The following is a 497,843-nucleotide window of genomic DNA, read 5'->3' as shown; positions in this document are numbered from 1 at the left end:
TGTAGATTGATAGAATTTGAAAGACTTCTTACAGATAGTTGGGTACAAACGTCCCACTACACTGATGAGAAAACGAAAAACTAGAGTTCAGAGAGGGGGGAGGGGCTTACAAGGGTTGCCTGGAATGATAGTGGCAGAGTTGGGGCTAGAACCGGGTCTTCTGACTCCCAGCCTACAGTTCCCACAGAACTGAGCTCTGTTATTTCTTTGATAGGCCCAACGATCCTTTTACACTGAGATATTCCATATCAAATGAATTCCATGTGGGGAAAGTGTGCTTTTGAGTAGAGGAAGGGGGGCAAATCTCACTTCTGCTCCTAGGAGTTCCCTGCCAGAATCACAAGTCATTATCTTCCCACATAACAACCTCTTAAATCCCCAAATAAAGCCTGCTCCCAGGAAAGCTGGAGAGAGGGCCAGATTGTCCCCAGGATTCGAGGCTCCTATTCCTCCCTCTCTATCCCCTTCCTTCTCCAGGTTCTCTCTTTACTCTTAAAAGCATGCTCTGGGGAAAGGATCTTCTATCACACACTTACTTTGGCATGAATTGAGGAGAAGCAAATCCCAATAAGCCAGGGCCCCTAAATTCTGCCTCTCACTGCTATGTGACTCTTGGGCAAATCACTGCTTCTCTCTGGCCCTGTTTCCTTATCTGTACAATGAGGATACTGGACATAATTTCTGAGGGACCTGCTAGTTCTGATCGTATGGAATCAGAACTTATCAGTTCCCACAACTCCAGATTCCTGCTACAGAGTAGGTTCGCCGGAACTCTTGGTTACCTGGTGAAGGGATGCTCATCAGGTGGAATGTCATCAACGGCTGGGCCCTCCCTGCTTTCCCCCAACATCCTCATCTGGTCCCCCACAGCCGATGACTGGAAGCTCCTAGGATTCAGATTCTTTTTCTTCTCTGCATTCAAGGGAGGAAGGATCCCCAGCCTTCACCCTTGGTCCTTACACTCATACCCTGAGTATAATTTGAGGGAGGCATCTTCCTGCCTTAAAATATCTCCTCCCCCCACCCCACTGGGAGGAAGTGAGATGCTGATGAAATCACGAGAGTTGTGGAGTAAGTAGTCTTGGGTTTGAATCTAGCCTCGCCTTTTTACCAGGTCTGTGACCTTGGGCAGCTTATCCCTTCATCCTCAAATCCCCAAGCTCTGCATGCTCTGAAGATTAGGGTAACGTCTGTGAAATACCTGTTGAAGGAAAGCATATGGTAATCTCCTTTTCACTTAAGGAAAAAATATCACATTAGAAATAGAATATTAAGAGAGCCGTCTCTCTCTTTTCTTCCTACAAGTTTTTAAAAAATGAGGTGATGCCATCTAACTGCTTATTTTCTAAAAACCAAAATGCAATGAAAAGTCTTTTTTTCTTCCAAGTGTCCAATACATAATTCGTGTTCAATACATTTTTATTATCATTATAATTATGATCGTTGATTTTAAGTCCATTGACTCCACTCATAAGGTTCTGAATTCTCTCTTGAACAGAAATCTATTCAAAACTCTCTCCTGCTTAAAAATCTTCAGTGGCTCCCCATACCCTACACGACATAAAGCCCAAACTTTATACTGTCATTCAGAGTTCTTAACACTCTGGTTGAACCTGCTTTTGCAGACTGGAACTTCTGGTATACTAAAAATAAATGTAAGTTTTGGCATCCCACCTTAGCCGCTTAGCCTTTTTCCTTCTCTGTGGTGCTGGGATAGTAATTTCTACCTTATCCATTAAATAATAGTAGCTTATGATAGCTACTAATTATTGCAGTTATTAAGTGCTAGCTAGTGCACAAAAATTTGACAAATTCATTTAATCCTGACAAGAGCCCAATAAAGTAGGTGCTTTTATTTTCAGATGAGAAAACTGAAACTTAGGTTAAATAATTATCAAATATAACACAGGCTTAAGCCCAGGTCTAGCTGCCATCCCAGTTCATGGTATAAGCCATTGTGCTAGAGTCTCCCTGAGGGCATATGTTTGAAAGGGCTTTGTACATAGTAAGGCTGTGAAAATTGGCTATTTATCACTATCACCATCTTCTTCTTCCTTAGATCCAATGCTCTGATTACACAGAGCAAGTTATCATTCTCAAAGGCACTTTTACAGCTTTGTGCCTTTGCTCATATTGTTCTCTCTGCCTGAAGTACTCTTATTTTCCTCTCAAAAATTCCTTTCATGAGATCCAGGTAGGAGATCACCTACTTTGTGAAGTCTTCCCTAACACGCTGGCATATCCCTTATCCCTTCAGTGGTAGGCATTGAGACTTCTCCATCTTTGTGTCCTTGGCCCTGTCCACTTGGTAAATGTTCAATAGATATTTGTTGAACTCATTAATCTTAAATCATTTATTATAAATTCAGTGAAACCAATCAAGGGAGTTTTTTATCTTAAGGGTCTTCAAGTATGCCGGAGAAAATCTAAAATGATTGCTGAGTGACACTTAGAAGATTGCAGTGTAATTCAAGCTATGTCCAACAGGTGGCACAGTAATCATGGTCAAAGCAGCCAAGGAAATGCTCTTTTGAAAAGGGAGAGGGATAACAACAATAATTAATATTTGCATAATGTTCACAAAGCTCTTTTACATATATTATCTACATGAATTTTTAATCCCCACTTTACAAATGAGGAGGGAAATAAGGGAACTTTTCCAAATCCCAGAATCTTTTCAGAACACAATATCAATCAATTAGGTAAGGTGATTTCAAGGGTCCACCAGAGACCCTGTGATTTTCCTTCCAAATTACCTCCCTCCTTTTTTGAAAATGTGTGAAATGTTACTTTAGGAGCATCAACTCTTTGGCTGAGGCTTTAAATTTTAAATATTTAAATGGAGGGTAAGGATAGGGGAATGTATGAAATACTTTAATTCATTTGCACTTTAGTGTAAAAAGTTTAAAATATATTCTTGAGAACCACTTGACCTAAGTGGGTTGGGTGGATGCAATAAGTGTTCATAAGGGCACTGGGGACGTGAAGAAGAGCCACAAAGATGAGATGGCAGGTAGGGGAAGGATGGGGAACTATAGGAAGTGACATTAACTTAATTTTGCCATAGGCTAACCTGTCATTAACTTAATTTTGCCATTGCCAGAGGATTCCATTCATCAGGGGGTTTGTTACCCCAGGAATTGGAGAGTACAGTTCAGGACAGTGTAGAATCAAGTAAGAATGCCTGGGAAATTCTCAAGAAACCTTTCTGGCATCCTCTAGAGAGAAGGTAGAAAATCAAGAGTCAAATCTGGGGTTGTAGGTATGAAATCTGGAGTAAAATAGTAACATCTGAAATTCCAAGTTTGGCACCTGGAGTTCAGTGTTAGAATCTCAGACTCTGATAGAACTTGGAGGTCAAAAGTAAAATACAAAAGTCACAGATTAGAACTTGTGTTCCATATAGCATCTTGTGTTGCTATTATTGAAATTCCAGAAGTAGAATTTTGTGTTTTTTTTGGCTGCACTGTGTGGCTTGCGGGATCTTAGTTCCCCAACCAGGGATTAAACCCTGGTTCTAAGTTCTTTATATGTATTATTATTATTATTACATGTAGTGCTCACAGAAAAAACCTGTCAGGTGAGTACTATTATTATCATCCCTATTTTACAAATGAGGAAACCAAGGCATAGAGAGGTTAAATAATTTTCCAAAGGTCATACCTGGGAAGCACAGAGATGGTATCTGACCATAAGCAAGTATGCCTCCGGAGTTCATGCTTTTAAGCACTATGATAAGTACCTCTAGATTCTAGAGTTTAGAAGAACGTTAAATTTCATTAGTAAAACTTGAGGTGTAACAAATAGAACCTTGAGTTACCGTAATAGAAACTATAATGCCAATAGCAGCATCTTGAGTAATCTTTATGTCCAATGGTAGAATGAGGGACTCACACAATAGAAACTGAATAAAACATAAATTATTCAATTCCAAACTTAGAGCCCCAAATGAAGACATTGATTTAATCTCAGTAATTGGAGTCCAAAATTCTACTACCAGAACTTCAGACTCAGCTCTGAACCTTCAGGTCTAATCCCAATAATGGAATCTGTGTTCTGAGAGTAAAGTCTAAGTTTCTATAGTATAATTTTAGTTTCTGAGAGTAGCACCTTGAGGGTTTTTTTGCTTTTGGTTTTTTTTATTGTTTATTTTTGGCTGTGTTGAGTCTTCGTTGCTGTGCACGGGCTTTCTCTAGTTGCGGCGAGTGGGGGCTACTCTTCGTTGTGGTGTGCGGGCTTCTCATTGCAGTGGCTTCTCTTGTTGCAGAGCACAGGCTCTAGGCGCTTGGGCTTCAGTAGTTGCAGCACTCAGGCTCAGTAGTTGTAGTGCACGGGCTTAGTTGCTCTATGGCATGTTGGATCTTCCCAGACCAGGGATTGAACCCCGTGTCCCCTGCATTGGCAGGCGGATTCTCAACCACTGCACCACCAGAGAAGTCCCAGAACCTTGAGTTTTAAAGGTAGAATTTTCTGGGGAGACCTAGGGTTTTAATAGCAGAATATAGAATTAGTGGATCCTTTAGTTCTGAGATTGGAAATTGGGATTCCAATAAGGAAATCTTAAATTGAAGTAGTAGAATGTAAGGAATATTAAGATCTTGGGTTCAGAGAGTACAATATCACGTTCCAAAAGTAGGATATATGATTCAAAGAATAGAACCTGTAGTTCTAATATTAGAATCTTGGGTTTTGACAAGAGAATCTGGGATTATTGGAATATTAGAATCTGGAATTTAGGGAATAGAATCTGGAGTTGCCAAAATAGAAGCTATAATTCCAAAAGCAGCATCTTTGGCTTTAGTAGTGGAATCTGTTTGCCCAGTGGGAAAATATGGGACTCACAGAATACAACCTGGAATTCCAAACATAAATTATTGGGTTCCCAGAGTAGAATCTGTAGTTCAATAGATTAATTTTATGGAATGATAGTAGAATATAGACTTGTATTAGTAGAATCAGATATGCTCAGAGTAGACCAGGAGGTCCACTATTTGAATCTGGAGTTCACAAAATAGAACTTGGGAGTTTCAGTAGAACAATCTAGAGGTGCAATTGAAGGATTCTGGGACTTAAAGTAGAACTTGGACTTATAATGGTGGACTCGATATAGTTAGTTTTCATCTCAGTTTTCAACCCTTATCCTGTGTTAGTAGTAGGATCGTGCCTCAGCAAAAATCACTGTTTCCTGTTTAATGAGGGAAGGTTCTTAGAGAGTAGGATTTCAACTGCCACTTTCAGAAGTGTGTAGAATTGGATGTAACCTCCCAGTGTTACTGAAGGCTATTTGGCTCTAGATGAAAGAAGTCTTCTAATCAATGAGCCAGGTGATTAGGCCTGTGTTATGCGCTCCGAGGCATTCCAAAGGGAAGATTCTATCCTTGTCCTGAGAAGCTAACCATGAATGAGACAATACAAGCCCAATGTAGGGTAGAATGTAATTCGGGCAAAAATGTGTAGGCCGGCATTATTGAAATGGGGGAAAGAGATAAGTGAAGGCTTCAACAGTCAAGGAGGATCCACAGAGGAGGCATTTCAAAGGACAGGTAGAATTTAAATAGGCAAAGAGGAGGCAGGGCATTTCAGGTGGGAAAATACTAATCATTTATGGAAGTAGGGTCTAACATGGTGTGCACTAGCAATTTTTCCACAAAGAAGTATTATGGAGTGTCCACAACTCACTAGGTACAATGTAGGCCCTGGGGAAATAAAAAGAAATCACAAGTAGTTTCCTCTGAGGAAATTATGTGGAAAAAACAATTACAATGACTTAGGCATTAGATATACCTGGGTTTGAAAAGCACGCTCATTAACTTACTAGCTATGTAACTAAGCAAGCCCCTTTGTATCTTTGAGCAAAGAGGATAATGATACCTCCCTCAAGGGTTGTTGTGAGGATTCAGAATATTCATGATGGTGTGTGTGTGTGTGTGTGTGTGTGTATAAAGAGGCACATGGGGGATGCTAGTTGATGATAATGATGGTAGTGATGATATGCTGAGTCACATACAAAGTGTTAAGAAAATACAGAGCAGGTGACATTAGAACTGAGTCCTGATGGTAGGATGCATCTGACAATCAGAAAAGGGAAAGGGCATTTCAGGCAGAGGAAGCAAAATTTATAAAAGTACAGAGGCATGAGAGGGAACAGTATTTTGGAAGACCTGGTCATTGATGAGGCTGGAGTAAAGGGTTTTTAGTGCCAGGCTAATTGCCTTTAGGTGATGGTGAAGCATTGAAGTGTCATTAGTAGGGGATTCGCTCAACAGAAATATATTGAACAGGCTTAGGGCCTAACTGAATACTAACTAGACCAGTGTAGGAGAGATGGTCTCTGCTTGCATATACCTTACAAAAATTCAGCTGGAAAGAAAGATAAATAACAACATGAGCATGAAAGAAAAGGTTGGGCTTCAGAGTTAGGAATCTCTCCCTATGTTTCACCCATCAGGTTTACTAACATTTACTGACCCCTCCTTCAGGGAGTCTGTGAGCTCCCTGAGAATAGAGACTATGTCTTTTTCCCCAAAACTCCTTTCTGTGGAAAAACTCATACATACAGAAAAGTTTAAATAAATATCCATGATCTCAACTTCCTAGGTTTAATAATCAACATTTTGATTTATTGCTTTGTATATAATTTTTAACTGTATGGAAGTTGCAGACACCATGACACTTTACCACTACATAATTCAGCATAAATCTCCTAAGAATTAGGATATTCACCTGCAGAACCACAATACCATTATCACACCTAATAAATTAGTTCCCTAAAATCATCATTCAGCCCGTGTTCAAATTTTTCCAATTGTCCCTAAATGTCTTTTATAGTTAGTTCTGTTTGAATCAATTTTCAATCAAGATTCAGGCAGCTCATTGGATCATTGTGTACCTTAATATTCTTTTCATCTAAAATAGTCACCCCATTATTTTCAATTACAATGACTTTTTAGAAAAAGGAGGCCTATTTTCTTAGAGTGTCCCACATTCTTGACTGTCTGGATTCTTATAAAGTAGAAGTTAAATCTAAAGGCTTGATTAAATATAGGTTAAACATTTTTGGCAAGACTATTTCATAGGTAATACTGTGAACTTCATGTTGAATTGCTTTGAGAGGTACATAATGTCAAGTTGGCCTACTCTTAGTGATGCTATGATCATTTGGTTAAAGGTGGCCAATCACCACACTCCCCCACCCCCACCTTTGCAATAAACAAGTAATCTGTGGTGACATACTTTGGTACCATGTAACAACCTCTCACCTAATAGTTTAGGATCTATTGAAAGACTTGCGTGAATTAGTTATTTCACTGGTGGTTGAAATGTGATTTTCTAATTCTATCATTCCTTCTATACCTATGGCTGGCATTCTTTTGAAAAGAACTTTTTGTTTCCAACATGGGATGAACTAAAGCTCTTTCTTAAATTGCATGATAAAATGTTTAATTCTTTTCCATTTTACTACCAATTTTTAGAGTAAGAGTCGGTGAAATAGTCACCTCCAATTGTGGCAATGGATTTTTTTCTTTTACTTTTTTTTTAGATAGTATCCTTTTGGGTTTGTAGATTTTTACTTATTCAGTATTCTACAAACAATGACAATTGCATTTAGTTTGTCATTATTTATTTTAATGCTTAAATTGTCCCAAATTTGGCCAGTGCAAACTCCTTCAAGCTGCCTCCTGTATAAGTTTGATATGGCTCCATCATTCTTTGGGCATTTCCTTACTTTCTGGAACAAAAAGATATCCCATATTCACTTCATACTTTCTCTGCCCTAGACCTGGGATCAGCTATTTTTCTGGAGGGACCCCTGTTTCCTTTTATTGGGGAATGATACCTAGAAGCCCTGATCTAGGCATTAGATGTGCTTATTGCTACTGGGGTGTCACTGCTTCTGGGCTTATTCAGTGGACAGAGCTAGAAAACTTATATTTAAAAATCATGAGATAGGGCTTCCCTGGTGGCGCAGTGGTTGAGAATCTGCCTGCCAATGCAGGGGACACGGGTTTGAGCCCTGGTCTGGGAAGATCCCACATGCCACGGAGCAACTGGGCCCGTGAGCCACAATTACTGAGCCTGCGCGTCTGGAGCCTGTGCTCCACAACAAGAGAGGCTGCGATGGTGAGAGGCCCGCGCACCGCGATGAAGAGTGGTCCCCACTTGCTGCAACTAGAGAAAGCCCTCGCACAGAAACGAAGACTCAACACAGTCATAAATAAATAAATAAAAGAACGTGAATTTCTTAAAAAAAAAAAAAAAAAAAAGGAAACTGGGCTATTCATTTAAAAAAAAAATCATGAGATAATATTGATATTTCCAATTAAAGCTTAAGTTTTTCTTAACTGCTATTATATCTATTTTTCTTAACATGAAAATCATGGTTTCTAATAACATTAACACATTTATTTATTTGTTTTATCCTATAATATACATGAAATAGTTTAGAAATTATAATACCAATGTACTAATAATAAGACTAGAATCAAATTTAAGATTTCTTTGCAGATCTTGTCCTTAGACACTCTCCCACATCCTACTTAGCACCATGTTCAAAAGAAACTTGAAATAATCTTTTCTTTCTAGTAATTATAGTAATAATTTGATGTACAGTTAGGTCCAGATGCTTTAATTTATCTTCAATTTTAGTGTTTATTTTTTTAATTTTTATTTTATTGGAGTATAGTTGATTTACAATGTTGTGTTATTTTCAGGTGTAGCGCAAAGTCATTCAGTTATACCTATGCATGTATTCTTTTTTTTTTAGATTCTTTTCTCATATAGGGTCATCACAGAATATTGAGTAGAGTTCCCTGTGCTATACAGTAGGTCTTTGTTGGTTATCTATCTTATATACAGTACTATGTATGTGTTCATCTGAAGCTTCTGATTTACCCCCCCACACAGTGTTTACTTTTAAAATAACATCTTGAATATGTAACATTTTATGTAGCCTAAAGTCAAAATATTTTAAATACTATATTTGGAGAAATCTTCATTTCATCTTCTCCACCACATTTTTCCCTCTCTTGATAGGCAGAAATTTTTAGTAGCTTCTAAAATACTTCCAGTGTTTGTGCTTATATCCTCTTTCTTTTAAAAAGTCCTTTACTTCATGGGCATATATCCAGAGAAAACCGTAATTCGAAATGATACATGCACCCCCATGTTTATTGCAGCACTATTTACAATAGCCAGGACACGGAAGCAACCTAAATGTCCATCTACAGAGTAATGGATAAAGAAGATGTGGTACATATATGCAATGGAATATTACTCAGCCATAAAAAAGAATGAAATAATGCCATTTGCAGCAACATGGATGGACCTAGAGACTGTCATACTGAGTGAAGTAAGTCAGACAAAGACAAATATCATATGATATCACTTATATGTGGAATCTTAAAAAAATGGTACAAATGAACTTATTTACTAAACAGAAATAGAGTCACAAATGTAGAAAACAAACTTATGGTTACCAGGGGGGAAAAAGGGGTCAAGGGGAGGGATAAATTGATAGATTGGGATTGACATGTACACACTACTATATATAAAGTAGATAACTAATAAGGACCTACTGTATAGCACAGGGAACTCTTTTCAATGCTCTGTAATGACCTATATGGGAAAAGAACCTAAAAAACAATGAGTATATGTATATGTATAACTGATTTACATTGTTGTACAGCAGAAACTAACACAACATTGTAAATCAACTATACTCCAATAAAAATTTTTAAAAGTCTTTACTTAAAAAAATTGAAATCTACAGAAAAGATGCAAGAATAGTTTAATGAACTATCCTTCACCTAATTCATCTGTTATTAACATGCCTCCATTTGGTTTCTCTCTCTTTCTTCAAAGTATTGATGGTGTTATTTTTATTATTTGCTGAACCATTTTAGAGCAATCTGCAGACATCATGACCCTTTACTCCTAAGAGAAAGGACATTTAAAAGTATGTCATAATACGATTATCAATTTCAGGAAATTTAACATTCATTCCATATTTTTGTCTAATATATAGTCCATATGCAAATTTCACTCATTGTCCCACTAATGTCCCTTAGGTCAAGAAACAACCTCTCCACAAATATTTTTGCATTTCTGCATGGTTAGGTCTTTCTGAGAAAACAAATTCTGGCAACCTGGGTTAAAGGGTGATTGAACAGCAACCCTAAAGATAAAGACTTCTGGAGACATAAAAAGTCTTCTCTCTCCCCATAGCTATTTTCTCCAGGAAGGTAAAGTAGAGATCTCTCCAACCTCTCCCTAAATAGGATTTGTTGCATTCCAGAGCAAAGATCTCTCTTCACCTCTAGAGGGAACGATGGGCAGCTGTGAAGGCCGTGCTAGATAGGCTCTGGGATTCATAATTTTGGAGTTTCTCTTATGTAGTGCAAACTCCACGGTATGTGCCCTCTTTCTGTCACCCCATGGGAAAATAGGGCATAAAAAACTGGTGCTAAGATTATGTCAGTAAAAACAGTTCTATCTCTGATCCAGATCCAGAGGTTTCATGTTCCTCTGTGTGTGTGTATGTGTGTGTGTGTGCGTATAAAACTGTGGAAGTGAGGTAACATCTCAGACCCTTTATAGTTCAGGACTTAACACTTTATAGCGTTTTCCTCCCCAGATCCAGGATCCTATTGGGAAATGACATGTTGCATTTAGTTTGTCAAGTCTCTTTAGTGTCTTTTAATATTTACCTTTTAACCATTTTTGGTCGCTCATCACACTGACATTTTTGAAGAGTTCAGACCATTTGTTTCATAGTTCCCTTCTTTATAACACATTCGCAGATAGGGAGGGCCAACTGTACTCTTCTGCACCTTGCTTTTTCACTTAACAATATATCCCAGGGAATTCCCTGGCTGTCCAGTGGTTAAGACTCCATGCTTTCACTGCTGTGGGCCCAGGTTCGATCCCTGGTCTGGGAACTAAGATCCCACAAGCCGTGCAGTGCAGCCAAAGGGGGGGAAATATATATATATATATATATATATATATATATATATATATATATATATATATATATCTCCCAGAGATTATGCTGTATATTAAGGCTTTCCTTTCTTTTCTATGGATGCATACTCCTTCTTTGTTTGGATATCCTGTTTCCCTAGTGTGTATCATATACAGTAGGTACTCAGTGAGTGAGTGTTGAGAAAGTAGATGGTTCCAAAAAAAAAAAAATGGGTAAATGAATGGGGAACAATTGAGCAGAAGAGCAATATATAGCCTGGACAGAGAATAATTTGGAGTCAGACAGACTAGGGATGCAAATCCAGCTCTCCTGGCATTGGGCAGTTTAGCATAGTGGTTAAGTAAGCAAGCTCTTAAACCAGAGTACCTGGGTTTGACTCCACCACTCACTTAGCTGTGTTCCCTTGGGAAGGCTATTAAAACAACTGTGTTTCAATTCAGTTTCCTCATCTGTGAAATGGAAATAATAAGAGCAACTACTTCATAAGGTTATTGTGAGAGCTCAATAAATATTAGCTATACTTTATAGCTATAATTTTTCTAAACCTCAGTTTCTTCATATGTAAAATAGGGCTAGTAATACCCATTCAGCAGGGAGAGTGTTGAGGACTAAGTGAGCTAATGTCTTAGTATAGTGACTAGCACAGAGAAGTAATCAATAAATTATAGCTATCAAGACTAGGGGATAGAGGATTATCGGTACTGCAGACTCCTGTGAAGGCTGGACTTTATCTTGTTCACTAACGCAGGCCCAAGCACAATACTTTTCACATTGGCTTTGGAGTTAGACAAATCTATTTGTGTTTAAATTCCAGCCAGGACACCTGCAAACTGTGTGATCTTGGACAAATTACTCAACCTTTCTGATCCATATTATCCTCATTGATAAAACAAGGATAACATTAGTTTCCATCTCAAAGTTATTGTTGGAATTAAATAGAATGATTGGTGTAAAGCTATCTGATCTCACCTTAGATGATGATTAAAAAAAAGTAAAGCAGATTGCTGCCCATGTATGTATGCATTACAAAATATATTTTCATGATTATTTCTCTGTGGTAGCCATGAGAATGTGACTTGGGAGACCTCCAACCAGGGAGGGTAACTGACCAAGGCTTCAGCTGCTGAATGGTGAAATCCATCACTGCATTTGTACTGAGGCCATGCCTCCCATGGGCTGGCCCATCAATTACTGAGTGTGGCAGAATACTAAGGCAGACCTGTTTCTGGGAGACATGGGACTTCTCTGATCATTGACTTTGGCTTGGGGATTCCATATGGCTTTGCCAAACCTTCCTCTGACTGCAAGGAAGCCTAGGGCGCTTTCACCCAATCTGTTCCCCCTCCCTCCTTCACTTAGGGTCAGACTTACATGGTAGTCTGACAGCTCTCTCAGCCTGTTCCAGAAATTTCCCATAATAAAACCTTTGCATGATTAATCCCATCTTGGATTCTTTGAGGGCCCAGACTAATAACCCCCTTGGAAAAGGATCACTTAAACATAATGAATATGTGTCTTTTTAAATGCTAGAGTTCATGATGAGTATATTTAAATCCAGATATTAGCCAAATTTTATTTTGGAAGGAACAATGACTCAGAGAGGAAAGGAAACACTGTAAAAGGTCTGACCCTCAGTCACTTACTATTCCTGCTCCTTCTCTCCTTCATCTCCTACAGATGTTACGCCCAATAGATTTATTGCATTTTATCTCTGTCTTGGTGTCTGCTTCCTGGAGGACTCTTAACTGACACAGCCATCCAGAGGGGGAGAACTCCTGGCTCTCAAAAAGTGTTTTATACAGAATGAAGGAGAAAAGCTGGAGTCAGGGTGGATGAGGGTGTGTGTGCAGATGGGCTATCAGTGCCACTTCCCATTTTGCCTCCAAAACAGTACCTGGAGATCAGTATATGCAAACTTGAGAGTTGAAATTAGCCAAAATTAAATTCTTCTAACCCACTGAACAAGGTCATCAGTGATATAAAAAGTGATTATGTAGTTTAGTAAATTAGAGGTCATGATTGGATGATGGTCTGGGGAATAGAGCACAATAAAAGCTGTGGAAAACTTCACATTCTTATGCCTTGGATTTTAGTTCTATTTTATTAGGCCCAGGCAATAAGGTTAAGGAAATGAGTCTCACAACCAATTGCCAAATGAGTTTCACTGTTCTGCTTTATTGCCCAAAATATACCTCAAGCCTCTGAGGGAAAGAAGAAAAGTCAGATAAAAGGTAAAATAATACCAGTGGTAACATAAGAATACTCTTGGACACTTTATGGATGTCAGGGCTGGGTAGCCCCTGGTGCAGGAAACCATTGCCTCTGGCAGATAGCACAGAGCCCTACTGAGGAAGCCATGCAACACAGAGCCATCTCTGTGTCCTATTTGCTGTCCCATTTGCTCCAGGAGCTGTGAGTGGGGAAGATATCCCAATAACACTGTAAGAATTAATTAGATAAAATGAGCATTGGGAAATTAATCATTGGCCTAGATTCTGGCTCCCTGGATACAGTCATCGTCAGGATAACCTGAACTTGGTGGTCAATCATTCCACAAGGGATATACAAGATATGAATGTTCTTATACTCATTTTGTGAAAGGAAAAAGTCACACTCTCACAAACATTTTTTGTTATCTGCATAAAGGAACTTTGATTTATTACTTGGTACATATTTTGCAAAAATTAAGAAGACATATATTAAAATCTACCATATGGTATCCAGTCATAATAGAAGTCTGGCAGTCAAAATAGAAGCCCAAATGAATGAATAAATGAAGTGGCAAAAACTAGATTTGATTTTATATCTGACTCCCAAACCCATTTTCTTTTCCCTTGACCGTGATGTACTTATAAGCAGTCATTTCCTAATCCCATGCAAATTATTCTGTGAGAGGAATAAATGTTAGTAAGTAAAATAGAAAACTGCCATTTTGGTGCAAAGCTAAGTCACAGATTCTCCATAAATGTTAAATAACAATGGTAGGGGACTTCCCTGGCGGTCCAGTAGTTAAGACTCTGTGCTCCTAATGCAGGGGGCACGGGTTTGATCCCTGGTCGGGGAACTACGATCCTGCATGCCGCTTGGCGCGGCCAAAAAAATAATAAAATAAAATAAATTAACAATGGTAGAAATCCATCGGTGGCAGTGTGCTTAGAATTTATAGTATCACACAGAATCCCAGGGGGGAGAAAAGACCATTAAAGTCCTCAAATCTAGGGGTTTTCAAATATGTTCATGTGGTAGAGTTCCTGGAACTCACGGTGTTCTTTGCAAAACTTCACAGATTACTGACAGCTAGTATTATATAAACTGGAAATGATTTCACTAGCAGATGCCATGATGTAATGGGAAGGAGCAGGCTTTGAAGTCTCACAGATCGGACTTTTCCATTCACTAGCTTGTGACCTTGAGTAGGTTAGTTAACCTTTCTGTGCCTCTGATCCCTCATCTGAAAAATGGGGACGTCTCCATTTCAGGATTGTTAATGATTACTTTTGACAGATGTAATGCTAATACCTTGACAAATGGTAGCTACAGGTCCATAATTCCGTATGTAAAATGCTTGGAGCCAGATTTTTTTCAGAATTAAGAATTTTTTTGGGGACTTCCCTGGTGGTCCAGTGGTAAAGAATCTGCCCTACAGTGCAGGGGACTCGGGTTCGATCCCTGGTCAGGGAACTAAGATCCCACATGCCGCGGGGCAACTAGGCCGGCGCGCCACAACTACTGAGCCTGCGCGCCTCAACTAGAGAGCCTGTGTGCTGCAAACTACAGAGCCCACAAGCCCTGGAGCCCGCGTGCCACAACAAGAGACGAGAAAACCCGCATGCCACAACTAGAGAGAAGCCCGCTCACCGCAATGAACAATCCCGCGTGCCACAGCTAAGACCCGATGCAGCCAAAAATAAAATAAATACATAATAAATAAATCTTAAAAAAAAAAAAAAAAAAAAAAGAATTTTTTTGGATTAAAAAAATGTAATATGGGACATATGTCTTATAATTAACACCCCAGCTGAGTCTGAGGCAGTACCCTATAATCCAACACTCATATTTCTGCAGCATTTACACCAAGTTTATTAAAAATATAAACTTTTTCTCAAACCATCTTGAATTTAATTGGGGTTTTGGACTTGTGGATAAGGGATTGTAAACAGGTATTAGTATTATTTGAAGATAAGATGAGTGCTATATGTATGCAGGTCTCCATAGCTTAAGAAAATATGTATTTTTATGAGGGATGCTGTTGGTATCAACCCAAATCCTTTTTGCCAGTTGATGTATGCATCCTCCAGCTGCTGCCAGTGGTGGCTGATAACAACTCACAGTTGTCCCCTTCCTGGAACTCGCCCTCAACCAAACAGGAGCCACCTCTCTCGGCGGTGACGGAAGTGGGGAGAAGATCTGTCAATGACTGTCTGACATAATCCCTTGCCTCAAAAGACTAATTTGGGGACACAGTTCTTGTTTTAGAGTTTCCCTGTGGGATTAGACCAATGCCGGTCTTCGAAACCACATTCTTCTTTAGTTTTGCTCCCCTCTCCTATGCTGCTTTTATCTCTCCTCTTTTCCTAAGAGCAAATCCCTCAGGCTCTGCTTCTAGGGAACCTAAGACATTTGGTGCCAAGAGTAGTCCTAGAAAGCAGATTCTAGGAATGGGAGTCTGAAGTTGGATCACGCAAGGACTGGACGGCAATGTGGTAGATGGAGTACGAGATTCCCTGGCATACTGTAAATGTAATTGCAAAGACTTTCACCTATAGCGAATTGGGGTGGAATACAGGCGGAAGGAAGAGGATGCTCAGTCTAACTGGCGCAATGTCTAAGACGTGAAAGATATATGGGAGCCGTCGGGACCCCGGAGACCGGGACGCCCGTCACCGCCCCCTCCCGCCCCCGTCGCCCGTCTGCGCCGCGCGGGGATGCCCCGGGATCCACCCGGCTGGTCGGCGCCCAGCGGCGGCGGGATCCCGGCTCGGCGCCCCACGCGCCCCTCTCTCTTCTGACCCCGGGGGGGCGAGGGAGGTGCAGCCCTAGGGGTGGTGAGGTAAACCCGAGAACTTCCTGGGGAGAGGGTGCACAGGGGACTTCCACAGTCTTCCCCGCGGCCCCCTCAGTGGGGCGGTGTTGGGAGTGCACTGGAGTGTTCCGAGACCGCGGAGGCGGGGGGTGTTAGGGGACTCCTTTTCCTCCACTTCCCACTACCCCCTTGCACGCCCCGAGGCGTCCCAGGTCCCTTGCTGGCCAACCGCCCCCCCCCCCACGCCACGCCGCCTCCTCGGGTTTGAGGTGGGTGGGTGGCTTTGCGAGAGCCGAGGATTTCAGGGTTTGGGGGCTCCCCCATTCTAGGTCTTGCCTCCTGCCCTCTTCCTTGGTCTGCGTTGGCTGAGGTGTTCCCGTAGTGGGCGAAATCGGTACGTTGGCTAGTGGCCTTGGTCCTTAACCCTTTGGGTTTGTTTTAAGATTAATTAAAAGAAGAATGAACAGTAATCCTTGAAGATAACTGGGCAATTTTTCTTTAGGTTTCATTTTTAATTGTACAAGTTCAAGTGGAGTCAGAAGCTCTTCTTACTGGTGTGAGGACTTATACAAGCCTTCATTTTGTCCACGCAGACCAACAGACCATCATTTTCAGAGAAGATACTTTTTTCCCTCCTTTTTTGGTGTCCTTGGTACCAAATACTAAATTCGGGTGCATAATTCTGACACAAGTAATTGCATAAACTTTTCACATGTTGTGCTTAAAACCAAACCAAACTGTTGCGTTGAACTTGGACATGTTGAATTGAGAGAACTGGTAACTTTATTTTAATACATATATATGAAGAATTTAAGAAAATAAAGGCTTCCTCGGAGGTGTGCCTCTTAAAATTATTTTCTTTGTTATTAGACATAAAATAAGAAATTTTATAGCACTTGCAGTGAAATTATACTAGAGTACAAGCAGAACCAAAACAAAGTTGCAAAATCTATTGACTAATTTAGGGAGATGTCTCTTTGGAAATTTAAATTTTCTGTGAGAGTTAAGTTACCATAAGTATTGGTATACATTGCTTCTCTCTCTTCAAATAAGTAACTAAATAACAACGCAAATCTCAGACTTATTTAACACAATAGTTTTTAGCAATGGAAAACCTACAGACAAATTTTTCCTTGGTTCAGGGCTCAAATAAAAAATTGAATGGGATGGGAGATGATGGCAGCCCTCCAGTGAAAAAAATGATGATAGACATTCACGCAAATGGAAAAATGATGATAAACAAGATGCCAACAGTAAAGAAGGAACACTTGGATGACTATGAAGCGCCAATGGAAACTGATGAAGAGCATGTCAAGAGAACCTGTGCCTCTGTGCCTGAACCTTTACATTTAAATCCCAGTTTGAAACACACTTTGGCACAATTCCATTTAAGTAGCCAGAGCTCTCTGGGTGGACCAGCAGCATTTTCCGCTCAGTATTCCCAAGAAAGCATGTCACCTACTGTATTTCTGCCTCTTCCATCTCCTCAGGTTCTTCCTGGTCCACTGCTCATCCCTTCTGATAGCTCCACAGAACTCACCCAGACTGTGTTGGAAGGGGAGTCTATTTCTTGTTTTCAGGTTGGAGAAGAAAAGAGACTGTTTGCCCCAAGTCCTAAATTCTGTTCTCCGAGAATTTTCACTCCAACAAATAAATACAGTATGTGATGAATTGTACATCTATTGTTCAAGGTGTACATCAGACCATCTTCATATCTTAAAGGTCCTGGGAATACTTCCATTCAATGCCCCATCCTGTGGGCTGATCACATTAACTGATGCACAAAGACTGTGTAATGCTTTATTGCGGCCACATACTTTTCCTCAAAATGGTAGTATACTTCCTGCTAAAAACTCATTGGCTCAGTTGAAGGTAACTGGCAGTGCCTTTGAAGTGGAACATGAATGCTTAGGCAAATGTCAGGATTTATTTGCGCCCCAGTTTTATGTTCAGCCAGATGCTCCGTGTATTCAGCGTCTGGAGTGCTGTGGAATGTTTGCGCCCCAGACATTTGTGATGCATTCTCACAGATCACCCGACAAAAGGACTTGCCACTGGGGCTTTGAATCAGCCAAATGGCATTGCTATCTTCACGTGAACCAAAAATACTTAGGGACACCTGAAGAAAAGAAACTGAAGATAATTTTAGAAGAAATGAAGGAGAAATTTAGCATGAGAAATGGGAAGAGGACTCAATCCAAGATAGATACACCACCAGGAGTGGAATTACAGTCACGGTATCCAGTTATAAAGCAAGAAAGTGACCATGTTTCTCAGACACATTCATTTCTACACCCCAGCTACTACTTATACATGTGTGATAAAGTGGTTGCCCCAAATGTGTGGCTTACTTCGGCTGTATCCTAGCCTAAAGAGGTCACAAAGACAGAGGCAAGTAGATCTATACTAAGACATTCGGAGAAGCCTCACAGCAGTGGGAAACATCAAAAAACAGTGTCTTATCCAGATGTCTCGCTAGATGAACAGGAGAAAATGGATCTAAAAACAAGTAGAGAATTATATAGCCACTTAGGTCCATCAGTCTCAAATAATTCTACAAGCAAAAAGAAACCTGAGTCTACCACTTGCAACTTAGCCTGAGACACAAGTAAGGTGGGAATTGACCGTGATGCTGCAGCTTCATCTCCACTTATTGTCAAAGATGTCATTTGTGAGGATGATAATGGAAAAATCATGGAAGAAGTAATGAGAACTTATGTAAAACAACAGGAAAAACTGAACTCAATTTTGCAGAAGAAGCAACAACTTCAGATGGAAGTTGAAATGTTGAGTAGCTCAAAAGCTGTGAAGGAACTCCCTGAAGAATAGCAGAATTTACAGAAAGAGCTTGAATCTTTGCAGAATGAACATGCTCAAAGAGTGGAAGAAGTTTACGTTGAACAGATTTAGACATAAAATTAGAGCAGGCAATGAAACAAAAATGTACCTGTGACTCAAATTTAGAAAAAGATAAAGAAGCTGAATATGCAGCACAGCTGGCAGAACTGAGACAGAGATTGGACTATGCTAAGGCTGACAGGCAAGAACTCCAAGATGAACTCAGACAGGAACGGGAGGCAAGACAGAAGTTAGAGATGATGATAAAAGAGCTAAAGCTGCAAATTTTGAAATCATCAAAAACTGCTAAAGAATAGAAACCTTTAAAGAGATTCATCTGTGTGTTCCCAACAGGGTTTATTTTTGTTTGTTTGCTTTGGTAATTGAATTCTGAACAATTTATCTGCATGAAAATAACTAGGCATTGTATCCATTTGTAGAGCAGAGAAAGTGAAGAGATTATATATTAGTATATAAATTTTTACATTTTCCAAATGAATGAAAATGTGTGGTTCTTTGTACTTTTTTTCCAACCAGCTCAGTAACAGTACTTTATGGTTTCACCTATTAGATAATCTGCCTATATTTCCAATGCAATTTAGCAGTTGCATACTTTTTAAAAGCTGCATTGTGTGATGGAAAATAGTTTTGATCAATTTTGTTATCCATATTTCAGATTCAACTTTAGATACAATGGTGGCTTCATATTTCATATATAGAGCTACTCAAGGAGTTGAATCTCCATTTTTTTTTCATGAACACAATCTCCTTTCTAAGTTAATATAGTATACTCATTATTATAATCAAAATTTGCTTTAATTTTGTTCATAATGTGGAATGAATTTCCACCAGTTCTCTTCTATTTAATGTCTCCTAAGAGACATTTTGTCAATAGAGGAATTTCATTGATGAGGTTATAGCACACCCCATGGGGAAGGATAACATGCTTTCTTATACACAGCTGCTAAACACAAGAAGCAGTTATAATTAATTTTGTTTAAATGTGGTTATATTTAGAAAAAAATTTTTATGTAGCAACTTTAGAAGAGGGAATAAAATGTAATAATTTTTGAACTTTTATGTTGTTAATAGTGGTGTGAAAATATTAATGTACTTGAGAAAAACTGATACCATTGATGTACATCAGTTTCTATACAACCCATAATCCTGCTGTACAGTTTCTGTATGTAGTTGTGGGTCTTACTGATAATTATATAATGGATTTGTTTTCCTTAATGGATTTGTTTTCCTTTAAATTGTAAAACATTAAACACTTTGAAGGTTAAAAAAAGAAAAATATTTGGGAAACAGCAACTATAAGGATTGTGGAAGTGGGTGACTGATGCTGAGTCTGATGAAAGACTGATAAAAGAAAATGACCTAAGATCTATTAATCAACAATTTAAAACAAAGGACCTCACTGTTAGTATTTAAAGAGACCCTCATCTCTTGCAGCCAGTATTCAGAGATAATTATCAAACAGAATTTTAAGAATGGGAGAATTTTAGAAAAGGCTGAATTCTCAGTGTAGGAAAGTTTCCTCATAAGAGTTGGGTCCTGATGGGGAAGAAGTAGGACCTTGAGATTTGGGGTGAAGATATCTAGGTAGATTCATTTGAAACACTTGAATCCCAAGACTCCTCCGAATCCTCTGAGCCTATAGAAGTGCCCCTCTGGCCTAGGTGGGAAGATAAAGGCCCATCCCTCCCCACTTTGTTGGTACCTTATAAGACAATGTAAGTCCTCTTCAGGATCTGCTCTGATTTCTCCTCGTGGCCACCAGACTCATAACTAGGATCAAATGGCCCAAGTAGGCAATATTATATCCCCAAATAGCTATAGCACCTGACTTACATGTAATGGCAAGTACCAGGAAAGGATGCCTGAGGGCTGGATAAATGGGGGTGGGAATTTAAAGCTGGATAAGGGAGAGTTCATCAATATCAGGGCTCTCTGCTGTGACACAGGATTTAACACTCAGCAAGGACCCCTAAGAGATGGTTCTATACACTGCTGGAATGGCTCTTTAAAACTTGAAAAAAGTGATAGCCACACATTAAATAAATAGAGATGCCAGAACTGCCATGGTAAAAGGAATCAAAAGGCTTAATGAAGTGGGCCTGCAATAATGGGTTTACTATCTAAGACTGAAAAATCCACCAGTCAATCGTGTTTTTTGGAAAGCTTGGAGGACACTCCATTTACCAAGACAACGAAGAACGCACTAGGTAGGGAAAGTACCGGCATATTGAGAATCTTGCAGCAGCTGTGGTCTCTAAGTCAGGACTGATGGTAGGAGATGGGCTCCCTAGTAGCAATGAGGATAAGAACTCAGATTAGCAGAGACCAGGTGGCTGTACTTCACCATCAGAAGAACGGTGGGGCTTAATGTTAGAATAGTAGCCAGGAGGGTCTGGCCAGCAGGGATTTTGGTGATGGCTCAGAGAACATGGTGTTCGGGAATTCCGTGGTGATCCAGTGGTTAGGACTCCACACTTCCCGGAGTGCAATCCCCGGGCAGGGAACCAAGACCCTGAAAGCTGGGTGGCACAAGAAAAAAAAAAAAAAAAAGAACATGGTGTTCTTAGGGCCAAGATAGATGGACGGCCATTGTATATAACGAAAAGGGAGGGGAAAATAAGGAGTTGTTTAATGGACATAGTTTCAGTTTTGCAAGATGTAAAAGTTCTGGAGATCCGTTGCACAACAATGTGAATACACTGAACACTACTGAACTGTACCCTTAAAAATGGTTAAGATGGTATATTTTATGTTGTGTGCTTTTTACCACAATTTAAAAAATTTTAAATTGTTTACCAAAAAAATGGATGAGAAGGCTGAGATCAGCTGCTCCACTGGAAAGTCACAAATCTTTGCCTGTTGTCAGACCCAGAAGCTATCAGTTGTAGGAGACCAGTTTCCCATGAGGAAGCCCCCTATAAAACCACAGCAAGTATACATAGTAGTGATTCCTGCAGTCCTTCCCCAATCTATGGCCATTTATTCAGATAACTCTACAATGGAGTAAGAAAAATACCCAGATCTTTCTAAGGTTGCTGGAGACAGGGTCCAAGTTAACACTGATCCCTGGGGACCTAAAGCATTAGCATGGTCTCCTCATTGGAATAGGAGCATATATGAGTTAGGTAAAATGAAGGCTTGGGCCAGGTTTGTACCACAGTTGTTCCACTAGGTGTACAGACCTACCCAGTTATTTCCCATTCCTGACTGTATAATTGGAATGGGCGTACATAGAAACAACAGAACTCTCACATTAGTTTCTTGACCTGTAGAATAAGAGCTACTAAATAGTAATAAGAAAGGCCAAGTGGAAGCCCCTGAAACTGTTCCTGGACAATGGTCAAAATAATAAATTAAAAACCTGTCACATTTTAGGGGAATGGCAGAGTTTAGTACCTCCCTCAAAACTTTAAAGAATGAAATAATGATGGTCCCTGTCATATTCCTATTTAATTCACCAGTCTGGCCTCTGCAAAAACTGATGGATCATGGCAGATGACAAACTTAATGCAAACTTAGTCAAGCAGTGGCTCCAACTACACCTGCTATGCCAGATGTGATATCTTTCTAGAGGAGATTAACAGAGCCTCCAGTACATCGTGTACAGCCATCGATGTAGAAAATGTGTTCTTTTCCACACCCATCTGGAAAGAGGATCACACAGGATGGGCAACTATACATTCATGGTCTTGCCCCAGTGTCATATTCTCTGTCTTATTATAGTCCAAAGGTATCTGAACCGTTTGAAAATTCTAACATGATATTAGTCCAGTATATCAATACCATCAGATGTGATAGGAAGTAAGTGGCAAGTATTCTGGATACCTTAGTAAGGCATATATACTCCAGAATGTGGGGGAGAAACTATACAAATATTTAGAGGCCTACCACATCAGTGAAGTTTTTACAGGTTGAATGATCTGGAGCATTCCAGTACATTGCTTCCAACATTAAAAAAAAAACAAAAAACCATTGCACAATGCACCTCTTACCACCAAGAAACACATTTGGTAGGCCTCTTTGGGTTTTGGAGGCAGCATATTCTACACTTGGAAATACTGCTAAGACCCATTTATCAGCAGATACAGGTTTGCTGGTTTGCACTCCACAGGCCTACAAGCCCTGTACTTGCCCAGCTTCAAGACCAAAGAAAGAGCCCAGAGTCAGCAACAGAGATATCAATGGTTTAATGGATAGGGGGACCTCACATGTCTGAAGCAAGGTACCGGAGCAACACCCCACCATGTGTGGCAGGTGGCAGGCAGGACATGGCGGCAGTCTTTGTTCCCAGTGGGAGGGGGAGGTTACCAGTTATAGGGCGAATTGATGTCAGGTTGGCTCTTCAGTTACCAGGAAAAGCAGCAGAGGGGCACACCACCACCTTTCACTACCCCTTTGATAAGCTATCATAGTGGAGATGTTCTGATCTAAAGCAAGAACAATCCTTAGCTGGGGCCTGGGGCAAGTAGGTAGGAAGGTCAGTCATGTGAATAGGGTATTGGTGAAGCAGGCACTGGTTGAGCAGGGCATTACAGAGAACAAGAGAACAGCCATCTTGAGTGGCCTGACCATACAGGTTGGAACCTTTGACTGGGGCCCAGAGGAAGAAAGGACTGAAAGATTAAAACTGAGATATGATCAACACTGCTGCTTGGGCTCTATGACTCGACAGATCCCATGATACTTGAGCTATCTGGGAACAGAGAATGACACTGTATGAAATCTCTGGCCACCACTTGGCTCAAATATTTGGACATTCATGCATTTCTAAATTTAGTTGATTCATGTTTACTTAATATGTGCTTACCATATGCCAGGCCCTGTCCTGGACACTGAAAACACAAAGATGTAATAAAACCTATTCTCTGTTCCCAAGTAGCTCAGTCTAATTTTACTCTTACTATTTGCCTGCCATTTGACTCATCTATTTCCTCCACCCTGGCATTTGCTAGGATTCAGGTAGTAACAAAGTGGGGCCAAATGGGGAAAAACTTGAGAACAATTCTATTAACTAAAAATCGACCACAAATCGGGCCAAGGCTATCATGATTTGATTTGAACAAGCCACATCAGTCATGCTGTAACAATAAAAACTCAATTACTGAGACCTACTGTGTATATGCCACACACTTCATATACATTTATTTTCCCCCCAAATTCTGCAAGGTGTTATCTCTCTCCACATGAGAAAACTGAGGTTTAGGAAGTTAAGGCATCTAAGACACATATGAAGTGTTAGAGCTAAGATTTGAATGTAGGGCTACTTCTGGCACCTCAAATCCTCTTTTACCACTATATCATACTACCTTCATGCTACTTCCAGTGATCTGTAAGTCTGAAAATACCTTGGTGTATTCCAATTCCTTCATTAAACATTAAATTCCTATTTGAAGCCCGCCAGTGACAACAAGCTCTTCAAAGTGGTCCTTTTCATCTATGATCAGGAGATTCTTGCAGAGGAAATTCAAATCTCCTCTCTTTAGGATCATTTAGTTGCAAAGAACACTCAAGCTAGGCAGAGGGAGGCGTTTTGTTTTGTTATTTTGGCTGCGTTGGGTCTTCGTTGCTGCGCGTGGACTTTTCTCTAGTTGCGGCGAGCGGGGGCTACTCTTTGTTGGGGTGCACGACCTTCTCATTGCAGTGGCTTCTCTTGTTGTGGAGCACGGGCTCTAGGCACGCGGGCTTCAGTAGCTGTGGTGCACGAGCTTAGTTGCTCTGCGACATGTGGGATCTTCCTGGACCAGGGATTGAACCCATGTCCCCTGCATTGGCAGGTGGATTCTTAACCACTGTGCCACCAGGGAAGTCCCGAGGGAGGTGTTTTAAGAACACAAAAATCTCACTGGAAAGTTAGCAACCCAGGAACAGAAAAAGGACAGCCAGGCATCACGGGGACAGGAATTTTGAAGCCATTTTCTGAAGCTGTCATTTCTGCTTCATTCATTTTTCATTCCATATCATTCTTACCAGCTTCCATTGCTTGCTCACGGCCTGGCATTAGTGCTCTAGCCCCATCCTACTTGACCTTCCAGTTCAAGATTCCATTATCATCTGACTTGGTCTTTTTTTTTAGTACAAAATCCTTAGAAATAAATAGATTGACCCAGTTTAACCTATGGGTTGGATCTTGGATCATGTTCTAACCTTGGTCTGACCACCTATGACTACGGTGGAGTCACCCCAAAAACATGGCTGTCTGAGTTTAAGTAGGATCTGTGGATGTAAAACAACTTCAGAAGGGGTGTGAACTGGGCTTGATACACTGTGTTAACAACCTTGTACAGAAAAACATAAAGATGAGATGAATATCCTCTTTTTCTGTGACACTTAAACAGAGTCTGTAGCAACCAAGTATGATCTTTTATTTTCTGTTTGCTATTTTCTAACTTAACTAAGTACCAAGGAGGCAGGGATTGGCTCCTATCCATCTCTGACCCCTCAAAGCACATATCCTAGGGCTCTCAACACCGTGCCCTGGAACAACTTGATGCTGAGGTAAACAGTATTTGTGATGGGGTACACTTACCTACTGTTGGCTGATCTCTTAAACATAGGGTACCAAGAGGCATACTGACAGTTTGATTTTGTGTGTGTGTGGTTAAAATATACACAACATAAAATTTACCATTTTAGCCACTTTTCAGTGGCATTAAGTACATTCATGTTGTGCAACCACCACCACTATCCATCTCCAGAACTTTTTCATCATCTTGAACTGAAACTCTGTACTCACTGAACAGTAACTCCTTATTTCCCCCTCCTTCTTGTGCTTAGTAACCACTGCTCTGTCTCTATGAATTTGACTATTCCAAGATACCTCACGTAAATGGAATCATACAATATTTGTATTTTTGTGTCTGGTTTATTTCATTAAGCATGTTTTCCAGGTTCACCTTTGTTTTAACACATATCAGAATTTCATTCCTTTTTAAGGCTGAATAATATTCTATTTTATATATACTAGGTCCCCTACATATGAACAAGTTCTATTCTGAGAGCTTGTCGGTAAGTCCAATTTCTTCATAAGTCCAACAAAGTTAGCCTAGGTACCCAACTAACACAATTGGTTACATAGTACTGTATTGTAATGGGTTTATAATACTTTTCACACAAATAATACATAAAAAACACAAAAAATGAAGAAAATATTTTTAATCTTACAGTACAGTACCTTGAAAAGTACAGTAGTACAGCACAGCAGCTGGCATCCAGGGGCTGGCATCGAGTGAACAGGCAAGAAGGTTACTCACTGGAGGAGGGAGAGGAGGTGGGAGATGGTAGAACTGAAGGATCGTCAGCAATAGGAGATGGAGGGCAAACTGCATTTTCACTCATGCCTGACGCTGATGGCACAGGTTCTGGTTCCTTGCTGCATTCAATTCTATCTACCCTCTTGAAAAAATGATCCAGTGATGTCTGGGTAGTAGCTCTTTTTTTCTTGTCATAGATGACATGGTAGCACTGGATTGCATTCTGAACGGCTACTGCAACCTTCGTGCACTGTTCTTCGTTTGGGTCCTATGCCTCAAAAACTAACAGTGCCTCCTCAAATAAAATCCCTTTGCCATTTCCTGCATCATGACTCTCTTTGGTTCTTCAGTTACTTCTTCTTCCTCTTGTCTCTCTTCATCCTTTCTCTGGGCCTCCAATTCCATCAGGTCTTCATTAGTAAGCTCTTTGTGTTGCACAGCAAGGAGTTCAGTGAAGTAGTCTTCTTGCAGATCTAGCTCCAGTTTCTCACTGAGGGTCACTAAGTTGCTGAAGACCTCTTTGGACTCCTCATCCACCTTCCAAATCCATGAAAATCATGAACAAACTGCAGGCAAATGTTCTTCCAAACCCCATTCATGGTGACAGCCGTAACCTCACACCAAGCAAAGTCAATGTTTTTTAAGGCCTTGTAGATGGTAGTCCTTCCAAAATTGTTGCAAGGTTGTTCCTGATTTGTCACTCATCTTTACTGCCTGATGAAAAGTGTGATGTAAATATTTCTTGAAAGTCGCTGTAACTCCCTGGTCCATAGGTTGGATGAGCAACATAATATTCGGTGGCAGATGCACTACTTTGATGCTGGGATGAAAGTCGTCCATGAATGGGGGGTGGCCCAGAGCATTGTTGAGCAGCAAAAGAATGTTGACTGGGACATCCTTCTCCAAGCAGTATTTCTCTACCTCAGGGATAAAGTGGTGGAAAAACCAGTCCTGGAAAATGGCCTGTGTAACACAGGCTTTGGGGTTACTCTTCCACACAACAGGATGAGAGCCCTTGGCTGTGTTTTTAAGGGCTCTTGGGTTCTCTGAATGATAAACTAAGAGAGGCTTCAGCTTCATATTGCTGGAAGCATTGTCACCAAACAACAGTTAGCCTATCCTTTGCTGCTTTATAGCCTGGCATCAACTTTTCCTCCTTACTGATGTACCTTCGGTCTGGCATCCTCTTCCAGTACAGCCCTGTTTCATCCACATTAAAAACCTGCTTGAGTCAATATGTGCCTTCATAAATAATTTCTCAAAGTGTTTCATGAAACTCTCAGGCAGCTACCATATCTGCACTTGCTGCCTCACCGCTTACTTTTACATTGTGAAGGTCAGCTCTAGCCTTGAACCCTTGAAACCAGCCATGGCTGGCATTAAAAGATGTGCCCTCTGATTCTTCACTGTGTTTCTTCTTCAAGTCTTCATAAAGTCTTTTGGCTTTCTCTTGAATCAGCATTAAGCTTAGTGGGACTCAGTGCTGAAGCTGATCCTGCATCCACACACTGAGAAGTTTCTCCATCTCCTCCATCACTTTTACACACTTCTTTGATATTGTTGTCGACATCATCGGCACAGCCAACTTCACATGTTCCATGATCTTGTCCTTGTTCTTTAGAATCGTGCCAATGGTTGAACAATTCACATTTTAAGAATGAGCAACATCTACCATATTTTTGCCTTGCTCCACTCTCAATTATTTTCTTTTGTTTCCATCGTTATTGCTTGGTGTTTCTTAGCAGTACTGGCTACATCACCGCTGCTTTTATGCTTGCTTCTGGACATCCTGGGCTTGAAATAAAGATACTGTACTACTGTACTCTATAAAGTACACAAAAGCACAACCACTTGTAGAGGATGCACGCACATGACAATGTATGCCAGACACATGAACTGACTTATGTGATTGGACATGCAAATGCATGTTCGCATCTTTGAAAGTTCACCACTTGAAGGTTCATATGTAGGGGACTTACTGTATAGACATTCTGTTGATTCCTTCATCTGTTGATAGACATTTGGGTTGTTTCTACTTTTTGGTTACTGTAAATAATGCTGCTATGGGGACTTCCCTGGCGGTCCAGTGGTTAGGACTCTGAACTTCCACTGCAGGGGGCACGGGTTTGATCCCTGGTGAGGGAACTAAGATCCTGCATGCTGCACAGAGCAGCCACCAAAAAAAAAAAAAAAATTGCTGCTATGAACATGGGTGGACAAATATCTGTTTGAGTCTCTGTTTTCAGTATCTCTCTGCTTTGGGGTATATATCTAGAAGTGGAATTGCTGGACAATCTGTGTTTAATGTTTTGAGGAGCCACTGTATTGTCTTCCTCAGTGGCCACACCAGTTTACATTCTCACCAACAATGCACAAGGGTTCCAATTTCTCCACATCCTTGCCAACATTTGTTTTTTGTTTTGTTTTTAATAGCAATCCTAATAGGTGTGGAGTGGTAGCTTATTGTGGTTTTGATTTGCATTTCCCTAATGATAGTGATGTTGAACATCTTTTCATAAGCTTATTGTATACCTTCTTTGGAGAAATGTCTATTCTTTTGCTCATTTTTCAATTAGGCTGTTTTTTGTTATCATTGAGTTGTGGTTACTTATATATTGTGTATATTAATCCTTTATCAGATGTATGATTTTCAAATATTGTCTCCCAGTCTGTGAGTTGCTTTTTCATTCTCTTGATAGTATCCTTTGATACACAAGTTTTTAATTTCGATACACTCCAATTTACCTAGTTTTTTCTTTTTTGGCTGTGCTTTTGGTGTCACATCAAAGCAATCATTGCCAAATTCAAAGTCATGAAGCTTCCCTCTGTGTCTTCTTCTGAGGATTTTATAGTTTTAGTCTTATGTTTAGGTCTTTGATCCATTTTGAGTTAATTTTTGTCTGTGGTGTAAAGTACAGGTCTAACTTTATTCTTTTTCATGTGGATATCCAGTTTCTTCAACACCATTTGTTGAAAAGACCATCCTTTCCCCATTGAATGGTCTTGGTACACTTGTCAAAAATCATTTGACCATACATATAAAGGTTTATTTCTGGGGTCTCTACTCTTTTCCACTGCTCTGTATGTCTGCCTTATGCCAGTACATTGTTTTGCTTGCTGTAAATTTGTAGTAAGTCTTGAAATCAGGAAATGAGTCCTCCAACTTTCTTTTTTTCAACTGTTTTGGATATTTGGGACCCCTTAAGATTCCATATGAATTTCAGAATGAGTTTCTTTTTTGTTTTCCTTAGCATGAATACTTTATGTTCTTTTTATAGCTTTTAAAAAATACTGAAGTATATTTGATTTACAATATTGTGTTAGCTGTATAACATAGACTTTTTTTTTCAGAGTATATTCTAAGTTATTACAAGATATTGGGTATAATACCCTGTGCTATACAGTAAATCCTTGTTGCTTATCTATTTTATGTATAGTAGTTTGTATCTATTAATCCCATACTCCTAATTTGTCCCTCTCCCAACTCCCCTTTGGTAACCTAAGTTTGTCTTCCATGTCTGAGTCTGTTTCTGTTTTGTATATAGATTCACTTGTATTATTTTTTAGATTCCATATATAAGTGATATCATATAGTATTTATCTTTTTCTGTCTGACTTATTTCACTAGGCATAATATTCTCTAGGTCCATCCATGTTGCTGCAAATGCCAATATTTTATTCTTTTTTATGACTAATATTCCATTGTATATGTATCACATCTTAAGCCAATCATATGTTGATGGGCACTTGGGTTGCTTCCATGTATTGGCTATGGTAAATAGTGCTATGAACATTGGGGTACATGTATCTTTTTGAATTAGTTTTTATTTTTTCTGGATATATACCCAGGAGTGGAATTGCTACATCATATGGTAGTTATAGTTTTAGTTTTTTAAGGAAACTCCATACTGTTTCCCATAGTGGCTGCACCAATTTACATTCCCACCAACAGTTAGAATGGGTTTTTCTATTTCTGCAAAAAACTTCATTAGGGTTTTCATAGGGATTGCATTGACTCAGTAGATCTCTCTGGGTAGTATTTACATCTTAACATCGTCTTCCAATCCATGAATATGGGATGTCAGTTCATTTATTTATATCCTAATTTCTTTTAACAATATTTTGTAGTTTTCAATGTACAAGTCTCTTGCTTCCTTGGTAAAGTTTATTTCTAAGTATTTTATTCTTTTTGATGCTATTGTGAATGGAATTATTTTCTTAATCTACTTTTTGGATTGTTCATTGTCAGTGTATAGAAATGCAGCTGCTTTTGTGTGTTGGTTTTGTATCCTGCAGCTTTGCTAAATTCATTTATTGGTTCTACTTTTTTTGTGGGCTAGTTTGATTTAAACACATTAAAAAAAAGTGTGGCTGCAGGATAAATTCATCACCACCTTGTTCAAGTGTATATTTTTCTTTAACAAGGTAACTCTAAAAGGATGCAAAATTTTGAGAAGAAACCAGTGCCAAGAAGATCAACATATGTAACCTAAGAATTTTTGCCCATATACCACCGTCAAAGATCCCGTCCCAGGTTTGCAAAATATCCAATTATTAAGTTCATAAAACTCAACTCCTGAATATATACAAAAATTACAAATCCTACTTGTAAAAAAACCCTCAAACTTACTGAGTAATCCTTAAGATTTGACTTTCAGGCTAATATTGAGTGATATTTGATGAGGATATCCATCTAGAGGCCACAAAAACATAATTTTCATTTCAATAAATATTTGTTGAATGGTGTGGGGTGATGTTTAGAATTTAAACTCTGGAATTTGATAGATCTAGATTAGAATTCTGGTTCTCTCACCTGTTAGTTGTGTTGGTACTTCCCTAAACCATTTTTGTTCCACTTTAAAAGTGAGACCATAATATCTGCCCCACTGAACTGAGAGTTAAATGAGATAACTCTATTCAGTAAATGTTAGTTATTATGATTGTAAGTAGACTACATGTTGCCACTATGCTAGACATTGGGAATAAAAGATGTGTGACACACTATCTGCCATCAAGGTGCTCACAATCTAGATGGGAAAACTATAAAGAAAATCAAATAATCTCAATATTGTACTACAGTAAAAAATATGTGCAAAAGAATGAAAGCTTGAAACAGAGTGGTATGTTGGAGATAAATGTAAGGCTATGACATGCTCAGATATGAAATTTAGGTTGTTTGGCTCCTATGTAAAGGATGGATTAGAGCAAGTGAATCATAAGCAAGCCCAGTAAGGGGGCTATGATAATCTAGGCAAACTCTGTGTGGCAGAACAATACAGGTTGAACAGGAGGGTGGCAGTGTAGAATGGAGCTTTGCTGTGCCTAGAACCATAAGCTCCTTTCTGCCATGGCTTGGGAGATAACACACTTTAATCATCTTTCATCTTCACCTTAATCATTTAGGGAGTTCTAAGGAACCCTGTTTGATTCAGGGACCATTTACAGTGGAGGAAACAGGCTCAGATAGCAAGGCCATCACTACACTAATATAGGGGCATTAGTCACATTATACTCTATGAAAATGGCAACCCCTGGGACACAACAAATATGAATGGTGAACCCCCGAGTTGTGCATTACAGTAGCCCTATTGGAAAGATTATAACATAGTAGGTAATGGAACTGACCTCTATCTAAAAACCTGTGCATTTCCTACTATTCCATACTATGTCTTTTTAATTAAATGAACTAATTTTTGGCTGCATTGGTTCTTCATTGCTGCGTGTGCCCTTTCTCTAGTTGTGGCGAGCAAGGGTTACTCTTTGTTGCAGTGCACAGGCTTCTGGTTGCGGTGGCTTCTCTTGTTGCAGAGCATGGGCTCTAGGCGCATGTGCTTCAGTAGTTGCAGCACATGGGCTTAGTAGTTGCGGCACGCAGGTCCTAGAGCAGACGGGTTTCAATAGTTGCGGCATGTGGGCTCTAGGGTGTGAGGGCTTCAGTAGTTGTGGCTCACGGGCTCTAGAGTGCAGGCTCCGTAGTTGTGGCGCATAGGCTTAGTTGCTCCATGGCATGTGGGATCTTCCCAGACCAGGGATCGAACCCATATCCCCTGCATTAGCAGATGGATTCTTAACCACTGCACCACCAGAGAAGTCCCTATCCCACACTATGTCTTCTCATAATATTGTATTTATGGATATATAACACCCTTAGGGTTAAACACTGAATTAAAACAAAGAAACAAATCAAACACATCCCAATATGGGTTTTCACAAGAACCTGGTAGGCTTATTAAAATTAATTTAATGGAATCCCATAAATACTAGTTACTTAACAACAAATCAAGATGCTTGATGTATTCTTAAACCATTACTTAATGGGAAAAATAAGGGTAAAACAAATATAAGGTCCCAACTACTTACTTTGGGCTTCCCCAAAACAGATAAATGAGGAGCTTTATAAAAACTGAAAGGACTAACCATAAAAATTAAGATTATCAATTAACTTTCTGTAGACATTTCTTGAATTATCCCAAAATTTTAAGGTGAATTTCCCCAGAAAATTCTTCTATAGTTATCTTGGCAATAAATACATAACCTTAGTAAAAAGTAAATATTTAGTAACTACTTCATATATTAAAAAAACTATATAATTCATATTTATGCCAAGAACACTACAATTTATAGAAGTTTCATCCACATTCTTACCTATGCCTACTCACTCTGAAGGCAGGAACATTTCTTTGGGTAGAGTCAGGATCTCGATATGCTTTGTCCAGGAAAAGGGAAGGTATGAAAATATAAAACAAAAAAGAGTATTGGCTCATTGTATACAAGAGAGGCTAGCCATTAAGAGTTATTGTCAACAGGATAAAAGGAAATACTGACCACAGCTCCTCTGGGTGAGCAGTTAAAATATGATCAAAATGTAAAAGAGGAAGAAGTATATACACACAAAGAACTTTTATGAGTATTGATAAAAAGACATTTCTGAAAAAATGATAAATTACCTCCTTGAGGATTTTCAGAAATGAGATTCACAGAACTACAGGAGCAGAATAAATGTTGATTTGGAAACATCTCATTTGACTGATGATGAATTTCAAAGTCATTAGGTTAGGTAACCTGCCCAAGGTCATACGGTTAATGCCAGAGTTTGGACTAGGATCCAATTCTCCTGAATTCCACATGAGTTCTTCTTCCCCCCATTTGGTATACTACCTCTTAGCTTTCCCTAACCACTTGAAGTCCCCTTAACTCTCTCCGACCCACAATGTGCCCTTTGGGGACAGTCAGAGGAACAGCATTCTGGACTATGTAGACCATGTAGAGCTACTGATCTAACAATGGATGAAGCATAATTTCAAAAAAAGACTAGGTTGAAATTCATTTGGGGGTGAGGAGGAGAGGGAAAATACAAAAGAAGTAAATTCTGTAGACAACAAAAAGAGAAGCACAAGAGGAAATATTATCCTCTTTTGTTATTTTATTACTGTTATTTTATTTTGTAGTTAACTCCATATATTATATAAAACATAACAGGAAAAATCAACAAATGTATAAAATAAATTGAGGTGTCTGGATGGAAAAAAACACAAGACCTTTGCCTTCGTGTCTATAGATCTCTTGATATGTTGGTCTTGCACTAGAGATATCAAATAAAGATATCTAGCTTGAAACAAAAGTTGATATGCTGCAAGGTTAAGCCATAGTTTGATGATGGGCCATGATAGACTTTCTAAATCTTATCCTTAAATATTGGCTATAACAAATGCTGATATAACAAAGTGCAAGCTTTTATCATCGGACGGCAAGAGGGAAGCGTCAATGAATGAATGCAACTTACCTCCAAGTCCTCTGAAAGGAGGTGAAAAAATAAATACTGTGTTTTACCAGTGTTCCCCCAAAGCATTACTCTAAGCATGCAGGAGGATGCTATGAGCAGCTACAATAGTAATATCCAATCCAGAGGTAGGTTCAAGGCCAAGAGTAGAGGAGTGGTTGAAGAAATCCTCCTGGGGCCAGTACCATTTCATAGAATGCCCATTTGTGCTGGGGAATGAGTCTACGGCCCATTTTTTCTGATTCAAAAGGACATTCCCAATTTCAACCTTGCTGAAAAAGAGGCATTTTTGCACCTGCTATTAAGAACAGCTAGGATACAGGATAAGGCTGGCATAAAATTATTTAGCAAGCACATGCTAGCTATTCCAGTTTGAAATCTACCAAACTGTAAAATCAAAGGAATAAGAAGTTGAAGATGGAGCTGTTGTTCCTCAAGATGTGGGAACAATCTTACAAAAAGAGGGATTAGGCACTCGCTTAACTCTATATGGAGAACATCTTTCTCAGGCTAGATGGAAGATGAGGAAGAGCATTACTAAAGGCTAACCAGGCCATTTAGAGACCAAAAGGGGAGAAAACAAGGCATTTAGGACAAAAACTAGTAGAAGAAATTCCTCTGGGTCTAACTAGGTAAGTGAATCTAAGGCAACTGCACCAAAGATATGCTACCCATTATGCCAGCATGAAGCTGGTGACAAAATATCTCAAGACATTTTAAACCCAGAAAAATGTATGAGAAATATGTTAACGAAGCAAATTAAAACCAAACCTCCAAGGGTAAAATCTCCTCAGATTTGAAATCCAAGATACTCACTTTTCATTAATTCTGTGCATCGTTAGAAAAAATAAAAAGTAACAACTGTAAAGATTTGTTTTATTTCTACTGGGGTAAGGAGGAGGATAAATAAAACTGTTTTCCAATTTGCTCTCCACTGTATACACACATACCCACACACATACATACACATACACACACTAAAAATACCCCAACAAAAAACAAAACAAAAAACCCAAGAATCAAAACCCAGAACACCCTCAAACTGCACCAACACTTCGTATTTTGACCAAAAGAATAGATCCTGGGAGGAAGTGCAAAATGCAAAATCAAATGATCGAAAAATGCTGAACAAACAGCATTATTAATATACAAAATATTTATATTACTGAACTAGTAACAGCTGATGTTCTCCGTGTCTGTAAAACTTTGGAACCACATAGCTGATCTGTTAAATCTAGTCCATGCCAGCTTCCAAAAACCAGAAAAAATTTTAGTTAGCTTCATTCTTTGATGCCTCATCAAAATTTTCTACGAGATCTGAAAAAAAAAAGTAAATAAGTTAAAGATACAAAAAAAGACAAAGAAGTAAATGCAATTCCTAACTTCTAGCCTAACAAAAACAAAATTGTTGCTACTAGAATTAGCCTGAAAACATATGAAAACATAGAAGAGGCAGAAATGAATTGGTGGCATTTCATTAATAATGCTTCATTTATCTGCTTAAAACAGAAACCCTAAGGAAATGTTAGTCTTCTTTTGCCTATGCAAACTACTAAGGTGAATAGCATTTTCATATGTCAATCATAATTCCTACAGAAATGTTGTAACGATAACTATGCAAATTTATAATCACAATGATTCCAATTTAATAAAGGCAGATTCCAATTTAATAAATGCAGCAGAGCTTTGTGTGACAATTTCTAAGTTCTGAACGGGAGGGCTTTTATCCTGTTTCATTAGATCGTATACACATCGTTGTGAATCCATTTACATTCACAAGCTCACCATTAACAAAAAACTGAAAAATGATCATGCAATGAATTAAATGAGATAAACAGGACGCTAAAAATCTTAAAACTAGAGAAATGTCACCTACCTGGAACATCATCATCCTCCTCATCAATGTCTTCTGGTTTTGGTGTTTTGCTATCCAACACTACAAACAGTTTATTTTAAAATTAGCCATTGAGAACAAAGACCTTTACCAAACACTTGTAATGTTTATCCTTTTTTCCTGTCTACATAGTTCTAGAAACAAATCTTACATAGTTGTTCAGAAAAAGCTAAATATTGCCTAATCTAAATGCCATATTTTTTTTGATACTAAAATTAATAAAAGTTTAACTTCATTAGATATACACTAAGTACAGCTGGCAATTTCAATGGGTAGCGAAGGTAAAACTTACATGCAACGTGGAATAATTTAGGTGAGTTTAAATAAAGACATTATAGTTAATTAATTCTCCAAATTCCATATTCTCCAAATAAAAAATCAACATTCAAGATTTTTTCCATCTCTTTTGGTGTAAAACTATCTAGCTTTGTAGTATTAGCACTGAACTAATAGGCTTTGATTTTTTAGGGATGACAAGACACATTTGAAATCAGAACTATCTTGGACACTCAGAACTTATGGTCGCTGCATCTATAGTACAATCAACAATATTAAATGAAAATATAGTTCTGTGATAACACTATCTTCTTGTTGTCATTAGTCAGAAGTGAATACCAAATCAACTGTTTATAAAATGTGGCCTGCAGATCCTGGCACTTTCCTTTTAGGTAATTACCTCCCAACACTCTATATTACTACCAAAATGTATCTGAATATTCTACATGCTACACTGCATAATTATTAAAGGAACAAACTCAAAAATTTATGAAGCATACAAGTAATATTATAAAAAGTAAAATTTATGTACAGGCAAATCCATCTAGCATAAAATGGACACCTTTTAAATCATTAGGTTCTTTAAGTAAGGTGAGGAGGGAAAGAGGTACTAAACTGAAATACCTACCTTGCCGAGGGAACTGTTCAGCTAACTTCCTAAGACTTGTTAAGCTGTCAGCACCAAGCTGACTTAATATTCCAGGAAGCATTTCTGTGATTGGTTTGGCTTCTGCATGTCCAGTAATCGCAAAGGTGTTAGCAGAAAGGGAAGCTTGGACTTTGGGATTGTTGAAATGAATAACTGTCCCATCATCTTTAATCATGTTCACCTGTGTGATCACAGAAAAAAATGTATTTCACATATTTGGTACAACTTTAAAAATGTTTAAAAAAACATTTTATCCAATTACTGTTTTTTACTTGGTAGATAGTTATGCAATCCCAATGTTGTAATTATGTAAGCCGTGGATTTGGGTGGAAAAAGACCCTAGTGACAAAGTAAAATAATGTACATGGCATAAACTACTAGGATGGTCAAGAAATAGTCATTTTATTATAGAATCTAAATTTATTATTATTATTATTATTATTACTGGCCACGCCACACAGTTTGTGGGATCTTAGGTCCCCGACCAGGGATCAAACCTAGGCACGTGGCAGTGAAAGCGCTGAGTCCTAACCACTGGACCAGGGAATTCCCTAGAATCTAGATTTTAAATTCAAAGATTTCTACTGCGAGGAAGAAGTTCATGCCCACATTTTTAAAATATGGAGTTATCAGCCACAAATTGGCTTCATAATGAAATTACCCATTATCTTAATTTATACTGGCAAACTAAATCAATAGATACTATTGTATCTGTACAATAGTCAGCATCTTACTTATGGGACAGGTTGTAAGGGGGTAATAGTGTATGGTAAAAATAACCACTGAAAACCCATAAAGAACACTCAGAAGTTTAATCAATCAGGTGTTTCATTCCTTTGAATACTTAGTAAATTTACAAAAGTTTCAACTTGTTCTCTTCATGTCTTTCTTTGTAGAGGATTTTGTCAGTTTCTCTGATTTTTAAGTGTAGCTTCTCAATAACCTTCAAAAACCCTTGTAAATGACAAGGAAGTTCTCCCACCCAGTTGCCTGGCCATCTGAACATGTATCAATTACTAGACCTTTAAAACCATCCTCACATTCTCTGTATAGCTTTCACCAATATGAACTGACTGTTTCAGATTTAATTTCATTCATTGCCTGGGACTCACTGAAAAGGAAGGGTGAATGTGCGTGCACTATGTAAAATGTTATTTTTCTCTCTCACTCTTTCTGTGTTTTAGTAGAGTTGTATTTGCATAAAAGTTAAATGTGTAAATAATGTGATTCCACTATGTAGTTGATTTCACTGGGTAAGTTACCTTGGTGGTAACATGCTTATTATATAAAAAGGTTACGAAAGTTAACTCTTGGCTACTTTAGAAGCATTTCATGATCCATCCAAAAACTGCCCTTGTCACAATCAAGCAGAGATGCTGAGTGTTCTCCATGGTCAGGGCAAGTGGGCTTTTCTTCCTCAGAGGTGATCACCACCACTGATAGACAGCACCAGAAAGGAAGGGGAAGAAAGGGGCTTCTAAATTTCAGGCAAGACCTGGAACACAGAGAAAATAAAGGCAAATCCCCTAGAAAATTGTAACTAAACCCCACAAATATTACACAGAGTAAGCATTCAATCTAGCTGTCCTGAACAAAAATCATCACGAGTTAAAAATAATCTATATTAACTTTAGAAAAAGATAAACTATGTACTTCTGAAGATAATTACTGTTTAAGTAGAAAAGTTAAATGGAAAAATGGCTGAAAATATAGGAGAGGAATGGCTTGAGAAGGCATTGGCATAGTAGATATGAAATGGGATGCTGCTCTGGATCTATCCTGGAATCACATAATTTTAATATGGGAAAAGAATAAAGATATGGTAGGACTATATTTTCCAAATCAAGACCAAATCACTTAATTTAATAAAGGATTTCTACAATACTTCCAGGTGTGAAAAGAGCCTCAAACATTGTAATATGAGATATTTTTTATTTACAAACATTGAAGTCACAAGAGATTTGAAATCAATATTGTTCCAAAAAAGTCAGGCCATATATTTGTTGAATTTAGAGGTCTTCTAGTTCAAATCTCTTGTTAAAGAAATAAATACTAAAGACAAGAGCTGTTGGTTAAGCAACATACCCAAGGACAAATAGCTGGTTATGTGCAAACCCAGAACTTGAACCTGGATTTCCCAACTTTGTTTAGTTTCCTTCCTATGATGTCATTCTCATTCTTAAAACACTTATTTGTCTATAAAAATTCAATTCTGTGACACCATAAAAGCTTGTCAGAGAAATATTTATCTCAGAATGTAAGCTAAATAACAGCTGATATATGGATAATATATATCTTACTGGCAGCAAAATAAGAGGCTAACATGGGGCAAAAAACAATAAATAAATTCATGAATTTTCCTTCTGGTTCAACCTTCTTTTCCAAAGGCTAAATGTTAAGTCATATTTTACAGCCTGATGTAGGTCTTTGTAGTTTAAAATTTGTTTGAGTTTAGTGTGAAAAGCAATATGAATGCCATCCCAGACTGTGAAATACAAATAAATTTATTAATGGTTGTTTTAAATGGGGTTATATAAAAGATGTAGCTTCATGAACAGAAAGGTCCAGAAACGGGTGGAGAGTTTAATTTTAGAATAGAGAGAATGAAATACTGGAAGTTAAAAAGGCCAGAATATTTTATTTCTATCTCACATTCCTTCCCCTCTACTGAGCAAATGACATGGTTATATAAGGCTCCTTGATACAGGCTATTAGAACTATCAAAGGATTAATTGTTGGGCTGAGCAAGATAAGTTAGATACTTCCCAACTCTTTTAGAGGCAAAAGGAGGCATAAGGAGTTTGCTAAATTCACAAAGCAAACTGTATGCATTTCATATGAAGACTTCACTTCCCCCAGTGATTTTACTGCTGTTTGGTCTACGTAAATCATACAATCTATATACAGTATAATAACAAGGAGCAGACAAATAAACAAAGACTATTAAACTAGCTACTGCAACAGCACTCAGGTCCCTTTTTCAATCGATCAAGCACCCCATTTATGTCAGTGTTTTTTCCACTTAACAGGTAGCTGAGGTAAAGAATGCTACTTGAGTTATGGAGGAAGAGGCACTTAAAAATATTTTAATTTTTTATTTTTGGCTGCGTTGGGTCTTCATTGCCACGCGAGCTTTCTCTAGTTGCGGTGAGCGGGGGCTACTCTTCGTTGCAGAGCACGGGCTCCTCTTCGTTGCAGAGCACGGGCTCTAGGCACATGGGCTTCAGTAGTTGTGGCTCAAGGGCTCTAGACTCAGGCTCAGTAGTTGTGGCACACGGGCTTAGTTGCTCCGCAGCATGTGGGATCTTCCTGGCCCAGGGCTCAAACCCGTATCCCCTGCATTGGCAGTCAGATTCTTAACCACTGCGCCACCAGGGAAGTCCCAAAGAGGCATTTTTTTGACCCCAGTCCAAAACTCCAGATGCCCTTGCTCTTATTTTTTGCTCTAATTAATACTGACATGTCTTGTAGTTACCAGAAAATACTTTGTCCTCTCATGCATAGTGCATTTACATATGCTGTTTTCACTGTTTAGAAGAACCCTTTCCTGCTTCTCCACATTGTAAGTTCCCATTTATCCAAGACTTGGGTCAGATGCTTCTTTCTCTGTGAAAACTTAAGGTGGTTTATTCACCTTCTGCACTTCATGGAAACTGATATTATATAGAATTATCTTGTAGTATAATTGTGTTTGTAATCTTTGACCTTACTAGAAGGTGAACTCCTTGAGATCAGAGACCATTGCCTCAGGAGATACAGTATCCCAATTGTCAGCACCTAATAGTCACTCAAATTTGCTGAATGGACACCTCCTATAAAACTTATTCTAAAATCATGGATGCTGTCAGATCTCACTTCCCCAAATGCTAGATGAGGGGTTATATTAAGGTTTAGAAATAGCACCAGTAGTGCCCCCAATGAAGACACCCAGAACCTCCTGGGCCGTATTTTTGGCCTGACTTTTCCTATTGTTCTGCCCTTTCAGAATCAGCCCAACTGCTCTATAGAATTGAGAGCTATTTTAAGTTATTCCGGGCAACTGCTGGGTGGCCCAATTATGCTATCAAAACCTTAACAACCCCTACCCTTGCTGGCCTTTGAGTAGGGCACATATATTAACTATAGCAGCCTTCTAGCTGGTAAATCTGATGATCGCTTTATTCCTACACAGCAATAAGTTTTCATGGCTATAAGGAGGCTTACAAAGTTATGATTGACTCCACAGCTCCTGCCAGTAACTAACTGCCCTCTGAGTTCAGAGAGGGGGTTTAAATTCTTATGCTATGTGATTTTTGTTTGTTTGTTTGTTTCCAAGTCCCCACTAGGCCAGTTAGCTGCAGTTCATAATTGACAGTTGTCTTAAATTCAAGTTTTATTGCTACTCCTTCCTGTATGTAGTGGCACTTAAATGTTTATTAGGAAATTAATCTTTTATTGCCTTCCTGCTATAGTTTAATGGGGTGAAATAACAGACATTTTAAGAATAAGACACGTAAGTGTCTGGATTGTGTAAGGCTAAGGGATGTCAGATTTTGAGGATTATGGCCTTTGCACACTCTCCCATAAGTCAGTATCTTTCACATTCAATCCTTTTAAACTCAGCACCTGCTTATATCTAAAGGCTAGTATGAAGCATAACCTATTACTACTGATATGAGTGAAAGCTAACAGACATCATTAGACTATATGATATGCTGGGATCATTTTCTCTTATGCTCTGGTGGCAGGAGTCTGATGAGATGGATTCTCTGTAGCTATGCTGTAGATAGCATAAAATGGCATATCCTTTCTGAAAATCAATTTGGCAATATGGATGAAGAGTTCTAAAAATGTTCACGATCTTTCAGTCAGCAATTGTATTTCCAAGAATCTGTCTTAAGGAACTCGGAGAGGAAGATAAATATTTATGTATATAAAAGTCCAACATGTGAGTCTTTACTATCAAAGCATTATAATGCATAATAAATAAAGAAATATTAAATTATGGTATGTTCATATATTGGAATACATGTAGACATTTAGACTGACGATTAAGAAGAGTTTTTTAATGACATGAAACAATTTTTATACTATAATACTATATGGAAAAGGAAGGATCCCAAATTGTACATCTAACTGTAGTCTCAGATATATTAAATATATATGCATATAAAGAGAGGAAAGAAATATAAGACTAATAGTAGTTATTTCTGGGTAGTAATGACTGAATGCGAATATCTTTTTCATATTTTCTGCATACCCTTAACTTTCTATGATGACAATGTATTTTTATAGTGGGGGGTGGTGGAAGCTATTTTAAAAACAAAAGATGTTCATCAATAAACAAATGGATAAAATGTGGTATTACCCATAGAATGGAATATTAGTCAGCTATAAAAGGAGTGAAGTTCTGCTACATGCTAAACATGGATGAACCTTGAAAACATGCTAAGTGAAGTAAGCCAGACATGAAAGGACAAATATTACATGAGTCCACTTACATGAAATATCTACAACAGGCAAATCCACAGAGACAGAAAGTAGGTTAGAGATTATCAGAGGCTGGGGGAAAGGGGAATGGGGAGTTATTGCTTAATGGGTACAGAGTTTCTATTTGGGATCATGAAAAGTTTGGAAATAGATAATGGTGGTGGTTGCATAACATTGTGAGTGTAATTAATGCCACTGAATTGTACACTTAAAATTGGTTAAAACGGGAATCTAATTCTGGTGCTCTCTGGTGGATCAATGAGTCTGAACTTTTAAAAGCAACCTATATGGTTCTGAAAAAAAGTGGTCCCAAGACCAATTTTGAGAACTATTAATGGAACAAATAAAGAATGCTAGTGACAAAATTTTGAGAAAATAATAGTTTTAGTGGGATGGAAAACAAAAGGAGACAGCAGAGGAAATAAGGATACAATGAAGTAGGAGAAAGGACAAGAAGCAAAGCATAGAATTTTAAGGAAAGTCTTGGCAAATGCTGCAGAGTATCAGTGAAATGATGATGGAGAAGAAGCAGAATAACAGGTGAAATCATCTCTAAAAGAAAGAAGGGGAGGGACTGCCCTGGTGGTCCAGTGGTAAAGAATCTGCCTTCCAACGCAGGGGACATGGGTTCGATCCCTGGTTGGGGAACTAAGATTCCACATGCCGCGGGCAACTAAGCCCGCATGCCACAACTACGGAGCCTGTGTACCACAAACTACAGAGCCCAGGCGCTCTGGAGCCCATGCGCCACAACTATAGAGTCCACACACCACAATTAGAGAGAGAAAACCCACACACTACAACTAGAGAGAAGCCCGTGAGCCGCAATGAAGATCCCACGTGCCGCAACAAAGACCCAATGCAGCCAAAAATAAAAGACAAATAAATAAATATTAAAAAAAAGAGAATTCTAGGGAAAAAAAAAGAAAGAAGGGGAAATTGAGAACTGAGAGAGGCCAAGATGGCGGAGTAGAAAGACCCCTAAGCTCATCTCCTCTCACAAGCAACATCACAACTAACTACAGAACAACCATTGATAAAAAAGACTGGAACCCACCAGAAAAGATCTTCTGTAACTAAAGACATAAAGAAGGAACCACAACAAGACATGTAGGAGGGGCACACTTGAGATATAATCAAATCCCGTACCCCTTGGGTGGGCGACTGGAGAGTAATTATATTACAGAGGTTCTCCTACAGGAGTGAGAGTTCTGAGCCCCACATTGGGCCCCCCAGCCCAGGGGTCCGGTACCAGGAAGAAGAGCCCCCAGACTATTTGGCTTTGAAGGCCAGCGGGGCTTTATTGCAGGAGCTCCACAGAACTGGGGGGAACAGAGACTTCACTCTTAAAAGGTGCACACAAAATCTCATGTGCATCACGACTAAGGGCAAAAGCAGTAATCTGATAGGCGCCTGCGTCAGACCAACCTGCTGGTCTGAGATAGTCTCCTGGGTAGGCGGGGTAGGGGTTGGGGAACAGCTATGGCTCACCCTGGGGACACAGACACTGGTAGTGGGCATATCAGGGAGCATTCATCTGCATGAGCTCTCCTGGAGGCTGACATCTTGGCATCAAGACCTGGCCCCACCCAACAGCCTGTAGGCTCCAGGGCTGGGAGGCCTCAGGCCAAACAACTAACTAGGCATGAACACAGCCCCATCCACCAGCAGACACGCTGCCTAAAGACTTCCTAAGCCCACAGCCACCTCTAGACATGTCCCTGCCCACCAGAGGGCCAAGACCCCACTCCACGCACAAGTGGGCAGGCACTGGCCCCTCCTGCCAGGAAGCCTGCATAAGCCTCTAGACCAGCCTCGCCCACCTGTGGGCAGACACCAGAAGCAAGAACACTACAATTCTGCAGCCTGCAGACCAAGTCTGCAAACACAGGCCAGATACTTCCCTGGGACCAGCTGGCCTCTGGCCCTTGGGTGATGAGAGGAGAGTGCACTGCTGGGACGCACATGACATCTCCTACAGAGGGCCACTTCTCCAAAGTCGAGAAACATAATTAACCTACTACATACATAAAAACACAAATAGCAATTTAGATAAAATGAGACATCAGAGGAATATGTTTCAGACAATGAAGAACTGATGTAAAATTCCAGAAGAACTAAGTGATGTCAAATCCCAGAAGAACTAAGTGACGTGGAGATAAGCAATCTACCCAAAAAAAGAGTTCAGAGTAATGGTTGTAAAAATGATCAAAGAACTCAGGAGGAGAAGGGATGCACAAAGCGAGAAATGAGAAGTTTTTAATAAAGAATTAGAAAATATAAAGAACCACCAAACAGAATCGAAGAATACAATAACTGAAATGAAAACACACTAGAAGAAATCAATAGCAGACTAAATGAGGCAGAAGAATGGATCAGTGAGTTGGAAGACAGACTAGTGGAAATCACTGCCACTGAACAGAAAAAAGAATGAGAAGAAATGAAGACAGTTTAAGAGATCTCTGGGACAACATTAAGTACACTAATAATAAGATTATAGGGGTCCCAGAAGGAGAAGAGAGAAAGAAAGGTCCTGACAAAATATCTGAAGAGGTAATAGCTGAAACCTTCCCTAACCTGGGAAAGGAAAGTCACCCGAGTCCAGGAAGTACAGACAGTCCCATACAGGATTAACCAGAGAGGAACAGACTAAGACATATTGTAATCAAAATGACAAAAATTAAAGATGAAGAGAGAGTATTAAAAGCAACAAGAGGGAACTTCTCTGGTGGTGCAGTGGTTAAGAATCCGCCTGCCAATGCAGGGGACACGGGTTCGAGCCCTGTTCTGGGAAGATCCTACATGCCACAGAGCAACAAAGCCCGTGTGCCACAACTACTGAGGCTGCACTCTAGAGCCCATGAGCCACAACTACTGAAGCCTGCGCGCCTAGAGCCTGTGCTCCACAACAAGAGAAGCCACCACACTGAGAAGCCCGCACCACAATGAAGAGTAGCCCCCACTCACTGTGACTAGAGAAAGCCCGCAGGCAGCAACAAAGACCCAACACAGCCAAAAATAAATAAATAAATAAATTTATATATATATATATATATATATATATAAATAAATAAAGCAACAAGAGAATAGCATCAAATAACATACGAGGGAACTCCCATAAGGCTATCAGCTGAATTTTTGGAAGAAACTCTGCATGCCAGAAGGGAGAGATGATATACTCAAAACAATGAAAGGGAAATACCTACAACCAAGAATACTCTACTCAGCAAGGCTCTCGAGGTTCAGATGTGATGGAGAAATCAAAAGCTTTACAGACAAGCAAAAGCTAAAAGAATTCAGCACCACCAAACCAGCTTTAAAACAAATGTTGAAGGAACTTCTCTAGGCAGAGAAGAAAAGGTCACAACTAGAAACAAGAAAATTACAAAATGGAAAAGCTTGCTGGTAAAGGCAAACATACAATAAAGCATGATATCATCCACACACAAAGCCAGTAGGGAGTTCAAAAGACAAAAGTAGTAAAATCATCTGTATATACAATAAGCAGTTAAGGGATACACAAAAAATTAGATATAAAATATAATACCAAAAACAGCAATCATGAGCGTAGGAGAATACAAATGCAGGGCATCTAAAATGCATTTGAAATTAAGAGATGAGCAACTTAAAACAAGCATGCATATACAGACTGTTATACAAAAAGCTCATGGTAACCATAAAACAAAAATCTATAAAAGATATACACACAAAAAAGAAAAAGGAATCCAAGCATAACACTAAAGACAGCCATCAAATCACAAGAGAAGAGAACAAAAGAAGGGGAAGAAAAGACCTGCAAAAACAAATCCAAAACAATTAACAAAATGGCAATAGGAATATGCATATTGATAATTACCTTAAATGTAAACAGACTGAATGCTCCAACCAAAAGACACAGACTGGCTGAATGAATACAAAAATAGGACCCATATATACGCTGCCTACAAGAGACTCCCTTCAGATCAAGAGACCCATACAGACTGAAAGTGAGGTACTCCACACCAATGAAAATCAAAAGAAAGCTGAAGTAGCAATACTTATGTCAGACAAAATAGACTCTAAAATAAAGACTGTTACAAGAGACAAGAAGGACACTACATAACAATCAAAGGATCATTCCAAGAAGATATAACAATTGTAAACATATATGTACCCAACATAAGAGCACCTCAATATACAAGGCAAATGTTAACAGACATAAAAGAGAAACCGACGGTAACACAATAATAGTAGGGGACTTTAACAACCCACTTACATCAATGGACAGATCATCCAGACAGAAAGTCAATAAGGAAACACAGGCCTTAAGTGACACATTAGAGCAGATGGACTTAACTGATATTTATAGAGCATTCCATCTGAAAGCAGCAGAATACACATTCTTTTCAAGTGTACATGGAACATTCTCCAGGACAGATCACATGCTGGGCTACAAAGCAAGCCTCGGTAAATTTAAGAAAACTGAAATCATATCAAGCATCTTTTCCAACCACAACAGTATGAGGTTAGAAATCAACTACAAGGAAAAAAACTGCAAAAAACACAAACACATGGCGGCTAAACAATATGCTACTAAACAATCAATGGATCCCTGAAGAAATCAAAGAGGAAATCAAAAAATACCTTGATACATGTGAAAACGAAAACATGACAATCCAAAACCTATGGGATGCAGCAAAAGCAGTTCTAAGAGGGAAGTTCATAGAGATACAAGCTAAGAGGGAAGTTCACAGAGATACAAGCTTACCTCAGGAAACAAGAAAAATCTCAAATAAATGACCTAACATTACACCTAAAGCAACTAGAGGAAGAAGAACAAACAAAACCCAAAGGCAGCAGAAGGAAAGAAATCATCAAGATCTAAGCAGAAATAAATGAAACAGAGACTAAGAAAACAATAAAAAACATCAATAAAACTAAAAGCTGGTTCTTTGAAAAGGTAAACAAAATTGACAAACCTTTAGCCATACTCAGCAAGAAAAAAAGGAAGAGGGCTCACATCAATAAAATCAGAAATGAAAAAGGAGAAGTTACAACCAATACCACAGAGATACAAAGGGCCATAAGAGGCAACAAGCAACTATATGCCAATAAAATGGACAACCTAGAAGAAATGGACAAATTCTTAGAAAGGTACAATCTCCCAAGATTGAACCAGGAAGAAATAGACAATATGAAGAGAACAATTACCAGTACTGAAATTGAATCAGTAATTTAAAAACTCCCAGTAAACAGAAGTCCAGGACCAGATGGCTTCACAGGTGAATTCTATCAAACATTTAGAGAAGAGTTAAAACATATCCTTCTGAAACTATTCCAAAAAACTGCATAGGAAGGAAAACTTCTGAACTCATTCTATGAGGCCACCATCACCTTGACACCAAAACCAGACAAAGACACCACAAAAAAAGGAAATTACAGGCCAATATCGCTATGTTGAACCCAGATGCAAAAATCGTCAACAAAATAGTAGCACCTGAATCCAACAATACATTAAAAGGATCATACACCATGATCAAGTAGGATTTATCCCAGGGATGAAAGGATTTTTCAGTATCCACAAATCAATCAGTGTGATACACCACATTAACAAATTGAAGAGTAAAAAGCATATGATCATCTCAATAGATGCCAAAAAAGCTTCTGATAAAATTCAACATCCATTTATGATGAAAACTCTCCAGAATGTGGGCATAGAGGGGACTTACCACAACATAATAAAGGCCACATATGACAAACCCACAGCTAACATCATACTCAATGGAGAAAAGCTGAAAGCATTTCCTCTAAGATCAGGAACAAGACAGGGATGCCCACTATCACATTATTCAGCATAGTTTTGGAAGTCCTAGCCACAGCAATCAGAGAAGAAAAAGAAATAAAAAGAATCCAAATTGGAAAAGAAGTAGTAAAACTGTCACCGTTTTCAGATGACATGATACTATACATAGAAAATCCTAAACATGCCACCAAAAAATTACTAGAGCTCATCAATGAATTTGGTAAAGTTGCAGAATACAAAATTAATGCACAGAAATCTGCTGTATTTCTATACACTAACAACAAAATAGCAGAAAGAGAAATTAAGGAAACAATCCCACTTACCTTTGTATCAAAAAGAATAAAATACCTAGGAATAGAGACCTCCCTAGGGAGGCAAAAGACTTGTACTCCGAAAATTATTAAGACGCTGATGAAAGAAATTGAAGACGACAAAAAACAGATAGAAAGACATACCATGTTCTTGGATTGGAAGAATCATAATTGTTAAAATGACCATACCACCCAATCTACATTGAATCTGTAGATTTACAGATTCAATGCAATCTCTATCAAATTACCAATAGCATTTTTCATGGAACTGGAACAAAAAATTTTAAAATTCGTGTGGAAACACAAAAGATCCTGAAAAGCCAACACGATCTTGAGAAAGAAGAATGGAGCTGGAGGAATCATGCGCCTTGATTTCAGACTATATTACAAAGCTACAGCAATAAAACAGTAGGATACTGGCATGAAAACAGACACATAGATCAATGGAACAGAACAGAAAGCCCAGAAATAAAGACACGCATTTATGGTCAATTAATCTATGACAAAGGAGGCAAGATATAACGGAGAAAAGACAGTCTCTTCAATACCTGGTGCATGGAAAACTGGACAGCTACATGTAAAAGAATGAAATAAAAACATTCTCTAACACCATATATAAAAATAAACTCAAAATGGATTAAAGACCTAAATGTAAGACCAAATACTATAAAACTCTTAGAGGAAAACAGAGGCAGAACACTCCTTGTATTTTTTTTTTTTTTGGCCATGCCACGCGGCTTGCGGGATCTTAGTTCCCCGACCAGGGATTGAAACTGTGCCCCTGCAGTGGAAGCACAGAGTCCTAACCACTGGACCGCCAGGGAAGTCCCATATATACTTCAATTTTAAAAAACAGTAAAAAAAAAAAAAAAAAAAGATCTGGGACTTCCCTGGTGGTGCAGTGTTTAAGAATCCGCCTGCCAATGCAGGGGACATGGGTCCAATTCCTGGTCTGGGAAGATCCCACAAGCTGCAGAGCAACTAAGCCTGCACGCCACAACTACTAAGCCTGTGCTCTAGATCCTGTGAGCCATAACTACTGAAGCCCATGCGCCTGGAGCCCGTGCTGTGCAACAGGAGAAGTCACCGTACTGAGAAGTCCACACACCACAATGAAGAAGAGCCCCTGCTCGCTGCAACTAGAGAAAGCCCACGTGCAGCAACGAAGGCCCAACGCAGCCAAAAATAAAAAAAAAGCTCTGCACATAGGGAAAAAAAGGGCAAACTTTATGTTATGTTTATTTTACCACACACACAAAAAACAGGAAAAAAAAAAACCCAAAAAAGCAGGATATTTAAAGAATGTAAGACTGCTGTGTAATAGTAAGTTGAATGGTACATAGTGTTTCTCTTTTACTCTCCTGTACTCAGAGCTGTACATCCATTGACACCTGAGGCCCTAGCTGGAGGAAGAAGGAACTGCAGTAAGGGTCAACAAATAACTTTAGGTTCTCCTTCTGTATAACTGGTTCAAGAAAAATAAGAGCCAAGAAGAGGAAAATATAAACAGTAAAACTTATGTGTACAATTACAAAATTTCAATTCCCAGCCCTAAGCTTTCTCCTGAGTGCCGGCTCTCTATGGCTAACTTCTTGCAAAACAATTCCACCTAGAATAATCAGTATCGCTTAAACTTAACAGGCCCCAAACAAACTCATCATGGGAGTCAGCATGCTATAGACTATAAATGAAGAATAAACACAGTTCCTACTGTCAACACTCTTACAATCTACTGCAAACAGACTACTTGGTTAATAAGTAATCATATCCTACAATATGAGGCTGTAATAATAAACACATTATAGCAGAGCAATTTAAGCTAAGGGCAGTGGAAGTACAGATAAAGTGCTGATGAATTATGCCTGGAAAGATAGGGAAGGTTTCATGGAGACAGAATCATACCTTAGTTAAGATAGAAGCTGTCCTCTGAATATAATAGTAAAACTCTGTGAAACAACTAGACCATCTGAACCAGAGAAGCAGATTTTTGGTGACATTTCTTACTAAATACATCTGATGAAATCAATTATCTCTGAGAAATGAAACAGATCCTACTTTTGATAGATGCATGTTATCATCAGAAGAAAGGTGACAACATGGTCACTATAGTCAACTAGATTACCAAGTAAGAAGCACATCCAAATATCTTCAAATGTCATAGAACATAAAACATTTTCAGAAACTTAGTTCTGGATTATACTCTCAGAGTTCACATAGGAATTTCTTCCTAAAACCTGGTATTTACTTGGCTTTTTTGTATGAAACAGTCTCTGACACTCCCCTGCCCCTTTTTGACAGCTTTGGATTTCTCTGTCTTTGGTAACAGGTAAAAGAAATCTACATATGATTGAATTTATTACCCCAAATTAACAAACTAGGGAATACATACAAGACCAGAGAAGCCTCTCTTAATTCAAACAGTCCTTTAGTTTTTAAGTATTTGAAGAGGACATAAATTAAGCTTTAGGAGGGGAAAAAAATTACTGATACTGGCAGCCTAGAAAGTAAGATTAAAATTTTACTTGGCAAAAGTGCATTCAATAAGTTTTTGAAACCCAACTCTGATCTCTCTGTTCCAACCCACCAAACCAAGTACTTTCTATTGGTTTGATGTTTTGAAGGTCAAAGTACAGAAAACATAGTAATATTATTTTTGCTTTACAACAATGGTAATGGTATCTTCTCTTTTCAAATGTTTTTATCTGCTTTCCTTAAACTGCCAAAAACCAAAAAGATAGTATCTTCCAGAGTTCAGCACTTTGAAAAAAGCTGAAAACATCCCAAGTTAAAAATAACGAAATTGTAAAATAATTGTTTCTTCTATTCGAAGACGTATATATTTTTTCATATCTTAATGTTTCTGAAAACTGCACACGTTTTCATGTATACATTTAATATAGTAGTTTCTTTTTTCCTCCAAGAAGCTGTTTTTAAACCAAGCGTGTGTCATAATTTTCTTAAAAAAAAAAAATGAAAAAAAATCTGCTTTAATTATAGTAACACAAAACATAATGTTTGAGGCAAGCCAGATTATACAGTACACTAGATATGCCTAAACAAAATTATTTTAGATCTGCAAAGTGTTATATAAAGTACAAATATCTTGGTTCTCAAAAAATCAATTTTAGAAAGAGGGAAAGGAAGAAAGCAAACCTTCCCATTTTAGTTTCAAACATTCAGAATGTTACAGCTGTTACCTTACAGTGTTAATTTTCTTTATGCATATTTTCTCTGTACAACTAGTCTGTGAGGGTTGGAAGACATCACACACACACACACACACACGGGGGTGGGAGTGCAACAAGAGCATGTACATGCCTATTATGTACCATTAATTTTCTGTGTGACGTTTTGGAGATATGTGTCCCCAAACAGAACTGCACTGGCAATACCAACAAAAAAGAATTAATAATATAGTTTAATACATGCTATAATAAAATTAAATACAGGGCATTATGGAGGCACATAGGAAAGGCGTCTAACCCTTCTTTGCATAAATGTGTATGTGTGCTACCAGGAAGGCTTCTGGGAGGAAATAACACCTACATTAATACCTGAAAAAGGAGAAAAAGCAATGTCCTTGGAAATACTGATGGGGATTTCTTTTATCTATAATGTTAAGTAATGAATTGTACATGGCAGGTGCTCAATAATACAGGATATAAGGCAGGTACTGTCCCTTTCTTAGGGGGGAGTTTGGAAGAATAGAGAGGAAGGAGGGGCAGGAGGAGAGGAAAAGGTCAATAGTGGGTATAAGAAAGTATAACTAAAAAGACCAAAGCAGGATAAATCAATGAATAAAATGAACTCTGGTTTTGACATACTTAGTTCAAACCTGGAATTCAGCACTTACTAGCTATGTGATCTTGGGCAGATACCTGACTCTCTTAAGTCTCAGCTTTCTTATCTGTAACCAGTAACAACCAACCATGAGACACTGTGAAGCTGAAATGGATAATACATATTTGTTTATCTGTCTAGCTGTCTAATTAGTTTCCCTACTAGATTTTAAGCTCTAAATGACAGAGACTATGAATAATATCTTATGAATCACTGCCTAGCAAAATGCTTGGCATACAGCAGATATGCACTACCATTAAAAACTTATTATGATAATTTCGACTACAAATAAACCATGACCTCAGCACACCATTATAACTAGTTTGATTATATTCTGAAGAGATCAAAGACTGATAACCGACTGGTTCTTTATTTCACTATAAAACACTAAAAGTTTTATTAATTATAAGAACCATAAAGTCTTCCAAATTTGAACAAAACCAAACATTTAGACAAGCATGCCCCTGGAAATATTATACAGTTAAAATCTATACTTCAAGGAGGTGTAAATATAATCTTTTCCTCTCTCTAAAGAAGTGTTTTCAACCAAGGGTGATTTGCCCCCCCAGAGAACATGCAATAACGTCTGGAGACGTTTTTGGTTGTTGTAACTGGGGATCTAGTGGGTAGAGTCCAGGGATGTTGCCAAACATCCTACAATGCACACGATAGTTCCCACAGTAAAGAATTGTCTGGTTCAAAATGTCAACAGTGTTGAGGTGAGGAGGGGTGGGCATGGAGTCAGAGAGTAGAAAGGTAGGCAAAAATATAAGATTGCCTGAACACTTATAAGTAGGTTAGGTTTAACATTATCAGAATTCATGTCCATTATTATCACTTATTCTTTTTTTTTAATCAAGCTGTGATTTTTTTTTAAACATCTTTCTTGGAGTATAATTGCTTTACAGTGTTGTGTTAGTTTTTGCTGTATAACAAAGTGAATCAGCTATACTATACATATATCCCCATATCCCCTCCCTCTTGCGTCTCCCTCCCTCCCACCCTCCCTATCCCACCCCTCTAGGTGGTCACAAAGCACCGAGCTGATCTCCCTGTGCTATGCAGCTGTCAAGCTGTGATTTTTAAAGAGAGGCTTAGATTTGCTTTTTCTCAAATATACCCCAGATAGAGAATGATCTCTCTGAAAATTATTTTAGGTCAATGAAAATATATAAGAGCTTTCAATAGCTCAGAAAAAAAAAAAGCATTTTAAATGCTTAATTTCAAGACTTGCAAATGAAGTTCTAATATTTATCAGAGTAAGAATGCACAGCCACATCAAGCTGAATGGAAAAAAGATACATGTGGCTTACATTTCCTACTATTTTATCAGTATATTGACTTTGAAAGTACAAAGCAGATTTAAACGATGTGTTCATTCATTCATATATGCATGGTTGAAGGAATATGTAGCACTTTGCCATTTCACTGCCTTTTTTTTGGGGCACTTTGCTATTTTTTTAATAGTAATCCCCATCACCACATTGTTTCTGATCTATGTTTCGCAGCACATGTCCATTAATAATCTACTAAAAATTGTGATGTGGTGCCACACAAAGTAATGACATAATGAAATCTAACTGATGGCAGTGAAAATTTTAACATTGGTTACTATCAGAAATGGAATCATTAGGTAGCAGTAGGTCTAGATGGTAACAAATCACAAACAGTTGATGTTATTATAATTTTTCCTGAGTATCTTTTGAAATAACATCAATCTTTGGCTTCAGATTTGAGAAAAGTAGTATCATCAAAATATAATAAAATAATTTAAAAATTTAATGAATAATTTTTGAAAGAGGTCTAATAAGAAATCCAATTCATGTAAAGCTATTGCTAGAGCTTGGCTGAGGTAATGCTTTGAGAGACTGTGTATGGGAAAAAAGTCCACCCTACTGGAAGAAATCTTTGGGTTTCTTTATTTCTGTATCATTAGAAAAAAATCTTATTTTACATTAAAATTCAAAAGTGGTTCCATAATTTTGACATATATGCAAATACTTTGAGTCTGAAAAGTATAATGAATCCCTTAGCTGTCTACTAAAATCATTTTTTTTGACAATCATCCAATTTATACAATAAGCAAATTCAATAGCTATAGTCCTTCAAAAAGACAATACCAGATTCATCTAAGCTGATATTTTACATTTGAAAGTGTGGATAATTATTTGTGAATGTGCTACTTGTCCACATAACAATTTACAAAGTGATCATACCTCTTCAATACCAGCTATATTATTCACAGCCAGTTTTTTCAGAGAACTCTGAAGTTTTTTGTCATCAGCTGTAGCTGTTCTATGTACCACCTTCTTCTTTCTGCGAGCTGTACCCTGAAAGATAACCGAACAGAAGTGTTAGCATGCCATGCATTTGACAACTGCAATCACTTGTCTTCCTCTACATAATATTCTAACTAATATTCTAACATAATATTCATAATATTCACTCAAGAAATTGCCAACTTAGACTTAATAGTGAGGTGGTGCCACACACAGTAATGACATAATGAAATCTAATGAATGATTAGATGATTAATAAGACTGCTCAGAGTTGTGACTGTCAGCCTAACCCAGATTTCTGAAGGTCAGTTTCTAGCCAATTTTTCTTATTCTTTTCAATATCCAGCGTTTTATCATTTTAACATTGTGTTTCAAGAAAATACGTTTCTAATAAAAAAATGTTTCTAATAAAAAATAATTTATAATTTCAAGATAATTTAGTGTGCTTTATATCAACTTTCAAACATTATAAGGAATGCTTTTTTTAACAGTGCCTACCACCCCCTGACAATAAAGTCTAAAGATATTCTGCAACTTTGGAGATTATGACATAATTAAGAGTCAAATGCCTATTATGTGAGTGTTCTAGAGTCCTAGAACCCAGGAATGAAAAAGATCAAGTTCTTACTTCAAGGAGCACACATTACAGTGTGAAGGAAAAGTCAATAAATATATAAACAAATTAGATCATTTCAAACAGGACAAGGGTATTAAGAAAAAAAATAACATAGTGACAAGAATATCAGATGGGGGTAAAGCGTTACTTTATTACAATGTTCAGGGAAGGCCCCTCTGAAGAGGTGACGTATGAGCTGAGACCCATGGGAAGACCTAGGGGAAGAGTGATCCAAGCAGAATGAAACAAGAGTGAACCTTTTATTTCTAGAGAAAGCAGGCCAGTATGGCTAGAGCAGAGTAAACAATGGGAAAGGAGGAGGAAAATGAAATCAGAAAGATCGGTAAGGGCCAGATCATGTGGCCTAGAATCCCATGGGCAGGAGTTGGACTTTATTCCAATTGCAATAGGAAGCCATTGGAAGGTTTTAAGCATGAAAATGACCGGATCTGATTTATGATTTTAAAAGATGACTGAGGTTGCTGTGGAAAATGAACTATAATGAGATCAATCAGGAAGTTACTGTAGCAGTCCTGATGAGAAATGAGGGTTGTGGCAGTGGAGATGGTGAGAGCTCAGACTTTCAGAAGAACCAACAGGACTTGCTGATGGACTGGATATGGGATATGAGGGAAAAAAGGAATCTACAATGTTTAGAATTTTGACCTGAGCAAATAGGTTGAAAATTATACTATTTACTGAGATAGGAAAAGTTCATTTCTAAATGGATACTTTGAAACTCCAAATACATTTTTTCCATTGAAAAACTATTTAAAACAATGAATTAAATTCCTGAGCCAATTTAAAAAAATGTAACCTAAAGCAGGACTGAAACACTGCCAAGAGCAGTCTATATCTTGAGGGCTAAATCTTTCTGAGACCTGGCAGGAGTAAAGAAAAAGGAAAGGAGGTTTCAATCTCTGGGTAGCTCCTGCAGTATTACTCAGGCAATCAGGCTTATAGAGGGTAGGCAGGAGCCTCAGTCTCAGCAACTCTGGTGGGAGTAGAAGAGAGTCCTGTGGCTAGCAGCAGAGGTTGTAATGAAATCCAGTTAAAGGATGAACTAAGAGTGACTCTTTACATAGATGGCCATTTATTTATGATGTGTTCCTGACTCAGGGAGAGGTCAACTGCTTGCTGCATACAACTCAAATGATCCTCACGCACCTCAAAGTCAACATGCCTAAAAGCTTATCAGTCCACCAAATTACTCTTCTTATATTTCCTAAGTTTTGTAGCTCTAAAACCAGAAATTTGAAGGTCATCCCAGAATCCTCTCACCCCTTCATCCCCCATATTCTATTGGTCATTAAATTGTGTCATATCCAGTTCCTGAATTTGTGTCCCACATACTACAGCAGTAGCTTCTCGATTGTTCTCCTCTATGCCAAACTTGTTTTATTTCATTTTCCACAATGCTGGCAGCTACCTTTTAAAATGACTGTTATTTCCTTCTTAAAATGCTACAGTAGTTTACTGTTGCTCTTGCCTATACGACAAAATCCTCATCTCCCTAGTATGGCATACAAAACTATGATCTAACCCTAAAGTACCTGGTTGTTTCATTTGCTACCATTCTTTACCCATTATTTACTCTAAACTCTAGCTATAACAAACTAAAGCAAGCCGTTCCATTAAGCACCATGCTATCTCAGCATCCTATGGGCCTTTGCATGTGTGAGAATGACAATACCCCCTTCACCCTACCCACTTATCCTTGCACCTGTTCTTGTTTATTCTTCAAATCTCAGCTCAGTGATGACGTCCTTATCTCTCCTAGGCAGGAGCACCTTGTACTTCATTTTAACATTTACTATTCTATAGTGGAATTGTGAGTATGTCTCTCTTCCAAGCTGAACTGTGTCAAGAGCAGGAAACCTTGACTTATTTATGTACTGTGTGCTTGGCCCAGAGTACATTCTCAATAAACCAGCTGAATGAATGTGCCAACTATCTGGTTTAAAATATATAATAGTGATGTGCTGCATCAAGCTCTTCAGGTATATTCTATGGTTCTTGAATATTCCTAGTTTTTGCATTGGTACATTACACTTGCTGCTACAATGTGACTAGTACTTTGGTTATAGGAATGTGTTAATATGACTCCAGAGTCATATAACTGTATCACTATGAAAGGAGGAGAAAGTACTAGTTGTTTCTCCCCTTCTCCCTCTCCTGTCCCCATCCCCAGAAACTGTGGTTATCATCAAAGTAAATGACACAGTGGGGCTGCTACATAGTGTCCTACCTACCCCCTTCCTAGGTCTGAGGTAAGTACTATTCATGCTTTTCCTTTTACAAAGATTGTATTGGGCAGAGATAAAGGTAGAATATTCTCCTTGAGCCTGAGGCTGGAGCTGAAGGGAATCAAAGATTTTCAGTGTTCAGAACTAGATCTTCCTTAGGCTTCAAAGTACATGGAAAAAGAATGCTTATGTTCATATTCACCAACATAGACAAATAGGTAGGAATTTGGGAGGAAAACCTAGCAATGAACAAATGTACCATCAACTTGAGCATCTCCCACTGTAAACCTAACTGAAGCAGTAGGGGCATCCAGTCAAGATAACCTTAATATCTGGGATGCCCTGAGGGTGAGTCTAACATAATAATAGCTGTCATTTATTAAGTGTTTAGTCTGTGCCAGACACCGTTTTAGGTGTTTTAGAAATATTATTCTATCGTTAGAAGCATCTTATATAGGATCACTTTTGTTTTGCAGATGCGAAAATGGAAGCTTAACAAGGTTGGTTAACTTGTTCGTATCATATAACCACCATATGTTAAGAAGACTCAAAGGTGCCTATTTCAATTGCACCATCAGAGAGAGAGATCTTCCAATTACCTATTTTAGATATAGACAAATTATTTTCAAATTGGAATGTGGTTTAATCTTGATTGTTTAAAAGATTTTAGATTTTCAATGACCACAAATCCAAAATAATGACACTATCTGGTAATAATACATTCTCCTATCAGTTTTTCTTATGCCACACTCACCTTGCCCCCTATCCGGACCTGAGCCTGAAGTTTGGCTAACTTTTCTTGATTCATGCTGTTGGTAAATCTAGGGGGGGAAAAATAAATTTGTTAAAGTCACTGTTTTATTTACCAAAAAAAAATAACTGTTTATACAACAGTACCTTCTGGTTCACTGAACCTGTAATATGCATCACCACCACAATCATATTGTCTATATTCTTAAAAACATTAATAACTTGTTCTAGCTTCATAAGCTAGACAGTAAAATATCCAAAATTAAATAATACCAAGAGGGAGCTGAATTTACAAACAGAAAATAGAATGGGATTCAAAGTTACCTATTCGAAGATCCCTCCTTAAAAGCATGATTCAGTACTTTGGCATTCAATAAAACCTAACCAATTATGAAATCTCTGCAAGCCAGTTTTTCCCCCAAAGATTTTTACAGCAGAGAGCTGTTACCAAATTAGCACAACCTTTAAGTAAACATTTTTCTCTCAAATCACATTCTGTATTTCTTTAAACCATAAATAGAAGACAAAAAAAAAAAGAAAGAAAGAAAAAGGAGAAAAGAAAAGAAATCTGGACAAAGAAAAAAATACAATAGGCTGTGTAGCTGTCAAGATGTGAGGTAGTCACGTCCTCTATTCAAGGTCAGGTGGTATGTTAATAATAGGAAAAGAGAACCAGATTTTCAGACATTCAATGCTTCTGCAGCACTTTCCACGGAGGTCATTCTATACCATGCACTAATATAATATAGTATGTCATACTTGTCAAGATATTCTTGCATATAAGATAAAATGCCTCCTTGCACAATTTGACAAAAACCTATCTCTGCTACATTGATGCTAAATTTTGTGCGGAGGAGGGGAAGAGGAGACTCTTAAAAATAAACTTTTAAAGGCTAATCTTGATTCTGAAAACTCTAAGACCATTATAAAGTCATGAATCCTACTCTGGTCAGTCCTTTCCTACTAAGGAAAAAAGTTCTTCAGTTTATAATGGGCCATAACATTCCACACTATGTAAACAAATAAAAGCCAATGTTAAAAGTCTTGTTTTACTTGTTCTTGAATCAACAGATCATTACTGAGATATGAGAGAGGGAATAAAGGATAAGGGTGTTGTCAAAACTTTTTGGCCGATTCTCTAAACTCTTTATAATCATCATTCAGATGAAAGAGCTACTGTTTTCTTCATTTCAGAGATGAAAGAGAATCAAAGACTACATAAGTACTAATCATTCTGTACTCTGACACTGTACTTAGGCACTAACCTGTATATCTCTCTGCTTTAAGGCCAAAGTCCAGTTCCTAAATAACATTTAGAATTTATAATTTCTCAGTCTTTACTCAGCACTGTATCACAGTGCTCAAGCAGCTAAAACACTCTTTCATAGGAGCGAGTGTGATTAGAGTACAAAATCAGGAGACTTAGGTGTGTGGCAATCTCAACTGCCATGGACTTAAATCTGCTGATGTAAATCCCAATCTCTACACTCAATATGTACAGAAAAGGACCAATATTCACTACTCTCAAAGGAATGTGGCCATGAAGGTGTAGTGAACTAACAAAGAGCCTAAGGAATTTTTTACAAAAAAAAGGGGATAAGTGAAAATATTAGAACCAGAGACAGGGTAAACCTTTTGGGACTCTTTGGCATTTTGAAGTAACAACCCCCAAGAGAAGAGATGGAAGCCAAAATAAAGTCCTGACTTGTTTGAAACAAAGCAACAAAATTAACTCTTTATATCAATGTGTAGACAAGAAAGAACAGAGTCCATTCCAGATAATCAGTATAACAGAAAACTTGTTCCCAAGGAGTATCTCAGAGAAAAAGCATTTCAGGGAGGTTGGAAGCTCAAGGTTGGTAGGGGAGGAAGAAGAGTGGTCCTTTGTCTACTAGCAGGTTGGGGTGCATGGCATTCAAGTAGGAAATTAGATTGGACTCAGTCTATGAGAGAAGAGATTTCAAGCTCAGAATTTGGAATAGACCTCAAAGATCACCTGCTTTAACTCCCTATTCCTCAATCAACCTTCATTTTATTGTACCCATTATTTGTCTTGTACATGCGGCCATCTCAAATACTTGCAAGTAGCAGCAGGGTATAAATTATAAGTAAATAAAAGTTCACCTCCCTCCCAATTTAATAGATTTGGAAATGAGGGCCCAGAAGGGAGAAGTCACTTCCTAGGCCCAAAAAGAAGAAGTAACTTCCTAAGGCCATATGATTAGTGAGTTCTTCCTTGGGGATCCTAGGATCTTTTAGCCCTTTCCTCAAGGATTCACAAAAAGATGCAAATAATGAGGTTATGATCAACATTTATTGAGTGCCTAAGTTACAAGCATCATGGTAGGCACTTTCACATACACCATGTTCGCAAAGAGATAAAATAATTTCAATCTTTAATCCTGACTTTTTATTTTGTGGGTTACTCTATCTAATAAGAGAGGCACAGGCTTTGGAATCAGAAGGATCAAGTTTCCACCACTTAGGGCTTCAGAACGGTATTTTACTTCTCTGAATTTCTATCCCTTCCGTATTAGGAAAAGTGTAACACCACATACTTCACAGAGTTGTTTTAAGAGTTAAAGATTAAGGTATCAAGCACAGGGTATAGCTCACAGCAGATACTCAAAAACTGGTAACTACTGTTACCATTCCCTAAGGGACAGATCTGGTAGAGTGAAAGAACGTGGGAACGGAAGTTGAAACCTCATTCACGAGCTGTGTAACACTGCCCGTCGGTCAATCATCAACTTCCTGACAGCCTACTATGCATCAGGCAGTGTGATGGGGCTATAAAGATGGGCAAGGCAATGTCTCAGAGAGGGTGGCAGACTTTAAACAAACATTGCCATTACGAGGTGAAGAGCGCTGCAACGGAATTCGGTCTCCAGCGCTCGGGAGCGGGGGCTGCTAGCCTCAGTTTCCCTATCTGTCTAGTGGGAGGATCAAACGAGATGACAGCAGATAGGCTGTATAAAGCTCACAGCATTATTGTTGTGAATAATGAAGAATAACAGGACAGAGGCGGGGGACCACCTGCCTCCTGGGACTGGATCTGGGCGGCAACAGCGCAGGCCCGCTCGCCCACAGAAAGCGGTGGTGCGGGGGACCTTTCCTCAGGTGCCGACCCCCAGCTGCGCCGCCGGTAACCGACAGGCCAAGCCAGCCGCCTCCGCCCCCACTCGGCGCGCCACAGCGGAAGTGGCAGCCCCAGCAGTTGGCGGGTGTCGGCAGAAAAGGGCGGGGGGAGACCGTGCGCAGCGGCCTAAGGCCGTGGAGTGGCGGGACCGCCGGGGGTCTCACCTGAAGCAAGGAGGGTCCTCCAACACCAGCACGCGGCAAGAGCAAGATGGCTGCCTCAGTCGAGACAGAGAAAGACGAAGGCGGCCGCGGCGGCGGGAGTCGGTCCCACGTGACACATCCGGCCCCGCCTCTCTCTCACCAGAGCAGCCTATCCCGGGAGCCCATATACGAACTACAAAGCCCAGGCTGCTCTGCGCCTCCCAATAGAAAAGCGGCAGGTGCCGCTGCATTCTGGAGCTTGCAGTCTCCCTGGTGTTCCATTGTGTCCGTTCCTGCAGTTTGTAGGGAGCCTAATAAAAGGGCTGTGTGTATTTTTGTTTGGATGTCTACTTTTGCCGGATGTCTTTAACTAGGAATTAAGTACGCACTGTCGAGCTTAACTAGTGCGGACTCACGAGTGTGCATACTCAACTAGTCTCCACTCAGGAGGAGACACGGGAAATTTTGACCTGTTTGTCATGCATCAGAGAGGAAAACTGAGAAATTCTTAACCCACGAATTTTAAAAACAACAGAAACAAATAGATTTAACCAGAAGAAGCTTTACACTTTAAGTGCCTGTAGTAACTTATGTCTTGGTGCCCTGAAGAGCTAGGTCAATTTTGCAATGAGAGGTTCCAAGTTTGGTTTTCTCAGAGCTTGCATCAGTTGATTGCATCATCCCTGAGTGGAAGAATTTGGGTTACAAGGAAAAATAAGGTGCAGTGCTTCTTCTCCAGCAGGAAGGGGCATTCTTGCAGGCACGAGACCATGCACCGCAGAACAGACTTGCCAGGTCTCTTCGAGACTCGAGCAGGAACCTAAGAATGAAATGCGGTTGTCTGCCTTTTTTTTATTTGCGAAGGGGGAGGGGTGACCCGAAGCCAATGGGCACCCCGCCCACTGTTGGGTGCTGCTGACTTCACAGATCAATAATCTGCGTAGTGAATATTAAGTGCAGCGGTTTTGGGGGGGAGGGGCTAGCCTGCAGGCGGACGCAAGCAGCAACGGTTCTCCCGAGCCTCCTCCCCATCCCCCCACTATCTCGGCCCATCTTTTCTCTCGGTCCTCGGACTGAAAGTCCGGAACCTGGGGAAGCAACTAGCGCTCAAAAGCAGCCCCCACAACCTTCTTCGTGATCTGCACCTTTAAACTCTCACTTCGTCCCAAACCGGACCCCGGAGGCACCACCCACATCCGTCTAACGTCACTTCCTTCAGGCTTAGGGGAAAAAAAAAAAAAAAAAAAAAATCTGGGAACGAGAGCGGATGGGCTGAGCCGCACTTGGGAAACCGCGCGGACTTTCTGCTAAGACACGGGCCCTACGTCTGCTCAGCCCCGTGGCTCCGCGCACCTACCACCATGGAGCTGCGGCCTCGTCTCGGAGCCACCTGTTTGCTGGGCTTCAGTTTCCTGCTCCTCGTCACCTCTTCTGATGGACATAATGGGCTTGGAAAGGGTCAGACCGCGTTCTTATCTTAATTTTTACTTATCCTGGGCCCCAGCCCAGTACAACCCTCTTCTTGTTCTAACATGATCCCTTTCCCATTTTATCTCTGTGGCCACGGTAGATTTGTTTTTATCCTCTCGAACTGCTCCTGGAATTTGGGGTAAGGAGTAGCGGGTCTGGGGAATGTTGAGATGGGGAAGTTTTACTTGAGGCCTCCCTGAATTCTTGGGTTGGGGTAAGGAATTTCCCTTATATTAGGAAAAGCATGCTTAAGAGACCAGCATAGTGCCTAGCACTTGGTAGGTCCTCAGGCACCGTTACCTTCTCTCCTGGGAGAAATAGGACCTTTGGGGACCTGTATATTTAGACCTTTGCCCTGGGTCTGAAGAGTCCCCTCCTCACCTCTTCTTTGAAGAGCTAGGTTACTGCTTCCTTACCTTGGAGCGAACAGCACCTGTATCCTAGGGAGGGGTGACTGGCACAAAAGGAAGGGCCAGATGAAGGGTCAAAGGTCTGATGTTAGAGGGTCACCAACAGTTGTCCTTGGTTCCTTGGTGTGGTTCAGTAGGTGTGTCTGAAGAAACTGAGTGTTTTTGAAGAGTGAGGGGGCAGTGGTTATGAATGGAGAATAAGAGGTGTGACCCCCTACTCCATCCATCCCATTACCTACATCTTTATTTGAATTCAGGGTTTTATGCTTTTTCTAAGTGGTTGTGTGGTAGCATGCACTCCCCTCCCTTTCCTTTTTTGTATTTTTGTTTTTGTACTGACATTGCTGTATGGAATGTCTCTGCTGCAGTCCTGCTGTTCTTAATTGTGTTTTATCCTCCCTATTTGCACATTTATTGGTGGGTGATGAGATTGGGTGGACATTCAGTGTGCCTGAATGCAGTCAGTCCTTCATTCAGTAAATAATTTTTGATCACCTACTGTATTACAGGCATGGTCCTAGGCACTAGGGATATATCAATGGATAGGACAGACAAGGTTCCTGCTCTCACAAAGCTTATATTCAATTCAGAGAGACAGAGAGTAGACACATGAACAAATTAATAGGCAAGATAATTTCAGCTACGGATGAGTTCTGGGAAGAAAATGAAACTGATGGAGTAGAAAGGCTGGGGAAGGATGAGGGAGCTGGCATTACTTGAGCTAGGAAGGTCAAGGGAGACTTCTCTGAGGAGGTGACCTGTGGGTTTCCATCTCAATGATGAAACTGCACAGTGAATTCTGTTGAGCCAGAATGTTTTAAGTACTGACAGTCCCATTTTAAAGCAGATTATTGTATATTTAGTGTAAAATTTTAAGTAATGAAGGAGACAGAAGAGTGTAGTGTTAGGAGTGTGGGTTTAGATTTGAGTTTTAATTTATTCTGCCACTAACCAGCTGAGAGGCCGAGGGCAAGTTGCTAAACTTCTCAAAACTCAGTTCCTCATCTGCAAAAGGGGCAGAATAATAACTACCTCAGACACGCAACAAATAATTTACCCTGTTCCAGTTTACTGTGTTAGGTGTAGGCAATACCTTGGAGTCACGTATTCAGTATTCCTTGTTAGACATTAAGTTCTGTGTGGTTGTTCCAGTTACCATTGCTGCATAATAAACCACCCCCAAATTCAGTGGTGTAAAGAAATCATTTTATTATGCTCATGATTCTGTGGGCTAGGAATTCAAACAAGGCACAGTGGGGGAAGGTATATGTCTTGGTTCCAAGTCTGGGGCCTCAACTGAGCTGGTTACTTCTACGTGTGGTCTGTCTTCATGGGCTAGTGTGGGCTTCCTCACCATATGACAGCTAGATTCCAAGAGTGAGTGCCCTAAGAGAACAAGATGGAAATGCATGGCATTTTTATCATCTAGCTGTACAAGTCACATAGCATCACTTCCACTGTACTCTGTGGGCATGTTCAAGGGCAAGGGACATTAACCACACCCCCTCTATCCCCCATGGGAGGAATGTTGAGGTCCCATTGTAAAAAGAGCATGTGGAATGGGAGATATTGTTGCCACCATCTTTGGAAAGTACAGACTGCCCCAGTAAGGTAGGACCATTTCTGTCTTATTTGTGCCCAGGAATATTTGTTGAAACAAGAAATGAATGGTACACATGATCGTTGAGATCCCTGTCTTTTTTCAGCTCATAGTCTGAAGACTGTCAGGACAAGTAAGCAGGCAGTTACATGACACTGTGATATGCACTATGAGCAGGGAAATAGCAGGTAACTTAGGAGCATATAGAAGGGCAACCTGGTGTGGGGGGGGCTGTGTTGTGAGGATTAAACGAAAAAACAAAAGGTATTTGATATGTGTCACAAACTTAGAAAAGTGTTTATTATTATATCCTCCCAAAGAAGAATATTGAATTGTTCCTGAAAGGAATTAATAATATTTCAAACTGTTTTTGTTTGTTTGTTTTTGTTTTTTTGTATCTTGTGGGTATGGTTTCTTGGAAAATAGATTACAGCTCACCACCCACATCCCAAAAAAGTGCTACCCGGAGCAGTGATGAGTAAGATTTCTTCCCAGATGTTTAAGTAGTTTTGACTCTTTCCAGAAGATGGCCTGGTGGTTTGGAGAGAGGAGAGACAGAATGACCATACTATTTTCATTAAGAAGAGGAAGTACAGTGGTGTGGTGTGAGCACTGGATAGAAATCAGGAGGCCTGAGTTTTATCCTGGTCAGACTATATAGCCAGCTCTCGTCTTCCCTGGGGATCATTTATTACATGAGAGAGCTGGGACTAGAAATGATTCCTAAGAGTCCTTCCAGCTCTAACATCCTAGAGTTCTAAAATAATTTTGTTGTTTTCCGTGTGCTAAAAATTTGGAATATGTATCACCTGTGGGGAGGAGTGTAACGATTAACATTTACTGTATATTTGATGTATTCCAGGAATTGTTCTGTGCATTTTTCATGTATTGACTGGTTTAATCCTCATAATAACCCTCTAAGATAGAAAATATATTTTTTTCCCTTGTGAAGTTGACATTTTATTAAATAAATATTTTCATTCATTAAGATATTATTTTTTCAATATTTTATTACAGTAGTTTTCAAACACATAGCAAAGTTGAAAGAATTTCGCAGTGAACAACCCCCTTATGTCTACCTCCCAGGTCTACCATTGATGTCTGACTATCCTTGTCCTATCATGTCTCTCTCCATGTAGTCATCTATCCATGTGTAAATCCATTTTTTTCTTACAGCATAGGTAATATTTTTTTATCATTATCCCCATTTCACAGATGAAGAACCTAAAATGGGAAGCAGGAGTCACATAGCTAGTAAGTGGACCAGCTGAGATACGAATTCCAGAGCTTCTGTTCTCAGCAATATACCACTGCTGCTCTGAGTGCAGAAACTCCTTTGAAAACTTTAAAGGAGAAATGAGAAAGTTATCAGTGGGGGCGGTTCATGTGCTCTCCTGCCTGAAACAGAAATGGATGGCTTTGTCAAGTCTCAAATGCAAATTTGGCACTGACACGTATGGAATGTTTACCTTCCATACTGTGACCTATTCACAGTCACAACAGCCCTATGGGACAAATATTTCTGTTAGTCATATTTTGCATACGGGAAAACAGCAAGTGGCTAAAGTAGGTCTGTTTGATGCAGACAGACTTCATTTAGCCACTGTGTTATTCCACCTCTTAGGTACAGTGTTCCCTGTTTCAGAGACTTGGCTGCCAGTTCTGGCACTTAACCTTTTGTTTTGTCAGCTGGGAGAGGGTGGATAATACTTTTCTGATGTCCTTAGCTTACACTCATGAGAACAATTTGAGCATGAAGGGCTTGGGAATTCTGATGTAAATGCTGTGTTTGGAAATTGTCACTTTCCCTTTTTTCCCCCTTTTTAAATTAATGTTTTAGGGCAGGAGCTGCTAACATGGGAGCTTTCAGCTCACTCTGCAGATAACTGGAGTAAATAAAGTGTCTGTGCAGGTGATACTTTAGGAAATTGGACTGTCTTCAGATGTTCCACGTTGGCATGGGTGTGAGTGTGGGTGTTGTTGGGGAGTAGGTAGCAACACAGTAAGCACTGTACCTTTTCAAGTTATTTTTGAATGGGAACATAAGGACCCAGGTTTTCCAGACCTGAAGTCTGTGTTTTCATTCTGCTTTCGTGAAGCCACATTCCTTTATTCCTTTATTCATTTTTATCTTTGCTAGAGAGTCAGTGAAGTATCGTGAGCAAACTACAGACTCTGGAACACCACCACCTAGGTTCTAATCCCAGCTGGCACTTACTAGCACTGTAGCCTTGGGCAAGCTATTTAACTTCACCTTCCATATCTGTAAAATGAAGACAATTAAGTTTCTACCTCATAAGTTTATTGTGAGGATTAAATAATTTAATACATGTAAAAGCATGAACAGCAATGGCTGGCATATAATAAATGCCATAATAGTGTTAGTCATTAATGCTCTTATATTATCGTAATTATAACATAGAGTAAGCACTCAAAAAATGATGGTGCTGACTTACTCATGAAAAATTCCAATGTACTTTTTAATATGAATTTTCAAAGAAATTTTATACACGTAGTGAACTGTTTCAAATTATACCTCTAAACTTACTTGTAGGGATAATGCAGTAGGGCAGCCAGGGGCACTGGAAAAGCATTTAAATTAGGAATCAGACTAAATTCTGGTTGTGGCTTCCTTTGTGGTCTTGGGTAGCCTCTTCCTTTTTCCAGGCCTTTGTAATATGAGAGGATTAGACTGATCTCTAAGTTTGTGCTGTCCGATAAAGTAGCACTAGGAATATGTCACTCTTAATTTTTAAATTAATTAAAATAAAATAAAATAAATTCAGCACCTTTGTTGCATTAGCCATGTTTCAAGTACTCAACAGCTAATAGCTACCATATTGAACAGTGCAGCTATAGAAAATTCCATCACTGGAGAAAGTTCAATTGAACAGCCCTGCCCTAGGCTCTCTCTTAGCAATAACCTCCCATGACTGTAAGCTTTGTTAGCTAGCTTCTGAGTAGTCCATGTTTATGGAGAAATTTTATTTTGCCTGATAGTAATCTAGCTTCCCTGACTTTCTTTTGGCTGACATTTGCCTGGGATATATTTTTCAATCATTTTACTTTTGACTTTTACAAGTCCTTCTGTCTTAGGTGTTCTTGTAAACATAGAGGCAGTTTTTTTTGTTTTTTTTTTTTTTTAACCAAAATCTGACAAATTCTGTCTTTTAACTTTAACTGGCAAGTTTAGTTCACTTATGTTTGTGGTGATTATTGACAGAGCTGGTCTTATTTCTCTCATCCAATTTCCATTGCTACTGTTTTTTCTATTCTTTTTTGCTCTTTTTTGCCCTTTCTTTGGGGGTTGAGTATTTGCTGGTTCTTATTTTGCTTTATCTCCTTTATGAGTTTGGAAGTTGGCACTCTCGTTCTTTTCTTTTAGTGGTTACTTTTGAAATTTTACTCGCATATTTAACAAAATCTAACATTAATCTCTTAACCCCCCAATGGTTAGTGGGCCTTAGAATATTTTAACTTCAGTCTCTTTCTCTTTCCTTATAAGCTGTTGTTGGCCAATATTTTAGTTCTCTCTCCTTTTTTAACTCTATAAATTGAGCATTAAAATTTTTTATAGAGATAATATTTAGATTTATCTACATGTTTACCAGTTAATTTGCTCACTGTTCCTTGTATTTAGGCTTTCTTCTGGAATCACTTCTTTCCTGAAACATGCCTTTTATCATTTAGTTTCTCTGGTTTTCTCCCAGAGGACTATTTTGTATTTACTTTTGTCTCTTCAAACCTCCAATACTTCCTCCACAATCCTTGCTTTCAGCCAGTCACCATGCTTCCTATTTAACAGAAGGTAGAAGGACTCGGAAGAGACCTTTCAAAAATTGTCACCATGAGATTTACCTACCTTCGAGCACCAGTATCCATGTGTCCTTCCTTTCCTGTCTTTACTGGATGAACTATCAGGGCGCCTAGCAAAGGCTAATCCCTCTACTTGAGTACTAAATCCCATCTCCTTTCATCTACTCAAGATATTTTCGACTCTCCCTTTTAGTCCTGTATCATCAGTTTTCCTACCTTTATTATATCATTTCTATCAGCTTTGAACATCCTATACTTTCCTCCATATTGAATAAAAACCTTTCATGGACTCACAGCTCCCTCTAGCAATTGCCCCTGTACAGCAAAATTCTTTAAGAGAGTTGTGTGTACTTGTTCTCTAATTCTTTCCCTGGGCTGTCTTGATCTTGCTCTAATCATCTTTTCATACTCGCTCCTCTATTGAAACTGGTCTTGTCAAGGTCAGCATTATTCTCCACTTGCTAAAGCCAGTGGTCATTTCTGATTTTAATAGGAGCATTGGTGTCAGTGGATCATCCTTCCTTCTTGAAACATCTTGGAAACACTTGGCTTCTGGGATTCCATGTGCTGCTGGTTTTCTGCTCATCTCACTGGTAGTTCTTTCTCATGTCTTTGGCTGGTTCTTCTTTATCTCCCTTAACCTGGGAGTGCTCCAGGGCTCCTGGACTCCCTCTTCATCTACACTCACTCCCATGGTGATCTTATTCAGTCTTAAGCTTTAAATAACATCCGTATGCTGATAACTGTCCCTTGAATTCCGGGCTCAGATATTCAGTTACTTATTCAGCATCTCTACTTAGATGTCTAGTAAGCATCTCAAAATGAACATTTCCAAATCCAAGCTCTTTAATGTTCCTTTCTAAAACTCACTCCACCTACTCTCTTTCCCATCTCTATTAACGACAACTCCATTCTTCTAGTTGCCCAGGCCAAAAACCTTAGAGTCATCCTTAACTTCTCTCACCCCATATCCAGAACAAAATCCTTTTGCCTTTACCTTCAAAATATGTCCAGAATCTGATAGGATCTACTCCCTCTACCACCACAGTTGGTCCAAACCACTGTCATTGCATGCTTGGATTATTGCAATAACCACTTTCCTAGTCTCTTTTGTTTTTGCCTTTCTCTCCTGTATTAGTTTGCTAGGGCTGCAATAACAAAGCACCACAAACTAAGTGGCTTAAACAACAGAAACTTATGGTCTCACAGTTCTGGAGACTAGAAGTTCAAAATCAAGGTATTGGCAGTATCAGTTCCTTCTAAAGCCTGAGGGGAGGGTCTGTGCCAGGTCTCTCTCCTTATAGATGGCTGGGTTCTCTCCCTGTGTGCATATCTGTGTCCACATTTCCCTTTTTTATATGGACACCATATTGGATTAGGTCTCACCCTGATGACCTCATTTTAACTTGATTACCTCCATAAAGATCCTATTTCCAAGTAACGTCACAATCTGAGGTACTGGGGATTAAGACTCCAACATATCATTTTTGGAGGGACACAGTTCAACCCATAACACTTCCTTTAGTCTGTTTTCAGCACAGAAGCTAGAGCAATCCTGTTAAAACAGAAATGACATCATGTTACTATTGATACTTTGCTCAAAACCCACTAAGAGCTTAGTAAAAGCCAGAATCTTTATAGTGGCCTATCAGGCCCTGCATTGTCTACTCCCTCCCTTGCCTCTTTGTCCTTACCTCCTTCTGCTTTGAAGGACAGCATTGTTTAGTGCTTAAAGGTAAGGAATCTGGACCCTGAGCGCATAGGTTCAGTTTCCAGCTCTGATGCTCATTAGCTGTGTGAACTTGGGAAAGTTACTTAAACTTTGTGCCTTGGTTTTCTCATCTGTAAAATGGTATTAATAAGAGTACCTACCTCTAGGGTTGTTATGAAGATGAATATTGGTAAAGTACTTAGAATAGTGCCTGGTATATTATATTAATAGCAAATACTTGTAGCAATTCTCCAGTCCCAGACACTGTTCTAAATTCTTTTTTTTGTTGTTGTTGTTATATTCATTAATTTCTTTTAGTTTTTAGATACCACATATAAGTGAAAACATACAGTATTTGTCTTTCTGTGTCTGACTTATTTCACTTAGCATAATACCCTCCAGGTCCATCCATGTTGGCGCAAATGGCAAAATTTAATTCTTTTTTATGGCTGAGTAATATTCCATTATATATATATAAAGTATGTATATATATATATATATATATATATATAATTTTTTTTTCTTTTTAGCCACACTGCACGGCTTGTGGGATCTTAGTTCTCTGACCAGGGATTGAACCTGGGCCACCATAGTGAAGGTGCTGAGTCCTAACGACTGGACTGCCAGGGAATTCCCCTGTATTTACCACATCTTCTTCATCCATTCATCTGTTGATGGACACTTAGGTTGCTTTCATATCTTGGCTGTTGGTAAATAATGCTGCTATGAACATTGGGATGCATGTATCTTTTTGAATTTGTTTTCGATTTTTTCCAGATATATACTCAGGAGTGGAATTGCTGGATCACATAGTAGTTCTATTTTTCATTTTTAAAGGAACCTCCATACTGTTTTCCACAGTGACTGTGCCAATTTACATTCCCACCAACAGTGTGCAAGGGCTCTCTTTTCTCCATATCTTCTCCAACATCTATTATTTGTTGTCTTTTTCAAGATAGCCATTCTGAAAGCTGTGAGGTGATATCTCATTGTGGTTTTGATTTGCATTTCCCTGATGACTAGTGATGTTGAGTATTTTTCCATGTCTGTATTGGCCATTTCTGTGTCTTCTTTGAAAAAATGTCTATTCAAATCCTCTGCCTATTTTTTAATTGGGTTGTTGGTTTTTTTGATATTGAGCTGTATGAGCTGTTTATATATTTTTGGATATTAACCCCTTATAGGTCATATTATTTGCAAATATTTTTTTCCATTTTGGTAGGTTGTCTTTTTGTTTTGTCAGTGGTTCCCTTTGCCATGCAAAAGCATTTAAGTTTAATAAGGTCCCACTTGTTCCTTTTTGCTTTCATTTCTTTTGCCTTAGGAGACTGATACAAAAAAATATTGCTACGATTTATGTCAAAGAGTGTTCTACCTATGTTCTCTTCTAGGAGTTTTATGGTTTCAGGTCTTACATTTAGGTCTTTTTTAAAAAAATTAATTAATTTTATTTTTGGTTGTGTTGGGTCTTCGCTGCTGCTTGTGGGCTTTAGTTGCAGTGAGCGGGGGCTACTCTTCGTTGCGGTGTGAGGGCTTCTCATTGCGGTGGCTTCTCTTGTTGCAGAGCACGGGCTCTAGGCATGTGGGCTTCAGTAGTTGTGGCACACGGGCTCAGTAGCTGTGGCTCACGGGCTCTAGGGCGCAGGCTCAGTAGTTGTGGCGCATGGGCTTAATTGCTCCATGGCGTATGGAATCTTCCCGGACCAGGGCTTGAACCCGTGTCGCCTCCATTGGCAGGCGGATTCTTAACTACTGCACCACCAGGGAAGTCCACCATTATTTAATTTAATCTCCTTAAAAACTGAATTAGGCTATATTATCTCCATTTTACAGGTATGAAAACTGAGGCTTGAGGTATAAGACTGTCCATGGTCCCATACACCTAGAAAGCAGTGGATTTGGGACTTGAATACCATGCTTTTGACAAAGGAAAGCCTTTTTTTTATGAGTATCTTGTGAACATTGCCACATTTCTTTCTTGGGTCTTTGCCCTTTGTTCATGTGTGAATGTTTATGAGGCTCTTTCCTTCCAGGTTTTGGAGATCACATTCATTGGAGGACACTAGAAGATGGGAAGAAAGAAGCAGCTGCCAGGTACAAGATATGGTTTTAGGTTACTTATGGTGGTAAAACACTTTCCAGCCATCAACTTAGCATTAATTTCAGGTGAAGGATTATGCCAAGGCAGAGCAATGGAGGGGCTGCCTGATAACAACAAAAATAATAATACTAACATTTATTAAGTGCTTACTATGTACCAGACATTGAATTATGTGAATTAACTCATTTAATTCTCACAACAACTCTTTTGAGGTGGGTACTGTTGTTACCTTCATTTTACAGATGAGAAAACTAAGGCACAGATCAGTTAAATAACTTGCCCAAGATCACACAGCTAGTTAAGTGGTGGAGCCAAGATCTGGACCCAGACACTCTGGCTTCAGAGCCTACACTCAACCAGTAAACCATACTGCCTAATAGTCTCAAGTTGAATAGTCTTAAGTTCCAAGTAGGTTTAGTCTATGCACAGAAGACTTATACAAAGGAGGAGGAAAAGGCAGGACAGGGGAGGAAAGGCTAAACATTGATCTGAGTGCTTTACATTCATTAATTTATTTAATCCTCACAAACTATGAGGTTGGTTCAGCCTGTGAAATAAGAACCATTGTTATTATTTTACAGGAGAGGAAATTTAGATACAGAATGGTTACATAACTTGACAATAGTTTACACAGCTAGTAAGTAAGTAGCATAGCCAAGACTTGAACATTCTCTACTATACTGTACTGGAGAGATATAAAGATACAATGTATGTGCACTTCCTTTATACATACACATCCTTGCACAGAAATACTCACACTTCTGCACCTACCAAACTATAGTGCTTGCTTTTGCTAGAACAGATCCTACAGCTTCATGGCTCTGAGCCTCATACCTTATGCAGGAGTAGGGTTGCCAGATTTAGCAAATAAAAATAAAGGGTGCCCAGTTAAATTTGAATTTCAGGTAAACAATAAGTAATTTTAAATATGCCCCAAGTAATATTTGAGACATACTTATTTTAAAAACATTTTTTGTTGATTGTCTGAAATTCAAATTTAACTAGGCATCCTATATTTTATCTGGCATCCTTACCCAGGAGAAAAATTCCTGTTAGTTTTTCACTTTCTAAATCAAATGACTATTCCTAGGTAAAGTCTTTGGCAATTTTTATGGGCAGTTTGTTTTTCTCTTCTGTACTTTTATAACCCAACCTACCTCTGTCCATTAGACTGTATGTTATTCTGCTTGTAGGTGCCTGACTTTTCCCATTCAGACCCTTGCTCTGTGGGGGGGACTGTTTTATGTTCATCTCTGAATTCCCAACCATGAAGATATTGAATGATTGAAATGGTTATTGAATAAACAGTTACTGAATGTTATTGGCTATAAGGAATGAAGGGGAACTAGTATTTGTGAATTGTCTTCCATTTGCTAAATATAGTGCTGATTGTTTTGCAATATTTAATGCTCTTTAAGGCTCCGTTATAAATTGATGGACATAGTCTTTGGCCGCCAGGAGATCACATTTTCCTGAGACGTATAACATTTGACATAAATAACCGATGCCGTTCTAAGCTCCGTCTCCTTTCGGAGAGAGCAGGACGTGGCTCTCGTTGGTCTAGAACTCCTGTTTCCATAGCAACAGAGGTCCTGTAAGAGTCAAGGGAGGCAGGAAGTGTAGCTTGCATTTCCGGTTTGCATCGGAGCCGCCGGCAACCCGGAAGTTGACGTTGCGCGGTTGCACATGGCCGCGCCCTGGGAGGATGCCGCTGGTGGTGTTTTGCGGGCTGCCGTACAGCGGCAAGAGCCGGCGCGCGGAGGAGCTCCGCGTGGCACTGGCGGCCGAGGGCCGCGCGGTGTACGTGGTGGACGACGCGGAGGTGCTGGGCGCGGAGGACGCGACAGTGTACGGCGATTCGGCCCGTGAGAAGGCCTTGCGTGGGGCCCTGCGAGCGGCCGTGGAGCGGCGTCTGAGTCGCCACGAAGTGGTCATCCTCGACTCGCTTAATTACATCAAGGGCTTCCGCTACGAGCTGTACTGCCTAGCGCGGGCGGCGCGCACTCCGCTCTGCCTGGTCTACTGCGTAAGGCCAGGCGGTCTGAGCGGGGGACCGCGGGTGGCGGGCGCGGATGAGAGTCCGAGCCGTAGTGTCAGTGTGAGTTGGAGGCCGCGAGCTGAGGAGGGAGGGAGACCTCTGGCGGCGGGCACCGGTGTCCTCGGGGAACCGCAGGCAGTGGACTCTGTAGTAAATGGGAGAGCCCAGGCAGAAGTACCTAAGGAACTGGAGCGGGAGGAAACCAGGACGCCAGATTCTCCAGTTCTTGTGACTTCGGAATTCGAGAAATCTGCGGAGCATGTGTCAGGTGCCTTTTACCCTCCCGAACTTCTGGAGGCCCTAGCGCTGCGCTTCGAAGCTCCCGACTCTCGGAACCGCTGGGACCGGCCCTTGTTCACCTTGGTGGGCTTAGAGGAGCCGTTGCCTCTGTCAGAGATCAGAGCTGCCTTGTTTGAGAACCAGGCTCCTCCACCCCATCAGTCTACACAGTCCCAGCCACTTGCCTCCGGCACCTTTCTGCACCAATTGGACCAGGTCACCAGCCAGGTGTTGGCAGGACTGATGGAAGCTCAGAAGAGCGCAGTCCCTGGAGACTTGCTTAAGCTTTCTGGCACCACAGAGCATCTGCGGTTTACCCGGCCTTTGACCATGGCAGAACTGAGTCGCCTCCGTCGCCAGTTTATTTCCTACACCAAAATGCATCCCAACAATGAGAACCTGCCTCAACTGGCCAACATGTTTCTGCAGTATCTGAGTCAGAGCCTGCACTAACCAGAGCTGGTGGGGGAAAGTTATGGCTCCTTGTCTAACCACTGCACTCTCTTTCTCTGGGAAGAGTAATCTGAAGGTCTGCAGAATATATTGACGCGTGGAAATAGAGCTATTGTGACTGATTAACTCGTACGTTTCTGAATGCCTCTGTGCCAGGCCTTGAGTTTACAGCATAAATTGAGACTAGAGAGAATGGAGAACTAGCTTGGAGGAGCTTGGCAAGTTTCTGTAGAGGACAGAGCTCCGGTGGACAGGGTTTGCTTAGATTGGGTTCTACTTGGGATATCACATACCACTGATTTCCCCCATCTGAATTGTGGGAAAGCAGACTGGATGGATGAATTGTTTTAAAATAATTGTGAACAGAACTGAAGATGACACAGTTTTGCATCTGTACTGGCCCTTTTTTCAAACCACAGATTTTTGAGTACTGTGCCTACTTTTTGCTAGTCTCTGTCCTGGGGCCTGGGATCACAGATAGATCCACTGGTTTCTGTCCTTGGGAAGCTTTGATTCTAATGGTGAAAGACAAAACCACTAGATTGTTTCATTTAATAAAATCTTTCAGATGAAGACAGTGTGCTGGCATTTCTTTTGCTTTATGTTCTTCATGTAATTTACTTAATGTAACATTTTAGATACACAGGTATCCCTGTTATGCCTTTGATCGAAAATACTTTCATAGTGCTGGGTGAGAGTCTCGATGCTTTGGTCTTAACCTAGAGTGACTGTTATGACAACTCCCATAACTGGATGCTTCATTCTGTTTTTCAAGACAAATAGCACTTTAAGCTTGTTTTTCATTTTTTTCATTGATTTCAGTAAACAAATGGTAGGTACCTACCTTAACAGTGCTTGTGTTTTTCAAAGATGTATTAGATACATCTTTGCCCTTGAGAAGTTAGTAGTTTAGACAAGTAAACGGGTGATTAGGTCTTTGCCCTTGAGAAGTTAGTGGTTTAGACAAGTAAACAGGTGATTAGAGGATAAAAAGGACTAGTGGTTAGAATGCTTTGGGATCCCAGAGGAGGAATAGGACTAACTAGCTGTTGAGAGAAGGTGGTTTTGGGAAGGCTTCACAGAGGTGTTTACATTTGGACTGTCACTCTAGAGCAAGGGTCAGTAAAGGGCCAAACAGTAAATATTTTAGGCTGTGAGGACCATAGGGTCTCTGTTGCAGCTTATCAACTGTGCCATGGTAGCACAAAAGCAGCCATAGACAATAAGTATACAAATGAGTGTGAATGTGTTTTAATAAAACTAGTTACACTGAAATGTGAATTATATTTAATTTTAATATATCACAAGGTACTATACTTCAGATTTGTTTCTCAAACATTTTCAAATGTTAAAAAAAAAACATGTTTGTATATGTTTGTATATCATTGCAGTACAGAAGCAGGCAGTGGGCTGGATTAGGCCTGCAGACTAGTTTGCTTACCTCTGCTCTAGAAGGATGAATAGGAGTTTGCTTGGGAGAAAAGAGAAAGCAAGACATTCTAAACTGCTCTGTAAGTGCACGGTGCTGTTAAAAGGATGGGCTGCCTTGGTTGTTGATTATTTCTTGCTTATCAGGTTATCTGGACCACCTTTTGTTTCTGGTATATGAGACTGGATTCCTGCATGAAATGGAGGTTTGGACTAGGCAGCATCTAAGGCCTCTTCCATTTTCATCCTCGAATTCCAAGTTAGTTGATTATCGGTTGATTGGGTTTAAACCCATGGATTCTGGCTTGCTGTTCTAAATTGAAGTAGACGATAGTGGTCAGAAAGAATATTGATTCTGGAGTCAGACTTACAAGTTAACTACTAAGTGGCAGAACCTAGAATTTATGTGGCCAAATGTTTAATTTCTTGGAAGTCTCAGTTTTCTCATTTCTATTATGAGACCATTACCTTAGGATTGTTGTGAGGATTTTTTTTTTTTAATAAATTTATTTATTTATTTTTGGCTGCGTAGGGTCTTCGTTGCTACGTGCAGGCTTTCTCTAGTTGTGGTGAGCGGGGCCTACTCTTCATTGCGGTGCACAGGCTTCTCATTGCGGTGGCTTCTCTTATCGTGGAGCACGGGCTCTAGGTGCGCAGGCTTCGGTAGTTGTGGCGTGCAGGCTCAGTAGTTGTGGCTCGCAGGCTCTAGAGTGCAGGCTCAGTAGTTGTGACACATGGGCTTAGTTGCTCCGCAGCGTGTTGGATCTTCCCGGACCAGGGCTTGAACCCATGTCCCTGCATTGGCAGGCAGATTCTTAACCACTGTGCCATCAGGGAAGCCCTGTTCTGAGGATTTCAATGAGATAATGTGTGTAAAGCACATACAACAATGTCATATAATAAATGTTTAGCACATTTGGCTATTATTATTATGGTTATGTAGATTCCACCTCTTACCTAACCTTGTCCTGCTCATTTAGTTTATAAGCTTTTACAAGTATTAGAGGCACCATTCTGTCCCAGATTTGTAGTAGGCCTATGATGAGATAGCTGAATAATTCATTTGACACTTATTAAATTAATTTATATATATTTAGAATAGTACCTGGTACACAGTAAATGCTGTATAAGTTTTTGCTACCAGTAATATTATTCTCTATATTAGGTGTAGGGAGTATAGAGACAGCTAAGAGTTCTTTCCTTAAGAAGCTCTAAGTAAATAAAAAGATGCAGTTCAATGTGGTAAATAAAAGATACACTTCAATGTGGTAAATGCTGTGATAGTATTGTGGTGATGTGGTGATATGGGGGTTGGATGATGGAGAAAGCCAACGTCTGATTACATAGGACCCTTCTACAAGTCGGCATTTGAGCCTTGAGAGCGTAAGAGCTTCAGCTGGCCAAGACTGATTCAGGTGGAATATGTTGCTTATTATTTTATGAAAAAGCTTTTTCCTCCCTGATTATAAAAATTACACTTAATTGGGAATTCCCTGGTGGTGCAGTGGTTAGGACTTGGTGCTTTCACTGTCGGTGCTCGGGTTCAATCCCTGGTTGGGAAACTAAGATCTCACAAGCCGCATGGTGTGGCAAAAAAAAAAAAAAAAAAATTACACTTAATTGTAGAAAAATTGGAAAATACAGGAAAAGTATAGTAAAATCCACAATCCCATTATCCAGAGATAACCTCTATTATGTTTTGGAACATTTCCTTTTAAACTCTTTTCTACATATTTGTATAATTAAAACTAAACTATAGATAATAATTTTATATTCTAGCCTTTAACAGTGTACCAATGAAAAATTTTATTAACGTTTCAGTGGTTATATAACCATAAAATTTAGAAATGCTGTAATTTGTTGTTTTCTTCTACAGTCTTTTCTCCCTAGCTTTAAAGCCCAAATTTGCAGAATTTACTAGAATGTCAGAACTTAGCAATAATTTTGTTGTAATAGTCCACTATAATTGAATAGATTGTCTTAAAATTTTTCTTATTGAAATTATACTACATGAACATCCTTGTACATTAATCTTTGTCTTCATTGGTTGGTCATTTTATTAGAATATATTTCAAGAAGTGGAATTACTAGATTATAATTTCTTCATTTTGTTTTTAAGTGGATTACCCCTGATGGTGATTATCCATAAGTCCTGGTGTGGAGCTTGCAAAGGTAGGTGCAAATGATCAGACCTCAGATGTGTTCTCAAATATTAATGTTTAAAAAATATTAACACTGACTTTGACTCAGCACTGCTTATTGCTTGAAGGAATACCGAAGAAATTTATGGTATAGATTCCCTGCCCTCAAGAAATTTGCAGTTGTATTTGTAAGGGGTTGGAGGGTGAGGCAGTTAAGATATGGTTATGTAGAATATGGGATTAGGTGCTACAATAGTTGTATGGACAGTTGTATGTAACAGAGAGAGACATGAGGAGTGGTCTTACTGGAGGAGGTGGGAACCAAATTAGAGTCCACGTTTTCTTACTTTGTAGCCTGTATTCTTTCTGGTATACCAGCCTGCCACTTCCCAGTCAGATTTCTTCTTTTGTTTGGTATGCTACACTTAATAAAATCATGTAGGAAAAAGAGTATAAAATTAGTGTAAATTGCTAGTTTAATAATACATATACTATAGTGGTAGAGTATTGTTACTCTATTGTCTTTATTACATCTATTCTTAAATAGATGTTATTGAAATATGTAAAAAAACCAATAGTAATAATTTTTTTGTCAGTATGCTGTTATCTATATTTTATAAATTAGATGAAAGCTTCAGAGAAATAAAGTCAGCCACTTAAGTGTACATAACTATGCAAGTAAATGGCAGAAGCAGGACCAGAATTTAAGTGTCCTGATTTCTGGGTCTTAAGATTAGCAAAAGGGTCAGTTATATGAATCATCACAGCAAATTAGGGTTTGGGTATGACAATGATGTTTTCTTCTGTTCCAAAATCTTTTCTTCCCCCTAGCTTTAAAGCCCAAATTTGCAGAGTCTACAGAAATTTCAGAACTTTCCCATAATTTTGTTATGGTAAATCTTGAGGTAAGACTTCCAGAGTTTCTCCTTTCTGCTATGATTTTAAGTCTTTACTGTTTTAGAGTTAGCCTCATTGATGGTATAAAATCTTACTCAGCAGAGCTGTCTACTTGTATGTATTTGTTTTTCTCTTGAACTCTAATACTAAGTCTTGCATCAGATATGGTAGAATGCCATCAAGCCCCCATTTGTGGGAGGAAGTAGGAGAAGAAAGATTGGATAAGATGACTAAATTTTAAGGTCCCTTTATTTTTAGCTTATGATTATGACATGTTTTTACATCTTTGTATAACTGAACTAAAGATGTAGTCACATGTGTAGGCTACAATTCCCTGCAAAATATGATTCAGTTGAAACCCTGTTCTGTGCTGGGCTTATATGTAGAGCTTCCTTTTATTTCATTAGATATCCTTTATGTACTTCACATTGACAAGATGTCTTGGAATCCCAAGTCAGAATATCAGATCTTAGAGTTAGAAGGGATCTTTAGGCCATTGATGCTATCCCTGTTTTACAGATTGAGCATCTTAGGCCTGAAGGAGTTAGGTGATTTAGTCAAGGTCATAGAGCCTAATAGGTGATAAGAGTAGGTTCTATGACCTAGCTGTGCTACCTTTTAGGCTGTACTCGTCCAATGTGGGATGCTCGGATGCTCTGTGATGATACTCCTAGCCCTGTTTCTATAAAATGATGTTTATTTAAACATAGGACTGGAAATCTTCTGAACACATTACCAGTTAATGTTGAGGTAGCTAAGGGATTGCTTATAAAGCTAGTGGATAGCCTGAATGCTGACACACCTCACTGAAGGCAAAGTTATATTAACTATTTGATATAACTTCTGAAATGGGAATCACACCATAAACGACAAAATTACTATTGATTTCTATGCATCTAAACGCCTCACCGCTTTCTGTGGTGAGTTAGAATCACCACTCACAGGAAACAGAAATGTGTTCAGTGAGCATTCTCCAACTGGAGAGATTTCTTAAAAAGAAAGCTAACTGTGTGGTCATGTCTCCTGGGAGAACTATAACTTCACAATTGTACTAAAATGTCAGTCTCATCAATTCATGCATTCAAGAAAAACTGTGCAAGTCAGTGATGTAGGTATTGAGAATCAGCAATGAACAAAACAGACAAAATTCTTTGCTGTCATTAAATTACATATGAGGAATTGAATATGGGGAGGCAGACAAATAAGTAAAATATGTGTCAGATAGTGGTAAATGCTATGGCTAAAAATGAAGAATGGAGGGGATAGTTTGCAATTTTAATTAGGTGGTTAGAAAACAAGGTGACATTTGAGCAAAGATTTGAAGCAGAAAAGGGAGTGAGCCATGTGGATGAAGGGGGAAGTGTGTCCAGGCAGAGTGTAAGAGCAAATACAAAAGCCTGAGTGGGGAGCATACCCAGCTTGTTTAATGACAGCAATAGCAGGCAACTTAGTGTGGTTGGAAAAGACTAAACAAGGGGTAGGGCGTGATGTTAGAGAAGTGCCCAGGTGGCAGGTGAAGTAGGGCCTCTTAGGCCACTGCAAGGACTTAAGGTTTTACCCTGAGTGGGAGGGGAAGCCACTGAAAGGTTTTGAGGAGAGAGGGAACATGATCTGACTTAAGGTTTATACTTAATAGGATGAAGAAGAGCCCAAAGATGAAGATTTCAGCCCTGATGGGGGTTATATTCCACGAATCCTGTTCCTGGGTAAGGTGAAAGGTCTTAATCTGGGGATCCGTGGTACAGAAGGAGAGAGAAATGAATCAAGGCACTGACTCCACCTAGTGAAATTTTATTGGGATGGCTAAAAACAAAAACAAAAACCAGTTTCAAGAGAGAGTGGGGAGTTCTGAATGCCAGAACCTCAGATCTGAAGGAAAACTTTTCCCATTAACTAACTGCTTTTGTAAACAACAAAAAACAAAACAAAACCCCAAAACTAACTGCTTTTGTGAGCAGTGGGAGAGTAGTGATCATTCATTTATCCATTTAGCAATCGTTTGTGCATCAGCCATATGTCAAGCACTGCTAGGCACTACAGGGACTGAGATAAGCCACAGTTCCCACCCTTGACCCTGAAGTGAGGCTGAAGCAATGGGATTCTATAACAAGAAAAATGTCTTTCCAGAAACAATTTTATAAAAGATATTTAATGACTACCTAATCTTTGCTCAGCATTCTGCTAGATTCTATGGGGGATACAAATAAAAATATAGATCCCACCATTATCAGACAGAAAAGAAACATGCCAGCAAGAGGGACCAGCATATACCAAGGCATGGTGGGGAGTGAGGGTGGGGGTGGGTTGTGTTCAGGGAATTACAAGGAATTCATTGTGATTGCAACATAAAAAACAAGGGGTAAGGTGGTGAGACAATGGGCTGCAAAGATGGGCAGGTCTCGTCTTCCAGAAGGCCTAGTGTACCATATGGTGCTTGAAGTACCTCTCTGTTGTAACTATTGCAATCCCTCTGCTATTTTGTCTACAATAGATCCCAGTGGCAAGGTGCGTCCTGAAATCATCAATGAGAATGGAAACCCCAGCTACAAGTATTTCTACATCAGTGCTGAGCAAGGTATGGTTATGTTGAGAGAGAAGAGGGAGGGTTGCTGCTAGGTTTCAGTAGAATGAACCACATGCAAGGTCTGTGATGGGAAACTAATTCAACATGTTAGCCGAGCATCTGCTGCATGACTAGCTTTTGGCTAGATGCTGTGTAGAGTATAAGAGAAAGATAAGACTGAGCCCCTTCCCTAGCTTTTTATAATCCAGTTGGGAGCTAACTGACCCACAGGAAACTGTGAAGAACTGAGGCTCCCAGAAATAGTCACTTGCCCGTGGACCCACAGTTAAAAAGTCACAGAGCCAGGATTTCAGTCCAAAACTTAGTTTTTTTCCACTGCACTAATGCTATTCTTGTGAGAATTCAAAGGAAGGGGAATGCTAACTGTTAGCTGATCAAGTCTGAAAGGTTTCATAGATAGTAAACTTTAACTGGATCTAGATGGATACGGATAAGAATTTGTGTCTATGGACACATATGAAGAGGACATATCAAGTTATGGAAGCAAGGGGTATGTGTGTGTAGGGGGGAGTGTAGCCCAACATGGGGAGGGCGTGAGGCATGCTAGAGGGGATGGTGACTGGGTTGAGTCCTGGCCAGCAGAGGAATGTGGAAAGCATCATTCGAGGCAGAGGGAACAGCGTCAGCACAAACATGTGAGGGAAGATTGAAATCATAAGTCAGTCATGCTTTTTTGTTCTCTAATCCTTGAGCACAATCATTCTAGAGGGAGAGGTTGGAATTCATGCCATGTACTGTCACTGTTTTCCTTCTGAATTTCTCCCTGCCATCTGTAAAAGAGGGTTGTTTGCTAAGTTGCCATGTGTCTCCCATTGCCGTGCTGCCAGGTTGTTGATCACTTTATGTTCTGAGTCCTTGGAAATCTTATTTCTCAGGATAGGGAGAGGAAAGAGGTTATCCTCTCCTTTCCATGGGTAAGGAGAATGTCATCTTTCCTACCCAAATGCAGATCACTGGAGGTTGGTGTTACAGGGAAATTTTCCACATGGAGAAGGGTAGCTGAACTTTAGGTTCCCAACTCTGTTTTTTTTTTTTTTTTTTGGCTGTGAGGCTTGAGGGATCTTAGTTTCCCGACCAGGGATTGAACCCAGGCCCACGGCAGTGAAAGCGCCTACTCCTAACCACTGGACCACCAGGGAATTCCCATAGGTCCCCAACTCTTGACCCTTGAAATTCACTTTCCTTTTAGGATTTCATGAAGTTCCCACTTTCATCTTGACACCAGCATCATCCTTTAACACATTAGTCCAAATGTGGACACAGAACCCTTTGCCTGAATTCTCCATGGCTCAGCTGACATGAAACTGGAATATTCAAACCTGGCTTTACTAAAGGCTTGGGCAAAACAAAAGGGATGTAACAAACTATACTACCTGGTTTGCTTTCACAGACTCTGGCTCAGCCTAACAACTGGCCTGCCATTGTATGGGGAGCCTGTACCAAAACAGCTGCCCTCCTTGATGCCCAAGATAGATGAGAAGTTTCATCTTCCGTCTGCCCAGGGCCTGCCTTCCAGGTTTCTCCTGTGCCTGAGAACTTGACTTCTTCCATACATAGTTGATACTAGATATGACCACCTCTTTCAGTGAAGACCATCCTCCCTCCAAGCACACGCACACACATACCAGTGTAACCTGTAACCTCCACAGGAAATGAAATAAATGCAGCATTCCTCCAGAAGAGATGATGGGGATGGTAGGAAGATGTTTTCTATTCCCTTAGTGTCAAGTGAATATCTACAGCCTGTGACAGGGGTTCAACTCTAATCCTGGAGGGTAAGCCAAAGTAACTACTAACATTTTTGTAAGACTTCATAGTTTATAAAGCACATTTATTATTCATTCTCTCATTTAATTTTTATAATCTGTGTGAAGTAAGTAGCATCACCTTATTAATAGACGAGGAAACAAATTCAAGAGACTTTCCAGGGCTAAAATCCAGAACTAGATCTTGAATCCAGATCCTGTGCTCCTCTTATATTTCTCCTAAAACATAAAAATCTGTATTGGTTGTCACATGTCAAATATTGAAGACCTGCTTCATACTTTTCCCCTCAACCTTTATTTCACAGTTGTTCAGGGGATGAAGGAAGCTCAGGAAAGGCTGACGGGTGATGCCTTCAGAGAGAAACATCTTGAAGATGAGTTGTAACATGAATGTATCCCTTCTTTCATCAAAGTTACTGTTCTGGAAGGAAGGCAGCAGGGAAGGGAATATTGAGGAATCACTCAGAACAATTAAACCTTGTTCCTGCCTACATGGGAAGGGGCCCTCTCACTGTGGAAGAGTTCTGCTGCCAGAAGCTGGTCTCCATGTTTGTGATCCAGCAGAGTGTGGCAGACCTCCTTCTCCTGTCCCCTCTCACCTAAATGTCTCTTTGTCATTGAAGGTAAAAGAATGACACCTTTTGACACAAAACTTGAGCCATTTGGAGGTTTACTCCTCACACTGCAGTAGTTGAATCTTTCCATTTCCTCCTGCTTTACTCACCTTAGCGGTGAAAAGAGACCAGAAGCATCTTTTTTATAATGTTAAAATTGCAGAAATAGCTTATCATTTAAAACAATAAGTCCTAAATGTAAATCCGTAATTCTACCCCACCAAGGAGACCAGCCCGTTTCTTCTCTTTTTCTCCTGGGAATAATCTTGGGCTTCTTCCTGAATCCCTTCAACTTCCTTCCTCTTCTCTGGCTTGGCTTCCCTGTTTGCACGCATGCGTGTGCAGGAATGGCTGTGTGCTTTGGACTCAGCCCAGCTGGAAGCATGCTTTCCCCTGTTACTGTTGGAGAAACTCAAACCTTCAAGCCCTAGATGGAGCCATTTTTGTCAAGTCGTCAACTGTATTTTTGTACTGGGGTTAACCAAAAAATATATATATATATATTAATTGTTCCATTAAACTTTAATAAAACTTTAAAAGGAAATGTGTTGTGATGGCCTTTTTGTTATTGGAGAATGGAGGGAGGGAGATCATTCAGGAAGAAAACTAACCTTGAGGGCCTAATCTAGGAGCTCTATCTAGGACTCCTCGTGCACCTGTACCTCCCACATTCTAATGGGCATCAGAGCTCTTCTCTTCTACTTTTTAAATACCTGTATTCCCTCCTTCCTCACTGTCACTCTTGTACAGGGCAGGCCTTCTCTACTTCCTAGACTATTTATTGTTGCAGCCTTGTAACTTGCCTACTTGCCTCCAATATTCTCTCCTGTAATCCATCCTCCTTACTTCCCCCAGAGTGATCTTTCCAAAACACAGATGTGACCATGTCACTCCCCTGCTTAAAGCCTTTCCTGCCACCCTCAAGAAAATAATATTAACATTAGAAAATATTTGGGCCTCAGTATGTGGCAGGCACTCTTCTAAGTGCTTTATGTGTATTATCCCATTTCGTTTGCCTTTAGTCCTAACAGGCCTATGACAAAGGTACTATTATCATTTCCATTTTATACAAGAATTTGAGGTGTACAAGGAAACCAAGGCACAGGATCAAGTCAAGATCTTTACCATGCCTTTTAGGAAGCTTCTTCAACATCATTTGTTCCCATTGTCTTTGCATTTTGTGTTGTGACACCAAATTGCTTCAAGTTCCCCTCACAACATGCTCTTTCATGCTTTTTTGTCTTTCCTTGGCTTGTTTCCTCTGCCTAAAACTTCTTTTTACTCATTCTTCACATTTTGAGCCACCTCTTGCAGACTTTCCTGGCTTTTCTCAGGAGGATAAAATGCCCCTCTCCCCAATACATCTATCTTGGCTCAGCACTACATTATATTGTAATTACCTGTTTGCACACCTGTAGCTGTCATCAGGCAACCATGCTCTAGGGCAGAGGCTATTCCTCTGTCCTGTGCACCAAGGTCTCTAAACAATGTACTTTCAAGTGAATTGTCAAGCTCTGTGGTAGGTTCTTTTCATTCATTCTATTTAAATCCCATTAATGGTCCTAATGGATAGGTATTATTAGCTTCATTTTATGGAAAAGGAAACTGGAGAGAGAATTGGCTTGCCCTCAGTTTCTAGACTAAATACTGGATTCTAACGACCCCTGTCTTATTCCAAACTCATACTTTTTCACCACACATTACATTACCGCCTTTATGCTCTAAGGTGTGACTCAGAACAGGAGTTTTCAATCTGGGGTATGTAAAGTCTTTACAAGAAATACATGGGCACAAAATCTTTAGTGAATTGATATCCAGGTCTTCATTTTCCCAAAAGTGATCTCCCAGGATTCCTCAGAAAATTAAACAATTACCATATGATCCAGCAATTCCACTTCTGGGTATGTACCCTAAAGAACTGAATGCAGGGACTTGAATGGACATTTGCACACCTCTGTTTATAGCATTTTTCATAATAGTAAAAAGGGTGGAAGCAACTTGTGTCCGTCAACAGATGAGTAGATTAGCAAAATGAGGTATATACATACAATGCAATGTTATGTAGCCTTTAAAAGGAAGGAAATTCTGACACGTGCTAAAACATGGATGACCCTTGAAGACATTATGCTAAGTAAAATAAGCCAGTCACAAAAGGACAAATACTGTATGATTCCACTTACATGAGGTACCAGTCATATTCATAGAGACGAAGACTGGTGGTTGCCAGGGACTGGGGGTGGGTGGGTGTTAGTGTTTAATGGATATAGAATTTCAGTTGGGAAAGATGAAAATGTTCTGAAGATGGATGGTGGTGATAGTTACACAACAATGTGAATGTACTTAATGCTACAGAACTGTACACTTGAAAGTGGTTTAAATGATAAATTTTGTTACATACATTTTACCACAATTAAACAAGATTTCCCAGGACATGTCATCAAGATGATTCATTCCCACCTCCCTTACCACTCACTATTCACCTTTCCCCACTTCACGGAAGAAAGGCATACCTCTTACCCTGAATTTTAATATGGTGCATTGCTCTATTATGCAAACACCTCTGGGGTGCCAAACAAAGGTAAATTGAAATAGTACTAAGCTTCCTTGATTAAAGAAAGGCTTTCTGTCTTGTACATAGTTGTCGTAAGCGTAGTTTGTCAAGAGTAAAACCTAACATTAGAAATGGGCAGTTTGCACCATTTGGAGATGTTTTGAATTCAGAAATGTTGTAGAGTGGAAGTGATGAAAATTTGCTTCTTCCAATCCCCAATTATTATTAAAGAAGGCATCTCTCCTGAGAGAAAGGTCTAAGGAGAAGAGAAAAAAGTTTGAAGTCATCCAGGTGACAAATTCATGACAGGTCTTCACCTCTTAGAATTTGGAATTAGTCTTAGAGTTAGGATTTGAAACTAAGATAGTTGTCATAGAGATTCATGTTAACATGTTTATTTGACTTGAAAAATGAAGTTACGTTGTTGCCCCTGGGCAAAGACTTGAACAGATACTTCACAAAAGAAGATATAAGAATGGCCAATAAACATGTGAAAATGTGTGATATTAGGCAACAGAGAAATGTAGATTAAAACTATAATGAGATACTATTTCCCACCTGCTGGAATTGCTAAAATTAAAAAGACTGTTGATACCAAGTGTAGAGAGGATGTGGAGCAACTAGAACTCTCCAGTTTATTGTTGATGGGAATGTCAAATGGTACAAACATTTTGGAAAACAGTTTGGGAGTGTTTTATAAAGTAAATGTACACTTACTATGCAACCCAGCAATTCCAGGATTACAGGATTATGTGACTTATATAAAACAGAAGTCTGCAAAAACAAAAACAAAAACTTGTACAAGAGGGACTTTCCTAGTGGTCCAGTGGGTAAGACTCCATGCTCCCAATGCAGGGGGCCTGGGTTCAATGCCTAGTCGGGGAACTAGATCCCACACGCATGCCGCAACTAAGGGTTCACATGCCACAACTAAGAAGCCTGCATGCCGCAGCTAAGAAGCCTGCATGCTGCAACTAAGAAGCCTGCATGCCACAACTAAAGATCCTGCATGCCACAAAGAAGATCCCGTGTGCCGCAACTAAGACCCGGCACAGCCAAAATAAATATTTAAAAAAACCAAAATCTTGTACAAGAATGATAGAAACCTTATTCATAATATCCAAAAACTGGAAACAACATAAATGCCTATCAAATAAGTGGATAAATTGTGGTATATTCATACAAAAGGCTACTACCCAGAATAAAAAAACCCAAACTACTGATACATAAAACAACATGGATGAATCTCAAAAACATGCTGAGTGAAAAAGACCAAAAAAGAGTACATTTATATGAAGTTTCAGAACAGGCAAAACTTGTCTGTAGTCTGAGAAATCAAATCAGTGGTTACCTGAGATTGGTGGTGGGGGGAGAGGAATTTAACTGCAATGGCACGGGAGGGAACTTGCTGTGGTGATGGAAATGTTGATTGTGATGCTTACCTAGGTGTATGTATTTGTCAAAACCTATCCAACTGTAAACTCTATATAGGCATTTTACTGTATGTATATGTCAACACATTTGATTTTAGAGATAATGAATTACTTTTTTTTTTTGGCTGCACCGTGCAGCATATGGAATCTCAGTTCCCCAACCAGGGATGGAACCCATGCCCCCTGCAGTGGAAGCGTGGAGTCAACCACTGGACCGCCAGCAAAGTCCCAATACATTTGATTTTAAAACACTTATTCTGGGGCTTCCCTGGTGACGCAGTGGTTAAGAATCCACCTGCCAATGCAGGGGACACAGGTTCGAGCCCTGAGCTGGGAAGATCCCACATGCCTCGGAGCAACTAAGCCCACACACCACAACTACTGAGACTGTGTGCCACAACTACTGAAGCCCACGTGCCTAGAGCCCAGGCTTCACAACAAGAGAAGCCACCGCAATGAGAAGCCTGCGCACCACAATGAAGAGTAGCCCCCGCTCGCCTCAACTAGAGAAAAAGCCCGCACGTAGCAACAAAGACCCAATGCGGCCAAAAATAAATAATAAAATAAAATAAATTAAAAAATAAAATAAAACACTTATTCCAACTCTCCAAAATGAAGTCTTTTTAAATGGAAGACTGATGTAGCTGATTGACTTAACAGTGAAGACTGACTTGGCCATTTAGCTAATATATAATACTTTTTCCATAAATTGAATGAAAGACAAGTGTTTCATTAAAATACACTTGAAGCACATGATAAGATGAATGCAGTTTATCAAAGCATGTTGCATTGGCAAAGGTTTTCTTAGCCCTTTTTGTGGCATTTGGGTTGTGTGGTGTACCTCCAAGGCAAGTGAAAATGTTTGAGTGGTAGTTAATAAGTATTTGATGTCTTTGTGGTATACTTTCCAGAAACTGAGAAAGTGAATGACTTTAATGAATGGGTAACAAATTCTTTCACAAGTTAAGTGTTTTCTATTTCTTTGCTTACAACATGACTAAAAGAGGGCCTAATTGAAGTATCAACTGGTATTTATTTTAAATTTTTGATGTTAGGCCACTTGTGATTTTTTGGCATATAACTCAGTAAGAGTTCAAAGAATTTAATGCTATTGCAATAACAAAACTTCCATTCTCATGTACTTATTTATGTGAACATTTCTAAGCATTTATATTTCTAAACGTAATAACTAGTGTTAAGAAAAATTGTTCCAAACTTTTAATGTTATTGTACAGCATTGTAGAAACAAGCCTGCCTAAAGGGTTATCTGACTTTCTAAGAGAATACAAATTAGTTTGATTTACTATTTACTTTTAATTAGGGTACACACATTTTACAACTCTATAGAGTTAGATGTCAATTTATAGAAAACTGATAAGAAGCAAATTATTTCTTTCCCAGGGAGAAGATAACCTCAGAGGTTATAGTTTTAATGCCTTTAGGTCATTAACCAGTTTTGTATCTGATTTAATAATCTTATTTCAACTTTGAATTGGTTTTGTCATCTTGCTGGTCCTGATTAATAAGTTAAAATTTTGGCATGGGCTTAAAATCTGTCTGAGAATTAAGTTTTTAACATTTTGAGAATCCTGAATCCTGTCCCATTCTAGCCATAAGTAATATTCTTCCCACATATATATGAATGACATTTTTAAAAGTCATGTCATTAAGAGATGCAATTTTAATAAAGCTTTACTTTTTATGTTTAATAATTATTAACATTTGTAATATTTATTGTTTTGATTGACATACCAATAATTCTTGTAACGATAATTGAATCTGGAAGAAAAATTTTAACTCTTAGATTTTAGCTTAGGTTCCCCTAAAAGTAGGGCCTGAGATAAGGCCTGTACGGGTAATATATTCTAGGAAGAGCTTCTTGGGAACAGGAATGAGGGACTGGGGAAAGTGAAGCACAGGAGGGAGAACCAAAATAAGATTTATTATTGAGCTGTTTACCTCTCTGGTCCAGGGTTGCCTCAGAGGAGCTAATTTCCTGGAAGAACATCGACACAGAGGTGACAAAGAGCCTTGGAGGCAGAAAGCAAGAGATAAGGGAATGCAGTTTTAGAGAGGTGTCCTCAACCTCCAAACGTAGCTGGTTACCACAGCGACAGCCAAATGGGGGGAAAGATAAAGAGGTTGTAAACTAGGGTACAAAAATTGTCTAATGTAACTTAAATTCTTATAGTCAAAGAATTTGACTATAAGAATTTTAGCATTTTAATTCCAATTAAATACATAAATTTACTATAGAGAGGTATGACATGGTGATCAATAAGAGACTTTAAGCATATAAATGCATTACATTAGTTTATAATTCTGTGGGTGGAGTGAAAGAAATGCAAGTTCAAGAAGAAAGAGAATAATGTAAAATTTCCAACTGTTAAGAAGAGCCTGTCCATGTATTAGTTTTAAGTGGAAAAAAAATTAAGTGAATAATGTGGGTATAAAATTCCTGTGGTACTTAGGCTCTAGTGGATACATTTTTTTAAAGTGACATAACAGCTTTTTCTAAATGTTAATATTTACAGTACACCAGAAATTACGTCCTTTGCCCTTATTTAAATGATGAAGCTTTTAGATCTCAAAAGAGTCAACTTAAAAATACCTAGTTTTCCAAAATTCTTTCAGGGATCATGCAACCATAGAAGTTTCAAGACTACAGGTTTCAAACATTCTTTACCTGAAGATGCAAACATTTATACAGCACTGTGTGCCAGAAACTATTCTAAATCCTCCAGTCGTATTAACTCATTGAATCCTAACAATAACCTGATGGATTTGGTTCTATTGCCATCATCATCATCTCTGCCTTATAGATAGGGAAACTGAGGCACACAGTGGGTAAGTATCTTACCTAAGCTAGTGGGATCAGAGTTGGGATTTGAATGTGGGCAATTTGGCCCCTGAAACCATGCTTTTAACTACTACACCGTACTAGGCAATTTGTATTCAAGTCAACCAACTCAAGGATTGCATCAATGCCTTACGCTGTGTAGCAAGTATAAATTTTCAAGCCAACTTATACAATTACAAAAAAAGAAACATAATTGTCTATTCCAATAACAATTCCTTTTCAAACTGCCATTCTGCCTGAAGACAGAGAAACCACTTACAGTCAGGTCCAAGGTTTTTTAGGTTATTTGAGGTTGAAACTTGGTCAACTTTAGGATTTTTTTGGTCTCTTTTCTCCTTCCCTGGATGGCATTTAAATCTCAGAGAATTATAGTGTCATGCCATCAGATAAGAGACACTGCTCATGCTAGCATCTTCTGAGGTATAATGCATCCTACCTGGTCCTGGCACATCCTTCCATGAAAGCATCTGCTGAGATGTCTATTTTCCTATCAGCCTCCAGTGGTCAGTCCACGCACCCTGCCCCTTTATCTTGTCAGCAAGGCCCCTCCAGGTGGCCCTTCCATCTCCTCAGCACCACTTCTCTTCCCTTCATTGGGCGGGATAATTGGGCTCCTCTCCCATGCCACTCTAGGCCATGAGCATCAGGGCCACTGATCACAGTTAGGCAGCCTCTCCAAGGATAACCTGTCACTGCTGAGTGCCTAACTTGTCAGCTGCAGCAACCAACACGGAACCTCTGGACTTGGTGACACAATCCAGAGACTCCAACAACAAGGTACCTCGTGTTGGTTTTTTTTTTTTTTGGCTGTGCTGCATGGCTTGCGGGATCTTAGTTCCCCCAATCAGGGATTGAACCTGGGCCCTCGGCAGTGAAAGCACTGAGTCCTAACCACTGGACTGCCAGGGAATTCCCCCTCATGTCAGTTTAATTACACTGGATTCCTTTTATCCTGGATGAAGCAGCGATCTGATTTTATTGGAAGAGAGTCTTAATCTGGATTTCCCTTCCGCCAAGCTTCTGCTTTGGTACCACCATCTGTGGGCTTGCTGACCATCTTAGTCACCATCATGCTGTCTCACTCAATATTGCCTCTAAAGTGCACTCACTTTACAGTGATGCTTTCATGTGAGATCTGAATTGGGAACTGTTGGGGAAGAGTTGGCAGAGTGTGAGGCCTCCATTTTGCTGGTGTGACTTTACAGGTGTGATGTGGCTCTGGAGACAAGTATTCTGGCAGCAGCTTCCTGATCCCAGGTTGTAGCTATCGCAGAGTGTTCCAGGAGGACAATGCCTTGCTTATTTCCAGATGGTGGCCAAGATGGTGTGATCCTGAAACCATAACCTGGGAGGGCAGATTCCTTCCCGAGTGATGTAAAACTTTCATTTCCCATGTTGGGACAGCCTACGATGTCTTGGAGTCATTCCTTGGGGCCCAGCTTAGTGTTTGTTCCTCTAGTCATTTCAGTGATTTTTTTAGTACCTAATTCCCTGTATTAAATGCTTTCTGATTAAAATAGCTAGCATGGTTCCTATTATCCACAGTAGAACCTTGCTTATTATAGTGGTGAACTTCCTAATTAAGATATCATATATACAGGTGTGATTCCAAAGATATCACTTAAAAGTTCTAGATTTGTAACTGGATGTAGTAAATAATGAGACTTCGGGTTGCACTGCTTTTGGTGAGTGGGTAATTGCATTTTGAATTGCATTATATTGATGTGTTTTTTTCTTTTAAGTGTAAATATGGGTAGGCGGGAAATAATATAGTTCAAATTGGGCAAAGAAATTAGTGTATTATGTAGCCATTAAAAAATTCTTTTTAGCCACTAAATTATCCTTCTTAGATTCAAGAAATCCTTCACCTTATAAATTTTGGAGGGAGGCAGAACTCTCTTTCCATTTTAGAAGTTGGAAATACCAGATAATTTCTTTCTCAGCCTCCTTTGCAGCTAGACTATAGGCAAATGACCTAGGCTCAGCCAATCAGATACACCTTCCTGCAGCACAGACAACAGCATTTGCAGGAAGACTGAGTTCTTGGGGCAGTGGTGGTTATAGTGCCCACAGTGGTATCCAGTGTTGGAGGCTAGTGGTGTCAAGCAGTACAAGTTTAGTACTTAGTGGTGGGTCAGGCTGGAGAGACACATAAATTCCACGGATGGTTTGTTTTTGGGGCAGTGGTGTCTTCCCCAGCATGGTGTCTTCCCCAGCATGTCTGCAATGTGTACCCCCAAACCTGGTTCTCCAGCATCCCTGGGTAATTTATGATCTAGTCAGTGTTATGTTTTTTAAATTAATTAATTAATTAATGGCTGCATTGGGTCTTCGTTGCTGCACGAGGGCTTTTCTCTAGTTTTGGAGAGCGGAGGCTACTCTTTGTTACGGTGCGCGGGCTTCTCATTGCGGTGGCTTCTCTTGTTGCGGAGCACAGGCTCTAGGCATGCGGGCTTCAGTAGTTGTGGCACACGGGCTCAGTAGTTGTGACTCACGGGCTCTAGAGCGCAGGCTCAGTAGATGTGGCACGCGGGCTTTGTTGCTCCGTGGCATGTAGGATCTTCCCAGACCAGGGATCGTACCCATGTCCCCTGCATTGGCAGGTGGATTCTTTTTTTTTTTTTTTTTTTAAAACCCTTTTTTAAATTAAAAAAAAAATTTTTTTTTTTAATGATATTCTTGTCTGCTTACATTCTTTTTTTTTTTTTTTATGTATGTATGTATGTATGTATGTATGTATGGCTGTGTTGGGTCTTCATTTCTGTGCAAGGGCTTTCTCCAGTTGTGGCAAGCGGGGGCCACTCTTCATCGCGGTGCACGGGCCTCTCACTATCACGGTCTCTCGGTGACGAGCACAGGCTCCAGACGCGCAGGCCCAGTAATCGTGGCTCACGGGCCCAGCTGCTCCGCGGCATGTGGGATCCTCCCAGACCAGGGCTCGAACCCGCGTCCCCTGCATTGGCAGGCAGACTCCCAACCACTGCGCCACCAGGGAAGCCCCGGCAGGTGGATTCTTAACCACCGCGCCACCAGGGAAGTCCCTAGTCAGTGTTATTTAATAAATTCTTTTTTTCTTACATAAGCCAGAGTAAGTTTCTGTGGCTAGCCACTGTAATAGTCAATAACTGTTGTCTAGCAAGGTTATAGAAGCATTTTCCAAAGTATATTCCACGCAACACTAGTGCCCCCAGAAAGGCATTCCATGGCTAAATAAGTTTGGATAACAATGTATCTCTTGGAATGATTTATAATTAAAATTAATATTTTAGAAATTCTGAGAGGTCTCACAGGATATTTTTATTTGCTACTAGATGGAGTGTGAAACCAACACATGGAGGGGGGGAAATAATGAGAAAACTGCAGTGAAACATGTTTGGAGCCAGTGGATGAAGTCAACCTCGAATACCACTTTGTGGACTTCAAGATATATGACCTAATATTCCAACAATTTAAGTCAGCTGAAGCTTGGCTTCCCCTTACTTGCCTTGAAAAGCCATGAAAAACTTCATCTAATATCTTGGCCTCTCATTTATTTGGCCTCCTTCTCATCAGTGACATCCACTCTATCTCAGCCACCAACTCCAATGGTCTCATCTTATTAACACTCAAAACTCTTCTACCTTTGAAACCTTGAATCAGAAATTCCATTCTCTGAGCACAACCACCTATCTATCCTTTCAACCTAACTGATCAATATCTTCCATTACACTTTGACCTTATCTAGATCTTCTGATATAACTCCCTCAACTTTGCCCTGGTAAATCTACAGACCTTCCCTGTATCTGCCTCATCTTCTCTTCCTATCCTTTTATTCCAGTGGAAGAGATAGTTTTTACTTATCAGAGGCTAATCCTTTCATTGAGCTCTGGAGTCAGCCCTTCCCTGTCCTCAGATTTTTTTTTTTTTGCCATAAATGTTCCTCTCTTATATCATCAATTTCTCTATCTCTATTGGGTTATTCCTATGCAAACTTAAACAAACACTTATTTCTCATCTAAAAACAAACCATCCGTGGACTTTATGTGTCTCTCCATCCTGACCCACACTGTCAACCTTTCCTCACCTCATTTTCTCTTTGACATTCTACCTGTTGCACTCTGGCTTTGGCCTTCACAACTCCACCTAAATGGTTCCTGTTAAGGTAATGGGAGGAGATACGGGATTGGGAAGTGAATGAGGAAATTCTGGCTGATAAAATCATTTTTGAAAGTTCTCTTTCTAATTCAGATTTGCATGGATGATACAATCCCCCCATATATTTGATATCATGTGCCAATAAATATTGTGATATGTTGCTGGCCAAACTATCATATCTTTGTACATTGCTTTAGGACCCCAAAAGGACCACAACTGCTGAAAAAGAGGAAATGGATCCTTGTGAACTTTCTTCCAGTGTTCCTTATCAAATAGGTCAATAGCACCACCCTATTGTTTTACATGCCAGAAACCTGAGACCCATCCTTGACATCTCCTTCTCTTTACTCCTTATTGTCAATTACTGTTCATTCTCTGTCCTAAATATTTTTTTAAAAAATCCATTCACTCCTTGTTATGGGCTGAATCATGTCCTCCCCCAAATTAATATGTCGAAGTCCTAACCCTCAACCTCAAAATGTGACTGTATTTGGAGATAGGGCCTTTAGAGAGCTAATTAAGTTAAAATGAGGTCATATGGGTGGGCTCTAATCCAATGTGACTGATATCCTCACAGGAAGAGATTAGGACACAGACACACACACACAGGGAAGACCATGTGAAGACACAGGGAGAAGATGGTCCTCTATAAGCTAAGGAGAGAGGCCTTAAGAAATCAACCCTGGGACTTCCCTGGTGGTCCAGTGGCTAAGACTCCACACTCCCAATGCAGGGGACCTGGGTTTGATCCCTGGTCAGGGAACTAGATCCCACATGCCACAACTAAGAGTTCACATGCCGTAACTAAAGATCCAGCATGCTGCAACTAAGACTTCAAGCAGCCAAATAAATAAATACATACTTAAAAAAAAAAGAAGAAGAAAGAAAGAAATCAACCCTGATCTCAGACTTCTAGCTTCCAGAACTGTGAGAAAATAAATTTGTTGTTAAGCCACCTAGTCTGTGGTACTGGATGATGGCAGCCCAAGCTGACTAATACACTCTTCTTCATCCATATCATCACCACCATAGTCTAAACCACCAGCATTTGTCACCTAGACTTTTAGTGTAAGATCCATCAGGGCAAGGCTTTTGTCTGTCTTGTTCGCTGCTGAATCCTCAAAGCCTAGTATAGAATCTGGCACGTGGTAGGCATTCAATAAACATTAATGAGATGGCTAAATAAATGAATAGCTATTTAGGTGGTTTCCTTGCATCCATCCTTGCCCCTCTCTCCACACGTTCTCCACAGGGACTGCTCTCTTTAGAATAGAATTCTGGTTATATTATTTCCCTGCTTGAAACTCTTCACTGTCTCTCCTCCATTACTCCCAGGATAAAGTCCAAAATCAATAATATTGTTTAAGTGAGTGGTATAATTTGGCTCTCAAGTCTCTCTCCAGCTTCATTGCATGTCATTCTCTCATTCTATCACAAATTCCAGCCACATTTGTTTTCTTTCCATTTTTCAAAGTTCCTCATGGTCTTTACACATGCTATTCCCTCTACTTGGAGTGTCCTTTCCCATATTTTTGCCTAACTCATTCTTCAGAAATCCCACCTAAATGTTGCTTTGTGAAATCTTCCCTGATCATGGCACCAAAATAGCTTTTTCTTTTATATCTCCCATGACTTTTCCTTCAAAACAATGACCACAATGGTAATTATTGATATGGTTAGTTGTGTAATGTCTGCCTTCCTTATCAGAGTGTAAGTTCTGTGAGAATGGGGACTGTATCTGTTTTGCTTATTACTGTATTTCTAGTGCTCAGTACCTTCAGCCATGCCTGGTATACCATAAATGAATAATTGTGTTAAAGCATGGGCACTGTTAATTTCCTAGGGCTGAACATTTTATTTTAGCTATCATGTACCAACTGCAAGCCTAAGGTCCAGAAGTAGTACAAAGGAGGGAGTGATTAAATTCCCTCCAAGTAAGGATGAGGTGGATACAAGGATGAGTAGGGAGGAGTCTTCTTGATAAAGGAGGGGGTATTCAGGAAGGCACATGCGAAATGCTGAAGTATAAAGCAGTTTTTATACTGCAGACTTACAGTGTAAGTTATTCTGTATGGCCAGAGAAAAGGACCAAGTGGGTTGGTGGTGGAAGATAAATCTAGAGAGAAAAGGACCTGGTTGAATTTGTTAAGGAGGTTGGATTTTATTCTATCATGCAGTAAACATCATCAGTTTTTCCAGTTCTTTCCTTTGTTTAGGTCTGCTTTCTCACTTACTATCCATGGATATTTGTAAAAGTCATTTAACCTTGCTGAGCTTCAGTCTCCTCTTGTCGAATGGTTGATGAGAGACATGAGATAGTGTATGGAAGGCACTTCAGAAGGTTTCTGGAATATGGTAAGTGCTTACCAAATGTCAATTCCCTTCCTTTCAGCCCCTATATTCAGGCTGATTTCAGCACCATGACTGCTGGTCAGTCCAGCGAGATTGCAGTTCCCCTTTAGAGCACAAGGGGGAGTATGAGACTGAACCTTTGCAAAGGGTCACAGGGCATCTTAAGCAGCGTCCCTCAGCAAGCCCTCTGAGAATGAGGAAACAGATGTTTTTCCAAAATTAGAGAGGCAACCTGACTTATAGAGTCTAAGCGAGTGCAACTGTTCTTAAGTTCCCTAGACATGTATTTGAAGGGAGAAATCATTGGCAAGCATGATATACTTAGTTATGAGTTGTCAGATCCCTTAAAGTATCTGATGTTATTGAATTGAATATCCTATTAAGCACCCCCTAATTTACATACATTATCACTTTTAATGGAACTTTCTGAAGGAGCCAATGAAATAATTCTCATCCCCATTTTACAGATGAGCAACCTGTGTGATCAAGAGAAATTCAATCACATAACTGGCAAATGGTGAAGGTTGGATTTGAACTTAGACCTCTCTGATTCCAAAGCTTATGTCCTTTTGATTATCCCACACTGGTTTACTTCAATCTCTTTTGAAGTCACTGCACCAGCTTTCTCTCTGGTCTCCTTGTCCTCTGTATCTTGGAACCTCTGATCCATCTCCATTCTATAAGCTGAGTTCTTTCTAAAGCGTAAATTTGGCCGTCTTCCCCCTGGAGAAAGCAGTGTAACAGCTCCACATTGGCCTGATCTTTGAGTCCATCGTCCTTAGCACGGCTCCCCAGGCCCTGGCTGACCTCTGGCTCTGACTTACCCTCCCACCTCACTCATCACCTGTACTGTGCCCATCATGTGTGTGCTTCCAGAGACCTACAGTCCCTGATGTTCCCTGAAGCCTTCATATAATTTCATACCTTTGGGCCTTTGCTCATGCTGGTCCTTCTACCTGGGTTCCTTCTCTGTGAGTTTAACTCCTACTTGTCCTTGAAGACTCATCTTAAGTCTCAACTCTGCATCCCAGGACCTGCCTCCTAGCATGAGGCCTAACTCTGAGGCTCCTCCCCGTTGATGTGTCCCACAGTGAGAAAACAGCCATGTCTTGCCAAATTCATTAATGTGGCTGATTTTAGTCTTGGCTTCCCCTACTTTCAGTAGCTGAGAAACCATGGGCTACTTATTTCTTCCTCACATCCAGGATGGTATGAATCAGTTCCCACTTCATATGTTTACTGTGAAAGTTAAATGAGATGGTGGATGTGAGAAAACTTTTGTGGATATTTGTATGCCTATTTATTCAGCAAATATCCCCTGACCCCTTCTAAGAATGATCCAGGAGGTCACGTTGGGTTGCAGTTTGGCCTATGCCTTTGTGAACTCAGACCAGTGGGTCTTATAGCCTGCTATCCTGCACCAGACCCTGAGCAACTTGGGTCAGGGACCATTTGTTATCCACTTGGGTGTACAGCAGGTGCTCAGGTGATATTTGTTGTGTGGGTGAGTGAGTGAATGAATGAATGAGTGAATGGTATTCAAGGTAGTGGGAGAAACTGAGGCAAATTCATGGAGATGTTACGAGCAGGTCACACTCTGGGAACCAAAAGTAGTTTATGCTGTTGGAGCTTAGGGCAGGATGGGGGAGTGTCCAGTAATGAGGCTAGAGGGTAGTTGAGGCCAGACCACAAGAGGCCATATGTGCACATTAACAGATTTAACCTGGGTTAGGAAGAGTCCTCTGCTGCAGTATGGAGTGTGGATTAAAGGGGAAGTTTGGAGGCTATCATGGGGATAGGACAGTGAGAAAGCTGTGGCCGTGCAATGGAGAGCTCTCAGGGAGTATCACGGACAGGCTTTGGTGAAGGATTGGTAGGGTGGGCGAAAGAGAGAGGGGTGGTGGGTGGGACCTGGGTTCTGAATATTCACATGTTGAATGCTTCGTGTGTGTGTGTGTGTGTGTGTGTGTGTGTGTGTGTCAGATTCCACCTCTGCTGACAGCGGTATGCCCTGATGATGGGGCAGTGTCCTCAGCGTGCATTTTCATTTATTTTACAAATAAAAGAACTGAGGCACAGAGAAGAAAGAAGGAATGATTAGTGTATGAAGTGGTGTTTGAGATACTTATCATTTTTTCTCATTATCCAAATCTGTTCCCATTCCTGTGGTAGATTGGTTAAAGGCCATTGATTCCTCCCTTCTCTATTCATACCCCTTTGTGATACGACTTTGCTCTTCTTCTCACTCAGAGCTCTTTGAATCTGGGCTGGGCTTGTGACTCGATTTGGCCAATAGAATGCAGTATATGGGGTGTTATGCAGTTTCTGAGGCTAGGCCTCAAGAGACTGTATCTTCTGCATTGGCTCTCTTGGAACACTGCCACGAGACCACCATGTAAACTGGTCTGGCCTACCAGTGGATTAAAAGCCGCGTGGGGAAGAACCATGGCACTCAGCCCTCAGCCAGTACTAACTGCCAGGCCTTGGAATGACCTTCCAGCTGAATGCTGCTCACGAGTGATTCAAGGTAAAATCATCAGATGAATCCACTCAGCCAGCCACAGAATTGTGAGAAATAATATTGCTGTTTCAAGCCACTGAATTTTTGGGAGTGGTTGTCATGCAGCAATAGATAACTAAAACAACTTCTCTGCTCCCGTTACCAGTAAATGGCTTCACTGTCTACCTGGTTGTTTATGCCAATTCCCTTTTCCACACATCTCACATTTAATCTGCCACCAGGTCCTAAATACAAATCAAATCCCTCTACTTTCCACTTTCCCCGCTGCTATGACATGAGTTCTGGTCCTCTTCAGCTCTCACCTGGATTTTTAAAGCAATTTCTGACTGTTCCCTATCTCCTTTCTCCCTGCTCCCTACTCTTCCCATACCATCTATCATACCCGCCACAGTCAGAGCTATTCTTCTCATGTGCTTATGTCACCAGGTTACTCCATTGCTTCAAACCTTTTGCTTGCAAGGTAATTTCCCAATCCTCTAACATGATTTACAAGGCCTTAGGCCATCTAGTCTCTGCCTTTCTTCCCAGCCCTGTCTTCCACCACTCCTCTCATGAACCCTATGTTTCTAGAGCTGCTTTACATGTTCTGGGGACTTTCTGGAACCTGCTCCAGCTCCCCTGTTATATGAGGCAACCCACTGAAGGGGTGAGAGAAAAACGCTTGACCTGCCAACATACCTGCATTCCTAGGCTGGCCATGAGGGACTCACACTGGGGTGTAGATCTGAACCTTGTAAAGATTTGAACATTCCAAGTGCAATCCACACTTAGGCTACTACCTTTTCTTTTCTTCTTTCTTTCTTTTTCTTTATTCAAGTATAGGTGATTTACAGCGAGGCTACTACCTTTTCTAAGTGACTGATTCTCATTCAATAAAAAGCATCAATTTTATATTTCATATAAAAACTAGGAGCTAGAGAAAGCTGATTGCTCTGGCAACTAGAAAAGATTTAAGGTAATTTTGTTTGTAGGACTCTTAACCACAATGGTGTTCACCAAGCAACCATGATTCTGGGGTCTAATAGAAAGAGCCCTGGACTTGGAGTCAGACAGACCTGGTATCTGGTTCTGCCATCTACCAGATGTGTGACCTTGGAAAGTCACTTAAACTTTCTGACTTCTGTTTGCTCATTTATAAAAAGGGGACGGCAATCCATACCTTGTATGATTGTATTGAGGACTAAATGAGACAAAAGATGTGAATGAGCCCAGTATATTTTAAGGTCTTAATGATTATAATTGTTAGCCAATCTGATCTAAGACAAAAGGTAGCATTTTGTCTTTCTTCCTATTCTTACTTGGCATTTGGATCTGGAAGTGAAGACAATCCAATATAGTATGATTTGTTTTGTATTCTCTCTGGTGGTCACCTGCTAGTCAATAGGGAGGCACAAATGATACAGCCCAAATGTCAGATATGGCCTCCCTCCCCCTTTAAGATCTAAAAGCAGTGAGCTTGAACCTCGATTTTTACATTGATTTTTACATTTGATAACCCTTGTAAGTTGGAAGACCTCCTGGAGATTTCCGCAAATTCCACGAGGGCTTGTGCTCTCTTCGTCTCTGCCTCTACTCTCCTTTTTCAACTCAGAAAAACAAAGTCCATTGCTCAATTTTCCCACTCACTCATCCTTACAACTCCTCTCTCAGAAAGCATTCCTGAGTGTAATGGCCTTTACTGAAGTCTTGAGAGTCACAGAAATTGGTTACATTATATGTGCAACAAACAACTTCTCCCATTTAATGCATTCCAGTGTTTAAACACCCTTTGTACACCTGCCATGGGAGGGTTTCTTCTGACCCTTTATCCATGTAGAACCTACCCTTACACTGATTTTCTTACTCATCTTTTTCCTTTCCTCCCCTCAGCTCTCTTTATTACCTCTCTCACCCATATTGCTAAGTGAATTCTAAATTCTTTTCCTTTTTTTGCACAGAGCAAATTAGTGTCTCCCTTCTCCTCTCACACTTACATATCCACACTCCTCAAGGCCCTAAGTAGGACAAGAGGACCTCTGAACATTAGGGTCTATCTTTCTTGGAAGGCAGTTGTGGTTAAGAAAATAGCATTTTTTGTTCTGTTATAACCACAGTGTTTCCTATTTATTGAGGGCTTACTATGTGCCTGGCTTACTATGTGCCTGTAAAGTGCTTTCCAGTAGCTATCTCATTTTCTTATTTGATCTTCACAACATTATTGCTCTTTCTACAAATGAGGATTAGGTGCATGTGTCAGAAAAATGGGGTAATTTACATAGCAAGTAATTTACACAGCAAGTAAGTGTGTAGAACAAGGACTGAAAACCATATCTGTCTGGCTCCAAGTCTGTGCTCTGTCCACTTTAATACATGGCCTTTCAGAGAAGAAGGAGAAAGTGATGTGAAGACCTGAGGCGATGTAAACACAATACCATCTGTTCTCATATTGTCTCTCAACTCTAAAAGGATGGTTTTATGTGTTATCTCATTATTCTTGTGAAGAATGAATAATCATTATCATGACACCCATTTTGAAATGAGGAAACTAAGGCCTTATGGGAGAAAGGGAGTGAGGGAGCAGGCAGTGCAGGATACTTGATTTTAAGATCACAGAAGCACTAGTTCTGTGTGATTAAGAAGTTCAAGGTATGACCATGGGAGGTAATGTGAAGAGGAGACCAAGGACTGAGGGATCAGGAAACCACATGGCTACCGAAGGCACCAGGATGATGGCAAGACAGGGCTAATGAGAATGACCATGAGCCAGGGGCTGAAATCTTCAATGCATAGGAGCACTTGGAGGTCAATCATGTCCTTGATGAGGAAGGGTGGAAGGTGGTATGGCTGGAGACCAAAGGAGAAGGAATTTTTGTACAAGGGTGAAAGTGGCAATGCCAACCCCACCTCCTGGTCCTGTGCTGTATGGAGAGTGAGAAAGTGAGAAGCCTTCCTGCAGAGGGTTACAGAAGGAGTCCTGGAGGAGGGTCAAGATTTAAGAAAGGTAAAGAAGTAACCTGAGTACTCTCTGAAGAAGCAGAGGGTGTAGGAGAGTTTGTTGACAAAAGAACAGGATTCTAGAGGGCACAGTGGAAAGGGCTGCCAGGACGCAGACAGTGGGAAGGTGAGTGAAAGGGAATGGGTGGAGAAGCTCAGAACAGTTCAAGGATGAGTCTGAGGGAGAAGTCAGACAACCAGAGGGGCTGTCTACTGGGTGGTTCCTCGGGCCATAGAGACAAATTGTAGATCAGGTCATAATGGAATGTGGGGAAAAATTGTTTTGGTATATGACTCAGGCCTCTAAGATTTTTAAAAATTGAATTATCGTTAATTTACAATGTTATGTTAGTTTCAAGTGTACAGCAAAGTGATTCTGATATATATATATATATATATATATATATATATATATATATATATATATATTCTTTTTCAAGACCTCTAAGATTTGAGAAGGGGGAAGAGTATGGGGAGGGATGATGATTCTAAACCAAAGCTCCAGCTGGCTCCTGTGACCTCAGGAAGGCTTGAAGTCCAGGTCCACGTGTGAGGGTGGGGTGCTAATCACCTCTTATACCTGCCTTCTCTGACGGAGTTGGGACTTCCTAATGACCAGGCAAGAACATTTTCTCAGTCCAGGCTACTGTTGGTAATGGGGAGCCATTGTAAATGTTTTGTTTCTGTTTGTTTCTTCAGGCTTGATGGTAACATGGTGACGTTTAGAACAATCACTCAGGCTGCCGACATAGAGGATGGATTGGAGAGTGGAGGCAGGGAGACCCATTAGGAGGCTGTTGCATTAGTTCAGGCGAGAAGTGATGAGGCCTGAACCAGGGCGAGAGCAGTGGAGACGGAGAAGAAGGGAAGGGATAGGATATGTTACGGAGGCGTCATCACCAGGCTGATGGGATGTAGGGTGTGAAGGAGTGCATAGGGTAGAGGACAATGCCCAGGTTTCTGGCTTCGTTTCCACCTGTAGACAGCCGTCCAGATTCTGCCTCTCTACCCGGGCTTTTGTGAGGATGAAGCGGTATAACGACAGGGAAGTGCTTTAGAAATGGCAAAGCTACAAATCCATCATCATCTACATTATCATCGAAGCTCTCTGATCACTCTAGTAAGTTCAGTGTATGGAACGAGGAGTGAGAATTAAGATAAATCAAGGTAGTCACCCAGATATTGGGGAGCTCCGGGCCCCCAAGATACCTCGGATTTCCTTCACCTGCCCAGAGCTGGGGGCCCGGCGAATAGGGACTCCGCCCCTGGGCGGGGCATGGGTGGGCCCTGGACGCGGTGGTGGCCCAGCCCAGCTGCAGCCCGAGCCTCAGCCCGAAGTCGCTGCGGTGGGGACCAGACCCGCCCCGCACCGCCCTGCTCGGCGAACCCACTGCGCCTTTTGCCGCCCGCCGCCAGGTCCAGCGGTTCCGCGGCGCTGCCAGGGAGCGAGCCGCTCGTCCTCACCCGGAGTCCCAGGTAAGGGGCGCGGCCCGGCAGCCCGCCCGGGGAGGATCTGGGACCGATTCCCGGCGCAGGGCGCTGGGGACAGTGAGTGGGCGTTGGGAAGGAGCACGGGGCAGCGGAGGGAACACCAAGGAGAAGGGGCCAGGCGAGGCCACTGAGGAGGGGCACCGCGGCAGTGAAGGGGCGCGTAGCCTGGGGAGGGGGCGCTGAGCAGGGTCTACCCGGGCGGTGAGGGCCGCAAGGAGAGCTCCAAAGGCAGGGGCAGAGGGATTGGGGGAACGAGAAAGAGGGCGCCGGGGCTGGGGAAAAGGATGAGCGGCAATTGGAGCGCAGTGAGGGCTCGTTGAGGGGGAAACGGGGGGGGGGGGATGGGGGGAGAAGTAAGGAGGGAGCTGAGAGGGGCAGTGCGGGCAGAGGGTACCAGCCAGCCGAGGGGCGGGGAAGGGGGTGCTGAAGCGAGAGGACTGAGAGGAGCGAGGGAAGGGAGGCGTGGAAGCGAAGAGCTAAGGGGAGGGGACTGGCCGGCGGGGGTCGTTTCGAGCTGGGGAGGAGTGAGGTGATGAGGGGAAGGGGCGCTGGGCAGGAAGGAGGTGCTGGGCCGGGAGAAGGTAAAGTGAGTGTGGTGTGGTGCCGGAGCCCAGGTGGGTATAAGCAAGGGGGGTAACCTGAGTGCGGGAGAGGGATGGGGCTTGGAGGTGGGAAGCTTGGAGGTGGGAGGCAAGGCTGGGTCTATCCAGGCTGCAGAAAAAGGGGGTGGGGAGCTGATGGAGGGAGAGAGCCAAGGCCTTGGATATGGGCTGTGGGCACCTGAGTTCTCGCTAGGGGTGGCGCATGGAGAGGCACTGGAATAGAGCAAGGGGTTGGCAGCCGGGAGTGGAGGAACTGTCGGGGAACTTGGAGAGTTTAGGGTGGTAGATGGGCTGGTCATGGTGCAGAGGAAGCCAGGTGTGGGTTGTGGTGTGGGAGTGGGAAGATGATTGGGGCCCAGAGTGGAGTCCAAGGGCATCTAGCTGGTAGCTGTGTCTTAGCTCCTCAGAAGGCTGAGGAGGGGGCGCAGACATTGGACCCTGTTACACTGCTACCTGGGGTCAGAGACAAGAAGAGAATCGTTGACAGAGAAATTCATCCACAGAACAGGCTGACTCTGTTCTGGAGTCCAAGTGTGGGAAGAGATTTTAGGGAGGGAGGTGGCAGCTAATAGAGGTGTGGAGGGGAGTGGGAGAAGGACAGGGCCATCCATCCCAGCTTCTTGGAATCCAGATGGAAAAGGGTGGGGGATAGTAAAAGGAGTTGGATGTGTGTGTGTGTGTGTGTGTGTGTGTGTGTGTGTGTGTGTTTGCTCACCTGTTCTGAGCCTATAAAGGGAGGAAGACAATGGAAATCTGTGAAAAGCCTTGGGAAGCCCTGGTGCCGTGTTTGCCCTAGCAAAGACATTCTGCCAGAGGATGGTGGGTCAGGGAAGACTTCCTGGTCATGAAGAATTTAGCTAGCCGCAGAGGAAAGAATGATCCTATCACAGGAAACAGTATGGAAGCAGGCAAAAATATAAAATGATCTCCAGTCCAAGAAATAAATCTCCGGTTTCTTAAGGATTACAATATGAAGGGAGACACCAGCAACCTATAGAGGGTGTTTAAGAAGGTTTCTCCTCTAAGCTGGAACTCCTATGGTTTCTCTTCATCTCCCCAGAGTACAGCACAGGGCCTGGCACACAGTAGGTGCTCAATGAATGTTGATTGAATGACTAATTGAGCTGTGGCTGTGCTCCTGCCTCAGTTTCCTCATTTACCCCCACGAATTGTTGTGAGAATCAAATATGATAATTTGGGCGAAAATAGCTTCATAAACTGTAAAGCACTATTCAAAAGAGAGAGACCGCTGATGTTATTATGTGGGTGTGCCTACATTATGACAGTGGTCACACCCATGGCTGTCTCCTTCCAGTCTGGAGAAGGAAGTGAACATTTATCAAGCATCTACTGTATGCAAGATAGAATGCACTGAAAACACCTGGTAGGGTGCCTGGCATTTAGTAGGTGCTCACTAAATGGTAGCTATTGCAATATTGTTTCTGTGGCTCTAAGAGATCAGGGGAAACAGTGAGGAGGTGAGCTGGGCTGGGCTGGTGGTGGGGAATGGTCTAAAGAAAGGTTGAATTAGAAAAGTTAGTACCGTATGGCTTTAGGGAGGAGGTTGCATATAGTAGGGTGAGGTTCACATTGCCCAGCTCCCTCCTTATCCTTACTGATAAATGTTCCCAATAGGAAGACAGAATTACATTTACTGAGTACCTGCTATATGTCATATACTATCTAAATGCTTTACCAACATTGACTATAATCCTCACAACAATGCTTGTTTTACAAATGAGGAAACTGTGTCTTACTCATGTAAGATTTCTTGCCAAGGGCTCACAGCTAATAAATGATAGACCTGGAAATTGAACCTAGTCTGTTCGATTTGGAACCCCAAGCTATTTCCACTATCTAGGATGATTTGGTAGAAGAAAACATGAAACACACAGACCAAAAAAAAAAAAAAAAAAGAAAAAGAAAAGAATTGAAAGGGGTTTACAAAGCACTCTCTCATGTACTGGTTTTAATTCTTCCAATAGTTTGCCCGGAAGTCACTTTATTAACTCATTTTATAGATAAGGAAACTGAGGCCCAGGGTGTGATCTGCCTAAGGTTACACAATTGCTTAGAGAGCCAGGGCTCAGCCCAGGTGTCTCTGACTTTGTCTTGTGCTCTTTCCTTCAAAAGAGAAGTTCATCCATTTACTTCTTCACTACATGTATTCAGTTGATCTCTTCTTGCTGGATTTTAAGGCTGTCTCCTCTTCCCTCCTCTTTCCTGGCTGAAGTCAGGTCCTTCCTTAGATACTTATCAGACTCAAAGTGTTGTTTGTTTTTCACACCAACCCTTGGAGGAGCCATTTCCTTCTTTCCCCCAGCCTGGGACCAGATATGACTTCCCTGGGCCTTCATCTGTATTGCTTGTCATGAAGACAGTGAGCTACCCAGCTCTGTCATTTATGTGACTGTCAAAAAAGAGAGAGAAGATCTGATTGATGCTTATTTGACAAATGCAGTTCTGCAGACACCACTGTGCCTTGACCTGCCTGCTCAGATCTGCCTCAGGCAGCTGCCTGCTGGGGTGGTTTTTACTTCTCTTCCAAATGTCTGTGTAGCCCCTGCCCCCCTCTTAAGAAGATCCCCTTGGGGGCGTCCACATGAACCTGCCTTCCAGCTGTACCTCTCAGCTCTCCCTGTTCTCATACCACCTTCTGGGAAAGCTATGCTGTGTGCACATAAACAAATGTTGACAGTACAGTATGGCAAGTGCTGGGAAAGAGATCTCAGGGTGCTGGGGATGCTTTTCTACTCACCCTAAAATTGTTGTAGTTTTTATTTTCCCTAAGCCCAGTCCAATTTGGGGGTAATCAGATGACAGAAGTTCTAGTAATGATGCTCCAACTGACTTGCTGTATGACCTTTGACAAATCACTTCTCTTTGTGGAGCCTCAATTTTTTTACCTGAAAATGACGGGGAGTGGATCAGACCAGGAGCTGAAACTATGTTTTTACTCTTGCCTTGAACCTATGGCAGACATAGCTAATAAAGGCAGGCACTTTTCCAACTGATTCTACACAAGGCCAGGTGTAGTTTTCTCCACACAGTGTAGGTATGAAGCACCCTTATATACGTTTACTTTTTTTTTAAAATTTATTTATTTTTTATACAGCAGGTTCTTATTAGTTATGTATTTTATACATATTAGTGTATATATGTCAATCCCAATCTCCCAATTCATCATACCACCACCGCCCCTCCGCTTTCCCCCCTTGGTGTCTATACATTTATTCTCTACATCTGTGTCTCTATTTCTGCCTTGCAAACCGGTTCATCTGTAACATTTTTCTAGATTCCACATATATGCGTTAATATACGATATTTATTTTTCTCTTTCTGACTTACTTCACTCTGTTATGACCATCTCTAGGTCCATCCATGTTTCTACAAATGACCCAATTTCATTCCTTTTTACGGCTGAGTAATGTTCCATTGTATATATGTACCACATCTTCTTTATCCATTCGTCTGTCGATGGGCATTTAGGTTGCTTCCATGACCTGGCTATTACAAATAGTGCTGCAGTGAACACTGGTGCATGTGTCTTTTTGAATTATGGTTTTCTCTGGGTATATGCCCAGTAGTGGGATTGCTGGGTCATATGGTAGTTCTATTTTTAGTTTTTTATGGAACCTCCATACTGTTCTCCATAGTGGCTGTATCAATTTATATTCCCACCAACAGTGCAAGAGGGTTCCCTTTTCTCCACACCCTCTCCAGCATTTATTGTTTGTAGATTTTCTGATGATGCCCATTCTAACCAGTGTGAGGTGATACCTCATTATAGTTTTGATTTGCATTTCTCTAATAATTAGTGATGTTGAGCATCTTTTCATGTGCCTCTAGGCCATCTGTATGTCTTCTGTGGAAAAATGTCTATTTAGGTCTTCTGCCCATTTTTTGATTGGGTTGTTTGTTTTTTTAATATTGAGCTACATGAGCTCTTTATATATTTTGGAGATTAATCCTTTGTCCATTGATTCGTTTGCAGATATTTTCTCCCATTCTGAGGGTTGTCTTTTTGTCTTGTTTATAGTTTCCTTTGCCCTGCAAAAGCTTTTAAGTTTCATTAGGTCCCTTTTGTTTATTTTTGTTTTTATTTCCATTACTCTAGGAGGTGGGTCAAAAAAGATCTTGCTGTGATTTATGTCAAAGAGTGTTCTTCCTATGTTTTCCTCTAAGAGTTTTATAGTGTCCAGTCTTACATTTAGGTCTTGAATCCATTTTGAGTTTATTTTTGTGTATGGTGTTAGGGAGTGTTCTAATTTCATTCTTTTACATGGCTGTCCAGTTTTCCCAGCACCACTTATTGAGGAAACTGTCTTTTCTCCATTGTATATCCTTGTCTCCTTTGTCATAGATTTGTTGACCATAAGTGCGTGGGTTAACCTCTGGGCTTTCTATCCTGTTCCATTGATCTATATTTCTGTTTTTGTGCTAGTACCATATTGTCTTGATTATTGTAGCTTTGTGGTATAGTCTGAAGTCAGGGAGTCTGATTCCTCCAGCTCTTTTTTTTCCCCTCAAGATTGCTTTGGCTATTCGGGGTCTTTTGTGTCTCCATACAAGTAAGATTTTTTGTTCTACTTCTGTAAAAAATGCCATTGGTAATTTGATAGGGATTGCATTGAATCTCTAGATTGCTTTGGGTAGTACAGTCATTTTCACAATATTGATTCTTCCAATCCAAGAACATGGTATATCTCTCCATCTGTTTGTGTCATCTTTGATTTCTTTCATCAGTGTCTTATAGTTTTCTGAGTACAGGTCTTTTACCTCCTTAGGTAGGTTTATTCCTAGGTATTTTATTCTTTTTGTTGCAATGGTGAGTGGGATTGTTTCCTTAATTTCTCTTTCTGATCTTTCATTGTTAGTGTATAGGAATGCAAGAGATTTCTGTGCATTAATTTTGTATCCTGCAACTTTACCAAATTCATTGATTAGCTCTAGAAGTTTTCTGGTGGCATCTTTAGGATTATCTATGTATAGTATCATGTCATCTGCAAACAGTGACAGTTTTACTTCTTCTTTTCCTACATTTTCTTATTTAAAAATCACAGCAGCCTTCTGCAGTAGGTAATGTGATCATATCATAGATGAGGACATTGAAGCTCAGAGTTTAGGTGACTTGTCCAAGTTCATACATTGAGTTACTGGGAAAGCTGGGACCAGTAGCCAGGCTTTTTGTTATGATAAAGCTGCCACTCTAAAATCCCTTCTAATTCTGGTAATCTAAGAGTGCAAACAGCTGCATCAGAAAAATGAAAACCAATAATACAACATTTACATCAGTAGTCTGGCACATAGCAAATGTTCAATAAATGTTTACTGAAAGGAGTAACATGCCCAAGGATTTACTCTAGGTTCATTGTTGACAGGGTATAAGGATGGATGAAACTCAGCTGAATCCAGAAGGAGAGACAGACAGTTAATTGTAAAACAGGCTCAAATTATGGAGCCCAGATTGGGGAGAGGGCACTTGAACAAGATTTGACTGCAGAAGTGAATTAAAAAGGCAGTGAATTAATATTTATTGAGTACCTCCCATAGATCAAGAAACCATGCCAGATTATTTACATATGGTAACTGCTCACTCTATTGGTACCATAGCTCAGTGAAGTAGGTGGTATTTTCTCTGTTGTAAGGTAAAATGCTGTGGCTTAGAGAGCTGATATGACTCACCCAAGAATTCAGCTGAAGAATAGTGCAGGAATTTTGACCTCTCCCATATTACTTCATGGTACTAGGTCTAGTCTCAGCTGTTAGTTGTGAGGCTTGGGCAAATCTTTATAATTTCTGGCCCTCAGTTCCCTTCTTGATCCAATGGGGATAGTAATCTTTGTCCTTCCAGTTTTATCTCCCAGGTCTATCTAGAGGATAATATAAGATAAAGGAAATTGAGGTAAGGGTCAAATCTGTGTTTCTGTAGAGTTATTCTTTGACCAGGGGTTCCATTTCTAGGAATCTCTCCTAAGGAAATAAATAGGAAAGAGAAAAAATATGTAAAGAAATGGTCACTGAAACTTAATTTTTATAATTAAGAACAGAAAATAAATATATGACTTTAAAGAATTGGTCATATGACACAACCATAGGATGGAATAAAGTGTAGTCAATTGAAATCATATTTATGAAGAATTTTTAAAGTCTCAGTATATGATATAATGTTAAGTGAAAAGGAGCAGGATACAAAACTAATTATCTCAGCTATTAAAATATACATGGAAAATAAAATAAAATAAAATACACATGGAAGATATAGACTAGAATGTATTGTATGTTATCATTTCTCTCTCTCTCTCTCTCTATATATATATATGAACAGACCTCTGTGCTTATATATGCAAAGACTATCTTTGAAAGATACATAAATCGTTAACATGTTTGCCTCTGGGGAGAGGAACTAGAGACTGGGCATCAGGGGTGGAAGCAAGACTTACTTTTCACTGTAAACCTTTAGGTTCCATATTACCTACTTTTTATGCTAAAAGTTAAGAAAATAATGCCAATTGCAGATGGTGATAAAGTAATACTTGCAAATAGTAAAGTTTGTCTGAATTATTTTCAGTGTGTGTATTACCCTTTTTTTTAATACTAATTACTGGTTTATTGTAAAAGTGTAAAGGATACAACTCAGGAACAGCCAGATGGAAGAGATGCATAGGGCAGGGTAGGGGGAAAGGGTGTCTTGGAGCTTCCAGGGTCTCTCCTAGCACATCAACGTGATCACCAACCTGGAAGATCTACACACCGCTTTGGTTAGGGTTTTTTATGAAGATTTCATTACTGTAGGCATGATTGATTAAGTTATTGGCCTTTAGTCATCAACTTAATCTCCAGCCCTTCTCCCCTCCCCAGAGGTTAGGGGGTGGTGCTGAAAGTTCCAACCCTCTAATCATGTGTTTGGTGCCTCTGGCAACCAGCCCCCACTCTGAGGCTGTCCTGGAGTCCCAGCCACCAGGCATCTCATCAGCGCACAACAAGACACTTATCACTTGCACTTCCAGAGATTGCAAAGGTTTCAGGAGCTCTGCCTGGAACCAGGAACCCAGACCAAATACATGTCTTTTATTATATCACAATATCACAGTGCTCAATAAATGGGAACTGTTATATGGTTATTGTCACCATCATATCTCTCATGGGAAATAACGAGTACTTGACAAATATTTGCTGGTAATATTAAGGCCTAGGTATATTACAATGTATTACCTTTTAAATTAAATAATAAGGTATAATTTCAAAATAGACGGCACTCTGGTGTGTGAAAAAATAAAGCAGGAAATAAACTTCAAATGTTAACAATGGCAGATTCTGAGTGGATGCTGTGTCTGGTAATTTAAAATTTTCTGTTTTACATTCTTGTGTTTTTTTCTAACGTTTTGTAATGGATATATACTTTCAAAGGAGAGATTTTCTTTTGTAAACAAACAAAGACGACTAGCAGCAGAGTGGAGGATGGTATGAGGTCGTTGTGATTGCTTCCCTTGTTTTGACTTGCTGTTTTGGCCTTTTTTTTTTTTTTTCCAAACTCAGCTTAGGAGCTACCCCTACAGGAGCCGCTCCTTGCCCACCATGCCTCCAGGTTGGGTTAGGTGCTTCTTATGGGCTTCCTCAGCCAAGGCTTCCCTCTGTCTTATCACTTATCCACTGCTTTGTTACTCTGTGTTTATGAGTTTTTTACTCTAATCTGTGGCCACTCAGAGGTCGGACACCATGTCTGATTCATACTTGTATTCCTTGTGCCCAGCACAGGGCTTGACCCAGAACAATGTGTTCAGTAAATATTTGCTGAAGGGATGAACGGGAGGATCTGGGTTCCACCCCAATCCTGAGACAACATTTGGGGCAGGTGCAGGGAAGGGGTGACTCTGAGTAGTGTGTATTTCCTCAGTGATGCCGGGGTGTGGAGTGAGTGTACGCAGGGCGGTGTGACCATTAAAAGTTAGGTGATCCAGGGTGACACTGGAGGTGTGTTCCTGAGTGACCACAGGTCTCTCCTGCAGATGGCTTCAGTGACTGACGGTAAAGCCGGAGTCAAAGATGCTTCTGACCAGAATTTTGACTACATGTTCAAACTGCTCATCATCGGCAACAGCAGTGTTGGCAAAACATCCTTCCTCTTCCGCTATGCTGACGACACCTTCACCCCAGCCTTCGTCAGCACCGTGGGTATTGACTTTAAGGTGAAGACAGTCTACCGCCACGAGAAGCGAGTGAAGCTGCAGATTTGGGTGAGTCCTGGGCATCTTGGGCAGAAATGTCCCAAGAGCTGACTCGTTTGCTGGTACAAAGGCTGGGCGGTGGGGCCAGTTTAGAACTTCTGGGTTTTATGACATTAGGCACCAGTGCTATTGTGTATCTGGCCCCTGGCCTATCCCTTGTTGGTTTTATACAGTTTTGCTCTCCTCTGGGGACTCAGTTGCTTCTGCTGCTTAACTGTCCAAAAGGTTTTATCCTGGCTTATATGGATGAGTAACCAAGAATCTGGGCTTTGGAGTTACAGACCTGGATTCAGATTTCAGTTCTGCCAGTGACTAGTCATGGAACCTTGACTAAATTACTTAACCTCTCTGGGCCACGCTTTCCTCTTTGGGGATTATAATAGCATCTATGTCATAGGGTTGTTGGGTGCTTAGCATAGTTCCGGAACATAATAAATGCACAGTAAATGTTAGCTACTGTATCCATAATCGATCACTCTGTAATCACTTCAAAACTTGATGGCTTAAAACAACAATAATAATTCATTAACACACAGTTGCTGTGGATCAAATATTTGGGAGTGGCTTGATTTCTGGCTTGTGGTCTCTTATGAGGTTGCTGCCAGATGTTGGCTTAGGTTACAGTCACCTGAAGGTTTGAGTGGGCCTGGAGGATTCCCTTCCAAGGTGGCTTACTCACATGTCTGGCACTGACTTTAGCAGGAGGCCTTCATTCCTTTCCATGTGGCTCTTTCCACAGATCTGCTTGACTCCGCAGAGTGTCTTCATGGCATCTCCTAGGGGGAGAGATCCAAGAAACCAAACAGGAAGTGGCAGTGTCTCTTATTAGAGTATTCTATTGGTCACTGATTCAGTGTAGGAGGAAACTACACAAGGGTATGAATCCTGGGAGGTGGGAATCATTGGAGACTATCTTGGAAATTGGCCACCACAGCTACTATTATTGGTATTTACCAGTGGTACTAATAAAATTTATATGTATTTGAGATGATATAGCAACATGTACATCATATACTTTTCTATACTGAATTAGCACTGGGATTGGAAATTTTAGAAATTTGTGATTTAAAGTATTCAAAACATATATTATTTATTATCAGTCCACTCAACATTAATACATTGCACATATATGTTATTAGTATAATCTGTATACAGTACTTTTCTTTTTACAAATTATTTCCATGTGTTAATACTATCTCACAATCAACCCCATGGGACAGATATTCAGAGAGTAATTAATTTGCCTTAGGTTGACCACGCAGCTACAAATTGGGATTCCAACTCAAATCTTCTGATTCTAAAGTATGTGCTCTTTTCTCTACACTGTGCACATTAGGTCTTATAGAGCCCATATTTTCATTTGTGATCATGTTAAGTATTATTTTATATAGAGATAAAAGTTCATTTTGTTTATTTAGTCTCTATTAAAAGCACTGAGGAATCAAACCATTAGAAATGCAAGAAGCTACACATTCCATTTAGTTCATTGGTTCTAGAAGTGTGGTCTCCAGATCAGCAACGTCAGCATCACTGGGAATTTGTTAGAAATGCATAATCTCAGATCCCTCCTCAGACCCAAAGAATCAGAAACTCTGGGGTACAGCCCAACAATCTGTGTTATAACAAGTCTTCCAGGTGGTTTTGAGGTTAGCTAAAATTGAAGAACCACTGATCTAGTTTAACTACCTCATGGTGAGAATCAATAAGCATTTATTAAGTACCTGTTCTGTGCCCAGTGCTTCCATTTATGTAGTCTGACATCCTCCCTGCAGCCAGTGCACAGAGGGGGCTGAAAGCAAAGGATATTTGGGGCATGGTGAGCAATACAGTGAAAATGGAACAAGGCTGGGAAAGAGCAGGGAGGGGATGCTGAGAGAGAAATTTGCTGGAGAGGCTGTCAGGTGGTGGCTTGGGAGTCAGGGAGACCTTGGACAACAAATAGAAGGTTTTTGAAATGGGCCAGAGGGTACATGTCTGATTATTCCTTAGGGCACTGAAGAAACTTACTAGAGTTTATTCTTGTCTTTGTATATAAACTAAATGTTTACTAATATTTACCATATGGATTGACATGGATATCTTCATTTGATCTCCACATTTGGTGCTCACAGATCCTACACTCAAAAAATCTTCAGGTGGGAGGAAATACTCTGCCCTTTAAGGGGTTGGCAGTAGTGGCTCCCTCACTCTTTTATTCATTTTCAGCCCGTTGTGAGCTTTTGCACTTTTCCTGTGCCTAGTTAAGTGGATATATTGATTGTACTACCTCATTTTAACTAAATGAACCCCCATGATGGATATGTGGATTTAAAAGAGTCCTACCAAGAAACCTCTGATTGAAGACTATATTAATTATAATAAGCCTAAGTGAGCACAGAAAATGGCTAGACTGACACCTAGCACAAGTTCATTGTCAGCCATGTTTTGAGGTAAAATCAATGACAATCTAATTAGATCTGACATAGTCAATCACACTGCTTTTGCTAAAAAAAAAGTTAACAAAGGGTTTTGTGCGTGTGTGTGTGTGTGCATGCATGCTTTTCTATAGCAAAAAAAAAATTTTTCTGTACTGTTCATATATGCATTAAAACGTAAACATTTAAATATTATTTGTCATTTTAATATATTTTAATATCGTTTGTATACAGAAGTAGGTTTAATATATATGAATATGTAATCTAAGTAAATATACAAATACTGTGAGTGCTGTGCCTACATTTTTCTTACAGGGGTATGAATTTGGAGACTACTACCATGGGCATTGGGGAGCATAGAAGGGTTTTAACAAAGTCAGATTTTCATTTTAGAAAAATTTCTGGCTTCAGTTTGGGAGGGTAGATGGATATGAGGCAAAGAAACTAGTGGTTTGGGTAAGTTTAAGGGCCTGAACTAAATGTATTAGTCTGCTCAGGCTACCATAATAAAATAGCACAGACTAGTTGGCTTAAACAACAGACATTAATTTTCTCATGGCTCTGGAGACTGGAAGTCCAAGATCAAGGTGCCAGCAGGTGTTGATGTCTGGTGAGAGCTCTCCCATTGGGTTGCATATGGCTGGCTTCTTGCTGTGTGCTCACACTTCCTTTCCTTGGTGCTCACACTGGAGAGGAGTGAGCGAGCACTCTGGAGTCTCTTCTTCCAAGAACACTAATCCCATCAGATCAGGGCCCCACCCTTATGACCTCAATTAACCTCAGTTACTTCCTTCAAGTCCCCATTTCCAAATATAACCACACTGGGGGTTAGGGCATCAACACATGAATTTTGGGAGGACACAAACATTCAGTACATAACACTGAGAAAGTGATAAAATGACATAAGTGATGGAAATGAGGAGAGAGAATTAAGATTAAAATTTACAGAATTTGATGATTAATTAATTGTGTAGGGAGAGGGAGGGACACGTATCTTCTTATACATATCTATTTATACATATTTACTTCTCTGAGAGTTCTGTGATTTTTTAAAGTTGTGTGAGCTTTGGTAAGTCATTTCACTTCTATGAATAGATAATATTCTCAACTGTAAAGTTCTCACAGGTTTGTTGAGGGAGGGGCTACATGATAACATAGTATTGTGCCTGGCACATAGTAGGAATACAATAAATGTTAGGTTCTGTCCTTTCTCTCCTCCTGATCTTCATGCAAATGGTAACTAGGTTCCCTCACAATGTTTCCCACCTGTGATTCCAGAAGTGCTGGAACAGCATCCAGGGATTCACTAGCACTGTATGAAGTGTTCAAATAAATTTTTCAAGCTCATTTGATCTCTCCCAGGGGATTTCAAAAAAGCCATTGTCAGGGTGGAAGCTGGAGAGGGAAGAAGAGGAGGTTATGAGCATCACTGAGCAGGACCATTCACAAAAGGAGTTTCTGTCATCTCTGGGGGATCATGAGGGTATTGGTAGTGCCTTGTTCCCTGGGGTCCCTTGCCATATAGGTCCCTGAGAGTCTCTTCTGTGTCCAGAGAGGTTAATTATTGTGGAATAGAGAAGAGAATCTTAGTGAGGTGGTGAGGGTAGGGGACAAATCTCATTAATAGAGAGTGAGAGCATGCACAGGTGTGGAGGGAGGGAGAATTGGTAACTCCACAGCAACACACTTGACTAGAGGCCACTTACTGCTTGGGTGCTTGTTGCCAAGCAACTCCTGGAGACATGTGGGAAGAGAAGAGTGGGAGAGAGCCTTCCACTACCTCCATGTGGGGCCCATTGCAGGGGCTATTGGGTCTGGTGCTGGCCAAGGGAAGGATCCGGGGTTCTGTGGGATGACTGAGCTGACCCACCACTGTGGAGTCCTGCATTCCAGTCCTGGCTCGCCCTGAAGTTCAGTCGTTGTGTGATCTGGAATAACCCCTGCCCTCCATGGACCTATTTGGACCTATTTCCCCAACTATCAAAAGGAGAAAATAATCCTTGTTCTTCTTGCCTCATGGGATGTTGTGAAATTCAAGGGAAGGATATGGAAAGGAAAGCCCAAGGAGAACTATGAAGTTTTGAGTAGATCAGAAGGACTATGGATATTGTCAACCATGTGAATTCTTCCTGTACGTGCTTTAAATCATTCTTTGTGTCTTCCCACCTTCCCTCTGACCCAGGGAGGTAGTTATCTCCTTAAAGAATGGGTGGTTGAGCCCAGAGATGTCAAGTTACTTGTGCAGAGCCAAACAGTAAACTTCATTCTTTTATTCATTCAATAGACATTCATCTGATACTCCCTCTGTGCCAGGCATTGTGCTAGCAGTGGGGAAACACCCTTCCTGCTCTCCTGGAGTTAACGCTGTAGCAGGAGAGATAGATACTAAGTACATGGGTGAAAAATATCTAATTTCATCTGTGGTAAGGGCCATGAAGGAAAAAAAAATAGACTTGTTTCAAACTCAAGCACTGAGACACAGAGCTCAGGAATCGCTGAACTGTGACTTAGGTCTCATCCCCCGCATGCAGCTGGGTTCAGGCTCAATTCTATTCACAGTTTAAAAGGCTGATGACCTTCACCACACCAGCTCACTCCAGGCCTGGTCTCTGTCAGGGGACGCGGTGGCAGGGGCCTCGACTGTGGAAGGACAGAATGTCCTCCTTCTCGCTCCCACCAGTGAGGCTTTTTTTGGTGACCTTCTTGTCAAGAAGACTTTAAATATCGGAGTGTCTCATGGGTCCGGGGTTACTTGTATAGAGACTGGGGAATGGACTGGCTGGCCTAACATTTTTCTATCGAGAGTTGGAGAACTCTGTGTTTTGTGAAGGATTTAAAGGCCACTGTCCTCACTCCTGGGCTTGTCCTGGTATTGCTGTTCTCCATCCTCTTTCTTTCTCTGCAACTCCCTCTTCTGAAACCCTCAGTCACTACGGTGCTTGCATGTACCTCCATTATTCTACTTGTTTTGTTGTACTGGTGATGATTTTTTTTTTTTTTTGGCCACACCGTGCGGCTTGTGGGATCTCCGTATCTGACCAGGGATTGAACCCAGGCCTCTGGCAGTGAAAGCGTGGAGTCCTAACCATTGGACTGCCAGGGAATTCCCTTTGATGATGATTTTGAAAAGATAATGTGTATAAAACACCTGCATAGTCCTTGGCATGGAGTAAACACTAAACAAATAATAGTTTTCATTAAAGTTCTAGGGCGATCAAGAAATGATACTCCTTGTCTTCACCCCTTAAGTCTGGAACCAGTTGAGAGATAGATACAAGAGTCAGAGAGATGGGGAGTAATGTGACAGCCTTCTTAGTGATAAAACTAGGAAGAAGCACATGGCCCAAGTCTTCAGGGAATTGGAGCTGGCTAATACTTCACTCTGAAGTCAGATAGACATACAGACCCAATCACAGGCCGACATGAGTGGCTAGCTGCCACTAGCTCCTACAACATGCACCCAGGGTCAAAGTCCATGTGGCCCAGACTTACTAATGCTTAAGGCTTGAAACATTCCACCTAGGTCTACAGTAGAAGCCTCGATCTCCATGGACAGTCTTCTTCATGGAGGGGGAAAGGAGGGTCCTCCTCCAACAGCTCTTTTTATAATTAAAGAAATAGAAGTAAGCATTCGCTCCAAAGAGAGGTTGGGCAGAATGATGAAATCTGGGAAAAATAGGAGGAGTCTTAGGGGGTTTTGTGGAAATCCTAAATTCCATAGTGTTGAGAGTGACTCCCTACATAACCAGGAGCTGAGAACAATAAGACTAGGGTGAGATAGGCTGTTGGTAGTCAGCTAGTTTCTTTCACTCACTAGCCAACCACCCACATAGCTGCCTCGATGACATTTAGGTTACCACATGGCTTTGGAATCACTTATAAATATTAAAACGTGAATATCAAATCTGGGAATGTCAAAGACCTATATCTTAGGACCAACAATATAAGAGTATAATAAAATGTAATGGAGCTTAGGAATGTGGGGAAAGGATATACCAGAAACCCAGACTAAGGAGGATTGTGACTCTTGAGCAGTCATTTAACAAATATTTACTATCCCAGACAGTGGGGCTAGAGAAGTTAATATGAATATGACACATTCTCTGCTCTCCAGGAACTGGTGAGAATGAATTTACCTCTGAGCTCCAAAAGTGAAGTAAAATGAGTAACATAATTCTCTTGTTCTGTTAAGGGAAGCAAACTGGGACATCAAGAGAGATTGACTTTTCCCTTGTATATTTAAGAATATATATAATAATGGATTATTATACATGATTGGTCAGCTGTTTAATGGGCAACTGCATTTGTTTCCTATTGCCTCTCTGACACATTACCATAAATTTGGTGGCTTAAAACAGCATGTATTTATTATCTTATAGATCTGGAGGTCAGAAGTTCAAAACGGATGTCACTGGGTTAAAAATCAAGGTGTTGGCAGATTTGTGTTCCTTCTGGGGGCAAGGGGAGAATCCATTAACTTGCCTTTTCCAGCTGCTAGAGGCTGCCTGCATGCCTTTGCTCAGGGCCCCTTCCTCCATCTTCAAAGCCAGCGGTGTAAATTCTGTCAACTTCTCTCTCTCTCTGACCTTCCTGCCTTTCTCTGATAAGGACCCATATGATTACCTTGGGCTCTTCTGAGTGATCCAGGATAATAATCTTCCCATCTCAAAACCTTAATTTAATCACATTTGCAAAGTCCCTTTTGCCATGCAAGGTAACATACTCATAGGTTCTGGGGATTAAGACATGGATATCTTTGGGGGACCATTATTCTGACTACCACAGCATCCATTAATAACATGGAAATGATCTAATATAAATTCTCCCCATTTTTCAAGGTTCTAACTCAGGTTCTGTCTTCTCTAATGATAGCTCCCTCTGCTAACTCTCTGAAACAGGTACTGTCTGTGTCTTAGGCTAAGACTACCTGCTGAGAATGCCTGTCATCTTCTTAGGTGCCAACAAGCCTGTGAGCTTAGAGCTTGTCACATCTCAGTCTCATTTTAGACATGAGGAGGCTGAGGTCCAGAGAGAGATAGGACTTACTAAGGACTCATTCCAAAACTCCTTATGCCACCTTCAGGAAGTTGAAATCTGGCCACCAGAACATAATGGGGACCCAGAGAGACTGATGGGCAGCACAGAAGAGGCCAGAGGCTGAACAGGAACATGAGGGCTGCGACAGGTCCCTGTGGCTCCAGGAATATGGAAACACTTGCTGAGTACAACATCCTGTACTTAGCTCTTACAATATTCAGAATTGATTTTTCTAGGCAGCAAGTTTCCTGGTGTGGCTGCAGAGACACGTTGACACTTTCATCTTCCCAAAGCCGGTAGGAACCAGCTGCTGGGGAGGTTTAATCTGATTTTTAAAATCACAACAAAGACTATGGGAGGTCAAATCAGAATGCAGGCATAGTCTGCCTTTGTAATTTGCAGATAAATTAACCAGCAATCCTGATTGGCTTTTCAAGGGGCCTCCACACTTTGGGGCCACCACTGCCTTCCCTCCACCCAAATTGGTGTGGGGGAAAAAGAAATTTGCACATTCATTCATTCAATAAACATGTGTCACATGCCTATTAGGTGCCAGGCACTGTCATCATAGGGCAAATAAACAGCTACAATACAACATAAGTGATATAAAGGGATGAAGAAAGTGCTGTGGGAACACAGGGAAAGGAGCTGCTACCTCTACCTAGAAAAGTTATTTTCCGCTTCACAAAGGAGGGGGCGTTTGAACTGGGTGTTGGCAAATGAGTAAGAGTATTTCAGGTTAATGTTGGGGAAGATCTTTACAAGCAAAAGAAAAGACAGGAGCAAAATCACAGTTGCTTTCAAGGACCCATTTTGTGCCTGAGTGTGGTAGGCTCTGCAGGGATTGGTGAGACAACATCCCTACCTCTAAGGGGGCGCTCACGTAGTAAGAGAGATATAGCATGTACACAAATAGCGACGATGCTACAGATATGAATGATGCCTTGAGAGAGGTACAGGAAGTTTAGAGGAGTTCAGAGAGGGAGTGCTCCCTCTAAGCTTGAGAGCATCAGAAAGGGCTGCATGGAGGAGGTGGCTTTATGGTAATGAAAGTTGGCTCTAGCATGTAATAACAACCTCAGAGGCCCTCCATCTCATTCATCCAGCTCTGTGGTCCAGGCTGATCTCAGTTTTTGACTCAGTGGCAGTGTGCTGACAACCCTGAAATTATTTGTATGTTCAAGAAGCAATGCAGCACGTTGTCAGGAGTGCAGCCTTTGGAGCGAGCCAAACCTGTGCTCCAAACCCACTTCTGCCACTGTCACCTTGTTCAAATCCCATTATTTCCCTGTACTTCACTTTCTTCTTTCTAAAATAAAGATAATTTTAGTAACAACCACATGGTGTTGTTGAGAGAATAATACAAGATAATCCTTAGCCTAGTGGCTGGTACATAGTAAATGATCCTTAATTGGTAGCCTTTATTCTTAATAACTCTGATACTCTCAAGGGTTGATTTGTGGCAACTGGGAGTCTGAATGTGATCTGAGCTAGACTCTGCATCCTTTTTAGGAGCTGAGGAACATCCACTCGAATTCTTTCTCTGAGTCTTGAGCTGAGTCTGCAGTGGTTGATGGCTGACCCCTTTGGCAGAGCCCTGCCTGATGGCACATGCTGCTTAACTGGGGATAGAAAACGATTCAGAAAACCATAAAGAGCTCAGATGTGTGGTGCTGAGTGAATGCAGTAGAATGCCAAGAAGAAAGAGTTCAGTATTGGGTAGAGTGGGTAAGAAAGGCCTCTGGGAGGAAGGTGGGGGGCATTGCAGGGTAAGGCAAGAGAGGAGGGTGTAATAGAGACATTCCAACCAAGGTGGGGAGTCGACATAGGCTGAGATGGGGGCAGACTTTAAGGGTTAGGGTGAGTTGCCATGTGCTTTGTACGATGGTCTTTCTGTGAGATGACTGGACTCCTCCCTTATCTCCCAGCCACAGCTCCTGCCTCTGCTCCACATCCCGTGTGCTGTAGCCATTCCAGCCACAACAAACTTCTATGCGTTTGTTCGTTTATTTACTCATTCATTCAGCAATATTTACATTGTGTGCACCAAGCATTGTTCTAGGTGCTACAGACACAGCAGTGAAAGTAACAAATGGAATTCCTTATCCCACATTCCCCTAGATTTAAGTGGGAGACTGGCAATAAATAAGTAAATACACAATATGTTCTGTGATGATAAGCACTCTGGAGGAAAATATAGCAGGATAAGAGGGATAGGATCGGATAGGATAGGAGGGCTGTTTATAAATTTAATCAAGGTGGTCATGGTGAACTTCACTGAGCAGGACACTTTTCAATAAAATCCTGAAGGAGGTGTGGGATATTTGGAGGAAGAGGATTCCAGGCAGAAGGAAAGGCAAGTGCAGAAGCCCTGAGGCAGGGGTATGCCTGGGACATTCCAGGGATAGTAGGAGCCCAGTGGGGCTAGAGCAGGAGAGTGGTCAGAGATGAGGCTGGAGTTAGTGGGAGGGCCAAATTGTGTAGGGCCTTGGAGGCCTTTGTAAAGACTTTCGGTTTTTTTAACCCAAAAAGTATAATTGATATACAAAAAACTACACATATTTAATGTATATAATTTGATGGGTTTGGATACATGCATATACCTGTGAAACCATCACCACAATCAAGATAATAGACTTATTTATCAACTCCAAAAGTTTCCTTCTGTCCCCTCACCCCCTCTTCTTTTTTTTAGTAGTAAGAACTGTTAACGTGAGGTTTACCCTCTTAACAAATTTTTAAGTGCATGGTACAGTTTTTTTAACTATAGGCACTATGTTGTACAGCAGATCTCTAGAATTGCATCTTTTTTTTTAAAATTTTATTTTATTTTTGGCTGCGTTGGGTCTTCATTGCTGCACGCAGGCTTTCTCTAGTTGCAGTGTGCGGGCTTCTCATTGCAGTGGCTTCTCTTGTTGTGGAGCATGGGCTCTAGGTGTGCGGGCTTCAGTAGTTGTGGCACGTGGGCTCAGTAGTTGTGGCTCGCAGGCTCTAGAGTGCTGGCTCAGTAGTTGTGGCCCATGGGCTTCGTTGCTCCGTGGCATGTGGGATCTTCCCGGACCTGCATTGGCAGGCAGATTCTTAGCCACTGCACCACCAGGGAAGTCCGAACTTGCATCTTGTGTAACTGAAACTTTATACCAATTGATCGACTCCTCATTTCCCCTCCCCTCAGCCCCTGGAAACCACTGTTCTATTTTCTGCTTTTATTTGACTATTTTAGATATCTCATATAAATAGAATCATGCAGTATTTGTCCTTCTGTGACTGGCTTATTTCACTTAGGTTGATGTCTTTCAGGTTCATCCATGTTGTTACAAATGGCAGAATTTCCTTTTTTAAGGCTGAATAATATTCCATTGTATGTTTATACCACATTTTCTTTATCCATTCATCTATCAATGGACATTTGGGTTGTTTCCATATCTCAGCTATTGTGACTAATGCTGCAGTGAACATGGGATTGCATATATCTCTTTGAGGTTCTTATTTCAATTCTTATGGGTACATACCCAGAAGTAGAATTGCTGGATCATATGGTAGGTCTATCAAAGGACTTGAATAGACATTTCTCCAAAGAAACCTACAAAGGGGCCAACAAGTATATGAAGAATGCTCAGCATCACTAATCATTAAGGAAATGCAAATCAAAACCAGGAGATATTTCCTCATACCTGTTAGGGTGGCTATTATAAAATTAAAAAGATAATAAGTGTTGACAAAGACTGGAGAAATTGGAGCCCTTGTACACTGTTGGTGGGAATGTAAAATGGTGCAGCCACTGTGGAAAACAGTATGGAGTTTCCTCAAAAAAAATCTTTGAAGGCTTTGGGTTTTACTCAGGATGAGATGGGAGGGTTTTGAGCAGTGGAATTACATGATCTGACTTATAGTTTTTAAAATAAACTTTATTTTTGGATAATTTTAGATTTATAGAAAATTTCCAGTGATAGTACAGAGAGTTCCCATATATCCTTCACCCAGTTTCCCTAAGATTAACATCTTATATAACCATGGTGCATTTGTCAAAAGTAAGAAATTAAAATTGGTACAGTTTTATTAACTAAGCTATAGACTTTATCTGAATTTCACTAGTTTTTCAACTAATGTTCTTTTACTGTTTCAGGACCCAATCCATGTTGCACTTAATAGCATTTAAAAAATTGAGATATAATTCATATATCATAAAATTCACCCTTTTAAAGTATACAGTTCAGTGAGTTTTAGTATTCACAATATTGTGCAACCATCATTACTAATTCCAGAACATTTTAGTGTCTTACATTTTAATATTTAACAGGATTGCTCTGAGGCAGACTTATGTCTATTTCAAGAATAAATTATAAACCGACAAAGGGCAGAAGCCGGGAGGATCAGTTAGGATTTGTAATAATCCAGGCTGGGAATGATGGTTGCTTGAAGAAGGGGAGCAGCAGTGGTGGTAGTGAAAGTGGTCTGTGGTGGTAGTGAGAGTGTGTATACACTGAAAATATTGTTAACAGGATTTGCAGATGAATTGGATGTGGGAGAGAAGGAAGGGGAGGAATTAAGGATGATCCCAAATGTTTGGGCTAAGCAACCGGAAGGTTGACGATGCCTCTGACTGAGATATGAAGACTTCAGGGAAAGCAGGATTTGGGGAGACAATTGGGGACTGAGTTTTGGTTATGCTAAGTTTTAGATGCCTATTAGATAACCAAGTAGAGATACAGAACAGGCTGTTGGATAAATGAATCTGCAGGTCAGGGCAGAGGCCCTGGCTGGAGATATAAATTAACAAGTCATTAGCATAGAGGTGGTATTTAAAAGAAGCCAACAAGATCAACAAGGGAAGGAGTGAAGATAGAAACATTCTAAGGACAGAGACCAGAGACATTCCAATACAAAGATGTTGCGAAGTTGAGGAAGAATCACAAAGGAGACTGAAAAAGAGCAACTGAAAAGGAAATGTGTGGGGCCTTTGCAGCCAAACAGAGAGAGAGTTTTCCAGGGGGAGAAGAGATAACTGTGTCCAATGCTGCTGCTTGGTCTATATGAGGACTGAGACTTGACCACTGGATCTAGCAGCAGGGAGTTCATTGGTAACCTTGATGTGACCTGTTTTGGTGGAGTAGTGGGGATGAAAGCCTGCTAAGAGTGGGAGAAGAGAAACTGGAGACACCAAGTGTACATAGGTCTTTCAAGGATTTTTGCTCTTTGGAAAAAGAGACCACTGAGTGGTAGCTGAAGGTGAAGGGGGATGTGAGTCAGAAGAGGTTTCTGGTTTTTGGTTTTGGTTTTTTTTTTTAATTTTTTTTTTTTTTTAAAGAATTTCACTTTATTTATTTATTTATTTAATTTTTGGCTGTGTTGGGTCTTCGTTTCTGTGCGAGGGCTTTCTCTAGTTGCGGCAAGCGGGGGCCACTCTTCATCGCGGTGCACGGGCCTCTCACTATCGCAGCCTCTCGTTGCGGAGCACAGGCTCCAGACGTGCAAGCTCAGTAGTTGTGGCACACGGGCTTAGTTGCTCCGCGGCATGTGGGATCTTCCCAGACCAGGGCTCGAACCCGTGTCCCCTGCATTGGCAGGCAGACTCTCAACCACTGTACCACCAGGGAAGCCCTGGTTTTTGGTTTTTAAGATGGGGGAAGTAGCAGCGTGTTTGTGTGCTGGCGGAACAATCCAATAGAGATCAACAAACCAAGCAACCAACAAAGAAACAACACAAAACTGACACTATAGGAGAGAGAAGAGAGTTTCTGGGACGATATCCTTGAATTGGTGAGAGGAGATGGGATCACACGCAGAGCGCGAGTCCTTGCTAGGAGCACAGACAGTGCATCCATATTAACACGGCAGAGCACAGAAGGAGCGGCCACAGGTGCAGCTAGGGGCTACGTGTGCTGGTGGGAGTTCTCTTGGATACAATTTTTTGGTGGAATAGGAAGCAAGGTCTTCAGCTGAGAGAGGTTGGGGGAGGGGCGTAGAGATTCAAGGAGAGAGGAGGAAGGTGGGAGAGTGAATAGACTAGGGAAATAAAATTTGATTGCTGATTGGCATTAAGGCTCCACTTGAAATTAGGGATCATAAATTTAAATTTATGAATTTGAAGCATGGCTGTGTGTTTTTCTCCAACCATGATTTGCTCTGTGGATGCAGTCATAGAATAGGCAGCGAGCTGGCTCTAATGAAAGTATTGTTTTGCTGAATGCTTATGACAAAGCAATAGAGAGCCAAGAGAGTCAGGGGGTTGTGCGGGAAGCCATTGTCATAATTGGCCATAGAATTCAAGCTGGGCAGAGAAGAGGTGTTGACGTAAGGGCAGTGAAAAGATGGTAGAGGTTTAAGACTCTTTCAGGTGGGCATCTAGAAAGAATGAATTAGAAAGATCCTAGCGATCTGAGAGTGGGAGGTTGAAGTTCCTATTGGTACTGACAAGGTGCAGGGCATGATTGTGAGTGAGTGGCTGAGGTAGGGGTGGAGATCAGCATCACTGGAGGAGAGGAATTTGAGGGAATGAGAGTTCAAGATGTGGGAAGGCTCACCTCTGTGGCTATGAAATCACCAAGAATTATGGAGAGAGTAACAGTGAATCAGGAGCTGTTCACTGGTCAGCAGAGGGACGAGTGGGTGGATAATCTCATGATGTGAGATCCAAAGCAGGAGGCCGTTTTGTTTTTTGAAGGAGGGAAGGAGAATGATCTGCAGGCAGGGGTGAAAAGCAATAACATGTATCCCACTTTCTGGCCCAGAGATTCAAAGGTGGTGAGAGAGGAGCAACCATCAATTTGGAGGCTTTGGGAGAAGCCGTGTCCTTGAGGAGAGCCAGGTTTCAATCACATCAGGGAGGTGAAGGAGACACCCAGACCAGAGGTTGAGGAAAATGAGATTTTCCTGATGACCGACTGTGGGTTTCAGAAGGCCCAGGGAAAGGTTTCAGTGGGGAGAGGAGAAGATAGGATTAGAAAAGATGATGTATGGAGCTGTATGGGAATCAGAGTCCAGTAATTAGGGATGGCCTGGGAGACTTGGGCTTCTTGCCATGACTCACATGAATAGAGGGATAAAAGGTGGAACAAACCAAATTGTAATGCAGACAGATGGCACCAAGGCAGACAGTGGTTGTGTGGGATCATGAGAGGAGGGATAAGGGCCTTGCTTCCTCTTTTTGTTTTTTATGAGTTTTTAAAAAAATTTTTTGGCTGCACCACCCAGCAAGTGAGATTAGTTCTCCAACCAGGGATCGAACTGCCACCCCCTGCATTGGAAGCGCAGAGTCTTAACCACTGGACTCCCAGGGCAGTCCCGGGCCTTGCTTCCTCTTAATCCCTGCTTTTAGAGGCACAGAGGCTGGCAGAGCTGCCATTCTTACTCAGAATGCCTCACTCTCCATTTCACACATCTGTAATTATTGTGGCAATAATCAGCTACTACCATTTATGTAAAATATCCTCACCAGTAAAATGGAGCTAATAATACCTCCTGCAGGGTTCGCGTGAGCTGACAGTGGCACTGGCTAGTGGCCGGCACTGTGCTCAGTGCTTTTAGCAACTCATGTCATCCTTACAACAACCTTGTGAGCTAGGTATTGTTATTATCCCTATTTTACAGATAAGTAAACTGAGGTCCAGAGGAGTTAGGTAGCTTACTTAAGTTCATACAAATAGTAAGTGGTAGAGTCCAGATTTTAATCTAAGTATATTTGACTTCAAAACCCATGTATGCCCCATGCCCTGTACCCCACCCTCCTTGTTATATCTTTACATACATAAGGACTTGGGTGCTCAGAAAGCACTCAATAGATGGTGAAAATGTTAACAGTTATAATTATTGGGCAGCAACTATATATTGTACAGGTATTTTACATGCCTTTTTTTTTTTCTTTTTTAAGTCATTGCAATGATGGTGCACAAAACAGATGAGAAAACTAAGACTCAAAAGTTAAGGAACTTGACCAGATATTATCAAAATTAGTAAATGGCACAACGGGAATTCAAAATTAAGGCTGTCTGCCCCCAGAGCTTGTGTTCTATTTTCAGTCAACTGCCTTCCCCATTCTTCCCATTGCCCTGTGATGCCCCAGGGACCTCACAGGTGGTTGAGAGTCAGTGTCACAGCTGAAACTTGGAGTTGCATCTCCAAGGAAACACTTTCAGAAAGGGATGGGTTATCTGTTGCAGACTATCTCCTGTTAACTTTCTAGCTCCCTTCCCTTTCTACCAGCCCTCCTCTCTCTCCAACCCCTACAGCTTCACAGGTGATTCTGATGGGCACCACTGGTATACAGGTATGTCATTAAGTGGCTTGGTACTTAATGTAGCGCTCTGTGAGGAGCTGCTGCACGTCTGGCAGAGTGGGAGGAGGGGTGGGGGCTTCCTTAGTTGTGGTAGAAGTAAAATGAAAACATGGCACCGGCAGTGTGACAAGTTACGATGTCTCTGAATCTCCGTTTCCTCAGCTGTAAAATAGGAATAACATTAATGGCTACTTCTTAGTAGTGCAGTAAAGATTAAAGAGACAATATAAGGAAAGGACCTAGCACGGTGCCTGTAACATATTAGGTGCTCAATAAACTTGCCCACAGTTGCACAGTGAGTGGTAGAGCAGGATAAGTTCATGAATGTTCTATTGTGCTGTACTGTTGTGATTGGTCTCGGTTACTGCCATTTTTGAGATTGAAGCCATGGCATTTACAGGGTAGAGTTCATCAGCAGAGAAATTAGATATGAGCCATGGACCTTTTACTCCCATTTTCAGTGGGGGATGGAGAGAGCAGCAGTGCTCTGCCCCTGAAGATGCCCAGTTACCTTCAAAGGCAAGAGATTCTCCTAGCTTGCTTGGGTCCTGCTGCTAAGGGCAGGGGCAGGAGGTGGGGAGGCCACTCGTCTGAGGATTTATAATTCCTTGCTTCTGCAGACTCCCCTTTCCCCCACACCATGGCCCAGCACCATTGCCTCACACCTTGGGTTGCCAGGTGACAGCTGGAAACTCTTATCCTCTCTGTACGCCTGTGCTTCTCACCTTCCTCTGTGAAGACTGTCAACTCTGTGTTAATGACGCAGAGGCTCTGAGCTCAGGCCCGGGGTGGAGGTGGAGGAGGGGGGAGAAGATGGGAGGTCAAGTCCAAGGAGGTGTCTATGCTCCCACTCTTGAGCACCCCAACCACTGCCACCAGCTTAAAACTGAGGCTCCTCCTTTATTCTTCTCAGCTCTTGTCCTACTCATCCAGGTGTTCATAAGAACCATTAACTCTATCCCCCAAATTTCTCTTGAATGCATCCCCTCCTCAGTTCTGTTCCTTCCACATTTATCCAGAGCAAACTGAGCCTGGCGCTCTGCTCCTTTCCTACCTCGGATTCTTGTTCTCTCCCCCTTAGACTGTATCAGCAGCCCCAGTGGATCTCCCTGCCCTCAATCTTGCTCCCTCCATATGCTCTCTGATCACTGTCACGCCACTGCTTAAAACCCAGGGAGGGCTGCCCATCCATACCCAGTAAACTCCTTGCCTGGCCTTCCAGGCCCTTTCTTGCCTCCCCAGTTCCATCTTCAGTCACTCACCCTTCAGGCAGTCCACACTCCACCCATGCGTTCTTCAAACCGCCAATCCAAACACAGGATGCATTTTTAAAAAACCCAAACTTTATCTTTTTGGAATAGTTTTAGATTTGCAGAAAATTTACAAACGATTGTGCGGAGAGTTCCCATTTACCCCCTACCCAGTTTCCCCTATTATTACCCCCTTACATTAGTATGGCACATTTGTGCTAATTAACCAATATCGATACCTTATTATAAGCTGACATCCATAATTCGTTCAGATTTCCTTAGTTTTTTACCTAATATCCCCTTTCTGTTCCAGGATCCTATCCAGGATACCATAATGCATTTAATTGCCATGTCTCCTTAGGCCCTTCTTGGCTGTGAGAGTCAGGATGAAATTTTTTGCTGCTTCCTTCCCCCTCTCCTTAGAGATTACCCCTCCTCCCCATTTCTCACCAGCAAACTTCCATTTGACTTTAAAGACTCAGTTCAAGTATAACCTCCTCTGGGAATCCTTTCCTGACCCACCTTTCCCCGAGCCTGGGTTAAGGGCCCCTCCTTTACTTCCAACACTTACCAGCTGTATTGTGTCTGGAACTTATCTGTCTTCCTCTCAGATTGCAGGCTCCCTGAGGGCAAGGGCCAGGTCTGATACATGTCTATAGTTCCATCACACAGCACAAGGCCTGGCAAGGAGTAAGCATTCAATAGAAGTTTGCAAAATAAAAGTGAGTTCTCAGGCTGAGCTTTATACCTCTCAAAGTCAAGACCAGCATTCTCCGTGCACCTGACATGTCCAACCCTTCTCTTGGCCCCAGATCAAGTTTTACCTCCCCAGGAACCTCCTCTAGCCAGTTCTGCCCCTCAGTGGCTGGGAGGCTTGGGGTTTCTTTCGGGTTAGTCTCTGTGGAATGGACGTGCTGCTTTCTTACCTGCTTTCCTCTCAGAGCCCTCTGGATACCAGTCCAGTCAGATCATCTGGTACATCTGATCTCATTTGATCCCGAGGAGGATCTTGTCATCCTCATGATATACACGAGGATGCTGAGGCCCAGAGAGGTAAAGTGTTTGTGCTTTACTAGAGGTCACACAGCTGGATTACGTGAGACTTGAACCCAAACTTCTGTGACTCACCTCCAAACCTTCCCACTGGACCACACAATTTCCACATATAAAAACTGAGACCTAACCACAAACAACAATTAAGTGCTGTTCGGGAGCCATTCCAGTATATCCCAGTCTCTTCTGCAGGGAATGTTCTAATAGGGCTGCAGGCTGAACCCACAGTTCCATAAACTGGCTGAACCTTTCAGTTTTCTCCACTAGGACTTGGGGAGGAAGAGAAAAGGGAAGTAAGAGAGAAGAGAAAGAGTGAATAGAGAAAATCAGAGGTGATTCTAAGGTTGGACATTGTGTCCAGGCTCCCATGAGGTGCCATTTTGTGGGGAGAGAAAACGTACTCTTTGGATACCATCCTCCCCCACTGTCATGTTGCTGTGTCAACTGATTGAGCCCAAGGCCAGCTACCAGCAGAGGCATAATTAGCCCTTTAATTTCCTTCCAGCGGAAGTTTGCTCAGGCAGTTATCAGCCCTGCTTTCTTGGGTTCCTCCCTCTTCACACTTTCCTACAGCTCCAGCTCTCCAGGAATCTGAGGCCTGTCCTGGATGTGGCACCAGGGGAAGAACAGCAGATTATCAAGGGCAAACCTTCAATTAAATGATTATGACTAATGTTTATACAGAACTTTACAGCTGCCCAAGCACTATCACAACACTTATTTCATTTTATCCACCCAACAACACCAAGAAAAGGATATTCATTTTGCAGCTAACAGGAGGGCTCAGAAAGTTAGATAACTGGGGCTTCCTTGGTGGCGCAGTGGTTAAGAATCCGCCTGCCAATGCAGGGGACACGGGTTCAAGCCCTGGTCTGGGAAGATCCCACATGCCGTGGAGCAACTAAGCCCGTGAGCCACAACTACTGAGCCTGCGCTCTAGAGCCCATGAGCCACAACTACTGAGCCCGCGTGCCACAACTACTGAAGCCCATGCGCCTAGAGCCTGTGCTCCGCAACAAGAGAAGCCACTGCAATGAGAAGCCTGCGCACCGCAACCAAGAGTAGCCCCCACTCGCCACAACTAGAGAAAGCCTGCACACAGCAACAGACACAACGCAGCCAAAAATAAAAATAAATAAAATAAATATATTTATAAAAAAAAAAAAAGTTAGATAACTGGTTCAAGGTCACATGCCAGGAAGCGGCAGAGCTGGAATTTGAACTCAGATGTGCCTAACCCCCAAATCTATACTCTTACCACTGCCCCTCACAGTACCCACTCATTAATGCTTGCTGTGTTTAATTAAATGACATGTAAGTGCTAAAGAACACTAAAATTAAGGGGATGATGAGAATGAGGATTTTAAGAGGCTTTTTGGAGGAGGTGATTCCCCCACCCCCTGAGATGGAAACAGAAATGGTGCCAAGGTATAGAATTAAAAAAATATGTATATATATAATATATGTTATATATTTTTGGTCTTGTTTCCAAAGGGATTTAAATGGCAGAGAAAGATTAGACAGAATGAGGGACTTCATCTTTTTTTTTTTTTCAGTTTGGTCAGACTCTAGGCTGATTTTTTTTCTAAGTATGATGCTCCAAATTATCTCCCAGCAGTTCAGTCAATACTATAAAACAAAAAACAAAACTAGAAGAGTTTATAGTCTGGTGGAGGAGACAAACACCTTGGTAATTCATATGTTATTTCATTAGAGAGAGGGTAGAAAAGGGCTTAGGAAGGCGTGAGGTCAGATTGTCTGGTTCAGATCTTTATCCAGCTGTATGACCTAAGGCAGGTATTTAACCTCTGTGTCTCAGTAACTTCACCTGTAAAATGGATATAATAATGGAATGTCTCTCCGAAAGTTGTAAGAATTTGCATAGTAACTGGCATACTCAGTCTCAACAAATGGCAATCAGTCATCACTTCCGCCTATGGGTATTGGAGGAAATGTGACTCATTGAGGAGGAAGCATTTGAACTGAATTCTGAGTAGTGACTGGTTCAGCAGGGCAGGGGATCAGGCTGATCCAGGCAGAGGGACCAGCATGAGAAAAGCAAAGAGACTTTGAGGAACACAGTGTTTGGGACCTGGGGGATTAGCCCAGGGTGGTTAGAACCTGAAGAGAAAAAATAGGAGGGGTGGAATGAGCTTAAGGCAGTGAAACTGTTAGATTAAAAAACCAGGACTAGGGCTTGCCTGGTGGCACAGTGGTTGTGAGTCTGCCTGCCAATGCAGGGGACGCGGTTTCGAGCCCTGGTCTGGGAGGATCCCGCATGCCGCGGAGCGGCTGGGCCCGTGAGCCACGACTGCTGAGCCTGCGCGTCTGGAGCTTGTGCTCCGCAACAGCAGAGGCCGCGATAGTGAGAGGCCCGCGCACGGCGATGAGGAGTGGCCTCCACTTGCCGCAACTGGAGAGGGCCCTCGCACGGAGGCGGGGATCCAACATAGCCATAAATTAAAAAAAAAAAAAATTAATTAATAATAAAAAAAAAAACAGGAATAAGTGTAGCATTCTAGCATCCTGGAAGGCAGTATGGCACAGGGTTTAAACTCCTAGCTCCAACGTTTGTTAGTTTGGGTGAGTACTTAACCTCTCTGTGCCTCAGTTTCTTTATCCTACCTGCCTCAAAAAGCTGATTGTGAGGATTGATGAATAATGCATGAAAAATACTTGTCACAGTGCCTGACACTTGGTAAATACTCAGTTCATGTTAGCAGTTATTATTATTACTATTTATCCTGACTCCTTAGAGCTAGAAGGGGCCCTAAGAATCATCTAGTCTAATATCCCTGTTTTAAAGATGGAGAACCCAAGGCCCAGAGTGTGTGGGGGGTTGGTATTCATAAACCCACAAAGCAAGTTAATGATCGCATTAAATCATACCCAGGCCTCCTGACTCCTGGCCTGCACCATGTGGCTCCCTTACTATCATCAGGCTGCCTCTGACAGGTTTCCCCTCCCTCTTCAGATGATTGTCTCCCCTCACTTGTAAATAAATTTCAAGGCATTTGCTTTGTGGAGCTGAGTGTTTATCCTATTTTTAGAACACTCTGGCACCTGTATGCAAATGTTCCTCAGGGGACTTGTCTGCTATGGTGACTTGGGCCAACTCCCAAAAGAAAGCAGCTATGAGACCAAAGGGAAAACACAGCCCAGGGCAGGATGGAGATCCTGGACTGTCTAGTTAAGTCCCAGAAGTCCTAGGGAGTTCATTCTAATCTCTTACTTACCCTGTATATGTCAACTTCATATGTCTCTGTTTGGAAATGAGTTCATAAGAGGGTCTCTGGGCCAGGCTTCCATCCAAGGTTTTGGACTTAGGATGTTGTGTCAGAAGGTGCCGTGGAACCCAGGCCTGTGGACATTCACATTTATTTAGCTCTGGTGCTGGCTCAGATTCTGAGGAATTATTTCTTACTATCAGGAAAATGAAAGTAATGTGAGGGTTTGGAGAGAGAAAGGCTTTATCAGACAACCTGATGGTTTTGCCCTGCAGAGCTGGAGAGAGATGGGACTCGTGAGACGACAGGCCTCAAATACCTCCCCCATAGAGGTCGGTGTCCCCTGGCCCTTGACATAAGCAGCAGTGTCCCCATCCTCAAAAGCCTCACCATTTAGCACATACTTACTGAATGTCCTCTAGGCAATAGGCCCTATGTTGGGTACCACTAAATCCCTCAGTGGTTCCCTATTCTCTTCCAGACAATGTCCAAGTGCCTGGCCTGGCATTCGATACCTCCATGATATAGCTCCAACCTCACTTCCTATTTTAAGTACTGTGTTTATAATGGAAAATTTCACACATACACTCAAGTAGGGAGACTAAGTAGTACTTGAACACCATCATTCATCTACCATGATGATCAACTCATGATTTATCTTCCATATTTTTCCCATATTTCCTTCTCCTTGGACTATTAATAATAATAGCAACTGCCATTAATCATTATGGGTTTAGTTTTTCTTAATTATAAAAGTAACATATGCTCATTAAAAAATACTTTGAGGGCTTCCCTGGTGGTGCAGTGGTTGAGAATCTGCCTGCCAATGCAGGGGACGCGGGTTCGAGCCCTGGTCTAGGAAGATCCCACATGCCGCGGAGCAACTCGGCCCGTGAGCCACAATTACTGAGCCTGCGCGTCTGGAGCCTGTGCTCCACAACAAGAGAGGCAGCGAGAGTGAGAGGCCCGCGCACCGCGATGAAGAGTGGCCTCCACACCGCGATGAAAAGTGGCCTCCACACCGCGATGAAGAGTGGCCCCCGCTTGCCACAACTAGAGAAAGCCCTCGCACAGAAACGAAGACCCAACACAGCCATACATATATACATACATACATACATAAAAAAAAAAATACTTTGAAATTATATCCAAGCATAAAGAAGAAAATATTACTGACGTTGTGGCTGGTTTCTTTCCAGTTTCTTTTCTATGAATTTTTAACATAGTTGAGGTCATAATGTATATTCAATTTTATATCCTGCCTTTTTGAAGGTAAAACTATGACATAAGTACAGCTAAATTGTTAGAAAATCTTTATAAATATGTTTTTTTAAACATTTTTATTGGAGTATAATTGCTTTACAATGATGTGTTAGTGTCTGCTTTATAACAAAATGAATCAGTTATACATATACATATATCCCCATATCTCTTCCCTCTTGCGTCTCCCTCCCTCCCACCCTCCCTATCCCACCTTTCTAGCTGGTCACAAAGCACCGAGCTGATCTCCCTGTGCTATGCGGCTGCTTCCCACTAGCTATCTATTTTACATTTGGTAGCGTATATATGTCCATATATACACTACCACTCTCTCACTTTGTCCCAGCTTACCCTTCCCCCTCCCCGTGTCCTCAAGTCCATTCTCTAGTAGGTCTGCGTCTTTATTCCCGACTTGCCCGTATGTTCTTCATGACCTTTTTTTATTTTTTTTTTAAGATTCCATATATACGTGTTAGCATACGGTATTTGTTTTTCTCTTTCTGACTTACTTCACTCTGTATGACAGACTCTAGGTCCATCCACCTCACTACAAATAACTCAATTTCGTTTCTTTTTATGGCTGAGTAATATTCCATTGTATATATGTGCCACATCTTCTTTATCCATTCATCTGTCGATGGACACTTAGGTTGCTTCCATGTCCTGGCTATTGTAAATAGTATAAATATGTTTTTAATGACTTCATTGTATTTTATAAGGAAGATGTACCATATCTATTCATTAACTCTTTCATCAACAATGTTTGTTGCATTTACCATGTTTTGGACACTCTAAACAGTGGTAAAGTAATGAGGCACAATCTCTGGCCTCTCAAAGTTTAGTTGTTCTCCACTGTTTGAATGTTTAACTACTTTTCAATTTGGGGCTGTTATGGATAACGTTGCAGTGATCAGTGATCATCTTTGTGTGTAGAACTTTTCCTAGGTTTCAGATTATTTCCTTTAGATAGATTTTCAGTAGTGAAATTCCTATTGTACTCTACCTTGGCCAGCATCAAATATTATCTTAGTTTAATTTTAGCTAATTTAATAGGATAAAAATGGTATCATTATTTCAAATTGCATTTCTCTGATTACTTATTGAACAATCAACTATATGTTTATTAACCATTTGTCTTCTGCAAATTGCCTGACAAGGGTCCTATTTTTATCACCAGCAGTTTCTTAGTACAAGACCTGACTCTCATTTCCTTTTGCTTGCTGTGACCTGGGGATATATTAAGTATAATCTTGTTTCAAGCCTCTCTTTTTCCTCCTGACCCTCTCCCACATCACTTCTTCCCCATTTCTTCCTGTCTTGAAGGGGAGTTGGGTGAGTCACCTAAAGGGTACAGCAGGTGGCAAACTAAGTGAATTCCCTAAAGAGACTTCGCAGAATGCTCTGAATGGTGCTGATGTCAATTGGGAGGCAAAAAGACTGAAGAGGAAATGGGTTGGCAACTGTGATGCTAAATTTGTCCATGCCAAAGCACTGGGGTGTTAGGGATGATGGTTCTTTCAGCAGACATCTTTAAAATACCTGCTACGTGCCTAGATCTGTGCCAGGTACTGATGAGGGCATATTAGCTGGAGAAGACACAAATGAAATAGGTCATACTTAATAGTCAACTATGGACAAGTCTAAGGCATTCAGACTAGGTGGAGATGTCCAGCAGACCGTTGGAAATTTCCATCTGAAACTTGGAAGTAAGGGGCCCAGGGGATAAAGAGCCAGTTTAGGAGACAGAGCAGGAGCAGGGGAGATGCAGGGAGAGCACTGGTGAAGTGAGGTTTCAGAGGAGCTGAGGGAAGGAGGGGTTTTGAGAAGAGGAATATGTCTGGGGCATGTCTTCTTTGTTATTTAAGGCAACAGAGAGATAACATTGCTCAGCTTCTCTCATTCATTCATTCCTTTGTTCATTCAGTATTTTTGGAATACCTGCCAGGTGCCATGTATTGCTCTAGACATTGCTGAGGGTACAGAAATAAAAGGCATAGCCCTGAACCCACAGTCTAAATGAGGAGATATAGATGAGAATTGAAACAAATCCTTGATACAGGTTCTGTGATCCATTCATTCAAAAATATTTATTGAACACCTAAGATATGCCAGGTGAATTGAGGGGCAATGAAAGGAACCCCTATAACTTTCAGTTTATCTGCATGAAGTAAAATGTAGTACCTATATCTTAGTGGAAATTATCTGTGAAAGGATTTGAGGTTTTGAGGGTTTTGTGTGGGATCAATGCTAAAAATAAGAACCAGGGCATTCATCTCTTTGAGCGCAGATTTCCCATCTGTAAAATGAGGGAGTTGACCCTATATGTACCTGTCACAGGATTTGTCACATGTGAGGTAGCTTCCCTGCTAGTCTGAGAATTCCGAGGGCAGGGATCACGTGGGTCTTACTCACTGACACAGTGTAGGCTCAGTAAATATTTGTGTAATTGATGACTCTCACAGGGACTTTCTAGATCTAATATTCTGTGCTCTGCTATTGCTAAAATAAAGGCCCAACTACATTCTGTGAAGGCCCAGAAAAAATGATGCTGGATCCCAAGGAACTTCCTAGAATAGGTGCCCTTTGACTTGGACCTCAAAGGCTAGATAGGACTACAGTGGGCAGGGAAGTCCTTTGGAATACCCAGTCCTGGATTCCAGTGACCTCTTTCCTGCCCTCTGCCCTCAAGGATCTACCAGTTACTACCTATGTGCACTTGGACTCCAATTTTCTCACTTGTAAATCAATAGTGACAATAATTCATGGTGTGCTGGAAAGAATACTGGATGTGGAGTCAGAATATTTGCATTTGAGTCCCAGCCTAACCAAAAAATAAGTAGCTGTGTGACCTTAGGAAAGTTACTTTACCTCTCTAAGTCTCAATTTCCCTACGTGCAAAATAAAGCAGTCAGACTGGACGACCTCAAAGATTGGTTTCTTCTGGCTCTAAAATATCTATATCACAGGGTCATTGTTAGGATCCAATGAGATGATGCAACAAAAATGCTTGTAAACTGTAGGGTGCTCTAAGCGTGGTCTGTACTACTGAGGACAGATGGGTGTAACACCAAGCCAGCTTTAAGGGAATACTCTTTCCTTTCCTCAGTCCTCTGCTTCTCCTTGGCTACACTGAACTTCCCTGAAAAGCTCTCTCCCTCTGCTTTCCTCCCATTCCCATGGGACATAATGTCTCGGCTCCCAGGTGCTGCAAAATACAAAGGGCTTGGAGCTTGGCAGCTGTGGGTTGGAGCGCAGGGTGAGGGGAGAACCAGCGCAGAAGCTCTTATTACTTGCGTTCCTGGTGCTCATCATCCCCACCCCCCAACCTGGCCTGGAGGGAATGAATTGAAGAGGGGGGGATGGAGGAGTTTGGCTGGGGGAGCATGCATATAACCGGGCAGGATCCAGGGATGGAGGCCCCAGAGGTAACCTCTTGCTAGTTGTGTGACCTCTTAAGTCTGTCTCTGCTCTGGGCCTCCCTCTTTTGTGTATAACATGGAAAGGAATCAGAAAGAAGAGGTGACCCTTTTCTCACAGGTGCTTTTCCAACCAATCCTGAGGTTCTAAATGAGTTTTCCCTCCTCAGCACATAATCAGCCTTTGAGTTTCATTCACCAGCATTCTTAGTAAGTGCCTACTATGTGCCAGATGCTATAGTTGAGGGCCTGGGATTTAGCTAAATAAAGACTGGGTCTCAAGATGCTCATAGGGAATTCCCGGGTAGTCCAATGGTTAAGACTCCACACTTCCAATGCCAGGGCCCAGGTTCGACCCCTGGTCAGGGAACTGAAGTCCCACAAGCAAGCCGTGCAGTGTGGCAAAAGAAAGACGCTCATAATCTGGAAGAGGAGACAGGTGAATGAACCAGTAACTATAATAAATGTGATGTGTGTGATGATATAATGCCAAATCATAAAAGGGCAGAGGAAGAAGTTATTTTGTCAGAGGAGAGGAGGCCAAGGAAAGTTTCCGAGGATGTGACCTTGAATAAGATTGTGAATTATAAAAGAGAAAGGGGATTTCAGGCAAAGATCAGCATATCAGGTTAAGGCCCAGGGGTGTGAAGGAGCAGTGTTTGGGAAACCACTAGGTAGGCAAAGCTGGAACTCACTGGTTCAGTGGAGGAATGGTAGGGAAGAAACTGAAAAGGAAGCCTGAGTAGATCCTGAAGGGTCTACTTTCTATGGAGTTGCTTGGACCCCATCGTGTGGACTGTGGGAAGCCGGGGAAGGGATTTAGACCCAGAGTAAGGAGATGAGATTTGGATTTTTAGAAATTCCCATCTGACATTCAGTGTGCTCTGTCAAAAATGTTGCAGTCACCCACAAAATTCACCCTTTCAACCAGTATTTTTTGGAAATCTCCCCCACCCCATGTGCCAGTGCTGTGCTAGTGCTGTGCCAGGCACTGGAGACACAATAGTAAGCAAAACCAGACATCCTGTTCTTGTGGCCCTTGCAGTTTGGCAGGGCAGACAGACTTTAATCAAATAATTACACAAATAAATACAAAATTACAGTGGGGAGGAGTGCTACAAAGAAGAAGTACATGGTGCCAGGAGAACCTGTAATTGGAGCATTTGACATTGCCAGGATGGTCAGGCCAGCTCCTCTGCTGAGCTGAGCTCCAAAGGAAGAGTGTTGCCTCAAGGAAAGGTGCTAGAAGGCTCTATGGGAATGGGCTTCTCCTGCCTCAGAATCCCCATCCAATGCACATTTCTCTTTCCAGTCAACAGACACTGTAGACTTCAAGTAGGTATGTGTAGTATTCAACCTTTTATCTTCAGGACCTAGCCAACACTTGCCACAGAATCAGTGCCCAGTGAAGATTTGAAAAAAAAAAAAATAGAAAGGAAAAGGAGGAATACCCTCCCTTTAGGCACTTTAGATATTTGAAGATAGCAGTACGATTCCCCAAAGCTTCTTCCTTCCTTCAGTTGCTTCTCCCATGACACAGTTTCAAGTTCCCATCACTGTTCTGGTCATTCTGTTTAACTGTGGTGCCTGTCACAGGTGATTTAAAACATCAGGGATATAGCCCTGTGCCATGCGCACTGGTCTCTTGGAGTCAGAAGACCTGGTTTTATTTAAGCCTCTTTTCATCATTCACCTCTTCAAGGTTCAGTTGTTTTGTGTGTGTGTGTGTGTGTGTGTGTGTGTGTGTGTGTGTGTGTGTAATGGAGATACTGGTTCTTCTCTCACAGGATTTCTCTGGGAACTAACTGAGATAATATGAAAAAAACTTTGTAAACTCTAAGAGCTAAACAAACATAGAACTTAAATATTTGGAAGGCTGCCACATGAGTGAAAAATTAGATTTATTCTTTGGGTCTCCAGAGAACAGCGTTAAATCAATGGATAGAAATTACCACATGCAGCTTTCAGCTCTATGGAAGGAAGAAATGTTCTAATACTCAGAACTGTCCATCAGTGGAGTGGCTGCCTTTTGAGGTGGTAGGCATCCAACATTGGGAACACTGAATGCAAGTATGCTGTAGAAGGAATTCCTTTTTTAAGTGAGCGGGTGGATTGAGTAACTTCTAAGATTTATTTTAATTTTAGAACTCAACAATCTGATAGTCAAGACAAGTGGAGGAGCTGGGAGAGGGCATATGTGGCAGAGAGAGTAGCATGAACAGACATATGGAGCAGAAATTAGTATTGCGTGTGTGGGTGACAAGGAGGAAACTCCAGAAAGAAATGATGGGTCTGTGTTGGATCAATGATTCAATCAAGACAGAGAAGATAACTAATATTGTTGAGCACCTGTGTGCCAGACACACGTGATTCCGTTTAAGCGTTGTGGGTGATTTCCAGTCTTACCCTCTGGTGGAGGGGAGATTGTTGGCCTTAGGAAGTCTTAGACATGGTTGGAGGATCTCCTATCTGGAAGGCTTCAGGGTGGGCTGGGTCCTGTCCTGAGGGGCAGAGAGGGATTCAGAATACACAGTCTGGTTGGGCTATAGGCTGTGTTGAAAATACACACTTGTCAAAAGACCAAATTTGAATCCTGACTCTGCTTCCTTATAGCTTGCGACTCTAGCAATTTACTTAACCTCTGTGACCCTCAGTTAATCCATATATAAAATGGGGACTCAAACTTGTCCTGCTTCAGGATGACATAATAATTAAGAGAAATAACGTAGAGCAAAGGGCATCCCAGGAAGAGCACAGGCTTTGAAATCAGACCTAGCTTTGAATCTCAGTCTGCCATGAACTGGTTGCAAGATCGTAGGCAAGTTATTTAAATTTTTCTCATCTGTAAGTAAAGATAACAGTATTTCAAGGCTGTTTTGAAAATTAAGTACAATAAGAAAAGTGCTTAGCATAGTCCCTGGCACACAGCAGTTTTATTTTGTTAGTACAAATAATAAGATCCCATATATAAAGCACTTATCAAAGCGCCTGGCACATAGCAAGTGTCTGTCGGCCACACTGACAGGGCTGCTGCAGGCCAGGATGGTGGATTGTGCATCATGGTGTCCACTCTCTGGCATAAGGCTCTGCCCATATGAAGAGCTCAATGTGTGTCTGCTTCGTAGAAGTGAATTGATTGCTCTTGATGACACAGCCTCCTTCCTCAAGTAGCCAGTGAGTCATGCCTCTTTCTTCTCCTCCTTCCTGTCTCCTCTTTGGTTCTATTTCTGACTCTCCTCAGTGGGAGGGGAATCAATGTTCGTCAAAGTGATTTTTAAAAATAAAAGAGAGAGGGAGGTTTAGAAGCGATTCTCTGGGCTACTTTCTATTGAGCACAGGATAGTGAGAGCTGAATTGTTTCCAACCTTGCTTTTCTTTAGGTGAATGACAACAACAACAATATCAACAGTAATAGCAGCAGCTACTATGAACTTTATTGAGCACCTACTATGTGCCTGGCACTCTGCCAAGCTCTACCAGTGCATTGTCTCTAATCCTCACATAACCACCTCAGGGCTGGTATTATTATCACCACTTTATTGATGAGGAAATTAAGGCTTAGAAAAGTTAAATGATAATGAAAATGACAAATACTCCTATATTTGAGTACCTATTATCAGCCAGACATTTAAAAAAATCTTATTTAATTACAAACACCCTACAAAGCAGGCAGCATTATTCCATTCGAATCGTGAGGAAGCTGAGCCTCAGAGAGATGAAAAAAACCAAGCTGTCCAAAAGCACACAGTTGATGAGTGGCAGAGCTGGGAGTCAGACCAAAGCCTGATCAACCCTTTTTTTTAAATAAATTTATTTATTTTATTCATTTATTTTTGGCTGCATTAGGTCTTTGTTGCTGCGTGTGGGCTTTTCTCTAGTTGTGGCGAGCAGGGGCTACTCTTCATTGTGGTGCGCAGGCTTCTCATTGTGGTGGCTTCTCTTGTTACGGAGCACAGGCTCTAGGTGTGCGGGCTTCAGTAGTTGTGGCTTGTGGGCTCTAGAGTGCAGGGTCAGTAGTTGTGGCTCATGGACTTAGTTGCTCCGCGGCATGTGGGATCTTCCCGGACCAGGGATGGAACCCGTGTCCCCTGCATTGGCAGACAGAGTCTCAACCACTGCACCACCAGGGAAGTCCAAAGCCTGCTCAACTCTTAACTCATCCATTCCCTTTCTCTCTGGCCAACTTTCTGCTCCTAGAGGGAAGCATCGTATTGAGACCCTGGGTGGAGGCAGCCCTGGGCAGGTTTGAATGAGAAGGAAGTGGCACATGGCATGAGACTCATTCACTCCTGTTGGGCAGACCCTGGGAAGCTGGCCCTGCTCCTGGGGCTGACTGTGGAAGTACAAAAGTAACGCCTAAGTGGCATTTACTCTGTATCAGGAACTGTTCCAAGCATTTTAGATATAATAACGTTCTTAATCTTCACGATAACTTTGTGAAATAGGTATTGTTATTATTCCCGTTTGCCTGAAGAAACTAAGGCCCCGAAAGGAAAATGGCCCCAGGAGGGGATTACCCAAGAGCATGAATACCAGGAGACAGCAATCACTGGGAGCCATTTTAGAGGCTGCCTACCATTGTCACATAGTAAATGCTAAAAGAGGGGTTTACACCCAGAAGTCTAATTCCAGAGACCATGCTCCTAACCTTAAAACTATATGGCCTTTTTGTTTAACAAGGTGGTGATTGAATCCCTACTGTGTGCATAGCCCTGTGCTAGGCACTGGGAGTACAGAGGTGAAACTGATTCTATGTCCAAGCTCATTTATTATTCTATACCAGGATTTCCAATTAATTGGGCATCAGTTGGGTGGCAGGATTCTTTGTCAAAGAGCTGGGGCACAGGGCCAGGCTCCAGGCAGAGATAAGAGACTAGAAACTCTCATCGAGAAGTGGTATAATGCAGGCGGAATGAGAAAAGATGAGAACTGCTGGCAGTGCAGTTGCTCAGAAATCCTGCTTGGGCCTTTAGATCACCAGTCTGGACAGGTGGCTTAATCCTAAACCCTACAGGACAAGATTTAGAGTCTGAGCCTGTAGATGGGAGGGAGGAGTCTCATGTGTTGTGTTAGCTCTGAGGAGCTCAGGAAGCAGAGGTAAGAGCGTGGGAGGGGAGGATCAAATTCTGCTGCAGTGTTTCATAGGTACACACACACACACAGAACTTTTGTGAGATATGGCAGACAGTGAATATTTCTCTAATATTAGTGCCTAAGATTCCTGTGTTAGATGTTTACTCACTCACTCTCACTCACTCACTCACTCACTCAATCATCTATCTCTTCATTCATTCATCCACTCACCCATTCATGAGCTGGATAAAATTCTGTTTGCCAGAACTCTTAGGGAGAAGTACTGTATGTGGTCAGAAGGAATACTCTGATAGGCTGCTTGAAGTAACGAGTAAGACACCCAAAAACCTGCTCAACAAACAGAAGATGGTGATTCCTATGCTCTCCAAGGATGGTGGGTGTGTTAAATGCAGATTTTGTTTTGCTGAGTAATGTGCAAATCTGGGTCAGAGCTGAATTGCTCAGGACATGAAGAAACTGAGCCCTGCCAGAAACAAAACCTATCTGTCATCATGCCCTGTAATCCACCTCTTAAATACCTCTTGAGTCTATTTCTACTCCATCCCCATTGCTACAACTCTAGTTCAAATCTATCTTAGGTCGCACCTGAACCACTGCAAAGATCTAATCAACCAGCCTTCCTGCCTCCCATCTCTACTTCCTCCAGTTCATTCTCCACATCAGAGTCAGAGTAATCTTTCTAAAGTTCAGATCCAATCATGTTAATCTCCTGTCTCAAAATCTTTGATCCTAAAAAGATCAAGTTCAAACTCCATAGCACGGCATTCAAAGCTCTTTCTAGCTTCATCTCCTACTCATTTCCCACCGTTCCTTAAGTTCTTCTGGAGTAGTCACTGGAAAAATATCTTCCTTCTGCCAAAATACCTTTCCTTCACTTCTCTGCTTGGAAAATTCTTCTTTTGGAAGATCCCTGTTGTCCTCCTTCTGTTACCAAGTAAGCACATCTGTAGGTAATGCTCCTGGGCTTGGTACAGTTTCTATCCATGGGAGTGGTTATGCCATCTACCACATTTCCCATTCTCCTCCTGGGTGTATTATAGGATTGTGCTTTCTTCGGTATGGGCATGTGACTTGCTTTGGCCAGTGAATGGGAAAAGTGGAATAGCCAACACATGACTCATACACTTTCTTTCCCTCTTGTAGCCACCCTGTCACTCTTTATCCTGGAATGAGGAAGACAAAAAGCAGAGCACCCACCCAACCCTTGATGGATATGTAAAAATAGTGAAAAATAAAACCTTGTTTTTGAAGCTGCTGAGATTTTGAGATTGCGTATTATTGAATAACCCAGTCTACCCTAACTGGTACACTATCTCTGCTTTGACGTCTTCCATAACTACCTAAAACCACCATGTTTCTACCTTATCTGACTTGTGTGACACATTTTCTTTATGCCACATACCTGGTACTGATGACATACTGCCACATATTGCTAATTATGGGTTCAGTGGTATGCCTTAGCCACCTCTTTACTTTTACTGAGGCTTCCTTAGGGCAAGGATGGTCCTTGTTCCATTTCTGTGTCACACAAAGTATGATTCATAGCCAAGGCAATATACTGTAATGGATGTAGGAGTCAGACATACTTGTTTTGAATCCCAGTTCTTACATTTGATGGGCAATCTCTCTGAACCTCAGTTTTCTCATCTGTAAAATGGGAGTAATAATATGTACCCTACAGGGTTTTTCTAAAGTTTGTGGATAACAGGTGCAACATATGTACAATTAATGGCAGGTTATAATTTTTATTGTTCTCATTATTTGTTTTTATTTTTTTAACCATTTATTTATTTATTTATTTATTTATTTATTTATTTATTTAGGCTGTGCTGGGTCTTAGTTGTGGCATACAGGCTTCTTATTTTTTATTTTTATTTTTTAAATTAATTTATTTATTTTTGGCTGCTTTGGGTCTTCATGCTGCGCACGGGCTTTCTCTACTTGCGGTGAGCTGGGGCTACTCTTCTTTGTGGTGCACGGGCTTCTCATTGCGGTGGCTTCTCTTGTTGCAGAGCACGGGCTCTAGGTGCACAGGCTTCAGTAGTTGTGGCACGCGGGCTCAGTAGCTGTGGCTCGCAGGCTCTAGAGTGCAGACTCAGTAGTTGTGGCGCACAGGCTTCGTTGCTTCGCAGCATGTGGGATCTTCCTGGACCAGGGCTCAAACCTGTGTCCCCTGCATTGGCAGGTGGATTCTTAACTACTGTGCCACCAGGGAAGTCCCGCATGCAGGCTTCTTAGTTGTGGCATGCAGACATCTTAGTTGCAGCGTGTGACTCTTAGTTGCAGCATGTGGACTTTTTAGTTTCAGCATGCATGCGGGATCTAGTTCCCTGACCAGGGATCGAACCCAGGCCCCCTGCATTGGGAGCATAGAATCTTACCCACTGGACCACCAGGGAAGTCCCTATTTGTTTTTATTATCATTATGGATAGTGTTCAGTAAATGCCTGTGGATAAATCTTTTATTGATTGAGGTATAATGGTATGTGCATTGGACTTGGAATCAGAAGTCCTAGATTTAAGGCATAGCTTTTGTCACCAGCTTTGTGACCTTGGAAAAATCACTTACCCTTTCTGCATTTTTGCATTCTCAACTACAGAAGGTAAATACTGATCCCTACCTCATAGAGATTATTATAAAATTTAAATAAGATAATATATGAGGAAATGTTTTATACATGCTCAAGTATCACACATCTAAAACTAACGATTCAGAGAAGACCGGCTGGTCCCTCACATAAGGACCGTGTGGACATTGTGACACATCCCAGTGTACTCCAGTAACACTTTGTTGTGGGGCTTGGCTTATCTAGCTTACATGTTTGTCTTTCCAACTAGACTGTGAGCTGCCTGAGATAAAGAATTGTCTTCGTCTTTTTTTAGTAAAAATGTTTATTTGTTTCTCCTTATATAAGTAATACATGCTCAGCATAGAGAAAATAAAAATACCTGAAGAAAATGAAAATCCTGGTAATTCTTATCTCTCATATAGAGATAATCACTATTAACCTTTTGATGTGTTTCTTTCCAGTTTTCTTCCTGCATATATAGTTATGAAACTGACATTATATCACACTTACAAGCATTGTTCCATTATAATAAATATTCTTATATAAATAAATACATTAAAAATCTTGTATTTTAACCATTCTCCTATTGTTGAATATATATAGGTTGATGTTAGTTTTTCAATGTCTAAATAAGGTTGTAAGAAGCATTTTTGTGCATAAATATTTGTCTGATATTCTATTTTTGTAGAAAAAGTTTTTAGAAGGAAAAATTTCTAGTTCAAAGGGTACAACGATTTTTAATGCTCTTGGGACTTCCAAATTGATTACCAGAAAGATTGAACCAAGTGTCACTCCCACAAGCAAGGTATGAGGTTATACATCTCACTACATCCTCAACTATAATGGGAATTATAATTAAAAATAAGGTTAAAACCTATTAATATAATAATTATCCATTTACATTTCTTCTGTGAATTTTTCTTTACTCCTGCTCATTTTTCTATTGGGATTTTAATTATCTTCTTATTAATTTCTATGAGGTTTCAAAAACCATTTTATTCTAGTCACCAAGTACAATACAAGATACATAATAGGTGCTCCTTAAATAGACTTTGGATGATTTTAATTGTCCTGGGGACTCTTTAGAAACAAAGCAGTCTTTCTAGGAGGCTGACTCTTTCCTTTTCCCACCCAGGACACGGCTGGGCAGGAGCGGTACCGGACCATCACCACAGCCTATTACCGTGGAGCCATGGGCTTCATCCTGATGTATGACGTCACCAATGAGGAATCCTTTAATGCTGTCCAAGACTGGTATGAGATTCGTCCATTCACCCACTCATCAAACTGTTCATGAAAACCTAGTATATGTACTAGGCTCTGTGCTAAGTGCTAGGGAAACTCGAATGAATCAGACATGGCTCCTGTCCTCAAAAAGTTCACAGTGAGAGGAGAGGACAGATCAGTGAGCAGGCAATGAAAATATCATGTGACAGGTGCAGTGATGAGAGTGGCACCAGGGCTGTGGGAACCCAGCGGAGGGCTCTGACCCAGCCTGGGAAGTCAGGGAAGTTGTCCTGGAATTGCTGACACATATGCTGCATTTTAAAAGATGAACAGGAGTTAGCCAGAGGGACAAATGGGTAAGAATGTTCCAGAAAAAGAGTACAGATGTGCAAAGACAAGAAGGTAGGTGAGAGGGTAAGAAGAGCAGAGGTCATGAAGGATTCTGTGTGCTGGGGTGGGTGAGGGATTTGGATTTTATCTGGTAGGTGAGGACATTTGAACAGGGAAACAAAAGGTTCAAATTAGTGTTTTAGAGAGATCATTCTGGACATAGTGCTAAGTGAATCCACATATTGCTTCCCTATAAAGTTTATCCCTGAGCCGGGGGTCCAAATTCATAAAGATTCAATATCTTGATACGATAGAAATCGGCACAGTTCCCCAGAGGTATAACCTCTGAGCAACGTACATCTTTCTTCCTGGAGCATTACTCACAGGGAGAAGGGAGCACGAGAGGAAGGGCAGGTGAGACAGAGGGCCAGGACCCGGTGCCCCTAATCAGTGGAAAGGATGGGAAAGATGGAGCGTGTGTGCCTGGCTCTTCTTCACAATCAGAGAGGCTGAGTAGGCTGGGCACACAGCAGCAGTGCGGGCCAGTGCCAAGCTTGTCTCCTACTCTTCTTTGCCCAACAGCTACCCTTTGAAGACTTCCCACCTCCCAAGGAACAGTTGTCATGACTATGTGCAGCCCTGTTGGTGCCTTGGAGCCTTGAGCTGGGAGTGACCTTGCAGGCTGCTTGCCACGTTCTCCCCGCCCACCCCCGAGTTCTGAGCAGCAGTCTAGGGTGCCACCGCATGCCTGTCACTCATGTGTGGTCCTTCTTAGTCTGTTGGTCATCCCCTTCTTCCTCCTTTCTCCCCCTTTCCTTTTAACAAGTCCTTCTCTCCACCTTCCTTTTTTCTCCTTTCCTCCCTCTTTTTTCTCTTCCTCTCTCTTTATGCCTCTTTTTTCTCCTGCTTTTTTCCTTTCTTGTTCCCTCTCTTCCCTCCAGTCATGATTTTTCTCTCCTCCTCCCATGTCTCCATCTTTCCCCACCACCTCCCACCACGAAGTGATTAGCTCTTTCTTTAAGTATCTCCACACTGCCCATTTCCTGTCGGCCTTGACCTCCTTCCCTCTCTCCATCAGTCCCTGTTCATTCTGCCTCAGGGACACAGTGACTTTAACACCTGGTGACGATTCCTCCAAGAATAACCTAAGTTGCTAATCTGGGAGCTGAGCCAGGATGATGGTGGGAGGAGGGAGGAAGATGACAGAAGAGTGGCATGGGAGACTTGGGGAGTTGGCTCCAGGTACCTGTCTTGAAGCTGAGGACTGAATGTCTATCTTTCCCAAGCTCTGGCCTTTAGTTTTACCTCTGGGAAACTTGGTCCCAGCCTAGCACCCACCTGCCATCTAAGCCCCAGTACCCAGCACAGAACCTGGCTCTCTGTCGGTTTACCACAAATGGTGGTTGAGTAAAATCCATCCTTTGAGGGAGTGGCTTTTCACCCTTAAAGAGAAGATTGGTGGTGAGATCAGCTTTAGGAGCAGGCAATAGGTCTAGGTTGCAGTTAGGGTTGAGTTAGATTGAGTGTCAGTGTCAGGATAGGGTCAGATTTTATTTAGATCTGCTTCAGGATTAACCATTTGCTGGCTTCTTCCTTCATCAGACAATCAATGACTTCTTTTCTCTGTGCTCTGTGCTGGGGGTTGGCACCCCAAAGATGAATAAGCCTGTCCCTGCCCTCAAGGAGAGACAGATAAATTCAGCCAAATGTGACGGTGCCACAAAAAAGAGTAGGGGAACAAAAGGGGAGGTAATTGTTTCTACCTGATGAGGTATCTGGAGACAGAGTTAGGCCAACTCCACAAAAGGATGTCTCCTCAATAAAAAGGTCTGATTTTATTTCCTCTGTTTAAAAGTTTGTTTCTCATTATAAGAGTAATACATGCTCACTTTCAAAATTTTGAAAAGTAAAGTATTTTTTTAAAGTTTTGGGACTTCAGTGGTGACTCAGTGGTTGAGAATCTGCCTGGCAATGCAGGGGACACGGGTTTGATCCCTGGTCTGGGAAGATCCCACATGCCACGGAGCAGCTAAGCCCGTGCACCACAACTACTGAGCCTGCGCTCTAGAGCCTGCAAGCCACAACTACTGAGCCTGCATGCCACAACTACTGAAGCCTGCGCGCCTAGAGCCCATGCTCCACAGCAAGAGAAGCCACCACAATGAGAAGCCCGCGCACAGCAGTGAAGAGTAGCTCCCGCTCGCCACAACTAGAGAAAGCCTGCACGCAGCAATGAAGACCCAACGCAGCCAAAAATAAATAAATAAATAAAATCTCATAATCATCCTATGTGAAGGAAACCACTGCTGACATTTTGGTTTCTACAAATAATAATGCTCTAAGGCCTCAGTGAAGATTTATGAATCACAGAGGAGGAGGGAGAGGCTTGCTGGGCCAGGGGAAGCTTGAGAAGGCTCACTCCCCCAGGCAACTGGGGGATCAGCCCTGGGCCTTGGAGGATGACTTAGTGTGGGGAAGGCAAAGGCACATGCCATGGAAGAGCCTTTGAGGAATGGGTGAGGTTTGTGAAGTGAGAGGAAGGGTGATGAGGCTGGAGAGACAGGATGGGAATGGTCTTGAACGCCTAACTGAGGGATCTAGACTTCATCGCTTAGCTAGTCCAGGGACCGGAGAAGGCTTTTAAGAAAGGACGAATCATCTGATAGATGTTTTAGAAAGAGCTCTCTGCCCTGTGAGGAGAGGGCATTAGAGGTGGACTCCAAATAGCTGAGTGAAGTTTGCAGCCAGGGCTTAAGGGTCAGCATCTGTGACAGCCAGCAGGAGCAGAGGTCTGACTGTCCCAGGCTGAATTAGTTGACAGTATCTCGTGTGTTGCGAACCCCACTGAAGGGGCTTCTGTGAGCTTTGCAGGGTCCTTTCCAGCCTAGGAGGATGTCATTAACACTGTCATCTCTCTATCTCTCTTTAGGGCTACTCAGATCAAGACCTACTCCTGGGACAATGCGCAGGTCATCCTGGTGGGGAACAAGTGTGACATGGAGGAAGAGAGGGTTGTTCCCACCGAGAAGGGCCGGCTCCTCGCAGAGCAGCTTGGTATGTGCACGACACGTGTTTGTGCATGGGAGTGGGGCAAATGGAGAGGACAGGTGTGTGTGTGTTTGTATTTGTGACATTAAGGATGTGCTGTGATTGTGAATTATGTGCATATGTGCTCTGTGTGTATTGTTTCATATTTGTGTGATGTACATATGGGCTTTGTGCTAGTGAATTCTAGGTATTCATTATTTATGATACATGTATATTTTGTTACATTGAATGCATAAATAATTTTTTTATAGATTTATTTATTTTTGGCTGCATTGGGTCTTCGTTGCTGCACACGGGCTTTCTCTAGTTGCGGTGAGCGGGGGCTACTCTTCATTGCGGTGCTCAGGCTTCTTCTTGCGGTGGATTCTCTTGTTGTGGAGCATGGGCTCTAGGTGCACGGGCTTCAGTAGTTGTGGTACGCAGACTCAGTAGTTGTGGCTCGCAGGCTGTAGAGTGCAGGCTCAGTAGTTGTGGCGCACGGGCTTAGTTGCTCCACAGCATGTGAGATCTTCCAGGACCAGGGATCGAACCCATGTCCCCTGCACTGGCAGGCGGATTCTTAACCACTGTTCCACCAGGGAGGTCCTTGAACGTATAAATAAAATGTAAATTTATGAAATCTTTTTTTTAACCAGCTCCTTCCACAAAGGATTTGAGGTATCCTATAAAAATCATCATAGTATCAATACATCAATAAAAAAAATAAGTGAGACAATTGAAGCAAAGGGAAAGCAAGTGTAGGAGAATATAAGGGGAGGCCAGGGGTGAGATAAGTGTATATTTTATAAGTTTTTGGGCATGTACAAGAGTTGGGCCAAAATATTTGCTTTGAGCTTCCCAGCAACCACTGCAAAGAGGGAAACATAATCAGTTACATGGTTCAGAGATGGTCCTTAAGATGAAGACAAGTCCATTATTCCAGAGAAACACTGCTCTCCACTGGCAACTGTAGAGCAGACTCTATATGCTGAATGCGACAATGTCCTTAATATCAAACATGCCTTATAGCAACTACAACACTGAACATCGTAGGCTGTGTCTTACAATTTCTCTCAATGTAAACTGATGCTTTGTTACCAAAATACAATTCACGACAAAAGTAATTGTATGAGGGATGAGACAACGTGGCTTAAGCATGCAGCTCAGTGATGCTCTGACTTTTTCCAAGGTTAAAGCACCTTGATCCTTGTGCTCTACTGAGACCCAGGTGCCTCAGATGTGTCTCAGTGACTGCACAGCAGGACACCTACCTACACTTGCTTAAAAGAGCAGCCTTTCTTTTCTTCCTTTTTTTCTTTTCTTTTCTGTATTGGGGTTCAATGTAGGATCACCTTAGAGAAGTCTTCTTCTAGAAGAATGAGCGTACTGCTTAGCTTTTAGCCAGTCTCCCAAAGTATTTCTTACAACCTAGGTGCTGTAAGTATTGAGGAATAGGGAGTTTAAAGTTATATTCTCTGCCAGTTTCTGAAGTACAGATATTTGGGCTGGTAGGTGGGAAAATTGTATAATATACAAGTGTGAATTGTGTCTTATATATATTTGTGTTATGTGTATTATGAGTAGATGTATAGGAGAGTGTCCTATACTTCTTTCTTCCCTCTCCTGTTCGCTAGTGTGGCCTGGAATAGAAATTAACACACTGTAGGTGCTTAATAAGCACGGAGGTTGGGCCATTTGGCTCTTGATGGTTCTTGCCCCATCACAGAGGTTCTCAGGGTCCAGAATGTGCCTCTCCCCATTCCGACAGTTCGCAGAACAGTAAGCATGTGGCGAAGCCCTCACATGGGTGACCTCAGGCTATCTCTTTATGTCTTCAGCCTGCTGTCCCCGAGACTCCCAGCGCTCTCCCTGGATCAGTGATGTGCCATCTGTTTGAAAGGCTCTTTTCTACTCCTCATCCCCTACTTTTATCCAGCTGTTGAAAGCCCACTCAGCTTTCAGAATATCTTCACTGCTCTGAAGCCTCTTCCATATTCCCCCAGCTCTTTTCTTTGTGCCCCCACTTAGCATACCCCGTACATGCAACAGGCACAGTACCCATCACACTTGGGTGCACTTGTTTCCATACTTGTCTCCAGAAAGCTCCATGAGGACAGGAAATGAGTCTTGTTTATCTTTATACCCACCGTGTCTGGCAAATGGCCTGGCAGTGAGTAAACACTACAAGACTATGTTTTGATTAAAATTTTATGGAGTCAAGTATTTGGCTACTTCATTTTACTTCATTCTAATTACGACTTCCTGAGCTCCTATTCCATGCCAAGTACTGTGCTGTGAAATAGGCTATGTTCTCTGGTCTGAGACAGAAACAGTGATCCACCTGGTGATCAGTGTTGTGATAGGGGGATGTGCCGGGGTTGTGGGAGCACAGAGAAGGCACCTATTCAGTTGGGGTCAGAGAACATGATGCCCACGCTGAGTCTTGAAGACAAGTAGGAGTAGCCAAGTGAGAAAGAAAGGCAAGGACGTTCCAGGCGGGGGAATAACACTGGCAAAGGCAAGGAACAGCACTCTGTGTTTAGGGAGCCATAAATCATTGGATTGTGTGAGTCTAGAGTAATGCTTCCCCAAGCGGGAGATTCATGTCACTGGAAGTGTGCAAGATGATTTTATGTATATATTTTTGTGTGTGTTAGAAAAAATATATAATCAGCATGTCAAGCCCTTAAAGTTAAACAAGACTAAGTTTTTAAAAGGTGAGTTAATTTTATATTTGGAAAAAATATAGCCAGCATGCCAGACCCTTATGACTAGCATTTTAAAAAGGTGTGTTAGTTAAACATTTATTAGGTGTTTACCATGTGCCAGGCCCTATTCTAAGTGTTTAAAGTATTACTCATTTAACTTAATCCCCCTAGAACCCTCTGAGATAAGTACTTTTCTTATATCCAAGTTCTTTTTTTTTTTTTTTTAAAGTACAAACAGATTATTTTTTAAATTTATTTATTTTTGGCTGTGTTGGGTCTTCGTTTCTGTGCGAGGGCTTTCTCTAGTTGTGGCAAGTGGGGGCCTCTCTTCATCGTGGTGCGCGGGCCTCTCACTATCGCGGCCTCTCTTGTTGTGGAGCACAGGCTCCAGACGCGCAGGCTCAGTAATCGTGGCTCATGGGCCCAGTTGCTCCGCGGCATGTGGGATCTTCCCAGACCTTGGCTCGAACCCGTGTCCCCTGCATTGGCAGGCAGATTCTCAACCACTGCGCCACCAGGGAAGCCCCAAGTTGTTCTTTTAACAGATGAGAAAACTGAGGCACAGAGAAGTTGAGTAACTTGCTTAAGGTCACACAGCTAGTAACAAGTAGAGTCAGAATTTGAACTCAAGCAGTAGTCTGGCTCCAGAGCCTGTGCTTCTAACCACTTAACCTCACTATACAGCAAATATCGTAATAATGGCTGAGATATATTGAGCCAGGCATTATATGAAATGCTTTGCGTTAATTATCTCATTTAATTCTCACTATAAGTCTTCAAGGTAGGTCATGTTCAATACTCTGAAAAATTAGGCTCTTGCTCAAGATTACACAATTAGGAAGTGGTAGAGCCAATAAAGATCTATCTAATTTATGTAGGAAAACAGATGGAAGTGAGATTAATTCTTACTACAGGGTTTAGGAAGGTACTTAAAGAGAGCCTTAATGAATTGGTTAGATTTGGGTAGGTCAAGGTAACCCATCTCAGTCCTACATGACTTCCTGAGCTTTCCTCTACTGCTTACCAGAACTTGCCTATTTACATGTCTGTCTCTCTTGGTAGACCTCAGCAGTGGCAGGGGTTATGTCTAAAATTTTTTTTCATTATCCCAGCCACCCAGCACAGGATAGATACTCATTCACTCGTACATTTGTTTATTGAAAAATATTTATTGAGCACATACTCTGAGCCAGGTTTTATCTTGGCACTTAGCTGTGATTCTTACTGTCACGGAACTAATGGGGGAAAGAGACATTAAACAAATAATTATACAAATAAATATATAATTAAAAATTGTGTAAATGGGTGAATTGTATGGTATGTGAATTATATCTCAATAAAGCTGTTAAAAATTGTGCTAAGTTCTATTTGACTTAAGACTCTCATTATGGCAAGTGATAAAATCCCAAATCAAACAAGCTTTAGTTAAAAAAATAGAATTTATTAGCTTGTGAGTGCAACTTAATTGCACTATTTCTTAGCTTTGTGTATGCCTTCAGCCTCTTTCTATAGTCAGACTCTGAATGGGGAGTAAGATGGATGATGGCAGCTCCAGATTCACATCTTCCAACTTCTGCAAAAAGAGGATTCTTGCTCCCAACCACCTTATGTCAATCTCAGGGAAGACTGTGATTGGCTACCTGTGAGTCACATGCCTGTCCCAGTGGCTGGGGGAGGCAAGTATTGTAACCTATAGTCCCACCGCAGTTGTTTAAAGTAGAAGTTCCATAAAGGAAGGAATGGTGGACAGATGAAAGTAACATAAGTCCACTGGAAGTGCTATTAAGAAAGTAAAAAAGAGAGAAACCTAATTTTAGACTGGAGAGTCAAGATCTTCTGAGAAAGTAACGCTTAAGCTGAGAACTAAAGGATCAGAAAAAAATTAGGCAAAGATTGAGGGTGGGTTGGGGAGGGGAGTGTTCCACATCAAGACCAGCCCTAACGTAGTTTAGAGCTGAAGACGCTCATGAGATTGAAAGACCACGTTGCAGGGATTAACTAGTCAAGGGGAGAGTAGTGGGAGATGAGGGTGGAGAGGTGGGCAGGGGCCAGATCATGCAGGATCTTGCAGACCATGTCAAGAATTTCGCAAGGATGTGATCATATCTGTGAGCTGTGAGAGAGGATGCTCAGCCTTCCTCATCCTCACCCTCTGCTACACCAACTATTAAGTAAGTCTCAGTGATCTGCTTGCCAGTGCAGTAGGGCCATTCTCTGCTTTATGGGATTCCTCTTCAGGACTCCCTTTCTTTTAGTGTTTCTCAGCTCTCTCCGCCAGAACTATTGATATGGCCAGCAACTAGCATTTATTAAAGCTTTGAGTAGCAGCAGGTCTTCTATATCCTCAAAGTTCCTGGGACATGGATGAGGCTGTAGAGTCGCTGAGGCAAGTGGATCTTTGGGAGGGCAGAGAAGTTTCAGGGACTCCTATTCCAGGAAGCATGACATGTTAGGGCCTCTACCTCTTTGTGCCGCTCAGAAAGGGGCTCCTTATCTCTTCCTCGATCTGACTGGGAATGGGTCTAGACTAGAGCCCAGGGATGCTAGTAAAAGCGAAATGCGCTTCTGCCTACAAGGGCAGGAGAAACCTGTTCAAAATGTGGTTTTGAAACATACACATAAACGCTCACTTCAGTGAGGTGTGGAGGGAAAAGTACCAGCCTAGGAGTTTGGAGACTGAAGGTTTTATCCTGCTTCTGCCACTAGTATACTGTGTGACCTTGAGCATCTTATTTCCTGTTTCTGGGTCTCAGTTTTGCCCTTTTGAAAAACAGGGGATTTGGATTAGTTGAGTGGGAAGGTCTGTTCAGCTCTATCCCTCTGACTCCATGATTTCAATTCACACAATTCCCCACTCATCACTCAGTCCCCACAGACCCTTGTACATGGCCTTGCTTATTTTAGGTGCTTGATAAATGTTTTTTGGATTGGGGTGAATTGAAACCTTGCATCACTCAGCCTCATGCAGAGAAACAAAGACCTAGCTGACATTGAGAATAACTAACCTTGGTGTGGTGACTTATGTATGATTCACAATGTGTTTTCACAACAATTCTCCTGTGACCCTCACTCTCACTCCTAGTCTGGGAGGCGGCATTGTCTTCAGCTCCATTACACTGAAGAACCTGAGTTCATACCATTTATGTTTTCTTGCATGCAATGAGCTGTGCCACACTTCCGTGTCTTTCTTTTTTCACTTGAGGATTATGTAACTTTTCTAAGCCACACAGGTCATAGGTGGCAGGTCCAGTACTCTAACTCAGCCTTTAGACTCAAAATCCTAACGCTTCCATTGTATCATCACCCAGTGGTGTTTTCCCAAAAGCTTGCAGTAGTTTCTCTTGAAATTTCACCCTCAGTCCCAGTATTGGTGAGAATTCTTTAGATTATGTTGTGGTAACACATAACCCAAGTCAGGAGCTTGGATAATAAAGGTTTATTTCTCACTCACATTACATGCCAGCTGCAAGTCAGCTGCAGCTCTGTCCATGTCATTGCAACTCTGAGATCCAATCTGAGATGCCTAAGCCACACAAAGACTCTCAAAGCTTCTGTTGGGACTTGGTCTGCCCACATTCATTGGCCAAAGCAAGTTACATGATGAGATCTGATGTTGATTGACAAGGGAGATATATTCCTCCCACAAGGAGGCACTGCAAGCCACTTGGCAGTGGGTGGGAATATAAAATCTTCTACAGGGAGGGCAGTGAACAGTCTGCCACAATCACTGAACACATGATGGACCCTGGTGCCCTAGAGGTGAATAAGTTCCCTGCTCTCAAGATGCTCATTGACCAGGGAAACAAAATAGTAGAGAGATAATCTCAACGTCCTGTTTACTATCATTCTTCACCCTTCTCCAGCTCTGTCTCTCTCTTGAAACCGCCCCCTAGGAAGTTGACCTCTTCAGGCTGTGTTTCCCAGCCTCCTGTGCCAGTGGCTTCTGGCTGGGTTTAGCCAAGGAGAGACACTGGCAAGTGATGGGAGTTGGGGAAAAGGGAAAAACCTGCATGTGTGTCTCCCCCACCCCTTGACAGGCTCCCCCTTTAGAGGCTGCTCCTCTTCTCTGACTCCTGCTCCCACAGTTTTAACTTCCTTTGGCCCCATTAATAGTTTTCTTTTCTGTTAATAATCTCTGGGTTTCTTCAGTATTCTGTTTGGCCTCTTAGTTCTTCTACCACCCGTATAACCAGTTCCCTCTAGTTCAGATGTTAAGAACAGTTCCCATTTTCCTGATGGATTCTGACTGAAACAATCGTGTCAGGTGCCATGGGGGTCTAGGGGAGAGGTACATTGTATGTTCTGAGCAGTGGAGATGGGGCGGAAAGAGAAAGGGAAGGCTCTGTGCAATCAGGGATTCCACAGGTGAGTAATGAAGAGGATTAGGAGTAGGAGCTAAAGAGTAGTAGCACGAGTAAAGAAACCAAATAAGGGAGTGTTGATGTTTCTGGAGCATGGTGTGAGCCAGGAAGATGAGGCTGGGGAAGTGGACAGAGGCTGAGCCATGCCGAATCTTGGGTGTTAACCTAGTGAGGCTGGATATTGGATTAATTAAACCTCTTTGAGTTCCAGTGACACAAATCTAAGTCAAAATAGCTCAAGTTATAAGGACAGGGGCATAGCAGAAACAAAACGGGAGAGAATGTTGCTGGAAATGAGATGGTTAAGAAATTTAAGAGCCAGGGTGTTGGATGGATTGTCCACCTGAAACCCGAAGTTCCTGAGAATGAGTACAAGCCTGGGTGGAAAGGGAGACAGTGAATCCCTTGCCAAAATCATCAGTGACCAGAAGGGCTTGAGTTGAAGACTGATACAAGATGGAGATGAGGAGGTTATCAGAGCAGGCTAGAGAAAGGATTTGAACATAAAAGTAGAGGAGAAATGTTCTGGGGCAGTTTCAGGGTGAGGAGAAGCAAGTTTAGCTAGTTGTGAGTTTCTGAAAAGAGTTCTAAAGTCATATTCAGAAGCAGGCAGTGTGGACAGAGTCAGCGGAATCTGTGGGGCTGTGACAGCTGCCTTTGGACAAGATAGGTAAACAGGAGCATTTTGGGGGTGGGAATCATCTCAGATTCAACTAAGAATTGGGCCCGATTCAAGGCAGCAGAAATTCCATCGTCCTGAGGCCAATTAGAGGGAGGAAAGGACGGGGCGGGGGGGACAGTCTGATTAATCGGTTGTCATCTTCCTGAGCTCTCTAGATTCTCAGCTCCTGCGACTCCTCACTAACGAACCTGAGGAAAAGGTTACCATCTGGACCTACTAATGAAGAGCCTTCCAGGAGTCTGATAGTCGTTGGGTGGAGGTGCATTTGGGATTGTTCTGCTAGCAAAAGAGACCCACGAGCTGGCCAGGGCCACGCGCCAGTTACTTGAATCAGAGTTCTCATACCTTGGGTATCTTTGAGACGGCAGTGGTGACACCTCCTTGGCCTGACATATGCGCTCTCCGTGTTTGGTTACTTACTCCCTCTTCTGTCACCACTTTGACCTTACTGCTCTAATGATAACAAACTGCTGTGGTCATTATGGGATATACCAAGACTGTTTTTTGTCCCATTATATGTGTTTATGCGGTTTCCCCTGCCTGGTGTCCTATACATGCATGTGCTCACACATATCTTTATCTAGCTGATATCTGCTTAGGAATCAGCTTCTCCAAGAAACCTTCCCTGGGCCCCAGACTCAGATAAGTGCCTCCTCTGTGCCATGACAATTCCCTCGCTCCCCACCCTTACAGCATTTATCACACTGTCAGTGTGTCTACCTCCGCTTCTCAAGGTTAGGAACCGCATCTGATTCACTTCAGTGTCCCCAGTGCCCAGCACAGGGTTTGCCGTGCTTATTGAGATGAGTTCTCATGAACCCCACTGTCCACAGCCCCTCAGCCACACCCTCCACGCTCATTCCCGTCTCCTGCATCCATCTGTCCATTCATTCAGTTAACATTCACCAAGCCCCTACTCTTCTGGCTGGTACTGGAGCTCAGATGAATGACGTGGTCCCTGCTTGGGGAGCTCCTTGTCAGATGGACTTCCACCATGCAGGGTAACACGTGCTGTGGCAGAGGGAAGCACAGAGGAGGATGCAAAACCATACCTAAGCTGAGTCCTAAAGAAAAAGTTAGTCAGGTGAAGAGTTTTGCTCAGTTCTGGCCTTAAAGACACCCATCGCCACTAACTTTTGGAAGCCTATTCTCCCTCTCCTCCCCTGCCACTCTCTCCCTCTGCTGCATTCCTGCACAACCTCTGGTTTGTTCTACCTGGGTTATAGTGTATTCTGTCACTGTCCCAACTGAGAGTGAGACAAGGGGGCATAAGGGATAGAGCCCTGGCTTATGCCCCATCCCTGAGCCTCAGTTTCCCTATCTGTAAATTACAAGTGATAACCCTTGCCTTGCCCCCCCCCAACAAAGTTGTTTTAAAATTGTATTTGGGAATCGTTAAGGACTATGAACGTGTGAGGGACTGACACTCTGATAAGTGTGTCTTTTCTCCACAATTGGATTTGGTCTCCCCTTGTCCCTGGCACTCAAGGCAAGACCTGGCACAAAGTTAATGTTCAATAAAGACCTGGTTTATTGATTGGCCCGGAATGATGAAGAAAAAGAGGCTTTCCCCAAAGGCCCTGGGGACTGATGGAAGGGCAAGGAAGCTGGGACTCAGATGGGCTGGGAACATAAGGGAAAGGGAATTGTCATGTATTCCACATGCCAACCACTTCACATACTTTTGTGCATTTAATTCTTATTACCACCCTATGAGGTAGGTGATATTCACCCATTCTACAGATGAGGATACAGAGGCTGGGAGAAATTAGGCAATTTGCCTGAGGTCACACAGCTGGTAGCTGACAGAGACTATATTCAAATCCAGGCTGTCTGACTTCTGGGCTTCTTCCCACTGCCCACCTGCGCAATGGGGCACGTCCTCCCCTCAGTGCCAATTCCTCAGAAGGGATTGGTGATCCTGGTCTTGACCTGTGTCCCCATCTTCATCCAAACTGATGGTTTAAGCCTATTTACTTCTTTACCTGTTTGCCCCTTTCCTAGGCAAGCAACATACTCCGCCCACTTCCCCAAACACTGTCACTTGTAACAAACCAGTCAAAGGCCAGAGAGTCAATGTTTATGATATTCATTAAGGAAAAGCTACATGCTGGAGGGTCTCTTAAGCCAACTGCGTTTCTACAGACTGAGGATAACGAGCCAGCAGGCCAGCAGCTGCTTCCTTCTTCATCACATGTCCTCCATTAGCAGGCACTTCTGCACCTTGCTTTCTCAGGTCGGGAAATGGGCTACAGGAGAGGCTGTCAACCAGAGGCGGGCTGGCAGGAATTGTGAATGCCTTCAAGCTGGCGTGGCCTGGGGAAGAGGAGCCCTGTTTGTACCTGGGGGCTTCAGCCCTCTCTGTGGACAATGGGATAATAGGGAGAAGGAGGGAGGAGGAAAGAGACCCCCCTCCTCTGTGTGAGAGGATGATAAAAGAGGGAGAAAGGGGTGAAGAGGAAGTGAGAGGAGCAGATGAAGGACTAGCAGAAAGAAACTGTCATCATAACAGGCAACTTCGCACAGCAATTTATCCATTGTCTCGCTCAATCCTCCCGGATTGCTCTTGGCAGGAAGACGCTGTTATTATTCCTATTTGACAAACGAGGAGGCTGAGACTCAGAGAGGTTAAAGTGATTCAGAAAGATGAAGTGACTTGCCCAGATTCAGACACTGTGGTAGTCAGATAAAAGCAAAGGAGGCCAAAGAGACTTGCAAAGGAAGAAAAAGATATGATCAGGGAAAAAAAAAAAGGAAAGTGAAAGGGAGAAAAGAGAAGAAACGGGAGGCAGGGCTATGTATGGATGTAGGAGCTAGCCAGACCCATATCTAAAACCAGTTTCCACTAACACAGTCACGTGACCTTGTGTGAGTTAGGTAATCTCTTAGAGCCTTCATTTTTCTTTTATAAATTGGAGATGATTATATTTACCCCACAGGCTGTTGTGAGGATTAAGGAAGACAATATTTGTAAAGCTCCTAGCATAGCATCTGGCATATAGTAGGCACTCAATAAATATTAAGGATCCCAAGGAGTATGAGAAACATAAGGGGAAAAGAAGGAGCTAACATGGAAAAAAGGGAAGAGGGAAGCTTTTGAGGAGAAATAAAGATGGACTCAGAAGGAAGGGAAAGAGGAAGGTGGACAGACGAAAGAGGAAGGAGTAGGCTGGCGCAGGGACGTGATGGAGAATGGAGGCTTATGCTTCTAAGGGCTGCCATCAACCTGGCCAAGACCCTCAGTTGGAAAGCAGCCGCTTTGTCTGAATCAGGAGGGCTTTGCTCATGTCTCCTGGGACAACCAAGTTCTGTTCATTGTCACAGAAAGTACCTTTAAGGATCTCAAGGTGCAAAACAGACAAGAATGTCTCATCCTTCAGGTGCAGTTTTTCCTGGGCAATTTGTTGGGTCCGTGTGAAGAGCGAGAGATCCAGGGTGATTCCTGGAAATTCAGGGAGGAAGAACCCATCTGAGGGGAGATAACTCTGTGAGTCTGTGAGTAGACAGAGCAAATGAAGCTCTGCTTATTCAGTGTGGATCTTGGAGTGTCTCCCAGGACCCAGACTAGACTGGCCAGGATGGGGTGAGTAGGAGGCAGGGGAAAGTGGAGTGAAAGCCCTGGTCAAAAAGGACAAAGCTTGGGCTTCTTATACTGGTGCCCTTGGGCAGGTCAGCTTACTTCTCTGAGCCACAGCGTGGGCATTAGTGAAATGGAGAGGGTCTGCCTGAGCCCTCCTTCCCCCAGGGGTGACATGAGGATCAAATGAGATAATGGGTGAGATCAATGCTTTGGAAGCTGAAGTGCTGTGTACACATAGTCAAGTAGTCACTCAGAAAACACCTAATTATCACACACACACACACACACACACACACACACACACCCCTGCCCTGTATCAGGCACAGGACTATACACTTTACATGCATCATCTTGTTTAATCCTTGAAATAATTCTATGAGATAGATAAAATTATCCCAATTTATAAACCAGGGAATTGATTCATAAAGAAAATAGGTGACTTGCCCAGGGTTACACAGCTGGTCAGTGATAGAGCCAGGATCGTCTGACTCTAAAACCGGTGCAGGTAATACCTGCCCGGTACGGTAGCCTCTCCTTGAGGCAGAATCCTCTGCCCGTGGAATTAGGCCTCCTTGCTTTACTCCTGAGCACTGGCTATATTAATGCAGAGTGTTCTGGCCAGGAGGCATGAAAAGGAAGAGAAAGATCCTTACTGCTATCTCTCTTCTATCCTCAGGGTTTGACTTCTTTGAAGCCAGCGCCAAGGAGAACATCAGCGTGAGGCAGGCCTTCGAACGTCTGGTGGATGCCATTTGCGACAAGATGTCTGATACGCTGGACACAGACCCCTCCTTGCTGGGCACCTCCAAGAACACCCGTCTCTCGGATACCCCGCCACTGCTGCAGCAGAGCTGCTCATGCTAGGCAAGGCCCACTGTACTGGTCTCCCTTCATTGTGGCACCACACCCACTCTGCTTCCCCGTTATACTCTGTCTCCCCTCAGCTGATTTGCTGCTGTTCCTTGCCTGCAGTGAAGGTGGAAGCATGCCCCTGGGGTTCTCTATGGATGGCCCCACTCACAGACACTCAGCACTAGACTAACTAGGTCACAATGTGGGCAGAGGTTCATTTTACAAAAGGAGAATCCACTTTATGCAGGGGATTCACTACAGGAACTTGGAAAAGCGAGTCTCTTTTCTGCCTTTAAAATAAGATTTCCTCCCTTGACCAAAATTTGACACACCCACGCACACTTTTCAGGGCCTGGCCAACTGTGTAAAGTGAGACACACCTGCATAGTTAATCCTTTTGAAAAAGACCTCTCCATACACAACCTGCTTGTTTCATATCAAGCTCCCTGTGGGGCTTCCTCTCACTGCTAGATAAGCCTTGTTTCTCAAAGCCCTCGCCTGTTACCACGGATGCCCACAGGGCCTGGGCAGTTGCTGTGGTGACAGGCCAGAGCTAATCTCCAGAGAGCTCAGCCTCTCTAAACGATGCTGAAGGAGCAAAGGCTGAGTCAGAAACACATTTAAAGGAAAAAGATTATCCCCTGAAAAATGTCAAAGGTTCCTGCTATATGAAAGAGCAAGTGCATGAGCTCAAGAAAGACAAAGAGAGAAAAAGAGAAACACAGGCAAGATAAAGAAACAGGTCACGAATTTCTGATTTTGCTGCTTTCCAGCAGGTTCTTAACTGTGGAACTCCATGACACTGGTCATTGGTTCTTAGACTCCCAGAATCTGAAAAATTTATAGTTGGTGGAATCCCAAATTTTACCAAGTCTCACTAGTCAATTCCAATCTTCATGTCTCTGACAATTGGCTGTCAAGCCTCACAGCCAAATCTCTTCTAAAGCATACCTTCTAGGCAGGGATGGGAGCTCAGTCTCCACACCATCTTTGGGCATCTCTCATAATCAGAAAGTTTTCCTTGCTTTAAGCTGAAATCTGCCTCCTGGAAATTCTTCTTCCTCTTCCCACTCCATTTGTACCAGCTCTGCTGTCAGAGACTTCACAGTCTCTGCTCCCTCTGCCCCGTGACACCCTTAGATGATTTGAGAACAGAAATCATGACCCCTGGAATCTGCCCTTTCTCTAAATCAAATAGTTCTAATCCCATCTGCCATTCTTCTTAGGGTCTTCTCCCCATCCTGCCCTTTCCTCCAACCCATGTTTCAATCACTCCTGAGTAGTCCAAGTGGGAAATGTGATTCAAAGCAGAATAAATCTAAGGGGGTATGACCCTGAAAAAATTGGGAAAAATGAACTCAGAGGTTCCAATCCTAATCTCATTCTCTTGAGGGTGAAAGCTTAGTTTCTACTGAAGAGCAGATGTGAAACTACTTCTGGTGGAAACAACTTAATTAAACACCCAAAGAAAACAAAAAACAAAAAACACGCCTCTGACACCAGAAACAAACTGAATGCATCAGTTCATGGTTCTAGCTTGTTTGGACACAGGCACATATTTGTTTTTTAACTGAAATAATTACGTGGAGCTAGCAATGATTCCTGAAAATCTTTCTCCCAGCCCTGGCCTGAATCCCCAGCTTCCCCCTGCACTAACATGACACTTCAGAAGTCAGTGGGGGAGGAGGGAGAGTCTCTCCCAAGTTTTCTCTCCATTTTAAATGCAGCTTATTGTCCTAGGAAAGTGCATTAACTAGCAACAGGTCCAATGACTACATAAAAGGACCCTTCAGGGTCAGCTCTGTGGAGATGTTGCCTTCTTTGACACAGTGCCGAGGATGGCACTTTGGACTTGGAATCAGGAGACTCAGACTCTGCCCTTAAATCAAGTGTGACTCTGGACCAGTTGTTCCCCATCACTGAGTCTTGATTTCCCACTTATAAAATGAGGGAGACTACGTGGGTAATCTTTCGGGTCCCTTCTGGCATGAATAACTCTGAGACTCTTTTTTTCACCTTCAACATTTCTGTCGATCTGCAAAATAAACCCAAGAGATGAGGACTATCACCCAATATCACTGTAGCTAACACTGTTGTCATGCTTACTCAATACTAGGCATTGTTCCAAGCACTTAACATGTATTAACTCATTTATCTTTCCAACATCTTTGTGAGGGAGGCACTATAATCAATCTCATTTAAAGACAAGGAAATTAAGGAACAAAGAGGTTCTCTAGCTTGCCTAAGGTCACATAATGAGTAAATGGTAAAGCTGGGGTTCAAAGCCAGAAAGTAGGCTCCAAGGTCTGTGCTTTTCACCACATTCTGTACTACATTTCTTATAGTACAGTGATCCAAAGAAGTTAAGAGACTTGGCCAAGATCACACAACTAGCAAGTGTTAGAGCCACAGTAGAATTCAATCCCAAGGCCATCAGATTCCAAGTCTACTGGAGAAAAGACTTATGTCTCCAATCTGTTAATAAATTTTTCAGTTACTCAGGCTAATCTGAGGTGATAGCTGTCTAACGCTTCTGGGAAGGAGGCTCTGAGGCAACCAGGTCCCATGGGCCTGAGCAAAAAAAATGCCCGTGAGGCATTTCTGAGGCCTAAGTGCTGGCATTCCCTGTATCTGCCTCTGTCAGGCAATTCTTATCTAGCTCTCAAGCAGTGCTTCGAGCAACCTCCCTGCATCAGCAATGAGGCATTTTGGGGGCATAACTTTATAAAGTTCTCTGACGATGGAAGAATGTGGTCCCTTCCCAGGGCAGTGTTCTGAATGTGCTTTTTACACTGTAAAGTCCTATACAGGTCAGGAATAATTACTATTTTTCTGGTCAGTAACACCCATCTACCCAAGTACTAGGATTTCAGACCAAGCTCCTCATGACCCCTGGGTATGTTAGTACATATATCCAATAATCCTTTCTCTCCTACTGAGTATCCAGGCAAAAATTGAATTTTTTACTGAAAAACTGTCAAACTCCTAATAACTCAGGTGCCAGTTCAAGGGAACAAGCATCTTCACAACAGATGGAATCAACAGTTAAATGTAATAGTGACAAACTCTTCCACCGGACAACAAACAGATCTTCTTGTTAGATGGCAATTCCCCAGCCTTGCTCTGTGACCTCGTTTCTGCCGAGTGGAAGGCAGCAGCTTCCAGCTGATGGTGGTGAATGTTCATCGATCATGGTAATAGTGCAATTAGGTTCAAGCTGCATAATATGCTTTATGGCAACTTGTCCCAGTTTTCATCTTGCTTAACACTCCAAATAAAAGAAGATTAAAAAAACCCTCTTGACCTCTAAAAAGGCAAAAGTAGGCCAAAAGTGCAATACAGTATTGTAGCTATTTATAGAATCTGTTTTAAATGCATGTGTGTCTGTAAATACAAAGTGATTGGTGACTTACTACTGTCTCCTCAGTCTGTAACTTCTAGGAGCAGCAATGCGGTAGATTGTACTGAATGGTCACAGACTCATTAAATATTAGATCTGGAAGGGAGCTTAGAAAAAATCTTGTCCAGGCTCCTCTTTGTACAAAAAGGAAGGTTGAGGTCCAGGGAGGGGGAGGAAATGTTCTAAGGTCACTCTGTGGGTGGATTAGTGATGGAGCCAGGACTAGGTCTTGGATTACCTCTAGGAAGAAATTCACCTATTCTGTATCTACTATAGGTCTGGCACTATTAAACACTGGATAAATATATATGAAAACAAATGATCCCTCCCTGCAGGTACCTATAGTCTAAGGGAGGTGCTGTTTCTGAAATATTATTATCCCAATTTGGCAGGCAAGGAAACATAGCCTTGAAAAAGTTAACATGCCTAACCCATTCATTAGTATCATTTGAACCCACCTCGGTCTGACTCTCGCTCTTTCAATTTTCCTCTTCAGATTGTATATTTGAGGTGTTGGTAGTGACAGATTTCCAAAGATTGTCAGAATTAAACAGCCTCACTTGGGACATTGGTTTCACAATTGTTTTGTGACTGCAGCCTTATAATGTCCACAGAATGATATGAACATTCTCCAGACCTGACTTTCCCAGTTACCCCACCTGCTCCAAGCTCCTTGCTTATGTACCAAGCTTCCTACAGTGTCTTGAAGAATGTTTATTTGAGTTTGTTTGCCAATAGTTTGGTGTTAAGTAGGAGGAATTACAGCAACAAGTGTCCTGGGCTCTCATTGATTTCAGATTCCCCATCCCAAACCTACACCTGATTACCTGCCACAGCTGGAGAATCAAGCAACAGCCTGTGACTGGGAGTGCCTGCAAGAGACAGGCCCATTGGATACAAATACTGTTAAGTGATGGTTTTGAAGGCCTAGATCCCTTATATGAGGTAGGCAAAATTCAAATTTATTCATTCAACAAATTAGTGTCTAGTATGTGCCAGGATACAATTAGTGGTAATTTAGACACAATCCTTGCCTTCATAAAGCTTATAGTCCAATAGCTTGTAGTTTAGTCTAGACATTGTAAAATAATCACCCAAATAGAATTACAAAATGCGGTGAAGGAAAGCTACATCATTCTATGAGAACACGTAACTGGAAAACCTGAATCACCTGTGTGGAGCTGTTTCAGGGGCCTGAGGAAGACTCCACTGCCCCTGGCCATCGCTTTACATTTCTCAATTAAGCTTTCACCTTTTAGTTTAAACCTTTGATGGCTGACTGAACACAAATCCTCCAAAAAGAGTAAAAGTAAGAGGGAATTTCCTGGTGGTCCAGTGGTTAGGACTCTGGGTTTAATCCCTGGTCGGGGAACTAAGATCCCGCAAACCATGTGGCGTGGCCCAAAAAACAAGAAGTAAGAGTGAGATAAAGAATATCTGTACCTGTGACACATCTGTAGACTGCCTGGTTCAGAGTTAATTGTCCTCTGAGAGATATAATAAACCACTCCAAAACTTAGTGACTGAAAGCAGCAAACATTTGTTATTTCTCATGATTCTATAGGTCGGCTGGGTGTTTGCTCTGGCCAGGCTGGATGGTCTAGAACGGCTTCATTCACGTGTCTGGGGTCCCAGGTGAGATGACCAGGGTGGTTGAGGTCTCTCTCTGTGTTTTCATTTTCCAGAAGGGGACCCAGACTTGTTCACATGGTGGTGGAGGTTTTCCCAGCAGCAAGAGAGGGCAAGCTCCAATGCAGAAGCACTTTTCAAGCCTCTATTTGTATCATGTTTGTTCATGTCCAACTGACTAACAAGTCAGATAGCCAAGCCTAATTTTAAGGGGTGGAGGAATAGATGCCATCTCTTGATAGGAGGAGCTGTAAAATATTGTGGCCATTTTCCATTCTACCAATGGAAGCAACCCTAAGTCATCTGAAACTAAAAGTCTGGTAAATTTCCCTGGGTCCTAAAACTTGGCTCTGAAGATGACCCCAAAGGGAAATATCACAATGGTTTACAGCAGGGCAGTTTCTCATCATTTGTTTAGTTGTCCAAAGGGTGTACTTTGGAGCAATCAAGTCACGTCTCATGGAGTTTTGATGCTTGTTTAACAGTTCATTTGGTTAGTTCTTAGCTCCCTCCGAGGGATGAGTCGGGCTTCTCATTCTATGGGATTCACTGTAATAATGGTTCTGATTCCCACCTGAAGTTCCTGGCTGGAAGCCTAGCAGAAGGACTCAGAATATGCAGAAGAGATGACTAAAAGAACAGTTGGGCCCTCTGCTCTAGCTATAGCTTCTCCCTTGGAGCCTCGTCTAGTCCTGAGGCTTTAGATGCTACATCTTTGTTAATGACATGTATACACAAGTACCTACTAGACATCTCCATGTCTCAAACTTACCACGTCCACATCGGAACTCTTGATTCTGCTCCAAATTTATTTTAACCCTACTCTTCACAGAAATCTCGGTATCATTCTTAATTCCTTGTATTTCTTTTTCTTAGTGTCCACATCTAATCCAACACCAAGTCCTATGATTCTACTTCTAAAGTCTATCTCAAGTCTGCCCACATTTGTCCATTTCCATTGCCATGACCTTGGTCCAAGGCACCATTGTTTCTCTCTTACCTAGGAGCTAACACAGAGCTTGTAGCCAGTTTCCCTACTCCACACTTGCTCACCTACAGTCTACCCTCCATACAATAGCAATCTTTTAAAAATAGAAATGAATGAGCACTCGTAACACTGAAGTTTACTTCAACACCACACATGAAAAGAATCTAGAGACTTCCATTATTATTAATAATTATTATTTTATTGATTCCATTTCTAGCCCTGAATTTGTCCCTCACTTGCTGTAGGACCTCTGGTAAATCATTTCTTTTAATAGCCAGGTATCATGTCTCCCCTCATTTCTTCAGGAAATGGCAACCTCTTCTTTTGCAGTACTACTACCTTCTCATTCAAACCAGGTGATTGTAGTGAAGACTGTTAGCAAAGGGGGCATGTGATCAAGTGGGGCCAACCAGAATCCCTCTCTAAGATTTTTTTTAACCTGGAGCTATTTTCTTTCCCTTTGAATGACAAATATATGAGGATGTGCGCTCTAAAACCGATGGTGTATCCTCAGCTCAGGTGTATAATGCCACTCTGTGGTAAGAGAAAACAAGCTCATAATGAAGAGAGAAGCATAGACATAAGATGAGAGCATGTGTCCTGTGGCTTTCCTGGCCTTGATTCTGGCTTCTTGAGATTTGACTGGTCACCTCTTTCTTTGATTCTGTTAGACACCTCACTATATGTTTTTAATAAAGCCCCCATCTAGCTTTGCTTATTGGAGTTAGGTTCTTATAACTTGCAACCAAAACATATTCCTTCCTCTTTGGTTCTCTTTGGTGCTCCAAATTTTTAAACACTGAGTCTTCAGAAAATCCATTTCTATGGACTTTCTGATCAAGAACTTTGTATAATCTGGAGCAAAGCCTACTCACTTCACCATTTCCACTTCTTATACCTGAATGCATGAGGAAGAGGGATTTTGCAAGGTAAAAAGCAGTTCTCCATGAACTCTGATGACAGCACAGGCAAAGGTTCCTATGATTAGGTCACTGATCCGCACAGAGTCTGGCTTCCCAGGTACTCAGAAACTACACAAAACATCTAACACCACTGCTGCTAGTTCTCCACATCTGTTCCTATTTCTCTGCCAACTCGGTGACACCCATCGTCTTGAGAAAACACCATTGAATGGACTGAGTTGTGTGGCATATGCTTTCACCTGCTTTTCTTCTATCATTTTGAAGTGGTCAAACAGCAAATAACCAAATAGGAAGTCTCTTGAAGGAAGATGATTAAAAGAATTTCCTTTGCTTGATGTAAAATTGTGCAATAGAAATGCAAAGTAAACCAAATGTAAAATAGATAGCTAGTGGGAAGCAGCAGCATAGCACAGGGAGATCAGCTCTGTGCTTTGTGACCACCTAGAGGGGTGGGATAGGGAGGGTGGGAGGGAGATACAAGAGTGAGTAGATATGGTGATATATGTTTATGTATAGCTGATTCACTTTGTTATAAAGCAGAAACTAACACACCATCGTAAAGCAATTATACGCCAATAAAGATGTTAAAAAAAAAGCAAAGTAAGTCAGTAAGTGTCTGAGGGGTGTGATTAGGATTGCATCTCTTCCTGGGGTTTACCAATGGACTGGGATAAAGCTAACAGGCTGTGCAACCTTAGCTAAGTCACTCCCTATCTCTAGTCTTCAGGAGCTTACAGCAGATGGTTTCTGCAGGCGCTCTTGGCACTAGTGCTCTGTGATTTTATGCCCATTTTCTGTAAGAGCTGTAAGTGGCAAACAAGATTTTGGCAGGGATCGTTTCACTATGAAAGCCTCTTTTCTCCTTGGGTATAATGAAAACAGCCAAGGCTATGTGACCCCCTCATCACTCAACCAGGCTTGTGGCTCTGGTTTCTGAGGCTGCCAGAAAGCATCTTAGCAATTAAGTGCATCTGGATGGTCCCTGACTGCCTGTCCCAGGTAAGAGGTTCCTAAAGTGTAACAAGAGGAAGAGGAGAAACAGGAATCTCTGAGGAGACTTCTTAAGAACGGAGCACAGACTTATGCATTTGAGAAGAGACATCGGGGCAGCAGCCAGTGTTTAAGAGCCATAAATGCATTCCAATTCAAGGAGGACTTAATTTATAGAGCACCAAGTGTGCCAGGCTCAGCTGGGCAAGATCTTTCTGCAGACAATCTCCATCATGCAACTAGGATCCTGGGAACTGAAGGGCTGAGAGATTTGCATGTGCTGAATTATCTTCCAATCCCTCTAAACTTCAGACCACGGGATGAGGACTGAGAAGGCAGTATGGTGCATGGTTTAAGAGGACCGGTCTCATGGTCCAACAGACCCAGGTTCAATTCTTAGCTCTTCATCACTAACTAGTTGTGTGACTTGGAGCAAATTACTCTCAGAGCCTCAATTACTTCATATGTAAATGGAAAAATAATATTTACCTCAAGAGGTTGTTGAGGGGATTAAATGCGAGAATGGTACAAATAAAGCCTTTAGTGCAGGCCTGACATACACAGTAGGTGCCGAACATGTGGTATTGACTACTGTGCTACACAAAATCATCCCATCAGGCAGAGCAGGGAGAAAACCCAATCCAGCCTCCTTGTAAGTGCTCTAGGAACAGAGACAGGAAAGACCCAGCATAAACATTATGAGCAACAGAGCAATGGGGGTTGGGAATGGGGCCTGTAAGTAGGAGATGGAGCCTGAGCTTGGAAAGTGGATCAAGGTAGAGTCTCATCAGGAACAAGGGAAGAGAATCTAGGAAAATGGCCTTGAACGGCTCTGTTGCATGACCTTGTTGGGCTGGTTGCCACCAGACACCTGACAGAACGCAGGAACCAGCCTCCGGGAGTGAGGAATAAGCCAAAAATGAGGTTTAGAGTGTTCTGGAGCCTTTGTTAGAGATGTCCTCCAGTGCTCAGGAAACCAGGATCCTGGAGACCTGGGCTTGAGTCCTGCTTTTGTAACATACTAACTGTGTGACCTTGGACAACCATTTTCATCTATAAAATGAGATTAATAATCTTGCCTACTTCACAGAATAGTGGTGAGAGTCAAATGAAAGTACATTTTAGAAACTGCAGAATGCTGTGGACATATAAGGTGGAGCCACTGTGAAGGGGCTGGGGGTAGGCAGCAGGTGGCATTCATCACAGAATGAAACTGAGCATACCCCTCCCGGAGCCATTTCCAAGGGTCCCCTCCTCCCTCCACAGCCTCTCCCCTCCCCCCACATTTTGGTCCCAGGCAAATATGGAAATATCACATGGAAATGATAATCTGTGCTTCCATCACATGATATTTCACATGGAAATATCAGAGCCAGCATGCCCTACACCCAGAGGTTTGCTTAACTTCAGAGAAACTTCCAGAGTCTAAGAGCAGCCAAAGAGAATCAGCCAGTGCACGCGGGGTTGGATGAACAGAGTAGTGAGCTATGATGGGATTGGGGCCCAGGAGCGGCAGACAGCGGAGTCCATAAGCACTATGATTAGAATAGCATAACAAAAATCACCAATCATGTGTTTGGCACTTTACAATTCCCAAAGCACTTTCTCATCGAAGCCCTAATGATCTTTGACACAACCCTGTAATATGGGTTTTATTATTTCCAGTACTCAGATGAGGAAAACTGAGACCTGCATCAGAGAAGCAACCAGCCCAAGACTACATAAAGAAGGCAACAAACGGCACAGTTAGTCTCAGAACCGGGTAGGGTGTGCCCCAGGAGTAGGCAGTCCTGGTCCTGAACCCTGCCTATTGTGGGCAGGAAGAAGGCAAGCTGAAGAGAAAACCTAACCAACAGTTATGTCTACATCTGGCTGCTTCTCTGCTTGTGGGAAGGAAGGAGAGAGGAACACACATTCCTCACTGCCTCCACACCCTCAATAAAATGAAACTCTGGAGCATGGTTGAGCAGCAAAGGCTTTCCTCCCGTCACAGGGCCAGGGGCAGATGGTCTCCCCAGTCACACGGGGAAATGTCACCTTACTCAATTTGCACACCATTTTCAATTCCCCCAGTGGCTCTTTCTAATTTATTCAACCAGGGACAGGGCTGGTCTCATGCCAGCCTAGGAGATGTACCACAACAGGCTGAGCAGAATTCCTCAGGAGGAGCAATTAGCAAAAACTGGTGTTGTCACTCTATAAGACTGAGCAGAGAGAGGAATCATAACTCTTATGTTCCACCCCCCCGACAGATTCTAGCTAAACAGAGGTTTTCATTCTTTTTTATTCTTCTTATATTCTGTACACTGACACCTCTTCTTAGTGACACATGAAATATAAAATGTCATGTGGTGTTGTGAGTTTGTACAAATATAAAGAGATATAGTGGTGTACAGAGTAACAAAAGGAAACATCCTATTTGCAAATATCTGGTGTCTCCTTGTTCTGTGTTGATATGCCTTATTGATATAAACTGGCTTTTCTTAATGTAGCTCCTATCCTCATCATGGTGTCAACAATGGTATGTGCATTAAAGTTCATCCAAAGTATGCATCATTTATGCAGTACTCTTCCCTGAGTTTGTGCTAGGAGCTTTGGGAAAAGACTCCTGCCATCTGAGATCTTAGGAACTAGGGAGACAGGTCCAGCACCAATGCAATAAAAGCCACAATACAAGGCGGTAGCTCATGAGTGACTCAGAAAGGGGGAGATCAGGGTGAACTCTAATAGTCAGGGAAGGCTTAATGGAGGAGGAAGGACCGGGGCTGCAAGAGGACAGGGATAGCCATTCAGCTTGCACTGGTGAAGATCCTCTGGGTCCCAGTTCTGTGCTGGCTGATACAGAGGATGCAGAGAATCACAAGGGGCAGCGTGTGCCTCCGGGGAGCATGGCTCAAAACTGACTCCCAGCAGTGGGTTAGGATACACTGCTGGAGCACTGAGGAGCAAGAGAGCTGCTCAATACACTGCTGAGCTGGAGAGAAAGTGCTCAGCCCACAGGAAAATGAAACGAAGTGCAGACAGAAAGGGCAGCTCCTGGAACTTCCCTGGTGGTCCAGTGGTTAAGACTCTGAGCTCCCAATGCAGGGGGCCCGGGTTCGATCCCTGGTCAGGGAACTGTATCCCACATGCTGCAACTAAGGCCCGGCAGAGCCAAATAAATAAATAAATATTAAGAAAAAAAAAGAGAGAAAGAAATGGCAGCTCCTAAAAGGGGCAGAACCCACTCCCCACTTACCAACCCCCCCCAAAAAAGTATAACAAGCATATCAGATAGCAAATTCAGTCTGGTTCTCCACCCATCCCCACCATGGTGGGGAATCCTTTCCCTTTCTCTAGCTTGGTTAACCCTTACTCATCTGTCAGGACTCAGGCACCAAGACCCTGGTGAGTCAGAGAGGATGCAGAGCTTTGGAGAAACAGAGCAGAAGTGATGAAGTGTCAGATACTACATTCAGTCAGGATCTTTTTGATTATGTGACATATACCCACTTTTAATAATCATAAGAAAAAAAGAGGTCATGGTGGAAGGGGAATTTGTTAGCTCATGTTACTGCAAAGTCCGGGGGGTAGCTTCAGGCTCAGCTAGAACTAGGTGATTAAATTATATTATCAGGATTCCCTTTGTCTCCCAGTTTCACTCTCCTCTGGGTTGGCTTCATTCTCAGGTTGCTTCAAGCTTATCTTACCATGTAGCCATCTGGACAAAAAGAGAGTGCCTTTGCTTCAATAGTTTTCTCTCTCTTTTTTTAAAAATTGAAGTATAGTTGGTTCACAATGTTACGTTAATTTCTGCTGTATAACAAAGTGATTCAGTTATACATGTATATATGCATTCTTTTTATATTCTTTTCCATTATGGTTTATCACAGGATATTGAATATAGTTCCTTGTGCTTACAATAGGAGCTTGTTGTTTATCCATTCTCTATATAACAGTTTGCATCTGCTAATCCCAAACTCCCAGTCCATCCCTCCCCCACCCCCCTCCCCCTTTGCAAGCACAGGTCTGTTCTCTATGTCTGTGAGTCTGTTTCTGTTTTGTAGATAGGTTCATCTGTGTCATATTTTAGATTCCCCATATAAGTGATATCATATGGTATTTGTCTTTCTCTTTCTGACTTAACTTAGTATAATCTCTAGGTCCACCCTGTTGCTGCAAATGGCATTATTTCATTCTTTTTTATGGCTGAGTGGTATTCCATTGTATATATACACCACATCTTTATCGATTCATCTGTTGATGGATGCTTCAATAGTTTTGGCAAAAGTCCCGGGTCATGTACCTGTTCTAGGATCAGTCATCATACCAGGAGGTGAGGTGTTCTGATTGGCTAAACCTGTACCTTGTGCCCATCTCTGCATTTGGAGAGTGGGGTCAGTCCCACTGAAACCAGATGAACGGCAAGTGGGAGAGGAGTGGTTGCCCCTAAGGAAAATTTGGATGCTATTTCCAGAAGAGAAGAGGATGGGTGCTGGCCGGACAAAAATACCACCTATACACGGGAGATACAGAATCAGATCATTCCACAAAAGACTCCCTAAAACTGGACATAGGAGAACAAAAATGAGTTCTACCCCCAGGATATGGAACTGGAAGGAAGAATGAGGGCAAGGATGGCATGGGGTGCGGGTTTGCGTAGACCCGAGGCAGCCAGCTGAGTGCAGAGCAGGCAGGATCAGTATATATGATTGAATAGGCTGTGTCCTGCCAAGGGGGCCTGTGGAGGCTGAATGGCGGTTGACATGCAGGCTAGGCTCCAGGCACTGAACTTTGTGTCCCAGCGTGGAGCTGCCTCCACCAGGATGAAGTGTTCCTTTGTGTAATTCACGCAAACGTGCTATCTGCTCACCAAGCCATGAGTAGAGGCGCAACATCCATCCAGAGCGGGCAGCTGTCTCCAGTTTGCACAAAGATGCTGCAGTGGGTTGAATTGTGTCCCCCCAAAGATATATTCAGTCCTAATTCCTGTGAATGTGAACTTATTTGGAAATAGGGTCTTTGCAGATGTAATCAAGTTAAGGTGAGGCCATACTGGATTAGGGTAGGCACTAAATCCAATGACTGGTGCCTAATAAGAGGAAGGAGAGGGAGATTTGGACATAGAGACACAGTGGAGACACAGGGTTGATGTGATGATGGAGGCAGCCACTGGAATGATGCAGCTACAAGCCAAAGAATGCAAAGAATTGCTGGCAACCACCTGAAGCTAGGACACAGGCATGAAACTTTCTTCCTCAAAGCCTTCAGAAGAAACCAACACTGCCAGCACCTTGGTTTTGGACTTCTGTGTTAAGCCCCGCAGTTTGTGGTACTTTGTTACGGCACTGTTAGGAATATAATACAGCTAAGATATGGGCTAGCAGCAGCCCCAGTAGTAAAGTTTTCCTCTACCCTTGTGTCCTGGTGGAAGACAGAAAACCAGGTACTCAAGAGATCCCAGTAGAAGTATTTGGGCCTCCTCATAGGTACTACTACCCGAGGGTATCCTGGAAGTGCCTGTTACCTCCACCTTCGCACAGAAAGTAAACAGTATTTTCAAACTGTAGTAATTCATAGAGTGAGGGCTGCCAATAAAATGAGTGGCAACCTCTCCTTGGTTTGAGAAGGGGACTGGGGCACACTTTAGATCGGAGTATCTGCACATGCTGTTCTTTCTACTCCTCTGTATCCCAAGCTCAGTTAGGTGCCTCCTTTGGGAAACCACATCTCCCTTTGTTTTCCTTTGCCATAGACCTTACTGTGCCACATTGTGATTTTCTGAGTACTTGTGGGAATAGATTGCCCCATGATACAGAACACAGTTTTCTGTGAAATAAACCAGGCAAGAACTAGGCAAATGTGCATAAGGAGTCTGGAGACCTACTTAAACAAAGGAAATGAGACTCCAATAATTTCACTAACAAGATTCAGAGTTATTGAAATGTGTTGAGGTAAACCAGGGTAGCTGTGAACACAGACCAGTGACAGGGAAAGGCGGTGAGTCCCTAGAATGTCATTCCTCAGAGAAGTGTACCTTGACTCTATCATACCCCTTCAACTTGTTTTATTTTCTTCATGAAAATAAATCTTCATTAATCATCATAAAATTATTTTATTTGATGAAAGTTTCATGATAGCAGGGACCTTGCCTGTTTTGTTTACTGTTGTACTCTCAGATCCTTGGGCAAGTTCCTTTACTTAAAACCTCTACTGCAAACCGCTCATTTGTAAAACATACCAACCTCATGTGGTTATTGTGAGATTTAAATGCATTAACATAAGAGCTTAGACCAGTGCCTGGCACAAGTTGATAGTTGATACTAGGTAGCATTTATATTGTGCCTACTGTGTTCTAGGCACTATTCTAATCACTTTACATATACAGTTGGCCCTCCATATCTGTGGGTTCTGTATCCTCAGGTTCAACCAACAGCAGGTTGAAAATATTCAGAAAAAAATTCCAGAAACTTCCAAAGAGCAAAACTTGAATTTGCCAACACATCTGGCAACTATTTACATTTCATTTACATTGTGTTAAGTATTATAAGTAATCTAGATATGATTTGAAGTACACAGGAAGATGTGCATAGGTTATACACAAATACTATGCCATTTTATACAAGGGACTTGAGCATCCACGGATTTTGGTATCCTCAGGGGTCCTGGAACTGATCCCTCGTGGATACTGAGAGGGATTGTACACCAACTTCATCCTCACAACAACCTTATAAGAGCCTCATTTTGTAGATGAGGAAACAGAAAAGTTGTTTATTTATTTATTTTTGGCTGTGTGGCTTTCGAGATCTTAGTTCCCCGACCAGGGATTGAACCCACGCCCTCGGCAGTGAAAGCGTGGAGTCCTAACCACTGGACCACCAGGGAATTCCCAACAGAGAAGTTATTTAACTAGTCTAAGGCCACACAGCTAGTAAATGCAGAACAGACATTGAAACCCTAGAGTCCCAGACTTCACCGTAACACTGTACTGGCTCCTAATATAGATCCTTTTTGAACAAATAAAATCGCCTAGAGAATGGAACCAGTGGACTGGCTCAAAATTCAAGACAAGTATTGAAGGGGAATAGTGGTTTGGGGTCCATGAGGCTGCGATACTGAATTTGCATCTATTTTGTCTTTCTGTGGTCAGTCTTGTGCCTAGGGAAATGCCTGTGAGGGTTAATTTATAAAGTAGTAAGGAGAAAGGTAATTCTTGGCTGAGTGTAGCGCTGGGATGGGATGTTGTCTTCCTTCACATGCTAAGAGCCTCGGAAGCCTGGTCAGGGATTCCCACTAGTGGCAAGAGCAGGGACTGGTGCTGGAGACCCAGCCCCCATCACACCACATGAGACACACCCAAAGCAACTCACTCCAGCAGTGACAGAAGCAGAGGGGAGAATCTGTCTCAGTTGCCCATGTTTCAGCCCCCTCTGGCTTTGACAGCTGCACCGGTGATTTATAGGCTACTACTGGGGCATCCTTTAAGAAATAAACTGTTATATGACCCAGCCATTTGTCTTTGCCACCACTAGAAAGTGAGCTACCGGAGGTCAAGGAAGAGAGTTTTATTTCTCTCTCAGACCCCAGGTCCCCCACAGGTTACAGCACATTAAGGGTCTCCAGTAGCTATTTGTTGAATAAAGAGAATTGAATGGTCTTTGTCAACAGATGGGATGATGCCTAGACAAGGCAGTTGCTATCTTAGATTTTTAGCTGAAAGGTGGTGATGGTGATGGCATTTTGGAAAGGTGTTGAGAAGATGGAGAGATCACAATCAAGCTAGTTCTGGAGGAAGCCATGAAAAAAAAATGGTTTGTTCAGGTGGTCACAAGTTTAAGCCCTTCATGGCCAAAGGCCTTTTTAAAATCCTTCCCTAAAACCTCCACAGTCTGCTTAAGTTGAAGAACCTTTTTTCCCTGTTTTTCTTCAAGGATAAGCTGGCAGCAGTACCCAGAGTCCAACACCAGGCACTTATGGGGAGCTGTTTTTCCAAGCTCCCAGCTCTTACAAGAGCTGCTTGGATCACAGTTGTGCCTATGGAAAGGGAGGTCTCTACCCTTCTGTACTGGTGTCTTTCTGCCTTTCATAGTGGGCATATAGAATGCCTGGGAATCAGCTGGTAATTGTCTAAATGAAATACTTGGGTTGTCTATGCATGACTCAATAAACTGACTTTTTAAAAGAACAGCTAAAAATAAAGGTAGCTATTTTTCATATATATTATTATATATGTATATATTTTACTCATTACATAAGCAGATTTCTTCACATTATATTGAAAATATGATTCTAGAAATACTTCTACTCCATAAACATGCTCATCCTCAGCTGATTAGACCTGCAAATATATCCCTCGGCTACGAGGATTAGCGTCACCCCTCTCCATCTTCCTTCATCTGTTCCCTTTGGCAAAGGGCACCACCTTTCATGTAACCAGTGTCTTAATGCTGCTTAGAGCCTTCTTTTCCCCTATTCTTCCTTCCCCCCAACATTAAAATAACCACACTCTTAGATCCTGCTACATGATAGATGCTGATAAATTAGTCTCCCACTGAGATGATCTGAAAAATAATGGCTCAATATATATATCATTTCTCCAGGGGAGCTAATATCAAGTAAGAGTCTTCAGGAACTGAAGTCCCTAATGGTAGACTCTCAGGTGCTGTGTCAAGCCAGTAGAATACATAGAGAATCGAGGAATAGACTAACACATATATGGAAACAAATTTTTTGTCACAGAAAGCAATTACAGATCAGTTGGGAAAAGATGGACTATTCAATAACTGGTTACCTATGTTGGAAAAAAAATAAATCTGATCCCTACCTTACGCCATACACAAATATCAGTTCCAGCTAGATTTAAGACTTAATATGAAAGACTTAAAGCTTATAGCATAATGTAAAACAACAGAACTTTTAGAAGACAAAATAGGAAATATCTTTATGACCTCAGGGTAGAGAAGGATTTCTTAAATGGGGACTAAAAGTGCAAACCATTAAGGAAAAAAAAAGTGTAATTTCAATTGCTTTAAAATTAACAACAGTTGTGCACCAAAAGATACCTTATTATGAGTGAAAAAACAAGGTACTAAGGGGGAGAAGATATTTGTAACATATGACTGACAAAAGAAAGGCAGAAAACTCAAGAGTAAAATGAGTAAAAGAAAAAATGTCATCATATTAATGGCCAAAAAGCATGTGAAAAGATGTTCAACTTTGTTAGAAACAAGGAAATGAAAATTAAAACCACAAGACACTATTTCTTACCTACCAGATTGACAAAAATTAGAAACCCTGATAATAACCAAGTGTTGGTGAAATTGTAGAATGACAGGAACCCTCATTTAATGCTAGTTGGAATGTAAATTCGTAGGACTTTGGAAAATAGTTTTCATTCACATTGTACGAATTAGTAACTACATATGTATATGCATTCTTGCATTTGCACAGCAAGAGATAAACATAAGAATGTCTAAAGCGGCATTGTTTGTAAAAACGAAAAGCTGGAAACAGTCCAAATGTCCATCAACTGTAGAATGGATAAATATATTATGGTAGATTCATACAATGGGCTATCATACAGAACTGAATATGAATGAACTGTAGCTACACACTTGAACTACTTTAAAGAATAAACAAAAAAGGCAAATCACAGAAGAATAACATACTGTATGATTCCATTTATGTAAACTTAAACAGGCAAATCTAAGCAATGTATTTTGTCTGGATATCTTCAGTTTGCCCCTCCAGTTTCACTTTCCACACTTCTATTTCTAGGAAGCTGCACCGAGTAAACTGAATCAAAGGGCTCTTTTGATTTGTAGCTTCTGGTTAGGTTTGGTTGATGGGAGCCACCAGCAGAAGATTGGAGAGGTAGAAGCAAGTAGGGTGGAGTATTTACTCTCTGGTACCCTTGCTGTGGGTTGCTGTCGGCTGATTGGATTCCTTCCACTGAAAGTCTCATCTCCTATCAGGAGGCCCTCTTTGTCTGACTTCCCATAACCACCTCCACTACTACAGCTTCAAGTCTAGGGTGATAAAGAGCGCCGTCACTAGCCTAAAGATAATATCCTGTTGTATGCTCACCATACCCTGCCCGCACCTTTCTAAATAGTTCCTTTAATAAACTCTCCTCCAATTATCCTACTTTGAGTGTGCCACCTGTTTCCTGCCAGGACCCTAGCTGGTACAACATTGTTTAGGGATACACAGACACTGTGGTAAAACTTATAAAAAAAAGCAAGGGAATTATTAACATAAAATTCATGACAGTAATTACCTCTGTGGGGGAGGGAAATATGATACAGAAAACCCACGTTGGGGACTCATGTACTGGTAATATTCTATTTCTTAAACTAGGCCGTTTGTAGATGTGTATTTGCTTTATGATTATTCTTTAATATGGTTATTCTTTAATGTGTTGTAGATAACCTTTTTTATGTATATCTTACAGTAAAAATTAAAATATAATAAACTCCCACTAGAATGAAAGATCATGAGGGCAGAGATTTTTGTCTTGTTTCTTTGGTAGTGACACTAGTAAGTACAAAAATATGTGTTTGAACATTGACTGAATGGATATCTAACTTTGGCCTAGGACCTCCCCATCCATGATATGGAGTCAAGGAATCTTTACTCAGATTTTTTTCTTTAACTCTAAATCCTACTGTACAAGCCAGGAAGAGCTTCTCTTTTTCTGTCTTCCTTGTTACAAGTTCCACAGACTCTGTCTCTTTCTCTCTCTTCTTGGTGGCTACCACGATAATTCTGTTTTGGGGGTATTCTACCACCCCTCCACCCCATCCTTCTCTCAATCCGACTCCAGAATTAAATATACTCTCTCTTCATCTTTCTTTCTTCTTAGACAGCAAGTTCAAAGAGTCATTTTGTTTAAAGGATTTTATTACCAACCATTTTGGGGAAATAGAAAAGGAATACAAAACAAGAAGTATTTACAAAGGTCTTGGTTCCCTGACTGTGATTTGAATTCCTTGTAGGAAGTCAGGTTAGGTTTTAGCCCTTCCCTTTTAACTATTCTTCCTGTGGGTTTGGTCATTACAACTCACTCTGGGTTGGTCCTTGGAGGAATCACTTGGTGGAATGACAGTAAACAACTTGTTTCTCTGAGGACTTCAGGGGAGGGTCATTTCTCATTCCAGGAATTATTCATTTGAAGCATTATTTAACATGCCCCAGACTTCTTTCTCCAAGGTTCTTTCTTCAACATTGGTCCAGATACTGAAGGTGGGTAATGAGATAGCTAAGAACAGGCAGATCAGCATAAGAAAAACAAAACTATAAATCAGCCTCTTCCAAACTGTTTCTCACAGAATACTAGTCTTGTAAGAATATTCATTGCCAAAAAATAAAAATTAAAAAGGGAGAAGCGGGGGGTATCCTACTGTCAGGCAAGTTTGGGAAATGCTGCAGGCTACATTGTCTTTTTAGAGAATCAGAATATATGTTAGGAAATTAAAGGCCCTGAGAATCAGCTTTACTCTGTTTAATTCTGTTTCTCAAGTTTATTTGACCACTGAACCTCTTTTCTGGACCCCTGTTAATACTCTGCTGAAGTTCTACCAAACACATTTTCGGGGAATTCTACCCTTATTAGAAAGTAGAATAGGATCTATATTCATTTAAACTTAATTATCTCCTTAAAGGCCCTGTCTCCAAATACAGTCACACTGGGCTTTGGGCTTTAACATATGAACTTGGGGTACATACAATTCAGTACATAATTGGGTCACACCTTTATCCTTTCCTTTTCATCTTCATATTTACACAACTCATCACATATGTAAATCATTCTCCCAAGTCTGCTAGGTCTGCCATAACAAAGTGCGACAGACTTGGTGGCTTAAACAACAGAAACTGATTTTCTTTCAGTTTTGGAGGCTAGAAGTCTAAGATCGAGGTATCCGAAGGTTTAGTTTTCCCTGAGACCTCTCTCTGTGGCTTGCAGGTGGCCACATTTTTGCTGTGTCTTCACATGGACTTTTCTCTGTTGCATGCAACCCTGGTCTCTCTCTCTCTTTTTATAAGGATACCAGTCATATTGGATTAGGACCCCACCCTTATGACTTCATTTAACCTTAATTATCTCCTTAAAGGCGCTATCTCCAAATATAATCACATTGGGCTTTGGGCTTTAACATATGAATTTGGGGTACATACAGTTCAGTACATAATTGGGTCACACCTTTATCCTTTCCTTTTTTTTTTTAAATTAATTAATTTATTTTTGGCTGCATTGGGTCTTCGTTGCTGCACACGGGCTTTCTCTGGTTGCAGTGAGCAGGGGCTACTCTTCGTTGTGGTGCACAAGCTTCTCATTGCGGTGGCTTCTTTTGTTGCGGAGCACGGGTTATAGGCGCACAGGCTTCAGTAGTTGTGGCACGCGGGCTCAGTAGTTGTGGCACACAGGCTTAGTTGCTCCGCGGCATGTGGGATCTTCCAGAACCAGGGCTCGAACCCATGTCCCCTGCATTGGCAGGCGGATTCTTAACCACTGTACCACCAGGGAAGTCCCTATCCTTTCCTTTTCATCTCATATTTACACAACTCATCACATACGTAAATCATTCTCCCTAGGCCTTAGTGTTTTTCCAATAGGGCAAGAAAATTGAGCACTTGGATCAGCAGGCCATGGTTCAATTACACATGCACTGAGTACCCACTTGGTACAAAGTATTTTGCTAGGGATTGTGAGGGATACAAAGATGTTGGTGACAAAGGCCAGGTCCAGCTTTCAGGGAACTAGGGCCTTAACCAAGACTATCCCTAACATAGACTGTTTTGTCTACCATCATACTTTTCCTATTCTTCAACAGAAACTCTGCTTAAAAACAAACGAACAAACATATTTTAGTCTAAAAATGACATGGGCTTCTTAGTTTCATGGAGACTAGATGCTCACAACATAATGCAGCTTTGAAATCAGTTACAAGCTTTGTGACCTCAACCCTCTTGGTTCACTAGTGTAAGATAGATGCCCCCTGGAAAATAAACTTAGAAAGATCTTATTTTTCATGAAATTCATTTCATTTACTCTTAAAGCAGTACTTGAGAAAAGCACAGATGGACAAGCAAAGGATGAGGGAGATTATTTTTCTCAGAATGAGGAGGAGAGAGAGATACAACTGAGAGGGCCAAGTAGGACATCTGAGGAGGTACATATGATGGGCTAACCAGGGTGGGTAGTTTGAGCTTAATCTTGGTGGATGGGAAGGATTTGAATAGAAAAACAAAACAAAACAATGAAACAGAAAAGAAAGCATTTGAGGCTTACTGGCCAAGATGAGGAGATGGAAATTAGCATGTTGTCTGAGGCAGTGAGCCCTGAGGAATCATCTGGCAGGAGCAGACAATACTATCCATTGACAATATTATCCAGTGCACCAGATCATGAGATACTGAAACTTAGGGCTAACTGGGGCCAATTCTTGAGAAGCAAGAAAAGCTAAATCTCAGGGTCAAGGACAAGGTGGCAATATCAAGCCAATTTCAATCATCAGGTTGATCTGCTAAGGGTCTAGTGCAGTTTTCCTCAAAACGTGGGCCTAGGAATCTGTATTTCTGGATTTAAAACTGTTTCCCTAGTTGTTAAGTTCTCTAAAGTTTGAGATTATTAATTTGCCTAGTGTTGAGGAGGCCAGACTCAGTAATACCCTGCAAACCAGGATTCATACATTGACCTAAAAAAAAAAAAAGGATGGTGGCCCCAGAGTGACACCCCACCCTCAACACTATGTGGATAACATTTGTTAAGCCCTTACTAAGAGCTGGACAGCATTATCTCATTTAGCTCTCACAATACTTTTACATCTATGAGATAGGTTCTATTATCCCCATTTTTTTTTTTTTTTGGTCGCACTGTGTGGCATGTGGGATCTTAGTTCCCTGACCAGGGATTGAACCCGTGCCCCCTGCAGTGGAAGTGCAGAGCCCTAACCACTGGACCACCAGGGAATTCCTATTATCCTCATTTTATTTATGAGGAAACTGAGGCACATTTAGAATATGTAACTTGCTCAAGGTCTCACAGTATTAGAGCCAGGATTTGAATCCAGCTAATCTGACTCCACAGCCTCTACTGTGCTAAGCTGCCAATTTACTGTAATGGCCTGCTGTTAGCGCATTCATTTAACAAATATTTACTAAGTCCCTAGTGTGTGCCAGGCTTTGTGAATAAATAAGAAAAGTAATCAATGAAGCAGCAGAGTAATTTTCTCATCTTCATGACAGTTGGAGAGGCAAACAGATAAAACTCAGGGAATAATTTCCTAAGCATATCAAGTCATCCATTCATTCAATAAATACTACAGAGCACTTACTGTGTTCTAAGTATTATGGTAGTAACTAAGGATAAAGATATGAATCAGGATTTTAAGACCCTGTTCCTGACTACTGGAGCTTGATAGGGGAGAGAGACATGTAAACCACTAAATCTAACATCAGATGGAGTTAAAGGCATGCCATAAAGATGACCAAAGTACTGTGGGCATCCAAAGGAAGGAAAGGTCCAACCACGTTGTTGCAGATAGCAGGATTTCCTTCTTTTTCATAGCTGAATAATATTCCATTGCATATATGTGTGTGTGTGTGTGTATATATATATATATATATATATATATATATATATATATATACCACATCTTTATCCATTCATCCATTGATAGACATTTAGATTGTTTCCATGTCTTGGCTATTGTAAATAATGCTGCAAAGAACACAGGGGTGCGGATACCTTTTCAGGTTAATGTTTTTGTTTCTTTTGGATAAATACCCAGAAGTGGAATTGCTGGATTCAATGGTAGTTCTGTTTTTAATTTTTTGTGGAATCTCCATACTGTTTTTCATAGTGGCTGCACCAGTTCATATTCCCACCAACAGTGTACTAGGGTTCTCTTTTCTTCACATCCTTGCCAACACTTGTTATTTCGTGTCTTTTTTATAATAGCCATTTTAACAGTTGTGTGATAATATCTCATTGTGGTTTTGATTTGCATTTCCCTGATGATTGGTGATGTTGAGCACCTTTTCATGTACCTGTTGGCCATCTATATGTCTTCTTTAGAATGTTTATTCAGAACCTCTTTCCATTTTTAAATCAGGTTCTTTGTCTTTTTGCTATTGAGTCATGAATTCTTTATGTATTTTGTATATTTAACCCCTTATCAGATATATGATTTGCAAACATTTTCTCCCATTCTGTAGGTTGCCTTTTCATCTTGTTGATGGTTTCCTTTCCTGTGCAGAAGCTTTTTAGTTTGATGTAGTTCCACTTGTTTATTTTTGCTTTTGTTGTCTTTGCTTTTAGTGTCAAATCCCCCAAAATCATTGTAAGACAAATGTTAAGGAGCTTATCCCCATGTTTTCTTCTGGGAGTTTTATGGTTTGGGGTCTGTGTTCAAGATCCATTTTGAGTTGACCCATTCTGAGTTGATTTTTGTGTATGGTGTAAGATAGGAGTCCAGTTTCATTCTTTTGCATGTGGCTGTCTAGATTTCCCAACATTTATTGAAGAGACTATCCTTTCCCCTTATATATTCTTGGCCTCTTTGTTGTAAGTTAACTAACCATATATGCATGGGTTCAATTCTGGTTTCTGTTCCATTGATCTATGTGTCTGTTTTTATGCCAGTGCCATACTGTTTTGATTACTGTAGCTTTGCAGTATAGTTTGAAATCAAGACATGTGATGCCTCCAGCTTTGTTCATTCTCAAGAGTGATTTGGTTATTCAGGGTCTTTTGTTGTTACAGAAATTTTAGGATTGTTTGTTCTATTTCTGTGAAAAATCCACTGGAATTTTGATAGGGATTGCCTTGAATCTGTAGATTGCTTTGGGTAGTAGGGACATTTTAACAATATTAATTTTTACAATCCATGACACAAACTATCTTTCTGTTTATTTATGCTTTCAATTTCTTTGATCAATGTCTTATAGTTTTCAGTGCAGAGCTCTTTCACCTTAGTTAAATTTATTTCCAGATATTTAATTCTTTTTGATACAATTGTAGATGGGATTCTTTTCTTAATTTCTGATAGTTCATTATTAGTGTATAGAAATGCAATTGATTTTTGTATATTGATTTTGTATCCTGCAGGTTTACTGAATTCATTTTGTGGTTCTGACAGTTTTTTGGTGGAATCTTTAGGATTTTCTATATATAAAATCATGTCAGCTGCAAATAAAGACAGTTTTACTTCTTCCTTTCTGATTTGGATGCCTTTTTTTTTTTTCTTGCCTAATCGCTCTGGCCAGGACTTCCAATACTTTGTTTAATTCTTACAGCAGCTCCATGGGGTAGGTGTTATTGGTCCCAATTTACAGAAGAGGAGACTGAAACCTCGAAAGGTAAAGTGACTTACTCAAGATCAGCCAGGTAGTAAGATCCAAAATACGAACGTGGGTCCATCTCATTCCTATACCAGTGCATTTTATTGACTCTTAATCTCAGCTGATCCTCAAAATTACACTGGGATTAGCAATAACGTCCTGTAAATTTTTTCTTTTCTCTCCATTCCACTGCTATTGTTTCAATTTACAGCATCAACTTTTACCTCACCAAAGGAGCATAGTGTTTAAGAACACAGACTCTGGAAGCAGACAGTATGTATTTGAATTCTGGTTCACCAGCTGTGTGACTTTGGGAAAATTACTTAATCTGTCTATACCTCAGATTCCATATCTGTAAAGGAAGGATACTTCATAGAGTTTCTCTGAGCATTAAACGAGTTAATATGTGTAAACTGTTTAGGAACATGCATGGAACATAATAAATTGAGTTATCATTATTATTAATTGTGTCTTTCTATATCAGAGTCCTGGCAGGAAATAGATGGCACACTCAAGCTAGAAGATTTGAGATGTGTTTAATAAAGGAACTATTTACAAAATGTGTGCAGGGCTTAGGGAGACAAACATGAGATATAAAGTTCCCCTGGTGCTAGCAATAGTGGAAATCATTACTAGCCAAAAGCATGAAAGGATAAAGGGAGGAAGTGATTAATAGAATCTAAAGTGGGCAGTTGTGTGGAGGGTGCTGCCTGATAAGAGCTTTGGCCTTTGGTGGAAGGAAGTATCCTCACAAAGTGACTCAACAGGGATGGAGCTGGGGGATAAATACTCAGACCTCTCTTTCCTCCTGACGCCAGATCTCCTGCTGTTATCTCCCAATGCTGGACCCAACCAGAAGCCAAAGGGCAAGGAAGAATCTGGGGAGCCCACATAGGTCAAACTTCTGGGACACAGAGTAAGCAGAGTAGGGTGGTATCTGGAGAAACAAACAGAAAATATCCAGCACACCTTCCATCTAGTCTAGCCTTCCTCTATTCTCTAACTTGCAACCAAAATGATCTTTCTAAAACATGAATCTAACCTTGTCTTGCCCCCTTTGATGTCCTTTAGTGGCTCTGTATCACCCTCTGATGAAGTCTATACCCAACATAAAATACAGGGCCTAATGATTTATCTCCAATTTACCCCACCAGTTTTAACTATTGCCATTCCCCTCTCAAACTTTACTGTGGAGACGTATTTAATTACTTTCACACCTACAAGAACACTGCTTTCTCTTCTTTGACCCTTTGCATATCTTGGAACTTAGCCTATAATGATCTTTTCTCTTTCATTCTCTTTCACTTGGCTAATGTTTATTCTTTATTTATTCATAGAAATGAAGGGGTTTCTCCTAACTATTTAGATTTTGGGGGATCTAATCTCTGTTTACATAGCAATGGTTTCTTGAGTCCTGAAAGTAGTGGTACTTTGAGGCTATTTGAGCGTATCTTTATCTTTTAAGTGGACTTCTGTGATTTTCTTGAGATTCTAATTATAATAAATATATAGCCTGAAAGATCAAGCCTGAAAGTAATGAGAGTTAAGTTTTTTTTTTTAATTGAAGTGTAGTCGATTTACAATGTTGTGTTAGTTTCAGGTGTACAGCAAAGTGATTCAGTTATATCTATCTATATCTATCTATATCTACCTATCTATATATCTATATCCTTTTTAGATTCCTTTTTATATATATTCCTTTTTGTATAGATATCCTTTTTATCTATCTATCTATATCTATCTATCTATCTATATCTATCTATATATATATCCTTTTGTAGATTCTTTTTCATTATAAGTTATTACAAAATATTGAATATAGTTCCCTGTGTTATACAGTAGGTCCTTATTGTTTATCTATTTTATATATAGTAGTTTGTATCTGTTAATCCTAAACTCCTAATTTATCCTTCCCCCACCCTTTCCCCTTTGGTAACCATAAGTTTGTTTTCTATGTCTGGGAGTCTACTTCTGGTTTGTAAATAAGTTCATTTGTATCATTTTTTTAGATTCCACATATAAGTGACATCATATGATATTCTCTGTCTGACTTCACTTAGTATGATAATCTCTAGGTCTATCCATGATGCTGCAAATGGCATTATTTCATTCTTTTTTATGGCTGAGTAATATTCCATCACATATATATATCACATCTTCTTTATCCATTCATCTGTCATTGGACATTTAGGTTGTTTCCATGTCTTGGCTATTGTAAATAGTGCTGCTGTGAACATTGGGGTGCATGTATCTTTTCAAATTAGAGTTTTATCTTTTCCAGATATATGACCAGAGGTTGGATTGCTGGATTATATGGTAACTCTATTTTTAGTTTTTTAAGGAACCCCCATACTGTGCTCCATAGTGGCTGCACCAATTTACATTCCTACCAAAAATGTAGGAGGGTTCCCTTTTCTCCACACCCTCTGGAGAGTTAAGTTTTTAAGAGCTTACCGAAATGTACCTTTAAAATGATCCTCTGAGAACAACAGAAGCCTAATCTACATCCTTAGAATCCTGGGATGTTAAGTAGACTTCTAGGAGTCCTATTTGCATGGGGACCCAATGGGCGTCTTGGGAAAAATGGTAAGTATGCGTTTTGGAGCAAAGAATGTAGACAAATACTGCCTCTGTCTTCTGGACTGAAGAAGGTAAAGAAAATAAAATGTATTAAAGATTTTCTCTCATAACTGTACAGTAATCTTCTCCAAGAAGAAATAAAATTAACATTATTAAAGAATATCTACTGAAAGCTCCTTTGTCCATCTGGTTCTTTTTGAAAAACAAAAACAAACCAACCGGACAAAAGCCTAAAAGCTCTCATGATGGAGCAACATGGGCAGTTGTTTAAAGGGAGATAGAATTTACTCTGTCAAGACTAAAATAGAAAGGTTATCCTTTTTTCCCCCGGTAAAGTCCCAAATTCCTGTTCAAGGACAGGACATACATTCCCATGTCTCTAGCTCCACCTTGTGGTCAATAAAGAAATCACCCACTCCCCATCAACTGGAGTGTTAGGTAGTCATCAGGATCTTTACACTTGCCGGCAATTCCTGATAACATACTTTGGGCCAGGCTCTGTATAAATGCTATTCAAGAACTTAATCCTCAAAACAAAACTAGGAAAGATGTATTTTACAGTTGGCAAACCAAGGTTAAGAGAGTTTACCAGAGTTTAGGACTTGTCAAAGATCATACAGATGGCAGTCAGAACTTGAACCAGCCCCTTCTAGGCCTTTCCTTTCTATCACAACTGTCTGCTTATAAACTAATGCACACATATATCACATATGTTTTTCTCCCTTTACAACACACATGTAAACACATATCTTATTTAATCCTCTACTGCAGGGATTTGCGTTTTCAAGGCAGTCCATAAGAAATGGATGATCCAAAGCAACAAATTAATGTTTAAATCACAGGCATTAGATTAGAGCATTAGACCCAGGATTACCTATTCTTGATGAGAAAATGGTATATTGGAAAAGCCAAGAGCTTTGCAATAGCACCTAAGTTTGAATACTTGCTCTGCCACATACTAGCTGTGTATTCTTGGGCAAGTTACTTAATGTCGCTGGCCTCAATTCCCTTACTTGTTGAATTAAGAACCAATGGACTGGGAATTCCCTGGCAGTCCAGTGGTTAGGACTCTGTGCTTCCACTGCAGGGGGCTTGGGTTCGATCCCTGGTCGGGGAACTAAGATCCTACAAGCCGCATGGTTGTCCAGCCAAAACCAAAAAAGAACCAATGGACTCAAATAATGTTAATTTTTGTAAATCAAACTCTGGCTTATTTTTCATAGACACTAATTTCTAAAAGCTAATAACAGGGACTTCTCTGGTTGCGCAGTGGTTAAGAATCCACCTGCCAATGCAGGGGACACAGGTTCAAGCCCTGGTCTGGGAAGACCCCACATGCCTCGGAGCAACTAAGCCCGTGCACTACAACTACTGAGCCTGCACTCTAGAGCCCGAGAGCTACAGCTACTGAAGTCCATGCGCCTAGAGCCTGTGCTCCGCAACAAGAGAAGCCACTGCAATGAGAAGCCCGTGCACCGCTACGAAGAGCAGCCCCTGCTCGCCGCAACTAGAGAAAAGCCCGCGCGCAGCAGTGGAGACCCAACGCAGCCAAAAATAAGTAAAATAAAATAAATAAATTTATTTTTTTAAAAAGTTAATAACATACCAATAAACAAAGTGTCCCATTGGAATCTGATGATTGAGTTTTAGTAGATGGAAGAACTGTTCATATGATGAGTTAAGTTGTTAAAACGCTCAGTGGATCTTTGAGAAGTGAAACTTTGAAAACCATGTACATGATAGGCAGAATAGTGACCCCCTAAAGATGTCCACATCTTAATCCCTGGAATCTATGAATATGTTAGGATACACAGCAAAGGGGAACTAAGGTTGCCGAAGGTATTAAGATTGCTAATCAACTAACCCTAAAATAGGGAGATTATCTTGGATTATCTGGGTAGGTCCAACTCAATCACAAGGGTTTTTAATAAATGGAAGAGTCAGAGGAAGATGTAATTATAGAAGAAAGGCATAGAGATGCACCGTTGCTTGCTTTGAAGATGGAGAAAGAGGGACATCAGCCAAAGAATGTGAGCAGCATCTAGAAGCTGGAAAGAGCAATGAAACAGATTCTCTTCTAGAGTCTTTAACAAGAAATGCAACCCTTCTGACTCAACTTTAGCCCGGCGAAACCTGGGTCAGCCTTCTATCTCACAGAATTATAAGATAATATATTTGTGTTGTATAAGCCACTAAGTTTGTGGCAATTTGTTATAGCAGCAATAGAAAACGTGCAATACCTATGACCATCAGTGTGTCCAGACTTCTTACCTGTTTCCTGTGGTGGTGTGGAAAAAGCACTGGACTTGGAATCTGAAGACCAAGATTGGCACCTCAGTTCTGCCATTAAATAGCTGTGTGACTTCCAGTAAATCACAGTTCTTCTCTAAGCATGTTTATCATGTGGTGGCACCTACCTCACAGAGTTGTTATGTACAACAAATGAGATAATGGATGTGTAGGTGTTGTAAAAACCATAAAGCATTCTATATATGAAAGGAATTATTATTTACAGTACCTAATACATGGTTGGTATGCAGGAAATGTTTGCAAAGTGAGATTAATTATTCTTTGACAGTCCTTGGAATGTGGAAACGCGATTGCAAAACATATGCTAGGTACTCGGGAGAGAACAAGAGATCATATATGATATCTGCTCTTAAGTTGATTACAATATAATAATGGAGATATATTCAGGAGAAGATTTATACTGTAACTCAAAATTTATATAAGACAATAACACAAGAGAAGTCACAAGGTTGTATATGATTAAGTATCAAAAAAGTGATATAAAAAAATATGTATCTGGAGTTCAGGTATGGAATAGATGGTAAGTGTGAGCTGGAAGACTCAAAGAAGGATTCCAAGGGGAGGAAGGTCTTGAGCAGTATCTTGGAAGGTGTGGTTAGATGGAGAGCAATTGCTACTGTTACACCTGCAAAGCACTGTGTTTCTACACACAATTTCAGGAATCATGTTTTACGTTTAGGACATTGGCCGTCAGGTCCAATGTTTCAAATGGTATTCTTTTTGACCCCCTTGGCAATATTTTTTCCTTTTTTTTTAAAAAAATTGCAAACTTAGAGAAAAGTTGTAAGAACAGTAAAAAGGAGGGCTTTTTTCCCCTGAACCTTTTAGAATAAGTTGCCCATATGATGCCTTACCATGCTGAAATTATCAAAATCAGGAAATTAACATCTACTCATTACTATCATCTAATCCACAGACCCCATTCAAGTTTAGCCAACTGTCCCAATAATGTCCTTTATAGTGATGCATTTAATTATCAAATCTCATTAGTCTTTAATCAAAACAGTTCCTGAAACTTTGATTTTCATGAAGTTATCAATATTTTATAGAATATTCCTCAATTTAGGTTTCTAATGTTTCCTCTTAATTAGATTCAGGTTATACATTTTTAGCAGGGATAGCACAGAAGTATGCTGGGTTTTTCCTCATTGCATAACAATAGGTGGTAACAATTTCAATTTGTCCCATTACAGATGTTAACTGTGTTCACAGATTAAATGGTACTTGCCAGGTTTTTTCATTGTAAAATTGTTCTTTTCTCCTTCTTAATTAATAAGTATTTTACAGGGAGGTACTTTGAGAGACCATGAAAATTTCCCACTCCTCATCAAATTTACACCAAGTTAGCATACAACTAATTTATACCAAGTTAGTTACATAGATGTTCCTTGGATGAATTGATTATTACTATTATGATTGTCAAATGGTGATTTTCTAATTCCATCATCTCTGCTACATTCTTTATTGTAGGATTCCACTGCAACAAAAAGCTTTCTTCTCTCCCTATTTATTTCTTTATATCAGTTTAGACGCATGCATTCCTATTCTATACAATAGACTATAATCCTTTACCATCGTTATTTATTTTGATTCTCAAATTGTCCATATTCTGGTCCTTCAAGCTGGCCTCTGTGTCCTTTCGACATGTCTTCATCATTCTTTGAATACTTTCTTACTTTTTGGCATGCAAGGTGTTCAGATTCATCTTGTACCTTCCCTGCCCTAACCTTGGAATTAGCCATTTCTCCAAGAAGCCCTGGTTCCTTTCAGTGGAAAAAGGCCTTTTAGTGGAGAACAGCATATAGAAACCAAGACAGAGCTATTAAGTATGCTCATTGCTTTTGGGGTGTCACTGCTCCTAGGCCCTCTCAGTGAACATGGCTTGAGAATATTTGTATGCAAATACATACGTATGAATATGCACATGAACATCCACCGCTATATTTACTTCTGTATCTATCAATTAAAAATTGTGGGGACTTCCCTGGTGGCTCAGTGGTTAAGAATCCGCCTGCCAACGCAGGGAACATGGGTTTGATCCCTGGTCCGGGAAGATCCCACGTGCTGTGAAGCAACTAAGCTCGTGCACCACAACTACGGAGCCTGTGCTCTAGAGCCCGCGAGCCACAACTACTGAGCCTGTGTGCTGCAACTACTGAAGCCCGTGTGCCTAGAGCCTGTGCTCCACAACAAGAGAAGCCACCGCAATAAGAAGCCTGTGCACTGCAGCGAAGGGTAGCCCCCAACTCCACAACTAGAGAAAAGCCCCCGTGCAGCAACGAAGACCCAACGCAGCCAGTAAAATAAAATAAAATAAAATAAAATAAAATAAAATAAAATAAGATTTTTAAAAAATTGTGAGTTCACATTGATACCTACAATTCCAGTCCAACGCCGCAGAGTTCCTTCTAATTTCTACCTTTCCATATTTGGAAAAAACAAATATGGAAACAAATATGTAACTCATTTGTAACAGTGAGGAAACAGGCTCCCATTATCTTCAATATATTTACTAAACTGATAAATCACGCCTGTATGTAACCAATCTCCATTGCCACTGCTGCCCTCTCCCCTCACCCTCTTTATTCTGCTTGGACTCTGACACCTTGCACCCTCAGCCCATGTATTCACCCTCCTCATACCACTCATGCTCCAACACCTCTCATCAGGCAGCTCTTGCACACCTGGCGCAGGTACCTAGCTTGATTAACCCCAACTAGGTGAATGGATTTTAGACATAATTATTCAGAAAGGAAGGAAAGAAGGCTGATGGAAAACCAGATGCTTTCTTCTTCTTTTTTTTTAATTGAAGTATAGTTGATTGACAGTGTTGTGTTAGTTTCAGGTGTACAGCAAATTCATTTATATATATATATTCTTTTTCAGATTATATATATGTGTGTGTGTATATATATATATATTCTTTTTCAGTTTCTTTTCCATTATAGGTTATTACAAGATATCAAGTATAGTTCCCTGTGCTATACAGTAGGTCCTTGTTGTTTATCTATTTTATATATAATAGTGTATATATGTTAATCCTAAACTCCTAATTTATCCCTCCCCACCCCTTTCCCCTTTGGTAACCATAAGTTTGTTTTCTATGTCTGTGAGTCTACTTCTGGTTTGTAAATAAGTTCATTTATATGGTTTTTATTTTTTTTTAGATTCCACGTATAAGTAATAGCATGTGATATTTGTCTTTGTCTGTCTGACTTACTTCACTTAGTATGATAATCTCTAGGTCCATTCATGTTGCTACAAATGGCAATATTTCATTCTTTTTTTATAGCTGAGAAATATTCCATTGTATATATACCACATCTTTATCCATTCATCTGTTGATGAACATTTAGGTTGCTTCTATGTCTTGACTATTGTAAATAGTGCTGCTATGAACATTGGGGTGAACGTATCATTTTGAATTAGAGTTTTTGTCTTTTCCGGATATATGTCCAGGAGTGGGACTGCTGGATCATATGGTACTCTATTTTTAGTTTTTTTCTTTTTGGCTGCATTGGGTCTTCGTTGCTGCGTGCAGGCTTTGCTTTCTCTAGTTGCAGCCAGCAGGGGCTACTCTTTGTTGTCGTGCTCAGGCTTTGCTCACGGGTTTAGTTGCTCGCGGCGTGTGGGGTCTTCCCGGACCAGGGATCAAACCCGTGTCCCCTGCATTGACAGGTGGATTCTCAACCACTGCGCCACGAAGGAAGTTCCTATTTTTAGTTCTTTAAAGGAACCACCATACTGTGCTCCATAGTGGCTGCACCAGTTTACATTCCCACCAACAGTGTAGAAGGGTTCCTTTTTCTCCACACCCTCTCCAGCATTTATTATTTGTAGACTTTTTGATGATGGCCATTCTGACCAGTGTGAGGTGATACCTCACTGTAGTTATTATTTTTTTTAAATTTTATTTATTTATTTATTTATTTGGTTGCACAGGGTCTTAGTTGCAGCATGTGGGCTCCTTAGTTGCAGCACGCATGTGGGATCTAGTTCCCTGACCAGGGACTGAACCCAGGCCCCCTGCATTGGGAGCGCGGAGTCTTAACCACTGCGCCACCAGGGAAGTCCCTCATTGTAGTTTTGATTTGCAGTTCTCTGGTAATTATTGATGTTGAGCATCTTTTCATGTGCCTGTTGGCCATCTGTATGTTTTCTTTGGAGAAATGTCTATTTAGGTCTTCTGCCCATTTTTCGATTGGGTTGTTTGGGTTTTTTTGATATTAAGCTGCATGAGTTGTTTGTATATTTTGGAAATTAATCCCTTGTCGATTGCATCGTTTGCAAATATTTTCTCCCATTCCTTTTTTTTTTTATTTTAATGGGTGGCTCTTTTTTCTCCCATTCTTTAGGTTGTCTTTTTGTTGTATGGTTTCCTTTGCTCTACAAAAGCTTTTAAGTTTAATTAGGTCCCATTTTTTAATTTTTGTTTTTATTTCCATTACTCTAGGAGACAGATCCAAAAAACTATTGTTGCGATTTATGTCAAAGAGTGTTCTGCCTATGTTTTCCTCTAGGAGTTTTATAGTATCCGGTCTTACATTTAGGTCTTTAATCCATTTTGAGCTTATTTTTGTATATGATATTAGATAATGTTCTAATTTCATTCTTTTACAAGTAGTTGTCCAGTTTTCCCAGCAGCACTTATTGAAGAGTCTACTGAAGAGGCCTCCCCACATCTCTACTGGAGATCCTTCAAGACCAGCAGGTAGGGACTTCCTTGGTGGTCCTGTGGTTAAGAATCGGTTTTGCAATGCAGGGTATACCGTTTCGATCCCTGGTCAGGGAACTAAGATCCCATATGCCATGGGGCAACTTAGCCCACGTGCCGCAACTACTGAGGCTGCACACCACAACTAGAGAGCCCATGTGCTGCAACTACTGAACCCACAAGCTCTGGATCCTGCGTGCCACAACTAGAGAGAAACCCGTGCACTGCAATGAAGAGCCAAAGCGCCACAACAAAAGATCCCATGTGCCGCAACTAAGACCCGATGCAGCCAAAAATAAATAAATAAAATGTTTAAAAAAAAAAACAAAACCAGCAGGTAGGTCTGGCCGAGGCTCCTCTGAAGTTACTGCTTTTTGCCCTTGGTCCCAATGCACATCAGATTTTGTGTGCGCCCTTTGAGAGTGAAGTCTTAATTTTCCCTAGTTCTGTGGAGCCCCTGCAATTAAGCCTTGCTGGCCTTCAAAGCCAAATGCTCTGGGGGCTCCTCTTCCCAATGTCAGACCCCTGGGCTGGGGAGTCTGATGTGGGGCTCATAATTATTACATAATTATTCTCCAGTCTGTGGGTGACCCACTCAGGGGTATGGGATTTGGTTATATTGCTAGTGTACCTTTCCAATCTGTCTCATTGTGGTTCCTTCTTTATGTCTTTAGTTATGGAAGATATTTTCTGGTTCATTCCAGTCTTTTTTTATTGATGGTTATTCTGCAGTTAGTTGTGATTTTGGTGTGGTTGTGAGAAGAGGTGAGCTCTGGTCCCTTCTACTCCACCATCTTGGCTGCCTGCCTCCAGATGCTTTCTTAGTGATAGTTATGAACTGTCCTTTTGGGATAAGCAAATTATGACATTTGCTGCTTTGCATGTTGCATTTAAAAACTGGGCTAGGGGTTAACCACAACAGGGAATACCAATGACCAAATTAATGAGTTAGAATAGAAGTCTGTTTGTTCTAGGTACTTTTTTTTTTTTTTGGCCACACTGTGTGGCTCCCTGACCAGGGATCAAACCCGTGCCCCCTGCATTGGAAGCATGGAGTCTTAACCACTGGGCTGCCAGGGAAGTCCCTGCTTATTCTAGGTATTTGATAGACAGAATTTAAGAGACAAAAGAGTAAAATCTTTATTTTTTTATTTTATTTTTCTTAAAATTTATTTATTTATTTATTTTTGGCTGCGTTGGGTCTTCGTTGCTGCGCGCAGGCTTTCTCTGGTTGCGGCGAGCAGGGGCTACTCTTTGTTGTGGTGCACGGGCTTCTCACTGCGGTGGCTTCTCTTGTTGCGGAGCACGGGCTCTAGGCGTGCGGGTTCAGTAGTTGCAGCAGGCAGGATCTAGAGCACAGGTTCAGTAGTTGTGGCGCACGGGCTTAGTTGCTCCGCGGCCTGTGGGATCTTCCCAGACCAGGGCTCGAACCGTGTCCCCTGCATTGGCAGGCAGATTCTTAACCACTGCGCCACCAGGGAAGTCCCTAAAATCTTTAAAATTAGACTCACGTGGTCTGCAATTTTGGTAAACCCGTTTTCTTGTGTGATTTTGTGCAAGTTATTTAACTTCTCTGAACCTCAGTTTCTTCATCTGTAAACTGTTGCATAACAGATTTAGCTTGTCGTGAGGGCTAAATGATTAAACGTAAGTAAAATGCTTGGCCCCAAATATTATAGTTAGGAAATTAAAACTACCAACTGGGCTTGGCGTCAAGATGTGTGAAATTTAAGCAATCGAAAAAAGCAAATATCTGATTTCCGTGGAAGCAGGACCCATCACTATTTATCCCCTCATTCACAGCATTGACTTTGTATCACGCTTCAAAAAGAAGGAGGCTGGGATTGTCGGACAGTAACTCTTTTTTTAAAAAAATTTTATTTATTTATTTATGGCTGTGTTGGGTCTTCGTTTCTGTGCGAGGGCTTTCTCTAGTTGTGGCAAGCGGGGGCCACTCTTCATCGCGGTGCGCGGGCCTCTCACTATCGCGGCCTCTCTTGTTGCGGAGCCCAGGCTCCAGACGCGCAGGCTCGGTAATTGTGGCTCACGGGCCTAGTTGCTCCGCGGCATGTGCGATCTTCCCAGACCAGGGCTCGAACCCGTGTCCCCTGCATTGGCAGGCAGATTCTCAACCACTGCGCCACCAGGGAAGCCCCGGACAGTAACTCTTTTAAATACTTGCCCCTTCCTTCCTCCTAACAGCATTTAAACTTTTTGCTGCTCCTGCACCTGTCTGTTCCTCTTTCCCTCCAGACCCAATGGTAGAGGTGTTCCATGCTAATTTAAGGCTAATCACTCTCTTCTGAATCCCTAGGGAACTTGAAACTTCAGTTGTCCCCTCTTCTTCCTGTATTGTTCATTTATGAATTAAACAAGTATTTATTGAATACACACTATGTGTCAGATGCTATTGTTGATGCTGGGGATATGGTAGGGAAAAAGACAGATGAAGTACCAACTCTACAATGGACCTTATGAAATAGAGAGGATACGTGGACAATAAGCTAATAGACAAATAATATAATTTCAGGTAATGAGTACTATTTTAGATAGAATGGTAAGAGAAGACCTCTCTTTAAGAGGTGACATTTGAGCTGACATACGGTGGTGAGAAAGAGCCAGTTATGCACAATCTAAAGGAAGAACAGTCCAGGAAGAGGAGCAGACATAATTACCCTAAGGCAAGAACAACCCTCAAGTGTTGAAGGACATTAAGAAAGCCAGTGTGAATGGAGCAGAGGGCAGAATTGTAGATGAGACTGCAAACAGAGGAAGAACAGAAATCATATGTGAGGCTTATAGGCTATGGCAAGAAGCTAGATTTTATTCAAAGTGATAAGAGAAGTCACTGGTGGGTTTTAAAAAGGGGACTAATATAATCTGATTTCTGATTTATATATTTTAAATATCGTTTTATGTCTCCACATTCTCCCTTCCAGGCAGAGTCTCAAAATCTGTATCTTTATTTTTATTTTTTTAATAGATCTTTATTGGAGTATAATTGCTTTGCAATACTGTGTTAGTTTCTGTTGCACAACAAAGCGAATCAGCCATATGCATATGCATGTCCCCATATCTCCTCCCTCTTGAGCCTCCCTCCCATCCTCCGCCGTATCCCACCCTCTAGGTCATTGCAAAGCACCGAGCTGATCTCCCTGTGTTATGCGGCTGCTTCCCACCAGCCAACTATTTTATGTTTGGTAGTGTATATACGTCGATGCTACGCTCACTTCACCCCAGCTTCACCCTCCCACCCCATGTCCTCAAGTCCATTCTTTATGTCTACTTCTTTATAGCTGCCCTGCAGCTAGGTTCATCAGTACCTTTTTTTTTTTTTTTTAGTTTCCATATATACGTGTTAGCATACGGTATATGTTTTTCTCTTTCTGACTTACTTCACTCTGTACGACAGACTCTAGGTCCATCCACCTCACTACAAATAACTCAATTTCATTTCTTTTTATGGCTGAGTAATATTCCATTGTATATATGTGCCACATCTTCTTTATCCATTCATCTGTCGATGGACATTTAGGTTGGTTCCATATCCTGGCTATTGTAAATAGTGTTGCAATGAACATTGTGGTACATCTCTTTTTGAATTATGGTTTTCTCAGGGTATATGCCCAGTGGTGGGATTGCTGGGTCATGTAGTAGTTCTATTTTTAGTTTTTTAAGGAACCTCCATACTGTTTTCCATAGTGGTTGTATCAATTTACATTCCCACCAACAGTGCAGGAGGGTTCCCTTTTCACCACACCCTTTCCAGCATTTACTGTTTATAGATTTTTTGATGGTGGCCATTCTGACTGGCGTGAGGTGATACCTCATTGTGGTTTTTATTTGCATTTCTCTAATAATTAGTGACGTTGAGCATATTGTCATTTGCCTCTTGGCCATCTGTACGTCTTCCTTGGCGAAATGTCTATTTAGGTCTTCTGCCCATTTTTTAACTGGATTGTTTGTTTTTTTGATATTGAGCTCCATGAGCTGTTTGTATATTTTGGAGATTAATCCTTTGTCTGTTGTTTCATTTTCAAATATCTTCTCCCATTCTGAGAGTTGTCTTTTTGTCTTATTTATGGTTTCCTTTGCTGTGCAAAAGCTTTTAAGTTTAATTAAGTTCCATTTGTTTATTTTTGTTTTTATTTCCGTTACTCTAGGAGGTGGGTCAAAAAAGATCTTGCTGTGGTTTATGTCAAAGACTGTTTTTCCTATGTTTTCCTCTAAGAGTTTTATAGTGTCTGGTCTTACATTTAAGTCTAATCCATTTTGAGCTTATTTTTGTGTATGGTGTTAGGTAGTGTTCTAATTTAATTCTTTCACATGTAGCTGTCCAGTTTTCCCAGCACCACTTATTGAAGAGGCTGTCTTTTCTCCATTGTATACTCTTGCCTCCTTTGTCGTAAATTAGGTGCCCATATGTGTGTGTGTTTATCTCTGGGCATTCTATCCTGTACCATTGATCTATATTTCTGTTTTTGTGCCAGTACCATACTGTCTTGATTACTGTGGCTTTGTGGAATTGTTTGAAGTCGGGGAGCCTGATTCCTCCAACTCTGTTTTTCTTTCTCAAGATTGCTTTGGCTATTTGGGGTCTTTTGTGTTTCCATATGAATTGTAGAATTTTTTGTTCTAATTCTGTGAAGAATGCCATTGGTAGTTTGATAGGGATTGCATTGAATCTATAGATTGCTTTAGGTAGAGTAGTCATTTTCATGGTATTGATTCTTCCAGTTCAAGAACATGGTATATTTCTCCATCTGTTTACGTCATCTTTGATTTCTTTCATTAGTATTTTATAGTTTTCTGAGTACAAGTCTTTCATCTCTGTAGGCAGGTTTATTCCTAGGTATTTTATTCTTTTTGTTGCAATGGTAAATGGGACTGTTTCCTTAATTTCTCTTTCTGATTTTTCGTTGTTGGTGTATAGGAATGCCAGAGATTTCTGTGCATTAATTTTGTATCCTGCAACCTTACCAAATTCATTGATTAGTTCTAGTAGTTTTCTGGTGGCATCTTTAGGATTTTCTATGTATAGTATCATGTCATTGGCAAACAATGACAGTTTTACTTCTTCTTTTCCAATTTGTATTCCTTTTATTTCTTTTTCTTCTCTGATTGCTGTGGCTAGAACTTCCAAAACTATGTTGAATAAGAGTGGCGAGAGTGGACATCTTTGTCTTGTTCCTGATCTTAGTGGAAAAGCTTTCAGATTTTAACCATTGAGTATGATGCTTGCTGTGGGTTTGTCATATATGGCCTTTATTATGCTGAGGTAGGTTCCCTCTATGCCCGTTTTCTGGAGAGTTTTTACCATAAATAGGTGTTGAATTTTCTCAAAAGCTTCATGGTGTGTGATCCTTTTAATGTGTTGTTGGATTCTGCTTGCTAGTATTTTGTTCAGAATTTTTGCATCTATGTTCATCAGTGATATTGGTCTATAATTTTCTTTTTTTGTGATGTCTTTTTCTGGTTTTGGTATCAGGGTGATTGTGGCTTTGTAGAATGAATTTGGGAGTGTTTCTCCCTCTGCAATTTTTTGGAAGAGCTTGAGAAGGATCAGTGTTAGCTCTTCTCTAAATGTTTGACAGAATTCTCCTGTGAAGCCATCTGTCCTGGACTTTTGTTTGTTGGAAGATTTTTAATTACGGTTTCAATTTCATTACTTGTGATAGGTCTGTTTATATTTTCTAATTCTTCCTGGTTCAGTCTTGGAAAATTGTACCTTTCCAAGAATTTGTCCATTTCTTCATGGTTGTCCATTTAATTGGCATAGAGTTGTTTGCAGTAGACTCTTACAATCCTTTGTACTTCTGCAGTGTCAGTTGTGATTTCTCCTTTTTCATTTCTAATTTTATTGATTTGCATCATCTCCCTTTTTTCTTGATGAGTCTGGCTAAGGGTTCATCAATTTTGTTTATCTTCTCAAAGAACCAGCTTTTAGTTTTATTGATCTTTGCTATTGTTTTCTTCATTTCTATTTCATTTATTTCTGCTCTGATCTTTATGCTTTCTTTCCTTCTACTGACTTTGGGTTTTCTTTGTTCTTCTTTCTCTAGTTGTTTTAAGTGTAGGGTTAGATCGTTTATTTGAGATTTTTCTTGTTTCTTGAGTTGAGATTGAATTGCTATAAACTTCCCTCTTAGAACTGCTTTTGCTGCGTCCCATAGGTTTTGGGTCATTGTGTGTTCGTTGTCACTATTTTCTATGTATTTTTAAAATTTCTTCTTTGATTTCTTCAGTGATCTCTTGGTTATTTAGTAGCACACTGTTTAGCCTCCATGTATTGTGTTTTTTTACCATTTTTTTCCTGGAGTGGATTTCCAGTCTCATACTGTTGTGCTCAGAAGAGATGCTTGATATGATTTCAATTTTCTTAAATTCTCTGAGGCTTGATGTGTGACCCAAGATGTGATCTATCCTGGAGAATGTTCCGTCTGCACTTGAGAAGAAAGTGTGTTCTGCCACTTTTGGGTGGAATGTTCTATAAATATCAATAAGATCTATCTGGTCTATTGTGTCATTTAAAGCTTGTGTTTCCTTATTAATTTTCTTTTTGGCTGATCTGTCCATTGGTGTAAGTGGTGTGTTAAAGTGTTACTGTCGATTTCTCCTTTCATGGTTGTTAGCATTTGCCTTATGTATTGAGGTGCTCCTATGTTGGGTGCATAAACATATATAATTGTTATATCTTCTTCTTGGATTGATCCTTTGATCATTATGTAGTGTCCCTCCTTATCTCTTGTAACAGTCTTTATTTTAAAGTCTATTTTATCTGATACAAGTATTGCTACTCCAGCTTTCTTTTGATTTCCATTTGCATGGAATATCTTTTTCCATCCCCTCACTTTCAGTCTGTATGTGTCCCTAGGTCTGAAGTGGGTCTCTTGTAGACAGCATATATATGGGTCTTGTTTTTGTATCCATTCAGCCAGTCTGTGTCTTTTGGTTGGGGCATTTAATCCATTTACATTCAAGGTTATTATCGATATGTATGTTCCTATTACCATTTTCTTAATTGTTTTTGGTTTGTTTTTGTGGGTCTTTTTCTTCTCTTGTGTTTCCCGCTTAGAGAAGCTTCTTTAGCATTTGTTTTAAAGCTGGTTTGGTGGTGGTGAATTCTCTTTGCTTTTGCTTGTCTGAAAAGCTTTTGACTTCTTCATCGAATCTGAATGAGATCCTTGCTGGATAGAGTAATCTTGGTTGTAGGTTTTCCTCTTTCATCATTTTAAATATGTCCTGCCACTCCCTTCTGGCATGCAGAGTTTCTGCTGAAAAATCAGCTGATAACCTTATGGGGATTCCTTTGTATGATATTTTTTTGTTTTTCCTTTGTTGCTTTTAATATTTTTTCTTTGAATTTAATTTGTGTTAATTTGATTAATATGTGTCTTGGTGTGTTTTATCCTGTATGGGATTCTCTGTGCTTCCTGGACATGGGTGACTATTTCCTTTCCCATGTTAGGGAAGTTTTCAACTATAATCTCTTCAAATATTTTCTCAGACCCTTTCTTTTTCTCTTCTTCTTCTGGGACCCCTATAATTTGAATGTTAGTGCATTTAGTGTTGTCCCAGAAGTCTCTGAGATTGTCTGTAATTCTTTTCATTCTTTTTTCTTTATTCTGCTCCTCAGCAGATATTTCCACCATTTTGTCTTCTAGCTCACTTATTCATTCTTCTGCCTCAGTTATTCTGTTATTGATTCCTTCTAGTGTATTTTTCATTTCAGTTATTGTGTTGTTCATCTCTGTTTGTTTGTTCTTTAGTTTTTCTAGGTCTTTGTTAAACATTTCTTGTATTTTCTCAATCCGTGCCTCCATTCTCTTTCCAAGATTCTGGATCATCTTTACTATTATTACTCTGAATTCTTTTTCAGGTAGATTGCCTATTTCCTTTTCATTTATTTGGTCTTGTAGGTTTCTATCTTGCTCCTTCATCTGTGACATATTTTTTTTGCCATCTAATTTTTTTTTTTTTTTATGAGTGGGATTGTGTTCCTGTCTTACTGGTTGTTTGGCCTGAGGCTTCCAACACTGGAGTTTGTAGGCTATTGGGTACAGCTGGGTCTTGTGCTGAGATGAGGAACTCTGTGAGACTTCACTCTGATGAATATTCCCTGGGGTCTGAGGTTCTCTGCTAGTCCAGTCGTTTGGACTCGGAGCTCCCACCACAGGAGCTTCGGTCTGACCCTGGGCTCGTGAACCAAGATCCTGCAAGCCACATGGGGCAGCAAAAAAAAAAAGAACAATAACAAAGTAAAAAATAAAATTAGACCAGGAAACTAACAGATATGTTAGAAAGAATATAAAAATAAAAATATAGATGGGGCTTCCTTGGTGACGCAGTGGTTAAGAATCTGCCTGTCAGTGCAGGGCACATGGGTTTGAGCCCTGGTGCGGGAAGATCCCATAGGCCATGGAGTGGCTGGGCCTGTGCGCCACAACTACTGAGCCCGCGTGCCACAACTACTGAAGCCCGCGCTCCTAGAGCCTGTGTTCTGCAACAAGAGAAGCCACCGCAATGAGAAGCCCACTCGCTGCAACGAAGACTGGACACCACTCACTGGAACTGGAGAAAGCCCGCGAGCAGCAACGAAGACCCAATGTGGCCATACATACATACATACATACATAAATAAACAAATTAATTAATTAATTAATTAAAAAAATATATGAATCAACAACCGGAAGGTACATCTGTACCACAATAGTAAAAAAGAGGAGGAGGGAAAAAGAAGAAAAAAGGTGGGGGGAAAAGGCCTTGGCTGTGGAGGGCAGGGCCTAAGCAAGGATGAGGTTTGGGCAGTGGGCGGGGCCAATGCTCAGGACCCACAGGGCTGGAAAAGGCCCTGGGGGCTGTGGGGGGTGGGGCTTAGGCTCAAGGAACAGAAGGGGCCCAGGTGTGCCCCCCACTCCTTGTCTCAGAGGGTAGGGGACCTCACCTGGGAGCCCAGAAGTCTTCCTGGGCTCAAGTGGGTGGGGCAAATGCCCTCCTCTCCTCTCTTGCTCCTCTGGTCTGGGAGGGCCTCTCCTGCCTGCCTCTCCTGATCTCCCTGGCCTCCCTCCTATGCCCCAAATCTGTATCTTTAGATGGGAGTTGAGGAGCTCTTGGCTGGATTTGTGATAGAATAACTTTCATTTGACATAAAGTATTTTTTAAAGTTACTCAATTTATTTTGAAGTTTGAACACTAAATTCTTTCTAGAAGTATGCTTATAGTACAATAGAAAACTATTTTTATCATCACACAAATTCTTTGGTATGTTGTGCACACATTTAATCTCACAACAGAAGACTCTATAAGAACATGCCTACTTCTTGACCTAGATACAAAGCTACCAAATGTGGAGAGCCATCAGTGGGCAGGACACTAATAACTAGAGCTCCAAAAGTATAATTGCTTAGAGCATGGGCCCAGGACAGAATTGTAAAGTAAATAGTATTTCTCTTGTTACCTACTTCCTCTTTCTGTGCCTTTCCTCTCACATTTAGCAACCTCTTTATCACCTGGGTTCATGGTGATCTCAAGTTGCCCACAGTGTGCTTCAAAAAGGGGGAAATAAAAGCAAATCCATTCACAAAATGGTGCTAGTTTTTTACTCCTTTCAAGGATATTATTGGCATTTAAGAGGAGTTCTAAAGAGGATAATGAATCACTAATGGGGGAATTTTAGACACTCAAGTAAGATAGATAACTTTAGGTTTGAGGCTCACAGCACTCCCAATCTACTCACCCTAGAATCAATATTCCACATTTCTGATTATCATGAATCTCAGATATAAAGATGGGTAATGGGGTTAATAAAACAATTTACCTTTGAATTTTTAGGAGTAAGGCACAGATTTGTCCCTCTGGGAGGCAGACAGCCATTGCATTGACTAAAATAACTTTCTGAAGCAGGCATCAAACATAAAAATGAGATGTGTTTAATTTTCATGATTTCTGACCTCATCAGAAAAAAATAGGGAGAGAAGGGTCACCAGACCTGGCAGGACAGTTGGCTGCACCGCACAGTTTGTGAGATTTTAGTTCCCCGACCAGGGTTCAGACCAGGGATCGAACCCGGGCCCTCAGCAATGAGAGTGCGGAGTCCTAATCACTGGACCACCAGGGAATTCCCGGGAGAGAAATCCTTAAGGTAAAAATGGGAAGGAGTGTAGAGTGGCTGAAGATAGAAAAAAGCACTTAAACACTCTAGGAGTGCCTGGGGAAATAAGGTTAAAAATTATAATCTGTGCTTCTTATCTTTCTTGGGGCTCTTAAGATCTTTTTAACCTTCAAATATCTCAGTTTCCTATAAAATGGCAATAGCTTAATTTATCTGTTTTCTCTGAGGAATATTCTTCACAATAATTATGAATGCTCAAATGGAAGATGGCAAATTTCTAAATTATTTAAAATGGGAAAATAACACTCCTGGTTTGGGAGTCCTGGCTGTGCCACGGGTTACTTGTGAGTTTCACCTCTCTGGATAGGTATTTCTCTTTATAGCTGAAGAGGCCAGATTAAAGTACTCCTGTGATCCCTTGCTAGTTCTCATATTTTACACATCTAATCTGACACTTTTGACATTTGCTGTGGGGTCAGAATTGTATTGGGCCAAGCATCAAAGAGAAAATTTTCCTGTGATATTACATTCTTATGGTTTTCCTCTTACCATTCTGGTAGTTCCTTCTCAGTCTCTTTTGGGAGTTCTTCCTCTTCTATAAGCTTCTCAAATCTTGGTTCTTGAGTCTTTTTCTCTTCACAATGAGTGTAGGTGATTTTATTCAAAAGGCTTTGGTTACCACCTAGAAGTCCATAAACGTCAAATTGACATCTCCAATTTAGGCCTCTTTTCTGAGCTCCAGACCTGATCCTCCTTTTGTATGGCTCACAATGACTCAAACATAACATATCCAAAACTGAGCTTAGGCTTTTCTCCTCCCAAACCTGCTCCTCTTTCAAAATTTCTTGTTTACTGAGATACTGGCACCATCATCTATTCACCCAGAAAACTAGACACCAGGGAGTGACACCTCTCTCTTCTTTATTCTTCCACATTGAATCAGTTACTACCCCAAACCAGTCAATTCTACCTCCTGAATATATGACATATCTGTGTACATGTATCTCTACTATTACTCCTCAAATCCGAGCCATCATTTTCTAGTGTCTATATCACTTTAATACCCTCCTAAGTGCTCTCTCTCTTCTTTCTTTCAGTCTTGGCCTCCCCCCACCTGACCCCCAAACTATTTTTCACACATCAGCCAGAGTGATCTACTTGGAAAACACCTGTGATAATGTCTTCCTGTTTTATTTGTTCAACCATTATTTATTGAGTACCTTTAATATGCCAGGCACTATTCTAGAAGCTAGGACTCCAGCTACACACAAAATAGACAAGGCAATGACTTCTTTTTACTCTTAGGAAGGTTCTGTATAATCTTGACCACTGACTCACTTCTCCTTTGCTCCCAGATTACTCTAGTTTAGCCATATTAGACTTGCTTTCTCAAAGCTTTTGAACAAGTCTATTCCTATACATTCCTATACCAATTCTTATACATTTTCCAAATGTATGCCTAAATGTCTCGTTAGAGAAACTCTCTGACCAAACTAGGTCCCTCTTTCAAAAACTATTCATAATGATAAATCTAAAAATTTGCATACTTGTTTAATATCTCTCCAACTAGTTTGCTTGTAAGCTCCAAGAGAACAGGAAATTTTCTTATTCATTACTCTATTCCCAGTGTCTGGCACATGTTAGGCGCTAAATTTGTTGGTTGAATGAATAAATGAATGCCTAATTACAGAGTGTTGCTATATTCCTTTTTTTATAAATTTATTTATTTATTTATTTTTGGCTGTGTTGGGCCTTCGTTGCTGTGCGCAGGCTTTCTCTAGTTGCAGTGAGCAGGGGCTACTCTTCCTTGTGGTGTGCGGGCTTCTCACTGTCGTGGCTTCTCTTGTTGCGGAGCACGGGCTCTAGGCACGCAGGCTTCAGTAGTTGTGGCACGTGGGCTCAGTAGTTGTGCCTTGCAGGCTCTAGAGCTCAGGCTCTGTAGTTGTGGCCACAGGCTTAGTTGCTTCGCAGTATGTGGGATCTTCCTGGGCCCGGGCTTGAACCCGTGTCCCTTGCATTGGCAGGCAGATTCTTAACCACTGCGCCACCAGGGAAGCCCTATTTCAATAGTCTGGTGACCTGTAAGATTCAGAGGCCTCTTTATAAAGGGAAAAACAGACGGTCACACTTTAGGATGTGGCCCCTCTTTGTTTCTAGTCAGAAAATCCCAATTGTTGGCTGAATTTGAAGATTCCTTACTGTAAGCAGATAGGGTAGGGAGTCCTCAGAGGAAAAGAACCAGATATAGTTTTTCTGACACAAGAGAAGCCATTTTGGACTAAGCCATTTTGTGATCTAAGCCTGACCACAATGCTTGCCCTTGAGCAGGACTCAGTAATTAATGATCTTAAGGGAACAAAGGAATGCAGGAACAGAGGAAAAGGTCAAGAAACAATAGTTCAGTGATAAAAGAGAGTGCTAGTTCCTCCTCAAGGGAGGAGTATTAATCTGATACATATCTTGGAGTTGTTCTACAGGAACTAACCTCCTACCTCCTGTTGGAGAATGTTAACTACATGCTAAGACCTCAGACTGGTAGGAATCTAAGGAATGATCATGTTGACCTTTTCTGACTCTTGTGACTTCAGTCTACTAAAGGTTGGACTTTGTCAAACTTTGCCCCAATTCGCTGTTGAATTTGCTGTTGCTCAAGCCCCTTCATGTGTATGCACAGACCACCCAAATCCCTTCATGAATATGCATGTTCCCTTAGCTTAAAACTTCCCCAGTTTTGCTGTTCAGGGAGACACTGCTTTAGGAAAGATCCCCAGTATTTTTCTTACTTGCTGCATGTAATTAATCCTTCCTTCTCCCAATCTTTGGCTTAATTGTGTCTTTTGGCTAGACACTCACCAAGAGGTGAACCCAATTTTGGGAATCATTACTTGTAATGTGTTATTGCTTTGGAGAGTTAAAAAAAAAAAAACAAAACCTAAAATAGTCATGTCACTTCAGGTATTTATTCAACAACAAACATTACTGTTTTACAATGTGCTGGGAAGCTATGTTAGGGACTGGTAATAAAGAAAATACACTGCTCTGAAGGAGGGCAATCTAGTGCAATTGCTTAGTTTAAAAATTGATAGGTTCTTGAAAACAAACTGGGACATTTGAACGATATTTTTCAATGAATTTATCTCATCTGCTGCCCTAGTTCAGGTTTCACCTCCTGCCTGAATCGTTGCATTTCTCCTTCCCAACTCCTCTCCTATCCTGCATTATTCATTGTCATAGCTTTCACTTTTTAAAAAATCTGTTTTCATTGTGTTTTTTCCCCTTTGAATGCAAGCTCCAAGAAGACAAGGATTTTTGTTTTGTTCATGATTGTATTCCCTGTGTCTGGAGTTGGGGAAGCCTAGAAAAATTTAAAGACTTGTAACGATCAACAATAAATCTCCTTGCTTCAAGTGTTTCTCCATTCACTCATTCATATTTATTCCTTTTAGGTGCTAGGAACCCTCATCCCATGGTTAATAGGACATATTGTATGTCAGTTGCTTTTTATTTTCAAGTATGTCTGTTTCAATCACATTTTGCCCGCCAAAGGCCACTGAAAGCAGAAAAAACTTTGGGAAAAAGGACTTGAGGGCAGCAGCCTGACACGAGGTGGCTGCTCAATAAAAGTTTGCTAACTTAAGGCTGTGGACTCCAGTCTGAGGGGGAGCTAAAAAATGTTCTCACATGCAAGACTGAACACATCTACACCGGTGTTTTAAACTTTCTTAGGCCCTGAGGGCGAACAGCACGAAGGTCTAGCAGGCCACAAGGCGGAGAATCAAAACTGCTGCTTCTGGCGTTCAGCTCAGCTCCACTCAAGCGCAGCTTCCATCCGGCGGCACAAAAATACTTCCGGCGTTCTGCTTTTTACGTGCTGAGTCACGGCCACAGTCTCCACCCCAGGTTTGAGGGGCAGGATGAGCAAAATATGACATGAGTGGGGAAAAAAAAAGGCTTGGGAATTAATTTTCTCCACTCGCCTATCGGTTTTCTCATCAGGGGAATATTTTCTTCTGAGCCCCGAAGCGCTATTCAACCACTTCTTCAAACCACCTTCCCGCTTCTGTCATAAACGTTGCGCAACCGTCCGAGCGCCCTTCTCCCGTCGTCCTCCGCGCCACTCTCTCCGCCTCTTTTTCCTCGCCCCGCCCACCCCTGGTTTCGAAGAGCTCGCTGGGTGCTCCGAGAATTCGGCCCGCGCTCGTTGGTTCTTTCTATTCCCTGTTCCCATTGGTTGATTACGTGCGCGTGACTGCTCTCTTGCCTTATTATTGGCTAGAATCAATTGCGTCATCGACGGCCAGGAGGGCGGGGGGATGAGGGAAGTTGGCGTGAGGGAGACCGGATTGGGGGAGGGGTTCAGGCCTGTCCTCCCCCCGGCTGCGGCAGCACTACCACCGGCCGCCACCGCCTCTGAAACGCTGAGGAGGAGGAGCAGCTGGAGGAGGTGGGTCTTGGCGAGCGGGATGCCCCTCGCTCCGGCTTGGTGGTGAATGCTGAGGAGAGTCACGGTTGCTGCAGTCTGTGCCATCGGGAGGAAGTTGTGGTGTGAGGCCGGGCGGGAGCTCGCGGCGCTGTGGAGAATAGAAGCGCGGGGTCGGTGCGAAGACTCGGCGGCTGCCAGACCCTTTCCTATTCTGACCATGCCTGGAAGGAACAAGGCGAAGTCCACCTGCAGCTGCCCTGACCTGCAGCCCAATGGACAGGATTTGGGCGAGAGCGGCCGGGTTGCTCGTCTGGGAGCCGATGAATCTGAGGAGGAGGGACGGAGGGGGCCTGTCAGTAATGTCGGAGATCCTGAGATCGTCAAGTCTCCCAGCGATCCCAAGCAATACCGGTGAGGGAGAAGGCTTGGACCGGGGAGGAGAGCAGGGGGCGGCCTCTCTGTTCCCGCTGTGGTACCTTCTCGTCTCCTAATCTTCCGAAGGAGCAACCAGGGGCACACTTCCCACCCCAGAAGCTTCCTTGGACGGAAGTGGCAAGGGCAGTTAGGGGCATCTGTGTGGTGTCAGCTCAACGAGGGGCAGATCTTGGGTCCCACCAGGAATCAGGATGTCAGAACGGGACGGGTTGTTGGAGTAGTTATGACATTCGCTAAAGCAAGAGTGGAGGTTTTCCTGAGGATGGCAGGCTGGATGGTCAGGGAGTCTTGGTATTCTGTTATGAGGAAAGGTTGAAGGGGCTGGGGATTTTAATTTTGGAGAGGATATTAAGGGGCGTATCATCACTATCCACAAATACTTGAGGAGCCTGTAGTTGAAAGGGGGGTAAAACTAATGGGTGGAAGTTACTAGAGGATCGTGTGGTTTCAGTAAAAGAATTTAGGCATCAGAGTTGGCCTGTGATGAAGTGACTTATTTCCGTGGGTTGTTTCTCTTTGCTAGAATGGTTGGGTGAACTCTTCCAAGAATATATTAGAGAGGACTTGAGTCTCAACTGAGTCATACAAGACTTGTAAGGTTTCTTCTAATCCTGAAATTCTCAACTTTTGGTTTATGCCATAATCCTCTAAACATCTCTAGTAACTGGTGGCTCAATCCCCACCTAAATATTTTCTTTACAGGTAACTTATTCCATAGAACGTCATGACTGTAATGTATTTTAAGGAGAGAGCATATTGTCTAACTTCATTTTAAAGGTTGAGGAAATTGAGATCCAGAGAGTCTGCTTCTTGTTCAGAATTATACAACTGAATAATAACAGAGCTGGTTTGAACCCTGTCCGTCTGACACCAAATGCCCTGCACAATTTACTGATTTTTATAAAGTTCTTACTGAGTTGAAAGCTGAAGGATTCTAGGTTAAATTTGTTGTGTGCCCCTACATTGTTAGAGCAGGAAAGAACCTTAGACTTAATCTTTTTCACTCCCCACCACCCGCAAAAGACAGGTGACTGAAACTAAGGTCTAGAAGGAAGTGTTTTAGCCCTAAATTGAAGACAGGCCTAAATTCTTCTTTCACTCCACATCTAGAGATTAACAGTACACAACTCTTTGTACTATTCTTCCCAGGCTGAAGATCTTTATGGATGGGCTAAGTTTTCTCTCTTTCTCATCAAAGATGTGGTTATATTAGTAATAATATAAATGAGCAAGTTGAAACCTTGATAAAAGTTATTTAGCTTTTGCCCTCCAGATTAAATAACAGCTTCAGTTTTTTTTCTGCCTATATAAAGTTACATAATAACAGGTAATGTTTATAGAATGTCCACTATGTGTCAGATACTGTTCACACTGCCTTTGATGTATTGTTTCATTTAATGACCTCATTTTTGGCATATTCATTTGAAAAATACTTACCAAGTCTTACTGTGTGCTAAGCGCTGAGCTATCTTAAATCTTTTCTGAAACTTGGTTGAATATAACTTAATAAATGATATTTTATTCTGGGTACTGGGCATACAAAGATGATTAAGACAGTCCCTGCCTTCAGGGAGCTTCCAATGTAGTAGAGGGACACAGACACATAAAAAAGGTATAATTAGAGCACTAAAGTTTTATAGAAACTGTAATAGAAGTATGTGCTGGGTATAGCAAGGAATAAAGTAAGAAATGGTATAAACTCTACCTGGGGAGAAAGTTAGAAAAGACTTCAAAGAGGAGATAATGCTTAAAAGGTATTGTCTGAGTAATTGTTGCATTTCTACATTTTTGTGGTCTTTTGCCAAATCATTGTCCTTCTTAGTGTCTCAGTTTTCTTATTTTAAAGTGAAGGGTGTTGATTAAGAATAGCAGTGTTGGGCTTCCCTGGTGGCGCAGTGGTTGAGAATCTGCCTGCCAATGCAGGGGACACGGGTTCGAGCCCTGGTCTGGGAAGATCCCACATGCCGCGGAGCAACTGGGCCCGTGAGCCACAATTACTGAGCTTGCGCGTCTGGAGCCTGTGCTCCGCAACAAGAGAGGCCGCGATAGTGAGAGGCCCGCACACCCCGATGAAGAGTGGCCCCCGCTTGCCACAACTAGAGAAAGCCCTCGCACAGAAACGAAGACCCAACACAGCCATTAAAAAAAAAAAAAAAAATAGAATAGCAGTGTTTTCCAATAACTTCCTCTCCTTTCAAAAGAGCAGGTCCACTTTTATCTGTTTTATATACCAACGTTTTCAATTAGACTCTTAAAGGAAAGATTTTGTTACTTTAAAATAAAGGTGGAAAACCTCGATATTAGATGAATTTTAAAGATTTACCCATCCTAAAGTTAAATTCTCTGAATTTTGTAACCAGAAGTAGACATGAGGCATCTGCAGCCCAGAGAGCTGAATTATCCTTCTAGGACCTGCTCAGATGTTATCTCTGTGAGGCCTTTCCAGGCAGAACTAATCCCTCCTTTCACTGTATTTCAGTAGGACTTTATACATGGTCCATTGCAGTACACATCCATTGTATTATAATTATTTATCTTTTGAATGTGTGAATAAGTACCAGAGGCGGACCTGATTAAAGGAATATTTTGTTGAAAATAACACCTCAAAATACTTGTTTACCAGTCTGCATTTATTAAAATAGCCTGTGGAATTTTACTTCTCTATATGTAATTTGTTTTAAGTTTTTGGAAATGTTAGTCATACCTCCGGGACATCCATTCTGCTTTTTTTAGTGATCTGTATAAATGCTTGGTAAGTGTTGATTTCCTTCTCTTCTGGAAGGATTAGGGACTTTTTTCCCTGTAAAGTAGGCATTGAGGTCAACTTAAGTGGTCCTCTAAGAAGTTGTACGGGAAGGAGTGGGAAACAGAAGGGAAGCCTTTAGCAGTGAAGGTTTGAAATAGATAGTGTAGAGAATGGGTGAAGTATATTGGAGAAATACTGAGAGAGAAGTTATGAGTTCTTGAGCATGAAAATGATGTAAATAAAGCAGTGTTTTAAGATTAATCTGAAGATAGTAGCTTAGACCCACAAGATGTGGCAAGACTGTTTTAAGGGGTAATTATATTGGATTGGCCAAAAAGTTCTTTCAGTTTTTAAGTAAAAATAAAAGACATATTTTTCATTTGCACCAAGAACTTTATTGAGCAATGTATTCACCGTTTTGTTCCACTACCTTCTGCCATTTTTCAGGCAACTTCATAATTACATCTTCCCAAAACTTTTTATCTTTTTGAGCAAAGAACTGTTACAGTTGCGTTTTACAGTCTTCCAGGGAATTGAAATTTTTTCCATTAAGAGAATTATGTAAAGGGCTTCCCTGGTGGCGCAGTGGTTGGGAATCTGCCTGCTAATGCAGGGGACGCGGGTTCGAGCCCTGGTCTGGGAAGATCCCACATGCCACGGAGCAGCTGGGCCCGTGAGCCACAACTACTGAGCCTGCGCGTCTGGAGCCTGTGCCCCGCAACGGGAGGGGCCGTGATAGTGAAAGGCCCGCGCACCGCGATGAAGAGCGGTCCCCGCACCGCGATGAAGAGTGGCCCCCGCTTGCCGCAACTAGAGAAAGCCCTCGCACGAACCGAAGACCCAACACAGCCAAAAATAAAATAAATAAATAAATAAATATCCTCCAGACCCTAATCCACCTGCCTTTAAAAAAAAAAAAAAAAAAAAAAAAGAGAATTATGTAAAGACCGAAATAAATGGAAACCCGAATGTGCAATGTCTGGTGAATCAGAACTTCCCAGCCAAGCTGTAACAGTTTTTGCCTGGTCATCAAAGAAACATGTGGTCTTGCGTTATCCTGATGGAAGATTATAAGTTTTCTGTTGACTAATTCTGGATGGTTTTCGTGGAGTGCTGCTTTCAGTTGGTCTAATTGGAATTAATTGTTTGGTTTTCCGGAAGGAGCTCATGATAGAGGGCTACCTTCCAATCCCACCATATACACAACATCACCTTCTTTGGATGAAGACCGGCCTTTGGTGTGGTTGGTGGTGGTTCATTTCCCTTTCCCCATTATCTGTTCCTTTCCACATTATTGTACGGCATCCACTTTTTATCACCTATCACAATTTGTTTTAAAAACGGAACGTTTTCGTTACGTTTAAGTAGTGAATTGCATGCGGAAATGTGGTCAAGAAGGGTTTTTTTGCTTAACTTATGTGGAAACCAAACATCAAAGCGATTAACATAACCAAGCTGCTGCAAATGATTTTCACCGCTTGATTTGGATATTTTGAGTGTGTTGACTGTCTCCCAGGTGGTATAACATTGATTGTTCTCAATGTCTCAGTTTGATCGCTATCAACTTGAACTGGTCTACCCGACCATGGAGCATCGTCCAGCGAGAACTCTCCAGCATGAAACTTCTCAAACCACTTTTGACACGTTTGATCAGTCACAGCACCTTCTCCATACACTGCACAAATCTTTTTTTGCGTTTCAGTTGCGTTTTTACCTTTCTTGAAATAATAAAGCATAATATGCCGAAAATGTTGCTTTTTTCCTTCCATCTTCAATATTAAAATGGCTACACAAAAATTTACCAATTTTGATTTTCTTAAAAATGCACGCTGATATGACAGCTGTAACAAAACAGTCTAATGAAATTGTTTTGAATGAGGTTAAACACAACTAAGCTCTACTAGAGCCATCTTACGGAAACGAATGTTTTGGCCAACCCAATAATTGTGTATTAAATGGTGTGTGCTGATGTATATGGTACTATTCTTTCTCTAATTGATGTGTTCCCCTCTTCACTTTTTTTTTCTTTCCTCTTATTAACTTAATTTAACAAATGTTTGCTACGCTAAAAACCTATGAATCTGGAGTTCAAGTCTGTTTTGCTCACTCACAGCATGTCATAGTTCTCAAATAGTATTTGTAGAACGTCTAAACGCATGAGTGCCCATATGCCAGGCATTTTCATGGAACTCTTGGGGATATTCTGCTAGGAACTTTTTAGATCAAATTTGTATCCTGGCCAGTTTTAAAAAATAATTACTTGATTTTTGAGAGAAAACAAGTATGAATAGGCAGGTTACAGAGAAAAAAATATAAATTATACAAATAATAATATGAATGGTGATATTGTAGTATATTTAATTCATATAGAAGCTTGTGGTAGTTGGCACGTAATAAGCATTCAAATGTTAGCTGTTATTGTTTTAATATGTTCACAATTATTAAATGATATTTGCAGCACTGTAATAGCAAAAAGTTGACAACTTTATTGTCCATTGGTTGGCTAAAGATTATTATTATACCATTCTACAAGGAAAATAATATGTAACTATAAGAATAGATAGAGGGGCTTCCTTGGTAGTGCAGTGGTTAAGAATCTGCCTGCCAGTGTAGGGGGCACGGGTTTGAGCCCTGGTCCGGGAAGATCCCACATGCCACGGAGCAACTAAGCCCATGTGCCACAACTACTGAGCCTGCGCTCTAGAGCCTGTGAGGCACAACTACTAAGCCCATGTGCCACAACTACTGAAGCCCGCACACCTAGAGCCTGTGCTCCGCAGCAAGAGAAGCCACCTTAATGAGAGGCCTGCACACCGCAATGAAGAGTAGCCCCCGTTCGCTGCAACTAAAAAGAAAGCCTGCGTGCAGCAACGAAGACCCAATGCAGCCAAAAATAAATAAGTAAATAAATAAGTAAATAAATAAATTTATTTAAAAAAAATAAAGTGTTTAAAAAAATAGATAGATGGTTTTATATATCGTTATGGAGAGGTGTCCCACTTACTGTTGAATGAAAAAAGCCAGTTGCAAACCAAAATATATTGTATAATTCCATTGTTATAAAGAAAACCCAGAAAACAACACCTCCCATTATATGTTTACCTAAAATGTAATTTACTGTGTTTAGATATGTAGAGAAATGATTAGAAGTGATATTAAGTAAGCTTGTTTCTCTAGAGAAAAGGAGAGATTTGACTTGAGTTGTTTACTTTTTAGTAATTAAAAAAGATTGATCAATAAACAAAAGTATTATGTGGTCCTTGTAGGAAATTTAGATAACAAGAAAAATTTTAAATTCCCTATAATCATTCCACCTGGCATTAACCACTGGTAACGTTTTTTATAACCTTTATTCCTTTTTGCTATGCAGTTGTAATTTATAATTTTGAAATGGTATAATACCATCTTTAACAATGTTGTGAACATTTTCTTATTAAGTGTTTTTCAATATATTTTGTCCACTTAGAAGTCCATGGTGTAGATATACCATAATTTAATCATTAGCATTTTATAGGATGTTTAGATTATCAAATTTTTCTTTACCTTAGAAGCCTGTTTATTCTCAACTGAATCCTTTGGGTGTAGACCCAATCATAATGGGTTTGGTAGATATGTAGGGTAACCTCTGGTGATCTGGTCTGTTTCTAGGATATTCTTTACTTGGGAGAACTGGCAGACAAGAAGATGGTTTGTTCTGGGACTTCCACTCTGACATAGGTCTTATTTTCATACTGGTTCCTAGAATGAAGTCAGTCATTAAGCCTGTCCAAGTCATAGGAAACTGAGTATATTATAGTCCTTTTCTAGTGTGTGTGTGTGTGTGTGTGTGTGTGTGTGTGTATTTTTTTTTCTTTTTTTGTGGTGGAGATGGTGGGCTTAATTACATGGTTGGACCAGAATTAAACTGTTTGCAGAAAGGTTGGAAGTAGATTGTAGTTTGGAAAGTTCACTTGGTCCTCTGAAGACGTGTACAGAGATTTTATATTTTTATTACCACCACCAACAATGATCTTTGTTCTCCTAATAATAGCTGGTATTTGTTGAGTGCTTACTAGGTATTAAGTGCTATTCTATAGCACTTAGTTTACATAGGTTATCTCATTTAATCTTTACAGTAATCCTATTAGATAGTGCTCTTATTACATGATAGCCTATATGCTATTCTATGAAAATACATTACTGAGCAGGTACTGAGCACTAGCTAGAGTATAAATGAATTGTGTTCTCTCATTTGGTTCCTTCTAAGCAAAATTCTTAACCATGACAGATAAGGTCTAAGTCCCTCCATTTTTTGATTCTTAACTTTCCAGCTTCACATTCTGTTATGTGGTTTTGTGCTACTTTTCTTGGCACATGCTGTACTCTGGTCAAACATTACCTCCTCTGTGAACCCTTTACCTCTCTTCCTTCAATCTTCCCCTCCTATGTGTGAATTATTTACACTCTTGTGTGCCCCTGTAGCAATTTTTTTCAAGGTATTTCATATTTTTGTAAGTACTGGTTTGTCTTTCCCCTCTATTATGCTGAAATTTTTGTAGAGAGGGATTTTGTTTCTTTGAATCTTTGTATGCCTTCTTTTCTGTTATTAATAAATCAACTGTCTATACACCTAACACCCATCTTTCCACTTGTGCAATAGATCCCATCCCATCTTTATTGATCCCAGCCACCAATTATTTCACCAGTTGTTCCCCTTCCATCCTGCATCATCAATTTCCCCTTTTTACTAGATCATTCCCGTGAGCATACAAATATGCTGTAATTGTTCCTATCTTCTGGGGAAAAGCATTTCTTTGCTCAGATCCCCTTGGACCTATGCCCTTCCAGCTACTCAAACTTCTCTATTTCCTTGATAGCAAAGCTTGTTAGAAGAGTTGTCTGTATTCAAAATTTGCAGTTCATCTACTCCTATTATTTCTTGAACTCAGAGTGGGCTTTTGCCACTTTGCTTTACCAAAATAGCTATTTTCAAGATCACCAATAACTTTTACAATTGGTCAGTTCTCAAGTTCTTATCTTACTTGACCTTTCAGTATCTTATGACACAGTTGGTCGTTCTTTCCTTCTTGAAATGCTTTTTTTCAGTTCCAGGTCAACACTGTTCTTAGTTCTCTTTCTGCCTCATTTGCAAGGTTTCTCCTTATCTCCTTTCTCCTTATCTCTAAATTTTGGAGCGCCTGGGCTCAGTTCTTGGACTTCTCTTCCCTGTCTGCTTTTGCTCCCTGTGCTGTGGCTTTAAATAGCACCCTGTATTGAATAACAATTTTACTTAGGTTCCCCACCCCTATGCTCTTTCTTACTGTTTTATTTTTCTTCATAGCACTTATTTGCTATTTGATATACTATATATTTACTTGTTCATGAGAGCAAGGACTTTGTTTTGTTCATCACTATATCTCTAGTGCCTAGAATGGTGCCTTTCTCATAGTCTTGCTTCCATCTCTGACCCCTTCATCCTTTTCTCCTCTGGCCTGATGGATATATAAGGATATGTTTTGCAGTCTTCCTTTTTTAAAATCATTTTATTTCTTGTTTTTATTTCAGATTAAAATTTTTTATAAAACCATATAGATACACTTGAAGCTCTTTGGATATTGCCCCCTCCTATTGCATTCCCTACCCTCTTTTTCCAGTCTTAACCATTATCTGAATTTTGTATATATATACCATTCCTATGTATATTTGTATACTTTTTATTAAATATGCATTTATCTATAAACAGTATACATTATTGCTTTCACATGTTTTAAGACATAAATAGAAATTATATCACATTGGATGTCTCATAACTTTTTTTTTTGGTTTAACATTGCTTTTGAGATTTGTTCGTGCTGATAAGTGTAATACTAGTTATTTGTGTTATATGCTGTTTAATATCTTGTGTGAATATATCATTATTTATTTGTTTTCCTACCACTGGTCATTTAGATTATTCCCAATTTTCTGTTGCATTTTGTTTTCTGATTATGCCACAATTTATCTTTTCTCGATTGTTGTATATTTAGGTCATTTCCAGTGCTTCAGTGAACATTTTTACACATGACTCCTTGAGTACACATTTTAGACTTTGTTTATATACCTATAAGTGAAATGACTAATTTTTAACCTTACTATAGATGTTGCCAAAGTACTCTTCTAATTAGTTGTACTATTTACATTTATTCCAGAGTTCCTGCTTCTATATATTATTACCAATTCCTGATACTGTTAGATTTTTTAAAAAATTATTGAGAACTTGATCTGTGGGAAATATTTTTCTCTTAAAAATTTTTTTATTTGCAATTTCCCTTATTACTAATAAAATCAAACGTTATTTCATGTTTCCTGGCCATTTGGATTCTCCTTTTATGAGCCGCCCATTTTTCTATTGGGTTGTTTGTTTTCCCCTCTTTTAAATTGACTTGTAAGGATTCTTTACATATTTTAAATACTAATCCATTGTTGATTATATGAGTTGCAAATATATTCTCTAAGTTTATATAGCTTATCATTACCCTTTGTTTATAAAGTCTTAAAATTTAATCAGATTTATTCATCTTTTTATTTATGGTTTGTGCTTTTTCATCTTATTTATTTCCTTCTAGAAGTTTTATAGTTTTGCTTTTTACACTTGCGTAAGGATCTAATTTTATTACTGTTCTTTAAAAATATGGGCAGCCAGTTGTCCAAGCACACCTTTTGAAAAGTCTATATCCCAGAGGTCACCAAATTTTTTCTGTAAAGGGCTAGATAAGAAATATTTTAGACTTTGTCAGTCAAGAGGCAAAATTAATGATATTATGTAGGTACTTATATAACAAGAAAGAAAACAAATTTCTGCAAATTAAAAAAAAAAAATTTTTTTTTTTTTTTTGGCCATGCTGCGCAGCTTGCGGGATCTTAGTTCCCTGACCAGGGATTGAACTCAGGCCACCACAGTGAAAGCGTTGAGCCCTAACTGGACCACCAGGGAATTTCCTCTGCAAATTTTAAATAAAATTTTCATTAAGTTCAAAATACAATAGTAGTACTTTATTTAGTAATACAGGTCTACTAGTGAGAAGAGGTGGAATTCTTTTTGGGAGGGGTAGCATTTTGCTTTTGGGGAGGTTCAAAGTTAATGTTCCCTGTCTTTAAAGTTGATTGTAAATGTGTCATCTGTTAATACTGATTTGTAATGAGAGTTTACATATTTCATCTTTGAAAATGTGTTTTCACACAGACAGGTACTACCAAATACTGATATTAGTCTACGAGCATTTGATTTTATTTGAACATATTCATTGCTTGGAAGGCATTTATAGAATTCTGTTAGTTTCTTCTCTGATATTTTTGCCGTTTAGAATGCCATTACATTGTAGATTAATCATTTCTGATTGAAAATTAGGTGGAAGCTCCTCAATTGCACAGTTAAAAGGACTTTGAAATAAGGAAATTTCCTTTGTGCTTGCACCAACGTCTGAAAAACACTGCTGGAACCATAGTTTGCTTGGAAAACGTATCTGCGGCAAATTTGTGTGGGAATGGAGATAGGGCTTCTTGTTTTAACTTGTTTTTAAAAATCTTTTATTTATTTATTTATTTTTATATATTTATTTTTGGCTGTGTTGGGTCTTCGTTTCTGTGCAAGGGCTTTCTCTAGTTGCGGCAAGCGGGGACCACTCTTCATCGCGGTGCGCGGGCCTCTCACTATCGCGGCCTCTCGTTGCGGAGCACAGGCTCCAGACGCGCAGGCTCAGTAGGTGTGGCTCACGGGCCCAGTTGCTCCGTGGCATGTGGTATCTTCCCAGACCAGGGCTCGAACCTGTGTCCCCTGCATTAGCAGGCAGATTCTCAACCACTGCGCCACCAGGGAAGCCCTTGTTTTAACTTTTAACAGCACAGGAAAAGTATAAAGCCGCTTGCCATTGCTTGTAATTCAGATAACATTAGTTGTTTTTGAAACATAAGTTTTGCGTATAGGCACTGTTTGGTAATTTTGGGTTGAAATCATTAAGAAACATGAAGTCCGCAGCAAAAGCTAACTTCCAAAGCCATCTGGTATTTGACAGTGGCTGAAGGCTCTTCTTCAAAAAAGTTTAAGTTTTTACTCTGAGCTCAAAACATTGCAATAAAAGGTTCCTATTGCTAAACCATCAAACTGCTTACTCTAGAGTAAGGGAAATTAAAAATATTCAGTTTCTGGGAATTTCCTGGCAGTCCAGTGGTTAGAACTTGTGCTTTCACTGCCACGGGTCTGGGTTCGATCCCTGGTCGGGAACTAAGATTCTGCAAGCTGCGCGGAGCAGCCAAAAAAAAAAAAGTTCAGCTATTTTTTTTTTTTTTTTTAATAAATTTATTTATTTATTTTTGGCTGCATTGGGTCTTCTTTGCTGCGTGTGGGCTTTCTCTGGTTGTGGCGAGTGGGGGTTACCCTTTGTTGAGGTGCATGGGCTTCTCATTGTGGTGGCTTCTCTTGTCGCAGAGCACGGGCTCTGGGTGTGCGGGCTCAGTAGTTGCGGCACGCCGGCTCTAGAACACAGGCTCAGTAGTTGTGGCACACGGGCTTATTGCCCCACGGCATGTGGGATCTTCCTGGTCCAGGGCTCAGAACCCGTGTCCCCTGCACTGGCAGGCGGATTCTTAACCACTGCGCCACCATGGAAGTCCCTCAGCTTCTCTTTCTGACAGAAATTAACAGAACTAATGATTATAAAGTCTACAAGAGCAAATGACTACTAAAGATAGGAATTTATTTATTTATTTAAATTTTTTTTTTTAAGATAGGAATTTATTAACAAAATCCACACTGAAAGTGTGACATTTGAGTTCAACTTTTCCCTTTCCTTATTTGGACATGATAGATATGTGCTGTTGTTTCAAAGAAGAAGTTACAGTACATGTGACACTTGAAATGCTGTTCAGTTATACATGCATTACTGCAGTTTTTAGGTTGTCGAGCAGCAGTGAAAATGCTGCGTGTGCTCTCTCACAACTACTCCATTCTGCCATTGTGACTCAAAAGCAGCCATAGACAATAAGTAAATGAATGAGTGTGGCTGTGTTCCAATAAAACTTTGTTTATGGACACTGAAATTTGAATTTCAGATAATTTCATGTATCATGAAATATTAATCTTTTGTTGGATTTTTTTCCAACCACTTAAAAAAGTAAAAACCATTCTTAGTTTGAAGACTATAAGCCATAGTTTGGTAATTCCTGGCATATCTTTTTTTCTATATTGCCAACTCTGTCATATGTTAAGTTTTCATATATGAATGGATCTTTTTTCAGGGATCTTTATTATGTTTTATTTTGTTAATTTCTTATTATGTTATGGCCTAAAAATTCATATTTTATTTGCAGAGAGGGTTTGTCAAATAATTTTCGTGTCTGTGGACTAAAAAGTTTGATTTCTTGCTGTTTCCATTTATTTTACTTGATACAAATCTTTAATCTGGTTGATTTTGTTGCTAAAATTAGTAATTTATTAATTTTTCATTAATAGGTCTTTATTGAAAATGAAATTCAGATGTAACATCCCACTTCCTGTTCTAAAATACATCCCAATTTTTTTGATAAACCAGTATCAGTGTTTATAGCTCAAAATATTGTTCATACTGAAACATGTAGTCTACTATGATTACATCTTCTTTCTTGAGCAACTTTGTTGTCTCTAGTATTAAAAATTGCCTTATTTTTAAAGACAGCTTTATTGAGATATAATTCATATACCATACAATTCACCCATTTAAAGTGTGCAACTCACTAGCTTTTAGTATATTTACAGAGTTGTGCATTCATTACCACAATTTTAGAACATTTTCATTACCTCAGAAAGAAACCCCACACCCCTTACTTGTCAGCCTCCCCAGTGGTCCAACCTGCACAAGCCCTAGGCAAATGATAATCTGTTTTCTGTCTCTCTAATCCACTGTCTGTCTTTCTAGATCTACATTCTAGAAGTCTCTCTACTTTCTGTGCCTCTGTCTATTCTGGACATTTCATATAAGTGGAATCATATAATATGTCATCTTTTGTGATTGACTACTTTCACTTAATGTTTTCAAGGTTCATCCATTTTGTAGCATGTATCAGTACTTCATTTCTTTTATTGCTGACTAATCCATGGTATGGATATATTTTATTTATCCATTCAGTAGTTGATGGATACTTTTTGGCTATTATGAATAATGCTGCTATGAACACATATGTATAAGTTTTGCGTGGATGTATGTTTTCATTTATTTCAAGTATATAATAAATAGGAATAGAATTGCTGGATCATATGGAAACCATTTAACCATCTGAGGATCTTTCAGACTTTTCCAAAGTGATTGTACCATTTTACTTTCCTTCCAGCAGCATGTGAGAGTTCCAATTTCTCCACATCCTCACCAACATTTGCTTCTATCTGTCTTTTTGATTATAGCCATCCTAGAGGGTATAAAGTGGTATCTCATTGTCATTTGCATTTCCCTGATGGCTGATGATGTTAAACATCTTGTCATGTGTTTACTAGTCATCTGTCATCTTCTTATCTTATACTATGTGTATCTTCTTTGGACAAGTGTCTGTTTAAATCCTTTGTCCAACTTTAATTTTTTTAATTGAGTAGTAATAATTCTTTATGTATTCTAGATATAGGTCTTCTTAGATAAATGATTTGCAAAAATTTTCTCTTGATGGTATCCTTTGAAGCACAAAAGTTCTAAATTTTTATGATTATTTATTTTTATTGTTGCTTGTGCATCATATCTAAGATGCCTTATTACTATTATTTTTGTTTAGTGCTCTTTGTGATCTAACATGAATTCTACCCTGGTTCTCTGCCAGAGCTTTAAAACTCCTCTAACTATGGTCAAACACATCAGTAAATCCATCAATTCAACTGTTTCCTTGTATCTTCATTCCTCAATCAGTTTAGAATATAAATTCTTCAGTCCCAGGAAATTGTTCTTGAATTTTTTCCCTAATTTTTCCCCTCTGTTTTCTTTTTTCTTTTGAAGCTACTATATGATATAGGGACACTGTTTCAATGAGAGGGACTTTACTATGGTAACACTGGTAGCCTCTTTCTCTACCTCTTCTTCCCCTTCACAGGAGTGACTTATTTGATTAGTGAGTGCAGTAGAATGACCTTGGGCATGCTCAGTCTAACCTTTTCATCTCTCTCTTCATTCCAGCCTGCAGACAGCCAGTATTTTGGCATATTCTTAGCCAGTGCAGTAGACTGAGTGCAGGACTAGCTCTGCCTTTTGGGGGAAATATTTCAGTTCTCGTGGATACTTCACTTCAGAGAGTGTTAGCAAGCCATTTCCAAACCACTCTTGAGCCGTGTTCTCCAACCTAGCTTTATATCAAGGATAAATCTGACATTTCGCTCTCTATTTTTGTTACCTCTTTTTCTCGTCTGATTCTGAAAGCAAGTGGGGAAGAGACGTGCTTTTTAAAAATTGTGGTAAACTGCACATAACAGAATTTACCATTTTAACCATTTTTAAGTGTACTGGTCAGTGGCATTAAGTATATTCACATTGTTGTGCAACCATCACTACCATCCATCTCTAGAACTTTTTCATCTTAAAATGAAACTCTGTACCCATGAAATAATAACTCCCCATTTCCTCCTCCTCCCAGTCCCTGGCAGCTGCCATTCTACTATCTATTTGTGAATTTGACTATTCTAGGTTCCTCATGTAAGTTGAATTATACCATGTTTGTCCTTCTGTATCTGCTTTATTTCATTTAGCATAATATCTTCAAAATTCATCCATGTTGTGGCATGTGTTAGAATTTCCGTCTTTTTTAAGACTGAATAATATTCCCCTGTATGTATATATCACATTTTGTTTATTCATCTGTTGATAGACTTTTGAGGTGTTTCCTCCTTTTAGCTATTGTGAATAATGCTGCTGTGAACATTGGCTTACAAATACTCTTCTAGTCTCTGCTTTAAACTCATTTGGGTATATACCAGGAAGTAGACTTGTTCAATCATTTGAGTCCTCCTAATGTATTAGCGTTGCTGTGTAACAATCCACCTCAAAATTTAAGTGGCTCAAAGCAACAGTGATTTATTATTTTTTTACAATTCTATGGGATGACCAGGCAATTTTCTTTTTCCTCTTTCCTGGGCTCACTTTTGTGGCTATATTCATTTTGTGGGTTGGTTGGAGCTAGAGGGTCTAAGATGGCTTCAATCACATGTCTAAGGCCTTGGTGGGGACAGCTAGAAGGTAGGCCTTCTCTCTGCACATAATATATCCTCATTCATAGTTTAGCTTAAACTTCTTGACATGGCAGCTGAGTCCCCAGAGAGTGAAGGCAGAAGCTGCAGGGCATCTTGAGGCCTGGGCTTTAGGACTTCACGACAAATTATAGAGCAAAGTTTACAAAGCTAGCCCAGATTCAAGGGGTGGGGAGAAATAGACTCCAACTCTTGTTGGGAAGATTGACCAGGTCACTGTGGGGGCCATTATTAAAATGATCAATTACACCTAATAACCTAACAACTGATCCATAGATGAGGAACCTTGAGAAATAGGGAAGGACTGCCATTAGGGAACAAAAAGGCCTTCTGGTGAGTCTTAAATGAGGTGGCTTGCTGTTATGTTTTAACAAGCAGAGAAGCATGTGGATTTTTTTGATCTTGGTTATTTGCAAGAACTGTATTGTACCATGCAGTAAGTTTTTGTTTTTGTTTCTTTTTCTTCTTTTTTAAAATTTTACCTTTCGCTGCTGCGTGCGGGCTTTCTCTAGTTGCGGCAAGCGGGGGCTGCTCTTCATTGTGGTACGCGGGCTTCTCATTGCGGTGGCTTCTCTTATTGTGGAGCATGGGCTCTCGGTGCGCGGGCTTCAGTACTTGTGGCTCGTGGGCTCTAGAGCGCAGGCTCAGTAGTTGTGGCGCACGGGCTTAGTTGCTCCGGGGCATGTGGGATCTTCCCGGACCAGGGATCGAACGCATGTCCCCTGCATTGGCAGGTGGATTCTTAACCACTGCACCACCAGGGAAGTCCCCATCTTTTTCTTCTTTTTTTAAACAAGTTGTATGGTTAGCTTTAAACTAATGCAGCTTGGGTGAGAAGGCTTTAGCTGACTCAGGCAGGCCATATCAGTTTTACTATGTGGACTGTTTTAACTTGAGAGTTGCAACTGGCCTAGAATTATAGGCAAAACTGAACAGGGATTTAATTTTTAATGGTTTGGTGAGCATAACAATTAATGCTTTTATGGACTTCTTAAACCAGGTCTGCAGCTTTAAACTGCAAAGATGTCTAAAGTTTCAAATGTACTATACAGTAGTTAATGACTAAGGCTCTAGCCTTAAATTGTTAATTCCAGGTCTAGACAGACAGTACTAAATCTTTTTAGGTTAAAAGACGGTACTTTGTAGCTATGTACCTTGTCACTACCTGTCCCCTGCCCCCCACTATATGGTCTCAAGAATTTTTGGATTTAAATACATGAGCTCTTAACTGTGGTAATTTTAGTGACTGAAAGTGGCTTCACAAAAGGTTGGTTCATTTAATTAAGGAACAAATAAAAATGAGTGGGTGGATACTTTATTATAAAGAAAATAATGCCACATTCTTGATTCTTGGGCTTTGTTTGAAAAATCTACTTCAGTCTTTTTTTTTTGTCCATGCCACGCAGTCTGTGGGATCTTAGTTCCCCAACCTGGGCCCGGCAGTGAAAGCACCGAGTCTTAACCACTAAACTGCCAGGGAATTCCCTACTTCAGTCTTTATAGTCAGTACAGGAGCAGTGTGAGGATGAAACCAAATAAAGGTAGACAAGTTGAATAAGCTAGAGGGAGAGAGGTTTTCTTAGACATCTTAGAAGAGCCCTACCCCTCCAAAAATTTACACACACACACACACAAATAATTGAGACCACATGGTTTGGGGGGAGGTAATGACGAGTTATATAATTACAAAGTTAGCCCCCCAAGTACCCTCTTTTGACCTATAATGATTTAGCATAGTCTAGGTCTAAAAATAGCAATTTAAGATAGAACCTGGGTCCTAATGATTTTCTCTCTTTATATGGAAATGAGGTCTTGAAGGCTATATAGTATACTGTGGTATGGCTGTGAGATAATGTATTTGCATATTTTTCTATATATGGACATTTGGATGATTTCCAATTTTTCTCTACCACAAATGTTGCTGCAGTGAACATTGTTGACATATCTTTGTGCATGTGTGTGAACATTTCTATAAGATATCTAGAAATGAAATCACTGGGTTGAAATGTATGCAGAGTTTACATTTTTAAGAAAATAGATATGGCCATATTCTCCTACAAAAATACTATACCCACTGAGATTCATAAGCAAGTGTGTGAGAATACCCTGTCCCCTTGTCAGTATTGGATAGCAATACAAATTTAGCTAATTTGCTGGATGAAAATATTTTGTTGTTTTCAGTTGATTATCTTTGATTTCTGGTAAGGTTCAGAATCATTTCATTTATTGGACATCTTGTATTTCTTTTTGAAATGTTTGTATATATTTTTAAACCTATTTTTATTAGTTTTTGTTTTTTGCTCTTATTGATTTGAAGGGACTCGTGTATATTGTTATTCTTTTCTCTCAGTATGTACTTTTCTCTTTGATTTAGTTTATGATGTTTTGTTTTAGAAAAGTTTTAAGTTAGAATATAGTGAAATCTTTCCTCCCCCCCACCGCCCTTTATAGCTTCTGGATTTTGTATCTTGTTTAGCATAAATTTTCTTCATACCAATATTATAGCAGTATTTTCTCATAAATACTTTTAAGACATTTTTTTTCTTTTAGCTCTGTAAGCTGTGTGAATTTATGTGTTAGGTGTAAGGTAGAGGTGGCTATTTTATCTCCCTAAATGAATTATCTATTGTTTCAACATCATTTATTGAATCAAAATAAAGTGTTGCAACAATATTATAAACATTGCTCTGTTTCTAGAACCTGTTTTCTTAAATTGATCTGTAGGTGTTCCTGTTCCAGTATACTCTTTACTTTTAATTGCTTTAAAATATTTATTTTTATAATTGGTAAGGCAGTTCCCCCTCATGTTTTCCCTTTTCAAAATGTTCTTGGCATTTTTGGATTTTTTTTTTGTCCATATGAATTTTAGAATCAGTATGCCAAGTTACACACACACACACACACACACACACACACACACACACACTTACTGGGATTTTAAAATTGGAATTGCCTTGAATTTATAGATTAATTTGGGGGAAGAATTGATATCTTTGTAATATTGGATGTTCCCATTGCAATGGCATGGTATGACTAGTCAGGTCTGTTATTTTCTCCTGTAAAATTTTCTAGTTTTCCTCATGTTGGATGAGGAACAGAATGGCTTCTGGTGCCATGCTACTTGGGTTCAATCCCTGCTAAGCTTGGGCAAATAAAAATCCTTTTGTGTGTGTGTGTGTGCTTTAGTTTCCTCATGCATAAAATGGGAATAATAACTCATTAGGGTTATTATGAAGATTAAATGGGTTAAGACATATAAATTAATACACTTAAAATGTGAGGTGTTATTATTAGATATATATTTATAGTTTCTTTTGCTTTTGTGAATAGGATCTTTAAGTCTCATTTTAATTGGTTGCTTTTGGTATATAGGAAATTCATGATTTTTGTTCATGGTTCTTGATTTGGATGCTTTGTTGAACTCTTCATACTATACTAATATATATATATTTTAAATTCTCTTGCATTCTCTAGGTAATTGTATATTTTTGCAATGAATTGTTTTAACTTTCAATATCTTTGCCATATAAATCTATTTTATTTATTTATATTGTGGATCTATTTTCATTTGCTAGGACTTCTAATACAGTGCTGAATAGAAGTGATGATGAAGAGCATTTTGTCCATAACTATCCTTAAATGGATTTGATGATTTTATAGAAGTTAACTCTCTGTAAAGCTAAGGGTTGTGTGTGTGTGTGTGTATGTATGTGTGTGTGTTCTTAATTTGTTATGGAGTGGGTTTTGGATTTTCATTAAATTATTTTTATTATACAAATAAGTGATTTTTATTACAAAAGATTGAAAAATATGTAGAAATTATAGAGTAAAGCATGAAAGTTCTTGTATCTTGCTCTACTTTTATTCCTCTCTCCAGATGTATATATTACTGTTACATTTGGTTTGTATCCTTTTAGTTCTTTTGCTATACCTTTATGTACATTTAGTGTGTATATGTGTACACATAATTTTACTTATTTTATAAAATTACTTGGTATTTTGTTTCATTTAGCAGATATAAAGTACCTATCATGTATCAGGCCCCCTTTAGGCATTAACATTCTTTTTGTTCATTCAACAAATATTTCTTAAATGTTTCCTAAGTGCCAGGCAATGTCTTAGGTGCTGGGAATATAGCTATGAAGAAAAAGAAAAGCCCTGCCCTCAGAGCTAACTTTCTAAAGGTGCAGACAGAAAATTTTTTTAAAACCCCAAAAAACTAAAAAACAAAAACAAGTGATGATAAATAGTGTGAAAAAAGTTAAAACAGGATAAAAGAGGATAGGGATGGACTGGGGTGCAATATTAGATAGTGCATCAGAGAAAGTGTGTTTGAAAAGGGGACATTTTAGCAAAGACTTGAAAGAGATGGAGCAGATGTTCAAGAAAGAGCAATAACGTTTCGGTCAGAGCAAAGAGAATGAGGGAAGAGTAGGAAAGAAGTTTGGAGAAGTGGTGGGGCGCCAGATTATGTGGAGCTTTCTAGGCCCTGGTAAGGATTTTGGATTTTATTCCAAGTATGATGGGAAGCCATTGATGGTTTTTGAAAAGAGAAATGGCCTTGTATTAGTTTGTTAGGGCTGCCATAACAAAATACCAAAGTGACTTAAACTACAGAAATTTATTTTCTTACAATTCTGGAGGTTAGAAGTCCAAGATAAAGCTGTCAGTAGGTTTGGTTTCTTCTGAGGCCTCTCCCTTTGGCTTGCAGATGACGGTCTTCTTGCTGTCTCCCCATCTGCTCTTTGATCTGTGTGTGGGCATGTCCAGTGTCTGTGTGTCCAGATTTCCTCCTCTTAATCAGGACACCAGTCAGATTAGACCAGGGCCCACCATAATGGCCTTATTTTAACTTAATCACATCTTTAAAGACCTTATTTCTAAATACAGTCACATTCTGAGGTTAAGACTTTTTGCATAAGACTTTTGGAGGAACACAAGTTAGCCCATAATACACCTGATCTGCTTTCTTCAGGCTGCTAAGGATAGACTTGAGGTATGTGTGTGGGGTGGGAGTGGGGAGGGTAGGCTCTTTTTTCAGACTTTCTTGGGAAGAACTAATACCCTGTCATGTTCTCTTTTCTATTTTCTCCATTAATCTGATTAAATTTCACACGTTGTTTTCTAATAATTTCTAAAAACTTCTGATCTGTGTAACGGCATCCTTTTCTTTCTTTTATTGAAGTATAGTTGATTTACATTACTGTGTTAGTTTCAGGTATACAGCAAAGTGATTCAGTTATACATATATATAAATAATATATTTTTCAGATTCTTTTTCATTACTATAAGATATTGAATATAGTTCCCTTTGCTATACATAAATCCTTGTTGTTTATCTATTTTATATATAGTGGTGTGTATCTTTTAATCCCATACTACTAACTTATTTCTCCCCACCCTCCCTTTCCCCTTTGGTAACCATAAGTTTGTATTTTACGTCTGTGAGTCTGTTTCTGTTTTGTAAATAAATTCATTTGTATTAGATTCCACATATAAGTGATATAATATTTGTCTTTCTCTCCCTGACTTACTTCACTCAGTATCATAATCTCTAGGTCCATCCATGTTGCTGTAGATGGCAATATTTCATTCTTTTTTTATGGCTAAGTAATATTTCACTGTGTGTGTGTGTATGTGTACATGTGTGTGTAACATCTTCTTTATCCATTCATCTGTTGATGGACACTTAGGTTGCTTCCATGTCTTGGCTATTATAAATAGTACTGCTATGAACATTGGTGTGCATGTATCTTTTCAAATTAGAGTTTTCATTTTTTCTGGATATATGACCAGGAGTAGGATTGCTGGATCATATGGTAACTCTGTTTTTAGTTTTTTTAAGGAAACTTCATACTATTTTCCATAGTGGCTGCACCAATTTACATTCCCACCAACAGTGTAGGAGGGTTCTTTTTTCTCCACACCCTCTCTAGCATTTATTATTTGTAGACTTTTTGATGATGGCCATTCTGACTGGTGTGAGATGGTACCTCATTGTAGTTTTTTTTTTTTTCACTTTTTTTTTTTAATCAATCATCAATTTTATACACATCAGTGTATACATGTCAATCCCAATCGCCCAATTCAGCACACCACCATCCCCACCCCACCGCGGTTTTCCCCCCTTGGTGTCCATACGTTTGTTCTCTACATCTGTGTCTCAACTTCTGCCCTGAAAACCAGTTCATCTGTACCATTTTTCTAGGTTCCACATACATGCGTTAATATACGATATTTGTTTATCTCTTTCTGACTTACTTCACTCTGTATGACAGTCTCTAGATCCATCCATGTCTCAACAAATGACTCAATTTCGTTCCTTTTTATGGCTGAGTAATATTCCATTGTATATATGTACCACAACTTCTTTATCCATTCATCTGTCGATGGGCATTTAGGTTGCTTCCATGACCTGGCTATTGTAAATAGTGATGCAATGAACATTGGGGTGCATGTGTCTTTTTGAATTACGGTTTTCTCTGGATATATGCCCAGTAGTGGGATTGCTGAATCATATGGTAATTCTATTTTTAGTTTTTTAAGGAACCTCCATGTTGTTCTCCATAGTGGCTGTATCAATTTACATTCCCACCAACAGTGCAAGAGGGTTCCCTTTTCTCCACACCCTCTCCAGCATTTGTTGTTTGTAGATTTTCTGATGATGCCCATTCTAACTGGTGTGAAGTGATACCTCATTGTAGTTTTGATTTGCATTTCCCTAATAATTAGTGATGTTGAGCATCTTTTCATGTGCTTCTTGGCCATCTGTATGTCTTCTTTGGAGAAATGTCAATTTAGGTCTTCTGCCCATTTTTGGATTGGGTTGTTTGTTTCTTTAATATTGAGCTGCATGAGCTGTTTATATATTTTGAAGATTAATCCTTTGTCCATTGATTCGTTTGCAAATATTTTCTCCCATTCTGAGGGTTGTCTTTCCGTCTTGTTTATGGTTTCCTTTGCTGTGCAAAAGCTTTGAAGTTTCATTAGATCCCATTTGTTTATGTTTGTTTTTATTTACATTACTCTGAGAGGTGGATCAAAAAAGATCTTGCTGTGATTTATGTCAAAGAGTTTTCTTCCTATGCTTTCCTCTAAGAGTTTTATAGTGTCCGGTCTTACATTTAGGTCTCGAATCCATTTTGAGTTTATTTTTGTGTATGGTGTTAGGGAGTATTCTAATTTCATTCTTTTACACGTAGCTGTCCAGTTTTCCCAGCACCACTTATTGAAGAGACTGTCTTTTTTCCATTGTATATCTTTGCCTCCTTTGTCATAGATTAGTTGACCATAGGTGCGTGGGTTTATCTCTGGGCTTTCTATTTTGTTCCATTGATCTATGTTTCTGTTTTTGTGCCAGTACCATATTGTCTTGATGACTGTAGCTTTGTAGTATAGTCTGAAGTCAGGGAGTCTGATTCCTCCAGCTCCATTTTTTTCCCTCAAGACTGCTTTGGCTATTCGGGGTCTTTTGTGTCTCCATACAAATTTTAAGATGATTTCTTCTAGTTCCGTAAAAAATGCCATTGCTAATTTGATAGGGATTGCATTGAATCTGTAGATTGCTTTGGGTAGTATAGTCATATTCACAATATTGATTCTTCCAATTCAAGAACATGGTATATCTCTCCATCTGCTGGTATCATCTTTAATTTCTTTTATCAGTGTCTTATAGTTTTCTGCATACAGGTCTTTTGTCTCCCTAGGTAGGATTATTCCTAGGTATTTTATTCTTTTTGCTGCAATGGTAAATGGGAGTGTTTCCATAATTTCTCTTTCAGATTTTTCATCATTAGTGTATAGGAATGCAAGAGATTTCTGTGCATTAATTTTGTATCCTGCAACTTTACCAAATTCATTGATTAGCTCTAGTAGTTTTCTGGTGGCATCTTTAGGACTCTATATGTATAGTATCATGTCATCTGCAAACAGTGACAGTTTTACTACTTCTTTTCCAATTTGTATTCCTTTTATTTCTTTTTCTTCTCTGCCGTGGCTAGGACTTCCAAAACTATGTTGAATAGTAGTGGTGAGAGTGGACATCCTTGTCTCGTTCCTGATCTTAGAGGAAATGCTTTCAGTTTTTCACCATTGAGAATGATGTTTGCTGTGGGTTTGTTGTATATGGCCTTTATTATGTTGAGGTAGGTTCCCTCTATGCCCACTTTCTGGAGAGTTTTTATCAGAAATGGGTGTTGAATTTTATCAAAAGCTTTTTCTGCATCCATTGAGATGATCATATGGTTTTTATTCTTCAATTGGTTAATATGGTGTATCACATTGATTGATTTGCGTATACTGAAGAATCCTTGCATCCCTGGGATAAATGCCACTTGATCGTGGTGTATGATCCTTTTAATGTGTTGTTGGATTCTGCTTGCTAGTATTTTGTTGAGGATTTTTGCATCTATATTCATCAGTGATATTGGCCTGTAATTTTCTTTTTTTGTAGTATCTTTGTCTGGTTTTGGTATCAGGGTGATGGTGGCCTCCTAGAATGAGTTTGGGAGTGTTCCTTCCTCTGCAATTTTTGGGAAGAGTTTGAGAAGGATGGGTGTTAGCTCTTTTGTAAATGTTTGATAGAATTCACCTGTGCAGCCATCTGGTCCTGGACTTTTGTTTGTTGGAAGATTTTTAATCACAGTTTCAATTTCATTACTTGTGATTGGTCTGTTCATATTTTCTGTTTCTTCCTGGTTCAGTCTTGGAAGGTTATACCTTTCTAAGAATTTGTCCATTTCTTCCAGGTTGTCCATTTTATTGGCATAGAGTTGCTTGTAGTAGTCTCTTAGGATGCTTTGTATTTCTGCGGTGTCTGTTGTAACTTCTCCTTTTTCATTTCTAATTTTATTGATTTGAGTTCTCTCCCTCTTTTTCTTGATGAGTCTGGCTAATGGCTTATCAATTTTGTTTACCTTCTCAAAGAACCAGCTTTTAGTTTTATTGATCTTTGCTATTGTTTTCTTTGTTTCTATTTCATTTATTTCCGCTCTGATCTTTATGATTTCTTTCCTTCTGCTAACTTTGGGTTTTGTTTGTTCTTCTTTCTCTAGTTCCTTTAGGTGTAAGGTTAGATTGTTTACTTGAGATTTTTCTTGTTTCTTTAGGTAGGCTTGTATAGCTATAAACTTCCTTCTTAGAACTGCTTTTGCTGCATCCCATAGGTTTTGGATCGTCGTGTTTTCATTGTCATTTGTCTCTAGGTATTTTTTGATTTCCTCTTTGATTTCTTCAGTGATCTCTTGGTTATATAGTAACGTATTGTTTAGCCTCCATGTGTTTGTGCTTTTTACGTTTTTTTCCCTGTAATTCATTTCTAATCTCATAGCGTTGTGGTCAGAAAAGATGCTTGATATGATTTCAGTTTTCTTAAATTTACTGAGGCTTGATTTGTGACCCAAGATGTGATCTATCCTGGAGAATGTTCCGTGCACACTTGAGAAGAAAGTGTAATCTGCTGTTTTTGGATGGAATGTCCTATAAATATCAATTAAATCTATCTGGTCTATTGTGTCATTTAAAGCTTCTGTTTCCTTATTTATTTTCCGTTTGGGTGCTCTGTCCATTGGTGTAAGTGAGGTGTTAAAGTCCCCCACTATGATTGTGTTACTGTCAATTTTCTCTTTTATAGCTGTTAGAAGTTGCCTTATGTATTGAGGTGCTCCTATGTTGGGTGCATATATATTTATAATTGTTATATCTTCTTCTTGGATTGATCCCTTGATCATTATGTAGTGTCCTTCCTTGTCTCTTGTAACATTCTTTATTTTAAAGTCTATTTTATCTGATATGAGTATAGCTACTCCAGCTTTCTTTTGATTTCCATTTGCATGGAATATCTTTTTCCATCCCCTCACTTTCAGTCTGCATGTGTCCCTAGGTCTGAAGTGGGTCTCTTGTAGACAGCATATATATGGGGCTTGTTTTTGTATCCATTCAGCAAGCCTGTGTCTTTTGGTTGGAGCATTTAATCCATTCACGTTTAAGGTAATTATCAATATGTATGTTCCTGTGACCATTTTCTTAATTGTTTTGGGTTTGTTTTTGTAGGTCCTTTTCCTCTCTTGTGTTTCCCACTTAGAGAAGTTCCTTTAGCATTTGTTGTAGAGCTGGTTTGGTGGTGCTGAATTCTCTTAGCTTTTGCTTGTCTGTAAAGCTTTTGATTTCTCCATCAAATCTAAATGAGATCCTTGCCGGGTAGAGTAATCTTGGTTGTAGGTTCTTTCCTTTCATCACTTTAAGTATACCATGCCACTCCCTTCTGTCTTGTAGAGTTTCTGCTGAGAAATCAGCTGTTAACCTTATGGGAGTTCCCTTGTATGTTATTTGTCGTTTTTCCCTTGCTGCTTTCAAGAATTTTTCTTTGTCTTTAATTTTTGTCAATTTGATTACTATGTGTCTTGGCATGTTTCTCCTTGGGTTTATCCTGTATGGGACTCTCTGTGCTTCCTGGACTTGGGTGGCTATTTCCTTTCCCATGTTAGGGAAGTTTTCGACTATAATCTCTTCAAATATTTTCTCGGGTCCTTTCTCTCTCTCTTCTCCTTCTGGGACCCCTATAATGCGAATGTTGTTGCGTTTAATGTTGTCCCAGAGGTCTCTTAGGCTGTCTTCTTTTCTTTTCATTCTTTTTTCTTTATTCTGTTCCACAGCAGTGAATTCCACCATTCTGTCTTCCAGGTCACTTATCCGTTCTTCTGCCTCAGTTATTCTGCTATTGATTCCTTCTAGTGTAGTTTTCATATCAGTTATTGTATTGTTCATCTCTGTTTGTTTGTTCTTTAATTCTTCTAGGTCTTTGTTAAACATTTCTTGCATCTTCTCGATCTTTGCCTCCATTCTTATTCCGAGGTCCTGGATCATCTTCACTATCATTATTCTGAATTCTTTTTCTGGAAGGTTGCCTATCTCCACTTCATTTAGTTGTTTTTCTGGGGTTTTATCTTGTTCCTTCATCTGGTATATAGCCCTCTGCCTTTTCATCTTGTCTATGTTTCTGTGAATGTGGTTTTTGTTCCACAGGCTGCAGGATTGTATTTTCTTGCTTCTGCTGTCTGCCCTGTGGTCCCTCATTGTAGTTTTGATTTGCATTTCTCTAATAATTAGTGGTATTGAGCATCTTTTCATGTATCTGTTGGCCACCTGTATGTTTTCTTTGGAGAAATGTCTATTTAGGTCTTCTAACCATTTTTTGATTGTGTTGTTTGTTTTTTGATATTGAGTTATATGAGCTGTTTGTACATTTTGGAAATTAACCCCTTGTTTGTTGTATCATTTGCAGATATTTTCCTCCATTCTGTAGGTTGTCTTTTCGTCTTGTTTATGGTTTCCTATGCTAACATTTTCTAAGTCTGTTGTGATTTTGTTCTTAAAGAAAACGAAAATGAAAAATAACCATAACATTTTTTTCCTGTTTTTTAAATGTGATTTTTGATATGGGAAGGAGAGAAATCCATGTGTTTTGTCTTCCATCTTGACTCATAGGCTCCTTTTCTTGTTGCATGTTATTTTTCATAGTTTCTGCTAGAAAACTTTTTTTTTTTTCCATCTTCAGTGCTCAGGTTAAGTGTACCTTATCTCAGAAGCCTTCCCTGACTGCTTCCTTCTTTCTAACATTCTGTTTACCTCTGTCATTCTGTATTGTTTTGGCTTTATTGTATTGTACTAGACAGTGAGTGCCTGAGGATGAATAATGCGATTTTATTCTCTTTACCCTTAATGTATCTGATACACTTCAGGCTGCTAAGTAAATGTTTATTGACTAACACACTGAAGAATGAGTATAAATGTGAGAAGTTTGTCATAGGTACTCAGTCATCAAACTGGCACAACAGTTTTACTAATTAGGATAATCATGCTTACAGTGGGGCTACTAGTCTGTGGGATTTACTTTTCTTAGAGATGTAGCCATTTTCTTAGTTCATAAAAGCATCTTTGGAGACTGGTATAAAATATCAAACACATTGTACCAAAGGGAATCAACAGAGTTTAAATATAATGAGATTTTGATTTAATATTTAAGCTGTTATGACTGCTCTGTATATTGAGTGATATGTTTCTTTTAGGGTAGGTCTTCTGGTATGGTAGAATGTTTATTAAATACTTATAAGCTAAAAAAAATAGTAAGGGAGGCTGGGTGGTGGGTTTGTTGTCTATGTTTAACTTCTAAAATTTAGTTTTTGAATAGGTAAATATATTTTCATAGTTCAAAATTAAAAATACAAACAGGGTAGATTCCCTGTATTTAGAAAATACAAACAGGGAAGCGTCTCTCTCATCCTTTCCCTGTAGATACTTGGAAAGTGATAAGCTTTTGAGGTTCTCCTCCTCAGAATCAACCAGTTTTCATTAGTTTAAAAATAGTGTTGGGTGTGTGTGTGTGTGTACTTGGATTATTAAAATAATTCTGCTAAGCTGATCACTTGTGTTGGTGTAGTATAATGAATGGCTGACTCAAATGTTTTGTGATTTTTTTTTTCTTTTTTTTTTGTTTTAGATACATCAAATTACGAAATGGCTTGCAGGCACTTTTGATTTCAGACCTAAGTAATATGGAAGGTAAAATGGGTGATGCAACAGATGATGAAGAGGAAGAAGAAGAGGAGGAAGAAGAAGAAGAAGATGATGACGACGATGACGACGACGATGATGAAGATTCTGGAGCAGAAATAGAAGATGATGATGAAGAGGGTTTTGATGATGAAGATGAGTTTGATGATGATGATGATGAACATGATGATGATGATCTTGATACTGAGGATAATGAATTGGAAGAATTAGAAGAGAGGGCAGAAGCTAGAAAGAAAACCACTGAAAAACAGGTGTGAATCATGTCTGTTATATCTTTTTCTAATTTGGAAATTCCTTGGGATAAGTTCCAAACTTATGTTTTATCTCTTAATGGCCAAAAGGAAATATATATCTTTTGATCTTAGTAAAGGTATATTTATTCTGTATAAAGATTACATTTAAAAAATATTTTGCTCTAATTATAAAAGTTACAACTGCTTATTATAGAAGCTAATGGAAAATAAAGAAAAACAAAAATATAAAAGTTGCCCATAACCATAACTCTCAGAGGTAATCACTGGTAGTATTTGATTGCATTATATGTTTTAAAAACAAATGCCTGGAGGTGAGGATCTGCATAATTCTTAGTCTGGTATAGAGGAGCAAGTGAGAGTATCATCCTTGGAGAGACTGGAAAAAGCATAAGAAAAGAACAAGCCTAGTGTAGAGTCCTCACCTGGGCCTAGGGTTCTAAGAGTCCTCATATGGGTAATTTCTGTCTTGGTAATTGAATGTGATTTATCTCTTTTTATGAGGAAGCACCAAAGGTCTGAATAAATAATAAGTAAATTGGAAGAAATGAAATAGAAATGGGGAGTTGAGCTTAGTTAGTGAAACATATAATAACAATAGGTGAATAGATAAATAGGGCTTGATAGAGATAATTTTCCTCTCTGGATATTTTTTGAAGAATGCTTCCATTTTGCAGTAGGAAGTACCTATATTGGAGGATAATATTCTGGAGCTATTATAGTGGAATTGATCAGCAAATGTTTATTAAAGCTAGTATCTTGAATATTGATAAGGCATTCAACATGGTACAGTCCTCAAAGAATGAATTAAGTTCAGATTATTAACACTAAAATCTAAAGGTCATATGTATAATACTATGAAGTCAGCTCTCAAAGTGTGAAGAGGTGAGATTTAAGTAGTAGATATGGCCTAAATAAATTCTTTGATAGATACTCTTCCTGGAAAAAAATTATTTTTTTTTTAAAGAAGATTGTGGCAATTCTTTCACTGAGGTGTTGGAGGGATTAAGTCATGTTTAAAGAAGCTATTTGCCCTTGCTATTCAGATTGCAAGTGATGCCTGTTTTGGGAGAGCAAGATAGGTCAAGTGGTTTTAGCTTGGAAAGCTTTAGGGATGAGAACAAAAACACTGGGGAAAAAAAAAAAATATATATATATATATATATATGCTACTTGATAGTCTATACTAAAGTCTTTGTAAGTAAATCGGGAATTAATAAGTTCACTTTTAATTTAAAATAGATCTCGTAATTCCAAATAGAGGAATAATAGAAGGGAAGAAATGATAAAAGTCAGAATGGAAAGAACATTGACAGTCAGGAAACCTGAATTCTAATTCTGAGTCTGTCACTATCTTTCTGAATGATCTTAGGCCTTTTCATTTTCTCATTTTTTTCTCATTTCTAAAACAAGAGAATTAGGTTACATAAATTTTAAAGTCCATTTTAGCTCCAAAACTTACTGTGTTATAACTTCATAACTGAATATTCCTTGTCTGTAAGTTTCTTTCTATATGTCTGTCTGTCTATTTGTAGCTTTTCCTGTGTTTTTAGACTTCTTTATACCTTCTATCAACTGATAAGCAAAACTCTAGGATTAAATTAAGAATTGTTTTGACAGCCAATTTTATTGTCAAGATGTAATAAAATATCTTATACAGAAATTGTGAACCTCTTTGACAAATGAAGATGTGCATCCAGTATTTTGGGTACCCCTTTTTATCTTGCTTAAGTGCATCAAACTCCAAATGTTACCTCGTCTAGAAGCAGCAAGGTCACATTCTAGAGATCATTTAAAAAATGGCTTAGATGCTGCCTTTCTTTTCTGAGAACTTGGTATGATATATTCCCTCATAAGATATTGATAGCTCATTCTCTGGATATTAGAAAGGAATGGAGGAACCTAATGCAATTTGAAGAAGAGATAGAATTGTTTAGATTCAGCTGCAGTGGGTACACGAGTGAAAGGCTTTCCTTTGATCCCATGATCTGGGAAAATGATTTATATTCATTGAATGAATAAATGCCTACTACAAAAGGGAAATAACGTAGGTAGTCTAGGTAAGAGGTGGCTTAAGAGTAGTATAGGGTTTGCAGCGGTTTTATGATTTTTTGTTTGAAAAATGTGAAATGTGTTCAGGATAAATATGCGAATTTATAAGGATAGTGGGAAGAAATAATTTTGAGGTTTTTGGAGAACTTTTACCTAATTAGGAAGTTAACTACTCTTTTGAGTTATCATTTTTATCCCTATTTTCTTCCTCTCAAAAGGAAATTGTGCTTGATCTGAAAGCTTTGATAAATTAATAAGATTGGAATTTAAGTATGATATATGCTGAATTATGATTTGTTTAGGCCTTTCTTAAGTCAATTCTCAAGTATGAATTTTTCAAGTATGAATTTCTTGGGTAGATAATTATCAAGTATGAATTTCTTTTCTAGCAATCGCAGAGCCTGTTTTTGCTGTGGTCAAAGCTGACTGATAGACTGTGGTTTAAGTCAACTTATACAAAAATGTCTTCAACCCTGCTGGTCGAGACAAGAAAACTTTATGGGGTAGTTGGAGCTGAAAGCAGGTTAGGCATCTATTAAACATCACAGAACAGGTTAGACTGTGCCTTGAAGAAGTGGATATTCCCTCATGTTGTAACTGAGTTTATGTGCCTAAGTCTTAAGTATGGGATTTATGGTATCAAGTGAGACTATTTGGTTCTTCCAAAAACGTACTTTTTTTTTTTTTCTCCCCTGACACATGGTTAGACTTTATACCAGGTGTATGCTATTTTTTAAAAGCCCTCTAAGAGGATAACCATTTATCAAAACAGTCTTGTGTCATCAAATCTGTTAGCCCTTTAAAATTGACATTTGTAAAATTTGGGAAAGTTAATAATTCAACTTTCTATCCTCAAGGATTCAAATTGACTATTTTTCTCTCCCCTTTTGTACCTTTTAACTTATAATGATATAATGGTATGCCCTGATCATTTTAAATGCAGAATTTGGTATGCCTCCTGACCATCTATTTTGTTGGAAACTGATTTTCCCAAGGTATTGGGAGAATATCAACCAATAAGTATTCTATATATCTTCAATAAGAAGTGAAGAACTAAAAAGCCTCTTTAAAGTTCAGTTTTGTAGTTTTTTAATAGTTAAAGATTTTCTTTCTTAACCATTTATTTATTTTCTTTGTTAGATGTTTTCCTGACTTGCTATTTTATGCCCTGTTTTAATAAAAACAAGATTTTCTGAGTAACATATTGAGAAGTTTCCATCTAGTAACTGAGTTACTGAACACAGAGAGCCTTTAATTGCTTAGAGATCTTTAGACAGAATCTACTCAGGTATATTACTTCTGAAGATTTCTGAAATCTGATAAATCAGGAAACAAACTTGGTCCAGAACTTTGAAATGCTGACACAAAATAATACTTGGGTGGGCTGGCCAGTCCCGCTTCCCTTTTTTCTGTCTGTTTCTGCTTTTTTCCTTAGGTCTGCACCTGTTCAGCATTTGGCAGGATGGCAAGAGGAGGAGCAGCAGGGTGAAACTGACACAGTTCTGGTGAGTTTCACTTTGCTGCTCCTCCTGATTCTCAGGGAAAGAATTTTGTTACTGTCTATTGGAAAAAGTCCATCTCCAAGTGAATCTTTAAAATGAGATGATAATATTATTCCTTTAGGATTGACTCACTGTTTATTTGTATGTGTTCTACTTACTCCAGTCTGCAGCGGCTCTTTGTGTTGGAGTTGGGAGTTTTGCTGATCCGGATGACCTGCCTGGGCTGGCACACTTTTTGGAGCACAGTAAGATCTTTGTAAAATATCATTCCCGGGTGTGTTTTTCCCTCTAAATTTGTATGAAATGATTTCAAAGATAAGTAACTGGTTTGGTAGAATTATAATTTGTTTAATAAGAGAAAAACTAAGAAAAAATGTTAGTGGATGTCATAGGGGAAGACTTAATTTTAATCTCCTTGAGTGCACTAGTTTTGAGGATTAGAGTGAAACCACTTAGAAAACTATTTTAAAATGTAGGTTTTATTATTCAGGTACAGGAAGCCCAACAAATCAGGAGAAAATTGCTAACCTCTAGGAATTTAGGCTATAGCCTTGGGAGGGGCAGTCTCTTCCAGGGCTGGCAAGGCCTCAAGATGTCAAAGCATCAGAAATACAGAAGATAAAAAGGCATGATTAATATCAAAACAAAACAGAAAATCTTCAGTTTAATTATGAATGTACCCAAGTAAAACCTTTGTGAATGCCATACAGTTATGAATACTTGAATTACTCGTTTTTTTGTGTTCTGGTTTTCTAAGCTATTCAATACTTGAGGGTAAACTTCTCATCTTATGAGATTTTATAGTAGAAATTAATCTGCTTATACGTCTGTGTTTACATTTTAACCTTTTCACAAATAAATTATGTATTTCTTTCATTAAAAATAAAATGTCTAGGCTTTGAGTATAAAAGTAATATATGAACATTATAGAAAATTACAAAAACAGAAGTGTAATGAAGAAAGTATTATCCAGACGTAACCATTGTTCATGTGTTGGCATATTTTCTTTTTTTTTTTTCTGCATATGAGAAATTTCATCCTTGTTAATAAAAACATTGCCTGTATCTTTGTGTTCTGTGACTGTGTTCTTTCCACTTAGTGGTATTCATGGGTAGTTTGAAATATCCAGATGAGAATGGGTTTGACGCCTTCCTGAAGAAACATGGGGGTAGTGATAATGCTTCAACTGATTGTGAACGTACAGTCTTTCAGTTTGATGTCCAGAGGAAGTACTTCAAAGAAGCCCTGGATAGGTAATTAACTCAAAATGTATTTTTATTTTGATTATCTATTGCCACCTTACAATTGGAAATATTGGGCATTGTTCTATGGTATTTCTTTTCGAGCAGTGTTCTAATTCTGTAGAATTGTCACAATGCTTTATTTGGAGAAAAGAGCAAATTATAAATACACCTTGGCTCTTGTTCTGTAATCCTTAGTCTTTGTTTTAAAGATTAAACTGAAGCCCTTTAAACACCTTTTGAGTTTTGTATGTAACATAGTCTCTATTGACTCATTATTGCAATTGTTATTTTCTAATTTAGTAGAAAATATGGAAAAACAGAGAAGCAAAAAGAGATAAGATTGCTCCCAATTTCATAATCTAGAGTTAACTGTGATTGATATTTTGGAATATAGCTATCTATACTCGTAATGTATATGGGATCAGCTTGTTCATATCTTTTCATATTTTTAAACAAGGTATATCACTTTTACATATAATTTTATAATTTATAAAGCATGATTTTAAGTGATTGTGTATGATTCATATTGTGTAGAAGTACCATAATCTGTTCAGCCAGTAACATATTATTGGACAGTTGAAATGTTTCCAGTTTTCTAGTATTGTAATGCTATGATGAATATCCTAATCTTTGTGTACATCCTTAATTATTTCTTTTAGTTAAGTTCTAAGGAGTGAAATTTCTCAGTCTATTTTCATGAATATTTTTAAAACTTTTTTTAAAAGAACTTTTGATACTCACTGTAAAATTGTCTTCTAGAAAGTTTATGTCAGGGCATTAGTAGAGCTTTGCTATCACAAGGTTGTAAACCAAAGCCTACGCTGGAAAAAAAGGTGTCACTTTATACCAAAATCTAGATAAATGTAAGATTGAAATATAAAAAAAGAAATCTCAAGTTTGACCAGTGTAATGTAAGCCCTGAGGGCAGAAATTTTGGACTATTTTTTGTCGATATATCTCCAGCATCAAGAATTTGGCAGATACTTGATATTTCTTGAATGAATTAATACAGTTTTTCTTTAATAGAAAAAAATGCCATAAAATCAAAACACAAATGGCAAAAAAAAACCTCAAACCATGACAAAGGTCCAGTTTTCTTAAAAAAATTGTCTCATCCCTTAAGAGATTAATTGAACCCTGAGAAAACTTCTAGGTAAATTCCTGTAAGTTGAAAGCATATGCCATTATTTTCAATGAAATAAATATTTTATGTGTTCTTGAACCCCCAAATTAACAACTTTTTGTCCTAAAACAATGCCAAAATTCCATTAAAATTGATACAATTACTTTGATGACAATATTTATAATAGGATACAACTTAGTGGTTTTTCTTCATTAATCTAAAATATGGCTGTCTACTTGCATTCAGTGAACTAGTTTATAGCTCTTTTTTAATCGTATACTTAAGGACATGCTCATAGCACATATATTTGATCTCAGTGTTTCTCTAATTAAACATTTAATTCCCAAATAACAAATGAAAGAATAGAGACAAAAGAAATTAACAAAGACAATGCAAATGATGCCCAAATTTATCTTCTATAAACTTAGAAAATTAGGAATACTCTGGGACTTCCCTGGCCGTCCAGTGGTTAAGACTCCACGCTTCCACTTCAGGGGGCGCAGGTTCAATCCCTGGTTGGGGAACTAACATCCCACATGCCGCATGGCCAAAAAAAAAAAAAAAAAAGCCACAAGAAAATTAGGAATACTTTTAGGATGACTGCATGTTTGCTCTTGTTTCAAAGTTTTCAGCTTCCAAGTTTCACAACATCGAAACAGGTCTTTATGTGTGAAGAAAGCTTAAGTAGTAGACAAGTTGAATTCTCATGACTTTATATTTGGTTATATCCAAATATAAAGAAGGAAAAAATCCACTTCATTGGAAAAAAGAATAGGCAAGGGATATGTTGAATAAATTCTGACCAACTCAGAGATGATGAAACTTGGTATAAAGTCTAGTTAAAGAACTTGTTTCATTTCTTCTTAAGAAATTCTGTGTATTTGAAATCTAAGGACCACTTCAGGAAATCAAAAGATATTTGCACATTTATTATAGATTATTTCTACTTAAAAGAAAAAGAAACTATCAGAATTAATAAGAAGAATGCTACTGCTTAATAGGAGAAATAAATAAGAATATCAAACTATGAATTCATGCCGTAAATGGTAGATAGTGGTAGAGCATTAAGCATTGCATATACTATAATAAGTATGAAAATATTACACTTCTGCAGTTAGTAAGGAATAAAAAGTCTTTGGATCATTTTCAAAGGACTCATATAGCGTAGATTAAGTGCCAGTATTTTTTAATAGGTCAGTAAAACCCAGTTCCCTCACAGGTCACATTGTTTATCAGTATCTTGAATCGGTTAAGTAAAAAGTTGAGGAGATGACTGAATTTTTACTCCAGTAAGTAAATGAGAATGGAAGCTGCTTTTGCTCTGGTGGCATTTGCTAATTTCAATAAATTTGAACTTTGGTTTATCAGTATTTCAGGGCAAGAGCAAGAATTATCAAAGCCCAGGATGTTCATATAGTGGGATGTCTAACAGGATGCCCTTCTCATGATAAACTGGGACTCCAGAAGGCATCACCCTCAGGTTGAAGAAATGGATTAGCCATCCTGAGGAATTACAGCCTGCTTTCAAAATGCCTGAGTTGTCTAGTGAACCTTAAGCCTTGATTGTGATTTAACATGGTCCAGAACTGGTAGTGTTCTCTGATGCCCAAGAGAAGCAAACACAAATCCTCTCAAAAGGAAAATACCTTTATTTTATGCTTTACATTACTCCTATAAACAGTTTTTCAAGTAGAGTGACCAGCATTCAGTCACACGTAAGCAGGCACACAACAAAACAAGACAACATGAATGAGAACAGAAAACAGAAAAAGACTTTTAATGCCTTAGAAATCGTAGAGATTGGAATGTACAATTACAAAAATGATTCAGTTTTAAAGAAATAAGGGACAAGTTTGAATACAGTTGAAAGGCATAGGAAACTATAAAATGTGACCTATGGGATTTGAAATATAAAAAAAAGAAAGAGCATTTTGAACTGAGACATGATAATTGAAATTGAAACCCAATGGACAAGTTTAAGAAAAGAGTAGCTATAGATGAAGATAGAATTTGTGAATTGGAAGATAGACCAAAAGAAATCCCTAATACAGCATGAAGAGAAAAAAGATAAAAGGTACAGAAAAAAAGGAAAAGAGGCATAGCAGATAGAGTGAAAATGTCAAATATGTATTTACCTGGAGTCCTAGAAGGAGAGGAGAGAAAAATAGAGTAGACAAAATACTTGAAGGTTTGATCACTAGAAAATTTCCAGAACATCAAATCAGACGTTAAAGAAGTTTAACTAATTCCAAAAGTGTATATTAAAAGACATCCACATATAGAAAGATATAGTGACTACAGAAAACCAAATATAGAAAATCTTTGCAAGATGGAAGGGCAGAACTCCTTCAAAGTCATATAAGTTAGTCTGATGGATGACTTTTCGATAGCAGTATTGGAAGCTAAAAGATAGTGGGATATCTGTAATAGCTTGAAAGAAAATAACTACCAACCACAAATTCTACACCAAGCAAAAAATACCTTGTAAGAATGATTGTAAAATAGACCTTTAGACACACAATTGAGAGTGTGTGCCACCAGCCAACTTACCAAAGGAAATTTAAAGAATTTATTTCAGGCAGAAGGAAAATGCAGATCAGAGATGCAAAAAAGAAGAACAATGAAAGTCATTTTATGTGAATAAATATAAATGAACATTGATTACTTAAAACAGTAATTATAAAACTTAAAAAGTATACAGAATTAAAACAACAATAACTTATCAATCAGGAATAATGATAATGGAGAAAAAGGTATTTTTATAAGGTATTGATTAACATTAGACATTGATAAGTTAAAAGGATACATGTAATATTTTCTAGGGTAACTTCTAAAAGAACACAATTTGAGCATAAAAATTCCAAACCAGTACAGGGAAAACATTTGGAATAATTCTTTTTAATAATAAATTCAAAGAAAAAAAAGTAGTAGGAGAGACAGAACAAGTGGGAGAAGCAGTACAAAGTAGGATGGAGGTAGATGTTGATCCATATATAACAGTAATTCTCATTAAATGTAAGTGGATTAATTTCCAATTATACATTGTCAGACTGGATTTTTAAAAACCCAATCAAATAGTTTTCAAGACTTAGATGTAAGGCTTGAAAAAAAAATTACTGTTGTTCAAAAGGCTCACTTCATATTGATAAAACTTAACTAGGAAGACATAATTATTTCCAGTTTGAACACATCTAGTAACATAGCCTCACAGTAAATCAGATATAAAAACCAGTGAACAAGTAACCAACTGCAGTGGGAGATTTAACACCCCTTTCTCAGTAATTGATAGAACAACCGTAAAATCAATAAGGATGTAGAAGATTATAACAAAAGGATTACCACTTTTTTTCATAGATGTATACAGAATGCCTAATTAACACCTTCTAACTACACAATTTTTTCAGTTGACCATATTTTAAGCCACAAGTTCAGTCTCAAATTTCAAAGCATTGAAACCATATTAATTATGTTTTCTGAACAGTGTACAGTTAAATTTTAGCTAGAAATCAGAAGCAGAAAGCCGACTAGAACATTGCCTTATGTTTGGAAATTAAATATATTTCTAAGAAACACCTGGGTAAAAGAGGAAAGCATATCAGAAATTAGAAAGTATTTTATATTAAATTATAAAAATATTATAGAACAAAAGTTGTGGGATGCAGCTATAGTAGTACTTAGAGGGAAATATATAATCTTAAATGTATATGCTAGAAAAGAAGAACGGCTTAAAATTAATGAGCTGATGACTCTCAGGAAGTCTGAGTAAGACCAGCAAAGTATGCCCAAAGAAAGAAGAAAGAAATGGTGAAAATAAATGAAATAAAAAGCAGACTGACCTCAGAAGAATGGTGACATAGGACCTCCAAAAAGCCCCTCCTCTATAAAAGCAATGAGAACATTGCCAAAATTGTCAAAATCAACTTTTTCAGAACTCTGGAAATAACAAAAAGTTTGCAACAATCCAAGGAGTATTTATTCAAGCGAGTGACTAAATCTTACTAAGAACAGTGAGTTTTGTGGCATTTTAACTTGCCCTATTTCCATTGCCCTCTACCCAGCTCTACAGTAGTCTCGAAAACAAAGAGGTCCCACAATCTCAGTAAAAAACAGCAGTCTAGCAGCCACTGGAGGGGGCTGGATGGATTTAAAGCTCTCTAAAAACATCATTCTGGAGAATCTTCATTATTTGACCTGTCTGGTAATTTCCTGGGAACCACCATTCACGGATTTTTATGTATTTGGCCTGACTGGGAGCTCACCCATTTGCAAAAATCTTTCTCTGGAGGCATTTGTCGAAAACATTTGGATGGAAGTTGTTTACCTTTGTGACTACCTGAGGCAGTGGTTAACAGTTGGGGCAAACAAATAGGCTATTCAAAAAGCTTAAAAGGAAAAACTGGAAAATGAGATATCCTAAGGGGCTTTGAAAAGCTCCAGTATATTCCTGGAAATTTTGAAAGTCACATATGTGCATATAGCTGTGTCATGTCCAGGGCTGTGTGCATGCTCAAGAAAGACCTAAGAATGCCTTAAGCTCTCACCATGGTTGACCTTGAGTCTCTGGGCAAGCAGAATGTGATGGCTAAGGCAGAGTTGTAAACTGCCTGACTGAATGTTGAAAGCATCCCCCCATATGCACAGAGAACCCCTTGGCAAGGCATTTAATGAAATCTCTCCACAACCAAAGATTATCATTAAGCTAACCAAGCAGTGGTTGTACTTGCCAAAGAATATGGACTTTACAGAATTAGTTTAAGAAAGGTACTAAATATATAAACAGTAAGAACAGCAAACAGCAATAACAACAAACCCTGAGGAGGGAGGAGAATCTTGATTTACAGAGTTGCCACGTTACATTATTTAAAATGTTGTTTTCAACAGAAAGTTATGAGGGATGCAGAAAGTATGGCTGAACACCAGAAAAACAGTAGTCAATAGAAACTGTCCCTAAGAAAGCCCAGATTCTGGAGTTACTAGGCAAAAACTTTAAATCACCTTTTTTTTTTTTTTAACATCTTTATTGGAGTATAACTGCTTTACAATAGTGTGTTAGTTTCTGCTTTATAACAAAGTGAATCAGCTATACATATACATATATCCCCATATCTCCTCCCTCTTGCATCTCCCTCCCACCCTCCCTATCCCACCCCTCTAGGTGGTCACAAAGCACTAATCTGATCTCCCTGTGCTATGTGGCTGCTTCCCACTAGCTATCTATTTTACATTTGGTAGTATATATAAGTCCATGCTGCTCTCTCACTTCGTCCCCGCTTACCCTTCCCCCTCCCTGTGTCCTCAAGTCCATTCTCTAGATCTGCGTCTTTATTCCTGTCCTGCCCCTAGGTTCTTCAGAACCATTTTTTTTTTTTTAGATTCCATATATATGTGTTAGCATACGGTATTTGTTTTTCTCTTTCTGACTTCACTCTGTATGACAGACTCTAGATCCATCCACCTCACTACAAATAACTCAATTTCGTTTCTTTTTATGGCTGAGTAATATTCCATTGTATATATGTACCACATCTTCTTTATCCTAAATCACCTATTTTAATTATGTTCAAAGAGCTAAAGAAAACTATGTCTAAGAACTAAAGGAAAATATGAGAATGATGTCTTACTAAATAGAGAACATCAATAAAGAGATACAAATTATTAAATAGAACCAAATAGAAATTCTGGAGTTGAGAAGTACAACTCAAATGAAAAATTAACTAGAAGGGCTCAACAGAAGATTTGAGTTAGCTGAGAAAGAGTAAACAAACTTGAAGAAAGGTTAGTTTGGATTGTCCAGTCTGAGGAAAAGAAATAAAGAAAAGGAATGAAGAGAAATAAACAGAGCCTCAGAGATCTGTGGGACACCATCAAGCATAGTAACATGTGTATCATAGGAGTTCCAAAAGGAAATGAGAAAAGGGTAGAAAGTATTCTTGAAGGTATAATAGCCAAACTCTTTCCAAATTTGATAAAAGACCAAAATCTACACATTCAAGCAACTCAAGGATTTCCAGAAGGATAAACACAGTGGTATTCACAACAATGACATTCACAATAAGATACATTATAATCAAGCTGTCAGAAGCCAAATGTAAAAAGAATATTGAAAGTAGCAAGAGAAGAGCAGCTTTTTTCATAAAAGTTAATCTCAATAAGGTAAACAGGTGCTTTCTCATCAGAAATCATGGAGGCAAGAAGGCAATGGTATATGACACATTCAAAGTGCTGAAAGAAAAAGACTACAAACCAAGTATTTTATATCCAGCAAAAATATCCTTCTAAATGGAGAAATTAAGACAATCTCAGATGAACTAAAAACCAAGTTTAAAGTTTGTCATTAGCAGATCTTCTCTATATGACATATTAGATGGATGGAGTCCTTCAGACTGAAATGAAAGGGTGCTCAAATCCACATGAAGAAATAAAGCATACTGGTAAAGGTAACTATATAGGTAAATATAAAGGAAAGTATAAGTATACTTTTTGTTTGTAATTTTTTCCCTATCTGATTTAAAAGATAACTAACTGTATAAAGCAAAAATTATAAATCTGTGTTGATAGGCATATAATGTATAAAGACATCATTTGTATGGCAATAATAACACAAAGGAAGGGAGAGAGAACAGGTATATGGGAGCGAAGTTTTTGTATACTACTGAAGTTAAGTTGGTATTAATTCAAAATGGATTTTTATAAGTTAAGATGTTAGTTAAGAAAATAACGAAAAATATAGTAAAAGAAATGGCAAGGGAATTTAAATGGTACTCTAGAAAATATCTATTTTAACAAAAAGAAGTCAGCAATGGAGGAATAGAGGGGAAAAAAGACATAAGACTTACAGTAAACAGATAGCAAAGGAAGATATAAATCCTGTCTTATCAGTAATTAAGTTAAATGTAAACAGATTAAGCATTTCAATTAAAAGACAAGATACTGGCAGACTGGGTAAAGAAACATGCGTCAGCTATAAATGCTGTCTGTAAGAGACACACTTTAGATTAAAATACACCACTAGGATGGCAATAAGAAGATGAAAAAAGATATACATACAAATAGTAATTAAAAGGGAGCTGGAGTGATTGAACTAATATCTGACAAAATAAGACTTTAAGATGAAACTTTTTCTAGAGACAAGGGAATTTTATAATGATAAAAGGGTCAATTCATCAATAAGGTATAACAGTTATAAACATAAGTTCATCTTTCAAAGGAACCTCAAAATACATAAAGCAAAAACTGACAGAATTGAGGGGAAAAATACACAATTAAATAATAATAGTTGCAAATATAAATATCCCACTTTCAATAAAGGATAGAACAACTAGGTAGATCAACAAGAAACAGAAGACATGAACAAGAGTATAAACTAACTAGACATCTACAGAACACTTCACCCCAAATCAGCAAAATACACATTCTTCTAAAGTGCTGCATGTATTTTTCTCCAGCATAGATATATATTAGGTCATAAAATAAATTTATTCCCAATAAATTTGAAAGGATGAAATTATACAGAGTATGTTCTCTAGCTATAATGTAATGAAATCAGAAATCAGTAACAGAAGGAAATTTGGGAAATTTCACAAATCTGTAGAAATTAAACAACCTTACCCTAAATAATCAATGGATCAAAAAAGAAATCACAAGGGAAATTTAAAAAATAGAGACTAATGAAAATGAAAACAACATACAAAAATTATGGGATGTATCGAAACCAGTGCTCAGAGGGAAATTTATAACTGTAAACACCTCCATTAAAAAAGAAAGATCTCAAGTGACCCTAAACTTCCATCTTAATTAACAAGGCAAAGAAGGGCAATCTAAACCCAAGTAAACAGAAGGAAGGACATAATAAAAATTTGAGTGGAAATAAATAGGGAATAGAAAAACAATAGAAGATAAAACCAACAGTTGGTTATTTGAAAAGATGAACAAAATTGACAAACTTTCGGCTAGACTAACCAAGAAAAAGGAAGGCTCAGATTATTAAAATGAGGAATGAAAGAGTGAACATTAGTATGATCTTAACCAAAATAAAAAAGAGTATAATAGAATATTATGAACTATTTTATGCCAACAAATAGATAACTGAGACGAAATGGACAAATTTCTAGAAAGACACAAAACTATTGAAACTGACTTAAGAAGACAGAAAATCTGAATAGACCTGTAATGAGAGATTGGATTAGTAATCAAGAATTTACCAAATGAAAAGTATAGACCCAGGTGACTTCACTGGTGAATTCTACCGAACATTTAAAGAATTAACACTAATGCTTCATAAACTCTTCCAAAATATAGAAGAGGAGGGACACTTCCTAAATCATTCTATGAAGCCGGTGTTACTCTGATATCAAAACTAGAAGATCATTGCACAAGAAAACTACAGACTAGTATCTGTTATGAATAGAGATGCAGAAATCCTCAACAAAACCACAAAACTGAATCCAGCAACATATAAAAAGGATTATGCACAATCCAGGTGGGATTTATCCCAGGATTTCGAGGTTAGTTCACCATACAAAAACCAACCAACATAATATGCCATATTAATAGAAGAAAGGACAAAAACACATTCCAAAAATCATCTTAATATAAACAGAAAAAGCATCTAACAGAATCCAGCACCCTTTCATGATAAAACACTTGATAAACTAGGAATAAAAGGGAACTTCCTCAACCTGATAAAGGGTATCTATGAATAACCCACAACTAACATCATACTTAATGGTGAAAGGTTGAAAGCATTCCCCAAAGATTAGGATCAAGATATCAGCCCTGTCCACCTCTATTCAACATTGTAGTGGAGGTTTTAGCTAGAGCAGTTAGACATGAAAATGAAATAAAATCATGAAGATTCAAAAAGAAGTAAAACTATCTCTATTTGCAGATGGCATAATCTTGTACAGATGAATCACATTATTTGTGGAGAATTCACCTACTCACTAAAATTTATTTGTAACTCCAAAATGAATACTTGCAGTGCTTTTGTAGTCATTCATGGACATGTGAAAAATTTGTGAAAAAATTTGAAAATTGTTGTGAAAAATTTGAGTTGCCTGGCACACACATTCTCAGCTGAGGTTGAAAAAGGCAACACTCTACCGTTTTGTTTCAACTTTCATACAGAAGTGACCAGAGGATAAGGGACAGTACAATATAGTAAGAGAAGCTCTGGCTCTGGAGCCAGTTCTATGGAGTTTGAGTCCCAACTCTGGTACCCACTGGGGAAGTGGCCTCAGGCAGTTTCCTTAACACTTCTGAACCTCATTCTCTCTTTTGTGAAATAAAGAAAAGAGAATCAACTAGAATGAGATACCTTTAGGATTTAAGATCATAATCTGTGTATGTGTATTACCCCTAGGACAGTCATTCAATACTCGCTAATTCAGCAGTCAGGACAACTTTAGAAAACATAACTACCACAAATAATAGGAACTCATTGTATATGGATAATCCTACAGAGTCCACAAATGACCTATTAGAGCTAATATCAAGTTCAACAAGGTTGCAGGATCAAGATCATTGTACAAAACTCAGTTGTATTTTTATACACTAGCAATGAAAAATACAAAAATGAAATTAAGAGAAAATTCCATGTACAATAGCATTAAAAAGAATAAAATACTTAGGAATAAATTTAACAAAAGAGGTGTAAGAGTTGTTTGTGGAAAGCCACAAAAATTTTTTGAAAGAAATTAAAGAACAAATTAAATTAATGGAAAGCCATCTCATATTCATAGATTACAAGGCTTAATATTGTTAAGATGACAATACATCCCAAATTGGTCTACAGATTCAACTTAATCCTTATCAAAATTTCAGCTGTCTTTTTTGAAGAAATTGATGAGCTGATTCTAAAATTCATATGGAAAGGAAGAGACCAAGAATAGCCAAAATTATCTTGAAAAAGAACAAAGTTAAAGGACTCATATTCCCAGTTTCAAAACTTACTCAAATCTACAGTAATCAAGGCAACATGGTACTGGCATAAGAATAGACATATACTTCAGTGGAATAGAATTGAGGCTCCAGAAATGAACCATTACATTTATTGTCAGTTGCGAGGGTGCCAAGGCAATTCAATAGGAAAGAATAGTTTTTCAACGAATGCTACTGTGACAACTGGATATCCACATGCAAAAGAATGAAGTTGGATCCTTTGTTCATACCATATACAAATATTAACAAATTGAGACATATGCTTAAGTGTAAGAGCAAAAACTATAAAACTCTAAAGAGAACATAGGCATAAATCTTTGTGACCTTGGACTTGGCAATAGTTTTTCAGGTATGACATCAAAAGCAGAAGCAACAAAGAAAAAACTAGACAAACTGGACTCCACTGAAATTAAACACTTTTTTGCTTTAAAGACTCACAGACATAGAGAACAGACTTGTGGTTGCCAAGGGGTAGGAGGGTGGGGGAGGGAAGGATTGGGACTTTGGGATTAGCAAATGTAAACTAGTATACATAGAATGAATAAACAACAAGGTCCTACTTTATAGCACAAGGAACTATGTTCAATATCCTGTGATAAATCAGAATGGAAAAGAATATGTATAACTGAGTCACTGTGCTGTATGCAGAAATCAACACAACATTGTAAATCAACTATACTTCAATTAAAAAAAAAACTTCAGTGAGATACCACTTTGAAAAGAAGAACATTTACAATTATTGGTGAATGTGTGGATAAATTGGAACTTTCGTACATTGCTGTTGGTTCAGCTGTGTTAGAAAATGTAGTTAGAAAACTTCCTCAAAAGTTAAACGTAGAGTTACCATATGACCCAAAAATTCCACTCTTAGTATACATACTCTACAGAATTGAAAACATATATCTACACTAAAACTTCTACATGAGTGTTAGTAGCAGTGTTATACATAATAGGTCAAAAGTGGAAACAACCTAAATGTCAATCCACTGATGAATGGATAAACAAAATGTAGCACATCCATACAAAGGAATATTACTTGGCAATAAGAAGGGAATGAAGTCCTGGTATGTAATACAACATGAATGAATCTTGAAAACATTATGCTAAGAGAAAGAGGCCAGATGCAGAAGGCCCCATAGTGTATGATTCCATTTATATGAAATGTCCAAAATAGGCAAATCCATAGAGACCAAAAGCAGATTAGTGCTTGCCAGGGGCTGGACAGATGAGGGAATAGGGAATGACCGTTAATGGGTACAGAGTTTATTTTTGGGTTAATGAAAAATTTCTGAAATTAGACAGTGGTAATGTTTACACAATTCTCTGAATGTAGTAAAATCCTTTAAATTACTTTAAAAGGGCATTTTGTGGTATGTGAATTATTTCTCAATAGAAACAATATACATATAGTAATTTCAAGAAAGCTAAATGTTGGTTTGAAAAAACTGACAAAATAGGTAAACATTTCATGAGACTGGTCAGGGATAAAGAAGAATATGTGCAAATATCAAGAATGGAAAAGAATTAAGACATATTGGCAGATATTGAAAATACAGTAAGGTATTTTGAACAACCTATGCCAGTAAATGAAAAAACTAGATGGCGTTCACAAATTCTTAGTAATATTATTTATAAAACCCACATAAGAGAAATTATAATTTAAAAGTTTTCATACTCTTATAATCATTAAAAAAAAAATCAGTAATGAAAACTCTTCTCAAAAATAAACTTGTTTAGAGTCGTACAAAAAATTGAAGGAAGAAATAATTCCTCCCTCGTTTATGAAGGTAGCATGACCTTGATTTAAGAAAGTATAATATAAGAAAAAATATAGACCAGATTCACAAACAGGCTGATATAGCAGTACTGAGTTGGGGTCATCTTAGAAATATGAGGTAGGGTTAGCAGAAAATCAGTGCTGTTCATCGCATTGTCAGATTGAAGGAGAAAAATCATGTCTCAGTATATGTAGAAAAAAATTACGTGATGAAATTCAGTATCTATTCACAAAGATGCTCTTAGCAAATAGAGTATAAGGCAGCTTTCTCAATATGATATTTGATAGTTTAAACCAAACCTTATATTTAATGGTGAAACCTTGAAAGATTCCAAGTTGAGATCAGGAACAAGACAGAGATACGGGTTGTGATTGCTTCTGTTCATCATTCTATTATATTAGGCAAGAAAGAAAAATAAGCAAAATACACAACTGTCAAAGCATATGATATGATTGTGAACATAGAAAATCTAAAATCTTCTACATATAAAAATTAGTAACATTAACAGAATTTAGTAAGATAGCTTGATATGCAAAAATTAAAAAGGATAAAAATGATAATATGTTTAACATATAAAAGTACTTCTATGTATCAGCAACAGTTAGAAATTAAGATTTAAAAAAAGTTTATAAAAGCTACACAAATAATCAGACACTCAAGAATCATCCCAAAAATTATGTGTAAGACCTCTTCATGGAGAATATATTAAAACCTTATTGTGAGATATTTAAAAAGACCTAAATAAATTGAGAGAAATACTATTCATGGATTTGAAGCCTTGTTTTTTTGTTTTGTTTTGATTTTGGCCATGCTGCACGGCATGCAGGATCCTAGTTCCCCAACCAGGGATCGAACCTGTGCCCCCTGCATTGGAAGCTCCGGAGTCCTAACCACTGGACCACCAGGGAATTCCCTGAAGCCATTTTTTTCTTTTAGTGACATTAATCTTCCTATTTAATGTACAGATTCAGTGATATCGCAACCATAATCTCAGAAGATTTACTTAGTCTTAAATAGACACGCTAACTCTAAGATTTATAAGGAAATGCAGAGGGCTAAGTATAGCCAAGATACTTTTGAATTGGAAAAAAAACAAGGTAGCAGGACTTGACCTACTAGATATTAAGATTTGTTTTTGTTTTGTTTTTTTTAAGATTTGTTTTGTAATTAGGACATTGGGGTGTTAGCAGAGGGCTAGACAAAGAGATGATGGAACAGAATATTTCTTGGAATGGAAATAGACCAACACATATGTGGACACTTGATTTTTGATAGGAGCATTATGGAGCAGTGGTGAAAGGGCTTTTTAAAAAAATGATGCCAGGACAGTTGGGCTTCTATAAAGGCAAAAACAAAATTGACTCCCTATCTCACAACATGCACAAAAAAATCAATTCTATGTGGATTATAGACCAAAAAGTGAAAAGTACAATTAAAAGTTTTATAGATAAGCGTGACTTTAGCCTTAGGTAAGGATTATCAAGCAAGATGCAAAAACAAAACATAAAGGAAAAATGATAGTACGTTATATTCATCTAAAGATAACATAAAGAGTATGAAAAAAGCAAGTATAAAGTGGGAGAATGTATTTGCAACACATGTAACTAACAGAGGACTTATATTTAGAATAACTACCAGAGATTTAATTATTAGATTATATATGTAATTGTATGTAACATAATTTATATATGATAATATATATCATATAAATGGATAATTATATATATATTATTATGATCAGTAAGAAAAATACAACCCAATAGAAAAAAACCCTTAAACAGGCATTTTACAAGAGAAGAAATTCAAATTATTAATAAATATATAAAATGTTAAATCAGGAAAATGTAAATTAAAACCATTATGAGATTTAACTATCCTCCTAAAAGTTGCAGAAAATTTTAGTCTGACAATACCAAGTGAGGGTGAGGTTGTAGAGGATTGGAGGATGATCTGATGCAAGTGTAGATTGGCACAATCACTTTGGAAAAGTTTGGTTATTACCTAGTGATGTAGAACATATGATGCATATACTATTACCTAGGAGTTCCTTTCTTAGATATATATTTAGACAAACTTGTGCACATGTGCCATGGTACATATTTATAAGAATGTTTATGGCAGCATTGTTTGTAATGGTTCAAACCCAGAACCAGCCCACATGTCCACCAGCAGTAGAATGGATGAATAAATTCATGCAGTGGAATATTCTACTGCAATGAAAATAAATGAACCACAGCCACATGTAGCATCATGAATGACTACTAAAAAGAGTGTTGAGTTAAATAAATCACGCAAAGAATACATACACTATATATCCATTTATATGAAGTTCAAAAATGAAACTATATTGTCTAGAACATGCATTCTTGGCAGGGTTCATACTGTTTCTTTTGGTAGCAAAAATTGGTCTTGAAGGTGAAAAAACATTTGATACTATAATGGTTTGTGGCCCTCCAAAGCATAACCCTGCCTGCAAAATCTTCACTTAGTGTTTGGTTTCTTTTTGAGTTTTCTCAAATATCACATGAGCACCATTTACACTGACAGTGAGTTTGTGGAAGATATGCAGAGTGTCTGCAAGGTCAGGGGTACAAAATTGTGGTGGATAGATGATTGGAGGACTTTCAAATGACTGATCTGGAAGTCATCACTAGAGGCGGTCTGTGTGTGTCAGTTGGTTGCCATTGGCTGCCTTGTGGATAGTATGTTTGATCCTCTCTCTGCTTTTGTGTGTGACTTTGATTTTTAGAATTAAATAAAAATATTCTGTTTTATTATTTAGTTCAACAAAAGTTATTCAACCCATCATTAGTTATACTAAGTACTGAAAAGAAAAAAATGTCAGTAATATTTTAATGAGTATCTAGTAGCTAATTAAGTTAAAAGTTTCTTCTCAGAGCAAGCAAAAGTTCAAAGTTTATTAAATATTGTAGGAAATTAATTTTTTCAGTGTGTTTTGTTGGAAAAATGAATTTTAATTTTTTAAAAACTTGATTGCATTGCTGTTATTATGTAAATGGTTAATTTGCATATGTAATTTGATGCATCACAATTTATATAAGGAATATATTACATTAAACACCAAATACAGTTATAAAATTAAGTGAAATACTAATAGCCTTTAAAATTTTAACTTGGGATTTCCCTGGTGGCACAGTGGTTAAGAATCTGCCTGCCAATGCAGGGGACACGGGTTCAATCACTGGTCTGAGAGGATCCCACATTCTGCGGAGCAACTAAGCCTGTGCGCCACAAGTACTGAGCCTGTGCTCTAGAGCCAGCGAGCCACAACTCCTGAGCCTGCATGCCACAACTACTGAAGCCCGTGTGCCTAGAGCCCGTGCTCCGCAACAAGAGAAGCCACTGCAATGAGAAGCCTGCACATCGCAATGAAGAGTAGCCCCCACTCGCCGCAACTAGAGAAAGCCCATGTGCAGCACCGAAGACCCAATGCGGCCAAAAATAAATAAATAAATTAAAAAAAAATTTTAACTTAAAAAGTTAAAAAAAGTAGGCCTCAGATACTTTTTATTTATAAAATCACAGATACACACAAAATATGTAAACAGATTGTATATGTGTGTAAAAATGTCATAGGGGAGTGATTAGAAGAAAATTTCTGAAAAGGCTACTTAGGGTTGATAATGGAAAAAAAAAAACATCAAGAAACACCAGCCTAGAAATACATATATATGTGGTAAAACTATCAAGAAAAGCAGAGAAGTGATTCCCGTAACATTCATAATATTAACTCTGAGGATAAGGTGGGTGCTGGGTTCTTCTAGAGTTCTGACAGTGGTCTATTTCTTGATCTGAGTGGTGACCACTCAGGTGTTTACCTTATAGTCTCTATGCCCATGTTTTATATATAATACTTTTCTGTATGGGTATTATATTTCATAATAGAAAAAAGGTAGTTTGTAGACTTTAAAATCTAGCAATGCTGTGTATTGTTTAGGTTTTATATGCACAACTATGAACTAAATCTCCATCTTAGTAAAGCTTCTTAATTAAAAAAGTAGATGTTGACTGATGAAAAGCTTTTACCAAACAGTTTTTTTTTTTTTTTTTTCCCAGATGGGCCCAATTCTTCATCCATCCACTAATGATCAGAGATGCAATTGACCGGGAAGTTGAAGCTGTTGATAGTGGTAAGTGCTTTATGTCTTGCTGCTTTTTCCTTCATTGATCCAGTCGTTTAGCACATTTATCATTCTTTATCACTCTTTATATTATAAAGGGCTAAGTTAAAATAGATATGTCATGGTTATTCCTGAAGCCATTAAATGTCTAATTCAGTATATATTTGAAATAAATCAAAGAATGGTAGATTTTTGATTTTTCAGCCTTTGTTTTTTGAGGGTTTTACCACAGTGACTGACCTTTTGCAGGATAAGAGCCTAATTCTTAAAGCTAATACTGGGTATTAAAACTTTAAAAGTTCACATACTCTTTTTGTATGAAGAGGTATTTTCTCTGAGGCTTTATTTTAAGCACCATCCTGATATTTAAATAGCTTATTTTTTGTTGCTTCTGTGTGTCAGTGCTTTGTGGGTTGAGTTTCTGTAGTTCCGAAAACAATCGTGCTATGTTTATAGATGAAGAAACTAAACTCCTGAACAGGAAATGCGTTTAATTTTACTTTTTGACAGTTTTTCTTATCTTTGTGATTTAAATATTGAAGACCGTTAGGAAGGCTGTGTGTCTCTATAGGGTGCGGGTTCATTAGAGAACTGTGCTGCAAATATCCCTTAATTACAGAGTACCAGTAAATAGCACCACTGCAGATTAATCCTGCTCCCTTATTTTAGCATTAGAAACATGTAACAGTGGACTTGGGGGGATTTCTAGTTCACATAGGTTAGGCTTGGCTTGCATAGCTGAAGGGGCCAGGTCTCTGTACTAGTTCTTCCCTTTGTAGCATTTTCCCTCTTGGCTTGATTGTCTAGTTCTAATAATCACTTAATGCATTCACTAGGCTGAATAAACTGCAGATGGCTGGAAAGAACTGTCTTGAAGTCAGCAAACTGTGTTTTACTTATAGAAATGTCACTAACTCTGGCCCTCAATTTATTTGTAAAAGAGGGTGGAATGGAGTTAGATTCCTCCTAGTTCTAGTAGCTCCTTATAATCAAGGATTTATTTTCTTCATTTTTGTTACTTGCCTACCCACAGTGTCTGTTTTTTCATAGACCCAGATAAGTATTTGTTGAATACATGAAAAACCAAAATAACTAAGGAAAACTCCAAAAGCCTTCCCTACTTTTTGGGACCTAGGAACTATATTCTGTGTCTTTAATTCTTTCAAGTGTGTTTTTCTTTATACAGTTTCTAGAGTGAGTTGAAATTGGCATTTAAAAGGTTAGACATCTAGGGAATTCCATGGCAGTCCAGTGGTAGGACTCAGCGCTTTACTGCCAGGGCCCACATTCAACCCGTGGTCGTCAAACTAAGATCTCGCAAGCTGTGCGGTGCGGCCAAAAAAAAAGATTAAACGTCTAATTTAATTTTACAAGTTTAATTCAGAATATATTTTATTATATTTTGAATATTATGCAGAAATATATGTATATACATACATATGTGATATATGATATGTACACACACACTCACATACAATAAGTCGTTTTGGTTTAAGATGAACTTAAGATAAAGGCTCTGTTTTTTTGTTTGTTTTTGATGATAGGAGACCTAGATTTCAATTTGTGATCTGATATAAATAGCTAGGTATATATCATTAGTTACTTAACCTTCTAAGTATGAAGGATTTACTTGAGATGAGGGAGATGGGAGAGGTCTTAAATTTTAACTGGTGTAATAACTAGTATTCATTAGCCAGTTTTGTTTTTTAGCATACTGTTTATGATATATTATTCTTCTCTTATTTGCATTTATAAGACATCAGAAAATTATAAGTAAGACAAGAGCTAAGTTTAGATTCTATGAACATACAACAAGATCATTTGGACACTCAATATTTATACATTGATAGATATTGATATTTATTGTGAACACAGCGTAAATTTATCTTGGCTAAAACCACAAAATGTTTAACAGTTTTACATGTTAACGTGTATAGTATGCAGACCATTAAGAGTTAACAGCTCTAGGCCAGGTCTAAGTCAGTATTATATTCACACATCTTAGCTTTTCTTTTTTCCAAAATCAATATCTGCAAATAATGAGATCTATTTTTGAAAGCTCAATAATCAGATGTTATTTTCTTCTATTCAGATGTGATAGTCTTTATTCTATCATTCTCATCTCATTCACATGTTTTTAGTTGCCTGCATGCTTGGATGGCCCATTCAATGTGAGAGAAGTTGAAAGGAAGTTCAGCTATCCTGGTAGATTCATCTTTTCATTTTCTTTTTCCTTTATTCCTCTCCACCTGCTTATGGAAGAGATTCTTTCCTGAGTTTTTAATTTATTATCTTGTTTTACCTTCATTACTTTATCACCGTGCCCTGCATCGACAATCTGTTTTTGGTCTAATCTTTCAGTGGAGTGGTTATACACACAAATTTATAAGCATTTATTTGCACAATGCAGATAGGTCTGTTCAGTGTTTTATAATTTTCTTGAATACATTTAATTACAGAAGCTCATAAATGTCCACAGGGTAGGTTTTAAAATGGAATTAACTTATTGCTAAAAGAAGATTGTAGAGAAAAAAAGATTATTCTTAATGATTAGCTCTTTATTTTAATGATTGTTCATACTTTTACATAAGCATGTTTAATTGCCTGCATATTGTACCTTAGTGATTGAGACTGAGGATATGGCCAAAGCCTTTTTTTATATAATCAAGTGGTTGAGTGTGTTCTCTAAGTGTTCAGTATTTATACTCTATTTTTATCAGTTGTAGGAGGTACTAAATCACTTTTTGTAGGTACGTTTATATGTCTACTCAATTAGTTTTCTGTTGCTGCTGTAACAAATTACCAGAAACTCAGGCTTAAAATAAGAACAGGTTTATTTTCTTAAACTTTTGGAGGTCAGAAGTCTAAAATATTTCCTCAGGGCTGCATTCCTTTTGGAGCCTCCAAGGGAGAATCTGCTTCCTTGCCTTTTCCACATTCTAGATACCACCTACTTTCCTAGACTATGGCTCCTTTCACTATCTGAAGAGCCATGGGTGTAGAATCTTCTTTGCTGTCTGACTTCTGCTTCTGTCTTTATATCTTCTGTCTTTGATCCTCTTACCTCTCTCTTTTAAGGACCCTATGATTACACTGGGACCCAGATAATCAGGATAATCTCCCCTTCTCAAGATCCTTAATTTAATCACACTGCAAAGTTCCTTTTACCACGTAAGGTAACACATTCACAGGTCTTGGAGATTAAGATGTGGCCATCTTTGGGAGCCATTATTCAGCCTGTCACCTTAATAATGGAATTGTTTCTTCTGTGTTATAGCCATATCTTCATAATTTTTACAGAGATATAAAAAATTTACTCTGTTGAAGCTATGTATATATTTTTTACTACATATGTTTCCCAGGTATGGAAATTATAAATGTATATATTTTTTACTGTCTCATCTTTGATTTAGACTTCATGGCTTATAACTGAAGTATTTTACTGAATATACTTTTGCTTCTTTCCATCTCTTCTGTCACCACTTTAGTTTCCACTCTCTTTACCAAGCATAACAGTGATGGCCTCTAATCAGTTTCCCTGATGAATTTACCAGAATCATTTCCCAGAATGAATTTACTGAAGTCCAGATCTGATAATGTTACTCTCCTTATTAAACATTTGTAATGCCTTACCATTACTCCTATGATAAAAAAATAGCTAACATTTATTGAGCACTTATTATGTGCATTGTTATGATTATTACCTCCATTATCCTTATTTGACATACAATGAAACTGATGCTTAGAAGTGCTCTTTCAAAAATTGTTTCTTATTTCTTCAGCCTGATATCTTGCCTCTGCTTTGATTCTGAACCTTCTACCTCCAGCAGCTAGTTTTAGTAGTACCTGCTGCATGATGTTCAGTAAATATTTGTTGAAGGAATATATCTTATTTAATTCTTATAAGAATCCTGTGAGCTAGGTACTTGTAACTCCATTCTATAGATGAGAAATAGAATCAGGGAAGTTAGATAACTTTCTCAAGGTTGTATAGCTTAGTAAATGGCAGAACTTGGATTCTAGGCAAGATACTTCTGACTTCAAAGTGATTGTTTTTAACCATTAATATTTTATTACCAACATAGTTGGCTTTGGAGGAGATTTAAACAATATATATGACAAAGTTCCCGGACAATAAGGAGTTTGATTTAACATTTTCTTGGCACTTTCATCAGTAAGATCTTGGACATAGCATCTGTTGACTGAAAAAAAATGCACAACCTAAAAGTTGAGAGTTATGTTTTATTTGGCGGATTTTCTGAGGACTTCAAGTCTGGGACACAGCATCTCAGATAACGCTGAGAAAACTGTTCCAAAGAGGCAAGGGGGGGAGCTAGGATATATAGGTTTTTTTGCAACAAAAGACCAGGTAGTCGGAACATCAGAAGATTACTGTTAATAAAAGAAACCGAGATATCTCAAGTTAAGGAATTTAGTGCTTTTCTATGTACGGGAAGATGCAAGAGTCTGGGCTCACTGAAATCATTCCTTTGATAGGCACCGCAGCTATCTGGGTCCAGTATCCTATGTTTTCTCATCCTGAGCTTCCTGAGGGCGCACCATCCCTGTGGCTGTAATGTGATGGCTTGATGGCTGCAACATCTTTTGTTTACTGATATGGCAGGCAATACTTTAGTTCTCACAATAATAACCTTTAGATTATTAACTGCCTGTTTCATTTGAAAATAAGGGAAAATCTCTAGAAAGGTGAATTGACTACCCAAAGTTAGAGAATGTGTTAAGTCATAGAACTTGTCCTAGATCATTGATTTCCCTGCTTCAGTCTTACTACACTTTATTCATAAAATTAATTTTTGTTACTTCCTTACTTTCAGTTCTTTAAGCTTGAATTTCCAGATAATAAAGCAAGATACTGAATTTCATTTTATTAAAAGTGTTTCCTTAAAACTGACAGAATATCAACTTGCAAGACCCTCTGATGCAAACAGAAAGGAAATGTTATTTGGAAGCCTTGCTAGACCTGGACATCCTATGGGGAAATTTTTTTGGGGTAAGGTACTAAATACTTCATCTTATTTCATGTTTTCTAGTTAAGGAAGATTGAGATTATGAAAAGTTTATAAAGAATGGAAAGTTATAAAGGTAAGGTAGCTAGGTACCTTTTACCTTTTAGGGTAGGTAGGAAGCTTTTCAAATAGAAAGTAGTTCAGCATGCCTATATTTGGTTCTCTAACATTGGATATATGAGGAATAGCACCTAACATTTTGTGAATGTTTTCTGGGTGCCAGATACTTTGCTAACACTACATGAATTATCCCATTCAATCATCATAACAATGTTACGAGCTTGGTACCATTATAATCTCCATTAAAGATAAAGAAACAGGCTCAGAGAAGTTAATTTTCTTAAATATGATAGTGGTGGATGTGGGATTTGAACCTCTCTTTATCTGGTTATAAAGTGTGTGCTCTTCCCCAACCTGACATTTCCAATTATCAACAGAGATTCAGCAATAATTTCTCTAGTAGTTTTTGAGCTATGACCTAATTTTGTTTAATTGTTAAGCAGTTTAAATGGTATCTGGTTTTTCATAATGGCTTTTTCTTAGTGTTAGAATCCAGTTATTATAGCCTTGTATTAATCCTCTTGACCACAGAGTAGAATCTGGAATGAGTTGATCTAAATGGTACTTCATTCAAAGGATGATTTGCTTGTTTGCTTGTTTGTACAGTTATATACACTTTGTATGTCATCCTTGCTTTATGTGGTTTATTTTTAAGAATTATACAGAATATTACTAAAATAATTAAGAGATAAAACCTAATAGTAGACTAATTATTAAGAAAGGAAGCTTAAGGCAATTACTGTTGTTAAGGTATTGCCAACTAGAGATTAATTCCTTATGTGTTAAAATATACTTTGAAATTGTTTCTTGTGAATTTTTGTCTTATTATTATTATTATACACTGTTTCAATATTTTGCATCACTTGGGTTATTTCATTAGTTAAGTATAGTAGCAAAGGATGCATTGTCAGTGTGGAGACTTTTAATAAACTTAGTTATTTCTATAATCTTTTCCATCTTTTTATAGGAAATGCTGAGACTCTCAAACATGAACCAAAAAGAAATAATATTGATACACATGCTAGATTGAGAGAATTCTGGATGCATTACTATTCTGCTCATTACATGACTTTAGTGGTTCAATCCAAAGGTAATATTGTCGACTCTGGCCCTTAGAATTATTTGGAAGTAGTGCTTTCTTAGGATTTGTCTGTCGTGTCAATGTTGCAGTGCACTGTTAATTTACAATACTTTAGTGCTTGATCCTAATATGAACTAAAGAAAATCAGAATTTGAAGAGGCAAAGCTCAGGGAAGCACAAAATCATCTGATTCTCAGGCAAATGTTTTTTCTTTTTTTTTTTTTTTTTTTTTTTGACTTTATTTATTTATTTATTTATTTATTTATTTATTTATTTATTTTTTTCACACACACACACACTGTATTTTATTTTTACAAGAGATAAATCGACTGACACCAAGCATTGTACATGGATGACCACAACAAAAGCAACAATGATTGCAATTACCAAACATGAAACACACTCATACTATGTCATAGTATTGACATTCAGTCCAGTAATCCTCCACTGTAACAGCTCCTTTACTTTGCAGTGAAAATTGATTTGTATATTCTTTGCCTCTGAGTCCTTGTGGAATTTTTTTTTTTTTTTTTAAATTCAGACAGAAAGTCACAAAAATTATACTCATCCTCATCAGTTCACTCAGTCCCATGTAATTAATTTTTTTTTTCATCTTGATCTTTTGTTAGCACTTTTATGAGTTCATCAGTTTTTCATTAGAGTTCTGAAAATGCTTATTCATTCAGTTCAGCAGTACAGTCCGTTACCAGAAACCTGTACTTGTCAGAGTCTTTTCCATGTATTTCTTGAAGATGAAACCCTTTTATAGGAACATATTTGCAAAATCAAATGTTTTTTCTTTTATAGACATAGGTCTTAACTCCAGGCTAGTCTATGAGTGTATTAATGTACTGATTGATCACGAATTGTTTTTTCTTTTTTAATAAACTTATTTATTTATTTATTTTTGGCTGTGTTGGGTCTTCGTTGCTGCGTGCAGGCTTTCTCTGGTTGCGGCGAGCGGGGGCGATTCTTCGTTGCAGTTTGCGGGCTTCTAATTGCGATGGCTTCTCTTTGTTGCGGAGCATGGGCTCTAGGCGCACGGGCTTCAGTAGTTATGGCACGCGGGCTCAGTAGTTGTGGCACATAGGCTTAGTTGCTCCGCAGCATGTGGGATCTTCCCAGACCAGGGCTCAAACCTGTGTCCCCTGCATTGGCAGGCAGATTCTTAACCACTGCGCCACCAGGGAAGTCCCATGAATTGGTCTTTTAAGCCACATTTGGCTGCTGCCTCTGTTATCTCTGGTTTTGCATTTAATCTGTATTAATCATAAACTCTTAAAGGTCACAGTGTTTGTCTTTTCATCCTTACATAGGGTTCAGTAAAATGGCATGATTAATTGAAGTCTGTCATGGTGACGCTAGCAGAAGTATCTTAAATGTAATAATACTGGTCAATACCTCTACTATTTTCCTTCTTTTATCATTACTGAAAATAATGTGTGTCAACTTTTCTCATTAAAGAAATCATAGTACCTTTCTTCTGTTTTCTTTATATTTTAATTTCCTTAGGCTGTTTTTCAAAGTCAGTCATTTGCTGAACTGTTCATTTTGATATATCAATACCTTATAGTTTGTATATTTCTTTTTGAAAAACTAATCCTCTCACCCTAATGTGATTCTCCTTTTTATAAAATTTTGCTCTCTCATTGTCAAAATTAAGATCAGAGCTGACTTGGCACTTAATTATAAAATATTTTTGTGTTTAGGATCAAAATTAGTCCACTGAAGTTAACTTGAACATAAAGTTACAGATATGGTATGGCATTCAAACTACAAATGTGCTTCTAGATTCCTTTTACAGCATTTATTAAAATAGGCAATTCTATATTTGGTATGTAATATTAATTTGCGATTTTTAATTAATTTTTGTTTTCAAATCTGTCATGAACATGCATTTTTCTTCAACTAGGTATTGATTCTTTTTCATTCTCTTCTTCGGTGATAACAAATATGAGCATATTAACGCTTGTTGCAGATTTCTAAAATAAGCCCCACGTGTTTGATAAGAAAACCTTGTCCAATCTAGAGTCAATTGATTTCGGAGCTTCAGCATTTATTATATCATTTAAGAGTTAAATATCAGTATAAATAGTATAGAGTAAATTCAGAACTTGATTAGTCTGATTTGCATCTTGTATTTATATACTGGGGCATCTCTTTTGAGAATTAGTGAAAGTCATGTAGCTGGTGAAACTAACAAATACTATCCAGTGATGGTAACGAGTCACTGGGATAAAGCTAAAAGGTTTCCTTTTTCATTTAGATCTCCTATTTTACTAGAAATTTCAGAAGAATTTCTTATGAAATATAAGAAAAGAATCAAAAGAAGATAGAAATCATATCAGCCTAAGAAGACATATATTAAAACCACAGCAAGTGTAAATTAATGTAAAGTAAATGGAGTATAATAGTACTGATGAGCTGCTGAGAAGGGTAGTGTAGGTTAGTTAAGAGAAACCTTCCTAGAGGAAGTAAGTTTTGGAATGGGGTAGGAGGATGATTGATGTATTTTTATCTCTTGGTCCTTCATCTAGCCTAATGATAAGCAAAAACTTTTTTTTTCTACTTGTGTGTTTTTTCTAACTTCACCAAGGAGAAAGAATAAAGGAGTCTTAACAAAATTATATGTGTCTCAAGGTTTTCTTAAATATTATTTTTCCTATTACTGATTAAGGAGTGGCAAGTGATGCCCAAATTAAAGTATTCCTTTGTTTTATAGCTAAAGATCTGTGAGAAATATAATTGCATTTCTACCTTTAATAACAACACTGCCTTTCCCTGTCTCCTTCCTGCTCTCTCCACGAAGAAACACTGGATACTTTAGAAAAGTGGGTGACTGAAATCTTCTCTCAGATACCAAACAAGTAAGACATGTATTTTCATAAATCATACACCTATAGAGTTAAAGAGGCCATATCTTCTGGTATGAATCCCAGAGGTTTTTGCTTTTAGTTTATTTTTTTTAAAACAGGTGATTATATTAAGAACTAAAGTAGTTTAGCAAGATCGCACAGCCTTTGAGTGGGAAAACTAAGATAACCAAAGTTTCCATAGTTTCTGTAGTTCAGAACTCTTAAGCTTGTAAACTTATAGTAAGCAGTAACTCTGAAGAATTTGTGCCTCCTTTTACGTTTATTCAGAGCTTTTCTGTTACTGTGTACAGTGCTTGAAATTATGATATGAAAGCAAATATTGTATTGAGAGGTAGCGTATACATATACGTATCCCCTGCCTCAGAACAAATTAAGTTCTGAAGGTTTGTTTTTTAAGTCAGTTGTTTGGAACTTGGAATGCTTTTTCCTGATAAACGAAATAATCTTGTAGTTGATGATTGACTTTACATATTGCCTGAAAAGCCTATTGCATATATTGTAGTTGAATCAAATTGCCTTTTATTAGAAATTGGATGTAGCGTTCTAGTTCAGAAAGCTACTATTTTTTTGTCCACCTCAAATTCATCAAAATAATACAAATATTTAAAAGATACTTTATTGTTACATTTTTTGTTACAAAGAATACAGAAAATTTAACTCTCAAGCAAAGTGTCTCTTCCCACTCTTAGCAGTTTGCATTTTAGTAAACTAAATGAAATCAGATTATTTTTTCTTGCATCAGGTGAGTAAGCTAGACTCTTTCCAGTTCTTCATTCCAAGACAATTTGTTTTAAATTTATGAAAGAAAAATTAGCTTTAAAAATGTTGGAATAATTTGTAATAACAACAGACTGGTTATTATTATCTTGGCTTTATGTAAACTGTTGATAATTAGCAATACTTTTAAGTATGCTAATTAAGATAATGAAAGCCATGCCAAAGTTATGGGGTTGTTTAATTTGTTTTTGTTTGTTTGTTTTGATAAGAAATGAGTATTAGCTATGGAAATGTCAAATGGCAGATTGAAATGTATTTCACTGTGAAACTTTACTAATAAAATCAGAGGTATATTGAATAGAGGGATTCATTAGGTCTTGTCAATCAATTCCTAATAAGAATTTTAAATTTAAAAAAATGCTTTTACATATTATTCACTAAGAACTTTGGTTCCTTAATCAGACAGGTTAAAAAGTGTTCTAGGTAATTAATACTGATTCATACTGACCATATTTTAGAAGAAATATTAGTTACAATATATTCAACCAGGTGGGAAGCCTCTAGAAGGAAGAGTCCACGTTTTTCAAATACCACAGTGCCTACTATTGTACTTTATACATAAGAATCTCTCCATGTATATTTCTTGGATTAAAAAAATATCTCTAGTGTAAGTTTTCTTTCTGAAATGGCTTTGTATTAAGAGGAGAACTGAAGTTGAATGGGGCTGATAGAGACAGTAAATATTGGGAGGGGAGGTCCCTTCAATTCATTGTATTCTGTCTCCTGTGAGTTTTAAAAGTATTTGAGTTATTGGGACTGAGGTTAAGAATAGTTTGTGTAGTTCAGGATTTTGTGGCTTTGTTGCCATCTATTCGCTTATGCCTAGAATGCTTTTCAGCCAGGAGTATGTAGAATAGACTATAAAAACCTATCAGTTTAGGCATCCCTAAAGATACTGCTTATAAAGGCTTTTGCCAATTAAATTTTAATGTATTTGTTTTATTTTCAGTGGGTTACCCAAACCAAACTTTGGCCATTTAACGGATCCATTTGACACACCAGCATTTAACAAACTTTATAGAGGTTCGTGAACCAAAGGTTTAAAACTGTTTGAAATAACTTTAGCACATTCTCTAAAACTTAACTGAGGCTGCCAATTTTCTTTGAAAATGAGAATACAACAGAAAGTACAGCTGGATTGGAAAGGGAGTAGACAGTGGAAATCCAACTAGTGACAGATAGCAGGCCACTAACTAGTAGCAGTTTCATTGGTTTGGCACCTTAATGCTACTTGAGTCCGTTTCATGCTTTCTCCCTATTTTATTCTTGTTCCCTTTTGTTCTTGGTTTTTTGTTTCTTTCCTATTTTGTTTTTATCTATATTCTGCTCTTTTTTGCCTTTAAAAGAGAAAAATAGAGGATGGGAAAACACTTTGGAAATAATTTCCTTTTATCTTCATTATAAAACCAATTTTTGTTAAATGAAGACAAATTTAGTGTAAAAAAAAAATGGGTGGGGGGAGTCACCCTTAAATCTTACCATCCAGAGAAGTGGTTTTGGCACATTTCCTTTTGAGTTTCTGTAGGTATATTTTCTTAACGTAGTTGAGATTATAAAGTATATACACCCTATCTCTTGCTTATTTCATTTAATATTATATTTGTAATAACTGCCCAATGAGCCATCACATGGTTATGCTATAACTTACTTAACAGTTTGCCCATAGTGAATATTGCAGAAACATTCCTAATTCACCATTTCTCTTTCTTTGCTCTTTTTATCATGGCAGATTATTTTCTTTCTCCTAATTGCCTAGTTATTCCCTTCTTCTCCTTCACCCCATTGCCAATCTCTTTCCTCTTCCCTTTCTCTGACCAATGACTTTTGTCGCACTCTTTATCTGCTGCTGGCTCCATTTTATCTAAGCTGACTCTTCCCAGAGAGAACTTATTTTTGGTTGTATTCTTCCTAGCTGTTGATTTTCTCTTCAAAGAATCATAGAAGAATGGGAAGCACTGGGAAGAATCTTAGAGTTACTTCAGCCTACCCCACTCATCATACCATAACAGATTCAGAATGAGTTAAATGCAAGTGATTTTCTCAAGGTCGTATAAACACAGATAGCAAGATAGTAGTAGGGCTGGATTTCAGCCATGGGTCTCCTGACTCCTAGTCCTGTACCCGTTCTTGCAAGAAGGGATCCATCTTTAGGGGCTTGCCTATTTTCATAGTTCTTTTATCCATGCCTTCTCTATCTGTGAAACCAAATTGAAAAGAAATTTATAAAAATTGCATTATTCAAATTTGAAAATTGGCAACTTGAAATAATAATTGCATTATATTTAACTTTCCCTTGCTTATTGGAGGATGAAATATATTGAATTTTTAAAAATTTCATGTAACATAGTATATATAAGTTATAGAGAAACCCTTATATCTGTTCTTCTGAAAAATATTTTTGTTCAGTTGTTCCAATCAGAAAAATTCATGCTCTGACCATCACATGGGCACTTCCCCCTCAACAGCAACATTACAGGTAAGAGTTCAAAGACAAATTTACTCCACTAGATACTGAGTGAGAATCATATTTTAAAAGCATACTAAATGGTTTAAATTTGGGCATTCCGGATTTATAAACACAGGTAACATGGTAAACTAGGACCTCACTACTGGATTGTTCAAGCCTTTGCTATATATTTTAATGTCTTCTTGGGTATAAAAGCTAGAGTTTTCTTATAATTAGTTGCCTTTCCTGAGTCTTTGAAGTTAAGTATCTTAGTGTGAATGCTAACTTTTGTACTTATTTTCTTTAGCACTTTGAGTACAAATATATGTTAGCTTATGATTTATTTGTCAGTGGTGGCCATTTAGTTTGATCTTGTCAAAAGTAAAGTTAAATAATTTTGAGCCTGGAATACAACTACAGCATAAATCTCAAGGACCTACTTGAGTTGGGAATGAGTTAGGTCAGATTTTTAGAAATTAGGAGAACACTTCAATTTATTTATATAATTATTTTACATGAGCAATATACATGGGCTAAGAAGTTCCTTAAAGATAAGGATCAGTCAATGGCTACAAATGCTTTTCTCATTAGAAATAAATGCTAATGAACTGATAAAAATTTACCTTAAGTTTCTAAAACTTACCAACAAAACAAACCCAAGAAGAGACACACACAAGCAGAAGGAAAGAAAAGTAATGTGTATTGCTTTAAGCTCAGTAAAAAATGCTTTTAACAATCAAGTCCCATGAAGTTAACAGGAACAGTGTGCCTCCAGTGAGAAAGCAGAGAATGTGTGTATTGTCTACTTGCTTTTTTTTAGTGCAAGGATAATATAGGAAAAAGTAATGTCTATTGGTTGTATAGTTATGTTAGAGTATCCCAAAAAGTGTTAAAATGATTACATGCATATTTAAAAGTTTATTGCATTTGTTTTAAATTTTGATTATAAAAGTAATATGCTTGTAAAATGTTGAGGACAAAAGAGTATTAAGCAAAAAGTAAAGCTCTGCTTCTCCTCTGTCCTGAAAGATATGCCCAACATTAATAGTTTCATATATATCCTTCAGACATTAAAATAATGAATATAAAACATATCTTTTTTAATGGAAATGGAATTATACTATGTATACCATTTTTCCTGTTTTTTGCATTTCTTGTTAATTAACAAAGCCTTGCTTATCTTCTGCCTGATTACTAAGATAATTCATTGTACAAATCTTGAAAACTACTGAAAAGTAGAAAAAAGTCATCCATGATTCTGTTTTCCAAAGACTCTTACCATTTCTGTATGTTTTGATCCAGTTATTATTATTTTTTTAATGAACTGTATATTTGTTTTAACCTGATGTTTATCCCAAATGTGAACTCCCACTAAATTAGCTTTTGGGGGAACGATTTTTTTTTTTTTTACTAAGAAGCAAGTGTTTCTCCCTCCAGAGTTACCAAATACCGTACAATTAGATTTGGTCACATGCAAATGTTATGTACTCAACTGGGTTCATTCTTTAACTGATTTGCTCCTCTATATCAGTTTTAGGATAGATGTAATCTAAAATATGTCATTCATATTTTATGGTTTTTTTCAAATTCATGTTTTAAACAGTGACTTTTAAGAGTTTACTGAGTATAATTCTGTAAACTAAGTTTAAAATTTAAGAATGTTTAGATTTCCTAGCTTGATTTTTCTGTATATTTTTGGTAGGAATATATTCCCAAAATTATAGTAGAAGCCAGTGGGAAAAGATGATGTGAATAACACATAAACAACTACTCAGACTATTAATGTATATTGTTATATAATAAGATATCATTTTTTACCTCTTATTGCATTTTAATGCATTTATTGTAATTTCCTGTAATTTACCTGTAATGCATTTATTGCATTTTCATGAAAAGCCTATGAGTAAGTAGTTAGGCAAGTAGAGAGAAAGAGAAAATAGAGTGAGATTAAGTCTTTTGCTCAAGATCATGCACTTACTTAAAGGAATAACTAAAACTACAAGCTAGATTTTCTGACCCATAAAGCAACACATTTCAGTTTACCACAGAGCCTGATGCAATGCCGAAAGCTTTTAAGGATACAGGATGATTCATATCTGCATCAGATTCTAAAATGATAAAGAATCTATATTATTTCTATTTTGGGTGAAAAAATAATGAAAGATTTTACCATGAAAAGAAGTAAGATTGGTATCCAAAAGAAAAAGTAGTATCCAAAAGAACTCTTAAATTTTGGAATATTTGTACTCATTCAGTGATTTCAGATGAAGAAGTTAAATTTCACCATGTTTTCTGTTTTTATCTCGCTGCTGTCAAATTAATTATAGTTTCATATTTAGTAGAATTTATGTGAAAATAAGTTTGTAATCACATTCTCAAATATCAATCTCAGAAGTAAGATTTTCTAAAGTAAAATTATTTATACCTTAATTTTTAAAAATTTCTGACCTTAACTTTTTTTTTAAAGGGTGAAGCCGCTTCATTATATCTCTTGGCTGGTTGGACATGAAGGCAAAGGCAGCATTCTTTCTTACCTTAGAAAAAAGCAAGTATTTAATTAATAAGTATTTTCAGTGTAGCAATATCTGAAAAATAATGGACAACAAGTGTTATAACCCATTCTTTTCTTTTTTTACTTTGTCTGCCAGGAAGCGTAGATTCAAATCTAATACTTAATTAAAGTCTCTTCATAACCTAGATTATTTTAATGGCCATATCATATTTGTATATTTCCTTGGAAGCCACCTTTTAGCCCATGTTGGAAGTATTATAGTTGTACACAAAATTTTTAAATTCATAGAGTCTAGAATTACATGAAAGTTTAGTTCTAATCAAGAATTTGGATTTGAATAATAATGAAGTCAATTATTTTAATGCTGTGGATCTCCAGGCTTTCCCAACCCAGAAGGTGGACTTTAATGAAAACTTCATTGGACAGATAAATCATATAAATATGGGGGACTGTGAACAGTATATGCAGCCATGTTAGCAGTATGTTAACCATGTTTCCTAAAGCATTTAAGCACTTGTTTAAGTTGCCTAGCCAAATTATAGACATACAGCTTTAGAATCAGGACCAAAACACATTAAAGTAATTCCTTGCTTGATTTTTCTATACATTATTCAAGAATGGAAGGTAGATGAGAAATTTAAATAAGACTTTAAAACATTGATGTGTACTAGATTATTAAAAGAAAGCTGAGAGGGCAGGCTTATTAGAAAAATAATGAATGACGTTAAGTACATATATGCCTTACACAATAAATGTAATGTGATTTGAGATTTGCATAACCTTTATACCTTACTGAACTTTATTAGAATTTCAAGTTTTTCATTCTGGCCTCCTCTCTCCTTATTTTAGACTTTCAGGATTATTCTAGTCAGGAAAAGATACAGTCTTATTGCTTCTTTCCTAGATAACCTGTGGAGGTTAGCTGACAGTCTCAAAGAGCCCACTTAACATTCTAAGTAGGGAGGTATCTGAAGTGTTTTTTAAGGCTTCTCTTGGGAGATGGTTCAAAAAGGGATGTGAGAAATGCCTCCCAGGGAATTTCCTGGCAGTCCAGTGGTTGGGACTCTGCGCTTTCACTGCTGAGGACCTGGGTTGAATCCCTTGTCAGGGAACTAAGATCCTGCAAACCTACCGGTGCGGCAAAAAAAAAAGAGAGAAATGCCTCCCAGCAAGCGTACTTTTAATATATTGTAAAGTATGAAGAACATACTTCACAATATATTAAAAGTATGCTTCGACAAAAAATTACTATGTTCTCTTCGACAAAAAATTACTACGGCTTCATGAAACTGATAATGTTTTCCTATGTTGTAATATTAGTGTTTCCATTAAAGAAGTAAATACGGCTGTTATTTCCTTCTGATCATTCCTGTATGCAGTACAATTCCTTGGGAGGCTTTGTACTTCTAAAAAATTTGTACTTTTAAACTTGCTGTTGGAAAGCATGTTTGCTTCAAAGCCTGGGCTTCCCAAATTTTACATAGAAAGCCTACCTATTTTGTTAATTTGAAGTATTTGTAGACTATCAATCCCAAGATATTGACTGGATTAATTTTTTCTCCTAACTATAGGTGCTGGGCTCTTGCACTATTTGGTGGAAATGGTGAGACAGGATTTGAGCAAAATTCTACTTATTCAGTGTTCAGCATTTCTATTACATTGACTGATGAAGGTTATGAACATTTCTATGAGGTAAATAATAAAAATGGAGGGTTTTAAAAATTATATAGATATCACTTTATGCAAAAGTATAATTAGATGTTTCATTTTTAGGTTGCTCATACTGTCTTCCAGTATTTAAAAATGCTGCAGAAGCTAGGCCCAGAAAAAAGGTAATATATACTTATAAGAGTCAATCCTAATATGTTTTAGCCTTCAGGCTACCAACAGACATGCGTTAGTCCTGCCTTGGTGGTTTTCCAGGCATTTCTTGCTTAATATCCTTTACTTGTTCCATATCCTTATTCTGCTACATGTGAATGTATGTTAAAGATTTAGGTTTACGTGGGCAGTCTGTTTATTTTTATACTTCTCTTTTCTTGCTGATGATTCTAACGAGAAATTTAAATATGTCTTCTAATTATAATTTTCTTCTTTCACAGAATTTTTGAAGAGATTCAGAAAATTGAGGATAATGAATTTCATTACCAGGAACAGGTACTGGAAGTCAAATTCTTTTTGAATGTTATCTGTGACCAAGTTGAAACTGGTGTGGACATTGTTCCTCTTTTTGGAAGTGTCACTGAGTTTTAATTCTGCCACTCTCTGTCATGTGAGTCTCAAGATGGCCTTGAGGTTTCTGAAAATTCACTCTTGTGTTTTTGAGTATTTATATTGAGTAACAGTGAGAGAATTAGGCAGATTGACACAGATCATGTTGTGTGACAGTCATTCATCTATGTAGTCATTTCATATGTCTATCCCTTTAATCCCTTTGATAAACATTCATGGAGAGCTTGATATTTTGGGAATTCAAATAGAAATAGTGTGCTTTGTACTTTCAGGGTAAGGAAAGCGTTTGCCTTGACTGGAATAGGACAGGGAAACCTTCATGGATGTAGTAAATTTGAATTGAGTTCAGTATTAAAAAATGGATAAGGTTTAGATATTCTAAGCAATGGGAAGCACATAAGTAAGGAACTCTGGGGTATTATGAAAAAGTGAATGATCCTACATGTCTGTGGCATAGGGTATATGAAAGCAAAGTTGAAAGGTAAGGAGTTTAGAGCAGGGTTTTTAAAAAACCCTTTTTGTGCCTTGGATCCCTTTGGAAATCTGTTGAATCCTATCGACCCCTCCCCAGAATATTATTTCACCTCTTCATCTTTTTAAACTCTCAGAAAAATCGCCCTAGTAGTACAATGATCACTGGTATATCCCTCACCTAGATTTACCAGTTCTTAATATTTTGCCATATTTTCTTTCTCTCTCACGCCTCTTCTTGTGTGTGTGTGTGTGTATTTTTTTGAGATTTAATTACAGATATCATAATACTTCACCTCTCAATGTTTTTTAACATGTATCTGCTACAAACAAATATATTCTCTCGCATAACCTCACTAAAATTGTTGTGCTCAGGAAATTTAACATTGAAACAATACTGTTAAATATTTATTATGCAGCCCATAGAATAGTGGGTTTTTTGTTTTGTTTTTTGTTTTTGTTTTTATTGAAGTATAGTTGATTTACAATATTGTGTTAGTTTCAGGTATACAGCAAAGTGATTCAGTGATACATATGTATATATTTTCAGATTATTTTCCAATATAGGTTATTACAAGATATTGAATATAGTTCCCTGTGCTATACAGTAAATCCTTGCTGCTAATCTGTTTTATGTATAGTAATTTGTATCTGTTAATCCCATACTCTTAATTTATCCCTTCCCCCATCCCTTTCTCTTTGGTAACTATAAGTTTGTTTTCTGTGTCTGTGAGGCTGTTTCTGTTTTGTATATAAATTTCATTTGTATTATTTTTTAGATTCAACGTGTAAATGATATCATAATATTTGTCTTTCTCTATCTGACTTGCTTAGTATGATACTCTCTAGGTCCATCCATGTTGCTGCAAATCACAATATTTTATTCTTTTTTATGGCTGAGTAATACTCCACTGTGTGTGTGTGTGTGTGTGTGTGTGTGTGTGTCTCACATTTTCTTTTTTTTTTTTTTTAAACATCTTTATTGAAGTATAATTGCCTTACAATAGTGTGTTAGCTTCTGCTTTATAACAAAGTGAATCAGTTATACATATACAATATGTTCCCATTTCTCTTCCCTCTTGCATCTCCCTCCCTCCCACCCTCCCCATCCCACCCCTCTAGGTGGTCACAAAGCACCGAGCTGATCTCCCTGTGCTATGCGGCTGCTTCCCACTAGCTATCTATTTTACATTTGGTAGTGTATATATGTCCATGACACTCTCTTACCCTGTCACATCTCACCCCACCCCCTCCCCATATCCTCAAGTCCATTCTCTAGTAGGTCTGTGTCTTTATTCCCGTCTTGCCACTAGGTTCTTCATGGCCTTTTTTTTTTTTTTTTTTTCCTTAGATTCCGTATATATGTGTTAGCATACTGTATTTGTTTTTCTCTTTCTGACTTACTTCACTCTGTATGACAGACTCTAACTCCATCCACCTCATTACAAATACCTCCATTTCATTTCTTTTTACGGCTGAGTAATATTCCATTGTATATATGTGCCACATCTTCTTTATCCATTCATCTGTCGATGGACATTTAGGTTGCTTCCATGTCCTGGCTATTGTAAATAGAGCTGCAATGAACATTGTGGTACATGACACTTTTTGACCTATGGTTTTCTCAGGGTATATGCCCAGTAGTGGGATTGCTGGGTCGTATGGTAGTTCTATTTGTAGTTTTTTAAGGAACCTCCATACTGTTCTCCATAGTGGCTGTATCAATTTACATTCCCACCAACAGTGCAAGAGTGTTCCCTTTCCTCCACACCCTCTCCAGCATTTATTGTTTCTAGATTTTTTGATGATGGCCATTCTGACCGGTGTGAGATGATATCTCATTGTAGTTTTGATTTGCATTTCTCTAATGATTAATGATGTTGAGCATTCTTTCATGTGTCTGTAGGCCATCTGTATATCTTCTTTGGAGAAATGTCTATTTAGGTCTTCTGCCCATTTTTGGATTGGGTTGTTCATTTTTTTGTTATTGAGCTGCATGAGCTGCTTGTAAATCTTGGAGATTAATCCTTTGTCAGTTGCTTCATTTGCAAATATTTTCTCCCATTCTAAGGGTTGTCTTTTGGTCTTGTTTATGGTTTCCTTTGCTGTGCAAAAGCTTTTAAGTTTCATTAGGTCCCATTTGTTTATTTGTGTTCTTATTTCCATTTCTCTGGGAGCTGGGTCAAAAAGAATCTTGCTGTGATGTATGTCATAGAGTGTTCTGCCTATGTTTTCCTCTAAGAGTTTGATAGTGTCTGGCCTTACACTTAGGTCTTTAATCCATTTTGAGTTTATTTTTGTGCATGGTGTCAGGGAGTGTTCTAATTTCATACTTTTACATGTACCTGTCCAATTTTCCCAGCACCACTTATTGAAGAGGCTGTCTTTTCTCCACTGTATATGCTTGCCTCCTTTATCAAAGATAAGGTGACCATATGTGTGTGAGTTTATCTCTGGGCTTTCTATCCTGTTCCATTGATCTATATTTCTGTTTTTGTGCCAGTACCAAACTGTCTTGATTACTGAAGCTTTGTAATATAGTCTGAAGTCAGGGAGCCTGATTCCCCCACCTCCATTTTTCGTTCTCAAGATTGCTTTGGCTATTCGGGGTCTTTTGTGTTTCCATACAAATTGTGAAATTTTTTGTTCTAGTTCTGTGAAAAATGCCAGTGGTAGTTTGATAGGGATTGCATTGAATCTGTAGATTGCTTTGGGTAGTAGAGTCATTTTCACAATGTTGATTCTTCCAATCCAGGAACATGGTATATCTCTCCATCTATTTGTATCATCTTTAATTTCTTTCATCAGTGTCTTATAATTTTCTGCATACAGGTCTTTTGTCTCCTTAGGTAGGTTTATTCCTAGATATCTTATTCTTTTTGTTGCAATGGTAAACGGGAGTGTTTTCTTAATTTCACTTTCAGATTTTTCGTCATTAGTGTATAGAAATGCAAGCGATTTCTGTGCATTAATTTTGTATCCTGCTACTTTACCAAATTCATTGATTAGCTCTAGGAGTTTTCTGGTAGCCTCTTTAGGATTCTCTATGTATAGTATCATGTCATCTGCAAACAGTGACAGCTTTACTTCTTCTTTTCCGATTTGGATTCCTTTTATTTCTTTGTCTTCTCTGATTGCTGTGGCTAACACTTCCAAAACTATGTTGAATAATAGTGGTGAGAGTGGGCAACCTTGTCTTGTTCCTGATCTTAGTGGAAATGGTTTCAGTTTTTCACCACTGAGGACAATGTTGGCTGTGGGTTTGTCATATATGGCCTTTATTATGTTGAAGAAAGTTCCCTCTATGCCTACTTTCTGCAGGGCTTTTATCATAAATGGGTGTTGAATTTTGTCGAAAGCTTTCTCTGCATCTATTGAGATGATCATATGGTTTTTCTCCTTCAATTTGTTAATATGGTGTATCACATTGATTGATTTGCGTATATTGAAGAATCCTTGCATTCCTGGGATAAACCCCACTTGATCATGGTGTATGATCCTTTTAATGTGCTGTTGGATTCTGTTTGCGAGTATTTTGTTGAGGATTTTTGCATCTATGTTCATCAGTGATATTGGCCTGTAGTTTTCTTTCTTTGTGACATCTTTGTCTGGTTTTGGTATCAGGGTGATGGTGGCCTCGTAGAATGAGTTTGGGAGTGTTCCTCCCTCTGCAATATTTTGGAAGAGTTTGAGAAGGATAGGTGTTAGCTCTTCTCTAAATGTTTGATAGAATTCACCTGTGAAGCCATCTGGTCCTGGGCTTTTGTTTGTTGGAAGGTTTTTAATCACAGTTTCAATTTCAGTGCTTGTGATTGGTCTGTTCATATTTTCTATTTCTTCCTGGTTCAGTCTCGGCAGTTTGTGCATTTCTAAGAATCTGTCCATTTCTTCCAGGTTGTCCATTTTATTGGCATAGAGTTGCTTGTAGTAATCTCTCATGATCTTTTGTATTTCTGCAGTGTCAGTGGTTATTTCTCCTTTTTCATTTCTAATTCTATTGATCTGAGTCTTCTCCCTTTTTCTCTTGATGAGTCTGGCTAATGGTTTATCAATTTTGTTTATCTTCTCAAAGAACCAGCTTTTAGTTTCATTGATTTTTGCTATTGTTTCCTTCATTTCTTTTTCATTTATTTCTGACCTGATCTTTATAATTTCTTTCCTTCTGCTGGCTTTGGGGTTTTTTTGTTCTTCTTTCTCTAATTGCTTTAGGTGCAAGGTTAGGTTGTTTATTCGAGATGTTTCCTGTTTCTTGAGGTAGGCTTGTATTGCTATAAACTTCCCTCTTAGCACTGCTTTTGCTGCGTCCCATAGGTTTTGGGTCGTCGTATCTCCATTGTCATTTATTTCTAGGTATTTTTTGATTTCCCCTTTGATTTCTTCAGTAATCACTTCATTATTAAGTAATGTATTGTGTAGCCTCCATGTGTTTGTATTTTTTACAGATCTTTTCCTGTAATTGATATCTAGTCTCATAGCGTTGTGGTCGGAAAAGATACTTGATACGATTTCAATTTTCTTAAATTTACCAAGGTTTGATTTGTGACCCAAGATATGATCTATCCTGGAGAATGTTCCATGAGCACTTGAGAAAAATGTGTATTCTGTTGTTTTTGGGTGGAATGTCCTATAAATATCAATTAAGTCCATCTTGTTTAATGTATCATTTAAAGCTTGTGTTTCCTTATTTATTTTCATTTTGGATGATCTGTCCATTGGTGAAAGTGGGGTGTTAAAGTCCCCTACTATGATTGTGTTGCTGTCGATTTCCCCTTTTATGGCTGTTAGTACTTGCCTTATGTATTGAGGTGCTCCTATGTTGGGTGCATAAATATTTACAATTGTTATACCTTCCTCTTGGATCGATCCCTTGATCATTATATAGTGTCCTTCTTTGTCTCTTGTGATAGTCTTTATTTTAAAGTCTGTTTTGTCTGATATGAGAATTGCTACTCCAGCTTTCTTTTGATTTCCATTTGCATGGAATATCTTTTTCCATCCCCTCACTTTCAGTCTGTATGTGTCTCTAGGTCTGAAGTGGGTCTCTTGTAGACAGCATATATATGGGTCTTGTTTTTGTATCCATTCAGCCAGCCTGTGTCTTTTGGTGGGAGCATTTAATCCATTTACATTCAAGGTAATTATCGATATGTATGTTCCTATTCCCATTTTCTTAAATGTTTTGGGTTTGTTATTGTAGGTGTTTTCCTTCTCTTGTGTTTCTTGCCTAGAGAAGTTCCTTTAGCATTTGTTGTAAAGCTGGTTTGGTAGTGCTGAACTCTCTCAGCTTTTGCTTGTCTGTAAAGGTTTTAATTTCTCCATCACATTTGAATGAGATCCTTGCTGGGTAGAGTAATCTTGGTTGTAGGTTCTTCTCCTTCATCACTTTAAGTATATCCTGCCACTCCCTTCTGGCTTGCAGAGTTTCTGCTGAAAGATCAGATGTTAACCTTATGGGGATTCCCTTGTGTGTTATTTGTTTTTTTTCCCTTGCTGCCTTTAATATGTTTTCCTTATATTTAATTTTTGACAGTTTGATTAATATGTGTCTTGGCGTGTTTCTCCTTGGGTTTATCCTGTATGGGACTCTCTGTGCTTCCTGGACTTGATTAACTATTTCCTTTCCCATATTAGGGAAGTTTTCAACTATAATCTCTTCAAATATTTTCTCAGTCCCTTTCTTTTTCTCTTCTTCTTCTGGGACCCCTATAATTCGAATGTTGGTGCGTTTAATGCTGTCCCAGAGGTCTCTGAGACTGTCCTCAGTTCTTTTCATTCTTTTTTCTTTATCCTGCTCTGCAGTAGTTATTTCCACCATTTTATCTTCCAGGTCACTTATCCTTTCTTCTGCCTCAGTTATTCTGCTATTGATCCCATCTAGAGTATTTTTAATTTCATTTATTGTGTTTTTCATCATTGCTTGATTCCTCTTTAGTTCTTCTACGTCCTTGTTAAATGCTTCTTGCATTTTGTCTATTCTATTTCCAAGATTTTGGATCATCCTTACTATCATTATTCTGAATTCTTTTTCAGGTAGACTACCTATTTCCTCTTCATTTGTTAAGTCTAGTGTGTTTTGACCCTGCTCCTTCATCTGCTGTGTGTTTTTCTGTCGTCTCATTTTGCTTATCTTACTGTGTTTGGGGTCTCCTTATCACAGGTTGCAGGTTTGTAGTTCCCGTTGTTTTTGGTATCTGTCCCCAGTGGCTAAGGTTGGTTCAGTGGGTTGTGTAGGCTTCCTGGTGGAGGGAACTAGTGCCTGAGCTCTGGTGGATGAGGCTGGATCTTGTCTTTCTGGTGGGCACGTCCACGTCTGGTGGTGTATTTTGGGGTGTCTGTGGCCTTATTATGATTTTAGGCAGCCTCTCTGCTAATGGATGGGGCTGTGTTCCTGTCTTGCTAGTTGTTTGGCATAGGGTGTTCAGCACTGTAGCTTGCTGGTCATTGAGTGATGCTGGGTCTTGATGTTGAGATGGAGATCTCTGAGAGATTTTTGCCGTTTGGTATTACGTGGAGCTGGGAGGTCTCTTGTGGACCAGTGTCCTGAAGTTGGCTCTCCCACCTCCGAGGTACGGCCCTGATGCCTGGCTGAAGCACCAAGAGCCTTTCGTCCACACGGCTCAGAGTAAAAGGGAGAAAAAATAGAAAGAAAGAAAGAAAGGAAGGAAGGAAGGAAGGAAGGAGGAAGGAAGGAAGGAAGGAAAGAAAGAAAGAAAGAAAGAAAGAAAAGAAAGAAAGAAGCTATAATATAGTGAAGTAAAATAAAGCTATTGTAAAGCAAAGCTATACAGACAAAATCTCCCCCAGAAGCATATACATATACACTCACAAAAAAAAAAGGAAAAGGGGAAAAATTAATATATCCTGCTCCCAAAGTCCACCTCCTGAATTTGGGATGATTCGTTGTCTATTCAGGTATTCAACAGATGCAGGCACATCAAGTTGTTTGTGGAGTTTTAATCCGCTTCTTCTGAGGCTGCTGGGACAGATTTCCCCTCCTCTTCTCTGTTCGCACAGCTCCTGGGGATCAGCTTTGGATTTGGACCCGCCTCTGCGTGTAGGTCGCCTGAGGGCGTCTGTTCCCCGCCCAGACAGGACGGGGTTAAAGGAGCAGCTGCTTCGGGGACTCTGGCTCACCCAGGCCGCGGGGAGGGAGGGGTACAGAGGAGGCGGGGCGAGCCTGCGGCGTCAGAGGCTGGCGTGACGTTGCAGCAGCCTGAGGCGCACAGTGCGTTCTCCCGGGGGATGTTGTCCCTGGATCACGGGACCCTGGCAGTGGCGGGCTGCACGGGCTCCCGGGAGGGGCGGTGTGGAGAGTGACCTGTGCTCGCACACAGGCTTCTTGGAGGCGGCAGCAGCAGCCCCAGCGTCTCACGCCCGTCTCTGGGGTCCGCGCTGATAGCCGCGGCTCGCGCCAGTTTCTGGAGTTTGTTTAGGCGGCGCTCTGAATCCCCTCTCCTTGCGCGCCGCGAAACAGAGGCAAGAAAAAGTCTCTTGCCTCTTCGGCAGCTGCAGACTTTTTCCCGGTCTCCCTCCCAGCCAGCTGTGGTGCGCTAACCCCTTCAGGCTGTGTTCACGCCGCCAACCCCAGTCCTCTCCCTGCGACCGAAGCCCGAGCCTCAGCTCCCAGCCCCGCCCGCCCCGGCGGCTGAGCAGACAAGCCTCTCGGGCTGGTGAGTGCTGGTCAGCGCCGAGCCTCCGTGCGGGAAGTGCGGGAATCTCTCTGCTGTGCCCTCCTCACCCCTGTGGCTGCGCTCTCCTCCGTGGCTCCGAAGCTTCCCCCCTCTGCCACCCGCAGTCTCTGCCCGCGAAGGGGCTCCTAGTGCGTGGAAATCTTTCCTCCTTCACAGCTCCCTCCCACTGGTGCAGGTGCCGTCCCTATTCTTTTGTCTCTGTTATTTCTTTTTTCTTTTGCCCTACCCAAGTACGGGGGGAGTTTCTTGCCTTTTGGGAGGTCTGACGTTTTCTGCCAGCGTTCAGTGGGTGTTCTGTAGGAGCAGTTCCACGTGTAGATGTATTTCTACTGTATCTGTGGGAAGGAAGGTGATCTCCGCGTCTTACTCTTCCGCCATCTTCTCTCCTCCCCCTCACATTTTCTTAAACCACTCATCTTTTAATGGGCACTTGGGTTGCTTCCATGTCTTGGCTATTGTAAATAGTGCTACTATGAACATTGGGGTGCATGTATCTTTTTAAATCAGAGTTTTCATCTTTTCAGATATATGCCAAGGAGTGGGATTGCTGGATCATATGGTAGCTCTATATTTAGTTTTTTTAAGGAACCTCCATACTGTTTCTGTAATGGTTGCACCAATGTACATTCCGAGCAACAGAGTAGGAGGGTTCCCTTTCATAGAATAGTGTTTTTAAATGCATAAGATAAAATACAGTAGGTTACAAAGGAATACTGAAATAAAGACTCAAAATAGTAAAAATTAGTAATACGGGTCTCTGTATCGATATATTAAATAACAAAGTCTAATGGTAGATCTAATAATTATTACAATTTTAAGTAGCAATGAGTGTGCTTTTTTTTTTCTTATTAGTCATCCATTTTATACACATTAGTGTATACCTGTCAATCCCAATCTCCCGATTCATCACACCACCACCTCCCACTCCTGCCGCTTTCCCCCCTTGGTGTCTATACATTTGTTCTCTACTTCTGTGTCTCAATTTCTGCTCTGCAAACCGGTTCATCTGTACCATTTTCTAGGTTCCACATATATGCGTTAATATACGATATTTATTTTTCTCTTTCTGACTGACTTCACTCTGTATGACAGTCTCTAGATGCATCCACGTCTCTACAAATGACCCAGTTTCGTTCCTTTTTATGGCTGAGTAATATTCCACTGTATATATGTACCACATCTTCTTTATCCATTTGTCTGTTGATGGGCATTTAGGTTGCTTCCATGACCTGGCTATTGTAATAGAGCTGCAATGAACATTGTGGTACATGACTCTTTTTGAATTATGGTTTTCTCTGGGTATATGCCCAGTAGTGGGATTGCTGGGTCATATGGTAATTCTATTTTTAGTTTTTTAAGGAACCTCCATACTGTTCTCCATAGTGGCTGTATCAATTTACATTCCCAACAACAGAGCAAGAGGGTTCCCTTTTCTCCACACCCTCTCCAGCATTTGTTGTTTGTAGATTTTCTGATGATACCCATTCTAACCAGTGTGAGGTGATACCTCATTGTAGTTTTGATTTGCATTTCTCTAACAATTAGTGATGTTGAGCATCTTTTCATGTGCCTCTTGGCCATCTGTATGTCTTCTTTGGAGAAATGTCTATTTAGGTCTTCTGCCCATTTTTGGATTGGGTTGTTTGTCGTTTTTCCCTTGCTGTTTTCAATAATTTTTCTTTGTCTTTAATTTTTGCCAATTTGATTATTATGTCTCTTGGCGTGTTTCTCCTTGGGTTTATCCTGTATGGGACTCTCTGCACTTCCTGGACTTGGGTGGCTATTTCCTTTCCCATGTTAGGGAAATTTTCGACTATAATCTCTTCAAATATTTTCTCGGGTCCTTTCTCTCTCTCTCCTCCTTCTGGGACTCCTATAATGCAAATGTTGTTGCGTTTAATATTGTCCCAGAGGTCTCTTAGGCTGTCTTCATTTCTTTTCATTCTTTTTTCTTTATTCTGTTCCGCAGCAGTGAATTCCGCCATTTTGTCTTCCAGGTCACTTATCCGTTCTTCTGCCTCAGTTATTCTGCTATTGATTCCTTCTAGTGTATTTTTCATTTCATTTATTGTATTGTTCATCTCTGTTTGTTTGTTCTTTAGTTCTTCTAGATCTTTGTTAAACATTTCTTGCACCTTCTCGATCTTTGCCTCCATGCTTTTTCCGAGGTCCTGGATCATCTTCACTATCATTATTCTGAATTCTCTTTCTGGAAGATAGCCTATCTCCGTTTCATTTAGTTGTTTTTCTGGGGTTTTATCTTGTTCCTTCATCTGGTACATAGCCCTCTGCCTTTTCATCTTGTCTATCTTTCTGTGAATGTGGTTTTTGTTCCACAGGCTGCAGGATTGTAGTTCTTCTTGCTTCTGCTGTCTGCCCTCTGGTGGATGAGGCTATCTAAGAGGCTTGATGGGAGGAACTGGTGGTGGGTAGAGCTGACTGTTGCTCTGGTGGGCAGAGCTCAGTAAAACTTTAATCTGCTTGTCTGCTGGTGGGTCGGCCTGGGTTCCCTCGCTTTTGGTTGTTTGGCCTGAGGTGACCCAACACTGGAGCCTAGCCGGGCTCTTTGGTGGAGCTAATGGCGGACTCTGGGAGGGCTCACGCCAAGGAGTACTTCCCAGAACTTCTGCTGCCAGTGTCCTTGTCCTCATGGTGAGGCACAGCCACCCCCCGCCTCTGCAGGAGACCCTCCAACACTAGCAGGTAGGTCTGGTTCAGTCTCCTATGGGGTCACTGCTCCTTCCCCTGGGTCCCAATGCACACACTACTTTGTGTGTGCCCTCCAAGAGTGGAGTTTCTGTTTCCCCCAGTCCTGTCAAAGTCCTGCAATCAAATCCTGCTAGTCTTCAATGTCTGATTCTCTAGGAATTCCTCCTCCCGTTGCCGGACCCCCAGGTTTGGAAGCCTGATGTGGGGCTCAGAACCTTCACTCCAGTGGGTGGACTTCTGTGGTATAAGTATTCTCCAGTTTGTGAGTCACCCACCCAGCAGTTATGGGATTTGATTTTATTGTGATTGTGCCCCTCCTACCGTCTCATTGCGGCTTTTCCTTTGTCTTTGGATGTGGGGTATCTTTTTTGGTAAGTTCCAGTGTCTTCCTGTCGATGACTGTTCAGCAGTTAGCTGTGATTCCGGTGTTCTCGAAAGAGGGAGTGAGGGCATGTCCTTCTACTCCGCCATCTTCTGAGTGTACTATTTTGAGATATCTGCAACAGCTATATTGTGATTTCTATTGGTTATAGTCATAGATGCTGATAATACTGCTGTGGTTTGTTGCCTGTATATTCATAAATTAATAAAAATGCTAAGTTAGAGTTTAGTGAAAATAAATATGTAATTTCTTCCCAATCAAACTCATGCTTCCCGCCCTCCGTGAATTTGTCCACTGATATCTTGTGGGAGGTATCTGTAGGCCCTTGATTAAGAGCCCCCAGTTTAGCACCAGTTCATAGAGCATCTTGAAATCTGCCTTTTTGGATCATCACCAGAGACAAATATCTACTATAATTTGAGAAGACTTAAGTACATGAGGACAAGGTCACAAAAACTATAAGCTTCCAGTTGCTATTGATTCCTGTACAGTCTGCTCTATATGCTTGAAGTCATTTGAAATTGAAATAGAAATCTTATTCTATGAAAACAGAGAGCTACTGTGATTTATATTGGCCCTTTGAGGGTCCTATAGACACTTCTCTCTATAAATTGATGGATACGCATAGAACCCACAAGTCCTGCCATCAACTTTAGCAGTACTGATTTTTTTCAGTGTTCTTATCAACTGTTGTGGCAACATGTGGGCCAGAACTGTGGCAGGGAAAGAGTAGGAGTAAGAATTGTGGACTACAACCATAACTAATACCCTTATTCCTTTTTGGGGGATTGGCTTTTTAGCATTAGCTGAGTTATTTCTTTGTGCCCTTCTAGTTTCTTCTTAGCAAGACATTTCAGGATACCTTTTTAATAGCTCGCCATTTTGTAGCTCATTTTTTTTTTTTTACCTTTAGCACAGTATTCATGAATGTTTGTCTTGATTTTAAAACATGAGCCCAAAACATTTTAGACTAAAACCTAATCAGTACAAAGAACAAATCAGAAAGGTTCATATCTTTGTTTGAACTGCTGAATTTTAACTCAAGTAGCTCAGCTTATTTCAGCTTTTATATATTTCTGTTTTATTAACAACGTTGACATATCTCGTCTTCAGACATTTTTCTTATCTTCATCAGTAAAGGCAAATAGGAATGCTCTTTCAGACTATTCAAGCCAGTCTTTTTAAATTAAGAAATGTAAAAATAATTTTTATTTCACATGGGAACTTGGACTCAATATATCTTGTAAATCAGCTACTTGAACTAGAGAAAAACTGTTTAAGTGTCTTTCTATACGCAGAGAAACAGGAATAATGTAACAATAATGGAAGGCAGTGAGAGTTGTAGTAAGCAAAAAAATTAGAAGATAGATAATAACAAGTGTTGGAGATGTAGAGAAATTGGAACTCTCAATACATTGCGGGTGCGAGTGTAAAATGGTACAGCTGCTATGGAATACAGTTTGACAGTTCCTTAAAAAGTTAAGCATAGAGATACCATATAAGCCAACAGTTCCACCTCTAGGTATACACCCAAGAGAATTGAAAACCTGTGTCCACACAAATACTTGTACACTCGTGTTCACAGCAGCATTATTCATTATAGCCAAAAAGGGGAAACAATCCAAATGTCCTTCAACGAATGAATGGTTAAACAAAGTGTAGAATTTGCATACTGTGGAATATTATTCAGCATAAAAAGTAATGAAGTACTGATTCATTCTACAACATGGATGAACCTTGAAAATACGCTAAGTGAAAGAAGCCAGACACAACAGGTCACATATTATATGATTCCATTTATCTGGATATGAAATATCCAGAATAGGTAAATCTGTAGAGCCGGAACACAGATTGATGGTTGTTGTCAGTGGCGGGGGGGTGTGGGTAACAGGGAGCAACTGCTTACTGGGTATGGAAGTTTCCTTTTGGGCTGATGAAAATATTCTGGAACTAGATAGAGGTGATGGTTGTACAACTTTATAAATATACTGAAAACCACTGAGTTATATACTTTATTATACATTTTATTTTATTTTTAATTGTATACTTTAAAAGTGTGGATTTTATGGTATGTGAATTATATCTTTAAAAAAAATTAAAGGATAGCATTTAAGTGTTTTTTTTTTCCTAGTACTTTGTCCATTGCCTTGGCACCAAAGATCTACTTTTAGCCAGGGTCCTGTTTTCTCATAGGAAATACTTTGAATCACTCAATTTTGTAGCACGCTGAATAGAACAGTTAACTTACAAAAATAAGTGGCTGGTGAAAATAACTGGTTAAAAAATTTAGAACAGAGTAGAGGGAGTCATTTTAAACAATAATAGCACTTGAAAGAGTGGGAGATAAGTGAAATAGGCAAGGAAGATTAAGAGGTACAAACTTCCAGCTGTAAAATAAATGTCATAGGGATGTAATGTATAGCATAGGGAATACAGTCAATAATGCTGTAATAACTTTGTAAGGTGACAGATGGTAAATAGACTTGCTGTGGTGATCATTTTGTAATATATAAAAATATGGAATCACTATGTTGTACACCTAAAACTAATATAATGTTATAAGTCAATTATACTTCAAAAAAAAAAGGTACCTTAAGCTCCATACACACACACACACACACACACACACACACACACACAAAATAGTAGCACTTTAGTGACTAACAAACTTGATTCAGGAATGTTTCCTGACGTGGAGCAAAAAAAGGTAACAATGAATCTTTCCATACTTTTTCCATATTCTATCTGAATGTGATAATGTAGTAGGTAGCATATACCTATGATCTCTAATTTGATGTATGCATGTCTCATTTCTCCTCCATGAATGTAGTAACCTTCACTTCTGTTCTGTCTTCTGTTTGATGAGAGAACAACCCAGATTGTCTAGGGAAGGACTGGGCAGTATGGTATTTTGGGAAAGAGTGTTCACTGCTATGTTAGGAGGCCCAAGCTCTAGTGTCTACTCGCCCATCACTTATTGTGTGATCTGGGGCAAGTCACCTAATCAATCTGAGTACATTTCCTCATTGTAAAATGTAGGAATGGAGCCACTTGGTGTCTAAAGGACCTGTCAGTTTTTAAGATTCTGTGCATTTGGGTGCTCAGTAAATATAAATACTTGAATTGGTTGCTTTCCTCTGGAAAAGTATTTCCATTTCATAGGTTAGTGAACTTTCTGTCATTATTTCAGTTTTAAATTGAGATAATATACTGATTAATTTAACCACTTATAGCAAGACTTATGTAATGACACATTTTGATTTCTGTTGATATATTGATTTTGATTCATGCTTACAAATAGTTTTTAGGTGATAGTGCTGTAGTGATAAAATGATGAAGACCCTGTCTTTAGGGACTTCATAGTCATGTGGGGCACTTGACATGTAAACAGACCTTTACAGTTCAGTGTTGTAGGGCTCAGTATGGGGGATTGGAGGGGTGTTAGGTTAAGCTACTTAAGGTAGTTCTCTGGCTAAGTTTTTTTTAGAATTCTGAGCATCAGATCCTTAAGCTGCAGTTATATCTGGTTGTATCTGTTGGAAGCTTTTGGTTTCATTGTTAAAAAAGAGATAAGTATTTATATTTTGTGGCAAATTAAGGATAATAATGGAGAATTTCTGGTGTGAAATAATCTTACCTCTTTACAGACAGATCCAGTTGAGTATGTGGAAAACATGTGTGAAAACATGCAGCTGTACCCACTACAGGACTTTCTCACTGGAGATCAGCTTCTTTTTGAATACAAGCCAGAAGTAAGGAGGTTTCCATTTCTAAAATTTACTTTTAGAGAAAGAGGAGGGTGAGAAAGTACATAGAGGTACTTAAGGACTGTGGGAATGGAGAAAACTTGGTTATGTTTAGTCAAGTTATTTGTTTGTTTAAACAGAAGAAATATCAATAGTTTTGTGGGTAATTTTTCCTGATTATTGTATATGACTGGTTTAATATGAGGAGAAAACCAAGTCCTCTTCTTAGGTACTATTCCCGCTGTTTTTCAAGTGTTGAAACATCTACTAACATAAAGTCATTTCTAAGAATTATGTGCTTTAGATGCTAAACATACTTGTTTAGCTTGCCTTTTAATTCTGTTGGACACTCTGGACAATTAAATTTTAATCATTTTGAGAATATGTACAAGAAAAATATGATTCCCTGAATTCAAAATATATGACTTAGGGATAATAAATATTACACATAAATAAATAGTTGGTCAGGTCTTTCCTCCACTAGTCCTGGGAAATAAGTCATTTTGCTCCATATAGGGTAGCAGTTCTCAACCAGGGGTGATTTTGCCCCCATGGGATATTTGTCAATACTTGGGTACATTTCAGTTGTCACAGCTGGAGAGTGCTCTTGGCATCTAGCGGGTAGAAGCCAGAGATGCTGCTAAACATTCTACAATGCAGAAGATGGCACTCCACAACTAAGAATTATCTGGCCCAACGTGTTAATAGTGCCAAGGTTGACAGACTTTGATATAGGGTATTCTAAAACTACTGATTTTAAAGGGGATGGGGAAAGGTAAAGGAAGAAGCAGTAACCATACATTCTTGTCATTTCTCTAGGATGGTTGTGCCCAGGGGTCCAAGTATTTTTTTCTGAACCACTATTTGTTGTTTTTTCTCAAAGAAATGGTGTTGAAGTGCTAGTTAGGGTTTCAAACCTAACCCACAAAAATCTTATGTTTAGTCCTTATCATAGCTGAAGGATTATTGAAGGAGGCCCTACATTGGGATCATTTTACTGATTCTTGTGTATGAGGTAGTATAATACATAGCAGTTAAGAGCATAGTTTTTGGAATTATGAACAAACTTGGTTAGAACTCCACTTTTGCCACTTCTAGGTGTGTTGTTCTGTGCAGATTATAGAATCTTTAACCTGAACAAATTATTTAAACTTTAACCTCCGAGGCTGAGTGCTTTCTGTAAAATGGGTGTACCTTAGGGTTGTTTTTAGGATTAAATGAAATAATGTATGTTAAACACTACCTAGCACATAGTAAAAGCTTTGTAAATGGTAACTCTTTTCACTGCTAGTCCTCTTATTATTTAGGATTTGAGATGAGTGCTGTTTAAGCATTCTGAAGAAACATTAGAAACAGCTGATAGACTAATGTAGTTTTGTAAATTAGGGTGTTCATGGACTATAGACAGATAGTTTCATGAGCATCAAGATGCTAGGATCTTGGGGTGCCTAACATAATGTGGCTTTGCCTTTTTAATAGAGATGTATTAGGTTAAAGTTATAATTGTTTTTTATGTGTCTCCCCACTCCCCCTTCACCCCTGCCCCCAATTAGGTCATTGCTGAAGCCCTTAATCAGCTAGTTCCTCAAAAGGCAAATCTTGTTCTACTGTCTGGTGCTAATGAGGGAAAATGTGACCTCAAGGAGAAATGGTTTGGGACTCAGTATAGTATGGAAGGTAAAATATTTTAAAATTGTCCTACATTTAGGTATATGATTCACCTGTGAAGTTTTATTCCTTAATAGTTTGTCTGATAGTTCCTGTGGGAAAAACTTATGTATTTTTTTCAGTAGTTTACTTTGAAATGAAAATTATTTATACTACTTTGAAGAAAATTATTTTCTGCAATGTTTATATCTATACTTATTAGCTAGTGAGAAAATCCTATTGTATTGGTAGTTTGGGGGCAGAGTTTTGACTGTGTTTTAAAAAGTGCTCCTCAAACTTCAATGTGCATATGTATCACCTGGAGGTCTTATTAAAATGCAGATTATGATTCAGTAGCTCTGGAGTAGGGCCTGCAATTCTGCATTTCTATCAAAGTTCCCAGATGATAACAATGCTGCTGAGACTGCACACTGAGTAGCAGGAGTCTAGAAAGCCTGGATGTGTCACTCACAGCTTTTCTGAGAAAGGAGAATTGATTTGTGAAGGCCAGTTGTTGACTGGTTTGTTATTAATAGAACTCTGAACATTTGTTCTTTATTGGATCAGTTTGTCTTTCATCTCTACAGATATTGAAAACCCTTGGGCTGAACTGTGGAAGAGTAATTTTGAGTTAAATCCAGATCTTCATCTTCCAGCTGAAAACAAGTACATAGGTCAGTAAAATAGCAATCATTATACATAAACCATCCATGTACTAATATTAAAACAAGTAGCACCTCTGTAGTATGTTATATTTTACAAAAGTATCATTTGAATTCATATTTGAGTTTCCCAGTTATCTCTGGGATAAGCATTACAGTTTTCTTACTTTTCCGAATGAGAAAACTGCGGCTGAAAAAAGCGAAGTGACTTGCCCTGGATTATTCAGTTGGTGAATGCAGGAAACAGGACTTAAACATAATCCTGGGACTTTTTCTTGTCTATGGTAGCTGATCCTTTCATGTGAGTCTCTGTAGGAATTGCCATTATCTTGTCCAATTGTTCTAGTGTTTTTCAAACTACAGGTTGCAACCCATTAGAGGGTTGTGAAATCAATGTAATGGGTTTTGAGGTCAGTGTAATGAGTTGTGAAAGCACTAAAAAAAATCAGAGTAGAAAATAGCAAAATGTTTCACTGAATAAAGAAAGGGTATCATTTTAAGAACTTTTGTTCTCGGTAGGTATATGTGTGTGTTATCTGTCTACTAGATTGCAATGGAAAACAGTTCTAACTCTGAGAAAGTCACTGGTCTAGGACAAAGGTTACAGTTGTATATAACTAATTTTACTCAGAATACCATTTTCCCCAGCAATTCCATTCCTAGGTATATACCCAAAAGAATTGAAAACAGGTATTCAACGAAATACATGTACATACACTTTCATAGCAGCATTATGCACAAAAGCCAAAAGGTGGAAACAGCCAGTGTCCATAATGAATGAATGGATAAACAAATTATGGTATATACATGCAATGGAGTATTATTCTATCATTAAAGAAATGAAGTACTGATACATGCTACAACATGGATGAACCTTGAAAACATTATGCTAAGTGAAAGAAGACACAAGGGGTCACATATTGTATGATTCCTTTTACATGAAATATCCAGAATAGGTAAATCCATAGAGACAGAACTCAGATTGACGGTTGCCAGTGGCTGGGGGGAGTGGGTAATGGGAGTGACTGCTTAATGGGTATAGAGGTTTCCTTTGGGGCTGATGAAAATGTTTTGAAACTAGAAAGAAATGGTAGTTGCACAACGTTGTGAGTGTACTAAATTTCCCTGAATTGTTCACTTTAAAATGGTTAATTTTATGTTATATATGAATCTAACCTCAGGAAAAAAAATGCTTTTATACAAAAAGTCTTGCATATTTTAGATAATTCATTTCTGCATCTTGAACTTTAAGTATCTAAACAACCCATTTTTTTTTTTTAGTAAATGTAGGCAGTACCTTTTTTTAATTCTTAAGTTAGCTATTTCGCACCTGAGTGTTGATGAAATAATTTATGTTTCATTAACTTAAAGGACAAATTTGACGTTGTTTGAGCAGAACTATTTTGTTAACTTTTAAAAAGTTTGTAAGTTTGGTAAAAGACATTCTCATTCAAGAATGCATTCATTCATAAATTGGTTTATACAACTATTCTGACCAAAGGTCCCTTTCAGTTAAGATTGTCTCTGAGAAAGAGAATGAAGCAGAATATGGAGAGATCAGAATCAACTCTTGGGAAATTACAGATCTTCAGAGTTCATTTAGTTTAAGGCCAAGAGGACTTTCTTTTTAGTATTGTTCTAATAATTTATTGCACTTCAGCATTTGAATTTGACTTATGTTTGCCACAAAGAAGACTTACTTAGACTTCTGAAACCAAGAACAGATTGGTGGGAATCCTGTTGAGATAACTGAATGATTTATTACCTTTCACTTTTGTTAGCCACAGATTTCATGTTGAAGGCTTTTGATTGTCCAGAGACAGAATACCCTGTTAAAATTGTGAATACTCCACAGGGTTGCCTATGGTATAAGAAAGACAACAAATTCAAAATCCCCAAAGGTAAAATATTTCCCTCCTTAAAAATAGTGAAATAAGTATAACAAATCTTTTTCCACTTTCTAGCAACCTTTTCCCTCTGTGTCTGTCATCTCCCTCTCTTTCCCCTTTCCCTTCTACTTGAAGACCTTTTCTAGGCTTATCTATCAGATCCATACTGTGCTCCTGTGCTATCACAGAAATTCTTATGGACATTATAGATTCTAGGAAGTATATAAGGATTCAAGCCTAAAATGAAATTATTTTTGGATATTTTTCTTTCAGTTATATGAAAGCAGAGCCAGGTGTTTGGCCATCCTAGGGAATAGGTGGTGTTTTTCGAACATTATTGTTAAAAAGAAAATAAGAGTAGCTGAAAGAAATTATTCTTAGACACAATAGATAGCTGAGTCCAGCATTACAAATGTGAAATATCTTCTGTCTGTCTCCCTCTACTATTTTGCTTTTCAGCATAAAGGAAGCATAGTATATAGTTAAACAGACTCTAAAGCTCTTATCTTCAACACGGTAGCCCAAACTGTGTTGCTTTTTTATTTTCTGTTCTTGTGCATGGCATTGGAATTTACTGAAGCAACTTGGAATCAAAGGCTGAGTGCTCTTGGCTGCCATTTAACCCAAATCCCTAACCTTAACACAACTGGACTAGTTCTGAGGGATTCTTGAATTCACTGGGAAGGTGTTTACTCAATTTTTCTGGAATAGATTATAAGAGTGTCTAAAAATGTTCTTAACATTTATTCAGCTTCCTTGGAAAGGCGCTGCTATAACTTTCTGTGAGCACTGGGATTTTTCCCTTAATGTTCTTGACATGTATACCTCTGCAAGCATTTTTCCTGACCAAAGCTATTGATAATAAGAGTATTCTTAGGCCTCTCTGCGTATCTGTCTATATATTTGGTCTTCCCGTAGATTAAAGTGTACCTCTGGACACTATGTGGAATGGTAAATAATACTTTCTAAGAACCCTTAAGGATAAAAATGTAATGAGGATTTAAGGATTAGTGGTTTGTTTCAGAATTTTTAAAACATCATAATATTAGGGGAAAATAGCAGATGTATTAAATATTTGAGGCCTCTGGCCTATATTTTCTTATTTAGGGTCTTTTTTCTTTCAGCATATATACGTTTCCATCTGATCTCACCTTTGATACAGAAGTCTGCAGCAAAGTAAGAAATTGTCCTCTTTTCTGGAAAATATTTTTTTTATTATTGGAAGACTATTTTGTTTGTTTATTTCTGAATCATTCTATCATTTTTCTCTGTCAGTACTTGAGCTATGCTCCTCATTTATGTGTTTTTATGTGCCCCAAACAAATTATTTGTATCAGTACTAATCACTAAGATGGAACTGTGGCTGCTCCATCTCCACCACCCATTTGTAAAACATGCTGACAGTGTAGGCTAGTCATAGAATCACTGGATTGAGAAAGTTCCTTAGAGATGAGCTTGGGTCAGCTTCCAGTCTGTAATGAGGACTAATGGATCTGTTGACCTGTATTTAGAGATTATTTATAATCAGATTCCTGTATTTATAATCAGATTCCTGCCAAGGAATCTGATTATACTTTGTTCTTAGCAAATCACTTACATGTTTATGTAGGTTGTAGGTTGTCAGAGAGCCTAAAATGTACCTGAATCATAGGAGGTGCTCAGGAAATGTTAGTGTACTTTCTTCCTTTCTTTTGCCACTTAACCTGCAAAATCCAGGCTTAATCTCACAAGCAGCACTAACATTATTAATATTCAGTTTAAAAAATGCATTACCCTCCTCCATTTCCTCAGATTTTTGATTTTTCAGTCAGAAAACCTAGGCCGCAGGGATAACCAGAGCCTTTGGGCCAGTTGCCTTTCATACATTTTACACTTTACCCCATTGTGCAGTATAAATATTGGGTTGGCCAAAAAGTGTCTTCAGTTTTTAAGTAATAATAAAAGACACATTTTTCATTTTCACCAAGAACTTTATTATATTCACCACTTTTTTCCACTACCTTCTGCCATTTTTCAGGCAACTTCATAATTCCATCTTCCCAAAACTTTTTATCTTTTTGATAAGAACTGTTCCAGGTGCCTTTTACAGTCTTCCAGAGAATGGAAATTTTGTCCATTAAGAGAATTTTGGAAACACCAAAATAAATGGAAATCTGAAGGTGCAATGTCTGGTGAATACGGCAGATGAATCAGAACTTGCCAGCCAAGCTGTAACAGTTTTTGCCTGGTCATCAAAGAAACATGCAGTCTTGTGTTATCCTGATGGAAGATTATGTGTTTTCTGTTGACTAATTCTGGACAGTTTTTGTCGAGTGCTGCTTTCGGTTTGTCTAATTGGGAGCAGTACTTGTTGAAATGAATTGTTTGGTTTTCCGGAAGGAGCTCATAATAGAGGACTCCCTTCCAGTCCCACCATATACACAACATCACCTTCTTTGGATGAAGACCAGCTTTTGGTGTGGTTGTTGGTGGTTCATTTCCCTTGCCCCACGGTCTCTTCCATTCCACATTATTGTACAGTATCCACTTTTCATCGCCCGTCACAATTTGTTTTAAAAACAGAACGTTTTCATTACGTTTAAGTAAAGAATCCCATGCGGAAATATGGTCAAGAAGGTTTTTTTCACTTAACTTATGTGGAAACCAAACATCAAAGTGATTAACATAACCAAGCTGGTGCAAATGATTTTCACCGCCTGATTTGGATATTTTGAGTATGTCAGCTATCTCCTGCGTGGTATAATGTTGATTGTTCTCAGTTAATGTCTCGATTTGATCGCTATCAACTTCAACTGGTCTACCTGACCGTGGAGCATCATCCAGTGAGAAATCTCCAACACAAAACTTTCCAAACCACTTTTGACATGTTCAGTCAGTCACAGCACCTTCTCCATACACTATACAAATCTTTTTTTTTGCGTTTCACTTGCGTTTTTACCTTTCTTGAAATAATAAAGCATAATATGCCAAAAATGTTGCTTTTTTTCTTCCATCTTCAATATTAAAATGGCTACACAAAAATTCACCAATTTTGATAAGTCTTCTTTTAAATACACGCTGATAAGACAGCTGTCACATACAATCTAACAAAATTGTTTCAAATGAAGTTAAAGACAACTAAGTACTACTAGAGCCATCTTACGGAAAAAACCGAACGAACCTTTGGCCAACCCAATGTTACATTTTCTCTGTGTGCGTGACATGAAAAAGATAGGGAAGCATTGCTGAAGTTGGGAGTTCTGTAATGCCCCTGTGAAACTGAGTCCTGGGTAAGCTGTATTTACCTTTGAACTCAATTAGTATATATGGTTTTACATTCTGGAGTAGTGAATTAACATCTTTATAAAAGTGAAGTTTCTTACTCTAAGTCAAAGCAAATCCATTTGTCTATTTTTTGCCAATTAATGATGCTATTTGCATTTTATACTCTTAGTGTGGTCCTCTTTGATATCTTTGTCAATATCCTTACCCATAACCTTGCGGAACCAGCTTATGAAGCAGATGTGGCACAGCTGGAGTATAAGCTGGTAGCTGGAGAACATGGTTTAATTATTCGAGTGAAAGGATTCAACCACAAACTACCTGTAAGTACAGTGCTCTAATTTCCTCACAGACAGCTTTAAAATTTTATATTTATGTTTGTTGTGCCTATAGCACCAAGCATAGAGGCTTGTGCATGAGGTGCTGTACGTAGAAAGAAATGTTTATTAATATGGATTATTGTGTGTTTTTGGCTGATGACAGGTATTCTAACTTTGGCCACACAAGACCAACATATATTCATTAATTAATTACATTAATCAGTGTTGTGTGCATTAGTAATGGATACAACACAGCCTGTGCTTCAGGCTTGATTTCACTTCCCTTTGCTGTCTGTTTCTCTGCAGCCAACACTGGCATTTAGGACTGGTTTGAGCATAATTTCATGCCATACAGCAAGGACAAATTTAAAGCACCTGACACGTTGCCTGACATAGAGTAGAACTCAGATGTTTGTGTTGTTTCTTCCTCTTCTTGCACTCTTTTCCATTGTTTCAAGTGTGTGTGTCTTGTTTTCCTTCTAAGTTTCTGACTCTTTAGAAACAGAGTTTATATCTTGTCAGTGATTTATCTTTTGGTAAAGAATATATTTCAATGTCACTTTGTCAAAAACTTCATCAGTAAAGGAAGAAATAATATGGGATGCTAGCTAAAGGATTAGATCATCAAGTACCAGGTAAAATAATATAATGTACCCAACAACAAATTTTATATCTTGGTTTCTTGGGTAGAACATACATTAAAGTTTGGGGAACTGCGCTCATACAAGAAAAAATCTGGAGGAGAGGACCTGGCAGAAATTAGACCTGTGCTAAGAGGTGATATAGCCTCCATATCTTAGATAGTTCTCTCCTTTATACCCTCATCCCTGTCAGTCTCCCCAGGGAACAAAGATTGGTCTTAGGAGGAGACACCATGGAATATTTTACTAACCTTCAAAAGCCTAAATATAATTTAGCTTAAAATCCAAACATTAAAGTTTTGGAATTACCTGGAGAGCTTTTTAAAAATACAAACCGTAGAAAACTATTTGAGGTTCTTTATTTTATGAAGCTTACCTAGCCTTAACATTAAAACTTGATATAGACTATAAATATGTATATAAAACTGGAGATCAGTTTCACCTATGAAATATGGAGTCAAACATTCTAAAAACTTGAAAATTAAATTCAACAATAGAACAAAAAGAATAATTAACCATGACCAAGTGCCAGGAATGCAGAGGTTGGTTGTTCAGTATTAGGAAGTTGATGAAGATAAATCATTATAACACAAGTCAGTTGAGGAACACTATGTGAATATAGTGATAAATGCCCAAAAAATCATTTGATAAATTTGAGTGGTCATTCCTAATAAGTAGGAATGGAGGGAAGTTACTTAACCACAATAAAAACCTTAATTAAAAGACTAACAGCAAATGTTACACTAACTGATGAAATGCTGAACATTAAAATTGGGAACAAGCCAAGGATACCCATGATCACATCTATTACTCAACATTATTTTAGAGTTTCTGGCTAATACATTAAAGTCAAAAAATAAAAAGACTTGAAAGGGAAAAAGTATTTTTCTTTTCAGGAGATATGATTGCATTCTTAGAAAATCTAAGATACTACTAGAATTTAAAAAATAATTTGTGATATGACTCATTACAAGATCAGTATATCAAAATAAATGGCTCCTTTACCTATAGTGCAATAACCACTTAGAAATGGATTGGAAAAAAATATCCCATTTGTAATATCGAGAAAAATAATAAAATATCTAAGAATGAATAAGAAAAGTACAGAACCTATCTAAAGAAAACTAAATCTTTTTGAAGCATATAAAAAAGACTTTAAATAAGGGAGAGACTCATCATGTTTCTGGATAGGACAGGTTGATATAAAGTCATTATTTCCAAAATTACATTCTCCCAATTAAAATCACATTTAGTGGCAGTGGACATGCTGGATAAAATTATTTTTAAGTTTAGTTGGAAGGAAAAATGTTTTAAAATACCCATAAAAATTATAAAAAAGAAAAAGAAAATTCATTGCTCCAAATTTGACAGTTATTGAGAATATTAGCTCCTAAAGATTCTTTGAGTCATTAGTACTTCTCTTATGTCCTGTGCAATGCCTATTACCATACTGGGCCCCTGGTAAAGGCCAGTGGGAAACATTTTCCCCCTAAACATTAGTGGATTTCCATGCTTCTCCACTTAAGGTGCTTCTTTCTTTTCTTCTTAGCTGCTGTTTCAGCTTATTATTGACTACTTAGCGGAGTTCAGTTCCACACCAGCTGTCTTTACAATGATAACTGAGCAGTTGAAGAAGACCTACTTTAACATCCTCATCAAGCCTGAGACTCTGGCCAAGTGGGTATACATGGATGGGATCAGCTTATATTTTGAAGGCCTGAAAGTATTTGCCTTCCTGGAAATTAAGTGTGGGGGATGAGGCTATAGTTTCAGTGCTAATTCAGATGTGATAGAAATCTGCTGTGTTTTAGGAAACCAGCCCACAGAGTTATAGGATTTCTAAACCCAGTGTAAGTAGCTATCTGTCAGTAGGACTGAAAGCAGCCTACTATACTTACTTAGAGGCTAAAGGTAAAAAGGGTGCTTTTTCCAAAGTTTGTAAGTAAATAACAGTTCAAAAAATGCTGACTTTGTTGTGGCTCAAAATTGCTTACTGGTGATTATATGGTGATTTTAGTGTATTGGATGTTGTGATAAGTAGCTGAGTTAAATTGCCTAACACATCACTTATCTGACAAATGCAACTATCCAAGAATTCATCCAGGGTTCCAGAAGAGAGCAAAAAGGCTCTGGACAGTCTGCGTACTAATGCTTAAACCCTCTGCTAATAGGCAACCCTCCTGGGCCTTTTCATCAGAGCCTGTTCTTTACCTTTGTGTGAATCAGAAAAAAGTACACTCTTGGGGTAACCTCTATCAGCAGGTAGAGCCTTTGTGGAAGGGGAAAAAAGTCCCCTCTGAGCAGATACAGCCCTTTGTGCACATGGCTTGCAAGCCCCTACTTGATCTGCTTGCTGGGCATCTATAAATGGTAAACAAAGAGCACAACTTTATATAGAGGCCCTGCTTTTGACATAGTTATAATGAGCCCATAAGTGTCCAAAATTCGAAAGCAGGGGAGGGAACAGTTAAGAATCAGACATGTAATAGCTGATAATCTGATCACAAAAAGTTACAAAAACTCATAACCAAATATAAGTTGGAAAGGAGAGTTGTCTGGAACTATTGATATGATGAAAAATAGCCTGTGTATCCTATAACTCCTGAATACTACTTTATTAAAATGTGGTAGAGTAATAATAACACCTGTTTATTGAAGATTTGTTATGTGTTAGACCTAAGAACTTTTAAGTGCATTTATTTATTTAATTCTCACCAAAATTCTGTAATGGTAGCCATTATTATTCCCCTTGTTTTACAAATGAAGAAATTGAGTCACAAATGTTAGGTAACTTGCATGTTCAAACAGCTTACTGTGTGTGGGAGGGGGTTAGTCTGATTCTGGCCCAGAGCCACTTACACTGTATTGTCATTGTAGTAATAGATATCCATGATGATCACCTCCAGTAATTAATAAATGCTAGTGAGATTTCAAATCAAAATAGTAATACTAAATTGGTGTATGGCTCATCTGGCATCTTATGTGAAATAATTTATTTTGCAATTGAAACAGATAAGTGAGTTGTACCAATGAGCTAATAATCTATGTAATAGTTTGTATATGCAGTTTTAAATGCTTTTTGGTGATTATGACATTGTTTCCCTATCTTAAGTTGTGATAGAAATTGCCTCTTTTTAGAACACATCATCTATAGAAACTTAATCAAATCCTTCTTTACCCTTAAGATTCATTTCTTACAATAAAACTTTTTTTTTTCTGCTCTCTGTACAGAGACGTTCGGCTTTTAATCCTGGAATATGCCCGTTGGTCTATGATTGACAAGTATCGGGCTTTGATGGATGGCCTTTCCCTTGAGTCTCTGCTGAGCTTCGTCAGAGAGTTAAAATCCCAGCTCTTTGTTGAGGGCCTGGTACAAGGAAATGTCACAAGCACAGTGAGTGTGAGGTGCTCTGTTGCTGCTGGCCAGGTTTGAATGCCATTCTGGGCTCTGGAATTGCATTAGTTCTTCCCTAAAGGGGAAGCTCTGTAGTCTGGCAGGCCAGCATTGTCACAGTCTGTTTAGAAGGGAACCTGGCCCCTCCAATGCTAAGCAAGACTTTCTTATGAAGGAGACTGCTGCTATTGGACAGGACTTTGAGTTAAATGGGTTTGGTAAATATATGGTATTGGTTACATTTGTTGAAGACTGTGGAAACTACGAACAGTTTAATTTAGAAATTAAAGTGGGAGCTGGGGAGTGGTGAGGGATGTGTGTATATATATATATATATATATATTCACGTGTGTATATATATATATATATATATATATAGATTCACATATACTTAGGCAGAACTTGTATGTCAAACTTGTATGTCAAGCTACGGAGCTTGGGGTTTATCTTATAGTAAATGGAGAACCACTGAAGGATTTAAAAGAGGATTTGTCATTAAGAAAGATCCAGAGAGACCAGTTATGAAACTGTTATAAAAATTGACATGAAGTACGATTCCACTTATATGAGATCTCTAGAGCAGTCACAGTAACAGGAGGTAGAATAGTGGTTACCAGGGGTTGTGGAGGGAAAGAAGGGGAGTCACTGTTTCTATGGGTATTGAGTTTCAGTGTTGCAAGATGAAAAGTGTGGAGTTCCATTTCACAACAATGTGAATATACTTAACACTACAGAACTTTACACTTAAAAAATGTCAAGATAGTAAACTTATGTATTTTTACCATAATAAAAAAGTTGAGGTGAAAGTGATGAAGCCTGAGGTTAGGCAAAATAAATGAAAAAGAAATGCTTAAGAAATAATGAGGTAGAGGATGATCAAAGGCAGTGACTGATTGGCTATGGGGGTGAGGGAGAAGGGAGGGCTCTAGGATGATGCCCAGATTTCTTACTGGAACCGGTGGGTTGGTAGAGAGTAGGAACAGTGTAGGTTTGGGGGCATATGGGGAGTTGGTTTTGACCCATATTGAATTGGATGTGTCTGTGGGACCATGTAACTAACTGAGGCCTCTTCCAGCCAAGAGTGCTTGTTTGGACAGTCCCTAAACTGTTTGGCTCTTGACCTCTTCCTCCATGGCCTCCCAGTTTCTCAGGACTGGCCCTTTAATGGAATATATAAATGGCCACTCTCGAGATTGGCTGCTATCCTCCCTACTTCTCTGTCTTTATCCCCCAACCCCAAAACCAGCCCTGGTTTCTGTCATGCCAGCAGAAAGTTTAAAAACAGGGAGAAGAGCAGGAATAGCTGCCTGCTTCTCTGAGGACAGTGGGAGTACCGTGTGGGGGTCCTTTTGGTTCAGAGGACTTAGTACCATGAATTGCCCCAGGCAGAGACCACTTTAGAGATAAGCTAACCTCTCCACTTATCCCTCATAGATTAGAAAACAAGTCTTAAGAAGGGGAGGGGATACATCATTCACTTACTATTAAGTATTATTCTGTCACTCACTCTATGCCAGGTTCTGTATTAATAGATCCAGGTTTCTAAAACACAGCCTAGTGGGGTAAACTGAACAATTAAGTTTGATCCAGTGGGGAAAGTTTCACAGTGGACAGGTAAACAGAGCACCAAGGGAGAACAGAAAAAGAGCCACTTCAGTTGAGAGCCTTAGTATTCAACAAACATAATCAGTATTGAATCAGTGAATGATAAGCCCAGTGAATGAATGACCAGCATTTAGGATGATAGACTATATCTGCTTTCCTAATGCACTCCAGGGCTTCCCAAGCAGTTAGAATATTGGTATTAGTTGGTTCTGGGTGAAATTAATGTCAGGAGAGCCTAATATAGTTATTTTCTTCTCTTTTGCCTCCTAGGAATCTACGGATTTCCTGAAATATGTTGTTGAGTGAGTATTGGTTTGAGTTTTCTCTTTGGGAGTTATGTGTTCTTAATAGCATGAGGGCCTCAAGACCAAAACTCAGTTATTACTAAATCCACAATGGAGATGCTTCTCGTAGTAGGTTTTTTGAGGCTAGTTATATAAACAAAACAATTCAGATGGGACTGTGGAAGGCCTGACCTTTTCACAGTTTGGGGGTGCAGGTAAGAGGATAAAGGCACGGCCTCAGTAACCCACACTGGTTGTTTTGCAGCAAGTTGAACTTCATGCCTCTGGAGCAGGAGATGCCTGTGCAGTTCCAGGTGGTAGAGCTGCCCAGTGGCCACCACCTATGCAAAGTGAGAGCTCTGAACAGGGGTGATGCCAACTCTGAAGTCACTGTATACTACCAGGTCAGTGGCCCCTTTGCACACAGCTGTCCTCATGGCTAAGTATCTTTAGGACACGAAAGCCTGGTGGAAGGTCCAAAGTATCTGGGAGAAGTGAGCCTATGCTCTTCAAGGACCTTTTGCAGTTACTCTGTGGTTATATGCTTGGGGTCATTTGTACTCTTGAAGCAGCTACATTTAAAAATTTTTCCTGTCAGTGAAGTGGATCCTTTTTCAATCACAGTGCTTGTATTAATCACCCAACCACTAGTCCAGAGGGACAGAGACTGAAGTATGGCTGGAAATTCCTACATGTTCCCCTGTCAGAACTCCAAGGAGCAGGAGGACATTTGTTAAAAGGACAGTTTTAAAAATGTGACAAAAATAAACATAGCCAGTCAACCAATATACAGTAAACAGAATGAATACCAGAGTCATAATTAAAGGTTTCAAAGCACCTGAGAGATAGGATTTATCACCTCTGTTTTATGGATGATGGATCTGAGGTCCTTCATTTACCTGAGGTCACACCAGCTGGGGCTCGAATTTATACCTTCTGTCCTCAAATCCTGTGTTTTTTCCACATAATTCTGGAGAGATGGGATGGTGCTTAAAATAAGGAAGAGCTCTGCAACAATCTCAATTGGCTCGTAGACTACTTTAGCCTGTGGTTAGTCATACTCGCTTCTAGGACTATGGGGACCTGTGTCTATCTAGGCTGATCTCAGACTTCCCAAACTCTGGGGCTCCTATAGCTGCTGCTATGGTCCTGGATTTTCTACATGAGGAAGTCACTTCTCCGTCTGGCTTTGTGAAGATTCCTGGCCTGAACTTTGGGCAGGGCTGCATGGCTTCACCGTCACCTTGTTCTTTTCCTGTGTTTCTGGCCCTGGGCCTGAATCTTTCCCTAGAGGCCCAGCTTGTCTGTAGAGCCTGTCTTCCTCTGGCTGTAGCTACCTGGGTTTTTTTTCCCAGGTTCTCAGCTTATTTGAAGCTGCAATGACTACCAGGTCCCAAACTTCGTATATGGTATGACCTGGCCCTGCTTAGCCCTGTCTACATTTCTGGTGCTTAACCCAGAGAGAGTAGTATTTCTCCAGTTTCAGGCAGGATTTTGTATTGCAAGACGGAGTCTGTTGAGGTGCTTTCCATGGATCACCTCTTAGCACTAGCTTCTAATACAAACTGCTTCCCTTGGGGAACCACTTCCCTCCTCACAGAGAGCATTTTGAACAGGAAGTTGATACAAGGTTTTGAATAGTTTTGTTGCAATCCTTTCAGAGGCATACAGGGCATCTTGTTGCTGATAAACAGGGCTTGCAGGGCACAGAGGCTTCAGCTTCCTCAGGTGATGCAGGAAGGAATAGTAATGAGTCTGTATCAGAGGAGCCTGCACGAGTCTGACTGGGATGCCCTGGCAACACTTGCTCGTTGGCCTCCTGCCCTCTTTCATCCTGTTGTTTTGCCAGTCTCCAGGACAGCCAGGATGTGGTCTCCAAGTGTGGTATCTGCCTCTTATGCATTTTTCTTATCAACTGGTTTTGGGTCCGTGTGTGTGGCTGCAGAAGCTCCTATTCATATCCTCTCCATCTGAGGAATAGGTCCAGTTACCCAGACATTTCCTGCCCTCCTCCTTAGGACCTTGAACTGCAAGTACTTGATTTTAGTTTGGGCAGGAGTTCTGGGTTCTTTGGGCAGGAGCTGGCAGGTCAGGGATTATTCGACTCACCTCCATGTCTGCCTGCAGTTCTGTGCTAGGGCTGGGAATACAAATCATCAAGCATGATTCCTGTCCTCACAGATCTCCTGTTTTGTGGGAAGGCAGAAAGTATAGCAAGAGGGTATGATAAACTCTTGGAAGAGAAGAGTGGGATAGTACTCTTCTGAATACCTGAATAAATGGTTGCTGAGAATAGCTGGATTATTAAAAAGCCCTGTAAGCCATTGGATTTTCAGTTGGTCAGATCAGCTTTTTCTTTCAGTCAGGTGCCAGGAGTCTGAAAGAATACACTCTTATGGAGCTGCTTGTGGTAAGTTGTATAAAGGAGAGTCACGATGTTCATGAGCCCCTGACCCACTGTGAGGACTGGCCTTCTGGCCTTTCTACCTGAGGGCTAGGGACTTGGGAGTGGTCAGAGATCTGTGATTGGTAGGTGAGATGGTTATTTAGTATTTCTCACCCAGTATGAGCATGGACAGGGGGCCTGGGCGATTTAGGAAGAAGGCAGTAAGGGAGGCTGGACTCTGGGATCACGTGTAACACTTTTGGGGGAAGAAATGGAAGTTTCTCTGCTGGGAGGAGTTGAGCTGATGGTATGTTGAATTACAGATGCACATGGAAGAGCCTTGTTTTGACTTCCTTCGAACCAAGCAGACCCTTGGGTAAGTCTGCTGGCAAGAAAATTGAGCTCAAATAAGATCTGGGGCTTACTTTGCAGGCTTAAGTTTATCAGATATCCTGACTGAGCAATCTCTCAGAGCTTTTTGGTCCTTTCATGCCTTAGAGTCATACCTACTGGTCAAAACTTCTGGAAATTGCATCTTGGACTATGACCAAGCCCTCAGTTTGGTCAAGCTTCAAGAATAGCAAGAGAAAAAGCTAGCCTGTGGTCCACAGTTCAGGAGAGGGTTGGATACTCTAACCTGAGAGTAAACTACATGTACACATTTATGGATCCTCTTCCAGGACCTTCGGGTCCAGTAAGGATGAGCAGAAACCCTTCCCACTCCTCTCTAGTGCCTCTGAGGACAGGGCCTAGGTGACCACCTGAGCTCATAGGACTTTTCATTCTGGCTGTAGGTACCATGTCTACCCTACCTGTAGGAATACATCTGGGATTCTAGGATTCTCTGTCACCGTGGGGACTCAGGCAACCAAATACAAGTGAGTAAACGAGTGAGTAGATGGGCCCAACTATTATTTTTCTTGGCACAGAGAATAGGGACTGCATCCTTAAACCTCAGGCAGCTCTGACCATTTGCTTCCCATTTAGTCACAGCTGCAGGGGTTGGCTCATAGATGGCCTGATCCCAGACTTACCAATGGTAAGTATGAGGAGTGGGCCCATAGGGCTTGACTCAAGTCTTATGGTGACTGCAGGGCTTGCCACTGCTTCCTCTCTTCAGGCATATCTGAGGACCAGAAAGGCAGAGATGCCCGACCTGGCATTCATGCTACAAGCAAGGTATTGGGTTGGCCAAAAAGTTCCTTCAGTTTTAAAGTAAAAATAAAAGACACATTTTTCATTTTCACCAAGAACTTTATTGAATAACGTATTCACCCTTTTGTTCCACTACCTTCTGCCATTTTTCAGGCAACTTCATAATTCCATCTTCCCAAAACTTTTTATCTTTTTGAGCAAAGAACTGTTCCAGGTGCCTTTTACAGTCCTCCAGGGAATGGAAATTTTGTCCATTAAGAGAATTTTGGAAACACCAAAATAAATGGAAATCCGAAGGTGCAATGTCTGACGAATACAGTGGGTGAATCAGAACTAAACAGCCAAGCGGTAACAGTTTTTGCCTGGTCATCAAAGAAACATGTGGTCTTGCGTTATCCTGATGGAAGATTATGTGTTTTCTGTTGACTAATTCTGGACACTTTTTGTCGAGTGCTGCTTTCAGTTGGTCTAATTGGGAGCAGTACTTGTTGGAATGAATCGTTTGCTTTTCCGGAAGGAGCTCATAAAAGAGGACTCCCTTCCAATCCCACCATATACACGTCACCTTCTTTGGATGAAGACCGGCCTTTGGTGTGGTTGGTGGTAGTTCATTTCGCTTGCCCCACGATCTCTGTACATTATTGTACAGTATCCACTTTTCATTGCCTGTCACTGTTTTAAAAACAGAACGTTTTCATTACGTTTAAGGAGAGAATTGCATGCGGAAATGTGGTCAGGAAGGTTTTTTTCGCTTGACTTATGTGGAACCCAAACATCAACGCGATTAACATAATCAAGCTGGTGCAAATGATTTTCAATGCTAGATTTGGATATTTTGAATATGTCGGCCTTCTCCTTTGTGGTATAACGTTGATCGTTCTCTGTTAATGTCTCGATTTGATCACTCTCAACTTCAACTGGTCTACCCGACCGTGGAGCATTGTCCAGTGAGAATCTCCAGCACAAAACTTTGCAAACCACTTTTGACACATTCGATCAGTCACAGCACCTTCTCCATACACTGCACAGATTTGTTTTTGCGTTTCAGTTAAGTTTTTAATATGCCGAAAATGTTGCTTTTTTTCCTTCCATCTTCAATATTAAAATGGCTACACAAAAATTCACCAACTTTGATATTTTTTTTTAAATGCACACTGATATGACAGCTGTCACAATACAATCTAAAAAAATTGTTTTGAATGAAGTTAAAGACAACTAAGCGCTACTAGACCGATCTTATGGAAAAAAACCGAACCTTTGGGCCAACCCAATACAAGGCCTTGTTGGTTCTCAGCTTTGGAACGGTCAGCATGGCTGTCTACTGCTTCCTGTGAGGATACCAGGAAACTGGGCTAGAGGCGGGGTAGGGGTAGCGTTCGTCACCGTTCCCTTCCCTCCCACAGCTTGGGGGAGGGTATCACTTCAGCCTCTTTCCTGGAAATAGGCCTTAGCCCTGATTCTCTCCTTTGCCTTCTGCTTGAGACCTGGTCACTGATGACTTGTAATTGAAGGTGTTTTGTTTCAGCTCTGAAGTTGTTGATAAGAAGATAGAAGAATTTCTTTCTAGCTTCGAGGAGAAGATTGAGAACCTCACTGAGGATGCATTCAACACCCAGGTGACTTTACTGTGTTGGCCTGGTCTTTTGTTCCTTGGCCCACCCAAGCCCTCATGACAACTAGACACCAGTCTTAACAGTGCTGTATGCTGGCTGGCTCTTGAGCTCTATAGCCCCCCCGCCCCTTAATCTGACCATGTCTCCCCAGCTTCATCCCTCCCCATCATGCTGGCAGGTCCATCACAAAGCAGACTGGACAGGGCCAAGTGTGTTCTGAGGGAACTGGTGTGAGGCCACAGCTGAGGGTGTCTCTTTCTGATGGTAACAGGTCACAGCTCTGATCAAGCTGAAGGAGTGCGAGGACACCCACCTTGGGGAGGAGGTGGACAGGAACTGGAACGAAGTGGTGACCCAGCAGTATCTCTTTGACCGCCTTGCCCATGAGGTAGTAACACCGTTTTCAGAGTAAGACAGCACTGAAAGGGACTCCTGATTTAGCAGGAGACACAATTCTAAGCAAATTGGTATTGCGTGGAAGAGAAACCTGGGGCAAGTTATTTTCTTGCCCATTCCTTGATGTGATTGATCAAATCTTGTTTCCAGACTGGCTTCTCTAGAGCCTTGGGTGGCCAAGTGAGCAGGATGCTTGCTAATCCTTAATTCTGCTCCCCCAATTTCAGTCAGATCCATTTTTTAAAAGTTGAAGTATAGTTGATTTACAATGTGTTAATTTCTGCTGTCCAGCAAAGTAATTCAGTTATGCATATATATACATTTTTTTTCTCACTTTTTTAATTATATACTTAGGTTCCCTGTAAGGTTTGGGAGAAAAACGGCTTCTGCTACTTAAAGAAAATTGAGAACTTCTGGTTCTCAATTTTATGGAGTTCCTTCCCCAGATTTAAGGATTCTGTGTATAGGTCTTTGTGACAAATTCTAGCCCAAAGTAATAAATCCCATGAAAAAGAGCTCTGGGCACTGCAATCCATAGCTCTGATACTATAACCCTATGTGGTGAATTACCAAAGGACATTGAAGCAGAGGGGTTATTTAACAAGAGGCTTCAGTTAGCCCAGCTCTTGAGGTTCTGCGGTTTTCCTATTAGAAGCCAGAGTGTACCATTACCATGTACCTGAGAGGTGACACTAAGGTGTGATGGGTTTGGCTCAGCGTACAGTACTCAGCTGTAATTACACCATCTGCTACCTGCCAGGGTCAGTCATTGCTAAGAAACATGGAGGTGTGTCAGAGGCTCATTTTTATCCTTCTCCAGAAGGTTGGGAGCCAGCTGAAACGTGGAAGAATAAAACGATGTGCAAAAAGCAGGATCAAGGAGGTCTGCCTAGGGTGTTATGTTTAATATCTTTACAGAAAATACATTGTTAGTCTTTTATAGCTTTCTTTCTTTCCTGTCCTCCCTTCCCCCTTTAAGATTGAAGCACTGAAATCATTCTCAAAATCAGACCTAGTCAACTGGTTCAAGGCCCATAGAGGACCAGGAAGTAAAATGCTCAGCGTTCATGTGAGTACGGTTACCTAAGCTGTAGCTCTGTCCTTTCCAGGGTTGTCATTTAGCACATTTACCATTCCCTGAGTTTAGATTGGTATCAGAGAGCCTAACAAACAGGTCTTTGCCCAAATTTGGTCAGCATTCTCTCTCACCTCAAGTCTTTGGCCTCTTTCAGGTTGTTGGATTTGGGAAGTACGAGCCGGAAGAGGATGGTACCCCTTCCGGTGAGGATTCAAACTCTTCTTGTGAAGTGATGCAGCTAACCTACCTGCCAACCTCTCCTCTGCTGACAGATTGTACCATCCCCGTTATTGATATCAGGGCTTTCACATCAAGACTTAACCTTCTCCCCTACCATAAAATAGTCAAATAAACTGCAGTCTCATTGGCCTGAAGCACTGTGTATTTAAAAGTGTTTGTTTGAATTTTATGAAGTTAGTTACACTACTACTGCCTTAGGGCTTCCACTGAATTTTTGCACTGGCATCATAGAATTTGTTCCCGCCCCCCCCCCCCACCCCTCCTTCTGTTGTGACTAACAAACCAAGAGTTACTATAGCAGCTGCAGAGAGAAATTAGCAGGTGGGCCAATGTAACCAAAAAGCTTGCAGGAGCCATCTGAGACACCCTGGCCTGTCCTGGTCCTCTCAGATTGAGAATCCAGTTCTGTATGACAGGCTTCAGAGGCCCTATGTAATTGATGTCTTCTTAGTACCTAAATGCCAGGTGCTAATACTAATACCTGTGTTGTTGTTTTTAATGTATTTAAAAATAAAGGTAATTCTGTATTGCCCTTCAGAATGAGCCATTTGCTGCTGTGGTATTCCTTTTATTATATTTTGTTTCGGTGTGGGGTGGGGATCTAAAAATAAACATTCTTCCCAAATTCTCTAAGGCAATAAAATATTTTTGGATAAAATGTCGGTAGCCCTATGTGTACTACTTGAGAGTTCAACTAAAACTTGCGAATAGCATTGTGGGGGCTAAAGACAGAACACAGAGCCTAAGGAAGGAAAAGGATGGACCCCTTCATTACTTCAAGAGTCCCTGTAAAAAGCTAGCTCCTGTATTCAAGTCTGCCAAATAACTGGGTTCAAGTTTAATCATAAAAATAATAAAAGAAACACACTAAAAAAAAAAAGGTTGGAAAAATTACTTTATGAAGCCTTAAGAAGCACTGAGTATAATTAAACTGTAGTCCAGAGTTGGATACAATTTAATAATAGTTCAATTCCAAAATAAAAGTTATTGTAGGTGAGACCATGAAATTTCCTAACACGTGGTTTTAATACGTTGTGCTAAATTTTCTAAAACAACTCAAGAGGAACCAATATTTACAGTAGATGGCGTATTTATGAAAAATCTGGCATCACCTATATTATATATATGTATATATGTGTGTGTGTGTGTATATATATATATGTATGTATATATATATATATATATATATATATATATATATATATATATATTACCCAAGATTATATGAACTAGGAAACAGATGTTGTATATCTCAACAGCAATACTAGAGTGCAGAGTTTGAGACTGGGATTTATAATGTGGGATTTGGAAAAGGAGCAGACATCTTGTTTTCAAAACCTGAAGTTTTTCTCAAGACCAAAGTCAACATTGTAACTGCCACAGAACAGGAAAAAGGGAAGCTTTTCTCGCTTTAATTGTTCATCTGCATCAGAAAGTCCAGTATCCCTGAGATAGGAACCACTGCAATAAGAAGGGAGTGAATAGGTTCTCCCAAAGGAAGACTGTTACTTCACTGTGCCTCCTGCCCGGGTCACCAGGAGCAAATCTTGCATTTCCCAACCTAATGCTTGGCAGCACCGAGACGTTTCAGTAATGGTTCATCATAAACCCAGCATTCTCCATCTTCATGAAATAACTGTAAGAGAAAAGGGGAGAATTCAGTTACACACTTGCTCTGTACTTCTATAATATCATACCTTTAATTATTTTATGTGCTCCCCCTACCCCCAGCACTGAAATGAGTGTTCATCTCGTTCATCACCATGCTTACTTGGTACTTCAGTATTCACTGAAATGAACAAATGAGTTACAGCTCAGGGAACAGCAGTAGGGAGACTGAGGCAGACTTCCAAAGCAAGCTTACCCTTGTCTCCCACTGAATTTCCTTTTCCTTCCTTTCTCGGGCTTCTGCTCTTTGTCTTTCTTCAAGTCTATGCTTGGCTTCAGTTGCTGCATCAATGTCTCTGATTTTTAAGTTGAAAGTGACATCCTTCCAAAGGCTAAAGAAAAGAAGTGAAGGTGCTAATAAGTACTTGATGGACAGAGGAGTTAGCAGTCTTGAGAATGAAAGGCTAGATCCATCTAGAATATAACATAACTACAGTACAAGTCAAACGGCTTTAAATGCTGTAGTTCACAGACTATAAATCTCCTTCGGCTGACACCAGGGCACTGGAGTAAAGAACAGAGAAGTGGTCTCAGAAGATTCCACTGCTAGTTGTCAAAGGAGGAAATACAGGATGGGCAGAAAGCTGGATATATGGTTAGGACAACAGAGGAGAAAAAACAGCTGAGACTGGGATTCCACTTCTGGCTGTACCTCTAACTAGTGATGCAACCTTGGGGCTGTCAGTTCACCTCTCTAGGGCTTCAGTGTCCCTTAGTATAAACCAAAAGGGGTATATAGTAAGATCAGATCAGAGGAGCTGAGAAGTTCTACTTCATGAAGACTCCCCTGGAATTAATACCGAAATCTGGGAGAAGCAGTTTGAATACAGAGAATAAGGGTCAAGAGATGCACTGCAGAGGCTTAGGGCGGGGTAGAAGATTTGGCTTCCTCTCAAGGCCTGGAAGATGATAACTAGACAAGGCTGGTCCAAACAACACTTTAAAGTGAAGACTCCTAGGAACTAGAAAAGCAGACATCCTAAGATTCCCCTTGTGTGAGTAGCAGAGCATAAATGTCTATAGATTTCCACTTATAACTATGAGCAGGCAGTCCAGGCAAGCAGACTGTTAACAAGTTAAAGACACAGGCAGGGTTATAATTTGTAAGGTCTTCTTCACTTAAGAAATCCCCTAATATGCTAAACAAAGGACTTTAGTGCATGATTCCTCATACCACCAAAAGATCCTGATTTTACTGTACAAATGGAAGGGGGAAAATTATGACATTTGAGACTACTAGAAAATTGAATACCAATTAGATATTTGATGATATTAAGGAATAACTGATTTTTTAAAAAGTACAATGATGATATTGTGGCTGGTGTTTTTTGTGTTTTTTTGAACAAGTCCCTTTACAGATACATACTGAAATACTCAGAAATGGAATTTTTTTTAAAGTTTCTTGCAAACAAAAAAGACCCTAGGGAGTGTGGGACAGAGACGCAAGAGGAAGGGGATATATGTATACGTATAGCTGATTGACTGTTATACAGCAGCAACTAACACAACAATGAAAAGCAATTATATTCCAATAAAGGTGTTTAAAAAAAAATGGTTCTCATGAACCTAGGGGCAGGGCAGGAATAAAGATGCAGATATAGAGAATGGACTTGAGGACACAGGGAGGGGGAAGGGTAAGCTGGGACGAAGTGAGAGAGTGGCATGGGCATATATACGCTACCAAATGTAAAATAGATAGCTAGTGGGAAGCAGCCGCATGGCACAGGGAGATCAGCTCGGTGCTTTGTGACCACCTAGAGGGGTGGGATAGGGAGGGTGGGAGGGAGACACAAAAGGGAGGGGATATGGGGATATATGTGTACGTATAGCTGATTCACTTTGTTATATAGCAGCAACTAACAACAATGTAAAGCAATTATACTCCAATAACGATGTTTAAAAAAAAAAAGAGACCCTAAAGATGTTTTGATATATATATGATCTCAGTTGGGACCTCACTACCATCTCTTACAAGCCATAAAGATGGTGATAAGTCAACATACACTCTATACATATTATATGCCAAGCATCATACATAGGCTCCATGTTTTTCTCATTTAGTTCTTACAACAATGCTGAGGTAGTTGCCATTTCAGGAAAGAAGGCAAAGAGAGGGTAGCTTATAGTCATGGTTACAATGCAAGTGGTGGAGCTCCATATGAACCCAGGCATTCACACTCAGTCTGTGCTCTGTTACACCCTGCTATACAGTCTCTACAACCCAGCCCTGCACCTATGCCTGGCCAATAGCAAGAGCACCGCTGCAATAGCTCTAGTTATGTCATCTCCTTACCAGCGGGATTCGTACTCATTCTGATCTTCCAACTTCCTCACTTTCTTCTTGATTATAGGCAACTTCTTGGTATCTATAAAAACTACATTTTCCTAGAAAACAGAAGAGGTAGATGTTTTATTGTTCACACTGTTCTACAAGGAAAAGTCAACTCTTCCCATCAACAGATTTAATCATGAAATCCCACATGTTAGTGATGTAGACAATGAGTTCCATATGCAATCTTCAGCCTAAATTATAATTGTTTGCTTTAAGTCTTGGTAAAGGCTCAATTCAACAGACAGTTTCAATGTGGCTATGTGCTACATGCTTGGGATATAATCTCTTGGAGAGCTAGACAACTAATCCTAATGTTAAGTACTCTGAAGTGCTTTTTAAATTTCAAATTCTCTGAGTCCAAAATCCAATTCATTGGCTCCTCCTGTTAATGCCATACCACCTCCCTCCTACCTTAATTAGGTAGTTTGCAAGTTTCTTGAGGGCAAGGACTATCTTACTCATTTCTGTATCCTTGATGCCAGGCAGTTAATACATTTCTTAGACAAAATCAAACTGTGTACATACAAACACACATGAGTTAATAGTTTAGCACCTCATTTTATCTATAAACACACATACCATACATTCTAATGATATAGCTAACATTTACTGGGTGCTTACTATGGTGTCAAGCATTTTTTTTTTCATATATTATTCTTGAGTATTTTAAGGGGAGAGAGGAAAGTAAAAATCATTCTACTACCTGTACTGCTAGGTAAGAGGTGGGAGAAGGAAAAGGCTTGCCCTGAAGAGCTGGCATTAGAGCTCATCCTGGTTAAATTTCCAGATGAAGGAAGCCAGAGTTAAGGGATGGGCTACGATTCAATGAAGCCTGAAACAAGTGGCAAAACACAGGTTCTTACCCCTGTTGAGTATTTTGCATACATTACACCATTCCATTCCCCTTCAATTGAGCAGAAAGACTTCTTGTCATTTGGAGAACTAGATTAAAAAACAAAAACAAAAAAACACAAACATTTGTGTTAGTCTCAAATTGAAATTTCTCTACCAAAGAATCTCGTTAGTGTGGCCTACCTACACAGAGCAGAACACAGAAGAGCAACTGTGAAGTCGTTGGTGAAGGCAGCTTAATAAAACTGGATTTCTCAGAGCCAACTATAAGAATGAGGGCCCTAAAGAAGATGCTAATAGACTCAAGATCCCAGAAACTGCGGGTATGAGATGCGCTAGGTGCTGGGACCACGGCAAACTAGGGACAGTCCCTGCCCTCGAGCTGTTCACAGTCTAGTGGGGAGACACTGCTATTGAGATTCTGGGTGGCAAGTGCTGTGGTGAGTTCAGGTGAGCACTGGAGACCAAGGGCAACACTGCTAGGATGAGGGTCAGAGAAGGCTTCACTTAAGGATACAATGCTGGAGACCAGGCTTTCATCTTCAGCCTGAAAGGGACCTCTGGGTCAAACGATTTTACCTCTTTTCCTAAGCAAGGATCCCTTCCTCAAAAGCCCCAACAGGTTTTACTTGGACATGACAGTGATGTGTATGGCAGGTACGGAACTTAGAAGATAAGCATTACAACAAAGGACAGATTAGGAAGGGCAAGGCATGGACATAGGAAGAGGCTAGGAGGTCAGAAAGAGAAAAATACACAGGGTAGATGGATGAAGTTGCTATCAGTAGACTGAAACTTGCTTCCTCTATGACTTGGTGCTTTGTGTGAAGGAGGACAAAGGGAAAGAAAAATGGTAGGATTCCAGGTTTAGAAGGTTATTGTGCAGTGGTTCTCAAAGTATGGTCTGGGGACCCCTGGGGCTTCCCAAGACCCTCTTAAGGTCAAAACTATTTTCATAATATTTAGACATTACCCTAATTTGAAAAGCGCACCAAGCACTCTTTCCGAAGGCAGTCTATTATATGTCGCTGTGACTGGCCAAAAAATCTGCTAGCAGTTCCTGTTGGTGCTGGTTGGTTGCCTCTAAGGAATTCTGAGAAGCAGGCCCACCCAGGTCTTTGTTCTGGACATCCTATTTCCCCCACCTGCCTATTTTAGGGGAGCTGCCACACTATTGTGGTGACTTGTGCTATTCCCTAACCTCTGCCCGTATTTTCTGACTGCAGTAATATTTTGGATTTTACAGTGATCCTTAGTAAACATCTTGTGTTCGTGGTCCCGTCCTGCCCTGCTCAAGATTTTTTTGGAGCTGATTCTGTCATCCAAATTAAATTATCTCCCTAAAAAACTGGTTAACCAATCCGGTGTCTTCCATCTGCAACACTGTTCCCAATAAGGCCTTTGAGGTCAGAGAAAGTCCTACAGATTTTCCTCTTCTAGGCAGCCTCTAAACCACCCAACTGACTGTTTACCCAGACAGCACAGCTGTCTTCATCTGATCCTAGAGTGTCAAACAGAACCAAGCAAAGATGTGATGGTTACTGTTTTTCCCCAGCAAAGGCACAGAAAAAAGGACTATGAGGGCTTTGAGACACTTCGGTGGGAGTCACAGGGTCTACCGTATGGGCTAGCTCATGGTCCAATCCAGCAATAATGAGTCAGGCACCCATCATCTGGGTTAGCTAGGAGATCCAGGAAGACTCAGTTCTCCATTTGCAAGTCAGGTTCCTAGGAAGGAAATCCCACCAATGACCTCAGGTTGTTCTGAACCCAGATTTTAGGTCTCCTTCTGAGATGGGATTTCAGGAAGAGACATGACACACAAGATGTGAAGTAAGTTTACAAAGACAGAATCATTAAAATGGTCAATTCCTGATGGGAGTTACAGTTCAAGACAAAAGGAAAAGTATTTCAGAGAAGCAGAAGTACCGAAGCAGAAAAACAAAATACCTACAAAATCTCAGCAGTAACTCTGTGCTTCTTGCCCCCATAGAAAGGTTTAGTGTGGAAGACGATATTGGCACTATAGCCAGTCTTGGAACAATTAATATTGCATTCTCCGCCTAGTTCCACCCAGGGCACTGTGAGGATAGACCTGCAAAATCAAAAGTTTCAGGTAAGGCTGACAGTTCAGAGGAAAGAAAGGAGGGGCACAGCTTAAGGAACAGCAGGGTCTGCTGCTTGCTAATCAGAGGAATGCACACAGCTCTACTTGCCTTCCATAACCATTGGGGAATGTGAGAATGTAATGTTCATCATGGTCTAGACACGAGACACAGCCTGTGGAGACAAGGGATGGAATTTCAGCTAAGTAGTTGACGGAATCTCCATTCAGTTTAGGGAAAATCAATCTTGCATCCCACCCCTGCTCTCACCGCCAATACACATGCTTCCCTGCAAACAATGACATCCAAACTGGCTTTCTGGGGCCATTTACTCTTACTAGATAGGTGTCCAGCACATATTAGAATGACATAAAATTCTATTAACACTGTAGTCCACCAAAAGCCCACAGACTTACCCTGTCCTATGTTGTGCACCCCAATTGACATCCCAAGGAATTTTGATTTGGTCCAGATATGAGCATTGAATTGTATCTTCTTGTTAAAACACTCAGCATAAAAGGCTGAAACTGAATAGAAATTGTTTTCAATTAGTGCACTACATAGCCATATTCCCCTCTCCAACTCCATTCACCCAGAGAAAAAACTGGCTGCATGGGGAAAATCCTTTACCCCTCAAAGAACAGCCTTGAATGTAGTCAGGAATTACCCACCTGCCTTTTATACCCTGTTTCCCCCAATGCAAGCAACCGTTCAGGACCATGTGGGCAGGAACTTCCCTAAACCATGAGGCTATGATCAATCCCAGAGGCTTAAAAACAAAGGGTCTGTCTGTTCTTCTGGTCAGCAAGCATGTTCCTGCCCCAGCCCCAACCTGGGCCCATCCAGTATTACCAGTCTTAATGCTGCATCCAGCAAATCACACGGGAGGACACACATTCTTTCCACTATGCCAGGAATATACTGTGCAGAAACTACGTCTTTTTTATATAAACTGTCTTCAGAGTTGCTGGGATCACTAGAGCACAGCTCATGCTGTGAAAGATGACTTCAGAAGCACTAAAAGGTGGCTTCTCAAATCCCTTCTTTTTATATATAATTAAGCAGTGAAGCCTAATAGAGTCTTTGGAACTTATACCAGGAACAGATATGAGGAACCAATCCTCACAGGATTGGGAAGATACAGGTGGCCATAAAACTGACCGTACAGTGGCCTCAGTTATGGAGCTCTTTATGACCCTCTTTAGACAGAACAGTTTGAAAGTGGCTACTGCCGAGGAGCTCTGTAACTTACTGGGTGGATGATGGGAAACCTGCTCAGCCACGAATGTTACGCTATTCTTGGAAACCCAGGGAACTGGTCCTTCTGAAACTAGCTCCTGCAAGTAAATATAACATCATTTTCTTTTGATGTGGAAACAAATGACAGTGCAGAGAATCTAATAACTGGAGTCTCTGCCTCCCAAGGTGGTTAACTGTTCCCTCCTCTACACACCCAAAACATCTCATATATACTTTTCTTGAGGCACTTATACTACTGGAATTACTGCTTTGTGTCAGTCTCCCTAAGTCTCTCTGACTAAGACATTATTGAAGGCAAGGACACGTGCCTAACTCAGGGCCAGGCCTGCCACAGAACAGGGACTTATCAATGTCTGCAATATGAACAAGAACAGACACATTGCTTCTGTCTTCAGGAAAGGAATACATGTAATGTGTCATTCGGAAAGGGAAAAATACAGAGTTATTTTTAAGGAGAGATTATTATGTGAAAGCCACTGTGGGCCAGGGGCTTATTTTTTTCACCCCTAGAGGCCTTTTAGCATTTATTTGGGTCTTCCATGTTGGTTGTTTTCCTCAAATCAACCCCCAAATATTGGAGCCCTGTTGCTCAGGTCTCAGTTAACTATTCTTCTCTAGATGTCTTCCTAGATGATTTCATCTAATCCCAGGGATTTAAGTGCCTTCTAAATACGCTAAAATCTCTGAAAGCCCCGTCTCCATCCTAGACCTCTCTCTCCCTTGAACTCCAGACTCTTAAATTCTAACTCCCTACTTGACAGTTCCACTTACATGTCTAACAGACCCCTCATACTTTATATTTCAAATTGGAGTTCTGGATTTTTCCCTCCCCAAATCCAATCTTTTCCTCTTTAGTAAATGGCACCAACCAACTGCTGAAGCCCACAAGCAAGGATTCATCTCTGACTGTCCCCTTTCCCTCACCCTGCCCAATCCATCTAACAGCTCTGCCTCCAAAATATAGCTTGAATCAACCATGTCTCTCCTGGAATAATGCCAAAGCCTCCTCAGTGGTCTCCTTGCTTCTATTTGCCCCTTTCCAATTCATTTTTCACAAAATAATTATAATGACCTTTTCAAAGCAAAAATGAGTTCCTGATAAGCCATAAAATTATCATTATGGTCCAGGAGGACTTTGCATGATCTGATTTCTAAATTTCTATCCTCATCTCACACCACTCTTTCTCCTTGCTCACTGTGTTCAAAATATGCTGATCCAACAACACTGTTCTTCTACGGGTGGTAATCTTTTGATCAGTGCCTTTACCATTATTATCCGCCTCCAAATAAAATGAAATCTTGAATCAGTACACTAAAAGCTAAGTACTAAGTATCTAAATACTAAGGTAATTTAAAATGTCAGTGGAGAACTCACCACATTCTCTTCAGTATCATTCGGTAATGTCCAGTGACACTGAAAGATCTCGCCCAGAATGGGGTTGTATGGCTTTTTGGCAACCGATCCTTTCCTTCCTGCGTGAAAGGCTGAGAGGTACCATTTTACAACCTGAACCATTCGGTCTCTGGCATCCTTCTGGTCACTAATACTGCAAGGGAGAAAGACAAAATTTAACACCCTGTTTTCTGACAGCACCCTCAGCATGGTCCACCCTAAGCCAGGCTAAGAGGGCCCAGTACCAGGAGCTACCTCGGTCTCTTTTTAAAATTGAAATATAATATACATAATTAAACACACCAGTCTTAACTGTTTGGTTTGATGAATTTGAAAAAATGCTTATATCCATTTAATTAATCACCATGCAATCAAGATATAGAACATCTCCATTACCCCCAAGTTTCCCCATCCTCCTTTCCAAGCAATCCCCAACCCTTACCCTGAGGCAAACACTGTTTCTGGTTTCTAAGACCATTAGCTTTGCTTGTTCCAGAACTTCATACTTATAAGTGCATTGTTTAACTGCCAAATAGTTGGAGATTTTCTGGATATATTTCTGTTATTGATTTCTGATTTAATTCTTTCATGCTCAGTGAACATATTCCATATGGTTCCAATTATTTTCAATTTATTAAGTCTTCCTAGTATATGGTCTATCTTGATGAATGTTCCATTTACACTTAAAAAGACTGTTATACACATTGTTTGGTAATGTTTTAGAAAAGTCAATTGGACCTTCTATAGCCTCACTGATTTTCAGAGGGGTGGGGGAAGGTGCGTGCTGCTCAATCAATTCCCGAGGAATTTCCAACCTTGTTTGTGTACTTGTCTATTTCTCCCTTCAGTCAATTTTTGCTGCATATAGTTTGAAGCTGTTTTACATATTTAGGATTATTATTTATTCTTGATAAATTGTCTCATCATATCATATGAAATATCCCTACTTGTCTCTGTTAATATTTCTTGTCTTAAAAAATATCCTTTGATACTAATACAGTGACACCAGCTTTGTTATGCTTAGTGTTTTGCATGGTATATCTCTGTCCATCCTTCTAACTAATCAGTGTCTTCATATTTAAAGTCTCTCTCTTGCAAACAGCGTACAGATGAATCTTGCTTTTTTATCCAGTCTTACAATCACTGTTCTCTTAAATGGAGCGTGTATGCTATTCACATTTAGTGTAATACTGATATAGTTGGGTTTAACTCTATCATCTTGGTATTTTTCTATTTGGCCTCTTTTTTGTTTGTTCCATTATATTTGCTTTCCTCCTTTTTGGGGAGTTAGAATTTTTAGAATTCCATTTAATCTTATCTATTGGCTTTTTAGCTATACTTCTGTGTTTTTTAAGTGATTCCTCCAGGGATCTCATAGCTTAAATTCTCATACATTAAAAATTATCCTTAAACCTCAAATCTATATCTAATGAATAACTGGTACTTTCCATTTATTTATGTTACCAATAAATACTTACATTTTATTTGTTCAATTTTGTACGAATTTAAACAGTGCCATAGCTATTTGAATTTCTGCCCTTTGGGAAATGGTTAAATGGGTCTCTTAAAATCTTCATTAAGAAGGTATGTATCAATGTCATCCAATGTGCCCACCCACTGTGAAACTTCAGTGATTTGTATCTGGCTTCAGTAAACCACAGTCCAAGGCCAAGGAATGCAATCAGAGAAGACGGATTAGAACACCCCATTACAAAGAAAATATTGCTGCTACCACTGAAAAGCAATGTGAACTCACTCACCTCCTCATAAATCAATCCCACCTGTAGATTAGCTCTGGCCTTTATACATGTATCTAATATTGCAAGCTTTGTATTTGAAATTTATGAATCAGGCTATACTCTGGACACTGGACTGTAAACTCCTCAAAGGCAGACACTGTGACTCTTTCCCTTTCCAGCTCATAACAAAGTGCCTGGCAAACAATAGGTGCTTTAGAAAGGTTTGCTAAACTCGGATAACTGAAATTCATTGGATATAGTGTAAATAATTTAACAGTGATTACCAATTCCTGGATCAAATAAGATCCTAGCCTTCGCTCCGTAAATCCTAGCTACCTTAACAGGCACTCAAGATTTTTTGAAGTGTTTAACTTGGTTGCCTAACAATATCACCGCCAAATAATCTAAGCAAACGGGCATCTAATACAAACAAAATATTCAATTCCACTTTTCCCCAGAAATGTCTGAAAGGCAAAGGGATCCATCTATCCTGCCAAGGCAGAAAGCTAATGGGTAAAGTCTTAAAAAAACTGGAAACTACTATATTGAGTCAAATACCTCACAAACAGGTCCGGATGTGCAAAAAAGTCTGCATACATTTCTAAAAGAGATCTTCTTTCAAGAATAAATGTTGGAAGAACTACCTGAAAAACATACATATTTGACCCTTGAGGATCAAATTCCACTACAGATAAACAGATTGCTGAACTGCTTAAAAAAAAAAAAAAAAAAGTAAATGAAACAAAAAACTCATTCCAATCATAGTAACACCCACCAAGTACTGCCCAGGCATGCTTCTGATACCTACTTCTCAAACTGTTCTGATTCAGAATGCCCATTAACCTGCCCAACAGATGAAAAACAGAGATTTTAAATGTTCAAATGTCACTTCCTCTTTGCAACCTCCCTTTAGCTCCCTGAATCAGTGTAACAATAACAACAACTACTCAGTAGCAACCCTTTGATACCTATATGACCTTCTGGAGTATCACATACACATTATCTTATTAAACTGTACAACAATCCCGTTAAGAGGAAATTATCATCCTTATTTTACAGTGGAGAAAAATGAAGCTCAAAAGGTTGAAAAATTTTCTCACCGCTCTGTTATTCAGTGGAATTCAAAATCGGGTTTGTCTGGTTATGGGGGTGGTGCAGGGCCTGCTCACTTTCCCCTCTATCATCGTAGGCGCACTAGGGAACTTATCTGCTTATGGGTCTGTGTCCGCAAATGAACAATGAGCTCCTAGAATGCAAGGGCCATACTTATTTCTACTTGCATCTTCAGTTACTATCCCCAAAGTAAGAAAAATTTAAATAAGTAACTGAATAAACAAAATGAAGAAGAGAATAAAGACGGGATTCAACAAACTCCTTCATCGTGGGGCTGAGCCCATGAAGAAAAATGCTGAGGCGCTGGGAATGTGGCAGAGGAGAAAGTAAAGAAGAAATTGGAAAATGAAGAAAAAGGATAAGATAGATTAGGATTAACAAATTAAAAAAGGAATGAAGGAATAGTTTTTGATACGTGTATCAGATTAGACATTATTCATTATGGAAGTAGCGCATCATAGTAAGTAAAAATTCCTTTAAATGTAGTAATTACTGTATATCTGCTATATTCAAGATCGTGCGGTAAATGCTATGGAGGCAGCAAAGGTTAAGTATGAGAGAATAATACGAGCATTTAAATTTTAGGTAGAATGTGATAAATATCATACAAGAGATGCTCAAGGTACCATGAAAATTCAGGACAGGCAAAGATCATGTTCTGTTTGGGGAACCAGAATGAGGGCAAAGTTTGGAAACAATTTATTGAGGTGGGGTGCTAAAGAAAAGCCTTAGAGAGTAGGCTATAAGAGACAGAGGGAAAAACAGAAGAACAAGACATGGAGATTTGGGGGGGGCGGGGGGGGGCAGAAAATGAGTGTGACAGGGACTGACCAGTGGACCAGTATTGCTGCGTATGTAAAGAGGAATGATAGGACACAGGCTTGAAAAGAAAAACTGTGGTTCCAACATTTAGAATGTTTATTATCAGGCTCCAGAGTTTAAAAGTTCCACAGAACATGTATGTTCATAATATAAATATGCTTAGATTGGCAAATAAGCTTGGTACAATTTCCTACCACTCTTGGAGAACACAGAGATTCTAAATCACTAAGTAAGACTGCTGAAGAACAAGACAGGGCTAAGTATCTTAATGTATAAACAGCTCTTGCAAATCAACAAGAAAGAGATTACTATTGCCAGTAGAATAATGAACAAAAGAACTGAACAGGCAATTTGAAAAAGAAGAAATGGCCAAAAACCATAAATTTGATTTGATGTTTAATCAAAAAAGAATTTTTTTTTCCCTCCCTACTTAAAAGTTTTCTTAAGAACTCTCATTCAACACATCTTCTTCAGTGTTTTTAGCACTATACTGATACATGCCATTATGTCAAGCTGCTGGAACACTGATAAAAGTGAGTTGGGTTAGGTTGTCTTAAACCTGGGTTCAAGTATTTATTTTGTCACTTCTTAGGTGTGAGGAAGCCCTGGAAAATTAATTCAACCTCTGGAAGTTTCTGTAAAAGGAGGATAACTATATGCCTTGCTTAAATCTTAGGATTGTTTTGAAGACCAAATGAGGTAAGTGGGATGTGACTTTATAGTATTTCCAAACACTACAATGTATTTGGAAAATAACTCTTTATAGAAAATATTTGAAGTGAGAAAGTATTTTTATAAATAGGAAAATGAGATACAAGTTTAAGGCATTATGGTAATAATACTTTGGAATGCACAAGGGAATCAAGATTTCAGAATCTGCTGGCAATCATAGCCATTTATGCCAATAAAGATTTCTAAAATAGCTAATTTGGCAAAAATTAAATAATTTTAGTGGCTCCAAACCCAAACCTGGACTACCTGGCAGAGGAAATTATGTGAGGCAAAAATTACACACTTGATTGTGGCACACACTTTTGGTTGCCTATGTACATCTCTACTAACAGAACTTTCATTCAGTTCAGGTTCAGGCTATAGGTTGCCATGAGAGTCACAGGGCCCGCCCAGATCTCAAGGGGTGAATGTGGATTAATCTAAACCAATCATTTAACCTCCTTTACCAGTGACTGGTTTAGGTGTGCACACCTGCCTAGTTCTGGCCAATGAGATTCAATTGGAAGTTTGATGGGCCACTGTTGTTATATGTTCTCCCTATTACAACAAAATTCATGAAAAGAAATTATTTTTCTGCCTCTTGACATATTTGCATAAGGATGTGATGACTGGAAGTGCAGCAGTCATTTTGCAATGATGAGGAGACAGGTCTGAGTGTGAATGTCAGCATGCTAAAGATGGCAGAGCAGAGAGACTGAAGGAACCTAGGTCCTTTCTCACATTGTTGACCCACTACGAATTAGTCAATCCTGGAACTACTCTACTTCTGGACTTCTCATTACAGGAGATAATAAACCTAGCATTGTTCAAGATACTGTTAGGTGGGTCTTCTATTACTGAAGACCAAAACCAACCAAGGTAGAAGATGTAGAAAAGAAATATATTATAAATGTCAACATCTACAATTAAGCTGTATCTTTCAAATGTGAAGTTACAATTCTGCTCCAGCAATTATGCAATCAATCTAATGATCACTGAAAAAATTCTGAGGGCAAGCTCCTGCAAATATTCTCTTACCTAGAACTTTCCCAGCAAGTATGTTTGTTGCACAAATTTTCCATTCTCATTTAGATTTGGGGTAAAAATTTTTATTATAGACACTTACTAGAAAGTATTATGGATTAGTTTATAGATTTTGAAATCTACGACCAGATTAGAATCTCAGTTCTGCCACTTAAATAAGACTTAGCCAAGTTACTTAACCTCTATGAGCTTTAGTTTCCTCATCTATAAAATGGTGTTAACAATAACACCTAACTTTGCAGTGCTGTGGTGAGAATTAGGTAAAAGGATGAGGCTTTTAGCACAGTGGCGGGGATATACACAGGCACCTATACACCAGTCTCCTACATCAATCAGGTATTCTGTTTAGAGTGCCAAGTTTAAATTCAAATTCAAATCCAAAACCACAATAATTATATAGCTCAATATGTGTCACACAGTTTTCCACTCACTACCTGTTCCATTCCTTATAACAATCCTGTAAAGTAGGTCACTGTATGTCCATTTTGTATATGAGAAACCCAAAGATCATAGAGAAAGGGACTTGCTCAAGGTCACACAGTTTGGTAACAGCAGAAGTAGGATGTAAGCACAGGTCCTCTAACCCCGAGATCAGAACTCTGCTCATTTTGATTCCATGCACAGTACACTGCTTTAGGTTTTTGTTCAGACTACTAACCAAGCCCAATACTATTCCATGCTTGCCCCCAATAAAATCCAAATCATAGCCTATATAATCCATATGTACTATCTCTATGAAATTATCCTAGCTTTACTTATTTCATCCATTTATAAAAATTTTCAGTTTACTCAGGTACATATATATTAATTCATAACAAGACAAAAGTATAAACAGAAGTTATGTCATTATACTACATTTGCAGACACGCTCACCATACGATCACTGAGAACCTACATATACACATTAAGACTAACAGCAAATACCAAATTGATTCTTACCTTAGTGAGATCCATTCCAAGCCTAACCTGTGACAACAGATGCATGATAACACTCTTGTGCTCTTCCACCGACCCTGCCTCCCCTTCATCATCTCTCTCATCATGTGAATCGAAAAGGTCTAAAATAAAACAGATCTTCTTAGACCGGTGTTAAACTGGGCCAATCTGTGCTGTTACCAAGTATTATACATTTTTTTTCAAACAAATATTTTTAAGAAAAAAAAAGGTAAACTCTCCAAGGCTGCTTACCAGCATCACTTGTTCCATTGGACATGGAAGAATTAAGTGATTCCGTGGTATCTGGGCGCTTTAGACTATTTCCTGAGCTGCTGTGTGTCAAGACTGAGGCAGATCCAGAGGAACTAAAAAAAATTAATCACCTTCTTAAGCTTTGTAAAAAAGCAATTTAAAATCATAGTAAGATACCAATCTATTTAAAACCAATATATGCAGATAGCTGACAGAAACTAACTAGACCCTTAAAGTTAGCTGGTTACATACATACACACATACATGCTTTCCAACTCTCTCCCCATCAGGCTCATGTTTTCTGCATGGTGTATGCTCAACCAAGCCATGTTGAAGGCCATGAAAAATTGGTAAGATATTGCTTCTGCATGTAAGTTTAAAACTAGAGTTCATTTTCCAATTTTGTTACTTTGCATAAATGTAGGTATGTCATAATTCTTGGCAACCATTTCCAGAACCTCAAAACTGGTAAGTCTATTAATTAGACTCAGAAAGATGTCTATATTTTTGAGATCCTTTGATAAAAAGCCCACACTGGTAATAACACCCTTCCCAGTCATTAAAAAATTATATTTGAAATTAAAAAATAAAAAAAGCATATTATTTTTTACAAGTAAATTTATGGTAAGTGGTATTATGAGCTGATTAACAGGGTCTAAAGAAAGAATCCTCTATTTTATTATTACAGCTATGATCATAACTTACCCAGGACTAGTATTTGTACATTAACAAAAGAATGATCAAAGTTTACTTATTAAGGGTAAAAATAGAAACCAAATTTCTCATACTGCAGGTATTATTTATAAAATGGTACACACATAAAAGTCTTTTATTGCAAATTTATAGGTGCAAAACACATTATATATTCTAATTTAAACACAGTTTGCCCTGATTACTTACCTTCTTTTGATTTCTTATTTAATAATAAACTTGATTTTTTTAAGAGTAGTTTTAGGTTCAGAGCAAAACTGAGCAGAAAGTACAGAATTCCCATACGCACAACCTCCCCACTATCAACATCCTGCACGAGAGTAGTACACGTGTAACAGTTGATGAACCTACATGACATGCCATTATCACTCAAAGTCCATAGTTTACAGTAGGGTTCACTCTTGGTCTTGTACATTCTATGGATTTTGACAAATGTAATATAAGTATCCCCCACTGTAGTATTGCAGAGAATAGTTTCATTATCCTAAAAATCCTCTGTGCTCTGCCTATGTTAGAACATTAGAATATTAGAACATATGTATTCTAATTTAAAAATAGTTTGTCCTGGTTACTTGCCTTCTTTTGATCTATTCTTCAAAAATCCTTAGGTAACTAAATATTGTTACTTTGATAATTTAGTAGTGTACCTCACAAGGTACTATAACTAATGTCTACCTCACCAGTTTTGAGCCAATGGAAAATATGAGTAAAAGAACTAGATAAGAGAAATCAAATTATCATTAAATAAAAGAGCTGCATAAAAATTATCTTCAAAAAGTGTTGTGGCTCTTTGATACATCATCAAAATAGAATCAATGTTTTAAATCAATTGATCTAAAAACCTCAGATTCTTTAAAACATGTATCTTATTTTAGATTCCAAACATCAGAGATGAATTTATGCTGTGCTTTTCCTCCTTACTCAGGTTAGAAACCATGTCTGGGCCAAGTGAAATGCTCAATAAAGCTCAAAATGGAAAAAAATGGGATAAATTCTCATTTAGCCATTTCATAATTTACCTCGTTCAGGACAAAGGATTTAAAGACTATAGTTACAAAACAAGAGCAACGCTAACAAAAATGATATGCATACAGGAAAGGTTTATCTGCAATGGGCTAACTTGCACAGAATTAAATCGTAAGATCATAAATAAACTAAACCAAAAAAGGTACAGCTCTGAACTTAATTATAACAACAGAATCCAAAATCTTATTGAGTACCTTGTATGTGTCAAACACTGTATATGTTCATCTCCATAACAGTCTAACCCTAAAAGGGAGATATGATTATTCTCATCATACACAGAGGCTCAGAGGTTCAATGACTGGACAGAGGTCACGCAACTGGTAAGTAGTGGAGCCATTTCAAATATACGTCTGGCTCCAAAGCGCAAGTTCTTTCCCACATGCACTTGCATCTAGTTTATAAATGTGCAAAACCCAATAACATAGTTCACACAGAAGTTATCATTACTACAGGTCTTTAGAAACTGAACGGTGAAAGGACTTTTCAAATTCTCTTCTGTCAGGGAGAGAAACTGTAGATAGAAACTTGACCTGAGAGCTAGAAAACTAGTGGTAGAGCTGATGACCAGCAGGTGGCACACAAGCTCAATGCCTACAGAGGCCAGGCAGAGAGCATAAATATGTGAATAGGGCCAGATTATAAAACAGTAGAGACCTGGCACTAGCATACTCAATTTGAAGGGATTTAAAATTCCATTTAATGGGAAAATGTATATCTGAATCACCTTGCTGTACACCTGAAACTATCACAACATTGTTAATCAACTATACTCCATTAAAATAAAAATTTTAAAACAAAAAATCAACAAACACTGTGCTGGCCAAATAAAATATCTGTAGCCCCTACTAGTTTGGGAATCTAGATTAGGGCATAAAAGGAAAGAATGAAATTGAAGGAGAAAAGGAAGCCTGAGTGGGTGAGCTGGACAAAGAATTTAACTCTGGATCCCTTCAAATAGGAGGTTCATAAACTGTGTATTTGTTATGGGATGGGTACGGGGAGAGCATAGAGAAGGAAGCTTACAAGGAGAGAAAAGAAAAGCCTATGAGCCTGCAGGTAACTTTGTAGATATGCCTATTACAGGTACAACAGGTAAGCATTTAAAATTTATCTATTTCAGAAAAATTTCAGGAGAACCCCTAAAACTGGGGCCAGAGATTGACTATCTGTGATGTAATAAGGAGGCTAACCACATTATTATCAAGCTTTTACTGAATATAGTTATAGGCTTCTAGAGGACAGATGATCCATTTTGATATTCAATTGTACTTTGTTTCGAATAATAGCTAATGATCGAGACTGTCCTTAATTCTGTTTAAAGAAAACAATGATTTAACACTTCAAAAATAAATAATAACCTTTACTTTGGAATTTTCTTCCAAAGGCTTATTTTCTTTTAACCCCACTATCATAAAAAATATTTTAAAAATTAAAGTGAAATTTCTATTGGCAAACTGCTAATAAGGGTCTTGTAATAGTTTACTTCCCTACATACAAACATTAAGAAACCAACATGCTAAACCAAACCCTTTCTGCTAAACTAGCCTTCTTGAATTGTGGGCTCAAATGTCTCTTCCTTAAGTAAAGTCTCATGTCCTAACAGTATGTATTCACCTAATCACATATATTTTACTTTTCCAACATTCAAAATCTGAATTTGATCTACTATGTAACAAAACTTCCTGAATTAATATCATCATTTTCCTTATAAATTTTGAGGTTCTGAATAGTTACAGTGCAATTATATACAATACTGTATTTCTCAGTTCATATGCACACTTAAGAGAACTGGAGTGCTGGGTCATATGGTAGTTCTATTTTTAGTTTTTTAAGGAATCTCCATACTGTTCTCCCAGCAATCTCACTACTGGGCATATACCCTGAGAAAACCATAATTCAAAAAGACACATGCACCCCAATGTCTATTGCAGCACTATTTACAATAGCCAGGACATGGAAGCAACCTAAATGTCCATCGACAGATGAATGGATAAAGAAGATGTGGTACATATATACAATGGAATATTACTCAACCATAAAAAGGAATGAAATTGGGTCATTTGCAGAGACGTGGATGGACCTAGAGTCTGTCATACAGAGAAAAGTAAGTCAGAAATTGAAAAACAAATATCATATTAACGCATATATGTGAAATCTAGAAAAATGGTATAGATGAACCTATTTGCAGGGCAGGAATAGAGATGCAGACATAGAGAATGGACATGTGGACATGTGGGGGAAGGGAGGGTGGGATGAACTGGGAGATTGGGACTGACATATATACACTACCATGTGTAAAACAGATAGTTAGTGGGAACCTGCTGTATAGCGCAGTGAGCTCAGCTCAGTGCTCTGTGGTGACCTAGATGGGTGGGATGGGGGTGGTGGAGGGAGGGAGGTCCAAGAGGGAGGGGATATCTGTATACATGTAGCTGATTCACTCTGTTGTACAGCAGAAACTAACACAGCATTGTAAAGCAAATATACCCCAATTAAAAAAAAAATTGTTATCTCTAAAAAAAAAAAAAGAGAGAGAGCCAGAGAAATGGAGTGCCACAAAATATTTCTTACTAAAAGAAACCAAGGTTCAAGGTGTAAGTTTGGCTGATAGTACTTAGCTTGCAAATTCACATATAATCATTTCCAAATTTGTACTGTATTTCAAAGCAAACCCCAAGCTGTAACACTAGCACCGACTCCTGAGATGGCAGGAGACTTGGAAAAAATACCCAACAAAAAGTAAGCCAACTACATCTACAACAAATATAAGAACATTAAAGCAAATAAATGTTAATTTGCTTTCTGTAACAGCTGTCACTTACTGCGCACTTATTATACATGCCAGACATCATAGTAAGCACTTGACATTATTCTCACTTAAATGTTCACAATGATCCCTGGAAGTTGAAACTATTATTATCTTCATTTTACAGACAAGGAAACTGAGGATGTCACAGGCTAAATAACTTGACCAAGATCACACACCTTAAAAGCAAAACAGATTTAGAACCTATTCTTTTCTAAGATTCCAGAATCCAAAGTCTAACCACAGCAATTGATGTACCAGTAGGGCTAAAAAGTACTTTGCTTATTGGCTATCATGTAAGTGACTTTACAAGTAAAGGCCTTTTCTGTACAATGGAACATACCTAGCTTTGATTTAACACTGTAAAATAGGTCAAATGTTTCCTAATGAGAGAAAACCTATCATCAATATCTGCCAAAATCTGCCTACTTAGTTATCTCTGGAGTCCATGTGCTTCCCTCCATTCCTATGTTATGATCTTAGCTCAGGTTATCAACATTTCTCGTTTCTACCCAGTTTTGCTTGGTCTTCCTACATGTAATGCATCCCCACTGCATTCGATTCTACACAATTCAGGCGTATCTATTCTTCTAAAATGCAGACCTGACCAGCAGCTGCCATCACTTGTGAGAAAATGTTCAAAATTCATAAAAGGCTAAAAGGACTCTTTCACGACCTGGCCCTTGTCAATCTCTTCTGTATCTTCTTAACCACTCCCCACAACTTATGCTACAGCCACACTCAGCCATGCTCAGTAGCTTACAGCTCCTCAAAGAAACCAAGCTCCCGCTGCCTCCAGGCCTTTCTTATTAGGGTTTCATCTCCATGAGAACAACACTTTCCATTTCCCCTTCCTCTTCTCACCGCCATGTCCATTCTCTCCCTACTCATCCACAACTCACCATGGATCACATCCCCTCCCTCCTCTGTGAATCCTTTCTTGACTTCTCAGGACTTCAAAATGCTCCCATTCTTTCTGTGCTTATTCTTACATATCATATTTCCCACTGGATTATGAAAGTTTGTTTTTCCCCCAATAGACTGTAAGTTCCCTGAGGGTAGGGACTGGCTCTTTATTCACCTCTGTGTCATTCCTCCACCTAGTATAGTGCCTGGCTTATAGACACCCAAATATCTCTATACAAGACAAGTAACGGTAACCTACTCTTACGTGAGTAATACTTCCTAGCTTATTCACTTTCATTTGACCCTCTCCTAATGTTGTTTCTATAGAAATAAAGCCCAGAGTTAATGAACAATACTGGCATGTTACCACAACTGATGCAAAATTATACCACTTGAATTAAATCAGGAGTAAAATCACTATTCTCACAGAACTAGCTTTGCTCAGTAAGCCAATTAAAAAATAAGCTGTCTTTTTCACTTTTTCCAAATAATAATTTATAAAGGAGTCTGTCATTAACACCAGTCTCAAAATCAAATTACATTTTTAAAAATCAGGAGTCATTTCAATACATAGTTAGTTCATCTACTTACTCTATTAAGTGCTTTGGGGATGAGCCACTCTGATGGAATTCATCTGCATCATAGAATTCATCTTCACTGCTAGAATAAGAGAACTCTGGGACTGTGTTTGGAGACAAGTTGACATGGCTTGGAGAAGTTAGACTGCTACTAGGTGGTGAGTGCCCACTGCCTAGGAAGTTAAAAAGTTTTCAATTAGGGGACAGTGTTGGTAATAGAAGGGAAGAAATTAGGGAGATGGGGTCAAAGCAGACCTTTCTAAAATCAAAAAAGAGTTAAGTTGGTAGAAGTTCCTAGACTATCTGTAAAGAAATCAACATTTAAACTCGACAAAGGCAAATCACATTACAGAATGGGACATAGCCTTTTAAATAAATGAAAAAATACTATGTCCCCATCTGTAATTAGGAAGGGAGTTCTTTTGATTATAATCACACTGTGTGAGTTAAGATATTAGAAGTCCCATAGTAGATACCAGTACCAACGGGACGCCAGAGCTCTTATTTTATACTATAGATCCAGATACCTTAAAAATGCAGCAGTGAGCCAACAAGAATACAAAGTGGAAAGAATATCAAAAACCACATGAATGTTAAAATTTTGTTCAGGATATCACATTCATATTAGTCAATATGTTTTGGCAATCATGTGCAAACACAAAAGCTGGGAACACTTACCATTCAAACTCCTCACCTCTTTTCTACCTAAGTTTAAGTCAGGTTGCCCAGAGCCCAGGCAACAGAGATAAGTGCGCAGCAGAGAAAAAGAGAGGGCTACTATGGGAAGCACGTGGAAAAGGAAAGAACCAGGAGGAACATCTTTCTATTCCTAAACAGTCTAATTAAGGAAATAGAAACTAATGGAGATGCAGAGAAAGAATCTCTGTGATAATCATCTGGTTCATAGTCCAGTAATAAAAAGTAACCATAAAAGTATCAAACAGAACAGTGAAGTACTGAAAGTAATTTAACAAGTACTTATTGAGCAGATATCTAAGGGCTCTCAGGCAATTTATGCCAAACTGCTACAGATGCCTGGTGGAGATTAAAATTAATTAAGTATCTGCTGTCAATATAAAAGCCAAGGCCTCAGTTCTAGAAGGAAATGAGAATAGCAGCAGTAAAAATGAGTCCAGAGCCACCCAAGGATTTTCAGCCCATTCCAGTGTCTATGGTTTAATAGTTATGAGAGAGCACATCCACCTGCCACATTTAGTTGCCATGTTCACAAAGATATTTTTAAAACATAACACTGAAAGTTTGCTGCCTAAATAGGCAAAGCTTATTGTGGGAATTCTGAAGATAGTTCATCTTAGCAAATAACTTTAAATTCTTACCCCACCGCCGCCCCGCCCCATAGCAGCAATAAGATGGGAAATAAATAAATTTCTCTTATTGAAATAATAGGGAAAAAAACGAGAGAGAAAGAAAGAAAGAAAAAGACCAGGAATTACAAATGATTACGTAACAAGCAAATAGTCCAGGCAACCACACAAAACTGAAAATGTATCCAAGAAGAAAATGAGTTGGAATGGGAGTTGCAAACAAAAGAACTGAGTTTTCCTTACGAGAGAAAACAGTACTATTTCTTTTTTCAGTTGTTCCTTTCTTTCTTTTATGTATTAGTGAGAGAGATAAAGGAAAGAAAGATGAAGAAATTCGGTTGAAAAATCAAACAAGACACAAACCACACACTAATTTTTAAAATTTTTAAAAATCCACCTACTCTAAAATGTTATATTTTTAAAATGCCACTTTCTGAAATAATTTATCCTAAATTATTTATAACTAATTAATGATCCTAAAATTAATGTACATAAAGAATACTGCTAACTTTTTCAAAGTCTGTAACTGACTAGGTTTTGTGTATTTCTGAATGGAAAATTTTGTCTGTTTCAGAATTCTGACTTAATTCCTCCTTATAAAACAACAAAAGAAAACACAGATACTGTTTTTAAAATGACACCATATAATGAAATAAATAAAAAAGGCAGGCAAACATTTCAACAGCATTATTCAAACTGCTTATCAGCATTTTCCCAAGAGCTTCAAATAAGAGAGCTGTTGTTGCTTGCTTTCTTTCAAAATTAAGGAGACATCTGCTCAGGCTGTTAAATCTTAAAAACCAAAGTAATAACATCAGCATCTTTACTAACTCAAATTTCAAACTGAGCTAAAAATCACAGGGTAAATTTTCAGTATTACACAGGAAAAGTCCCACTCAGGAAACAATCTGTAGAGCAACAGCAGGGGCTTATCTCCTGTCCTCAAGAGTGGCTTCGGTTTTGGCATCCAGATATAACAGGGACAAAAGCACCAAGTGCTCCCTTGAATTTGGTGCAACTGATAACTCAACATCAACCTAATTAGTTTTAGAACAAGAAATAAATCTATACTAACATTAATAGCATCCCTGTGAACTGGAGAAAAAATAAAAACCATAAATCTAAACAAATTAAGAAAATGCAGAGCCTCAACCACCAGAGGGCAGAGAGCAGAAGCAAGAAAAAATACAATCCTGCAGCCTGTGGAACAAAAACCACATTCACAGAAACATAGACAAGATGAAAAGGCAGAGGGCTATATACCAGATGAAGGAACAAGATAAAACCCCAGAAAAACAACTAAATGAAGTGGAGATAGGCAACCTTCCAGAAAAAGAATTCAGAATAATGATAGTGAAGATGACCCAGGACCTCGGAATAAGAATGGAGGCAAAGATCTAGAATATGCAAGAAATGTTTAACAAAGACCTAGAAGAATTAAAGAACAAACAAACAGAGATGAACAATACAATAACTGAAATGAAAAACTACACTAGAAGGAATCAATAGCAGAATAACTGGGGCAGAAGAACGGATAAGTGACCTGGAAGACAGAATGGTGGAATTCACTGCTGCGGAACAGAAAAAAGAAAAAAGAATGAAAAGAAAAGAAGACAGCCTAAGAGACCTCTGGGACAACATTAAATGAAACAACATTCGCATTATAGGGGTCCCAGAAGGAGAAGAGAGAGAGAAAGGACCAGAGAAAATATTTGAAGAGATTATAGTCGAAAACTTCCCTAACATGGGAAAGGAAATAGCCACCCAAGTCCAGGAAGCACAGAGAGTCCCATACAGGATAAACACAAGGAGAAACACGCCAAGACACACAGTAATCAAACTGGCAAAAATTAAAGACAAAGAAAAATTCTTGAAAGCAGCAAGGGAAAAATGACAATAACATACAAGGGAACTCCCATAAGGTTAACAGCTGATTTCTCAGCAGAAACTCTACAAGCCAGAAGGGAGTGGCATGATATACTTAAAGTGATGAAAGGGAAGAACCTACAACCAAGATTACTTTACCTGGCAAGGATCTCATTTAGATTTGATGGAGAAATCAAAAGCTTTACAGACAAGCAAAAGCTAAGAGAATTCAGCACCACCAAACCAGCTCTACAACAAATGCTAAAGGAACTTCTCTAAGTGGGAAACACAAGAGAAGAAAGGACCTACAAAAACAAACCCAAAACAATTAAGAAAATGGTCATAGGAACATACATATTGATAATTACCTTAAACGTGAATGGATTAAATGCTCCAACCAAAAGACACAGGCTTGCTGAATGGATACAAAATCAAGCCCCATATATATGCTGTCTACAAGAGACCCACTTCAGACCTAGGGACACATGCAGACTGAAAGTGAGGGGATGGAAAAAGATATTCCATGCAAATGGAAATCAAAAGAAAGCTGGAGTAGCTATACTCGTATCAAATAAAACAGACTTTAAAATAAAGAATGTTACAAGAGACAAGGAAGGACACTACATAATGATCAAGGGATCAATCCAAGAAGAAGATATAACAATTATAAACATATATGCACCGAACGCAGGAGCACCTCAATACATAAGGCAACTGCTAACAGCTATAAAAGAGGAAATCGACAGTAACACAGTAATAGTGGGGGATTTTAACACCTCACTTACACCAATGGACAGATCATCCAAAATGAAAATAAATAAGGAAACAGAAGCTTTAAATGACACAATAGACCAGATAGATTTAATTGATATTTATAGGACATTCCATCCAAAAACAGCAGATTACACGTTCTTCTCAAGTGCGCACGGAACATTCTCCAGGATAGATCACATCTTGGGTCACAAATCAAGCCTCAGGAAATTTAAGAAAACTGAAATCATATCAAGCATCTTTTCTGACCACAACGCTATGAGATTAGAAATGAATTACAGGGAAAAAAACGTGAAAAGCACAAACACATGGAAGCTAAACAATACGTTACTAAATAACCAAGAGATCACTGAAGAAATCAAAGAGGAAATCAAAAAATACCTAGAGACAAATGACAATGAAAACACGACGATCCAAAACCTATGGGATGCAGCAAAAGCAGTTCTAAGAGGGAAGTTTATAACTATACAAGCCTACCTAAAGAAACAAGAAAAATCTCAAGTAAACAATCTAACCTTACACCTAAAGGAGCTAGAGATAGAAGAACAAACAAAACCCAAAGTTAGCAGAAGGAAAGAAATTATAAAGATCAGAGCAGAAATAAATGAAATAGAAACAAAGAAAACAATAGCAAAGATCAATAAAACTAAAAGCTGGTTCTTTGAGAAGATAAACAAAATTGATAAGCCATTAGCCAGACTCATCAAGAAAAAGAGGGAGAGGACTCAAATCAATAAAATTAGAAATGAAACAGGAGAAGTTACAACAGACACTGCAGAAATACAAAGCATCCTAAGAGACTACTACAAGCAACTCTATGCCAATAAAATGGACAACCTGGAAGAAATGGACAAATTCTTCAAAAGGTATAACCTTCCAAGACTGAACCAGGAAGAAACAGAAAATATGAACAGACCAATCACAAGTAATGAAATTGAAACTGTGATTAAAAATCTTCCAACAAACAAAAGTCCAGGACCAGATGGCTGCACAGGTGAATTCTATCAAACATTTAGAGAAGAGCTAACCCCCAGCCTTCTCAAACTCTTCCAAAAAATTGCAGAGGAAGGAACACTCTCAAACTCATTCTATGAGGCCACCATCACCCTGATACCAAAACCAGACAAAGATACTACAAAAAAAGAAAATAACAGACCAATATCACTGATGAATATAGATGCAAAAATCCTCAACAAATACTAGCAAGCAGAATCCAACAACACATTAAAAGGATCATACACCACGATCAAGTGGCATTTATCCCAGGGATGCAAGGATTCTTCAATATATGCAAATCAATCAATGTGATACACCATATTAACCAATTGAAGAATAAAAACCATATGATCATCTCAATAGATGCAGAAAAAGCTTTTGACAAAATTCAGCACCCATTTATGATAAAAACTCTCCAGAAAGTGGGCATAGTGGGAACCTACCTCAACATAATAAAGGCCATACAGGACAAACCCACGGCAAACATCATTCTCAATGGTGAAAAACTGAAAGCATTTCCTCTGAGATCAGGAACGAGACAAGGATGTCCACTCTCACCACTATTATTCAACATAGTTTTGGAAGTCCTAGCCACAGCAATCAGAGAAGTAAAAGAAATAAAAGGAATACAAATTGGAAAAGAAGAAGTAAAACTGTCACTGTTTGCAGATGACATGATACTATACATAGAGAATCCTAAAAATGCCACCAGAAAACTACTAGAGCTAATCAATGAATTTGGTAAAGTTGCAGGATACAGAATTAATGCACAGAAATCTCTTGCGGTCCTATACACTAATGATGAAAAATCTGAAAGAGAAAGTATGGAAACACTCCCATTTACCATTGCAACAAAAAGAATAAAATACCTAGGAATAAACCTACCGAGGGAGACAAAAGACCTGTATGCAGAAAACTATAAGACACTGATGAAAGAAATTAAAGATGACACCAACAGATGAAGAGATATACCATGTTCTTGGATTGGAAGAATCAATATTGTGAAAATGACTCTACTACCCAAAGCAATCTACAGATTCAATGCAATCCCTATCAAATTACCAATGGCATTTTTTACGGAACTAGAACAAATCATCTTAGAATTTGTATGGAGACACAAAAGACCCCGAATAGCCAAAGCAGTCTTCAGGGAAAAAAACGGAGCTGGAGGAATCAGACTCCCTGACTTCAGACTATACTACAAAGCTACAGTCATCAAGGCAATATGGTACTGGCACAAAAACAGAAACATAGATCAATGGAACAAGATAGAAAGCCCAGAGATAAACCCACGCACCTATGGTCAACTAATCTATGACAAAGGAGGCAAAGATATACAATGGAGAAAAGACAGTCTCTTCAATAAGTGGAGCTGGGAAAACTGGACAGTTACATGTAAAAGATTCAAATTAGAACACTCCCTAACACCATACACAAAAATAAACTCAAAATGGATTCGAGACCTAAATGTAAGACCGGACACTATAAAACTCTTAGAGGAAAACATAGGATGAACACTCTTTGATATAAATCACAGCAAGATCTTTTATGATCCACCTCCTAGAGTAATGGAAATAAAAACAAAAATAAACAAATGGGACCTAATGAAACTTCAAAGCTTTTGCACAGCAAAGGAAACCATAAACAAGACGAAAAGACAACCCTCAGAATGGGAGAAAATATTTGCAAACGAATCAATGGACAAAGGATTAATCTCCAAAATATATAAACAGCTCATTCAGCTCAATATTAAAGAAACAAACAACCCAATCCAAAAATGGGCAGAAGACCTAAATAGACATTTCTCCAAAGAAGACATACAGATGACCAAGAAGCACATGAAAAGCTGCTCAACATCTCTAATTATTAGAGAAATGCAAATCAAAACTACAATGAGGTATCACCTCACACCAGTTAGAATGGGCATCATCAGAAAATCTACAAACAACAAATGCTGGAGAGGGTGAGGAGAAAAGGGAACCCTCTTGCACTGTTGGTGGGAATGTAAATTGATACAGCCACTATGGAGAACAACATGGAGGTTCCTTAAAAAACTAAAAATAGAATTACCATATGATCCAGCATTCCCACTACTGGGCATATACCCAGTGAAAACTGTAATTCAGAAAGACACATGCACCCCAATGTTCACTGTAGCACTATTTACAATAACCACGTCATGGAAGCAACCTAAATGCCCATCGACAGACGAATGGATAAAGAAGATGTGGTACATATATACAATGGAATATTACTCAGCCATAAAAAGGAACGAAATTGAGTCATTTGTTGAGATGTGGATGGATCTAGAGACTGTCATACAGAGTGAAGTAAGTCAGAAAGAGAAAAACAAATATCGTATATTAACGCATGTATGTGGAACCTAGAAAAATGGTACAGATGAACCGGTTTGCAGGGCAGAAGTTGAGACACAGATGTAGAGAACAAATGTATGGACACCAAGGGGGGAAAACTGCGGTGGGGTGGGGATGGTGGTGTGCTGAATTGGGCGATTGGGATTGACATGTATACACTGATATGTATAAAACTGATGACTGATTAAAAAAAAAAAGTTGTGTTAAAAAAAAGAAAATGCAAACTAAAATCAAGTATCCTTTTTTTGCTTATAAAATTGGCAAAAATGTGACCAATAAATCTATCCTTAAAAAATTCTTATGTGCCAAAAGGTGCTGTACAAGGATATTCCCTGAAATACTGCTTATAATAGGAAAATTTTGGAATCAACCTAAATAAATGTCCATCAGCAGAAAAACAGGTAATAGCCAGTTGAGCAGCTGTAGAAAGAATGTTGTAGACCTAAGTGTATGAACACAGAAAGCTCTCTAAATGTTCTCAGTAAATGAAAAGGGAAAGTCACAGAACCACATGATCTCATTTAGGTCAGGGAAAAAACAATAAAAATATACAATATAGGTATGTAGGTACATACATGTATAAATGACAAAGAGTAAAGAAGACTTACAACTTTTGTTCTCATACTTCTGTATTATCTGATTCCTTTACAGTAAGAAAGTATATAAATCTAACTCAAGCAAATTTTTTTAAAAAGCCAATACAGAGCTTCAAAATAAGTCTTAAGGTAAACAAATACACAAAACTCTGCAGTATTTTATTTCATTTAAATTATAATTATTACTAAACTTCTGGTTCAATCACAAAGTTAACCACTCCATGTATGGAACTGTAATGATAGAGCTAAGGTATCTCCAATACAAAACACACAACCTTTCTTCAATCTTTTTCCCATCAGTAATCAAATACAAATGTTGAAAGTTAATGGGCAGTTATGGGAAGTAAAGGAATTACACAAATCTGTACCTGTACTATTTGGTGTTGGAGTCTGATGATGTCCCAAGGTAGTAGCTAATACAGGTCCAACTGGTAGAGAAGATGGACGCTGCTCTGACTTACACAACTGAGCAGGTTCTAGGAGATTTGAACACGTGAAATAAATTAGAGAAAAAGCCAAACACAACTCTTCTTTTTTTTTAACACCTTTATTGGAGTATAATTGCTTTACAATGGTGTGTTAGTTTCTGCTTTACAACAAAGTGAATCAGCTATACATATACATATATCCCCATATCTCCTCCCTCTTGCGTCTCCCTCCCACCCTCCCTATCCCACCCCTCTAGGTGGCCACAAAGCACTGAGCTAATCTCCCTGTGCTATGTGGCTGCTTCCCACTCGTTATCTATTTTATGTTTGGTAGCAAACACAACTCTTTAACTGCAATATCCTGAAGATCAGTAATTTTTGAGACAATATTCTATTAAGTCAAGTTCCATTCTACTCCTCCTTTCTGACCCCCAATCCCCTTTAAACTCAATGATGATATGCTACCTAGTACTAAGACACTAGGCAGGATATCAAGAGACTAGTCAAGATAGGCCAATACCTCAGTATAACTGCTCTGTAAAACCAGCAAATGCTTCGGATGATAAACTGTTTCCCCCCGAGGATCAAACCACTTGTAAAATCTAAAATGGGGCACAGTACTTCCTCTTAATCTCGTGAGAGATATTAAGTTCATTCTCCTAAGGAGTAAAAATTCATAAAAAGATCTCACATACTTAATAAGTATTTTTTAAAAGATTTTCTTTTTTCCAGTAAAATTTCTGACTTATGTCATCAGTGAAAACACTGAAATGTTGGATGCAACAAAAAGGTGAAAGGAACCAGTGGGTGTTGGCTTTAAGCCCTCCTCTGCCAGTTAAAAAAAAAAAATTTATTACTCTATCCCTAAAAATACACGTCTATCTAATCAGTAGGCATCACAAATTTCATTCTTCCCTTTTTCATTATCTTTAAGTCCACCATGAAGAAACCATTTGTATTATTCAGAGCTATAAAGAATATGACAAAATAGAACATTCCTGGATTACTTTCAAGTAGATCAAGGTATATTAAGTTTTCCTTGGTAACCATGAATCCTGGGTCATAGGATTCTGTCCCAGCAGCTAATCCAAGTAACCATGTTTGTCTTCCATCTCACTTTGAAAACCAAAAGCCCTTTAACTGTACTCAAAAAGCCCCAATACCAAAATATTATCATCTTTTTCCAGTTCATTTTTGGCTGTATTTTGTGTGTGAGATTCCTTTTACTTATTAAAAAACAAACAAAAAAAACCTTCAAGATTACTACAACTGCCATAAAAAATTAAGTTTTTTGTCATCAATGTACCTGTGAAACATTTTTCCAAATATTATACTATACCTGGAGGTAAGACAGTCTGGGAAGGCATTGTGTTGATCACAGGTTCCAAGGGACTAGGTTGATATATTGCATCTACAGGATTAATAGTACTCTGAGATAAAGAAGCACAGTATAGTTATTTTTAATTAAATACCCTTCCAGCATTGACCCTCCCAAATGTATGAAAAGCCCACATTTCTGACAGCAAAGTCCTGAGGGTAGCTGTATAGACATGTTGGTCAAATTGCAAAGAGGAAATAAAACAACTTTACTATACGGAAGTCTAAGAGTTTCTTATAAGATTATTTAAAGAAGCATAGTAAGGAGGGAAAATGAATGAATCTCTGACATATAGAAAGGTAAAACTAAATGAAAACACTTGGAAAGAGTTGTAGAATGGTTTCAGGAAGCCAAAATAATAACCTCTCAATTCAACTCAGTGCTTCTGAAATTTTAATTCACCACAAATATCAAAGATGGAGAAATGCTCTCTCCTGCTTTGGTATTAATAAGCATTATACCTATGACTAGCTAATGTATTTGTACCACTACAATCTTATTTTTACATCCCATACTACTGCCACCAATGTGTATTGCACCGTATAGGCATCTAGTTTTACAGTCACTAAAGGCAAAGAAATGTATCTTCTAATTGGACGTCTTTTCTTTTTGAGGATTTAGAAGGGGAAAAAATACTCAAACATGTAGTTACAATTTTAGAGAGAAAAAAAAAAAGTCTACGTTCTTCTGACTCCAAGCCAAGACACTATTTTGCCAGCATGATGGCATTTTAAAAACAAGACTCCAAAGCTTACTGATATTTTTTTATTTGGAGGAGGGGGAAATTTTAAACCAAGGCCTTTGCCAAAGTTAAGTTTGAAACCACCACTTAGAAGACTATACTAGATAAAACCCAAGAAATAAAAATTTACGTTTTTTAGCTTTCCTTGATCTGGAAAACTAAACTTCAAACATGTATTAGGTAGAGCTTGTAATAGAAAATACTGAAACAGAATTAGAAAAGATACTTTATTGATGAGCCCCAAAAGCATTTGTAAAAATTTAAAAGCACATAACAATGGAAACTGGTAATAGGAAAGTTTTTATAGCATTCTTATTTAATGCCTAAGTTATTTTTTTCTTATATCCCCTCTCTGCATAAATATCAATATGTAAAAATCACTGAATCAGATCTCTTAAATTGATTTGAACATAAGAATTCTGATTCTTGTCACAACAGTCTACATACCATAAATATTCTAGTCCTAGAAAATAAAGGACACAGAGAAGAAGCTCTGAAAACAATCATTAATAATCAAAAGCCTAGTAAAGTGAAGTGAGGAAGGTTCTGGAGCATTAGGAAAAGCACAGAAACAGAGACTTAGAATTTTAATTCCTAGAATCCTTGCTCTACCAGTGACTTGCCAAGTCTCATCTTCTGTGGGCCTCACTTTCCCAGTGTATAAAATGAAGAAATGTCTGGATGCTACGGTCTCTAAGGGCTTTCTGGTTATTACATTAGGATTCTATTTTCAGATACCAGGCTGGGCCATAATACCTAAACAAGTGTCTCAACAATCCTGGAGCTGTTCTTAAAATAAATTCCTTATTTTTACACAGTGATTTTTCTCTAAAGGGCTCCAAGTGCTTTACAAAGGCAAAATCCCACCTTTAATACTCTGAGCCATAAGAATGAGAATATCCCACCTCCTTATCCCCAACCTATTATATAAGAAAAAATTACTAAAGAGACCAAGAAATACAATAACTTTGGAAAAAGGGACCAGAATTCAATCTTTTGAATGCAATCTTCTGTTTTTCAGAAGCCTAATATTAGGTTTGTCAATCCCACAAAACACTTTTAGACTTTTTCTTTTGTTCCTGTTGTTAATAGAAAATACAACTACTGTCCGTGGTCAACCAACTTCAGGCTAAAAAATGTCAAATAACATTCTACGCCTTGCTTTAAAAAAGAATGTGCAGAGCTTGAGAAGTGCAAACAAATGACAATCCTAAACCCTAATCTGTTGTAAAATTAATAAAATTCATGCAATACAATATAAAATACAATTATATATACTTATATGTATGTATAGCTAACATTTATTGAGTACTATGTGCATACTATCTTACAACAATCCTCTGAGATAGAAGTCACTTTTCTTTATAGATGAGGAAACAAAGACTCAAAGGTTAAGTAACTTGCCTAAGGTCACAGATAGTAAGTGGCAGGGCTAGGTCTTAGCAGTCTGGGTCCAAGGCCTAAACCATGAACAGTGCTTTTTTTTAAAAATAAAAACTCTGAAGGAAAATTGCTATAGTCCCTGATCAAATGATTCAAATATGTTTGTTTTCTACAAGTTCAGGTTTTCTATCAGTATAAACTATCTAGATGTTTTTAACTACAAATGATCAAACATTTTTAGTATGCTTTATAAAACTATTGTTTAACATAATAAAAAGTAACTGATTTGCTTTGAGAGAAAAGAGATAAAAATAACTGCCATCATTAATTTTCCTTAGGGTCTTTGGGAACCATGAAATGCTAGACAACATACACAGTCTTTTTCCATGAGGCTTATAATCTTAATTGATATCTCAGAAGAGATATTATATTATATTGTAATTATATCACATAATTGTATTAAATCACCATGGCTCAAACTATGAACTCACACTGTGAAGAAAAACAAAAATTCCAATGTGTTTAATTCAAATTTTAAAAATGTTTCTCTTACTCTGTTTTCTTAAGAAATATGTAAACATAACTTATTTTTCATTTTAAACCAAATATAAACATAACATGCTCATCCTTTCAAATATAATCATAAGATGGTTTTCAAGATTTACAAAATGAGTTTCCAGATCTCAGATAAGCTGGCATTTGTAAAGCCTCAGACAAAAAAGGTTGCCTCCTTCTTCAGAAATACAGTCTGAACACAAGTCACACATCTACCATAAAACCAGGGTAGCTTAAACTGCAAATCTTCAAATTCTAACTTTTATTTCCAATAAAATTTTCTTTTCTTTTTGGTGGGTAAGTTGAATGTAAGGGAAGAGTAAAACCCAAGGGGAGGAAAGAATAGAAAATGGCTATAAGTGGAAGAATTCATGTTGCAACTTGTTCCTACAAAAAAGCAGTATACACCACAGTAGCAATTACAGTTAACACAATACACAAAATCTAAAAATAAAGATAAGAAATTAATAGAAACCTATAACCATATAGTTAAATTAAGATGTTTCAATACTGTACCCCTCCCCTTCTGCTTTCATTAGAAAAAAAGAAGTTGGACAAGAAATGTAGCATTGTGAGTTATGCCTTATTTAGTCATAAAAGCTGCATTTTTATACCATGATTAACCCTTCAAGTTAACACATGCAAGGTGATTCAATAAGAATCAAGACTCAGCAAAATTTTAATATCGACATTTCCCCTCCAAATGATTGCTGAAAGATGGCCAACTTTAAGAGCTCAAGGAAAATTGCAAGAGTCAACAAACAAAGAGCAGTGAGTAGGTAAAAAGAGGAATTTGTGTTGAAAAATGAGTAGAAATTCAGGCTTCTCCTGACATAACTGGTTATAATGCTCTGCAGAAGTAAAGGGGAACAAAGATTAGATTAAACTTACTATAATTCCATCTGCGTGCTTCTCCGCATTACACTGGTCCTTAAGGAGAAATGTTAAAAATATTAACTTCATTCTTTCATTTAAGTAACACCTTGTGTACTTTCTTCCCTAGTAAGAAAACTTGTTTTACTGGGTAAGCAACAACGTTAGAAAACTACTACTCTGCTTCCACTAAGATAGTAATTTCACTGGTCCATTCCTAGCCAAACATAATTCTAACCAAGAGCATGGCAATTGTTTTTCTATACAGGCATTTAATTAAATTCTTTGTAGAAATATCCTATTGAACTGTGTAGTCACATTGGTATCAATGACTGAAAGCAGATATATTAATTAAGGATTAACGATCCTGAATATTTCTGGGTTTAACTTTACAGTAAATTATGCCAAGTCTCCACAACCCCCAAACTCTTACCGTTCTGCAAAGGTATGACAATCATATACCCTTAAAAACTCAGGATAGACATAATTTCCCATATTCTGGCTGCTGGCCCCAGAAGTATATCAATACTTTTCTAAATAGATGGTCTGATTTTTGTTTCAGTAACCATAATCACCATATCCACAGAATGATGATATAGGGGCTAACGCCTACTACCTGGCAGGTATTTTACGTACAGGCATACCTTGGAGATATAGCGGGCTTGGTCCCAGTCCACCACAATAAAGCAAATATCGCAGTAAAGCAAGTCACGCAAATTTTTTGGTTTCCCAGTGCATATAAAAGTTATATTTACATTATACTGTAGTCTATGAAGTGTGCAGCAGCATTGTCTTAAAAAACAATGTATGTAATTTAAAAATACTTTATTGCTAAAAAATGCTAAACATCATCTGAGCCTTCAGTGAGCTGTAGTAGTAATATCAAAGATCACTGCTCACAGATCGTCATAACAAATACAGTAATAATGAAAAAGTTTGAAATATTGCGAGAATTACCAAAATGTGACAAACCACAAAGTGAGCAAATAATGTTGCAAAAATGGCGCCAACAGACTTGCTTGACACAAGGTTTGCCACAAACTTTCAATTTGTAAAAGATAACATCTGCAAAATGCAATAAAGCAAGGTCTGCCTGTATATTATTAATTCACTTGTTCCACCGACAACTCTATAAAGTAGGTACTATTATTATCCCCATTGGACAGATGAGAAAACTGTGACAGAGAGAGTGTCTAGTCTAGTCTACAGTGTCTAGTCCAATACATATAGTCTAGTTCCAGAATTCAAGGTCTTAACTAATATGCTATTGATATTTTGCCTTGCCTCTCTTCTCCAAGGATGTACTTAAGGAAGAAGGTGGTGAAAAGTTAGCAAACATATTTGTTCCTGTAACTATAATCTACCTATTAGTATTACACAGACAATATATTTAACTTAAAACTGTTTAAAGTTTTAACTCCATACTATCAAGAAGTTTTCAAGTTTTAATAGAAACCAGTATTTGGTCTTGGTTTACAGCCAAGTTATATATCATTTATACATAACTTTTTCTTTCTTTAACTACAGAGTTTACTCAGAAATCTACAGATTGACGGGACAACCAAGAGCAATTTAAAGATTTGGGGATAATTTTTTTTTAAAGAATTAACATAGCAGGCCTGAAATAGCTATCCTCGGAAAAGCCTGCCTACAAAGTTGGCCGTTGGCTTGGTGTCTAGGAACCTGGATTTTAGGAGGGTTCCCACCACCTCACTATCATAAGGGCAGCTCACTGCACCTAATCTGTTTAAGCAAACAAAATGGCTTATGTTGAAGACCAGCTTTCCTTCTGGAAATCTGGACTCTTGCTTGGTAAGTGCTAGGTAAACAGTGCTTACATGACAAAAACCCCAATAAAAAACCTTAGGTGTTGGGCTTCCCTGGTGGCGCAGCAGTTGAGAATCTGCCTGCCAATGCAGGGGACACGGGTTCGAGCCCTGGTCTGGGAAGATCCCACATGCCACGGAGCAACTGGGCCCGTGAGCCACAATTACTGAGCCTGCGTGTCTGGAGCCTGTGCTCCGCAACAAGAGAGGCCGCGATAGTGAGAGGCCCGTGCACCGCGATGAAGAATGGCCCCCGCTTGCCGCAACTGGAGGAAGCCCTCGCACAGAAACGAAGACCCAACACAGCCATAAGTAAATAAAATAAATAAATAAAAATAAAATTAAAAAAAAAAAAAACAAAAAAACACCTTAGGTGTTGAGTCTCTAATGAGCTTCCCTGGGAGACATTTCACAAGTGCTGTCACAATCTGTTGCTGGAGGAATTAAGCACACCCTGTATGATCCCACTGGGAGAAGATTCTTGGAAGCTTGGGCCTTAGTTTCCTCTGGATTTTGCCCCATGTGCCTTTTTCCTTTGCTGGTTTTACTTTGGATCCTTTGCTGTGATAAATCATAGCTGTGAGTACAATTACAAGTTGTGCCTTCCAAGCAAATCACCAAACCTAAGGGTGGTCTTGCAAACTGCCAACACAGTGCATATCCTTTGCATATCTTTGAGAATAAAAGCATTTTGATAAGTCCATAATTCATGTTGGGATTTGCACAACTGAATTAACTATATATTTACAATATCCAAAGTTTCAGTAATTTTTAATAGACACAGTTGAAAATAAAATCTTGAGAACTACACAGAAAGAGAAATTTTAAAGTTTCTTGTTCAGATGATATTTTAATTTACTTTTAGTTTTCCCCATTAATTTCTAAATTTCTAATTTCTAAAATTGACTTTTCCAAAGAATTTCTTAGATAGAGATATATGTAAGTGGCAATAAGTGGAAAGAAATACATGTGGTAGATTAAATTTTCCAAAAATGGTCCCAACAAGAGGTAGAGTTCATGGCCCCTATCCTTGAAACTCTGTGACTGTCCCTAACCAATAAACATAGCAGAAGTGACTATGTGTGACTTCTGGTGTCATGGAAATGCCACAAATTTCTACCTTGTTTTCTTGGAGCCCAACCACCACACTGTGAGAAAGGCCAAGCAGCTGGAAAGAGAACTATATGGAGGAGCACCTAGGCCCCCAGCTCAACTTCCCAGGCATGTGAGTGAGCCACCTTGAAAGTGGATCCTTTGGGTCCCCCATCTCAACACATACACCCCTGCCCCTGCAATCAAGCCACCACAGGTGGCACTGCATGAAACAGAAATAAGTCATGAGGCCTAACCAAACTGCAGATTTGTGAGCAAAATAAATGACTCTGCTATTTTAAGACACTTAGTTTAGGTTGGTTTGTTATATAGCAATATGTTACTGATACAGTACATTATATTATCTAAGAAAACCACCACTTCTACTTCTGGTATAATTTAAAATAAACTTAAATATCCAGTTTTAAGATAAGTAAGTACTAGGGATGTGATGTGCAACATGATACATATAATGAACACTGCTGTGTGTTATATATGAAAGTGGTTAAGGGAGTAAATCCTAAGAGTTCTCATCACAAGGACAAAAATTTTTTTTTCTATTTCTTTGATTTTGTATTTATATGACATAATGGATGTTCACTAAACCTACTGTGATAATCATTTCACGATGCAGTAAGTCAAATCATTATACACTTTAAACTTACACAGTCTACTTACAAAGTCTATTATGTCTCAGTAAAACTGGAAGAAAACATAAACTTAAATATCTGACAATATTCTCAATTAATAATGCATGCTATCTACAGGGTATTTTAAGTCAGGGTTTATTATTTTTGTTACTGCTGTGGTTTAAGGCAGAGTCAAATCTAGACAAACCCACACTATTAAATGCCTTACTACCAATCCATTCCCATCATGAACTTCAGGAATTTTGTTCTCTTATTTTAAAAGGCGTATTACACTCATCCCCCCTCCCCCCATCTTTCTTTTTAAAACTTTTTATTGTTTTTGTTTTGTAAGTAAACCGCAAGTTGCCTTTTATCAGGGTCAGCCAAAGCTAAATCTCAAGTACTACTAAACCAGAGATCCAACTGATTTCAATTTGAATTATGTTAATTAAACAAAGAAAGGGTCTAATGCTACTTCCCACTTAGATTATAACATATGTTTATCTGGTTATAAGTCCCTCATTCCTTAACACAATGGCTATTCTCTCTTCTTTGAACAAACAAGCATGACTGAGATCTGGAAATATGATAGTAACAAAAACATCAGTACAACATAATTTGACAAGACTTTTGACCAGAATTATAGACTTCGGTATTTTAAAACCATGCCTACCAATAAGATACATGAAATATATTCCTATCTTTCTAATAAGGCAATGTAGTCTAATGAAAGCTCTCTTAATTATGGACCTATACATGTACTTATTACATGAAATAAAAAATAAATATGCTATGGTGATGAAAGAAAATTTCTAATTCAAGTTTGACGAGATTCAACAAACGGGACTGGGACAACTGGATAACCACATGCCAAAAAATGAACCTGGATCCATACCTCACACCACAAAGATTAACTCAAAGTGGACCATACATTAAATTAAATGTAAGAGCAAAAACTACAAAACTCTTGAAAGAAAATACAGGAATAAATCTTTGTTGTTTAGGATTAGGCAACGATTTCTCAGAAAAGCCACCAAAGGCAAAAGCAATAGAAGACTGATAAACTGGATTTCATCAAAATTTAAAATATGCATGCTTCTCAGGACACTATCAAGAAAGTAAAAAGACAACCCACAGACTTGAAGAAAAATCTGCAAGTCATATATCTGATATGGCTTGTATCCAGAATATATAAAATCACTCCTACAACTCAATAATAAGATTAAAAACCCCAACTAGAAAAATGGGCATGGCACTTCCCTGGCAGTCCAGTGGCTGGGACTTTGCCTTCCAGTGTGGGGGTGTGGGTGTGATCCCTGGTCGGGGAGTTGAGATCCCACGTGCCCTGAGGCTAGGAGGCCAAGGCATGAAGCAGAGGCAATGTTGTGACAAATTCAATGAAGACTTAAAAATAAATAAATAAATAAAATAAAATAAGGGCAAAGAATGTGAATAGACATTTCTCCAGAAGAAATGTAAATGAAAACCACTAGAATGGCTATAATCAAAAAGACAATCACAAATGCTGGTGAGGATGTGGGGAAACAGAACCCTTACACAAGACATAGAAGGTGGACCTGAGGGCGTGGGCAGGGGGAAGGGGAAGCTGGGACGAAGGGAGAGAGTGGCATGGACCTATATACACTACCAGACGTAAAACAGGTAGCTACTGGGAAGCAGCCACATAGCACAGGGAGATCAGCTCGGTGCTTTGTGACCACCTAGAGGGGTGGGATAGGGAGGGTGGGAGGGAGGGAGACGCAAGAGGGAGGGGATGTGGGGATATATGTATACGTATAGCTGATTCACTTAGTTATACAGCAGAAACTAACACAACACTGTAAAGCAATTATACTCCAATAAAGATGTTTAAAAAAAAAAGAACCCTTACACATTATGAGTGGAAATATTATGTGCAGCTGCTTTGAAAAGTAGTTTAGCAGTTTTTAAAAAAGTTAAACATAGAGTTACCATGTTACCCAGTAACTCCACTCCTAGGTATACACTTAAGAGAAATGAAAACATGCGTCCCCGCACAAAAACATCATATGCAAGTGTTCACAGCAGCATTATTCATAATGGTCAAAAAATGAAAACAACCCAAATGTTCATCAACTGATGAATGGATAAACAAAATGTGGTATATCATTCAAAGGAATATTATTCAGCAATAAAAAAGAATTAAGTCCTGATACATGCTACAACATGGATTAACCTTGAAAACATTATGCTAAGTGAAAGAAGCCAGTCACAAAATACCACATATTGTATGATCCTAAATATATGAAATGTCCAGAATAGGCAAGTCTAGAGACAGAAAATAGATTAGTAGTTGCCAGGGATTGGAGGAAAGGCAGGGGCAAGGGTAAGTGAGGGAAAGAGGTATAGGGAATGACTTCTTCCTATGTATGGTGTTTCTTTTTGGGGTGATAAAAATGTGCTAAAATTATATTATGGTGATGGCTGCACAGCTTTGTAAATATACTAAAAACCACTAAAGTATAAAGTTTAAATGAGTGAACTTCATGGTATGTAAATTATATATCAATAAACCTGGTTTAAAAAAATTCTCATGAGAAATTAATGAATACTGATATAAACAAAAAGTCTATGCAGAAAAACATTCTAGGGAGAGAACCTGGGATCCAAGGATAACTTAAACATACATTCTAGTTTAAAAGTATCTATGGTCAGACAACTCAGTTCTAAACCGATAATCTAGACTTGGGAAGTCCAGTTTAGAAGCCACTAGTCACATGCGGCTATTGAGCACCTGAATGTGGCTAATTCAAAGTGCAAAATACACCCAGGAGAGTGACGACTTAGTGCGGGGGGTGGGGGGGGGGGGTGGAGGGAGAGAGGGAGGGAGGGAGAGAAAATGAAGTATCTCATTAATGAATGAATTTTTATATTGATTACATGTTGAAATGGTATTATTTTGGATACGATGAGTTAAATAAAATACATTATTAAAATTAATTTCCTTTGCTTATGCAAGTTGTGACATCTGGTCATATCACCTAATCTTAATGAAGAAAACTGGTCAAGTCCCCAGCTGCAGGGGTCTCCCAGATTATCTTCACTCTGCTCCCTCCCCTCCTCACTTCCTCTGCAATTCCCCATGAGTGGAACACTGCTGTCTCTATCTATGGTACAAAGGAAGAATGAAGTCATCTGAGCTAACACAGCTTACCTGAAAATCCCAATAACCAAGTGGTGCCCAAACTTTGCTACACATCAGAATCAAGCTGGGAGTTGAAAAACCCCAATGCCCAGGTGACACACCACAGCAACTACAACAAGAATGTCTGGGAATGGGAGCCATGTGTCAGAATTGTTAAAAGATTCCCAGGTGATTCTAATGTGCACCAAACTTTGGGAACCAATGCACTAATCATTTAGGCAGGTGGGAAGCTTTGGGGAATGAGAATTAAAATCAAAGACTCAAAAAACTGGAAGGAGCTTAAAATCCTACCTATAGCATGCTGCCTCTAAGAACCTAAAACTAAATCAACCCAAAACAAGAAAGGTATCAAATTAGCTACATTTTCTTTTTCTTTTTTTTTGGGCCACATCCCTTTGGGGTCTCAGATGACAATACATCTTCTAAAAGTAGCTGATTCCAAAGTCTTATTAACCTGCCAGGGCAGAATAATCTTCCAAAGTAACTAAAACAATTTATATTCCCATCAGTGTTAGATGGAAGTTCTCAAAATTTTACCAACATGCCATTCTGTGGCTTTAAAATTTATGTCCTAATAAAAAGTTTTTTTAAGTTAACAATTATTTAGGACTAATTATATGCTTGGTACTAAGAGCATTACAAACACTAATTCATTTAAGTTTCACACTATCAGCAAGAGTACAGATAATATTATTATTCCTATTATATAGGAGAAAACCAAAGCACAGGGAGGATAAATAAACTTGCTCAAGTGGTGGTACAAGGATTCAAACCCAGGCCATCTGGCTCCAGAGTCCATGCTCTTAAAAATGTAATGCTGCCTCTCACTATTATTTAAAAACTGTATATCTTAATCACAGATTGACTGATTATGCAAAGATTAATTCATAAGGATGATAAATTAAAATATCATACATATAGTGGAAATACTAAATCACACAACTATTAAAAATTATGTGTTAAAAAAATCATTCAAAATTCACAATTATTTATCAGGCCCCTACTTTGTGGCAGGTAACTGTTCTAGGCACTGAGGATACAGTGGTGTTATGGAGTGAATGTTTGTGGGCCCCCCACCCCAATTCAGACAATGAAGCCCTAACCCCAGTGTGACTGTATTTGGAGTAAAGGAAGTAAGTTAAGATTAAATAAGGTCCTAAGGGTGGGGTCCCAATCCAGTAAGTGTCCTTCTAAGAAGAGACACAAGAGAGCTCTCATTCATGCTCAATCTCAGTGTGTACCACCAAGGAAAGGTCCCGTAAGGACATAGTGAGAAGGTGGCTGTCTACAAGCCAGGAAGAAAGTCCTCACCAGAAACCAAATCAACAGGAACCTTGATCTTGGACTTCTAGCCTCCAAAACTGTGAGAAAATAAATTTCTGTTGTTAAAGCCACTCAGTCTGTGGTGTTTTGTTATGGCAGTGCAAGCATTCTAAGACAAAGTCCTCATGGAGATTATAGTCAGGTATAGACAGACAATAAACAGGATACCATGTAAATCTGGCTAATGATGCAAGACCATGAAGAAAAAGAAACTACTGGGAGGGTAGAGATTATTTTAGATAGAGTGGTCAGCAAGGTCTCTCCAAAGAGATTTCACGTGGGCAGAAATTTGAATAAAGTGAGGGTGTGAACCCTGGAAGTCTGGAAGAAATGCCTTCTAGGCAGAGGGGAAAGCAAATGCAAATCCCTGAAGCAGAAAAAACTTGGCCTGAGAAAAAGAAAACAGGCCGATGTTGTTAGAATGGTGTGATCAAGCAAGGTGAGGTGAGGGAGTAGTGACGGCTCAAATGACATGAAGTTATGGTTAAGTTCCATTCCAAGGGAGGTGGGAAACCAATAAGGGGATTTGAGCAGGCAAGTGACATGGTCTAATTTACACTTAAATTGTTTAAAAATACACAAAGAGTTCATACAGGGTACATATATATAATTTGAGGGATGTATCTGTACATAAAAAGCCTTAACGATGAAATTCCTTCTGGAAAAAATTAAAAAGCCAAACTCCATTTACTTGATCCATGTTATCCATTCTGAAGGACCTTGAAATGCAGGTCTATTAAGCTGGGCTAAAACAGACAGGTAGCAGGTACTGACTTAACTGTAGAAATTTCTAGAAAGAAGTTCTAGTAACTTGAATTGTAACTCATTCCAAAGACAGAACATCAAAAATGTTCTTGTTGGGTGGCTAAATGGTGAGCTACTGAAAGAGGCTAGGCTGCCCTGTTTTACAACTATCTAAAGACCTGATTGATTTGTAGAGATGATCCAAATTGGCCTAAACACTATCAGCTCTTCTACTTCCTCAATCTTCTAGAGAAGGCACTGTTGAATCCCTAAAATACCTATCTACTCACACTGGGCTTAATGTAGTTTACTGGTTATCTGTATATAAGCTTCTGGGTAACTGTAGGTGGCCCCAACCCACCCATGTAATTTCACAATAAAGAAAACCTTACCCCTTTTGTGCCTCCAACCCTATACTCCCTTCTTAAGCTTTAGAATGTATTCTGATTCACAAAAATAGATGGAAGAATTTAGACACATACATAGGAAATCAGGCAGAGTGGTCAAAAATACCTAGAAAATGAACACAAGCCCTAAGTTCTGACACTTTAATACTGAATCTGGCCTCAAAAGAAAGTGATACTTCCCTTCACCCCTAAACTTACAAGCTGAATATCCATACTATCTAAGCACAAATGCATTTTTCTATACTATTGTGTCATTAACAATGCTAGGAAAATAGTGTCCATTTATTAGGCAAACAAATATATGCAACTGAATAAGTAAAATAGGCCAAATAATTAAAAACTCAAACATCATTTCCAAAACTGGTTGCTGAATTGGCTGCCCACCTGCTTCTAGCCACTGGCTAGAAATACAGAGGTACAGTCAATGGAAAAAAAATTTTTTTAATACTTATTTTCAAACACTAAATTCTTGTTTCTCAAAATGTCATGCAATCAAGTACATATTTAGGTTGAACACACCAAAATTTTTCAGAAAAGCAGGCAATATCCATGAAATTGTTAACCAACCACAATAATCCAAAATATGTTCTTATTCCATGAATAAGGAACAGTAATTAAAGCAGTGGTTTATTAATGTATTGGGTTGGTCAAAAAGTGCCTTTGGTTTTTAAGTAAATATAAAAGACATTTTTCATTTTCACCAAGAACTTTATTGAACAACATATTCACCGTTTTTTTCCACTACCTTCTGCCATTTTTCAGGCAACTGCGTAATTCCATCTTCCCAAAACTTTTTATCTTTTTGAGCAAAGAACTGTTCCAGGTGCCTTTTACAGTCTTCCAGGGAATTGAAATTTTTTCCATTAAGAGAATTTTGGAAAGACCGAAATAAATGGAAATCCGCAGGTGCAATGTCTGGTGAATATGGCGGATCAATCAGAACTTCCCAGCCAAGCTGTAACAGTTTTTGCCTGGTCATCAAAGAAACAACATGCAGTCTTGCGTTATCCTGATGGAAGATTACGTGTTTTCTGTTGACTAATTCTGGACACTTTTCATCAAGTGCTGCTTTCAGTTGGTCTAATTGGGAGCAGTACTTGTTGGAATGAATCGTTTGGTTTTCCGGAAGGAGTTCATAATAGAGGACTCCCTTCCAATCCCACCATATACACAATATCACCTTCTCTGGATGAAGACTGGCCTTTGGTGTGGTTGGTGGTAGTTCATTTCGCTTGCCCCATGATCTCTGTACATTATTGTACAGTATCCACTTTTCATCGCCGGTCACAATTTGTTTTAAAAACAGAACGTTTTCATTACGTTTAAGTAGAGAATCGCATGCGGAAATATGGTCAAGAAGGTTTTCTTCGCTTAACTTATGTGGAACCCAAATGTCAACGCGATTAACATAACCAAGCTGGTGCAAGTGATTTTCACTGCTTGATTTGGACATTTTGAGTATGTCGGCTTTCTCCCACGTGGTATAACATTGAGTGTTCTCAATTAATGTCTCGATTTGATCGCTATCAACTTCAACTGGTCTACCCGACTGTGGAGCATCATCCAGCAAGAAATCTCTAGCACGAAACTTTGCAAACCACTTTTGACACACACATTTGATCAGTCACAGCACCTTCTCCATACACTGCACAGATCTTTTTTTGCATTTTGGCAGTGTTTTTACCTTTCTTGAAATAATAAAGCACAGTATGGTGAAAATGTTGCTTTTTTTCTTCCATCTTTAATATTAAAATGGCTACACAAAAATGCACCAATTTTGATGAGTCTTTTTTTAAATGCACGCTAATATGACAGCTGTTTCATCAATCTAACAAAATTGTTTTGAATGAAGTTAAAGACAATTAAGTGCTACTAGAGCCATCTTACGGAAAAAAATGAATGAAACTTTTGGCCAACCCAACAGTTCAGTACTAGAAAAAATATGTAAAAAACAATTAAAAAAAAACACATCTCTATTGTACTCTTCATTATGGATGAAAAAAACAACTCTGCTAAAGTTTAAATTCCTTTTTTCCTAAGAAAAACTTTTTTGTGAAAGGTTTTGCAAAATATGTCCCTATTTCAAGCAGTGACAATGGAAAGGGTGAGTCATTCAAATGTGCTCCCCTCCTTCCCAGCCACCATCACAAATGACCTTATCAAAAACAAGCACAGGCTGGCAAGGTAACATCCAAACACAATGGTTTTTCAATAGTACCAGTAACGCCAAACTATAACTTAAATTTACTGTAGAAAGGTAATATATTTCAGAACTGAGTATTTTGGCTATTAGAGAAAAATGCCATATATTAAAATCCCATTAAATGAAAGTAATCAAAAATAAAATTTACTTACTTTAGCGATCTGCAGCAACACAATGCAGTGTTTAATTGATTCTACCATGCTCTATAAAAACAAAACACTGATTTTAGGATCTTCCCCCAAATGGCCATACAATGCTAAAACTTAAAATATAAAAGTCAGTTCAAATATACAGTGTTTAAGTCTATTCTACATAAAAAATACCCTCTCTGGATTTCCAGTGGGTTCTAACATGCTGATAGTGTCAAATGAAATTATCATTAGCAATTCTATGAATTGTTTGGAAATACCAAAAAATTGTTAATTTATACTGAATAACATCTAAAGGGTCTTTCAACAGTTCAAACATAAAGTGATGCGAATTTGATTAACTTCCAAATTCTTAGATCATCAGCAGGCAATCCCAATGTAAATTCCTAAAACGTCTATTCAAGACTTTCATGGAATTATGGAGAGTAAAGGATCCTATCAAAATATTGGTGAACCTGGAATACTACCATGTCTGTTTTTAAAATGCTTTTATCAAAATACAAATCTTATTAGAAACCCATTATATAATGTCAGAAGGCCAGTACATCAGAAAACTCAAATCACTATATATTTAATTATAAAAAAGAGAATATACATTGTGCATGGATGAAACCTTTTATCCAAGGGTCTCAAACAGACAAGACCAGAAACAGATAAAATGGCACACGAAGTCAATTCAATTAAAGGGATTATTCTAGTCACTTAAAGTCCTTTAAGATAGGAGATAATACAATTCTTAAACACTCTTGTAAAAATTCATAAAAATTAAAAACTCAATTGCTCTTATTAATAGTAGCAACTTAAAATAGAAACATTTTAAGGCACTTTCTAATGCAAAGCCAGAGTTTATCAAACATATAACTTACATTTGTTGTCTCTTTGAGAGTTTCAATTTTCTGTGAAAAATAATAAATTTAAACAGAAATTATCAGAAACACAAAGAGGTATCATTGTTTTTTACTGGTTAGTCATTTAAAGAATTTTACCAAAATGTACTCATTACTCTAAATCAGTTCAGGCAGGTTGGGGAGTGCTTTTGGTTAAACTTTTTAATTTAAATCAAACATTTAAATAAAAAATTCAAACATTTTATGGATTATATCCTCAAATAAAATTCATGTGATTCAATTCAAGATTTGTAAGACTAATATAAAACATTCTTATCCCTTACCTGAAAACAATTTTTGTTTTTTCTATAGGATTCACTATGTGATTTTAAAATGCTTATTTTAGAATCACCTTAAATTTTGCAAAGTTGTTTAAAAAATGACATGAGACTGAATTCCAAAACTAAGAAGGTGAGCTAAACATGAGTTACTACTATTACCAAGTGTAAAAGACAAATGCAAGGCTATGGTTAACAGAAATGCAAAAAAATAAATGATGCTGCATCAGGAAATCTAGTCAAGGAGAAGAAAAATGTTAATTGAAGAAAAGAAAACAATATTCAAACTACAAAGTAGTTGTCAGAAACCCAAAGGGAGGAACTATAATTAAAGCAACATTCATTTTGTTCCCTCATGTGTGTCTTCTGGTTTATTTTGAAAATTTTGCTGGTTGCTTTATTAATATCTGAAGTGACCACATGTAAATTTAATAACTTTCAATCTTCAACATATGATACTTGAAGAGAAAGAACTTATTCCTAAAGGTGGTACTTACAAAAAGGGTATCATAATAAAATTTTCTGTGTTACTCTTTTGTTCAATTATGAAACCATACCAGAAATTCACCAGAAAACTCCACTTGAAATCTATATGACATACTATCATAATAGGTCAACAGTACTATTATAGTAGTCAAAACACCGAGGTCCTTCTATTACTTCTCCAAAAGGCTCTTGGTTTCAAAAATTTTAAAGTCAAAATCATGATTATAGAAGTTACCTTTCTCTGTTCATCATCTTTGCAGTTTTGAAGTTTGTCATCAAAAAGCTACAGGATTAAGAAAAAAATGATTATAGCGTCAAGCCTGTACTACATAGTACACATTTACTAAGCAAAGAAAAGCAAACATATTTCTGCCAGGGATGGTTTATACATGCATTAAATGTATAATTAATGTTTACTAAAATACAAGATAACACACATTTCTTCAAGGCATTGTTATCAAGTCAGATTCTATTGAACTATTTTAAACAGTCAAGATCAATTACTCTGGTAGAATTACAAGGAAAAGAAAACATATGACTTTAAGAACTTAAAATATCAGTTCAAACCTAAGTTTTTTCTGCCTTGTCATCCAAGTTTATCAACATTCCTTGTTCTTTCCAGGAGATTTGCTTGTAATTAATTTTAAAGTGGGAGTTGAAGGAGAAAATTTTAATAATGATAAAGGAAGTAGAGAAGTAAACTCTCCCAATCCCGCAACTCCCCCAAAATGAAAAATGGCCTTAGAAATCGAGCCACTTAAAATTTACCAGTTTCACACAACTTTTAAACAAAATATGAATCTAATCTTGTCTTATTTTCTTCTGATTATGTTTAGGTTAGCTTTAAAAACTACTGAAAAACCAGTAAGGGTTGTAAAGTAACATCAAGTAACTATTTTTACTCAAAATCCAGCTCAGTAACATTTACTACTTTATATAAATTCAATATATAATCGAATGCCATACCTTTAACTGTTCTATCAAGATTTGTAGGTAAGCATCAGCCTCTGTAAGTTTCTTATCAAAGTCTTGGACACTAGGAACAAATCCTGAATCCAAACCCTAGAGGGAAAAAAATTGCAATAAATCCCAGCAATGTCTAATAGTACAAAAGATACTTCACCCTTCATACATGACATCTCATTTTTCTAAATTAAAAATAGAACTTTTACATAAATAATAGGTCTATTTAAATTATCTAAATTCTCTAAGAATAGTGGTACATCAATCTCCTTCAAGAACTTCTAGCACTGTTCCCTGTTCATCAATTACATGTGCTGCTGTTCAAATTAGAATTTACCCTGCTTTTTCAGAATCATTTTCTTCTCTCCCAAAAGCCCCATAATGGGCTCCAAAGCAACAGTAATTTAGCTAAAGGAACATATACAAAACAACCTAGATTACCTCCTATTTCCCCCCTACTTTTTGTTCAGTTCAATCCTCCAGTCCCTTAATCTCAAATTCATATTCCCACTATTTAGTTCTCCTGTTCCCTAAACTACCCCATTAGCTCTGATGTTTTCCTCCTCTTCCCTTATTTAAAAAAAAAAAAGAAGAAAACTCAAAATTCTCACCTCATCTAAGAGGGTCCTCCCTAAGTGAAAGTGACAACACTTCTGTCTTAAGTTCCCTACTCATTTTCACCCTTGGCATGAACACTACACTCTGGACACCTCGTAAATGTTTATTTATTTAGAGGGCCCACTTATTTCTCAGTTTAACAGTCCAGCATTTGCATGTCCTACTTTTTGTACGCTAAAAATTTTAAGTTCCAAGAGCACGGGATTCCTATGTTTTAACTTTAGCACGGGATTCCTATGTTTTAACTTTATTCCAAAGAAAGCTTTGAGTTCTTAATCATCTTTATCTGAAAAATATATCAATCTTGAGTATAAAAGACAAAATAGTCTGAGATTGAACAAGGCTACCATCTTGCCATATCTGCATGCCCAGAAGTCATGGAGTTAAACAGGGAAATAAGGGTCGGGAACCACTAATGTCACAATCACAACCCAACCACAAAACTCTGTACTAAATGGGTGAAATATAGTGCTTCAACATACCATACTTGACTTTCAATTGTTTTCTCTCTCCTGCCTTTTGCCAAAACGTGCTGATCATTTCACATTCCCCATTTTAGTCAACTGAGGCCAGAGTTCATTTTATATTAAACCAACACCTCATCTTTGCCTAACACTTTATCATTATTAAAGCACTTTCACAGCCATGATCTCAAACATCAGATTGAGACAGTATAGCATTATGGAAAAAACAATGGGTTGGCCAACCTGGTTTCTAATTGCAGCTCAGCCACTAACAAGATATTGCGTCTGTCTAAACTATTTTCTTACCTGCCAAATACAGGCATCCTCCTCCTACTATTATTAGTGTGGCAGTTACGACCTCTACTAAAGACTATAATTACTAACACTGTCAATTACTACTAATACTATTGCTGTTCTTCCCAAACTAAAATTCAAATTCTTAATCAAAGCATTAAAAACCTAAGTCCACAATTAATCTTGTAATGCATTTTCTTTTTCAAATTCAAAGGCAAAAAACTGCCTTTTTTTTTTTACATACATGTTGAGAAACTGCTTGAAATGAGTATTGAAAATCCCCTTTCCAATGAGAAACGTCATGTAAAAACAAAGTTTAAGAAAGAAAGATCATAATAAGCAATATATGTAAACTCCAGATATATTTATAAAATTGTAGTTAAACATCTTCATTCTTAAAGATAACCCCAAAGACATCCTTTTAGAAACATTTACTATGTAGAGTATGATAATAAAAGACATGGAAAAGAAAGGATAAATCCATCACATTCCAGAGATACCACAGTACTGTACTAAGAAAGTAGGGAGTGATTTCTTTTCAATGTTACTGTACCACAGGAAAATTGGAAGGACTGCTTGGATTTTCGTTTTGTTTTGTTTCACAGGGCAATATAACATAACTATCAATAATTTAACTATAAAACCCAGTTAAAATCAGCTAAGTACATTGTTCTTGCTAAATACTAAAAAGGTCAATGGCATATTCATAAATGAGTATAAAGGTGAAGGATCTAAATGAGAAAAAGTGATCTTCAAGAATTTTCCCTCTTCTGAATCCATTTAGAACTACCACTATAGAAATCTAATTAACATATCCTTCTGAACAAGTCACTATATCTGATTAAAAATCCCCCAATAAATAAATGGAAAAAATTAGATTTATATTACTGAGATCTGCAATTAAGTCTAAATTAAGTCTTAAAGAACAACTCTTTGGTGTTGCTATAATCATGTGAACCTCACCTTGGCTCTTTTGTCAGACCTGCCTCCCCCTAGATATCATCTTCTACAATGGTACTTTACCCTTAAAACACCACACATTGTAACATCCAAGTCAAAGATCTACTACTCAACAATCCATTTTTCTTTATGTAATGTATAATGGGAGGTTTGTAACAACAGTTATTAGCTTAAAGTCCCAGAACTGGCCTAAAACTCCCTTGCACAGTAATCCATAAATCTTTGGTATACTTTAAAATAAAATCTACATATATAGTTTCCCCATCTTAAATCAATAAAATAACATGTACGCATTTATTATTACCGTGGACAAGCAACTGACAGTAATTAAACTGTTTTCTCAAGTCTTATAAGAATAATACACCAGAAGAAAATATAAGTTTTCACTACATATTGTGACTCAGTACACAGAATCAAGGCCACCTAGTCCAGCCTCCCACTCACTCATATAAGTTACTTTCATAATGTCCTTGAAAGTCATCTAGCCTTTGCCTGAGTATCTCAAGAGGAAAGGAACTCAGTACCTCCTAACATAAACTATTTCACAAAATCCCTTTAAAGTCATAGCTATTCCTCTTTCCAGTAAACATTTAAGATATAAGGCACTATACTTATTCATATCCTTTTTAATGGAATTTTGTTTCAAACCAGGTCATAAAAATAGAATATAGTCCTCTACCATGTTGAGTGGTTTGTCTTCCTTTGAAAAGAACTCAGAACAGGCAGACCCTTTAAAACAGTGTGACTTCATACTTCTTAGGGTGACACTTAGCTCTTGAGAATAAGCTGGTTGGGAGTCAAGCAGATGTACATTCTACTACTCTGTACTTGCCTTTTTATCTAACACTTATCACATTTTATCATAATTAAATATTTAATTGATTGACTTCTCTGAAGGATTATAAATTCCACGAGGGCAGGAACTGCCATTCATTCAGCACTATACCCCCGCACCTCGACTCCAGGCTAGCTCACTGTTGAGTGAATGTGTATTGCACTGATTGTAGCTTCTGGCAACTGCTTATGCCATGATACCACTCTTCTCCATGACCACGTCTCCCTATATTTCCCCTGCCTTTCTGTTCTCTTTCTCCTTCTATTTTTCTACTCCCTCACTCCCTTTCTTTCCTTCTCTTTTGTCCTGCAGTAGCAACTGAAGTGGTTATGTTGCATTTTTGGCAATCGGGACCAAAGAGGTTGCCGCTCCCTTGTTTACTATATTGATGATCCGTAGTTCTAACTTGATGATTTCTGTATGAATTCATTTAAAGTTTAAATTAAACATCACTATTATAGAGAAATAGAGACAAAATGGTCTGTGATGTAAAAAAAGTTAAACTAGAAGAAACTCAATAGAAATTAAGCCATAAAATTAGAAATGTAAAGAAAAAAACCCCACTTATGTGGTGAGTATGCTAAAAAACAAAAGTCTCAGTTTGCAAGAGTAATTTGCTAAAGAAAGCTAAAGTATGTATATGAAGTCAAGAGTAACACATAATTCTGTATCAATCAAGACCTATGTATCCAGATTAAATATATATATGTATACGTATATATAGAGACAGACATCTGGCCCAATTTAAGGGGAATTTCAAAAATAATATCTAGAATGATAGAAGAATATTAAACTGCCTCAAAACTGTATGTAAGTACTTCCTACTATCTTTCTAATACTTACGTTGAACAGCATCACTTTTCTCAGAAGGTACTTCAAAGCTAACAGATGTCAGCAAAATTAAATGAATTTCTATCAATACTTTAATCGGGACATTAAACACTATTTATACTTTATACATACACATAACTGAATACTTTACCGCCATTAAAAAGAAGAGTATTAAAAGGGATGTCTTTAATACTTTCTGAAGTACATATGAATTATACTTCATATGTAGCTACTTGGGAGAGACACTCTTAGTAAAACAGTACAAGAGGCAATTTTTGAGGCAAGGAGTAAAAGCTTTTAAAGTAATTCCTGCTGACAGAGGAAGAGTAATGAATAGTGGAGGTAAGGTGGGAAAAGGTGGTTTAAGGTCTTCTTGAGGTCAGAATCAGGAAATAAGAAAGTTATGAGTAATTTAAGGAACTGAGAAGAAAAATACAGAACAGGAAGGGCTATGGCTGAATAACACTGTAAAAAGAAATTCACAAATGAGTAATTATTTTCATATCAAATCTTATTTCACAGCAAAAACTTAAAGGACTAAGTACCCTATACTCAGTGCTTTCTCCTATACAGGACAAAATAGTATATAATAAAAATACATTGTGAAGAGAGAAATACAGAAATTATTCCACATAAGTCTCATAGAAAAGTTCAGAACAAGAAAACAAAATAAGTTATCAGTAGTAGAACTGTAAAAGGGAATAACAGCTTAAAAATTTAACAAAGGAAAAACACCAAAGAAAACAAGACTCCTAATGAAAAATAAATGGCATAAATCCAGACAAAAGTAGATGATTTTTTAAAATTAGCAAAATACACACCCTATAAATAAAATAATAAAAACCCTGCAGAAATGTTGTTTTGATTAAATATAAGAGTATTTGGAAAGTTTATGTTTACAATTAGCAATTTGAGATGACATGCATCACAGATATGCTTTCATCCAATGAAAGAAGTATAGGGCATACTTACAATTGAATCACTTACAATTATTTTTGAAAATTCAAGAACTGGAGAGATACCAGAAGACTGGAAAAAAGCAAGTGTGGTACTGATCTTCCATAAAGGTAAGGAAAAGAGAGAATAGAAAGTTACTATGCTGTGCGTCTGACATCAATAATTAATTAAAGGAATTATAAGAGAAACATCTGTAGCTATACAGAGGAAAAGTAGGTACATGAGCAGCAAGTGGCAAGTTGAAAAATAAACAGATAAATAAACATTATGCCAAACTTAATGGCTTTTCTGTTCCTTAGAAATTTTTTAGCAAATTAAGTTTTTTGAGAAATGACACCATTTTGTCTCCTTACCAAATGACTCAAGTTGCTTTAATGATGAAAAAAGTATATTAAAGAAACCAAAAATATTAGTAAGACCATGATTTTATGTGGGGTATACTAACATGTGATTTCCTTGGATTACTGAAAATTTGGAAACGTTTATAATCTGCTGTCTCCGAGGTTTACTCACTTCAGCTAAAGGAAAACAGAATTTAGAGATATAGAGAAGTTCTGAGAGTAAGAATTTCCCCTATTTTTAACGCTAAAGAACACTCAACTACCAATTCATTTGGAGTAAAGATTATCAATTCAAAAACGTCCATAAAATTGAGGCTATTATTAAACTCTTTACTCCGATGTAACTTCAGGAAGGTATTTTCCATCTAAGTCAATGTCTTGATAATCTAAGGCTCCAAAATAGGGTCTCTATTATCAAAATGGTAGCTATAGTTATCTTATCAACAACTGCTTAGGTACCCCAATAATGCCAAAAAAGGTAAGGCCTTTTTCCACAGTTCTAAATGAACAGTTCTAACACCATGGATTCACCACGGATGCACAGTATAGTAATTTTTTTCCCAGAGTATTAGGTCCTCTGCTAGATACTTTATATTATTTCTTATTTCATTATTATAACATACATAGTAAGTTAGATAGATATTAACCCTATTTCATAAGTGCTTTCCCAAATCATCCAGCTGGGTTTTTTTTAAATTGAGATTTCAACCCAGCCCTTTGATTTCAAATCCATTACACTTCTCTATTAAATCACAATGATATTTGAAAAGAATTCATGGCATAAGAGACTAAAATTTAGTCTAAAAAATGCCTGAAGGAGCCTGGTATACCAAAAATGAACACCAGCTTTAAGGTCAGACTGATCTAAGTTTAAATCCTGAATCTGCAAGTCCCTAACCAATTACCTACATGATCTGGCCAAGTTACTTTCTCTACCTCCTTTTCCTTATCCAGGGATGGACACAATAATAAACCACTCAAAGTTGTTGGATAGATGAAATGAAAGAATATGCATAAAGTAACACAGTAGTGGGTGTTCTATTTCCTCTCCACAATGTGGAATTGAAAATAACCAGGATTCACCACTGTATCCAAGGCCCTAAACTAGTGCCTAACATACAGAAAAGGTCCTCAATGAATATTTGATGGATTAAAAACAAAATGAATTAACAACTAGGTAATACACAAAACATACGCAATTTTAATAGAGAAGTATAATCAAGAAAAGGATACAAGCGTAAGTTAGACTGTATTTAACATTCCTTTAAAAAAGGAATACAAACAGTAAGCTGATGAACTCAAGAAAATAAATAGTAATAAAAAAGGTGTGAGGAACAGACAAACAAGTGATAAAATACAGTCTTGCAAAACAGATCAAAAACAAAATTCCCTATAAGATGTTCAGAAAAGTATCAGGTATTATGCCTGAACCATAAAAGGTAAACTGTACTCAATTATTACCTTGGTACCAAAGAGTCAAACAATATAAAGAAAGCCCCCTTTTTCCATAAAATAAACTGATTTTTTAAAATCCGTTAGTTCTTTGAAAAATAATATTGTTTTTATCTTTAAATTTACAAAGAAAATAGCTTCTCTTAAAAAAAAAAACAACACAAAACAAATCTGAATTGCTCATATACTTGGGACAGAAAACAGCTGCTTTGTCAAACAGGAATCAGGTACAGACACCAGTGCCAAAATTCCTTAGCTTTATTATAACTCTTAGCACAACTGCTTACTCTTCATGATCTCTCTTCATCTAATACTGACAGTGTTAGGTAACCTTTTGACTTACAGAACAAAACACTAATACTGATTCCATAAAGTGATTTGGCTACTCAAATAACTGCACAAGAAAGGTTTGGGATTTGTACCGTTTTCCTCTATTTAAATCACTGACAGCTTGTTTTTCCAAATGACTCTCCCAATTTATTCAGTAAAGTCATATGGAGCTTCCCTGGTGGTGCAGTGGTTAAGAATCCACCTGCCAAGGCAGGGGACAGGGGTTCGAGCCCTGGTCTGGGAGGATACCGCCTGCCGCAGAGCAACTAAGCCCGTGCATCACAACTACTAAGCCGGCGCTCTAGAGCCCGTGAGCCACACTACTGAGCCCACGTGCCACAACTACTGAAGCCAGCGCGCCTAGAGCCCATGCTCCACAACGAGAAGCCACCACAATGAGAAGCCCACGCACTGTAACAAAGTAGCCCCCGCTCACCACAACTAGAGAAAGCCCCATGTGCAGCAACGAAGACCCAACGTGGCCAAAAATAAATACATAATAAATAAATAAATAAAAAGAAAAAAATATTAAAGTCATACGAAAAGTTATTGCCAAAAGTAAATAAAACAAACAAAAACGTGAAGTTTGTAAACCGCGTGACCATTACCCTAGTTTGTCTGGGATATCCCTAGTTATGTCTGTTGTATCAACAAAATTATTAGCAGCCTCCTTCACTCTCAAAGTGCCCCAGTTTGGACAATAAATTATATGTTCTCTCTCTCTATAAAGGTTGTAACTAGCATTTCAGAGATATAAAAGTCTGGAAGGCATACAGGATTGCCTCGAGATTTCAGAATGCAGCAAATTACTCAAAAAAAAATCTAAAATGAAATATGAGTTTACAGCCTCTGAATGTAGAAAGCAAATTACAAAAGTAAAATAAACACCAGAATTCAAGTCAAGTAATACTGGTTGAGTGCTTACCTTATTCTAGATAAATAGAGACATGAACAATAAAGAAGTTACATTTTGAAAAGTTATCTTATTCACACACACACACACACCTGAAATAAAACACATGAAACAAAACACATGAAATGCAGATGTTATTCCTAGGGAGTGCGATTGAGAAAGAGGGGCATTTAAGGCAGGGACTCTTAATTTTTACTTTATACATTCATGATGTCTGATTTTTAAAAGTATCTATTTACTTAAATTCAGAAACTTTATGTAAAAAGTATTCAGAAACTGTGTAGGTTATAAATACGTTTCAAAAATTTTATAACTGTTTTAGCTTGCAAAATCATCAGCATTATTATTTTAAAATTATCTACCAAACCCTCAAATGACTTGAGAGAGTAAATTTGGCAATGCTGAAGCTGCTCAGATACACCTTTCCAAGCAAAATAAAATACAGCATAAAAAACTTGTAACATTACTTACAGATAAAGTACAAACTAGCAAAAACAAAAAACAAAAAGCCCATACACTTAAAAATTAGCAATAACTGCTATACTGGAATAAATGCTGAGAAGAAAAATGGCCAGTAAAACAAAGCAAAATACCTAATTTTCTTCCCACATCCTTCCTGCCAATTCCATGGTCATGAGTCAACATTCAAAAAAGCAAACTCATAAAAAACAAAAACACCTACTACATGACCCCCCCAACAAAGCACTGTTTGACCATGTTGTTTTGGCAATTAGCCAAAGCTTTTCTTTTTCACATACTAGTGGGTCAGGCTACTGACCGTATCTTTTTTAAAATTAAAAGTCTTGGGTTAAGTCATTCCAGGATCTTAAATAAGCTCTGAGCTGCTTACTAGAGGGGATGCAAAAAAATATATTCTTCCCCTTCCCAACCTCAGATTACTGCCTGTCATTCAGCTTTCACAGCATTTTTTAAAAAACATCTTTACTGGAGTATAATTGCTTTACAATGGTGTGTTAGTTTCTGCTGTATAACAAAGTGAATCAGCTATACGTATACATATATCCCCATATCCCCTCCCTCTTGCATCTCCCTCCCACCCTCCCTATCCCACCCCTCTAGGTGGACACAAAGCACCGAACTGATCTCCCTGTGCTATGCAGGTTCTTCCCACTAGCTATCTATTTTACATTAGGTAGTGTATATATGTCAATGCTACTCTCTCACTTTGTCCCAGCTTACCCTTCCCCCTCCCCATGTCCTCAAGTCCATTCTCTATGTCTGCATCTTTATTCCTGCCCTGCCACGAGGTTCACCAGGACTTTTTTTTTTTAAGATTCCATACATATGTGTTAGCATACGGTATATGTTTTTCTCTTTCTGACTTACTTCACTCTGTATGACAGACTCTAGGTCCATCCACCTCACTACAAATAACTCAATTTTGTTTCTTTTTATGGCTGAGTAATATTCCATTGTATACATGTGCCACAACTTCTTTATCCATTCATCTGTTGATGGACACTTAGGTTGCTTCCATGCCCTGGCTATTGCAAATAGTGCTGCAGTGAACATTGTGGTACATGTGTCTTTTTGAATTATGGTTTTCTCAGGGTATATGCCCAGTAGTGGGATTGCTGGGTCATATGGTAGTTCTATTTTTAGTTTTTTAAGGAACCTCCACAATGTTCTCCATAGTGGCTAGATCAATTTACATTCCCACCAACAGTGCAAGAGGGTTCCCTTTTCTCCACATATTCTCCAGCACTTATTGTTTGTAGATTGCTTGATGATGGCCATTCTGACCGGTGTGAGATGAGGTGACACCTCGCTGTGGTTTTGATTTACATTTCTCTAATGATTAGTGATGTTGAGCATCCTTTCATGTGTTTGTTGGCAATCTGTATATCTTCTTTGGAGAAATGTCTATTTAGGTCTTCAGCCCATTTTTGGATTGGGTTGTTTGTTTTTTTGATATTGAGCTGCATGAGCTGCCTGTATATTTTGGAGATTAATCCTCTGTTAGTTGCTTCATTTGCAAATATTTTCTTCCATTCTGAGGGTTGTCTTTTCGTCTTGTTTATGGTTTCCTTTGCTGTGCAAAAGCTTTTAAGTTTCATTAGGTCCCATTTGTTTATATTTCTTTTTATTTCCATTTCTCTAGGAGGTGGGTCAAAGCTTCACAGCATTTTGAAAAGCAAAAACTCTCACTGTTATCAAGGGTCCACCAAAAACGGAAGTTTTAGAAAGTTTTATGCAAATCTGCTCTACATATAATGATGGAAAAAATCACATTAAACACATGAATTCTTAAACTGAATGTTTTAATAGTTCAAGTTTTGAAATAACTGCAGAATTCTCATACTCATTCATAATACTTGTTGAAAATTTGATTACGAAATGTTTTCACAAACGAAACCTAATATATTCCTCTAACAAAACTGGATCTCTCTACATAGGAAAATATAACAAACTGAAAATGAAACACCCAAGGGAAGTTAAATGATAAGCTAGTCAGGCCAACAGACAATCAGTACTAAATGGCTTATTTCTCACACAAAACAGCCAAACAAAATAGAATAAATACAACAACACTGAATTGGAAAGAAGAGATTCTGTAACTGGTTTGGCATTTATCCCTTAAAAATCATATATGCTGAAGCAGTTTTTGTATATCTAATTTTAGCTGCCAGTGAACATCAAACAGAAGGAAACAGGTTGTTTCTGCTAAGGCTGCTAAAAGTGCAGTACAAAATTACCCTGATTTATCCTGATTACCCTAATTGTTGTCAGAAATCTATCAAAATGGTCTAAAATATGATTAGAATATATGCCCGACAGGACAGGACTCTTTTTGTTCTCTACTGTATCCCCCAGGCTAGTGTTTTGTTTGTAGTAAATGCTCAATAAAATTTTTGTAAATGAATGAAGAAATTCTGAAATGTACCTACCTGTTAGGATTTAAACATAAAAAAACAAAGAAGTTCTTGCAGATTATAAACCAGAGTGCTCAGGAAAAAAATCATAAATAACATTTAATTATTCTTAATGATTTATTATATTACAAGTATGGATGCTGAAAATTTTTAAGGCTAATTGAAAGTTTTTAAGAAAAGAGAAATTGAACAGGAGGAAAGACACTGTACCACCCAGGCAGTACAAGAAGCAACACCAGCTGAACAACTGAAACAAACTTCTAGAAACTCATTCTCTCCCGCCAAGTCTCATGAGCACAGTTTTATACATACTACTCTGGACTTAGAATTCAGTGTTACAGTAATGATTTATCCACTGGTGTTTTTTATGACTATGACAACATTGTGCTGGATGCTTTGGACATGCCAAGATGAAGCAGATACAGATCGCACCCTAAGAGTTTCAAACGTGTAGTAGGAGATAAAAATCTGTCTACAAATAACGGTTCAAGCATGGTAGATTAAGTGTTATGAGAAAGATACTAAGAGATTCAAAGAAGAAAGTTAAGGGGATGAAAAAAGCTTCACAGAGGTAGCATTTTAGACTGTAGGATTCTGACAGAGATGGGGAGGGCAAAAATTATTAACAGTAGTAGGCAAGGGCAGGAAACATCATAATCAGATGGGATTTTTGAACTCTAACCAAGTGACTAGAGAAATGAGGGCAGGGTTAAGGAAACTAACAAGGGATGCTGAGGTACCCAAGAATTAGGAACAGCAGGAAGCCTTCACCACTCCCAAGCCTGAAGGAACAAGGAGTGAAACAATGTAAATCCAAGTAGGCTCAAAGGACACTCTAGTTGTAGCCACTGTTACAAATGCATGGAAGCAGAGAAAGAACAAGAGGAATAAATACCCCAAAGGTTCTCTCTTTTCTTCCTTCTATCTTCCATCCTCTCATTGGCTAAACCCTACCAGAAGCCAGAGGATAAAGAACTCCAGATGACACAGGCTGTAAAGGTCAGCCTCCTGAAGCAGGGAGTAGAGAGGGGCAGAGAATGAATCTGCAGGAAAATGGAGAATAACCAGAAAAGCCCATCTTCCCAGACTCAGGAACCAGTATATAAGCACAAAGAGAGACTGGAAAGCACAAGGAATCCAAATAAGGAATGACATTCTCTTGGAGAAGTATGTAAGATGCTATTTTTCAGATCTGGGTACTGAATCTGAAAGGAAACCAAAATTAGTGCCTGAACCGGAAAAATTACTGGGACTTGGAGAGTGAGGTGAGCAGTGAATGAATAGCAGCGTCAGAGTAGCACTCCAGTTCTCTCTAGAGCTAATAAAAGAGGAAGAATCATAGGCTGTAGTCCTAGTTATTCTAATCTCTAACTGTGTGACCTTGGCCAAGTCACTTGGCTTCTCTGAAACTGTTTTCTCCATTATAAAAATAGGTAGAAGCCGAATTAAAACTTTAAGATCCCTTCCAGTTCTAAGATTCTGTGAAGCCAGTATATCCAGGTAAATAACCATATTCACCAGGTGAGTAAATACCTCACCATACTGGAAAAACCTGGGGTCCACTTACTCACTTTCGAAAAAAATTAATTTCATTTAAATAAAGACAATAAGAACTTACAGGTTCTAACTGCAGCCAGGTCCTCCACCGTAGGACAAAAAATGTTAAAACACAAGCAAAAATTTAGTGTAACCTTGAAACTGAATGAGGAAGACTAATGCAACCAGATTTAAAAACATGCTCTGGAATGCAGAGAATGCAAAGAAACAACCAAGTAAGCCGAATAACTTGGTTGAAGTGGCACATTTCAGAAAAAACAAAATTAGCTGCTCAAGTCAATATAGCAAAGAAGCAAAGTTCTTAAAGGTGTTTCCAGAAATAAATGAACTCCAGTGTGGAAAGGGCTACAAGTATCTCCCCCGTCCCACAACACACACAGAGCAACCATTACCTTTCCTTCGTAACACAAATATTCATTGAACATCTGTTATGTGCCAGGTACTATCAATGCCTTCAAAGGACATCTTTAAGAGCAATACAGATAATAGCAATTATAATTAATCATTACCTAATCTTCTGGAATGAGATCAGATTTCACCCCTTCTAAGCAGTCTCCCTGACTTCTCTAGCCAGCAACATGCTTTTTCCTATGATACTAACTACTACAGAACCAATTTGTGCTGGTACTGCTACTAGTATTCTTTCAACTATATCAGAGGTCATGTAGGTTGGGGGAGGAGGAGTTTGCCTGGAAATCTGCTCACCATTTGTAACATTATTTCTAAACATTTTCTCCAGTCCGGTCTCTCAGGTGTGACAGCAACCAGGGAGCTTGGTGACTTAGCAAGCATTTCTAACTCACAGGGATAAACCCAGCTCCAGTACAGTGAGCCAAAGGTTGCACACTTAGGACATGATTAAGCCACATATTCTGATCATTTTAACGAGGATCCACTAAGCACCCACAATGTGCCAAGCACTGGACTAGGGGCAAAGGGCCTAGGAATAAAGGAGGTTAGAGTCTAATCCAAGAATCAGGTCTGTGCACAGAAATTTACAGAAGTATGAACAAAGTGCTGTAGTAGCACATGAAGGGCAACAGTAATTCTAACTTGCTCTGCCTGAAGGAAGGAAGACATCAAAGAAAAAGTAACATGCAAACTGTATGTCAAAGGAAGAAGTGGAGATTTATCACTTGATTGAATTCTAAGCAATTATAATTCTAATCAAGAGAGAAAGGCTGTGACTGGACCAAGAGCTATGAGAGGCTATGCCACGTTCCAAATGGTTAACAGCTCACAATGCTAGAGTAGATGCCTTGGGTAGGCCGCCTGCAGCTGAGTCCACACTCAAGAGCGATAAATTAGGACCAGGTTGTGAAGGGCCTTAAAGAACATTCCCAGCATCTGGGCTTTGGCAAGGGGGAGCCAAAACAGACTTTTAAGCACAGCAGTGACTCAGTGGGATCTGACTATGGATAAAGAGTATGGGAAGAGGGGGTCTAGAGACAGGGAGACTAGTTAGGTTTTGCAAAAGTCTAGGTGAGATGATGAGGGCCTGAATTAAAGCATTATCAGGTGGAAAAAAGAGGCCAAATCCAAGAGACATTACTAAGGCAAATTTAACAGGACCTGGTGACCGGACACGGAAAATAAGGGAGATGGAAAATGGCTTTAAATGACTAATTGCCTGTGTATGGTGGAACTACGATTAATTAAAATACTTCAGGAGAAGTACTTGGCTTAAACACATTTTCAGCCTAAGCACTATTCTTTCAAACATAATATTTGTTTAAGCCTTTACTGGAAAATCTTCCTAAATATAATTTTAGGCCAAGTACATTATAGTACGCATAAAAACTGTCTTTTTCTATAGAATCCCCATAAACATCAGTTCTTACTCAACACTATAAAGTTTAGATACTGATAGAACTCAATATATCCTAGGGAACATCTTAGAATTTCCTTTTTAGAATAAAAGCCTGATATCCTTTTTCTCAAGCAATAGACTGCAAACTATGCAACTGCCTGATTCTCCAATCAGCAGAATATGGTTGTATCACAATGCTCTTTACTGGCTGAACCAAACTTATCAACTGGGGATGGTTCAGTGGTTAGATTATTACTGAATTCAATCTTTCCACACTAAAGGGGGAAAAAAAAAACCAACTAGGACTTTGGAAACATCAAAATGGATGTGACCAGCAGTCACTGCAGCCTAATATTTACTGAAGGGCACTTCAAGTAAAATGTCATCTCTGTCAAAACCAAACTCAGAACACTTTGAAAACAGATCCAGCTTCTCTGTTATCTTTCTAATTTCCCATTTAAGTTCTCCAGACTAAAAGTCTGATTTTTAGTGGTTTTTATCTTCCCTGGGCTAGGAAAGGTAAAAGGTATTTTAATTTAAGTTGCTGGCGTACACAAAAAGTGAAAAAAATTTTTTTAAAATTTTAAGTAAATGAGAGATGTTAACACTATTCATTAAAGAGCTTTATCACAAACTCAGTTCAATAAAGGCAATGTTCTGAGAGATGACTCACAGTGGATGAGAATTTCCAACTTAAAGTTCACTACAAAAACTCTTAAAACTGCAACTACTATTTTAAGATCTCTCCCACCTTCTCCACTCAAAACTAGGAGAAATAATTACTTGATTTGTTTTTGATTTCCTGAACACAGATAAAAGTAAACGGTTTAATCAACAAGCAAAGCCAAATGTTAACTTCAAATTAGCAAAAAGAAGTTTTCTTGATCAATACATCTCTCGCTCTTTCATAACAAAAATACTTGTTAAGTGTAGTAGGAATGCGGCGAAAAATGCATGATTCAAACATACTTCCTGGTCTATTGCTTATATTCAACTTTCCATAACCAAGCTTACTGAGAACCTAAACCTTTCCCTGCAGTTTTTACGAGAACCCCCTACAACTATTCCAAAGTTTTCACTATCTTTGCACAAGCTACCCAAAAGGCATAAAACCACCTCCCTCGCCCCCTCCACACTCACACTCGCAAATAATAGCATCCATAATTATTACACACAAAAATACTGGGCCAGACAAGAACACAGAGCCAAAACTGAAACAACAGAAAATGTTTGGCCCGCAACTGGAAATTCTATTAATGGGCAACTGGTCAAAATTAGGCTTTCACATTAAGAGAAAGTTTAACTCTTGCGTTTAGTATCTTGAGACAGCTTTCGAAAGGAAAACAGAGTTCCACGAAAATGAATCGAAAAAGGGGAAGCGACTCTCTCCAGACTGGTTTGGTGGCTAATGACCGCTCAGTGGTACAGAATTAGGCCCCTAGCCTCTGCCTCCAACCATCCCGGCGGAGGAAGTGAGGAGAGTCCCAGAGAAGAGAGGGCTCGGGCGGCCACGTCGTCCTACTCACCCCAGGGGGCGGCGGGAAGGAGGCAGGGAGAGAACGACATTCGCGCCCACGGCCCGGGCAAGCAGCAGGGTCCCTGGGGACTCAGGGGTGGGAGCCGGCCCCTCTCCCAGACCCTCCGGGTCTACTCACTCCGCAAGCAGCCGTCAAGAAAGCCATTCGCCAAGGCCCCCGCCCTCTGTGCCTCCAGGGGAGGGAGCCGAGGGCTGCTTCCGGGCACCCCCTCTTCTCCTCCCTCCGCCGGATCACCGGGCTGATGCGCAGTCGGTCAGGTCAGCTACAGCCGGTCCCCCGGGACAGCCCCTCGCCCCCCTACTCCTGCTCCTGCCCCGCCCAGGCCTAGGGGCCGCCCCGATTGGCTGGCCCTGCCACCTCCTGGCAAAGAGACCCCTGGCGATTGGCCATGGGTCACCTGCTGAAAAGGAGGTGAGTGGCCGACGATTGGCGGTTAGGCCAATTTTGGGGTGGAGAGGCGGGAGGGACCGGCCGCAGCGGGCGAGCATCCGGAGAGCCCGGCTACCCCGCCGCCTCCTCGCTGAGCCTACGGCTCATCTCGGGGCCTGGGCCTGCTCCCGCGCCCGGACCTGTGCGGGACACGCGGCCGCCCCGGCACGCCAATGCAGCCCGCAGGAAAGGAAGCTCGTGGCTCGAGGGAGCTCAGCTAGGCTTCGAGGCTTCGGGGCTTCGGCCCCGGAGATTCCCATAGGGTGGCGACTGGGGAAGGACCCGGTCACGGACGTAAACGTGCTACACCTACACCCACCCGCTGCTAGCTCGACATCCAATATATTGGCAGCTGTGGAGCCAAGTTTCATCTGGATAACTGCTTTTGCTTACGTCCGAAAAGTTGTGTGTGTCACGAGGCGGGGGAGGGCGTGAGGGGAGGAGGAGATACTATATCAGTAAACAAAAGCAGGGGTGCCTGTTTTATTTTATTAATCCAGGGAAACACTGGGCTTGCTGTTGTGCCACAGCTCCATAAGGAATATAGGTGGCTTGTGAAGATGCTTCAGGAATCCAAATGGCATAACTTCAAATTAGATGGAAAGTTCGGACTTAGAGGACCTCAGCAGAGAACCATCCAAAATGCAGGAAATCACAGACGTAAATAAATGACTGACTTACTGACCTGGAGGACAATTAACTTCTGCTTTTACTATTTTTTCCTTATGGTTATTTATATACCTGTAATTCTACTAAACTAAGCATCTAATTTTTGTAGCTCTACTGGTAGCCCCTACAACTAGCACATTGTACACTGCACAAAAGGCTCAATAGATGCTTGCTGCACTGTGTTAAAGATCCATTAAGTTTGTTTTATGCAATTTTTTTCAAAACGTCCAATGCCAAATGCACTCTCTTTTTCCCGCACCCCCTTCCTCAAAAGCCGGGTCCTCTTCCAGTCCTCCCTGTATCAGTAAATGAAAACCACTACCATCCACTCGATATGCGAGCCATAAACCTGGCAGTCCTTGACACTTTCCTCATTCCACATTCAATCCATCACCACGTTCTGCCATTTTTACCTCCTGAATACAATCTCAGTTCTACCTCTCTCCATCACCACCACTCAATTACAGGTCCCAGCCTCTTGCAACAATCTCCTTAGTAAAGTATTCCTGCTTCTTAAAGCTCCTGCAATTCATCCTCAACACTATGGCCACAGTAGTCAGTTTCCAAAACCTAAATCATTACTCCCATCTCGCCCCGCCCCGCCCCATCCCGCCCCATTAAAGAACTTCAACTGCTTTCCATTGTGCTTAGGATACAACTCAGCATTCAGCAATGGTGGGCAAGGTTTAGCCCTACCTGCCCCTCACCCCATCTTAACACCTTCCACTTCCTCATTTTCTGCACTCCACACAATGGCCTTTTTCATGTTTCTTCAATTTGCCTTGGACCTTCTAACCTCAGGGCCTTGGCACATGGCCCCTGTGGTTACTTTTGTCTATTACACTGTCCCCATGAAGCTAATCCCTCACTTTCTTTTTCTTTTAATATTTATTTATTTGGTTGTGCCGGGTCTTAGTTGCGGCAGGTGGGTTCCTTAGTTGCGGCATGCGAACTCTTCCTTGCGGCATGTGGGATCTAGTTCCCTGAACAGGGATCAAACCCGGGCCCTAGGCATTGGGAGCTCGGAGTCTTAACCACTACACCACCAGGGAAATCCCAATCCCCACCCTTAACTTAATTTACTTCTACTCATCATCATTTCCTCCCTGCCTATGTGAATTCTTCCTATTTTATGCTCTCATAGCCCATGCAACCCTCCTTTATAAAACTTATTACAGCCCCAGTAAGTCCCCTACATATGAACGAGTTCCATTCTGAGAACGTTTGCAAGTCCAATTTGTTCGTAAGTCCAACAAAGTTGGCCTAGGTACCCAAATAACACAATCAGCTATATAGTACTGTACTGTAATAGGTTTATAATATTTTTCACACAAATAATACATAAAAAACAAACATAAAAAATAAAAAAAACATTTTTAATCTTACAGTACAGTAACTTGAAAAGTACAGTAGTACAGTACAACAGCTGGCATACAAGGGCTGGCATTGAGTGAACAGGCAAGAAGAGTTACTGACTGGAGGAGGGAGAGGAGCTGGGAGATGGTAGAGCTGAAGGATCTTCAGCAATAGGAGACAGAGGGTAAACTGCGATTTCACTCACGACTGATGTTGATGGAATACACGTTCGCATCTTTGAAAGTTTGCAACTTGAAGGTTTTCTATCTATCTGCATACTTTAATGTTTTATGTTCACCACTAGACTGTAAGAGGTAAAGAGGCAAGGATCTATCTGATTTTGTTCATCAAAGCCTCAATTTAGCCAAATGCCTGGCACATATTAGGTGCTCAATAATGGATTTCCTATGGTAACAGAGTCTGAAAATAAACATCAATTCTATGATAAGCATCAATTAAACTATAAGCAGTGATGGAGAAAAATACATTAATTTTGCCAGATGGACAAGGTCAATGTCTAAGAACCTCCACTAATACCCTTTACATTTTTCCTTTAATATCTGCTTTTCTAGCGGTTAATTTTGTGCCAGAGCAGCTCAGAGGGCTTAATTCAATATTGGCTGATCAAACAGTTCTCCAGGCCAAGGGGCAAAAAAGTCTATATATTGTACTAATTGACCCTGTAAGAGACATAATACTAATTTATGTAATTCCTGCTTACCAGTTCTTTCATGTGATTTTCATGTGTTCTTTCTCACTCCACAACAAGACAGAAAGACCCATAGGGTAATCAAGGACTTTGTATTTAACAATACACACCGGGACTTCCCTGGTGGCGCAGTGGTTAAGAATCTGCCCGCCAATGCAGGCAACACGGGTTCGATCCCTGGTCCGGGAAGATCCCACATGCTGTGGAGCAACTGAGCCCCCTGCACCACAACTACTGAACCTGCGCTCTACAGCCCACGAGCCACACAATTACTGAGCTCACGTGCCGCAACTACTGCAGCCCGCATGCCTAGAGCCTGTGCTCCGCAGCAAAGTAAAGCCACCGCAATGAGAAGCCCGCACACCGCAACAAAGAGTAGACCCCGCTCGCCGCAGCTAGAGAAAGCCCGCACACAGCAACGAAGACCCAATGCAGCCAAAAAATAAATAAATTTATTTTTAAAAAAACACAGTACATACCAAAGTATCAGATTTTTTTTTAAAGTGTCCTCCACATCTTCCATCATCATCATCATCATCATCATCATCAATCATCACAGGTCAGTAGCTTCAAAATCTAAGGCACTATCATTTTTGACAGTGTAGTGTAAATAGTTAAGTCCTAGTAAAAATTTAGTGGAACCAGTTATAATTAGGGTTTCTTTTGATAGATTTAAGTGTTAAGACTGGTATGGCAATAGAGAATATGACTTATGACAGTCTCCTAATAATATAGCTACAGTCCAGAGTCTACCTTTTCACGGTTTCATATTAGAGATAACTGTGTTACAGACATATAATTCTCATTTTCCTAATCCTAGTGTAAAGTTAGTGTGCACAAAAGATGTAGCATTTAAAATGAAAAGTAATTAAACAATACAAGGCAACATACCCATTTTATCCCAAGAAACTATAGGACTTCTAAGCAAATTTGTGTTGAAAAAAACTCAAATTTATGTTTAAAAACACTCAAGTGTTATTTTTTTTAAAATTTTATTTATTTATTTATTTATGGCTGTGTTGGGTCTTCGTTTCTGTGCGAGGGCTTTCTCTAGTTGCGGCAAGTGGGGGCCACTCTTCATCGCGGTGCGCGGGCCTCTCACTATTGCGGCCTCTCTTGTTGTGGAGCACAGGCTCCAGATGCACAGGCTCAGCAATTGTGGCTCACGGGCCTAGTCGCTCTGCGGCATGTGGGATCTTCCCAGACCAGGGCTCGAACCCGTGTTCCCTGCATTGGCAGGCAGATTCTCAACCACTGCGCCACCAGGGAAGCCCCCACTCAAGTGTTTTTAAAGAAATCTACAAGTTGTTTTAGAAGAAAATTAAGTGACCAATGCCTTAAAGTCATATATGACAACTGATTTCCAACCCATGTATCAAAGTGGTCTTCAATACTTATCTTCAAACTACATAACTAAAGCTACTAAGCGATTAAATTAAATTGATACTTAATTTTTTTTGTTGTTCAAGAGAAGAATGGAATATAGTGATTAAGAAGTATAAAAAACATCATTGGGGACTTCCCTGGTGGCGCAGTGGTTAGGAATCCTCATGCCAATGCAGGGGACACGGGTTCGAGCCCTGGTCCGGGAAGATCCCACATGCTGTGGAGCAACTAAGCCCGTGCTCTACAACTACTGAGCCTGTGCTCTAGAGCCCGCATGCCATAAATACAGAGCCCACATGCCACAACTACTGAAGCCCACATGCCTAGAGCCCGTGCTCTGCAACAAGAGAAGCCACCTCAATGAGAAGCCCGCACACCGCCATGAAGAGTAGTCTCCACTCACCGTGTGCAGCAACGAAGACACAACACAGCCAAAAATAAAATAAAATAAATAAATTTATTTAAAAAAATTATCATGTTGTATACTTTAAACTTATACAGTGATCTATGTCAAATTATCCTCAATAAACCTGGAGGAAAAGATTGAAAAACAAATACAAAACAAGAAAAACTTTAAAAAAAAAACACACACACCTCCAAATTTCCCTCTTGCTGCATCTCACAAAAAAATGTATAAAACACAATCTAAGAAAAATCAAAACACTAAGGTTCAGGGTGAGGGGGGATCTTTAAAAATGACAGGAAATCTATTGACTAAAAAATAGGCCAACTTTACCTATAGCTATTAAGATGAAAAGAACATTTTAACTATACAGAATTTATGTACTACTTTCAAAAATATTATTTCTGCTAGAGAGTCCAGTAATGTTTACCTATAAATCACATTCTACTCTGATGTCATTTTAGAGATAGATGACAAATACTTTTGATTACAATAGAAGAAAAGAAGAAGCAAAAGTAGGGGAAAAAAACTCATAGTTTCCCTAGGAATTTGCCTAGCAACTTAGGCCAAATGATTAGAGCAGACAACATTAAAAGACAACTCTTGGAAGCAGGATATGTAGCTCCACTATTTTGTCTGACCAGTACCCAGAAGTCTCAAAATTAAAGTCAGCCAATAAGTTTTCACATAGAAAATTTAGCCAGATGGAATAAATATACCATTTGGCATACAGTAGAAGCAGTCCCTAACTTGTGATCAGGACCACCATGTTCCAGAAGTTTCTGTATAAATTACTTGCAATTCTCAATGCATTATGAAACAAACAAACAAACAAAATATTTGGTTCAAGGTTAGGAATGAATACCCTCTACGCAACCCCACAATGATTATGATAGTGTACTGCTTATTCATCACTGTATCTTTAGTATCTCCTCACACAGAGACTGGCATGTATTAACTGCCTAATAAATGTCTAATGAATGAATGAAATGCCAGGTACTATGCTACAAAAATAGCAGTATACACAGCTAAAAAGGTTGAAAATGGGGAGTCTAACAAGGAGAACAGAGAAAGCAGAGGGGCAGAAGGCTAATGTTTTTCTGTTATAAGCCTTTTAGTACCATCCAATTTTTAAATTATATGAGAAAGGTGTTACTGCCCTAATTTTTACAGTTAAATTCTGCATTGGTCACTTAACTTTCTTCTGAAACAACTTACAGGTTTCATTAAAACCATGTGAGTTGCCCAAACTGGTTAGAAGTGCAGAGCTCGTTGCCACACGATGGATAAAACGGCTTTGTATTGTGTGATTACTCTTCATTTAAAATGCTCCAGCTTTTAGGCACACTAACTTTACATTAGGATTAGGATGTTAACAAACTGGAACTCTATGTTTTTCCTCTAAAGAAGGGGTGTAGGAAGAACTATTGCTTTTATTTTATATACTTCTACATAGCTAAATTTTTTTTGGAAGCGTGACTTACTTATGACATCCTATAAATGTAGTTTTACTGTAGTTTTTTAAAAATTCAATTCCCATGATTTTTATTTTCTTCTTTATACTAGGCTGAGCTCCATAAAGACAAGGACAATATGTCATTTATTCACAAGTATATTCTCTACAACTAGTATAGTGCATGGAACACATTAAGTGTCTGATAAATATTTACCAAATAAATAAGTTTTCTGTATTCTCTATATGTTCTGAATTGAGCATGCACTATTTTTTTTTAAGTTTTAAACTTTATTTTTATAAAGAGAAGGCAGGAAAATATAAGTTCTAAAAGATTTCCATAAAAACACAGTTAAAATAAATTTTTGGCAGTTAAAGGAATAATCTTTAGCATCTATAAAATTGGATCATTTGTTTTTAGTTGTTTCCCAAGAGTTCAAGATAGACAGGCCACCACTATTACAACAAAATTTATTTAAAAAAGTGAATCCTTGAATTCTAAATTCCAATTTAGGAGCCAGAAATTTGTCTGCCCTCTCAGTAATAGCAACAACATTGGCAACATTCCTTAGGGGAATTTTCCTTTGTTGTAGGAACCCCAAGTAACTGGCTATTTCATACCATTTTACCTGTGGAGGAAGTGACACATCTATATTGCAATCATTTCCTTTGGGAAACAAAGGGCTTCAAGGGAGAAAAACAAAACACATCTATTTTCCTACATGATACAAAAATAAAATCTAATGAGGCTAGGGGAAACAATACGTCTCAAAGTTCTCAATAAAGAGCAATATAAAAGCAATCTATACATCATGTGTTTGTTCATTAATTCCTTCAATTACTTCTTTATTTAACTAACATTTATCGAGCACCATTTAGAATGCCATTGAGAGCACCATTTAGAATGTACAGGGGGTGGGAATGGTAAGAGTAGTAGTTGCATTAGTAATGGCTAAAAATTTGCCAAGTTATTACTATAGCTAGGCATTATTTCAACAAATTTACATTTAACTCATTTAATCATCAAAACAACCCTGTAAATTAGGTACTTTTATTATCTTCATTTTATAGATGAGGACATTGGAACTCAGAGTAATGTCAAGAATAAGTGGTGGCACTGGGATACAAACCAAGACATTCTGGTTCCAGAGTCAAGTCCTTCACCATACTTCACCATCTCTGGGAAGAAAATCTTTACTTTTTCTGCCAATCAAATTAACATTTAATTACATACTTCTAAATGTCCCATCTTCTGCATGTATTAACTTCAGAAAAAAAATATATATATATAAATAACTCTTTTTATTACATGTATTTTAAAATAGCAAAGCTATCAGAGTCTAAGACTTCCCAAAGTTATCTTTTTCTTCTTGTTATTCCCAAAGACATGTAAATTCTCTTCAAAGCAAAAGCTCATATATTCCAAAATTGGATCAAATTAAGTACCTGACCTTAAGGAGTCTGCATCCTAACCGACGAGGTGCGAATTATATATACTTTAAAGGATGATAAGAAGAATATGGTAAGGACTCAGTGAACTGTGCAACGAGTATGACATTCAAAGGAAAGAGATCACTGAGTTTGGGGGGTGGAGGAGGAGGAGTTGGTCAGGGGAAGCTCCACATAAGAGGTCAGTTCTGAACTGGGCTTTGAAGAAAAGAGGCAGAATGCAAAGGCAGAGTGGAGGCAGATGGCATTACAGAGAGACGGAGCATCATGTACAAGAATGTAGAGACCAGAAATGAAAAGATGTGTTCAGAGGAAAGCAAGTAAACGGCAGCACTCTAGTAGGTTTATGTAGGGGTACAGTGGTGGAAATGTCCAGAAAGGCAGTCTGAGAATAGATCACATAGAGACTTGAATATCAGTCTAACCAACTGTGGAGGGAATCTCATCTGCCACATTCAGTCTAATCTGAATCTTAAAATACTTATCTTCTTACTGGATCACAAATTTGCTAAAATGATGCTAGTCATTTATAAAACAGCCTAAATTTAAAAGAAACTTATGAAGAAATTCATTAAAATGAATTCATAGAACTTCTTCATAGAAATTATGAAGTTGCTTTTAAAAAGCATAGCTCACAGAGTAACTTACAGATCTCCTAGTTCAACTCCATATTCATTTCTTACAGTCTCTTAATAACAACTTCCTCATGTAATATTTTTTAAGCCTCTGTTTGAATAACTTTCAAAGTGATGGGGAGTTCACTATAGGACCTGGGATGTCCTATACCAACTTGTCTAATCAAGCCAATTCCTGGACAAGTTAAGTAGAGATAAAGGACTATAAAACATCAGCTTTCTAGGATTCAATCCTGTAAATCAAAATAAAATAAAATCCTCTCTATATGCCACAATATAAGCTCTTTCAGTGGAGAATAAACATAGAAAACTATCTTTAGTATGGTAGAGTAGACATTTGTTGTTTTTGTTACCTAGGATCTTTTTTTCCCTATTCTGACTTTGCTTGGGGGCAAGGGGGTTGGGGGGACCACCTTCTACTCTATAAGCTACATGTTTCTGCTGAAGCAGATAACATCCCATTTCCAGAGGAAGAACATATGGCTATGAAATTGTGATTGGTCAGGACCGGGAAAGTGACTGAAGCTGAGGTATCAGCACTAATCCTCTTAATCCAGAAAGAGCAATAGCCTCCTATAGATTTGCAGTTCCACCAATGGGAGGCTGAAATTGCTGCAACCATCTTACTACCACAAAGGGAGAACCTATCTAAAAATGAAGCCAACCCAGAAGAACTAAGACCTAGAAATAGAGATGAGGGATCTTGGTCCTCATGACATTGTTTAAATGCCTACTTCAAACCACACCCAAGCTAGATGTGCTTTTTTCTTTTAAACCAGTTTGGGATTTTTCTTTCACTTGCATCCCTAAGAGTACTACCCAACACACATGGTAACTGCCAAATCCTGGAACAAGAAAAGTAGGTCAACTTCTCAGCACTTATCTATTATTGTGCATTATTATATAATTTGGCTATACCAATAACCAACTATAGATACTAAATTTTAAAAATGAACTTGGCACATTTTAATTTTAACATAGCATTTCACTTTCAGCATTGCCTTGCACTGTCTTGTTTCTAGACAAAAATCAGTATTTTAAGCAGAAAAAAATGACTATAACTTTACTATATAACACTGTAAAGGCAAAAATAAACAACTCAGAAATTAAAAGTTTCCCTTACATCCTATCAGTTATTTAAAAAAAAAAAAGAAAACAAACAAAAAAAAACCTACTGAACTATCCAGAAGCCATGTAAAGACTCTTACTTGAAGCTGAAGAGTATGTCGAAGAATAGTTTCTTCTAAGGCATGGATCCACTTCTCTCGTTCATCAGCATCACGAGCTGGAATAAAAGTTTATAAAAATTAAAACCTTAATTTCTACAATATATCTCCATATTTGGAAGCAAAAATTTTAAACCATGATGTTAATAGAAAAGGTTTCTGGTTGTGCCATTTCCTTAATAGATTTATCTTTCTATCCTTTCCAAAAATACAGCCATTTATATCAAAGGGAATAAATGTGTTCAATAATAGCAGGCTACCTTCCCACTGAGAATAATCAGAAAAGCTAAAATAATTATTAAAAATAACTGTTTTGAAGGCATCAGAAAACAACAAGGTAGTAAAGAATTAACAGGCCAAAATCTAGGAAAAGACAAACATCTAGAAGATAGGCCTGGTATATAGGGCCACTTTCCTCCTGGAGGCATTGTACATTCCAGGAGAGGAGTTGTAGATTGAGCAATTTCTTAAAAGCCTTGTCAGTATGTGTGGGCAGGGGGCATATGGGAACTCCATGTACCTTCTGCTCAATTCTTCTGTGAACTTAAAACTACTCTAAAAAAATAAACTCTATTAAAAAAAAAAAAGTCTTATCAGGCCAAAAGTTGGAGGCCAGGGCCCACCAAGAGTGGTGGCTCTGGCAAATAGCTCAAGTTTTGATTGGGACCTCAAAGCGCTACACCTTAGAATTAAGAATAAAACAGAATTAAAATAATTGCTCAGTCATGTGGGTGGTCAGAAAAATCTTGATGCCTGAAATGGATTAAAACTACCCCAGGGTTTTAGTGACTCTAAGCACCTAGCTAGCAAAAGCAAATGAAAATCTTTTCTGTAGAAAGATAACATAATCTCAGCTGCCAAATTATTTCTAGAAACAATTTTAAATACAATGTCTAGCACATAAGCAAAGATAACCAAAGATATACAAGGAGACAATCACACATAAATGAGAATCAAATGACAATAGAAACATATGAACAAGAGCTCCAGATATCTGAACAAACAATCCCACACTTTAAAAGTAACTATGCTTAATACATTCAACAAAAGACTGAAAACTTTGACAGAGACTTAGAAACCATTTTATAAATGATATAGGTTTTTAAAATAATTGAATATAAATTGTAAAATTGAAAAACATAATAAGCAAAATTAACTCAGTGGATGAGTCTTACAGCAGATTAAATCAACTAAAGAAACCATGAGAGAACTGGAAGAGAGGTCGGAAGAAACTCTTCAGAACAAAAGACAATGAGTCAAAGAGACAGAAAATATAGAAGAAAGGGAGAGCAACATAGAGAGTAAGAGGGTGTAATGTGCATGGGATTGGAATACCAAAAAGAGACAAAAGAGAGAATGGAATAGAAACACTATTTGGCTAAGAATTTCTCAAAACAGATGAAAGACATTAAGCCACAGATTTCAGAAGTCCTAAGAATTCTAAGCAGAATAAATCAAAAACAAACAAACAAACAAAACCCCACAGCTAGGCACATCCCAGCAAAATTTACTGCAAACCAAAGATAGAGGAAATATCTTAAAAATAGTCATGATGGGGGTGGGGGTCAGGGAACAGAGAGAGAAAGGACAGATTACTTTCAAAAAAGCGACAATTAAATTGTGCTAGGTCTCAAGAGAAACAATGGGGACCAGAAGACAAGACGGTACTATACTTAATGGCTAAAAGAAAATAACTTCCAATCTAGAATTTACTGAAAAATATCTTTCAGGAATTAAGATGAAATAAAGTCATTTTCAGACAAACAAAAATCAGAGAATTTGTCACCAGCATATATTTATTAAAGAAAATTTGTAAAGGTATACTCCATGCATAGAGAATAATGTCTAATGGAAAGTGGTAGAAGCAGGAAAAAATGTAGAGTAACAAAAATGATAAGTACATGGGTAAAACTACGTGAATATTGACTACATAAAATGATAATATCTTGTGAGGTTTTAAACAAATGCATACAAAATTAAAATGCAAAACAACTGCAAATAGACTGGGAAAGGGGAAATGGAGTTAAAGAATTCTAAGGTTCTTACATTGTTTGGAAAGAAGATAAAATTACCAATTAACGTTTGATTTTGACAACTGAGGGATTTTGTCATAATTTTTAGAGTAATCACTGAAAGGGTTTTTTTTTAAGTGTTTAACTTCCAAGATAATAAAATTTTACAATCCAATAATAAAAAATAATCCAAAAATTGACAAAAAGGATAAAAAAGAAACAGAATATGTAAGACAAAAAGGAAAGATGGTAAAATGGTAAATTTTTAAGCCTAAAAACATCAATAATTAAATTAAATGTAAATGAAGTAAATGCTCCAACTAAAAAAGAAAGGTTTTTAAACAAGATTTTATATGATGCTTACAAGAGATACTTATTAAATATAAGGGTACAGAAATATTGAAAATAAGAGTATAGAAAAAGATATACCATAGAAACACTAACTCCCAAAAGGTGATGTTATTTAAATCACATAAAATAGACATTATCACAAAAAGTCTTCAAGAGGCTCACTTTGTAAATACAAGTGTTCAATTAATCAGGAAGATATAAATATAAATTTATATGTAACTAAAATAACATGAAATATATACATACATGTTTTTAACACCTCTCTCATTAACCAATAGATCAAGCAGACAGAAAAATTAGTAAGAACCTAGAAGATCTGAACAATCCCTGATGAATAAACTTAATCCAATGGGCATATACAGAACACTGTGCATACAAAGTGTAAAATAGACCTTCTTTTCTAGCACTCACAAACTATTTCAAAAAATTGACCACATAATGGACCCTAAACAAGTCTTAACAAATTTCAAAGAAGTTAAATCACACACAGTATATTAGCAGTGAAAATGTAAGCTAGAAATCAGCTATAAAAATATAAATTAGAAAATACTCAGGTATTTGGAAAACAGTTTTTAAAAACCACTAAATAATCTATTGGTCAAAGAAAAATATCTCACTAGAAATCAGAAAATATTTGAAACTGCATAAATGAAAACATGACATATTGATAACTGTTGGATGCACTTTAAAGCAGTGCATAAAGGGAAATTTATAGCCTTAAATGCATACATTTAGAAAAGCAAAAAGGTTGAAATAACAGGAAATTAAATTCAAAATAAGTAGAAAGGAAATGATAAGGAACATAAATCAATCAAGTAGAGAGCAAACAATAAGATAGATCAATAAAGCCTAAACTTGGTTACCTGAAATACTAATGAAATTGATGAACTTCTAGCAAGACTGATAGGAGGAGGTGACTCAGGTCATTAACATCATGAATGAGAAAGAGGACATCACAACAGATGCACACCTTCAGAAGTTTATAAGAGAATGTTATGAATAACTCCATGATGATAAAAATGAAAAATTTAATTAAATGGAAAATTTTCTTTACAATACAGCCTACCAAAACTTCCACAAGAAGAAATTTTAAAATTTGGATAGTTCTGTAACTATTAGATGAGACCACAGGAAAGTGCCCTTGGTAGATCAAAAATACTCTATATAGGGCTTCCCTGGTGGTGCAGTGGTTAAGAATCCACCTGCCAATGCAGGGGACATGGGTTCAAGTCCTGGTCTGGGAAGATCCCACATGCCGTGGAGCAACTAAGCCCATGTGCCACAACTACTGAGCCTGCATTCTAGAGCCCGTGAGCCACAACTACTGAAGCCCACGCGCCTAGAACCCATGTCCCGCAAGGATTCTCACCACAATGAGAAGCCCGCACACTGCAACCAAGAGTAGCCCCCGCTAGCCGCAACTAGAGAAAGCCCGTGCACAGCAATGAAGACCCAGTGCAGCCAAAAAAATAAATACATAAAAAAATAAATAAGTTCAAAAAATAAATAAATAAAAATAAATTTTAAAAAATACTCTATATAAAAATAATTGAAAAATCATCCCACTAAGAAAACTCCAGGCCCAGAACGTTTCACCAGAGCACTCTGTCAAACATTTAAGGAAGACATAATGCCAATCTAACACAAAATATTCCAGAGAATAGAAAAAGAAGAACACTCCCCAACTCTCGTAAGGTCAACATAACTTGGATATTAACCTGACAAGACTATTATGAGAGAACAAAATTTAAGGCAATTCTAATGCAATAAAAGACATGCAAAAGTCCTTTATAAAACTGTAATGTCAAGTCGAAGTTGAATGTATTCCAGAAATACAAGGTTGGTTGAGTATGCAAAAAAATCAAGCAACATCCAACAATAATAAAAATACATATGAACAAGGTTATTCACTGTAGCATTGCTTATAATTACAAAATATTGGAAAGAGCCTCAATACTCAGACAGAGGAAGGTGGTTGAATAAACCATGGAGTACAATGCAGGTGTAAAAGAGAACAAGGAAGATCACTTTTAAGTGATTTTTCAGATACACTATTAAATGAAAAAAGAAGAAAGAAGAAAGAAGAGGATATAAGAAAATATACATGCATCTGCTTGTTTGTGCAAAATAAATAGAAGAAGGATGAACTATAAACTAAAGAGACTGGTTACCTACAAAGCACAGTGGGAAAGGATGGAAGTCAGGGAAAACAGGAATGAGTTAGTAGGGATACAGAGGTAGCAACACTTCTCTGAATTTATTATTTTTATATACTCAGACTCTTTAGAACCATAGTAACATTTCACACACTCTCCCCATAAATAAATAATTTTAAATCAACCAGGATGGTGAGGGGGAACCCAGAACAGAATATAAATAGAAACAAATTAACCTAACTGTATTACAAATGAATAAGTCAATCACAAAGAAGGGTATGAGGAAGAAAAAATTAAACCCAACTAACTTTGAAAACAGTATTCGAACTAGATAATGCAAGGCTAAACCAAAACATAACCATACACACTGTACAAAAACTGCACAAATACTGTAAATCTGGTTTTCATAGGAGTATAGTTTAGCAATTCTGTAACTACAAACAAGTGAATATATTGTAGATTATGAGAACCAGGTTTCTCACTGTCCGAGGGAAAAAAATTACAAATAAGGAAAGGGAGAAGGCTAGAATGAGCCATGTGGTGTTGGACTAGAATTGGAGGTATCAATATGAACTCAGGGTTTTAGATAGATAGACAGATACATACATACATACATACATAGGAAGTGCATGAAAAAGAATGGCGGCACGTCAAAAGGAAACAGGAGCCAACCTGAAGGAGTTCCAATAACCAAAGCCTAAAGAATGTGAGCAACAGAATAACTGATAGTACTGAATTATAATTCATAGAATAAAATAAATATCTAAGATTGCAATATTGATCTAAATAAATTACTTGAATAAGTAAAAAAATGGGGAAGAAGGCACAGCGCTTTCTTCAGAAGAGTTACAATTCATAAGTATTGTAGGGATGAAAGAAATTTTTAAATCACCTTTAGACAAACACGACAGCAATAATTACTGCAGGCAAGATCCACCAATGGCATACTGATAGCTAAAAACAGTGGGTAAAAGTTTGAGGAGAAACAGGATATTAGCAGAGTCTCAAAGTTATCTCCCCCAACATATTTATCAACTATAAAGGGAAGAACAGTACTTTTATGATGGAGAAGTCTGGCAGACACCACCTTAATCCAGTGATCAAGGTTAACATCACCAGCAACAAATTTCTTGATGTATACCATCCCCCCCACAATATGACCCACTGAGAAGGAAACAGCATCACTTCTGTAGTATTCTTGCCAAAAAACACATAATCTCAATCTAATCATGAGAAAACATCAGATAAACCCAAACTGAGAGACAATCTACAAAATAACTAATACTCATCACAAATGTCAAAGTCACGAAAGACAAGAAAAGAACAAGGAACTGTCATAACTAAATGCAATATGGGATTTTAGATTGAACTCTGGAACAGAAAGGGGGCATTAGAAGGGAAAAATCAAATGAGCTCTGTGTTTTAGTTAAAAGTATTGCACCAAATGGGTCAACTCAGGACATCAGAGCCTGAGCAACACAAGGAGGGCATACATCAAGCCAAGGGACAACCTGGCACGGGGTATCAAAGCCAGCAGGATGAAGAGGGAAACTACACAGTGGAAAAGTGCAGCATGGAGAGTCAGAGCCCAAGAAAGGTGAGGAAGGAGTCCACATTGTCGGGGGCGGGGTCAGCCTGGCACAAGGTTTACCAGGCTGAGTGTAATGAGGGTGACATGCACACAAGGAAGTGGGTGATGATGGGAAACTAATTACATACAGAAGGATTGATCAAATGAGTAAATATATATAAAGGGTTTCTCACTGTTGGAAAATATTAATAGTTACAAAAGTGGTAAGGGAGAAAACCAGAATGATTTCTGTGATGTTAGATTGGAAATAGAGGTATCAGTATGAACTCATGATTTTCAGTATTTATGTAAATAAATACATATGGAAATATGGACATGAATACACATTTATGTACACACATATATTACATTCATATGTTTCCTAGCTCTGAGAGGGTCTGGGCACCATGACAGCCAACAGCAATAAGTACACCTAGCAGCAGGTATTGATTCTAAATACTATTCTCCATTAAGAGGAACTAAGGCTCCTTGGAAAAATGGTTGATTCCGGGACTAGGACAGGGAAGATAGAAAATTAGTCTGGAACATCTTTTTTGTGCCAGAAAGTAAGGAAGAAAATACTCAGAGAATGATAGGAACATGTCAAGAGAACACAGAAGTCAGCTTAAAGAAAATCCTACTGGCCAAATCAAGGACAATTTGAGCATTAAAATAAATAATGATAGTAAATAATTATAATCCGTTGAGTAAAACAGGAAACCATGAGTTACTACTGATACACATAAATTGAAAGTTTGTTGAGGAATGGGATTCAGCATAGCTTCAAAATACCTCCCCACAAAATATTAAGAAGGGAAAAAGACAAAATTTAACAACAAAAGCCTGGCAGATACCATCTCAATCAGGTTATCACAGTAAATGTCATCAGTTATGGGACAAATTGAAACTCTGTGATAAAAACACAGAATCACTTCTGTGATATTCAGGCCAGATATATAATCTGAATCATGAAGAAACATCAGGAAAAAACAAACTGAGCGACATTCAACAAAATAATTAGCCTATAATATTTAAAAGTATCAAGGACATAAAAGTCAAGGAAAGACTGAGGAACTGTTCCAGACTGAAGAAGACTACATAGACATGACAGCTAAATGCAAAATGTGATTTTGAACCAGATTCTCTTTCTATAAAGGACATTATTGGGACAACTGGCAAAACCTGAATAGAGTCTAAGGATTAGATGGTATTAATGCATCAATGTTAATTTCCTGATTTTAATGGTTGCATAGTGTGTATACAGGAAAACTTCCTTGTTTGCAGGAAATATATAATAATAAAACATTCAGGTGTGATGGGACATCCAGTTAACAACTTACTTTCAAACAGTTCTGGGGGCTTCCCTGGTGGTGCAGTGGTTGAGAGTCTGCCTGCCAGTGCAGGGGACACGGGTTCGAGCCCTGGTCTGGGAAGATCCCACATGCCGCGGAGCAACTAGGCCCGTGAGCCACAGCTACTGAGCCTGCGCGTCTGGAGCCTGTGCTCCGCAACAAGAGAGGCCGCGATAGTGAGAGGCCCGTGCACCGCGATGAAGAGTGGCCCCGCTTGCCTCAACTAGAGAAAGCCCTCGCACAGAAACGAAGACCAAACACAGCCATAAATAAATAAATAATTTTAAAAAAACAAAAAAACAAAAAAACAAAAAAAAAACAGTTCTGGGGCGGGGGGCAAGGTTCTTTGTACTGTATTTGCAACTTTTTTGTGTGAGATTATTTCAAATTTTTAAAAACTGTATTTTAAAGACATTATTATAATAAATCAAAGAAGACATAAATAAACAGAAATACTGTTTCATGGGTTGGAAGATTCAATACTATAACAATATTCGAATTGATCTTTAGATTAAATGCAATGTAAATTAAAAGTCCAAAACGCATTTTGGGGAATTTGACAAGCTGATTCTAAAATACAAATACAGGGAATTCCCTGGTGGTTCAGTGGTTAGGACTCCACACTTCCACTGTCACGGCCATGGGTTCAATCCCTGGTTGGGGAACTAAAGATCCTGCAGGCCGTGCAGCGTGGCCCAAAAAAAAAAACAAAAACAAAAAGCAATACAATGCAATACAAAGACAAAATGGTACAAAAGGTAAAGAATAGCAAAGGCTTTCTTGAAAAGGGAGAAGCATTCTTAGAGGATTTACTCTATCACATATAAAGACATACTATAAAGCTACAACAATTAAGAAAAAGTGGTACTGGAGCTAGGATAAATAGCAAACCAATGAAACAGAACAGAGCCCAGAAACAGACCCACTCGTATATATGGACACTTGGTTTGTGATAAGTGTGGTTCCAAAGAACAATAAGGAACAATCGTTCAATAAATGGTGCTAGGACAATATGGGGGGAAAAAATGAAACTTGACCCTACCTTGTACTATACATAAAAATCAATTCCAGGTGATTCCTTAATTCTTAAATATGAAAGAAAAACAATACATTTTCCAGAAGGTAAAACAGGAGAATATCGTCATAACTTTGGGATAGAAGAAAGCTTCTTAAACAGGGTACAAAACTTAAACAAGATATAAAGACAATGACATAAATTTAACTACATCAAACTTAACAATTTGGGTTCATCAAAAGACACCATTTAGAGAATATCATGGTAAACAACTGTGACATATGAAATTAAAGAATATGGACTCCAGAGCCAGAACGTCCAGGTTCAACTCTGAACTTTGCTGTCTATTAACCATACGACTTTCAACGAGTTACTTAACCTTTTTAAGTCTCAGTGTTCTCATCTGTAAAATGAGGACAGTAATAGAATCTATCCCATAAGGTTATTACAGAGATTAAATGAGTTAGTCCAAATATAACACTTTGACAGGTAAATGGCATAAGGTAAGTGCTCAATAAGCAGTAATTATTATTATCATCACTGTTGAGCATTTATTATAACTTATCCCTGACTCCATGGAGCTCAAAAATCTGGTAAAAAAGACAGATTTGTATTTAGCTGTATAAATACATGGCTTATGTCACCACCAAAGGGTATGAATGAAAAATCAGGGAAGAACTCCTTAAGGAGTTTAGATATTAAAGAATAGTAATTAGTTTGTCAAATAGAGAAAGATAAGGACATCCTGAAAGTGGAAAGACACTAACAAAGGCACTTAAGCATGAAAAGGGTGAAAACTGGGAAACTGGTTTCAATGTGTCTAGAACAGTAGGCTGACAGGGGAAGAGGAAATAGCAAAAGTTGAGGATCCCATCCCAAGGAGTGTGAGTGGACTTTATGACAATGGGGAGCCCCTGAAGAATTTCAAGCATGAGAGTGACATGGTCTAATTTGCATATTAAAATTATCAATCTGGCAGCGCTGTGGACAATGAAAACTGAAGGTGGCAAAAATAGAGGTGGCATTCCAGTTAGGAAGTGGTTGTGAGAGTGAGGCCTGAACTGAGAAATGTCTGGGACGTGACGTGAGGCGTCATTCTCACTGCCATCAGGGCACCAATAGCAATCACCTTTAAATCTGCCACCTCCTCACAAACAATCACCAGATCCTTCCTTGACATAGTCCCTCTCTCTACCCTTTCTTTCCATCCCTACTGACAACATGCTCGTTCAAGCTCTCATACAGTCTCATGCCTGTAAACAAAACATCACCACAAAAGTAGTACATGTGCTTAACTCTGCTAACTCGAACGCAGCCTGCACACCTCACTCAGATTTGAGCTTATATTGCAAGGCTGCTTCCATCAAAAACCTCAACATTCTCCCATACCCTACTGAATGTACCTAACCTCCCTGTCTAACAGTAAAGGTCCTCCACATCTTTTATTTCATGCCTCATTTATACGAACCAAACCATCTTCTCATTGGCCCCTAAACACTCTAAACGAATTGTTTTCCTGTTCATGGCATACTTTCCCCCTCCTCGAATCTTAACACCAACTCTACCCTCCTTCCCATCTTTAAGCCCCACGTGCCTCAGAACAAGTCCTAGTTCTCCTCCTTTTGACATGCCTCCATTCTTTTTCATGCACTTCCTATCTATCTATCTATCTATCTAAAATCATGAGTTCACATTGATACCTCCAATTCTAGTACAACACCACATGGCTTATAGGCTCGCTGGCATAAAGACAGATATATAGACCAATGGAACAGAGGAGAGCCCAGAAATAAACCCTTGTATGTATGGGCAAATGATTTTCGACAAGGGTGCCAAGATTATACAATGGGGAAAAGACAGTCTCTTCAACAAATGGTGCTGGAAAAAGTGGATATCCACATTCAAAAGAATGAAGATGGACCCTTACCATATACAAAAACTGACAGAAATTTTATTTATTTATTTAGTTAGTTAGTTAGTTATTGACACTCTGTCCATCTTGTGGGATCTTAGTTCTCTGACCAGGGACTGAACCCAGGTCCATGGCAGTGAAACCACGGAGTCCTAACCACTGGACCGCCAAGGAATTCCCTGAAAATGTTTTAAAGACTTAAATGTAAGACCTAAAACTATTAAACTCCTAGAAGAAAACATAGGGGGAAATCTTTAGAACATTGGATTTGCAGGGATTTCTTGAATATGATATCAAAAGCACAGGCAATAAAATTTAAAAATAGACAAATAGAACTACAGTAGTCCCCCTTTATCCACAGTTTCACTTTCTGCAGTTTTGGTTACTCCCCCACGCTCCCACCCCCTGGTTAACCAGGTCCTAAAATATTAAATGGAAATAAACAATTCATAAGTTTTAAACTGTGCGTCATTCTGAGTAGCTTGATGAAATCTCACACCGTCCTGTTTGTCCTGTCCAGGATCCCCAACCATCGACATAATGGGCTTCTTGCACCCAACAATCAATTTGTCATGGTTCCATGATCCACCCTAAGCAGGTGATCCTCCTTCCAATGTATCATCAGGTCAATGGTAGCCTAATGTTACTTCATAATGTCTTCATCATTCACCTCACTTCATCTCATCACTAGGCATTTTATCATCTCACATCATCAAAGGAGGAAGGTGAGTACAGTACAGTAATATATTTTGAGAGAGGCCACATTCATATAACTTTTATTACAGTATCATTATAATTGTTCTATGTTATTATTGTTGTTAATCTCTTACTGTGCCTAATGTATAAATTAAACTTTATCATAGGTATGTATGTATAGGAAAAAACACAGTATATATAGAGTTCAGTACAATCTGCGGTTTCAGGAATCCACTGGGTGTCTTGGAATGTATCCCCGTGACACGAGGGGACTACTGTACAACAAACTTAAAAATTTCTGTGCATCAAAGGAAACAATCAACACAGAGAAAAGGCAACCTAAAGAATAGGAGAAGATAACTGCAAATCATATATCTGATAAGGGGTTAATATCCAGAATACATAAGGAACATCTACAAAACAACAACAACTTGATTAAAAAATGGGCAAAGGACAGCAATCAAACAAGAAAAAGAAGTAAAAGGTATCCAAATTGGAAGGGAAGAGGTAAAACTGTCATTATATGAAGATGACATGATACTATATACAGAAAACCCTAAAGACTCCACACAAAAACTATTAGAACTGATAAACGAATTCAGCAAGGTAGCAGGATATCAGATTAACATACAGAAATCTGTTGCATTTCTTTACCCTAACAATGAAGTATTAGAAAGGGAAAGTAAACCAAAAATCCCTTTTAAAATCCCATCAAAAAGATGAAATACTTAGGAATAAACCTGACCAAGGAGGAAAAAGACTTATATGCTGAGAACTATAAAATATTGATAAAGGAAACTGAAGATGATTCAAAGAAATGGAAAGATATCCCTTGCTCTTGGATTGGAAGAATTAATATTGTTAAAATGGTCATACTACCCAAAACAATCTACAGATTTAATGCGATCCCTATCAAATCACCCATGACATTTTTCACAGAACTAGAACAAATAATCCTAAAATTTATATGGAACCATAAAAGACCCCAAATTGCCAAAGCTATCCTGAGGGAAAGGAACAAAGCTGGAGGCATAACCCTCCCAGACATCAGACAATACTACAAAGTTACAGTAATCAAAAGTGTGGTTAGGGCACAAAAACAGACATATGGATCACTGGAACAGAATAGAAAGCCCAGAAGTAAACCCACACACCTATATGGGCAATTAATCTTCGACAAAGGAGGCAAGAACATACAGTGGAGAAAAGACAGTCTCTTCAGCAAGTGGTGTTGGGAAAGCTGGACAACCGCTTGTAAATCAATGAAGTTAAAATACACCCTCACACCATACTCAAAAATAAACTCAAAATGGCTTAAAGACTTAAATATAAGATAAGACACCATAAAACTCCTAGAAAAGAATATAGGCAAAACATCCTCTGACATAAATCATACCAATGTTTTCTTAGCTCAGTCTCCCAAGGCGATAGAAATAAAAGCAAAAATAAATAAATGGGACCTAATCAAACTTACAAGTTTTTGCACAGCAAAGGAAACCATATACAAAATGAAAAGACAACCTACAGAATGGGAGAAAATACTTGCATACGATGCGACCCACAAGGAATTAATTTCCAAAATATACAGACAGCTCATACAGATCAATACCAAAAAAACAAATAACCCAATCAAAAAATGGGCAGAAGACCAAAACAGACATTTCTCCCAAGAAGACATACACATGGCCAACAGGCACATGAAAAGATGCTCAACATGTCTAATTATTAGAGAAATGCAAATCAAAACTACAATGAGGTGCCAGCTCACACCAGTCAGAATGGCCATCATCAAAAAGTCTACAAATAATAAATGCTGGAGATGGTGTGGAGAAAAAGGAACCCTCCTACACTGCTGGTGGGAATGTAAATCAGAGCTATCACTATGGAAAACAGTATGAAAGTTCCTTAAAAAAACTAAAAATAGAGTTACCACATGACCCAGCAATCCTACTCCTGGGTATATACTGGAAGAAAACTCTAATTTGAAAAGATACATGCACCCCAGTGTTCACAGCAGCACTATTTACAACAGCCAAGACATGGAAGCAACCTAAATGTCCATCGACAGAGGAGTGGATAAAGAAGGTGTGGTATATTCACAGTGGAATACTATTCAGCTATTAAGAAAGAATGAAATAATGTCATTTGCAGTAACATGGATGGACCTAAAGATCATCATACTAAGTAAAGTAAATCAGAAAGAGAAAGACAAATACCATGTGATATTGCTTATATGTGGGCTCTAAAATATGACACAAATGAACTTATTTACAAAACAGAAACAGACTCACAAACAGAGAAAATAAACTTGTGGTTACCAAAGGGGAAAAAGGATGGAGGAAGGATAAATAAGAAGTTTGGGATTAGCAGAAACAAACTACTATATGTAAAATAAACAACAAGGTCCTACTGTATAGCACAGGGAACTATATTCAATATCCTGTAATAAACCATAATGGAAAAGAATATGAAAAAGAATATGTATGTATATATGTATAACTGAATCACTTTGCTGTATACCAGAAACCAACACAACATTGTAAATCATCTATACTTCAATTAAAAAAAATTTTTTTAACATCTTTATTGGAGTATAATTGCTTTACAATGGTCTGTTAGTATCTGCTGTATAACAAAGTGAAGCAGCTATACATATACATATATCCTCATATCTCCTCCCTCTTGCGTCTCCCTCCCATGCTCCCTATCCCACCCCTCTAGGTGGACACAAAGCACCGAGCTGATCTCCTTGTGCTATGCAGCTTCTTCCCACTAGCTATCTATTTTACATTTGGTAGTGTATATATGTCCATGCCACTCTCTCACTTCATCCCAGCTTACCCTTCCCCCTTCCCGTGTCCCCAAGTCCATTCTCTATGTCTGCATCTTTATTCCTGTCCTGCCCCTAGGTTCTTCAGAACCAAAACAAATTTTAAGGTAAAAAAAAAAAAGAAAAAAAAGGACAAAGGACTTGAATAGACATTTCTCCAAAGAAGACATACAAGTGGCCAATTAGAACGTAAAAGGATGCTCAATATCACTAATCATTATGGAAATGCAAATCAAAACTACAACGAGAGGGACTTCCCTGGTGGTGCAGTGGATAAGTATCCACCTGCCAACGCAGGGGATATGGGTTCGATCCCTGGTCTGGGAAGATCCCACATGCCATGGAGCAACCAAGCCCACGTGCCACAACTACTGAGGCTGCGTTCTAGAGCCCGCGTGCCACAACTACTGAGGCTGCATGCCACAACTACTGAAGCCCGCACGCCTAGAGCCCGTGCTCCGCAACAAAAGAAGCCACTGTAAGGAGAAGCCCGCGTACCACAACAAAGAGTAGCCCCTGCTCGCCACAACTAGAGAAAGCCCGTGTGCAGCAATGAAGACCCAACGCAGCCAAAAATAAATGAAATTAAATCTTTAAAAAAAAAAAAAAAACTACAACGAGATAATCCCTTCACATCCATCTGGATGGCCACTATCAAAAGAAGAGAAAATAGATGCCTTGGCGAGGATGCAGAGAAGTTGGAGCCCTTGTTGGTGGGAATGTAAAATGGTACAGCCACTACGGAAAACAGTACAGAGGTTCCTCAGAAAATTAAAAATAGAATTACCATATGATCCAGCAATTTAAATTTTGGGTATATACCACAAATACTCAAAGCAGAATCTCAAAGAGATATTTGCACATCTGTGTTCATCACAGCATTATTCACAATAGCCAAGGGCTGGGTGCAACCCAAATGTTCATCAAAAGATGAATGGATAAAGAAAGTGTGAAAGATACACACAATGGAATATTATGCAGCCTTTAAAAAGGAGAAAACCATGTCATATGCTATGACATGGATGAACTTTGAGGACATTATGCTAAGCGAAATAAGCCAGTCACAAAAGGACAAATACTGTATGATTCTACTCATATGAAATATTTAAAGTGGTCAAAATCATAGAAACAGAAAGTAGTAATGTGTTTACCAAGGGTTGGGGGTGGGGAAGAGGGAGAGGGAATTAGTGTTTAGCAGGTATAGAGTTTCAGTGTCACAAGATGGAAAAGTTCTAGAGATCTGCTCCACTACAATGTGAATATGTACTACTGACCTATACACTTAAAAATGATTAAGGGACTTTCCTGGTGGTGTAGTGGTTAAGAATCTGCCTGCCAATGCAGGGGATACGGGTTCGACCCCTGGTCTGGGGGCATTCCACATGCTGTGGAGCAATTAAGCCCGTGCACCACAATTACTGAGCCTGCGCTCTAGAGCCCACAAGGCACAACTACTGAGGCCACGTGCTGCAACTACTGAAGCCCGCGCACTTAGAGCCGGTGCTATGCAACAAGAGAAGCCACCGTGATGAGAAGCCCACGTACTGCAATGAAGAGTAGGCCCCGTTTACTGCAACTAGAGAAAGCCCATGCTCAGCAATGAAGACCCAACGCAGCCAAAAAAAAAAAAAGATCAAGATGATAAATTTAATGTTATGTGTTCTTTACGATAGTTTTTTTTTTTTTTTTTAATGGAGGCTTGGACTAAATTGTCCCTTTCAGCTGAAAATTCAATATTCTATTATTCTGACTAACCTAGCCAACCTCCTCCCATTCTCTCAAGAGGCAGTAAACAAACCTCTACCCTACTGTATCTAATAGGAAAAATATCTTTGTGGATATGAAGCACCAATGAGATATCTGGTTATTATTCAATCATAATAAATTATTTGTTGATTAGAGAAATAAAAATACGGTCATGATATACACAATTCACAAACCACCTGCAGAAACAGCTCTCTAGAAGTAAAATTAAAGCTGTACTAACTCTGAATGAACCCCTGCTAAAAGGGCCCAACTTAATGAATTAGTTAAAACAACTTATAGATAGTACATTATTTTCCCCAAATCTATATAGGTTAACTCTTCCTCCCTCTTTTTATAATGTTATTTATACATTCAGCTTATCTCTAGGATTCCTTCTCTAGCACCTACCTCTCCTCTTCATTACATTTTTCAAGCTCTCTTTCCATTCTCTTAGCCTGTGGGCTCCAAACTTTGTTTGGCTGTGACCCACAATAAGAAATACATTTATAACATGGCCTCAGTTCACAAACACATAAACACATATGTGTGTACATACACGTATACATGTAAAACTGAACATTAGTTTCACAAAACAATCTATGCTCTTACTACATGCCATAAGCACTGGTATTTTATCTGCTGTACTTTATTTTTTAAGAAATGTTTATCTTGGCCCACTAAATAGGTTTCACAATCCTCTAATGGATTGCCATCCATGGTTTGGAAAACACTTCTCTAAGCCCCACAAAGCTATTGCTTTTCATTATCTCTTAAACTGTATAGAGTAAAGGCTAAGAAGGGCTCTGATACCCAGCTTCTCCCTTATTCACCCAGCCCTTGGGCAAGTCACTTAAACTCTCTGAGGTTTACTCTCCTCATCTATAATCTGAGGATGGTAATACTACCTATGGGCATGACAATAATACCTAGACTTCATAAGGTTGCTGTGAGGTTTAAATGAGGTAATTAATCTGTACAATATTTACCACAGTACCTGACATAAACTAAAATATCAGTATGTTAGACTCACAGATATGGAGAACAGATTTGTGGTTGCCGAGGGGGAGGGGGGGAAGGAAGGAGTGGGAATTTGGGTAGCAGATGCAAACTATTATACAGGATGGATAAACAAGATCCTACTGTATAGCACAGAGGACTATACTCAATATCCTGTGATAAACCATAATGAAAAAGAATATGAAAAAGAATATATATATGTATAACTGAATCGCTTTGCTGTATAGCAGAAATTAACACATTGTAAACCAACTATACTTCAATAAAGTTAAAAAATATATGTTATTATTATCACATACAGCCTTAAGAGAAAACAACTTCTACTAATAATCTGATAAATGATTAGTCAGAGAAAATAAGTAGGGAAGAGATTATTGGTAACTCCTAATTCCCAATAATGCCTGGCCTATATAGAAACAATATAAGGCACACAGAAAGAGAAACAACATTCATCCAGTAAGTAAAATACTTACATTTTCAGGATTCTATAATCTTAGCTCTTTTATTACATATCTATTTACATTTCCTACATTATACATATTTAAAGAGATTTTTTTTTTAAACAACAGCTCCTGTTTATTTTTTATTTATTTATTTATTTATTTATTTATGGTTGTGTTGGGTCTTCGTTTCTGTGCGAGGGCTTTCTCTAGCTGTGGCAAGTGGGGGCCACTCTTCATCGCGGTGCGCGGGCCTCTCACTATCGCGGCCTCTCTTGTTGTGGAGCACAGGCTCCAGATGCACAGGCTCAGTAGTTGTGGCTCACGGGCCCAGTTGCTCCGTGGCATGTGGGATCTTCCCAGACCAGGGCTCGAACCCGCGTCCCCTGCATTGGCAGGCAGATTCTCAACCACTGCGCCACCAGGGAAGCCCTAAAGTAGATTTTTAAACAAGTTTCCAAAACTCCTATACCTTACCATTCCTGATCCCACTATTTAGGAATCTGTCCTCCTCGTCATACGTTCTTCTCCTTTAAGACATATGACAAACTATGAATAAACTACTGCTTGTTTGCAAAAGGAAGTGGTTATTTGCCTGTTTTGTAACTGAAGCAAAAAGAAGAATTAGCCTCTATAATCAGGAAGCCCTTCTTTTCTCTGAAAGTTGTTGTGAAATGAAAACATTACGCAAAACCATATTTAAAAGATTAAATACTGAGACACTACTCAAATACCTACTGAGCCCCAATATGCACCAGGTACTATGTTGGAGTTATGAGCAAGGATAAGACAATCTGTGATCTCAAGCAATTTAGCCTCTTGGAAAGTACAATCACTTGGTTGAGTAGCATATTGTTTAGTGAGGTGTTATCTTCACCCCTTCTAAGAGCCTCTAATACCTGCTTATTAGCATCCTATACATTCTTCTGGGCTACACTGAAATGTCACCTTCTCCATACATGTTACTCATGATAAAGGGATCTGCTCTCTCCTTCTTTTAATTTATTCAAATGTTCTCATGCTCAGGTAGTATATAAATATATGCCATATACCAGTCATTGTCTTAGGCATTAGGGGCCCAACTTTGAGTTTACCGCTCTAGTCCAGCAATTTGGCAGATCCAAATCTACCTTTTCTTACTTCCCAATATACTCCTCCACAAACCATTACATTTCAGTTACACTGTACCTACTATTCACATGACTCACAATTCCCAGCTTTTGCTCGAGTTGTTCCTTCCACTGAAACGCCCGAGTCCTGTCTATCTGTGTAAATAATAAAAGCTAACTCTACTGAGCGCTTAATGTGTCAGCACTGACACTTATGTCTAAACATACATGTAGTAACTAATTAAATCCTCACAACAACTACATGAGATAGGTATTATTATTTTCCTTATTTTCCAGAATAGAGAAACAGAAAAGTTTGGTATTTTGCAATGATGTACCACTGAGAAAGGAGCCAGTAAAAATTGTCTTTAGGCTTCAAGCAACCCTAGCCCTGTTAAATAAGCCTCATCCCATGCCCTTCTTACTAGACAAAGTCCTCAAGAGATAACAGTATAAATTTTCCACTTTGGAGATAGTATATGAAATAGAGAAAAACAAGAGCCCAAAACTCTAATCAGAAAACTTGGATTCAAGTCCCAGTTTCACTACTTTTGTGTGACCTCAGGAGGACAGGACTTAATAACTAGTTATACACACAAATCTAAAAAGGGGTATGGGGCTTCCCTGGTGGCGCAGTGGTTGAGAGTCTGCCTGCCAATGCAGGTGACGCGGGTTCGAGCCCTGGTCCAGGAAGATCCCACATGCCGCGGAGCAACTAAGCGCGTGCGCCACAACTACTGAGCCTGCGCGTCTGGAGCTGTGCTCCGCAACGAGAGGCCGCGACAGTGAGAGGCCCGTGCACCGCGATGAAGAGTGGCCCCCGCTCGCCACAACTGGAGAAAGCCCTCGCGCAGAAACGAAGAACCAACACAGCCAAAAATAAATTAATTAATTAATTAATTAATTTAAAAAAATTAAAAAGGGGTGAACATCACCAACCACCTCAAAGGTCTACTGTGAAAATCGGGTGAAATAACATATATAACAACACTGGGAGTACAAGGAGGTCAAGGGGTCCTTAGGGCAAAACTGTTTTCATGACAATACTAAAACGCTATCTGTGTTTTTCACTATGTTGACATTGGCACCAATGGTGCAAGAGCAATGGTGGTAAAACTGCTGGCACCTCAGCACAAATGGAGGCCATGGCACCAAACTGAACTTGTAGTCATTATATTCTTCACCAACATGTACTAGAAGGAAAAAAAAAAAAATTCCTGTTTCACTCAAGAATGCCCTTGAAGAAACAGCAAATTACTATTACATCTTGACCCTTGAGTATATGCTTTTTAAATAGTCTGTGTGACAAGTGGGAAGTAAACATAAAGCACTGCTGCTGCATATCAAAGTATAGTGATTATTTCAAGGAAAAGCACTTGTACAATTGTCTGAATTGTGAACTAAGCAGCTCTTTTCTCATGGAATATGATATTTACTTGACAGAACAACTGACAAACTCTATTATTCACACTGGGGTATCTGGCAGACATTTCCCTGAAAATAACCTGTCATTTGTTGTCATTTGACAGTATTTGTTGCCAATTACAGAATTCACGCTTCCAAGCAAACATTAGCATTTTAGAAAAGCTGTATTCACCAGCCACTATGACTTTGACAGATTTTCAATACTTAAAGCCTTTTCTGATGAGTTTGGGACAATATCAACAAATATAATTTTTTATGTGATATAATGAAATGTGTCAATACTTGGAAGATTTGTATATGACCAATGCATGATGTTACAGAATCATACATAGGGTGAAAGATCCATTCAAAATGCCAGACAGACCAACGGATTTAAATGTAATAGAGTATTTTCATATATAAATTTCATTGTTATAGTTTCAGATTCCACACTGCAACTAACCTTTAAGAAACTATCACTTGTAGAGTTTTGGTCAAGTATCAAAGAAGAATATTAACATTATCTGAAAAGGCTATTAAAATACTCCTCCTCCCTTTTCTAACTATATATCTGTATGAGGCTATATTTTCTTCATATACTTCAACCAAAACAACATATCACAAAAGACTGAATGTAGAAGCAGATATGAGAATCCAGCCATTTTCTATTAAACCAGACATTTAAAAGATTTACAAAAATGTAAAACAATGTCATTCTTCTCACTAATTTTTTTTTGTTTGGGAAAATGGTTATTTTCCCAATCTGATGCATCTTTTCTTAATTCTCAAAGCCTGACATGTTCTTAGCAACTAACTGATACTCATAATTACCAGACAAATGATAATCGTCATCTTCTCAAATGACACTTTCTCAATGAGGTCTCCTGACCAGCATACACTAAAACCTGGCCCCCCAACCCAGCATTCCCTGTTCCCCATATCCTGCTGTACATTTTCTTTTCTTCACTGTACGTATCCCTTCTTTTATGTTTATTTATATATGTGTAAATGTGTATTTTTTACATACATATGTTTGTATATATTCATATGTGTTTATTATTTACTGTCTGTCTCCTGTCACTGAAATGTAAGCTCCACAAAGGCAGGGATCTTTATTTGTTTCATTTATTTATGTATCCCAAGCCCCTAGAATTATGCCAGGCCATTAAGTGTTCAATAAATATTTGTTAAATGAGGAATAATGATTGCACTGATTTCATTATTCAGTGTATGGTTCCATGTTTTATATTTGGAATCTAAAAATAGGTTGGATTTCCTAACAAATCATTAGTTTTGCTTAGTATCTTTTAAAGCTGCCATAACTGGCTCCCTCAAAGATTTATGAACAGTTTTACCTGAAGTCTCCAAAATGCTGAATAAAATACAAGCAAATATTTACAAAAGGCTTTCCCCGCCACAACTTCTGCTTTGACTATCTGAAGCAATACTGTGCTTCTCCTGGACAGAGTCAGCATTGTACTGGGCAGCTGGATATCTTTGATTCCGTCAAAGCAGACAATGAAAATCCGATGTAGATTAATGGGTTATTTTCAATTCATTCTACAACCACATGCTTCCAAGTCAAGTTATTCCTGGTAACTGAAAATTCTCACCAAATTTGTATGTAACTATATCCTAATAATTTTAGCTCCTGCAGAAGATGTGTCCTATTTTAACTCCAGCTTTTAGTAAAGGGGTCACTATTCCTTAATCTTGAATTTAAGAAAAATTAAGATTTGAGTTTTCAATATTTAAGACTTACAATACTAAGGAGGGGAGAAAAAAATGTTAGGAATAGGTTGGTTTTAGCGAGCTCACCCAGACATCAATAAGGAGGGAGATGTGGCAGAACAAAGACCAGAAAAAAGGAGAGAAGGAAGTTGAAAAGAATGCACACAGAAACTGTGAAAGTAAGAAGTGATAAAGACCTGGACTATGTAAGTGACTGAAGGAATAGAAAAAGGGTAGAATCCAATGGCCATTGTTACTCATGTGATGTAGGGGAAATGTAGGCGATGCAGATGTAGAAAAAGAGAAGCCTTCAAATTTGGCTAACTAGGTAAATGGAAGTGCTATTTCACAACATAGAGAATACAGGAAGAAAAACAGGTTGGGAATGGTTGGTTGCAAAATATTATTTGGGGTTTGAAGAGACCCAGATTCAATGAATTCTGAAATTTGGTAAACCTGACCTCCTGAAAAATCTTATTATCAAAAGTTTTACTGAATTCATTACCTTTTACAGTTAGTATATATATTGCTAGAAAACACTCCCTCTCCAGAAGCCACAAAGTAGAATACATCTTTAATGCATTCTGGGGAAGGGAAGGGAGAGAGGGAGGGAAGGAGGTAATTTTGAGAAGGTGAAGCCAAGTCTTAGTTCAAGAGGAGAAATACAGTTTGACTCTTGAACAACATGGGTTTGAACTGTGTAGGTCTACTTCTACATGGATTTTTTAAAACAGTAAATAACATGAATCACAGTTGTTTGAATCCACAGATTTGGAACAACAGATATGGAGGAACCATGGATACGGAGGGCTGGCTATAAATTATAGGTGGATTTTCAACTGCCCAACGGACCGGGACACCTACGCCATGTTGTTCAAGGGTCAACTGGATAGAACTTCAAAAATACTTTCACTGACTACCAAGGTTAAGGGTTATTCAGAAAAAAAGAATGCTGTTACAGAATCACTCAACTTTTGAGTTAGGCAATAAAAGGAAAAAGACAGGGAAAAATTAATACACGTTAGAAAATTCAGGAAGAAATGAAAGCAGGGCAAATAAAATATATCTATAAGAAAACAGAATTTGCTACTTAATTCTTTTGTCCACTTCCAAGGCAAACAAGGCCAAAATAGATGTGGCCTAGCCAAGTATCAGAATCATATTAATAAGAAACTATAATGATTGACATATGTTACTTTAAATAAATGCTTAGTTTTCTGAAGACAGGTATTATTCCTTATAGACAGAGAATAGGGAGACACTTTAGATTTAAAAAAAAAAAATGTAGGGAATTCCCTGGTGGTCCTGTGGTTAGGACTCTGCGCTTTCACTGCTGAGGGCGCAGGTTCAATCCCTGGTCGGGGAACTAAGATCCCGCAAGGCACGTGGTGTGGCCAAAAAGAAAAGCAAAGAAAAAATGTAATATATATGCAAATATATCTTCAGGATATAAAGTATAGTAGAGGCACTACTGCATTATAATCTTAAGCTATTCCTAGGGAACCTTTCTGAAGGCTTCACTCTGCCTCCAGTAGCTCTCCAAGGAATTCTGCTCAGGGCACAGAGCTAGCAATAAGCTACTTCCTTCCTTCTCTATATGTAGCTGTTAGCTGTTAATATAATATCTTCACCTTTCTTTAGGAAAGTATATATTTCCAGACCAGACTGCAGTATAAACTCAGACATAAACTCAGTGCATTCCACAAGCTTTAACTCTATCCTGTAAAATACAATCTAGATATATAGTAACATGTCATTGATTCAGCCCTCCATACAATTTAGGACTTATGTAATTTATACCAAATCACTATACTTAAACCAATTCACTAAGTACAAAGTGTAAATAACATTAAAAGAAATTCTTAATGATGATAAATCATGCTAAAAAATATATCAGACAACAATGTTAGCTTAATTCTAGTGTCTACATATAAAACTAGGAAAGGGCATTTATTTCCAGATAGCCTATAATTCAGATTTGCTTCTCTCTGTCCACCATGAACTAACCTGTCCATACTACTAAAACTGTACATTGCATTTATGGCATTACCCTGATATATCTCATTAACCTAAAAATGTAGACTCCTGAAAGGAAAGGACTCAGTTTGGTTCACATTCGAAAGTGCTGCAAGATGGCTAGAAACTTCAACACAAAGAACATGGTCAAGAGTCAATTTATATACTTCAGTCATACTCTACTCATAGTCTTCCTATTAAAAAATCAGAGTATATACCCTGTGTAAGTAAAAGTCAGACACTGCTCCCCATGTATGAGTACTTCTTTTCAAGCTTAAGTTGCCGGTCTTGTGACTCTTCTTAATTGAAGACTACTTTCTCAGGGATCTGAAGCCCTGAAGCCTCCTTCAGTGGGATAACACCACATATTTTTCTTAAACAATTGCATTTACCCTGACATATTCCAAAGTTACACTTTCATTCAACAAAATATTTATTGAGGGCATATGTGTCCTTAGCAGGTAGGCATTGGTGACACAGCAATGAAAAAGACACATTCCTTGATACATCTGAAAGAATAGTGCCACCATCCTCCCATTACTCTGTCAGAAAGCCAGAGATAATTCTCAACTTCTTTTCCCCTATCTTCTTACATGCAGTGAGTCACCAAATTCTGTCTGGCATACATATTTTTTTGTTTGTTTATCCTCTCCAGGGCACTCTTATTGCCTTTGTTCAAGACCTCATCACCTCTCACCAGAACCCCCCCAGTAAGCTCCAAACCAGGCTCCCTGCCTCCAATCTCACTTCTCTCCAAAGCATCCCACAAACAGCTCCCAGTGTTCCTTCTAAGCCACAAAGGTGACAATGACATTTCTGTGACTAAAATACCCGATGCTTCTCCCTAATTTACAGAAAAGGCGTTTTAGTTTATCATTCTGGTAATATGAGACCTTTGATGATCTATCTCATTCCAGACTAAACTCAGGCTTCTTCTCCTCACCTCCCGTGTATTCTCAAACATCCTACGCTTCTTACATTTCCTTAATAAATCATCCTTTTTCATACTTCCAAGCTTTTGCACATACTTTCTCTTTACCTGAAATGTTTTCCTCCTTTCTCTGCAGTTTGGTAAATGTTCTTTCCTTTCACCTCTATCCCTGCCTAACTATATCTCTTTTTCATCCTTCAAAACCTGTAGCAAAACCATCTCTTCTGTGAAGTCTTCCTGCCTCCACCAGTTCTCTTGTCTGCATTTCCATACGTCTCTATTGCCTTTACTTTGTACTGTAATTAGCTGTTCCAAAATACGTACCTTGGATAAGTGATTAGCCCTCTATGCCTCAGTTTCCTCAAAACTATTTCTCCAGGTTGTTAAAAGAGTGAAGTGAGAAAATGCATGTAAGCCTTTGGTATGGAACCTGCACAAACTGCTATCCTCATTATTCTCTTTCTAGTAAATATTTCTATCGGCGTTTCTCCTATTAAACTGAGAGCTCCCTGACTAGCAGGGAATCAGCTTTCTATCCCTGGTATCATGCTCTGTGTGTGGCATTTTCAAAAACCTAATTTGGGTTACCTCTAGCCCAAATCATTGGCTAGAAAAAGGAGAAAAGGGAATCCCAGAAACAGCAGCAGCATGATCATCAGCAACTTCATAAAATAAAAAATAATAATAGCAACAGCTACTATTTTTTGAGCCCTGCTATTTACCAGGCATCATGCTGAGTATTTATATGCATTTTCTCTAATAGTATCAATACAACACGTCTGGAGGTCGGTATTGCCATCCTTGTTTTACTGGTGACCCCCTGCTCCACATTTAGGCTTCCTAGGTAGGTAGGGCTTCCTCTGCAAAGGAGGAATAAATATTGGAAGATATGTTGGCCTGTTTTCCTCAACAACTTAAGCATGCTCCCTCAGCTGACATATTAAGAGAGAACCCTGTAGTCAAAAACTCTGGAGTAGAACCACCAGAGGGCAGACAGCAGAAGCAAGAAAAACTACAATCCTGCAGCCTGTGGACCAAAAACCACAGTTACAGAAAGATAGACAAGATGAAAAGGCAGAGGGCTATGTACCAGATGAAGGAACAAGAAAAAACCCCAGAAAAACAACTAAATGAAGTGGAGATAGGCAACCTTCCAGAAAAAGAATTCAGAATAATAATAGTGAAGATGATCCAGGACCTCGGAATAAGAATGGAGGCAAAGATTGAGAAGATGCAAGAAATGATTAACAAAGACCTAGAAGAATTAAAGAACAAACAAACAGAGATGAACAATACAATAACTGAAATGAAAACTACACTAGAAGGAATCAATAGCAGAATAACTGAGGCAAAAGAACGGATAAGTGACCTGGAAGTCAGAATGGTGGAATTCACTGCTGCGGAACAGACTAAAGAAAAAAGAATGAAAAGAAATGAAGACAGCCTAACAGACCTCTGGGACAACATTAAACGCAACAACATTCGCATTATAGGGGTCCCAGAAGGTGAAGAGAAAGAGAAAGGACCAGAGAAAATATTTGAAGAGATTATAGTCGAAAACTTCCCTAACATGGGAAAGGAAATAGCCACCCAAGTCCAGGAAGCGCAGAGAGTCCCATACAGGATAAACCCAAGGAGAAACACACCAAGACACATAGTAATCAAAGTGGCAAAAATTAAAGACATAGAAAAATTATTGAAAGCAGCAAGGGAAAAACGACAAATAACATACAAGGGAACTCCCATAAGGTTAACAGCTGATTTCTCAGCAGAAACTCTGCAAGCCAGAAGGGAGTGGCATGATATACTTAAAGTGATGAAAGGGAAGAACCTACAACCAAGATTACTCTACCCGGCAAGGATCTCATTTAGATTTGATGGAGAAATCAAAAGCTTTACAGACAAGCAAAAGCTAAGAGAATTCAGCACCACCAAACCAGCTCTACAACAAATGCTAAAGGAACTTCTCTAAGTGGGAAACACAAGAGAAGAAAAGGACCTACAAAAACAAAACCAAAACAAATAAGAAAATGGTCATAGGAACATACATATCGATAATTACCTTAAACGTGAATGGATTAAATGCCCCAACCAAAAGACATAGACTGGCTGAATGGATACAAAAACAAGACCCATATATATGCTGTCTACAAGAGACCCACTTCAGACCTAGGGACACATACAGACTGAAAGTGAGGGGATGGAAAAAGATATTCCATGCAAATGGAAATCAAAAGAAAGCTGGAGTAGCTATACTCATATCAGATAAAATAGACTTTAAAATAAAGAATGTTACAAGAGACAAGGAAGGACACTACATAATGATCAAGGGATCAATCCAAGAAGAAGATATAACAATTATAAATATTTTTGCACCCAACATAGGAGCACCTCAATACATAAGGCAACTGCTAACAGCTATAAAAGAGGAAATCGACAGTAACACAATCATAGTGGGGGACTTTAACACCTCACTTACACCAATGGACAGATCATCCAAAATGAAAATAAATAAGGAAACAGAAGCTTTAAATGACACAATAGACCAGATAGATTTAATTGATATACATAGGACATTCCATCCAAAAACAGCAGATTACACGTTCTTCTCAAGTGCGCACGGAACATTCTCCAGGATAGATCACATCTTGGGTCACAAATCAAGCCTCAGTAAATTTAAGAAAATTGAAATCATATCAAGCATCTTTTCTGACCACAACGCTATGAGATTAGAAATGAATTACAGGGAAAAAAACGTAAAAAAGACAAACAAATGGAGGCTAAACAATACGTTACTAAATAACCAAGAGATCACTGAAGAAATCAAAGAGGAAATCAAAAAATACCTAGAGACAAATGACAATGAAAACACGACGACCCAAAACCTATGGGATGCAGCAAAAGCAGTTCTAAGAGGGAAGTTTATAGCTATACAAGCCTACCTAAAGAAACAAGAAAAATCTCAAGTAAACAATCTAACCTTACACCTAAAGAAACTAGAGAAAGAAGAACAAACAAAACCCAAAGTTAGCAGAAGGAAAGAAATCATAAAGATCAGAGCAGAAATAAATGAAATAGAAACAAAGAAAACAAGAGCAAAGATCAATAAAACTAAAAGTTGGTTCTTTGAGAAGATAAACAAAATTGATAAGCCATTAGCCAGACTCATCAAGAAAAAGAGGGAGAGGACTCAAATCAATAAAATCAGAAATGAAAAAGGAGAAGTTACAACAGACACTGCAGAAATACAAAGCATCCTAAGAGACTACTACAAGCAACTCTATGCCAATAAAATGGACAACCTGGAAGAAATGGACAAATTCTTAGAAAGGTATAACCTTCCAAGACTGAACCAGGAAGAAACAGAAAATATGAACAGACCAATCACAAGCACTGAAATTGAAACTGTGATTAAAAATCTTCCAACAAACAAAAGTCCAGGACCAGATGGCTTCACAGGTGAATTCTATCAAACATTTAGAGAAGAGTTAACACCTATCCTTCTCAAACTCTTCCAAAAAATTGCAGAGGAAGGAACACTCCCAAACTCATTCTATGAGGCCACCATCACCCTGACACCAAAACCAGACAAAGACACTACAAAAAAAGAAAATAACAGACCAATATCACTGATGAATATAGAGGCAAAAATCCTCAACAAAATACTAGCAAACAGAATCCAACAACACATTAAAAGGATCATACACCACGATCAAGTGGGATTTATCCCAGGGATGCAAGGATTCTTCAATATACGCAGATCAATCAAAGTGATACACCATATTAACAAATTGAAGAATAAAAACCATATGATCATCTCAATAGATGCAGAAAAAGCTTTTGACAAAATTCAACACCCATTTACAATAAAAGCTCTCCAGAAAGTGGGCATAGAGGGAAGCTACTTCAACATAATAAAGGCCGTATATGACAAACCCACAGCAAACATCATTCTCAATGGTGAAAAACTGAAAGCATTTCCCCTAAGATCAGGAACGAGACAAGGATGTCCACTCTCACCACTATTATTCAACATAGTTCTGGAAATCCTAGCCACGGCAATCAGAGAAGAAAAAGAAATAAAAGGAATACAAATTGGAAAAGAAGAAGTAAAACTGTCACTGTTTGCGGATGACATGATACTATACATAGAGAATCCTAAAACTGCCACCAGAAAACTGCTAGAGCTAATTAATGAATATGGTAAAGTTGCAGGATACAAAATTAATGCACAGAAATCTCTTGCATTCCTATACACTAATGATGAAAAATCTGAAAGAGAAATTATGGAAACACTCCCATTTACCATTGCAACAAAAAGAATTAAATACCTAGGAATAAACCTACCTAGGGAGACAAAAGACCTGTATGCAGAAAACTATAAGACACTGATGAAAGAAATTAAAGATGATACCAACAGATGGAGAGATATACCATGTTCTTGGATTGGAAGAATCAACATTGTGAAAATGAGTATACTACCCAAAGCAATCTACAGATTCAATGCAATCCCTATCAAATTACCAATGGCATTTTTTACGGAGCTAGAACAAATCATCTTAAAATTTGTATGGAGACACAAAAGACCCCGAATAGCCATAGCAGTCTTGAGGCAAAAAAAATGGAGCTGGAGGAATCAGACTCCCTGACTTCAGACTATACTACAAAGCTACAGTAATCAAGACAATATGGTACTGGCACAAAAACAGAAACATAGATCAAAGGAACAAGATAGAAAGCCCAGAGATTAACCCACGCACCTATGGTCAACTAATCTATGACAAAGGAGGCAAAGATATACAATGGAGAAAAGATAGTCTCTTCAATAAGTGGTGCTGGGAAAACTGGACAGCTACATATAAAAGAATGAAATTAGAATACTCCCTAACACCATACACAAAAATAAACTCAAAATGGATTAGAGACCTAAATATAAGACTGGACACTATAAAACTCTTAGAGGAAAACATAGGAAGAACACTCTTTGACATAAATCACAGCAAGATCTTTTTTGATCCACCTCCTAGAGTAATGGAAATAAAAACAAAAATAAACAAATGGGACCTAATGAAACTTCAAAGCTTTTGCACAGCAAAGGACACCATAAACAAGACGAAAAGACAACCCTCAGAATGGGAGAAAATATTTGCAAACGAATCAACGGACAAAGGATTAATCTCCAAAATATATAAACAGCTCATTCAGCTCAATATTAAAGAAACAAACACCCCAATCCAAAAATGGGCAGAAGACCTAAATAGACATTTCTCCAAAGAAGACATACAGACGGCCACGAAGCACATGAAAAGATGCTCAACATCACTAATTATTAGAGAAATGCAAATCAAAACTACAATGAGGTATCACCTCACTCCTGTTAGAATGGGCATCATCAGAAAATCTACAAACAACAAATGCTGGAGAGGGTGTGGAGAAAAGGGAACCCTCTTGCACTGTTGGTGGCAATGTAAATTGATACAGCCACTATGGAGATCAATATGGAGGTTCCTTAAAAAACTAAAAATAGAATTACCATATGACCCAGCAATCCCACTACTGGGCATATACCCAGAGAAAACCGTAATTCAAAAAGACACATGCACCCCAATGTTCATTGCAGCACTATTTACAATAACCAGGTCATGGAAGCAACCTAAATGCCCATCAACAGACGAATGGATAAAGAAGATGTGGTACATATATACAATGGAATATTACTCAGCCATAAAAAGGAACGAAATTGAGTCATTTGTTGAGAAGTGGATGGATCTAGAGACTGTCATACAGAGTGAAGTAAGTCAGAAAGAGAAAAACAAATATCGTATATTAATGCATGTATGTGGAACCTAGAAAAATGGTACAGATGAGCCGGTTTGCAGGGCAGAAGTTGAGACACAGATGTAGAGAATGGACATATGGACACCAAGGGGGGAAAACTGCGGTGGGGTGGGGATGGTGGTGTGCTGAATTGGGCGATTGGGATTGACATGTATACACTGATGTGTATGAAATTGATGCCTAATAAGAACCTGCAGTATAAAAAAACAAACAAACAAAACAACTAATACTAAACTTTCATTGGGTTATTTGTATGGAAATATGTTAATATAAATGTTTCAGACATTACATGAAATTTCTAAAAATCTTATATTTATATTTGTATGGAAATATGTTAATATAAATGTTTCAGACATTATATGAAATTTCTAAAAATCTTATATTTGTATTTGTATGGAAATATGTATGGAAATATGTTAATATAAATGTTTCAGACATTACATGAAATTTCTAAAAATCTTATATGTTCTGGTATAATGTTATAAGTAATAATCCTAGTTATTACTTTAAAATGTATATCTCAGAAATAACTAATTTTCTTGTCAACTGCATTATTATGAACTTTCATCAAATCTTTAACAGTGGTCATTTTTAAGTCTTTTGTCATTTACAGACAGTTCTGGGTGTACTCTGATGCTTTTGCAAATATGTTCCTATAAAAGGCTTTCATCTTCAAGAAATTCATGGAAAAGACTCTGACAAGTACAGGTTTCTGGTAACTGACTGTACTGCTGAACTGAATGAATAAGCATTTTCAGAACTCTAATGAAAAACTGATGAACTCATAAAAGTGCTAACAAAAGATCAAGATAAAAAAAAATTAATTACATGGGACTGAGTGAACTGATGAGGATGAGTATAATTTTTGTGACTTTCTGTCTGAATTAAAAAAAAAAAAATCCCCCCCCAAAAAAAAAAAAAAAAAAGAAACAACTCTGGAGTAAAGTTAAACAGGGTACATGTCAATACCTGTTTGACTCCCTGCCTTTAAATCCATACAGGGGGACTTCCCTGGTGGCACAGTGGTTAAAAATCCGCCTGCCAATGCAGAGGACATGGGTTTGAACCCTGGCCCGGGAGGATCCCACATGCTGCGGAGCAACTGAGCCTGTGGGTCACAACTGCTGAGCCTGCGCTCTAGAGCCCGTGAGCCACAACTACTGAGCCTGCGTGCCACAACTACTGAAGCCTGTGCACGTATAGCCCGTGCTCCGCAACAAGAGAAGCCACTGCAATGAGTAGCCCCTGCTCATCGCAACTAGAGAAAGCCCGCACGCAGTAATGAAGACCCAACGCAGCCAAAAATAAATAAATAAAATAGATAGATTAAAAAAAAAAAATCCATACAGGCAACATTCCTGAGCCTTTCTTCAGCCAGTCTTCCAAGCCTCCCTCACACTTGGTGACAGACTGCTCACCTCACACTTCATGCCATGACTCACACCAGTCTATTCTGACCAATGTCCCGGTTCCCTTGCTTCAGCTGGGCCCCTGCCAGTGACAACTAGCAACTTGGATACACACTGAGCACAGGAGAAACTATGACAACCTGATAGCATGAAAACCCTAACTACTGTCAGAGTAGGAAGCATACTGTACTGTTTAGAAGAAGAGAAAACAGCAGTGAAGCTAGAGCTGCAAAGAGGCTAAGGCATGGTGAAAAGAGAAGTCCGTGTGGCTAAGAGTAAGAAAGGAAGAAAGTCATGGAGAAACAGTGCTGCGTAATGAAGATGGCATGGGCTTGAATTCTGGCTCAGCCACCTCCCATATGTGGTACCTTGGATAAAAACTTCTCCAAGCCTTAGTTTCCTTATCTGTAAAATGGGAATAAAAATACCTATCTTATAAACATGTGTGGGGGGGGGCACACGAGGATTACAGTGCCTAGCATCACATTAACTGCACTCTTAGTGTCTTCTTCCTCTCTACCCCACTCCCTTCTTTTATTCGTCAGAGGCTCACTTCTAGAATATAATCACCTCCAGAAAAGATTTCCAGTCATTCTCTCCAAGATAAAAAAAAAAAAAAATCCCATTGACACCCACCCCCACTTGGCTTAAATCACCCATATACAAGGGCTCAGCTCAAATTTTTTTTTATGTGATCCCCTAATTCCACCCACTAGGCAGTCCCACCCAAAGCAGATATCCTCATTAAAGCCAGCAACCCAGCAAAGATGCAGCTTCTTTACAGTTTATCTGAATTCTAATTCTTTTTTCTGGGGTATTAGTCAAAACTGTCTTAGGGTCCTCCAAATTTAATACTAAGAAAATGCAATGATGAGTGACTTCCCTGTTGGCACAGTGGTTAAGAATCTGCCTGCCAATGCAGGGGACACAGGTTTGATCCCTGGTCCAGGAAGATCCCACATGCTGAGGAGCAACTAAGTCCGTGTACCACATCGACTGAGCCTGTGCTCTAGAGCCCACATGCCACAACTACTGAGCCTGTGCACCTAGAGCCCGTGCTCTGCAACAAGAGAAGCCATGGCAATGAGAAGCACGTGCATCACAATGAAGAGTAGCCACCGCCCGCCACAACTAGAGAAAACCCGCGCGCAGCAACGAAGACCCAACACAGACAAAAATAAATTAATTAAAAAAAAAAAAGAAAATGCAATGATGAAACACAACTTGAATTTATATGCTGAACCAATGTTACATGTGGAGTACATTGATTAAAGCATCATGATCACGAGAATGAATGTTCATAAACTGCAAGTATAGTTAATAAAGGAGGTTGAAAGGCCAAAGATGACCCTGGCAGAAGTGAGTATTTTCTTAGAGAATTCACCAGCTAGTTATCTATCTTAAAGTAAAACCAAGGGTGAATGCAGTCTAGGCCCTACTAAAAGATAGCACTTTAACTCATGGATATTTAACCTGGGGTCAGAGAACTACCTGAAAGTGTGCAACCAGGAAGCTTCCTCTAGAATAATTATTTTCAAAATGTGAGACCCTTAAGGATAGGCACTTACCTTGCTCACTACTTTACACTCAGGAACTAGGCTAGTACCCGGTATACAATAAGCACGCAAATATTTGTTGATAATAAAAATGAATGAATGAATGAATAAAAAGAAAGAATGGATGAAATAAATTGAATACTGGTATTTTCCCAAAGTGCCTAGGGGCTGCCTAGGGCAGGGCTCTAGGCCCTCAACCTTCTGACTTCAAGCAGAGCAACTGTACTTTTTTCTGCCTCACATTTGGGCTTCTAAATAAGGTTGCATATGTAATATGCTTTTATTAAAAGTTTGAAAAACATGGAAAATCTAATTATCATTGTAATTCCCTTCCCTGAACTGCTATTATAAGTGCATATAATTTAATGCTTCAATGTCCCCTAAGTCAGTTTTGAGTCCCCAAGTTTTCCTGAGGTATGAGATGGCATTTTACATAAGCAGTACTTGCCTATTCAACCTTCATATAACCTGTACTTTCTTGTACACTGACTCCTCAGAGAAAAGTTTGAATTTTCTATTATCAATCAACAAGCAGACATTTTGTGCCAACACATCACGCAAAGCCTGCCAGGCAACAATTTAGTTCCTGTAGCATCACCATCTCCACTGGAAGAGCAGTGCTCATGCAACCATTTTAATGTACTTTGCATTCTATTCTACCATTCTTTTAATTAGTAGAAAAACAGAAAAATTAAAGTGCCAATAGGACTGACAATTAACATAAATTTTATAAACATAATAAAACTGAGAAATCATTAGGCATGCTGTAAACAGTAAATCTTTATGATTAATAGGACACTCCTTAGACTTTGGCCCCTAAGACTTTAGTCCATTGCCTATTCATTCATTTTTAAAGGAAAGGTATAAAATGTACAAATATATCTTAAGAATAAATATTATGTCTAAAAGGCAAGGTGTCATTAAGGACTTTGTAGTATGTCATGAGAATACATCCCCCTTATACCCTGCAAGTCTTTGTTCAACTCAGTTTACTTCCATCCATATTTTCATTTACACATTATATACTAAAGTAGGGAAATGCTTTTCTTTATATATCTACACTTACTCTTCACAATAATACCTACCAGCAATGGGTTCCAACTTGGGTAAAAAGATTACTTAACAATATATATCAGCAATTTTAGATAGTATGGTTAATGAATGAGTCTAAGACTATTCCCTATTCCCTTTCAAAAAGAAGGGTATAAGAAAAGCATGAGCACACCAACAACAACAAAAACATGGACAAAAGAATGAGCGAAGCAGGATTACACTTCAAGACGGTGGAGGAGTAAGACATGGAGATCACCTTCCTCCCCACAAATACATCAAAAATACATCTACATGTGGAACAACTCCTACAGAACACCTACTGAACTGTGGCAGAAGACCTCAGACTTCCCAAAAGGCAAGAAACTCCCCACATACCTGGGTAGGGCAAAAGAAAAAAGAAAAAACACAGACAAAAGAATAGGGACAGGACCTGCACCTCTGGGAAGGAGCTGTGAAGGAGGAAAAGTTTCCACACACTAGGAAGTCCCTTCAATGGCAGAGATGGGGGGTGGTCGGCGGTGAAGCTTCGGAGCCACGGAGGAGAGCACAGCAGCAGGGGTGCGGAGGGCAAAGCAGAGAGATTCCCGCACAGAGGATCGCTGCTGAGCAGCACTCACCAGCCCAAGAGGCTTGTGTGCTCACCTGCCGGGGCGGGTGGGGGCTGGGAGCTGAGGCTGGGGCTTCAGAGGTCAGTTCCCAGGGAGAGGACTGGGGTTGGCTGCGTGAACACAGCCTGAAGGGGGCTAGTGCGCCACAGCTAGCTGGGCGGGAGTCCGGGAAAAAGTCTGGAACTGCCTAAGAGGCAAGAGACCATTGTTTCGGGATGTGCGAGGAGAGGGGATTCAGAGCACTGCCTAAACGAGCTCCAGGGATGGGCACGAGCCATGGCTCTCAGCGTGGACACCAGAGACAGGCATGAAATGCTAAGGCTGCTACCGCAGCCACCAAGAAGCCTGTGTGCAAGCCACCAAGAATCACTATCCACACCTTCCCTCCCGGGAGCCTATGCAGCCCACCACTTCCAGGGTCCCGGGATTCAGGGACAACTTCCCCGGGAGAACACATGGCACACCCCAGGCTGCTGCAATGTCACACTGGCCTCTGCTGCTGCAAGCTCGCCCCACATTCCATACCCCTCCCTCCCCCCAGCGTCAGTGAGCCAGAGCCCCCTAATCAGCCACTCCTTTAACCCCCTCCTGTCCAGGGGAAGAACAGACGCCAGAGGGCGAGCTACATGCAGATGCGGGGCCAAATCCAAGGCTGAACCCCAGGAGCTGTGCGAACAAAGAAGAGAAAGGGGAATTTCTCTGTGCAGCCTCAGGAGCAGCAGATTAAATCATCACAGTCAACTTGATGTACCCTGCATCTGTGGAATACCTGAATGACAATTAATCAACCCAAAATTGAGGCAGTGGACTTTGGGAGCAACTGTAGACTTGGGGTTTGCTGTATGCGACTGACTAGTTTCTGCTTTTTCTGTTTATCTTAGTATAGATTTTAGTGCTTCTTATCATTGGTGGATTTGTTTATTGGTTTCGTTGCTCTCTTCTTTTTCTTTTTATTACTTTTTTATTTCTTAATTTTAAAAATACTATTTTTATTTTTTATTTTAATAACTTTATTTTATTTATTTCTTTTTCTTTCTTTCTTTTTTTCTTCTCCCTTTTCTTCTGAGCCATGTGGCTGACAGGGTCTTGGTGCTCCAACGGGGTGTCAGACCTGTGCCTCTGAGGTGGGAGAGCCGAATTCAGGACACTGGTCCAAAAGAAACCTCCTGGCTCCACGTAATATCAAATGGCGAAAGCTCTCCCAGAGATCTCCATCTCAACGCTAAGACCCAGCACCACTCAAAGACCAGAAAGCTCCAGTGCTGGACACCCCATGCCAAACAACTAGCAAGACGGGAACACAACCCCACCCAATAGCAGAGAGGCTGCCTAAAATCATAATAAGTTCACAGATACCCCAAAACACACCACTGGATGCGGTCCTGCCGACCAGAAAGACAAGATCCAGCCTCATCCACCAGAACACAGGCACCAGTCCCCTCCACCAAGAAGCCTACACAACCCACTGAACGAACCTTACCCACTGGGGGCAGACACCAAAAAAAAAAAAAAGGGAACTATGTACCTGCAGCCTGCAAAAACGAGACCCTAAACACAGTAAGTTAAGCAAAATGAGAAGACAGAGAAATATGCAGCAGATGAAGGAGCAAGGTAAAAACCCACCAGACCAAACAAATGGAGAGGAAACAGGCAGTCTACCTGAAAAAGAATTCAGAGTAATGATAGCAAAGATGATCCAAAAATCTTGGAAATAGAATGGAGAAAATACAAGAAACATTTAACAAGGACCTAGAAGAACTAAAGAGCAAACAAACAATGATGAACCACACAATAAATGAAATTTAAAATTCTCTAGAAGGAATCAATAGCAGAATAACTGAGGCAGAAGAACGGATAAGTGACCTGGAAGATAAAATAGTGGAAGTCACTACCACAGAGCAGAATAAAGAAAAAGGAATGAAAAGAATTGAGGACAGTCTCAGAGACCTCTGGGACAAGATTTAATGCACTAACATTCGAATTATAGGGGTCCTAGAAGAAGAAGAGAAAAAGAAAGGGACTGAGGAAATATTTGAAGAGATAATAGGTGAAAATTTCCCTACTATGGGAAAGGAAATAGTCACTCAAGTCCAGGAAGCGCAGAGAGTCCCATACAGGATAAATCCAAGGAGAAACAGGCAAAGACACATATTAATCAAACTATCAAAAATTAAATACAAAGAAAAAATATTGAAAGCAGCAAGGGAAAAACGACAAATAACATACAAGGGAACTCCCATAAGGTTAACAGCTGATTTCTCAGCAGAAACTCTGCAAGCCAGAAGGAAGTGGCATGATATACTTAAAGTGATGAAAGGGAAGAACCTACAACCAAGATTACTCTACCTGGCAAGGATCTCATTTAGATTTGATGGAGAAATCAAAAGCTTTACAGACAAGCAAAAGCTAAGAGAATTCAGCACCACCAAACCAGCTCTACAACAAATGCTAAAGGAACTTCTCTAAGTGGGAAACACAAGAGAAGAAAAGGACCTACAAAAACAAACCCAAAACAATTAAGAAAATGGTCATAGGAACATACATATCGATAATTACCTTAAATGTAAATGGATTAAATTCTCCAACCAAAAGACGTAGACTGGCTGAATGGATACAAAAACAAGACCCATATATATGCTGTCTACAAGAGACCCACTTTAGACCTAGAGACACATACAGACTGAAAGTGAGGGGATGGAAAAAGATATTCCATGCAAATGGAAACCAAAAGAAAGCTGGAGTAGCAATTTTCATATCAGACAAAACAGACTTTAAAATAAAGACTATTACAAGAGACAAAGAAGGACACTACCTAATGATCAAGGGATCAATCCAAGAAGAAGATATAACAATTGTAAATATTTTTGCACCCAACATAGGAGCACCTCAATACATAAGGCAAATGCTAACAGCCATAAAAGGGGAAATCGACAGTAACACAATCATAGTAGGGAACTTTAACACCCCACTTTCATCAATGGACAGATCATCCAAAATGAAAATAAATAAGGAAACATAAGCTTTAAATGATACATTAAACAAGATGGACTTAATATTTATAGGACATTCCATCCAAAAACAACAGAATACACTTTCTTCTCAAGTGCTCAAAGAACATTCTCCAGGCTAGATCATATCTTGGGTAACAAATCAAGCCTTGGTAAATTTAAGAGAACTGAAATAGTATCAAGTACCTTTTGCAACCAGAATGGTATGAGACTAGATATCAATTACAGGAAAGAAACTGTAAAAAATACAAACACATGGAGGCTAAACAATATGCTACTAAATAACCAAGAGATCACTGAAGAAATCAAAGAGGAAATCAAAAAAAACCTACAAACAAATGACAATGAAAACACGACGACCCAAAACCTATGGGATGCAGCAAAAGCAGTTCTAAGAGGGAAGTTTATAGCAATACAATCCTATCTCAAGAAACAAGAAACCTCTCAAATAAACAACCTAACCTTACACCTAAAGCAATTAGAGAAAGAAGAACACAAAAACCCGAAAGTTAGCAGAGGAAAGAAATCATAAAGATCAGATCAGAACTAACTGAAAAAGAAATGAAGGAAACAAAAGCAAAGATCAATAAAACTAAAAGGTGGTTCTTTGAGAAGATAAACAAAATTGATAAACCATTAGCCAGACTCATCAAGAAAAAAATAGAATTAGAAATGAAAAAGGAGAAGTAACAACTGACACTGCAGAAATACAAAGGATCATGAGAGAATACTACAAGCAACTATATGCCAATAAAATGGACAACCTGGAAGAAATGGACAAATTCTTAGAAAAGCACAACCTTCCGAGACTGAACCAGGAAGAAACAGAAAATATAACAGACCAATCACAAGCACTGAAATTGAGACTGTGATTAAAAATCTTCCAACAAACAAAAGCCCAGGACCAGATGGCTTCACAGGTGAATTCTATCAAACATTTAGAGAAGAGCTAACACCTATCCCTCTCAAACTCTTCCAAAATATAGCAGAGGTAGGAATACTCCCGCACTCATTCTACGAGGCCACCATCACCCTGACACCAAAACCAGACCCAGATGTCACAAAGAAAGAAAACTACAGGCCAATATCACTGATGAACATACATGCAAAAATCCTCAACAAACTACTAGCAAACAGAATCCAACAGCACATAAAAAGGATCATACACCATGATCAAGTGGGGTTTGTCCCAGGAATGCAAGGATTCTTCAATATACGCAAATCAATCAATGTGATACAGCATATTAAAAAATTGAAAGTTAAAACCATATGATAATCTCAATAGATGCAGAAAAAGCTTTCAAAAAAATTCAACACCCATTTATGATAGAAACCCTCCAGAAAGTAGGCATAGAGGGAACTTACCTCAACATCATAAAGGCCATACATGACAAACCCACAGCCAACATCGTTCTCAATGGTGAAAAACTGAAACCACTTCCTCTAAGATCAGGATCAAGACAAGGTTGTCCACTCTCACCACTATTATTCAACATAGTTTTGGAAGTTTTAGCCACAGCAATCAGAGAAGAAAAAGAAATAAAAGGAATCCAAACCGGAAAAGAAGAAGTAAAGCTGTCACTGTTTGCAGATGACATGATAGTATACATAAAGAATCCTAAAGATGCTACCAGAAAACTATTAGAGCTAATCAATGAATTTGGTAAAGTAGCAGAATACAAAATTAATGCACAGAAATCTCTTGCATTCCTATATACTAATGATGAAAAATCTGAAAGAGAAATTAAGGAAACACTCCCATTTACCACTGCAACAAAAAGAATAAAATACCTAGGAATAAACCTACCTAAGGAGACAAAAGATCTGTATGCAGAAAACTATAAGACAATGATGAAGGAAATTAAAGATGATACAAACAGATGGACAGATATACCATGTTCTAGGATTGGAAGAATCAACATTGTGAAAATGACTATAGTACCCAAAGCAATCTACAGATTCAATGCAATCCCTACCAAACTACCAATGGCATTTTTCACAGAACTAGAACAAAAAATTTTACAATTTGTATGGAACACAAAAGATCCCGAATAGCCAAAGCAATCTTGAGAAAGAAAAACAGAGCTGGAGGAATCAGGCTCCCAGACTTCAGACTATACTATAAAGCTACCGTAATCAAGACAGTATGGTACTGGCACAAAAACAGAAATATAGATCAATGGAACAGGATAGAAAGCCCAGAGATAAACCCACGCACATATGGTCACCTTATCTTTGATAAAGGAGGCAAGAATATACAGTGGAGAAAAGACAGTCTCTTCAATAAGTGGTGCTGGGGAAACTGGACAGCTACATGTAAAAGAATGACATTAGAACACTCCCTAACACCATACACAAAAATAAACTCAAAATGGATTAAAGACCTAAATGTAAGGCCAGACACTATAAAACTCAGAACACTCTATGACATAAATCACAGCAAGATCCTTTCTGACCCACCTCCTAGAGAAAGGGAAATAAAAACAAAAATAAACAAATGTGACCTAATGAAACTTAAAAGCTTTTGCACAGCAAAGGAAACCATAAACAAGATGAAAAGACAACCCTCAGAATGGGAGAAAATATTTGCAAATGAAGTAACTGACAAAGGATTAATCTCCAAAATTTACAAGTAGCTCATGCAGCTCAATATCAAAAAAAAAAAAACCCAATCCAAAAATGGGCAGAAGACCTAAACAGACATTTTTCCAAAGAAGATATACAGATTGCCAACAAACACATGAAAGGATGCTCAACATCACTAATCACTAGAGAAATGCAAATTAAAACTACAATGAGGTATCACCTCACGCCAGTCAGAATGGCCATCATCAAAAAATCTACAAACAGTAAATGATGGAGAGGGTGTGGAGAAAAGGGAACCCTCTTGCACTGTTGGTGGGAATGTAAACTGATACCACCACTATGGAGAACAGTATGGAGGTTCCTTAAAAAACTAAAAATAGAACTACCATACGACCCAGAAATCCCACTATTGGGCATATACCCTGAGAAAACCATAATTCAAAAAGAGTCATGTACCACAATGTTCACTGCAGCTCTACTTACAATAGCCAGGAGATCGAAGCAACCTAAGTGTCCATCGACAGATGAATGGATAAAGAAGATGTGGCACATACATACAATGGAATATCACTCAGCCATAAAAAGAAATGAAATTGAGTTATTTGTAGTGAGGTGGATGGACCTAGAGTCTGTCATACAGAGTGAAGTAAGTCAGAAAGAGAGAAACACATACTGTATGCTAACACATATATATGGAACCTTAAAAAAAAAATGGTTCTGAAGAACCTAGGGGCAGGACAGGAATAAAGACGCAGACGTAGAGAATGGACTTGAGGACATGGGGAGGGGGAAGGGTAAGCTGGGACGAAGTGAGAGAGTGGCATGGACATATACACACTACTAAATGTAAAATAGATAGCTAGTGGGAAGCAGCTGCATAGCACAGGGAGCTCAGCTTGGTGCTTTGTGACCACCTAGAGGGGTGGGATAGGGAGGGTGCGAGGGAGATGCAAGAGGGAGGAGACATGGGGATATATGTATATGTATAGCTGATTCACTGTGTTATAAAGCAGAAACTAACACACCATTGTAAAGCAATTACACTCCAATAAAGATGTTGAAAAAATGTAAAATTTTAAAAATTTTTAAAAAAGAAATGAAGGAAACAATAGCAAAGATCAATAAAACTAAAAGCTGGTTCTTTGAGCTGATAAACAAAATTGATAAACCACTAGCCAGACTCATCAAGCAAAAAAGAGAGAAGACTCAAATCAAGAGAATTAGAAATGAAAAAGGAGAAGTAACAACTGGTTCAGTCTCAGGTTGTGCTTTTGTAAGAAGTAACAACCGACACTGAAGAAATACAATGGATTCTTAGAAAAGATTTTCTAAGAATCCTTTCTAAATACAAATGATTCCTGCAAGAGGGAGGGGATACGGGGATATATGTATACGTATAGCTGATTCACTTTGTTATACAGCAGAAACAGATAGACCATTGTAAAGCAATTATACTCCAGTAAAGATGTTTAAAAAAATAATAATAATATAAAGAATAAATGAATGGAAAGCAGAAAAAAAAAACTTAAGTGCAATTAAAATAAGTGAACTGAAAAACAAAACAAAAAAAGAATGAGTGATTCACCAAATAAGAAATAAACACATTAAAAATATTCTTGAGAAGAGGACACTGGGTTGGCATTCTTCTAAAATTATAATGCTAAATGCTGATGAAGGGTTTGATGAAGAAGAGGGGAGTATAAACTGACAATCTCCCTTGAAAGCTACAGGGGAAGGCTGTTTCAGGAATATTAAAAATATTTATGTCTTTTGTTATGACAAATCTTTTATGAATCTATCTGTCCTAAGCTAAACAGAGATTTGGTTGAAGATTTATGTACAAGGATGTTCAACACAGTATTATGTAACATAGAGAAAAACCTGTACAATATAGGTTAATGGTTAAGTATGTCTATTCATAAAATGGTATATTACGTAACTATTAAAAATCATATTTTCTTAGAACATTCAGTGTCATGTGGAAATGTTCATGATATAATATTTAAAATTGAAAGTATGGAAATTTATTTACACGGAATGACTCAATTTTATAAAATTCACACACAAACACACACACAAACAACTGAAATATCAGAAGGAAATCCACAAGCATGTTACTAATAATTATCTTTGGGTTGTAGGATTATGGGTGATTATTAGTATCACCTTTATACTACTCTATATTTTCCCAATTTCTACAGTGAGCAGTTATTAATTTTACTACTTAGAAATTATAAAAAAGGGGACTTCCCTGGTGGCACAGCCGTTAAAAATCCGCCTGCCAATGCAGGGGACACAAGTTCGATCCCTGGTCTGGGAAGATCCCACATGCCGTGGAGCAACTAAGCCCGTGCGCCACAACTACTGAGCCTGTGCTCTAGAGCCTGCAAGCCACAACTACTGAGCCCACACGCCACAACTACTGAAGCCTGCACGCCCTAAAGCCTGTAAGCCACAACTACTGAGCCTGAGCGCCACAACTACTGAAGCCCACGTGCCCAGAGCCCATGCTCTGCAACAAGAGAAGCCACCACAATGAGAAGCCTGCGCACCACAGCGAAGAGTAGCCCCCACTCGCCACAACTAGAGAAAGCCTGCACGCAGCGACGAGGACCCAACGCAGCCAAAAAAATAAATAAATAAATAAAAAGGAAGTTATAAAAAAAGAAATAGTGGGATAAAATGTAAATAACTAACAGAAAATAAAATTATATAGCCACTCTAATCCTGACTACTCAGTAAGCCAAACAGTCCACAATTGGTTAAATTTGGATAAATTATAATTTCAGATATTCAGGGAGGATCCTGAACAGAAAGCAAATTAAGAAGAAGAAAGGTACACCAACTGAGGTCCAATCCTCCTACAATAACACAACAAACTCCCAATAAATGAATTCAGTAGCATTTCTCCACTTAACGCCTACTGAAATTATAACACCTAATTACAGAATTAGTTATAGCTGACTTATTCCCTTACAGAAAGTCTGTAAATGATTATTTTGTTTTGAGGGGTTATCATATAAAAATAAAAAATACAAAACTGCAGATGGAAATTTTTTTTTAAGTCAGTAGTCAACAAAAGATAATGGAATCTGTTTACTTCTGCCTGCAACCACAAGTTAGTCTAATGATGTACTGTCTATTCTTCTAAATGATTAATGCTGAATTAAACACTTTCCTTCACCACTGGGCTGGTTTGTAGTAATTTTGCATTTTAATAAATGAGCGAGCTCTAATGGACTGAGTTGAAAAGGTCAGCTATCAGCCCAACCACAGATGACTTCCGCTAAGACTTACACAGTTTCTAAAGTTTCTTCTAATTTAAACATTTTTTAGTGTCTAAAAATGTTGTATTTTGTCTTATGCAACTTGTATTGCTTTAAAAGTATACCCAAATAGGGCTTCCCTGGTGGCGCAGTGGTTGAGAATCTGCCTGCTAATGCAGGGGACACGGGTTCGAGCCCTGGTCTGGGAGGATTCCACATGCCGCGGAGCAACTAGGCCCGTGAGCCACAACTACTGAGCCTGCGCGTCTGGAGCCTGTGCTCCGCAACAAGAGAGGCCACGATAGTGAGAGGCCCGCGCACTGCGATGAAGAGTGGCCCCCACTTGCCGCAACTAGAGAAAGCCCTCGCACAGAAACGAAGACCCAACATAGCAATCAATCAATCAATCAATCAATCAATAAATCTTAAAAAAAAAAAAAAAGTATACCCAAATAAATTTGCAAACAAATTTCATATTGAAATCATTTTGGAGAACACACTGATTAAAAGATGTCTTCATTAAAGTCCTTTGAAAGTAAAGGATTATTTTATGAAGAACTAATCATACACATATCCCTAATTTTCATCTTTAAAAAATTTAGATTTTTTCACATACCAGGTTTACTTAAGGCAAGACACCCCTTCTGTGTAGGTTAGGACATAGTAAAAGATGACCTAAGATCAAGGCCAGGATCCTTGTCTCTCTGTGTCTCACTTCTCTCATATATAAATTGGGGATACTTCCATCTAATGTATAAGGTTATGAGAGTAGAGTGGAATAACAATGTGATACCACTGGATCCAGATCAATGGTTGTCAAACTTTAGTGTGTGTCAGAATCACTAGAGAGGGCTCATTCCAGAGTTTCTGATTCAGCAAGTCTGGGGCTCAGCCAGAGATTCTGTGTTTCTAACAAGTTCCCAGGTGATGCTGATCTGGCCGGTCTGGGACCACACTTCAAGAACTACTGATCTAGACAGACCTGGGCACAATCTACTAATCCTGGGCACTTAACTTCTCTGAAACAGTTTTTCTGACTCTTAAACTAGAAATATAACTACCTCATTGTGGAGTTTAGGAATTATGGAAGTAATGCACATTGCCTGTTGAACACAGTGCCTAGTTTATAAGAGAGACAGTGGTAATAGTAGTTGTTACCACCACTATTGCTACTATTTCTACTAAGCAATGGAACATGTAGAACATAACATCAGAAAATTTTTTAATTGCATTAAACTGCACTGTAATTTAAAGTTCCTTATATTTTACATTAATTCCTTTTCTGACAAAATTATAAAAGTTAATTATAAACTAGTTGACAAATTTCTATAATACCTTTTTTGTAGCAGTTAAGAGAATGGCTCTAGAGCACAACTGTTTGTGTTCAAATTCAAGTTCTGTAATATACCACGTGTCTGTGGCCCCCAGTTTCCTTATCTATAAAATAAAAACAATAATAGTACCTACTTCATAAGGCTGTGAGAACTGAACGGCTTAACCTACATAAACCTCTGAATAGTGCCTGGCATAAAATAAACATTTGATAAATGTAGCTATCATTATTATTATTATTACTATTATTCCAATACACTATCAGTAACATTATAAATATATATATATTTATATATACATTAAAGCATTAAATAGGTTTAATTTTATTTGAAGGTAAAATTCAAATAACTGGGTATTTTTCTAATTATTAGTATGAACTATAGACTATTTAGTCTTTTATTAGGTTGAGACATATGAACTGCTGATATGTAACTGCTTGTGACTGATAAAAACAGTACGTACTTTCATATGGTTGAAGCTAGTATCTTTCACCCCAACCTCTCTGATCATTCCTTTGAGCCCGTTGATGGTTCTACCCTAGTGCACTCCAAGGTTTGGTTTTCAGCTCTCTTTTCACTCAGATCTCCCAGGAGGTTCATACCCACTACTACTACAGTTTTAACCACAGACTGAAAATCCACAGGTTTTATCTAGCTCATAGATACATTTCGTTGGCCTACATAATTGTTTTTTAAAACCTGAAGATTTAAGACTCACATATTCAAACTCTCACGCACAAAAAAATCTGGATTTCTGGCTTCTCTTGAAAAACTGGATGATCTAGCAACACTGGACAAGCATTACCAAAAGCCTACAACTGTCTGAAATTAAGTAGCAGCTACCACTTCATAGGGAATGAGTTCTCTAAATTGCTAGTCTTCAGTCAGCTTTACTCTTCACTCATTTACTTATCTGCCTAGCCCTGAGGCATTCAATTTTTCAAATTTTAATTCTACCTTCCAGCAATATGTTGATAACCACTAATCTCCATCTCCAGCCCAGACTCAGATCCAATTGGCATCACTGGCAATACCTGTGAGTCTCACAGACACCTCAAATATAAGTCCCTCACCACCTCTGTTTTAGATTCTCTATTTCAGACGTTGACAACATCCAAACAAAACAGTAAGCCAAGCCTTACTAACACGTTTACTACTCTCATTCTCTCACCTCCCATTTCCAAGCAATCAACAGTTCCTAAAGATTTATCAATACCTCCTAAAAATCTCAAGTCTGTTTTCCTCTTCTCCTTCCCGATTACCAATGCTTTAATCCCCTCAGGGCCTTAACAATCAAGGCTATTTATCTAGAGCCCCTGTCTTCCTCAGTCTCCTCTCTGCTTAAAACTCTGCTTCACTGGCTCCTCACAGACACAGGATAAAAATAAAACCTTTTCATATTAGATGTAGGCCTCTGACTATCTTTACAGCTTCATCTCCTGCCCACTGTTCTAAAGGTACCAAACATTACCCGGTAGCATCATATTTCCATACCTTTGTACATGCTACAACAACCCATCTGCCTGGTAAATTTCTGTTCAATCTTCAGAACTCTACCAGGTAGAGGAGGTCAGGAGGGAGAGGTGGGAGACAGAGCCTGGTGACAGGGGACTTTTAATTTGTATATTATATAATTCTGAACAACTCAAAATTTTTAGAACTAGTATAATTTTAAATTTTGATTATTTTAGAAAGAATTACTCGGTAACAAGAAAAACTCTGCTCTTCTGTGCAGCACTGAGTGATTGTCTCTTTTGCCACTCCATTATTTCAGTGTCCTATACATATTTCTACTACTACAGCATATTTCATACTACATTATATACTTCTTTACAAGCTCCTTAACTTCCTGGCTCATGTCTTATTAACCTGTATACCCTCAGTTCTGAGCACAGGAAGTTACACATACTATACATACATTGAATGTTTGAACTCAACAGCCAGTCTAATTAATACCAAAACTGCTTTCCACACAATGTCTAGCCAAGAAGCCAAATGCAAACGACTTTAGCTGACTGATAGGAAAAGCGATCATTTTTTGCTATTGCTCAAAAGAAAAGAGCCGGTTTATAAAGATGAATTGGCAACTATTTTCTTTTTAATCTCTGAAAAATGACAGAATGAAGCTGTAGTTTTCAAACCTTTTTAAAGTTCTAACATGCTAGGATTGTAATTTCAATTATTACCTAAAGGTGAAAAAAAAGAGTATTTCTTTTTCAAAACTAAAGTTAATTTAAATTAACTTTGTTTAAAGAATTTTATGGCATCTCTTTAAAACTGGAGATATTCTGAAATATCAAGTTACCAGAACTGGGAATCATTAGAATGAAAAATTATCTGTTTCAGGAAAGTTTGTTCTCTTCATGGCACCAGTCCTCTCAATTATTAACAAATGATGTTTCAGGATACAGGACATGTAGGTCAGTTAGAGATTCAAACCATAGTGGAAATGAAGGTGGTGGGTAATAGCCTGCCTACATATATTTCCATACATTTGACTTTCTTTCTTGTTACTATGGATGAACTGTCCATGCTCCCAGCCAAAGGCAATGCCCCACCTGTGTATTAGGCCCCATCCTGTCTTGCCTTCTCAAGGACACTGATCCAGTAATTCTCCCCTTTCTCTCTTGCATCATCAATTTTTCCCTCTCTACTGAATCACTACCAACAGCATTAAAACATGCTATTATTGCTCTTATCTTTAAAAAAAGATATCTCAGCTTTATCTCATTTCCCTCCTCCAGCTACTACTGTATTTCTCACCTTCCCTTTACAGCAGAACTTGAAATCACTGTCTATACCCTCATCTCTAAGTTGCTCTTCTCAAGGTTACCAATAGACTCTTAATTGTTAAATTCTGTGATCATTTCTCAGCCCTCAACTTTCTTGATCAGGAGCATTTGACACAGTTGCTGATGCATCTCACCTCCTAGAAACACTTTCTATCTTGGCTTCCCGGGTACCACATTCACCTGGTTTTCCTCCTCCTTTTTGGTTGCTTCTTTTCAATCCCTTTTGCTAGTTCTGCCTCATCTCTGTGTCTTCCAAATAAATGTTGGAGTGCTCCAGAGTTCATTACTTGGACCTCTTCTCTTTTCTCTCTACACTTATTCCCAAATTCTCATAGCTTTAAAAACCATCTATATGCCAGTGATTCCCAAATTTATTTCTTCAGCCTGAACTTTTCTCCTGAATTCCACACTTCAACTGCCTACTTGACATCTCCATTTGGATGTCTGATAGGCAGCTAGAACTTGATTAAAGTATGTCCAAGGCTAAGTTCCTGATGCCCACCTGCCGCTCCCAAACTAGTTCCTCCTGCAATCTTCCCCACCTCAGTTAATGGCAACTCCATTCTTATTGCTCAAGACAAAAATATGGTGTCATCCTATACTACTATCTTCCTCTGACATGCTACAGTTCAACCTTCAAAAAAATATAATATCTAACAACAGACTACTACTTAGCAATATAAAAGGAACTACCAATATATGCAACAAGATGGACGAATATTAAAAACATTATACTGAGCTAAAATAAAGCCAGACAAAAGAGAATACATACTGTATGATTCCATTTATGTGAAACTCTCCAAAAAAAAAAAAAAAATCTAATCTTTAATGATAGATCAGCAGTTGTCTGAAGCCAGAGGCTGGGAGTGGAGACTGACTGAAAGAATAAAAGAATCTTTTGGGTGATAGAAATGTTCTACATCTTGATTATGGTAGCAGTTATGTGAGTAAGTAAATCTGTCAATATTCATTGAACTTTATAGAGTGTACATTTTATTGTATGTTAATTACAGCTCAATAAAGTTGATTACACACACATGCACAATTCGACCACTTCCACTACCTCACTACCCTCACTGCTACCACGTGGGAGCCACCATCATCTCTCTTCTGGATTACTATAGCCTCCTAACTAGTTTCCCTACTTCTGTTCCTGCCTCCTGCATTTTATTCTCCAAACAGTGGTCAGAGTGATACTGTTTAAAAATCACATCATGCCACTCCTCTGTTCAAAACCCTCTAATATGGCTTCTTATCTCAGTAAAATTCAATATCCTTACTGTGCCATATGAGGCCTCCCACGATGTTATCTCTTAGACCTCATCTCCCACTATCCTCCCCCATGGTTATCTGCACTCCAACCAGAACTGCCCTCCTTGCTGTTCTTCAAATACGGCAGGCACACCCTTTTGCACGTACTGTTTCCTTGCCTGGAATGATTTACTCTTCATCATCACCCACAACAAAGCCATATAGCTTGTTCCCTCACTTCTTTCAGGTCTTTCCCTGGCCATCTAAAATTTCAAACCACCCCCCTACAAACACACACACACACACACACACAACCTCACTTCTATTTCATTTCCTCCTTTCCTGCTTTTTTTTTTTTTTTTCTCCCCAAGGCTTAGCACTATTTACTTATATTTTACCAACTTATCTTGTTTATTGGCTTCCTCCTCTACCAGGCTGGATGCCCCAAGAGGGGAATTTTATGTTCACTACTGTAGCCCCAGAACTTAGAATAATGTCTAAAATAGATGTTGAATAAATGATGAATGTATCTGAACAAATTCTAGCTTTCCCTTTAAGAGCTGACAGTAAGCAGAATTTGTTTTATAGATGCATCAGTTGACACTTCACTTGCTTTCAAAAATTCTGCTATATTAAACTTTAAAAAGTCAACACATTTACACACATGCTAATGTGTATCATCTAAACTTGCTTTCACTTCTAATCAAGAGTATAAGATCTATCAGACATTGAAAACTTTTAACAGAGCTTCATCCATTTTCTTATAAGCAAGGACCTATGAATGTGAAATAACTCATTACTGCCAAGAATATAGAGAAAGAATATTATCGAGTTCTTTACAAAAGCCAGATAATCTCATGTTGCCTGAGACTCCCATAACTATTATAGTAGAAAAGTATCCATTTAAAAAATACATATAACACTTCATTTATCCTTGTCATTTAAATGATTCATTAAAGGAATTGCTTGTTTTATAAGCAAGCCACATAAATATGGAAGTGTTAAAGGGGAGGTCAGTTTAACATAAATAATTTAAATCAGAGAAGGTAGAGGTGCCCTTGCTCTAGGGGCCTGGGTCTCCTCTCCTTTAAACAGGCAAACAATACAGTTTCTGGAAGTCCAAAGAAGATGTCTCCTTAGTAACTGCAGAGGAGAGAATTCCATACTGCAGCCTTCACCTGCATCTAGCAGCTATTACTTGAAACACATTAAAGTATTCAACTTCATTCAAGTAAAGAGTTTCAGAGTGTGGGAATTATCTGCTTTCATTTATAAGCAGCATGATATATTTAACCTAAAAATAAAGGCCATGGGCTTTCATAATAAGATTTTAAATGTTTTATGAAATTAAATGTAGTGGAAAATTTCAGGAGGACATCATTAGTTTATAGCAGTCTGAGTAAAGAATATGACCAAACATAATAAATACTTTAAGAATGCTTTTTCCTAAAAGCATTAGAGATATCACGAGTGAGTACACTGGTTTGTCTTTATTATATATAAGCTGGATCTTTCATTTCTATGTGCCAATTTCTTAAACAAGACAATGAAATAAAATAACTTCAATATACTATCCTAGTATAGAAGGACAATAGCTGTCGCAACATCTTGTATAATATATCTGGTCACTGTTAGACTTCATAACCAAAACATTTGTAAGCTATAAATTTACTATTTCTTTATCTTGGTATGCCTAGCATCTATCACAGTGCATTGTCACTTGTAGTTCAAAGAAAGTGCAAATATTCTCAATTTTTAAGTTTCTTGGACTGCTTTAAACATAAAATAGAGGTTACTCCGGAGAGGCAAAATAGCAAAAACATTAGTAACAAAGCTAACAGGCACTCCTAATAGATGAGAGGTACATTAGGACAGGATCATTAAAATTGACTTTTATTTGCTGGTTTAGAGTTTTCAAAGCAAGATGAAATGAGAATGATCATCTAGTACCTTACCCTTTCTACCGGTGAACCATAGCATGCAATGCCGAAACATAGCAGTGGCAGATGGCATTTGGTGTTATGAACTATAAAAAGGATAACGGCAGAGAAATGATGGCTGGCAGACAAGACGCAGAAATGCAGATGAAATGAATGCAAACTTGTAGTTCTTGAAGCAAAGCAAAACCTTTAAGCCAAAGGCTGCTACTAGCTTCAATTTAATTTATATTTTGAGTTTTACACGGACAAACACTGCAGCCTTCACAATCAGTCTTAGGACTTTTCATGCAGAAGCAGAGCCACACTCCTCGATAAAGAAGACCAGCAACCTTCTGCAAACACAAGCCAGCAGCAGCAGCCCATTACTTTCTCCCTTCACTGATTTTCATCGTTTCAATTTTTAATTTTCAATTGCAGCCAGATCCACAGTCGTTTCAAATAGATCTGTATCCACTGCAGATACGATTAAATCCCTGCCTAACCTGCAGTACCACTTCGTCCAGAACGTTCCTGTGCACTCGTTCATGCAGGATCAGTTGCAAAACCATTCAAGTCACCTAGCAAACAACCCAAAAGAGAAGGAAAGAAGCAGCTGGGACTATGAAGAGGAAGAATCTTTTCTTTCAGCTCACCCTGGAAATGGAAGGTTTTCTGATCAACAGTGATTGTGAAGGTGCTGTCGTCCTCATCGTCTATACCAATCACAGCTCCCTGTGAAACAAAGAGCAAAATCCCAATAAGGCAAACAATGACATCAGCAATATTCACTACTGCTACAGCCCTGTAATGCTCAATGCACCGACGACACTGGAAGCAGGCTAGACACAGAAAAGGGGAATCTGAGGCTCTAGCTTTGCTTAAGGAGGAAGAACTAAACGAGCGGATGGCAGGGCACTGTAGTACTCTGCAAGGGTACTTTCTACCCTTGCTTAAGGGGCATGGATATGGTAGAGGGGGAGGGGATAAACATAGAAGCTGAGTCTAGAATGTGTTTAAGAGACAGCCTCTGATCCTTTCGGAGCTTTAGATTGCTCTCTAAAATGGGAGTCACCAGGTTGTTCTGAGGCTCAAAGAACACAAGTGCTCTTCATCAGGCTGCTTCTGTGTTATATTTGTTAGTTCAGAAATGCCAGGCGACACTTGCTTCAAAACACTGTCCCAGTGGCTTCTTCAAGGTATGCTCTCAAAACCACCTGTCCATGGCTCTGCTACTGCGCTTCCACATTATACTGTGATTATCTATGTCTGCCTTCTCCCACTGAACTGCTACAAGATCTTGGAAGTCAAGGACTACTTTACTTATTTTGATACATGGCACTCAAGTACACACTCCGTATATGTTTTCTAAATAAAAGCATGAACAACTCTCCAAAAGAGGGGGGGGGGGGTAAGGTAGGCCTGCATTTATAAGTTGTTTGTTTCAGGAAGGTGGGTAGAGTGGGTTTTAAACTTTTTTGTTTGGTATTCAACTATATGCAGCATATTAAGACAACAGGAATTAGGAAAGCAACATGAAGCTATGCAAAATAGGGAGTCTACTGGTCAGTGTCCTTAGGAAATAAGTGTCTTAAGTATTCCAGAGAGAATAGCTAGAGAACATGGCACAAGTATAATGCTCCAGGTTGGTGACAAAAGAAGCAGCATGCCACAGACAAAACTAGGACCTTGTAAATGGGGATTGAAAGGATTTAAGGGGCCAAGATACCTAAGCCCATGAAAAAAAAGGCTACTCCTATCCCAGGAGGATTAGGTAATAGAGGCAAACATTTACAGGTTACCACCCCCCCCTCCAAAAGTTCGTTTCATGTCACTTTGCTTTTGTGAAAGACCTGCATTAGAATAGACAGTCTCCAACTTACAATGGTTTGACTTATGATTTTTCAACTTTACAATAGTGTGAAAGTGATACACATTCAGCAGAAACCGTACTCTGAATTCTGAATTTTGATCTCTTCCTGGGCTAGCGATACGTGGTGATACTCTCTCATGATGCTGGGCAGCAGCTCCCCGTCAGCCACGTGATCACAAGGCGGGACAACCATTCTGTACCTAATCAACCATTTTGTTTTTCAGTACAGTATTCAATAAATTACACGAGCTACTCAACACTTTATTATAAAACAGGCTTTGAATGAGATGATTTAGCCCAACTGTACGCTCACATAAGTGTTCTGAGCACGTTTAAGATATGTGAGCCTAAGCTATGGTGCTCAGTAGACTAGGTGTATTAAATGCATTTTTGACTTATGATATTTTCAATTTACAATAGGTTTATTGGTATGTAACCCAACTGTAAGTCTGTACCTGTTTTCACTTACCAAAAGAAATCTGGAAATTTTCCAGAAAACAGGCAAAAAGTGAAAATCACATTCAGCATTTGCTTTGCCCTGAGCCATTACAGAGGCAGTGTTCACGCCAAATAGCAAGAGTAGAACCGTCAAGCTCCCTCCCCAGGAACTACACTCAGCATCTCAGCATCAAGCTGCCACAGCTGTGAACTGTGTCTGTGAGCATCTGGGCTTTACCTCTATTTATTTTGCGTATCTGTTAGGAAGCTGCATCCTAAGGTAATTGCTTTTTCACTTTACCCATTTTGCCTTACAAAAGGTTTCATAAGAACACTCTTCTTTCAGATAGGAGGGGAAACGTGTATTTATTTCTTCTCAGAGGCTGTCTGGATGAACCCCAACTCTATCCAAATCCCATCAACTTGAATTACCTTAGTTATTCCTCTGTATCATATTGGGTAGGGATTTTTATCCCCATTTTCACATATGGAAAGTGTATCCAGAGTATAATGACTTACCCAAGGTCATACAGAGTTAATGGCAAAACCAGACCATTGGCATGGTACCTACTTATTCCATGACAGCAAATAAAGACACACCTTAGTGGGTAAGCACGTGTGGGAGCAACTCATTCTGGTTAACTTAATTTCATGGTTAATGGAGCTAACCTTCTAACTTACGATGTATCAATTATTTGTTGAGTCATAACTAAATGCAGCATATGTGCCAGATACAGCCTTGAAATATATAACAATAATGCCTCCAGTAGAGGAGATCAAACATGTAAAGAGGTGAGTATACATAATATAAGGCAAAAAATGATCTCTACATGGATGAACTTTGAAAACATGCTAAATAAAAGAAGCTAGTCAAAAAGGACCACATGCTGTATGATTCCATTTATATGAAATGCCCAAAATAGGCAAATTCATACAGACCAAGAGTAGGTTAGTGGTTGCCTAGGGCTGAGGGGCTGGAGAAGGAGGTGGGGTAGAATGAGGAATGACTGCTAATGGGTATGAGTTTCTTTATAGGGTGATGAAAAAATTCTAAAATCGATTGTAGTGATGGTTGCACAACTCTGTGAATACACTAAAAACACTGAATTGCATACTTTAAATGGGTGAATTGTATGGTATGTGAATTATATCTCAATAAAACTGTTATATAATTCACCACAATTCCAAACTCGGGTTCTTTCTTTTTGGTCCCTTAACATAAATTCACCAGTTTAGACCTAGTCAACTCACAGAGAAACCTCTCAGTTCTAATACTTGTTCTCCTTTATTCCACCACCACAAGTTGTGATCATTCCACTTCTGAACTATAATCTCAAATTCGCCAACTCTTCTCCACCCTATGAATTGCTACTGCCCTATTTCAGGTTTTCATCACTTCTCGCTTGATGAAGCAATCTGTCTCTTTAAGTCTGACTACCTTTAGTCCACAGTCCTTGCTATTGCCAGAGTAATATTTATAGAGCACAGACTCTTACAGGAGGCTCAGATACTTAAAACTTTCCTTGGTTCTCTATGAACTATTAGATAAAGTCAACATTTCTTCATAATGCCATTCAAGATTGTTCAAAATCTGGCCCAACCAACCTTTCCACTGTCATCACCCAGCCACTTCCTCCTCACCCCACAGAGAACCTATATGTACTCAGCCTCAACATTTCTTCCATACGCTGAAAGAAAACACCAAGAAATTTCGCATTTTCATGTCCTTCCTCAAGTTCAATCCCCCACCACTTGTTAAACAAAAGCAAAACCCCACATCTCCCCCTAGCTACCACCTCCTACCTTATTGCTTTCACAGCGGAGCTTACTGAAAATTGCCCACACCACACCTTAACCTTTCATCTACTCCCGGCAATTGCTTCCTTCCCCACCTCTGCACCACTTCACTCTCACAGGTCTTCAATGAGAGCTTCACTCTCATAGGTCTTCAATGACCACTTTACTACTCTAGAGTTTTGTCATAGAGCACCACTCCGAAGCATTGCTGCTGCCCCTGACCACTTCCTTCTTAAAATTCTCTCCTTCAATGGCTCTTTATTACCTAAGCTGTGCTTCAGAAACATTTCTACCTAAGTATCTTTGACAACCTATATGGGAAAAAGCATTCTTTCCTGGTCCATTACACTTTTCCCCTCCTCTATCCAAATGCTTCTTTGAAGACTTTGGAACCTACTTAACAACCTCACACTCCAATCCAGTCTTGCCATTACCCTAAGCATTCTTCAATGTACAGAGACACAATTCATCTGACACTCTGGCTTCTCAGTTTCTTGATTTATTCAACTCAAATAAACTTCACTGCCATTCTCCTTCATTCACTCATTCTCATGGCAATTCCCTAGACCTGGATATCATATCATATCCAATATGACAGCCATTAGTCACATGTGGGTATTTAAATTTTTATTATAATTAAGTAAAATTTTAAGTAAGTGCCTCAGTCATATTTCAAATACTCAATAGTCACATGTGGCTAGAGACTATGGAACTACACAGTGCAGACACAGAACATTTTAATGATTGCAGTAAATTCTACTAGACACCATTGCCCTAGACCTTGTCATCACAGAGAACTAAACCACAGTAAAAAGTTAACACTGCCAGTTATTGAACTGGCAGTAAAGAGCCAGCCACTATGATAAGCATTTTACATACATCATTTGAAAACAACTTTATACTGAAAGGTAACATATACACAAATCATAACTGTACAAGCTCAATGAAGAAACGCTCTCCTTGTACCTTGCCCTAATCATTAGCCTTGTCCTCCATCCCAAAGGTAAACTAGTTCTAACATAAAAATTAGTTTTGTCTGTCTCTGAACTCCATACAAATGGACTCATACAACATATTTTCTTCTGTGTCTGACTTCTTTCACTCAACATAATGTTTCTGAAATTCATCAAATATGTTGCATAGCAATGGTTTGTTCATTTTTATTGCTATATATAGTACTCCTTTGTATGAATATCCACAATTTATCAGTTTCACTGCAGATGGACATTTATGTTGTTTCCAGTTTTAGGTTATTAGAATCATGCTGCTATGACATTCTTATTCACCTTTTGTTATATATATGCTTATATTTCTATTAGACACAGTCTAGGAGTGAATTTGCTAGGTCATATGGTATGCACATGCCAATTTTAATAGACACTGTCAAACAGTTCTCAAAAGTAGTTGTGCCAATTATACTCCAACCAATGGTGTATGAAAGTTTCAACTATTCCACACCTTCACTAACACTTTTTTACTTTAGTTGTTCTGGCAGGTGAGTGCTAGTAACTTATAGTGGTCCCAATTATATTTCCCTGATAACTAATGAAGTTCAGTATCTTTTCATGCTTGCGAACATGTGACTATCCTCTTGTGAAACAGTTCAAGTTTCTTGCCTATTGAATAGACTGGATTATCATTTTCTAATTATCTGTAGGAGTTTTTTTATATATCCTAGACATGAACCCTTCAGGGGTTATGTATTAGGCAAATATCTTCTCCCTCCCTGTTGCCGGCCTTTGTACTCTCATAATGATGTCTGTTCATGAAGAGTTAACTTTAATGTAGTAAAATGTATTGGTTTTACACCTTATGATTGTGCTTTCTGCATCTTCTTTAAGAATTCTTTCCCAATCCCAAGGCCATGAAAATATTCTCCTATGTTACCTTCTAGAAACCTTTACATTTGGGTATCAGGTGGAGTAAGTCCTCCAACATTTTTCTCTTGGCCTTTCTAAATTATAAATCAACATCAACACCATGGTCATAGCTAGTTGTCCCTAGAATGGCAGGTGAGAAAAAGTTGCCATCTCTACGGGGGTCTCTTTGTTGACTGAGAAGACAGGGTCAAAAGTGGGTATTCCTGGAGCAGAAGCAGAAGAACTGCAATCCTGCAGCCTGTGGAACAAAAACCACATTTACAGAAACATAGACAAGATGAAAAGGCAGAGGACTATGTACCAGATGAAGGAAAAAGATAAAACCCCAGTAAAACAACTAAATGAAATGGAGATAGGCAATCTTCCAGAAAAAGAATTGAGAATAATGATAGTGAAGATGATCCAGAACCTCGGAAAAAGCATGGAGGCAAAGATCGAGAAGATGCAAGAAATGTTTAACAAAGATCTAGAAGAATTAAAGAACAAACAAACAAAGATGAACAATACACTAACTGAAATGAAAAATACACTAGAAGGAATCAACAGCAGAATAACTGAGGCAGAAGAATGGAAAGTGACCTGGAACACAGAATGGTGGAATTCACTGCTGCAAAACAGAATAAAGAAAAAAGAATGAAAAGAAATGAAGACAGCCTAAGAGACCTCTGGGACAACATTAAACACAACAACATTCGCATTATAGGGGTCCCAGAAGGAGAAGAGAGAGAGAAAGGACCCGAGAAAATATTTAAAGATATTACAGTCGAAAACTTCCCTAACATGGGTAAGGAGACAGCCACACAACTCCAGGAAGCACAGTGAGTCCCACACAGGATAAACCCAAGGAGAAACACGCTGAGAAACATAGTAATTAAATTGGCAAAAATTAAAGACAAAGAAAAATTATTGAAAGCAGCAAGGGAAAAACGACAAATAACATACAAGGGAACTCCCATAAGGTTAACAGCTGATTTCTCAGCAGAAACTCTACAAGCCAGAAGGGAGTGGCATGATATACTTAAAATGATGAAAGGAAAAAACTTACAACCAAGATTATTCTAACCAGCAAGGATCTCATTCACATTCAATGGAGAAATCAAAAGCTTTACAGACAAGCAAAAGCTAAGAGAATTCAGCACCACCAAACCAGCTCTACAACAAATGCTAAAGGAACTTCTCTAAGTGGGAAACACAAGAGAAGAAAAGGACCTACAAAAACAAACCCAAAACAATTAAGAAAATGGTCATAGGAACATACATATCGATAATTACCTTAAACGTGAATGGATTAAATGCTCCAACCAAAAGACACAGGCTTGCTGAATGGATACAAAAACAAGACCCATATATATGCTGTCTACAAGAGACCCACTTCAGACCTAGGAACACATACAGACTGAAACTGAGGGGATGGAAAAAGATATTCCATGCAAATGGAAATCAAAAGAAAGCTGGAGTGGCAGTACTCATATCAGATAAAATAGACTTTAAAATAAAGAATGTTACAAGAGACAAGGAAGGACACTATGTAATGATAAATGGATCAATCCAAGAAGAAGATATAACAATTATAAATATTTATGCACCCAACATAGGAGCACAATACATAAGGTGACTGCTAACAGCTCTAAAAGAAGAAATTGACAGTAACACAATAATAGCGGGGGATTTTAACACCTCACTTACACCAATGAACAGAGCATCCAAACAGAAAATTAATAAGGAAAACTTTATTAGTAAGCAAGCTTTAAATGACACAATAGACCACATAGATTTAATTGATATTTATAGGACATTCCATCCAAAAACAGCAGATTATACTTTCTTCTCAAGTGCACATGGAACATTCTCCAGGATAGATCACATCGTGGGTCACAAATCAAGCCTCAGTAAATTTAAGAAAAGTGGAATCATATCAAGCATCTTTTCTGACCATGATGCTATGAGATTAGCAATTAACTACAGGGAACAAAACGTAAAAAACACAAACACATGGAGGATAAACAATACGTTACTAAATAACCAGGAGATCACTGAAGAAATCAAAGAGGAAATCAAAAAATACCTACAAACAAATGACAATGGAAACACCACGATCCAAAACCTATGCGATGCAGCAAAAGCAGTTCTAAGAGGGAAGTTTAAAGCTATACAGGCCTACCTCAAGAAACAAGAAAAATCTCAAACAATCTAACCTTACACCTAAAGGAACTAGAGAAAGAAGAACAAACAAAACCCAAAGTTAGCAGAAGGAAAGAAATCATAAAGATAAGAGCAGAAATAAATGAAATAGAAACAAAGAAAACAATAGCAAAGATCAATAAAACTAAAATCTGGTTCCTTGAGAAGATAAACAAAATTGATAAACCATTAGCCAGACTCATCAAGAAAAAGAGGGAGAGGACTCAATAAAATTAGAAATGAAAAAGAAGTTACAACAGATACCACAGAAATACAAAGCATCCTAAGAGACTACTACAAGCAACTTTATGCTGATAAAATGGACAACCTGGAAGAAATGGACAAATTCTTAGAAAGGTATAACCTTCCAAGACTGAACCGGGAAGAAACAGAAAATATGAACAGACCAATTACAAGTAATGAAATTGAAACTGTGATTAAAAATCTTCCAACAAACAAAAGTCCAGGACCAGATGGCTTCACAGGTGACTTCTATCAAACATTTAGAGAAGAGCTAACCCCCATCCTTCTCAAATTCTTCCAAAAAATTGCAGAGGAAGGAACACTCCCAAACTCATTCTATGAGGCCACCATCACCCTGATACCAAAACCAGACAAAGATACTACAAAAAAATAAAATTACAGACCAATATCACTGATGAATATAGAGGCAAAAATCCTCAAAAAAATACTAGCAAACAGAATCCAACAACACATTAAATGGATCATACACCATGATCAAGTGAGATTTATCCCAGGGATGCAAGGATTCTTCAATATATGCAAATCAATCAATGTGATACACCATATTAACAAATTGAAGAATAAAAACCATATGATCATCTCAATAGATGCAGAAAAAGCTTTTGACAAAATTCAACACCCATTTACAATAAAAGCTCTCCAGAAAGTGGGCATAGAGGGAAGCTACTTCAACATAATAAAGGCCGTATATGACAAACCCACAGCAAACATCATTCTCAATGGTGAAAAACTGAAAGCATTTCCCCTAAGATCAGGAACAAGACGAGAATGTCCACTCTCACCACTATTATTCCTCATAGTTTTGGAAGTCCTAGCCACGGCAATCAGAGAAGAAAAAGAAATAAAAGGAATACAAATTGGAAGAGAAGAAGTAAAACTGTCACTGTTTGCAGGTGACGTGATACTATACATAGAGAATCCTAAAAATGCCACCAGAAAACTACTAGAGTTAATCAATGAATTTGGTAAAGTTGCAGGATACAAAATTAATGCACAGAAATCTCTTGCATTCCTATACACCAATGATGAAAAACCTGAAAGAGAAATTATGGAAACACTCCCATTTACCATTGCAACAAAAAGAATAAAATACCTAGGAATAAACCTACCGAGGGAGACAAAAGACCTGTATGCAGAAAACTATAAGACACTGATGAAAGAAATTAAAGATGATACCAACAGATGGAGAGATATACCATGTTCTTGGATTGGAAGAATCAATATTGTGAAAATGACTCTACTACCCAAAGCAATCTACAGATTCAATGCAATCCCTATCAAATCACCAATGGTATTTTTTACAGAACTAGAACAAAAAATCTTAAAATATGTATGGAGACACAAAAGACCCCGACTAGCCAAAGCAGTCCTGAGGGAAAAAAACGGAGCTGGAGGAATCAGACTCCCTGACTTCAGACTATACTACAAAGCTACAGTCATCAAGACAATATGGTACTGGCACAAAAACAGAAATATAGATCAATGGAACAGGATAGAAAGCCCAGAGATAAACCCATGCACCTATGGTCAACTAATCTATGACAAAGGGGGCAAGGATATACAATGAAGAAAAGACAGTCTGTTCAATAAGTGGTGCTGGGAAAACTGGACAGCTACATGTAAAAGAATGAAATTAGAACACTCCCTAACACCATACACAAAAATAAACTCAAAATGGATTTGAGACCTAAATGTAAGACCAGACACTATAAAACTCTTAGAGGAAAACACAGGAAGAACACTCTTTGACATAAATCACAGCAAGATCTTTTTTGATCCACCTCCTAGAGTAATGGAAATAAAAACAAAAATAAACAAATGGGACCTAATGAAACTTAAAAGGTTTTGCACAGCAAAGGAAACCATAAACAAGACGAAAAGACCACCCTCAGAATGGGAGAAAATATTTGCAAATTAATCATCGGACAAATGATTAATCTCCAAAATATATAAATAGCTCATTCAGCTCAATATTAAAGAAACAAACAACCCAATCCAAAAATGGGCAGAAGACCTAAATAGACATTTCTCCAAAGAAGACATACAGATGGCCAAGAAGCACATGAAAAGATGCTCAACATCACTAATTATTAGGGAAATGCAAATCAAAACTACAATGAGGTATCACCTCACACCAGTTAGAATGGGCATCATCAGAAAATCTACAAACAACTAATGCTGGAGAGGGTGTGGAGAAAAGGGAACCCTCTTGCACTGTTGGTGGCAATGTAAATTGATACAGCCACTATGGAGAACAGTATGGAGGTTCCTTAAAAAACTAAAAATAGAATTAACATATGATCCAGCAATCCCACTACTGGGCATATACCCAGAGAAAACCATAATTCAAAAAGTCACATGCACCCCAGTGTTCACTGCAGCACTATTTACAATAGCCACGTTATGGAAGCAACCTAAATGCCCATCGACAGACGAATGGATAAAGAAGATGTGGTACATATATACAATGGAATATTACTCAGCCATAAAAAGGAATGAAATTGGGTCATTTGTAGAGACATGGATGCATCTAGAGACTGTCATACAGAGTAAAGTAAGTCAGAAAGAGAAAAGTAAATATCGTATATTAACGCATATATGTGGAACCTAGAAAATGGTACAGATGAACAGGTTTGCAGAGCAGAAATTGAGACAGAAGTAGATAAAAACGTATGGACACCAAGGGGGGATAGAGACAAGGGATGGGGGTGGGGGTGTGATGAATTGGGAGATTGGGATTGACATGTATACACTGATGTGTATAAAATGGATGACTAATAAGAAAAATAAATAAATTAAAAAAAGCGGGTATTCTTGGCCCTTTGTAAATTTTAGAGTCAGCAGTGGAACAAGTTACACACACACACACACACACACACACACACATACACACACACACACACTTATTAGGTTACTGAGTGGACTGACTGGGAACAAACTGGGATTGCCACTTATTTAAGTCCTTTTTAACTTCAGTGTTCATAGTTTTCTGAGTGAAGGTCTTGTCCCCCCTATTGTTAATATTTATTTCTAAGTAATTAATGTTTGATGCTTTTTAAATGTTCTCTATTTTTTAAAAATCATTTTCTAATTACTAGTTGCTGATATATTGAAATACAATTTATTTTTGTATAGTGACCTTGTATCCAGTACCCTTGCTAAATTCATTTATCAATTCTAATAGTATCTGCTGATTCTTTTGGATTTTCTGTATGCTTAATTAAAGCTGCTATGAATAATAACCGTTTTATTTCTTCTACTCCAATCCTTATACCTTATATTTATTTTTCTTGCTTTATTCATTGGCTAGGACTGCCTGCTTTAAGACTGACCCTAGAGTAGCTGGCAATGTTGAATACAGGGGTAGTAGGGGGCATCCTTGTCTTGCTATTGGTCTCTCTTCCATTGTCCACTGTAGCTATTTAAAATCTTCTCTACCTTCCTTGAACCCTCAACAACATAAGCAGTCATCAGGTAGGAACTCTAAACCTGCTATGCCCTCCCACCTAAAGACTCACCTGCATCTAATACCCACTCTTGCTTCCTTTCCACTTGTCATAATGGAAAAGGTGCCTATAACCTTTCCTCAGATCTCTTACTGTACCAATTTTCAACTCCTCTCCCTCTCTATTGGCTCTTTCCCAACTTCATTTACATATGTCAAGACTTTACACACTCTAACAACAACAAAAACAACACCAACAATCCTTCTCGATTATACAACCTCATCTAGCAAATGGCCCACCTCTCTCAGTCCCTTCCAGTCAAGATTATTATTCAGATTTGTCCAGGTCTCCTGCCTAAAATTTATTTTAACCTCCCACTCCTCATAGGATATGTAATCATATCAGTGGCTCTTCTTTACCTTCAAATAGTGTGACTGTATAACCTGGTTTACCTGCAACAGTTCCAGATTATTCCTGTTATCCTAGCATAATAATGAATAGAACCCCCTTTATTCTCAGGAGTGTCCTGGTTTAGGGGATATGGTCACTCTATCATGGCCTATCCCAAAGGCCCTCAGTGATTTGCTCCACGTCTACCTCTCATCTCTCATGAAATTCTATAGTTGGGCAGCTTGAGGTTTACCAATTGCCCCAAGCTCTCTTCCACCAAACATCCTTCCTCTGCCCTTATCTGGGTTTATACTATTTATCTTTTACATTTGGTAAAGCAAACTCCCTTTGCTAATCCATATATGGAATAATATTCTATCATTAACCAAAGTTCTTTGTTATGCTAACCCATTAATATACCAAAGTTTTTACTTCGTCCCTGCTTTTATGACCCATTGTGCCAACATAATAAACATATATATCATTCAATGACTTTCCATGATTTTTCTTCTGAAGGTTTCAGATGATCAGCCTTTCAGGTTCTGCCAGTACTTGGGCTCACCAAGGTGCCTGCTGCTCCAGGTCACACTATCCAGGTTCCAGAAAGTAACAGAAGATGGAGTCATGAAATCAGTTGAGTTTCCTGACTTTACCTCTTTTCCTTTCTTCTATACACACAAACATAGTTCAGACATGAATCATAGTTCTGGTACCAAAGACAGAAAGATAGTTTTGCTCTCATGCCTTGGGAAAAAACAGAACGCTGGCTATTTTAGGGCCAATCTCCCTTTGTAAGAAGAAAAAAGTAAACTAGTAAACTGGCTCCAAAGATAATAAAAAAGAAATGATGACTCCTCTGGGACACAGATTGCTCACACAGCTCCTAAAAGAAACATTGACAGTGCTAAGAATACACAGCACAGCTACTCCCACTGCAACTCTACAACCACATACTTTCCCTCACTGCTGAAATATTACAAGTCTTACATTCATATAACATTCTTACATTATATGACCTTATGGTATATGATCTTACTTTCATATAACACATTTAGGCAGAACAGGTATTACTTTTCTTTAGAAATTAGAAAACCGAGACTCAGAGAAGTAAAAAAAAAATTGTCCAAGGTCCTACAACTAAAAGACAGGAGAATTCAGGTCTTGCAACTCCTGATCCAAAGACCGTTCTTAACAGGGCATAGGTATAATAAGCAACATTCACTAATTACTTCAACATACTTATTAAATACCTATTCTGGGCCAGGAGCAATAACAGCCAGGGGATATATATATAGGAATAAGATATATCTCTGCCCTGCAAGAGCACATAGTTTAGAGGGGAGAGAGAAGAGTCAACAATATAGAGGGAAGCAGGAAAGCTTAAGGTCCAGCCTACTCACCAAAGACACTGCTGCATGGCCCCACTTCAGCATCATTCATTGTTTCAACAAGTATTTATTGAATTTTCTGGTGACTAATAGAGTGGTGAACAATTTGCTTTCCTTTTTTCACTCAATATTGTTCTGAGGTTTGTTCATGTTGAGTAAATAAATATATATACATATATATGTACTTTTCATGTCAAGAATATATATGTGTGTGTATACATATGTATATGCATACCTATACACACATATACTATCTATGTTGAGAATATGTATGTACATTTTATCTGCTATGTAGTATTTATTATATAAGTATACCACAATGTCTCAATTCCCCTGTGTAGAACATTTAGGTTATTTTTTATTTTTCCTATTCCAATAATGCAGCAATAATCATCACTGTATATGTCTCCTGGCAACACTTCTGCAAGAAAATGTCAAGCAAACCCTCTGAAATGGAAGACAGTTCCATTTTTATGTAGAATCAGGTGTACCTTCAACCTTACTGAAGACTACAAAACTGCTCTCCTAAGCAGTTGTACCAATTAATATTCCCATCAGCACCGTGTGAGAGTTCCTATATCCACAATCACCGGCCAACACTAGATAAAATCAGACTTTAAAAATCCTTAGCAAACTAATGAAAATACTGTCTTACTGAACTTTTAATTTAGAGTCTTTGATAATTACTGAGAATAAGAATCTAGTCATATTTATTGCCATTCTTATTTCCACTTACATGAATTGAGTGTATCCTTTGTACATTTTCTTTTTGGGCATTCTTTTTTCTTTTCTACTGATTTGTATGTGTTCTTTGGATTTTCTTTTTGTCTATTTGATTTGTAGGAATTCTTTATATATTCTGGATATTAATCCTTTGTCAACTATATGCATTGTAAATATTTTCTCTCCTGCCCAATGGTTGTCTTTCTCTTTGATTATGGTGTCTTTTGTTATTGCTGTTGAAAGGTTTTAAAATTTGAATGTTGTCAAATCTGCCAATCTTTCCTATCATAGTTTGTGTTTTAAGACATCCTCCTCTATCCTGATATTATAAAGACATTCTTCTATAAATTCTTGTAAGTATAAATTTTCATTTTATACCTTTAATACCTCTGGGATTTATTTTTATGTATAGTATGAGGTAGGAAATAATTTTATTTTTTTCCATATGGGCAGCCAATCGATCCAGCTTCTTTTACTGAGTGATAGTGTCTGGTTTGTAATGCTGTCATATACTAAATTCTCATAGATGTGTGGTTCTGTTTCTGAGGTTTCTCTTCCATGCCACTGATCTATTTCTTTCCCCTTATACTAATAATACCATACTTATTTTAATTTACAATAGTTTCATTTAAAAAGTCTTAACATATGGAATGGCAAGTCCCCCGACTCCTTATTCTTGAAAATTTTCTTGCCCCTTTACCATTTTAAACGACTTTTAGAATCATCTTGTCAACTTCTTTGTTAAGCCTAACTGAGATTTTTGACTGGGATTACATGTGTTTATAGATTAATTTAGGAGAAATAAACATACACATGATATTGAGTCTCATAAGCAAGAAGATGAGATAGCTTTATCTATTTTCAGATCTTCCTGTAGTCTTTCAATGATGTTTACATTTTTTCTCCATCAAAGGAATGTATTTATCTTATAAAATATATTCCTAGGTGACTTAGAGTTCTTGTTACTATTTAAATAGAATTCTTTTTTTTTTTTTAAATTTTTATTTATTTGGCCGCACCACACAGCTTTGTTGAAGGTGAGACATTTAAATAGTATTTATTTAGATTCTTGTGGATTTTTTTAATGCAGACAATCATGTCATTTGCAAACATCAATAATGTTTATTCTTCACTTCCAATCTTTTTTCTTCAAATTCTTTTGTTTCTTATTCTTGTGTTATATGTTTGCCAGGGCCCCTAGCACAGTTACAGAAACATTTTCTGCAAATACTAATTTTGATTCTTCCTTCCAAACCTTATATCTTTTGTATCTTCTCTTATAGCATTCCCTAGGACCTCCAGAGTATAATATTTAGAGAAGCAGCAATCCCTATCAAAATCCCCATGACATTTTTAATAGAACTAGAACAAATAACCCTAAAATTCACATGAACCACAAAAGAGCCTGAATTGCCAAAGCGATCTTGAGAAAAAAAGAAAAAAGCTGGAGGTATAAACCTTCCACACTTCAGACCATACTATATAGCTACAGTAATCAAAACAGCATGGTACTGGCACAAAAACAGACTCATTGATCAATGGAACAGAATAGAGAGACCAGAAATAAACCCACACACCTATGGTCAATTAATCTATGACAAAGGATGCAAGAATATACAATGGAGAAAAGACAGTATCTTCAATAAGTGGTGCTGGGAAAACTAGACAACCAAGCAGTCACATGTAAAACAATGAGATTATAACATTCCCTCACAGCATATACAAAAATAAACTCAAAATGGTTTAAAGACCTCACTGCAAGATCACAAACCATACAACTCCTAGAAGAGAACATAGGCTGAACATTCTTTGACATAAATCGTAGTAATATTTTCTCAGACCAGTCTCCCAAGGCAAAAATAAATAAATAAAAGCAAAACAAACAAAACAGGGCTTCCCTGGTGGTGCAGTGGTTAACAATCCGCCTGCCAGTGCAGGGGACATGGGTTCGAGCCCTGGTCCCGGAAGATCCCACATGCCGTGGAGCAGCTAAGCCTGTGCGCCACAACTACTGAGCCTGCGCTCTAGAGCCCGTGAGCCACAACTACTGAGCCCATGTGCCACAACTACTGAAGCCCACGTGCCTAGAGCCTGTGCTCCACAACAGGAGAAGCCACCACAATGAGAAGCCCTCACACCGCAACCAAGAGTAGCCCCCGCTTGCCGCAACTAGAGAAAGCCCACGTGCAGCAACGAAGATCCAACACAGCCAAAAATAAATAAATAAATTAACAAAACAAAACAAATGGGACCTAATTAAACTTAAAAGCTTTTGCACAGCAAAGGAAACCACCAACAAAACAAAAAGACAATCTATGGAATACGAGAAAGTATTTGCAAATCATGCGACCAACATGGGTTAATATCCAAAATATACAAACAGCTCATACAACTCAGTAACAAAAAACCAAACAACTCAATCAAAGATGACTTGAACAGACTTTTTTCCAAAGAAGACTACAGATGGCTAACAGGCACATGAAAAGATGCTTAACATTGCTAATTATTAGAGAAATGCAAATCTAAACTACAATGAGATATCACCTCACTCCTCACATCAAAAAAGTCTACAAATAACAAAAGTTGGAGAGGATGTGGAGAAAAAGGAACCACTGTACACTGTTAGTGGGAATGTAAATTGGTGCAGCCACTATGGAAAACAGTATGGAGGTTCCTCAAAAAACTAAAAATAGAACTACCATACAATCCAGCAATTCCACTCCCAGGTATATATCCAGAAAAAAACAAATACTAATTTGAAAAGATACATGCACCCCAATGTCCACAGCAGCACTATCTACAATAGCCAAGACATGGAAGCAACTCAAGTGTCTGTCAACAGACAACAGGATTAAGAAGATGTGGTATATGTTTATATATATACATACATATATATGTATATATACACACACACATACATATGCAATGGAATATTACTCCGTCATAAAAAATAATGAACTACTGCCATCTTCAGCAACGTGGATGGACCCAGAGATTACGCATAGTGAAATAAGGCAGACAGAGAAAGACAAATACTGTATGATATCACTTATATGTACAATCTAAAAAATATTACAAATAAATGTATATGTAAAACAGACAGATATAGAAAACAAACTTGTGGTTATCAAAGGGGAGAAGGGAGGAAGGACAAATTAGGAGTATGAGATTAACAGATACAAAGTACTATGTATAAAATACATAAGCAACAAGGATATAATGTACAGCATAGGGAATTACAGTCATTATCTTGAAATAACCTATAATGGAATATAATCTGCAAAAATACTGAATCACTATGCTGTGTACCTGAAACTAACATAATATTGTGAATCAACTATACTTCAGTTAAAAAAAAAAAAGAAACAGCAAAAGCAGGCACCTCTGTCTTGCTACTGATTCTAAAGAGAATGCTTCTACTATTTCACTATTAAGAACACTGGAGCATTTTAGCAAATACTCCTTATCAGGTTAAGAATGTTCTCTTCTATTCCTAGCTCGTTTGATCTTGAATGCATGTTTCATTTTATTCACTGCTTTTTCTGCATTTATTCAGAAGGTTATGTAATTTTCCTTTTTAGTCTATTACTATGGTAAATTATCTTAATTAATTATAAAATTAGCATCCTAGCATTGCTAGAATAAACTCTATTTGGTCATAATACTTTTTTGCTTACACATTACTGGGTATGGTTTACTGTATTTTGCTCAAGATTTTGACATCTACATTCATAGGGACTCTGGCCTAAAAATTCCCTTTATTTTCTCTTTCTACTTTCTTTATCATTACTTTTTTCTTTTTCTAATTTTTTGAATGTAATGCTTAGCTCTTTAATTTTCAATCTGTTTTATAATATATTCATTTAAGATTATAAATCATAGACTGACTTAGATGCAGTTTTAACATGTGTACCTTCATTATCATTCAGGTTTAAATATTTCATAATTTCCATTATAATTTCTACATTTACCAATGAATTATTTACAAGTATGTGTGTGAGGTGGCATGTGGCTACTGTTTTGTTAAAGGATTTCTAATTTATTCCATTGCTGTCAAAGAATGTTATGTATGTGACACTGGGTTTGGAGCATTCTCTTTTTCCATACAATTGTAATTTTTTTTCTTAAAGTCTATTATTTATTAATTTATTTATTTACGACCAACACTTCATTATTAGATTCCCAGGGATTTTTATTGAGAAGCTGCAGAACTTGCAAGGCTATACAATTCCTGGAATGAAATTTAGGTTTACTTTCTGAAATCAATCCAGGCAAGACTTGAAGTCTATTATTTCTGATATTAATACTATTTCCTAGCTTTCTTCTGGCTAATATTTTCCTGGAATACTTTTTTTCATCACTTAAAAAATTTTTAATTTATAGTCATAAAGTATTATAAACATTCAGAAAATATAGCACTAATGACATCTATGTACCAATCACAGAGATTAAACAGATGTTTACATCTTGCCCCAGAAAGGACATTTTCAGGGTCAAATTCACAGAGAAGAGATGATGCTTCCACAAAGGCTAGTGAATTAACAAAAAAGGCATAAATCAATAAAGTATTTTTTCATAATGAAATGATAAAACAATTGACAAAAGGATGCAGATCTAAGAGGATGAGGGGGAAAGACATTCTTAAGGTTACACATTAACCCAGAAATACCTAATTGTATCCATTCTAAGACATCAATGATTATAAAATGTATCCTAATGCCAGAGATGTTAACATATGAAAAAATAATGCAGAATCATTGAAATAAAGCCCTGGAAGAAGTCAGTGCTGAAACTATTAATAATCTATCATGGTACACTGCTGACCTCTCTTGTGATGGACTAAAAGAAGAGAATACAGATGACATACCCCTCAGGGAATCAGTCAACTCCGATGACCTGCACAATTGATATATGGAGTACTCAGTTTCATGCACTGGATAAAAAAAGAGTTACTTTAAGTCACATATGGATTAATAGTTTTCGAAAACTTGCAATATATTTAGGGATTACTAGGGCAATTCCTAAGACCCTGTAGAATTCTTCAAGATCTGAGATTCATCTTACCAATGGGAATTTTTTTTTAAATTTTTAATTTAATTTTTTTTTTATAGAGTAGGTTCTTATTAGTCATCAATTTTATACACATCAGTGTATACATGTCAATCCCAAGCACCCAATTCATCACACCACCACCACCACCCCCCACAGCTTTCTCCCCCTTGGTGTCCATACGTTTGTTCTCTACATCTGTGTCTCAACTTCTGCCCTGCAAACCAGTTCATCTGTACCATTTTTCTAGGTTCCACAAACATGCGTTAATATACGATAATTGTTTTCCTCCTTCTGACTTACTTCACTCTGTATGACAGTCTCTAGACCCATCCACATCTCCACAAATGACTCAATTTCGTTCCTTTTTATGGCTGAGTAATATTCCATTGTATATATGTACCACATCTTCTTTATCCATTCGTCTGTCGATGGGCATTTAGGTTGCTTCCATGACGTGGCTGTTGTAAATAGTGCTGCAGTGAACAGCGGGGTGCATGTGTCTTTTTGAATTATGGTTTTCTCTGGGTATATGCCTAGTTGTGGGATTGCTGGATCATATGTTAATTCTATTTTTAGTTTTTTAAGGAACCTCCATACTGTTCTCCATAGTGGCCGTATCAATTTACATTGCCACCAACAGTGCAAGAGGGTTCCCTTTTCTCCACACCCTCTCCAGCATTTGTTGTTTGTAGATTTTCTGATGATGCCCATTCTAACTGGTGTGAGGTGACACCTCATTGTAGTTTTGATTTGCATTTCTCTAATAATTAGTGATGTTGAGCAGCTTTTCATGTGCTTCTTGGCCATCTGTATGTCTTCTTTGGAGAAATGTCTATTTAGGTCTTCTGCCCATTTTTGGATTGGATTGTTTGTTTCTTTAATATTGAGGTGCATGAGCTGTTTATATATTTTGGAGATTAATCCTTGATTAATTTGAGTCCTTGAGTCCGTTGATTCATTTGCAAATATTTTCTCTCATTCTGAGGGTTGTCTTTTCATCTTGTTTATGGTTTCCTTTGCTGTGCAAAAGCTTTGAAGTTTCATTAGGTCCCATTTGTTTATTTTTGTTTTTATTTCCATTACTCTAGGAGGTGGATCAAAAAAGATCTTGCTGTGATTTATGTCAAAGAGTGTTCTTCCTATGCTTTCCTCTAAGAGTTTTATAGTGTCTGGTCTTAATTTAGGTCTCAAATCCATTTTGAGTTTATTTTTGTGTATGGTGTTAGGGAGTATTCTAATTTCATTCTTTTACATGTAGCTGTCCAGTTTTCCCAGCACCACTTATTGAAGAGACTGTCTTTTCTCCATTGTATATCTTTGCCTCCTTTGTCATAGATTAGTTGACCATAGGTGCGTGGGTTTATCTCTGGGCTTTCTATCTTGTTCCATTGATCTATGTTTCTGTTTTTGTGCCAGTACCATATTGTCTTGATGACTGTAGCTTTGTAGTATAGTCTGAAGTCAGGGAGTCTGATTCCTCCAGCTCCGTTTTTTTCCCTGAAGACTGCTTTGGCTATTCGGGGTCTTTTGTGTCTCCATACAAATTTTAAGATGATTTGTTCTAGTTCCGAAAAAAATGCCATTGCTAATTTGATAGGGATTGCATTGAATCTGTAGATTGCTTTGGGTAGTAGAGTCATTTTCACAATATTGATTCTTCCAATCGAAGAACATGGTATATCTCTCCATCTGTTGGTATCATCTTTAATTTCTTTCATCAGTGTCTTATAGTTTTCTGCACAGGTCTTTTGTCTCCCTAGGTAGGTTTATTCCTAGGTATTTTATTCTTTTTGTTACAGTGGTAAATGGGAGTGTTTCCTTAATTTCTCTTCCAGATTTTTCATCATTAGTGTATAGGAATGCAAGAGATTTCTGTGCATTAATTTTGTATCCTGCAACTTTACCAAATTCATTGATTAGCTCTGGTAGTCTTCTGGTGGCATTTTTAGGATTCTCTATGTATAGTATCACGTCACCTGCAAACAGTGACAGTTTTACTTCTTCTTTTCCAATTTGGATTCCTTTTATTTCTTTTTCTTCTCTGATTGCCGTGGCTAGGACTTCCAGAACTATGTTGAATAAGAGTGGTGAGAGTGGACATCCTTGTCTTGTTCCTGATCTCAGAGGAAATGCTTTCAGTTTTTTACCACTGAGAATGTTTGCTGTAGGTTTGTCATATATGGCCTTTATTATGTTGAGGTAGGTTCCCTCTATGCCCACTTTCTGGAGAGTTTTTATCATAAATGGGTGCTGAATTTTGTCAAAAGCTTTTTCTGCATCTATTGAGGTGATCATATGGTTTTTATTCTTCAATTTGTTAATATGCTGTATCACATTGATTGATTTGCATATATTGAAGAATCCTTGCATCCCTGGGATAAATCCCACTTGATCATGGTGTATGATCCTTTTAATGTGTTGTTAGATTCTGTTTGCTCGTATTTTTTTGAGGATTTTTGCCTCTATATTCATCAGTGATATTGGTCTGTAATTTTATTTTTTTGTAGTATCTTTGTCTGGTTTTGGTATCAGGGTGATGGTGGCCTCATAGAATGAGTTTGGGAGTATTCCTTCCTCTGCAATTTTTGGGAAGAGTTTGAGAAGGATGGGTGTTATCTCTTCTCTAAATGTTTGATAGAATTCACCTGTGAAGCCATCTGGTCCTGGACTTTGTTGGAAGACTTTTAATCACAGTTTCAATTTCATTACTTGTAATTGGTCTGTTCATACTTTCTATTTCTTCCTGGTTCAGTCTTGGAAGGTTATTATTTCGAAGAATTTGTCCATTTCTTCCAGGTTGTCCATTTTATTGGCATAGAGTTACTTGTAGTAGTCTCTTAGGATGTTGTGTATTTCTACGTTTCTGCGGTGTCTGTTATAACTTCTCCTCTTTCATTTCTAATTTGATTGATTTGAGTCTTCTTCCTCTTTTTCTTGATGAGTCTGGCTAATGGTTTATCAATTTTCTTTACCTTCTCAAAGAACCAGCTTTTAGTTTTATTGATCTTTGCTATTCTTTTCTTTGTTTCTATTTCATTTATTTCTGCTCCAATCTTACGATTTCTTTCCTTCTGCTATCTTTGGGTTTTGTTTGTCCTTCTTTCTCTAGTTCTTTTAGGTGTAAGGTTAGATTGATTATTTGAGATTTTTCTTGTTTCTTGAGGTAGGCTTGTATAGCTATAAACTTCCCTTTTAGAACTGCTTTTGCTGCATCCCATAGGTTTTGGATCATCGTGTTTTCATTGTCATTTGTCTCTAGGTATTTTTTGATTTCCTCTTTGATTTCTTCAGTGATCTCTTGGTTATTTAGTAACGTATTGTTTAGCCTCCAGGTGTTTGTGTTTTTTACGTTTCTTTCCCTGTAATTCATTTCTAATCTCATAGTGTTGTGGTCAGAAAAGATGCTTGATATGATTTCAACTTTCTTAAATTTACTGAGGCTTGATTTGTGACCCAAGATGTGATCTATCCTGGAGAATGTTCCATGCACACTTGAGAAGAAAGTGTAATCTGCTGTTTTTGGATGGATTGTCCTATAAATATCAATTAAATCTATCTGGTCTATTGTGTCATTTAAAGCTTGTGTTTCCTTATTAATTTTCTGTTTGGATGATCTGTCCATTGGTGTAAGTGAGGTGTTAAAGTCCCCCACTATTATTGTGTTACTGTTGATTTCTTCTTTTAGAGCTGTTAGCAGTTGCCTTATGTATTGAGGTGCTCCTACGTTTGGTGCATATATATTTATAATTGTTATATCTTCTTCTTGGATTGATCCATTTATCATTACATAGTGTCCTTCCTTGTCTCTTGCAACATTCTTTATTTTAAAGTCTATTTTATTTGATATGAGTATTGCCACTCCAGCTTTCTTTTGATTTCCATTTGCATGGAATATCTTTTTCCATCCCCTCACTTTCAGTCTGCATGTGTCCCTAGGTCTGAAGTGGGTCTCTTGTAGACAGCATATATATGGGGCTTGTTTTTGTATCCATTCAGCAAGCCTGTGTCTTTTGGTTGGAGCATTTAATCCATTCACGTTTAAGGTAATTATCAACATGTATGTTCCTATGACCATTTTCTTAATTGTTTTGGGTTTGTTTTTGTAGGTCCTTTTCTTCTCTTGTGTTTCCCACTTAGAGAAGTTCCTTTAGCATTTGTTGTAGAGCTGGTTTGGTGGTGCTGAATTCTCTTAGCTTTTGCTTGTCTGTAAAGCTTTTGATTTCTCCATTGAATGTGAATGAGATCCTTGCTGGGTAGAGTAATCTTGGTTGTAGGTTCTTCCCTTTCATCACTTTAAGTATATCATGCCACTCCCTTCTGGCTTGCAGAGTTTCTGCTGAGAAATCAGCTGTTAACCTTATGGGAGTTCCCTTGTATGTTATTTGTCGTTTTTCCCTTGCTGCTTTCAATAATTTTTCTTTGTCTTTAATTTTTGCCAATTTGATTATTATGTGTCTCGGCGTGTTTCTCCCTGGCTTTATCCTGTATGGGACTCGCTGTGCTTCCTGGACTTTGGTGGCTATTTCCTTTCCCATGTTAGGGAAGTTTTCGACTATAATCTCTTCAAATATTTTCTCTGGTCCTCTCTCTCTCTTCTCCTTCTGGGACCCCTATAATGTGCATGTTGTTGCATTTAATGTTGTCCCGGAGGTCTCTTAGGGTATCTTCATTTCTTTTCATTCTTTTTTCTTTATTCTGTTCCGCAGCAGTGAATTCCACCATTCTGTCTTCCAGGTCACTTATCTGTTCTTCTGCCTCAGATATTCTGCTGTTGATTCCTTCTAGTATATTTTTCATTTCAGTTATTGTATTGTTCATCTCTGTTTGTTTGTTCTTTAATTCTTCTAGGTCTTTGTTAAACATTTCTTGCATCTTCTTGATCTTTCCCTCCATTCTTTTTCTGCAGTCCTGGACCATCTTCACTATCATTATTCTCAATTCTTTTTCTGGAAGGTTGCCTATCTCCACATCATTTAGTTGTTTTTCTGGGGTTTTATCTTGTTCCTTCATCTGGTAAATAGCCCTCTGCCTTTTCATCTTGTCTATGTTTCTGTGAATGTGGTTTTTGTTCTACAGGCTGCAGGATTGTAGTTCTTCTTGCTTCTGCTGTCTGCCCTCTGGTGGATTAGGCTATCTAAGAGGCTTGTGTACGTTTCCTGATGGGAGGGATGGTGGTGGGTAGAGCTGACTGTTACTCTGGTGGGCAGAGCTCAGTAAAAACTTTAATCCTCTTGACTGTTGATGGGTGGGGCTGGGTTCCCTCCCTGTTGGTTGTTTGGCCTGAGGCAACCCAACACTGGAGCCTACCTGGGCTCTTTGGTGGGGCTAATGACAGACTCTGGGAGGGCTCACGCCAAGGAGTACTTCCCAGAACTTCTGCTGCCAGTGTCCTGTCCCCATGGTGAGCCACAGCCACCCCCCGCCTCTGCAGGAGACCCTCCAACACTAGCAGGTAGGTCTGGTTCAGTCTCCTATGGGGTCACTGCTCCTTCCCCTGGGTCCCAATGCACACACTACTTTGTGTGTGCCCTCCAAGAGTGGAGTCTCTGTTTCCCCCAGTCCTGTCGAAGTCCTGCAATCAAATCCCAGTAGGCTTCAAAGGCTGATTCTCTAGGAATTCCTCCTCCCTTTGCCAGACCCCCAGGTTGGGAAGCGTGACGTGGGGCTCAGGACCTTCACTCCAGTGGGTGGACTTCTGTGGTATAAGTGTTCTCCAGTGTGTGAGTCACCCAGCCAGCAGTTATGGAATTTGATTTTACTGTGATTGCCCCCCTCCTAGCGTCTCATTGTGGCTTCTCCTTTGTCTTTAGATGTGGGGTATCTTTTTTGGTGAGTTCCAGCATCTTCCTGTCAATGACTGTCCAGCAGCTAGTTGTGATTCTGGTGTTCTCACAAGAGGGAGTGAGAGCACGTCCTTCTACTCTGCCATCTTGGTTCCTCTCACCGGGAATTATTAATTACAACAGTAACCACCATTCATTAAGAACCTAAGTCCCTTATTATAAATGCAAAAAAGAAAAAATAAAAGAACCTAAGTCCCAAACATTGTGTTTGGATACTTTTTTTTTTTTTTTGGCCATGCCAGGTCAGTTGCTGCATGCGGGATCTTCTAGTTGAGGCATGCGGCTCTTAGTTGCGGCATGCATGTGGGATCTAGTTCCCAAACCAGGGATCAAACCCAGGCCCCCTGCATTGGGAGCATGGAGTCTTACCCACTGGACCACCAGGAAGTCCCATGCTTTTTAATGTATCAGTTAATTTGATATTCATAATTATATGAGTAAATGACATGAGGCCATTCCAGAGCTAAAGGAAATAGGACTCAGAACTGAATAGATGAGTTGCCTGAAGTCACAAAGCTAGTAAGTGGTAGAATCCAGATTTGAATTCCATTTCATTTTTGGTCTGTTCTTGTCTCTACCACACACTGCCTCTTTAATGCTACTACTTCTCCATTTTTCAGATTTTACCTGGAAATGTCGATGTTTTGCTTTTGGTGAGTCTCAGGACAAAAAATCAGACCCCAGGACTCAACCAATATTCTACTTTTCCATCAAGGCAAGGGCACCATCTAGTGGCCACACTTTGCCACCAATACAGTCAAAGAATGTAGAGGGGAAGGAAATGGTTTTCCTCCACTGGTTTTATATGTCCTTGCATCAAGTTGGAGTATCTGCACTGACTCTTCTAGGCAAGAAGAACAGGAGCCCAGGGACTTCCCTGGTGATCCAGTGGTTAAGACTCCGCACTTCCACTGCAGGTGGCACGGGTTTGATCCCTGGTCGGGGAACTAAGATCTCTCATGCCTCATGATACGACCAAAAAAAACAAAAAAAAAAAACAGAAGAAGAGGAGCCTGGTAACATTAAGGACTGTACATGGTTTTGGAATGAGACAGACCCAAGTTCAATCCCAGATTCACCATTTACTAACTGTGTGACTTTGGTAAGTTACTAAATGTAACATGAGTCTCAGTCTCCTCATTCGTCAAATGAAATAACACCGTTAGCCTGAGAGGATTATCATGGAAATGTCAATGAAAATCAGCCAGCACAGTAACTGATCCAAAGAGCTTCCTCGATAACTGCTGGTTCCTCTTCCTAATCTTCTTTCATGTAGCCTAAAACCACATGGGTATTTTGCTTCTTTTTTTTTTTTTTTAAAGAAAACACATCCATACCACTAGCTCATGCTGTGTTTAACATAACTTCCATACTTCTTTTGTATGCAAACTATAGTAGAGGCAAATTTCCCAAAATGTATTCCTTATTTTTATAAACACATGAAATTAACAATAAGCATTTTTTGAGTACCTACTTACAATGTACCAGGCACTTATGACAGTGGATGGGAACTCACTATTGACTGGGGAAAAAAGACTACTTAACATGTAATACCATGTAAAAGTACTGTCATGGATATAACTGACAAATGGAAGAGAACCAAATCTGTTAGAAGGATGTGGATCAGGAACGCTTCATGAAGAAACACCATTTGAAAAGTCTCTTAAAAGATGAGCTCACCAGATAAGGGCACAGAACATTCCTGACATAAGAAAAATATGTCAGAAGCAATGAGGAAACATGAAGAAGTACAGTGTGGTTGGAACATAGGATGGGATGGATGAAGAGGCGGGGAGAGATCTGTGGTACAGGTCAATGACAGCTCGTTGAGCTCATCTGGAATCTAGATGATAGGTGCATTATCTATCACCACCATTGTCATCATCATCATCATCATCCATAGCAGTTATCATATATTGGATATACACTATGTGCCAAACTCTGTACATGCATAATTGCTAAACCTCACAACCCTGCAAGTTATATGTTATTTTCACAGAGGTTAAGAAATTTGCCCAAAGGCACAGAGTCAGTAAGGAGTGTAAGCTGAGTGAGATTCAGCTCCAGGTCTCTCTGATTCTACTACACTAGTGGTCCCAATCTTGGCTGTACAACACAATCACGTGGACAATCTGTTTAAAAATAAAGGTTTCAGACCCAGTTCTAAAACAGTATATCTCTAGAGAGTGGGACTTGAGAACCTATATTGCAAACAGACTCTCCAGATGTTTCCTAAATAGGAAGCCAAATGGCAGTTCTGCTTCTTGAAAATACCACAGAGCCTCTTAAAACACACACACACACACACACACACACACACACACACGAACACTACTAATTTACAGCTTCCATCTATGTGTCAAGTGCCTAATCCTCACAAAATTCTGCAACGGTATTATAATCCCCAATTTAAAGGAGAGAAAAGTCAAGCTCAGGGGGCTTACAGATAGCTTCCCTCTTCCAGTCAACAAAGCAAGGAGCAAAAACAAGATTCAAACACAGGTATGTCTAGTTCTTCTTTGTCATGCTGTGTGGTAGAATTCTAAAATACCCACCCCCCAAATGACCCTTGCCCCTGTATTCTCTCCTCCCCTTTGAGTGTGAGTGGAAACTATGAATATGATGAGATGTTACTGCAGTGATTATGTACAGGATGAGTAATCACTGAAGTGATACATGGCAAAAAGATTATCTGGTGGGTGTAACCTATTCTAATCATGTGAGGTCTTTTAAAAGCACAGTGTTTTCTGCATCTGGTAGCAGAAATGAAAAGTCAGAGAGGTTTAAAGCACTAGAAGGATTCTATGCACCATGCTGACTTGAAGATGGAGGGGCCACATGACAAGGAATACGTGCAGCCTCTAGAAGTTGAGAGCAGATCTCAAGCTGACAGCCAGCAAGAAAATGAGGACCTCAGTCCTGTAACCACAAGGAAGTGAATCCTGCCAACAACCTGAATAAGCCTAGAAGCAGACTCTAGCCTTGGAGTCTTCCTCAGAGCCTCCAGATAAGAGCCCAGCCTGGCCAATATCTTGATTTCAACAAGGAGAGAACCTTTCTGAGATGTCCGATCTACAGAACTGTAGATAATAAGTGGTGGGAGTTTTTTAATTGTGGTAAAGTACACATAACATAAAATTTACCATTTTTAAGTGTTCAGCTTAGTACCATTAAATACATTCACATTGTTGTGCAGCCATCCTAACCATCCATCTCCAGAATTTTTTCATCTTCTCAAACTGAAATTCTGTACCCATTAAACAAGAAATCCCTAATCCTACTTGCCTCAGCCCCTGAAAACCACCATTCTACTTTCTGTTTCCATGAATTTGACAACTCTAGGTACCTCATATATGTAGAATCAAACAATATTTGTCTTTTTGTGACTGGTTTATTTCACACAGCATAACGTCCTTAAAGTTCATCCATGTTGTAGCATGTGTCAGAATTTCCTTCCTCCTTTTTAAGACTAAACAGTATTCCACTGTATGTATATACCACATTTTGTTTATCCATTTATCCATCATATGGACACTGGGCTGCTTCCACCTCTAGGCTATTGTGAGTAACGCTTCTACGAAAAGCACATGTGTATACAAATATCTGTTCAAGGCTGTGCTTTCAATTCTTCAGGAAATATATATATATATATATATATATATATATATATATATATACATATATATAAGTTTTGTTTTAAGTCAATTCATTATCTTGAACACTGAGTAAGTAAAAGGAAATAATCGAGCATTTATTTATCCTGTCTATTTGAACTGTACCACTGGGTAATTAAATAATAGATGAAGAGAAATGTTTCCTTATATAATTATTTCTGATAAAAATTGAAACAAAATGATAAAATATCATAATTTTGCAGGCCCCAAATGGATCTAGCTACTGAGCATCAATAGTTGGTAATATCTGGGAGGTCCCTGGTGGCCTAGCGGTTAGGACTCGGCACTTTCACTGCCATGGCCCAGGTTCAATCCCTGGTTGGGGAACTGAGATCCTGCAAGCTGTGTGACGCAGCCGGAAAAAAAAAAAAAAAAAAAGTTGCTAATATCAATAAAGAGCAAAAACCAGACATCATGTGTCTCCTGATAAAAGAACACAACACTGCCTATAGTCTTGCCAAAGGGATCAAACCTAAGTCTGATCCAGTCTCTGGATCCACCTGCCAATTTGCAAGAAAAGCAGAGACAGAGGAACACGCTGAATTGCACCAGTATGCAATCAATAAAATCTACATAATGGAAAACTCCTACAGGTCAAAGGGTCTGGATTCTTCAATACATAAATTGCAAACAAAAGATATCAAGTTTTTTTAAATGGGCGATATAAAATATAGAATTTAGGAAAGCAAATCCAAGAAGTGATTCCTATAAAAGAACAATGGTTACTTTAAGAGACAGGGAGTTGGCTGTAATTTGAATGGGGCACATAGAGAGACTTCCGAGGTAACTGGCCAAATTCTATTTCTTAACCTAGATGGTAGCCACAAGGGTTAATAATTAATTAAGATATATTTAAAAGAAAAAAATAGCACAGTAAATGTAACAATGAGACAGCAGCCCAAATCCAGATTGAATTCGACTGAAGAGCTGTCTCACTGCAGCTCTGCCAAAGTCTCACCATTGAGTCTATCTCAAGCCAAGAAAGCAGTTCATACCAGACTGAGTGGTGACTGAGGTCAATGGCAAGTGGGTAGAAAAGCAATTAAACCAAGAAGGCAAAAGCAAAACCAAAGGAAAGGAAAAAAAAACCGTAAACAGTATAATAAGCTGAATTTTCAAAAATCTTTATGCTATCACATATACACCATCTGTTCAAAACAAGCCTGTCTCATTTCCATCCTGTAAATTCACCATACTTACTCCTATCTCAGTGCCAAAATTTTTCCATTAGAATTTGGGTTTTTTCTCAGAGTTATTTCCCATTTTTACCAATTAACTACTGCTAATAAAGGCAATCGTATGTTTACCAAATATTTACATTTACATCTTCAAAAGTAAGGGTGCAGAAAAAAGATGGCAGAAAGAAAGCAACAGGAGCCTGAAAGAAGAAAAGGCCACTAGAAGCTGATTTACCAAGTTATGATAGAGGTAGGCCCTTCTTTAGATACAATGGAGTACTAGAAACTATATCCCCAAGGCTGCATTCTTTCTTGTCTTTAGCTATTTGGACAACGGTGGAAACTGAACAAGCAATTGAAAGCAGCTTGAAGCTATAGGCCTGCACTGTCCAATAAGGTAGCCCCTAGCTACATGTGCCTACAGGCCACCTGAAGTACAGCTAATCTGAACAAAGATGTGCCATAAGTGCAAAAGACATAGTGGATTCCAAAGACTTAGTATGAAAAAAAGAATGTAAAATATCTCATTAGTAATTTTTGTATTGATTACCTGTTTAAATAATATTCTGGATATACTGGCATAAACAAAATATATTATTAAAATTAATTTCACCTGCTTTTTACTTTTTAAATGTGATTACTACAAAAATTTTAAATTATGTATATGTGGCTCACATTATATTTCTATTGGACATCACTGCTATAAAAACCATTATTAAATAGTGTTGAACAGGAAGAACTAAGCAGCTGAAAGTGGGGATTTTTCAGAGTTTTTTTCTACTGTTTGCGCTATTGCCAACACTACAACTCATTTAATTTCTAGCCCCTGTCCCTGGATATAAAATAGAGGTTAAAAAAATCAGTAGGTGCATTAAGTCATGGATACAACATTAAATCATGGGCCAAAGGAACTAAGTTCTAGTCCTGGTTCTGGAGTTACCCTGGAGAAGTCTTTTTTTTTCTCTGAGCCTTAGTTGCCTGCCCTAACAATTAGGTAAAGGAGCGAACCTAAATTTAGACTCCCATTAATCTGTCAAAATATTTTTTTTCTTTCTGTCGGAATTGGTTTTCATAAAAATGAATAAATACTCACTCTGAGTCTAACACATCCTCTGCGAGAGCCTCTCATCATTTTGTCCTTGGACTAAAAGAAAAACAAAAACATTCAATGAATAAAAGATAAACAGACTGTTTTTAAAATCATCTAGGGATAAAGAGACAACATTTATAGTAATATTCCTCCCTTCTCCCCATCCCCACCCCACCATCACTTAAAGATAGGAATTAGGAGGTTTAAAATGTTTTGTAGTCTATACAAGTAAAACTAATCCCAGAATTTTATGTGTACCTTAAATGTAGCATATATTACACGATATTTTCATTCCTCCTTCATACCCCTTAACTCTCAACTAAAATATGTTTCTCATATTTTAGTAAGTTTGAGAGTCACCTGGAAGGCGACAAATTACCTGGGGATTTAAGAATCACTCCCAGATGATTCTGACTCAAGCAAACACAAGACCACGTTTTGAGAAACATTGCTTTAACTTTATCTCCTTGCAACTCCCCAAATGGGTCACATTTTTTGCCTCTGAGATTTCTCATCCAATGTTCCTCAGCTTGGAATATCCTTGACCCTGATTTTCTGCCTTGCCAACTGTCATTCATCAAGTGTCCTACCTCCGTCTGATTTGAATTCCCATCCCTGGACTCCCAGAGTCTCCTGTGTGTTCCCTCGTTGTGGCATGCACCATCTTGTGCTATGATGGCTAGTTACTTGTCTGATTCACCCACAGACTGCACATTCCTTAAGGGGTAGAAACTGTATCTGACTTATGTTTCTGAACAGTGTCTGGCATACATTAGGTAATCAAAAAATATTTATTAATAAAATGTTGCTTATCCTTTATGTTTCCCCTACTAGACTGAGCCAAGCAAAGGCTATGTTCTGCATAATAAGCCCCACGTTGACATTCAGTAAATATTTCTAGAATTAACTTAGGCATGTGTAATAAAATAAAGTAAAACCTCAAATAACTAAAGTTTTAAAAATATTTAATACCTCAACAACTGGTATTTTTCTGTACTCCACTATGTGACAAAGTAAAACAAGCCAATATCATGGGGTTATGTTTTCTTGTTTGTTTGCTTGTTTTTAATTTTTTGGCCGTGCCACACAGCATGCAGGATCTCAGTTCCCCGACCAGGGATCGAACCTGGGCCTTCAGTGGTGAGAGCTTGGAGTTCTAACCACTGCACCACCAGGGAATTCCCTGGGGTTATGTTTTAAAGAAAACTGTCCCACTTTAAACCATAGATGTCCTACATCCATTGTACTGAGCCATAGGCAAACTTCCAGCTATAAGATAACTAAGTTCTGGGGATTTAATGTACAGCATGGTGACTATAGTTAACAATACGTATTGTATACTTGAAAGTGGCTGAGTGAGTTCTCACTACAAAAAAAAAAAGGTAACTATGACAGGTGATGATGGATGTGTTAATTAACCTTATTGTGGTAATCATTTCACAATATATATGTATATCAAATCATCACACTGTACTTAAACTTAATGTTATATGTCAATTATACCTCAATAAAGCTGGAAAAAATAAATTCAATCTTTCTTGGAGATATCTGCATGTCTGTACACAAAGATCTGCCTTACCCTTCTCATTGCAGTACATGCTGTTAATATAGCCTATGTCATTGTTTTCACTGATTCTTACCTTATCAATGTAACAATATTACAATGATAAATCAAAGTAAACTCTCTTCAAAAAAGAAAAAAATGAAACAAAAAAGCAAAGTACTGAGCTATAGAAATTCATGTTCAGAAATTATTATTGAAGTACTGAAGAGAGTCTTCTTACTTACAAATATAAAGAGGACTCACATTTTATAAAACATTCTCAACATCAAGCAGGGTTGAAAAGAGTTCTTTACTATCAATATAGTTGATAAAAACACAGTTAACAAAAACATTCCCTAAGCATTTAATAGCCCTTTTACCATACCGTATACTTATCTTCCCTCCAAAAGTGCCAAGGCAATACACAAAAATAATAATTAGGTTTGAAAATACCCAATTAGAGTTAGAATAAAACTCAAACAAGGTAAGAAACATCCTTGACCCTCTTCCATTTTTAAAAATAAGATTACAGTAAATAGAAAAAGAGTAAGACAGGGTTATAAGTTAGAAAACATTGAAAGAGATAAGTGAAAATAATTAAAGCAAGTATAACTAGGAAACAATCAGACAAATCCAGAATGTGGGACATCCTATAAAATAACTGGCCTAGACTATTTTAAAATGTCCAAAAAAAAAAAAAGACTAGCATATAAACGACTGTAATATAGAGCAAAAATAAATTATGTGCATAGAGGCACAAAGTGCTATGAACTACAGAAGGCTCCCTGCCATGGAAAAAGATTGGGAAAGGCAATACTAAAGTGTGACCAGGTCTCAAGGTTCAATCTGGGACTAAATAAAAGGATTCTGATAAGAGAGGGAAGGTAGGAAAAAGAAGGCATTCCAAGCCAAGGGAACAACATCAGCAAAAGCACAGGTATGGAAAACTTTACACATGAGGTCTTCACAGAAGAGTAGACTGATAGCCCAAGCACAGTGTGTGGAGAGGAAGGTGGAGAGAGATGGAGAGATGAGGCTGAAAAGGAGGTATGGGGACCAGGTCCTGGAGGGTCAGAAAAAAACAGTGAGAAGTTAAGGAAATTAAACTTTATTCAATAGTTAATGGAGAGCTACTGAAGGTTTATGAACATTCTCAGTGGTGTGTTATAGAAAAATAACACTGTCAAATATGAGGACTTGGGGAAAAGGGATGATGGTGACATAAATGATACAGCAAAAGCAGCAGCAGCAGCAGCAGCAGATTCTCACTCATTGATACCCTCCATGTCAGTGGTCCGCAACCTTTTTGGCACCAGGCACTGGTTTCATGGAAGACAATTTTTCCATGGATCGGGGGTGGGGGGGGATAGTTTCGGGATGATTCAAGCACATTACATTTATAGTGCACTTTATTTTTAAATAAATATATAAATTTATCTATCTACCTATTTATTTATTTATTTATTTGGCTGCATTGGGTCTTCATTGCTGTGCATGGGCTTCCTCTAGTTGCGGTGAGCGGGGGCTACTCTTCGTTGTGGTACATGGGCTTCTCACTGTGGTGGCTTCTCCTGTTGCGGAGCATGGGTTCTAGGTGCACGGGCTTCAGTAGTTGTGGCTTGCGGGCTCTAGAGCGCAGGCTCAGTAGCTGTGGCTCATGGGCTTAGTTGCTCCACAGCATGTGGGATCTTCCCGGACCAGGGATCGAACCTGTGTCTCCTGCATTGGCAGGTGGATTCTTAACCACTGCACCACCAGGGAAGTCCCTATTTCTATTATTATTACATTGTAATATATGATGAAATAATTATACAACTCACCATAATGCAGAATCAGTGGGAGCTCTGAGCTTGTTTTCACTTGCCACTCACTGATAGGGTTTTCATATGAGTCTGCAAGCAACTAATCTATTATGGTCTCTGTGCAGTCAAACCTCTCTGCTAATGTTACTCTGTATTTGCAGCCGCTCCCCAGTGCTGGCATCACTGCCTCAGCTCCACCTCAGATCATCAGGCATTAGATTCTCATAAGGAGCGCGCAACCTAGATCCCTCGCATGTGAAGTTCAGAGTAGGTTTCGTGCTCCTATGAGAATCTAATGCCACCACTGATCTGACAGGAGGCGGAGGTCAGGTGGAAGGTGAGTGATGGGGAGCAGCTGTAGATACAGATGAAGCTTCACTCACTCACCCGCCGCTCACCTCCTGCTGTGCAGCCTGGTTCCTAACAGGCCACGGTCGGGTACCAGTCCGTGACCTGGGGGTTGGGGACCCCCTGCTCTATGTAATATGCACTTTATACATAGTAAGCCTCACAAGACGTTGCATGGTAAAAGTTATGCACATATTATAAATGAAAGTGACACCAGGGAGATCAAGTAAATTACCCAGTTAAATTACACATGTAAAATGTAGCAGAGTTTGACCCAGCAGGTACAATTTGGAAGGGCTGCCCTGCAAAGCATCCTCCCAGACCACACCTGCACTCTGCCAGCCTCGAATCCTCCTCCTCTTCCACAAGGACACAGAGCCCTCGCCCTCATTTTCTCCCCACTCAGCTCCAACGTGGGGCCACAGGGAAGCTGGTGTGACTAAGTCCCCCAGGCACAGTGAGTGCTGAGGAGTGGTTATCTGACCAAGCCGGTCGATCACAGGACCCACAACCCCAGGGACAAGGAAGGATAGAACCTTTCACAGGGAGTTTTTCTACTGGGGCTGAGCTGATAGGGAAGAGCTCTTTCCTATCTGTTCTTGAAGCTGTGAGGTCCAGTTGCCACAGGTCTTGTGCCCTCTACACGAAGGGTTAAAGCACACACGCTGAGAGGAGGAGAGAGGAGAGGCAGAGTCCTAGCTGCAAGTGGTCTCCAGATACACCTTGATCTGAGGCAAACCGGCCTAAGCCAATGCTATTCACTGAATAGCAGGGGTCTTTGTTTGGGGTTTTTTGTTTTGTTTTTTATTTTCCTGCTGTTCGTTTTTTGATGAATACTGGTACTGATGAGAGAAAGGTAGGGCCAACATAACCCCAACTCCAGCAATCTTCCTACCAGGTGCTGTGCTACCAATGTTCTCAAACTTACTAACAAATGTATTTTTTAGCAACTTGGCACAAACATGTCACCAGCCACAAGGTCCAGCACCTTAAGAAAGGATCACTCACAAAACAGATGCTAAAATCTTTTCAGCTAGATAAGAAAACAGAATCCCCCATGAAGCAGAGAGATAGGGGGTGATATATTCTACTCCTAAGGGGCTCCAGAATTAACAAAGATTGTTGAATTTGGTGGTTGGGTTTGTTGGTTTCTTATATCTTATTAATGCCAAGGGCAGTGGCTTCTGTTACAACGAGACATGCTATCAAAAATTATTTCTAATAATCGTTATGCTAATCCTAATGCTAACCCCAAGGTATTGATGACAGCAATAACACCCATTCCTGTAGTCTCCTTTCTATTTGGGAGAGCACAGACTCCTTAAGCCACCTTGATAGTATTTAATGTACCAGAGAGCCTTCACTAGTTAATGCCTTGTGAGCACTCAATAGCCCAAAATGTCATCATGCTACTGGAAAGCTACACCACCAGAAACACTGAGGATTCACAGACCCACAATAATGGAGGAATTTTCCCTATCATTCATCCCTCAAGTTGCCATAGATAACTTCCTCATCTCCCCCTCCCCATTACAGAGGGCCTCATTTGAGCAGCAGTATACTACAGATAGAGCCTTAGGAAAATATACTGAATCGGTATACAAGGGGACAGTGATATTTGGGGTCTCTCCAAGATCCTGGAAGATGGCTGCCTTCCTTCAAAGAAACCAGACATGTATCAGAACAGAGATATATACAAGATCATCTTTAAGAGCTGGAACAGCCTAGAGGTAATTATACTAATTATGACTAATTATACTAAGTATCAGAAAGTATTAAAAGTAATAGAACTACAGTAGGAAGGCCAGAACCAGAACCAGAAAGCCAGAATAGAAGTGTTGCTGACCAAGAGGTTAGACCTGTTTGGTTCTTGTAATAGGTATGTCTCTAACACAGAGATACTGCATCTTGATATCAATGTCTGATTAAATATCTATAATATAATATATAATTCCCTTTAGTCTGCTTCTGCTTATAAATTTGGCATCCCACATAGCTTGCTTTCAGAGACTATATGTACTAATGAACTAATGAGATAGCCTAAATATGCAGTCTCCTTAACAGTTATGTATCTTGTTATGAATTAACAAATTTGAAAATTAGCTTATGTAATAATTACCACAACATACATTTAGTGAATATTATTATATGTCAAACAGTGTCATAAACTTTAGCTTTTTGTTAATATTTGCTGAGCACTTATATGCCAGATACTGTGCTAGTGCTTTAAATATAATATTAATTAATTCTCACATCAATCTTATGATATAGGTTCTTTTATTATATCCATTTTGTAATTGAGAAAATAAAGGCTCAGAAAGGCTTATGTAACCTGCCCACGGACTCACATATAATAAGTGCGATAGAGAGGATTCCAATCCAGGTCTGACTCTATAAGGCCATGCATTCTACCACAGTTACTATAGATCTGGTTAATTTAAGTTTTCTTTCAAAGTTTTTCTGAGCCACAAAGGCTGAGTGTCAAATCAGTGATCCTTCTGAACTCAACAGTATAACTGCCACCCTACAAAGCCTCGCAGCAGTACTTCAGAGGGTGGTACCCCTGCCTTCTGAACTATTGCTGGCATGTAAACCCTTACGTCATTAGATAACAGATACAGGTCCACATCTCTTATCTGAGACTTTCAGATCAAATGTGTTTTGAAATTCACAATTTTTGAAAAGTAATATACATATAGTACATAAACTGTGTCACACCTGCAGGGGAGTCTGAAGTATTAAGCATTTAATTAATTTCACAATTAAGCATACTACTATTTAGGTAGTACAACATATATTTACACTAAGTATGATAGAGATTATAAATAGCCACACAGTTTAAGACAGGCTTTACTTCCAAATGAGAATATAATAAATTTAGAATAAAAACTTCTGGAATTCAGAGACTGAGGGATTTCAGAATTATGGGTAAAGGACTGTAGACCTGTATTTTGATCTAGTGACATCTTACATTGTAAAGTCCCAGGTCTCTCACTATTTCTTAAAAAGGACAATTTTATCTTCAGGTCAGAATTTCAGGCCAGTAGAAAGAGAACCACTTTCACAGGGTTTAATTAAGCACAGCTATGATGACAGGGATTGCACATCCTTTCTAAGAAAAAGTTAAATATTAAATACTAACTAGTAGCCTAAGTGCTACAAATTACTTAAGGTATGTTAATATATATTGGACCTCAATGTATATTTCCTATGTTTGTTTAGTTTTTCAAATACTGCCCAAAATACTAAATAGTGATTAATGTTATTTCACAAAAAAATGATTGAAAGAAATGATGGGGGTGTGTTAAACTCCAGGTGGTTTATGCTGTATATTAGTACTTCTCCCACCAAACTGTGCAGTGATAATCCATTATTATCATTCAACTTCACTTTTCTATTAAAAATTGCCAAGAATGTTTCTCCTTATTTGGAAAAGACTAAGTCAGGGCCCAAGATAATAAGATAATGAAAAGATGAACAGCAAGAAAAGCACTACGAAGATGGGAAAATTTGTACAATGCAAAAATTTTTTTTAACATCTTTATTGGAGTATAATTGTTTTACATTGTTGTGTTAGTTTCTGCTGTATAACAAAGTGAATCAGCTATACGTATACATATATCCCCATATCCCCTCCCTCTTGCGTCTCCCTCCCATCCTCCCTATCCCACCCCTCTAGGTGGTCACAAAGCACTGAGCTGATCTCCCTGTGCTATGCAGCTGCTTTCCACTAGTTATCTATTTTACATTTGGTAGTGTATATACGTCCATGTCACGCTCTCACTTCCTCCCAGCTTACCCTTCCCCCTCCCCGTGTCCTCAAGTTCATTCTCTACATCTGCGTCTTTATTCCTGTCCTGCCCTTAGGTTCTTCAGAATCTTTTTTTTTTTTAAGATTCCATATATATGTGTTAGCATACGGTATATGTTTTTCTCTTTCTGACTTACTTCACTCTGTATGACAGACTCTAGGTCCATCCACCTCACTACAAATAACTCAATTTCGTTTCTTTTTATGGCTGAGTAATATTCCATTGTATATATGTGCCACATCTTCTTTATCCTTTCATCTGTTAATGGACACTTAGGTTGCTTCCATGTCCTGGCTATTGTAAATAGTACTGCAATGAACATTGCAGTACATGTCTCTTTTTGAATTATGGTTTTCTCAGGGTATATGCCCAGTAATGGGATTGCTGGGTCGTATGGTAGTTCTATTGTTAGTTTTTAAAGGAACTTCCATACTGTTCTCCATAGTGGCTGTATCAATTTACATTCCCACCAACAGTGCAAGAGGGTTCCCTTTTCTCCACACCCTCTCCAGCATTTATTGTTTGTAGATATTTTTGATGAAATGCAAATTTTTCGTGTTGTTCTTGTATTGCAAGAACAATAGCCAGAACCATGGATTTTTGAAGTCTTAGTCCTAATTCTAAAACTCATCCCACAGATCCCAAATTAGAATGAGGCTATGCTCCAAAAGCTCCTTGTTCAAATTTGGAGTTTAGAACCCAGAACAAATTTTTGCAAAGAAACTGTTAAAAATGGTTCCCAGGTTAGCTAGGAAAAGCACTCAAAATACAGCATGTGAATATCAAAAGATATGGGGAAAGTTGTTATAAATTCAAACATTGCCTAAGAAATTATTTTCTTAAAGAATTTCTCTTAGATGTTGGTGCTTAAGGGAAAGCAGGATTATGAGCAAGAATAAGGAAGTAGGTCAAGAATTCAAGAACTATGCCAAAGGGCTTAAGAAACTTTCAAGGACTTGAGAAGTCAATGATCTGCAATAGACATATTTTACTTTTATAATCAAGGGGAAAAAAACCACTTTTTAAAAAGGCAATTTAAAAACACTCATCCTGAACAGACCTGTGGTTGCCAAAGGGGAGAAGGGGTGGGGAAGGGATGGATTAGGAATTTGGGGTTAGCAGCTGCAAACTATTATATATAGAATACATAAACAACAAGGTCCTACTGTATAGCACAGGGAACTATATTCAATATCCTGTGATAAACCATAATGGAAAAGAATGTAAAAAAGAATGTATATATATGTATATCTGAGTCACTTTGCTGTACAGCAGAAATTAACACAATACTGTAAATCAACTATAATTCAATCAAAAAATTAAAATTAAAAAAATTTTAGAAAGAATAAAAACACTCATTCTTTATCAGGTCTAATTTTACTTCAGAATGTATGGGTTTCCAAAAAAAAAAAAAAAAAAAAACGAAGGCAGAAGAGTTAACATGCAAGCACAGAATGGTGGGTTGGTCACAAAGGATATCATCACCTATCTGAAATTTACACTTCATCCTCTTCTGGGTGACTAAAATTTCAAAGTAGAATTATCTTCAAGAATTTGCCACTACCTTTCTGTGCTCACATTTTGTGAATTAAAAAAATCATCACTCAACAAATTCTAAGACTTAGTATCTGCTCCTCCTCCCCTTCTCTAGTAGGCTTTCGGTGAACTGGAATGGAAGAAGAGTCTTTTATTTATCCTTGGCATTTCAAAGGAGATGATTTAAGTCCCTATCTTACAACTTAGATGTAAAAGGATTCAGTACTTTTTAATGATTAATCAATGCAGTTTGCACTTTAGAACAGCCTCCGCAGAAAGTTTATTTCATTGTGATAATGATGTAAATTAGTTATCACCTGTAAGCAGAATAGTGATAACTTGGGTTTATTGTCATTTTAAAATATCAATGCTAGCACAATTCGGTATCCGAAGACAGAAAGAACATTCTATCTGGAGTCAGAAGACTTAATCACGTACAGAGAAACTACTGTGTGATTTCTTACGTCTCAATTTCTTCATGTGTAAAGGAAGTAATAACTATTTCACACTATTGCTCATTCCATAAATATTTACTGAATACTCACTAAGTGCCAGGCACTGCTCTAGATACTAAAAACAAAATGATGAACATAAGTCTCTGCTGTTCTCATGGAACAGAGACTTACATTCCAGAGGGAATGCTTACATTCCAGAGGGAAATAGACATAAACAAACAAACAAAAAAACAAAATAATTTTAGCAGCTAATAAGAAATGCTATGAAAAAATAAAACAAGACCATTGTGCTAGTGACTGACAGTGAGGTCTACTTTATATGGTTGTTAAGCAAAGACTTCTCTGAGCAGTGACGCCTAAATGAAGACCTGTACACCAAGAAGGAATCAGCCATGGTACAGCCGTGGGGTAATATCAGTCCAGGAAGCCAGAAAATATATGCACAGGCCTGAGGCAGGAACAAGTTTGAGGGGTTCTAGGAACACACAAAAAAAGCTATAGTGGATAGAGAGTGGTGAGCAAAAGGTTTACTGTAGAAAGGTAAGTGGAGAAAGATCACAAAGCCATAAGTCATAGTAAAGAGTTTGGATTTTTTTCCTATAGTCTAATATTAGAGAATTTTCAGCAGGGGGAAAAACATGATCTTTTTTTTTTTTTTTCATTTTTTTTAAAGATCACTTGGGCTGTTGATAGAAAATGGATTTTAGAGCACAAAAAGGAAACAAAGAGAACAGTTATGAGGTTTTTGCAATAGACCAAGTGAGACATTATGGTGGTTTATATGCGATAGTGGTAGCAAGAAAAAATGGGAGAAGTTATGAGGCTTAATGAGGCAATGTATTTGACAATATTAGAAAATACCTATGACAATGATTAATATAGTAGAGGCTTGTGACACACTATATTTTCCAAAAATGGCCTATAATAGTATTTCTCATCCCACAAGCTCTTCTAGAACTTTGCCACTCCCTCATTAAGAAGTGGTGTCTTTTGTTTGTGGGTGGGTCTTTGTAACTGCCTTAACCTAGCAGACCGGGTGGGACATAATACAAATTATTGTACATTCTCTTCCCGCATCACAAACAGCATGGGAATCTTAATCTCCCAAAGCCAGATGACTGAGTTCTCATTATGTAAGGATGAAGGAAAAATGATATCCTTTATTCATTTTGCTACTTGAAGAAATGTAATACAAAATGGTACAACAAATTATATAGAAAACTTTTAATAAAATGCCCTTAGGTTGTAGAATATCATGTATAAAATGATTCCATTTGTACAAAATATACATAAATGTGTATATCAGCACAGAGTTGCTAGGAAAGCTATTCTCCAAAACACAGATAGTAGGATTTCTGGTAGAACTTTTCTTCCTTCTACTTAATATAGTTTTCACTATTGTTTCAATTTTTAAAAATTAAGATTATGTTGTCATCTCTTCAAGAACAATAAAACTATTTTTTAAAGCTTTAAAATAAAGAGTAATGTCAAATTCTGCAGAGACAGCACTATTAAAACTAAGGGTAAAAAGCACCCATTGGGTTTAGCAACAAAGCTATCATTGGAGAACTTTGCTAGGATTTTCAGTGAAATCTGGAGGTTAAAAGATTGCTGTAAGGTAAATGCAAGATGGATGAATAAAGACAGACAATGTAGAAGAAGGCTCTTTCAATAGGTTCACCTATCCTGAAGAAGAGAGGTTAAGATGGTATTTCCAGGGAGACACAGAATTAGCAGAGATATTTTTCAACTTGGGAGAGATATAGTCCATGTTAATTTGTTAATGAAAATGTCAGTAGATCCTAAAATTCATATAGAAATTCAAGGAACCCAGAATAGCCAAAACAATCTTGAAAAAGAACAAAGCTAAAGGCCTTACACTTCCCAATTTCAAAACTTACTACAAAGCTACAGTAATTGAAATAGTGTGACACTGGCATAAGAATAGACATAAAGATCAATGGAATAGAACTGAGAGTCCAGAAATAAATCTTCACATGGTTTATGGTTAACTGATTTTCAATAAAAGTGTCAAGACAATGGAGAAAAAATAGTGTTTTCAATATATGGTGCTAGAATAACTGGTTACCCACATGCAAAAGAATAATAAAAATAATAAAGAATATAAAGTTTTTAAAAAATAATGTGACCCTTAGCTCACACCATATACAAAAATTAATTCAAAATGGATCAAAGACCTAAATGTAAGAGCTAAAACTATAAAACTCTTAGAAGAAAACTTGGGAATAAAACTTTGTGACCTTAGATTAAGCAATGGTTTTCCAGATATACCACCAAAAGCACAAGCAAAAAAAGATAAATTAGATATCAAATTAAAAATTTTTGTGTTTCAAAGGACACTATCAAGAAAGTAAAAAGACAACCCACAGAAAGGGAGAAGATATTTGAAAATCATGTATCTCATAAGGGACTTGTATCTAGAATATATAAAAAATTCTTACAACAACAAAGACAACCCAATTTAAAAATGGGTAAAGGACCAAATAGATATTTCTCTTAATAAGATTTACAAACAGCCATTGAGCACACAAAAAGATGCTCAACATCAATAGTCACCAGGGAAACACAAATCAAAATATAGTAAGATACTACTTCACACCCACTAGGATGGCTATAATCAAAATGACAGACAATAACAAATTGTTGGCAAGGATGCAGAGAAACTGGAACCCTTATACCCCTAGTGGGAATTTAAAAAGGTGTAGCTGCTTTGGAAAACAGTCTGGCAGTTCCTCAAAAAGTTAAACAGAGTTACCGTATGACCCAGCAATTCCACTCCTAGATATATATCCAAGAAAAATGAAAACATATGTCCACACCAAAACTTATGCACACAAGCGTTCACAGTACCATTAACCATAATACCCAAAATGTGGAAACAACTGAAATGTTCATCAGCTGATGAATGAATAAATAAAATGTGGAATATACATATAACAGAACATTCAGCAATAAAAAGCACTGATATATGCTACAATATGGCTGGACCTTGAAAACACCATGTTAAATGAAAGAAGCCATATTAGAATTATTTAAAGAATACTTTAATAATATGATTCTATTTATATGAAATGTCCAAAAGAGGCAAATCTACAGAGACTGAAAGTAGATTAGTGGTTGCCTAGGGCTAGGGGTGAAATACTGGAAGTGACTGTTAATAGAAATAGGGTTTCTTTTAGAGGTAATGAAAATTTTCTAAAATTGATTGTGGATATGGTTATACACTTCTGTGAATAAACTAAAAATAAAAAACTCATTGAACTGTATCTTTCAAAGAGATGATATATGTATTAATATCTCAATAAAATTGTTATAAAAAAATGAAAAGCACCAGGCCACCTAAAAATTTACTAAAATTTTCCATATGAAGCTGTTACAACTACAATGTTTAGTTGTCATACTGCAAAATAAATATTCTTAAAATAAACAACTAAAGTCTGTACATAGAAAGGAAGAAGCTGAAGACACACAGGAGAGAGGGAGGAAAGCAGAAAAAGGAGGAAATCTATAGACTGAGATCCTCAAAAAATTTGTGAGTAGATGGAATCCAGAACACCCAAGGATTACCTCTTCCATCATGACAGAGACGGATAGGCGGGAAAGTAAGTATACAAACAGGTGGGAGTACGAGCAGTTGAGAGTGTTTCCACCAAATGGACTCTATTGTCTCTGGGAAGCATGGCATCTTCTACGAGTGATGGAGGAAAAAGGAGGATTGAGAGAGGCTGTAGAGATAGTTGCCAGAGTGACAAACCAAATATTCATCCAATATTTTATTTGCCCATCTGTGCCATAAGAGTAATGCTAAAATAAATTAAATTAAATTAAATAAATGGACAATCTTAGCATGAAGGCTTAATGTGAACAAAACTCTGGGAAACAGAATATCAACTTTCATAATAATCCTTGTCATGTGAATGGGAAAAAATTAATTATGAATACCTCAAAATACCTTCCTTGAATATGATTCCATTTATATGATTCCATGTATCATGTAAACTTAACTTTTGCAAAAGAACTCTCCAGAAAGTGGGCATAGAGGGAATCTACCTCAACATAATAAAGGCCATATACGACAAACCCACAGCAAACATCATCCTCAATGGTGAAAAACTGAAAGCATTTCCTCTAAGATCAGGAATGAGACAAGGATGTCCACTCTCACCACTATTATTCAACATGGTCTTGGAAGTCCTAGCCACGGCAATCAGAGAAGAAAAAGAAATAAAAGGAATACGAATTGGAAAAGAAGAAGTAAAACTGTCACTGTTCGCAGATGACATGATACTATACATAGAGAATACTAAAAATGCCACCAGAAAACTACTAGAGCTAATCAATGACTTTGGTAAAGTTGCAGGATACAAAATTAATACACAGAAATCTCTTGCATTCCTATACACTAATGATGAAAAATCTGAAAGAGAAATTATGGAAACACTCCCATTTACCATTGCAACAAAAAGAATAAAATACCTAGGAATAAACCTACCTAGGGAGACAAAAGACCTGTGCAGAAAACTATAAGACACTGATGAAAGAAATTAAAGATGATACCAACAGATGGAGAGATATACCATGTTCTTGAATTGGAAGAATCAATATTGTGAAAATTACTATACTACCCAAAGCAATCTACAGATTCAATGCAATCCCTACCAAATTACCAATGGCATTTTTTACGGAACTAGAACAAAAAGTCTTAAAATTTGTATGGAGACACAAAAGACCCTGACTAGCCAAAGCAGTCTTCAGGGAAAAAAATGGACCTGGAGGAATCAGACTCCCTAACTTCAGACATTACTACAAAGCTACAGTCATCAAGACAATATGGTACTGGCACAAAAACAGAAATATAGATCAATGGAACACGATAGAAAGCCCAGAGATAAACCCACACACCTATGGTCAACTAATCTATGACAAAGGAGGCAAGGATATACAATGGAGAAAAGACAGTCTCTTCAATAAGTGGTGCTGGGAAAACTGGACAGCTACATGTAAAAGAATGAAATTAGAACATTCCCTAACACCATACACAAAAATAAACTCAAAATGGATTCGAGACCTAAATGTAAGACCGGACACTATAAAACTCTTAGAGGAAAACATAGGAAGAACACTCTTTGACATAAAACACAGTAAGATCTTTTTTGATCCACCTCCTAGGGTAATGGAAATAAAAATAAAAATAAACAAATGGGACCTAATGAAACTTCAAAGCTTTTGCACAGCAAAGGAAACCATAAACAAGACGAAAAGACAACCCTCAGCATGGGAGAAAATATTTGCAAATGAATCAACGGACAAAGGATTAATCTCCAAAATATATAAAGAGCTCATGCAGCTCAATATTAAAGAAACAAACACCCCAATCCAAAAATGGGCAGAAGACCTAAATAGACATTTCTCCAAAGAAGACATACAGATGGCCAAGAAGCACATGAAAAGCTGCTCAACATCACTAATTATTAGAGAAATACAAATCAAAACTACAATGAGGTATCACCTCACACCAGTTAGAATGGGCATCATCAGAAAATCTACAAACAACTAATGCTGGAGAGGGTGTGGAGAAAAGGGAACCCTCTTGCACTGTTGGTGGCAATGTAAATTGATACAGCCACTATGGAGAACAGTATGGAGGTTCCTTAAAAAACTAAAAGTAGAATTACCATATGATCCAGCAATCCCACTACTAGGCATATACCCAGAGAAAACCATAATTCAAAAAGACACATGCACCCCAATGTTCAATGCAGCACTATTTACAATAGCCAGGTCATGGAAGCAACCTAAATGCCCATCGACAGACAAATGGATAAAGAAGTTGTGGTATATATATATACAATGGAATATTACTCAGCCATAAAAAGGAACGAAATTGAGTCATTTGTTGAGACGTGGATTGATCTAGAGACTGTCATACAGAGCGAAGTAAGTCAGAAAGAGAAAAACAAATATCGTATATTAACGCATGTTTGTGGAACCTAGAAAAATGGTACAGATGAACAGGTTTTCAGGGCAGAAGTTGAGACACAGATGTAGAGAACAAATGTATGGACACCAAGGGGGAAAACCGTGGTGGGGTGGGGATGGTGGTGTGCTGAATTGCGTGATTGGGATTGACATGTATACACTGATGTGTATAAAATTGATGACTAATAAGGACCTGCAGTATAAACAAACAAACAAACAAAAAAGTAGATTCTTTTTTTTTTTTTAAGGAAGTCTAAACTAGTCTAAGAAGATTATCCTTTACAATAAAGTAAATGAGAAGAAAAAGACTGGGCTAGCCATTTGTTTTTCTCTATAAGCAGTAAAAGGAAATAAATCCTTAATCTAAATCACTTGAACATTGTTCTAGCTAGCTTTGATTGGAATTATGTAACTAGTTGAAAATCTAATCCTATGACAATTGCCACATATAAGAGTGGCATTTTTTAAGAACAACACTACTTTCCATCCTTCTACAAATTATTACCATCAACAAAACTGCCTGCAACAAAAGCAAGAACTGACTGCTTGTCTGATATAACACACTAAGCAAAAGATCCCACACAGTTCTACAGGCTCTGGATGATTAAACAAAAGTCACTGTTATAAATATAAGCTCAATAAGGTTTTCCATAAGCCACAGAAACATACATATTTGCTATCAGTATATTCTGCACAATTTACAAGGGTATATAAGCAACAACTCCAAAACAACCTTCTATATCTCATCTCTAAGCCTAGTTTGCAGGGCTTTGGACATTCCATTCACTATGAGAATGATGTGCCACATTACAGGGCTTGAAAATTATAATGCTTAGTACTACTATCAAAGAGTTTACAAGTTTACTGTACAAAGAATGTACCAGAGATACAACTAGTTAATTATAACAGATGTAAATGATTCAACACCCAAAAGAATTATATGAGCAAGGCTCAAGAGTATTAGAACAGGGACAAATCAAGGCTGATGAGAGTATTCAAGGAAAGCAAAAGATAAAAAATTTCCATATACTTCTTCCCACTGGTACTACTTACCCTCTTAGGAGGCGTCTTTCTTTTCTTTTCAGGGCATTTAGATTAGATACAATTTTTCTTCTGTTTCTTTTACAATTCTAAAACTACTATATTAAGATTTGGACTATTACTATATACCATGTAAGCTTAATAAAAATCATATTTGATATATTCAAAAACAGTTTATTTAGAAAAGTATAAATTCACTTTTAATTGTTTGATGTGAGTGGTGCTGATATCTTTCTAGGAGAATCTGAGACTCCCTCCTTTACATCTTTGCAAGAGAAACACATATACTTAAGCTCTTCAAAAACCTAAAATCCAAGAATTAGATGACATATTTTTTTTAACCACCTTCCAGATATTGCTAAGGACTGCCAAATAACACTTAAATGTGTTTAGATTACCAATGGTTTTGAAATTCAAAGTCACTATGAGTCTCTTTCAGTCAGCATGTAATAGCAAAGAACATATTATTTCTCTAATGATTCCTTTTACAAAGACTACCTTGAGTGGCCCTGATAACTTACTAACTCACTATTTCTAACATTCTCTCCAAAATGTTATAAAAACAATACAAATCAAGAAAGAGTGTTAAATATTTATGGGTAATGACTAAACAAATCATATTTTATAATCTCAACTAGTTCCTTATACAACCTGATTAATCTTCAACATGTCCCTAGTTATTCCTTTTTCCAGTTCCCATGGCCATTGATCTAAATCTTTACCACATTCCTTAAATCTTGACTCTACTCTCATTTTTAACATGGACTCTGCTTCCCATCCCTACAACATTTAAGCATACTCCTACCTTAGAAACCCCTTCCCCTCAATTCCATATTCTCCTCTGCCTCTTTCACAATGAAACATCTTGAGTAATCTACACTCATTTTCTCCACTTCTTACCTCCTATTTACTCTTCAAACCACTCTAATCTGGCTTCCACACCCACGACTCCATGGAAACTTCTCTCTTTGAGGGCATCAGTGATGTTCAAATTGATCAATCCAGTGGATATTTTTAAGATTTCATCTATTCAATTATCTCAATAGTATTCAAGCCAACTCACTATTCCCACCTTGACTGCCACATTCTTCTGGTTTTTCTCTGATATCTCTGGCTGTCCCTTTTCACTCTCCTGTGCAGGCTCTTTTCTCTGCCAATCCCTTAAATATGATTGTGATGGCTTAAAATCCCTCCACAAATTCTTTGACACTCCTTTCAAAAGGTAGAGCCTAATTCTCCTGCCCATGCCTAAAATTCCCATGCCCATGAGCATGAGCTGAACTTAATGATTCGTTTCTAATGAACAGAATAAGTCAGAAGTGATGTCCTCAGACCAGGTCATACTAAGCACTTTGGCTTCCTCCTGGCTCTCACTTGGATTACTCCTTCTGAGTGAAGCCAGATGCTCTATCATGATGACACTCATGTAGCCTAACGGAGAGGTTGGCTGGTGAGGAACTGAGGCCACCTTCCAACAGCCAGCAAGGAACTAAGGCTTTCTGCCAACAGCCGTGATTGTGAGTCATCTTGGAAGCAAATCCTCCAACTCCAGTCAAGCCTTTCAGGTGACTGCAAACCTAGCCAATGTCTTGACTGCAACTTCATGGGAGACTTTGAGGCAGAACCACCTAGCTAAGTCACTCCCAAAGTTCTGAGCCACAGAAACTAGGCAATAATAAATATTTGTTGTTTTAAGTGGCTAAAATTGTGGGTAATTGGTTACAAAGCAATAGATATCTAATCCAATGGTGTTTCTCAGTGTTCTATTCAAAGCTCTCTATTATTCCCACTCACTCTCTCAACTCTCCATTTGTGTAAAGCTAATATTTATCTGTAACCCAGATTTTTTCCTAAGTTCCAGACTACACGATATCTTTACATCAATTTCAACATGCCCCAAAGCAACCACCTTTCTCACCCCAACCTATACTTCTTATCCTTCCTATCATCATTTATCCAAGGAAGTCTAAAAACCTGGATTTCATCAGACTCCTCCTCCCCTTTCACTCACATCCAATCAATCACTGAAATCCTGTCAATATGACTTCATTATTTCTCTGTAACCATAGTATTCTTTAAAGAATACAAATTTTATCTGAACCTATTGATCAATTTTAAAAATCACAGAGAGACAACCAGACATCACGTGCCACTTGATGTACAGGTTTCCCCTGCTACCTGAAAGTAGAGTGTTCCTATGAAACCTTCCTGAAATGGCATAAAGCAAAGATGCAATTACCTTAGGACACATCTTTCTAACAGATGCACAAAATAAATCAAGATAAAGCAAAGATGCTCACAGACACAGTTCAAAGCTGTGGCAGCTTGATGCTGTGTAGTTCCCAGGGAAGGAGTTTATTGGCACCACTCTTGCTGCTTGGGGTGCTCACTGCCTCTATAACAGCTCACTGCAAAAAAAAACTCTGAATGCTATTTTTGCTTTTCACCTATTTTCCATAAAAGCAAAAATCCTCTTCGGATTTCTTCTGGTTAGCAAAAACAGGTACTAATATAGGTCTTTCCTAAAAGTGAAGCGGGGTAAAGCAAATTCTCAAAAAGTGGGAAATACCTGTAATATGTTCCACCTACAAAGTATTCCTGCCCAAAGGAAAAAAAAAAGTTAAGCTTCTAGCTCTAATTATCAGTTTATAGGAAACACGGAGGACAAAGGAACATGTTTAAACATACCACAAGAATATTATCAGCAAAATCCAGAATGTAGAAAATCTACAGAATAATTTGCTGTCTTCAACCAATGAATGGCAGGACTTCCTTGATGGCACAGTGGTTAAGAATCCACCTGCTAATGCAGGGGACACGGGTTCGAGCCCTGGTCTGGGAAGATCCCACATGCCGTGGAGCAACTAAGCCCGTGCGCCACAACTACTGAGCCTGAGCTCTAGAGCCCGCGAGCCACAACTACTGAGCCCACGCGTCACAAGTGCTGAAGCCCACACGCCCTAGAACCCGCGCACCGCAACTACTGGGCCCGAGTGCCACAGCTACTGAGCCTGCGTGTTGCCACTGAAGCCTGAATACCTAGAGCCCGGCTCCGTAACAAGAGAAGCCACCGCAATGAGAAGCCCAAGCACCACACAAAGAGTAGCCTCTGCTTGCCGCAACTAGGGAAAGCCTGTGTGCACCAATTAAGACCCAATGCAGTCCCAAAAAATTTTTTAATTAAAAAAAAAGCAAATGAATGACAAAGAAAAAAAGAGGGAAGGAGGACCTATAGAGTAAAAGATACTCAGTTTTATGTGTGGATCTTATTTGGAATCCTGACTCAAGTAAACCAACTGGTGAGGGAGAGGTGTTTGAGAAAAAAATCAAGGAAATTAAACATTGACTGGATAGTTGAAAATATTAATAAATAATTATTATTATTTAGTTGTAATAATGGTATTGTGATAACATTTTTTTTAATTTATTTATTTATTTATTTATTTTTGACTGTGTTGGGTCTTCGTTTCTGTGCGAGGGCTTTCTCTAGTTGCGGCGAGCGGGGGCCACTCCATCGCGGTGCGCGGGCCTCTCACTGTCGCGGCCTCTCGTTGCGGAGCACAGGCTCCAGACGCGCAGGCTCAGTAGTTGTGGCTCATGGGCCTAGTCGCTCCATGGCATGTGGGATCTTCCCAGACCAGGGCTCGAACCCGTGTGCCCTGCATTGGCAGGCAGATTCTCAACCACTGTGCCACCAGGGAAGCCCCTGTGATAACATTTTTTAAGAGAGAGACCTTAACATTTAGTAATACATACTGGAATATTCACAAATGAAATAATGAGTTCTGGGATCTGCTTTAAAGTAATCCAGTGGTCTAGGAAGGAGCTATTGGGAGTATTAATAAGACAAGGTTGGCCATATGTTGATAATTGTACAAGCTGGATGACAGGAATTCATTATACTATCCTCTTTTCTGTATGTTTGAAAGAAATTTTCTATAATAAAAGTTTTTTTCTGTAACAGAAAGTGCTTACAACACTTAAATGACTTTCCACTGCCCTGGGGGGTAAAGTTCAAATTCCTTAGCATGGTTGATCAAGAAAGTCTTTCATTATCTGGCCCCTGCTTCTCTCTCCAGCTCATCTCACCATTGTCCACCACACAGCCCAAACTCCAGGACTAATAACAAGCTCCTTACTCTTGTCTCCTCGAAAAACATTTATTCCCTCTATCTCAAGCAGTTTTCTCTCTCTGCTCACGTGGCTAATCTCTATTCACCATTCAGGTAACAGCAAACCTACTTCTTCTAGGAAACCTTTTCTGACCCTCCAAGACAGAGTCAAGTTACCCAACTCTGCACCTCCCAAAATCCTATGCTTCCCTTATCACAGCTCTTACCTGATGTACAGGGCAGTAGACTCTAGGTATCATGAGACTATGGACTATATCCATCTTATTTACCATTTTAACCCTTCTTCTTAGCATAGTGCCTGGCACATAGTACATAGTCAAAAAACATTTGACAAATTTACAAAAGGCATGACCTCCACTAACTTTCTAACCTTCCAACTCCTCACATATCTATATCTCCCATAATCTATATCATGTATCTATGTCTCCCTCAATTTTCTTTCCTTTCTTGTCTTCCTTTGTGATCATGATTCACCTAAACGGTTGGCTGTCCACACAGTGTTCCCAAATTTATATCCTTAGCCCTCCCTGGGCCTCTCACCTAATAAAAATTCAACAAATTCTGTGCTATAATCTAACAGATCTTCATCTCCAGGCCTGACCTATGGCTCCAAATACCTTCTGGACTCAATCTCCTGTTATCTCCCTACGCACCTTTATACTAAAGCTGCTCAGAAATTCTCAATATCTTAATGCATTTTATGTTCTCAAGTTTCCCAATTTGTACATATTTCCCACTGCCTGAAATGCCCTTCTTCTCTTCTACCTTTAAGTCTCGGCTCAAATGTCTCTCTAGCCTTTTTTAGGCAATGTGCCCACAGGAGTCTATTCTTACTTCTATTGTAGAATTTACCATACTGTTTTGAAATTATGTTTAGCTGTCTGCTCTGCTAGATTGTGAGTTCCTGGATGGAAGGGACTCTCTCCTTCGTGCTTGTACCTCCAACATATATAGTAAAGTGCCTATTAAAAAGTCCCAGATAAATGCTTGCTGAATGAATAATTGTTTCTAATAATTAAAAGACTGAGCTTGAGCTGAAAAGATTGCCTAATTCTACTTTTCTAAAGAAGGTAATCAGTTTCTCTGTTCCTGTATTGGTCAGAATAATTTACTAAACTCTTTTTCAAAAACCGAAAATTTACGTATTATGAAAATAAAAGAAATGTAAAGTAAAAAGACCATCCATTCCCAGAAGATAGGTTTGGGTCTGGGCCCAGGTCCAGAAGAGAAGATCCAGGCTAAGGTGAGGTTTGCGTGAATCTATTTAGTTCACAGCAATTCCCGTGATCCTTTCCAACCCTGAGATTATCCCAATATCAGTTCTTGGTACAGGCCGACTCTAAAACAAGGTCAATTTAGTTTAGTCCAGGGTTTTCATGGCCACCCTAGAATAGGCCTGCAACCACAGAGCCAGACCAGAGCCCGAGTGATTTTGGAAACAAGGAATAGAGTAACTTGCTATTTACTGCTCTGCTTAAAATGCTGTGCAACTAATTCAGATACTCCTCCTAGAAGATGCAGCTCCAAGTTAACAGCCACATGCAAATCATTAAGATGTACCTTCATCCTTCCAAACCCTAATGTACTGAAACAATGTCGAAGTGTACAGAATTCATTGCCAACATTCAATGTCTCCTACTTTCTCTTTAAGTGAATACCTATCCTTTTCCCATCTTTACTGGACCTCCTCTAATTTGGGATTGAGTATCATTTTATTTTCACAAGATCATTTTATTTTACAATATTTCTCTGTGGTTTCTCTGCAAGCAAATACTTTAACACCAAAGAACAAGAAAAAAAAACTCCTAAATATCCATTAGTGAGAAATATGATACCTCCTTCTGCTGGCAGGGATGATGTTTTTATAGTCTCATCTCAGAAGGGAGGATAAGTAATGGGGGGGAGGGTGGCAAGGAAGAAGTATAATTTAAAAAAACGTATTTAGCCAGTAAGACAAGGAGAGATTTGTCAAGATATTCAGAAACTAAAAGGGCAAGGAGGCAGAAAAAGGATATGACAAAGGAAGAAAAACAGGAAAAAAAGAAGATTCTGTCTGCACTAGGAGTTCCCAAGAACCCCAGCTTGGGGCCTCTCCAGTGTGGCCCTAGATTCAGACCCACACAAAGTTGGGATTTGTAAAGTAACTTCATTCCATAGTGCCACTCACTGAAATTACTCTACCTTGAATAGGCTGGAAAGGTTCAAAAGGATTTTCTGATTATCACTTCTACTGAAACCCAATATTACTCTTCATTTATCTGAACTATGAGATTTCATAATTCCAGAGTTTTCAGGATACAGTGTTCATTTGCCTCTCTTTCATGGCTACCTAAAGATAATCTTGAAAAATGTATTTAAACCTCATTCAGGTTTGGTCTTTTTTTTCCCTTTAAAAATTATGTAAAGAAAGGAAGTTGATGTTGAAAGTTATACTTGTTACTCCTGCAGGCTTGTCTTTAGTAACTCAAAGATTGCCATTTTTCTCCTTCCTGTAGTGAAAGTGAAGTGTAATGGAAAAAGTAAAAAAGCCAGTTATTTAGAACCCTGATAACACTGCTTACTGCTAGCTCTGTGATCTTGAACAAACTGCTTAAAAGCCTGGAGCCTCAGATTCCAAAACTGTAAAATGGGGATAATGAATACCTACCCTGCAGAGTTATCGTGAGTAAAATGAATTAAGGGAACCACTACACTAGAAGGTAAGCTCCAGAGAAAAGGAATGGTGAATATATTGATCTCTGTTGATTCTTGCTCACGTGCACACGCGTGTGCACACACACCCACACACCCCTAGCCTAAAGCAATAATAATTAACCTGTAGTAGGCGCTCAATAAATAGTGTTTAAATTAACGAAAAAATACTAGCGTCCCCATTTCTCTCATTGACATTAACCCTCCTTCCATAATCATAATTCTTTTTCCTTCTGTCTTCTATTATTTTCCAAAGCCTTCAGGACATTCTATTTTGTTCTTTTAAGAGGCTTCTTCCCTCTCATTGGCTATTATTAACTAGACACCATTCAGAGACAGTACTTTTGGAAGTAATTTCTCTAATTCCACCCACTTTCCATTTCTAATGCGTCGGGGGTGGAGGGATAGTCAGAACATAAGATTCATAGCAATTCATGAACCTTCCCACGGCCACTGATTCGTGTTTAACGACACTGAAGCCCTTAACTCAGCCCTTCCCAGAATATAACTTTCAGGAGACATCGCACTATCCAGTCTCTCTTCGCTAACAAGAGACTCCTGTGTAGGAAATCCTCCGCTCTCAAAAGTTAAGGCGTCGGTTACGCTCGCCTCCCGCGGAATGGAGGCGGGAGTTCTGTGAAAAGAGACACTCAACTTGGGCAGACCTGCGAAGGCAAGTCACTTCAGGACCCGGCCAAGCTCGTCAGACCCCTGCTCTAAGAAAGCAGCGCTCCTCAATCCCTGGAGGGAAGGTAAGGGGCGCGGCCGTCTACAGGGCCTGGGGGGACAGTATCAAATCCATGATTAACATGGGGAAACCGCACGGACCGCGCGACCGAACCCCTCAAAGCACGACTACAACCACCCACCCACCTACAACAGCACCCCGCTCCACCCCCCCAACAAACACCCGTCCCTAAGAAACACGGCTCGCCCCCAGCCCATAAATCATACAGCCGGTGCCTGCTTATTGGCTGAGCCAGCATCTCTTTCACCCTCATTGGCTATCAGGGACGTAAAACCCTCCCCCAGGAGGGAGCCCTCCCGTACGGCTGCACCCCCAGCCTAGCAACCTCTTCCCGGCTACCAAAACGCCCGGTCCCCACCTCCACCCAGGGATCGCGACCCCCGAGGCGCTCGGGGCTTTGCCTCCGAGGACTTACTGTGTAATAGGAGAGCAGCCCTGCATTGTAGTCCAGCACGAACCAACGGTACTGCCAGCCCTTCATTACGTTAGTCCATTTACTCAGCGGCCCTTCCATGATGGACGCCATCTTGCGAGCCGCCAATGACAACAAACTGCCTGACGTCAATCGCCTATAAGGCATTCGGCATGCGGTGGGCGTGGCCTCCGCGGGCAGGGGCGTGGCCAGGGCGGGGCCGGCGGCTCCTTGCCCTGGTGGACTCGCTGACCCATGCCCCCAGCTATAAAACTCAAAAAACGATTTTTTTGGGAGCCTGTTGTGTGTAGGACTCCGTACCTGAGATGTGAAGAACTCAAGCATGAATACTGCTGTTAAGATTATTTATTAACATAAATAATTTTACTGCCCATGATGATACCTTACACATCCAAAAGATTTCACATCTGATATTCATTTAAGCAATCATTTCACAAACCCATTCATTTAATAAATACTTTTTGATTTGTGCTAGATACTCTTAGGCTTTGGGGATTCAGCAGAGACTTCATGATGCGAACAGGTAATAAATTATACAATATGTTGCAATTTGGTGATTTGGAGAAAAATTAAGCAAGGAAAGAAGCAGAGAGTAGGGGCTACAATTTTAAGTTCCCAAACAGAGAAGGCCTGAAATGAGAAAGTAACTTTTGAGCAAAGACCTAAAGAAAGGGAAGGCGGGAGGCTGGCAAAGGAGCAGCAGATTGTTCATTGTTAGTGGAGCATCGAGCGAGGAGAAAGTAGTTGGAGATAAGGTCAGAAAGTAAGGGGAAATCACGTAGAGCCTATAAGGACAATGGAAGTATTGTCCTACATATTGAGACAATGTCTGAGGTCCTGGGAATGCAACGCTGAAGGAGACAGAAAGGTTCCTTGCTAAGAGCTTAAATTC

At 38.8% G+C, this 497,843-nt stretch overlaps 7 protein-coding genes across 13 annotated transcripts; 5 read left to right on the top strand and 2 right to left on the bottom strand.

The window, feature by feature from the left end:
- Positions 1-17,113: 17,113 nt before the first annotated feature.
- On the top strand, positions 17,114-19,162 carry LOC132349769 (ski-like protein). The gene is given in 3 exon segments (XM_059898509.1): positions 17,114-17,604; positions 17,606-18,906; positions 18,909-19,162. Coding segments are annotated over 3 exon segments (2,046 nt in total).
- Positions 19,163-34,755: 15,593 nt separating this feature from the next.
- On the bottom strand, positions 34,756-61,419 carry BTF3L4 (basic transcription factor 3 like 4). The gene is made up of 6 exons (XM_059898521.1): positions 61,312-61,419; positions 58,013-58,079; positions 54,334-54,447; positions 36,695-36,896; positions 35,773-35,832; positions 34,756-35,213 (listed from the first exon to the last, which is right to left on the bottom strand). The coding sequence occupies exons 2-6, from the start codon at positions 58,064-58,066 to the stop codon at positions 35,167-35,169; spliced, it is 477 nt and encodes a 158-aa protein (XP_059754504.1). The 5' UTR covers positions 58,067-58,079; positions 61,312-61,419; the 3' UTR covers positions 34,756-35,166.
- A 1,107-nt stretch (positions 61,420-62,526) lies between these two features.
- TXNDC12 (thioredoxin domain containing 12) lies at positions 62,527-85,142 on the top strand. Of its 2 annotated transcripts, none has more exons than XM_059922330.1 (7): positions 62,527-62,748; positions 72,331-72,391; positions 78,716-78,768; positions 79,569-79,642; positions 81,271-81,340; positions 82,126-82,209; positions 84,290-85,142. In XM_059922330.1, the coding sequence occupies exons 1-7, from the start codon at positions 62,652-62,654 to the stop codon at positions 84,367-84,369; spliced, it is 519 nt and encodes a 172-aa protein (XP_059778313.1). In that variant the 5' UTR covers positions 62,527-62,651; the 3' UTR covers positions 84,370-85,142. The 2 variants fall into 2 exon arrangements, with proteins under 2 accessions (XP_059778313.1, XP_059778321.1); XM_059922338.1 differs by lacking the exon at positions 84,290-85,142 and adding an exon at positions 83,609-84,264.
- KTI12 (KTI12 chromatin associated homolog) lies at positions 73,872-75,741 on the top strand. Its single transcript, XM_059898496.1, has one exon. The coding sequence runs from the start codon at positions 74,104-74,106 to the stop codon at positions 75,166-75,168; it is 1,065 nt and encodes a 354-aa protein (XP_059754479.1). The 5' UTR covers positions 73,872-74,103; the 3' UTR covers positions 75,169-75,741.
- A 19,725-nt stretch (positions 85,143-104,867) lies between the features above and the next one.
- Positions 104,868-165,004, top strand: RAB3B (RAB3B, member RAS oncogene family). The gene is made up of 5 exons (XM_059898480.1): positions 104,868-104,898; positions 113,525-113,752; positions 148,475-148,593; positions 151,826-151,950; positions 163,931-165,004. Exons 2-5 carry the CDS (start codon positions 113,525-113,527, stop codon positions 164,116-164,118), a joined length of 660 nt encoding a protein of 219 aa, XP_059754463.1. The 5' UTR covers positions 104,868-104,898; the 3' UTR covers positions 164,119-165,004.
- Positions 165,005-212,397: 47,393 nt separating this feature from the next.
- On the top strand, positions 212,398-315,608 carry NRDC (nardilysin convertase). 3 transcript variants are annotated; one of them, XM_059922322.1, is made up of 33 exons: positions 212,398-212,908; positions 240,383-240,707; positions 243,149-243,282; positions 244,195-244,264; positions 244,425-244,506; positions 245,361-245,514; positions 262,423-262,496; positions 267,403-267,498; positions 268,542-268,664; positions 271,465-271,522; positions 273,258-273,331; positions 274,715-274,784; positions 277,222-277,299; positions 278,838-278,958; positions 279,040-279,098; positions 279,369-279,423; positions 294,399-294,503; positions 296,051-296,174; positions 296,732-296,818; positions 298,588-298,707; positions 299,820-299,871; positions 302,129-302,279; positions 304,467-304,594; positions 306,149-306,311; positions 308,187-308,218; positions 308,466-308,604; positions 310,563-310,610; positions 310,910-310,962; positions 311,381-311,464; positions 313,267-313,357; positions 313,626-313,742; positions 314,730-314,819; positions 314,983-315,608. In XM_059922322.1, the coding sequence occupies exons 1-33, from the start codon at positions 212,565-212,567 to the stop codon at positions 315,178-315,180; spliced, it is 3,699 nt and encodes a 1,232-aa protein (XP_059778305.1). In that variant the 5' UTR covers positions 212,398-212,564; the 3' UTR covers positions 315,181-315,608. The 3 variants fall into 3 exon arrangements, with proteins under 3 accessions (XP_059778305.1, XP_059778306.1, XP_059778307.1); XM_059922323.1 differs by lacking the exon at positions 310,563-310,610; XM_059922324.1 differs by lacking the exons at positions 243,149-243,282; positions 244,195-244,264.
- An 850-nt stretch (positions 315,609-316,458) lies between these two features.
- OSBPL9 (oxysterol binding protein like 9) lies at positions 316,459-497,098 on the bottom strand. 4 transcript variants are annotated; one of them, XM_059922325.1, is made up of 25 exons: positions 496,934-497,050; positions 472,413-472,463; positions 441,849-441,927; positions 390,273-390,349; positions 369,771-369,839; positions 364,785-364,880; positions 364,054-364,101; positions 363,034-363,063; positions 362,171-362,221; positions 350,629-350,667; positions 347,019-347,109; positions 345,620-345,727; positions 337,336-337,495; positions 331,296-331,408; positions 331,047-331,165; positions 326,976-327,061; positions 324,661-324,832; positions 323,278-323,362; positions 322,442-322,552; positions 322,137-322,200; positions 321,875-322,015; positions 319,932-320,010; positions 319,030-319,121; positions 316,933-317,068; positions 316,459-316,704 (listed from the first exon to the last, which is right to left on the bottom strand). In XM_059922325.1, exons 1-25 carry the CDS (start codon positions 497,042-497,044, stop codon positions 316,630-316,632), a joined length of 2,283 nt encoding a protein of 760 aa, XP_059778308.1. In that variant the 5' UTR covers positions 497,045-497,050; the 3' UTR covers positions 316,459-316,629. The 4 variants fall into 4 exon arrangements, with proteins under 4 accessions (XP_059778308.1, XP_059778310.1, XP_059778311.1 ...); XM_059922327.1 differs by lacking the exon at positions 369,771-369,839 and having other exon boundaries at positions 496,934-497,098; XM_059922328.1 differs by lacking the exons at positions 369,771-369,839; positions 390,273-390,349; positions 441,849-441,927; positions 472,413-472,463; positions 496,934-497,050 and adding an exon at positions 380,693-380,859.
- Between the last annotated feature and the right edge of the window lie 745 nt (positions 497,099-497,843).

The sequence above is a fragment of the Balaenoptera ricei genome, chromosome 1 (genome assembly GCF_028023285.1).
Source record: "Balaenoptera ricei isolate mBalRic1 chromosome 1, mBalRic1.hap2, whole genome shotgun sequence".
Taxonomy (NCBI): Eukaryota; Metazoa; Chordata; class Mammalia; order Artiodactyla; family Balaenopteridae; genus Balaenoptera; species Balaenoptera ricei.
Note: the sequence above shows the minus strand (reverse complement) of the source record. Positions and strands in the feature narration are given on the sequence as shown.

Bases quoted from the DNA above. Each gene is read 5' to 3' on its own strand.
- TXNDC12 (XM_059922330.1), top strand. From the start codon at position 62,652: ATGGAGCTGCGGCCTCGTCTCGGAGCCACCTGTTTGCTGGGCTTCAGT. The intron at 62,749-72,330 runs GTCAGACCGCGT...CTTTCCTTCCAG, and splicing joins ACATAATGGGCTTGGAAAGG to GTTTTGGAGATCACATTCAT. The intron at 81,341-82,125 runs GTAAGGTGAAAG...TGTCTACAATAG, and splicing joins TCCACGAATCCTGTTCCTGG to ATCCCAGTGGCAAGGTGCGT.
- BTF3L4 (XM_059898521.1), bottom strand. From the start codon at position 58,066: ATGAATCAAGAAAAGTTAGCCAAACTTCAGGCTCAGGTCCGGATAGGG. The intron at 54,448-58,012 runs GTGAGTGTGGCA...GTTATCTTTCAG, and splicing joins AGGTCCGGATAGGGGGCAAG to GGTACAGCTCGCAGAAAGAA. The intron at 35,214-35,772 runs GTAGGTGACATT...TTTTTTTTTCAG, and splicing joins GGAGGATGATGATGTTCCAG to ATCTCGTAGAAAATTTTGAT.
- NRDC (XM_059922322.1), top strand. From the start codon at position 212,565: ATGCTGAGGAGAGTCACGGTTGCTGCAGTCTGTGCCATCGGGAGGAAG. The intron at 262,497-267,402 runs GTAAGTGCTTTA...TAAAACTGACAG, and splicing joins AGTTGAAGCTGTTGATAGTG to AATATCAACTTGCAAGACCC. The intron at 299,872-302,128 runs GTAAGAAATTGT...TTATACTCTTAG, and splicing joins ATACAGAAGTCTGCAGCAAA to TGTGGTCCTCTTTGATATCT.
- KTI12 (XM_059898496.1), top strand. From the start codon at position 74,104: ATGCCGCTGGTGGTGTTTTGCGGGCTGCCGTACAGCGGCAAGAGCCGG.
- RAB3B (XM_059898480.1), top strand. From the start codon at position 113,525: ATGGCTTCAGTGACTGACGGTAAAGCCGGAGTCAAAGATGCTTCTGAC. The intron at 148,594-151,825 runs GTATGAGATTCG...ATCTCTCTTTAG, and splicing joins TTTAATGCTGTCCAAGACTG to GGCTACTCAGATCAAGACCT. The intron at 151,951-163,930 runs GTATGTGCACGA...TTCTATCCTCAG, and splicing joins GCTCCTCGCAGAGCAGCTTG to GGTTTGACTTCTTTGAAGCC.
- OSBPL9 (XM_059922325.1), bottom strand. From the start codon at position 497,044: ATGGCGTCCATCATGGAAGGGCCGCTGAGTAAATGGACTAACGTAATG. The intron at 347,110-350,628 runs GTAAGTTTAATC...TCTTTATCTCAG, and splicing joins AGCACGCAGATGGAATTATA to AGTACTATTAATCCTGTAGA. The intron at 331,166-331,295 runs GTAAGCAGCCTT...GTTTTATTTTAG, and splicing joins CAATGGAACAAGTGATGCTG to ACCTTTTCGATTCACATGAT.